Source organism: Mirounga angustirostris, unplaced genomic scaffold (genome assembly GCF_029215605.1).
Source record: "Mirounga angustirostris isolate CCGP_5_RB_7025 unplaced genomic scaffold, mMirAng1.0.hap1 SCAF_3, whole genome shotgun sequence".
Taxonomy (NCBI): Eukaryota; Metazoa; Chordata; class Mammalia; order Carnivora; family Phocidae; genus Mirounga; species Mirounga angustirostris.
In genome coordinates, this window is record NW_026991711.1 from 168,633,938 (window position 1) to 169,210,653 (window position 576,716).

Consider the following 576,716-nt stretch of genomic DNA (forward strand, 5'->3'; position numbering starts at 1 on the left):
TAGTTGGACTATACTAGTAGGAATTAGGCATTTTTTTTTTCCACTGGCCAATATAAGAGAAAAGGCACTTCTGTACTTTCTTAGGGAGTGAATGAGGGGAAAGAAAGAATCCTTAAGATGTAGAGGAGGTAGAGGGTAGAGACACATTACTGGGAACTCTGCTTACAACTTAATGAGGTTTTTTTCCCCCCCCTCAAAAATGGCAAATACACGCATCATTATCTTTCGCTATAAATGAGGATAATTAATTTCACTTAATTTGCTCCCTGACACTTTCTCCAAAGATTTATTACTGTGTATTTTTTAAGTAACACATGACAAATTTAGTTATATAGAACAAGGCAAAGAGCAGTTAAAAGGCAGATGAAGGGGAGAAAGACTAGGAAATGAAATATGAAAAAGAAAGAGGCAAACAACCTGATTAACAAATGGGCCAAAGACCTTAATAGACATCTACCATAAATGATAGGCAAATGGCAATAAGCATATAAAAAGATGCTCCCCATCATATGTCATTATGGAAATGCATATTAGAACAATGAGATACCACTCACTACACGTTTATTAGAGTGGCCCAAGTCTGGAACTCTGAAAATACCAAATGCTGGCAAGGATGTGGAGCAACAAGAAATCTCATTCATTGCTGGGGGGAATATAAAATACTACAGCCACTTCGGAAGACAGTCTGGAAGTTTCTTACAAAGCTAAACATACTCTTTAACATATGATCCAGCAATTGTGCTCCTTAGTATTTACCCAAAGGAGTTGAAACTTATGTCCACACAAAAACTCACACATGGATGTTTACAGCACCTTTAGTTATAACTGCCAAAACTTGGTAGCAACCAAGATGTCCTTCAGTAGGTGAGTGAATAAATAGACTGTGGTACATCCAGAGACTGGAACACTATTATTCAGTGCTAAAATGACATGAGCTATCAAGCCATAAAAAGACATGGAGGAACCTTAAATGTGTATTACTAAGTGAAAGAAGTCAATCTGAAAAGGCTTCATTCTGTATGAGTCCAACTATATGATACTCTGGAAACAGCAAATTTATGGAGACACTTTAAAAAGTCAGGAATTCGGTAGAGCATGCAACTTTTTTTTTTTTAAAGATGTTATTTATTTATTTGACAGAGAGAGACACAGCAAGAGAGGGAACACAAGCAGAGGGAGTGGGGGAGGGAGAAGCAGGCTTCCCACGGAGCAGAGAGCCCGATGCGGGGCTCAATCCCAGGACCCTGGGATCATGACCAGAGCCGAAGGCAGACGCTTAACAACTGAGCCACCCAGGCGCTCCGAGCATGCAACTCTTGATCTCAGGGTTGTAAATTTAAGCCCCACGTTGGATGTAGAGATTACTTAAAAATAAAATCTTAAAAAAAATTCAGGAATTCAGGAGGGTGGAGAGGGATGTATGGATGGAGCATAAAGAATTTTTAGGGCAGTGACACTACCTTGTATGATACTATAATGATGGAAACATGTCATTATACATTTATATAAACCCATAGAATTTACAACACCAAGTTGAACCATAATGTGAACTATGGTCTTTGGGTAATAATAATGTGTCAATGTAGTTTCATAGATTATAACAAATATGCCACTCTGGTGGGGAGTGTTGACAATGGGAGAGGCTATGCATGCTTGGGGGCAGAAAACATATGGAAATCTCTGTACCTTCCCTTCAATTGCCATGAACCTAAAACTGCTCGTGAAAATAAAATCTTAATATAAAAAAAACAACAACAACAAATGAGAATGGGAAAGGATAGATGCAAAAGAATAATGAGCAATTGTAAAATAGAGAAAAAAGTGCAGCAGAGACTTTGGGGACTCACGAAATATCCATTTACCAGAATCCCTTAGGTTTGGGCTAAGTGACTAATTCTGGGCAATGAAATAGGAATGAAAATGGCATGCGTCATCTACAGGCTAGGCAGCTAAGAACAGGTGGCCACATGTTCCTAGATCAGTGCTATGCAATAAATATGATGCAAGCTGCACATGTAGCATTAAATGTTCTAGGAGCCCCATTAAAATAAATACATGAAATTAATTCAACAATACATTTTATTTATCCAACACATCCAAGATATTATCCTTTTAACATGTAAGCAATATACAAATAATTATTGAGATATTTTGCATTTTTTTTCTTACTAAGGCTAAGTCTAGTGCATACATAATACTTACAAAATCTTCTGTTTTCAGCTTAACCTACAGCAAATTTTACTTTTTTGTTGTACAGTACTATGCATTTAAAAAAAATTTATTAGTTTCAGAGGTAGAATTTAGTGATTCATCAGTTGCATACAACACCCAGTGCTCATTACTTCAAATGCCCTCCCTAATGCCTATCACCCAGTTATCCCATCCACCACCAACCCCCCGCCTCCATTAACCCTCAGTTTGTTTCCTAGAGTTAAGAGTCTCTTATGGTTTGCTTACAGAATCTCTTAATTCAGACTAGACACATTTCAAGTGTTCGATAACCTCATGTGGCTAGTGGCTACTCCATCAAACAGCAGAGTTGTAGAAGGCCTTGCTACTTGATGTAGAAGACAATCCCATCTATATCATACTGAGCAATAAATAATCTTTTGTTGCATTAAACAAGCAACTAAGATTTTAGGACTTATATGTTACTATAGCATTGTGTACCATTACCCTGACTATTATAAAAGTTGTTATAAACTCAGAGTCAACCAAGACCACCTCCCACCTCTTTCTCTTAATTTTAGAGAAATTAGATAAAATCCTTGCCCAGGAAATTAGGTAAAGATTTGATGCACTAGAGTCTTTCACTTGTGGGAGCAAACTTACTGAAGAATTGGAAGCTGATGTCTCACTGCCAGAAGAAACATACAGAACAGATGGAGTCGATTGTCCAACCAGTCACTGTTAGAGGTGTGCACAAAATTCACAAATTTAAAAAAAAATAGCAGTCTCCTTTCTTGCTTTATTGTTAAAAATCTAACTTTTGGGAGAGGATATCATTCAAACACACAGTTTATTATTTAATACATCTCTCCCAAGTTTCTTCTTTCTCATTTATTGGCTATTCTCCTTTCTTCGGGTCTGACCATTAATTGCTCAGGAATCACGAATGCCTAACTCCCAGTGGAGGGATGAAGGAGTCTGATCCAGTGAGCTGGCAGAGGTTGGGGTTGTGAGGATTGGGCTGGGTTCTCTCAGCCCTGCCTGCTTCTCAGCCAGGTGTTCAGGATGATCAGTTGTTGCCAGGTGCAAAGACCCAGGGGAGTTTGAAGTTCTCTTTGTGGACCACTTAATCTTTGGATGCCTGATTACAGTCATTTATGTTGCAAACTGTTGAAAAGGTATTCTTACATTTCTGAACAATGTCTTGGAAAACTGGTAATCTGTATCGTGATTCAAATTAATTCCTCTGGCCTGCCCTCAGCCTCTATGAGAAACTTAGAAATGACTGCCATTCCCAAATAAGGCACAGGGGTGGAGGAACTTCTTCCCTCTCTCCCTTAGAAATGTCATTCCAGCCATTTCAGCTATCTTCTTTCTAGGTCTCCAAATTCTTTTGCTCTACAAACTCCAGTTAAAAAGTAGTCACCAGTCCCCTAATTAAAGACTCGCCCCAAAATTTCATGGGCATGTCCCCAAAGGGACATCAAACCTCACAGGAAGATGAGTCAAGTACCACCAACCCACATTATGAAGAGGGACAACACACCTCTCATACACATTTCTCCAAATCCCTTCCTCTGATGCTTCCCTCTCTCTCCACACCCTTTTGCTCCACTCAGCAGTGGAAACAAACCAGTTCTTCTAGTCCTTATAATCTCTTCCCCAAAGGCCTTATTCTGACACCTAGCCAGGTCTCCACTGAAATATCAATCTTCCGTCTTTCCTCCCTTCCTACCCTCCTCCCCTGTATGTGTGCACATATACGCACACACACATGTGCATGTTTTATGATTTTTCTTTGTGGGTTCCTGCGTTGAGAGTGGAAGAATGAGGAAGGAAATAAAACTCATTGTTCCCTTTTTCAGTTTATTGCTGCAGGTAAACACTTCATAGCTCACCCTCTTCCATGTAATCTCTATAGCCTCACTGCAGATAAAGGAACTTCCATAGATACCCAAGACAGGTGCACAACTGAGTTCCTGATGAAAATCTTTCTGCTTGGCTTTGCAAATAGATTTGACAACAGCTTCCAGGAAATTGCATCTGATGTTTCAAGGCTAGACCTGGCTGTCAAGCATGCTGAGTCATATCCATTGAGTCAGAGAGTGTTAGGCTGTAAGGGAATTTTTCTAACATTAGCCAACCTCCCTTCTTTGGGATGAGGAAAGCAGCAGAGTGCTAATGATCCTGAAGAGGTAGGAACGCTTCCCTTTTTAAGGGATTGTACTGTTTGTTTTTTCTTCAAGGTTTTGTCATTATTGTCTCAAGTTTTAAACACAACTCTGAGCTCACTTACCTGGAAACTAAAAGCTTATAACCCTTGTTATTTTTTTTCTAATAAATATAATTGTAAAAGATGTGACATGAATAGTTTAATTAAGCTCCTATGGGCTCAAAATAAATATATAGTTAAATGCCATATAAAATTGGAGACCGCAATATTGCAAAAGTAAAATATCAACAATAGAGCCATATTTTTCTTTGCCTTTAACGCTTAGATATTCACAAATGACCCAGGGTTTATTCATTTGTGGCCTAAGTATGACAAATTAAAACATTATTAGAACCCATAAGCTCCAAATTAATTGGAATCCACAAAAGAAGGTGAGCTGGCTTTCATCTTTGAAAGAGGACATCTATTAAGAATTGAGTACAATACTTCCATGGAGTTTACTGTTCACAATCAAAATAAGAATACATATTAAACAGAAACATTAGTTACCCTTTCTCTTTTTTTTAAGATTTACTTACTTATTTTAGAGAGAGACAGGGTATGGGGGTGGACAGCGGCAGAGGGAGAGAAAAACCCAAGCGGACTCCGCACTTAGTGCAGAGTCCAATGCAGGGCTCAATCTCACGATCCTGAGATCACGACCTGAGCCGAAACCAAAAGCTGTGGCTTAGCCAACTGTGCCATCCAAGCCCCTAGTTACTCTTTCTTAAGTGGCAAATATCCCAGATAAAATCATTAGGCTAATGCTGCTCACATTTCAGAAACTCAGGGACTTCCTCAGTCTGTGATTGCCATAACCTGATCTCAATGGGAAAAGGGCCAAATATATTCTAGGTATGTTTAAAACCATAATGGTCACTACAAATCAAATAACCAAAATACCTAGGCCCACACTCACATTACATTCATACATTTCTCTATATGTGATTCCAAGGTAAGGTTTTAAATCTAGTCATTTTTTTTTTGCTTTTCTATTAATTGTTAAAAAAAAACAAATAAAACTTGCTCTACATCTCAATAATGTGGCATTACTCTAAGGAAACAGTCTACAGACTTGTCATTTTCTTTCCAATAATGTAAAAATTTTTCCTAACCAAACCATGACTGAAAGGGGATGAATGTAGGGTAAAATTATTACCACTATCTTTACCTCCATTTTTTCATCAAAATTCCATAATTAAACTTCTTTTCAATTCTATAAACAGTATGCTATTCATATAAAAGATACTAAAAGGTTTTATGAATGCTATAAAATGATTTTTATATATTTATGCTGGTTTCTAAGGGAAGTGTAAAGAATTTTTTTCCCCAAATAAAATGTATTTGGGGCAGAAACTAAATATAGACTACATTTTTTAAAAATATGCATTATTTATTCCTTTTTCCCCAGTTCCTTTCTACCCATTTGAATAAAAATGGATGTATAGAAGAGTAGAAAATTCTTTACTGTTAAGGAATAAATGAGTGACATTCATAATTAGTGATAAAATAACAGTTGCTCTAAGAGGCAGAGGTAAAGGAATGTTGGCGGTTCAGCTCTACTATCCATAAAGCATGTCCCTGGGTCTTGATGAGGAATTTAAGGATTCAATTCAAGGCAAGGCCATTAGATCCTTCCAAATCTTCCCCATCACCTACCTAAGTCTATTAAAATCCATTATCCCCATCTTGAGATATTTTGATGACTTAAAGTCATCCATCAAAATGCACAAAGCTGAGCAAGAGGACATATTTTGGTAGGAAACAGTTGTGGGGAGGGATAAAAAAGGTACAGGCAGATGCAGGTTGGAGAAGAGGCAGAGTAAAAGAGAAGCAGCTCTTTGATAGGGGAAGGGGCCCATAAAGGGAAGGTAAAGGATCAACAAAGCCATACTTTAAGATCCAGAAGCCATTGGGCGCCTGGGTGGCTCAGTTGGTTAAGCGACTGCCTTCGGCTCAGGTCATGATCCTGGAGTCCCAGGATCGAGTCCCGCATCGGGCTCCCTGCTCAGCAGGGAGTCTGCCTCTCTCTCTGACCCTCCCCCCTCTCATGCTCTCTATCTCATTCTCTCTCTCAAATAAATAAATAAAATCTTTAAAAAAAAAAAAAAAAAGATCCAGAAGCCATCCTATGTATGCCATGCACAGACTGTGATATCTTGAATTATTGGCCCTGATTTTTCACCCCTGCTTATATCCACCATCTTTGCTAAGTGCCTTTGAAGTTCTTTCCAGTAAAGGCAGCATGTTCTTTCCTACCATTGACTTTGGGCTTGGTTATGTTACTATCCCAAAGAATGCTCTCCAACATAACACAGGTGGCAGCTTAAAATGTGCTTGTACATGCTATTGTCTTTCTGCAATAGCTGTGAGTAGAACATAACCGAGCATGGGTCCAGGGAAGATGAGAGAGACATGTGGAGCAGAGGAGGATTCAGTCTTCTTCTTGGAGGCAAGTGTAGATTAGCCAAATCCCTGCAGACCTGCAAATGCACAAGGAAGAATAAATGATGGCTACTTTAAGCCACTAAGCTTTGTGGTGCTTTGTTTTGCAATCTCAATGTGGCAAGAGCAAACAGAGAGATTGATTCTGGTGCTGGGGATCAGGCAGTTAACAAGACACAACCCTTGCTTTCAAGGGATTTACAATTTAGTAGATGATGTAAATCAGTAGCCAGAAGGTAAATCGCTGTCAAGGATACTATGAGACCTCCCACCTAATGTTGAGGATTCAGGTGCCCTAGTTCAAGTGGCATCAAAGCTGAGACCTGAAAGATGAGGAGGAATGAGCAAACTAAAAGAGCTGGAAGGGAGTTGTGATTTGAGAGGGCACTGTCCACTGAGCAAATGTGCAAAGATGGGCAAAGACCTGGGCACATGGGACAGCACGAGATTTTCTTTCTTTTCCTTTTTTAAAGATTTTACTTATTTATTTGACAGAGAGAGAGAGATGGCAAGAGCAGGAACACAAGCAGGGGGAGTGGGAGAGGGAGAAGCAGGCTTCCGGTCAAGCAGGGAGCCCAATGTGGGGCTCGATGTGGGCTCGATGTGGGGCTCGACGTGGGGCTTGATCCCAGGACTCTGGGATCATGACCTGAGCCAAAGGCAGACGTTTAATGACTGAGCCACCCAGGAGCCCCGAGAGAGCATGAGATTTTCAAGGAGTTGTGAGCAACCGGAGCATGGTGTTCAAGATGAGTGATGTTGAGAGAGGAGATGGGGAAGAGTAACAGCCAAATGATTCTAATCAAAGAGTGTACCAGAGGTGTGAGCTTCTGGTCTAGGCCAGGGGAAAGATCATCAGGTTATTGAGTCACCAGTCCAGAGTTTCAGTCTATTCATTTTGTAGTTCTGTTTCCTTGTATATATCACATCTGAGCCTCTATTATTTGGTTGCCAATTTAGAAATAATCAAATCCATCTTAAAGTGTTGTGAACATTCTTCACTGATTATAGAATTCTATGCAAATGCTATTATTATGTTTGATAATAACAATATCTACCTGTAATATTCTTTGCTGAAGAAGATAAAAAACAATGATGGCAGGTGAATTTCTATTTTTTCAACTTTTTATTATTTTAACAATTTTAAGAGCACCTATAAAGATATGCATAGTTTACAATTTCTTTAAAAAGTAATAGAACATCACCAGTACCCGTGTTAGTCTCCCAACCAATATTGTTCTTTCTCTTCTCCAAACATAAACACACTGCTGAATTTTGTGTTAATGATTCTCTTATTCTTCTTTATAACTATCATTTGGATATGCTTCCTTAAATTAGATGTTTAGTTTTGAATAGTTTACTTTCTTACTGCATATATTCTATTATGACTTGCTTCTTCATTCGACATTAGGTTGTGAGAATCATCTATGCTGATGTGTGTAAAGTCTCTAGCGTTTTTTCTATTAAACTCAGGGATGCCAGGAACATTCTTGACCATGTGTTCTCTTGCACATGTGTAAGGATGTCTTGAGACTCTGTTCCAAGGAGTGCAATTTCTGGGTCATAGATTATGTGCATTGTCAAATCCACTGGGAGTATTAAATTGTTTTCCAAAAATGTGACCACCAGCATTGCCTAAGAATTCACACCAGTTCCTTCCTTTCTCACATTTGATATTGTGCATTTCAATTTTGCAAGTCATCCTGGACCCATCTCTCCTGTCTCCCTTCTTTCCCTTTCACTTTTCCTTTCACCCCTTGTGTCTTTCTTCTCTACACTCCATCAGTGACATGGAAACAGAGATATCCACGGCTAAATTTTCTAGGTTAGAGAGTGGGGTTGGGGGGGCAGGGAGAATTAGAAATGCTTTGCAGACTTTTTAATACAGGCATCTCTACTTCGAGCTCTATGGTGAGACTATTGCCAGGTTGGCAATCCTTACTGTATTTTTTTTTTCTAGGCTGCTGTAGCATCATTGATTGCAGAATGACATTTAAAAGGTGACCTCCTGAATCAGAGTCCGTGGTCAATGTCAAATGCTTTACAGGCAAAGCTGCTGTTTTGAGAATCTGCACCAACCATGTTCTGGGAGGTACGCAAATAGATGAAATCTTTTACTAACCGACTGCAACCACTGACTCCACTGTTTCCATGGCAACTCATCCCGGGCAAGGTATTCCAAAGACTCTTTATTTAAGAAATATCAAATAGCCCCAGGGAGTCACTAGTCATGTCAGACCACCATACCCACAATAGCAAAGATTATCCCCTGCCTGTCACAAGAGGATAATCCTTCCCCAGATTTCACGACTTTCTGACACCTCCGGAGAGGAATAAAACTCCATCCTAAAGCTTTTCTCTTCATGTTGCTTTCTTGGAGCTAATAGAGTATTCAGAGTACAAAACAGGAAGAAATGGGGGTTGAAGGATGGATCCATTCTGCCTCCAGTGGTTCTATTTATGTAAGCTGTCTGGAAATATTCAACACAAGGATTCAGAAGGCCCAGGTTTTAATCTCTCCTGCTTACTGCTTGATACTAATACTCAAGTCATGGGTTCTTCCTCTTTAAAATGAAAGGGTTGAATCAGATTACCTCAAAGGATCTTCAGGTTACCAACTGAAAAATATAATGCCATGTGCTATTTATCATTTAAGACCCCCATGCAAACAGATTTCCTTCCTCAGAGAAATGGTCAATAATAAGAGCAAATTTGGAGTCCCAAAAATGTGGTCAGCACTGCACCACTTTTTGTTTGTTTGTTTTGCATTGCATAATATTTTGATTTTGAAACAAGTGAAAGGATGTGTTTTTATCCTGCACAGACCACTCTGTTGGGATTTAGGAGATTCGGCTTTTGGAATTCATCATGTTACAAAATGTAGCTCTTTCCAGTGCTAATCCCTGCATGTTCATAATCTTCTTTGGCAGATGTAAGAAAGTGAGAGTTGTTCTAGTGCATCTTCTAACTTTGCATAGCAGGAACGACCTTGCATCTGAACTTCTCAGCGCATTTGCTCCCCATCACATCACTGACTATTTGAGAAGGCGCCACCCAGTGGATAAGAGGAGAGACCTTTGGGAGTGACTACCGGGTTTCCATTCCCAGATCTGTCCCTTCCAGGCTCTTTGACTTCAGGCAACTTCCATACCTTCTCTGAGCTCAGTTTCTACATATGTAAAATAGGAATGATGGTACTTCCATTATGGAGTTGTGAGAAATAAATAAGCCATTACTTGTAAAGCACTTAACAGTGCCTTGCATATCATAAGCACTCAATAAATATTAGTTGTTATTATGTTATCATTTCAGAAGCAGTCCTTGGGGTACCATTGAGTGCACTGAAGTGCTCATTTACTTGATAATAGTCTGGTTGCCCAAATGTTTATTTGCCTCCAAAGTAAGCAGTTCATTGCTTGCTTAATTGCCTAATGCACTCTGGCATATTTTAATCTGCTTGAATAATAACAAAAGTCGATTATGAAGCATTATTTTTATAATTTTAGGAGTTATTAGAAGACATTAATGCATATAATGAACGTAGGAAGTTTATTAAATTCAATTCTTTGAAAATATTGGCAAACTACTGTTAACATTTATGTTGCTCAATATTTAAAAAGCAGTTAAAAGAATAAAAGACTTTACTGTTTTTCTAAACAAACCTGGTTTTCAGCCTATCCAGAGTCAGTTTCTCTGTTATGTCTCAGTATAATTCAGGCCCAGGATTTTTCCATTTTTCAGTTTGCAAATGAATTTCAGTTTTATAAGACCCTCTGCTCCCCTCATTTTCTCCCTTCTTCCTCTCCCTCAGACCAACTTTCCTTGTGATTCCCCTTTTTTACATTCTCCAATTAGCGAGGTTTAATTAAAAAGGCTCAAAAGTGACTTCAGCAATCTAGACCTTTGGTAACTATGAGTGTTAGGAACTCAAAGGAAAACTGTCTTCCATAAAACCACTGATCACAACAATATTTGTATTTTTACTTAATCATTTAGATTATCTGTTTAATTTTGATACCTGATTATTTTATAAATAGATGAAAGGCAGTATTTTACTCAACAATACATTTTCTATGTCAATTTTTTTTTAAGTTTTGCAAACTGAATCAGCAGCAGCATCATTTTTTTTTTTACATATACAATGGATTTCTTTTAAGTGAGTCCCATCTGTATTTTTCCATCTCCAAGAAGGGCACAATCAGGCCAGCTGCAGCGGGAATGCAGTGAGGTATCTGGAAGGGTTTCACGTTGTTGTGGCCGGCAAACCCTGGGGTGCTTTACTAAGGCAGAAAGCTCTTTCTCTGAAGTTTTTTAGGAACAGGATGAGTAACTTGTCTGGGAACAATGCCATCCTGAAATCTGAAGGACAGGCTGGAGTTTCCAGATCATTTAATATAGCTCCATTTTATCACATGCTTATCAAACTTTCAATGCATTCATTGATGGCCAGCCTCCTACAAAATACTGATATAATCAAAATGTGCCTTCCTTGCCTCTCTCGACAGTGTAGTGTTACTCACGATAGTACGTGAACCCTAACTGGTGTTCTCATCTCCCAAAGCCCGTGAGCCAGTGAGAAAAATGTGTGAATAGAGCATCGCCCTATACAGCATTCTCTACCACATAAATACTTACATGATTACATTTACTTTTCACAGCACAACTCTTTGAGGAAGATATTCTCATTTTTCAATAGGAGACCAGAGAGCTGAGTAACTTGTTCAAGGCAAACCAGTTTTGATCCCAAATCTGATGTTTTTTCCAACAAACTGTGTTTTTCTATATTGCCCAACAAGTCCTATAAATTAACCACAGAGAATGGCTAATTGGAATTCTTCAGGGACTGTGGCAAAGCAGGTAGAGAAATTGTTTCAGAGCTGAGAGATAAGGAGGGACTTTTCCCAGCACTTCTCAAACTGGTAAATGACCAGGTTTATAGAATGACTGTGTCTGAGTCCAAAATTTCAGATTTCCCTGAAATAATGGCATTTGTCCTTTGTTGCATGGCAGTCCGAATCTTGTAGAAAACAGGAGCTGTTCTCACCTGAGTCACTTGCTCCCTAAGGCCCTTAGCTCACCTCCAAAGAGACCATCCCTTCAGTTTTACGTTCACTCCACAAAGATTAAGAAACATCAGGAGAGGAAGGGTGATACTATTCTACTTAGACTTAATAATTACTTTGAAATTTTTGCTTCAACATCTTTGTCAGCACTTGCAAAGAAATGTAGACACTTTAAATTAATGTTAGAAAAATAAATGAGTGGAGTAAATTTTCATCAGCTGTTTAGTCATATTTGTATATTTGCCTGACAAATCAAAAATTTTATTATCCTGGAATGAATGGAAAAACATTTAGACAGGGGCGCCTGGGTGGTTCAATGGGTTAAGCGTTCGACCTTCATTTGGGCTCAGGTCATTCATGATCTCAGGGTCATGAGATCAAGCTCCATGAGCTCTGCCTTGGGCTCCGAGCTGTGCATGGAGCCTGCTTAAAGATTCTCCCTCTCCCTTTGCCCCTCCCCTGCTCTCTCTCTCTCTAAAATAAAACAAACAAACAAAAAATACCCCGCAAACATCTGGACAAATTTAATGATAAAAATTTAGCATATGTTAAAGTAAACATTTTGCTTAGAATTTAAACTTAAATTTTTAAAAAAATTTTTTAAAAATTACATATTTAAAATGGTTCAAATTACCAATCAATGTTTATTAAATGGTGTGTTATTTATTTATTAAATATCATTATTAAATGATGTAATGTACATGAAGTGCTTTGCCCAGGGTCTGACACATAGTAATAATGAAATAAAAGTTATCATTATTTTTGCAAATCTAAAAAGTATGATTCTATGTCCTTTTTTATTTCGTTAACTGTGTATGACTATCACTCTCAGATCTTATGAATATGTATTATAACTCCTTTGTAGAATTTTCATATTAATCTTGATTTTCTTTAGCATTAAAAAAAAGGGATTTGTTCATCTCTTCACAAGAACATAGGGATTAATGGATTGAGTAAAGCCCTTTGCTTGTTTAGTCCCAGGTGCACACGATGAAAATGATATTATAAAATGATTCTAATTGTTTGTGTCTATGTAACTCCATAATTAGATTATGTGCTACCTAAGGACAAAGACCTGAGATTAGTAATTTTACATGTTTTTACTCATTTATTTATTAAGGAATTATTTATTGCAAATTTACTTGCTAACCCCCAACCACACTGGGATGTATGTATTTATCTCCTTTTTTCATCGCTACCATGAGAGCTGTATTCATCAACATCTCTTGGATAGGCCTTCCCAACAGCCTCCTAACTGTTCTTCCTACAACAAGAAAGCTTTGGGTTACTTAACGACTGTCTTTAGCAGGAGATATGTTAATAGGAAGTTGATTCATTAATTTCTCATCTCCCTTACTAGACATCATTTGTTCATTTCCTTGGAACACAGTTGTGGTGATACATATAAATCTATATAGAGAGGTCTATAAAAATATATAGATATAGATATGGAGAGAGAGAGAGAGAGGTGTGAAGTGGCCAAAATGAAGGGAAGGAAAGAACACTAAAGTTATTTGACTGAAAAAAAGTATTTAACAATATTGAAGGAAGAAAGATAATACAGTTCTAGGTTATTTCTATTCAGTTTTGTAAAAAAAAAAAAAAGATCTCAATTAAACAAATACATATAGGAATCTTTAGTAAAAATTTCACCAACTTTTAAAAATTGGTTAGAGTGAACCTATAAAATGTACCTGAAGTATAATTACAGAGAATTTTCAAAAGAAAGAGTGGTCATCGAGTCCAGCTATGGTCAGGAGAAAATAACACTGGATGAGGCATTTTACTTTGTTTGCTTTAAAGTGAAAAGTGTACTTGATGTACATCCAAAGAGGTGTCTAATTGGTTATTATAAAATAGGTGACATAGTCAATAAGAATGATAAATATTTATAGCATTGAACAGAACAGAGTGGAAAACTACATTCATGGCCCTGAGCCCTTCGACCAAATTACAAAGAATATCTATTTTGAAAATAATTTTAAAACACCATGACTATAAAGAAAAATAGGGGAAGTACATTATATTTATATACAAATTTGTTTTAAACAATATCTTTTGTGTATTTTTATGCTTTTATTCTAGCATGTATTATTTTATTATACAATAATTTATAGAATATGTGAGGCATAAAAAGAATTAAAATCAAATAAGTGAAAGGCCCATCATGTTGCTTTTTATTGCATGTAATAAATCTCATAAATAAATATCATGAATATTGTTTTCTCTATTACAAATTCAAGACAGACTACTGGTTAAGTCCTTAGGCTCTGAAGTTAGAAATTTGGGAATTAAATTTTGCTAACTACTTGTGTGCTTCTGCTTACTAAACTTCTCTAAGATTTAATTGCCTTATAAATATAATAGAGATAACAAAATTACCTACCTCATAGCACTGATACACAAGCTAAATGGGATTATACATAAAGTAGTACAGTACCGGGGTGCCTGGGTGGCTCAGATGGTTGAGTGTCTGCCTTCTGCTCAGGTCATGATCTCGGGCTCCCTGCTCAGCAGGAAGTCTGCTTCTCCCTCTCCCTCTACTGCTCCCCCTGCTTGTGCTCTCTCACTCTCTGTCGAATAAATAAATAAAATCTTAAAAAAAAAAAAAGTAGTACAGTACCTAACACACACTAAGTCCTCATTAAATTGTTTTCATCTTTCTAATGTCTGCATAGCATCTCATTATAATGTCATCCTTAAATTTATTTAACCGACCATCATCTAAGGTGACTTAGTTTGCTTCCAAATTTTGTTATTATTACCAAAGCTGCAATGAACATTCCTATCACAAAATCTTTATTGTTTTTCTTTTTTATGTACTCCTAGGTGTAGATGGAATTGCTGGTCAAAAAGGCAGGTTTCTTGGTAGCTTTTAGTCACTTATATTTGTCTCAGTAAAGAAAAAGTAAGATTTTAAAAAAAGGTGCCTCAGTGACAGAAAAATATATACCTGATAAAGGCTTAACTTCACACTGAGGATAGAAGTTAGGTAAAACAGTGAAAGTCATGACATTATGCCCTTACCTGATACACCTTCAATTAAAATGAACAATGTAAATTGCATACAGGTGATTGGAAGAAGACTTGTAAAAGCCAAAATAGGTCAAAGACTAAGCATTTCAGAACATTCCAGCCGTAGGATAGCAGCCGGAAATAATTAACCCTGGGACCAGCTCTTTCAAGAGAACACTGACAGGCATTATCCAATGAAGAAAGAAGAAAGTAAAAATTTGAAAGATGTCAGTATCAAAGGAGATGGGTGTGCTGAAATCCTGTTAAATCTATACATAAAGCACAATGTTACAGATTCACGTGCAACTAGCAGAAAAAATAACACAGATCATGGCATATTCTTTTAGAGGACTGACACTTCAAAAGCAATGGATCAATTAGTTTTTGAAGAAAACTGTGCATAAATCCAACATAAAATTAAATCTAATAGTGTGCAAACTGTATTTGACTCAGCAAGGGAGGAGATAAATTGGAGGCTTAGTTGAAGAAGTGTGGGCAGCCAGCAGCCAGACAAGAGTCAGGGGATTGGGGATATATCCTCTCAATGTACACATACTCCTCCATGTTATGATGTGTTTACCCTATAACTGTAAAGTAATGTTGCCATGGAAAGTTTCAAGACTCAGAGAAGGAAAGAATTACAGCTATAGAAAACTCATTACTGCAGAAAGCATAATAGTGCATGAAATTATCTATGCAAAGCTTACCACATAATGCACAATTCTTTTTCTACATTTGTGTGAAAATTGCAACATTTTCAACACAAGAGGAACTGAAAACAAAGATAAGCTAATGAGAAGCCACTGCAATGAAAGGTGTATTTCTACATCCTTCCCCTCAGATACTGTATATAGTTGTTTTTTTTTTCTCTCTCTCTCTCTTTAGGTAAAAATACTGAAATATTAAGTACTTAGTAAAGTTAGTTTCTAGAGCTACAAAAAAGGGTAATGAAAAACATATACATTTTAGGGTTTATTAAACCAATGAAGGAGGAAAGAATATAGGTCAAAATATTCCCTTGGTTTTCTATAAGGTATTCTAAGATGGAATTAGGAAATCAATTCTAAGTGGATGTGGGCTAAATTTACTCAAAATAGAGGCTTCAAATTAAAAGCTGCTATCAGCTAAACTTCTACTTATTTACTGTGTGTTACATTATTTCAGTTGATCCTTCCAACCACTCAATAAGGAGACTACTATTTGCCTACTTTAGGTAAGAGAGTTTATGTATGTTGTCCAACATCATCCAGCTGGTAAGAGGCAGAACTGGGATTCAAACTTAGGAATTCTGTATGATCTCAAAGCCTGTAATTTTAAACACTTGGACTATCTAACTTTGGTTTAGACACAACAGCTCAATTCTAAAATAGGGCATGCTCATAAAACCTGGGTGCCTACCTAAATTCCAGATTTGTATCTGGGATCAAAATAGATTATATAACCTTGATATAGGGCCATCAGGTATCACCCTTACTTACCAAACTTCTAGTTCAATTGGAAATTGTACAGCCTAATAACACAGCAAGAGGAATTGTAAAAGAGATTTATCTATCTTAAATAGATCTGATCTCTGACCTATAAAAAAAGTTAACTAATACAATTTAAAGACTGGGGTGTAGAATACGTATGAGAATGTAGACAACCAACATGGAGGATACAAAAACAAGGACAAGGACTAGGTGAGGATATTTCAAGGATTAATGATTAGAAAGAAGTGAAATGTGATGAGTGGGAGTAAAAAAGGATACTGAAAAATGGTAAGACCATGTGGTTGCCAAGGAGACACCAAATCACGCTGTGGATGACCTAGCTAGGGGAAATATTCATAACAGAAAAAATGGTTTTGAGAGAAGTATAAGGACAATCACATTCTAAAGCAGTGTGTTGGGAAAGAAAACATACTAGAACATTTGGTTTTTGAATGCCTGGTAACAAAGAAATGTTGGGAAAAAATAGCAATAGATTTAAGAATGCCAAGGTGAAAGAACTGTCTGTATAAAGGAAGAAATACTAAAGGACGATAAATGCATTTGCACTAAAGGGCACCGGAGGATAATTATCTAGCAGAGAATAGAGTGACTTTGCTGGTGTCACTGAGCATCGAGGGCCATAAAAACAACTTTTGTGCTAACTTGTTCATAACAAAATTATTTTTAAGTCCCAAGTAATTTATTTTCTGATTTGCAAGACCAGATTTGCAGAATCAATTTTTTTCTACCTATCACTGAATACATTCCGCTTTGCCAGCCACCAGGTGACTGCTGATGCTGCATTTATAAAGCAAGACCCAACACTAGGATTACTGACTGTCACTATAGTTAAGGGAAGGTACGAGCAAAACACAACAGTTTAAAGAAATGCACTTTTCTTTTTTTTTTTATTTTATTTTCTTATGTTATGTTAGTCACCATACAATACATTATTAGTTTTTGATGTAGCAATCTATGATTCCTTGTTTTCATACAACACACAGTGCTCCATGCAGTATGTGCCCTCCTTAATACCCATCACTGGGCAAACCCATCCCCCCACCCCCCTCCCCTCTAAAAGGCTCAGTTTGTTTCTCAGAGTCCATAGTCTCTCATGGTTCGTCTCTCCCTCCAATTTCCCTCCCTTCATTTTTCCCTTCCTTCTCCTAATGTCCTCCACGCTATTCCTTATGTTCCACAAATAAGTGAAACCATATGATAATTGACTTGCTCTGCTTGACTTATTTCACTTAGCATAATCTCCTCCAGTCCCATCCATGTTGATGCAAAAGTTGGGTATTCATCTTTTCTGATAGCTGAGTAATATTCCATTGTATATATGGACCACATCTTCTTTATCCATTCATCTGTTGAAGGACATCTCGGCTCTTTCCACAATTTGGCTCTTGCGGACATTGCTGCTATGGACATTGGGGTGCATATGGCCCTTCTTTTCACTACATCTGTGTCTTTGGGATAAATACCCAGTAGTGCAATTGCTGGATCATAAGGTAGCTCTATTTTTAATTTTTTGAGGCACCTCCACACTGTTTTCCAAAGTGGCTGTACCAACTTGCATTCCTACCAACAGTGTAAGAGGGTTCCCCTTTCTCCACAACCTCTCCAACATTTGTTGTTTCTTTCCCTGTCCATTTTTGCCATTCTAACTGGTGTAAGGTGGTATCTCAGTGTGGTTTTGATTTGGATTTCTCTGATGGCTAATGATGATGAACATTTTTTCATGTATCTGTTAGCCAGTTGTGTGTCTTCTTGGGAGAAGTGTCTTTTCATGTCTTCTGCCCATTTTTTGACTTGATTATTTGTTTTTTGGGTGTTGAGTTTGAGAAGTTCTTTATAGATCTTGGATACCAGCCCTCTTTCTGTAGTGTCATTTGCAAATATCTTTTCCCATTCTCCAGGTTGCCTCTTTGTTTTGTTGACTGTTTCCTTTGCTGTGCAGAAGCTTTTTATCTTGATGAAGTCCCAAAAGTTCATTTTTGCTTTTGTTTCACTGGCTTTGGAGATGTATCTTGAAAGAAGTTGCTGTGGCCAATGTCAAAGAGGTTACTGCCTATGTTCTCCTCTAGGATTAGGATGGATTCCTGTCTCACATTGAGGTCTTTCATTCGTTTTGAGTTTATCTTTGTGTATGGTGTTAGAGAATGGTTGAGTTTCATTCTTCTGCATGTGGCTGTCCAATTTTCCCAGCACCATTTATTGAAGAGACGGTCTTTTTTCCATTGCATATTTTTTCCTGCTTTGTCAAAGATTATTTGACCATAGAGTTGAGGGTCCTTTTCTATAAAAACCTAACTCTTCATTTGGTTTATCTTTGCATATTACATGGCACCCAGCACAATGCCTTGTATATAATTCTTGCTTTGTGGATTCCATTGAACTAACTACTCATTAATTGTTATGAATGGTAAAGTGGGGACACTTTTAGAGCAAGATTTAAAGAAATAAAAATTGTGAGGAACAATTGAGATTTTTCTTTTTATATATAACTTATGAGTCATTGTTTATATTTTCTCCATTTTTAATTTAATTAGGTGATAAAACTCAATCTTTAGTGGAGCAGATTTTAAAATTTCTCTTTTATTATTCAAATAATAGGAAGCTGTAGACTCAATACAGCTCCATCATTCCTTGAAAAAATGATGAAACTTTACTTGGTATAATTTAACTGAGATATCACCTTCTACAGACAATTAATACCTCACCAACTTGTGTCAGCATACGAAAGAATTGCTTTTTGTTCAATCTGACTATATTACTTGTAACTATTAGGAGAATTCATATATACTTACATATGAGGGAGTGGACGCTCCAATGGAGCATCCTGCGCTTCTCAGAAAGAAAAAAATGAGTGAATGAATAACAAATACATAAATAAATAAATGATAAAAATTTTTAAAAAGAAAGAATCATAAGAAAGGAACCAACTTTTAAGGGGATAAGTGAAAATTCAATTGATCAAAAAAGAGAATTGTATTAACATATCAATATGTTTAAAGAAAGAAATTTATTGAGAATGATATCCAATTCACATTATGACAATTGCAAACTTCACACTTCTTCCCCAAATAACATTATATTCTCACACTGAAAGTAGTATTATAGCTTGTTTATTTCCATCATTAGGAACTGCCGTGTTTTTCTCTGTTAAACTTAGTACTCAAAATGCCTCATGAAAAGTTCAATCCCTTCTGTCTTTAAAATCTTCACAAACAAGGAACATTCCTTGCAAAAATAGCCACATGTAAATCATTATAAAAATAATTATGTTCTGGGGTGCCTGGGTGGCGCAGTCGGTTAAGCGGCTGACTCTTGGCTTTGGCTCAGGTTGTGATCTCAGGGTCATGAGATCCAGCCTTGTGTTGGGCTTGCACTCCGCACAGAGTCTGCTTGATTTTCTCTCTCCCTCTCCCTCTGCCCCTTCCTCCCTCAAATAAATAAATAAATACATCTTTAAAAAGAAAGAATAATGATGTTCCCTTTTTTCCTTCAACCTTTATCCTCAAATAGAAGATACAATGTTCACTTCATTTCTTACTAGGACAAGCTTGGATTAAATTACATGTGAATCAAGATAGACGTTAGTAACTGATTTTCATCAGATCAACCTATTAACAGAAGAAGTTACTGTTGGATGTAATGGTCTTGTTTTGGAGATTAATTTTCAAACTCCTCCTCACTCATGGGCTCAACCAATTTCATCTTTAAAAAAGCATATTTCAGTGAAACTGATCATTAAAAAGCATCATCCACCTATTTCATTAGCTCAATCTAGAGCAGTATCAGGAATATTTTAACTTTCTGTGAATACCTTTCTTTAAGAATAAAGTTTGAAGAACTGTGTAATAAATAATGACATAAGGCATATAATATAAAATTTTAACGCAGGTTGGTCCAGGTTTCATATGTTAGCCTGTGTTTTAGTTTAATCTAAATAATGAAAATACCCCATGGTAAAAAAAAATAGTATATTCAATTATATTTAAAGTAAAAATTGACTCCTTGAGCTTTTAAGCTGGTAGGTTTTCTGAATTCTTCATGTGAAAAGAGCTAAATTAAAACAAATTATATATACATATTTTGATTCACTATTCAAGGGACTAATGTGTTATATCTTACTACTTGGAGAAATAATATATCTTTAAATGTACAATATATTTTAGGACATAACACAGTTATCCAATTGTTTTTTTCTCTTTTCCTCCAGTAATTTCACAATAAAATGGCAATGAGCTTGTGGGGGCAGCATACGTGACTGGGAGGCTTCTGGTATTCTTCACTTTATGTCAAACTACATTTATCTCTGCCTTTCTCAAACTTGTTAGTTAAAACACAAAGACTTATTCAGAGTGCTACAACAATTACTGCAGAATTATTTGGCCTCTAGATATTTGAAGACCTTGTCTTCTGACCTTGTCAAGTATTACGAATTTTGAAAAATGACACTCAAACTGGAAATGCTTTTCTTAATTATATTGGCTACTTTGAGCATGAGGTCATCATTTAAATGTGCCCTGGTGTTTTGAGTGGGGAGTGTATGTGTCTGGGTAGGTGGGCTTGCAAGGCATGAGAGTCTGGAAAGTTAGGAAGAGTGTATAAATGATCTGTAATGTGTTAGAAAAAAACTATTTATAATTTCTTTTACTTTCAAGTATTACTAATATTACTTTTGTAAAAGGAAAATGAATAGGCAGCTGCTGCAGTGCTTGAGTCTTTTTTCTGCAGAACTGGAGGTGGGTTGAAACTTCACAAACATTGTCCAAAGCCTGAGCTCAGTAGCAATCACCATAACTCTGGGCTAGTTAAATGCAGTACAAAAGTACTGTTGTTTGTTGATGGAAAAATACAAAACCTCTGAATTATCCCTATTGGCCTTGGGGCAAAGTGGCTTCTGTGTCAGGAGCAGTACAACCCTGTGGCTTTTCCAGCACAATTGTACACAGGATTCCGACTCCCTTTTCCAATGGTAAGAGCGGCTTCATGGTGCTGCTGATTGGTGTAATTACAGTTGGCTTCTAAGCACCTGGCAAAACATGGAGGGGCAACCCTGTGTCCCTTAGCAGCTAGAGTTTATGGTATCCTGTGCTATAATATCCATCCTACACATTTTCATAGCATTGTCACTCCACAAGAATAACTGCTCTCATTTTATGTTGACTAGCACATTGCCCTCCAAAGTTGAAGATGCAGCCAAAATATCTTTGATCCGTGAGAGAGTAGCATTCAGATAGAAAAAGGGAAAAGTGCTATTTGGCGCAAGGGATGGTTTATTAACTCTATAGCAATGTCTCATTACTAAATGGCTTCTTTTGGAATGCTGAGTTGTACAGAGTGTTGAAAGAACTAAATCATAATGACTCCTATTTGGAGAGCCACTTGCTTACACACTGCAGATTTAATCAATTTGGATATAATAAATTGGCACACAGCATTTATTCCAACCTCATCCTTCCATTGCACATTGCAAAGGCTGGAAACCCAGAACATACACATGATCCATGCTCTTGCAGATAGGGTTCTGGAAATTAAGTTCACTACTTCCTGACATTTAGAAAGAAGTAAGGACAGTGATTGGCTGCTGCTGCTGAATAATGTCGTCGAGGAAACACTGGATTTTTCTGCATTTTTCACCAGCTGCATGACTGTCGAGAGGTCGTTGTGGTGTGAGCAGGACTGATTTCCTGATAATTCAATCTCATTTAGGGCACTGCTCTTAAACTCATTACTTAGGAGAGCAGCTTCAGGATTTGCAGCTCTCTGGTTGTGGGAGAGGTAAGAGCTCTCCTGACTGACCAATCCAAAAGGATTTTCTTATTCTCATTTGAAGGCCAGGCCTCAGCCCCACATTCCATCTGTTCTAAAAATGTGTTAGTGTTTTATTTACTGTATTGAATCCCTTTCTGCCTCAAGTATTTTGAGTGCTTTTTGTTTAGTGCAAGGTAATCCAGAGAGAGGTGCTCTTGTTTCCCATAGGAAAGCTGAAGATTAGATAATGAAAAGAGGATGTTAGGGATTTCAGCTTCGACTAATTGTAGGATAGTTTACTGTAGACTGGTTCTCCCTCCAAAAAGAATGTGACAATCTGGACAAAATATAAACTTATATCTGTGTGAAAGTTGCTCCAAATGAATATTGATGATATAAATCAACAACAATAATAAAGTTTTTGGCATTTAAGATATCCAGAGAAGTAAAATATATGAAAATTGCCCATGAATCAGGAAGGGATATAAGCAGAATTAAAGTGCTCTAAGTTTCTTTCATTTCCAGGAAGTGGTAAAAGGATACATGCAGGTTGTAACCACTAACATAACCACAAAAAAGGTCAGTAAAAGAATGTACAGGCAACAATCTAATGGAGGCAATATGAAATAAAAATAGCTGATTAATCCAGATAACGGGAAGAAAGAAAACAAAAAGGAACATAAAGCAGTGTGCACAAATAAAAAACAAATAGTAAGATGGTAGATTTAAGCCTCAAAGTAAATGAATTACGGTAAATTGAAACAGACCAAAATTGTCAGACCGGAAAAAGAACAAAACTCAACTCAATGTTACATACAAATTATTCATGACTTAACATAAAAAGACTAAAATGAAAGAGAATGGAAAAAGATATGCCATGTGAACAGCAGCCGAAAGAAAGTTGATGGAAATGTACGAATGTGAGACAACGTAGGCTCTAAGACATTACCACAAAAATGAGGAATATTTCGGGGCACCTGGGTGGCTCAGTTGGTTAAGCGACTGCCTTCGGCTCAGGTCATGATCCTGGAGTCCCTGGATCGAGTTCTGCATTGGGCTCCCTGCTCGGCAGGGAGTCTGCTTCTCCCTCTGACCCTCCCCCCTCTCATGTGCTCTCTCTCTCGTTCTGTCTCAAAAAAAAAAAAAGAAAAATCTTTAAAAAAATGAGGAATATTTCATATTATAAACCAACCAATGAACTAAGAATATATGATCATTTTGAATGTGTTTAGCATAGCTTTCAATATGTGAAGCAAAAATTGGTAGAATTAAAAGAAGAATAGATCATCACAGTGGGAGATTTCAACATACAGCCCTCAGAAACTAATAGAAAAAGCCAACAAAAAATCAGTATGAAAGACAAGATTTAAAAACACAAATTAAAAATTGATCTAGTAGATACATAGGTAAAATAGTAATTTGAACAACTGCAGATTACATATTATTTTTAAGTGCTAATGGGTTATTTAGCAAAATTAACCAGGTACTAGGTCATAAAAGAATGTGGTCTCTGACCACAGCAGAGAAATATTTTTTTAAGTTAGAAATAAATGACAAAAAGCTAATGTAACAAATTCTGAAGTGTTTGGAAATGAAACAATATTCTACTAAATAACCATGAGTTAGGAAGGAAATCACAATGGAAAACAGAAAATAAGTTTGACTGAATGATAAATATGACATATCATATTTAGGAGATGCAGCTAAAACCATGTTTAGAGAGAAAATTATTGCCTTAAATGCACATGTTAGGAAAGAATTTCACCTTCTATATGAAAAAGCTAGAAAAAGAACACCATATGAATCTCAAAGAAAGTAGCACAGAATAAAGAAGAAAGATAATAGAAAAAAACTGATCTGATAGAAAACAATTATTTGAACAACTTCTCACAAAGAAAACACCAGGTCTGGGTGGAATTACTGACAAATTGTTCCTGTCATTTATGAAAGAAAGAATACAAAACCTATGCCAATTCATCCAGATATAGAAAAAAAAAGAAAATTTTTAAACAGATCTCATAGGGTCAAATAAACTTGATACTAAAACTTGGTAAGAATATTGCAATAAAGAAAAGTTCTAGATCAATTCTTTTTTAAACACAGATTTAGAACAAAGAACATGAAACATGAAGATAAAGTATTTGCAAATCACATCCAGCATCAAAAGTGTTATACATCATAACACAGTTGAACTTACTTCAGGAATTCAAGACTGGTATCACATTCAAAAATCAAATCTCCTCACCATATTAGCATAGTAAAAAAGAACAATTACACAATTATCTCAATAGATGTTATGGCAGAGAGAAAAACATTTCCTTTCCACAAAGAGGTCCACATCTAGTCTCTAAAACCTGTGAATATGTTACCTTACATGATAAAATCACTTTTCAGATGCGATTAAGGTTGTGGACCTTGAGATGGAGAGATTAACCTGGAATACCCAAGTGGCTCCATTCTAATAACGTGAGTCCTTAAAAGTGAAAAACTTTTCCCAGCTATGGTCAGAGACATGCAATGTGAAAAAGATTGATAAAACCATACTGGCTTTAAAGATTGAGGAAGGAGGCCAAAAAATGCAGTAGCATCTGGAAGCTGCAAATAGACCTCACTTTACAACTAACAAGAAAATGGGGACCTTGGTTCTATAATCACAAGAAACTAAATTCTGTCAACAATTCAGTTGAACAAGAACAATGAACAAGAATACTGGTTCTCCCCTACAACCTTCAGTAATGAGGGCAGGCCTACTGACACTTTGATTTTAACCCTGTCAAACTCATGCCAGACTTTAACCTACAAAATTGTAAGATAATAAATCTGTGGTTTTAAGCTATTAAATTTGTGGCAATTTGTTATGGCAGTCATAGAAAACTAATACAAATATATAAAAAGCTTTTGATAAATTTCAATACCCATCCTATGCCATAATATAAAAAAAATTCACAAAATACTAATATAAGGGGTCATCTTTAATCTGATGAAGGGTGAATACAAATGAAAACTATATAAGCATCATACTTAATGGTAAAATATTGAAAGCATTCTATCTGGGATAAGGAATGAGACAAAGTTATCTAACATCATGACTCATATTCAACAGCATTCTGAAGGTCCTAGCCAGTAAAAAAAGGCAAGCAAAAGAAGTAAAATTTTAAGGATTAGGAAGAAAGAAAAAAATAGATAAAATGATAGTGAATGCAAAATTCTAAAAAAAAATTTATTAGAATTAAAACTTGCAGTTCTGTATATTATCCATTTCACTGGATGCAAGGTCAGTATAAAAATTAATTGTATTTTTACATATCAACAATAAAAAATTAGGAAAACACTTTTTAAATGATACTGTTTATGAGAGGAAAACATCAATACCTACAAAGTATCTCATGCAAAATATACAATACTGCTACATATAAAAATGGTACAAAATTACTGAAATGTATTAAATAACATCTAATTGAAGTTGTTGACTTTTCCTAAAACAACCTTAAGACTCAATGTAATATATAACTTAGTATACTAATTCCAAATTTTAGGTGACTATGTATAGGTTTAAAAGTAGAAAATACAATCTTAAAGATGAAATTAACATAGAAAAATGCCTTCTGACCTTGTGCAGGAGATGGCCAACCTAAAGAGTTTCATTCAGAGTACATTCTCTGGCCACAGTGGAAATAAATTAGAAGTCAATAAAAATAAGATATCTAGGATTTTAAACAACAGAATATTTTGAATTTAAATATTATTACAATCACAGGAGAAATTAGAAATATTTTGAACTTAAAGATAATAAAAATACAACATAAGGGGGTGCCTGTGTGGCTCAGTTGGTTAAGCACCTGACTCTTGATTTGGGCTCAGGTCAAGATCTCCGGGTCCTGGGATCAAGCCCCACATTGGGCTCCTCACTTGGCATGGAGTCTGCTTAGGGTTCTCTCTCTCCCTCTCCCTCAGACCCTCCCCCTTCTCACTCTTTCTCCTTCTCTCTAAAAATAAATAAATAAAATCTTTCTAAAAATACAACATAAAATTGGTGGAATGCAACTAAAGCAATATTTAGAGAGGATTTCAATTTAACTGCTTATATTAGACATAAATGTCCAGTGTCCAGCTGAAAATTACTAGATAGGCTAGAGAGCAAGAAAATAAGAAGTTAGCCAAGAGAATATCACTCAAAAGTAAAAGAAGCAGAAATAACACAGATGGCAGAAATAGGAATGAAAGGATCTTACAAAGGTACAAATGTTAATGTTCAAGTACTTAAAGAAAAACAGGAGCATGGTGAAGGGAAAAACAGAAGAGTCAAAAACAATGGAACTTCTAGATATATCTAGATATAGCTGAGATGCAGTGTAGAGTAAATGACATAGAGACAAAATTAAGGAATCTAAGAAGAGACAAAAATAGATTATTTCTAGACAGAAGCACAAAGAGAGAGAAAATTAACAATCTCAGTGACATATGAAACAAGATTAAGCACTTAAATATCCATGTATTTTAATATTTATGTACCATGTAAACACTAACAAAATACTAAAGAAATACTGGTTGGGAATTTTTGAAATTTAATGAAAATTATAAACCCAAGTATTTACGAAGCTCATAAACCACTAAGAAGGATAAATATCACACAACACACAAACACACAACCCACTTACTAAGGAACTTCATAATTAAACAAATGATAAAGAAAAATTATAAAAGCAGCCATTAAAAAGTTACACATTACATATAGGGGGAAAAATGACTTCAGTCTTCTCATCAAAAAATATGCAAGCCAGAGGACAATGGAAATATATCATTAAAGTGATGAAATAAAGAAAATTATCAATTAAAAATTGCATTACCTGTGAAACTACCATTTAAAAATAAAGCCAAAATAAAACATTTCAAGACAATAAAAATCTGAGAAAATTTGTCACCTACAGACCGAAACTACAAGAATATTAGAACACAACTTTTTTGTCCTCTTTTCTGATTTAAAAGAACTTCAAAAGCAATACCTATAAATCTATGTTAATGAGCACACAATGTATAAAGGTATAATTTGTATGGCACTAGTAGGACAAACAACAGGATGGGAAATGGTGCTATATAGAAACACAGTTTTTATTTATTTATTTGTCAGAGAGAGAGAGCACAAGCAGGGAGAGCAGCAGTCAGAGGGAGAAGCTGGCTCCTCGCTCAGCAAGGAGCCTGATGCCAGACTCAATCCCAGGACCCTGGGATCATGACCTGAGCCAAAGGCAGATGCTTAACCGACTGAGCCATCCCAGAAACACAGTTTTTATACTGTTGAAATTAAATTGGAATTAATCTGAACTATATACCTATGAGGTAAGATGCTGATTATAATCCCAAAAGCAACAAGTAGAAAATAACAAAAAACCAAAGTAAAAGAAATGAGAATGAAAAATGGTATGATATAAAATACCTAATTATCAAAATCAGTGATGGAACAATAGTGGAATAAAAAAGACTTAAGATATATACAAACAGGGGCGCCTGGGTGGCTCAGTTGGTTAAGCGACTGCCTTCGGCTCAGGTCATGATCCTGGAGTCCTGGGATCGAGTCCCGCATCGGGCTCCCTGCTCAGTGGGGAGTCTGCTTCTCCCTCTGACCCTCCTCCCTCTCATTCTCTCTGTCTCAAATAAATAAATAAAATCTTTAAAAAAAAAAAGATATATACAAACAAATGACATCATGGCAGATGTAAATCCTATCTTATCCATAATTATATTAAATGTAAGTGGTTAGAAAAATGCAGATACTGACAAAATGCACTTTAAAAATAGTTTCAAATATGTAATATATACACTATCCATAAGAGAGATTATATTCAAAGACACAAAAAGGCTTTAAATATAAATATATAAAATCCTCAACAAACTAACAATTCAAATCCAATAACATATAAGAAGGGTTATACACCATGATCAAGTGTGATTAATCTCATGAATGCAAGATTAGTTCAACATGTAATCAATATGATAAATTATTTTAATAAAATAAAGGACAAAAACCATATAATCATCCCAATTGATGCAGAAAAAGCATTTGATAAAATTCAACATCCTTTTATGGTAAAAGCATTCAACAAACTAATAGACAGGAATTTCCTCAACCTGATAATATCCATGAAAAACCCATAATAAATATCGTATTTACTAAAGAAAAACTGAAATATTTACTCCTAAAATCAAGAACAAGAAGATGTATGCTCTTACTGCTTCTATTCAGAATTGTCCTGAAGATTCTAGCCAGAGAAACTGGGCCAATATAATTAATAATAATAATAATAATAATAATAGCACCCAGATTAAAAAGGAAGAAATAAATCTATACCTATTTGCAGATGACATTTTTTTGAAATAGAAAATCCTAAGGATTAAAAAAAAGAAGAAAATTATTAGAGCTAATAAATGAGTTCAGCAAGTTTGCAGAAAACAAGATCAATTATATTTCTATAAACTATCAACAAACAACCCAAAAATATAATTAAGAAAAGTGTTCTGGGGCACCTGGGTGGCTCAGTCAGTTAAGCGTGGCTCAGTCAGTTAAGCATCTGCCTTCAGCTCAGGTCATGATCTCAGGGTCCTGGGATTGAGCCCCAAGTCTGGCTCCCTGCTCACTGGGGAGCCTGCTTCTCCCTCTCCCTCTGCCTCTCCCCCTGTTTGTGCACACACTCTCTCTCTCAAATAAATAAATGAATTTTTTAAAAAGAAAACAGTTTTATTTATAATAACATCAGAAAGAATAAAATACTTAGAAATAAATTTAACGAAAGAAGTGCAAGACCTGTACACTAAAAATAACGTTGAAAGAAATTAATAAAAACTTAAATAAATGGAAGCACATCATGTGTTCATGGATTAGAAGACTTAATATTGTTACAGTAGTGATACTCCCAAACTAATCCATAGATTCAATGCAAGTTGTATTGTTGAGGTGCATATTTATCAATTCAAAAATTACTACAAAGCTACAGTAATCAGGACAGTGTAACATTAGCATAAGGATGGATAGACAGATCAATAGGATAGAGATGAGATTCCAGAAATAAACCCTCACATTTTTGGTGAATTAATTTTCAAAGAATATGACAAGACAATTCAATGAGGAAAGAATGGTTTTCAGGAAATGGTTCTGGGACAACTGGTTCTCAACATGCAAAAGAATAAAGTTGGGCCTGTACCTCACACCATATAAAAAATTAACTCAAAATGAATCAACTAAACGTAGACACTAAAAGTATAAAACTCTTAGTAAAAAGATCTAAAAATTTTCATGGCCTTGGATTAGGCAATGTTTTCTTACATATGATGCCAAAAATATAGTAAACCAAAGAAAAAAATGGATATATCAGACTTCATCAAAATTAAATGTTTCAGTGGACAGTGTCAAAAAAGTGAAAGGATAAGCTAAGCCACAGAATTAGATAAAATATTTGCAAATCATACACCTGATTAAGGATAAATATCCAAAAAGTGTAAAGAACACTTTCAGCTCAACAGTAAAAGACATATAACTCAATTTTCAAAATGGATAAAGAATTTGAACAGATAATTTTTCACAGAGGATATATATAAGTAGGCAAGAAGCACATGAAACAATGCTCAATATCATAATTCACTAGGGATGTGCAAATCAAAACCACAATGAGATACTACTTCACACCTACTAGAATAGCTAAAATTAAAAAAAAAATGACAAGCTATACCAAGTTTTGGTAATGATGTGGAAAAACTGAAACCTTCACACACTGCTGGCATGAAGAATGTAAAATGGTGCAGCTTGCTTTGAAAAAAAGTTTAGCAGTTACTCAAATTATTAAAAATATAGTTATATATAACTATAGATATATATTTATAGGATGTATAGGATATATATATATACACAAGTATATATACTTATAGATGTGTGTGTGTGTATATATATATATATATATACCTGTTTCATTCCTAGGCATTTATACAAGAGAATTGGAAACATATATCCATATAAAAACTTGTACACAAATGTGCATAGCAGCACAATTCACAGCATCCAAGAGGTGGAAACAACCCAGATGTGCATCAACTGTGTTTATCAGTGGATGAACAAAATGTGGAATATCCTCCAATGGAATATTAAGTCATAAAAAAGAATGAGAACTAATACATGTTACTACATGGATTAAGGTAAGAGAAAGAAGTCAGGCACAAAAGGCTACACAGTGTATGGTTCCATTCATATTATATGTCCAAAGTCAGCAAACCCACAGGGATAGAAAGTAAGTTAATAGTTCTTAGGGGCTAGGGAAAGTGAGAGTGCGACGTAAGCTGCTATAGGTATGGCAGTTTCTTTTCATGATGATGAAAATGTTCTGAAATTAGATAGTGGTGATGGTTGCACAACTTTGGGAATATGCTAAAACCCACAGAATTGTACTTTTTTTTTTTAAGATTTTATTTATTTATTTGACATAGAGAGACATAGCGAGAGCAGGAACACAAGCAGGGGGTGAGTGGGAGAGGGAGAAGCAGGCTCCCCCGCTGAGCAGGGAGCCCGATGCGGGGCTCGATCCCAGGACCTTGAGACCATGACCCGAGCCGAAGGCAGACGCCCAACGACTGAGCCACCCAGGCGTCCTGTACTTCTTAGAAGGGTGAATTCTCCTTAGTTCTGAATTATATCTCAATTTTAAAATAGAGCTAGGAAAAAATATACTATGTAAATCTTAATCAAAAGAAGTCTGGCATGATTATATTAATGTCAGACAAATTGGCCTTTGCAAAAACCATATTACCAGGAAAGGAGGAACATTAATTATGATACATGGAATAATTCATCAAGAAAACCTAATAACCCTTATACGTGCATATATACTATTTCAGGGCTTCAAAATACCTGATGGAAAATCTAACAGAATGGAAAGGAGAAATAGACAAAAATCTACAATTATAGTTGGATATTTCAATACTCTTGTCTCTACTTAGAGATCAAATAAAAAGAAAATCTGCGGGGACATTGATGTAAACGACAATATTGGGCAAATTGGCATAACTGACGCTTATAAATACTCCACTTAACAACAGCACTATACACATTGTTTTTCCTAACAAATTTATGGAGATATAATTTACATACTATAAAATTTGTTCTTTGTAAGTGTACAGTGTGATGAATTTTAGTAGGTTTACACAGTTGTGCACCTATAACAATCCAGTTTGGGAACGCTAAAAACACCACAAAAAAATTCCCTCATGCTGGTTTGTAGTCAGTTGTTGTCCCCATTCTTCACGTCCGGCAACCAGCCATCTACTTTCTGTTTCTATTGTTCTACCTTTCCTAAAATTTCACACTAATGAAATCATACAGTAAGTAGTCTTTTGTGTCTGGCTTCTTTAATTTAGAAAAACGTCTTTGAGGTTTATCTTGCCTGTTGCACATGTCAGTATTTGGTCCCATTATTGCGTGGTAGTGTTCTAGCGTAGAACTGTATCATCCGCTCACAAGTTCATGGACATAAGGGTGGCTTCTAGGTTTCAGCTATTATGAATTATGCTGCTCTGAACATCTTCATGTGGACATATGTTTCCTTTTTCTTGGGCAGAGAACCGAGAGTGGAACACCTAGGTATATGTAAGTGCACGTTCCATTTTTAAGAAACTGACAAACTGTTCTCCAAAGTGAATGTAGAGCTTTACACTATGACCATCCATGTATGAGAATTCCAGTGCCTTCACATCCACACCGACACTCGGTATGGTCAGTCTTTGTAATTATATTCTTTCTAGGGTATATGTAGCATCTTCCCATGTTCTTAGTAGCCATTACTATATATTCTGTGGTAAAGGTATCTTTTCACATATTTAGTCTTTTGATGGAGGCCTGGGATGGGTTGTTTATCTTCATATTACTGAGTTCTTTATAATTGCTGCATACAAAGCCTCTATAGAATGTAGGATTGTTGGTTCACTTGGGAAGTTGGGGAGCTCCCCGGGGGGAGGTGGGGATCTGAAACTGGCCCCCTGTACACAGAGGGCAAGGAGAGACTGAAGAAAGAAGCAAGCCCCTACAGATGGGTAGGTGGCAGGATTAATAAGCAAGGGAACTTACATTTGAGGCTTGTCGTGGGCGGCCCCAAGATGAATAGATCTCTGGGCTCGCCTTCCAGGAAAAATGTTTGTAAGAGGCCTTACCTGGGTTCAGACGTTCTCAGCAACACATTGTTCTCTCACAGCTGCATCCTTGAAAACCGCTCCCACTTTGGGAATGGTGGATAGAACGTACTTTCAAAGCACAGGGGAGGGGGTGGGATGCCTCTGACTGCCCCAATCCCGCTCGCAGGTCAACCGATGGTCACGTCCTCTCGGTGACCTCTTCTAACCCTTTACCTCTCCAGTGACCAGCTCTTACAATCTTAAATGCCCCCTTGTCTGTAGTATGCCCTGAGTGGTAAGCAAGGGGTTTCACTAGCAAGGAGGTGACTCATTTGGCACAGAATGTGCCCATCTGGCATTGGAAGCAGATGCCACAGCGACAGTATAAGCACATGCAGGAAAACAACAACAACAATAACAGCACACACACAGGTTAAGATAATGACCTTTAAATTAAGTGACAATTTTTTTCTACTGAAAGCCCCATGATCCAAACCACTAATTTATTAAGTCCCCTAGGCTGGGGGGCAGATCACTCAGGGTGTTCACTTGTGTCCTCACGTAGTTTAATAAAGATGATACATTAGTAGACTCATCAGGTATGAATGCACAGCATTGTTTGGGTAATGGCACTGGTGTCTTCTTGCAAAGCAGTAACAATGTCCAAGGCCGTTCTGTTTTGGAGTCATTTAGGTATTCATTAAAGACAAGATTTTCAGGCTGTCATTTAAGGTTGTTGGCTGCATTTAGTAGGGACTTTTTCTCTGTGTGCTGTAACATCCTCCAGGCCAGGGGAGGGGGACAAAAGTGGCCAAATGATCACATGTCAGTAGAAAACAGAATGTGCCCATCTGGCCTTGAGAAGAGGGAAGTTGACCAGTTTTGTTACCTTGGGGCAAACTCTCCCCTATGTCCAGGGAAAACCCAGGGTATAGCAGCCCCAACCACACACGTGGCAGCCACAGACAAGATTTGTGTCTCACAACCATGGGAATTCATGCAGGGCTACCCAATACACACCTGGGTGGTATGACTAGTCTGTGCCAAACTAACTGCTATCCTTAATATGACAGAATGGCCACACAGTTCCAGTAATATCCATCCCATATTCCTGGGATAATTGGGTTGGTTCTGTTTGGCATTTTTCTGTCCCCAACTTGGAATAAGGGTGCCTTTGTGTTCAGATCTACATAACCTGAGTCCAGCCACAGGAACCCATCCCAAATGTGAGCATTGTGACTCATGGCCTTGGTGGTGATATTTTTAGGACCCTTCCAGTCAGCAGTTAGATGGATTGCCTCTGTAGTTTGATAGAAAAGGAATCCCCTTGCCCAGGGTTATTGATAGTATGTGCCACAGGCCAGGTTTCTGGGTCAGCATTGATCAGGTGGATTAAAAATACTAGTCCTAGCTTGTTCTTCCTTAATTTACTGCTTTAGGGCCTTCTGATCCCTTCCCTGGAGTGGTTATGCCCACCATGACAATCATGACAAGCTACAGAGGGGCAGTGCCCACATACCCAATAGTGGGTTGATTTCTCAGCCAGGCATATGAGCTGGCCCATTGTAGAAAGGTATTTCCATCAGGTGCCCATCCCATGACTGGACACCACAGGAATAGCAGAAGTCTAAGGTTGAAAAGATGGATATTTAGTAGGAACTTGTATGGGAGGGTCTTCCCTTTCTACAAGAATTACACTTGTGGCCTGATCCTTAGATGTTAATGTGCTGCAGCTTTAGGAATCTGACCTGGTTGTGTATACCATACTGTTGGCCAGGGAAGCAGCCCTATCCAGCGTGAGGAGGTTTTTTCGGGGATGGCATATGCCGGACCAGGACCCCACCTTCTTTCCTCTTTCAGTGGTGCATTTCCCATTCCAGGTCTGGTGTGTTTCAGCAGGTCCGACTTGCAGCAGGACAATGGGATCCTGGTGGAGACTGAGTAGTTTCCACTCACCCAGTGGTGCAAAGTAACTCCCTATCCAGGTGCGATATCCCATTGCAGATTCCAGTTGATAATGCTTTTCCCAGGTCTGATGGGGCCTTGGTATTCTCAGCAGCATTACCCCAAGGAGAATCAGAATAACGACTGTTTCCCAAAACTTCTGTACCTTTTACAGTATTGGGCATTTTGGCAGGTGTCCCCAGTCTGGCATACAGAGCAACAGGGCCTACTGGTTGATCATTCAAATGTATTAAAGCCTGAGAAAGTACTGCCCAGCCAAGGTGGTTTTACCTGTTAGTAATTGGGTCTGCTGTTTTAACATTCCATTCTTCTTTTTGACCAACCCTGCTGTCTGCCTGTTATAGGGAAGATGGAAACTCCATTCAATGTTTTGTCCTTTTGCCCACTCTTGCACATCATAACCTTTAAAATGTGACCCCTAATCACTCTCTATTCAATGAGGGTATCTATACGTAGTACTTAGCTCCTCTAATCCCCTAATGGTGGCAGCCTGGTTTGCGCAGCAACAGGGGAAAGCTTGGGCTAGGCCAGACCAAGTGTTTCCACACAAACCAAGGCATACTTCGAATCCTCTCTCAGAGGAAGGGGGACAGTATAATTAATTTGCCGATCCCTTACTGGTTGGAAACTCCAGTGGATGGTTCCAGATTCCTTTGGCAGTTGCCTTGGTGTTGTCTAGAACGCACAGAACGTGCTGTTACTGTATTAACCAAGTAAGTGTATTTCAATCCTGCATCCTTGGCAATGCAGCACTCCTCCTGGGTGCTATGGTGGTTGCTCTTTTTAGCACCCAATCTGCTGCATCTACTGAAGAACAAAGGGCATCAGCTTCCTGATGGCCAAGGGACGTCAGTACCTTATGAGCTGGGACATGGAAGACAGTGAGGACTGCCTCAGACTCTTGCATGGGAATCCAAATGTCTTTCCACATATCCTGACCCCAGAAGGGCTTATTCATGATCATCCACCCCTTGGATTCCCATTGGTCAAGCCATAGCGTTAATCCCTTTAGAACAGCCCAACTGTCAGTGCAAAGGGTTAATGGCCAAGGCTCATGAAGGAACACCAGCCAAACCACTCTGAGTTCAGCCCAGTAGCTGCCCTGGTTTGTTCCTGTTTCCACCCAGATGGTGTCAGTATTGGGCTGCAGTCTATGTGGATGGGTTGCCCTGACTAGACCCATCTCTTTACCATGCATCAGGGAGAATTTCCTCCACTCCCTCTCTATAGGCCAAAGAGGCCACCACAGGAGTGGGGCAGAGGCATTTAGAAATTCTGCGTATTCTACAGGGCCCAATAGTACTGTATTCCTAGAGACAGTGGGCTGGTGGATAGGGTGCTCCTCTGCTGCAGATAGGCCTTGGTTAAAGTGGGAGTTTGAGCCACAGCAGAAGTGGGTTGATGGAACACATTACTACTCCACCCCTTGATAAGAAGGGAAGTTCCTACCATGGCATGCTGTTCTTTCATGAGAGGGTCTACCTGGAGGAGTGCTCTGTCCACTGCTGGGAGTTGTTACTCTGTGGACGTATATCAGGTTTCTGCTTCCTTCCACAGCGGGGACCAAAATCCTAGGGGTATTCTCTCCTCCTGTCTCTGCCACAGTGCCCATCTATACCTTCCAGAGTCACAGATACATCTAACTCAGATGGAAGCCCAGAGCTTCAATCTGCTTCACCAGTATTTTTGCTTTCTCAAAGGCAGCTTGCTACACTGATACTCATTCTCATATGTGTCCTTTCTTTGTCAGGTGGTATAAGAGATGGCAGCCCTGTGACAGGCCCTTCAAAATAAGACAAGTCCTTCAAAATCCCCAAATCCTCACAAACTCTTTTACCTCTCTCATGTCCTGAGGGGTTAGATAGGCTTGTACCTTATCAATCACGGTGTCTTGGACAACATGTGTCTTTACCTAACGAAAGGACTCCCCAAAACTTTATGGCAGTGCCTGGTCTTAAAATTCTGTGGGTTCACTGCCAATCCTCTCCATCACAAATGTTCCAGAAATGTCTACAGGGTGTCCTGCAGGAGAGGCAAGTCTTTATATGAAAACATTGTATCATCAATGTAATGGACCCATTTTAGTGATGTAGGGAAGGAGAACAGGGACAGATCTTTGGCTTGCATCTCATGAGATATGGTAGAGCTGTGCAGGAAGCCTTGCGGAAACACTTGAAAGGTCCATTGTTGCCTCTCTCTCTCATAAAGACAAAATTCACCTTCTGACTTAGCAGCAAAGGTTTTACTGAAAAAAATCATTTGCTAAATCCAGTACAGCATGATACACAGTACATGGTACACATCCAGTACAAGCATGACCTTGGCCAAGGTATCTAAGATGATGGCAATACAGGGAACAGCCACATGGCTGCCCCGGAGGCAGGGGGTGGGTGGGAGGGGGGAGGTCACTACCTTATTCAATTCTTGGTAGTCAGTGATCATCCACCATGATCCATGTGGCTTTTTTACTGGTCCTACCAGGCTATTAGGAGCACTATGGGCAGGGCATACAATATCCACTTGGTATAGTTCTTTTTTTTTTTAAGATTTTATTTATTTGACAGAGAGAGAGACAGCGAGAGAGGGAACACAAGCAGGGGGAGTGGGAAAGGGAGAAGCAAGCCCCTCGCTGAGCAGAGAGCCCGACGTGGGGCTCGATTCCTGGACCCTGGGATCATGACTTGAGCCGAAGGCAGACGCTTAACGACTGAGCCACCCAGGTGCCCCCACTTGGTGTAGTTCTTAGATAGTTTCTCCTCTTTCCTTATGCCCCCCCACCCTAGGCAATTTATATTGTTTGACAGTTACCGCTCTTCATTGGGGTGGTAGATTTACTAGTTTCAGTTGGTGTTTTCCCTCAGAAAAAAAACCTCAGAGTTTACAGTTTGATTACTCTAACCAGGAGGCAGAGCTCACTGATAGAGGGAATTGCAAATGAAAGTAGCAATGAGGTAGAACACCTATTAGGAAGTCTAAAATCTAAAATACTGGCAACACCAAATGCTGTCGAGGATGTGGAGCAACAAGAATTTTTATTCATTAATGATGGAAAAGTACAACCACTTTAGAAGATAGTTTGTTAGTCTCTTACAAAGCTAAGCAGTCTACTATACAATTCAGCAATTGTGCTCCCAGGTATTTACTTAAAAGAGTTGAAAACATATCAGCACAAAAATCTGAACTTGAATGTTTATAGCAGCTTTATTCATAATTGTCAAAGAATAGAAGCAATCGAGATGCCTTCAATAGGTGAATAGATAAACTGGTACATTCATAAAATGAAATATTATTCAGTGATAAAAAGAAATGAGCTATTGAGCCATGAAAAGCCATAAAAAAAACCTGAAATGCTCACTGCTAAATGAAAGAAGCCAGTCTGAAAGGGCTATGACATCTGGGTAAGGAGGAGAATGAGGAGGGAGGCATAAGTAGAAGCACAGGGGATTTTTAGGGCAGTGAACTATTCTGTATCATACTGTAAACATGATACATGACAGAATACATTTGGCAAAACCTGCAAAACTACAATGCCAAGAGCAAACCTTAATGTAAACTATGGCCTTTATTAATAATAATGTCTCAACATTGATTCATCGATTATAACAAAGGTACCATATCCATGCAGGATGTTACCAATAGGAGAAAGTCTGGCCAGAGGGAAACAAAGTACATTAGGAACTCTCTATACTTTCTGTTCAATTTTTCTGTAAATGTAAAACCATTCTGAGAAATAAAGACTATCAATAATAATTTAAAAAAAAATCAAGAAAATCTAAACAAATAGAGGCCTATACCATGTTCATGGATTGTAAGACTCAATATCGTTAAGGTGGCAATTCTGCAAAAATTGACCTATAAATTGAACACAATTTCAACTAAAAACAGCATTATTTTTATAGAAATTCACAAATGGGCATGAAAGTTTATATAGAAATGCAAAAAAACTAGACGATTCAAAAGAATTCTGGAGGAGAATAATAACATTGAAGGACTTGTAATTCTTGATTTCAAGACTAGTTGCAAAGCTAGAACAATGTTTTGTTTGCAAACAATGAGGATGGGCAGGATTGTGTTCAAGGCCTGAAGTTGTATCTGTCTACTTTAAGCTCAGAGTTGATGCAGACTCAGGGGAATTCTGCCTGAAGTGAAGGAAGGCAGAAGGAGCACATTCCTTTTGGATTGTGGTTCTTGTATCAAATAGCACAGAATTAATAGGAACTGAGAAACACTCAATAATTGGACTATGTAGGTCTGGAGATATTTTCAGTGAGCATCATGAATGTCAGCTGCTAACACTCTAGCAGGATTCTTAATCTTCTTTCCATCCCTCATGTCATTTCATAAGTCTCCTAAGATCTCCTTCCTCTCAGGCAGGCCCTGTTCTGAGGAAGAGACCTAACTCCTCCAACTTCCCTGCTACTTGGGTGTGCCCTGATACTTCCAACCTCGCTGGAAGCGTCACAGAGACATGGGGTGAAGCTGGGTGGAGGGAAGCAATACATAGAGCATGGGGTGTGACTTCAGAGGCCAGATTTTACTGGCTTTTACAGAGGTTTCAGATTTTACTCTGTTACGGTTTTTAATCTTCACAGCCTCTCATCATTAGGTTTCTTTTTTTCCATCTGGAAATTGAGGGAATTGGACCAAATGACTAGGAAATCAACTCTAATGTTCTAGGGTTCTGTGATTCTATGGATAATTGAAGTGACAAAACCAAATTATAAATGCTATTTCATCAGCACTGCTGAAACTGTACAAGCCACACCTCACTATCTTGGCTGACCTTAAAAACACCTTGTTACAACTTGATAGAGATGCTTGAAGAAATTCCGAGCTGCATCTTACCTCTAACTGACAATAAAGTGCTGTTCTCTGACTCTGAAGATTCCATGGTAAAGAGTCATCTGTTTTCTCTGTGGTCATATCACTTTCAGAAGTATCTAAGGTGATATTTTTAATGGTGGCATTTGAAGGTCAACATTTTCTGTGCTTTCTAATTCATTATTTTTATATCATTCTTTATATTCTTCACAGATCTAATCCTCATATTAAATATGGCAGAGGGGTAGGGCTAATATTTTTAATCCTCACTCATACACTGAAATTTAGATTAAGTGAAGGGACTCTGGGTCATACATCTAGCTATCTAGCATGTAAATAAAGTCCATGAAGGCAGTAATTCTGGTACGGGGAGGGAGGCAAGGGAGTCTGTTTTTTTTTTTTTAAGATTTTATTTATTTATTTGAGAGAGAGAATGAGAGACAGAGAGCATGAGAAGGAGGAAGGCCAGAGAGAGAAGCAGACTCCCCACCGAGCAGGGAGCCCGATGCGGGACTCGATCCAGGGACTCCAGGATCATGACCTGAGCCGAAGGCAGTCGCTTAACCAACTGAGCCACCCAGGCGCCCCAAGGGAGTCTGTTTTATTCACTGAAGTTTTCACGGTGCCTAGAACTGTGCCTGACAGAGTAGATTTTTAATAAACATTTGTTGAATGAATAAATGAATGAATGAATCTGATTAGTGACAGAGCTGGGTCTAGAATTCTCTAAACCCTCAGCCATTGCTCCCTTAGTACTGACAAGAGTTGTTCTCTGTCCTCATGCCCCCCACCCCCCATTTTCCTGTCTTTTCTGAATGCAACTGTTGTCAGGTTTGTGGAAGCAAGGCCAGTGAGCCTTCTCCACGGAGGGGTAACGGGAACCCTCGGCTCACAGAGGACAGAGGAAGGAAAGGAGGGCATTTATGGGGGACACCCCCCAATTCCCCCAGGAGTCAGAGAAGAAGGTCCGCTGGGTGCCTCTGTCCCGAGGGCGCTGGTCTCACTCTGGCGGCGGCGGTGGCAGCGGTGGCGACGGAGGGGGAATTCTCTGGAGCCCCGTGTGGCCGGGGCTTGGCAGGCTCCCGCGGCTGTCACTCTCGCGGCCCCCGCCGGGCGGCGGGCTGGCTGCGGCAGGAGGCGGGGCGGCCGCGCTCCCCGTTCCGGGACACCGCATCGGGGGCACAGCCGAGCGGCCGGCTGGAGGCCGCATGGGGAGGCGGGGCCGGCGCGGGGAGGCGGGGCCGGCGCGGGGAGGCGGGGCCGGCGCGGGGAGGCGGGGCCGGCGCGGGGAGGCGGGGCCGGCGCGGGGAGGAGGCTTGGGGAGCCCGGGCCAGGGCGGCGCTCAGACTGGGCCAGGCGCTCGGGCTGCGCGGGCTCTCAGCGGCCGCGGGGCAGCGGCAGCATCCTCCTCCTCCTCCTCCTCGCTTCCTTTTCTTTCCTTCAGCTTCTTTCTCTTCTCCTCCTCCTTCTCCTCCTTCCCCTGCCCCGTCTCCCCTTCTTCTCCGGAGGGCACAGTCCTCAGGTCCGTGAGCGCAGGCAGCGGCCACCGTGGGTTGCATCCAGTACAGGTAAGAGAGCCGTCCCCACCTCTGGTTCTGTATAGGACGCCGTTCCTTTCTCTGCTCGGCTCTCTGCTTGGAGGGAGTCTCAGCCAGGAAACGGGTGGGAATGGGGAGGGGGCTCTCTCGTCGTCCCTGCTGCCTTGGAAGCCGGCACAGGTTGGCCGGTCATCCCGTCTCCCACCTGGCGGCAGCTTCAGGCCCGACCTCCCCAGGTGTCACCACGGAGCAGGGGAATGGGTGCTGCTGCTACCTGGGCTCTAGATTTGTAGAAGCGTGTGTGACCTTGTTAGGTACCACTTTGAAACCCCGGGAACTTAGGATATCCATACTGAGAGCTAATATTACCTGAGCTGTAGAAAGGCGAGGAGTGGGTTATACAAAGATAAGGGGGGGGGGGGGGGAAGAATTCGAGGTGGAGAATTTGGGTTTTTTGTCCATCTAGCTGCAGGGAACTGCACACGGAAGGAGTTAGGGAAGCCTTGTCAATGGGAAGTCATTTTCCTTGTAATTCTTCCAGAAACAGCTGGAAGGGGAAGATTGATGAATAGAATTTTAGGAAAATGAAAAATCAATGTCTGGTCGTGTTGGAGGGCGGGACACGAAAAAATGTCTGGATGAGCTTGAAGCTTCACACAAGTCTTTCTGTTTCAAGTGATGGAGGGTGGGAAACCTCTACCTACAGTCCATCTATTCTTTTTCTTTTTAAAGGCTTTTGGGGGCCCGCATTGCCGAGTTTCGTCCTTCCCCAACCTAGTCTTTTGTTTAAGGATGGAAATTTCAAGGAGGAGTGTATGAAAGGAGCCAGGAGTGGGGAGGTGTTGTGTTTGGGTGTGTGTAGGGGAGGGGACGGGGTAGTAAAGCAGATGGGGTCAGAAAAAAAGCATCTTTGAAAACTGAAATTGATGTTATATTGCCTGGCGTCAAGGCTTCAGGATTTTTGTTGGAAAATAAAAAGCTTTCATTAGCAACAAGCCCGTTTATAACAATCGCTGTGTGCCATCTGCTGTAAGCCCTTAGCATAATGCTTCCAGGATATAGACATTTAAAACTGACACAATGTGAAGGGGTTTTGTTTATATGCATACACGTACATACTCATGCACATGTGTGCACTTGGGCACATCACACACACACATGTGCGTATATAAGACACTATATACATAATATTGCAAAAGGGAGTAGCTACTTAAAAGACACATCTTTTTAAATTTATCCTTGAGGGTTTGGGGATTATGGTGTGAATGAAATCTATAGTGCAAAACAAAAAATATTGTTGGGTGATATATAATTTTGAATGTGAGGCCGAAGGATTAATGGATGTTGGCAGGGAACTAACTCAAATGTTAAAGGTATAATTTATTTTAAAATGGTTGATCCAGGAGAGGAAATGACTGCAAACTGAAATTGAGGTTTGCAGCCGCAGTGAGGCGATGGAGAACAAAGCCTTTTATGTGAGCTACATTATGCAAAATGTCCCATGCTTGAGCTTCAGGTACCAGCCCAGTATAAAGCGTAGCTCGGTCACCCTGTCATTTCACTCTGGGTGATTATATTTTTTTGGCAGTGAAAATAGATTAAATAAATAAAAGCCCTTTAGAATGCCCAAGAGGAAGATTATAGCCTTTCACCTGAATGTGACACAAAACACCCATTTAACTGGGCAATAGGTGTATTTTGGTAGAAATCTTCGTGAATTTGTAAATCCTGGGTGTTTCAATCAACCTTCTCCCCTTTATGCACAGAAAGCATCCTCCCTCCAAGGAAAGGTAAATGGCATTTTTTCTTTCAATAAAGAATATTATATTTCTGTGTGTATTTTAACATTGATTTTCTGGCAATTGTATTTGATTATCATAGGTTTACATCTGTATTCATGATTTGTGTGTTATCAGAGCTGTTGTGCCTTTAAGATCATTGGTACAGGCTCCTTATCTGCTCATGATTTACTTAATTTTAATTTGTAGTATTTCACAGTTTGCTGTAGTACTATTTAATTTCCAAAAGTTTTAAAAAATTTCACATGTAAGTAGAAAATTGTCTAAAATACATCTGGAGATCTAAACAATTTAAAAATTGAGCTTCCTTTAAACATTTTCTGATTATATTAGTTTTCATTTTCTTTGTGTCTCTCCTCTCTTATCCGCCCCCCCCCCCCTTCTTGTCACATAATTTGTTTCTTTCTGGCTGTCTGTGCTGCTTTAAGCTTCTAGTTGTGTCTAGACTACCAAAAGCAGAGATATTGTCGCAGGAATTTTGAATGTAGGATTTGTTCATTCTCCGCAGCAACTCTCTCTCAGGATGACTTGTTTACAGCACCTTCTCAGGGAGGAGAAAGAGAAAGAATGTGCTGAGAGAGCATGACCCAGTGAAACTGGCACAACCATTACCTCATCATAGTAGCTACTTCAGATTCATTGAGAGAGCAGCAGATCGGTGGAAACCAAACACCGAGAGCACACCCATCTCTAGGCAGAAGTCCTTCTTTTTTTTTTTTTTTTAAAGATTTTATTTATTTATTTGAAAGAGAATGAGAGACAGAGCGCATGAGAGGGAGGAGGGTCAGAGGGAGAAGCAGACTCCCTGCCGAGCAGGGAGCCCGACGCGGGATTCGATCCCGGGACTCCAGGATCATGACCTGAGCTGAAGGCAGTCTCCCAACCAACTGAGCCACCCAGGCGCCCCAGAAGTCCTTCTCTTCCCATAGCAGCCTCTACTAATTTTGCTTTGCTGAGGTTAAAGGGATATTTTCTCTTTTAAGTATTTCTTTTCAGGGATCTTGAACTTGGACAAAAATATGCAGCCAGCAATGAAACTTGGCACAGAATCTAAGCCTGAAGGAACTATTTCATTCCTTTAACACTTTTGGCTTAACTCAATTTGTAAATTTTCTAAACATCAGAAGGGAGAAGGAAGAAAAATATTTGTAACTGTATTTTTGCATGTTTTCTTATGACACACATATTTTGTGTTGAATTTTACTGGCAGCTGGATGATAGGCTGGACTGCTGTGCTTTTGAGAACTACCGTCATGCTGTTGGGCTTGAAAATTAAATAGTTATTATGTTTGTTTAGATGTATACATAATAATGTGTGCATCCCTAAATTATTCATCAATATCCTTGGGAGACAGACCATATGAAACCAGCATGGGGATTTTAGTATTCAAGTTGATTATTCTGATTAATGAAGTCTTTTCAATTCTTAATTTCCTTATGACAGATTAAGATAAAGAATCTGAAATAACAGTTATAGTAGATGACAACACTACACCCAGGTCAATACTATACTCCTTAATGCTAACAGTAGTCATTACGTAAGTCATTACTAGATGCATGAACCTGAAGATAACATTCTGAAACAGTCATAAGCTCTTTTGTCTCTGATACATGAGTTAAAGATGTTATTAAGCTCTTTGAATCCTATCTGATTCTTTTAGATATATCAGCTCTTTGCTACTTTAATTCTCTCTATGCCTTTATTATTGTCATTGTCTTGATCTACTCCTTCTACATCTCTTACATGGGCAGTATTTTGAGCATTTCACCAATTTTCTCCTCCCTTTACACCATTTATCTCACATTTGAATATTAGACTTCTCTATTACTATTAGTAGTATTCCTTAATAGTATTACTCTCAGTACGAATTAGCTTTTAGGAAAACATTGATTCCTACTTATTTATTTTTCACCTATATGTCACCAATTAGAAATATCATACTGGAGGCTATGTAATGAGATACCAAAAAAATAGAAGACATGGTCCCTGAGTTTAAGAAATTTACAAATAAAGTTCGAAGGATTTATTTCTTTCATAAGAGATGACATTCAATTGAGTAGCAGTTGTATTAGAGATATGACACAGAGAGCAAGGGACTGCATTTGGACAGAGGCGATGTCCCAGCATCTTAAAGACAAGCTGTTATACATCAGTTATATAAATACCCCAATGTATACCTAGCTTCTTTATTCCATATATATTTACATATTTTTAATTAGGGAATGATAAAACATAATTCTTTGTGTGTGCGTGTATGTGTATATGCAACATAATGCAAATACTAATAGCCCCTCAAATACTCCCATCAATCAGCTGTAGAAAGTCATGTCTTTAAATGCTGTACAGCACATGAAAATTCAAATTCATAGTTTTCTGAGAAACAACTTTGGATATTCTCAAGGAATTATCAGTCTCAGGAATTGATTCCAGGCCTCAAAAGCGGTTAAAGATCTATGAAGTCAGAAGTGGTAGACAGAGAACCAAAATCAAGGGGCAGGGTCTGTGGGAAAGTTTGCGTGGGTGGATTGCAGTAGAGGAGACGAAGATCAAAAGCGAGTACTCAGTTGTTAATAGTTGTCGATTCAGGATGGAGAAGAGCCTGTGTCAAAGTGGGTGGAGAAATAAGAAATCTGTTTTGTTTTTCTACCGCCTCATAATATTTTGTTCATATCCCTCCCTGTCACTACTTTGAACTAAGGCTGTAGGTGTTTCCCTGTAAAAATTTATAAAGGATGCTTCTTAGAAGCAATTCTGTAGTGAATCAAAAATTTTAGAACAATGTGAACACAATTAATTGACTTTTTATGGAAAACACTTGGAATCTAATCTTTGAACTTAATCTTTCCTGTTCAAGAGAAATAAGCTTTCCTTTGAGTGATAGTATTTTAACTGTGATACTTTATACTTATACATTTTAATGAAATTCTGTGAGAATTTAGACAAAATAAAGAGCTCAGGATTTCCTCTTTCAGTTGGTTAACATATTAACTTATATATTAACTTATATTAACTTATATACTGTGGGCTTTGGGGAGAGTTGTTTTCCATTAAAGCACACAAGAGGTGGCAAATTTCTTTTTCTTTTTTTTTTTTTTTTGCTTTTTGTTATGTTAATAAGTCTTTTAGAGAAAATAATTTTACTTATAAGGTCACACAGCTTGACTTTCCCCTTCTTTCTTTTCCTTTTTCCTTCCTTCTCCCCCCATTCCTTTCTTTTCTTCTTTCCTTTCTTTGCTCCTTCTTTTCAATTTGTGTTAGCGAAAATCATTGATCTTTAGAAAATGCAAATACTGTATATATAGCCTGCTATTTTTATTGAAATTTATTTCCCATTACACCTATATTTCTCATTTGACATGCAGTAGTTTTATGCTGCCTTCTCTCCCTCCTCAGCACTCCATCCCTATCTTGGCTCTTTCTTTGATCTTGCCTTTTATATCCTCTAGCCTTGAATAATCTTTTCCTTGGATATCAGTCTTTGATCATGTTTTCCTTCCTCTAGAAGGCCTTTCTGAATCAGGAAGAAAAGTTACTACCTTGTTTCTTCTCATGATTTGAACCAAGTTTACCCAGGTTCCCTTATCTTAAATACACATGCTCATCCTAACTGTGTCCTCACCAACCTTCTTTAAATTAATTTTTTAAAAATCTGCAGGTAAAAATGGTACATCTTGTTTCCAAAATGAAAAATTTGGTTAACCAACTGCTTTTTTTGTCATTTTTCTCACCTAACACCAAGTAAAATGGTTCAGCTATTTTCATAAATTAAATCGACTAGTAAAGTTACTATGTGTCAATCTGTTGTCTTCATTTTATGCTAGGTAACTAACTGCACAGATATACACCTAATATTTTGAGCACCAACTCAGTCAATGACCAATCAGAAAATATTGAACTAAATTAATTCAGTTTTATATAAAATATGTCTAATTACATTGCTCTGAACATCATTAGCCATCTTGAATCCATTTCAAAGTGATCATAAAACACAGTGCTTGAATATCCATGAGCACATTTCATTATTTTACTGTCTAGGTCTATTACATTTAAAGCAAACTCATAAGTAAATACACAAATTCTATTAATTTGAAGTCAACTAATCATGCTAATATCAACCTTTTACATTACTTTATTTAAGTGTTTATGGCTCTATAGTTGGCTACATTTTATTGTTGTAACAGTTGTAACAGTACTGTGTTGTATTGTTAATGGGTAACAGTGAAATTCTATAATGAATTGATATGAAAAAATGTTCTCAATTTTATTGTCTCAAAAGAACGATGCAGCATCACTTTCACTGACATTAAAGCAATTAAGTAATGCTCAGCTTTGAAGTTTTATTTTATTTAAGCATCATGCCTCTCAAAATTGTAATTGAGTCTTTCCGTAAGTGTATGCATGTTTTTGGCAGAACAGTATTTGAAACAATATGCTGCTTACTTTTTGTTGGTGTTTGTATGAGATGCCATATTCTTTTGGCCCGTTTTAAAAACAAGCAAAAAAGTTGTAGGATTCAGTTATGCGTTCTTTTTATATTAATGTTATTAAGTATAGCTAAGACAAGATCTCATTCATTAATTTACTGCACATACTTATTTATTGTTTGAAAAAAGTTTGCAATCTGGAGCATACAATTTCCTTCTTCAGTGGACAGTAATATGGAGTCATAGTACATGTAGCAACTCATGATCACATAACATTTATTTGCCTTGTGTTTCACAAAGAGTTAGTGTGGGGGTATTTGTGTGTATGTGTATGGTCTTCTAAGACAGCCTTTTATAAGTATACCACTTTTCATAGTTGAAACAAATTATTTTGCAATCAGTTGACTTAAAGAAAATTAAAAACTATACTATGATGTCCCGCATGAGAACATTTGATATTAAATACAATTTTATAAGAAAAACAATGTTATGGGGGCCTCTGGGTGGCTCAGTCAGTTAAGCATCTGCCTTCAGCTCTGGTCATGATCTCAGGGTCCTGGGATGGGGCCCTGCATCCAGGCTCCCTGCTCAGTGTGGCGTCTGCTTCTCCTTCTTCTGCCCACCCCCCCACATGTGCTCTGTCTCTCAAATAAATAAATAAAATATTTTTTTAAAAAAAAGAAAAACAGTGTTATGGGTGTTCATTAATAAAATCAGATTGGATGAATTTCAACCTATTTGTATACTTTTCTGTTTAGAGATAAGTCCAGATTCCATTGTCCATTATTGAAATCAAATGATAAAACTAAATATTGTGCTCAAAATAAAAACACCTCTGTTTTGATCAAAACATCCTAAATTGAAATATTGGGCACTTAAGTTTATCTTTTAAGAGGTGAGGGTGGCATGCAAAATGCAGTTTATCTTCACTGAAACAGCAGAAGCCAGAGTTGATAGAACTTTAGAAATTTTACTGCCAAGAAGGGATTAAGAAAGCACTAAGCATCCTGCTGAAAGCCAAATCTCTTCTAAAACAAAGTGAGTGTGGTCTAGGGTTTATTTAAATGGGCTTTGGCCATTGTTTCTCAAACTAAATCTTGCCTCATTCATAGATTACATGATGGAAATTATTATAGACTACTGAGTGGCCTTTGGTGAAATTGAGGTTTTGTGGTGTGTGTGTGTGTGTGTGTGTTTTAAAAATTCTTATTTATTTCAGGTTCAGACACCAGTTCCATGATTTTCATTCCTTTTGTTTTGAATAGGACCTGAGGGTGGTCACTATCAAAATTAGAATTTATGAAAACTGCACAACCCTGGACAGTCTCACTGCCTTATATCAGCCCCTTCTTAAAGACTACAGCAGGGTATGTGATAAGAATCCAAAGTTTTCCATTAAAAAGTTGGTATTGCAAATGAGTGAACTGATTTTTGAGTTTTAATAAAATCTTTTTCTTGTGCTTCTAATATATTTATAGTCTATATAAACAGAGTAGCTCTTTGTAACCCTATTAATTAGTGGCTCAGAGGATTATGTGCTTACACAGCTGGAAACATGAAATGTCATTAATTGTATTCTTTCCTTGTGTGCCTCTGCCCCCTTGTGGAAGGGCTATTTGGACATTCTTTCTTGAGACTTGCTAATTATATACGAGTTAGATGATGTTTGAAGGGAAAGAGGGACTGTGGAGCATGTGGTGTGAACGTCTGAGGTACATATCAATAAACCAGGCCACGGGGAGGGGGGCTGTTAAGCGGCTTACTCAAGAAGACTCTGGCGTTCCGGCTTCCAGCTCTGTGCTCATGGAGGGTGCCATCAAGTGCTGTTCCACTCTGACTCTCCATTTCCAATTCTGATCATATTACTGTTTTCTGAGCTGAGGGCTTAGGGGACGTGACAGTCATACCTGCCCAACCTTGTGACTCCACGGTGACTTTCCCATGGACCCAAAAGGGGGAGGGACCTGGAATTCTAAGGCCGTTCCCACCAGCTCCATGCCAGCCCCACTTCTGAAAATGGTGAGACTGAACTGATCCAGGAAAACACTGACAGGGTTCCTGCCCAGGGCCACGCCTGCGGTTTGGAGCTCTTAAAACCGAAGTTCACCTTCTCTGGGGATGTGTGCTCAGACTCAAGGTACTTGGAAAGCCAGGGAGCTTTTCTCCGAGCTTGAACTATACATGCTGGTGCCTCCAGATTGCTGGAGACTGTGTTTAAACTTGGCTCCGTGTACAAGGGGAATCCAACAAAAATAGTCAGACTGAAACTTTTTTCTGACCTCTCGCAACATGAAATTTTCTCAAAAATAGCTTTCCTTTTGTGTTTCCCCCAGCCTTAGTATTTTTAGCTGAGAGGAAGTGAGCTAGAAAGGCTGCGGGCCTCTTACTTTCTTACTCTTGTATGTCTTCCTATTTCTCTGTCTCTGGTGCTCCATCCCTCTTATTTTTCACTTCTTCCAAGGAGACAGCAAATTAAATGAGAATTAGGTGTTGCTATGGTTACTGTGTTCCGTAGAGCTTCACCTGTACCCACGCTGCTTAGGCATTGTAAAGTCTTAAGTTGACAAATATTTGAAAGGCATGAAAAGCATCTTGGAGGAAAGAAATTAAGCAGAAACCATGCTTAAATATTTAAAGAGAAACATATTCCTAGTCACTGAAAACTGAAATGATATCACTACCTAGGGAGTGAAGGAATTCTAATGTTACCCTTCTGCTAGAGAATGTTAGATAGTATGTCCTATTTCTCTAGATGAACATGTTCAACCACTCGTCAGAATTGGAGCGACTGTTTTATCACTGAGTAGATGTAAGAGAATTCCTTAAAATATTTTACATGCACATTTGTAAAAGACTGGGTTGTGCATATTGTCTTCCTCTAAAGTATTTTTATTTTGAGCCATAAATACAGAAAAAGTCATCTTAACTGCACACTAGGAATCTACACTTTATGAAGGCAAATTTTTAAAAATAAGATGTTCTATGCTCTTCTTCTTGTGGTTTATTGAATTTAATAATCTGAAAATAAACATGCCCTCTAAGAAATTAAAATAATACCTTTTAGTGAATGATATTCTTCCTTGGGAAGGATTCACTGTCTGTCTTTCTTCCGCTTAAATATCAGGCTGGTGAGCCATAGGTATTTCTAATATTATGGCCCATAAATCATTCATTTATTTATTTAACAGATGGTTATTGGATCTCTAATATGCAGCAGGAATTTTTCTGAATGTGTGGGGTATTGGGACATGCCATACAAATTCCCACCCTCATGGAGTTTATATTCTAATAACAAGAGACAGAAACTAATGAATGAATAAATAAATGAACATTTGAAACATGAAGAACTGCTACAAGGAAGAGGAAACAAAAACATACGATAGAGCTTATTTGGGATGAGATGGGCTGCCTCTGGAGACTCAAGTAATGAGAAGTAGTCAGCCATGGGAGTATGGGGAAAGAGGGGGTGTAGCAAGAATTTTCAAGCCGTGGAAACAGCATAAAAACAGCTTAAAAGCAGGAAGAAGCCTGGCGTATTTGCGAAACAAATACAAGGCCCATGGCACTGGAGTCTAATGAACATGGTAAAGGATTGTAGGAGAGGAGATCAGCAGAAGGCAAGTACCACACCACACAGGTCCTCGTGACCATGATTAGGGGTTTTTGACTTTTACTGGACGTGTGGTGCATTCTAATTTTTAAGGTAGTAGAAGCAGAGTTTTTTGAGAATCTCATAAAAGCTTTCAAAGATTAATTATATTTTTTAAATCCCTGTAGACATATCTGTATCTTATTCACTAATGTGTTAAGTCACAAGAGAGAAATGATTTAGAAAGTCAGAAATCAATGGTGGGGCTAAAATCAGGCTTATGTTAACCTGGTCTAATATAATGGTCTAAACACAGGTACCCCAAATTGTGTCATTATCTTTAGATACTGGGAAATTACATGTGTAAGTAATTTTAACCCCTTGTTGCCTTTTTGTACCCAAAACTAACCTTTAAAAAGCAAACCTGAACAGAAAAGTACAGATACATATTTGAGAAAAGCAGTCACAAAAATCATTCCAGTCTCAATATGGTTGTGTTCTTTGGCTATTTCCCCACAGCAGCTTTAGTTTCTCCACAGCAGCTTTAGTGGTAGACAAGGCCAGGTGCCAAGCAACAACCAACATGGTACTGAAATTTATAAATAAATTAAATAGCAGAGTAACACATATTTTACTTCTTGGAGGCAGTGGTTTAAATCTGAGAATTTAGTAGGTGAGCTGATCCAATTTCATGATGATCTTGGGTCACCTGTGAGATTAATGATCATGCATATATTGCTTATACTAAAATATTTAATGTTCTTGTCGGATATTTGTAGACCTAGTGTAATGATCTATTGAACTTAGCATTAAACACAAGTCTGTCAGACATTTGATTGATTTTACTTCTGGCATACTTCAAGACTGTTTACTTTTTTTCTAGGCATTCCTCAGTAGAAAGCAGAACTATTAAATTTTTTTTTTTATTCCTTCATGTAATGTTATTTACAGGACATTCTCAGTATGTCACACAATGTAGGATAAATTAGTGTTTTTATTTTATAGTGAAGAATTGAATTAATGTTGATTTTTCATTCTTTCCTTGACTCCATTTTGCTTTGTTTTTAGGATTAATTAAATCATGATGTAAATTGCTTTAATCTGGAACCATATGATAGAGTGATATATCTATGTTCCAGATTTGCAGTTACTCAGGTTAAATATTAAAAGTATGAATAACAAACCGAGAAATAATTCTGATATATATTCAACTAAATAGTGTTCTTGGAATTTTATTCAAATGTGGGCTTTTTAATATTGAGATATCACTAACCATCAAATAAAAAGGAAAATGTTATTTTAAAGGATTGATGATCAGGCTTTAAAAAGAAACAGTAATTTTCTTCTAAACGTACAACCATGCTTATGCTACAGAATATAAAATATATAGCATATTGCTCTCCTCTAATTGACATTGACTAGAAATGCAAGACATAAAACTAAGAAAGAATATAACCCACAATAAGATAAATGATAAAGAATAGTATGGCCTATAAATGATATGCAAAGTCAGAGGAGGGAGATATAGCACCATATGTAGAAGCTAAAGATTTCATGTGGGAAGCAGAATGTGGAGTGGGGCTGCCTAAGTGGCTGGGTTTGGAAGAGTGCCCAGATAGGACGGTAGTAAAAGCAAAGGCACTGAGACGACAGTGAGCAAAGTAAACCAGATTGCCTGCAATGGAGGACTCCTTTTGGAGAAGAGTGGGATTGGAAGGTAGTCTTGGATTTGTAGAGGTCCTTAAACACTGGGTTTAGTAGGAGTTTTGGTTTTATCATAAGGCCATTAGAGTGAAGGGTTTGGAAATCAGGATTTTGATTTCTGGGGAGTGGTATGAGGAATGTGCTATCTAAGATCAGCAAAACAAATTTGAGAGGATAGAGTGGCAGGTTTAGAATTTCTACATATGGCATAGCATAGGGACACCGACCTATTTAGAGTGTAAGACCAAGGGATTTGTTTGGGAGCTATGGTTTCAGACATTTTCATGAACCATTGAGAAAATATCAATACCAATAAATGGAAGTAGACGATGATGATAGAGATGGAGTAAGGAATCCCAGCCCTTTGACATCTTCCAGAAGACAGGTTTGAGGAAGCCAAACGAGTTAGAAACCATGTAGAACTGTAGTCAGTAAGTAATATGAGCGTCTATTGGGGTTATGTCACGTGCATAAAAAGTACGTATTTTAAAAGGACAGTGGCTTTGGAAAACAGCAAAGAAATAAGGACAAATTTCAATACAACTCCTCTGATTTCTAGGCTATATTGAAAATGGACTGCATGACTTCAGAAATTAATACAGGAAACTGATATTGAAAATCAATGAAACGTGTGTATATCTAAACAGATTTTTTCTAAATACTACAAAAACATTTTTGCTCTTTTTTCTGATTTTAAATATTTGCATTCTAAAAATGTTTAATATCTCTGTAACTACTATCGTATGGTAGGGTTGGCAAGCTATTCTGTGAAGGGTCAGATAGAAAACCTTAAGACTTTGTAGGTCACATCCACTCTCTCTTGGCGATTACTCAGCTCTGTTGTGGTAGCAAGAAAACAGCCATAAACAATATGTGAACAAATGGGTATTGAAGTGTTCCAATTAAACTTTATTTACGAATAAAGGTGATAGGCCCATTTGACCTATGGACTGTAGCTTACCAACTCCTGGCATATACTGTCCTGTTAGAACATGAATCTAGAAAATGTCTTTGAAATTAGGTAATCACACTTTTAAAAGAGGTCACAAATACATGAAAACTATCTAAGGACAATAGTTGCATATTTCCCTTTATGAAGCCCCATGGGAAGAACTTTTAGATTTCTCTCAAGTCAGAACATAGTAGAACCTGTAGACCCTAAACCACTGGACTAGCTTCATCATATGGCCACATGTTGTGTATACATTTCTTTTTTTCTTGGCCTCTAGTAACCTCAGAATAAAATTGTGTGCCATTTCCAATAACTCTTAGGTACTTATACATTTCACATACTAACTCTTCTATGATTTTTCTTTTTTTTTTTTAAGATTTAATTTATTTACTTGAGAGAGAGAATGAGAGAGAGAGAGAGCATGAGAGGGGGAGGGTCAGAGGGAGAAGCAGACTCCCCACTGAGCAGGGAGCCCGATGTGGGACTCGATCCCGGGACTCCAGGATCATGACCTGAGCCGAAGGCAGTCGCTTAACCAACTGAGCCACCCAGGTGCCCTATGATTTATTTTCTTACTAATGATTTCCTTTTGTCCTTATCTTTTGAGTCCTTTTTTAAAACAAGGCCAGGTATAAATAAGGCTATTTTCTATATTTTCATGAGAGAGCCACTTTTTTTTTTTAATTTTATTATGTTATGTTAGTCACCATACAATACATTATTGGTTTTTTTTCCATGTTATTCCTTATGTTCCACAAATAAGTGAAACCATATGATAATTGACTTTCTCTGCTTGACTTATTTCACTTAGCATAATCTCCAGTCCCATCCATGTTGTTATAAAAGTTGGGTATTCATCTTTTCTGATGGCTGAGTAATATTCCATTGTATATATGGACCACATCTTCTTTATCCATTCATCTGTTGAAAGGCATCTCGGCTCTTTCCACAGTTTGGCTATTGTGGACATTGCTGCTATGAACATTGGGGTGCATCTGGCCCTTCTTTTCACTACATCTGTGTCTTTGGGGTAAATACCCAGTAGTGCAATTGCTGGGTCATAGGGTAGAGAGAGCCACTTTTAATTAAATGTGTGCCTATAGTATTCTTACTTTCCAGAAGTGAAGGTGGTATGGCATTTCAATCATGTTTGCTATTAAATTAGGACAGATGGCATTGCTCTTGTTATTCAGTTTCGATAACTGAAATCATTTTCTCACACATAAACTGTAACTTTTGTGTGTATCTGATATTAGGGGACATTTATTGAATCTATTACCCTCACATTAAAAAAAATGGGATGGTTTGTTGTTTCTGAACCTTTCACTATGTCTGTGTTCACAAATGCCTTTCAAATGATTTTTCAACCTTTAGAACTCAAGTGATCCTGGCAGGAAGCTGCTAAAACCCAAATATTTTCTCTCTTTATGATGAGTGCGTGACCATGGAAATATTCTGGGGATGAGAATTCAGATATTTAAATATTGTTCTCTTTCTCTCCAAAATGGTGCATGAGGTGCAAATTGAAATCTGGGACTCACGGTATAAGAAACTACAAGTTTTAGGGCGCCTGGGTGGCTCAGTTGGTTAAGCGACTGCCTTCAGCTCGGGTCATGATCCTGGAGTCCCGGGATCGAGTCCCACGTCGGGCTCCCTGCTCAGCAGGGAGTCTGCCTCTCTCTCTGACCCTCCCCCCCTCATGCTCTCTATCTCATTCTCTCTCTCAAATAAATAAATAAAATCTTTAAAAAAAAAAAAAAGAAACTACAAGTTTTAATTTTTTGTTTTACATGCTCTTCATGTGAAATGATACCATTGTCTTCTGATTTTAATAATAGGTCTTATTAATACATTGGAATTAAATAGTTGGACAAATTTTGCCTGTCCCATTAAACTAATAGTGAGATGTTTTTGTTCGACTCTTCTAGAAATGGACAAGAGAGCTCTTCATGTGACCATTAGCCTGAAAAAAAAAAAGTGTTATCAGTTAGGTGCAACTTGGTAATGATTCTCTGATCTACCCAAGGAGAGTGCCGTAGGAAATGCCAGTGTGTACCTATGTCCACACACAGGTCGTAGTTAACACTGAAACAGTATTTTGAATTTGGGATAACTATGTTATACAATTAGTTATAATATAATCTAATAGTAGAACAAGAACTGACACCTTGCTGGAAAAATTTATACCAAATTCAATGAGAATTTCACTTTATAGTTAAAATGTAATTTGCTGAGTTTTATTCTATCAATACTTAAATTAATAACATTTAAAAGTTAAACACTTGAATTATACATCGAAATGTACATGTATCATTATGTACATTGACTCATCATAAAAATTTTTCTCCATGTCTGAAGTGATGAGAGAGGATAAAATGGAGAACAGAAAGTAGAATCATATGGCGATCACTCCAGCTTTACTTTGCGTTGTTATTTCTTCAAGCCCACATTGCTACTCTTTCATTTGTCATTGGTAGGACTACACACCTGATTACCTAATTCCACAACTATGTGTGATTGCCACATTTATTAATACCTATACTCCTTTGAGCAAGTTGCTTAATGTGTGTGTGTGTGTGTGTGTAAGATTTATAAAGGGCAACTTGTCTTAGCATAGACTCATAAGGGAAGTGCCCTCCAAAAAAATCTACAACCACCTTGGCCCTTGTCTCATTATCTTTAAAATGAGGATGGCTGCCAAAGATCTTGCAAGTTTTTGTTTTGTTTTGTTTTTACATCTAAGAATCTGGAAGTCAAATTAGAGCTGACTTTAGGACAACGATGTTTTGTTCCTCAGGAAGTAAAACAGGGTGAACAAAATGCTCTACATGCCACAATTACAGTTCCAAAGAAAAAGGCAATGACAAAGTTACCATATATTAGACATGTCTGTCATCCACTGGTTATATCAGCCATTCTTGAACAGCTGAAAATGAAGGAACTGTAGCCTTTTTTGGACATAAGTCTAAGCAGTTTACATTTTAAGTCAATATAAATCATGCCATGAGTTGATACTGGATTATACAACATGAAGAGACATGGGCATTGCACTGAATTTATTTGGAAGAGGCTGCAAATGAAAATAACCTTTTACAGACCCTTACTTATTTTATTGCTTGGTATAGTCGACACCATAACTTTTTCAGAATGAATCAACTTTCTATTGCATTGCACTTAGATTTATCTCTCTAGATCATTGTATGTAGGCTGTAAACATTTTCATAGAGTAGTTCACTTTTTAAGTATCTTCGAGAAATTCAGTAATCTCATTATTAGAATAGAGAATTTGGTATCTTAGTCACTATATAATTTTTATTTGCTTTTTTGTACAATACCTACAAGGTATCCCTACTGCCAAGAAAATTATGTGGATGAAGGGAGTGATCAACAAATATGTTTGAATGAATGAATGGTTTTAGAGAAAGTAGTTGAGAAATCCCCAAGAGCTTAATACAACTTACTTAGCACTATACCAAAAAGGAAATAATGGCTCTTTTTTTGGGTAGTAATATTTTAAGGAATTGACCCCATCCCCTCCCTTCAAAAGAAAAAAATCCATTTGTCTAAAATCTCAGTCTTTACCTTTGAAAGCATTATCACTCTGCACTCCTGTTGAGACCCTGGGAAAGTTACTGAGTCTCTGGGCCTCGGTTTTCTAATCACAAAATGAGGAGATGAATATAATTGTCTCCAAGATCACTTCACATTCTATGGTGAATTGGAAGGACATTGCATTAATTCCCACTTTTGCACAGATAGTTTGTCATGTTAGCTAGCTATTTGCCCAGCAAAGATTTCAGTGATTAAAGTGCTGTACACATAAGGTGTTTTTGTTTGTTTGTTTGTTTGTTTGTTTGTTTTAGGGAAAGCACAATGTCACTAAGGAAGGTTGGCGTTATGAGAACTATCCATTATGGGCACTTACTTTATATTCAGCAAATGCTTATTAAGAACCTGTTATGAGCCCCCTACTGTGATGAGTCATGTTAGCAGTATGAAGAAGAAAACAAGACTGCGTCCTTATTCTCCAGGAACTTACAGAGTAGGGGAAGGCAACCATGTCCCATCCTTTGGATAACTAAACAAGCTATAAATGAACACTTATCACATCCTTAATTTACCTGTTTAAAAGTACTTGGAGGAGGAAATGTGTATGTGTTGGCTTTAATAGGAACCAAGTCATAGTATGGTTATTTGTTAAAATGAGTGGTACAAATAATGTGAGCTGTTGGAAAGATGAGACTGAGACAAGGCTTTAGGAAAAGATAGATATGATTCTACACACCTGGCAGATATTTGCCCTCCTATAGCTGGTGTGCATTTAAAAAAAAAAAAAGAATTGTTTTTGAAAAAGTTATTTTGCAGTAGAAAGACAATAAAAATGTTTATTCACTAATATATATGGTACCTGTTTTATTTCTTTGTGTAGTAAGTCTTAATCCATCAAACTTATTATGAAAGGAATAGTTCTCATAACTCCTTTAAATTTTCTGTTAATTCTAGATGATCTATAAATATCCATTTAAATTCTCTGAGAATGGCTTCTGCGTCAGATGTAAGTCCTCTGGAAGACAAGATGCTTTGGAAAGGATGGAAAGGAGGAGGAGGTGTGCCCAAAGGATTTATTGTACCATTTTTCAAAGCAGAGGCCAGCTGTTGTGGAACTAGAATTAAAATGTAAATTATCAAAGGAGGATAATGAGAGCCATTCCTTTCAGACAATGCCCAGTGCAATCAGAGTAAGAAAAGGGTCTGGGGAAATTTTCTACTAAGCACAAGTCACGGATGATGAACAGAAAGGCTGGGAGGGAAGTGATTTACAAGAAACTGACTGGATACAACCCATGGATTGTCTAGTACTCTGGGCAGTTGAATTCATTGAGGAACAGACCTTCAGTTCTGCTGGGACTGAATCCAAATCACCATATAACTGCACAGAATTGAGGAAGTCACTACATTAGGACCATAGGAGGACTGTAAATTGAACCTCAGTGCTGGCATGAGTTGCATTTCGATTTATGTGGTTTTATGAATCAAAACAGAAATCTTTGCATACAATGCAACAGCCAGTGCCACAAGAGAACAAAATAGAAAGATTAAGCATGAGCTTGGTCAGGATTTTCTTTGTAAACCAGAGGACAAAAACCCATGAAAGTTTTCAAATCCAAGGATTTTCACAAATAAATTAGTTTTCGTTTTATTTTTTGTTCAAATCTAAGTACTTCAGAAAAGGTCTAAAGGGCTACATGTAAGTCATACAGGTATATGTCCATTTGAACTGACCTTCTAATCCTAATAGTTAATGTCACTGTTACTCAGACATCATGATTCTGTAATGAAGAAATCAAATGTCAATGAGGGAAAAAATGGGAAATATATTGACTTATATTTGGGTTTTACACAAACTGTAAGTGAGGGAGTAAAAGAACTTTAAACTGTAAGATTTTGGGGTATGGGGGCCTTATACATATTTTTATGACATAGTGATCAATAATTTTGTCTTTTATATAACCATAAAGTTTATATGGGCTAGTGAACAATTTCTGTAGTGTCCAAACAGCTAAAGGTCAGATCAAAGTTAATGCCTGAAATAATAAGGGGTTTGATTAGCAAATTACCAGCTTAAATTTTAGCACCTACCTCCCACCCCTTCCTGCCAACCCAGTGTTTTGTTTTGATCCATGACTCTTTTTCTATATGTACTCTTGCTGGTTGATCTGTTCCATTTTCAGAGCTTTAACAACCTCCTGTATTCTCACAACTCTCTAATCTGCTTGGGTTTCTTCTCTGGAGAGTCAGATTCATATACTCTACTTGGTAGCTCCACTTGGGTTCTGTGGGCACCGGAAACTCAGTATGTTCATAATGAAACTTATTTCAACATCCATCCGACATTCTTCTTAGAGTCCATGTTATAGGTAATGGGATTCTTCCAAGTCAGAAACCAAAGGTCGTCATCCTGGACTTCTAAAAATATTTCCTAAACGTATATTTCTTTCAATTTTTCCTCCTTTTCATCTTTACTCTCACTGAATTGGTTTTCCACCTTTCATCTATAATAGAGCAATTAATTTCCCTGCCTACAATCTTTTCCTATTAAATTCAGTCTTTATATGAACTAGAGTGATCTTTCTAAACTGTGTATCTAAGTAGATTACTCTTCTCTTTAAAATACTGAATCCATCCAATGAATCATGGAACACTACATCAAAAACTGATGATGTAATGTATGGTGATTAACATAACATAATAAAATAAAAAAATAAAAAAATAATAAAATAAAAATACTGAATCCATTGTCTTTTTAACAGAGACTCTAAAGCCATGCAAATCTCTAGATTCCCTATCTCTTCAATCTTATTGTCAGCCACTCCCTGCCTATGTTTTCGGCCATCCTTAGAACGGCCAAACTACTGTGGTTCTCTACATATTACTTACTATATTCTTCCCATTATAGTTTTTTTTTTTTTCTCCATGACTAACTGCTTTTCATCTTTCAAAACCAAATCAGTTTTTGTATTTCTCTTCCACTGGATATTTATGCTTCTTGAGGCAAGGAACTATTATATTCACCTTTGTAGACCCAGTAACTGGTAGAGTGCCTGCCATATACTACACTTAGTAATTATTTGTTGAACTAAGCAATGCCGGTTTATGATTGTATTTAGCTTTTGCTACTGATTGCTTAGATTAAGTGGGTGCTTGTCTACTACATTGAATTTCCATCCAGGGAGCTAACTTCAGTCAAATACTTTGGTGTACCAAGTAATTTTATCGTGCTTCTTGATCTGTGCTTCTAATCTGTTCAGCATCTACTCCCAAAGAGCACTTGTTTCATTTTTCCACCCAACCCTGGGTAAACTAAAGGCTCTGAGCCTCAGTTTCTCCACCCTAGATAGTTCCTTTTTCAAAGGGTTCTTAGGAGAATTAACTGTGACAGAGAGCCTTTGTGAAAATGGTGGCACAGAGTCAAGCGCAGCCCTGGAGCTCAATATTTAGTGATTTTTCAAAAAAAAAAAGAAGACTCTTAATGCTTTCTAAAATGTTAAACATCGCTATTGGAAAATAAGAATGTTTAACTGCTACTAGGAGAGAGGTGAGCTAAAATTCTCAGCTATTGAAGGACCATGCTATGGGTCCGCCTTTACACATTTGGCATGACTGAATTCTTTATGCTCAACAGACCTCCAAGAAAATTGAGTTTTAAGAATAAACCACTGAGGAAGAATTATTGGAACAATATCCTTTGTATAATAATTAACTATTTTATTTAAGTGACAATGATATTAGCATTTATAAGGTCAGTAAAGATCCTCATATGCTTGAAATTTATGTTGTTTTGCTTAGGTTAACTTAGTTTAATGGCAATAAATGATTTACCAAATAGATTAATCATTAAAACCAGCAAAGTAATCAGAAGTTTAGCATATCTGTCTCAAGTCAGTGCAGGAAATTAGGACCTCCTACTTTAAATCTTTCCTGGGGACTAAAATATTAAATTTATATGTCTATCACATTTAATATTTCTTATCTTTGCTCAAGGATTAATTATGTTGTTCAGTCTCAAGGAATAAAAAAATTAATAATTTATGCCTAAATGATATATAGTGAGTTTTTGCAATACTAATTAGTATCTTGTAATTAAAAGTCTTGGGTTAGGGGCGCCTGGGTGGCTCAGTCGTTAAGCGTCTGCCTTCGGCTCAGGTCATGATCCCAAGGGTCCTGGGATCGAGCCCCGCGTCGGGCTCCCTGTTCTGTGGGAAGCCTGCTTCTCTCTCTCCTGCTTCTCCCTCTCCCACTCCCCCTGCTTGTGTTCCCTCTCTCACTGTGTCTCTCTCTGTCAAATAAATAAATAAAAATCTTTAAAAAAAAAAAAAAAGTCTTGGGTTACATCTATATAGGGCTGTCAGGTCAAATATTAACATACATTCCAATTAAATCCAGCTGGTCAGTATTTTGTGTGAGGTATCAAAGCTATTGGTCTAAAATTAGAACTTGAACTGGGTTGATACTTTGAATCAAGATTTTGAGTAAATTTTTGGTTGCAGCTTCGCAAAATTACTTTACAATTGTTAGGGGAAAGTAGAAATTAAAGTATAATTCAAATCCCATTTAGTAACTTCTGGAGGGGTATGTGAGTTATTTATTTAACTCGGAATTTAATTATAATAACTTTTTCTTTTTTAAAATATTTTATTTATTTATTTGATAGAAAGAGACATAGCAAGAGAGGGAACATAAGCAGGGGGAGTGGGAGAGGGAGAAGGATGCGGGGCTCCATCCCGGGACCCTGGGATCATGACCTGAGCCGAAGGCAGACACTCAACGACTGAGCCTCCCAGGCGCCCCTATAATAACCGTTTTTCAAACTGAGTCATCATTGAGACTTGGCTTACTATTGAAATATTCTTTGAAGAAATGTGAAAAAAAACCCACTTGGTTTCTGTATTAAATTTTTTTTGATTGGGAGCAATTTTTAAAATAGTCTGTATTTAAATTTTAAAACATTTTGTAAAATTCCACACTTTCAAAAAAAATGTGTGGAATGTTACATTTAAAAAAGCGTAAGTCAAGATTATGTGATGATGAATGGATTCAGCTTTACCTTGAAGACATGGTTCATCATTTTAGTTTGAATATAATATTGTTTTTGCCTGATTCTCTAGTCAGTAAATCTCCCAGGAACTATTTAGTTTCAAAGCCTTTGGATTTAGAAAATAATATTCTGGACCCATTCAGATTTGGGTTTGTAATCTAAGGATATTTAGATTGTTATACCTAGTCACATAATATCTAGTTAGCTTACTTAAAAAATGGCTCCCATATTTAAGAAATTTTAAAAATTACTAATAAAAGCACAATCCCATTCTAACACATCTAATGGCAATAGGGATACTAATATCATTATTGTCTTTATGCTCTCAGGAGCGATGTTTATGATCACATTAAAAAAAGTGACTATGAGATGCACAATGTAAGTCTGCTTAGGCAATGATAGTAGAGAATATCACATGAAAATAAAGACTGTGTGTCATAGTCACTGTTCAGAATAGACTGACAGAGTGGTTTCACTGTTTGGGTTTTCTTAAAACCCTAAAGCTATGTGGCACAAGTTTTTCAGCAGAAATTGCGACACATTTAAAACATGTAGCTAAAAATGTGGGTGGGGCCAACACAAAAACTGGTGCTCGGGTTTCTTAAGCAAAAAGCAAAAATCACTCAGAACACAAGATCCTGCTAGGCACATCGTCTGCATTAAGAGAGTAAGATGTCATTTTTTATGTAACATCTTAACTATGATGGCTTATTAAATATGTCGTAGAAAATCATGTTCTACTAGCAGGAGTAAACTTGGGAATAATAATCAGAAGCATTGGCAAACCATTCAACCACCCACATTTTCCAAGAAAATTACTCATATAATTGCAGTTTTTCATTGAGGTATTATTAAGCAGCATGTTTTAATAATATGTGGGTTTAAACTCAACAAGGAAACATAGCAGGTCTTTTTTTTTTTTAATTTGTCTACAGACCATAAAATATACCATAAACTAAATGAACTAAAAGCCTCATGTTTTTGGCAATCAAAACCTAAGTACCCGTGCTTCCTGTCCATTATAGACTTCCATAAAAAATTCAGTGTTCCATAACAACTCATCTGCAAGATGCCAAACAACCAAATACTGGAAAATATTTGGATTTGGGGGGTAACTTTAAAATTGTTCAGGGGTGCCTGGGTGGTCCAATCGGTTGAGCATCTGACTCTTGATTTCGGCTCAGGTCACGATCTCAGGGTCATGAGATGGAGCCTGTGCTCTGCAGAGAGTCCGCTTGCGATTCTTGCCCTCTCCCCTCATCCCTCCCCCACCCCACTTGCACCACATGTGCTCTTTCTCTCAAATACATAAATTTTAAAAATTCAAAAAAAAAATTGTTCAATTTAATATCATAATATGGTTATAAGCTTGATGTGCTTTTAGAAAAAGTAAAATAATTTAAGAAAAGTGTAACTTTTCATATAGCTTCTCACTTTTTATTAACCATAGTTCTTTCCATTGACTAACAAATGTCAAATACGGAAGTAAAGGAAACATTGGTAGATTGGTGAATACGGTCCTGGCATTCGATAGCTGGTTTCTTTAGATTTACGTGGGCCTATAGTCAACAGTTTGACTGTAGTTGTGTCCAGGGGTATGCCTTGGAGTTTTTCTTCCTTTGATTGAGCTTTAATGTTACATTGTATATTTTATATTTTATTTTTGTTGAAAAAGAAAGGCCTCAAGGAAGGATAGCTTAGACATATTTACCCTTCTTGGAAGGACCACCCATCTCGGTTTTTTAAAAAATAGAGATGCTACATTAAATTATTTTGGAAATGTTGGATATTTAATGAATAAAAATGAAACGCATTTTAATTTTACTGTGGTAGAAAGTTCTTGATGTAGAACTACCTAAACATGAACGAACCAAGGGAAAGAATTTTATAGTCACAAAAGCGTCTATAATCATCTATTAAAATGGGCGGTTCCAACTGTTTTATCTCTTCACCCCATTTTGAATAAAGACCTGGTGTTCTCAGATCATGGGAATTGTTTTTTTCTCTGTGGAGCCAATCATGGAGCGAGCCAAACAGTCTGCCACCTCATACCTTTCTGAAACTCTCTTTGTAAACTCTGCAGATTTTGAAGCAAATCTCTTCTATTGAGATTTTAATTAGTCCATGCAAAGTTCAAATACAAAGAGCTGTATTCATTTTCAAAGACTTAAAAGGTTTGACAGTGTCACTTGGATAGCAGGTAATTACCCAGATCCTACCTATAGAGATACTCTAGGTATTTTAAAATTACTTAGGTCCTCTAAGGCCAGCAGTGCTTTTCTATGGCAAAGTTCCAGCTCACCACTGGCAACATCTGGCTTTCCCTTTGTGGAATGAACGTTTAGGTAAATAACTGGAGGAATGCAGTGGGACACCAGAGTAGCTGCCTGGCTTCTACATGGACCTGAGACTCTGACCTATCTCAGTGCCTAGACGAAGACACCCCTTGTATCCAGCTCCAAGTGACATTAAAATGTGGCTTTTGAATAGCTCACAAGCCTTCAAGTTTGATCATAAGGCAGGTGGCCACATCTGTGGAACTACAAAATACTAGCCCACCAATATAATTTGGTAACCATGTCCCTGTAAACTGTCTGTGTCATGTAGGTCTCTTTGAGTTCAACATTCCAACTTTTCAGCTTTACTACGGTTAAAATATAGCACGGTATATAACCTCAAGTTCCAGAAATCTCCTTTGCAAGCATCTTAGTAACTCTCTTATTTGAAGAAATTCTTGTTAAGAATTCGAGTGGTTAACAAAAGAAGCAATACCATTTAGTCTAGAGAGTCTCAAGGGACACTCTCACTTGCTGTTGGAGAGGACAGCCATGTGACTCTTGATACTATGTGACTCTCGATACTATCCTTAGTGATTTTGCTAACTCCCAACCATCACTTAACAACCCTTAAGAGAGTTGTTACTGATCCTCTTAAGTTTGAGAGACTTGTACTGTCAGTGCTTCCAAATAAGAAACAAGAGTACCAGCTATGTCTTGATCACTCAGAATATAGTGGACGATATTCCATACCCTAGCTCAGAGAGTGCAAACCATCCTCTTGCATGCCTTCCAAACAGAATTCTTACTAATGCCTACATTTACTATTTCCCAAGGATTACTAGATCAACATCTCTGGATCACATACTTCAGAATCTTAACTGGTTGTATTAATTTATTGTGGTTGCTGTAACAAATCACTGCAGACTTGGTGCAATAGAAATTTATTTTCTCACCATTCTGAAGCCTAGAATTATTAAATCAAAATCTGTAAGCTCTAGGGGAGATTCTGTTCCATGCCTCTTTTCAGCTTCTATTGGCTGTTGGTGTTCCTTGCCTTGGGCTACATCACTTCAGTCTTTGCCTCCATTTTACAAGGCCTTCTCTTTTGTCTCTCAAATCTCCCGGGTGTGTCTCTTAGAAGGATACTTGTCATTGGATTTAGTGTCCATCTGGATCATACATGATGATCTCTTTATCTCAAGATCTCTAACTTACATCTTCAAAAATCCTTTTTTTAAAATATGGTAACACCCACAGGTTCCAAGGATTAGGGAGTGGATTTATCTTTTGGGACCACCATTCAGTCCATTACACTGGCCTTTCTGAAAAATGTGGTAGCCACTACATACCATTGGTACGTGGTGTTTGAACTACAGAGATGTGGGGACACCAAAGCCCACTTCCATAATGTTGTTATTAGAGTCCCACAACTAACCAGAATAAGTCTTAAACCTATTTCCATTAGGTCTACTCTGATTTAGTATCTGATTTTGTTCTGGGGATTAGATACAGAGTTACCCAAGTTCAGCACCTTGGCTTAAAGAGACAACTGGAGCCCCAATCAATGGACTATAAATTCCATGAGTCTTATTTACTACTGTATCACCTAGTACATTGGCTGGATCATAGTAGGTGCTTAGCGTATAATTTTTTTTTTTTTTTTTTTTTTTTTTTTAATGAAAGAAGGAACAGTAGGGTCAGAAAATTATTTCAGGCCCAACAGGCACAAACATTTAGGAAGGAACAAGTGGTCATGCTCTTTATTCCAGAAGTACAGAAATACTTTTGAGAAGGACTGATGAAGAAAACCAGATATTCAGAAAATGTCCTTCCCTCTTCTCTCTATATAACCAAGTCCTATGTTTTCATTCCAAGTCCCACCTCTTCCATCAAGCCTTCCTATCTTCACAGTCTCTACCAGTGATCTCAAAATCCTTTGATTTTCCTATTGAACATATTGCCTAATACATATTAATTTGTTTACTATATCTTAAAAAGTTCTGTAGATTAGGACTATGTTATATAATTATAAATATAAAAATAGAAAATAAAAAGGGTGAGTTAAGCATGGAATAAAATATCATTTTTCCCTTGCAAATCAAAATGGCTTTATTAACATCTCAAGAAAAATATAATTTAAGTGAGTTTACGTGAGTTTCATCATTAATGATATCGGATATAAGTCTGTATTATAAATAATCCTGATTTCCAATTTATTTGGCTGACTTCTTGTCAGATGTGTGTAGACTTCCATTGTCTTTACCTAAAAAGATATGTTGCTATCCATTGTCATAAGCCAAGAACAATGAACAAGTGGGAACTTCTCTTACTCCTTTCATTAGGGACCATGCCATCATCTGCTGGGTATCTCATTTAGTCGTGGTAACGTGGCATTTGACATCGAGACAAAGTGAAAGCTCCAGGCTCACTTTACATATTAAACATTAGTGACATTTAGTTTCATTTTCCCCCTTAGGAAAAAAATTACAAATGGAATTTCTAATGTTTACTTCCTATGCTACAATAGAGACCACGTATTTTTACTATATCACTTAGTACTTGAATATCTAAAACTTTTCATTATTTGCCTTTGCTCAGAACATCTGTATATTCATACGTTTCTCAGAACATCTGTAATGGAGATGATCATGTCTTACACTGCAGTATCCCACATATCACCCAAAAGCATCTTGTAAATAGTGAATGCCCTATTTAATTAAGGGCTACAGCTAATTAAAAGTCCTATTGCTCTCTGATTTTTTAAATTTATTTAAAATAATTTTAACAGTCAGAATCTAATACAAATCACCTCAGTGTAGCTGAAGTGGACAGTATAGCAGAGCATATAAAAACTTTTTGAATTATATTGCAAACTACAGGCTACTATATAATAGGTATAATTATTAGAATTTCAAAGTTCTTTTGTGAGTTTTCCTTTTTTCAAAACTATTAGCAAGTTTGAGTTTTATCTTTTATTTCTCTTGCTGAGTATGTAATACAGTATCCATTGGACTGGTAACCTGAGGGATATAATCAAATCCACATAATTTGAATCTAAACATTTGAGTTATTTGTTCACAGATACCGCCATAATATACCCCCTTGATACTGAAGCTTCTTTAAAATGAAGTTGGGGGGCGCCTGGGTGGCTCAGTTGGTTAAGCGACTGCCTTCGGCTTGGGTCATGATCCTGGAGTCCCGGGATTGAGTCCCGCATCGGGCTCCCTGCTCGGCAGGGAGTCAGCTTCTCCCTCTGACCCTCCTCCCTCTCATGCTCTCTGTCTCTCATTCTCTCTGTCTCAAATAAATTAAAAAAAAAAAAATCTTTTAAAATGAAGTTGGGCCATCTTAAAGGCAAAACAAAATTTATAAAAGATTCTTCACTTACTCTTCATTCTCACTGTCTGCCCATCTCAGCCTGGTGAGGGGAGTGAGTGTGATTCTCAGGAGCTGCCCCACCCAAGTTCCTGTTATCTCTGGCTTCCTGTCGGATTCAGCCAATGGGAAGCAAAATAGGCAAGCTGCAGGTGGGAGAAGAGAGCTCTCTCCCACTTCCCAGTTGCTGCTATAATTCCCAAGAGACTTGCAGATAGGGCAGGCCCCCTTTGATGGCTCTAGCTTTTGTAGAGTGTGGTTACACTGCTCTGTCTGCTTGCTCCCAAGCGCCAGAGATGGTAGCAGCTTCCTGCTTTTCTAGGTCCTGGTTGCTGCAACATCCCTGGTTGATTTCCTTAACTTTATCCACATTTCTGTAAAGGATCCCCTCATCAGAGCCCCACTTTTCTAATCGGACGGTGACGAATACACATGCTAAGCAAGGATGGAGTGTTTAACACAGATCTTCGGCAAACTTGCTGCTGGGTGTATGTAGGCACAGCTGTAGGAGGCTAAGAATAGCTCTGCCTGCAGCATCTTTTTTTTTTTTTTCTGAGAATCTTTTGCAATTCTAACTCTATTTTTTGGGGCTCGGTAAGGACTTTATCTTTTGGTACCAGCTTTTTTTCTTGCAATCGAATCCTTTCTCTACTCTCGAAAAGAACCTGATACTAGTCAGCAGTTACCCTTGTTACTTGACTACACACTATTTTAGAATAGAATTTTAGAGAAGTGTACCTCACTCAGCCTAGCATCACCTTTTCAATCTTCTCTCTCTTATTTTATACAGAAAAACCATATCGATTTTTTTAAAAGATTTTATTTATTTATTTGACAGAGAGAGACACAGTGAGAGAGGAAACACAAGCAGGGGGAGTGGGAGAGGGAGAAGCAGGCTTCCCGCGAAGCAGAGAGCCCGATGCGGGGCTCGATCCCAGGACCCTGGGACCATGACCCGAGCCGGAGGCAGACCCCCAACGACTGAGCCACCCAGGCGCCCCAACCATATCGATTGTTAATGGAATGCAGCTCTGAGTTCATGTGGAAGTACTTGAGGACCCAAAAGAACATTTTGAAATCAAAATAGGTCTATAGCCTTGAGAGTAAACTTGATGATTTCTTTGAGGTTAGGAATAAGAAAGAGTATGAAGTGGCAGTCTAGCTATCTCTCTCTTCTAGGGGTGGACCTGTGATCTCTAGAAGCAGACAGAGTAGGGGGAGGGTTGACCTATATGCAAATACTAAAGATCTATTTCTAGGAGCTATTTGGTTTCCCCAGGTTCTTCAAGGAGATAAAACCCACTTTCATCTAACCTCATGGCACATCCTTCTTTCAAGAAAGGTGTTCTATCAGGAACTCTCCTCTCCTTTTTTGAGAAAAGATCAGTTTCCTTCCTTTACTCTGAGGACCTTCTTATAGATTTTGAATTTTCTCACATACCTGGAAAAAAATCATAGTATTTTAGTAACCCTTTATGATATCCTGAGGCATATCCTTGGGCACCCATTTTCTTTCTGCCTCTGATAATGACATTTCCGATAAAGTACATCTTTATAATGAAACATCATCAGTTGGATTAGAATAAAACTATATTAAAGAATTGATCTAAATTTTAGTATTCTTTTTTTTTTAAAGATTTTATTTTTCATTTGACAGAGAGACACAGCGACAGAGGGAACACAAACAGGGGGAGTGGGAGAAGGAGAAGCAGGCCTCCCGCCGAGCAGGGAGCCCGATGCGGGGCTCGATCCCAGAACCCTGGGATCATGACCTGAGCCGAAGGCAGACGCTTAACGACTGAGCCACCCAGGCGCCCCTAAATTTTAGTATTCTTGATAGCAATTTGTTTGGTGCCTGCAGTACACAGTCTCATTTGTCATGATGTTCCTCCTTCCCTTCAGTTAGTCTGCAGACACACCTTGGTACCAGCCAAGATTTTCTATGTAAGTTGAAACATGGAGGGAGGCAGGGGGGGTACTTTCAATATCCTACCTAAACTCTTTGCTGCAGGCTTAGCATTCTTTTGTTTTGTAATCAAAGGGGATACACTTGGTTGGTCACCATTCTCTTTACAAATACTATTGATCTTTTTCATGTATACAAATAATAATTTACGTCTATCCATTTTTTTTTCCTCTCCACTATAAAAGATCTTGAGAATATTTAGCCCTAATCTTTAATTTTTCCCTCATATTCTTATTCTCTTATTCCTCATATTTTTGTTGTTTTCTTTGTTCCTTTCAATGTTTTCTCCTGCTCATCTATATTTTGAATGTAGAAGAGCCAAAAAATGAATTCTGTAGCTTATGTAAAAACACGTTTCAGACCGTGGAAGTGTGCCTTATGGTCTTTGTGTTTTATACTCTGTTATTACGTCTAAGAATGGCAATATAATTATAGAGATGTTGTTGTTTCTTTAGTGAATTATCTGAACCCCCGCAAATTTCTCTGCTTTAATGATGCATAATCAGCCATTATCCATCTTGTATTTATGCTTTTGTTTAAGAAATTAATGACAAGCTGGCCATGGTAGTAAAAATTTGGCAGTTTGCTTGGCATATTCAATCCTATATTAGTCAGATTTCATATATTAAAAAACAAACTCTACCCCCCCTAAGAAATAAAATGTCAGACTGTGATCACTTAATATAAAAATATTTTAAGATTAGAATGTACAGTTTTAATAAACAACATGTTATGCAACATAACATTTTAAGATGGGCTAGCAGAGGGTTAGGATTACATATAAAAACCTATGACTGTTACTGATTATATTTGTTTTCCAAAAGAATAACCCAAATCATCCCAAACATTATGTGCCCATCTTACATTGAAAGTGTTCCAGATAAAGATTCCATACATTCTCTTAGTAAACCAAATTTCTTATTTAGATTTCTTTTTTATATCAATAATTTTTTTTTCCCAACCAAAGACTCCCTTGTTCTGTGTTTACTTAGATGGAGTGTCATATCATGGAAAGCAGTGTTGTTCATGAGTAATTATCTTGTGGGCTTTAGTAGCAATACACAGACGTATTGACTACATATAATCACCGTTCTACTGTCATCAAAAAATGGAGGGCAAGTTTAATGCCATTAGCTCAGCCACTAGTAAGTGAAAAAGGTCAATCCTAACATCAGAATAAAGGAATTCTATATTCATTCTCCTTCATGGTTTGAGGCAGGATTGTGTTCATCAAAAAGTAATATGTTAGGAGATCATTAATATGTTCAGTGAGAGCTAGATAGCTTAATAAATTCCATATGTGGCAAAATAAAAGTCTGTTTTAAAATATGCAAGATGTAATATGTATTAGCATATAATATGTAAATATGTGATCATAGGTAATATTTATGTATGTGCCCTGTACTCTTCCTGTGTGTGTGTGTGTGCATGTGTGCAGAAGAACCTCGTTAATAGGTACTATTATTAGGGCGCCCGGGTGGCTCAGTTGGTTGAGCGACTGCCTTCGGCTCAGGTCATGATCCTGGAGTCCCGGGATCGAGTCCCACATCAGGCTCCCTGCTTGGCAGGGAGTCTGCTTCTCCCTCTGACCCTCCCCCCTCTCATGCTCTCTCTATCTCATTCTCTCTCTCAAATAAAAAAAAAAAATAGGTACTATTATTAATCTTATCTTACAAGTGAGGAAACTGAGGTGAAGGAGATACTAAATAATTTGTCAAGGTCACACAGGTAATTAGTAGTAAAGTTACAATTTTATTTCATAATCTTAACAATTAGAATCAGCTTTCTCCTATAAAATTTTGTTTGTTCTCTTTCATGTGGTTTTGAGTTCAGGATATTTATGTGTTCATCCTTCATTTCTTGATATAATTTCCTTAATAGATTTCTATATTTTTGTGATTCAACGGAATGTTTAGATTAGGTTACTGAGGTAATATTTTTACTTTTATGAAATTATTCTACATTATCTCTGGCACTTCGTCCTTATCAACTATAGCATTTTAAGAGTCTCATGCTCTACCGACTGAGCTAGCCGGGCACTCAACTATAGCATTTTAAAGATACATTAAAGTATAATGGGTTAACAAGTTGTCTTTGAAATTGCTCAAGCTCTCTGCTCAGTGATGTCAATGCAGGTCTGTACTTACGGTAACCAAAGGAAGGGCAAATTTGTTTCCTGTTGTTCCATATTCACTATTCCTTATCATAATTTCCAAATGATTGAGATATAGATGCATCTTTAGGAAGATTTCTTGGCGTAGTGCAAAAATTATCAGTGCTATATACTTCTATAAGATATAGAGCAGAATAAAAATTGCTGCTTCATATCCCTAATATACTTAGGGCTGGATGACCCTGACATATAAATAGTTTGAAGAAAACTTCTGGCAACGTTTAGAAGATCCACTTAGAAATCCAGAGCCTGCAGAATGGATGGCTCAGTTGTGATTCGGAATACCTGGATTCTTAGTTTTACTGCTTAATCATTCACCTGGCTCTGAACTTGACTGATCTACATGATCCCTGTGAGTACTTCCACTCCCAACTGTTACTACTATTACACCATTCTTGTGAATAGTTACTTGGGTTTCCTGCGTGCCCCATATATTATTAAGCACTAAACCTATACCATTTCACTTAATTCTCATAATGATCTTATTAGGTTACTTTACCCTCATTTGCTGTCAGCTCCTTAGCATCAAGGTTAAAACCATGCATCTTTAATCTAAGGCAGCAGTAAGAAGTAACCATCACTCAAGCTCACAGATAGCAGGTCAATCTCATACCTCTGAGTACTTTTGAGCTGGCCTCTTCTAAGTGGCAGGGCTCACGCTGAGATGCTCAATGGTAGATTTTCCCACTTTGACCGAAGGAATTGAGAGTGTATAAGACCTTCCAGTGTAGCCTAGGAGTTATAATTTCATGCTCAAAAAATTGAAGAATGGCACGATTGTGAGGGACTTTGTTTTACTAAAGGAAATTAATGTTTGGAATGGAAAAAATGGTCACATTGTAGAAATTTCAGAAGAAAATTGGTAGCACCCCCCCCAACATTCACACACACCCCACATGGATCAAAGAAGAAAGCAGATGGATCATTTTAACAAGAACCCTATCTCTATCGGTGAGTGACCATCTTAATCACAATATTTATTTAGCACTTTGTCATATAAAAGTGTATTTCACACATGCATTACTTCGTTGAATTATTACAACCTGTTTTGAAGTGGTGGTTCTTACTTTATTGGTTTTACAGATTAAGACACTGAGTCTCAAAGAGAATGAATCTTGGAGAGGATGAATGGTTTATAGCAGCTGCCCAGAATGGCTTTCACATGGGTACTGCCACATCTATTTTGCACTTCACTGGGTCTTGTAAGATCTTCTGAAATTACCCCCTAGCTAGTTTCGAGAGGCACCTGTTAACCTGAATATCTCAGCTAGCGAGCTGTGAACCAACAGCTAGGAAATGACTGCATATGTGCACTAGAGAGCCCCTATGTTATCACCCAGTTTTGGAAGCAAGAATGATAATACAACAAAGTAATGAGGCCTACAAAAATTCTTTCAGTTTCGATTTTTTGCATGAGTGGGCTACTAAGGCATACTGAAAAGAGTGCTGAATTCAGGATCAAAATATGAGTGTTTCAACTCCAACTTTCCTACTTACAAATTCTGTGACTCAAGCATTTAACTTATTCTCTCCAAGCATTAAATTCCTCATCCATTAAGAAGGACAAGAATATCCACTCAGTATACATCATAGGATTGTTGAGAAGACCAAACTCAATGTAGCATATGAAAGTTCTTTGAAATGAGAAGATGCCTGAGAAGTGCTCTGAGGATGAAGAATGGATGTAGGGATAGAGGATAGGCCAGGATGTGTCCTACAGAGACCTGAGTTTCATTGCCACGTTTGCCCTTCCTTCTTGAGTTAGGATGGTCCAAAATAAGTTATGAACCATGTTCCACAATATGCCAGTGTCCATCTCAACCATTCAAATGAATAGCAGCTACAAAAGAAGTCATCTTCCTGGCATGCTTTTTCTTGATTTTGTTGGGACTGGCAAATGTGTCTTGTTGTTAAATTTAAAAAGGTCACACCGTGTGACCTCTATTGGTTATCAGTGTGTCCTAAGCATTAGGATAATAATACAAATAAACAGGTACAGTTTTTCTCTCTGACAGAAGTCCCTGCTGTTAAAATGCCAGCAATACCATTTAATAAAGTAGAATCATTATAAAGGGCTTGGCTTGACTCCCAGAACAGGAGGTTCCCCAGTGAGAAACCACCTGTTAGCAAAGTCTTCATCTCTCTCTTGGGAGTCATGGAAGAATATAAATTATCCAGAGAAAGTAACACAAAGTTTCCAGAGGAAAATTACCTCCCCCAAACAATTCAAAGACTGTATAGTTATACCTCTATTACTTGAAAGGAAGCATTCCAACTATACCCTCTGTTGATTGAAACATTTTTTTTTTTTTTTTTTTTTTTTTTAGAGGGGAAAGAGAGAGAGGTAGGGGAAGGGGCAGAAGGATAGGAAGAGAGAGAGACTCTTAAGCAGGCTCCACACCCAGCATGGAGCTTGACACAGGGCTTGATCTCATGACCCTGAGATCATGACCTGAGCTGAAATCAAGAGTCAGTTGCTTAACCGACTGAGCCACCCAGGCGCCTCTTGATTGAAACTTTTTAAAAGAGGTAGAAATAATATTGAAGCAAAGGAAATAGGGAAACAGAGATAGAGAGTAATGTCAACCAAAATAGTCCTTGCAAAATCATTCAGTAACTAGAACTCACTCACAACTCAGGGATCACACTGCCCTTTGAGAGAAATGGTTGAGATTGGCTAAATGGATGGGTGACTGAATTTGAATAATGAAGCAAGTGGGAGTTTGGGAATGCTGAAAGATATTTTGAATCACAAATTTCCTCCAAGGTCTATCTTGTTTACTTCCAATCAGAATAATAATTCATATGGGTAGAGCTCCAAATCTCACATGCTATACCTGCATGTCAAAAGTCCCATAAGGGCGTATGTTGCATTCATTGCTCCCTCCACCTACCTGAAAAGCAGAGGATACTGGCTAACAGTATAGCATCAGAGTAGCTTTGGTTAAGTTATTGAACCTCTCTAAATCTTAGTTTCCTCACATGTCAAGCAGGGATAAAACTTACACCTATCGCATAGGGCCTTTGGGAAGATTACATGATTTAATGTATGTAAAGTTCTTAGAATAGCTAAGGGTAATGTTATCTGACAAATAATTATTGAACAAAGTGGAATGACAAACAAATTTAAATCAAGCTGTTGCTACTTGTGAAATTCATTTTACCTCCACAAAACATTTTTGTTTTCTAGTATTCTACGTAGTGATTCAGAGAACGAGGAAGTCAAACTGCTTGTGGTTAAATCATGGCTTCACTCTATTCGCTGTAATCTTGGGTAAATTACTTATGTCTTATGCCTTTGTCTCCTCATATGTAAAATGGGGATGATAACAATGATAGAGGTACTGGGAGGTAAGTAATGAGTAAGTGAGATAAGACGTGGAAAGCCCTAGATCAGTGTCTGGCACCTGCTAAGTGCTCATCCGATGCTAGCTATTATTATCATTAATTCATCTGCAATTTCTTCTCTCTGTAACTCTCTGGGACCTCCAGATACTCCCCAAGTATCTCTCCCTTCCCAAACGTTTAAGACCAAACCTGGTCTAAATTGGAAGATGGAGGAGCATCTTGAAGTCATCACTCTGTTTCGCAATATTACATCATCCTGTCCTCCAGGCAAAGACTGATCCTATTGTCTGGCTTGCATATCGGGGGCTTTCTAATCTGATCCTTGTGACTTCATTTCTACTCTAGCACTCTGATGACACTCCCTGGACTCTCTTGCCTTCGGGGTCCTTTATTTCTGCCCTGCAGGACAGTCATATAACTGAAATTCATTGCCAAATTTATTTTATGTTCACTGCCTGGGGCTTCTGGACCCTACTCCTAATGTCTACAAGATTGCACTGGATGTTTGGTAGATCTTGGATTATTACATTTAACCATTCAATGGAACCTCTGTTTAGTACCTGAAACCCTCCCATCTCTGTAACGAGTATATCCAGGTCTTAGACCCTCCTTAATCTGCTTTACCCAGTAACCATAGCCTCAATGAGCAAATAAGACCCATTTCTAGATTGATATTCTATTTCAACTACCCTTATAAAAAAAACCAAATACTTGGACATACACATAAGTAGACCAGATTTTCTCAACTCAGCATCTAATTCTCCTTTTTGGAAATTATATCTCAGGGTTTGTAAAGTGGCCTGTTTTTACTTGTGAGTACAAGTGTGATATTTCAGCATGTGTGTTTAGTTTGTGCCTAGTTTCCTCAATGAATTCTGGAATTATAATTTTAATGAAGTTAGAGATACATAAAATAGATGAGAGAAATCGGCCATCATAATGTATGGAAATTACTAATACGTGACTAATGTTGTTCTCAGTGACAGTTTACGTCAGGCTATACCTATCCAGAAGAAGACAACATGGGTGGTTTGAGAAAGAACAAACTGGTTCTTTTGGGTGTGGATACTGGTTTCATAATGGGAGTGTTGGTTTGCCCTAGAAAATCATTGCAGTGCAATAAATTGAGTGACTGAGGTGTCTTAGATTGGAGAAAAAGTTCTCTTAGTAGCTGAGATCTGGGTGAACTGTGAAGGAATAACTTCTTCTTGTCCTGTTTGCTGTTTTTCTTTTTTCACTTTTTAATTATTAACAAATTTCCTTTTACCTGCTTGTGGTAAGTAGAATTGCTTAAATGGGTGATTAAAAAGAAGAAACTGTAGGGGCGCCTGGGTGGCTCAGTCGTTAAGCATCTGCCTTCGGCTCAGGTCATGATCCCAGGGTCCTGGGATCGAGCCCCGCATTGAGCCCCGCATCGAGCCCCCATCGGGCTCTCTGCTCCGTGGGGAGCCTGCTTCTCCCTCTCCCATTCCCCCTGCTTGTGTTCCCCCTCTCGCTGTGTCTCTCTCTGTCAAATAAATAAAATCTTAAAAAAAAAAAAGTAGAAACTTTAAAGATGCTAGTTCTACTAGAAAGGAAAAAATAAATAAAAAAAACCTCATTGTAATACTCCAGAAAACTTGTTTACTAAATGAACTTAATTATTGTTGCTAGAAAACCATTCATAATCATTCAAAGTAAAAATAAAGCATTCATCCAAAAATGTATGCTGTCCAAAATTAACTTCAAGTGGCTATTAAATTTGAATGTAAATACCATGAGTTAAAATTAAATAAAATTTAAAATTTAACTCCTCCGTTGCGTTACTTCAAGTGCTCCAGAGCCACACATGGCCAGTGGTTTACCATATTCGATGGCTCAGAAAGCTCTGTTGGAGAGCACTGCTTCACATACTTTCAAAACTGGATCATGGCAGAAAGTTCAGTTGTACATCACCGCTTTAAATAATTCCCCTGCTTATGATCTTTAGCTTCATAGACTCTTAGCTTAATGTTTTTGTTGTTTTATTCTTTGGTGCCTGATCCTCTGGTCTTCCAACCTCTTCTTTTGCCACTTTGTAGCTGTATTGCACCTCCTTATTGGATCATTGATCTTTTTTATTCTCCTGCATCTCAATCCCCTTACACATTATTCCCCAGGATTGCCCCTTTTCCTCTGGTTGCTTTCCATCTTAGAATTTAGTCCAGATACCACCTGCCAGAAAACCTTGCTTGCTCTTCTCTCGCTAGGTCAGTGGCCCTTAAAGTCTCAAAGTCTCAATAGCACCTTGGGTTTATTTTTATTTTATGAGTCATCACCCTTGTCAAAACTATTGTGTGATTCCTCTCCCATCTTGAGTTACCTTATAGAAAATCCTGGTAACATATGAATTTTACTTTTGTTTAATTTTGGGCAACCATTAGACTTTTGAATCTAATTTTCTTTTTGAGAATAAATTAAAAAAAAAAAGAGGAAACTGGTGTTTGGATATAGAAAAGAGAAGTAAAGTCAATGGCAGATGGTTAGATTTTTCAAGAGGGCTTATTGGACAAGACCAAGAAAAATACAGAAGCAAAAACAGGCTTCAAAATTGCACTCAAGTGGTATCCTTGAAGAAAAGGTATAAAGCACAGGGGCTTTGTAATGAACTCTACATGGGAAGAGATAATGCCATGGAATCCAAATAGTGGGCCAGAGGTTTGGGGGAAAAAAAGTTGTTATTCCAATTAGGTTATATACAGGTAACCAAAAACCTTCGCAAGCGTGCATGCTATTTTGTATCTCTGAGAGCTCAATAGACCCTAGGATCTGGGATCTACTAGACTGAAGAAGTTAATTCCTGGTCAAGAAACCAGAGAAGTGAGGCACCTGGGTGGCTCTGCTGGTGAAGCGCCCAACTCTTGATTTTGGCTCAGGTCATGATCTCAGGGTCCTGAGATAGAGCCCTGCCTTGGGCTCCGTGCTGGTCCTGGAGCCTGCTTAAGATTCTCTCTTTTCCTCTCCCTCTGCCCTCCCTCCCCACCCCACCCCCACCCCGGAAACGGGATCCTTCTCTCTCTCAAAAACAAAAACAAAAAAACAGAGAAGCACTAACCAATTGGAAGACCACACCATGCCTCTTACTTTGGATGTTCTCTTCCACAAATGTTTTGCTAATTATTGCTAATTACAAATTGTTATTAATATGAGATGAAGTCACTGATTTAATATTTTGCAAGTGTTTTGTCCTTAGTTGTGTGGTTTAATAAACATAAATATATTTTAAAAAGATGACTTAAACTTTCTGACACTGTTTCTCTCCACTTCATTTTAAGATCTTCAGCTGTAAATCACCTTTGCATAATGGCTTTTGGGAATCCAACTTCTTTCAACTTGTGTGTAATTATCTGCTTACTTGCCTGCTCCTCTGTCAACCCCCTGTACACTCACGTGTGTGTGCTCAGACACACACACTCACGCATACACACACACACGTATCGTAAGCAACTTGAAAGCCACAATGTGTCTTTTATCTTTATATTCTCAACATCTATGTCATCATGGTTATTTGATATATGATAGAAGGAGAAAAAGCAGGGAGAGATGGGTGAAAGGATGGAGAAAGTGGTTTTTATCCTAAGTCCTTATATAGCTATTCTATAACTATAAACTTACTCTTCACTTAGTAATATGGTATTTTAAAATTTGTTCTGATAAGTTATACTAGGACCATTATGTTTTATTTCATAGAAGATAATGAAAATCAACCTCCTACCATTTCTTAACTTTTATTGTCTCACAAAAGGCATCCTTTTAACAAAGAATCCCTTTAGTGCTTTATGATGCACTTGTAAGTAAGGTCTGACTTCCCCAGTCCCTAGATACCCTAAGAATGTTTTTCTTTTTCTGGTCTCTCTCTGAGGAGAAAACAGCTTTTAACCTATTCTTTCTTTTTGGATTTTTATGATATGCACTTATAATACATTTAAAGTGAAAAATCTTAAAAGTGTATGTGCCAAAATACCAATGCCCGTGGTTCACATATGGGGAAACTGGCATCCAGTTGCACAGGATCAGAGAGTAAAAACAGGATTATTCCAAAAACTCTATAGGTAAAACCAGGATTAGATTTAGAGTCTCCAGTTACCTCACAAGGCATCATTTACTGCAAGACCATTTTTTTAAACCATTATTAAATGAAAGAATTGAAATAATCTGTAATAGTTGTTTAGTCCCTTATCCTGCTTTATCGTTACAGGTACCTTTTTATTGAAGGTTTGAATGTTTGTAAAATATTATTAATAGTCTGAGTCAAATTAGAGACTAGATTCAGTGAAGTAAATAAAATTATTGATGTAGGAGTTGCTTGCTGTTAAACTATTTCTTGCTCCCTAGATTTAGATTTAGATGTTTACAAACATCTCCCTCATTGAGACATCCAATTCTTGACATGATCAATGTTATAAGTGCTCAAATCACAGAGTTCAGGAATGTTTAATGAATGCTGAGGGCAAATGGGCTCCATTATTATTTTTTTTTAATCATCAACAGGTCTGTACACAGTAACAAGTCTGGAATTTGGGGCTGTACTCTGTGCCTTTCAAATTTCATGAATGATTGAAATGATCCATTAAAATAGATTAATTATTGCATTTTAGTACCAAGATAGGACTAGCTTGTCCCTTGGTGACATAGCTTTAATTTTAGTCTTCTTTCTGAGGAGGAGTTGGCATGGCTACTTTGGTTGAAAATAATATAAATTTCTTTACGTATTTATAACCATCTATTCCCTACCCTTGAATTAATGTGGTAAAAATCCCTACATGTGATTAATTAAAGGTTTCAATGAAATAACTTAGATTTATTCAAATAATGCTGCTTGTGGAAGAAAAAGTGATGGCTGACAGACTCTTCTGGTAACATTGTTAGATAGTGGTTGTTGTTTAGGGTAGGGAAAGTTTGAGCAACCTGAGGGAGGAGACATTATTTCAGTTCCTGAAAGAATTATTTCTATTTCAATTTTCCTGGAAAACAGAGGTATGACTTTGCAGATATTAAATTGTACATTATTTGTTCATTCCAGTAGTGATTGATTTATCTTAATCCAGCATTCAATTAGCTGTCCTACATTCAGTTAATTATCCTATATTTATCGCTAATATTTTAATAACATACATGTCCATGTTGAAAAAAATCAGCTTGAATGAAAGGTTACAAAGACATAGATTTTTCAAAATAATTTTGTCTACTAATATCACCATATAAGGTCAATATGGACAATTAGTAGAGTTTTTAAAATAGAAAGACAAATTAAAATTTTATTATTTCCCTAACAACTGGAATAATTTTGTAACATTTTCTTTAAAGATTTTTATTTATTTATTTGACAGAGGGAGAGACAGCGAGAGAGGGAACACAAGCAGGGGGAGTGGGAGAGGGAGAAGCAGACTCCCCGCTGAGCAAGGAGCCCCACATGGGGCTCAACCCCAGGACCCTGGGATCATGACGTGAGCCAAAGGCAGACGCTTAACAACTGAGCCACCCAGGCGCCCTATAACATTTTCTTTAAAAAGTGTTCTTTTTTTATTAGTGTGACTATATGGCTGTGTGTGGATATATACATACACAGAGATCATTATAATTGTGTGCGAATAATTATAGACTATTCTATGCTTTACCCTATTCATGTCATGTCATAAAATTTCTATTCCAGGCTGAATGCGTTTTATCATAAGGATGGACTATGACCATTCTCCTGCTGTTGGGCACTTCAGTTGTTTCCAAAGGTCATGGGTTAATAAAGTCATAGAGCTAGAAGGGGGTTAGAGAAGATTTAATCCAGTTCCTTTCCTTTTATAATTAGATTTCATAGTTAGAACTAAGGTCTAGGGAGGTTAATTGACTTAGGGATTATTTTTATTTTCTTTAGGAAAAATGTGAGTTATGTAATTCCGAAAATATTTTTTTTCTTTAAAACAAAAGTAGTGAAAGAAAAATAAACTAAATCAGTCAAGGCACTTTCAAAATAGAATAAAAAATATGGATGAGTAATCTATCATTGGGGTGACTAATATATCATTTGCTATAAATATTTTCTTCACATTTTAAAAGGCAAAATATATTCATATAGCATAACTTTTGAGGTTGCTATCACTGTCAGAAAGGGACACACAAAATATGGCACTGAGTGAAATCAGAAAATGAGTTTCTGCTCTGCTTTCTCCAAACTGAGCTAATTATGTGACTATAAAGAGAACACATGTTGAAAACTAAACTTGGTTTTTAAAATTCTTTCCATTCTAATAATCTGAGTTATTGCAAGGAACAATAATACTTTTTCCACTCTAGGACATAACTATTTGGCCTTTAACTTATATTTCATTTCCTTATATAGTGTTCTCAACACTATAATTTATGGCTTTCCATGTGAGTCTAAATGGTAGTTTATTTGGTGAATGCCCTTAGGACTTAGATATATGTCAGTTCTTGTGAGTTTTGCCTTTTCCTGTTCTGATGGTGCCTAGAGTTGTGATTTTTTAAGAATAGGTGTATCAATGGGCTATGCTTCATTTTCCAGGAGCAGCATGATGGGGAAGCTAAGCCTCTTCAAAGCTCGAGGCCTAGGTTTTTCTCATGTCTAGATCCGCTTAAGACTACTGGACAAGGGATGAAAAAGAATCAGAAATGTTGACACTTAATTTAGGCCATGAAGAACATTTCCTTGCCAAATTACCTAAAGCTAAGATTGAATGTATGAATTTAAGTATTATCAAACTTTGAACAGGCTGGTTCCTACAAAAGTCTCATAATACTTCTGAAGAAATGCTACTTAGTCCAAGATGCTATTTACTACAGATTTTATCTCAGTTTTTTGTAGAGTAATATTTGAGAATAAAATGAGATTCTATCAGCTATTAGTACTTGCCTTTGCCACCCAATAGAATGGGATCTCCAGTATTAGCTCTTGGTTCAAAGATCACCTGCAAATCACGGTCTATACCCTTCACATTCCTTTTTTTCAAAGTAACTCTAACTCATCTTGACCACTTATTCTAGACTGACTTTTTCTCCTAAAATAACATGTTAGGAAATGTGACCCTGGACTAGTTACTTAACCTCTCTATGACTTAGTTTCCTTATCTGTGAAATGAGACTCCTAATAATATCTTTACTATAGGGTTGTTGTGGAGATTGCCTAAGAGTGCCTGGCCCATAATAAATGTTTTGTATATAGGTACATTTATCAGGAGCCTACTAGGTGCCAGACACTTTATATACACCATCAGAGTTATCTCATGGCATTCATACCCATTTTACAGATGAAGAAATGTGGACTTTGAAATGGTAATTTAATGAAGGGATAATGAAGCAAGAGTTCAAACCAGAATCGCCTAAATAATTCCATTATCTAAGCACTATATAGTTCTTCCTCCATGAAAACGCTTAAAGAAGGGACTTGTATTTGTTTCAGAAATAGCAGGGTTGAAAAGAACTCGTTTCACCCATGATGTGATAATAAGCCAAGGAAGCAGTATATTACATTGCTGCTGTCTTCAAAATAAAAGGCGTCCCTGGTATCTCATGAGGTGAGAGGGACTGAAGGCCTGAATAGTATGTGTGATCTGAGAGAGTGTTGGTCCATGGAGTTAGACCTCCTCTCCTTGCCTCCACCTCCCAAATTCCAGCTACCAGTTGACATTTTTCCCTGAATGTTCCACCGGTACTTCAAGCTCAGTATGTCCCCATGAGAACTCACCACCTCCTCCAAACCCTCTTCCTACTTGTTTTGTTTCTCCCATTTTTATTGAGGACATTAAACATCCACCCTGTCATCCAGACTCTGATGGAGCAGAACCTTTCCATCATCTCTGTATTTATTAGTTCAAGTTGTATCATTTCTGCTTTTGCTATATCTTACTTTCCACTTTATTTCCACCCACTTGTTCTTTAGGCCTTCTGTCCCTCTTATAAAAGTATCACAACTTCTTGGGGTACCTGGGTGGCTCAGTCGGGTGAGTGTCAGACTCTTGGTTTCGGCTCAGGTCATGATCTCATGGGTCACGGGATCCAGCCCTGCCTTGGGCTCCGTGCTTAGCAGGGAATCTGCTTGAGATTCCCTCCCTCTACCCCCCCCCCCCAAATAAATAAGTAAATCTTAAAAAAAAAAAAAAATGTATCACAACTTCTTTACCGGCGTGTCTTTTTCAATTTCTACCACCAGCAATTTGTCTTATATACTGCTGCCAGTAGAGATTTTCTAAATTCCATCCTCAACCTGGTCCCTCTCCTGAAAGTCACTTCCAGTGTCTATCAGTTCTTAAAAAATAAATTCTAACTTCCAACAACATACCAGTGAAGACCACTTATAATTTTGCAAACGTAAAATTATTTTTAGTTTATCTCCCACTCCTTCTTCTCATGGACCCTCGTCTCCAACCAGGCGGCGCTACCACCATTTTCCACCATTTCTTCTCCTTTACATTCTTCTCATCAGACCTTTTCTGTGCTACTCTCTCCCTCTCTCTGTTGTACCATTTTATTCCCCTTCTACCAGCCAAAATCTCATATGGATCTTATTACTAAAGCACTTGATTTATTTCCTGCATTTCCCCTGGGGTTAAGAGTCACTCACTCTCCCTTGTCTGGACAGAAGAGGCAGGATAACAAAGAGGATAAGAACATGGGCTCTGGAGGCCGATAGCCAGGGCTCATTCTCTGCCCTTCCAGTGGCTCGTAAGCCACAAGACCTGTATAATTTTTTAATGCTGCTGTGCCTCAGTTATCATATTTGTAAAATGGGGACAGTAATAGTACCTATCTCCTAGATTGTTTTGAGGATTATATGAAAAGAAAAGCACTTAGAATGGTGTCTGGCTCACAGGAAGCACTATAAAAGTTTGTTAAATGAAAGAACTAAAAGAATTGACTGTAGCAACTGGTTTATATTTCCTTTATGACAGTGATGACATATTATTGGCATGCATGATGCATGTCTTACCTAAGTCTACCCTACCCCCAATTTGGGAATGTGATTTTTGCTTTTTTCACTGTATTTGTACGTAATGGGGTTTGGTACTTGGTCCTTGAAAGAGTGAACTTTTATCTTCATACTCGTTAGAATTGTTCTAAGATTTGGGCCAGCCTTATCTGGTTATTAGTTGTGCCATATCTCTCTGAGCAAGCTAGTTGAGTTTGTAAGAAAACTGAAAAGTTAAAATCCTCCCTGGGGCTTTTCAGTTTAGTATTTTTTTTAAGCACACAAAACCTTAGATTCAGTTGATTGGGAGTTTATCCCTTCAGTCCTCAACCTCACAGGTTTTATGATTCTTGTGTTTTTATAAACTGTACCAACAGATAATGATATGGTACCTTAGCCAAAGGGTTTTACAGATTGTATCTAATTAAGCCATGGAGATGTCTTTGATTTGAGTATGTATTACCCTTACTTAGTAGGTGAGGAAACAGGAAGCAGAGGTACGGGGCAGCCAAGCAATGTGGATGGGACTTAGAGCCATCTGACTCCTCCAGTGCCCGGGGCTGCCAACATGTGGGAACATTTCTCTGCTGCTCTGAACTTCCAGGATATGTTACTTCCGAATGGTCCGGGGTAATATCCAAGATGAGATTCTCAGGACCACACTGTGAGCCACAGAATGCATCAGATCATGAAATTTTCTTAATAAGAATCAGAGAGTTGGAAGAGATCTTGGATATCATCTTGTTCAATTCCTTACACATGAATCCCCTTTAAGCAAATTTATTACCTGAGCTCATTCAGCCCTTATGTGAATACCTCCAATGTTAAGGAACTCATTATCTCTTAAGTCGGCTTATCACATTTTTCTAGGAGTTCTTAGTACCAAGTCATGGCTTGTCTTCTTGCAGTTTGCTCATTTTGCAAGTTTTTTCCCTTCTTCCCTTAACTATTCATGATTTGTCTGATATTCTTCCATAGGAAGGTTGTTCCAGGATGAGACAACAGATACCATGCCCCATCACTGGGTCTTCTTCTCTAAGCTGAATATCCTTAGTTCTTTCATAGGTTTCTAATGTGACCCAATTTTTCATATCTTATCTAAAAACAAAAACCTCCTTTTTTGACCATTCTCAAGTACGTGTATGTACAGTATACTTTTCTTCGTTGGCAATTAATGGGTTCTCTCTTCTTTTCCTCTCCATCTTCTTAGGAAGAGAAAAAGCAGTGATAGGCTCATTCCACTCTTTATCTTTTGCTTTCCTACTGCACCTGCTTCCTCCCTTCACACTCAACCTCTTTGTCTCTTTGTCTCTTTTTGTCTCTATTTCCCTCTCTTATACACACGAACACTCACACACACACACACACACACGCACACACACACTTCAGTGCCATGGTTCCTACCCAGGCTAAGAATTGCCTAAGCAAATTACTTCATGCTTGCAGACTAGTATTGTAGAGATAATTTGCCTTTCAGCTGCACACATTAGGATTTGAATTCCATCATGGCCATTTACTAGCTCTGTTATCATAACTCACTGCATTTCCATTTCTTCACCTGCAAAATGGAAAATTAAATTCTTCTCTCACTGGCAAGTGGTGACTATTAAATGAAATAGTAAATGGGAGAGTGCCTGGCTTATAATAAGTTTTTAAGAACTGTAGAGTTTCCGTTCCAGTGTGGGTCTACATTCTCGAGAGCCCACCTACCAGTTTTATTATGGTTTGCTGCATCAAACACATATGTTTGCTCTCAGACCTTAGTCATCCATATTTTTTTAATATAGCAAATCTTCAGTGTTCAGAATTAGTATGGCATGTTTGAATTTAAACACTTGTAATTGAAAGAAGTGAAAATCCAAACAATGCTTTGGGCGAGGCAAATGATGTGCAGGAGAAGATGATCATTGGAAACAGCTTGTCATGTAGATGAGCAGTGCCCCCTTGGCACTGTTTTAAAGGCAAAAAAAAAAAAAAATTACATATGGCAAAGTGCTCTTGTATATTTATCCAGTCGGGCATATTATTAATGTGTCTTCTTTAGCAGTTTGAGTTTATGCTATGTTGTAATTACAAATACTTTCCCCCCTTTGTAGACTTCTCTTCTGCCCTATTTAGAGAAGATACTCAGTTCAAAACTTTTTTTTCTTCAATAATCCCCTTTCCCCTCCGTGTGTGTGTGTGCACGCAGATAGTGTCCCTGAGCCACAGTGGGTAATAGAGAAACCCAATCAGGACGAGACCCTGTCTTTCTCATCCACAGCTTCTCAACCTCAGCCCCATCAACACCCTTGGTTGTTCTAGCTGCATCATGACTCCTATACATGGTATGCTTTCAACTCCAAGGTTGGCTAGGGGCACCTCCTCCTCAGTCCGGTCCATCATCTTCCAAGATCAGACACCTGGATTCCAAAAGTGAATACAGAAAGGGAACACCTTCCTAAGGGCCAGAACTACCTACACAGAGCACTGGGAGCTCTGGATTTTAAAAGTCCAAAAAGCTTTTCTGGCTTTACCAAGGCCAACAGAAGCTCATGCAAATTAGATATTGCACATTTTCACTGCTATGTTAAAAAGATGAATAACTCAAATGTTACGGTTAGAAGAGGTTTCAAAGTCGACTGTGTTGCTGTCCCCACTCCTCCTTCATCCTAATGATTTTCCATTAGGTTAATATACTAGATATGTTATGAAAAACAGTCAGATACATATTATGTGACCTTCGATTTTTAATTTTCACTTGCAGCCCCTCTGGGATATATTCCTGATGCCCCGCAGAGCATCTGTGTGTGTCTGGGCCATTAGCCAGGGATTTAAATTGGCGACTAGGCATATTAAGGAGAAATGAGTCCCTTAGGATTGTCGCAGGTGTATTAACGCCATGCTGAAAAGTACAGTCAAGGTTCTTGACTTCAGTTAGACCAGAGTGCCAATGGGCAGCACCAGTTCTGAGTTACACTGGACTTTATCAAGTAACCCTCCTGAGGCTTAGGGCTAGGTGAATCTCAGAAAAGCCAAAGCTTGCAGTCCATGCTTTTTGTTTCCAAAAGATTGAAAGTAATAATTTATCAAATTATTAACAAAAGCATCAACATTGAAGTGGCTCTTCCTGATGAAAGAAAGAGAAGTTAAACCCTAATTAGTAATGACCCTTTGCCCCTAAAACATTGAGAGAGGAAGGGGAAAAATAAAGAAGAGAATTATGTAACAGTTATGAATGGCTCAGATTGCTCAATTGAATGATATTGCTGAGTTATTGCTTTGTCATTGTTTTACTTCCAAGAAGAGATGACTGTGAATTTGCATAAAATACTTTTACTACTTAATAGAATCCTTCCATTGAATTAGAATGAAGTTTAGAGATCTTCTAGTCCAGTCTTGTTTTACAGAAACAAAAGCTAGTGGATTGGCCATTGTCAAGCAAATATGTTCCAGGTTATTTTTATGTATGTTATTTTTGTGTTTGTCGGATTCTCCCATCATCCAGTGAAGACCTTTGCGGCTAGTGTTGCACTCTGAGATCCAGGAGCAGGGTGTTGCTCTCTGGCCCAACTCAAGTCAGACCCTTCTCCGAGTGTCACAGGACATCGTCCCTACCTCAGCTTCCCACCTGGGACTGTGGTGTGTTTGGTCTGGTCTGGCTCCACTGCCTAATATCATCACTGGGACTTTGTTTTGTTCATCTGTGAACTCCACATGTTTTATAAGGGATTCATAAGCTGTTGGTGTTCAATAATTAGTTTTTGCTGAGAAAAATAAATGATCATAAACCAATCTACATAGCGACATATAGATTTAGTTACAAGTAGAAATTTTTTTTTCCTTCATTCCTCTGAGTATTTTAATGGTGATTAATTAATGAAAATCCATTTGTTATAGAGTTAGGGACTTGAGGGAAGAGGCCACAGCAGGACTGAGGAGGTAGAAGGAGCTATAGTAACATATACTCAAGGATTCTGCATTAATCAAGCACATTTTCGTCAAGGGGCCTGCATGACTTTACTATGATCCATCACTCCCAAATGTCTGGATCTTAATTTTAAATTTTGTTCTTGGGGCTAGAGATAGACATAGAGATACAATAGAGTAGTTGCTTACTTTTATAAGATAGTTTTGGCCTGTAAGGAAAAAGATACAAGAATTCTTAATAGAGCCCTCTAAAGTGTGTGGGACTAGTTTATAATGTATTTAATAAAGGGCTGAGATATGAAGCAACTATAATAAATTAGAACATATCAGAGAACAAAACTAAAATTATGAATTACTCTCTTAAAACTACCTTGTCAAATGATGATTAAACACATATTTATACCACAGTATTTTACAGCATGTATTTTTTTTAAAGTAGTATTGCATATTTCCTTTTAAGATTGCACTAGGAGAAAATATTAGTATTTCCAGCTTATTGCATTTTTTTCCCATATATCACACAGTGCTCATCATGACAAGTGCCCTTTTTAATCCCCATCACCTGTTTCACCCATCCCCCCATTCCACTCCCTCTGGTAACCAGTTTCATTCTTTTTCATGTTGTTGTCCAGTTTTCCCAACACTATTTGTGAAAGAGACTTTTTCCTCTTGCCTATTTCCTGCTTTGTCAAAGATTAATTGACCACATAATTGTGGGTTTATTTCTGAGTTTTCTATTCTGTTCCATTGATCTATCTGTCTATTTTTATGCCAGTACCATACTATTTTGATTACTACAGCTTGGTAATATAACTTGAAGTCTGGAATTGTGATGCCTCCAGATTTGCTTTGCTTTTTCAAAATTGCTTTGGCTATTTGGGGTCTTTTGTGGTTCCATATAAATTTTAAGATTGTTCTAGCTTTGTGAAAATTGCTGTCGGTATTATGATAGGTATTGCATTAAATGTGTAGATTGCTTTGGGTAGTATAGACATTTTAGCAATATTTGCTCTTCCAATCCATGAGCATGGAATGTCTTTCCGTTTCTATGTGTTGTCTTCGATTTCTTTCATCAATATCTTATAGTTTTCAGAGTACAGGTCTTTCACCTCTTTGGTTAGGTTTATTCCTAGGTATCTTACTGTTTTTGGTGCAGTTGTAAATGGGATTTTCTTAATTTCTCTTTCTGCTGCTTCATTATTAGTGTATAGAAATGCAACAGATTTCTGCACATTGATTTTTTTATCCTGTGACTTTACTGAATTAATTTATCAGTTCTAGTAGCTCTTCCAGCTTACTGAATTTATTCACCCCATGCAATCCTTGCCCTGCTATTTCTCTTCGGCTTCACCAGTTGAGGGTACACCACCCCACACTTTACTCACATTTCACAAACCTGATTCATAGTGTTTTATGACATTGAACCAATCTAGGGAGGCAAATTTAGAAATGGGTACTCATTACGTTAGATGCATTCTATAGTGGTTAACCCAAGGGGAGCTTGAGACATGGGCATTCTACCAGGAGATGAACCAAAGCAATTTTGGTTACAACTGACTTGTGGTTTGATCTTTGCAGATGTACTTAACTTTGATCTAGGTTTTAGGAAGTCACTGCAATTCAGTGGAGCCAAGTGTGGTAAGTGCCTGAAGACAATGACATTATGCATATGTTTTGTCAGCTGGATTTTTTTTTTCTTGGTCAGAAAGGGAAATTATGAGTCCTTCATATAATTCATATGGTACAGGTTGGTAGAAAGGCAATCACACAGCTTTTATAATAGTTATTATTCGATTATTCTAGTAACCTAGGAAAAAAGCAAAATCTGTAGGAAAAGGATTCTCAATATTTGTTTCTGACAAATGGTTTCCCATTATATTCAGTATGTTATATTCAATATTCCTCACTTTGGAGATCAGTATTGTTATGAGAAAGAGAGAGGGGAGCTGTGCATTTTATATATGCTATTACAAAAACATTATACATTATATTACAAATTATGTTATTACAAAAATATTCTTATATATTATTACAAAAATCAGATGTGCATGTAAGTAACAATGGCAAATTCAGTAAGTCACAAAATACTAGGGAAAAGAGCAGTGCTTCTTGGAGGCTGATATAGGTGATTTTCAGACAAAATATTAAGTAATTTTTACTTCACAAGGAGTAAAATGCATGGAAATTATTATTCCAGGCTTACATAGATACATATAGTTTATTTTTAAAAAGATTTTATTTATTTATTTATTTATTTGGTTGGTGTGTGGGCAGCAGAGGGGGAGGGACAAGCAGAGCCTGACATGGGGCTCGATCCCACAACCCTGAGATCATGACCTGAGTGGAAATCAAGAGTCAGACACTCAACTGATTGAGCCACCCAAGCACCCAGATATATATAGTTTAAACCTATAAACAGGCATGAAGAGAACATAGATCATTTTCTCAGTTCAACCAATAGCATTTCTGAATCCAGTTTGGTCATGATTTATCCTCTTCTTTCTAACAGGGATAATTTCAAATAGAGATTTTTTTTTTGCAAGTGATAGCTTTTTACTATATTATCCACTTTGTAGAAAGCACCTTTCTCCCTACCTAATAATTTTCTGTGTATATAAAGAGGAGTGAGTTTAGCTCTGTTCCTTATCTTGGTCCTATAGACTGGAAAGTTGATTTATAGTTATATATATCCTTAAACACCAATGTATTATGGGAAAGCAGTTTGCTTATGTCATGGAATTTGCATAAAGGAGGTAACATCCTACTATGTGCTTATAATATATGCACCATGTCATAGACAAATCACAAGTCAGGGAGTATAAAACCACCTTCTAATCAGTTCTTAAAAATACATATTTGTAAGATTTTGTGTTTTTTTTTAAATGTAAAAAGTATAAATTGTGGAAGGAATTTTATTATCTATTTAATTTAAGCCACTGTATACAACTCAACTGCACGTGTTCCCTCTTATTCCCACTCCAGTGCAGTTGTCTTGAGGGCACAATATTTTATAACATTTGGGAAAAAATAATATTTATTTAGCAATAAGTGCTTATTTATTTTTTTAATATATTTTTTATTTACTTATGAGAGAGAGAGCATGAGCGAGGAGCAGGGAGGAGCAGAGGGAGAGGGAGAAGCAAAATCCCCCACTGAGCAGGGAGCCTGATGCGAGGCTCAATCCCAGGACCCCAAGATCATGACTTGAGTGGAAGGCAGATGCTTAACCAACTGAGGCACCCAGGCGCCCCAGCAGTAAATGTTTAATAGTTTTATTCTTATTTCAATCAAGGGTATATTTGAAAGGAGAAGCCTCACAAAACTTATCACCAGAAATTATGTTGAATAGTGAAGTACAACTTAGGGGTCAAATCGATATTGTTACGTTCTAATAGAAACAACCATCCTTCTGGTTTTATATGAATCCATAAAAACAACAAAAACAACCACCACACTTTTTTGAACTATTGATTTTAGCTTCTATTTATGTATCAATTCTGAGTAAGTATCAACCTTTGTATGTATGCATTCTCCTGTCTTTTAACACATTTTTTACATTAATGCTATGTAATTATCTCAAAGTACATGGACTATAAATATTCTGAGTACCTAAGTACAAGAAACATGGATAGGGTGGGTCACAATGTAGCAGTATTCTAGATCTTTCTATGAGGATTGTCTAGGAAAATTATAAGCAAGAATTAACATAGTCAGTCAATACATTCTGGGCTTTTATTAGACGAAACTTTCTCTTCTTCAAAATAGAAGATGCTTTCAATGGTAAAATGATTTTATCCTTTTAGATTGAATATATTTTATTACAGTTAAAACTTTGCATGTCAAGAAACAGGTTTTCTTATCTTCCAAGATAGAGGAAAAAGCCTGTGGAAGAAACAAACATTTAGAAAATACTCTTATGAATTTTAAGCTGAGGCCTTCTCCAAGAACATAATGGTAGATCCTAATTTTGGAAATAAGAGTCCTGTCCATCTCAAAGTGATAACAGTCAGGACTAAGATCCATTGACCTCTGACTTAGATTGTCTCTCTTACTTTGGAATTAAGCATCTCCGTAAACAGATGCTAAAGAAAGAGGCTCGTTTACAGAAGAAAGTAAAATAGCCAAACTGCAGTAATCCTTCCACAATGTTTTTTTTTTTTTTTTTTTTTTTCATTCTCTTATACTTATAATTCAGGCCATAATTTAGGAACTATGTTGCTGCTTACCACTAGCTATCTTGAAAGTGAAACATAGTATCCTGGTCAGAGCCCCGTTTCCCTAATGGTGATTAAAACTGGGCTGAGAGCCCAAAGTAATAAAAACAGTCTCAGAGCTTTTTCGCTAACCTTAGTCTGGGAAGAGCAACACTGGAGGTTTTATTTCTTGAAAAATACACAATGTCCATATGATTAAATGCTCTTTGGTTTCTTTTTCACCGTAGGCTGCATATTCAGGCCTTAATTGTTCATCTGTTCGTTTAACCCATCACCTGAATATTGCTCTTGAATGGAATCTGTCTTGATACCAAGCCTTTTAAGTTTTCTTTGTTACAATTCATCTTTCTTATACTAAACGAAGTGTCTTCTCTCATTTGAGAAAAGTGATGTTGTTGGAGGAAAAAAAAAGACCAACAAAGATTTTTCATTCTGCATGTATCAGGGCAAATCCTTTTTCCTGTCTTAATTGAATTCAGTTAAGTGTTCAAAAACTTAGCCACAAAGATTGGCTGAGCTATTTTTCTTTTTAAATGAGGCCAAGTCTTGTTGGCATCCATGACGAAGACCATACTGTGCAAGGGCAGATTGCCGGCAGGTTTAACGTTCAAGTCCAGTGTTTCACTGTGTCTGCTCAAAGCTTCCTCAAGAGTCACGCAGGGAAGCCACCTTGCAGGCCAGCGGTGTGCGTTCAGCACAAGTATTCTTTTCCCTGCTTTTCAGATGGTAGAGTTGGAAATAAAGTGATCATTTGCTTTCTCTCATATAAAAAAAAGAAGGATGGAATTTGGGGTCAGCTGGGTGAGAGGTATGCGATAACTTGTGCCACTTTTACAACTTAGGAGGCTTAAACTATTTAAAAATAAAAAATTTTTCTATTCTAAAAGGGGCAGCCGGAACAACTACATATGAAAGAATCAAACTGTAATATAGAAGTATGGCTCTATCTTAAGAAAATCACTTACGTAAGGAGGGAATAAAAAGTAAAACACAGGGTTTTTTTTCTTTCTATGGCTTTAAGTACATGCATGTGAGGCTTACTCTGTGCCTAAAACCCTTTACTAGTGCACTTAATGGAGGGGGTAGTAGAAGGTACTGAGTTATTCAGTTATTCTTTAACCCAAGCAAAGTGGTTATTTAATAATAAATGGATATTTAGGGGCGCCCGAGTGGCTCAGTCATTAAGCGTCTGCCTTAGGCTCAGATCATGATCCCAGGGTCCTGGGATGGAGTCCTGCATCGGGCTCCCTGCTCAGCGGAAAGCCTGCTTCTCCCTCTCCCACTCCCCCTGCTTGTGTTCCTGCTCTTGCTGTGTCTCTCTCTGTCAAATAAATAAATAAAATCTAAAATAATAATAATAATAAATGGATATTTAAGTCTGTCCCTGTCTCTATGTAGGTTTCCTTCACTTCCTCTCACCTCTCTTTCCTCCCTCCCTCTACTCTGACAGTTCTGACATTAAATATATTGCTGGATTACTCTAATTCTTTTTTTTTAAAAAACAAAGTTATGGGTTTTTTTTAAAGATTTTATTTATTTATTTGAGAGAGAGAGAGAATGAAAGAGCGAGAGCATGAGCCAGTGTGTGGGGCGGGGGGGGGGGGGGGGTCAGAGGGAGAAGCAGACTCCCTGCTGAGCAGGGAGCCCAAAGCAAGACTCGATCCTGAGACTCCAGGATCATGACCTGAGCCGAAGGCAGACGCTTAACCAACTGAGCTGCCCAGACACTCTGGATTACTCTAATTCAGTTGCATTAGAGAAGTACTAGTCAGGCTAAAGTTTTATAGAGCCTGGTTTGGATCAGTTAGGGGTGGGGAGAAGAAAATGAAAAAAAAAAAAAAATCATGGTAAACGTGTCCTTATTGCTACAGTTAGCTACTACTTCCCTAGGAAGGGAAGGACGTCAGTTATTGTTAGGTTAGGAGCCCGGTTTCTGAAATCAAGCAGCACAGATTCAAATCCAGATCATGCTCCTTACATGTGACCTTTAGTGCCTAATCTCCTTATCTTTAAAAGGGGGTGGTCATGATATTATCTACATGTTAAGTGTATTACAAGGACTGTGTGAGTTAGTACGTATATGTGTGTGTGTATGTGTGTGTGTGTGTAACATAGAATAACAGTGAGTATTATTTATCTAACTACAGGCTAATGGTTAGTAACTGCCAAGTCTTCAAAAATGTTTCTGGATATTTGAAGTATAATTTACAACACTTCATCTGAGCAGAATATGAAATACGAACAGTAAAAGACTATTGTGTTGTGGACACTTAGCACATCCCAGCTACTTAGACTCTCCTACTGAACAGTCCACTTTCCAAATGTGTGTCAGGCAGGCTCATGTAAATAATTTAGTTTCTGCTGGTGTTTATCATACATTATTAAAATACCAACATGCAGTGGCTGCTACCTTCCCTTCACTATAAGGTTCTGCATTGTTACTTTGTTCATATGTTAACCATTTCTCCTCCAGATATAATATGTAAATGTAAATTTTTAAAATTGATATTCTGCGATATGTCTTAAATTTAAAGGAGTTGCCCATATTTCAACTGGACATCCTCACTGTAACTAAATGGGATGAAATTCAATAGGCTGTGTAGACTCTTCAGGATTTGAGACAACTTTGTAAAGAAGTGTCTAGCATTTACCCAGTCACACAGTTTTATTGACTTGTCTTCACTTAAGCAGTTATATTTGAGAAGCAATTAATAAAACATTCTGTATAATGAATACAATGAATATCAATATCTGATGTCCTAGTATATGCTGATTCATTTTCAAGTTACCAAATTAAGTGACTTCTTTTTTCCTTGAAATAGTTTAGGAAATTTGCCACAGAGTGGAGACGCTCTCAACCAATGAATGTGTCCAGAAAAAGGAGTCCATAAATTGAGCCATAATGTCCTATGACTGAGGCTGGGGTGGGGTTGGATTGTGTGTAGTCAGCACCATCTAAAGCATATAAAATTGGTTTGTCCCCAGAAAGGTGAATTCAGGTCCAGAAGAAGAGGTGTTATACCAACATACATATACATGAAAATCCCTGCTATAGGTCCCTTAACTATGAAGCCAGATTGTCTTTAAGGTTTGAAAATAAAGGAAAGTATAACGGTAGATTCTTATTCAGAACATAGAACTTGGATATGTTTTTGTTCTAAATCTATCCTCTCCTTTGTTATTAAGCATGTATTGGCTCACCATATAATAGAAATTAAAGGACAGCTAGTCTGCATGACTTTCTTATTCATATGGAGTTTATGAGATTACAGTTTTTTTCTGAGTTGTACAAGAATCCAATTCTTTTTCTTTTTCTTTTTTTTCCAAAATAATGTCTTCTTATGTGTATGAATAAGCTCATTTAACTGTGGAACTTTAAAAAATATATAGAGCATCCTACAAGGAAACACATAGAAAAAGCGGGGTTAAAGTAATTTGTCTCCAAGACAACAGTGGAATCAGTCTTGACACCTTGTCTATTCATACTTAAAAACTAATAACTGGGGTGCCTGGGTGGCTCAGTTGGTTAAGCGACTGCCTTCGGCTCAGGTCATGATCCTGGAGTCCCAGGATCGAGTCCCGCATCAGGCTCCCTGCTCAGCAGGGAGTCTGCTTCTCCTTCTGACCCTCCTCCCTCTCATGTGCTCTCTCTCTCTCAAATAAATAAATAAAATCTTTAAAAAACAAACAAACAAACAAACAAAAACTAATAACTGGAGTTCCATTATAAGGATTGGTCATAAGTTAGCTTTCTTATCCAATTGTAACTCTCTCAAAGTGGAGTGCTATACTTACCTTGTATCACTTAGATCACATAGCACCGAACCCTGCACAGTGTAGACACATAGAAATATTTGTGTAAGTGAATCTGTCATAAGTCAATTGTGCTGATTTAAAAAAGCCATAATAGGGTGCCTGGGTGGCTCAATTGGTTGAGCGACTGCCTTCGGCTCAGGTCATGATCCTGGAGTCCCAGGATCGAGTCCCACATCAGGCTCCCTGCTCGGCAGGGAGTCTGCTTCTCCCTCTGACCCTCCCCCCTCTCATGTGCTCTCTCTCTCTCTCTCATTCTCTCTCTCAAATAAATAAATAAAATCTTAAAAAAAAGGAAAATTATTTAAAAAAAGCCATAATAATCACGGGTAGTTAAGGCTTATATTAAATAAAATAATTAACGTCACCATCAGAAATCCAATGTCAGCTTCATTGACTTCAGTGTTAGTTAGTACCTGTTAGCCTATCGGAGTCAGCCTTATTAAAAACTAGGCAAACCCTTTCCCATTTGACGCATGTGGTGAAATGTGTGCAGGTTAATATATTATCGGCAAAGATAAACATCAATCTCAAAATGTAAGCAGTTTGCATACGCATGTTGTAGGATGAAAAAAAATTCATTTGTTGGGTCCCTATTATATGCCAAATTTTCTGATATGCTCTGAACATATATTATCTCATATAATCCTCAAAGAGATCTGAGAAGTAGGCATTCTTATCCCCATTCTAAAGATAAGAAAGCTAAGGCTCATACATTTTTAAACACTAAATGGTAGAAAAAAACAGTAGGACTCAAACACATTGCCTGGGTTCTTTCCGTTGTGCCAGCTACCTTAAATTTTTGTTTCTATAAGATTATAAATTGTTTGTAGTAATGCAATTGGAATACTAATGTAACACATGATAGTGGTATGATTAAAACAATCTACATTTACAGAAGCATAGCCTGTTTTCACGGAAATAATGCCACCTTAAACAGGTGATAACTATCTTGTTATTGCTACAACTGCCTATCAATTAAGTAGGAGTGGATTTTAATATTCTCATTTTAGTAATTTGAAACAGAAGCACAAAGTTAAAATGTTAAGTTGACAAAGCAGAGTATTTAGAAATAAAGTCATGAAGGTGTCCTTTGGGCTTTGTCAAATCTTAATTGCCGATAACACACTAATGAGTGTAAACTTCATGATCTGAAATTCTGTTTTTAGAATATTTTTCTTAATGTGAAATTTTGTACTGTGACCACAGAAAAAAATATGTTCTAAGAATTATTTTTGCCTACATTTTTATTACTGGATATAATGCATGTTCATTAAAGAAAACTTAGTAATACAGAAAAGTGAGATAAATCTAAAAGAAGAGAAAACTCCCAGCATTGAAATATATACCTTGTTTGAATGTTGACTTTATCACTAGTATTTGTACCAAGATTCAATGGCACATTTATCCCTTGTTGAAAAAAGTCATTCTTGAAATTACTTACTATATTTTGTTGATACAGTCTACTTATTATGGTTCCTGTTTATATACAAGAAGAAATGCATTTTGAAGTTTGAGACCAAAATGTCATAATTCACTGGTCGATTTGCCTTTTGGCAATGTCAGAGTTTGTAGTAATCTTTTGAAAAATTTCCGAGTCGCATCAGCATGTTTTGCCGTAGGAGAGCACACATCATTTACGTCTGTCCATCCTTTCATCCTGGAGGAGATTAAATAGAATGTGTGGAGCCTGGAAGGGTGGGTGACAGCTGGGAGAGATTTTTGTAGAGGCCTCAGAGCCTTCCAGAAGATTGATTATGCAGCATTTTCTGCCAGCTTCGCCCAGGTTATCATCCCATCAGGAAATTTGGTGCTGGACCTCATTGTGTTTCTGATAATTCAGATGACTTTAGGACATTCCCTTAATCTCCTGAAGTTTGATTCTATTTTCCAAATATATGGGTAAGGACCCTGATACCCTCTAATCCTCCTAAGGATGATAGAAAGAAAAATTCATTTGCATTTGAAAAAAAGGTAATTTTAACTCTTGTGGGAGCCATTTGCATTGAGTGTTCAAAACAGTCAAATGACTTCCCCTGAATTCAGTTGGAAGCTCAGGCTGCCTTCTTACCGCGGTGAATGTTTCCTGACGGGCAGTTGGGAGTTTATGGTGTAGCACGAGGAACTCGAGGCAGTTTCTTGGAGGCACCATTACACTGAATCTTCTCTTTCTCAACAAATTTGCTTGGGAATGAATTATTGCAAGGCAGGAAATACTTATTTTGTGCTTTCAGTCTGCCTTTTTAGAAACTTGGCCTTCTTGATTTGGGATTGGCTAGAAAATAATGCCTGTTTGATTATTTAAATATCCCTGGTTAGCTATAAGCTATAATAAAAAAAAAAATTCATGTGAAAGAACTTAAAAATTCTAGCTCTGTTCGGAAAAGCACATTGAAACCGGCAGATGGAAACACAATAGCAATTGTGTAGCATGACTGCAACCTTGACGCCCACAACAGAAGTTGGTGATTGGGTTGCTTATTACGGACAGGGAGAGGCCTGTTGACTTTCTCTCCTCCTGAAGAGTATATATCATTGCTGTGCTGTGGCACTGGGTCCATCAGGCACCAAGTGCTCCAAGAAGTGACAGGGTGACCAGCTGTCCAGGCTACTGCTGGCTGTTTTCATATGAGTCACATGGTGCAGCGTGTTAGGGTTGCCTGATCGCTGCCAAAGTTTATTTCCCTCTCTGCTGACTGAAGATGTCTGTACCCATGGGAATTTTGGGTCGTGTATTGTAAGTAATTCTGGGCCTGGCCCAAGCACGAAGAGTTAATTTATTATGAATGGATGATAGAACCCACCTTCTGTAATTTTTTTTATGTCTGAAGTTTGGAAATGAAACACATGTTAATTATTTGGAAATATTTCAGTGCATGAGTGTATCAAAAATTAGGTCATTTGTTTTCCTTTGTCTCTCAATTAGTTTCTTTCTTGCATGACATTTGACATTTTGGCAAGCTAACAATTGAGGATAACCCATTACTAGAGATTGCCTTTCATTGGGAAGCAGGTAAAATGCCTGGTAATGAGTCAGAGCCAACTAAATCTAGGTCAACAGAGGTGTCTTAGTTTACAGGATTAAGCAACACTATATATGTGGAAGAACTGTTAAAATCTACAGTTGTAAGGTGTTAGTTTAAGTGTTGGCACCAACACTACTACCAAAACCCCAGGCTAGTTCACAAACTGCATTTTTGGTGCATTTTGAAAATGCACGTGAATGTGTTACATTTGCACTTTCCAACTTGAGGACAGTTGAAAGCCAGGGATCTGCTGGTTGAAATGTTCCCCTCCAAAGGGCAGCAAGTGAGGGTTTAGCTTTCTTGCTGCAGTAAATGCCATTTCAGCTTCTACTTCTTGCTGCTGAAATTGGGTGGTAGAGAAGGCTCCCAACTACCGTTCATTCACTCACATCTTACCTTGCTTTGTTTCCTTCATAGAAATCACCACTGTCTTAATGTATTTGTGTTCTCACGGTGGAATGCAGGCCCCCAAAGGGCAGGAACCTTGTTGATAACTTATTGGCCACCATGGTATATCACCATGATATACCAGTCCCTAGAAAAGTGACTGCCATGAAGCGGGTATTCAGAAATCATTAGTTAGAAGAGTGAATAACTAAATCCCAGGTGTACTCCATTTGCTTGGGAAAATATTCTTACAGTAATATAACAACGAAGCTATGTCTGGGGTCACTGTCAGGCTTTACACATTCTCTTTAGCTATGGAGCACGATTTCAATTATACTAAGGATTAAATAGACCACGTTAGGAATTTAACCATCCTTTGTAATATTTTCTTTATAGTTTTAAATAAATGGTTCAGGAAACTATAAGTATAGGGGTGCCTACATGTGAAATAGAGGGAAAATATGTATAGCTAATTTAAGTTATTTTCATTCCACTATAATGCTTTTCTGTTCAGTGCTACTTTGGGGGAAAATTAAAGCTTGAGCCCCTCATTAGTTCAGCTGAGGGCTGGCAGAAGTCTGAGAAAGTACTTAATATTTAACACTGGTAACAGCAGATCTGTTTCCTACATTAATGCTTTTAGACTTAAAGGAAACCCTAACTTTTGCTGCAGCCACATCTGTTCCAGCTATAGGATTTCCCATTATTATGTATAAGTTCTAACCTTTTTTGGTCCTTTGTATTTAACATGAAATGCAATAAGAATATTAAAATGGATGAAAATGTTCTTTATAATAATAGTTCTGAAGTCAGTCCTTTTATACCTCTTTTGGGTATTTGCAATTCTTTACTAAATTAATTAAATGATGCTGGAACTGAGTTATAATAACAACATATGTAGGAGTTAAGTGTACCTGGATTCACCCAGGAGAAAGCCAGTGACTCAGAGAAGGAGGTTCAGAAATGTGTGGAATGCTTCAGTTTGGCTTGTTAGTGCCTTACTAGAGTTTTCAGGAAATTAGAGCTTTGGGCAACAGATGTACTTTAGTGTGTAAGGATTGCTTGTAACTACACATTCCTTTGAAATCCAAGTTTCAATGGGATGACAAAATGACCTATTGGTAGGCCTAGGAGAATGTGTGCTTTCTGAATTACAGACAATCAAGGTTGTGACTTTAATCCTAAAAATATCGTCATGTTAGGGGCGCCTGGGTGGCTCAGTTGGTTGAGCATCTGACTCTTGGTTTCTGCTTTGGTCATGATCTAGCAGTTGTGAGATCGAGCCCCGCCTCAGGCTCCACATTCAGCATGGAGTCTGCTTCAGATTCTCTCTCTCCCTCTCTCTCTGCCCCTCCACATACTCACATGTTCTCCCTCTCTCTCTCAAATAAATAAATAAAATCTTTAAAAAATATATCCTGATGTTAGACAGACACAAGCAACATTTCTTCTCGAATAGTGTCTCATGTGTTTCCCGCATTTTTCCAAACCTCAGCTGTAAATCTAGGTATTAATGACAAGATTCTCCACTAAAGATTTTGAACAAATAATTAATAATGCATTCACTTTACTGTAAAACCATTTTAAAGGAGACCTTGTATTTTAAAGACTAATGGTTTGAGTGAACCCATAGATTTTCATCCTGAAAAAGAGTAAGCTTATTGGCTTTTGCAGATTCTGTTGTCACTCAAGTGTACCACCTCACTACAGAAATAAAGACAGCATTATTCAGATACATTTTAACTCTCAAATAACTCATGCTTCTCACTGCTGTTTTTCATCCTAAGCCTTGAATAGGTTAATTTCTTAACCTGTTTCTATGTTTAACATTAATAAAATAAAAATTATAAAGAAAGAAAAAAACCCAAAAGACTCTTGGATGAGAATATGTAAGGCCTTTTTGCTGTAGACCTTTGAGGTGGTGTCAGCAAAAAGTTTCTTAAAAAATAAATAATGCCATCTTCCCAATTTTTGTCCCACTGAAAATACTTCGATGACTACAGGGAACTGGGCTCTTTCTATTTCAAAAGTTTGTCATTTGTTTTTTGATAGTTTTTTTTTTTAAAGCATGCTTACCCTCACTGTTTCTGCCTGAATTTGAATATGCTAGAATTCCTTAAGGAATCACACAGGAAGAACCATTGGTATCCTAATTTAAAACAAGAGATGAAAGAATATGCATATATATAAATATACACAGGCCCTATACCCAAATATATGTATGTATTTCACTGTCTCTGACTTCTATTGTTATTTCTTTGTCTTAATAAATGATGTTTGTGTAATATCAATTAATAGGAATCTTTATCCATAGGTACTGGGTATTTAATCTTTATAAGCTTAGTTTCCTCCTGGGAGTAATAATAGTATCTGCTGTATTTGGTCTTGTGAGGATTAAATGGATAATGCATGTGGCGTATTTTGTACAAAGCCTGAGTTATATAAACACTTAATGATCATTTCCTATTATTGCTGTTGTTTTGTATTGCAAATAGTATAATAGTTTTCAAAAAGCAAATTCCGTGACTGAGGTGTTTGAAAGTTCTTCACTTTATTTATTTATTTATTTATTTATTTATTTATTTATTTATTTATTTTAGATTTTTATTTATTTGAAAGAGAGAGGAACACAAGCAAGGGGGAGTGGGAGAGGGAGAAGCAAGCTCCCCGTGGAGCAGGGAGCCCTATGCGGGGCTCGATCCCAGGATGCTAGGATCATGACCTGAGCCGAAGGCAGACGCTTAATGACTGAGCCACCCAGGCGCCCCATAAAGTTCTTCACTTTAAATGAGTTGTTATTATCCAGTTGCTGTATCATCCAGTCATTTTTTTGTTCTGTGTTGTGACAATAGATGGGTGAATTAGACACATGTAACTGGCCCTTTTTAGTTGTAACCTCTATTTGCAATCATTATTACAGCAGTTACAGCAAACATGTCCGAGTACAGAACATTCCATTAAAAGCCATACAGAGTGCCTAGCTTCCTACGATGTTTTTATATGAATAATACAAAGTCTAGAGGTGAAATTAGTTGGAGTGTCCATGACTCAGCCTCTTTTTCCAGATAGTGACGCATTCCGCAATTATAGATAGATCCCTGACTTTATGCTACATGCCACACTAAGTGCTTGAGATACAAACATGGATTTGCTGGGTCACTGACCCAGAGAGCCCAAGGTCTTGGCAGGATACAGCATTCATTAAGAACAATATGGGTTTACATGTGGCCAGTATCTATTAATGTTATATCTACCTATCAAGGGAATGATTAAATATGCAATAATGTGGGCTGGCTAGACAACCTAACTCTATGATTTGGGACACACACATATACTTCTGATTTTATATTGATACGTGTTAGCCTAATTATATCACCACCATTTTCATTCCTTTTTGTTCTGTTTTAGTGTTAAGTAAGACTTCATTCTTTTTCCATATCACATAGATCATACTCTCCATGAATAGGTTGTCTGATAAATACCTTTCCTTGATAATCCTGCTGGAAACTCAAACTATATATGTCAGAAAAAGCCCCTCTGTTCTTGCTCAACAAACTGATCTTCTTTCAGCCTTACCTGTTTCTAAGAGTGACACCATCTTTCTGGGAGTTGGTCTCAGAATTCTTTTGGCCTCTTTTCTCCGTCCTGTGCCTTTCACTACCAGTCCCCTAGTCCCATAGCTTATAGACACCACTGTGGACTGAATTGTATCCCCTTACAACTCATATATTGAAGCCCTAACCCCAAAGTGATTGTATCTAAGACATAAGGCTTTTAGGAGGTAGATAATGTTAAATAAGGTCATAAAAGTGGAGCCCTCATTTGCCAGTGGTCATATAAGGGCACAGTGAGAAGGTGACTATATATATATACAAGCCAGGAGGAGTGCTCTTACCGGAATCCGACCAAGCCAGCACCCTGGTCTCGGACTTCGAGCCTCCAGAACTTGAGAAAATGCATTTCTATTGTTTAAGTCACCTCATCTATGGCACCTTGTTATACGGCATCCTGAGTTAAGATACTTGCCTGTGCAGTAATGAGAGTATTCTTCCCTCTCTGCACTGACACTGTCTCTACCTGAGTTGACTCTTCATTACCATTCCCTTGGACTTCTGTAGGAGCCACCTAAATGGTTGATTCTTCTTTAATCTCTTCTCATCTCTGATCCAATCTACACAGTGTTGCCAGATTCGGTTACCTAATTATGCCATTCTTGAATTTAAAACCTAAAGTAGTTCACTTTAGCATACAAAATTAAATATATTTAATTATGTAGCCTCCTCAGCTTGTCATTCAAGGTTACTACCCTATACCGACCCAACCTAGCCTTTCACCCAGTTAGTGTTTTTCTTGTGTGTTATATTCCAGTCAGGTAGGATTGCAGGTGGTCTGTACAGACAGCCCTCGGGGTTAGTTTCTTTCATTACTTTGTTTCTGCTGGGTCCATTGTCTGAGTTGGTCTCCTCCCCATTCCATCTCCACTTATCAAAATCTTTTACCTCCTTCAAGGTCCAACTCAAACGCACATCCTCTGTGAATCCTTATCTATATAATAGGATTTCACGTGGGTTTTTTTTTTTTCCTTCTTTGATCTCCTGTAGCTCTTTGCTGGCATTTCTCTGTGACAGCACGCATATTCTGCTTTGTATCATAGTCTTTGTCTTTTGGCTTTTCACAACCACCCCCATCTTACCACATTCTAACTAAGCTCTTTGATGGCAAAGAACTTTGGAGCCCTGAAATATTAAACAAGGCTATCAAAAAAAAAAAAAAAAAAAGAAAACCCCAAAAACTGCTCTATATTTAAAAAAAATAAAGATTATAAACAATTAAAAAGCACTTCAGTTTTTTTTAATAGAATTGATTTTTAATTGGTCTTGCAACTACAATATTCCCTACATTTGTATCTGTAAATTGAAACTCCAACAGTAAATTCTATTCTCAAGCAGCAACAGTTTCTGTAAATTGAGATTCATGGGTAACTTTAAGAAGGGAAAAGCGCAGCAAGTGTGAAAGGTGTTTTTTCAATTGACAATGAGCCTTGATAATCTAATAGCTAAAATATGTCTGCTATTTTCAATTTTTATTTTACATGAGGTGGAAATAAGCCCACTTCAGCTTGATATAGAGTTTATAATTTGATCTCATCATCACAATATGACTTATAATACATAGGCATGAGATCATTTCTTACTGGAAAAGAGGGGGGAAAAAAGCTTTAGCAGTTAACCCTCAAGATTATTTTCTGACATTTCCCCTACCTTTTTGTTGTGGAGCAAGAAGATGGAGAAGTGATGCTTTTATATGCTGATAGTTAAGCTTCCTGGAAGCAGATGCTGAATCCTACTGAAAAGAATTTCATTTGAGTTATGCTTAGGGCATTGTTTAGCAGAATACTACACAAAGAGTCTTGACCTGTGTGTTTGAAATGGCAGATGTTCGCAGAGAAGATTGAGCCTTAGGGCAACATAAATCTTCACTATTCTGTGCCTATTTGCTCAATAACTGGGTTGAATAATAATAATTTAAAAAAAGGTCTAGAGAGTTATTTACAAAGCAGCTGCTCTTGCTGCAAATGGACATGTTCCCCTTAAGATAAGAAAAGCAAGCAAACAAACAAAAACCCTAAGAGCCCAAGCAAGCGTTAAAGGTCAAAAATGAGCACCTCTTCTTCCTCAGAATTTTGTTTCCATGAAATATTTTTGATGCGAGGCAGGTGAGACAAGGATAGGATTTTTTTTTCTTACTTCTGCCAAAAGGGGAATTTTCAGTGATTCCTTCAAATTTGGCAAAGCATCAGAAAAGCACAACACTAAGCACCTTCATTCATTTGACAGATATTTATATTCTTCTGTGTGCTCGACACCTTGCTAAGTCTACGGGTTCGACTACAAGGTTCACATAGCTAAGATAGCACTAATATTTTAAATAAAGTTTGAATTTGTCTCATGCTATATTGAAAAGAAAATAAACTAGAATTTTGGGGAGGCAGGCCTGGGGTGGGGGGGGGACAGTGGTGGCAGCAAGTCAGAATTCCTCCCCACGTATGGAACACAGAAAGCAGCCTAGTTCCTGTATCACAAAGCCTAACTTTTGAAAAGCTCCATAAGTATCATTTTGTTTTTACTATGGAAGCATGTATATATTTGAAAGTGCATGTAGAAAAGATAAAATCCAACCAATTTAAAAGAATATGAAAGGATATGAAAGGATATTGATCTCGTGTGTTAAAGGGGTCTTAGCAAGAAGTAGCTGTGGCCAAATGGTAAATTGTGGCTTAGAGCTGCACACAAACAAATGTGCAGGTTTGGGGAGTTTTTCCTTGGCTCCGGGCAGCTAGGGAGCCATATTCTCTTAGGGAATGGTGACTGGTAATCAACATGGTTAAAATGTACATGTACGCAGTTGCCCTCTACTTGTTCTTTGTCTTTCTTTTTTTTTTTTTTAAGATTTTATTTATTTATTTGAGAGAGAGAATGAGATAGAGAGAGAGAGCATGAGAGGGGGGAGGGTCAGAGAGAGAGGCAGACTCCCCGATGAGCAGGGAGCCCGACGTGGGACTCGATCCCGGGACTCCAGGATCATGACCTGAGCCGAAGGCAGTCGCTTAACCAACTGAGCCACCCAGGCGCCCTGTCTTTCATTTCTAGTGTGCTATTTTAGCGTCTTCTTGCACACACATAGGACACTCACACATGCAACACACATACATATATAGCACACCCGGCCACACATGGAGTCACTCAATGTGGTGAACCACTGTCGTTCACGCTCTGCTTGTATTTTTCTTCTTGTTTTAGGAAAATTTTTCTTCCTCTCCTTTCCCTCCTCTCTCCTTTACTAGTCTTTTTCCTTTGTTTAATCTCTCCTGCTTTCTTTTTTCTTTAAATTTGTGGAGCAAAAATGAAACAGAACGAAACAAGAAAAACTATGCGTAAGAGCGAGTGTCCCAAACTTTCTCAAGTTTATGGCATTCTGAGTATCCTAATAATTTTTTTCATGGTGTCCTGTCGGCCAAAAGATATACTTCACGGCTCCTTTTAATTAGTAAAATAAGTATGTATGTCCTAACAACTTAGTGGCCCTTTAAAAAAAAAATACATGAAAATTGAAAGAAAAATCTCTTTACTTCATACTTAGAAACCCAGTTACTTACTAATGGTATGTGTGTGTTTGCCTGCCGGGTACGTCCCAGTCCTCAAAGCTGGGAGTCAGATTGGATGTTGTCATCCTCATTTCTCACTCCACACTAGTTTTCATGCAGTATTTGCTTTTATATTACAAATATTATAAAAAATCCAACTTTGCAAAGTTACCCTATCATTGAAACGAATGTAGCATAATCTGATATTGAAACTGTGCATTACTTCAGGTGAGTAATTTGTGTTAAGCCTGATGGATGTTGCTGTGTTTTTTCAGGTACTGAAAATATTTTATCGTTCTGTGAATTTACAGTGGTGTCCATGGCACACAGTCTGGGAGCTGGTGGCTTTATAGAAAAAGAATAGTATTTGTATCAAAGTAAAATTAAGTCAGGTGCTTGAAGTGGAAGTACACATATTAAAATCATTAATCTCGCCCTGCATCGGGCTCCCCGCTCTGTGGGAAGCCTGCTTCTCCCTCTCCCACTCCCCCTGCTTGTGTTCCCTCTCTCGCTGTCTCTCTCTCTCTGTCAATTAAATAAATAAATAAAATCTTTAAATAAAATAAAATAAAATAAAATCATTAATCTCAAAAGTCCATCAAAATGTCCCCACATTCTTTTTTTTCATCTTGACAAATGTATCCACCTATCATTTCATTCTTGTATAATAAGGTTCACTCTTTTAAGCACCTACCCTTAAGATTAAAAAGCAGGAACTTCACTTCCAATCCAATTTTTGGATTTACTGGTTTACTAGTATTTCCTTTTTATTTTCTTTTAATAAAAACTCTATATATTTAAGGTGGGTAACATGATGCTCGGATATACAGAGTGAAATGATTACTATAGGCAAGCTAACATAACTCAGTGGAGTGTATGAGTATTATTTTAGACTATTCTTTTCATTAAATAATTACCATTTACAGTCAATTTAGCTTTTGGATTTAACTTAGGAGTCTAATAATGAACCATCTGTAACAATGTCATGTGGAACATATTCTAACTTCTAACCAGTTAACTCACAAACACACTTTTGGAAACTAACTTTTTTTAATTGGCGATTTAACCATAGACACTCCCTGCAGCAAGTCAAGAATTTTACTCTATGTCATTTTAGTTATTTTCTTTACTAACTGTCCAAAAGACAGGCTGACTTTTGGCACAGAAGTTTTGGGTTTGGTGGACCTTCTTTGTACCTCCATTGGACAGTGTGCTTCTCAGCATAATTTACTGGCAAGGCTTAAGTGTAAGAAAGCAGTGGGAAGATGGACAGGTTGCCACTGGAATCGTCTTATTTGACTTTTGTTGCCTTGAAACAGATTGTTGATCCTGAACTAAAAATCTACAGACTGTTAGACCAGATTCAGGATCCAAATGCAGTAGTTGTGTCATTTTCAATTAAACATCTTTCAAGAGAAATGGTAGTACACGGAGTACAGAATTTGTTTTAAAAAAATTTTTTTTGTTGATGTTTTAGAAGACAAGCACAAGCATTGTTCTGCTTTACATAAAAACTGCTGAAGATAAAAATAGGACCTACTTTGGGCATTTAATAGATCTTGTTAGAGGAGAGCTAGAAAATAATTTGAAGTTTTATAACTACATAACCCCCCCCCCCCTTGTTGTAAATGTATGTGGTGTCAGCCAGACATTTTACGGTGCAAGAAACCAACTTCATCTTCTTCTTTAGTAAAATAGAAGATTGAATCATTCGATTGATTTAATTTACAGGATGTTTTTCTGTTTATCTTTCAGACTTTATTGATCTGATCCAAGGTATCTTGAGACTGCTGGCTGGAATTAAGGTTGGTGGTGTGTTTATATTGATTATGAATAAGCTGTGAAATAAAATAGAAGCATCTTGGGGCTTTGGACAGCTGGGTCAAATAACACTTGCAGAGTGTGTTGTAGAAAGCTGAAACTTAGTGAGAAATGGATACATTTCAGACTTGGGGCACTTAACACCCATGTTTCCCTGAGCAGCATTTGCTTTCCTGGTTCCTATAATTTCTTTAATTATCAACTATTGTTTCACTTGTTTTACCTGTCTTACTAGCTGAATTTTGTTCAGATGAAGAGATCCAATTCTGATGTATTCATTTAATAAATACACATATCAAAAGAATGACTTCTTTGTAAGACTGGCTAACATTTTCAAGAATGGTCAGCTTCCTGGGCTCCTGGGTAGTGCAGTCGGTTAGGTGTCCGACTCCTGGTTTCAGCTCAGGTCATGATCTCTGTGGTCTTGAGATCAAGCCCTAAGTCAGGTTCCATGCTCCATGGGGAGTTTACTTGAGATTCTCTCTTTCCCTGTCCCTCTACCCCTCCCAAACCTCTGTAAAATAATAAACAAATAAATCTTAAAAAAAAAAAAAAAAAGGAAGAATGGTCAGCTTCCTGAATTTGAAGGCAAACACTTCAAGCCCACAGTTTGGTAGCCACGTTTCCTAGGGATGGTGGAGCCGAAACATTGCTTCTCAGTTGCCAATTTCAATTAATTGGCAAAAATCCTACGATGTCATTCCTTTTGTTCTATTTTCTTGTTAGTTGGTTTCATGGGAGACTTAAAACCAGCTTAACTGAGTTGAGAGTATTAACAGAGCATTAGAGGGCGCTCACATCAGTGGGCTTGAAATTTCGTTTATTCCTTCTATGTTCTTCTCTAGAATATGTATTCAGGTTTTAAAACAAAAGAAGAAGCTAATCCATGAATGAAACGAGGGCTTTTGTTGCTTATGTAAGAACAAAATGCCAGGTGCTACTAAATCTTTCGTATAGGGCTTTGATTACTAATTAACATAGAGAAAAACTGGCTTTTCATTTATGCTTACATTAAGCAGGAATTTAGCCTTCAAAGCCCATATTTACCCTTCAAATCGCAGTGTCTAGCACACAGCAGGGACACAGTAAATATGTACCTTTTCTGGCTTCAAATTCTGACCTTGTTTTTCCACCCCCAATACAAACACACACACACGCACACACGCACACACACACAGGCATGCATGACGGTTATTTTACTTTTTCATGTTGCCTGGCTTCATTTCATATCCACTACTCAGTACATTCTGTGTAAACTTGCACATATTTAAACATGGAATTTCTTGTAAGACTTTGAACTTTTTGCTGATCCTCTTTCCCTGCTAGCCTCTGTCCTTCTGCCAAGCAGAAATGACAAGTAGAATGAGATTTTTGGCAAAGTACAAATCTTTGAATCAGAAATATTTAATACACAGGGTTAACTTCGAAATGCTTGCATTTTGTCCCTCTTCCTTTATGGATTTTGTTTTACGGTTGGTATGGTCAGCATGGCAACTTGAAATCTCATCTCATTTTGGCCACTTTTCAGAAGGAAGAAAAAAATAAAAAGAAGCATGTAAAAAGAAAATAAATAAAATATTTTGTCTCTGCAAATATTGAATCATGGTATATACCTGAAAGCAATGCAAAGCTGCATGTCAATTATACCTCAATAAAATTTAAAAAAAAAATTTTTTTAAAAAGAAATGTCCTTGCAGTATTTTATCAAATTCTAAGATGTTTTTTCACATTAAACTATGTAAAATAAAAAAAAAAAAATGCCATAGTTAATTTGGCAGATATTTTTTTTCTTTCTTTGTCAAATGAAATATGTCTTATAATGGATTGTATCTTAGGTTCTATGAAATACAGTATTATTGAATTTAGATTAGGAAAAAAAATAAATTCCCTAAAGTTATTACAAAAGGGAATCAAAGTGAAATTCAGAAACCAGAAAGTCAAATTTGATACTGATGTTTAAAAACATCTTGCACCACACTTTTTACCTTTAAAAAAATATGTATTGATTTTTCCAATTTATTTTTTTCTCTTCATTATTACTACCACTACCAGTATTTTGGTATTTTTCCCTCCACTTTTTGTCTTACTTTGTTTTCACAAAATTGAAGTTAAACTTTGTATTCTGTACCTTCTGGTTACTTGAAAATGTGATTTTAATGACTATATGTTGTTTTATCCTACAGATATGCTGTAATTTTTTTCACTGTTCTACCTATTTTTGGACGTTCAGACTATTTCCAGTTTCAACCTGGACCTGGACCTCCCTCCAAATTCTAGTCTATGACCTCTGCCTCAAATTCTGATGTTTTCTATATGTTTCCATACTGCTGAGCTGCTTGCCATTAAGTTCTTTGACTTCAGTATCTTATCTATAAAATGGGAACAAAAATAATCTCTACTTCACTTAAAGATTAAATGAGGTAATGCATAAGTCTTAAATAGAGTCTTAAATAGAGAGGATTCCAAATCACTTTTAAAACCTCTATCAAAAGCCTTTATCCCCCCTGGGTTTTACATGAGTAATAAATTCTGGTGCTTCTCTTAAGACAGGGAATAAAACTAATGAAGATCTTTAAATTATTGTCATAAAACAAAATATATAAATGAAGGACGCCAGAAGTTTTATATATATATAAAGTGTATGTATATATATCTATATATACACACACTGACATTTATATATATTTTAAACTGACCAGAAAGTAATTTCTCTATGCTCTGCTGAGTGATACTATATCTTTTATTCAAGATACTATTAACAAACTAAGCAGCATATTACACAATTGAGTGGACTTTCACTTAAGAAAAATAGTGTAGAAAATGTGAACACTCTAATATAATAGGAGTGGGAGAGAGGATACTCTTATGTCTTCTGAGTAAGCTTTGTACTTTGAGCTTTGCAGAGTCAAGACCAACCAGTCTTGGTTGGCGACATTGTCAACCTTCAGTACCACCTCAGGGAGAAACCATATTTCCCCTCTCCCTTGCTTCACATTGTTTCACATATTCCTTGTAGCATTTGCTCAGGCTTCTTTATGTTATGATTAGTTCTGGACATTTCTTATCTCTCCTGCTAACTCATAGCAACTGGGGTCTTTGCCATTTTATCTCATGCCCTAGTCAGGCCTTGCAGGAGTGGACACCCAGGAAATGCTTACTTTATGAATTATAAAGATTAGAAGCCACAATGAACCATTTTATTACATACCCATAAACTAAATATACAGCTAAATATATATGGATATGTATGTATATATATGTTCTAATAATTATTAATCACTGTATTTTCTTCCCTGGTGATAGAAAAATTTGGGCAAAAAAGCAAGGACTTTGAACAAATCACCAAAAGACATTTGAAACAGTAACAATCATTAGGTTTAATTTGAGGAATTTAAAAAAGTGAAGGTATGAGAAAGGTAATTGTTTTGTCATTCTGCTTTATTCCTCCATTTAGTATAAATGTACTTATGGATGAAGACTTACCCAGAATTCTAATTATTGGATTGACATGTGACAAAGTGACTTTGAGATGCCAGAAAGATTTGTAAAATGCCTAATTATTTGCTTACCACTTTAAGGAGAGATACAAAGCTGCTAGAATCACATTTCAAACTGGAAAGACCAGTTGGTTCTAGGGAGAATTTGCTCTCTCCTATGCAGCTTTCCAAAATCTGAAGCATCATAAATACTTATTTCTTCCTTTTTATAAAAAGTAATCCTTTCCTGTTACAAACATCGAAATCAAAAAACAAGCTTGTGACATGATTTGGAATGAGAGAGGTGGGGGCAGGTTAAAGTGGGGGTGACAGGTGTAGGGGAGGAAAACTTTTACCTTCTTTCCTTCTATATTTTTTGGCTAGCCTAATAATTAAATTGACATAAGACAGACTAACAGGAGAAAAACAAATTCAATTTTGTATGGGAGCTTATAAAAATATGAGACTTGAAGTGACCAAAGCAGGCAGCTTTTATACCTTTTAGACAAAGAAACAATAAATTTGTGAAAAATTGACAAGATAAAGAAGTTTGGGCTTGGGGGTAGTAAATTAGTGAGGAAGTGACAAGGTTTGTTTATACAGCCTCTGGACTCTAAATTCCCTCTCTCCAGTGATAAGGATGGCTCTTTACCTCCTGGTACAGGGAGAGTACCTTTCATAAAGGAGATTTATTTCCTGCTTTCAGGAGGACAAAGGAGGGTTAGAGTGTCTTTCTTGCACTGGTTGTTCCTTAAGTACCTTGTATTTAAAATAATCAATATGCCAAAGTGACATATTTTAGGGTAGCCTGCCCAGAACCTAATCAGAGGCAAACTTGCTATCATTTCTCAATCTCCTTTATGATCTAGTGAAATACCTCAGGAAAATATGTTTCCAGAATTGCTCCTTTATTTTGACAGTCTTGACATACTACTGAGGAAATAGGCTTGTTGATGCCACAGAGGGCAAACAGAAAAACAGAATTTGCTGGAACTATATTAAGTAACTGCTAATGAGTCTGTTTTTTCCATGTTGAAAAAAAAAATTCTAGCTGCGCCTTTTTTTTCTTGACTAAATGTTTATAGTATCAGATGGCTACAAAAGATAGTCCGTTGGCTATGTTTTCATATAAACCCCTTGCTTCTGAAATCAATCCTGTGGATTTAATTCACTGATCAGCTAATTTTTATTCTTTTCCTGAATTCATGGGGAAGAAAGAATGCTGTTCCCAAGAATAGCACAGCTGATGTTTTTGCAGATTATTTATATCATTGAAGAATACCATGACTTTAATTTGGGCCTATATCTTATTAGGGAAGTTTGGAGGATTTAAAAGCATAAGAAGTACATTTGCTTCTTATATAAGGAGTCCATTCATTTAGAAATCCTTTATTTCTTTTATAGCCTATTTACTGCAAAGTAATAACTTTGTATTATTGAAAGGGGACATGCTTGCTTCTTCCTCAGCTTCTAAATCCCTAGTTATTTAGTTTCATTAGTTACTCATCTAAGAATAGACAATCATCGGTTGCATAGGAGAAAAAGGAATGTAACATATAATACATATAAGTTAGGTAACTAACTACGTAGATATGTATACTAGTGTTGGATAGTTTTGCTAATGAACAATACAAGGGCTTTGCTTTTGGGCACACTTGATGGGCCATTCCTGTTAAAGAAGGTTAAATTATCTGCCTTTTCTGAACTAGTTCCCTACAGTTATTTAGCAATATAAAAATGTTAGCTAAAAAACCAAGTAGACTTGGTTTCATTTCATTATTATTCAATGTCTTGTGACCATCAACGTACATTGTTTCAGAGTCTTTGCTTTGTTTACTTTTCTTTCCATGATTTTAATCTAATTAGTAAAGAGCTGAATAAAAACAAAACACTTACTATACACATGCTTCTGTGTCTATATTTCTATATCCACCCATGTCTCTCTCTTTCTCTTCCCCCCCTTCTGTCTTATAGTAAGAGTTGTATGTTTGTCACATAAAGTTTATAGTTCAAAAGTAGAGCAAGCATATTTAGCCAGTTTTTAGAATATAAATAGATATTTAAAACTTTAGATACTATCATCTTCATTTTATGCGTAGAGAAACTTAGTCACAAACTAGACACAATTTTTATAAAAATTATTTCTGTGTAAAATGTAATAGCTCTTAAAAATATAGAGAAATCCTTTTGGGGATAAAAATAAGTACAAAAATATACATTTACCCAAATGTAATTACTTGCTTATAATATGTAAGTATACACCATTTAGTGATGGCTTCATTTATAAGATATTAATCTTCAGAATGATAAGTAAGAGTGAACTTGATATCTGTTGCCTGAAGATGTTTACTTAGAGAGTGTAAGTACCTTTTCAGTCTCATCCTTAAATCTATTGCAATGTAATCAGTGCCTTGCCAGAAGTAGTTCTCTAGGTACAAGACTAAGGTGAAAAATGCACTAGTTCATTTTTTTAAAAAACACCTGTGCTGGCATTTTAAGGGGTCTTAGGCCAGCTATGAGGGATATCAGCCCCATAGAGGAGGACAAATTAAACAACAGGGATTTGTTTTCAAACACAGATTTGTCTGAGACGCCTGGGTGGCTCAGTTGGTTTTGACTCAGCTCATGATCCCATGGGTCCTGAGATGGAGCCCAGGGTCAGGCTCTGGGCTCAGTGGGGAGTCTGTTTGAGGATTTTCTCCCTCTGCCCCTGCCCCCACTCTCTCCCTCTCCCTCTTAAATGGATAAATGGATCTTTAAAAAGCAAAACAAAACAAAAAACAGATTTGTCCATGAAGGAACCAAGGACCTCATTTATGAAACCATTAGGGAAAGTAAAATTAATAAGAATTCCCTCTTCTAATAGTGATTTTTTTTATTTTCAAGTTTTTTTTCATTGTTTAAAGATTTTTGGTAAGTCTGTTAATATGGGAAAAATGGGTCAGTGAGTAGAGTGTTTAATTTAATAGGCAACTTTATAGATGCAAACACTTTTAAATTTCGCTTGACTCCATTATCTTTTAGGGACTCAGAGATCTAATACAGACGATTTGGCAATCATATCACGGGGAGAGGACCTTTGCACTTAGATTCCCTTTGGGATTTTCCACCTGTTTTAACTAATTGGAAATTAGGATATAAATTTTTCACTATTAGTAGTATGAGGCATGTACAAGCAGCTATGTAGGCTAGGTGAAATCAATGACCAAAAAGAAATTACACTTTTATGTTCAGGCTAGGCTATTATATATAGGTATTTAAGTATAGTGTGATCACCTATTCATACAAGTATTATACAATATAAGAAACACATGTTACTTGTTAATAATTACATAAATTACCTTAAAGTATACTTTAATAACTATGCATCAACTATAAACATAAATCCCCCAGAGAAGTTACCTAAAGAGTTTTTATTTATTTTATTTTTATTTTAATTCTGCCTCCTCCACCATACCTGGAATTGCTGGGGTTCGGGGAGGGGGGGGAGTTTGTTTGTTTGTTTTTTGTTTTTTTTTTACATTGCAGAGAATAAATATTTGTGAATTTTATGATTTTCCTGTATCTAGTTTATCTTTGGATTAAACATAGTATCTTCTTCACTTCCATGTCATGGTTTGCTCAGTGATATTTTGACCACTTCATTATTTATCTCACAAAGACCACACAGATTTTATTCTTGATACTTTTTTTTATTTCATCATTTTGATTCTGCCATATACGGTGTCCAACTCAGTTAATCAAACAATGTCCCATTTTCTTGGATGCAGGAGTCATCAACTAAGGTGCCCCAGGTGGAAGTATACCACTTCATAGGGTGGGATGATGATGGGGGATGGGGGAAGCAAGAAATGTGCCCAAGGAAGAGAATAGTTTATGAAAAAAAAAAAAAAAATCCTTGTGACAGATAAATGCCTGATAGCCAAATGGAAATTTTTAAAAAGGAAAGGGTTGGTGGGGAGTAAAATAGCCCTAGACATATTTGTAAATCATGAGTTGTTATTTGTACTCTCATATTAAAATCTTTGCATATATGAAGTAAGGCTACATGAGAAGGTACAGTTCCAGTGGAACAGAATAGTTATTAATAAGTCAAATATTGAGAATACACTTGCAGTTCAGTTGAGTGCTAGGTTCTGTGGATGCTTTAGAAGTATTAAAAATGGTTCCTTTGTTCTCTGATAGCTTGCAGTCAAATTAAGCTAAGGTAAAGCTAAAGTATATAAATCAGTAATTAATACATGATGATACAATCAGATACTAAGTATAGCTATAGCTTTCTAGAGAGATCTAGAGAAGATACAATTCACTGTGATTACAGAGATCTCATTAAAAAAAGGAATTTCAGTTGGGTTTAAAGGTGAATAGATTTTAAATAGGTAAAATAGAGAGTGAGATGTAGAAAAAGAAGGGCATTTCTTCAAAGAGTTCTATGGAAGCCAAGGCACAGAGAAGATACCAAAGATTGAGAAGTTGGGAAACCTGAAACAAAGGTGTAGGACAGGTTTACTCTGGACCTGTATTTTACCTCTTCCCTCTCTTCTTCTGTCCCAGCCTTCCTTTTTTTTTTCTTTCTTCACCAATATTTGTTAAACTATGTCAAATGACAGAAATAATACAATTTAGTAACAAGTTTGATGTCCTCTGTTCAAGGGGAAACAATCCGTGAATTGGGGGAATACACTGCCTCGCAAGCAGTAGAAGTGTTCCTGAGGGACTTTGGTTAACATTGAATTTTATAGAGCATTAGAAGAGGCAATGGAGAAATGGTGTGATAGGCTAGGAGGTTGGGGATTTCTTTATAAGCAGGTTCTATCATCTAGGGTAAGGTAAGCTAACTAAAGCTGGGCTGGAGGATTGTGACTGGTAGATGTTAGGATTCCTTGACAGTTATTTCCCAAAGTGCAGGCTGACTTAAGTTTAGATTTGTGACCTGGGTTGGGCATAGCCTTTATCTACTTTTATGTGTGTCCATTTTTTTAACTCTGAACAGAAATTCAATCCATCATTAGATCTTTCATGCTCTTCTTGTCCACAAAGAATAGTTACGTATGGAAATATTAACGTGAATGTCTGTTCCAAAAGCTTCCATTAAGAAAGTTGCATTTGTGTGTTAGATTTTGTGAAAAAAATAAATAAATACTAATATCTCAACACAAGGGAACTAATGTTCCAACTGATATTCATGCTATCTGGATTTATTTTGACTTTAATGTTACCAAGCTTGTTTATAATTAAAGGTAAAATGAAGTAGTAAAATTAAGTACTGTATCTCTTTGTTAAATTTCACATGGAGAAATTTGGAACTTCACCATTTAAATTATTTGTTAAATTATCTAAAAGGGCTCCACTACAGGGAGAAGGGTTAATCGGAATAGAAATTGTTGGGGAAATATAATTAAAAGTAAACTTCTCCCAACACAGAAATCCTTTCCACAAAGGTAGTGGGGAGAGAAAAAACAAAACTTCTATTATTGAGTAAGCATTAAACTAGAATGTGATGCACATCACAGGCAATCCACTAAGAGATTGCAAAGACCAAAAGAAACTTCACCCTTTTTTATAATCAAGCAGATAAAACCCATTACATACATGCTTTCAAGAGAAACGATAACTAATCCTTCAGTAAGAGCACTAAATTTACCTGGTAATTGGAGTGACCATCTGTGTTAGCTAATTGGCTTTCCCCAGAGGAGAGACAAACTTCTCATAACCTTTATGATAGCAACTAGTTTTACAGTTTGGAGCAAGAAGTCCACTGAAGTTAGACTCTTCATTTCCTACAGGAACTGGAGATAAAGAAGCTACCTCCCTCCATGTTTGCATTTTAAAAAGATGGCTCCCAGGCCCTTGAAGAAACATTCCTGTGTGTGAGAGATGCCTGAGGCTTAATTAGCCATTGTAAAGATTTATATACATTTGAAAAGGGGAGTGAAAGAAATTCTAAAAGATAAAGGAGACGGATGAAGTCTCTACCCTTATTTTGAACAGGCAGAATTAAGCCTCTTATTTTTCATTTGTATTTGCCCTTACAATGAATTAAATCATTATTTCTTTAAAAAAGTAGTGAATGGATGGTTTTGGTCCTCCAAATATACTGCTAGTATATTCTAAAACAAAGGAAAAAAAATAGGCTTTAAAGTGGAAGGGTTTAGGTAAAATCATTCCTTCTTCTGAGTCATTGTAACCTGTTTCCAGGTAAATTAGTGGGGCTGTACTGCTGAGATTTGGCCTTTGTAAGGGAAGGCTCAGGCCTCTGCAGAGGGCAGAAAGGACAATATAAAAATAACTTAAACTACTCCTTTCAGTGTGTTTGAGATTGGACATTCAAAGCTTTCTGGTGCATTTAACTTAAACTTTCTCAACTGGTGGACCTCTGGGGCTCATTCAAATGCTAATGTTTGGCCTTCTGCTTTTTTAAAGCAATGCAAGCTGGAGGTCATGTGACCCTAATTACTGCAATTATGAGCTTTCTGGGAGTAATCACTCTGGTTGCACCCAGAGTGAGCATCTGCTGATGATAAATAGATCCGGAGATAGTATACCAAGACCAGGCTCCCCTATAAGACATCCAGTTATTCACTTCTTAATATACAGAGCTAAAACCCATATGCTCTAATAAGAGCATTCTTTTTCCATACAGGTTGTTTTTTTCCTTAAAATTCTTCTTTAAATTTAGTTGGAACAGGTGAAAATGTGTATTTGTGTGTGTGAATATATTAGCATGCTAAAGAAGGACACGGAGAAAACTCTTAATGACTAATAATGAAGCAGCATCCTTCGCCTACACATATTTTAGTTTTCTGTGCAGAGAAAAGAAGGTCACAAGGGCTTAATATTTCCAGCAAAAGTATTATTTCATATCATTTTATTCTGTTTTGTTTTATTAATTTGGGGATGAAGACCTAACTTCTATTCATAAGGGTATGCATTTAAGGGGAAATTCTCCAGACAGCATAAGGCTTCTGAGAGTCATTCTTCAGCAAGGGAAATTATTTTCCCATGTAAGTAAGGCCATTTCCTTCTCAAGAGGTTATAGTTTCACAGGATGGTTTTTTAGCAGTATTGTTTACCTTGGTCCCTGTTACTTAATGCTTTTCAGACTATAGTGGACTCAGTTTTAAATTTCATCGCGTATTATTGGATTATTTTTACCCTGGCCCGTATCACATGGTAACCTTTGAGCAAAACTCTGTTCATGCTGAATTGCTATCTTATTGAGGTGATGTTATTTATGACAGTGAAATTAAAGATAATGCATGGCATCCTCATTTAAAAATCCCTCATAGGCGTGCCTGGGTGGCTCAGTCGTTAAGCGTCTGCCTTCGGCTCAGGTCATGATCCCAGGGTTCTGGGATCGAGCCCCACGTCGGGCTCTCTGCTCGGCGGGAAGCCTGCTTCTCCCTCTCCCACTCCCCCGGTTGTGTTCCCTCTCTCTGTGTCTGTCTTTGTCAAATAAATAAATAAAATCTTTAAAAAATAAAATAAAAAAAAATTAAAAACCGTATATAGTGCCAACTTGCCTCCAAAGTCAGGTTTAGAGCTTATAATTTCCTATTTTAGTGTTGAGGCTGACAAAGCTTATTTCCAGTCTGTGTAAAATGACACATAGTAAATTACCGACCCATTAAACAAATGGCTTTTGTGAGTACCGTGACGTGCAAGAAGTGTGCTAGGTATAGGGGAGGAAAACTAAATTTCCCTTTACCCCTTTAGGTTCTCAGCTGAGACTCCTGTAATAAAAGAGAGATTAACAGGAGAAAAACAAATTTAATTTAATTTTGTACATGCAGGGGCCCCAAAGATAGGAGATCCAGAGAAGTACTTTTATACCTTTTAGACAAAGACACAATAAATTCATGAAGAGCTGACAAGGCAAAGAAGTTTGGGCTTGGGTAGCAAACTAATGAAGTAGGAAGATTTCTTTATACAGCCTTCTTGGCCCTGAAATCCCCATCCATGGCCATAAGGATGCCTTCTATCCTCCCAAGGGCAGGGAGGGCACCCTTCACAGGGGCAATTTACTTCCTGCTTTCATGGGCACAGAGAAGGATCAACTTGTCCTTCTTACATCAGCTGTTTCTTTTTTTTTTTTTTTAAAGGTTTTATTTATTTATTTGAGACAGAGAGAATGAGAGAGAGAGCACATGAGAGGGGGGAGGGTCAGAGGGAGAAGCAGGCTCCCCGCCGAGCAGGGAGCCCGATGCGGGACTCGATCCAGGGACTCCAGGATCATGACCTGAGCCGAAGGCAGTCGCTCAACCAACTGAGCCACCCAGGCGCCCACATCAGCTGTTTCTTAAGTAATTTTAATTTCAAAATAATCGATATGCCAGAGTGGCACATTTTGGGGTGGCCTACCCTGAAACCCATCAAAGGGAACATGACAGGTACAGTCTTGCTTTCTCATATTCAGGAGTTAACTCAAACAGTCTTTGAAGTACATACATTTACTCTATAGCATATTTATGTGGTATATCCACATGCAATATGGAGTTTGCTAAATGATTTGTCTTCATCTATTAACAAGTTAAAAATGCATCTATTGATGGCTTTTAAAAGCTTTTTGTGTGTGTGTGGCAGCACCTGTCAAGTTTCCCTCCCACCCCTTTTTCTGTCATTACTAGGAAATAACACATTTATTCTTAAGGAAGAAAGGATGTCTGATTGGATCATAACCTTTTCCTCCTACCTTCATCTGTCTGTCTTTGTGCTCCTGCCTTGCTTCTTGTAAACTCTTTAATCTTTTTTTTTTTTTTAATCTACTTCAGCTGTAAGGATTGATATCTTTCTTTTCTAACTTCTCAGAGAAAGAACAATAAAGAGACTTGGCCACATTAGGAACTCTGTCAGCTGGGACTCTGTGCCTTTCAACGATGACATTAGAAGCACATTCATGTTCCATCTGAACCGATACGCCAGGAGATTAGGATCTTGAGATCAAAAGTTTAAGCTTTACATATAAAATTCTTAAGCATATTTTAAAGGAGAAGCTTCACATGCTAAATTGCTAAATTGAATAATTATTGTTTCATAAGTATCAGAGACCCTTTGATATTCTTTTCAATAAAATGATAGATGAAATATTTGATAATATAGTTCAGTTGTTCAGCATTATAAGACTTCCTATAAGTAAAATCATAAATCACACACAAAAATTTTTTGACAGGCCATATATTTAGAGATTTGGTTCAGGTATGTTGTCTTCATAAATATAATTCAGATGAGGAGAGTTTGTCTAATCACTTTTATTTATTTATTTATTTATTTATTTATTTATTTATTTATTTATTAAAGACTTTATTTATTTGAGAGAGAAAGTGAGAGAGAGAGTGTACAAGTGGGGGGGAGGGACAGAGGCAGAGGGAGAAGCAGGCTCCCTGATGAGCAGGGAGCCCCATGCAAGTCTCCATCCCAGGACCCAGGGATCGTGACCTGAGCCAAAGGCTGACACTTAACCAACTGCCTGAGCCACTGAGGCGCCCCAGTCTGCTAACTTTTAGAGAAGTAGCAAAACCTGTGGCGAGATTCTCCTCATACTAGATACAGAACCAAACAGCTCATTTCAGCATCTTTCCTATCAGTGCTCTGGTGCAAATGGTGGTGCTCCTTTCATTTCACCAACTGGATCTCATCTATGGTATAAGAGAAGATATCTAGAAAAGGGAGTAACATAGACATCAAGAGCTAATCAGAGCAGGAAGGCATGGCCATGCACAAGGCAGAAGTCAAGAGTACTGTAAACATGGCCAGAGCAAAAATGATGTCATTTGCCACAAAATAGCATTTTGAATTCTAAAGGCAGAAGAAGAAGGGTGAGCTGGCAGAAATCTCACAGATTTAGAGGAATGATACTAAATCATATCATTGAAGTAGGTTGACAAATCTTAAATCTTAGATTGAGGAAAATACTGTCTTAGAGGATGTTTTAAGAAATGTTTGTGACAAGTACTTTTCGAAGTAACTTGAAAGTACTGTGAGTGTATTTTATGATTTGGAGTCACTGATTGAGGGGTTTATTTTATTTTTTTTTTAAGATTTTTATGTATTTATTTGAGAGAGAGAAGAAAGAGTGAGCGAGAGAGAGAGAGAGAGAGGGGAGGAAGAGCACAAAGGGAGAGTGAGGGGGAGAAGCAGACGCCCTGTGGAGCAGGGAGCCCGATGTGGGGCTCGATCCCAGGACCCTGAGATCATGACCTGTGCCAAAGGCAGATGTTTAACCGACTGAGCCACCCAGGCGCCCCACTGATTGAGGGTTTAGATCATATATAAAATGTTTTGAAATTATCAATATGTACAGGAGGCTTACAGTTGTAGGTCTCTCCCAATGAGGTGGGTGTGACCTGAGCCCCCAGTCCAGGAAATTGTTTTTAGCAGAGTCATTAATTAGGGTCTTTCTAAAAGCTCTTGGAAGTTTGTTTTGGTCTCCTCACCTTTGGTCAAATCTTAAATCTTCCTCCTTCAGGGAAAGTAATAGTTGTTGCTACCGCCTCAGAAATAGAAGTGTTCCAGTCAGACGTATTACAGTTCTTAGGGACAGGAAACCCAAACCAATAAACCAGAGATATCAATTCAGCGCAGCCCACAATTACAGGTGACGTAACAAGAGTAGTCGTGACTCTAATGAATTTATAGTTGTCTTTCCTGTTTATCTGTGGGTGCCTGAATCTGGTTTTTAGATATGACATATTGCATGCTTATGCAAAGGCTGATAAGACACAAATTAAATTCTGATATTTGTATTCCCCTGAAATTGGTTCCAGTAAATAGTTTGCTACCTCCTCTCCCTTTACTCTCCATGTTTCTGTTGAGATTATGTGCTTACATGTCAGTTTCTTAGGGAAGCCTTCCCTCCACTGGGCCAGATGTCTGAGCTATGCATTCGTAGAACGCCCTTTCTTCTATCATGGTACTTCACTTTATCTGCATTGCTTAACTAACCTTCATTTTTCTTCTTCATTAGATTTTAAGTTCTTTGAAGGCAGAGACCATATATGCCTTGTCATTACCCTCTTGCTGTAACCTTGCACCCTGCCCGATAGAGCTTTCCTACCGATTAGGTACACTTCCGCTCACTCTCCCTTGTTGGGTTGCTGGTTGCTATTATTCCCAGTGCCTTGTGTGCCTTTTCTAATCACCCTCTTTGGGCTGCCGTATTCCTGGGCCTTCTGCATGTTGAGGCTGGGTCTACCTGCCAGATGCCCCTTCCTTCTCCTGCCCTTCGGGAGTCCCTCCTTTTTCCCCTCTGGAGACCCCTGTCATACTCAGCAGTCAGTCAAACTGCAACATACTAGCCCTTACGGAGCTTGGTGAATAAAACAAAATCTCTTCAAACTGCCTGACAGGAATCCGCAGACCTGTTGAGCTCCATTTGGCTTTTTATTCATTTATTTATTTTTTTGCCAGGTGGTCTGAATCAAGGATGGAAGTGCCCTACATTTCCAGATCTGTTTCCTACAGATTCAGTGTTAAGCACTTACAGTGCTGTTTATATTTTAAGCGTAACTTTATAAAACTCTATTTTGAAAAGCGATGACTAACTATGGAAATACATAAAAAGAAAGTTAACGGAAATGAAAAGTCCCCTTTAAATCTGTTTGTTAAGGCTTCTCTCATTTAGAAAACACAAAAACTATGTTGCTTGCCTCCCTGATGGTTTGTGCCAGTGTTATTTCTTCCATTTGCTAAAGATGCAAAATTTAGTTGGGCTTATTAAAACAGTTGAATGTATCAAAGGCCTACATAACGTGGTGTGAGTAAATGTTGTTTCACAGCTTATTTTAGTACCTAGAATGGTTGGCATGGCAACCTCGAGAAGGCATTTTAGATGCTCGATACATAAGGATTTTCATTTTGAAAGTCCTGGTTCTCTTATTCATTCCTATTTAGAATCAATTTTAATGCTTATTTCTATCTAATTTTAGAAATATTTTCCATAAACAGAAGTAACTTCTTTAGTGAAAAATTTTTAAAGAAATATATTTTTTATTAGAGAATAATAAGGAGGTAGGTAGGCGGGGCCAGGGGGATAATCTTCAAGAATTAAGGGATTTAATTCATTGGATACATATATAGATGGTGAAATCATATAGAAATGATTCAGATGCAGGTTCTAACACTTACTAGCTATTCAACAATTGCTATATTAATAGCCTCAAAAAATTGAGATTAAAAATTGATATGATAGGAATCAAAGGAAATAAATGAGGTGACATATGTAATGTACATAGGAGAGTGTCTTGCATGAGGTACATGTTCATCAACTTTCAGTCTTATATTTGTGAAATACAAGGAAAGCAGGTAAAAGAAAAATTCCACAAAATACTTTGATTCAGAAACCTTTTCATTAGCCATTCTTTTTTTCCATCCTTTTGCCTGAATATTGTGGAATGTTGGTTATAAAATGTCTCCAGGCCTTTATTAATTAGTATTTGCATAAACTTCTGTGGATTAAAACAAGGTGTGAAAACAGTTCCATATCAATTATTTTTTCAATTCATTACCTATTGTGTTGTTCTGTTACTGACTGGAGTTCTCTTACCCCATGACAGTGACCATCAGTGTCCCTGGGGATCCAGAAAGCTGGGTTTGATGCTTGCCTCTTCTGCTAAGCAGCTGTATGACCTTGAATAACAAACTTTGATTCTCAGGACGTGGGTTTTCTGACATATAAATTAACTGGAGATAAGCCATATGGTTTCTAATGTCTATATATTCCAGCTTTTTAATACTGTGACTGTTACCAACCTGGGTGTCAGGACAAGGTCTGAATTTCTGGACACCATTTTTTTCTTGGCACCACATACTAAACTCACATATGATATTGGACATTATATAATAAAGATTATTTTTCATCCTTCATAGCCCTAAATCTGCCATTCCTGCAATGCCCAAAGGCTGCCAAACTTTTAAAAAAATAACTTTAAGTAAATAGGCAACTAATTTTTTAAACTTCGAATCATATTTGGCAAGTTTGATGATACCGATTTTCCAAAAATCCCTAGCAAATAAATGACAATTATTTCTAAATCTATTTTTAAAAACACAGATACCAATTTTCCATGTCCATATTTAGAATTGGTATTTCTTAGGCATAAAACAGTTAAAAAACAATTGGTATATTTTATACCAAAATAACCAAGTGATATGAGGAAGTTACAGTGAGAGACGGCCCAAAGGAACCACTTTCTCATATTATCAAATTTGTGTGTGCGGACAACTATTAGTTCATGGAAGGCTAATCTGTAGGCAGTGACTGTTGCTGAGGTGAGGAAGGTTCTAGCAGAGCATGTCCATTCCTGAATGGACTGACCCTTGGAGTGACTTGAGTTAGGGACCAAGATACTTATGCCTTTGGAAAGGATATCATGGCACAATTATACAGACCCTACTCCTCAACAGCTTCAACCTTTCTAACTAAAGCTTGACTAGGCTATCAGATCAATCTCGAGAAGATTAACTTTGGAAATTCCACTAAGTAAAAACTCTGCTGTCCTTTCAAAAAACATCCATATGGAATTCAGTGTACTTCAAGACTACATATGTAGCTTTGTCAAAACTTAGTTTATATATTAATTTACAATTTCTTTTTTTTTCCTTCCCAAAGAAAGTCTGGGGGAAAAAAAATCTTCACTATAGTAACTGATTAATTCCGTTTCCTGCAATATTTCTTTTCTTGTAGTTGCTGGCTTCTAGCCAATTCTATTTTTGCATTTATTTTCTCCATTACATTTTTTTCTCAGTAGAAGAATTTTTGTGTTTTTCATTTTGTCAGAATGGAATTCTTCCCATGTCATGTCATGATTTTGATGTTTTCAAAGCTTAAAAAGCAATACAGAGGAGATGTCCACATAATTAAACATTCCATGGACTTTGAAAAACAGTGATAAGTCAGAACGTATTCTCAACCTTAGTGGATGGGGAGTGCCCCATCACTTTTTTCCTGTGTCCAATGCTCTTGAGTGTAGCAGTCAGCTTGATGTAGCTGTGGTCTAAAAGAGGAAACTACAAGTCTAGGAAGTAGCCTCATGAGAATGCAGAAAACTAAGAGATATAATAATAATATACAAAGACAAACAGCTTATTTCACTGAGTGCCCGAGAATTCTCAAAGTGGAGTTCTCAAACTGCAATTCTAAGTGTCCACATCTGAGTGCATGGAGAGAGGCACTGGAGTGAGTGAGACTTTTCCCAGTCTTTTGGTTCCTTGGTTTGTTTCTTTCGGGTTTTTTTTTGGGGGGGGGCGGTGCGGAGTAGGGGGTTGTGTGTGTTTAGAGCACTCTAGAGCTATTTGGGAAAGCTACATGAGCATTTGCAGTTAAGCATGTAAGCATTTATAAATTTAAAAAGCCTGGGACTCTGCCTGGGAGCAAATCCTTCTGTCCTTCTATGTCTACACTATATGTTGAAAAATAACCAAGAAGTTGCAGTAGAATTCACAGAATTTACCTCCTAATTGAACTATCTGTGCTAGATCCTTTCAGAAGCATTGGCTGACCTCAGTCCTGACTATTTTCTGCCATTCTGAAAGTGAAAGAAGGAAGTGTTGCTGTAATAAAAGCGGTAACTAAATCAAACAGTATTCCTGTTTTCTGATCTTGGCCTCTTGGTCATTGCGTGCTGGAAAATTTTCATTTCAGACCTGGAATATAAAATGTGCAAACCTCTTTCCTAAGCCTGATCATCCACAACACATCTGTATCCACAGATATCAGAATCTGTAACGCTGAAAGACCACAGAACCAACAAATACTTTCTCTGCTCTTCCAGACCTACTTAAACTAAATCTGTGAATATATGAATGCAGTAGACCTCTAGGCTGGAAGGCTCCCATGAATTCTACACCCTCACTATCTGGAGTTCTTTATACTAATCCTGGCATCTAGGGGATAAGTCATTGCTAAAGTTACAGGTTGGAATTGTGTCTGAGTTTCTTGCCACAGCTCTTATGTCTGATATCTGGTAGGCATCCTTCCCATATTGCCCTGGGTGAAAAATGAGCACTTAACTCCAACCTACCTAACCCTGTATTTTTCTCTCCATAACACTTATATATTGTAGAAATATCTGGTATTTTTTTAAACGTATTTGTGTAATTATTTATTTCCTCTAACTAGAATGTTTGTGAGAGCAGGAGCATTTTCTCTTTTGACCCCTGATGAATCCCTAACCCCTGGTCCAGTTTTTATTACATAGTAGATGCTCATTAAATATTTGTTGAATAAAGAAATCTAGTTTTTGCCATGAACCCATGGATGTCCACTGGTCTTTGTTCTTGCCCCACATACACATGCACTCTCCCTCTCTGCTCTTTCTCTCCACTTTCCACAATTCCCATCGTCAGTACCAGCTTGCTTCACTACAATGAGGTTACACACACTCGATTTTTTCTTTCTTTTTTTTTTTTAAATTAGAGTATAGGTGACACACAATGTTCCATTAGTTTCAGGTGTACAACTTAGTGATTTGACAAGTTTGTGTAGGATGTTCACTGCAAGTGTAGCTACCATCTGTCCCATTACATCACCATTACAGTATCATTGACTGTACTCCTTATGCTGTGCCTTTTATTCCCATGACTCATTCACTCCATAACTGGAGGTTACACACGTGATTAAGGAACCCCATCTCTTCTAGATTTTTCTCAGATGCTTAGTGTGCCACCATATGTGGCTGTGTTCTCTTAGAAGTGAAGATTGAGCTCCCTCTTTGGCTTCCTTAATATTCTTCCTTTATGTATGGCAGTGATTCTCAAAGTGTAGTCCCTAGACCAGCAGCATCAGCATCACCTGGGAACTTATTGGAAATGCATATTTCTTTTTGGGGGCCCCACCCAGGACCTACTGAGTTAGAAACGCATGGATGCGTTTTATCAAACCCTCCATATGATTCTGATCCTAACATTTGAGAGTCAGTGGTAGGACACAGGTTGCATCCCTGACATCGTTTTTAACTTTCTAAAAACCCTGTAATTTCTCTGGTTTCACTTCTTTAGGGGATCCAACAAGGGATTATACTCACTTCTCTTTATTTATTATACTCACTTCTCATTATACTCACTTCTCTTTCTAGGTTAATACAGGGGCTTAAAACGTATTTATTAGATTGTGGGCATGCTGGACAGAATCTCTTAAATTATGTGTCTTTGTAGAATTTTACTTTGCAGTGTGGAAGCTACTTTTTTTTTCCAGAAAATATTCAAAGTCAAGTTTCTAGAAGACTTGACTATAATTCCCAACCCCTTGTTATATGTCTACTTCCTCCATCCTCCAATCCACCCCTGAAAGGACCTATGTAAATTCAACCCCAGAAGCTGCTAGAGATGAGCCATTGTTCTTTAGGGAACATGTTCAAAATAACTGATTGGGTCTAAGACTAAAAAATAAAATATTTTAGGGGCGCCTGGGTGGCTCAGTCAATTAAGCATCTGCCTTCAGCTCAGGTCATGATCATAGGGTCCTGGGATCAAGCCCCGCATGGGGCTCCCTGCTCAGGAGGGAGTCTGCTTCTCCCTCTCCCTGCCTCCTGCTTGTGCTCTCTCTCTCAAATAAATAAATAAATGAAATCTTAAAATAAATAAATAAATAAAATATTTTAGAACAGGAAATATTACCAGATATTATACATTTTTCCCTTAGAAATCCTATGTATTTGTTTTAGAGAAAGATGGGAATGATTGTCCATTTTTAAGTGTTTATGTGCAAAATCTGCTTAGTTTATAAAATAATATAATATAGCACCTATTTTTTGGCTAAAACTGCTTCTACCATTTATGGGAAGATATTTCAGATGCCACATGTCATTCTTAATTTGATTATAGTTTGATTAATGTACTGAGAGTTCAGTCTTGCAAGCTTTGCTTCCAGCCCCCAGACCTTTTCACTGTGGCTAAAAGAGCACCAGGATTTAGGGCTGTCTCTCAAAAGAAACTGGAAGGGTAGCTGAACTCGTGTTATCTTCTGACCTGCAGAAATATATATCCATATTTCTCCTCAATCATTTTTTTTTTACACATTTAAAAGCAGAATCACATCTCTAGCCTCTCTTTATGAGGAAGACCAATTAATTATGGTTCCTTAATAATCTTTGTGTCTGAACTAAGAATAAGGAGGTGCTATTTGTCCTTCAAAATGGAGTTTTCCTGGTCTAGATGAGAACTAAGGAGGGCTGTACTTAGGAAAGGGGGGATGTGGATGAAGCAGCAGCAGGTATTAGAGCAACCAGGGCATCGCATTTTGAAGGGAAATAAGCAAGTTTTGGAAAACTGGGATTGTGTTGTCATGATTATATCTAATTAGCAGAGCATTCAGTTCAAACCAACTTGTAGTGAACTTCTCAGCAAATGATTGTATGTGTGCTCTGATGAAGAGGTAGTGTTTGAACTTATGGAATGAGGGGCATTGCCTGGTGTGAGGGAAGAAAAGCACACTTGTCTGCAAATCATAGGCATTATCATTAAGTCCATTAAAATAGCTCTTCAAGAAAAAAATATGGCTCAATAACCAGGAATGTTATTTATTCATGTATTCAGTCTTATAATGACAAAGAGTCCCCTAAAATCCCTTTTTTTAATTGCTCTAAAAGTAGAATTCCATTTGAAATAAGTAGGAGGCAATCAGATTCATCAACCCCTAAAGGGTATCAGCAAGATGAAAAATACTCTAGGGAAAAGCAATAAATACTTTGAGCAAATATGTATATGTCACTAAGTACCTAAAAGCTATTTATTTCTCATTTTAACCATAAACTTTAATTGTACTCTTGTCTACCCTAGACCAGTTACTCACTTCTGGACTGCTGAAGTAATTTGTTAGGATTACATATGCCTTAAGTTTTCTTCCATTTTTCTTTTCAATTAGTGACTGTGGAAGGAAAATGAATCCAACAATTCTATGAGTGTTAAGAGCAGAGTTTTTCTTAGGTACTTTTAATTTTGACTAGATCCAGGAGAGAATGAAAAAAAAAAAAAAACCTGAAAAATGTTTGTCAGTATGGTTTAAAATTGTTTTTAAAATTTGCTTTCTTAACTAAAGTCTCAAATTTGAAGTAACAATAACTTAAGCCAGTCTAAGTTTGGCATAGTGCTCCATCCTCATCAAGAACTCAAATGTCCTCTCTGTTTTTGCCATCCTCCATTTTGCAACTTCCATTTTGTGTCCAGGATGGCTGCTTCCTTGCCCACTGTCTGATAGGTAGGGATCTCAGAGAGCAGGAAGGGAAAAGAACAGGAGAAGGGCATGGTCCTACCTTGCATGCATATTTCCTACTAGCCAAACACACCTTTTGTTCTAAATTTCCATTTACCAGAACTTAGCTATTGATTATACCTTGTTATTGAGATAAAATGTTTATTCAGATGAATATGTGCCCAACTAACATTTGAGGATTCCTTTGCTGAAGAGGAAGGAGAGAATGGATAATGGAGGACAGTTTGTAGCCTCTGCCACACTGGAATTAGCTGTATTTATTTTGTTAATCAGAGGAGGAAGTGCAGATTATTAGGGTTGCCGCGAATGTTTACTGATCAGTTACGTGATGATAGGACAACCAAGAGGAAATTAAATATCTTCTGCAAATTGTGTAATTTGAGACCTTAACGTTGCCTGCTTTTATGAAGACTCAGCATTTTTCTCAGCTTGAATTAAACCATAAATCCTAGTATTTGTGTTAAGAGAACAAATATTTATGAAGTTCCAGGTAGCATGTTAGGTTCCTGATTTTTTTTTCTTTATAACCATCCAGTAATTTTTTCTTAAAACCATCTGGTAATTCACTTTCTTTTGTAGTTGAAGGATCTGAGGATTAAGAAGAATTAACTTGCTCAAGGTCACATAGATAATAAAAAAATGGAGCTGGATTTTTACCCATATCCATGTGATCACAAAGTATGTGTCTCCCCCCATTACTTTTCTGTGTCCCAGGGGCTCCCCAGTGTCACTGGCGTGGTATTCAATTTGCTTCATCTATCTTTAGATCCTCCTTATTAAGGGAAATAACCTGTAGCTACTGATTGAATGAATGAAATACTAAATCCACTATTCTTGCTGATGCCATGAAATATTTCTTTCATTTGCAGACTGTCCAAAGCTAGCTAGTGCCTTTGCTGTGTTTAATTTCTGACCAAATCCAAGTAATGACTAAAATTTTATTGAGCAAATTAGGTGGCATGATAAGTGGAAAATTCCAAATACTCCTTTTCTTCATAAGAAAAACAAAGGAGAGAAAGAAACAGAGCAATAGGAAGGAAAAGACAATGTCCTTCTCTTTGTTTCTATGTTCTTATTGCATCTAAGTCTTTTCATGTTGTGTGTTAGTTTTGTACATATTCTGTCTCCCAAAACATCTGCGCTTCCTCTCCTGAGGTTTGGGGTTTTTTTTCATCATTTAATAGCATGACTTTTAAAGCCATTCGATTTAGGAAGGCATGTCTAGTGCCATTTAGTGGTTATTATATTTGAGTGCTGCAGAAAAGAAAATGCAAACAGTCCTTTTATGAGCCTGAAACAGACTTTTGTGAAATAAGTTATAAATTAATTGTGTGTTTGCTAAATTTATGCATATTAGCCTTAATGAATATTGAGACAGAAATTGAATAAAATTTTGCTCCAATACTCTTGAGATGTTTATTGGTTGACTAATGTGACTAATTTGTCAGTATGGTTTCAAGTGGTTTTTAAAATTTAAGTTATCTTGACTAATTTGACTAAAAAGTTTTGAATTTTAAGAAAATTTGAATAAGTTTGAATAATAAAATTTGTAGTATATGGATCATCGGTTTGAACTAATTTTGCAGTCAGTTCCTTTTTCTGCTTTTATGGCTAAATTTATAAGTGAGTTTAATTATCCAGGTACAAACAGTTTTGGTCATTAAATAAATTAGGGTATTCTTAGACAACCAACCTGAGGAACCTAAGGGAAAGATCTTACTGAGAAAAAGTGTCTTTTTTTTTTTTTAAGATTTTATTTATTTATTCATGAGAGACAGACAGAGGCAGAGGGAGAAGCAGGCTCCCCGCAGAGCAGGGAGCCCGATGCGGGACTCGATCCCAGGACCCTGGGATCATGACCTGAGCCGAAGGCAGACGCTTAACCGACTGAGCCACCCAGGCGTCCCTGAGAAAAAGTGTCTTTAAACAATGTCATTCCTTTCTAAAATATCCTTCCTCTGCTCATTGGAAAATAGGATCCTTAGGTATGACTTCAAATCTCATACAATCTAGGGTTTACTTATTTTATACAAGCTCTTCATTAGCATAACCATTTTCTACATCGTCATGTCTAATTTTTACAGAGTATTAAACTCTTGCCATATGTTGTTTCATTGAATCCTTGTAACAGTTCTAAGAACGAGGTATTGTTATTATCCCCATTTTAAAGATGACCTAACTGAGATTTAGGTAAAGGTAAACAATTTACCCATGGTGTTGCACATTATAACTGACTGGGTCTGGATCCAAGTAGAGACAACCCGGAGCCTACCATCTAAACCATGCTCTGAGGCCCCAGAATACCAACTCACAGATTCTTAAATCTGGAACTGGCCATGTTTAGACGGCCTGCCTTCAGGGCTTTCTCACTAAATCTTCTGTGTTCATTTTAGCTGGTGCCCTGGAATTCGGGGTTACAAATGGACGTGGACTAGACCTACAGGCTGTTCGCATTTGCCATTTGACTCAGTGGGTTGGTTGTTTTAGTTGACCAACGAGCTTGAAGACTTTTTCACCGGCAAATTAATTTTACAAACAAGGCTTAACCTGCTCTCTGGTGAACTCATGAAGGAGCTGAGGTATGCCCACCACTCACCTTCTCCGACACACACCACTTGTCCTTCCAGACCCTTTTTTTTTTTTCCTTTCAAGAGTTCCACACTGCCTTCTGTGCTCAATGCCCCGTTTTTACCTCTTCAGAAGCAAATCTTGTAAAATAAGTGTGACTTTGCTTTCACATTATTTTTCCTTACGGCCCTATCTCCCTAGTCAAGATATATTTTTAAATATTTTTTTCTGGTTTTCTAATTGTCCTGTTCTCACTGTGGAAATTTTAAGAAAAGTGCAGAACAGTATAAAGAAGCAGAAAGAGACAGAGAGCCCGTGACTGTACCACCCAGATGCTGCTACAGTATGCATTTTGGCAAATTTCCTTCTAGTCTTCCTTTGTTGTATGAAAAATTTCTAAGGCATGAGGAATTATTTTGTTAATAGGATACAGCCCTGTAAAACAAAGGATTCATTGTCAGGGCTTGCTTCCAGTTCAGATTAGACAAAAGTTTCTGGTCATTCTAGGGGGGAGGGTGGGTCACTAAGGACCTAAATTGGTTTGTGCTGGGAAAATTGATGTAATGCCACCCTCCGGGGGAGGACCAGAGAGTTGCTAACAGATCAAGACTATTCCTTAGAGAACTGGGGTGAGGCAGGGTAAGGATAGCTAGTCCAGGTAGCAAAAGTCTTTCTAGGAATTCTAACACAAGGAGGGTGTAATCAGTGACCTGGTCCAGCTAGAGGGAATGGAAGCTGAGTGCTGGCAGAAGCCAGGGGATCCCAAGAGACCTGGGTTCCAAAGGGCCAGTCAGCAGCCTGGCTGCCCCAAGGGGCTATGCAAAATACCAAGATGACCTGCCAAAATGTGTGGAACCTCCACCTTAAAGCATAGGCTGATTTGATTATTTCTGAGCCCTGCAGGTAACTGATGTGAGACCTTTTGTTAGTTTGTCATTAATAACAGCTAACATTGCTTGAGTATGTGTCCAGCACTGGCTAATCTATCTCCTGTCCTGGTGTTAACTCACCGAGCCCTTACAAGTCAGTCACTGTTAGGATCTCCGTGTTAACTGATAAGGAGTCAGAGGCCTTAAGAAGTTGATGGCTTTGCGTAAGGCCACTTGGATAAATAGAGGAATAGAAATTCCAGCCCAGGGATTGTCTGACTCCAGAGTTCTTACTCTTAGCAACCACATGGTGTAGGATTTAGCCATTTGTCTGGGGTTTATGGTGGGATCCTACTCTATTAGAAGAAATTGTTGCATATGTGTGTAGCGGGAGGCAGTTTTTTCTGGAGGTCCTCAAAGTAATGTACAAAGATAACATTACTTGGCCCTTCCAAATTACTTTATATAACCTGATCTGTAAATATGTCAGATATTCAAATTATCTCCTGACTTGGAAATATCCTGGCCTTTTTATTCTTTCTGGTTTCTTGATTCTATCAGTTTTTTTTTTTAAGCTATACCTCAATTTTATTTAGATAGAAGATAGAATTATATAACAAGAATATCTTTCTCAATTGCCACAAATTCTACAAGACTCACAATTCAATATTTAAGTAGTGTTCTGAAATAACATTGTGTTATAATAGTAGTGTTAAAGCTCTGAAATAACAGTAGTGTTAAAGCTACTCTGTAGTGACATGTAGAAATGTCCATGAGATCAGAAGGTCATGAGCCCTGTCTTGCATTTTATTGACTAGATTACTTACGTATTCTGTTACAGGGAATACTTCCATTTTATTTTTTTAAATAGCTTTTTTGGGGGGGCCATAATTCACATACCATCCATTTCATTTATTTAAAGTATACAATAAAATGGTCTTTAGTTTGTTGGCAGATACGGGCAATCATCACCGCGGTCAACTTTAGAACATTTTCATGACGTCACGAAGAAATCCTGAAACCCTATAGCTATCACCTCCCAACCTGCCCTCCACCCTCATCCCTAAGCAGCCATTAATCTACTTTCTGTCTCTATAGATGTCCCTATTGTGGATTTTCATATGAATGGAGTCGTATAATATGTAGAGTTTTGTAACCCACTTCTTCCATTTAATGTAACATTTTCCAAGTTCATCCAAGTTGTAACATATACCCAATTGTTCCTTGCATTATATTTTTCTCTAAGGATTTTCACTCTTGATGCCAGGATATCCATATAATTTCCAAGGAGCATTTAGTATCCTAAATTTTGCAGTGTCATAGACAGGTCTTGGTTCTTGCAAAGAAAACTTGTGCTCTCTCTGCCTCTGTATCTCTCTTTCAAATGAATGAATAAAATCTTTTAAAAAATAAAATAAAATAATATAGAAGCTAGTATAATTAAGATTTTTACTTCTTCTTTTCCTCATTGTCTTTTCCTCTAAGCTGATCTATTATATACTAGTAGCTGAACTGGGATTATGTTTTTTAAGTCTTTGTTCCAGTCATTGTACATTTGTAAATTTAAAATGAATTTTATCAAAAACCTGCAGAAAATTAGCTTTTTCAAAACTTCCTTAGAATGAGACAGGTTACAGGTAAAAATAAATTCTAATTAATTGGCATTTTAATTATTTGCTTTTTATTTCAGCACTGTCTCAGATTGAGGCAGCCGAATTTTTTAAAATATTTTATTTATTTAATTGAGAGAGAGAGCACAAGCAGGGGGAGCTACAGAGGAGAGTGAGAGGCAGGCTCCCTCCTGAGCAGGAAGCCTGATGTCGGGCTCCATTCCAGGACCCCGGGATCATGACCGGAGTCAAAGGCAGACATTTAACTGACTGAGTCACCCAGGCGCCCCTGAGGCAGCTGAATTTTGAAATTACTCTCCTAAACATTTGTTAGTCACCTGATCTGTGCCATAAACTGGACTAGATATTTTCAGGTATATCTCAATTATTTATGACACCTGCAAATATAAAATACACAGGCAAAATGATGTCACATTTTCATAGTATTGTTGCTCCAGCTATCTATGTATTTCTTGCCAATGCTTTAATGGATTTATCAATATGATGTATTTTGAGTTTGAGCTGACATCAGGAAAGCCAAGTGATTTGATGTGCAGTTAATAGGGCCGATCATGGATTCAGATACACTACAAATCAAATTATGTACCTGTAAAAAAAAATTTAAATACTGATGATATAAGCTTGTATTGGGAAAATATTAGATCTGTCAGTCAAGTCCCAACTCATTAAATGCTTTTGCTCTGGCTATAAATGATCTCTTCAGACTGATTACTTAGAATGGATTCAGAGCTTCTAGAATAAACACCATATAGTTGAAATCTTTGGCTGAGCTACAAGGTGGGGTTTTTTTGGTTTTGTTTTTTTTTTAATTTTTTTTTAAAGATTTTTTTTTTATTTATTTGAGACAGAGAGAATGAGAGACAGAGAGCATGAAGGGGAGGAGGGTCAGAGGGAGAAGCAGACTCCCTGCCGAGCAGGGAGCCCGATGCGGGACTCGATCCAGGGACTCCCGGATCATGACCTGAGCCGAAGGCAGTCGCTTAACCAACTGAGCCACCCAGGCGCCCCTACAAGGTGGTTTTGATTCTAATATACTCGGATTCACAGTAGTAGCTCTGGGAATTATTTCATGCCTTCAAAATTGTTGACCTCCTCTTTTTTAATAGCTCTGGAATCATATTTTGATATCTGTTCAAGGAATATGAAGCAATATTAAGACAGTGAATATTATTGATATATTAGCTTAAAAATGGCCTTCTTCAGACACATTTTTATAAGGACAATGCTTAACTTTTAGAATATGAAGCTATTTCAGAACATAAATTTAGTTTCTTATTAATCTAGAGAAATTTTAAAATATATATTTTTTATAAACCCATGAGAAGTCTGTGTAGTGAACTGGGCAGAAAAAACATGTATTCATGCCTATCCAGGATGGAAGTTTTTGTCTTCACCTTTTGTTTCCATTTCCATTCTATGGGGGTGCACCAAAGCAGGGTTTGCATTGAATATGTTTAGTAATATGTGTGCACATATACTCTGAAGGCAGCTCACAGCAGGGCTTGCATTTTGTACGGTTTTTTTCCTATGTGATCAAACATCGGTGACCCAAGAGTAAATAGTAAATACAGTAGCCTGATGATATCAAGAGCAAATATATTTTGAAAAATTTTTATGTGTCCTAATGAGGATTAAGGATTGCACTTGTGATGAGCACCAGGTAATGTATGGAAGTTTTGAATTACTGTATTGTACACCTGAAACTAATGTTATACCGTATGTTAACTGACTGGGATATAAATAAAAACTTTCTTAAAAAGGGATCCTGGATGGCTCAGTCAGTTAAGCATCTGACTCTTGATTTCAGCTGAGGTAATGATCTCAGGGTCATGATCTCAAGGTTGAGAGATCGAGCCCTGAACTGGGCTATGTGGTCAGCACAGAGTCTGCTTAAGATTCTCTGCCTCTGCCCATCTTCCCACTCACGCTCTCTCTCTCTCTCAAATAAATCTTTTTTAAAAACTAAAAAAAAAAAAGGGTGCCTGGGTGGCTCAGTTGGTTAAGCGACTGCCTTCGGCTCAGGTCCTGATCCTGGAGTCCCTGGATCGAGTCCCGCATCAGGCTCCCTGCTCGGCAGGGAGTCTGCTTCTCCCTCTGACCCTCCCCCTTTTCGTGCTGTCTCTCTCAAATAAATAAATAAAATCTTCAATAAATAAATAAATAAATAAATAAATAAATAAATAAATAAATTTTTAAACATAAAAAAAGAAAATTTTTGCTGTGTCCCTGAAATTTATTAGATGTTTCACTTTATTTAGGACTATTACTTGATAGCCCTAGACATCAGTTTTATCAATGACGTCAACATGAAAATGCACTTCACTGGCATGTCATGAGAATGAAAAGGGCTTAGTTAATGTTGACCTTATAAAGTGCCTTAGCTTCCTATTATTATTTATTTTTTAATGGAGACAGTACCCAGGAATCCTTTACATAAATGTGAATCCTCAAAATTTAGCCTTTTTACTTTCCTTAAAATTTTCTCTAACTTTTCCTCAAGCCAACAGTCACAGAAAGTAGTTACTGCATATTTCTTATACTCTCTGAGCTCACTCTCAATGACAGATTCTGGGCCAAATCCACTATTCTAAATTAATGTGGCTTTTGTGTGTCTTGGGCAAGTAAATATGTCTTCCTTGAGTTTGTCAATAACAAATTTGCACTATTCCCCATTACAGATACAGAAAAGTAGATTGTTAAATTTTTAAATTAAAAATTTTTGACATTATTAAATGTAAGCATAATTATATTATGCTTACATTTAATAATGATTTAAATGATTTAAATGATATTAGTAATAAGTGATTTCTTTTCAGAACAAGTCAACAACAATGATGAGGATCACAAAACCATAGAATAAGACAACCAATGAAGTCTTTAGTCCTAAAATTAAGACCAATTTTTTGGATATTGTTTAGGGAAAAGAGTCCTTTAGGAACAATAAGATCACAAAATTTCTTCTATATTTAATATTCAGATGAGCATCTCAGCATAAAGGCCAATGTATTTTTTTCCTTAGATACTCAGAGCAGAGAAAATTAATTTTTTTTTTTTTGCAGAAGATCCTACCTACTTTATATGGCTAGTCCAGATATTCCAATTCGTGTCTTAAATTAGGTCAATTGAGTGGCTGAATCATGAAGGAATGAATATGAATATAGAATTAATTAGGCCCAACAATTCATTACAAACCAAGTACATTCACATCTATTACAGAAACATTGTTCAGTTAATTCTAAATAAGATATTTACTTTGGTCTTTGTACTCAGCACTCTTTAAGAACAGAAATAATTCATAAATTTTATGGTAACCCCCAAAGTATTAATGATCCTGGACACTTGTAGGATCAGCAGGTCAAATGAACGTGAAGTTGAACTAAAATTTAAGAATATCATCAGTTGCCAAAATGATATCGCTCTCTGCTTTAAACATCAGTCCCACACAAAATGTATCATTTTGACAATTTGTTGAAAAACCAGTTTTACAGGTATAGTCTTGAGTTAAAAATTAATTAAGCTATTAAAATGTACCTGATTCTTAAAGAAGGAAAGGTCTGATTATTTTTCCAAAACTAACTTAATAACAACAATATTTTTTGTTACATATTCTAACACATAACTAAGAGTTGGTTAACTTCTTACTGAACAGGCATTAGGGTATTCAACAATAGATTTGATTAAATCAGTGTGACCTGTTCTGGAAAAGAAATACTTATTTTTCAGCATCTCAGTTTCATAATGTGTTTTTATTAACTACAGAGGCAGAGGGGAATATATGGAAATTTACTATGTATTTTAATACAGAGTATACTAGACATTTGCATTCATCTTTTCCGATGTGTACCATATTTCTCCCAAACCAGTTTATTACCAGTACCGTTTATATCCAAAGCCACATACACAGAAGACAGGTCTGACACACTGATTTGTCTATATTTTTTGGATTGAATTGTGTTTTATTTCAACTGGCTCAAAAAAAAAAAAGTAGCAAACATTAAGGATACTTCATTATTATTATTTTGCCAAAGAGGATTTGAAGAACTTGTTGGCATGTGAGTCAATGATTTAAAATAGCAAAAATGTCAGTCATGGTTGGAGATCTACTAACAGCTCTTTCAACCTAGTATCAGTCACCACAAAGGTCCTGAATCCAAATATCAACCTACTCCACTGTTGTTTTCCTTCTCTCCTCTAAGCATTATCTTCAAAGTGTGGCTCATTTATCTTCTCTTTTCATAAATTGAGTTAACCACTTGTGAAGTATCCAATGGAGACAATATTTGTAGGCACAAATCCAAAATGCCAAAGTGCCCTTAACAAAAATTGGCCAGCAGTTTTGTATGTAAGCCAGAGATGATCTGTGTTTGTGATCAAAATATTCTGTAATGATGCTCAAATGAGGTGAACCAACTTGAATCTGCCTGACGGTGACCTTGGGCAAATTCTTAACCTTGCTGAGCCAGATACTAGTATGGTATCTATTATTGTATTATTACCTGAAGATTAGAGATAAAATCATGTGCAGAGCATTTGGCCCAGATGCCAAACATCAAATATGGTTGACGTTATTATCATTTCAATACTTCTTAATACCTCTGTGAACAGTGGAAGGGAAAGGAAATTAAACTCATATTAGTCAGTAATGCAGTTTCCTCATAAAATGCATTGAAGGCTAAATCTGAGGCAGGTGAGGGAAATAAGTAAAATACTCAAGAATATCAGTGAGAGTCTTCACTGTGAGTCCAGGGTCTATTAGTATCACCCTAAGGTTATTTCAGACCTTTGAAAGACTTGGCTTAATTATAAACTAATCAACAAACACTAATAGAATGACTGCTAGTTTCTCAATATTGTACTCAGAAATGATGGGGGATATATGCAGGTACATAAACAATGCTATTACCTTCAAAGCCGTTGAAGTACAAGGAGACAAAACTAATATACCTACAGAAATAATACACAATATACACACACCTGTAATTAGTTTCTGAAATGCATTATCTAGGAAATCATATGATTTGTTTTTTAGGAAGTTCCATGAGAGTTTTGGTTCATTTAACCATTTTATCCTAATATAGTCTCAGTACAGAAACAACTAGAATTATTTTCTTCATTATGCTTCTAGTTGCCCTGTTAGTTTATACATGAGCTTCCCCAGGTATAAATTAATTCAAATTATATTGAAAAATGTATTGTTTCTTCTAGTGACTCATTATTTAATTGAACTTGGATATGCATTAGTTTTGCATTAGTTTTGCATTAGTTTTCAGCCCTAAAATTTGGCATAGAGGATGCTAATTTATCTTGAAAAAAAAGTAAAGCTTCATTTGATCTTTAACTCAGAATATATGAGGAGATTTTTGAATAAAGATTTTTCTGTAATTTAAGAAACTTAATTAGGGTAGAGAGTATACTAAGCAGAAGTCTATACTTTATGAAAGTTATGAAGTTTTAATTATTCATCATAACTACTGTTTATTGATTGACATCTCTGGGCAGAGACTCTATATTTTTTATACATGCTCTCATTTTTTCTCTACAGTTCTGCAAGGTAGGTTGTATAGTGGAGGGCCAGAGGAATCAAACAACTGGCCTAAGAACATACAATTTATAAGTCATGAAACTCTTCAGGTTTGTGTGATTCCAGTGCCAGACATATTTCACTTTACCCTTCCATAATATATTACACTTTTGTTTTCAAAGATTTTATTTATTTATTTGAGAGAGAGACAAAGAAAGAGCACAGGCAGGGAGGAGGAGCAGAGGGAGAGGGAGAAGCAGGCTCCACGCTGAACAGGGAGGCTGATGACGGACTTGATCCCAGGACCCTGAGATCATGACCTGAGCCGAAGGCAGACATTTAACCTACTGAGCCACCCAGGTGCCGCTATATTGCACTTTTTTAACTCTTTCTTCTTAAAAGCAAACCTGAAACTTGTAACATAGGGCAGATTGGTGTCGATGGATTATTTTGGAAGAGAATAGTTTGATATTCTAGCCATATATTTTGGAATAAAGTCTCAAGATCTATAAATAAAAAATATATCTAATAAAAATATACAATGTAATATATGTATCATTATTTAATAAAATAAAACTTCAAGAGACAAGTCCTATTTGGTGTCAGATATGAATAAACTTTACATATAAATTATGTTATAGAGGATAGTATTTGCAGATATGCTTAGAAAATAAAACTGTTTTTTGTACTTAATCAAGGCTACTGTAGTCTAACATGGTGGGTAAAATAACACTTGGAAAACATTTAAAGCTATTTTGCATCTGTTTCGATATTTTAGGATTATTTCAGGTTTCTTTAGATGCCACACATATTTTAAAGATTTTAAGAGCTGTTTAGAATGGTATGTTTTTTCTCTCAATACATTTCTCTGTAGAGAAAGAGCATTGAAATCTTGGCTTTAAAACTGCATGAAAATATGGTATCAAGTTTTATTTTGTAGTTGTTTAAAAATAATAATTGTGTCATAAATATATGAGGCTTCCCTCCCTAAAAGCTTTCATTCTATTTGTATCCTTTTTTTAATCCTTCTTTTTCCTTTTTCTTTTTTCTTTTTTTTCCTCTGCCCCAGCAATATCAAGATAATATTGAAAATAACAAGAATAACAAAATGAAATTGGAAAGAATCTTTATGGCAGTGGGGAAAGAAGAGTAACAGTTTTTCACCTTGACTGTGGAAGGGAGGATTATATGTGGGTTTTATTTATAGGAGCATAAGGACTTTAAAATAATTAAGGTTTTTAAAAAATTTTTTTTATTAATCACCATACATTACATCATTAGTTTTTGATAGTGTTCAATGATTCATTGTTTGTGCATAACACCCAGTGCTCCATGCAGAACGTGCCCTCTTTAATACCCATCACCAGGCTAACTCATCCTCCCACCTCCTCCCCTCTAGAACCCTCAGTTTGTTTTTCAGAGTCCATCGTCTCTCATGGTTCATCTCCCCCTCCGATTTCCCCCCTTCATTCTTCCCCTCCTGCTTTTATTTTATGTCTATCATTTGGAACTGCTTGGTTCTGGCTTCTATTAATGTGCCATATATTCACAAATCACTGCTCAGGCCAGCACAGCAGGATAGAACCTTGAGCAAGTCACTCACCTCTAAAGCCACAGTTCCTCTTGTATAAAATGGGAATACTTCATTGCAGGCTTTTTTTTTTTTTTTTAGAATTAAAAGAGATAATCCATGTAAGGTACTGGTACTCAGTAAATGCTAATATATATTAGCTATTATTTTCTGAGAAACCCTTGCATTGCTGGGTAGAGACATAAGAGTGAAATCACACTCATGGACTGCTCACTTTGAGATTCCTGATCCATTTAAAAAAATACATACTAACCCAATAAATGTGATTAAATTCTGTATGTAGTCAGCATTGCAAACCATCAGTATTTTTTTGTGTGCATTAAAATATAATTATAGAGGGGCTGCTTGGTGGCTCAGTCAGTTGGGTGGCTCAGTCAGTTGGGCGTCTGCCTTTGACTCAAGTCATGATTTCAGGGTCCTGGGATGGAGCCCCACGTTGGGCTCCCCACTCAGTGAGGAGTCTGCTTCTTCCTCTCCCTCTGCCACTGCCTTCTGCTCGTGCTCTCTTTCTCTCAAGTAAATAAATAAAATCTTTAAAAAAATAAAATAAAATGCAATTGTGCCAATACTTGATTTTTCAGGGCTCCAGTAGGTAGGGTCTAAATTGCATCAGCCTTTGTTAAAGCAGAATATTCTTCTTCTGGCCATTTCACTGCTCATTAAAATATCTATCAGAACATGAGCAGTGGAAATGGTAGCAGATAAAATAGAATCCGAACTATTTTTGCCACTTTTTAAGGAAGAACACTGCTGTTAATTTTTTAAGATTTCAACTATGGGATAATGATAAGAGTTTTCTTTTTTGGGTGGGTGGGGTGATCTGGCAGTGATTGGATTTTTTACACATTTAAATTAGGTTATTTATACTCTACCAATTACTGAAAGTAGTGAGTTTCCTGCAATGTGCTGAACCTTAATTTACACTTTACCATCTGTCTATGTCTTAAGGATTTAATAGATTCTTCCCTATAGTATCCTCTTGTAGATGAAATCCACCTTTGGAAAGGCATCCACTTTTGTAAAGTTACCTAACCTGCACTGTTGGGTATCTAAATCAGAGAAACAAGTCGTAGTAAAATTCAACAGACAGGGAATTAATATTTTTTTAATGGTGATTTTTAAAAAATTTTCACAGTGTAGAGCTTGGAATAAAAATCAATTGACCTGGTAACAATATTATGGAAACAATGCACCTGACAGTACTGTAACAGGATTAGTCAAGTCACATGATTAGTAAATATCCTATTAACCACAGAGTTTGTTTTCTGTTTAAATTGATCATGGCTTTTCTTTTGTAAGAGTAAAGGATGACTTTAAATAATCAATTGAAAACTTACCTTATTGCTTGTTTGTAGCACACAAACTGCTGCACTTGTATTTTGGTTTTGTTATAATTTAAACCCTTAATTAAAAGGAAAAGAAGGTGGGTGTAATTCAGAAGCTTTTTGTGGAAATAAAACTGAATAGTTATGTTTTCAGCTGGTTGTGAGGAAGTGAATAGTACTGAGTTAAAGCTACATGTAACAGTAGATATTTAACAAGCTTAATTTAGGATATGCAATTTTTTTTGTAATTTATAATCCTGTTCATTTCACATGTGTATGGGTGTTTGTATAGTACATATATACCTGTGTGTGTGTGTATGTGTGTGTGTACCTTTGTAAGCATGCATGTAGGTACACACTGTGTATATGGGTATATACACATTGGTATACATATATATTCAATTACACAACTAAATATGTATGTATGTATGTATCTTTACATATACATATGGATATCTATGTATCTATTTGTGTGCGAGAGTATCTTTAATACTATATCTAAAAAGTCAAATGATCATGTGGTTCTTTATTATCAGTGTTGTCATAGAGAAAAAGCTTGGTCTATGGAATCAGATAAAGCCGAATTTCAATTGTGTCTGCCCCTCACTGCTTATATTATTTTTTCATCTTTTTGAGCCCCAGCTGCCTCACCTGTAAATTAATGTATGTCAAAAAGACAAACTGTGAGAAGTAAATAAGGCAGTATGAAATGTGTTAGGCACATAGAAGAGGCAGTTGACCTGCCTCTAGGAGTGAAGAAAGAATTTGTCTGAGTCTCAAAAGGACATACGTTGTTAAAAATGAGATAAAGAATATGATATGCTTGGCTTCCAAAACCATGTAGTTGGCCCAAATTAGAAGGCATTTTTGTAACATTGTTATGTAACAATTCTCCATATAATCCAGATTTTTAGAAGAATTAAGTAACTAAAACTCTTTCCCCTTTATTTTTCACTAGTTTTGTCTTTGAGTACAACGGGAAGATTGACTAAAATATGAAATTATGAATTTACATAGTTCAATTGCTAGAGAAATGCTTCAGAGATGGAGCACACATTATGACTTTCTAGTGAGTCAATAAATACAAGAAATCAAAGGAAAGTCTGATATGCATTTGGAAAGAAAGTATTTAAAATGCTCACTTTATCTGTCCAACTGGGAAAAATCACCCGATTATACATATCCTAAGTTGTGGTTTTGTTTTAGATACTATAAACTGGTATAACTGCATCTCCCATAAATACTCGTGTTGGCTGGTGCTGGGGTTGTGTGAAGAGACACTCTCGGAAGCAGGACCCTTGAGCAAAGTTGGATTTGGAGCAATAGCCTTGGAGGTTCTGGTACTCTACTTCTCCCCACCCAATCTGCATGCAAAGCCACTTCCCGCAAAAAAGAAAACCAGCAAAACATTCATTTGAATGAAACAGTATGCTTGCTCCACCAATGTAAAAGTCCCCAGTCTTCCTCCTACTCAGTTTTTAAATTCTTTACACATTGTAATTTTTTTAGTCATCACCACTTTCAAGGTAAATGAGCTTCAAATAATGACATTTAATTTATAGCAATGCTTAAAATGCCAGCAGATTTTAAAGCTTGAAAGTTCTAAAGAAGAGGAAAAAAGTATTGTTGGTAATAAAAATAGCCATATTTCATATGAATATGAGGGTTCTGGAGTCCCATCACCTGAGTTCAAATTCTTGCTGTTACAACTTATTTGCTGTGTGTCTTTGGCCATATTACTTAATTTCCCTGTGCTTGAGTTCCCTCTGTCAAATGAGGAAAATAAAACCATTGACCTCATAGTGGTTCTAAGAATTTGTAAGGATTAAATGAGAAATCCATGTAAAACACTTAGCACAGTGAAGTTAAAATAAGGATTAGTTGTTGCTATAATTTCCATTATTATTATTAATAAATGTGATTTCATATTGCATGGAAACAAACTTGTAAATGTGCTTGAAGGCTAGAATTCTTTCACATTTTTGATACTAGAATATAGTCAGTCTTTTTACCAAAAATGATATTCATTGTGCGACAGTTTTTAAATGGAAGAAAGGAAAGAAATAAGAACACAAGGCTTCTCCTTTCCCCTTTTTTTTACTCAAACAGTGAAGCTTTATATAGTACTTTTTCTCAATAAAACACCAGAAATAAATTGCTGTTTATTATCTGGACACAAAATGTCCTGATTGCTTCAGTTCATCTACGCATGTAAATCATTGAACATCCCACACTAAATCAGACTTCAGGATCCAGGCATCAGTAGGAAAATATTTCCTGAGTGAGTAGCTTAAATGTACATTATTCTAATAAAAACCTGTAAGGCGCCCTACAAGGAGACAAATCATTCAGCTTTGGTAGGGAAAGTGAAGAATTCCACAAATCTTGTATTTGTATCTAGGTACAATTAATCAGTGCTTAGAGGGACAATTAAGATGACAGTCTGTCTAGGAAGGCTTTGTACTTTTTTATTTGTCCTCTTTCTGCTACTCACCTCTTTCTGCTACTCACCAGACCTTCTATCTCCTTTCCCTTTAGCTATAATATATATATATTAGAGTTAGCAGAGTTTATGCTCTTGGCTGAATCCACACATAATTTTATGTATCATTTTGACACCTCTCTCATTAGTCATTTTGACAGAGAGATGTCATTTTGACAAATATAGGAAGAGAAGCTTTTCAGATGTCATAGAAATGATACAAGTACAGAAATCTATCTGCCAAAAATGCGATCAGTTGTTCATTGATATCATGAGATACCTAGTATCCTTATATCTTTTTACATCTTTCTGCATCTTGATAATGTTGACTTCTTTTCAATCATACTTTTTGCCTCATGCTCACAAAATGGCTGCTGCACCTTCAGGTATTATGTCGGTATTCCAGGCAAGAAAAAAGAATAGTAAAGGCTTTTTCCTCCTGAAGATTTGTATTTTGATTTAGGACAAAAGGCACTCTTCAGGATATTTTCCTTTTTATTTGTTACTTCCCCACTCCAAACCAATCACTGGCTAAGGAAAATTGCTATTGAATAGATAATGCATGGTATCTGCACACCTGTCTTTGACCAATGAGAAAATCAGTCTTTTCTCCAGAGTGGACCAGCAGAAAAGTTAGTTGACTCTGGTGGCTTCACCCTTTCACACCATAACCCTCCCTAAATCAATCGAGTGCTCATTGAAATCCTCTCTAGAACTGTGTTATTATTCCTGAAAGTCAATTTTAATTATCTTTAAGGGATAACTAGAAACACATTGTTTACTGATAAATAAGTCACCGTACTAGATGTCTGGAAAAAAACACTTTTTAGAGAGACATTTCTTAGATCTTTAGAGAAACCGATGTAGATTTAAATTTGTCAGAAAACTTCTTGAAGCATATTGTTTTCTTCTTTGTAGCTACTGTATGTTCTACTGCCTGCTGTTTTCATGGTAACAATCACAAGTTGGATGCTCTTTTTAGCTATAATGGGATGATGCTGAATAGGCCAGCTGATAGCTATTTTACAAGAAATTTTAGCAATTGCTTTGCAGTATGGATATTGGTTTGTGGCACATCCGTTACAGTTTCTGTCTTGTTAAACACTTTAAGAGCAACTCCAGTTTCCTTAGCTTCTCTTTCCGACCCTCTGGGAACCATAGGTTTTCTGCATCTTTACAATTGATGGTGAACAAAGCCAAGCTGATCTTAATTGCATATTTTGCCCATTGACATTATATGGAGAAGGTTACCTGGATACTTTTTTTTTTTTTTTTTTAAGATTTTATTTATTTTTCAACAGAGGGAGAGAGACAGCAAGAGAGGGAACACAAGCAGGGGAGTGGGAGAGGGAGAAGCAGGCTTCCCGCGGAGCAGGGAGCCTGATGTGGGGCTCGATCCTAGGACCCTGGGACCATGACCTGAGCCGAAGGCAGATGCTTAACGACTGAGCCACCCAGGCGCCCCAACCTGGATACTTTTTTTTTTTTTTAAGATTTTATTTATTTTTCAACAGAGGGAGAGAGACAGCGAGAGAGAGAACACGAGCAGAGGGAGTGGGAGAGGGAGAAGCAGGCTCCCCGCCGAGCAGGGAGCCCGATGCGGGACTCGATCCTGGGACTCCAGGATCATGACCTGAGCCGAAGGCAGACGCTTAACCGACTGAGCCACCCAGGCACCCCAACCTGGATACTTTTTAATAACTTTTGATTTTATTGTGCTTCAAATGATGGAAAAGTTGCTGACTCACTATAACACAAAGTTCCAACATAATCTATTTGTAGATCTTCCCAAAAAAAATTTTTTAAGGGATTTTGAGTGGTTTTAGAGAAAGAAAGCAAACATTTGGTTCATTCCGTTATTGTTAATTCTCATGGAAGCTATAGTGGTGCATTAGTCAACTCTGTATTTTACATTAGAAATGTTTAAAGTGTGGTTGCTGTTGGAATAAGATACTTAACAAAGTGCCATGTTTAAAAACAGCATCCCTAATCTCCCTCTCCTCTGAGACTATCAAACCATACTCAAAACAGTAGTGAAGCTGTTCAGAACATCTATTTGATAGAAAAGTGAATGGGCAGGGATTCCATATGCTTGTGATTATAGCAATAAAATAGATCATGCTTTATAAAGTAATGTTTACCCTAAATTTCAACAAGAGACTGTCATGAGTGCTAAGTTAAAAATGTATTATTAGGTCCACTTAGAAAAGTTCACTAAAAGATTCAAAGAAATTGGAAGTTTGTTGCATTTTTTTCACAAAAATATTTGACTTCTCTGATTTTAATTCCTACATTTGATATTTTCTCTGAACCTGAAACAATACTTTTGAAATGTTGATGATGACTATAAAACAGACTCTTGGATAGTATTTCTTAACTTCTAAGCCAGAGTTAACCAGATATAGCTAGAACCTTTAGGAAATGTTGCAAGAGACAATTTTTAGATGATTAATAAGTAATCAAGATTAGTTATTGCAATTAACTAAAGGCTGTAACAGTTGCAATATTCAGAAGACCCAAGAATAGTGCTGGTTTTGTCATGGATAAAATATTTCTGGAAACACTTCCTACTAGTCACAGTTCTCATAAGGTACTCTTGTTTGGTCGAATATAATTAAGTAATAAAACTCCTCAGAGTTTAGTCATCTCAGGTCCCCCCAAATGAGTGCTAAGTTGTGTATACGTTGCATGAGGGATTTTAATGTAGGTAGGGTCTCCTGGTCACATTGAGGAGGTCGCCCTGATCCTTCTCCTGTCCCTTCTGATAGCATATTTTATTTCAGTTTTGTTCGAAGCAAAACACAATCAGAAGAAGATGTATGATGATGATGCTGTTTAATCTCAAACACCATCAAGGACATCCTATAAAGGATTCCAAGTTACCATACCACTAATTGTTGGCCTAGGAAGGAAAGATTTGATTGGGTGCAAACTTAAAGGGCTAGGTGGAAAAAAAATACAATCCATCCTTTTTGTATCAGTGGAAAAATGGAGAGCTGCAACAAAGGAACTTCCCCAGCATTAGATAGAAATAGATTGTCTGTACGTATCTGTTAGAAAGTGTCATCTGGGTAAGAAAAGGTGCTGTCCTCATAGTGTGCTTCTTCCTCAGTGTTGATTTTTGATCAGTTAGTGTTCCCCATTTCATCTGTCAATTTTTATTTTATTCCTTTGAAAAGTGACCTAATAAAATGTTGTCTTTTAGAAGCCTTCTCTTCTATTACATTATTCACTCTGGAAATCCCATTGTGTTCCCTCAGTAAGGTAAACTTCGTAATTATTCAAACGTGTTTTCATTTGGAATGTGCTCATCATGGTCTTGCCTGGAGCCCAAAGAGCTCCAGTGTACCTGTCCTGTCTTAGAACACATTTTGAGAATTTTGCTATGTGCAAAGTTAATGTGAGTGAAATGCCTAATGGTATTTATTTCCAAGATTTTTTTTTTTGCCTGGTTTAGATAAGGATTTCAATTTTAAAGATTGGTAGTCTGGCAGAAAAAGTATCTGTGGCTTGAGCAACTGTACATGCCCTGAGAGGCTCTCTCTGTGGAAGCCGTAAATGATTTCCTTTCTAGTGAAACCAGAGGATGGTGTGGCCTCTTAAGAAAGAAAGGGCACTAACTTTTTTGGGAGGGTAGGAGGTACTATTACTTTGGGCACCTCAAATTATGTATTTCGCATGATGTCTTATGAAGTAGTGATTTATTGAGTCTAGGCTGCTTAATTTCCCCCCCGGCTTTACCGCGAGCAAATGGCAGAACTCAATTTTAAACTCGAGACTCATCCCAAAGCCATGCCCTGCTCAGTGTCCCATGCCGCTGGTAAAATTAAATGGCTCTAAGTGACTAAGTGCACTTTTGGATCTAATGAATTATTTCTGTTATGGAGTCACAGCCCAGGAAGTTTCTGCCGAGGCAAAAAGATGTGTACGTGTTTATTAAGAGCATATATTCTAATTTTATCTCCACTGTGAACGTAACAGATAGGAACTCTTATAAATAAAAATATTTAGGATAAAATAAGATTTAATTATGGACAGACTTAGCTCTTTTTATTGTTTCCGATTTTCTGTAAAGTTGCCAAACCCTAACCTGTTATGAACAAAAATGTCTCCGCTGCCATTTGGAACCTTCGCTTATAACAACTTCCTGCACCCATTCCATCTACTTCTATTTTTAAGGCTAGAGGCAGACTTAGCACAGTGCCAAGAACGTAATGTATTTAAATAATGTTGAATTTATGCTCTTAATAACATCGGAATTTAGAGTGAAGAAAGCAGGCCAGCAGTTCTATCCTTCCTCACGGTGTTATGACATCAGACCTTTTGCTATATGGTCTCCTCTTTTAAAAATCTTACGTGTAGGACCAAAGCTTGCTTTTACAGCACTTTTAAAATGAACTCAAATGAAAATTAATTTAGCTTGGGGGATTTTTGAAAAATCTAACAAACACTATTTGAAAGTGCGGAGTCATCACAAAACAGAGAGTTAAAACATGAGACGGCAAGAACAACACACATTTATTTCTCGGATGTAGTGTGGCATAAGGAGAAGCATCCAGAACTGGAAATCTTGCAACATAGGTGCTGGTGTTGCTTTCTCCAGGAACCAGAAGTTTGAGTTTATGAATGGGTGTGTGGGAGGAGAACAATTCCCAGGCCCCCCACCTTTACAAGATTCTCCTGAAGAATATATGAGATAACATACAGGAAATGGCTTGATAAACGATACGATGATGTCCAGGGGTAAGTGCCCACTCTGATTATCATTGCTGCCATTAATACCACCACCTAATAGTCCTGGTGCCAGTAACTGGAACCACTCCTTTGAAGTTCAGATCATTTCAAGTCATTTTTCCTCTTTTCATGCCTCTATTACTCTTTATTTTTTTAACTGTCTGTACCATTTTAATTAATTTGTCCTCATCCGCAAGTGAGGTATTTGGGGATGTTACCACTGCCTAAAGAAGTGTAAGAATTTGTCCAAAGAAGGAAGAATCTCAAACTTTTGAGAGTCAATAGTGTGCTGGCAAGCTGGCTCGCAAGGGGAAGGCAGGTGCAGCAGGAAAACAAGCCCCAATTTGTAGAATTAGCGGGCTTCTGTGTGTAAAGCCCCCGCCTGTGGCTGATTCCAAGCTGCCATCAGGATGTCACTGACCACAGAGCTGGGAAGAGAAGCCCATCACTGGCTCTTGCAAGCAGGTAGGAGCTGGGTTCAGCACACACACACACACACACACACACACACACACACGGGCCTGGGATCACATGGGTGTGTTCTGGGTGATGGCCTCAAGGCACCTGTTTTTCTGTGGAACATACTGAGAGCAAAGCCATGGACAGAAATGCACAGTTCGACTTCAGTTCGTGCTCTTTTGGCTCGTTGACTCTCACCACAATATCTGTTTCTGGTCTCTAATGAAGCATTTAAAATTCAGTCTCTTGGGTATTTCTATCTAAACTCTCCCCACTAGACCTTGGCTTGCCTCAGCCTTATAGCCCATGGTGGCCAGGTTGTCTCCAGGAGGAGTTCTCTGCTCTTATTCTGTCCTCTCCAAATTAAGCCCACCACTCTGGCTGCAAGTGTCCTACTTTCTAGCAATGTGTACCCTGCCCTCCTCCCCTCTCCCTCCCCTTGAGCGTACATGATTCAGACAAATAGATCTGTGGTACCATCACAAGTTAATGTATATGCTGCCACACTGGGTTACTGGGGAGCAGAGTGAAGAAGAATGAAAGCCTAAAAGCATATTCTGGGGTTAAAATTTTACATTTATTTTAATAACAGTTAAACTGAGACCACAGAATTTCAACAAGCAGTAACTATTTGATTTTATATATACATATATAATCCCAGAAATGCATTTAATATTTGCTTGGTCAATTTTATGTGGGAATATTGGGACTGTTTGCTTTGGGTGCTCCTGGTAAATCTCATGGAGGCACCGAACTGTGCATGTATATCTGTACACACGTATACATACACATGTTTTTTAAAATTTATTTAGTTATTCTCAGCCTTCTTTCAGGAAGGCCTTGAAGTGTTAGAAAGAATTTAAGATTAGCCATTGAAGGGCAAAAACAATTATACAGCCTTGGTTCGCAGGGCTCCTAACTGAAAAAGTAGAAAATAGCCCATGATCTGTATAGGAAGACAGCAAAAGGGTGCTCATCGCCCATTGTAATCATGATTATTCTTAATTTTATGATACTATGTTTGTTCCTTTAAGGTTTTATTTATTTAAGTAATGTCCACACCCAACGTGGGGCTTCAGCTCACGCCCCGAGATCAAGTTACACACTCCTCTGACTGAGCCAGCCAGGTGCCCTATGATGTCTGGGTTTTGTTTGGATCTATGTTATTGCCTTGAATTCAACCATGGCTGTTTATTTGATAGACAGCATCTGATAAAGATTTCCCTTAAAAAATGCATATAGGGGTGCCTGCCTGGCTCAGTTCTAAGCATGTGACTCTTGATCTCAGGATTGTGTTTGGCACCACACTGGGTGTAGAGATTACCAAAAAAATAAACTTTAAAAAAGTGCATGTATTCTGAGAAAGCTAAGATGCCAGTAAACATCCATTCAGTTCAGTTATTGATTTATTTTGAATATTCCAGGTAGAATTTGCTGTGGAGGAGAGTTTTAATGGAGTCTGAGAGCTAGGCAATTTTGTATAATGGAAATTCAGGGAGGTTGGAAAGACCTGAAGGGGATTTTTTTGTTGAGATTTGAACTTATGGTTGGGCTGTAGATAAAGTAAATTAGACATTGAGAGCATAGACAAGCAAAGGAAAAATTCTACCTTTTTTAAATAACAAAGATGCTTATCTATTAGTTTGCAGTACAAAAAGTCGAAATAGAAACCCAGTTTTATTTCTTCATTTACAACTCATATTTCTTTCTTTGAGTCATCCATTCAGCATCTGTGGTGCCATTAGCGTGTTCCAGGCCTTGTGCTCCCCCAAAACACTTTCATCTCAGGTTTGTCCTATGATTCAACCACATTGTGAGTAAAATAGATTTCTGTGGGCTAGCCGGGAAACCCAAGTAATATCTAATATTCTTCATAAGCTGGAGAATGCCAATATTCCACTCTCATCCTTCGCTCAAGAATAAATTTAAGAATTCGCCACATTGTCAACTTCTGCCATTTGTAACACTTGTCAGTTGTAAGCGAACAGAGTTTAGCAGGTATGTTCTAACTATCTTGTTAATGGTGTTAATTCTGGGAAAGCTAGACTTCATAATTAAGAAGAAATTGAAAATATGGAATTGCTCTAAAGCATTCTTTCTTTTATGATTTGTGGTTTTACTGTTCATTGTTTGGTGGGGGGCAAGTTACTTAATTTGCTGTGCTTCCATTTCAATATCTGTGAAATGGAGATAATTATAGCATCTGCCTCCTAAATTTGTAAGCAAGATATCCTCTGCTGTTTGAAAGTTCATGTTACACCACTGCGCTTTTTATGAAAAGACCTACACCAGTGCCTGTTTTTGCTAACCGAAAGAAATCTGAAGAGGAGTTTTGCTTTTACAAAAAAGGTGAAAAGCAAAAATAGCCTCCAGCATTTGTTTTACGGTGAGAATTATAGAGACAGTATGTACTCCAAGCGAGAGCGGACCCTGCTAAGCTCTCCCCCGGGAACTGCCCTGAGCATCTCAGCATCAGGCCTCCGTAGCTTTGAATGTGTCTTCATTCAGTTGTGCATTCATTCGTAAGATGTGTCCTGAGGTATCAGAGAATCCTAAGAGAGGTTATTTTAGTGGTCTAGGAACACTCCAAAGCATTTTCCATATAAATTAATAGTAATGGCTTCTTCACTTTATGACATTTGGGCTAGCAAAAGTTTTCGTAGAAATGCTCTACTTTTAAAGAGTGTGGGAAACTTGTATTTCCTGAGCTTTGTTAAGGGCAGAGCACAGTGTCTGGCACATAGTAAGTACCACAATTGTGCCCTCTACTGCTTAAGAGAGAAACATAGGGACTATAACATGGTGCCAAATCTCAGCCTGATACATCTCTCGACCCCTGCCCCACGTCTCTCTCTCTCTCTCTGTCTCTCTCTGTCTCTCTCTGTCTCTCTCTGTCTCTCTCTGTCTCTCTCACACACACACACACACAGCAACATAATCTGGCTCATTAAAAAAAGAGAACCACACAATGGAAGAAACAATCAAAACGGAAAGGAGTATTTCAGCAAGAGATAACCCAGCATATAAGCATTGCAGCCTGTGTTGGCATATTAAATCCATCATTTCTCTAACCTGCCTTCTAAAAATTCTTAAAAGCAAATGTTATTAGCCACGTGTAAAAGATTATGCCTCCAGTGTTGATTTTTTTTTTTTTAATTATTAAGCAATGCAACAGAAAACAAAATAAGAATATAAGTGTAATGCTGGTTATTTTCGTAAAGGAAATAGTTTTTCTATGTGTAGATTAGAACTATAGATTATTCAGATCAAGAAAGAAGCTGTTGGGCACTGTAGTTGAGGTCCTCTAGGTGAGAAAATGAATGTCATTTGAATCATCTAGTTGAACAGAAGACATTTTTTCTTTTGAACTAGTAAAAATAATTTAACATTTTCAACCTGATAAAGAATATCTACAAAAAGCATGCACTTAACCTTATAGTTAATGGTGATAAACTTGAAGCTTTTCAACTGAGATCAGGTATAAGGCATGAATGCCCCCTCCTGTTACTCCCTTTCAGCATAGTACTGGAAGTACTCGATAATGCAGTAAGATAAAACAAGAAAATAAAGATGTACAGATTGAGAAGGAAGAAATAAAGCTGTCTTTATTCACAGATGATATGATCGTCCATGTAGAAAATCCAAAAGAATTGACAAAAATCTCCTATACTAATAAGTGATTATAGCAAGGTTGCAAGATAATAAGGTTAATATATACAAGTCAGGTGGTTTCCTATATTATATACGAGCAATGGAGAAGTACAATTTGAAATTAAAAACACAATACCGTGTACCAATTTACCAATATGTTACATTAGCACACAAGAAAGGAAATACTTAGATTTAAGTCTAACAAAATAGGTACGAGATCCATATGAGGAAAACTGTAAATTCTGATCAAAGATATCAAAGGAGAACTAGATAAATGGAGAGTTCTTGGATAGGAAGATTTAATATTGTCAAGATGTCAGTTCTTGCCATCCTATAGATTCAGAGTGCAATCCCAATCAAAATGCCCGCAAGTTATTCTGTGGATATTGACAAAATGATTCTGAAGTTTATATGGAGAAGCAGAAGACCCAGAATAGCCAACACAATATTGAAGAAGAACAAAGTTGGAAGATTAAAACTACCCAATTTTAAGACTTACTATAAAGCTACAGTAATCAAGACAGTGTGGTTTTGGCAAAAGAATAGACAAACAGCTCAATGGAACAGAATGGAAAGCCTAGAAATAGACTCATACAAATATAGTCACTGATCTTTGACAAAGAAGCAAAGGCAATACCATGGAGCATTTGTCTTTTCGACAAATGGTGCTGGAACAACTGGGCATGCAAAAAAAAAAAAAAATCTAGACACAGACTAGACACATTTCACAAAAATTAACTCAAAAATTACTACAGACCTAAATGTAAAATGCAAAACCATAGAATTTCTAGAAGATAACAGAGGAGAAATCTTTGATGACCTTGGATGCGGTGATGCCTTTTTAGATACAACTCCAAAGGCATGATACATGAAAGAACTAGTGGATAAGTTGGACGTCATTAAAATTAAAAACTTCTGTTCTGCAAAGGATAATATCAAGAGAATGAGAAAACAAGCCACAGACTTGGAGAAAATATTTACAAAACACACATTTGATAAAAGACTGTTACCCAAAATACAAAAAGAAAAAAAAAATACAAAAAGAACTCTGAAAACTCAATAATAATAATAATAATAATAATAATAATAATAATAATAATAATAATAATAAAGGGTGCCTGGGTGGCTCAGTTGGTTAAGATCTGCCTTCGGCTCCAGTCGTGATCCCAGGGTCCTGGGCTTGAGCCCCACATCCGGCTCCTTGCTCAGCAGGAAGCCTGCTTCTCCCTTTCCCTCTGCCTGCCTCTCTCTCTCTCTTTCTGTCAAATAAATAAAAAAAAAAACTCAAAAAAAAAAATTAAAAAATGGGACAAAGACTTTAACACTTTACAAAAAAAGATCTACAGATGATAAATAAGCATTTGAAAAGACGTTCCATATCATATATTATTGGAGAAATGCAAATTAAAACAATGACATTCCACTACACACTTCTTAGAATGGCTGAAATCTGGAACCCTGACAGCACCAAATACTGGTGAGCATGTGGAGCAACAGGAACCCTCATTCACTGCTTATAGAAATGCAAAGTGGTACAGCCACTTTGGAAGGTTTCTTACAAAATTAAACATACTCTTACTAAACAATACAGCAATCATACTCCTTGGTATTTGCCCGAAGAAGTGGAAAACTTATGTCTACACAAAACCCTGCATGTGGATGTTTATAGAAGCTTTATTTATAATTACCTAAACTTGGAAACAACCAAGATGTCCTTCAGGAGGTGAAAGGATAAATGAACTGTGATACACCCAGTGAACGGATTATTACTCAGTGCTAAAAAGAAATAAGCTGTCAAGCCATGGAAAGACATGGAAGAAACTTCAACTTAAATGCGTATTACTAAGTAAATGGAGCCAACCTAAAAAGGCTGTGTGTGTATGGTATGATTCCAACTATCTGACATTCTGGAGAAGGCAAAACTATAGAGGGAGTAAAAAGATCAGTGGTAGCCAAGAGTTGGGGGGAGGAGGGGATGATTAGGTGGAGCACAGAGGATTTTTAGGGCAGTGAAAATACTCTGTATGATACCATGATGATGGATACATGCCATTATACATTTGTCCAAACCTATAGACTGTACAATATAAAGAGGTGAACCATAATAGAAACTATGGACTTTGGGTCATTGTGATATGTCAATATAGTTGCATCAATTGTAACAAATATACCACTCTAGTAGGGGATATGGATAATGGGGAAGGTTATGCATGTGTGGGGGCAGGGAATATATAGGAAATCTCAATACCTTCCCCTCAATTTTGCTGTAAACCTAAAACTGCTCTAAAAAAATAAAGTAAATAACCCCCAGTAGACTTTGAAAAATCTATGATCTCACATTTACTATCAATTCAAAATACATTCAATAAAATACTGTTGAGGCTCACATGAATCCTTGAATCCTATGATTTCTAATTCCAATTATGGGATCTAACAACAGACTTGCAGAATTTTCTTACTCACATAACATGACTAAGCTGGCCATATTAAGAGTACTAAAACTTCAGTATGTCACTCTGATGGCAAAATAATGTCTGTATTTCCTGTCTCGTAAGAAGAGAAGACTCTTGTCCAATTCTTCACAGATAATATAAAGATAAATAGCAGGAAAATAATTATTTTCTTTCTATTTAACCTGCCATGTTCGAACTCAGTCATGGAGTATAATCATGCCCAAGAGTGAATTTTGTGTGAAAGCTTTTGTCCAGTACAGTTACTATCCAACTCCAGGCTCAAGCATTGCTGGAAGGCTCACCTAGTTTTCTTCTAAGTGGGTTCATAAACACCAGAAGTAGTCTGTAAAATGAGTTCCTTGTTCTGGCATCTTGAGAACACCTGGATCAAGGGGCCTGGGGACAGAGAATAAGCCAGGTGGTTTTCAGCTTAGATTAGGTCTCTTTTATTGGGCAGGTAAAGATAACAAGTTGAAGTAACATAGAGGTGAAGAGTCCAGGAATAGTGTGGGAGAATGGGAGAAGCTTAGAACATGGTCTCAGGAGCCTGCAGTTAGAATCCAGCTCATCCTCTTCTGTGCTCAGAGCTCATGGCTCCGTAGGAGAAACTCTTGAACACTGAACTCTAAATTTTTATATACCCCTTTTCACCGCATTATTGTGAGCTCTTTGGAACATAAGCAGTATCTTTACTCCCCAACCTTTAATTTTGAATAATTTTACAGCTACAAAAAAGTTGAAAGAATAGTACAATAAATGTGTGTGGTATACTTTAGTAGATTACTAATTAACATGGTGCCATGTTATGACCAGACATTTTCATAACCACAGTACCATTATCAAAGCCCAGAAATTTAACATTTATTCAATAACATTATCTACTATACCATCCATATTCAGATTTTCTCAGTTGTCTCCAAATGTCCTTTATTGCTTTTTTTAATTGAAGAGACAATTAAGATTGCCATGTCTCTTTAGTTTCCTTTAATATAGTAGAGAGCCCTTATTTTTTTTTCTTTCATGACATTAATGTTCTGGAAATTCCAGGTCAGGTGACTTGTGGAATATCACAGGATGAATTTTTTGTTTGCTTCCTCATGATTGGGTTTAGAGTATGTATTTCCAGGGGTGGGGGGAGGATTAGGTGATATTGAGAATTCCTAGCAATTAATTATAAAAATACCTTTCTCCTTCTGTAATGAAGAAGGAAACTGTGGGTGATACTTGGAGGCCATGGGAATATCCTGTTTCCTAACAACATTTCACCCAGTAGTTCAGTATGCATTCATGATTCTTGCCTTTGTTCCTTATATATTGGGGATACGATGGTGATTTGAAAAAAAAATCATTCTTTTTGCTCTTTATAACTAGCATTCTTTTCTAAAAAAGACTTTTTTACCACTCCTCTCCTCTAGGGTTCTCTCCCTCTCCGGCCTCTCTCTTTCTCTTTCTCCCTTCCTCCCTTCCTCCATCTGTTCCCCCCTCCCTTGTTAGAGGGTCTCTGCAGACTTGTGGATTTTCTTTGATTCGATGTTTTATAATCTTAGTGCCATCATTATTATATTTGATGCCTAAATTAACTCAAACCTGGCCACTGGGAGCCCCTCTAAGACAGCAGTGGTGTCCTTTTGAGAAGCCCCATTAATCCTTGGTAGTGCTCTGCTTTCTGACACAACAAGATGTCCGGGGGCTCTTTGTACTTTCCCTACAGCAGATCTGGGTTAGCCACTTCATGGCAAGAAATTCTGATGCCCTTTAGTAAAAAATGGTATTTAGAAAACAAGACTAGGATGTCATTGCTTTTAGGACAAAATGAAGTAACTGATGTGAGAGGGCTTAGTAAAATATAAAGCTCTATACTATCATGATTATTCTTAGTGTCATTGACAAGCATTCAGCTTACTGGGAGCAATGCTAAATAGCAGAACCTTGAGTCTCTCTGTGTTTAGAGAATAATTAGGAAATACAGGACACATGCAAAGGGGGAAGAGAAAAATAAGCTAGCTTTGTCAGATACAATGTGAATCCTTGTCTCATGGCTCCAAGTATATAAAACAGAAGAAAAAACTGTGGACTGTAGTCCACCTTTTCCCCAAGTTGCTTTGTTATTTAATATTTCAGGTAGAAAAGCATAAAGCATTTTATTTTGTGGATCAGTTGTCATCTTTTTAAAAAATGAAACAGTCAATTTGAAAAATGATGAAATAGAAATGCGTGATTTCTGCTTTTACCATTCTTACTTTATTTAGTAGGTTCTAAAAGAACAGTGTAATTTAAAGAATTCTGAATTTTTTAAGTTGCAAATATCTAACTTCTTTTATTTTCCCCAGTGGATGGTATCACCCATGTCACATTTAAGGAGTTAGTGTGGTGGCATCTTCGAGTTTCCTTGTGGGCAAATTGTTTGTTGAGGGTTTTGCTTCCTGTGACTTTATAATAAATAAAAAGCCTACCTAATTGTCTATATAATTTCACTGTTAAGATTCACACTAGGAATATCATTTTATTTAATTTCCAGGCTTTCCTGCTTGTAGTGTATCTCTCAAATTAAAACTTTTTTTTATGGCATTCCCCTATGAGATCATAGATTATGATAAATTGGACAGAGGACAGAGACTGGTAAACAGGTGATGCTTAGCATCTCATTAATTCCCTGGAAGGAAAGCAAAATAGCCCAGATGTCCAGGAAACAGCAGTTCTTTTCTTTTTAACTGCCAAGACTATGGTGGCAAAGGGAGGGATGAGGATGGAGTAAGGAAGACACACTACAGAGACCCAATGGTTTTACAAGTACTTTTTTCATAGGAAGCCAGGCTAACAATGGAGAGGAACAGAAGACATGTGATTATATGCTCTACATTGGAATGTCTTTTATTTTTCTATTTGTGGTTTTTGTATAAAACTCAGAGAAGGGATGTTGAATGCCTATGCGTTTGTTTGGGCAGGCTGGGCTAAGCAAGGAAGGTGATTGGGTTTGGTAGTGCTCTGTTTCAGCTGTTTTAAGAATTCCATCATTGTCCAATACTGAACAAAAAGGGCTACTGCTATAAAGAAGTCAAAACATATGCAGAAAGATTTTAGGTTCTTGGAGAATCTCATACCAGATTGTCTAGTTCATGAAAGTTCTTCAGCTTACTAGCAGTTTGTCCTTGGATAAGTTATTTAACCTCTGTCTCAACTTGCTTACCTATAAAATGGAAGTAATAAAATGACCTTCCTTATAAGATCCTATTTTATGTGCAAATTGCTTAATATAATGTAGGGAAATACTCAGCATCCAACAAACATTAGCTCTTATTGTTATTATTTACATATGTTGAAACAGAAATATTCTATTTCAATATTTCTATTGAAATAGAATATTTCTGTTTCAACAGAATATTATATATTTTAACAGATATTAGATTATATTATCTAATCTAATTATATTTTATATATAATATCACTTATCAGTATTTGAAAATTTAAAAATTTAAAATAAAAAATTTAAAATAATAAAATAAAATAAAAATAATTTTTAAAATTTAAAAAAAACTGGATTATTTTAAATGGATCACATACTCAATCTTCAAATCAATTTCCTGACTTTATTTTGTTATAGATTTATTTAACTTCCTTTCTTAGAGGTGTAATATTTTTAGACTTTCAATGCCTCTTATTACCTAGGTCCACCAGCTCCATACAGGACATACTGACCAAGTACCCACTGTGGCCAGCACTCTACTAGATGCCAGGGATACAAAAATATAATGTGATATTTATCCTCAAGTGGCTAACTCTGGTGGGGCCGACCATTGTATAAATTAAGGAATGTTATTTGGTTTGATAACTACTATTACAAGATAAATTGGAGGTATCAAGTCGGGAAAATTAAGGAATTCTTTGTACTTTAAAGTCATGACTGATGAGCAGATGTTCCCCCAAATTAACAAAGCTGCAATGAACTTTCCAAAATGAAAATATGAAATAATTTTGCTTACTGACCAGAAGTGTTTTTAAGAAAGTATGCTTTAACTTTAAAGCAATCAACAAATGTGATTCTGGAGATTATATTTTGGAATTTGTCATAATGTCCAAGGCTCCAAATACTAGTAATTTATTTCCCCTGGGCATCTTATACTTTAAAAGAATAAAATTTGGGCGCCTGGGTGGCTCAGTCGTTAAGCGTCTGCCTTCGGCTCAGGTCATGATCCCAGGGTCCTGGGATCAAGTCCCACATCGGGCTCCCTGCTCGGCAGGAAGCCTGCTTCTCCCTCTCCCACTCCCCCTGCTTGTGTTCCTGCTCTCGCTATCTCTCTCTCTGTCAAATAAATAAATAAAAATCTTAAAAAAAAATAATAAAAGAATAAAATTTTCCACTTTCAACTGGAGTACATGAGTCACAAAGGTACCTAGGCACTGGGTGTTTCCAGCTTAAAAGACAGGTGATGCAAACAGCATCAACATGAAACACCGAAAAACCAAAACTATTGCCTCAGAAGACCAACGGTGATTCCATACTGGCTCCAGTACCAAAATACAGAGCTCTTTACTTCTTGTCTTTTCAACTAACTTAAAATATAAGGCAGCTTTTAAAAATTGTCATTTAAAAAATGGAATCTTTAATGGTTATTCATACATCTTAGAAAATTAAAAGATTAAGAAATAAGTTACCAAGATTGTTTTTTGGATTTCCATTGCTCCCTGGATATCAGATTATCCATATTATGCATATTATTGATGTGGACTCATTGTCAAAATTTCCAGCTGGAGGATGGGGATGCCAAACATTAGCCTTTGCGAGGTCTTTGACCGTCTCCCTGCTAGGAACAGTTTAGATTATATACAGAGTGGATGAGAATACAGAGAAATAGAATGTAGGGCATTTGCTGTGTGTCTTGGGTTTGTTTTGTTTTAGAATGTAGTTTTAAAAGCATACCCGCAGCCAGATATGAATTGAGTGCATATCCAGTAGTTTAATCTACCTGAATTTTGGTTTTCTGGTTTATAACATGGGCATAACAATAACTACCTCAGAGTTGCTATGAAGATTAAATAAGTTGATATAAATAAATGCTCAAAAAAGTGACTAGTTCTTAGTACACCCCTGATAAAAGTTTCTCATTATTATCTATAGACACCCATGGGAACAAGACCTTTCAGAGGCCATCTGAACCCAGTTTGGGACTAAGTACATCTGCTCCCTGTCCTCCCTATCTCATCCTGGAGTAGTTTTCTAGATCATAGTAGAATCCTTTGGGTTTCTCAAGCTAAATTCCAGTGGGCTGGAATTCACAAGTTTTGAAATCAGTCTGAAGCTTTGTAGACCATGTTCACGTTAACATACTTATAGGCCTACTCCCCTGTGGGTGCTGCCTGTGCTGTCCCCAAATTCTTGATAGAGGTTTCCTAATCAAGGTAAAACCCCGTGAAAGCTAAAGTCATGTTGTGCTTTCAACTGACATAAATGTGTCTCACTTTATGGTTGCTTTGCAGTTGAAAGAATAAGCTTTTTTCTGGGGCTCCAAGTTCATAAGCATCAAGTTCAAAACTTGCATTAGTTGATAGAAATATGACAAGAATGGTGAAGGCAATGTTATAATTTTATGAGCAAATATTTGTAGATTTTATTTAAAGTATATGTTGTAAATACAATCTTGGAATCCTCTTTCTGTCTTCATTTGGCCCTTAACAATCAATGTGAAACAAAATAATTAATCTTAAAATGTCCTTGATTAGAGCAATATTTTTTTTTCTGGATATACCTGTTATTACTGATTGTAGCTAATTAAGAAGGAATACTAAGAACCCCTGTTGGTTTCATTGGCACAAGGGACAAATACCTTTGCATTTGGTGAGCAAACAACTTTTCTTTTCTTTTCTTTTCTTTTCTTTTCTCTTTCTTTCTTTCTTTCTTTCTTTCTTTCTTTCTTTCTTTCTTTCTTTCTTTTTCTTTCTTTCCTCTGTGGTAGTGTTTTTTCAAAATGTATTCCATGAACCAATGGCACCAGAATCACCTGGGGTGTTACACAAATACACAGTGGACTCTTGGGCCACCTCTAGACTTGTGAATCGACAATGGTGAAACCCAGCATTTAGCACAGGTCTGTGGAGTCCAGAAAAAATGGTGGGAGCTATAGCCACGTTCTCCACTTTCACAGCCTCTGCCCCATAGATGGTACTGGGAAGAGTGATGGCAGGATTCACTTCATAACCTTGCAGGGTTTCAAGGTTTCACAACCTTTTGTTGGCCGTGGTGATGGTGGTGGTGGTGTTTTGAACCACAGTTACAAAGAATTGAGTTCATGATCTTCATTTTGGGGACACATGATCATTAGAACAGGAAAGTTCCTTTTCTTTATTCACATTATTTAAAATTTTTCTTTTTAGCTCTGATTTCCATTTCCATTTGCCTCTCCCAAATACCCTCATTGCAACATGCCTGATAAATATTTGTCTTGGTAGAGATACTGTTCTGTTTATACCTTTTTCATTCAATATGGTTGTATGTTCACTTATTCCAAAGCTTCTAACAGCTGTGCAGACTCCAGGATTCCTCCTACCTCCTTTGACTGTCCATGCCCCTCCGTTGTCTTCAACTCTTATGGCATCATGAACAATGAGTTCAGCCACCTCACACAGGTTCACCACTTGACCATTTCACTTGTAATCAGGCCTCAAGAATATTCTCACCATTTCCCTTTACCTGTTATTAAATCTGACTTTAAAAATTATTCTTCATTGATGGTGTCCTAACAAGCTGGCTAGATAACATGTATTGGAAGGAATTGCAAATTCAATAGAAATTGTCTTTAAATTGCATTGTAGAATGAGTTATATCTGAATTTCCTTTAATCATCTATTTCCAGCTGTGATTTATAACTTCTTTAAAAAAATCGTATCATAACAACAAAGCTGTTTTCTTTTTCTTACATTCTTGCGATCTTCCTCTCTGGGGACTTTAGCTCTTTGTTTATTAACTCTAAGTTACCTGGAATGCGTAAGAGAAAGTCACAGATCCATTCTCACTAGGACAAAATAGGTGTCCTATGCTAGAGGTCATTATATGCAACGTTACCACAAAGGTCACAATTTAATGTTATTTTCACTCATTATTTGCCTATGTGCGGTATCAGGGGCTCTTGATCAAAATGCTAACCTTGAATCTCTTCGTTGGCTGCACAGATGTTAAAAATAAAAGTTTTCTGAGCAAAGATATTTTACGTAAGTAATCAAGCACTTAACCTAAAGAAGAATGCCATCAGCCAGTCAATCGTGATGAAATACTCTTTGTTTTTCACTCTCCCTCACTCAGAGATGGCTGACTGCTCACCTCTAGACCATAGGCATATTGAGGGTGACATTCTCTCTTTCCAAGATAATCCTCAGGATAGGATACACTTAATTTATGCTATTGATGGGACAGCTTCTGAACTGAGCTGATTTGCATATCATCAATACATGTAAGTCCTGAGTAGAGGGCCAGCCATCCAAATTAAAATATTCCCTGTTAGGGACTTGCTGTGTCCAGCAAATTCTGGAGTAATGCTGATTGCAGGTGGTGGGTGAATATTGATGCTGTTCAAGATTTATAAGGCTGCATTGGAGGGCACATGAAACTTAAGACTTCTTTGGAACAATGTCCCTGTTTAAAACTACCCTTGTTCAGACCCAGCTGGGCATTCAGTGATGCCAGCCACTGAATAAGATCTTTCAAGTGCCTCAGCCCGCCTCACCTGTCAGACAGGCTCACTGATTTATAAATGAAACCCTGTTTGCTTCCAAAGCTCTTGATCTTCTAACTCTTCTCTACCCTTCCTTCCCTATTCTTACTTTTCCTTCTGATTTGTGTCTCAGCCCTCCTAACACGTCACCAGTTTTTATTTACTTTTTTCCTTCAGATGATGCACAAATAGCACTGGGTCAATCTTAGCATTTCTGTGCCATTTTATTACCTTTGCTCCCCTTCACCCCCACCCTTTCCAAAGTTTTCCCCTGTTGTAAAATAAGTTTCTCTTTTGTTGTACTTGGCTTTTAATGGAATGTCCTGACTGCCAATTACTCAAAGGTTTCCCTTTCTGTATTCTTTATGCCACTTAATGCAGGCTCTACTTCCCCTTCTCTCATCAGCCAATCAATCAATCCTGCATCCTACTGAGCACTTCCAAATTAAAATACAAATTCTGAGAGACTTAAAATCAGCCATTGCCATCTAGAAAAAAACCTTTCATTGAAGTACCACCTGCTCTTTTCTAATGGGGTTCACAGGTGTCTCAGCAGAAGGTTTCTGTAAGCTGGGCATTCTCTTCCCTTGTCTTTATTTCCTTAGTTCTACTGAGTTCGAAATAAATTGATACCGTGTTGGAGTATTATGTACAATGGCCACAAAAGCTTCTATGTTTTTCTCCCCATTTCCAATTCCATTTTTTTTCTGAGTCAACACCCAAGAAACAAATTATTTATTCTGCACCAATGTAAAAAGAATCTACCAGATATTGTAGAAAGAAAATGCTGTAAAACACATAAAGTTTGCCCTCAACTAAAATGAAGCCAAAGACTTGGGTAGAGAAAAGTTGTCTAAATGATTCCTTAAATATTTTCCTGTTTCCTTGACCACGCTCCCCATGAGTTTGGGGTTAAAGGAGAAGGAAGTGTTGGAAAGGGGTAGACAAAGCATGGAGAATGGGAGAGGAAGAAAAAGCACACAAGAGTGTGGCAGTTTGAGAAAAAAGTTAGTGTTCTTAGGGATGTGGAAATTTCTCTCCCAGACAGATTCATTGGCTCAGATACTTAGAATGGCTGCTTCTGCAGCCATTTGAAAAATAAGTCACAGTAGATGGATAATATCTAGGAAAAAAATTGAGTTTTTCCCCAACATATTAAGTTTCATTTTAATTTAAACTCTTATTTCTTTAATTATATATTTGCTATTAGAAGCAAAGGAGGGGGAAGCCCCAGAACTATGGAAAATGATAGTATAAATGTAATGTAATTTCAAACATTGCCATATAGAATTCTTTCCACATGAACTCTTTCTAGCCAATTTGATGGTACTGTTGAGAAGGATTGTCATAGACATATCTATGTGTCATAGACACATAGACATGGATCATGTCTAATATTTCTTTTTAATTTAAAAACCAGTATATCTTTTATCTAGAGTCTTTTGTAGCCTAGAAATCTGATGGTGGGATGAAACATAGAAGTATTCCCACTCTCCATTCCAGTTCCCCTTTCTTTTAACAAGGGGTTTGGTATTCATAATCTATATTCTCTAATTCTAATCAATAGGAGGATTTAGGACTTTAGATATAGCATTGGATTTATTCTAAATGTTCAAAGTTTGTTGTCCTGCCAAACTGTTTTATTTAAACTATGTTCAAATAACTACTTGCATCACTAGTTAATTCTCTCCTCTCATCTCTGATGTAGGAACTAAGAAACTGTATGTGTATTGGCTGGTGGTGTGATCGTAGGGTAAATTCTCCCCTAAACAGCAGAGAGAATAAATTTGGATTTCATAAGTTTTTGGAATGTGGATTTGGGCTATTCACAAAATAAATTTTTTTAAAAATATATACATTTTCAGAAATCATTCCACATATGACATTGCATTTATTAAACCATCACAGTAGACGTTTTATGATTTGACCTGGAAATATTTAATGCTGAAAGAAAATGCTATAAGAGCTTGTAGAATTTAAACCTTTTCAGAATAATCTGGTACTAATGTTAAGGTTAAAGACTGCCTAATTCAAAAGGATTGGTCTCTCAAGAATTGCTAGCAACCCAATTCTACGAAGTTGCCAAGTATTAAAGGAATGAAAAAGGTTTAGAATATTGAGATAACAATTTTGAAAGCTTGGAAAGCAATGACCAGCATAGTTCCTTTTAACATTTTTCAAAAAGAAATCAGGATTTTAGAACTAACGTCATGCAATGCAGCATTTGATTTTTTGACATTTGACTGTGCCATTATTTATTCTTCAATTAAATCGTAATAGTCCCATTTTATAGAGACATTCAATAAAATAAAGGTTCATTTCCTGCTTCCAGGAAGATCAGCCAAGAAATTCCTAACTCCTGAAGATGATTATGCTTGACAGTCTGTTAAATGAAAATTTCATTGAGTGAGAATTCCTCAACACTAAATCTCATCATTTTCTTACATGATTTCCCATTTCTCCTATAAATATGGATTTCCTATAAGCTGGTTGTATGTAGTGAAAGAAAGCAATTTGTATCAACTTTTAGATGATTGGAAAGCTAAAGATAAACATGCAAGTTATAACTAAGGATTCACAAGCATGTAAAAAAAATGCTAGAAGAGTTTTTGTCAAAATAAATAATAAACAAACATAACTATTTGTAAATATCTAAAGAGAGAGATGTACCTAACATGGCTATAAATGTGTTATAGATGAAAAGCCTAAGACTTGTATATTTAAATAGTTAACCAAGACGTAAAAATAAATAAAATAATTACACCATGTGTTTTTGTCAAGTTATTTCTGAAACTAGTGATTTCTACAAATTTTGTCAGCTGTTTCAACTCAGACTTCGGATTTTTTAGGAGATAATTCATGCTTTTTATATGAATTTTAGTGTTATAATTGTAGTCATCCATTCATGCATGCATGAGTTCAGTGAGTATTCATTGTGTGCCGATTATGTACCAAGCCCAGTTCTAAGTACCTGGGGATATTAGTGAACAAATGAGGAGGCAAAGAGTTTTGCCTTTCTGGAGCTTAAAAATGAATGAGGAGAGACAGGCAATAAAGAATAAGCACAATAAATAAGTTATATAGTGTATTAGAAAATTATAAGTATTCTGCCAAATAAGATAAAGGAGATCGGGAATGGGAATTGCAGATTGCAAGGGTCAAGTTAAACCTCACTGAGAAGATAATATTTGAGGAAGGACTTGATGGAGGAAATGAGTTATTTGAAAGAAGAGTGTCCCACACCTAGAATTTAACTGCAAATTAATTCAAGTTAATTTAAACAAGACATGCATTTGCATATGATATTGATATGTTTTCTGATGTAACCTTTAAGATTAACCATGGTATCTGATTATTCCTACCTTGATATAATAAAATGAGGGTAGTAATTGACTATGTAAGACAGGTATTTTACTGTTAAATCTATACTTCTAAGACATGTTAATTTCAACAAGAGGTTTAAAAACATACAAAATAAACTCATACTGTCAAACAATGAGGTTCTTCAAAAACACATGAACATATATCCCATGCATGTTGCTCTTCCAAGATTAGACCAAATAGATAATAAAATTATGTCTTCCTTCACTATAGGAAGGCTTGTGTTCACACATATACATTGTTTCTATATGAACTGATAGAAACTGCAGTAATTCTGAAAGTAAAAATGTTTATTTCTAATACTATCTCTTTTATGCACACTTAGACTAATAGAGTCTGTCTTTAAAGTACGTGCCCTGGAAAAATGGAACGTTGTTAATTCTATGTTTAATTTATCTCCTCTCTTCTGATGACACCTTAGAATTGTTAGGCTGAATTACAAACTAATGAACTCGTAAGTCCAGGGATTGAATTTCTGCTTCACCACTTACCAGCTGTGTGCTTGGCATATAACTAAACCTAATTGGGACTATTTTCTCAACTGTAAAATGGAAGTTCATAACTCTCAGAATTGTTGAATAAAACAATGTGTTGAAAGAAATTGGCACATTATAGGTACTTATTAATATTAGAATTGTGTCTTATGCTTTTTTAATTGGTCAATATTAGAATAAATAAATAAATATAATCAATGTAAGACCAGCCCAAGGCCATATATAGTATCAGTCATTATGGTGTCATGGTGATTTTGTTTTCTTTGATATGGTGGTGATTCTGAGAAAGCTAAGTGCTTCGTGGCACTGTGTGGTGGGTCTATTCTGGAAGCCTTCATAAAAGAAGGCAGAACATTAAATGGACCAAAAAGGATGTGTAAGATTTGGACTGGAAGCAAAGAAGTAGATGATTTTGAAGTAAACTGGTGATTATGGTGGGCATCAGGGGGCAGGGGATTTGTGTGAAAGGGACAGTATAAAAAGCACCTTAACTGTCCATGTTTTTGTCATCATAGTGTAGTTCAGTGTGTATTGCTATAGACAAGTACTTTCACATGTTGCTAAATTTCTAAGATATACATTTTACTATATAGTTTTTTACTTCAGTTTCCTATTTATTTATTAAAAGCCTATGTAAAATGTTCTCTCCCGGGGCACCTGGGTGGCTCAGTTGGTTAAACTTCTGACTCATGATTTCAGCTCTGGTCCTGGTCTCAGGGTCATGAGATTGAGCCCTGTGTCAGGCTCTGTGCTCAGCGTGGAGTCTCCTTGAGATTCTTTCTCTCTCTCCCTCTGCCCCTCTTCCAGTTCACGCTTTTTCTCTCTCTTTCTTTCTCTCTCTCTCAAATAAATAAATAAATCTTTTTAAAAAAAAGTTCTCTCCCTTCTAAGGAATATATCCCCCGCACAGCTCATTTATTTAACAAACACATAATCCTCATAGGGCCTTCGCTTATGCAGCCATGGTTCCATACCTGCGTACGTATGTTCAGACCAGAGCCCTTTTGCAGAATGTTCACCCTAGATCCTAAAATGTGCTACTGTAAACAAAGAGTTTCTAAACCAATGGCATCATAGTATTTTTTTTTTTTAAGATTTTATTTATTTATTTGACAGAGAGAGAGACAGCGAGAGCAGGAACACAAGCAGGGGGAGTAGGAGAGGGAGAAGCAGGCTTCCCACCGAGCAGAGAGCCCAATGTAGGGCTGGATCCCAGGACCCTGGGATCATGACCTGAGCCAAAGGCAGACGCTTAACGACTGAGCCACCCAGGCGCCCGGCATCATAGTATTTTATTGTTATTATTATTATTACGGAGGTATACTCTACCTTAATATAGCACATACATCTCAATTGTACACCCCCCAACTGTCACAAGAAGGCCTTGTGCTTCTTCTTAGTCAATTCTACCCTTTGTCTTAGTCCCCATAGACATAAACACTATTCTGACTTCTATTTCTGAACATTAGTTTTGTCTGTTCTTGAATTTCATATGAATGGAATAATATAGTATGTACTCTTTTGTGTCTGTTTCTCTTAGCATGATGCCTATGACATTCATCTGTAGAGTTGCATGCAACAGTAATTCTTTTTCATTCTATTTTTTCAGTGTACTAATCCATTTTGTGAATATACCATAATATCTTCTACTATTGCTGAGCATTTGAGTGGTTTCTGATTTCATGATATTATGAATAAAACTAAGCACAGTTTTTTAAAAATGTGTTTAGGTAAACATATGTATTCAGTTCTCCTGGGTATATATCTTGAAATGAAATTACTGGCTGATAAGGTAGACATACATTTTACTTTACTAGAAATCGCCAAAGAGTTTTCAGAAGTGTTCACACTCATTTGTACTCCCACCAGCCATGTGTGAGAGTTTCAGTTGTTCTGCCATTAAAGCTTTTTTTTTCAACATCTGGAGAGTGTTTTATTCCCAACCTAGTTCTTCAAGCGTAATGAGATTATGACTTGATGAATTGAACCTGTAATTATTTTTCAGAATTGCAGCTCACATCGCACTGTTTTTAAAAAAGAAGTCCAGTTCAGTTTACTTTGGTGAAAGTATGTGAGCAGAATAGAACTTTGGGCACTGTCATTTCCTAAGCCTTCCTGGTAATGGCATACACAACCTAAATATGGCCTTGGAGCTAGCTATTTCACTAAATTGCAGTCAAACTGTATTTTGAGTGCTGACAATGAGAAAAACTTCTCTCTCTCTCTCCTTCTCTATTTACATCATCTTTTTGGCTTTACCTTGATGAGTGAAATAAGGACATTAATGGAATAAAGAAAAACAAAAGTGGGGTGCCTGGATGGCTCGGTTGGTTGGGCAGCTGCCTTCAGCTCAGGTCATGATCTCAGGGTCCTGGGATTGAGCCCCACTTTGGGCTCCCCACTCAGTGGGGAGTCTGCTTCTCCCTCTCCCTCTGCCCCTCCCCCTACTCGTGCTCTCTCTCTCTCTCTCAAATAAATAAAATCTTAAAAAAAAAACAAAAGCAAAAGTACATTATTTTTAAAACTACCTGTGAAAAATTTCCTGTGAAATATGAATACTTCTGAGATTAAAAATGGTGCATAACCCAAAAATAATTTGAAATGTATGTTGTCCTTATATTTGGATAAGAATATAACTGAATTTTAGAAAAAAAAAAAATCACCACACTAAAATTTAAAATGAAATCATGAAGCCAAACTCTGATCATGATGACTCAGAGGATTAAAGCATGATACAAGAGCAATTGGAAAGTAGTCCAGTTATATTGCCTTACTCCTCACTCTCCTTGCTTGGAATATATTCATCCTTCCTGCTGCAGGACAAGTCTAATCAGAATCACAGTGGAGATGGCAAAGATGACCATGGGTGACCCATATGTCAGTAGGCTCTTTCCTTCTTTATAAACATACCTCATTTCTTTTTTTTTTTTTAAAGATTTTATTTATTTATTTGACACAGAGAGAGACAGCGAGAGAGGGAACACAGGCAGGGGGAGTGGGAGAGGGAGAAGGAGGCTTCCCGCAGAGCCGAGAGCCCGATGCGGGGCTCGATCCCAGACCTCGGGACCATGACCTGAGCCAAAGGCAGACGCTTAACGACTGAGCCACCCAGGCACCCCAAACATACCTCATTTCTGATTCATTCTTTATCTAAATTCAGTGGAAATACTGAATATCCTGGTTTAAAATTTTTTTCTACTGATTGTAAGTGTAAGAGATAGTTTAAATATAAAATAAGGCAAATAATTAGAGGACTTGAGGCCTGGATAATAACAGTCTATTTTCAAATTTTAAATAAGTAAAAAATCCAGCTCAGTAGCATAAAATACCTAGTGAAAGTTAATGAAAGGTAAAGTATACAACAAGCTAATGAATATAGTTCATTCTCTTTAATCATAACAAGAAGAATTTGGGGCAGGAGTCAAATGATTTAAAGATCTTATTGGGGGAGAGGGATTTTTGTCCATCTACAATATATTGTTCATTATCTGCTCTCAAAATCCTATATATGAGTTTCTCAAGATATTGGTTATTTATTTTTTATAAAAGATAATTCAGCCTTGTCTATGCTATTAATTTTTGTAGTTTGCCACGAAAAACTTAAGAAAACCATATGAGTAATTTAGATAAGTTTATCTTTTTGGTGCTTAGTGATTGTCTTTTAACTCCCAACAGTTGTTATTCATCCCCCAAATCAGGAATCCCCTAAAGCATATGTCTTTCACTGATGATACTACATTGACTCTATTTGCCCATGCATTTTAGAATATGAGATCTAGAGAGTTACTATTGAATTTGTCAAAGAATTCAAGAAACATTTCTAGAAGATTTTCACATCCTCAATGAATCATAGTACCTCATGGCCTTAAAAGATATCAATAGTCTTGGGGGCTATGCTTCCCATAATTTGTAATATTCTGGAAGGTGCCACAGATTGGATTTGAAACTTGTTGTATTTTAATTAGTGGCCATTGAGCACTTGCCCTTGCTTGGAGACTGGGACATTTTGTACAGTTCACTCTACTCCATTCTGCTTCCTTTTATAACTTTTCCAGGTATTAGGTTGAACCACAAGAAATTGCCATTTTATACGTTAAAAAGTAATGGAATTCCAACATTTCATGTAATTCAGACTGATATGCTAGTTGTGACATTTTTCTTTCTTCTTTTTTTCTGTTTGACCACAGAATACTTCTTTTTTTTTTTTTTTTGCATTAACAAATGTTTATTAAATCTTTATGTTAGGAACTGGGACTCTTACTATCGATATATCCTCTTCCCTTAAGCACATTTACAGTCCTTTTGAAGGGATAAGCAAGTAAAGCATCAATTAACCTTAACTACGGAGGCTTTGTGAGCAGTTTGATTACCTGTGATTAGCAGGAGCTCAATCTGCAGACAAAACACCCAAGTTTTCTAAACTTCCCTTGAAGGAGTATACCCCCTGGAAGCTGGAAGCGGTATTTCCCCAGGTTTTCCAGGTATTCAAGTCACCTTGAGCACACAGGTATCAGGCCCATCCCATGGAAATTCTGACTCAGTAGGTCTTATAGCGGGGAGGGTGCTGGGCCATAGAGTCTGACCACAGTATGCTTTTGAGGGGACAAAATTTGTTGGAAGAAAAGATGCCATCTGTGGTAAATAAGGCAAAACAGTGTGCAGTGAATTTGAATGTCATAATAATTTGTAAAATACCCAGATAACTGCTTATATTTAAAATGACAAGTTTAAGAGTATAATGTAAAACTGTAATTATTATTTCTATTATTAATTTTTTAAGCACAAAGTATAGTAAATATAGTCAGTTTATAAAAAGCCACTTCAGAGGTGCCTTGACTGGCTTAGTCGGTAGAGCATGTGAATCTTGATCTTGGGGTTGTGGGTTCGAGCCCCACGGTAGGTGTAGAGATTACCTAAAAATAAAATCTTAAACTTTTTTTAAATTAAATAAAAAGCTGCTTCTAAGCATTTTGACCGCAAGGTAATATTGATTTATTAACTATTCTCATTTTATTTAAATAATCTAAAGATTAAATGTTAGCATGTTTAACACCAATACAAGCATTGTTTATCAAATAAGCTCTTTCTCAGCATTTAAGAACTGATAGTCCTATGCTAGGTACTTTGCAGAATTCAAAGAAAGCAGGAGACAAGTCCCTATTTTATTTTATTTTATTTTTTTGACAAGTCCCTATTTTAAATAAATGTATATCCTTTAATGGAAATAACAAAAAATATTGATTCCATGGGAAAATGTGATTTATAATACAAATAAAATACAATATTCATAAGGAAGACTGAATATATAGAGCAAGGAAATCAATATGAAACACAAAGACTTGTCTTGTGTTTAAATGCTTCAATTCATCCATTAATGTGATTTTCACATTTAGTCATTTAAAAAAATACTTTGAATGCTATGTTCCCAGCCACTGTTTTGGGTGCTTTGGATACACCAGCATCCCAAACACGTCAAGATGATTTCCCTCACGGACCTAGCAGAGGGAGGCAGGTAATAAATAGTAAACATAATAAATACAAGTCTATGGTGTGATGGAAGGTGGTGAGTGCTGTGGAAAGGGAAAGAAGGAGAAGGGATGAAGGGTGGTGGGAGGGACATCGTTGCAGGTTTCATTATGGTAGTCAGGAAAGCCTGGGCTGGGAAGATGATTCTATGACCAAAGACTTCAAGGAGGTAAGGAAGAAATACCTCCATTATTCATTCCTAAAAAACTTCAAGAGTGACACACAAATACATAGACCAGGATATTTAGAGAGTAAAACTAAGGGTCTTCCAGAAGAGCCACAGGGCTGAGCTAACTGAATTTGGGGATATAGTTAAATCAGATTCTTAAAGATCAGGATCTGAGACGCAGCAGATTGTAACACAGGGCAGAGACATAGTGTGTCATCAAAGTGAGAGAAAGTGTCAGCTTAGATTCTTCTTTATTTTTATGACCCCTCCATTGTAATTGAAGGTCCTATAGAAGGAAATGGTTTTCCCCCATACCTAGAACTTATCAAGTGTTTGAAATATATGTATGTATGTCATCAAAACTGGCTAGATGAACTGATGAATGGTACTAAGCCAAGGTCTAGAATATTGTCAAAGAGAGAAAGGATAAGGAAAGCAGTACAAAGAATATTGTCAAAGAGAGAAAGGATAAGGAAAGTATGCTCATAAGCATAAATATAAAAAAACACAAAAAATCATGAAAGGCTCTCAATTATCTGCCATTTTGTATTCTTAGAATGTAATTAAAGGGAAGAATTATATAGTGCTTACTATACAATGGACATGTTAAAGTAGCAGTTCCTTCCACTAACAAATGAAAAGAAAAAAAGAAAAAGGAAAAAGAATTTACCAACTCCTTCTCAGCGACGAAGCAGGTCTTCTCAAATAATGACTCCTGGAAAAGTATTAAATATTTCTGAAGCTGCACTATTTTTTTAGACTGACCAGGACCTTTATGTGTGCTTTAGGAGATTCTGACAAAATATGATTTATGTTTCAAGAAATGACATCATTTGTGCCTTATTTTTTGTGTTCAGAAATGAACGCCATATTATTAATAATTTATATAACATATTAGAACATTTGTTTTGAAAAATAACTTTAGTGTCCAAATCACTGAAGAAAAATAGGCATTTAACAGAGAGATCATGTTTAAGGAATGCTTTTTGGAAGAGAAGAATCCTAACCAGTATGTAAGATTAACTGAAATCTGAAATCTCTTGTAATTTTACTAGGGTAATCACTTTTTTAAACGTGATTTCTTTATTTGATAGATGACGTACTGGGGGCAGAGAACAGTAGTGGTGGCCGCAACTTTATTTTAGACATCAGAAAACTCAGTCTGATCCTACCTCTGGATGAGTTAACCTAAAAGCAATGAGTCATAACAGCTGAATATTGAAAGAACATTTTACGAAGGAAATAAACACAGCGCATCAAGGTCAAAATCCTAATCACAATTTTTGCTGACTCAGAAAGATTTTAACAAATATTGCGCCTCCCAGTGGTTGTTTTTGAGTGAATGCTCTCTTAATTTTTTTTTTTTTTTTTTTAACCTGGGCTCCCAGTTTTCCAGTTTCATTATTTTGGGTAACCTCATGAAACTTCACACTGTCTATTAACTAGGAGGAACCTTGGGAGGACAGCTCAGTTTGATTGCCTGATTTCATGCTTGCAGAAAGAACGATGCCAGGGATGATAGAGTGCCTAGTATATGATGATTAAGTTCAGGCTCGGCAAGATAGGATCACAAAAGGGCCATCATGCTCAATTCGTCTGATTGCCGGGCTGGAAATGAAAGAAAAGCAGTGACATAATTACCCCAGATTCTTCAGACCTCCGATACAGCACAACACAGATATTAAGCAAGGCTAGTCTCAGAATTATGGAACATATTTTAAAGACGAAGATCACTGCTTTAGCAAATAAAGGAAAGCTCACAAAATCAAAGACAAAGGATGATTTTGGAATCATTTTTTCTTGCACACGGAACGGGAGGGAGCGCAGAAAGAAAATCACTTGGTGAAAGAAGAAAAGCAGGGCACCTAAGTCAGAGAATGGGGATGGTGTGTCTGCTGGATCACCAGCCTGCTTTGTGACCTTGGCCAGATTCCCTGGGCCTCAGCTTTCTCACCTATGAAACAAAGGGTGTGGACTAGGCTGAGTGGTGTTCCTGAATCCGGGATATGGACAGAGGCAAGGAGAAGTAGGAACCATCTCATACAAAAGAACCATAATTTGAATATTTATGAAAGCAGAATTAGCTCATGATCAAAAAGTGGAGAAGAAAGGTGGCTAATGGAGAATGTAAATTCATCTTAATGCGCTCAAAATAGAGTGTAAAACTGATAGACACAGTTCTTTCCAGAAAGCAAAGAATGAAGCATATCACTCTAAATTTCCTCCCCTGGAGTCTCCTTCCCTTTTCTCTATCATTACCTTATTTTTCTCAGTACTTTCTGTTTCCGGTAACCATGGTGATGCTCCCTCCCAGCAACCTTCTTCACAGCCGGCCCTTTTGGTATACATTGAATTTTGCTCCATTCACTGATGCAGGAAGCTAACAATGCTGTAAAAATTAATTTATTTATTAACGTTTTTCCCAGCCCTTCTGTCCGGGCAATAAATGCAGGGAATTATTCCACATTTAACCTCCCTACATAAGGGGCACTGTGAAACAGGGATATTCAGCTGTTAATTTCAGTTGCTAACATAAAGGGGGGTACTGATTATGCCAGAGATTCAATTCTCTGCCTTGGCCCTCAGGGACTGTAAGGTCCCAGTACCCAAGCTCATTGCCACCTCCTTTCGCTTCTGTCTGTAAACGGAATAAAATAGATTGCCCACAGAAATCACACATCAACCCTGGTTTCCTAATCCTCTTTGTTTTTTGCTGCATTCTCCCTTGTAAGGAAAACATTGCCAAATGTGTAATTATCACAGTTACAAGGGGATTGAATTTTCCCTAAGAAAATACAAATAAATATGTGCATTTTTCTATTGGGCACAGATATTTATTGTGGAATATAAATAAACAATAAATAAACAATTTTGGATATTCAGTTTTTAAAATATCGTAATGAGCAGCCAGTGACAGAGCATCAGACAATCTCTGATGTCATTAATGTAGATAATAAATATTCCCATAAACTACCATTTATCATGTCCAGTTTGTGTAGCCAGATTTATTTGTAATCCTATATATTATGCTGGGAAACTCTCTATTTAAGCACAGTGTGTGTGTGTGTGTGTGCGTGTGTGTGTGTGTTCGTGTGTGTCTGGCATTAACACAAAGGAGACCAGATGATGACATTCATAGGCTTATAGACTCGACTCCTGGGGACACACTTGGATGGAGGCAATTAAAATGCCTGTCAGGCATTTGATACCAGAAGCCCCTATGGTAAACCGCTAAATCATAAGCCAGGGCTGCATCTTATTGTCAGTGAATGATGGCGGAGCTGGGTGGCTTGTCATCATTCTCGAAAATTCTGAGGCTAGTGAGCTCTCTCTCCCTCTCCCACTCGCCTTATTTTCCTTTTCGCCACTGCGGGGACTTTTTCTAATTTGCAGCTTCCCTTTCCCCGACACACACAGAGAGGAGCTGGTGGCTTGCAGACTGCGTCTGTCTGGAGCTAGAGAGCTAGAGCCAGCCCGTAGAGATAACGCTCCGGGGGAAGGATTCTGCAGCAATCCTCAAAGGCTAGACTTGGGTGGTATCACTGCATATGCACTGGTAATGCTTCGGGGTTTTTTAAATTTTTATTTCATTTTATTTTCAATCCATTTTTCAAAGGATTTGCTTTATGTGGTCTCAAAGTAAAATGCTTTAAAGTTCATTACCGAGCTTCCCAAAAATTCGAGTATTGCATTATTTGTATTACAGATCTCAAGACATAGATTTATTATCTGGATTATAAAGAATGCATTTGCTTACTGGTGAGTTATGATTTTCAATATATAGTTAACAAATCTGTATATGTATTTTTTTTCTTTTGCTTTGTTTCGGTAGATTCTTCAGCTTGTTGTCTCTAACCGAAGAAACATTGATTGGGAACTGCTCATTCAGAAAATTAAAAGGTACCGCATGTTTTGTGTGGATGTTTAAATGAGGGGAAATCAGGGGGGATTTGGAATGTTTTTATTTAAATTAATCTCTCTATGGTTGGTCTTTTATCTGTAAGCCTACGTTGATCATTGTCTATACATGTATGATTTCCCAAGCAGAGAATGCCATTATCCAAGGCTGTTTTGGTTATAAGATGTCTAAGGAATTATGTCTTTTGCCTGGGTTGCAAGTTGTTAACAAATATCAATATGTCTGGCTTATTTTCGGATTTTTATTATTGTAGCAGCTAAAAAAAATATCAAAAATTCTCTATCTTAATGAAAATTCAGTCATTTAAATTTAACAGGAATATACTAAAGTAATGATTTTATCTGAGGGAATCTTGCTAATAAGTGATGTTTTTAAATGGGTAAATGAAATGGCTTGCCCTTCCCAGGTAGAAGGAGCGCTAGAGATGAGAGCCTAAGAATGACTCAGTATTGTTGGGTTTTGTGAATAAAATATTGTAACTTCTTCACTGATGCTCTAGTCTTTAGCACCATATTTAAAGGCTGAGGTTGTTCGTTATTAAATGAACTGATTTTGTATATGCTTTATCGGCATAAGAAAGTAATCCTTCATCTTGCCATGGAAGCAGTTGAATCCATTGATCCTGGGCCTTCTGCCTTACATGAAAAATATTCATTTTCAAATTCAGCATCAGGATGTATACTGATTAGAGATGGCAGTTATGGGCATTACCTTTTGTTTAATTCTTTAAAGTTATCTTTGACTTCATGTCAACAAAAGCTACATTTGTAATTTGCCTTCAAAAAATGGAAGACATTTTCTGCCCTGCTGAGAAGATCAATAACATCGTTTAAATCTTTCTTTGGCTTCACATAGCATTTCCTCTCAAGCTTATCAGCCCAAAATATGTTATGCAGGGAGGTTAGTTTTTTTTATGTACTTTAAAAATAGTTAAAGTTCGATGACTGATCCTGAAATACAAGAAGTCTGTGAGTGTGCACCTGTGAGTGTGAATATTTGTAGCAGTTGAAGGAGACGAATGCATTGTCCTTGTTTAATTTCCCCTGCAGTGTGTAATTATGAGAACCTTAATTTATTCATTCCACAAGCACTTGCTAAGAGCCTTGCCTTTGTGGGTAGGTTTTGTGGGAGAGAGGGAAGGGGCAGATGTCACCACCCTTCCAGAGTGTAGGCAGTATCGCATCATATTTTTGCACAAGAGAATGAATTCATTAAAATAAATCCGTGTGCTCTAAAAAAAGAAACTGCATTTATTTCAGATATTGAGCAAAATCGAATAGACTAGTCTCAGAGATACATGAAATATACTGCATTTTTTTCCTTAGAAATTACTCAGTGGAATCAGGTATGAAATCCCCAGAGAGGACTTACTTTCCTCCTGGATATTGTAAAAACCCTTGGGACTATCCTCTCCTTTCAGGTTCCACTCAGAGTAGGCGAATATGTTTCATATCTGGTGGAAAAAAAAATCTATTTGGCATTTTCCCATCTAATAAAATCCACACAGTATATATTTTATGTGAGAATCTGTTTTCTAATCCCCAGGCTCGTTTAGCAACTCATTATATTAATTTTGAACGATGGGATATTTATGTGAATTGGAAAAGGATGATGTTATTATCTAACCACTAAAAAAATGTATTCAGTATATTGTTAATAGGAACTAATCAGCTCTGTTGAGGTTTATCTGGGTATTGGAGAAGTGGCATATGACCTCACCAAAAGTCTCTTGGTGGCTAAATTTTCTAGGACCATTTTAAATTTATCTAGGGGTGTGTTGACAGATTTTGTGTAATAAACCAGAGTTTATTGAAATAGACCGTTATGGCATCAATTCAGAATTGAATTTGACTTTTGGACTGTGAGTGAGTCAGGGATCTATATCACGGTTTTGCTAATCAAACTTGTTTTGACAATGGTTAATTATTTCACTCATATCTTCAACACATAAAACAGTGCCTGGACCACAGTAGGAGTCCAACAAATATTTATTTAATTATTTGATGGGTAAATGATTCATCAGCATTTTCCCCCATTACTTTTTTGTTCTTGTTTTTCATGAGATTGCACACTATAAAACAGATATTTGGTACTTTTTTTTTTTCCAGTACCCCAAATATTCACTATATGTCTTTAATAATAATTAATTAGATAATACCAGGTAGAAAATCAGGAAAACCATGTGTGAAAATTTCTCCAGCTATATAGAAAAGGATTTTTCCAGTTTTAGGTTAAGATGGAGAGAATTTTTGAAGTGTCCCTTTTCACTTTTATCAGGAAGGGAAAGAAGCCAAACTGCAGCATGAGTTTTGCTTTGTGGATGCTTCCTAAATACTACTCTCAAGCTGGACATTGTTTATTGCTCTTCATGTCTTCAGCCAAGATTTTGCTGCAGCAGAGGGGAGGAGGCCTCTCTCTCTCTCTCCCCCTCTCTCTCCCTCTGTAATACTAGAAATGATGTCATAGTCTTCTTAAATGCTTTGTTGCTCATTATGGACTAGTATGACATCATTTCATAACGTACAAGGAAACTTCTAGAGTCATAATAGTTTTAGAGAATGCTATTTTTTCTTGTTGCCATTTATTTGTATTAATACAACTATAATTTTTTGTTATTAACTATATGCTGGATGATATCCTAAGCCCTTAACTTATGTTATCTTGTTTTTACTCTCTCTACAATCCTGGGAGATGGGTATGGTCTCCATTTTATAGATGAATGAATGGAGACTCCAGCTGGGCAATCAACACAAGTCTGGCCCAAAGTCCTTCAATATTAACCACAACATACTACATTTTTTTTCTAGTAGATTTTTTTGGCTCATAGCCATTGCTTTAATATTTTATTTATGCACATGATATATACTGAAATAAGGTTAAAACAGTATGCCTGCAGATATTTGTTTTTATATACTTAAGTTAGGAGTAAATATATCTTAGAATATGTAACATAATATTCAAACTCTGCTATATATTATATTTTTAATATGTATTTTATATTTAAACTGAAAAACTTTATTCTTTTTTAAGTTAAGGAGGAATATCAGAGATAAATTAGGAAGTTTTAAAACAAATTAATTCATAAAGCACTCCTGTGTCATCATGATGAAGGCGTATTACTAAATAGCGTAATCTATATAAGCATATTAGCCAGAGAATTTGAGTACTAAATAGCATAACTTGATGCCATATTTTGCAAATTTTTTTTTAAAGATTTTATTTATTTATTTGACACAGAGAGAGAGAGAGAGGAATCACAAGTAGGCAGAGAGGCAGGGAGCGGCAGAGGTAGAAGCAGGCTCCCCGCCGAGCAAGGAGCCCAATGTGGGACTCGATCCCAGGACCCTGGGATCATGACCTGAGCCGAAGGCAGACGCTCAACGACTGAGCCACCCAGGTGCCCCTATTTTGCAATTTTTTTTTAAATTGAAATAATAGGGCGCCTGGGTGACTCAGTCGGTTAAGCGTCTGCCTTCGGCTCAGGTCATGATCCCAGGGTCCTGGGATCGAGTCCCGCATGGGGCTCCCTGCTCTGCGGGGAGCCTGCTTCTCCCTCTCCCACTCCCCCTGCTTGTGTTCCCTCTCTCGCAGTGTCTCTCTCTGTCAAATAAATAAATAAAATCTTTAAAAAAAAAAAAAAGAAATAATAGCAGAAGTTCCAAATGACCGAAAAGCAATAAACGAGCAGGGAACAGTATGCAGTGTGCGTACTGTATAGTAGGCAGATACCACATTCAACCTTAAGTATGGCTAACTAAGCCACAAAAATAACTGAGAGCACTAACAATTACACAGATAGGTATTAAGATGCTCTACTTGCAAAGGCTTATATAGAACAGGACACTTGGAGCTCAGTTGGTTGCAGCAGAACAAAACAAAGAAGTAGCCTCAAGGCTCATTGGTACCATAAGAGACACATGAATAATTTCTTAAGGGACTTCATTGCAGGCCAGGAGTACTAACAATTGAGAAGAGACTCAACAGGAAATATTTCACGGAGGATGGGTCTTTTGAGGTGGAGGTTAGGGATGAAAAGACGGATTCAAGGGAGAGAGAATGCATGCACGAGCTCCAGGAAGAACAAACATTAGCAAAGAGACCAAAGAAAGTGAACATGCGTGGAAAGTGTAGACTGATCTCGTTTATATTCTAGAGTGCAGGGCAGAAGAAGGGGGTTCTTATAAGGTAAGGATGGAAATAGTATTCAGTCATACCATATAAAATGGCTAGTATTCTACCCTTTCTGAACTACAAAGTAAGAATCCATTCAGTTCAACCCAATACATGCGAATGGGGACCTTAAATACCAACTTGAGGAAATTATTCAGTATTTGATGAGAAGCTGTTGGGTGTATTTTGCATAGCAGACCACTCTGACCTAAACTCTGTTTTCAGGTGACTTACTTTATCTCTGTGTGTGAGATGGAGTTGTGGGTGAGAATATATTGAAGAAGACATCACTTTGGAAGCTCTCGTAGGATAAGCCAGGAAATAATAAAGGCTCAGAGAGGGTGTTGACAGTGGGCATAAAAAAAGAGGTCATGAAATTGAAAGATGTTTCTGAGCTCAAAGTCATAAGCAGAATATAGCAACTGCTTGATTGGTAGGAGGAATGAAAAACAGAAGGACTCAGTGCTGGCTCTAACATTTGAATTTGATAACTAGAAAAATGAGGGGAGAAAGGTAGCTAAAAGCTGCTTGAGGAAAAAGGCTCTCTTTCATTTGTCTTGCATCCTAGTCTCTTGCAGACTGCCTAGGGCATAGTGGACAGCCAATAAATGCTGACTGAATGAGGGAGGGAATAAAAAGTCAAGGGGCAGGTTTAGGCCATGATGGGCTGGATCTGTAGGCAGACTGGTCTGGTAGATGGCAGATCACATTGGGCAAATACTGAGAAGAGAAATTAGGAGACAGGATGTGAATGACATTACCAAGAGAGAAGAGAAGAGGACCAGAGAGAACACTCTCAGCAGCACCCACATTTAGATTGTAGAATAAGGAATTGACAAAGTTAAAGGAAGAACTCTTTTTTTTTTAAAGCAAGGAAAAAAAGAGGACAGGTGAAATAATAGAAAACAAGGCTAAAATTCAAATTCTGCAGAAAAGTTGAAGAATGAGAATAAGTAAAAGACTGCTCAATATATTATTTACTTCAGTAGTGTTTTCTGTTATAAAAACATAAATCCACATTTTGTAAAATTTGTCAAATTTGGAAGAGTGTAAAGGAAGGAAATAATAGCTATCCATAATTATACAAGCCAGAGACTATGGTTAACACTCTACCTGTTTAGCTTCCTTCCTTCCATCTATTGCATTTAAATTTTCGTAACCAGGATCAAAACAATACAATTTGAATTCTGCCCTTTTTTTCCACTCAGAGTATCTTAAGCATCTCAAAACATTTTGCCACCTGCGTAATATTCTTTTATGAAGACATTGGGTATGTTTGTTTCCTCTTGTTTCCCAGTTTTTTACTATCATATTCATGCTGTAATGGAATGGAATATTTTACTCTCACACGATATTTCACATTATTTCCAAGGGCTATTTCCGAACAACAGAATCGCTGTATTTTATATTGTCATATTTCTGGTCAAATATAATTTGATGGTTTCGAAATTAGCCTCACCTTTCCTCCAACCAAGGGGATCTAGGATGACGTTAGCACCTGACATGCACCAGCCTCTGTGACAGGCGCCAGCCTCTGTGACAGGCACTTTAATTATCACAGTGACCGCAGTGACTCTATACATTCTGTTCTCTCCACTTAAATGGAGAAACAGAGACTGAGACATTTGTGCAAGTTTCAGGGCTAGTTTTGAATCTGGGTCTGACTCCAAACCAGTCAAATTGTGGGGACAGAAGCAAATTCTTGAGAAGTGAATGAGTAAATAAGGATATGAAAGCAATAGGAAAACCTATATAAGAGGTCTAGGACTCAATGTCGGGCAGTGGGACTTTACTGTTAGTAACCTGGGAAGTCCTAAGCTGAAGGGAGGGCACATATAGAAGAGGGGGTGTTAGGTATATAAGCAGAAGAAGGACAACATAGAAAAGTTCCTGAAAGAAAGGAGACAAGGAACACAGATAAGGATTTAGGCTTGGCAAACAAAATTCGTCTGACCTATAGATAAAAGCAAGAGAAAAGAGAGTGAGACTTTTCTAGTGGTAAAGAAAAGATATGGCGGGCCGGGCGGGGGGGGGGCGGGGTGGCTACCTATCACCTGGACTTCATCACAGACTAGAGGAAAATCCACTTATTCATTCCGTGAATATTTATTGAACACCATTTTCACATCCTTTTCCTGCCCTAATGGAACTTTATTTCCGGGCGGGGGGTGGGGATAATCAGTGGGTGAACAAATAAAATTAAAACATTACTCAGGCAGTTATGCAGAGAATGGATGATAAGATGGTAAGAGTAGACACTGGGAGATCAGCTTCTCAAACTTTAAAGCCAAGATCAATCAACTGGGGATCCCATTAAAATGCAGATTCAGAATCATTCGGTGTGAGGAGGGGCCTGAGAGCCTCCATTTGAACAAGCTCCTAGGTAATGTTGATATGGCTAGACAGTGTGCCATGCCTTGATCAGCAAGAGGTTAGGAGGCAGATGTCCAGGCAAGAAAAATTAGAAAGGATTGGAGCAGTCGTTATGAACAAGTCAAACGGGAACCCTTCTTTCTGGGCAGCAACACCACATACTTTCGCACCTCTTTGATGGTGAGAGAACTATCTCTTTCTTTCTGGCCTTTTTCAATTCCAGCCAGTTGTTTTATGAAGATCCATTGAACAAGCCCTAATGAGCTACTGGCATTTCAATCTCTCTGCCTATGCTCCATGTTTACTATGCCATCTAATGAATTCTCGTGGCTCAGGTTTGGGGGTGTGTTTCCGTATAACACTCTGCCAGTTTCTTAACTGCAGCTCTGTTTCCCTGGTTCGTGATTTCTTTGAACTTCTAACCTCCTCTGTGCCTGGGTGTTCAGCACAGTGCCAGCCTGCTAAATTCTCTGTCCCCACCCCCCAACACTTGACAACCCTCCTGTCCCGCTGTGCTTAGTGGCAAAGCTTCTGGGTGTCCACATCTCATCTTCTTGCCACCCAACTCCTCATACAAGCCTTGGGGGACTCTACTTCAAGCCACAGGGGACTCCTGAGTATTGAGGATAGTCTCTGATTTAAGGAATACATTTTTTCCAACAAAATCATTTCTCTTTGGTGGAATGTTTTGGTTGGTGGCAGCAACCTGCATTCCTCGGAGGAGAGAATGTGTGTGTTTGCAGATGATTAGAGTGTTCAAAGGGGCTAAGAGTTCACAAGTAGCCTTGACAGACTGGAGGGATGTTATCTTTCTGCCTCCACTGGAGGGATGTTATCTTTCTGCCTCCACCATGCGGCTCTTAGTCCTCTTCTATAGATGCAAGAACTTAGGAGCATTTACCTGTTTGAGTCCTCCCACACCACACCTTGCAGCTAAAAAATACCTAAGAAAATAAGCAATCAAATAAATATGGCATACTTATCCATCAAGGAAACACCTTAACTGCATATCAAACATTTCTGATGTTCTCACACTTACTAGCATGTCTCCTTTGTTTAAAGGACTGCTTCTATCTCTAGATAGAAGCCATACCTATGACCAGATCTGTGATCTTTGTCACTGTAATTTTGTCATTTGGTGCTTACTTGAACAGCCAGGTAGATGTGAGCAGTGTCAATAGAAACTCTGAATTTAAAATTCCAGTGAAATACTAGTTTTCATATGAACAGAAGTCAACTTAAATTGATAACCATATTTCTTCAAGGAGAACACTTAGGAAGGCACTTGGGGAAAGAAGTCAAGTCACAGGCATCTTTGCATTCACTATGTTGTCTGCTTAGAAATGCCCTTGTGCATGCACCATGTTGAAGCTAAGAAAATGAGTGTTGCGCGTGCGCATGTGCGCGTGCGTGCATGTGTGTGCGTGTGTGGGTGTGTAACTGTAGTCTTTCTATAGTGGACAACACTGGTCTTTGCATAGTCAAACTGGAATTGGTAAAATACCCGGAATTCGAATACCATGCCTATGCTTTTTTGACATTTAGTCAATAGTTAAGAGTCTCAGAGTAGCACAGGGTAACTTCTGGTCTTCTTGACAAATTCTCCTTTTCTCTCTCAAAAAAAAAAGTTTGAATCAGTCCCTTTTTTTGTAGATTCCATTTGGGTCTGCCTCAGATGGTTCGAATTAACCTTCCTTCAGATTCTCTCCTAGTGTTAATGACTTTGGATTATGACTATTTAAAGCAGCCGGATGTTCATTGGTCCACATCTGGCAATTATTAAAACAAAGCTACTCTATTTAACACTTACAGCAAAAATCTATTTCTTTACAATGAATAGGAACTTAAGAGATGAGGTGTCTTTTCAGGAAGATCTTACGTTTTATTTGTAATGTGAACAATGTTTCTACTTTGTGTTCTTTAAAAGTATCTTCCTGTTCATTGTAGGATTTTCTCATGGTAAGATTTCCTGGTTGTATATACAGAATAAGATACAACATGTAGGCATTAAGGATTCTCTCAGTGCCTAAGAGCAGCTAATTAGCATGATTTTGAGCATAGCTGCAGGTGAATCTGTGATATTGTTCTTAAAAACAACTAGACTGCCTTAAATAGTGGGGACAGAAATCCCTAAAGTGATTGACTTTTAAGATTACATTGGTAGTTGAGGAAATATGACATCTAACAATGGAAAAATTTTAAAATGATACAAGAACCCATAGTCCTGAGTCATATTAACGGGTCAAACTGCTAAACTTCCTCTAAAAGGTGGTGGATAGTTCAATACATCATAGGGAAGTAACAAATATAATATATAGTTTAATGTGTGCATGCATTTTTAGTTGTTTCTTATGTTATGCTCACAAAAAAGGCCCACGATGTCGACTTTGGTTTATAAAATTATTGAAATAATCTAACCAGTGAGCAAGTAGCATTTAGACTTTAAGAAAAAAAAATTTCTGTACCACTTTTTAAGTCATACAAAGCATATGACCTCCCAAAGCTCACAGCAATCTCTGGAATGGGAATGGCAGATCTTGTTGTTATATTTATTACAGATGAGAAAACTGAAGTTTGAAGAATGCAAATGACCTACCCAAGTCCCTCCACTAGGAAACGGTAAACCTTTGGCTCATATCCTTGTTCTGACTCTTAAGGCTTTTACTCTCTACTAATATGCAGCCAAAGCAGATAAATGAGTGTATTGTCCCAAATATGGAATATTTTAATAATGCACTGACTTGATTGCTAAAATAAAGAACACATTCCAAGGTAGGCCTGTGTTACTGCTCTGCTCTCCCAAAAGACTCTTGCCCTTTAGATTCCTGGATTAGTATGGCATGGAGCTCAGTAAATATTAGTAAAAATAGCGGTTATTACTGAAAAGGCTTTATACTTTTCAGTATGAAAAAGAGATCAGATTAAATATACCACAGAAATGTAATCTTAATGATTTAAAAAGCATTTGACAGATAAAGAAGAATCCATTGTTTTAAGTTTCACATCCATTGTTTTAAGTTTCACCTTTTAAGCAAGTGGTAAATAACTCAGCAAGAATCTAGGATCACAAAGAAAATGATTAAAGCTTCAGAAAATCAGATCTATGGAGCATCTTTGATTTGTCTATTTTTAGGATAATTGTAAGAACTTATAAAGAATAAGCTGGAAGCTATGGATCCAAGTTCTGATCTCAGCTATAGAAAGGGAAGGGTAGCATATGTAAAAAAAAAAAATTATAACCTCAGAGACCTCAGAGTTAGGGCTGAGATTAGGTGTCTCCAGGCAGACAGCAATAAGACTGGGTCCACTGAGGACTGAGGACATTGTCATTGAGGTAACCTATCTCTTCCTCAAATTCTCCTTTCCGTCATCTTCATCCAGGTTCTCATTATAGCGGCCAGGGTTGCTGAAATGCTTTTATCTTGTCTTCCTGCCCCAAACGCCATCACCCCATTAATCTCCTAGACAAACTGTTACTACAAACTCTTCTTTGGCCCTTGTTTGCTCTCTTGAGTTGTGCTGGCCAGTAAATATGGTAGCAGCTAGCCACATGCAACTATTTAAATCTAAATTAATTAAAAGGAAAAGAATAAAAATTTTACCTCCTTAGTCATACTAACCACATTTCAAGTGCTCCATAGCCACATTACTTTTATAGAAGCATTACCTACTGCAGCCTATTTCCACCATGACATAACTTTCATTGGAGAGGGCTGATCTGGAGCATAACCACACCCCTCACCCAAGCATCCATTGCCTACAGTGACCTCTCCTTATCCCTCACTACCTTGGCACACACCCTCCACTCCACACATTTTTCTCCTCCTCTTCCTCATCACCATTACTACAATTACAATTAAAATATTAATAACCCTTATTTACCTAGTCCATATTATGTGCTAAGTACATACATTTTTAGAATAAGAGAGGGAGAGGAGTGGAGGAAGAAGAAAAAGAACTCTATAGAGTGGGGTTTTTTTTAATCCCCATTTCACAGAAGAGGTTTAGTGAAGTCAAGTATATTTCCCAAAGATAAAGAGGTTATTATTAGTGGAGCTTAAAGAAAAACCCAGGTCTATCTGGCCCCATAGCCATAGCATTTTACTCTGAGCCAGTGATTCTTAACCAGGGACAATTTGCCCCTTCTGCCAGGGGTCATTTGGATTGAAATTATATCTTTTTAACTCAGAGAAACTTTCCTCTGGCTTTCTTTTTCTTGCTATCCCTGCCTCTGTTCTATATTAAGGAGATCCCTATTGATAAATGTTGGACTTACTGGATTGTTCTGTTTTAGCTCCTTTTTCACATATTTTTAAAATCTCTTTTTCACTTTTTCTACATTCAATGAGTTTTTTCTTATCAGCTGAATTATTATTTGCCTCTAGCCCTGCCAGTTCTATTTTTAATTAATTCACGAACTACCTATTTGGGAAATCATATATTAATTTCCAGGAACATTTTCTTATCCTCTAATCGATACTTTTCTAAAATTCATTTTTGGAAGGAAGTTCATTTTAAAGTATGCAATATTTCTCTCTGAGAAAGATAATTGTAAATTCCCTTGTTCCCTGAATCGTCTCTATTTCCTCAGGAGTCATTTTAAAAATATTTTTCTTGTTCATGCTGCTGGTTTTTCTCAAACGTCTTGATTTGGAGGATTTGGGGGTTTTTGTTTTTATGTATGAAGACCTAAGCTGAGGATGATAGGTAGCTGCTGCCAGTTTCCTCTGCAGTCATGCAGATCTGCACCTCCAATCACCAGGACAGCTGCCTACAGGTTCTGGATAAGTGGGCAGAGTCTCGGGAAGCAGATATCCCAGGAGGAGCATGGAGACGCAACTGGCAAGTGAGCAGGTTAGGATCCCTACAATTGTTTCAGTTCTGCATAGATTTATCTATACTAGATGTGGTTCCCAAACTAATCACTTTCTTTCATTAAAGGCTAGTTCTTATTTTCACCGTTGGGGGCAAAAGCTTCTCCTGTCACTAAAAATGTAGCAAGGAGGAAGAAGAATAGAAAGGGTCCCAATTGTTATGAATATGTTTCCTTTTTAAAAAAAACTTTTAAAATTTATTTATTTAGAGAGAGAGTGTGCGAGCAGGGGGAAGGGACAGAGAGAGAGAGAGAGAGAATCTCAAGTAGACTCTGCGCTGAGCCTGGAGCCAATGCAGGCTGGATCTCAAGAGATCATGACCTGAACCGAAATCAAGAGTAGGACACTTAACTGACTGAGCCACCCAGGCGCTCCCTGAATACATTTCTTAATGAATTGCTATGATAGTCTCAGCCTCCTTGGACCCTGTATTTGAAAACTCTAAGCTTGGGATTTCTCCAGGTTCCCTTGCGATGGACCTACTGTTAACTTAGGGCCTCCTTGCAGCAGTTTTCTTTCTTTCTCCATCTATATTCTGACTTCTAGGATATCTTCAAAATTTTTTGTTAGGGTTACATTCTTTTTCAACATTTTTATTACTTTAATAATAATTAGGAGAAAGGAGACATGTGTGTGATAACTTCTCCATTACCATTCTTTACTATGAATTTTTATAGCATCGATCTAAGTTTGTACTCTTTGTACTTACTATTCCAGTGTTCTATCTTTCCTATTTACTAGTTAGTTGGAAAAATTACTTCCCTTTCCTGGGCCTTTTGTTTTCTGTAAAATAAAGATCACATCTGATTTTCAGAGTTGAGATGGAACATAGGAATGCATGTTGAAAGCTGTACCATAGAATATAAATGTAAGCTATCTTTATATATAAGACGTTGTCATAGGTCCAGAGTAACAAATAATGCAAACGTGGAGAATAGCCATGGTTACAAGAAAACCCTTTGCCTGTGCATTAGGAAATGCAAGTGATGCCAACTTGAGACTAGAATAAAACTCTACCAAAAAAAAAAAAAAAAAAGAATAAAACTCTACCTGCAATGCAAAAGAACCAGAAATTATGTGTTAATAGCAATAATAAAATAAGCAGTTTTTCATGGATATATTTTACACCTAATGGAAAACCAAAGACAAAAGCAGACCAAGAATGTGGTTGATGTACCACACTGCTCAATTAAAACAAATTTGAATTTTAGGTTTGGCAAGAACATATGACTTAATGTCGTCTGATCGATACCTTTTACTTGGAAAAATTAAGAATGTGAATATTTATGATACTAATGAGTGTAATTTAGTGTTACTAATTAGCTGCCCCCAAAATATTACTGCTTTAAGATGGCTTCAGTTACATGAAGGTTTCTGCTCTGTCAGTCAAGACATGAAGCACCAGTAAAAGGAAAATAAAGAAAAGTAGAATGACAGTAAACAGTAAAAGTTGTAGAAATGGTAACAGAAAATTAAATGTAGAAAGAAAGTTAAGAGTCCCAGCAGCCTTTGAATTCAACCTACTGGGAACAATTTGTAGAAAATTGATGAAAGGAGTATTTTCCCTAAATTATTATTAAACCCAACATCTTATCTTATTGATAGCCTTTATTCTTAGAAACAAACAGAACACATCAAACAGACCAACAAAATAAATCAATGTGAGCGTACGCTGAGTGATGCAGATATGATTCACTCTCTGACTGCTATTAATTCTCATTTTCTGCATGTGGTTATTATTACATTCTGAAGTTGAATGTCTGTAGAGGATAAGGCACCAGCCATAGTTAAATGTTAATGGATCCAGTGACATAATTTAAATTCAAGGCCTCATCCAAAGGAATGTGAATAAAATGCATTTGTTTGGCTTTTTATGGCCACTATTAAAAGTAAAGGAAATGAAACCATAAACAACTAGGCTCAGATATTGGCCTCGCTGAGGCTGCTTTGTAGCAGTAGAAAGCCATATTTATTGACGGGGGAGCTCTGTTTAACTTACCCAGTCTATCTCCATTACCACCGAGGTTAAAAAAATGTACTTGGCGGCTTAGACAAAATGTGGAATGCTAATACAAAGTGAGTTCATTCCAATGTATTTTAATTTTCTGTTGTTGTACAGGGCCGGTACAATTTGTGTTATTTTTTCCTGCTTCATTTCTAAGGCCTTAGCCCATAGTTAATGTGGTCCCGATTACTTTTGCTGCCAATATTGATTGTCTCTTTCTTTCTCAGTAATAAAAGGACCCCTGCTATTTGGAGGTTTCGTGGGCAAATGGACACTCACAATAAGATCCAGAATTCCAGCCTCCCTGGCAACTAGGGGGAAACTATTTGACTAATTTTCAGACAATAAGATATGAACTAAAGTTGTGTGTGAAACTGACATTAACTGCTTAAAAGGAAGGAGTGCACTCTTCATCACTCTTTTCTTCCTTTCTGCTGGTAGGAAGGAATTCAGACTTGATGGCTAGAATCTCTGCAGTCATGCTGAATATGATACAACCTTGTAACGAATTTCCATTTTGTTGAAGCTACTGTTATTTGGAGTTCTTCCGTGACTTACAGCCTACCCTAGTCATCATTTGTATAACAACTTTGCAAACTTTAGAGTTACTTTCAAAGGCTCTGAAATGTCCTCTTATCAAGTATCATTATTCTTTATAAAATAACACTTATATTAAAATTGTTACTTAAAGGGGTGCCTAGCTGGCTCAGTGGGTAGAGCCTGCCACTCTTGATCTTGGGTTTGTGAGTTCAAGCCCCACTTTGGGTGTAGAGCTTACTTTATTATTTTTTTTTAAAGATTTTATTTATTTATTTGAGAGAGAGAGTGAGAGAAAGAAAGAGCACAAGAGGGGGGAGCGGGAGAGGGAGAAGCAGACTCCCTGCCGAGCAGGGAGCCCGATGCGGGACTCGATCCCGGGACTCCAGGATCATGACCTGAGCCGAAGGCAGTCGCTTAACCAACTGAGCCACCCAGGCCCCCTGTAGAGCTTACTTTAAAAAAAAAAAAAATTATTACCTAAAATATACTAGTCCAATCAGTTACCAAGTCCTATCAATACTACTTCCTAGACATATTTCAAAACCATCCAGTTTATCCATATCCCCAAGGACTGTGTTAGTTTCCCATCACCGTTGATCTTGACCACGGAGATAGCTGCCTGCATCAACGCTTGCTCTACATAAGCCGTTACACACATAGTCACTGGACACATCTTTTAAAAATACAATCTAGGGCGCCTGGGTGGCTTAGTCGTTAAGCGTCTGCCTTCGGCTCAGGTCATGATCCCAGGGTCCTGGGATCGAGTCCCACATCAGGCTCCCTGCTCGGCAGGAAGCCTGCTTCTCCCTCTCCCACTCCTCCTGCTTGTGTTCCCTCTCTTGCTGTGTCTCTCTCTGTCAAATAAATAAATAAAATCTTTAAAAAATAAAAAAATAAATAAAAAATAAAAATACAATCTAATCATGATATTCCTGTGTTTAAAACCGTAGAATTCATAATAAAGTCAGGAATCAGCCTCTTTGTCTGACTCTCCAGGCCCATCCTGGCTTTATTCCCTGGGGGCTATTACATAATATTTTTATTCTCTTTGCCTGGAACACTCTTTCTATGCCTCTCCCCTCCCCTCCCACTTCCTTTGCCCCTCTACTTATTTAAGTCCTGTTCATTGGTTAGATCTGAGATTTCCCAGGTAAGTCTTCTCTCAGCCTCTGGCCTCACAGGTCTGCTCCTTACATACTCCCATAGCGCTCTGCATTTCTTTCACTTGTATTTATGTTTCCTCCACAAGACCAGAACCTCCATGACTGTGTGCCTCATTCCTAACCAGAATCCCAGAACCTACTGAGGGGACTGGTACAGAGGAGGTGCTCAAACAACGATGTTGACTAACAGACTGATCCTTTATTCTCTTCTCCTTCCCTAAAAAGCATCTGATATCTCATCCAAAGTTCCACTTAGCAAAATCCCATCCATCCTCTGGATCATCAAAACCATGTATATGCTCTCTCCTTTTAATTAGATATTTACTTTATTCCCACCCCTTTTTATGACTTTATTTTTTTTTAGAACAATTTTAAGTTTACAACAAAATTGAAAGTACGGAGATTTCCCATATACCCGCTTCCCCCACACATGCATAGCCTCCCCTGGGATCAGCATCAGTCACCAGAATGGTACATTTTCCACCAAAGATGAACACTGACACCTCAATAATTCACCCAGAGTCCATAGCTTACCTTAGGATGCACTCTTGGTGTTGTCCATTCAGTGGGTTTGACAAATGTATAATGACATGTATCTAAGATTGTAGTATCATATTGTTACTGCCTTAAAAATCCTCTCTGCTCCACCTCTTCATCCTCCCCCTTTCTATCAATATTTGCTTTTCTTGTAATCATATGCTAGACTTTAATTACAGTCATTTGTTTACAGAATTCTAAATTTTGGAGGGAACACATTCTAGAAAATATGAAGTCTTTTAGAAAAGTTTTTTTTTTTTTTAATAATAACAGCCTCAATTTAAAAAGCTATTTATTATAATGCCTTCATCCCATCAGAGCAGGCATTTCTGGAGGCTATGGCTATTATTGCCTATTGCCAGTGGAATGGCATACTAGAGGCATTAAACAAACGGTATTATAATGTAGTGAAATAAGTACAGACTTTGAAGTTAGATACCCATGGGTTCGAAGCCAGGCCGTGCCCTTCATCAGCTGTGAGAAACTGGGAATTTATCAAGCCTCAGTTGTATAAAACAGGAATGACAATAACAACCTGATTAGGCCTTGCAGGAGTTAAGGAAGGTAATTTACATAGCGGAAGCCCTGTAATTGGTAGCGATTATTATGACTTTCTAAGTTTTCATTTCTCCACCCTCTTCGCAAGAGACAAGGAGGATGCTTGGCTCTTTATGTTGTTTGGAAGCTGAGGAATATCAGTTTGATAAAGGCAAGGCCTAACATTAAATAAAAGATAAGACCTGTAGAAGTGTTGAAGGTACTGTACAGTTTAGTTTATCATGCCCCTTTTCTCCTTTCTGCCCACTCTACTACCATAGATAAGTAAATAAACAAACAGGTGAAAAGCAGCAAGGCGAAAGATGAAAGTATGTTAAATCATCCAAGGTCTGCAGAAAGGCCTGGAAATTATATACATTCTAAATTACACCACCTGAGACCACTCTGCTCTCAGGAGAGAAGCTGGCTTGGGGAGATGTTAAGAGTTCAGCGGTCTCCCCTGAGGTTTATCTGCAATGCAGATTTTTCTGAGGCTTTCCTAGCTATTTCAGCCTCCAGACCGATGAGCTGCTCTCAGCCTGCCCGGCTAGCTTAATAGGATTTGTCTTCTCTACAGCCTGCTTCCGGGGTTGTCCGCCACCAGAACATGTTCTGGATAAACCTTTTCCCTCCCAACTTTACATCAAAATCCCTACCAATCCCCAAAGTTACAAGGGTCCACTATTGCCTGACTCCAAGAAAGGTAAATTATTGAGGAATTATTTTCCGCACTCTGCCTCTTGCTTCACACTTGTTATGTTTTGCAGAAGCTGTCAGTCCCTGTTGTGGAATAAAGAGTAGCATACTCCTTGTGGGGCTGGTGGAGCCAGGACACTGGGGGTGAGCTTGGAGGCAGCCGCCCGGAATTTGCAGGCTCGCCCCCACCCCACCCGCCCAGGTGTTAGTGCTGCTCAGCTGTCTGATTTCATAGGCTCTGCTCTTCCTTCTCAGCAGGACTCAACGTATGAGTTGAGCCAGGATTGTGACTATACCACCTTTCCCGCAGGTTAAGGCGATGCTTTCCTTATGTGCACAGTTCTGCGCTCAGGTTTTTATGACTGAGCAAGCATATTGTTGAGAGGCTGATAGCTGAGATCAGTTCAGGTTGAGGTTTCTCTCACTGATAGCTGTGTGCTCTGGCCAGTAACTCCGTAGGGAGAGGTTTCTCACCAGTAAATGTCAATAATCCTCACTTCAAAATTGTGAGAAACAAATGTCACATGGGTTATGAAGTGTTTAGCAAGATTGTCAAGTACTTAATACATCTTCATTTTTAAAGCCTTACGTTTTGTATCTACAAATAAAAATTAGATTGTAAAACAGACTGTACTTAATGACATTTCTACTACAGTTGGGTACCTGGAGGTGGTGAATAATAGTGGCTGGTATTCCAATTATTTTTATTTATATTTAGTGATAAACACTAGTTTATCACTTTTCCAGTTTTTCCTTGTTTTTCTCTTTAGTCATGATAATGGAGGGATTTATTTTCAGAACATTTCATGAAGAATGTCTCATTCATGTCTACATCTCACATGAAAAAAATAATTTTCCTTTTAGGTTTAACTTTAACTATGTTTCATATTTCTGGAAAATGAACTTTTTGTATCCAGAGGGAAAAATTACTTATCTTCATAAGATACTTAATAATCTTTGCTATTTAAAACATTCTTTAAAAAAAAAAAAGGTAAATAGCTGCTCCTTATTTAGAAAGAGAATGAAGTCTTATGAATTACATCCGAAATACAGTAGGCTTGGAAGTCAATATGCTATAAAGGTATGCTCCTGGGAGTTTTTATTTCTTTAATGTTTGTTGCCCATGTGTCGCTAATGACCTACCAAGTGTGTAAATGAGAAGACTGCTGATTGATTCTGGTTTCATCAGGAATGATTCTTGAGTCTACTACAAAACAGTTCTAGGAAGATCAAATTACATTTGGCTGGCAATGTATTTTTCTCCTAAAGAAGATCTGCAGATAAGAAAGGATAAAGGGTATTCAGCATCTTAGTCTCCTTCGAAGGAGTACTAATATTCTTTAAAATAAATCTTAAAGATTTACACTTTGTATCTACAAACTAAAATTAAATTGTAAAACAGACTACTTGACAACATTTGAGGAAGGAGGTGGTTTACTTGTGTGACATGCATTAACTCTCCTAAACTTTAAGGTTCATCTTCATAAATTCCTTTTGTCACAGACATGTGGTGTGAAAAATCTCTCCAACTAATTTATACAACATCTGACATATAATGTGTTGTTGTTTTTCTAAACTAATTGTTTGGCTTTTGAATTTTATCTACTTTAAAAGGGAAATTGACTAATATGCTTTACCTTCAGTTCAGCTCAAGCGAGGTTCAACTATTTATTTGCTTTTTATATTCCCTCAACATGAAACAAATCCACTCTCGGTTAAAAAGAAAAAAAGTGGACAGATTTCACTTACCGTCGGGGTTAAAAATATAATTGACTTTTAAAGCAACTATAAAAGCTATTAGGGTTTTTTTTTCTTCAAATACATTTAGATAGAATTAGCAAAGGATGCCACGGGCAGTGAGCTACCTGTTCAGTGATGAACTAAGGGTGGCTGACCATTCTGTCCACGTTCTGCTTCAGCCAGACCCAGAGTCACCATGGCATCCCTTTGCTGTCGGAAGGCTTGAGCTTTCTGTCAGCTCACTGGATCAGAATCCCAGCACTTTGAAAAGCTAGTGTAAATAGGAGGATCAATACAGAAATAGACCCTAAACTTCTATTACTAGTACTGACAATTAATACCTACTGCCAATAAAAATACACATTTGCACTGGGAATCTCTTGTCATCAGCTCATTGCACAGGAAGCAGCGCCCCTGACAACTGAAAGAGACCAAGAAGACTCAGGTTCTTATAAAAACCTTAGTGGATTTTGAGAACACCAAAACTAGACCAATTCTCCAATAGGACTTTTGTAAATATGAAGTACTTCCTATGGGGCTTGGTGTCACTTCTCTAAAATCAATATTGCACATTGGAAATTCTCTACCAAATTTTGAAATGGCTTCATAACTTGCCCTGTTTTCTGGAAATAGGAAGGAGCCTGGCAAGAGACTCTGGTGACCATACTTCTCTGGCAGCCGTAAGAGGGAGGCTAATGACTCAGGCAGACATCTCATGTTCAAAAATCAATGGCTTGAACGGAGTCCATGTACAACAGAAACTGTTTAATCTTAAATATCCTTAAGATTTTTAAGATAAGATGAAATATCCTTAAGTAAGTAGATCATGGGCTGTGCACAGCCATTTTTCATCTAACTCGAGCCAGGAGTCAAACTGGCTTCCAGCATGGACACAATGTTAGTTGAACAGGATCGCTTTTCCAAACAGGACCTGAGGTCAGGAAGTGTCTGGGAAAAATAAACCCTTTAATTTATTTAAGGTGAAAGTACAATGTCGAAACTACAATATGGCATGGCTATTCTTTTTTCTTCTACGTAGTATGCTCCCCATGACTGATGCCTAAGAAGACCATGACCCTAATCAATAATCAGTAGAGAGAACTTTATCACCTCCAGTGTACCTTCATAGTTATTGTCTCATTTGATGTACAAACTTGAAAGTGGAGCTTAGCACAGTCAATGGCATGTACATGAACAGTATCCTCCCTAATGATGTTCCATTGACCTTTGGTATCTAGAAGAGAAAAACAGGCACAGAGCAAACATTTAAGGGTATGCTTTCAAAGCTTCTCTGCTTGATGGTGGGCAGTTCCTTTTGCTCAGTGTTAATAGCTAAGTGGGGAGAGGGGTCACTCTCCCTCTTTCATCCCTGTTTAGCCTTTGCTCATCTCTTTGTATTCCCTATTTGTGGCCAAATACCCCAATGGCCACAGTTTTGCACATTTTTGGCAGAATCTCAATTTTTGGAATAAATGTAATGCTATATAAGAGGACCCTTCTTTTTAGTAATTGTTCTGATCTTTTCAGAACAACCCACAGAATCAGCTGTTACTGATTCTGAAGTTCATCTAACAATCTAAAGGATGTGTGTGCTCAGGTGGCAAAAAGACAGATTTGGGAAAGTTTATATAATGCCAAGGTAAATCCACAGATGTCCTGCTTTTGCTGGACAGAGGAATGAGCAATTGCCTGGGGGGACATGTTACACATTCCAGTGAGCTAAGGGTTCTGCCTTGCTGAGCTGTGGCGGGTCCCATGGTCTGCTAGAGGATTTTGTTTTGCATACTGTGTGCATTCACTAGTTTGCATTAATTTACCTCTGAGAGTCCCCGGATCTCTCCAGCATTAAGGAGAGGTACTAAAAAGAAGGCTGTAGATTAGGGTGGGGACCAAGAAAGATGAACAGATTTTAGAATGATTGCATTTGTTTAATCATAGCTTCAAGTTAGTATTCCCAGTAGATACCAAGGTATTCATTAAATCTGTGACCAGTGCCCTTGAAACAAGAATGCTGTACAAATCCCTGTCTTAATCCACCCTAATCCAGATGAGCTAATTTGGTAGTTTGGCCCTTGCATTAACTACAATGACTGTCACACAGGGAGTTCAGTGCCCTCTCCACGTAATCATAAATTGTAGCAAAAAGGATTTTGCTCCGGGTCTCAAGAATCTTACCAATATTCATTTTAGTGATTCATTTGTTCTCCGGTATGAGCATCAGCAGTTAAAATAGAATTATAACTAAAAAAAGGGAGATCTTCTTAATGTGACTATCTCGCTTTCTCTTGGAAGCTCTTTGTAAAGGATTTCCATAAAATTGTCATGGTATTTTGCTGGAGTAACTTACAATGGCAGTGTGTTTTATGGAGAGCAGTTGGGATTTTTCCATATTATGCAGACAGGCAGGCCAATAACCCTGTGCATATGAGCCTTGTTTGTGGGGAGAACACTGTTAGGTTCTTTTATTGCTTAAGTAAAAATAACAAATAATTATCCTTCTGTAAAAGAAAATACTGATAATTATAATTTGCCAGGCATGTTGTATATGGGGACAGGAAAGACAAAGTGTTAGTGTCGGCAAATCCCAAAACAATACTCTGCAGACTGAAATAAACTCCCACATCTAACAGCCTCCCCACAGAAATCCTAAAAACTTCAGGGTCTGAACAAGACCATATAGTTATGATATATTAAGCATAATCAGAGAGATGGAGATTTTAAACACAGTCCAGAATTTCCCACTTTATTTTAGTTAGTGTAGTGGAAATATACTGACAGAGAGAGAAAGAGATTGAGAGAGAGAATGCACAAATGAATAAATAAGCTCTGAAAGGAAGATATTTAGATATAAGTCACTAAGTCTTGTAAGAAACAATTTAAAAAATTCAAGATGCTTCTAGCTCTGTTTATTAGTAGTCTCCACTAAACTATTTTGGTGAAACTCAAGTCAGTATCCTAGGAAGTTCTGTGTGACTTTTAGATAGCAGCTATGGAAATAGATTTATTCAAAATGAGCTCTTTTGCATTTGACATATACAAGATAGCTTCATTCTCTGGCAATAATTGGTATAGGAAAAGGACATTTGACATGAATCTTTTGCAAACACAGATCAAATTTCATTAAAAACATAGTGGGGAAAAAAGTGTGATGGAATCATTAGTTTGGAAAAAATACAATTAGACATTATGAAATAAGTTTATTATAACTCTGCATAGAAATTTTTACATTATAATTCCACCTATAGGCTGACTCTAAGAAAAGCTAGTGTTACCCAAGGAATAGATGGATGTTTAAGTGGATGATCATTTTATAAGCAGTCAGCTCATTACTGAACTATATTCACATTATGATGAGAGGAGACCCAGTAGAAAATAAATTTTCCAAATTTGTAAAATGGTTTCCCTTGCTTAGAATCATATATCAAGGCTTTTCTTCAAGAAATCACCCATTTACTTGACATCACCACAGAGGACTATTAGCAATAAGTTTTTCAGTCTTTTTGATTTCTGGCTCTTTCAGAAGATCACTTGAAGACTGTTTCTAAATATATGTCCATGGGTAAAAATACCCACCCAGAGTGGCTGGGTCTGACTCCACATGTTTTGTTTTCAGGCTCAGTAAAGGGACAGGTTGTTCCTCTTGATATTAACATGTGAAAAAAGAAATAAGGAAATTGGTGTTAAAGTTCTAGCAGATTCACTTTGTGGACCCAGTTTAATCCGAAGCCAGTTAATTAGCATTTATCTCTGTTAAATTGGGCATATAGAGAAGCTTTGGAAAAATCTGTACAAATTCCTTCCTTTGTTTTGATGATATCATTTTGAATGCAATAAATAATTATGACATTTGATAGTTGAGATCATGTCTATGAGTCATTTGCTTTTGCATCTATCAGTGAGGCTGTCTTTCCTTTTTGGTGCTGAGTAACTGCATAATTAAATTGTCATTTAAAGAAAAAAAAACAGCAGAATGTCAAATGCTTACTCTAGTGACACATGATAAAGAAGATCTCATATTTGTATTTTAAGAGGACTCCACAGTAAACTTATAGTATTAATGATACTAAATAAATCATTTGCTATTGTGTTCCTGTTAAACTCCAGCAGAAACATTTATTAACTTAAATGTATTTTTTAAGTTGTTTTATTTTTAATGATCAGAAAAACTAATAGCATCTGCCTGTTAATGTAATAAAATAATGGCAAACTCATTCAGTCACCAATACTTCTTATATTACACTGGATACATTCAAGGTGCATTTCCAAGGTAGGAGGTATTTTACTTTCAAAAAGAGCTGGGAACTATATAAACATGGGATACAAATTATCATTTAAAACATTTTCAAAAGTTGAGGGATGTTCTGAGTATTTAATTTTTTCTCTTAAAAGAAATATATATTTAAATACAGGGAGAAACAACTCTTCCATTGATGAAGATGAATTAATGAAGAGAGTATATAAAATTTGATCCCAGGGTCAGTCCATACCAAACACATTTTGAAATATAATACATTATTCCGCCATCCCTTTTAGTGGTCTTCACTGTAATGATCCTGTGTGGCTGCCTAACCCCTGTGAGTGTGCTCCATCACTAGGTCCTGACCAGCCTGGTTCCTTTGACCCCAGAATCCTCACTGTGAAATTCCCAAGCTAAAAGCTTATTGCTTAAACCTGCTTGTATTTCTAGGTCCCATCTCCTTATTCCCCTTGCTATCCAAACTCCTCGAACATGTTCACCTCACTTATTGCCTCATTTATCTGTCCTGTTGTCTTCATAGCATTTTGCTAGATTTTTTTCTTTCACCCTTCTACTCATAAAACATTTTTGAGAGATCTCCTGTGCTTATCTTATTTAAAAAATCAAATGGTTGCCTCCCAGCTTTTAGGCTGAATGACCTCTCTTTGCCCCAGCAACGGTGCAGTGGAAAGAAAACTGAAAACCTGATTTCGGTCTTGACTGCCTCCCACCTATGACTGCGAGATCTCAGACCAGTTATAAACCATGAAAAGACTATCAAAGATTAAATACTGTGTGCATGCATAAAAGATATTACTAGCGGCCACCCGTTTCTCCTTGAAATTGCTTTTTCATCAGAGTCTGCAATACTGACTTGTCTTGTTTCTTCATTATTGTCTTTGCTAGCTTTTCCTCATGCTGCCACCCTACCATTGGTCTATCTCAAGACTATTGGTCTCTCTCAAGACACTTATTCCACATACATTTGATCAGCTTATCCATTTCAATTCAAGATTAATCTTCCTAAAACTCCACTGATTTATAAAATCTAAACTACCTAAAACCTCCAAGAAATCCCTGTTACTGCAGAATAAATATACGTTCTCCCAACTAAGATTCCAAGCTCTCTGTCATATGGCCCCAACCTACATTTCCAATTCCCCCAAATTCCCCGTGTACCAACCACTTGTGGTTCTCATTGCCCCCATCTTCTCCTGCTTCTATTCTTTTGCTTCTACTCTTGTCTCAATTTCTTCTTCGTACCTCATCCTTGCTTGCCTAAATCATATGTAACTATAACGTTCACCTGAAATACCATGCTGTCCTGAATAATTGAAATTCAACATAATCTCTCCTTTGATTCAGGACAGTCCCTGATTTGTACTTTTCATCTGTACTCTTACCCTATGCTTTGTGTTACAGTTAATTACCATCCCAGATAGGATGATGTAAGCTCCTTGAAATCAGGGAGGGTGTTTCACACATTTTTTTTTAACAGGTCTAAGTAGACAAGGTATAATTTAGTGTTTAATGTATAATAACCAGTGAAGAAATATTCAGAATGAGGATGCCTGGGTGGCTCAGTCGGTTAAGCATCTGCCTTTGGCTCAGGTCATGATCCCAGGGTCCTGGGATGGAGCCCCACATCGGGCTTCCTGCTCAGCCAGGAGTCGGCTTCTCCCTCTCCCTCTGCCCCTCCCCTCCTTGTGTGCATGCACTCTCTCTCTCTCTCTCTCAAATAAATAATCTTTAAAAAGGAGAAATACTCAGAAATACTTGAACCTCTTGGAAAACTTAAACTTCTGAAAAAAGTTTTTATGTTTACTAAATTATTTCAGTTTTAGTATTAAAACCATGAATTAATGTAGCCACTGGGTCATTGATATTTTTTAGTAACAGCTATACTGAGATATACTTCACATACAAAAATGCAGCCTTTCAAATTACACAATTCAGTGATTTTTTTAGTATATTTAGAGATATGCAATCATCTCCCCTACCTAACTTTAGTACATTTTCATCATCTGCCCCAAAACACACTCCATACCTATTGGCAGCCACTCCCAATTTCCACCTCCTTTAGACTCTAGGCAACTGCTAATCTAGTTTCTATCTCTGATTTGCCTTTTCTTCTGGACATTTCATATAAATGAAGTAATACAACATGTGGTCTTTGGAGAGAGGCTTCTTTTACTCAGCATAATATTTCAAGGGTTCATTCATGTTGTAGCAAGAATCAGCACTTCGTTGTTTTTTATGACCAAAGAATATTCCACCAATGAATACGCTACATTTTTTAATCCATTCATCAGTTGATGGACATTTGGGTTGTTGAGTCACTGATTTTTAAAACTGAAAACAAACCCAGTGATTATTTACTCAAATGCGCTCCTTTTGTACATGTGAAACTGAAGCTGAAAGAGGTATTATTGGACTTTTAACTAGACAGCTATTGGGTTTCTGATTATTTTAGATGCTAGATCAATAACAATATGATGTAAACATTTTTTTAATTCATTCTTCCATATGGTTAATAAATAGCTATAGAGCACCAAGTCCTTATCGTCTGGGTAGCAAAAACAGTTATGGTCTTTGTCCTTATGAAGCTTAGAGTCTAGTGGGGGAATAACCTTAAAACAAATAATTATATAAATAAGTGCAAAATTAGAAGTATAATAGCTGCTATGAAGGAGAGATTCATGAGCTGATCTTGTCAGGGGGGATAATTTAGCTATGATCTATGAATAAGTAATACTTAACTAGGCAAAGAGGATGGAAAAGAGCATTTCAGGTAGAGCAAAAGCACATGCAAAGGCCCTGTGGCTACAGGAGCATGGTGTATAAGGGGGAACACCAGAAGGCTAGTAAAACAGAAGACAAGGGTAAGGGGGCCATAGTATAGAATGAGACTGGAGAGAGAAATAAGTCCTGGTGAGGCAGAGTATTCCAGGACAAAGTAATGATTTTAGTCTTTTTCCTAAGAGCATTGGACCACTGAAGTATTTTCATCCCAGAACAATGTAAGCAAAAAGGAAGTGCGCGTTGCCTTATATTCCTCTCCCAGAGCTGAGACGCATTTAAAAAGGTAAAACTTGCTGGGTAATACATATCTGTTTTACCAAAACTTGTGGTAGAATCTGTGGCATTTAAAGTTTGTTTTTACTGAATTCCTTGTTATCCAAAGTAGAAACTCGTGTTATTTTAACAGAATAAACAGCCTCCTTATTAGAATTCTCCAATTCATTTTTGTAAAGAGCTATTCTTTCCAAACCTCCTACAGAATAAGCAATCAAAGCTACTTGAGAATAAATAGATATATAAAGGTCACATTTTTTTTTTCCATTGCACAATAACCATGTTTTAGACCTGTAAGATCTCAAGAGTACAGAAATAGTTCTCTAAACTGCAAATGGTTAATATCTTAATTCTTTAGCTCAACTGCTTTAACTTGAGGTTTCTTGGCTCCCAGGCAGTATATGAATGGGACACAGGAAGCTTTTGTATAAGTAAAGGTCATGCCTACATGGGCGTAGATCCAAAGCTTTCATTAAATTTTATAAAGAGTCTGTCACACACAAAAAGCTAAAAACCAGATTTTTTGAGAAGAGAAACAACCCATAAATTACCAGGAAAAATATTTGGGATTACTCTATATCACTAATAGAAGACTAAGCCCATACAATTAAAAACAACAAAAACTAGCAACACTTAAACGAACAGCTGTTACTAAGCTAATATCACCAGAACCACATCCTCCTTTTATTTTTTTAATTGATATCTAGTCACAGTCAAAAAAATCATAATTATGCTAATAAGATTCATTCTATATCATATAGCAGTTATTTCTCAAATTGGGATCCCCAGATCACCCTCTTAGAGATCATACTGAATACTTGTGAGGGATGTCGATTTCTGCACCCACTCTGGACCTCTGGGAACAGAAACCCAAGACTCCGAATCTTTAGGGTCCCTGGTGATTGTGATGTCCGACCATGTTGAAAGTGCTATAAAACATGATGAATAGCAACACTCTCTGTTCAGTGTTTTTTGTTTGTTTGTTTGTTTTGTTTTTTTTTTAAAGATTTTATTTATTTATTTGACAGAGAGAGACACAGCGAGAGAGGGAACACAAGCAGGGGGAGTGGGAGAGAGAGAAGCAGGTTTCCCGCTAAGCAGGGAGCCCGATGCGGGGCTCGATCCCAGGACCCTGAGATCATGACCTGAGCCGAAGGCAGGCGCTTAACGACTGAGCAACCCAGGCGCCCCCAGATTAAGAAATTTAATGTGACTTTTACCGTAACAATGGTTTCTTCTTAAAGATCTTCACAGGTTATTTCTTTTTCAGGAAAAGGATTTTAATTGTTGAATTATTTAAGAGAAATGGCTGTTGGTTTGTAGAATACTTAAAACCAAGTGTCTGGAAAACTGGAAGCCAGAAATTGCCCCTGGATCTGCTCTGACAGAGTTATGTTACCTGTCATATAATGGCATAAAGGCTATTCCTTTTGGTCCCTGCTGGAAACTGACTCTGCTATTTAGTCGGCAGCTTTAGCAAGTAATTTGTTAGATAATTGAGAGAACTATTAAATAGACCTTTCTATTTACACTGAAATTTCAGAGGCTGTTGTAGGTAATGCAACATAATAATATGATATGCAAGAACATGGTGAGAAATGAATGGTGGATGTCTTTTGTGATTGATAGTGCATGTAATGTAGGAAAAATGTTAGGGTTTGAAGCCAACGGCCAAGAAAGAATTCTTGAGATGTCTTTGGTACAAAAAGGTGGTTTTTTATTAAAGCCAGGGGACAGGACCGGTGCGGGTGTGGAGGGGGTGGTGCAGAAAGAGCTGCACCAGGGTCTTGAGGAGTGGCCCATTATATACTTCCAAGTTGGGAGGGGGTTAAGGATAGCTTTAAGTCTCTACAGATTTTTGGAAGCAAGGTTTCCATGACCTTGAGGGGGCTGGCTATTGTTAGGAAAAGGTCATTTATTATTGTCTAATAAACCTGAGTCATGAGACCCTTCAGATGTATATCGGTGGGTCATATGCTTGGGGGATGACTGCCAACATGTATCTTGGGGGTTAGAGATAAAGGAAGTTTCCAAAGGAATTTTTATATGTTAAAGGAGACCTACAGGATCCTGGGGGTCAGGCTAAGATTGCCTTTCGCCCTTAGCAAAGTAACATCGAGGCAGCTAAGCTTCTAGAGGAATGTCATTCTGCCTGTTTCAAGGACTTGTCAATGGGCTATAGATAGTAAGGAAATTTAATAAATTTTTCTTCTGCCTTTGTTTCCCACATTTACATGGATCCCTTTAAGGCACAAAAACTTCATCTCAGAACAAATTTCAAAGGGAATCTTATTTAATGACAGAGAAGCTTATAATGTTCTTCTGACACATAAAGGTCCTTATCTTTTGGTCAAGCTATGGTATTACACGTGATTCTTCCAAACAATTTAATGGAAATCTGAGTTCCAGATTTTAGTGTTATTTTAAAGTTATATCAGGATCTAATGTGTCCTTACCCTTTCATATCTATGCTCTACTGTAATGGCTTACAGTGAATTTCTGGAAGCAATTGATAAGATTACTTTCTATTATATCAGGGTCTGATTCTCCCTGTGGTCACCAGATCTCCAAAGAACCAGGGATAGCTGCTCAGGAGGTTGAAGCTGACTTTCTGTGCATGGAGAAAACATTCAGTCCACACTAACTAGATAGAGCCATCCAAAACATGGGGCAGAGAGGAAGTCACAAATGGCTTCCAGCCTCCTTTTTAACTGCCCCCCCCCCCTTTCTTTAGCTGCATGAGTTTTCTTTTACCTAAATGACTTTCAGTTTGGCATGACGTTAAAAAATAGGATGGCTATGAGATGGAAAAAATGAAATTATAAATAAACAAAACAAAACCACTCTGCCGTGGGACCTGTATTCCTTCACAGAGAAGCTACTTCTGAAATCATTAAAGTTGAAGCCTTTGTGTAAGGTGAGGTAAGGCAGGCGGCCAGGTGCAGGGGGCTCTCACAGGGTGGGGAGGCTGGCCTTCCCAGTCCAGGGAAGATCCTGCAGAGAGGGGGGCTGTCAGTGGGAGTCGGGCAGAGTCCTGCCCATGGAATTAGACGACTCTAAGACTTTTCTGTTGTAATTGGTGGGAACCACAATTTTAAAAGATAACACATTTTTAAACTTTCAATAACTTTGCTTAAAGACTGTTGACTCCTCTTTGGCTCTACAGGAGCTCTAAGAACCATCCTCAGAGTGAGAAGGTGAAACCCTATCCCTGAAGCAAACCTTTGTGCCTGCCAATGCCCAAAGTGGCTGATGTAGACCCAGGAGAGCCCAGGAGAAGGTGGTAACGGCCCTCACATTTCCTTTGGAAAAACAGTAATTAGAGCAGCCGGAATATTTGCAACCTCATTGGTTCACTTGCTGGGTTTTTTTTAAGCTTAGACTTTAATCTTATTTTCATATGTTTTTATATAAATCAGTCCCATGTGGCTTGATTGTAGACGTTAAGCGGCCACTAGGAGCTTTCAATAAAAGCCTTTCTGGAGCAGGCTGTGCTTGGGGTTCTCTGGAGTCCAGCTCTACAGCCCGCAGTCCCTGTCTCTCTGTGCCCCTCCTCCTGTGTTGATTTCTGTATGCCTCCTTCCTCTATTCCAACTGCCCTTCATCTCAGTGCGTCTGTTTACTTAAATCTAAGCCAATTAAATAAAGCATAATAATAGAACACCCTTCTGAAAAGAGCACAAAGGAGAGGAATTGCTTGGCCTCTGACAGAATAATAGAGGAGGGGAATAGAGGAGGGGAAAAACATTTTAAAGAGCTCCCCAGCAGATGATCTGCCTCCTCCTTTGGCTCCTATTTATAGTGAGGCAAACTCTTTTGTTACCAGCATCTCTATGCAAAGCCCTCCCCTTTTGTTTGGTGAAATCGTAATGATATATCCCTATGTGTTTTAATATTTCTACGATTGCTGATGGGAGAATTATTGTATCATGCATGCATGAATATTGTTATAGAATTTCCGGAGCACCTGGGAGTGCTAACATAGTGGATTCAGGTATATGTTAAGGGGAGCTTTTATTTTGATGTATTTTTTCACCCAGTAAGTAATCTCACTCAATTAAGAAATCCTCACTTTTTAAAATGGGTCATTACTGGAAATTTCCTTAGTAATAAAATGTTGGCCGCCACTGTTAAGAAAACAACTTAGGGAGGAAAGGAGTGATTTCAAATTAGCATTATAGAACAGGGAGGGATGGGTGCCAACTTAGTACCCACTATGCTAATTAAGTTATCACACATTGCCTCTTGAACAATATGCAGCAAAAGATGAAGGACCTGAATCAGCTGGAGATCACCCTTAATTGTAAATGCTTCCCCAAGACTTCAGTGAGTTGGTGAAATCCCTCTGCTTCTGGAGCTCTTAGGACTTTGGGCTAAAAGTAGATTTGCCAGAATTTCATCTTTCCTGTCAGATAATATTCAGCAGTATGGATTTTCCTCTCTGGTGGAGGCCCCTTTGCTACATGCATGCCTTTTCAAATTCTCCAGCAGTCCGGATGTTGCCCTCAGAGAGTGCAGAAGCTCAGGCAAAGAACATCATCACTCAGCTGAATTCTGACTTTTTTAGACCACAGCTGGAATTTGTTCACAATGGCCTCAGAAATAGCCCGGTGCTCTGGCACCCGGGTTCAACCAAATGCCCCTCTTCTTGCCCAGGAAATCTCTCTGTGCTCCTGCAGGTTGACAGATGGCTCCCAGCAGGTGACCTTGGGGCTATTAGTAAATGAGATGCTTTCTTTCTCTGGAACAGTCCTTCTCAAAGACACTCTCTGTCCTAAGAACTTACAAAAGGCATTTGGCTGCTAAGCAAAACTAAAGAGAAAAGTTGAAGCTAAGAAACCACGGATTGGCAAGTGAATATATGGTCTCTTCACAAGAAATACCATTCGAAGACTGATATTGAGACCTCACAATTTTCCACCATTGTCAAAACACTTTCTACAAATGATTTTATTTAATTCTTGCAGCAACTCTGTAAGGGAAATCTCATTAATAATTTCCATTTTATTGATGATGAAACTAAGGATCCAAAAACTTAGAAGTTCTGCCCAGTGTTCCACAGCCGGTAGGAGATAGGCCAGTGTTCTGACCCAGCATCCATATCCAAAGTTTGTGTTATTTTTTTTCGAGTCAGAATGGTTAGGAAAATAAACTGTTATCATCCTTGTTTTTATTCACTCATTCACCCTTTACTAACCACCCACTTTCAAATCAGGGAAACAGGAAGCCAAGTAGAGAAGGAAATTTCATTGCTTGGAACAAAGGAGTTCATATATACAAAATTAAAGGATCAACATACTTTTCTATTTTTTTGCAACACGTACCTCAATTTTTCATCCATTTGATAGTAGTTATTGAGCAAGTATTTGCCACTAGATGGGGAATGTGGTAGTAAATATAAAAGAAAATGGCCCCTGCCCTTCTAGAGCTTACAGATTTGTTGGAGTGGGGTGGAGTGGAGCAGACATTAAACAGATAAAAAACACACAGTGTTGCTGATGGCGTAGGGAAATAGACAGGAGTGTAAACTGCTAATACCTCTTGAGACAATTTGATAATATGGTTGCCTTATTTGAAGTGCATTGTATACTCTCTCTGATATGGCTTAATATTTTTTGTTCTTCATTTGAACTCATTTTGAATTCAGAATACTATGAATAAAGGAATTCATACATTTGAGAGAAATTAATGGCTTCTAGGATTGAAATAAAGCCGAAAAAGGATGGCGGTAGGAATTTGTTTCAATTCCAGTAAGGTTTGTTAACAACACAAGGTAATTCATATGAATGCCAAATAGGTGATAAAAAGAAGAACCATACACCTGGAAGTGGCTGGGGAGACTTCTAGAGAACAGCGCTCCAGTTCAAGGAAGAGTTGACAAACCTAGAGGAGGGAGAGGAGGGAGGGGGGATGCGGGAGAGAGCAAGAGAAGAAAAGGAGAAAGAAGAGGACTTTGTAGAAGGAGAGAAGAAAAATATGAAACTGGAATGAAAAGGGAAATTCACAGGTCTATAAAGGAACTGGAGGCTCTGCGAGGGTAGGAAGTTGGAGATAAAGTTGAACCAGTTGAGCGTAGTCATGGTGTAGAAGCCCTAGAGGCCAGGCCTAGGAAATTTGGTTTTTATCATGTTGGCAGAAGAGGTTTGAACATGAAAGTGACATCACTAGGAAGCCACCTAGCCAGGTCACTTTTGTGGCCACCTGTTGTGTCCTTGGTACCCCTCCCCCGTTCTTTTTCCTCATGCCACGTGAACCTGCAGATCTGCACTGGCTTATTCTACCATTTTAAAAATGGGTAGTGTTTGTATGAAAATTAGAAACAAATGAACAGATGGCTTTCTGTCAAGCAAAGAAGTGTTAGTTCTTCAGATATATTCTGATCCTGAGCAGAAAGCAGCAGCAGAAGATAGAAATAAGTGGAAACACTGGCACATGTGCCCTGTTGCTGCCCAAGGTTCTCTACATTGCAGTGCCTCTTATATTTTATTTATAAAATAAAATATTTATTTATATTCCATCAGAGTCAGCATATGTCAACAATTTAGCAGAATACGTTTTTGACTAATATCACTGAGCGTTTCTTTTCAACCTTTGCAACCAAGAAGGAATCTAAACTCAACCCTAACAGAGCTACTGTTTCATCATGCATCTTTCACTCTCGTGATGGAGATATTTACCACTCACCAGATCTCCACATATTTATTTATTTATTAAAGTAATGTCTACGCCCAACATGGGGCTCAAACTCAACAACCCCAAATTGAAGAGTTGCATGCTTTACGGACTGAGCCAGCCAGGTGCCCCACCAGAGCTCTGTTTATCCTCCGTGTTTCTCAACCCCTTATTGAGGCAGAGCCATCATGATTAGTTCAGTCCAGTGAGTGGTAAGAGGAGGTAAATGTGTGTCACTTCTGTGTTAGAGCATTTAAGAGCTGGTGTGCAGCCCTCTCATGTCTTCCTCCCTGCTCCTGTAATCTTGGAGGCCATGAGTTGAGCCACAGAAGAATATTCAGATCGTGGGAGAGAGTTGGCCTGGAGCATTATCCTACTCACATCAGGATTTGTATGAGCAGGATAGAAACCTTTATTGTGCAAAGTCTCTGAGACTTAAGTTTGACTCTTCTGACTAATCCAGTCCTTTATCCTTTCACCCATTTGTATCCTATTTTTATGGCTTTGAATCAGGTTGAGGTGCTTTGGACAAGACTAGCTAATTTCTGCTAAGCCGGCTCAACCCGGTCTGCTAATCCTCAGCAATAGCCTGGAGTATCAGGTTTGGGAATCAAAGGGGAAAATTCTTACTGTCTCCCTTACCTAGATTCTCTTGTCAACTGGACACCATATGTTTTGACTAGGCCTTTGTTAATTGTCCTTAATTCATATATTTTGAAGTGTGTTTCCTTAGCAAGAAGCATAGTGTTCTCCAAAAGGGAATTTGGCAAAAGCCCCAAGAAAGGAAGATCTTTCTCTCATCTGTCCAAGCATCAGTGACTTTGGTTCGCTGTAACTTTTGGCTACTTACAAATAAGTAGTGATAATGAGCTGCTTCTAAATGTGTTAGGGAATAGAAATCGTTTAGTAGCCTGTTAGATTAAATGATTTCATGTTGGCAACTGCTCTCCTGTTTAAAGACTGCTTGGCTAGTGGATCTTTTCCCAACAGTACTGGCAATTCTGAATGTCCTAAATAGTTGAAATCTTGTTATCATGCACAAGTGCACTGAATTACATAAACTGTTCAAAACCACATAGAGCAGATTGGCAGAGGAGGTGGAGAACAATGTTACTATTGTTCATTTGAGAGCTGAGTAGGCTAATGATAGCCAGTGAGGTCAAGGTTAGCCTTCAGATATGCTATTCAGGATTCCAGCAACTTCAAGCATCTCGATGTTTCACTTATCTGACAAAGTCTATCAAAAGATGAAAAATAACCAAGTGATACTTACACTAGAATATGTTTCAAAGGTTAATGAGTAGTATATCCTGGTCTAACAACCCAGGGAAGATTTTATCTTGACTTTATTGCTTAATGAAACATGGGTTCTTACATCACTCGAGAAAAGCACACCTTGGCAATATTTTCTTCCTGAAATTTTAAGTCTGCATGAACTTACCAATCTAACTTCAGAGCTAGGGGTGTCATATAACTTGCACATAAATATGCCAACAGCCGGACACGTATTATATGCAGACTAAGTGCATTGTATGCACATCTATTTATCTGGGTTATCAACCGATAAAAGCTAATTTTTTCGATAGCCGAACAAGTGTCTATCTTGAGTTCCTCATTAAATGATTTACTCAACTTATTTTGTGATGCCAACGTACACCCTATTCTCTATTAGGCTAGCCCTTAAATATAGTTCTTAACCAAATTAAGGTTGTCAGGTGTTGCCAGCCATGATCTCAACATTTCACACCTAACTGAGAGGTTCTGGAAAGTGGCGTAAGCAAGCCTGATAGGAATAATGGAGTAGAGAACAGAGACAGAACAGTAGTTGAGTACATTTCAATTTGGTCAAAAAGCTGAATACACTGAATAAAATATGTGCTTAGTAGGTATTTCTAGTAAACTGAAAGTTGCCATTGGTGAAATACCACCTCTCAAGGAGTCCCAAAGCCTTTATGTTTAAAACTGTCTTTGGCCAGAGTTGAGACCTAACACCAGTTCTCAGGGTCTATAAAGAGTTAGCATAGGGGTGTCTGAGTGGCTCAGTTGGTTAAGTGTCCTACTCTTGATTTCGGCTCAGGGCATGACCTCAGAGTCATGGGATTGAGCACCATGTTGGGCTGTAGGCTCCGGGTGGAGTCTGCTTGTGCTTCTCCTACCCCCATTATCTGTCCTACCCGCCCCACCCCGCCAGCTCTAGCGTACCTGTGTTCGAGCTTGCGCTCTCTCGCTCTCAAATAAATAAATAAATAAAATCTTAAAAAAAAAAGAGTTGGTATATGGTTGAGAGGCTTGTCCACTTTCTGGCTATGTGATGCTAGGCACTTAAAATCTGTTGGCCTCAGCTTTCTCATGTTTTAGTGGTGATAATAATAGTTACCTGTCTTAGAGGGTGATAGTGAGGAATCAGTGAATGAATATATATGAAGTACTTGGAACACTGTCTGGTGCGTAATAAAAGCTGCATCAGTGTTTGCTGATATTATCTTAGGGATGTCACAGCCACTCTATATAAGTTATCAAATACTAAGACTGTGTCAAATAATATTCTTAACAAAAGCTGTGTTAAAGTAATTTAATCTTTTTGATCTGGAATAAAAATGATCACTTCTACCTGCTGTGTGTTCATTTAAAATGACTATCCAATTTTATGTGCCTCATGGACTAGGCCCTAAGTTGCTTTTAAAAAAATAAATCCCAGATGGCATTTATCTCTCATAAAATAAAGTCTAGGAAAAAAGCATAGCCGTTTTAATTTTATAACAAACAAAAAAACACAAAAGTCACGATGATGGGTAAATGGGGCATTATTTTTATAACTGAGTACCGCCATTTTCTCCTAATCATCTCATTCTTTGGCCAATAATTTCCCAATTCTGTTGGAACGAAATTAGCTTTTAAGTGTTCAGGGCTGGAACTTCACTTTCATTGACATTTAACTATTGAGTTAATATGTGGAAAGACTATAAAAGACAGGAGATTAGTTTTTTTAATATTGCTTTTAGTATTACTGGAATGATGAACATGTTCTTTGATAACAGGTGTGAGCAAATGTTTTTTTGTAAAGGGCCAAATAGTAAACATTTGGGTCGTATAGAAATACATGAAAGGCCGTGCAGCATCTGTCACAGCTCCTTGACACTGAAACACACAGAAGCAGACATGGACAACAAAGAACTGAATGAACGTGGCTGTTAGCCAGCAACACCGAACTGAGGAAAACAGACAGCAGGCCCGATCTGGTCCATGGACCACAGTTTGCTGACACTTGTTCTATGCAGTTCTTTCTTGTTTTGTTTTTGTTTTTGTTTTTTTTTAATTTTTACCAGGGTAAAAGATGCATGCATGCATGTGTACGTGCATACTTAGACACATACACGGACATGTACTTCAAAATCATGAAGATGAAGTGCAAAACATGCGTATTACGTAATTTAAGGAAAATAAATTCAGATCGACTCTTTTGATCTGAACAAGGTGCAGAGCTGCTCTACCATTCTATTTTTGCTCTAAAATCAACCTTTTAATCAAAGCTACCCTTAAAAATTCTTTCAGTAGTCTGAAGTTATTGTGTATAGAACTCTGTATAATAATGTTATATATAGTCTAAATTTGAGAACCACTGAGCCTAACTAAAGCTGGGGGGTGGGGGGTGGGAAGAGCTGTGTTCAGACATGTGGGCAGTGCAAACTTTTTTTCTTAAAATAACTCAAATTATGTGAGGGATTGGAGAATTCTATTGTGTTCCTTCCCGCCTGCAGCATTTTCTTTTTTCTTTTTTTTTTTTAATGTTAAGCCTTTCTAACTTTAATATGCATTAACAGACTTGTTTGCTGCTACATATTCTATGTGAATGCTCACAGATTAAGTGAACTATTACATGTAAAAGCACTTAATACAGAACCTGGCCCAGTCAATGTTTGTTATGTTGGAATCAAACCCTGTCTATTCATATCCCTATACATATTGTTCTTTGAAGGGTGATAGAGAAGAAATGAGCCAACTGCTTCTTGTCTTTCCATGTTTACATTTTCCTATTGGATCTTGAAGAAGAATTAATAGCTATCAAAATTTCAGTCTTAAGGCCCTTTACTTGGAGAGCGATATCTTCCTTGAGGATATATAATGGATGAATGTACTCTCTTGTGAGAGAATACAGTTGCCTGCTATTTATTAGCTGAAAACAATTTAAACAATTTAAAATTGTATTTTTCCTTGGATATAATACTTATGAAGCTTCACTAGAGTAAAGCTAAAAAGTGAGAAAAAGTATGCAACTGTTAACATTTTCATTTCTCTATTCCAAACACCTGAAAGAGCACTTTGCTGGTTGTAAATGCTCAGTGTATGACTATAGAGAACCATTATGAAATTCATCTCATGGCCTCATAGTTACCCAATAGAAAAAGAGAAAGCCACGAGTTGTATTTGGTATTGATCTACATGATGTAATAGATTTATATGGATCACAGATTAAATGATTGATTTCCTAAATTCTTTTTTTTTTTACAGAAAGAAGCCACAACATATTATTAACCCTTTGAGAATACAACATAACGAATTTTGCCATTTTACTACTTCCTTGAATAGGTAAGACCCTGTCCTCTCTACCCTAAGAGAGTTATCCACAGTTGTGAAAAATAACTCTCTGTCGACCACATTTTTAAAAAATCTTTATGAAATAAATATCAATTTGTTTTGATAACGGACAAATATATATGAATTCTATAGCTAATAGATTTAGGATTATAAAATAGCACTTCATAATGTTTTGAATGATTTAATAGTAAAAGAGTGAAAAGATCTTTTTCACTCTTTTAATGAGAACTGAAAACTATGAAATGAGAACTGAACTAAACCTGTTTCTCCTGCTGTGGGTAAAAACACCAGCAGTATTTTCTCAACACTTACTATGTGCCAGATATGACTTGCATGACTTACTTTACGTAACTAACCCCTGTATCCTTATAAGAACTCTGGGAGGAAATACTCGGATCATCCCCATTATACAGATTAGGGGTTTGAGGCAGAGAGAGGAAGCCAGTGGATGTAAGGAGTTCAGCCAAGGTTTTATACATAGGTCTGAGAGTAGAAGGCACTGGGAGAACACCAGCCCCAGCTATTATTATGAGAGTAACTTCATGTTGTTGTAGAAATGCCTAGCTTTCAGATTCTCCTATGTTTTGAATTGGTTCTGTCCAAATTTCTGGAAGAAAAAAACCAAACAAACAAACATAATGGATGTACCAAAAGAGTCATGGCAGGCAACATTTATTTTATGTTTGTACTTATTACTGTACAACTGTTGCATGAGTAAATAAAGGAATGTATATACTTTAGCACAGTTTACAAACAGAAAGAACTTTTTCTTTTATTTTATATCCTCCTTTAAACTCAAAATTCCTATGTTAAAGCAGAATAATAGGACAGAAAGAATACAAATGAATGACTTTTTATTCTACGAAATGAAGAATGTATTTTAATTTAATTCTTTTTATTAGAAGAACTGAATATCCAATCTTAACTTGGCCACAGCAATATATGCTTTACTGTTTTTATTATTTATCACCTTATTTTTAAGCCAGAAAGTTAACAAAATTTTCAAAGAGAAATATAGAAAATATTATAATAAATACTGAAGATCAGTCACATGGATTAAACAAGTGCTGATATTAAACTTTGTTCAGATCTTTTCTGACAAAATAAATCATCATAGAGAGAAGAAAAGTTCATCTTGCTCCTTTTCCTTTCTTTCTGAAAGGTGTCACAATCCTGAAGGTGATATAACCTTCCTATGTGTGTTCTAATATTTTAATGGTGTGTGTGAAACAACATGCCATATATTTATTCACATTTTAAAAGTTTATATAAATGGTACCATACTATAGACATTCTTTTGCCTTCACCCAACATTATATTTAGAGATGCAGCCATATTGATACATGAAGATCTGGTTGACTCACTTTGTCATAAAGTTGACTCATTGTAATGTTTCAGTCATCTGGTGCTTAGTATTATTAATTACTGCTTCCAAATAACTTTTAACATTTTGAAGATTTAATGCTAAAATGGTTTAACTATGGCTTTCAAGACATCTTTGTCATTTGTGTATAAAAATCCGAAGTTCTTAATATGTGATACTCTACCAATTCTGTTTATGTTTTAGTTTTTTTTCCTATTAGAAAAGTATTTCTTTTACTAGCTATAAGGATCTTGCTAACTAATGGGACTTGTGGGTTTTTTAAACTGCTTTTGCTGTAATACAATAAGTGAAATCTGTTTTATTTACCCATGGATGAAATGCTGACTATTCCCAAATGCAATGTAAATACTGCCTTCGAAATTACAAGATATAAAAACACTCTCATTTGGCCCATGTCGATTGCTTAGATTTCCTTCAAAAATCATGAGGGAAACTTAAAGAAAAAGGATTTTCTCTAATTTTCTCCAAAATTCTAGTTAATTCTAGCATTTCTTTAAGGTAAAAGAAATATCAATATGCATTAGTAAGATTTATAGACATAGAATCTTTTATAACTTATTTTCTTAAGGGAGTAGATGACTCCTCCAGCTCAGTTGGGGAAGAAAGTAGAGATAAACTAGCCTTTGGTGGGCATATCTGAGTAAATGCAAGACTGTGTAAGCCTCCCAGGTCAAAAGTGCAGTGCATATTTGCAGATGGGGAAATTGAGGTCCACTTATGTCAGGCAACTTAATCAAGATCACATAGTGATTGCAGAGCTAGATTCAAACTCTTTTCTCTTGAATTCCAAAACTATACTGTCTACAAGAAAAAGAATCGAGAAAACCTACCTAACCTGTTTGACACAGAAATAGCAGTTTCATTTATTCCACTAATATTTACTGGGATCCTTTTATGTGACTTAAAGGGACTGATCTTAGAAAAGCAAGGAAGAGGGGTGCTTGGGTGGCTCAATCAGTTAAGCATCTGACTCTTGATTTCAGCTCAGGTCATGATCTCAGGGTTGTGAGATCAAGCTCTGCTTTGGGCTCTGCGTTCAGCGGGGAGTCTGCTTGAGATTCCCTCTCTCTCTACTTCTTCCCTCTCCCCATTCACTCTCTTCTCTCAAATAAAAAATAAAGATAAATAAAGAAAAAGAAGGAGCACCTGTGTGGCTCTGTCAGTTAAGTGTTTGCCTTCGGCTCAGGTCATGATCCTCAGGTCCTGGGATTGAGCCCCGCATCTGGGCTCCCTGCTCCGAGGGAAGCCTGCTTCTCCCTCTCCCTCTGCCTGCCGCTCCCCCTGCTCAAGCTTACTCTCTCTCAGTCACTCTCTCTCGCTTGCTCTTTCTCTCTTTCAAAGTAAATTTTAAAAAAAGAATGAAAAAGAAAGAAAAGAAAAAAGAAAAACAAGGAAGACACAATATCAATCCAGAGAGAGAAAACAGGTTGTTTGGAAATGGCAAAGATTCCTTGAGTAATACCATGAAAGTGACTATTTAATTAGATATCTCTATCTTGCTATGCTATCTTAACATTGTTTACCAAGTAATTACCTTTCTGGTCACCTAACCATGCCAATTAGATTAAACTGAATGGGATAATAGGAGTAAAGATGCTTTGTAAATGACATAATCTTTGTAGTCATTTGCTGTTATTACTAATTATTCTATAAATTTAGAAGTGAATATTTCAAACCTAATACATGTAATTCTAAATGTAGAGCTTGGTGTATGTATCTGAAGTTCAAGAGTCTTACTACTTCATGTAATAACATCTCTTTGACACAAAAGCCCCGTGTAAACACTACAATGAGATGAACAACCCTGACAATTGGTTGATTTTCAGCCTCTACTACCCATTAGAGGTATATTTTTTTACCCCCTTAAGCCTCATAGCAGATAATAACAGGACCAAGCTGGTTCCTGTCCAGAATGTGATCACTTCTCATTATCTCTACTTGTGTCATTCAAGTCCACTCTCATCTTGACCAGTGCGGTAGCCTCCTGCGCCCAGTCTTGCTCTCCTATAGTCTGTTGTTCACAGAATGTGACCTTTTTATAAATCTTAATCAACTGATATGACTCCTCTTTTCAAAATCCACCAATGGCTGCCCATAATATTCAGAATAAGTCCTAGGCTCCTACTGTTGCCAGCAAGGTGCTCTACAAGCTGACATCTTTTACCTCCCTGACATCATCTCAACATCCTTTCCCCCCACTGAGGACAGAGACTGGTGACATTCTGAGCTGTGTCTAGAACAGTGTCTCCATCTTGGTGGACCCTCACTTGCTAAAGGACTGAATAGGTATGCAGGGTTACTGCACACGATGTCTTTAATGAACGTCAGTGATGGTTGTATGCCCTTTTAAGGGTCCTTTCAGTTTGTCTTAATAGAGTCAATTGCTTCTGGAATGCTGAGGAGCTTTCATGCATGATCTTGACACATGATTTTATAGCATTATGATAAAACTTTATTCTACTGGGGCGCCTGGGTGGCTCAGATGGTTAAACGTCTGCCTTCGGCTCAGGTCATGATCCCAGGGTCCTGAGATCGAGCCCTGCATCGGGCTCCTGGCTCAGCAGGGAGCCTGTTTCTGCCTCTCCCCCTGCTCATACTCTCTCTTTCTGTATCTCTCTGTCTCAAATGAATAAATAAAATCTTAAAAAAAACCTTAATTCTATTGATATATAATCTTGAATCTTAATTTATAGTACCAAAACTACAAAGACAAATTAAGCACAAATCAGCTGGGTAGAAATAAAAAATCCATTTTAAGAGCAGAAAGTACTTATTTTATAATTACATGCCATCCTTTATCTAAAGAACAATATCAAGACTTGCTACAGCCTGGGGCGCCTGGGTGGCTCTGTCGGTTACGGTTACGGTTACGGTTACGGTTACGGTTACGGTTACGGTTACGTGTCCAACTCTTGATTTCAGCTGAGGTCATGACCTAGGGGTCCTGAAATCTAGCCCCACCTCAGGCTCTGTGCTCATCGGGGGGGTGTGCTTGAAGATTCTCTTTCTCTCCCTCTGCCCCTCCCTCCACTCACGATAAATAAACAAATAAATAAATAAATAAATCCTTAAAAAACAAAAAGACTTGCTACAACCCCATATTGCTTAGATTTTGCTTTATCCTCAGAACAGATGTATATCTTTTCATCACTCACTGATGGGTGAATTTTAGCCCTTAAGACAATTTTCTGTAAAATAGGCTGACTTTTTTTCTTTTATTTTTACAATATTCCTTAGAGCAGCACTTGATGAATGTTTATACTGTTGAGAACACTTGGCAAGAGAAAGACAGTCAGACCACAATACCCTCAACAGTTAGGGAAAAGAGAAAGAAAACCTGGTATTTTCACCATCCTCTCTGAAAATAAGTACCTTGACTTATGCTGATTACTATCTGATCAGCACTCAGGTCTGGCCCATGGCCCTCTCTCTGTGTGAGTAATTTTAAAGGCAGATTAAACATTCTAAAAATAAACTATTGGTAAATGAGGCTATCTGATGTTTCCTTTATGAAAGCCTCTTCTCATCTGTCTATCAGCTGGCCGTTATACTCCGACCCCAAATTGTTCTGCCTCTTACTGAGCAAAAACCTATTCCAGGGGTGAGGTTTTAAAGAAAGACGTTTCATGGTTAACTAGAGACAGAAAAAAGGAGAATTGCCCACATACTGTGGCAGGAGTTAAAATAACAATAACAGTCCTCCTACTTAACAGGCTGACTCATAAGCACATTCTACTGATTCCTCGGCAATTCCAAGCAGATTGTTTGGGCTACAATTCTGTAGGCAGAGGTGGGCACCACCTGCTGCAAAAGGCTCTAGTTCTTGTCAGGGGGGTGCTATTAGTAAGTCTTGCCTTTTAACAGTTTGGCCAAATGGAGATGGGAAAAGACAGCAATTTGGTGCTGATGAGCACTTTTTCTAATGCTTAGACTCTAAAAGAATGATTATTATGCATTTAGTTCTTTTGCTGGCCATGAGTGTAAGTCATTTAAAGGAAACTTCCTGTGGAAGGTCTTAAGAGTCAAATCTTGTTGGATATTTGCCTTCAGAAAAGTCTTGACAATCAGTTGCAGTAGCCTTATCTCCGTCAATTTGGGAAAGGAGTTGAAGCCAATGGAAATCTAACTTTTTGCTTAAACAGAGGAAGGAAAATGATGTGGTTACCAAGGTACCTCATAATCCAAGGGCTGGACACCCTTATTCCCTCTGCCTGGCCTCCAGTACCTTTCCCTGAGCCTTTCGGTGCCCTTTGATGAGTTGCCCTTTTCCTGACACTTTCACAACCGGCCTCTCCTGCATGCTGGCACCACGTGACTTGTTTTTCATATACATCAGATCATTTCTTTTTCCTACTTAAAAATTTCCTATAATATAAAGTATCCAACTCAGTAAAGACCCTTCAAAACTGGGCTCAAAGCAACCATTTCTAGACAATCTAATTCCTCTGTCCTACTTAGTTGCCCTTCCTTCATTCTAACCACGGCAGAAACTTGTTTCTTCTTTAACTTACTTATTTCTCTTGGTAAGCCATGTTTTTCTCACGTTGCTCTTGTCTTTGTTATTTCTGCAAGTCTTGCCTAAATATCCATTGTCCCCTTGTCTGACGTAGAAAAGCTATGTGTTTTCAATCCATATGTCATTCCTTCTCCAGCCCCCCCCCCAAAATGATATTAAGTGTGCTTTGGGGGGAGAAGGGGCTTTCATAGCACTTTAAGTGTATCTAAACTACAGAAAAGGGAAACACCTAGGTGGCTCAGTCTGCCTTCAGCTCAGGACATTATTTCAGGATCCCGGGCTCAGCAGGGAGTCTGCTTCTCCCTCTTCCTCTCCCTCTGTACATGCTGTCCCTCACACTGTCTCTCAAATAAATAAAATCTTAAAAAAAAAAAAAACTACAGAAAAAATCATCTTGGTGTGTAATTATTTCCATCTCTGGCTTTCTCCCCAGCTCTGAGAAGTCCTCAAAAGCAAAAGTTTTGTCTTTGCCATATTTGTGCTTCCAGGACCGTGTCATCAGATTTGAAACAAAATAATATTTTAATCAATTGCTATTAATAGATAATAACAATAATGAATAATGAGTAAATAATGATTGGAAGAGGATGTGGCCAATAAATGAGAGATCAAGGAGGGGGAAAAGATTCGGGTTGTAGCCCTAGGTAGCAGATTTACAAAATGGGTTTTAAGGTGGCAGTGGTTGCTTTGTTGTCATTTCTTTTGTGTGTATGATTGCTGCTAACAACAGTAGGTTTATAGTCACAACAGTAGGTTTATAGTCAGAAAGTAAAGAGAGGAGAAAGCGAACACCGTGAGTCCCCAAGGAGACAAGTTAGGAAACAAAGCTTTGGAGGAGGCAGGAAAAGCTATGTTAAAAGACAAACAGATTAATATTAACAAAAACGGGGGCCACCTATCCCTCTAAGGAAATGTGAAGCCAGTGAGGGAGGATGAAAAGCCTGGGGAGACCAAAGTAGAGGATGTGTCAACGCTTCTATCTTCTACCATCTTCAGGAAAGACAGACCTTCCACTTTGTCCTTGGCAAACATGAGACTGTCCTAAGATTCTCTGAAAGTGACTGCAAATTCTATCTCCACCTTGGCCGCAAGACAGATGTTACAAGAGCACCGAGGGAAAGGCTTGTCCCTCTCTGCTCCAGCCACACCAGAAAGTGGAGGGGCATCAAGTGGGTGATTGTGGAAGAGCAGGAAATGCTCCTTGCTCAGTTTTGTCTACCAGCTTCCGCCATTCCAACACCCACAAGTTGTCCTCGTTGCTGCCAGGATTTGCAGTGTAGGTCATAAACGGAGTTTCATTTAACTATATTACTTCTATTGGTATCATCCTTTTTTTTTTTTTCCTAATCTCATCATACATTTCTTCAAACCAAGTATATTAGTTAGGATGGATCTAATTGCTAAAACAAATAGATGCAGAAATGTATCATCACTTTATTTCTTGCTCACTTAACAGTCCTGCCTGGGTGTTTAGGTTGGGAGCCTGTCTGTCCTTCCCATAGTCAATCAGGGCTAGAGATTTGTGGGATTCCTTTCAGACAATGGGATCTTTCCATTCATGGTTTTACTTTGTCATTGTCTCCATCCAACTGGTAGGGGGGCAAAGACCAAGGAGGAGCACATGGGAGTTGTAGAAGAACCAAACTTCCATTGGTTAGAGCTAAATCATATGACCACACCTAACTGTAAGGATAGATAAGAAATATACTCCTGCTCTGTGCCCAGGAAAAAGAAGAGATTCTGATGAACTGCTAGCAGTCTCTGTGATACCAAAGGAAAATCTGTCTCCAGTATAAATATGTTTGAACATTTGGATCAAATAATTCAAACCCTGGTGAGAATAGATGCCAATCATACCACAGAAACAAAACTGTGAATCATAATCTCAGTACCATGTTAAAATAGTAAATGTATTTGATATATCAGTTTATCAAAGTTAATTTTTACAGTACTACACAAATAAGATATTTTCTAAAACCTTCCTTATAGAAATAAGCATTGTATCCAAGAGGATAATGGCAAAAAAAGCATAGTGCCCAAAACTGCTTAGTTTTTTTCAATAACTTTTTTTTTAAGATTTTGTTTATTTATTTGAGAGAGAGAGAGCACAAGAGGAGGGAGGGTCAGAGGGAGGAGTAGACTTCCCACTGAGCTAAGAGCCCCATGTGGGACTCGATCCTGGGACCCTGGGATTATGACCCGAGCCGGAGGCAGACCTTTAACCGACTGAGCCACCCAGGCGTCCTTTTCAATAACTTCTTGCTAAGTGAATCAGTTGATTAATTAATAGATGGAGAAAGCTTCATTGGGGAACAAAATAAATGCTTGTACTTTAATGAATTTCTAAAATTCATTATAAAAAGACATGATTGGGATAGTCAAAACTCATTTTGAACAAAGAAGGATGTTCCCTTTTAAAGAAAAATAATGAGTAAAGGTAAAATATTGAGGGGGAAAAACCCACAGTTTGTACTTTTGCAAAAATTTTTAAAGAATTTTTATGTTTTGATGAACTCACAAATAATCATGTGTAAGCCTCATAGTATATTTTGTATTTGTTCCATGTATTTATTTGGAGTAAATATTGCTATTTATATGTAGGGCAGCAGTGCATCTATTTTTTTATGAGTGGAGTATTGTGCCACAGTGTTGCATAAAAGCCATTCTATCAGCTAAATATTCTATAAAATCAACTTATCTGCTAAATAATTTTGTCATGGACTTTCAGTTTCCTCTGACTATGGGATGGTTGGGTGTGTGAAAATACTGCATCACAGTAAAGGTATGATCACTGGTTTTTCCTGGGAGGTTAAAACTCCTTTTCCCCTTTGAGAATAGGTAGCAATTTGATCAAGTTCTCATGGCACCAGAGAGCAGTTAAAATGAAGAAACCCTAATAAAACCGGCCTTTTCTACAAGCATAGAAAGAAAGGTAGTCTGAGGTTTCAGCCTGTGTGGGAAGAATGGGAAATGATGAACAAAAATCCAACACGGCTGAACCCGGAGGCCGATTCCTTCCGTGTCTCTGTCACATCGTTTTTCCTGAGAGGTAGAATGATTTACTTAAACCTGCTAATTTCTTGCGATAAAATTTTTTTTTACTCTTTTTCCCTTCTCACCCACCCCCTGCACTTCCTTTTAATGAACGTCAAGGACTCCAGTTGTACCATGTGCTTAGTAATTACTACCGAAGGCAGTTTGAGCGTGAGACAGTTGCAGACTCTGTAAGAGAAATTTAGAATTCACTAAAGCAAATACTTTAGTGAGGGGGTGCCAAAGCTTGAGTCATTTAAAACCATTGTGAACAGAGCTCTAGGAAAAATCCGGTCGTAATCAATCCCGAATAAAAAGCAAAGGACCAAAACAATCAAAAAGACCTTTTTCCAGAACAGACTGCTGTGATACTAGAAAGTTCTTGCCACTGGGAAGCAATGTGTACATCTTCTTGTTTTTACTTCTTGTGTTCCTTTTCAGCATGTGTTTACAATCAAAGTTGGTCTTGTTTTGGGAACCTAAGAATTCTAAAGGAAACTTTGTTTTATAAAGCACCCTGAACAGCATTTGCATTTTCTCGGAGTTCACCTCCTTGGAGATGCCCCTCTGACCATCCTGTCAAAAATAATGCCTTCCTCTTGCCTTACTGTCTTCTTCTCATGTTCAATTTTAGATTGAATATATTAAATGTAGTAATTAAAATGAAAATAAAGTTAATATGCTTATATGAAATATGACATTTTATATTTTAATTAGGGTTTGGGTTACTATATGATCACTTCATTAAAATGTGACTCTCAAGAGGATAGGAATTTTGTACGACCTGTGGCATTTTGAGAGATGCCCCCCCCCGCCGTGTGTCAATATAAATATCTTGTATCTTCCCCCATCTCCAATCCCATTGCTACCTTTATTCAAACTCTTAGTTGCTCACTCACTAATTATTGCATTATTGACCGTCTACCTACTTTTCCTGTTTCTGATCGTAACTTTCTGCCACCCTTTCTCCGACTCATCTTATCAGCATATGTTCAAAGTTTCTCAGTGGAATGCCATTAATAACAATACAAGTTATGCTGCGCAGCCTGACAAGCAGGGTATCTCATCATCTAGATGCTTGCCTCTCTTGGCAGCATCTTCTACTACCCTTGTTTCTGGCATCCCAAAGCATCCTTGTTTTCCAGCACATTTCCAGCTGTCTCACCACATCTCTGCACATCTCTGCATTGTTGTTTTTGTGTGTAGAATTGTGCCCTTGCCACCATGAATATAACATTGAAAGCAAGTTTGTCATTCTGAAGCCTCCCATGAATTTCCGATTCCTGATTTCTTGGTAACTTCCATTAATTCCTGTTATACCTCTATTAAAGCATTTATCGAATTGTCACCTAAATATATGTGGACATGTTCGTTTCTATCAGTGGCTCCTGAAGGACAAAAGTGAGTCTTTTTTTTTTTTTTAAAGATTTTATTTATTCATTTGAGACACAGAGATACAGAGAGAGAGAGCATGAGCAGTGGGAGAGGCAGAGGGAGAGGGAGAAGCAGACTCCCGGCTGAGCCAGGAGCCCGATGTGGGGCTCGATCCCAGGACCCCGGGATCATGACCTGAGCCGAAGGCAGACGCTTAACCATCTGAGCCACCCAGGCGCCCCGTGAGTCTTGATAGTATCTGCATATCCTCAGCGTCTAAGAACCATGCCTGTGACATAATAGGTGTTCAATACATATTGTTAAATTTCACCATCAGAGGAGAAAATTTTCTGATCTCATATTTCTCTCTTTTATGGCCCATGCTTAAGGTACTTGCCCTCACTTTTTATTTTCTTGTAGATAAGGATGAGGGAGGTAGTCTCTGTCTTATTTGTAAAGTATTCCTGAAAGACTTTTATTCTTTCCTAAGAAATGTTGGTGTCCTTTACATTTCAGGTCTGTGGTTTCTCAAAGGAGATGTGACTTTGTCTCATAATTTGTATTATCCTGAGTTTACCAAGAAAATATTTATGTTTAACTGAAATGTTTGTTTCCTTTTGTCTCAGATTAAAAAGCCAGACATGGGATATAGTTTTAGTTGTAATATTTAATTCTAATTTATTTTTTAAGTTAAAACAAAGAGAGAAAAATGTTAAAAAAAAAGATGAAATTAAATCTTGCTACTTAGAAATTCTCAGCCAAATGTCCACTGGAAATACGGATCTCATGTCACAGTAAAGAATAATTGTTTATAGCCATTTTCTTGGAGAAAAGCAGTTATCTAGAACATTTTTGTATCACTGAATTTCTTGATTCCATCTTGAGTTCACATTTTTTACATAGCTCAACTCTGAAATTCCTAACTTAAATTTGGAGAATTTCCTCTCTTTGATTTACCTCCTATTTTAGCTAAAATAAAAAATTGAAAAAGTCAAAGAAGCAAATCTTTTGGTCCCATACTTTGTTGGGTAAAGATATTGCTTTTTCCATCTATTTCTGTCACACATTTTTCAAAGGTCTCACCTAGGATCAAGAGAACTGGCCCTCAGGGTACTTGGATGGCTCAATCAGCTAAGCATGCAGCTCTTGCTTTTGGCTCAGGTCATAATCTCAGGGTCATGAGATCGAGCCCCATGTCAAGTCCCATGTCAGGCTCTGTGCTCAGTGGGAAGTCTGCTTGAGATTCTCTTTCTTTCTCTCTCAAATAAATATTTTAGATGGTAGATGATAGATAGATAGATAGATAGATAGATAGATAGATAGATAGATAGATAGACGATAGAACTGGCCCTAAGTGTAGATGAGTGGTCTACTAGTACTTGGTTTGGCCAAATGGAGATCTATGAGCCATGCTCTAAAAGTCTTATGCCCACGCTCTCTATTCCGACGCTATATCCTAACATTTCTCTTTGATAACAGTACATCACATTCGTTATAGGCTTTCAGAAATTATAAGAAAAACATTTTTCATTTTACTTATCAATGTTTAAACATTTTGAGAAACCTTAAGTAGATTTTGTGGTTTTTTTCTTTGTTTTGAACCAAAGGCTCAATATACAGCCTTTAAAAAGACCATGTAGAAATAGTCCATATGCTTTCCCATTGTTGAGAAGCCATTTCTTAGTCTATATATTTACTTCTGGTACCCAAGTTCTTCAGCATGGAATTAAAAAGAATTTCAAAAAATAGTTTAGAGATTAACACTGGCAGAGACAGGAAGATTCTCCAGATTTTCCTATTCATTGCTTCTATAAAAATATTTTCAGATGACTTCTTGGACTTACATATCAAAACTCTAAAAATTACAGAGTGCCAAAGGAAAGCTCAGACAGAACCTACCTAAATGAAGCAGATTTACTGCTGTCATGCTCTTCTTGCCTCAGTTCATCTGGAAACCCAGGAAGGTGAGGAGCAGTCCATAGTGACCTTTTCTTTTTCAGAGATGTTATCACCAGTAACACCTCTAGCCTGTCCAGAGATTTCTCTGCAACCCCTATCTGTCCCCATCTCTCTCCTCCTACTGCCATTAAAAAAGCATAAAGTTCCTATCCTTTATCACGTTAAAAATGTATTGGATTTAAATTAAAAGTAAGCACAATGAATATATTTAAAAAATTAATATACTTCAAAAATTTTGTGATTTTCCTAGAAATGTGTTCCATTTTAAAATGAATTTAACATTTTTTACATTTCAAATCATGTTTTTATTTGCTCTTGGCCAATGTTAAGTCTGCTGTTTGCCTGACTTGCCCATGATAAGTCAATTTTTATATCAAAATGTTTTACCTACGGGCCCACCATATAATATTGCCCCATGTGTGCCTACATTAAGTCCTTCACATATAAGACTGGAATATATTGTCTTTTTAGAAAAATTTATCATTGTGGATATTTGTTGACTTGAGTATTTTTTCCAGCTCCATCTTTTACCTTCTCATAAACATAGACAAATCATACATTTCAGTCCTGGAGGATTTGGCGAATTTATGTCACTTCATATCACTCCAGAAGTTTGGCAGAATACAAATAACAAGCCATAAAAATTGACCTGATTTCTAGAGTTCACTCCAGGGCACACAAAGGTATGTCTGGTCAGGGAGAGAAGTCAAACGGTATGTGAAGACAGTTGGATCAGACCTGAGTTAGGAGGGAATTCCAAATGATGAGACCCAACTCAACTGATGGAGTGAACAAGGCTGTTTTCAACGTGGAGTCCCCCCGAGTCACCATCACAGCTAGAGCGGTGGCATAGCACAACATAGCTCACGGGCTGCCTGAAATCCAAGAGAAAGGAAAAAAAAAAAGAAAGGAGAAATTGATCTTCTGTATATGACTCACACTTTATTCTTATATGACTCGTTTACTTTTCTCTAGAAGAAAATTAATATTAACTAGATGTGGGGCTCTCCATGAATATAGACAGTTAATATACTTTAGAATGCATGTAATGCAAATATTTTGTATTCTTCCATTTTTTTCTTTCTAAATACATATGACTCATAGCACCTGCTACGTCCTCTCTCATTGCCTTTACTGTGTTATCTTGTAACCTATATTTTTCACCCATATCTGCCTTCCTCAGTATAGTGTGAACTGCTTGTGGTCAGAATCCATAACTTAATCATCGTTGTATTCCAAATGCCTAACAGGATTTCTGGTATAAAGCTGGTATTCAATAAATGTTGATTGAATAAGATACCAGAAAGCATAGTAAAACAATTGATGATTGATAATGATCTGAAAATTAGATGAAGCCTCAATACATACACACTAAAGTAGTTTATTATAAACAGTGCCTCTCAAGGAAAAATCTAGATCTTCAGTCGTGTGGGCTCTGACTTTTTCTCAACATTCTTCATTTTTTTGTTTGAATATCTGATCAGATGAATGCAGACCTGACCAGACTCATGTCTCTGTAACCTGCGGTAACATCTCAAAAAAAAAAAAAAAAAAAAAGAGCAATAATAATAGTAATTCCATCTTACATTGCACATCAAAAATCAAGTGAAATATTTTCTAACACTGTATAGTTCAATGAAAAAGAGCTCTTCAGAGGTATTAGCTGAATGCTAAGGGAGCCTACTTCTCCCTCTCCCTCTGCCATCCTCCCTGCTTGTGCTCTCTCATTTTCTCTCGCTGTCAAATAAATAAATAAAATCTTTTTGAAAGAAAGAAAATAAGGTAAATTTCTTTCAAAATGGCATAAAACATAATATTTTTATCGTTTCCCTTCTTACAACAAACAGATGGATGTAAGTAGGTAGATGATACATAAAATAGAGAAACTTCATAAGGCATTTTGTTAAAAGAAGAAGGTATGGTTTCTTTTAATTAATTAAGTTTTTGAACATAGAATCCAGGCTCTCATTTGAATCCCAGTCATAGTAGCACAGTCCAGGCCTACAGGTTCCTTTCCTAAAGGGACTGTCTCTAAGAGATGTTTTATCTATACTCATGCATCCTTCCAGTTCACTTCTAGTACCACTGCAGGATCAATCATTCTACAAAATATGCTTGGTTATGTCACTCCTTTCTCTCACAGCTTTCATGGGTGTTCTGTGGCCTTTCCGACAGAAGCTAGGCATGGCTTCCCACCTCCTTTGACAATTCTGCCATTGTCTTCTTGTTGGGCTCATTTCCCCATATCCCACTTCACTTCTGGACCATAGTGAACAATCATGGGCTTTATACATGTTCCTCGTTCATTTGTTTAGTAAACATTTGTTGTTGAGCCTACTTTGTGCCCCACACTGTACCAGGTGCTGGAGGTGCAGAGGTGAATTAAACACAGTCCTCTCTCCAGGAGCCCATAGCCTCCTGCAGAAGACAAAATAGGGAGGAGCATTCAACACAAAGTGGAAACTGGAGTTTCAGGATGCCAAGGTGATGCCTAGGCTGAGTCTTAAAAAATGAGATGTGATCCTCCGTGCTCATTCTTCCTATACAGATTCCCCTCTTTTCTTTGGCCAGCACCTACCTGTCCTTCAAATTCAGCTCACGAGTTACTTCCTCCTGGAAGGGGCTGTTCATGTCCCTCTACAACTTCCTATCTATTTTTTTTTTCGTCTTTGTGAAACATTTTACTGGGGGAGGTTCACACATTCTGACCCTGTCTTAGGCCAGAGAGTGATGAGAGGATGGTAGGAGCTCTGGGACCCTGAGGTGTCTCAGATGGAAGCTGCAAGAACCATGTCCAAAGGCCTGCTCCTTGGTGACTCAGTTTTCCCTTTTATGAAATGGGACAGTTATGTTCCCTTCCAGGTTAGAAACACTGTTTGATAAAAGTGGGGCAAAAGCCACAAGAAAGAGGTTCTCCACCCCCCAGAACCTGCCCCAAAGTCCCTACCACATACCGTGGAGCCAGAAAAAGGGAATTTGTCCAAGAAACCCTGTCACCCAGTGGTCCCTGCTGGGGGGATGGGAAGAGTGCAGCTCTCTCTGAATACCTGGAAGCTGGGGCAGGGACAAAGGGAGATGCTTGTCTGGACAACATCTTGACTTTCCAGGATACAGCTTCCTGTCTTATTGGCATGTACCATGCTGTATTTTTGTTGTTGGTTTGTCTGTGAGATCCTTTAGCAAAAGGGCTGTATATTTTTCTTGTACCTTCAATGCATCCATTCCTTATTGCCTGTTACATAGAGCCTTTCCGTTAATGTTTTAGAGACAGCTTTCAGTTACTTGTTTAATGAATTAAGATTTGTAATCTTAGAATTGAAAAGCATTTTAGCAGTCATAAAAGCTACTGTTCCATCAGTCAAAACAACAATTGATTCTATAATAGTCATAATAGGGTGGACTTTTGGCTTTTGCTTAAAGACATCACTGTCAAGGAGTGCATTAGGTTCAAAGAAATACAGATAAATTCTGTGACATTATATGGCAAGTCCGTATACTTACAGTATCTGGAATAAGATTTTAATCTAAACAGGTTAGAGGCAGCATCACATGGCTTGCATTGTGGAAGGAGAATTGTTCATCAAAGATAAAGGAACTGAGTAGATCAGATAAAGTATTAGGAAGCAGGATAAATGATATCTTGTTTATAATTCGCCAGGTTTTCATCCTTCCTTCTGTCTTAAATAGCTAAAAGCAGATTCCTTTTATGGAAAACCATAAAGTCATTATTTTTTGCTTATATCTTTCTATACCTCCTTCACTTCCAATTCTCCATCCTCCATTTATTTTCTTTTCATGATGACCATTTTCTTCTCCAGCATTGTTTGGTTGGTTTTTGTTTTCAATTCTAATAATTTATTTTGTGATATATAACACAGCCTTCAAGTTTTCCTAAGTCATGGCTCTGTTCCCACTCCTATAAAGAAATCTCTCAAGCATCTTTTCCTCAAGTACTGGTCATTGTTTTTAGATCATAGCCACTTGAACACCCGGCCAGTGCCTTCCTAATATGTGGATCTTAGGTGTCCGGAACCAAAGGATCTTTACTACATACATGGTAGTGCAAGTAAATACTTAGATCTAATTTTTCCTTGGGAATGTCTATAATTCCATAGACACATGGAATTGGTACCCAAAAGAGATTTCTCTGACATGTCTAAAATCAGATTTCAAACTGGAAAAAACTTAAGACAAAATCATTGTCTAAAATCCAAATTACAATTTCCCTGATGCTTTAATTCATGCTTATTTAAAGAAGTCTTCAGTGCAATTATTATGACTGAATTTCTCCTTGTATAGAAAAGAAAAATATTGATATAAGGATCAAAATGTATTTGTTCAATGCTTTGTAGTTTATTTCATGCTTGTGAAACTAACACTTGGGTTTAGTGCCATGCCTATGTTGACAAACCTAGTAAGTGGGGGAGCCAGGATTCCAGCCCTAATTTTCTGGTTGGAAATCTATTATTTATTTTACCATATCTCAGTACCTAAGTGCTGATCCTTAGCTAAATATCATCAGTAAAGGCTAAAGCTTTAGAGCATTTTAAGTAGTATTTATTTCTGATGTGTTTTAGCCTTCTTATATACTGTGAATGAGGGATCAGAAATAATGTAGAGTATGAAATAGAGGTTGTACACCATGGTCACATAAAGTGTCTTACCCAGTTCAGTATGGTAGATTATTATCAATGGAACAGGCTTATGAAATTAGTATTTTCTGGTTTGGTCTTTCTAGATTTTTTTTTTTTTTTTTTTTTGAGAGAGAGAGCACATGAGAGGGGGGAGGCTCAGAGGGAGAAGCAGACTCCCCGCCGAGCAGGGAGCCCGATGCGGGACTCGATCCAGGGACTCCGGGATCATGACCTGAGCCGAAGGCAGTCGCTCAACCAACTGTGCCACCCAGGCGCCCTCTGGTTTGGTCTTTCTAGTTGCAACCCATCCCACTAGTCTAACTACTTGGTTCTTCCTTGAGAACTTTGCTAGTTCAGAGCAAACGATGAGATGGATATTAGTGGATTTGGCTTCTCATTCCAGATTTTCCTAACAGTGTCTAACTTGGTCAAATAATTTACTCTCTATGGCCTCAGTTTTTCAATACGGAACAAACCACGTGCTGGATCCTACTGCTAAAAATGTTCAAATAAAAGGCATAAATAACAAATAATAGGTAGAGTTTATTGAGCACTTCCGACTTGCCTGGGATTGTGCTTTATTTCTATCTTTTATACAATTCCACAAATAACTTAACACTGGGTTTTGTACTCTGTGTTCAATGTCATGAGAAATAATTATGCAGCCATCACCTCTCTTCATACAAATTATTTATTAGTCATGGTGTGTAATGAAGAATGAATCATCCTTAGAGGTATTTTATAGTCAGCCTGAAAAGAACAGAGAAGACACGAAACAAATACCTGGATTCTCAACTTATAACTTCCTCATGTCAGCAAGAACTTTTTCCTCAGTTTTGCATGGAAGACAAAGAGAAGGGATAGAAGGTTAAAGTCAGTTCATCAACAACTATTTAAGCTTTGAACTCAGCATTTGTAAGCAAAGATGTGGATTCTACATAAATTTCTAATACTGTTAGGGGCCAAAACAAAAGTTTCTGTTTTGCTGTACTGGTAGTAATAATATAAAGCATAATTGAGCCTATGCGGAAAAGGGAAACAGTATTCATTAATTGTATTATATAACTGGTTGTTTTACTCTTTTGTTCATTCTTGGATATGTAGCAGTACAAAATTACAATGCCAGTGTTTTTATTGAATTGGTACATTACATGATGACAGGGCAGAACATATCATAGAAAACATTCTAGAACCGTCTGTGCCAAGAGCATTATAAAAATGGAGACATGCCTATCTGGCACAGAGTGTATTTTTCCTTTAGATTTTCCAAGTTTTCATTGTTTCCCCTTTTGCCAATTTTTGAGAGTATTTAGTGTTGCCTAGTAATAACTATAATCAGTGACTATTTCTGAGCTCTGTGATCTTTTTAATATCGTAATCCAAAGAAAAACAGTGAGGTTTGTGGTTATATGGGAATCCTGAGAGAAAAAGTTCTACTCTACTAAATGCCATTTTCAGCATGTATCTAAATTATCTAGATATTAAAACATTCAATTACTTCCTTGAGAACTTTGCTAGTTCAGAATATCACATATTCACAACATGTTTATTACCCTACATCCATTTCTAAAATGGTCCGGTGGACAAAGAAAATTATAACTGGATTCAAAATATTTTAAGCAAATGTGCTTTTGTCCTAAACCATTATTGAATGCCAAGGAGTATCTAAAATAAATATTCTGAAGACAATTTGAAGATGTGGATAGACTGAGGACAAGTTACTGCTTTCAAAATACAAAGTAGATTTTACCACAAACAATGGGTAGTTTTAACTATTCTTCTGAGATATTTTTGCCTCCCTCAAGTTAGGAAGATTAGACACAACAGAAAACTGGTGTATTCCCAGGAAGCTGACTAAAAGCAGTCAGTCCTGTGATTGGACCCGATTGCCTCCTCATAAATGTACTAGACTGAGGAAGTGAAAACTTCAGCCTCTGTTTGTGAGAATGACCATGTGACCTATCAAGATTATTGTCTTAACCTTTTACTCCAGTCATTCTATAGGTTGTTTTGTGTGTGTATTTCTATCACTCCCTGTTCTTTTCTGAAATCCTATGCAGCAGGCTTTCCTGAAAGCATGAGTCTCCAAACTTTAGCATATCAGAATCACCTGTTGAACTTGTAAAATCAATTTCTAACCCCCATTTCCAGAAATTCTGATTTATTAGATCAATTACAGAGGTAATTGGCTGAAAACACTTCAAGGTACATTGGAACGGATGATCGCCAAAGACTGCGTCAGTTTCGTGATTTAAGTACCTTTTCTGAAATGGAATAAAATAGTTTATCTTAAAGATATTTCTAAACCTACATGTCTCATGGTCTCTGTTATGTATACTAGGTCTTACTCAGGTCTAGTTATCCGTTGCACTTGATATTATTTTTTATACATCCTTCAATGGAGTTAGAACTTGAGTGGTCAAATCCTAACCATTAGACCACCAGGAACACCTGGAGTTAGAATTTGAGTCCAAAGGTACCATGCCTGAAAATTAGATTCAAAACCATTCTCTTCTCACCCAGTGAGCTAGTGTTGGCCAAACATCCATAGCTGTCAGGACGTTTTTCCATGTGTTTATCTTGAGGTAGGGGATTGATGATTAATTCATTCAACATTCAGCAAATACTTGAAACCCATCTGAAGACTAAGTGACATTTTGGCCAGTTTATATATTACTATCATGTGTTAGTTGTGTGCATCTTACTTATGCATGACCCTTTTCAGACTTTGAAAGAGAAATATGAAAACCTCCAACTAAGTAGGTAGAAAATCAGAAAATGGTTTTTTTTTAGTACAATGTGTCTCTGCTTTGCGTCTTTAGCCCTGAGAAAAGAAATTCATCCGTAGCTCAGGAAGACAATAGAACTGTCAGGGACATTTCCTTCTAGGTATTTCTGCCTACTTTTTAAAATTGTGGAGAAATGGGGTGCCTGGGTGGCTCAGTCGTTAAGCATCTGCCTTCGGCTCAGGTCATGATCCCAGGGTCCTGGGATCGAGTCCCACATCGGGCTCCCTGCTCTGCGGGAAGCCTGCTTCTCCCTCTCCCACTCCCCCTGCTTGTGTTTCTGCTCTCGCTATGTCTCTCTCTGTCAAAAAAATAAATAAAATCTTAAAAAAAATAAAAAATAAAATTGTGGAGCAATGTACAGTTGTACCTTATTTTCTTCTGTCTGCAAGCCCTCAGGGCATATGCACTCAGGAACTTTTGTTTGATATGCTTAAATAAATATATCTATGTGCTTCTTGCTCTAAAGAACAGAAAGTATAGGAACTATCAGAGTTTAATCAGACTATTTTTTTGCTTGTTCAGTATTCCGGTAGTACAATATTCCAGTATTCCAACGATAGAGGTCCTAATGAAAATACTTCTCTTTTTAAACCAGCCTTTAAGTGCATTAAGTTTTAATGTGCATTTATAATAAATATATCTATGTGCTTCTTGCTCTAAAGAACAGAAAGTATAGGAACTATCAGAGTTTGATCAAACTATTTTTTTGCATGTACAATATTTCAGTAGTCCAATATTCCGGTAGTCCAATGATAGATGGAAGTCCAGATGAAAATGCTTCTTTTTAAACCAGTACTTAATGTGCACATATTAAACCATTAGGGAGAACCAACAAAAGTGTGGTTTTTGGCCACCTCAATAATAAGTCACTTGTCATTTTAAAGTTACAATTCACTTATTAGGAACATTTGCTTGAATGGTAATTAAAAGAGTATTGTAGGGAAGATAGATAAAAGAGAAATACTATTTTTATGGGTTCCCTGGGTGGCTCAGTTGGTTAAGCATCTGCCTTTGACTCAGGTCATGATGCCAGGGTCCTGGGATCAGGCCCTGCATCAGGCTCCCTGATCGGTGGGGAGTCTGTTTCTCCCTCTCCCTCTGCCCCTCCACCCCTCCGTCCACTTGTGCACGCTCTCTCTCAAATAAATAAAATCTTTTAAAAAAAGAGAGAGAGAAATACTATTTAAAAAAAAACTAAGTAATGTTAGATTTCCCAAGAAATCATATTTGCCATGAGAGTTTGTTAACCTATTAGCTATCGGAAAGATCTAGAATATTAAGTAAGGTCTTATAAATGTTTTGTGTGGAGAAAATTTAAGTCTGTTTTGTATTTTATTCACTTTACATACATGAGGGATAACATGAGAGCTACTGTGTGCTAAATAATAATATATAATTTTCTTAAAAGAGTGATACCTTAAAGTAAATTGTTAGAAGGCAATAGGGACAGTTATTATTTATTATATATTCTGCCTGACTTCAGAAAAGATTTGATAAATTTTACAATTAAATTATATATAAAATAAGAAACAGAACATAGTACCAAAGTCTTAGAATGAGGTAAAAATGCTGCAGCTATGCATTAAAGTTCCTAGTAATTAAAGGAAGATGTGGGAAGTGATACATTACTTGATTTTCTAAGAAATATCAAAAATTGGCAAAATACATATCCTGTTTCTAAATTCCAATATAAATTAATTTATTGTATATATCCTTGTGCAAGGGACAGTCATATCACAAAAGGTAGTGTTTTCAAGAGTGGTTTTACAGAATTAGAGGCATACTTTTGGTTTGCCTGTGAGAAAGTCCAAATTTTTTCTCACAGAAAAAAAATAGCTATATAGATATATATGGATTCATGTAAGTATCTGGATAGATACTCAAGTAAGTTCCCAGGGTTTTGAAACATAGCATTACAGTCTTAGGCCTGGACAGTTTGAAAAGCAGATACACTTAAATACAATAGAATCTCAATATAGGAGAAATCTAATTATTGATATTGCAATCAGTATTCTAGAATTCTGATAAATAATAGTGGTGCTGACTGATACACCCATCCGTAAGCTACAAAATGTATCTCCAAGAGCCTATGTTAATTATCATATTAGATATAAATTTCTATTTAAGTAATTAAAAATTGGAATATATCTATCCCAAACCATGAACTGTCTTGCCATATAGACATGTTTTATGTGAAGTTAGTTACTTAATTTTTTTCTGTTCCTTGTTGTTGTTGTTGTTGTTCCTTCCACTCTTTTACTTGTATCTCTTCTCTTTCTTGGGATTTCGTAACTATAATTATCCAAGAGATTTCACTACTTATAAGGCTCCTGATTCATGGTACTAAAACCTTCTACTCAATATGAGGAAAAGTAGTTATTTTACTCAGCAGCGTTAAACATCTATGCATCCCATCTACCTCAGAACAAAATTGAATAATTTTACATAAATAAATAGACAAGGAATTAATCTATATACCATTTCAACTGGGAATTTAATCTGTAGAAAGACTGTTTTCATTCTGGTTTTAATATAAGGTGATATACTTTGAATCTTCAAAAGGTTAGAAATCTAATCAATGCCAAGTCATATCATTTGGCTCATATCCTTAGAATCGAAAGTTAATGACAGCTTGCCAAATACTAATGAATCTTACATTTTTTTTTATAACTAGTCATCAAAGAAATGGAGTGTAGCCATGATCAGTGGTTCAACAGCTGGGATGAAAGCATGCGTGCTTTTGCCAAGGGGCATTAGCTTGAGAGAACAGACCTAAGGTTTATTGAGGGGAAAAAGCTAGGATTTTAAGAACTGGAATTTTAAAAACTGGAATTTTGATGAAAGAAGAAATAAGTCTGTTCTTAGAGAACTTTCAAATATCAAGAGGAAATGGTTAAATAAAAAAGGGTAGAGGATGTCTTGGTGGCTCAGTCAGTTAAACTCTTGGTTTCAGCTAGGGTGGTGATCTCTGGGTCCTGGGATCAAGTCCCGAGTGCATTCCTCACTCGGGGCAGAGTCTGCTTGAGATTATCTCTCCCTCCCCCTCTGCTCCTCCCCCTGTCCACACTCTCTCTCTCTCTAAAATAAAATGAATAAATAAAATCTTAAAAAATAAAAGGGTAGCAAAGATTGAAGCTTACCACTCAAGTCCATGACTGACATTTCTGGTGGCACAAGATATTCTCTCAGCTTTCTTTCCAACTGTGTATCTTAATTGAGACAAATACTGGGGCCCTGCGATATGCAATATAATAGCGATGACATGATCAAGTCAAGTGAGAGAGCTCATTCTGATATAACGTGAAATTTGAACCTCTCGGATCTCTTTTTTAAAAATCCATATTACAGGTAGCTGTATCCCCATTAATACTGGCATTTGTGGTTAGCACTTCTAGGTAAGATTCCCATTGCAAATTTTTATAAATTGGAAATCAGTGTCTTGGACTTAGTACATTTCTTTTCAACTTAATAATTTCCTTGCCCACATTATCAAACTAAACTTTTGGAAGGGAGGTAGAAGGAAGAATTCTGGTAGCTTTTCAGTTTAATAATCAAACCAGATGATTGCGTGGTAGATCCCCCCTCCACCCCACCCAGCTGTTCAGCTGTTAGAAGCAGTTAGGATCTGTGATCTTTTATGATATGAGATGATCTTTTATGATATGGAAAGTTTCCCAACATTACACAGTAGGAATGGAATGTTCCAATTCCTTGTACCTCACAAGTTTCCTTTTATAGATTTGAAGGGGATTGGAGTTTAGCTCAGCTTTCTTATCTTCTTTAATATTACATTCACAGTTTTCAGGGAGATTCAGATAAAGGTAATATTGTACATCAGGAAGAAGAAATTAAAGGACGCTGTGATCACTTGTAACTATATTGTAATAACATTGTGAAGAATGGAGATAACCTATGACCCCGAAACATTGATTAGGAATTTAAGTGAAATTTACCATGAGTGGGTGGTGTTTTAATGGTACCATGTTGTGATTATAAATGAGTGTGGCCAGAGTGTCTCCTTTGATTCCAACAGCTATTCAGTAGAGCAGATGAAATCTTTCCAAATCGTATTTTCTGTCAAAGTAGTTTTGAGCAGTGCTGATTATAGCTTAAGATCTCCTCAAATGTTTTTCACTTCATACATGGTCAGCCTATGTACATTTCTAATACCCAACAAACTAGAAAGTGATATCTGATTAATCTGCAAGTATTTTAAAGTGTATTATTTGAATAGTCTTATCAGGAAGTCAGGTGATGCATTTTATTTAATTAATGCATTGTATTGGTGCCTCTGATATTAATTAAAGCAGCGTGGCCAGCCAGCTCTTCATTTTTCCAAAATGAGCTTTTATTGATTAATTGAGAAGAAAGAATCCAAAACTGTAAAGCATTGACCATTAAGGAGTTTATGTTTTAAATGCCTGGTATCTTGAAAACAAAGCATCTTAACATTGTAAGTGGATGATTACCAAGTGATACTCTTCCCCAGTCAGGCATTGCTTTTTTTTAGGTCCAAGGTGAGCATTTTTTGTCACTGACAAATCTTTTCCAGAGAGCCCTGGTGGGGGGGGGGTGGGGGGAGGGGACTGGGAGTTTGGGTGTTTATATTGTTTTATTTACTGTGAAGATCTGAGAATCTCAGCTTTTTTTTTTATTTTGTTATGTTAATCACCATACATTACATCATTAGTTTTTGATGTAGTGTTCCATGATTCATTGTTTGCATATAACACCCAGTGCTCCATGCAGTACGTGCCCTCTTTAATACCCATCATCAGGCTAACCCATCCCCCCACCCCCCTCCCCTCTAGAACCCTCAGTCTGTTTCTGAGTCCAGTCTCTCATGGTTCATCTCCCCCTCCAATTCCCCCCTTCATTTTTCCCTTCTTACTATCTTCTTTTTTTTTTTAACATATAAGGTATTACTTGTTTCAGAAGTACAGGTCTGTGATTCAACAGTCTTACACAATTCACAGCACTCAACTTTAAACAAAGGCTAAAATGTAAGCCTAAGCATTTCCCAAATCCTTTTGGACATGTTAATAAACACAGCATCAGAAAAAGTTTTCTATGGCCCATTGGTTGGAATGCTTTGGACGTCACTGCCCCTCCCTGAGATTCCAAAATTCCAGTAGCATATCAAAAGCTCTCAGAAAGCTCAAGTTATATATGCCCCTATACCTCAGCATTTCTCAAGCTTATTTGAGCATTTTAGCACTGACAGTCTTCCTCCCCAAAACACATAACCCAAAACTAATCATGAAAAAAATCAGACACATTTCAATAGAGGAATTATTCTATCTATACCTGACCAGTATTTTACAAGGTCATCAAAAACAAGGAAAGTCTGAGAAATTCTCACAGCCAAGGGAAACCTAAAGAGACATGAAAAGAAATGTTAATGTTTGCAGGATGGAATTCTGGAACAACCAAAAAAAGGAAATTGCTAAAATTAAGGTAATCTAAGTAAACTATGGACTTGAGTTAATAATAATGTATTAATATTTTATAATTAATTATAACTAATGTACCATACTGAGGTAAGATTTTAGTAACAGGAAATTGTGTACAGGGGTGCATGGGAACTCTGTACTACTATCTGCTTAATATTTCGGTAAATCTAAAAGTGTTCTAGGGGCACCTGAGTGGCTCAGTTGGTTAAGCGACTGCCTTCTGCTCAGGTCATGATCCTGGAGTCCCTGGATCGAGTCCCGCATCGGGTTCCCTACTCGGCAGGGAATCTGCTTCTCCCTCTGACCCTCCCAACCCTCCCCCCTCTCATGTGCTCTCTCTCTCAGTCTCTCTCTCTCAAATAAATAAATAAAATCTTTAAAAATAAAAAATAAAAAATAAATAAAAGTGTTCTAAAATTAAAACCCAGTAATTTTTTTTTCTAAAGTGGCATTAACAAGGAATATACTTCTTTTGGGGAAACTTCCTATTTACAAGTATTCACTCTGCATGCAAAATAGATTGGACAACGTAAAAATATGGAAATTTTAATTAAGCTATTTTCAGAAAAGAAATACAAAGAAACCAAGGCATGTAAGGAGAAGGATGCTGAGCCAGAGTCTCAAATACGAAGGTCACAATTGGAATCTAGGTATTTCTTCAGTCCATTAGACATTTGCCATGTCTGCCTTGGAACATTCTTTCAGTCCTACATAATATCTGGAGACAGATTTGCAAGTAACTCTTGTTATTGTAATCACTGCATTTTCAGGCTCTTGTTCCTATAGCAATAATTCCAGAAAACTACTTAAAATATTTTATATATAATGATTTGTGATATAGTGATTAGTAGTATCATTCTAATAACAATAACAGAGATAGTAACTACTATTTATTGAGCATGACTGGGACTGCGCTGAATGAACCCTTTATATTTTTCTGCTCACACTTTATAACAAACAGTAAACTAGGCATTGTTGTCCTAACTTTACGGAGGAGGAAACCCTTCTGTGGATCCAGTTCTTTACACATTGTCAGTGATATAAGGAGGCTCCTTGGTTTATTCACAAGTCCTTCAATGTTTTAAAAGCTAAACCTCTTATATCCTTTTTAAATATGTTCTTAGGGACAGTAAATAGAACCCTAATAGAAAGCAATTTGGGGGGAGGTTTGGTATTGTAGTCAAATTAGTTTAAATGAGTTAACTCATCTAGCTCTTCCTGGTATGAATAGAAAACTAGAATGAGAACCTGAGGAAAGCACTGAAATTCAGTAATTAAAAAAAAAAAAAGACAAATACTTGTTAGGAATCTGGTAGGAAAACTTAACTTTCTTTATGGCTTAATTTATTTGTGATGTCTCTAAACAGAGCTTAGTAACAGGAAGTGGATTTATTTTAATGCAATTCTGTTTGCTTCTTTGGAGTTTTTTTACTTGAGTTACTGGTTTTGAAAACAGCAAAGTGTTCTTCGTTTCCGTCAGAGACAATCATTGCCTGTGTCCTCATCCTCAGTGTGGGGACAATAGGGCATCCATGAGACTACCTTGCTGGCAACAAATAACTGAGTGATGAATCACCTTTTCTTGACTACATCTCCAAACCTAGTGGCGTGGAAGTGAAGGCCATGTGATATCCATCACTCACTTAACGTGTGCAGAACACCCGCTCCATGACTTATCCAAACTTCACTATAATTTACAGCTACCTGATGTATGTCAGTGATTTAACTTCTCCATATCTGATTTGACTTAGCTGTGAAATAACATTATAAGGTAGGATGTGGGCCTAATACTGTATTTTTTATTCTTCATGTAAGATTTATACTAAGAGAAAATCTTAGTATATCTGTATATACTCTTAATCTGTAGATAGGGTTTAGGGAAGTTTGCTGAAAAATTAAGTCAAAACTATCTTTTAATATACAGTATCCAAGAAAACATATCCACCTCTGGTTTGAATTGAACACCTTTGAAATAGAAAGGACTACTACGTAAGACATTGTCTATTCTAGGGTTCGGGGAGAGTAGTGTTTTTAAAAGAGTACTTGGAGTAACCTTCCCTAATTCATCATTTCCCCTTAGCCATTTCTTTTCTTACCTTTTTCTACCCAATTTCCTCATACTGTGGTTTCCCCTGTCCTGAAGGATTCTTTGACTCTACTGTACAGTCAATATCATATATCAATGAAAGTTAGATATCTCCTTAAATGTCAAACACTAGTTTAAAAAATATATATATACACACATATACATAAATATGTATATGTATATATATATATAAATCGATGATGGTCATATATTAAAGGGATAGGCCAGAAAAGATCTGTTAAAAACCAAAGTATTAACAACAATTATTTGCTTGATATTTACAGTGGATTATTATGCATTTTTTTTGGCCATAGCTAACCATTTGCTATAAGTTTTCCCTGTCTTATATCAGATTTTCCCAAATTGATGGCTACCATTTTTCTGATTCCAATCCCAGAAGAGGTCACAGGGCGTGGAAGAATGGCAGATGATCGGAAAGATGAAGGAAAGGCGCCTCACTGGACCTCAGCTCAACTAACAGAGGCATCTGCACACCCACATCCACCTGAGATTAAGGATCAAGGCGGGGCAGGGGAAGGACTTGTCAGAAGCGCCAATGGATTCCCATACAGGGAGGATGAAGAGGGCGCCTTTGGAGAACATGGGTCACAGAGCACCTATTCAGATACCAAAGAGAATGGAATCAACGGAGAGCTGACCTCAGCTGACAGAGAAACAGCAGGTAACTAAGGGCTCCTCTGTCCCAGGGCTGGCTTTGTGCTTTGAAGTCTGTTTCATCTGAAAGTGAATTAATTTACTGCGATGATCCTCTTTCACTAGTGCTGGGACAGAAATTCCAGTCTGTCAGGGGAAATAGACACCAAAAGGAGAGAAAAATCTTGGGAACTAGCCCAATGTTCCCCCAAATTAGCTGTATTCTTCATCTCATCTCCCTATTTAGTTTATACCACTTTAATTTTAATAGACAAATGGCTCAGTGTGTGTGTGTGTGTGTGTTGCTAATAACTGTCAGCATTTTAACTCAGTGAAAGAAGATTTCACAAATAGTTACTTCCTGATTGTCTTGAATGATATTGGACCCAAATCTGATTGACTGAATAGTAGCATATTTACTTTTGGGGGCAGAAAGCAGTTTGGAGTCTGTCTCCAAGCCTTAAAAAAAAAAAAAAAAAGGAAAGATTGGGGCCCCTGGCTGGCTGAGTTGGCAGAGCATATGGACTCTTGATCTCGGAGTTGTGAGTTCAAGCCCCGTGTTGGGTGTAGAGATTACTTAAAAAAAATAAAATTTTAAGGGGGGTGGGAGGATGGGTTAGCCTGGTGATGGGTATTGAGGAGGGCACATTCTGCATGGAGCACTGGGTGTTGTGCACAAACAATGAATCATGAAACACTACATCTAAAACTAATGATGTAATGTATGGGGATTAACATAAGAATAAAAAATTAAAAAAATAAAATAAATAAAATAAAATAAAATCTTAAAAAAAGAGAAGGAAAGGAAACACACACACATATATGGGAACCATTCCATACTTCCTCAGAGAGCTTTGTAAGAACTAATATTACAGACGCTTAAAGGAGAACATAATTTGATTTACTCTTAAATACTTACTTTCAAAGTATAATTTCTACCAGCAGTCCTCTTTCTTCTGTCATTGATAATATCGCCATTGATGGCATAGTCATCATGTAGCATTAACAGCATCGAGAAACACTCGCCTGCACTGTATTCTTCACCATTATTTTCCTTTTTCTGTACTCGGAATGTAATGTGTTTGAACACAGTAACTCGCAAACATGCTGCTCCAGAAAGGGCAGGTAAACTACAAGTATTCAGAAAGGTTACGCCCCGTCAGAGCCATCCCTTGCCTACTCAAACACTGGTTTTTCTGCACTCCATCAGTCAGCCAGCAACACTTCTCAACTGTACACTTTGTTCAAAAAATATATTTAAATTCAGTGGGGTAAGATTAAAAGCATCTCAAATAACTGGGGAGAAATTACATAAGGACATAGGGTAATTTTTTTAATCCCCTCATTCGAAAGACTACTGTTGAACGTTTTCTTTTCTTTTCTTTTTAGATTTTATTTATCTATTTGACAGAGAGAGAGAGACAGTGAGAGAGGGAACACAAGCAGGGGGAGTGGGAGAGGGAGAAGCAGGCTTCCCGCAGAGCAGGGAGCCCGATGCGGGGCTCGATCCCAGGACCCTGGGATCATGACCTGAGCTGAAGGCAGACGCTCAACGACTGAGCCACCCAGGCGCCCCTGTTGAACGTTTTCTATATGCAAGGTGTGTCAACTTCTGTGCCAGGGCTGGTCTGAGCTTCACAGAGCAGATGATCCAGGAGCAGACACGAGAGCTGTGCACACAATTCAAATGGGCCCATACACCCCATTAGTAAGAAACTGTGGGTACGATTGAAATAAAAATGTTGTTTTTGCCTTTCATGGTCACAATGAGGATTAAATGAGATGGTAAAGTGTACAAAGTCAACAGATCAAAGAATAGCATCTATTAATTACCATTATTGTTATTGGTGGTGGTGGTAGTCATGTCAATATGGACAACAGGGCACTCTTGATCAAGGCATCTTTTTCTACATCTGAGTGTAGAATACAGCTTGAACAGGGTGGGACTTGGGTGTCAGGAGAACCAACTAGAAGGCTTTGAAGAAATTGAGCCATGAGAAGATGAGGACATGCTGAAGCAAGATGGCTGTGCGGAAGGCAAGAGATAATGCGATAGGCCAGGGTTTTTCTCATCATCCTATCCTGCAACACCTGACATTACACTTCAAGTGCTCAATTAATGTATGTTGATGAATGAATGAATGAATGAGTGCACGAATGAGTGCAAAAGGAAAAAGAAAGTCCTTTTCAAATTAATGGTGAAATCTATCGAAAAGTCTTATCAGTTGAATCTTACAGAATATGATAGAGGCTTATAATACACAAAAGAAAAAAGTCACTGTGTGTGCTCGGTCAAGCAGTAAAGCCAACATCACTCACTATTTCTTTTCAGTTGTCTTAAGTATTTAAGAGCATCAGAAAAATCTCTTTGCCAGGTCAGTGTGTCTTCACCTGCTTCTTTGAGAAAATAATTTAGATTAAAAAGGGATTAGCAGACATTTCTTTTAATTTATGGGTTCAGGACCATCCAGAGTTAATTCTGAATTCAATTCATCGTATTTCACATGAATCTTATGTTACCTTTGAGAATCTGACTCTGGAAGTTCTATATGTATGTTCATAGTGACAAAAGTTGTAAACAGTCAGCTGTGGATTAGCAGAGTAAGGTGTGCAATCCAAACTAGGGTGTGATTTTAAATCACACCAGAAATAACAGGCCATGTATTAAGTCCATACAATGTGGAAAGCTGTGGGAAAGGAAAAATGTACAATATTGTCTCCTCATACCTACAGAGGATGTTCCAGTGATAAGCTAATGTGCAATTAGATTTCTCTCCAAACTTTGGCTTAATAAAATAATACATTTTATTATTGATGGTTTATACATAACTGTTTCACAAGCAAAAATCATTCCCAATAAAAAGAAGTGTTCTTAGATCTCAAATATGGTCTTTAAAAATTCTGTCCTTTGATGGTCGGGTTCACTAACATGAGCTGGCATTATATTTCAAGGGGATTATCTTAAAGAGGACCAGAGGAGCAGTACACGGGCCTCCTCTTTTACCATTCACGTGTGATCTATCAGTACATTGTATTTTTCCTTAGAAAAGATACTTCTTGGGGCACTGTTAACATGGCATATTTTCCAGTAACATCAGGTCTTCAACTATACACTGTGGTGTCCAGGCCACTACTAGTTGAATCCAAGGATCTTTCTTCTCCTCTCATACTTTACTATAGTCCTCTCTTCATTGTTAGAAACGAATTTATCCCCAAGGTTGTTTATTTTTATTCATCTCTAAAAGCAAGATCACATGATAAATGCATCTCAATTACTGCATCTTTCTCCCCACCCCCTTTCCTTCATTAGGTGGGCTTACTTCAACTGAAGATCTGACCTCGTCCTCTCTCACCTACCCTTTTCGATGTTCACCTTCATTTTGGGGCCATAATAATTTTTTATTTTTCCATATGCAAGCCCAAAGGCAGCTTTTCTTTGATCCTGTGTGCTGAGACTGGGGGCAGGGAGAGAAGAGAATTGAGAAGGCAATAATATTTTAAATTCTTTTTCTTTATGGATTCCTCTTCTAGATTTCGTCTCTTTCCTTACAATTTATTTATTTTTAAAAGATTTTATTTATTTATTTGACAGAGACAGCGAGAGAGGGAACATAAGCAGGGGGGAGTGGGAGAGGGAGAGACAGACTCCCCACTGAGCAGGGAGCCCGATGCCAGGCCCAATCCCAGGACCCTGAGATCATGACCTGAGCCAAAGGCAGACGCTTAACGACTGAGCCACCCAGTCACCCCTCCTTCCTCACAGTTTAAAGCTAATCCATAGAAAAGTAGATAGAATTATTTGCTCACCTGTTGTAGCATAACTTTTGCTACTTTACGAATTTTTCTTATATTAATTCACTAAAGTAAACTTTTTAGAAGCCATGCCACAAAAGCCCCCCAAAAAAGAAATAGAAACCATTGAGAATCTAGTCACTTAGAAAAGGTATTATTATAATGATTCTAAAAACATCAATTTTTTAGTTTATTTTTTTATTGAAGTATAGTTGATACACAGTGTTACTTTAGTTTCAGGGGTACAGCATAGTGTTTAGACAAGTCTATAGATTATGCTCCACTCCCCACAAGTGTAGCTCCCATCTGTCACCATGCAATGCTATTATAGGGCCACTGACGATGTTCCCTAGGCTCTACCTTTTATTCCCGTGACTTCTTCATTCCATAACTGGAAGCCTAAACCTCCCTCTCCCCTTCACCCATTTTGCCCCTTCCCCTGCCCCATTCCCTCTGGCTACTATTAGTTCTCGGTATTTATAAGTCTCTTTCTGTTTTTTGTTTGTTTTAAAACAGTTGTTTTTATTTTTTAAATTTTATTTTATTATGTTATGTTAATCACCGTATATTACATCATTAGTTTTTGATGTAGTGTTCCATGATTCATGTTTGCATATAACACCCAGTGCTCCATTTAATACATGCCCTCCTTAATACCCATCACCAGGCTAACCCATCCCTCCACCCTCCTCCCCTCTAGAACCCTCAGTTTGTTTCTCAGAGTCCATAGTCTCTCATTGTTCGTCTCCCCCTCCGATTTCCCCCTCCATCATTTTTCCCTTCCTACTATCTTCTTCTTTTTTTTTTTTTAACGTAAATGTATTATTTGTTTCAGAAGTACAGGTCTGTGATTCAACAGTCTTACACAATTCACAGCGCTCACCATAGCACATACCCTCCCCAGTGTCCGTCACCCAGTCACCCCATCCCTCCCACCCCCCACCGTTTTTAAATTGTCTTCCAAAGTGTGAATCATAAAAGGCTTATAATAAACCTTTCCTCTCTTTTCCACCTTGTTACGGAAGAAAGCAAGAGGACCACATTTGGTACCCCCAGAGTTCCAACTCTGAGTGAAAATTAGGAGCCCCATCTTTAAGTTTCTTATCTGAGGGTGGGGCCCAAGCTCATATTAGTATTCCTATCAAGATAACTGGAAGAGGGCGCCTGGGTGGCTCAGTCGATTAGGTGTCTGCCTTCAGCTTGGGTCATGATCCCAGGGTCCTGGGGTAGAGCTCCACGTGGGGCTCCCTGCTCAGCAGGGAGCCTGCTTCTCTCTCTCTCCCTCTGCTGCTCCCCCTGCTTGTGTGCACACTCTCTCTGTCAAATAAATAAATAAAATCTTAAAAAAAAAAAAAAAGACAACTGGAAGAAACCAGTAAGTGAGACCACCTTTCACAGGTGTAGTCACCCATCCAAGATCATATGACTACAACCGGACTGCAGGTCCCCCGCTGCATAGACTAGTGCACGTCCACTACCGCACGCTGCCAGATTCATAATAGCACAGCCAGCTGTCACAGTTCTCAGTTATAGCCCCTTCTATCGCAGAACAGCCACATCCATGGACCTTTAAGCACAACAGAAAACCAAACTTTAGTCTTGGTTTTCAGTATGAGTGGAGCAGGAAAGGAGGTGGTTCTCAGAAGTGTACAGATGCCACAACATCCAAGTATTGAAAATCATGCTTCCGTGATTTTGACTATCCCAAGGTACAATGCTTTCAACACGAGTAGGAAACACCAGTCAGAGTATAAGTGGCTTTTGTGATCATCAAACGCCAATATCAGCTATCTCTTGGAGTAAATTTAAAGATTAAAGAACACTTCCTCAGTTACACACCCCCTCCCCTCTGCCCCAGGTCCCCAAGGCTGCTTTGTTTTCCCAGCATTCCAGGGATCCTATTCAGGTCTACTCCCTCCTGAAGCAGTGAGATCTGGAAACGCTCTTCCAGGTGCTACACTATCGCTTTTCCAGAGCTTACCAATGGAGCTGTGCCTTTGGAAGCCTTGACCTGCCCTTTAACATCCCCATAACTCAGGCAATGAACATGCTCAGATACGTAAGTGTATTGTTGCTGGAATTGTAACTTTTGGCTTAAAAATATGGGACGGAGGAAAAGTTTGTCATCACTTGTGTGCGAAGAGCTGAATATACCTTTAAGCTTCTCTCTGTTTCCCTTTCCAATCTTGGAAAATTCCAACCTGCCTTTTCTTACCCCTCTCGTCCATCCCGCCTCCATTCCCAGATTTGAGATTTACTAGTAGGACTCATCATCCCATTTCAAATATGGCATATTGTATATGATATTATATTAATGTACGCAGAGCCAAAAAAGTACAGAACCGTTTCTCCTGTGAAACGACTAAAGCCATCTGCACCACCCCGCAAGGCAAATAAACACGCCGGCCTAACAATACAAGAGGTTGCAGATTTTCCTTGTTGCCATGGCAACCACTCATTTCCCTGAGCTCCACAGAGAGAGGAGTGTACAGAGCAGAGTTATTTAGCATTCAAGGGTGGATCTGCAGAAAAGCACACAGCCTCACTGCGAAGCGTCTGAGCCTGGCGGTGCCGATGGATGAGTACGGAAAATGGGGATCTTGTCAGTGTTTTCCTTTGAACAGTTAGGCATCTGGGGCTAGAAAGAGTAAGAAAGACAAAAGGATTGATAAAAAGGGCAATTCCACCAGGTTTGTATTTGTCATGTTTGCTTTGTCCTGTGTGGTCTCTATACCATCTGAAGCAGATTTGGGGTATTAGCTTCAATCATCGTATGTGGCTTGTCTTGTTGGGAAAGAGAAGGGTCTGTACCTAATCGAGCGTTCACTTACATGGACATTATAGTAAAGAACTGCATCTCTTACTCTTGGTAAGATATGAGCTTATATATAGTAGGTATTGCTAGCTAGAGCTTAAAGTGTTTTTACGAAGTGGAGGAAAAGACAGGCACTGGATAATGTTGTTTACTTAAATGTGCAGTTATATATAAGGTAGTTCTTCCTATAAAAATCCACTTCACATCTATCTTTGCTCTTCAGCACAAGTCTTAAAGTAGGATGAGATTTGTCTTAAGCCAATAATTCTGAATCAAAATATAAGGAAAACGGTGTCTCTAGACTTCTTTTAATTAAACACAATGACTCAACAAATTAAAACATGTTTTTGTTCCTTGGAATTTTAATTGCCTACAAACACTTCCAGTTGTGAAGAACAAGGCTCTATCTAACACAGTGTAATATGATATTTAAAAACTAAGATTAATTTGCATACACATTTACTCCCATGTATATTCTTCCAGAAAATTCGTCCCATGCACTTGCTGGAAATCAGTCTCATTTCTTTACCATCTTGTTTTACACTAAATGTCAGAACCACAGTCATAAGCACTAGAAAAAAAAAAAAGGTGTTTTATCATTCTCTTTGGGCCACTGACACTTTGAAAAATTATTTTATTGAGTTTGCATCTTAATCAGTGCAAGAGATTTGAGCTAAGAACAATTCAGACCTACTTGTAAAATTCTGTCTGGCTTGTTTTTAAATGTAAATATAATTTAATTATCATTGTATTTTATCACTGTATTTTCTTACTTGACCCTCCCTCCTGATCCCGTATTTCCCAAGACTTTATCAGATATCCTTCTCTCTAATTTGTTGTCATGTATGGTCATCATATTTTTTTCTTTTAAGGTATTCCCATTTTTTGAAGTTTTTAAAACCTCCACTTAGGGAAGAATTCTAAATGTTTCATAAATTCTTTTTTATTTGCAGTGAGCAGATTTCAAAAATAATCAGTCATGAAAGCAAGTCTTCCTGGATTCATTTTTGGACAACCTAAGCCTTTATTTTGATGAGCATTGTGCATGCCCTTTATCTGTCTCTTGTCATATTTCTAAGAATTCTCTCCTCACAAAAGAGAGGGGGAAAAAAAGATAAGAGAACAACTTTAATAGTAATTTGCAACAAATAAATTGCTCTAATATCTTGAGAATATATTAATCACTGATCAATAATGTATTTTTTGAAAAGAATAACGTACATATACATTGATCCTATTGCTTGTATGTAGCTGAGAAAAATATCTGCCACTGCCTACCAAATACCACCTCAAGGGCTGGCTCTGGTTTTGCTGTTACTGCTGCTAAGAGGTTAGTAGACTGGGGAATACCTCACGGTCATCACTCCTCTCTCTTTCCTCCCCAAGCTACTGTGATGAATCAACTCTTTCTGCTTCAGTGTACCAAGCCTTTTTCTCTTCCTCTCATTCCCTCACCCTTCACTGCTCCTTAGCACATTACATAAAGCACGTGCTTTGCCTGTCAGGAGCAGATGAACAGAACAACTGGTGTAGACTTGCGGGTCTGGTCGTGAGAGCATGATCTGACTTGGCATCATGAGTCCTGAGGGGAAAAGGACACAGTGCTGCTTGCTGCCCACTCACGGAGTGGCTCATCTCCCAGCATGAGCCACCATTCAGCAACACGCATAGAAAATACAATTTGAAACCCAGCCAAATTGATGAGCAAAGAAAGAACACGTGTCCCAGGCTCTCCTTGCAACTTTTAACAAATATGCAAATGCTAGGTGGTTCTTAGAACATGAGATGAGACTAAAATGTCTGTTTTTACAACTTATTTCAGTAATCCTCAAAACTTAAGACAACAGTAGGCAAAATGAATAATAATGGACAAATCAAGATTCGGAGGAAAATCATCTTTAATAGTGATGACTCAGCTTCAGCAACCTGTAAATTAGACTCAAGGTTTTCAGTCCAAATTTTCTATTTGGAAAGACAGATTGAGACAGTGCTGGGTTATGAGCACCTCTGGTTCATTTGTAAATGACTCCAGCATGAAGGGTCAACTCCTCTGAGTGAACTAACAATCTTCCCTTTTGCAAAACTAGTTACATTTGCCCAACTAATTTGTGGTTTCATTCATGTGCTGCACTGAAACAGTGATGGGAAAGCATTTTGATAGGGTGCACACCCCACAGGAAAGGTTCTCAGAGTCCACAGTCAAAGATCCAGAGCTAATTTTATTCTCTCCAGGGAATCTCTTCCTCTTCTGAACGCCTCCATGTAACATGTTCATATCTTGTTAATAGCACTAATCATATGGATCATTCTACTGAGTTTATGTGTTACTTGTTTTAATCTGCAACACTAGGTTATAAGTGTTTTGAGGTAGTAGCTATGCATCATTCATCTTCATGTTCCTTATGGTATGTAATGCTGTGATTATTTTCTCTAGTAAGTGCTAATACATTTTTTGGAATTGATATAAAGAAGAGAAAGAGTTCATATCCATCTTAGGTTTTGAGATTGGAAATCTCAGGAGCAAAATGGGGCTACAAAAATTATACCACAGTATGAGCAATGCACTTGTGGGAATGATGGTGTTGGGAGGAATACTGGATGTAAAGAAGCAAATAAAGAACCTAAGAGAGGAGGCTAGAATCAAAGTGAGGATTATAGAACTGTTGGCTTGAACTGAAAGGAATTAAGTAGGAACTCTGAAATACTGTAGTGAAAAGAGGATCAAGAAAGGATATAGCGGAAGATGACATGGTCTGAAAATGGGGGTGAAGAAAATGTGCCTTTGGCTTAAGATAGCAGTATGACATCTGATTAGAGATATTTTCTTGATGATGAAAATTAACGAACTGGAAAGAATATGGAAACTCAGAGTAAATGACCTAAGAGATATCTATAATTTAACAGCTAAGAAACACTTGGATAGTGAATAACTTCTCATGCTCATTCCTGCAAAATTGAGCCCAATGTCACAGTTGGTTGCAGTTGAAATGGCACTGGAATATCCTGCAAACAGAACTTTAAAACACGTGTCCCTGTTGATCCTCTGGGTGTAAGGTAAGGATTGCTTCACTGTTCTAGGTCAGGAGCTCACATAAATTTCAATTCTGACAAATGGACAATCTAAATCTTAAAGCAAATGGATGTTCTAAGTCATAGATTTAATTATCCTTCTTCTTTAAAGGAATATACCAGTATTGTCTTGGAGAGATATATCCTATTTTTGAAGGTCAACCTGAGTAAAATATCACCAATGCCCTTTTTTTTCTCTACTTTATCTTTGAGTCTATAAAATGATTTGCAAATGATAAGTTCTTAGATAATAAACAGCATTTCTCTACTGAATAATAGGGATATTTATTTCTTAACTTTAGGAAAAATGCTTCGATTTCTTTTTTTTTAAGATTTTATTTATTTATTTGACAGAGAGAGAGAGACAGTGAGAGAGGGAACACAAGCAGGGGGGAGTGGGAGAGGGAGAAGCAGGCTTCCCGCTGAGCAGGAGCCCGATGCAGAGCTCCATCGCAGGACCCCGGGATCATGACCTGAGCTGAAGGCAGACACTTAACGAATGAGCCACCCAGACACCCCAAAAATGCTTTATTTTCAATGAGATATACTTCTCTAGTTTCATTATTTTAAAAATTTTAAAAGCTTTTTATAATCCATTTTTTTTCTTTTTGATGGATTAAAATGAAAGATGCTCCCATATACATGTTCTGATTCTAATCATGAACTATATCAGTATTTAAAGGATGTTTTTCTTCTCCATAAGGGAAAAATCGTCATCATTTACTATTACTTTTATAAGCAATTTTAAAAATGAAATTTTTAGATACTTTTTCTCCTTGCTACATTTTGCACATTGCCATCCTTTATCTTAAAGCCCATGTACATTTTCTCTTTCTTGAGAAATTGTCTACTGGTTGTTGGTTTTTTTTTTTCTCATCAGCTTAAAAAAATAGAGATTTATGACTAAAGCATTGAAAAGATTGGAATAAACCTGCTCTTCTCAGAGCTTTACCAGAACAAAAATGCTAACATAGGGGAAATTGCTTTTTCTCCAAAAAAATGCACTAACTTGACCTAGGTGCCAAAGCATGTAAGATATTCCTCCAGGTCAGTTCCCACCCAATTCTTACAAGTCTCGATTTCAGTCAGAAAGGAAACAAAGAACTGAGTTTGAAACAAGTGCAGATGCTACTTTCAAAAGTCACATTTTAGGAGGGGAAAGTTCGTTTGTTCGGGATAACAATGATCCCTGTCCTCATGAAATATCTGCCTATGAAAATTATAGTTCCTGAAATGCCCTGTGGACCACATTGAACTTACACATATGATCTGAATGCAACATTGAAAATACTGCTCAAGAACTTGGACATTTTGGTGACACAAATTTCCTTTCTAGTTGGATTCCATTGTTTAAGGAAGGGCAAATTAAAGCTACCCTCACTGATAATTTAATATCTTAGGACTGGAATTACCAGATAAGGTTGAATTTTTTTTTTAATGTGAAGGAGTATAAACTTCCCAAATTATGTTAACTTTTTAAAGTAAATTTTTTAGATGTTGAGCATTTCTTCAATTCTGATTGGAAATGCTTGAGTCTCCTGTGTCCCCAAATAATAGTGAGTTTCAACTCTCTCTTATGTTATCTGATGCAATTGGATGTGAAAGAAACTATAAATACAAAGTGCTTTTCTTTACCAGGTCTGTAGAGAAATGAAAATTACCAAATATGCTTTCAGAAAATATTTTGGAAAATCTAGTTGATTGAAATGTTGAGGTGGTTCTTTTATTTTGTTCTATAAAGTTTTAAGTATGAGGCTTTAATTAATGTGATTGCATTAAAACCATACTTCTCTTCCTATAGCTTTTGATCAGACCAAGTTTTTCATGCCTGTGTGTTTCATGTGAATTATCCAAGAAAAAAGAGCAGAAATCACAAAGTTCCCTGATCTCACGAGAGTTTTTCCTTTTACAGCAAACTTTTCTTCAACAAAACAAACCCCAATACAAGCTCAAATAAAAAAACATTTTTGAGGGGTAGAGGATCTCTCTGAAAGTTGGGAAGAAAGGATTGATAAACTTTCAAGGGAAATAAAAATGAATTAGAAATATTTTCAGGCATATTCTTAAAACGAGGAATTGGGCAACCTCTTCGTGATCAGAGTTACCATATATGAAACAACGAAATTGTAATTTCATTTTGAAAAATAAAAAGCTACAAGTCCTGATTTAGAAATTTTTCTTATATGTCAGTAAGAAAATAATATACCTTTTCATATGTTTTTGTAGTAAATTGGATTTTTATTGCCATCTTTTATAAAATGAAATGAAGATTTATGAAATCTGATTTACCATATCATGAAGAAGTCCCACATATCCCTTACATATGATTGTGTTTTTCATGCCAAATGCCCTGTGTTTTTAAACATAGTATAGCTTGTACTTACAGTGGCACCTGCCTACCTGGGACCTGCCACGACAAAATTATGAAGTAAATAAACCTTGCCTTGAGTACCTTTTCATTTGCTTCCTGAATCCTATTCATTTTCTTCAGGTTGTTGGCAGTCACCTGAAGCTACCTCTTATGGTCAGAATCCCACCCTCAACCCCACTGCAAAACCCAGTCGCCTTGCCTGGTGTCACCCTATCTATCTAGATAGCATCCTGTTCTTACATTTTTCTCAGCTTTGCCATTCCATCAAAATTGATCTTCCTTTCTCTTTTTGCTGGGCTCCCACAATAGAACAACCAGAGCTATTACCATAATCAATTAGAATTTTATGCTTTCTGGATGTTGTTTACATTCTGATATAAAGCTTCAGTGTCTTCAAACAGAGTGAATACTTTGGCTGTTTTAAGCATGCTATAGATGGCACTGAGGGTTTGCAAATATTTCTAGAATATTGGTAACGATGAGAAGAGATATCAATTGACATAGTAAACAACATTGAAGCAAAATCATCAATGTCAAATTTTATTTCAACAGATCTCTAAGGGGTATTTTCTAAAGTAGAATTTGTATGTTATTTGCAAATTTCTGAAGATAACTTTGAAGTTACTATGACTTGTTCTTGTTTATTTTACATAATGAAACTTTTGTATCTGTAGATGGAGAGAAATTCACTTAATAGTAATTTCCATGGGATGCAGTAATCAATCCAGAATACAAAACAAGTTGTCTTTATTCTAGAATAATTTTTGTCATGAGGAAATTAAAAATTCTATTAAAGTCTTTGCTTTTTCCTATCATAATATGACCAATTACAAATGCACATTGGACGTGAGACTTACTGTCTTAAAAAAAAGTGATTTTGCAAAGTCTCTTGATTTTGCTACTCAGAGGTCCTAAAAAAAAGTCTTTATTATCAATTTTACTTGTTTGGAATTTTCCAGAGAATGTGCCTCCCCCCTTATCTTGTGTTGTGGCTGAGCTTTTATTTAACAAAAATTACTAATGAATAATAGAGGGATAGCTCAAAACTATATCTTTCCTCTTATTTTTTGTTTTTTTTTTTTACTATGGCATTTTAGTTTTCAGAATTTCATAATGTAATTAATTCTGTTATACCTTTTCCTACAGGATTATTGGAATATGGTTCTCTGGTTTTACATGTATATATATACATACACACACACACACACACATACATATATATATATAATTTAGGTACAATTTGAAAGTTATAAAGAATTACCATATACACTTATTAGTGACTTCGAGTCTGCCAAGTGGTTTTAGGGCTGGTGTAAAGAGAATATTTGTGGATGATATTTTATATAGCTACAACGGCAAAAATAAAATAGGCAGTTATAGAAGATGGAGAATCGCTTACTTAAACCATTTATAGTTCATGAGAGACTTGTTAAGAAGAAAGCACATAAGGTTGATGTTGTATGCTGCTATTTGCACATTCATTCTTGGAAACATGGTAGGACTGGAGATTGAAGCAAACTATAATTACATAAAAGTCATGTTGGTCTCTCTATGTGCTGCTAGAATGTACCCTACGATATGTTGGGAGCAAAGTGATTTTCCCATCGCATAGTTCCTAAATTCCATATGCTTCTAAGTCACAAGGCCTGCAAAGATTTATGTAAGTTATACTATGATGAGGAGGAGAAGGATGGAGTGAACAAAAGCTGATTTTTACCACTTCATTGTAACAGTTTCTCCTAGAAGAAATAACTAGCTTTATAGAGATAACTAGTAAAAACTATTCCTGGTATATAGAGAACTTGTATTTTGAAAGTTTAGTCCAATGACATTTTTTGGACCCTTGGAATATTTTTCGATTTTTCCATCATATTCTCTGCTTCAGGCATTCCCAGGTTTTAAAACTCTAGAAACATTAATTTGCCCAAATCCTAGCCTTGCTTCAGGTGATCAAAGTCTTTGAGGTACTCAAATACAGTTGAAACTTCAAAAACATGGAGACTTTTCTGTGCATGAGAACTGGCACACGCTTAAAAACACATACTCTGTACTACGTTTCTACACACACCTTTAAATTTTGTTTATCCCACAGTTACTCTGTGCATTTATTTAAGGTCTCTTAGTTTCACTGATATTTCATCTTTCCATTAATGTTATTAATAATGCCTCATGCCACATCTTTTGACAATATGTTGTGTTCAAGACTTAATGCAGAAGATGATTCAATTTCTCACAAGTTTACAAGGAGCAGTACAATAGCAATGACTTTGATAAGACACACAACCAAGCTTTGAAATGCTCTAAAAACATTATCAATTCCCCCAGTGCCTTAATGATTATATTCAGTGTATTGATATTAAAGCAATTTGAAAATTTGAAAGGGGAATATTCCCCAAGAAATTTCTCTTTCTCAAATTAATTTAAAATCAGTGAAATATTATAATCTAGCTTAATTGATAAAAATGTTTAATACATAGGCTAAAAACAGCAATTTAAATATGTGGACATTACCACATTGGAAATCCCCAATACCACCAGCAGCAAAAACTTTTAACTAGAATAGTTAAGTATAAAGCTAAACTATATTTGCTTACTATATTTCCTCTGCTTAAATGTGTTTTTTCCTATTTCCAAGTGAACCCTTAAAATTAGAAGCAAAATTTTCCAGTAGGTACTATTTCTGATCTGTGCTTTGCTTTTCTAATTGCTTTGACTCCATAAAACAATATGCTTAACTTGTGGTATCCTTCCACTGTCAACCATCTTAATTTACTACACCTCCCCACCCGCCTTGACTGAATTTAAATGCAAGGCAGATTCTGTTCCGGTTCTAAAAACTTTATTTGAGTAGGTTAAATTGTCAATCTAAACAAATTATGGATTAGAGCCCTTCGGTTGAGATTGGGGAAAAAAAGGAGAGAGGAAAAATTGTCCTATAATCATAACTGTACTCACAACCCTAGCCTAGCCAGGTTGCAAACGCATTTCAGAACAGGGCCTTATGAGTGACTGTGGATGGATGAGCCAAAATCTGTGGCCATTTTTCATAGAAAAATCTTTGAAAACAAAACAAAATGTGTTCTTCAATGAGATAGCCCCACTTCAAGCACAATTTACACGTAGGAATACCATGTCTTATCTTTATATTCCCCACAATGACTAAGAATAGTTCCATTTCTCTAGGGTGCACAAAAAATTTTCTTTAAGTACCCATCAGAACTGAACTTTTGCAGTCATGAGTCCTTATCTTAAATGTGCTTATCCCCATAAACCAATTTTACCTCAAATGCATTTATTCCCATAAGCTAAATCTACCCTTGTTTTAATCAGTAAATCTTGAGAAGAAATCTCTGGAAGAGAAAACTGGTAAGCAAAGATCTACAGCTGCAACACTGGCAAGGATGACCTTTGAGATCAAATCAGAGTCTGACTAGGGAAGGAGATGCCAATGCGGGCCTCTTTAATTAATGCTAAGGTGCCAAGGAAACAAACAAAAAACCAACAATCTGCTCTTTTAATTTCCTACTTCACCCGTTGATTACAGGAAATCGTTTCGGAGGAACCGTTTGCTCTCCAAATTAAGCAAGAAACTTTTCGTCTTTCCCTGTTTTTATGAATTTATCAAGGGTATTTGTTTAGCCGAGTGCTTGCAGCTACACAGTGCTTTCCTTGTTGACTAGCTTCCATCAGCAGTAGCAATTAGCAGCGGTTTCCTAGGCAACCATTCTGTACCCTACTGAGAAAAACCTTTTCTTGACAGGAGCATTCTGTCTAAAATTGTTTTGTTTTCCTTCTTTCACAAGTGTACGGTAGGCTTACTTGTCATTTCTTTTAACACAACATTATTATGTCCATTATTCTTAAAAGCAGAAACATTTACTGGCTTTTAAATTCCGTGTGGTTGAATTTATTGTCAGTGTCTCTTACTTCTCTCTTAACAACCTGAAGGAAATCAACAAAAATATGTTCTCAAGCATATGCCAACTTGTTTTGGATTTTTTTTGTTGTTGTTCACAGCCTAATTGGTGAGCCTTTGCATGTTCAAGTAATCACAGCTGGTCCTGACGAAAACTCAAAAGGGTATACACATTCAAAATCAAACTTGTGTGTCTACCAACAATGTCATGTGTTGCTCAGAAGCGAGTTGAAATTTCCAGGGCCACTGAGAAAGTCTTAACTCCATTGCCTTTGTTATAAATCAACCAGGCAATATTGATAGATTAATATAACAAAATAACTAAACTAGAAATATGTGCTAAAAACAGCACCTGAGACTATGTTAAGGAATTTGATGTGGTAAAATAACAGAAGAGCATAGCAATGATATAGGATGAATCAGCACATGGAATAAACCAGAAGGCTACAACAGCTGTAAATGCTGAACAGTATGGCACAATGGTAGAGTAAAATTTAGTTCATCATTTTGGCTTAAATAGGAAATGGCAGGAGTCTAATGTATTGTCTGTGAGGCAGTGGTTCAGCATTCAGGCAGCGAGGTACTCATTGGGGAAAATGACAGAATTATCTCAGTGAATGACAGACCCTTTCAGGTCTTCATATTTTGTCGATCAAATGATGGTTATAGACTTAGATGACTATAAGACAGAAAGAGTGATTAATTAAAACAGTGATAATGAATGAATGAATGAATTTTAGAGAAGGGGGGAGAGAGAGAGACGGAGGGAGAGAGAGAACCCCAAGCAGGCTCCACACCCAGCACAGACCCCAACGTGGGGCTCGATCCCATGACCCTGAGATCATGACCTGAGCTCAAATCAAGAGTTGGGTGCTTAATCAACTGAGCTCACCCATGCACCCCAGTGATACAGAATTTAAATAAGCAACTGATACATATTATTTCATTTAATTGCCGCAGCATACGAGAGGATGAACACCAGTTTTATTCCCACTTTACAGATGGGGAATCGGAAGGTTAGAGAGATTGTCATTTATTTGAAGCTAGCAAGAAGTAAAGGCAGAATTTGATTTCAGGTTTTCTGACACAGGGATCTACTATTATAAAATATTTGTACTACACAGATGTAAGCCAAAGTGATGTCTAAATGGGACAGTAAGTGACCTTTATCCATCATTTTGCCAGTTCTCACATCTAGAACATGTGTTATTGTATGGATTCAATATATTGATGGGAAATAAAAGTGCCTGGGGTAGCAACTTGTCTAATAAATTTGTATCACAGTATGATGTTTATTCATTATTTAGGTGAAATGTAAGTAGCTTAGCATGATATCTTTTGGGTATTATCAGGAAGGTTTCTGGTAGATGAAAGCATGTCCCAATTTGTCTCTTATACCTGTTTACCTCCTACATATATTTGTACCAATTTATTTCTCCAATACCAAGAAAAAAATATTTCTTTCCAGAATTCACTTTATCTATCAAGGACTGCTTTGATACTGTTTTCAGAATACTGACCCCATCTCCATTGACCAGAATAAGTTTTCAAGACAGACTTCACTTATACTTTTAGGTGTTTATCTATATAGCGATGATCTGTTACCACCTCTGCTCTGTTACCTGGGTTGTATCTGAATCCCTTATTTTATATCAGCCTATAGTCAACAATACTTTTTATTAGATGAATTTGTTTTAAATGAGTTGCTTTTAATGTTTTCCTGCAAACTGATTTATAGGCAGACTACTTACCATATTAGTTCCTGGTAGACATGATATGTCTTAGACGTGATATGAGTTTAGAACTTTACTTAGACATGATATGAGTTTAGAACCATGTCATGCGATATCTTTGTATTACTTAACAGAAACTGTCTCATTACTGTAATGACACTACTGAAAAATAATAATATTCAAATACTGGCTCTCACTGCAATGCAAAAACTACTGTTAGTTAATTACATTGAGAACCTAACATTACCAAGAGAGAGAGTAAAATACATACTACAAACACTCCTTAACTAGGACAATTTTTAACATAAACTAAAAATGCCCACTACCAGAAAACTATAGATGTTCAAAAGAAAGACAGCTGAACCTTCCATAATTTCAGTTTACACTAAGAAGTGTAATGTTTCCAGCTGTGAAGATCAGTGTTACCTTTCAGTTATGTATAATGAATAATTTCCCAGTAATAATCCCAGTGTAATCTAGATTCATCTTTAATCTTCTGAAGAACTAAGTCCTACACATAATTTTATACATATAATGTCTCAAAGAAAAAATAACAAAAAATTAGAGTAGAAAAGGGAATAAAGAAGTAGAAAAAACAAACAATGAAAAATTAAAATGTACATTAATCTCTTACCTCAAAAGATTTTTTCATGTTGCTAATTGTCCTCAGGAGTAGATAGGGATTATCATGCCTTTGGGAGTGCTGTCCAGAAGATGGTCCTGAATTGGAACTTGCCAGCAGAAATCTAGAGCAGATCATAGCCTGGGACCTACACAGCCAGGAAAATGAGTATGAAGCCAGAAAACAAATAACAAGGAAAGTTTTTACTTCCCTCTAGTTTTGTCTAGGAAAAAAACAAAAAACAAAACACTGTCCCTGGCATCAACATAGATGATTGCAGATTATATTATCTGATGTTCATAAGAGTAATAGCCTAGTTGGGTTGGACCTTTACTTGCTCTTTCTTTATTTTTTTTAAGATTTTATTTATTTATTTGAGAGAGAAAGAGATAGAGAGAGTGGGGGGAGGAGCAGAGGGAGAGGAACAAGCAGACTCTGTGCTGAGCATGGAACCCAACATGGGGCTTGATGCGGGGCTGGACATGGGTGTGACATGGGGCTCCACTCGGGGCTTGACATGGGCCCCACATGGGGCTGGACACAAGACTCGATCTCAGGACCCTGAGATCATGACCTGAGCCGAAGCCAAGAGCTGGAAGTTTAACCGACTGAGCCACCCAGGCGCCCCTAGTTGCTCTTTCTTTAAAGCAGAAATACTAAGGTAGAAGACCTGAAAGAATGTAGGACTGGGGAAAGACCTTGGTGAAGAATTATTTACAAGTCTTGAGTTCCTTGATGTGCCAGGCCTGTTATATAATTACTCAATTGAGTCTGAACAGCAACCTGTGAGATGGGCTATTATTATTTCCATTTCATGGATGAGGCATTGAAACCCAATGAGTTTGAGTATGAAATAAGTAGAATGTAGCAATGCTAGAGTTTGTACCCACATTTCTCTGAATTAAAGTCCATGTGACTTCCTTTAACTTAAAATATAAAAAACAGTGATCTCCTGTATAGAAAGATATGATGGATAGATGGATGGTTGAATGGACGGCAGGTAGGATGGTTAAATGGTTAGGATGGGGGCACCTGGGTGGCTCAGTTGGTTGAGCGACTGCCTTCGGCTCAGGTCATGATCCTGGAGTCCCTGGATCGAGTTCCGCATCGGGCTCCCTGCTTGGCGAGGAGCCTGCTTCTCCCTCTAACCCTCCCCTCTCTCATGTACTCTCTCTCTCTCTCATTCTCGCTCTCTCAAATAAATAAATAAATCTTAAAAAAAAATGGTTAGGATGAGTGATTTTATATATAGAGAGAGAGAGAGAGAGAGAGATCTCATACACACATATCATAACTCTTATGTTATCATTTTCGTAGGTCTGATTTTGTTACTCTCTTTGTCTTCTTTGTTTGGCATGTTTACCATTAATCTTCTCTGAACTCTACCCAAACCCTGTGTGAATTTTCTCCTCTCCCAGGAGCCAGGCTGTAAGGGTAAAGCTTACCCCAGGAGATCTGCTGATTAGGTTTCCATTGGGAAAAGGCCATCTCTCCTTGGGGGAAGCTGCCACCTCTGCATTGATGGCAGGATTTGCTTAGAGGAAGATTTTAAAGAGGCTGGACCAATTGAAACCCTCAGAACAATCCTATGTTAATTTTTTTCACACTGCAAAATTAATATTAAACAATCAACATTGCCTGTTTGAAGTTTTAGCAATATTATTCTCTCCAAAAAAATTGAAGATAATATGTCATTAACAGGGCTCCCACACACCCTGTTTGATCATTCTAAAATAGCATTTCTTAAAGTCTGTTAAATCCTTTTAAGGAAAAATAGTTAATTTTCCCAAGATTGAGGTAAATTATTATCTTATGTTTTGCTTAATGTAAAATAAAATTGCCTTCTTCATAAGTTCTTATTCAACTATGAAACTCAAACACACCTATAAATGAACTTTATTTGAAACAACAAAACCAATTAAATTCAAATGTCCTACTACTTAGCATGTAAAATAAATAGTATTGCTTTATTGAAACTAAATTATCACTCACAAAAAATGTGGTTCTGGCTGATACAGTACATTTTATTTAGGTTGGACATGCCCATTCCATTCTGACTGGAGAGAAGTAATGATTCAATTTTTCCTTCCCTTGCCTGTAGAATATTCTGAAAGTCTGTTGTATAGTGTACCATGATGGTTTTTGGCCTACATCTTGTGTGAATGCATTTTTTATTGTATAATTTTCACTCTGTTCTCTTCTTATTAGCCCACAACAGATAAACTAATTGTCTGAGGTGTCAAAATTATTCTAAATGCAATTCCAAACAAAATGACAAATAATGTAGCATTGCTCAGTTATAATTTGTTCACATAAACCAATAGATGCTTTTTATTATTTTTATTGGATTTTTTTCCCAATTTAAGAAATTTAATTCATGTTAAGCATTCTCGGACTCTGAAAAATTGATCAGTAGGTACACAAGAATCTGGGACCCTCATTTAAGAGATGGTTAAACATCAAAACTTAAATAAGAATTCAGTAAATGATTAATTGGGGGGTTAAGTTAGTAAATATAATACTGAGCATGGATTATTTCTAAATTTGTGTAAATACCATGAACAAGACCTTTCATGTTAATTTTTCATACTTTCAAAAAGTTGTGTTAAGCAACCAATCTGAGTAAAGGTCAAGGAGAGGAGCATTACATTCAGAGATTGCAACAATGATAGAGAGAGAGTCCTTGACTTGGGAAACTTTACATAGCCAGGGAGATAAGGCATGTGTACCAGCACAATTCCATGCCAGATGTACCAAATGCCATAGGAGAGATTATATTTTGTGTCAATGCCAGCAGGGAAATGCAGGAATGATCCATAAAATACATGGGTTTTATGTATGTCCCATTTTCTGCAGTGTTTGCTGTACCTCTCCATTACACTGAATTTCCTATGAAACACTGAGGTTCTAGAAGTGCTAAAAATCATTTTATTGGTTTTTTAAATGTCTGAATTTCATTGCAAATTAATATATGCAAGTGAGGTAAGTTATCTATTACACTAGCTAACTTTATAAGATGTATAGGTAGGTAGGTAGATGATAGAGATGATAGATGATAGATGGATGGATAGATGATAGATAGATAGATGATAGATAGATAGATAATAGATAGGTACATACATACATGCATGGATATATATATAGTATTGCTCAGTTGTGGTCAGTTGCTTGTTTCATAGTCTCAAAACATATTCAAGACTAGCAGTTTTGTACTTTAGGTAGACAGCAGATCTGAGAGTGAATATGTTGCCTTAGTTCATACCTTTAGAAAAGTTCATATTTTTCCATTGATCATTCTCACATGACTGTTAGAGAAGTTTATGGTTGTTTTCTCATTATTCCTTCTGCTGTTTTCCTGCTTGGGAGAAAGAACAGCATAATAGTTAGGAAACTGGGGTTCTAATCTCAGTTTGCCTCCATCAGCTGCGTGCACTTGAGCAAATCTCATAACCTAGCCTTTACATCCTCGTCTACAAAATGAGAGGATTTAGATATATAGTCAAGTAGCTATTTAAAAAGTCAGTTATCTGGCATCTCACAGACTGGTCATTTTAATGATGAACCTCCCCCCACTTTTTAATGAAATGATTACACTGACTAGGTAAGTGTATATCATATGGCCTTAAAGATCCTTAAAACATCTGCTATCTAGAAAAGCAGTAGCTCTTTAGAAAGAGGCCATCTGATATATCATTTCCGTGTATTTCATTCAAATTTTCTCTTCCCAGGTCTTTCTTAATTGGTCTTGTTCACATTGATCCTGGATAATGCTGTTTGATCACAGATTCACATTTTGAGGCATCTTCTTTAGGTTTTAAATTATGGTATTTCTGCAAATCAGCACAGAAACATATTGTAAGGAAACTTTTCTAGAAAACTACAAAACATTTTATATTAAATCCAAAATGAATCTTTTCTTTTCTGAATTTGTTTTACTTGGTACAAAATTTTTAATTGTTTCTGTTTGTATAAACAGCTTTTTAAAAATAAACTGCCATACAAATTATTTTTCTTTCATTCCGTGTTCATTTTGCCTAGCTCCCAGAATGCCAGTCCCTTTTATTTCCTCTTTTTTTTTTCTTTTTTTCTTCTTTTCTGTTTTTGGTTACAATATATGTATTTGTGTTTTAGCTGCAATTTAGTAAATTCTATTGTACTTTTTTGGGGGAAGACAGAAAAGAAAATTCTAGTCAACTATATTGTTTCATTACTTTTCCTCTTTGCTACCTGTTTTGGACATCTCACTCTTTTATTTTCTTTTGTTACTATTTATTACAGAGGAAGTGTCTGCAAGGATAGTTCAAGTAGTCACGGCTGAGGCTGTAGCGGTCCTGAAAGGTGAACAAGAGAAAGAAGCTCAACAGAAAGATCAGCCTGCAGCTCTGCCTTTAGGTAAATGTTCAAGAGCTGTATCTGCTTGCACCCTGATTGCAGGACCAAGTCTTCATGGTCAAAGAGAGGCCCTATCTCATACTTCATCCTTACATGGAACATTCATCAGACACCTCTGTTGGGAGACCCTGGCACCTATTTTCACCTTTTTTGACAGGCTCATTTGTAGTATTTGGACAGTCTTCACAGTGATAAGCTTATAGTTAGACTTTACCCCTAAATTTCTCTTAAATTTTCATTTCCAGACCTCTAGAGATATTTATTACAAAAATAAAGCCAATGCATATTGATGTCATGGCACCCACTTGTAAAGAAAAAGTGTTAATACTTCAATTAGAAATAAGTATTTCCCTTTGTGGGTTTTGGGGAATGCTTGTCTCGTTTGTTTGGGTCCCTCTGAACCAACTACAGAAAACCTATAGTCGGGGCTTTGTTAGAATCATGAGGGACTTTGTAGCCCATATAATGTACTAGCCTTCACTTGGTCTGTTTAAGGGCACTGAGATAGCATTTCTCTCTCTCTCGGTCACAAGTCAGATACCCTCCAGGGCCAAACAGGTAATATAATTGTGCTTGCTGAAGAAAACACTCCTAACCAAAGGCTTGCTGCCCTTCCTTTAGATAGATGATAGATGATTGATAGATAGATGATAGATTAGATAGGTAGGTAGGTAGATAGATAGATAGATAGATAGATAGATAGATAGATAGATAGATAGATAGATAGAAGATAGATAGATGTGGTGTATATACAGGCAGAGACAAGAAAGGAAACTCTCTTAGGTTCAACATATGTCTATTTTATAGGTATATTTAACTAATCCATAGAAAAGTATGGTTTTTAAAGTCTAAAAAAAGAGTACATATCCAATTTTGTCTCAAACAGTCTAGTACCCTTAATATTTGATTTTCTGGTCAGTACTCCTTTAAGCAATTTAAACACCTAAAAAAATTAAGCAATAAAAATTCTGTTCTCCCAGGATAATAAATACTCATTATTTGCAGTAAAATGTTCTTTGATTATAAAGGTTTATTTTTCTCTTTAAACAGGGGGAAAATTATCTTATTCAAAACATTAACCTTCAGTTTGTGGTTCACTTCTATACCTTAAATAAAAAACACCCCCTTTCTTAAATAGAAACCCACAGGGTCAAGGAACTAAGAAGTCACCTGTCATCCCAAAGCTGCTTTTTGAGAGTGAAAAACACATGCTCTGTAAAATAGATTTTCCTGCTGGCCTTGATGATAAATACTTCCTTTTTGCAGTTCCTTACCTTCATATGAGTGGTCAAGAAAAAAGAGTTAACTGTGGATGAATGACATCGTTTAGAACTTTTGTCTTTGGTTCTCATGTATAATGCCAAGGCCAGAATATTACTCGGCTCCCACAAGTACATATTGTCTGTTTGAAGGTTGCCTTAGGCTGTGACAGCTTCATTTTTCTTTTCTGAGAATACATACAGAAGATGCATTTTGACATTAGACTCAGTGGACAAAACGTTGTTTAAAAAATACATCACCTATAATACTGTGACTGATGAAGGTTACGTTTGTTTCCAGACCAAGAAGTTGAACAATATAGAGTTCTGATATTTTTTTCAGTCAGTCAAGCTAAATCCAAACTACAATGCTTGACTGTGTGTTTGAATATAGTAGATTAGGGCCAGAATAAAATAGTTTATTAATTGAACAAGCAGACACAATTAATGGGATTAATGATACCTTAGCAGGCATCTTTAATCCATTTTTATAGGGAAGACAAAATGACTTTTTTTTTAATATTAAATGCTTTTCTTTCCTTTTAGGTTTTTTAAACTATGTGAATCAGGTAATGGAACAGAAAATAAGTCAAGTGCAGCTTACTAGTGAATCTTTTCCTGAATTTCATAGAGAGACCTTTTTACAGATGGCAGAGCTGTTACACATCTAATGGCCTAACAGGATTAACTGTATCTCATTTTTCCACTATTTGATCTTTAGCAGCTGAAGAAACAGCTAATCTGCCTCCTTCTCCACCTCCATCACCAGCCTCAGAACAGACCATCACAGTGGAAGAAGGTAAGACCTAGTGGACTTTTTGAGGTTTGTCTTCTGATAAAGGGTAAATTAGCATCAGTCCATAGCAGTGGACTTCAGTGTGGGTTAGTATGTGACCCAGCTTGAGAGCTGTCTGTTTCAAACAGTCCAGAAGACACAGACTTCACATAAATGTATAGTCATTTATCTATACAAAATCAGAAGTAGGAGGAATATGATAAATAAAAAAGGAAAAATCTGCTTGATCCAGGAGAAGATAACTTTGTGTTTAAATTGCTAGAATAGCTACAGAGAAGCAGTTCACTTAATTAATATAAAATGTTTTGACACAGAAGATACAATCCTATCTTATAAGTGACTGAACAAAAGTAAATTTATTGATGAAATCATAAGGAAATGTTGTCAGGAATTGTCTCTGTTTTGCTCATTATTGTGTTGCCAGGGGCTTCCCTAGGGCCTGACCCATAGCAAACTGTCAATAAATATTAATGAATAAGTGAAGAAGTCAGTGTATGACTCTGATATTGAGAGCAGTGAACTAGAAGCTGAGATCATGGCTTCTTCCCTGCTGAGACCTGTTATTGTCATGAGTATATTTATGCATTTAGTCAACACAGAATGCTATGTCAGCTTTTCAGTTCTCGTTTAATAAAACAGAGGGATGCCTTTGAAGAATATTCATTCAGAATCTGAGCTGAAAGGCACTGTTTAAAAGCAAACTATTACTGGTTTTCTGACTTAAGTCAGTTAACTTTTATGTATTGTTTGAGGTACAGAAGGCAGAGAAGAGCTATAGCTAAAGTGTTGTTTCAATATAACTTAGTTTTCATATACTAAAATCAGAATTTTAATACTATTCCATATTATTCATTTATTTTTTCATTTTTCCATTTGTTGTCCCTTTTAGCAATTATTTTACTGTTAAAAATTGAAAAGCATCACAAAAGACTCACTGTCTTTTTATAATTTGTGATTAGTTTCATTTAAAATATTCTTTGACTTCCTAAATACAGATTTTCCTAAATTACAGAACTATGAACTCTCAGTAAACATAATTTACTTTTGTCACAGATTTATAAACCTAAACTTCTTTTAGTGAGCTTTTTCTTTCTTAAGTTGAAGCTTTTTTTCTAATTTACTGCCTGAAATAATGTTAGCTGAACTAAATTATTCTGAAAAATAAAAGAAAATTTGGGGACTATAATCAGTGGCAATTATGATTATTAGTTAATTTCCTGAAAATGTGATTTGATCTTTTAGTTTACAGATTTGAAAGATTTTTTGCCTTCATCCATTCATTGGCACATATTTATGGAGCACCTACAGTGCGCTCTTTAAATTCTAGCTATACACTCGTGAACAAAACAGACATGATCCCTGCTTGTAAGGAACACACAGTCTGGTGGAGAACAGAAAGCCAGTAAAGAAGCTTACCAATAATTTCAACTTGCATTAGCCCTAGGAAGGAAAAGAACAGAGAACTTGAAGATAGACCAAGGGAAATCTTAATTTTGGGGGTGGTGAGGAGACAGGTAAGGAGCTGAGCTCAGAAGCATGAGGAAGAGTTGGTCAAGCAAAGATGGAGGGAAAGGGCTTTGGGACAGAAAGACCAGGACGTGCAAGGGACTCACGTGAGCAAGAATATGAAGTTTTCTAGGAACTGAAGACATCCCATGGCTCCTGGGAAGTGAGAAAGGGGTAGAGTAGTGAAGGGGTTTAAGAGTCAGCAGTATGCGCCTTGGTTCAGGAGTCTCGATTTCACCTGGAAAGCAGTGGAAAGCCTTCCATGACAGCTGTACATCCCTCCGGTCATTGAAAATGTCTCTAAACCCCCACTTCAAGCCTTTCAGAGAATCTTCTTAACCCAAGATGTTCACTGGGTACGGCGTTCACTCCAGAGTCAGCTGGAGGTCAAGTAACTTACCCTTCTCGCTCTTATATGGGAGTTGGAGCAGAAGGAGCAGTAGGGTCTGCCCATCCACCTGGGAATTCACCCAGTCTGCTTTCCTGGCAGGTGATATCATGGATATAATGAAAATACAAATAAACCATAGAATCATTTTCACATTTTGGTACACTTTCCAGAATAACTGTTTCCTTATGTCAGGGGATTGCTTTCCCCATGTTGTTTGAGTATGGGGAAAATTTCAACTTACTTCCTATTGAAGATGATTGAAGATATTTTATTCTTAACATTTTTCAAACCAAACTTGTATTTTTATTGAATTACTATTTTTCATGTTTTCAGAAGAAAGCATTAAACTATACGAAGGCCTAATGATTTGCTTTTAAAAGGATAACCATTTTTTTACTTATATGAAAAAAGTATGTATTTTATAAACTCTACCTCATTAATTTAAAAGACCAAGTAATATTATTACCTTACATATGTGAAAGACATGAGTCTAGATAATCATACTAGCCCCTGTCTTATTTTAGCCCACTCTTAAAGCATGTACAAAAATTTTTTTTAAGTTTTATTTATCATAAAATAAATTAGTGAAAAGTCACAAGACAGGATTCAACTCTTCAGTTTTTCAAACCAATTGGTTTACAAAGACCTAGGAAAAATTCTATTAATGTATAGCTCATACAGGTTGAGTGGGAAAGGAACATGTAGGTTTTTCATCTAGGAGATTTTTTTTTACCCACTTCAACACATCCTCAAAGAAACTTTAAAGGCACATGACTGCCAATCCATTTATACAAATGTAAGACAGCTCTTGGATTAAATTGAGTAATTCAATGATTTTGAGGATATGATTACTTTTTATTAATTATCAAATATTTTTAAAAGCTGTTCTTTCCCAAAGGGGAAGCATGAATGCTTCCACCAAAGATAATTTGAGATGTTAATTACTGTAAGTTCTGAATATTCATTTGTTATAATTGATATAATATTAATAATTCCCAAGTTGTATGCTTATTCTGGGAAACAAAGAGATTTTGATGGAAAAAATAAACAAGTAGCACACTTAAAAGGAAACTCAGGTACAACGCATCAATCCCGCACTAGGTGTGATGTTTGCAAATTAATCTCCTGTTTCTTTTTGGCCTAACCATAATAGTTGTCATTTGGACTGAACTGTTAGGATTTGGAAGCCGTGCAAGAGCAATGGAATCATCTGAAAATAGAACGAGGAAACTTTCTGCCCTCTTAGGTTTGCTCCAGAATCCTAGGGTGATTTTTCCTGGGTCAGCGATGTCACTAATCTGAAAGCATTTTCCCCTCCATATCCTTCTGGGCAGCAAACACAGTTGGCAAACTAAGTCCTCAGTCAAAAGCCTGCAGCATGGAAAGGGCTTAGAGAGAGTGGAGAACAATGTAAGCAGAGCCAGTTGCCCCAGACAGTGGGGCAGAAGCTGTGATGCCAAGGCAGGCAAAAATCACTGAGTCCCCCAGAGACTCCGTCTTTCATAAAAGTGACTGCTCATTTGTACCAAAGGGGGTTGACAGACCAAGGCTGGGTTTTATGTGGCAGATCTTACTTTAACTCAAAATTAATTTTCAAATGCTTTTTTTAAAAAAATCATGTAAAATAAGTTAGGGAAAATGTATTCCTCCACCAAAATCAGGTAAGCTTCATTTTTAAAGATTATCATTATGCAGTAGAACTATGTAAAAGTCTAAGGTTCATAAGGCAGCCCTATCCTTTAAAATATCACATTATTAAATAGAATATTTCGTGGTGAAAGCAGAGTCCACCAAAGCATGTGTACTTACAGTAAAAGGACGACATTCAATCCTGACCTTAAAACAACAAAACTAACTTATGAAATGAATTCACTTTTTGCAAATCTCTCAAGTCTAAATTTGATGTCTCCAATGAAGGGAAAGCAGAGGTACATGACAATTTGCCTGAGTATATTGAAGACAAAGATGATAACACGCGTGGAGTCCAGCATTGTGCTCAGCACTTTCTCAGATCTCTCCTCATTTAATCCTCCCGGCAGCCCATAGAGGTAGATAATACTCACTTCCACTTCTTGCCCCTGGATGTCGTGGCCAGTAATCCAGAATTCCAGTCCAAATTTCAGTCCTTGCAATCACAGCCCCACTGTGTCTCTAAAGCCATCTCTTATCTAGGTTCTTAATGTGGGGCCAAGAAAGGGAAATGATCTTCCAATGAGAGTTTTTTTGTTGTTCAAGGTACTAGACCAATTTCCTTTTTTTTGAAAGCATACCCAAATAAAGAACTCATTACTTATAACTGGTATGTATCCCACCTCCACTGGGATGCCATACATGATTCCATAGCAAATAGGATCTATTTCTTCTGTCATTATTTTGGAACCAAGCACACTGTTTGGTCTTAGCGAGCTACGGTCCTCTTAGTAGAACTTCCTTAGCACATCGCTGGAACTTGCAGATGGACTTCAGGCTCATAGGTCCCAAACAGAGACATGGAGCACACACAGCTCATAGTACCAAGACTGGGTTTTGCCGTACATTCTTTTTGAAGTTGCTTGGCTCAGTGCCATACAAATACTACAAAGAAGCTCCTTTCCACCGTAGCCCTTAAAGTTTTTTGCTCTTTTTGTTGTCCTCTGTTTAGAGTAAACATTTTCAGAATAGAAAATACTGTTTCTTTGAAATGTTACACATCTGAAGCAAGACTCTGCTGTTTTCACATGTTGGCACTTTCAAAAATGAGCAATGGCAACAAGAAAGAGAAAGTCAAAATCTTCAAAAGGTCCAAACATCCAAGGAGTATTGCCTTTAAACTCCCAGCTTTCAGCTTCAGATTCTTTAGTTTTATACTGCAGTCAGCTCTACTCCCCAGAAGATGTTAACTATGCCATTTTCACGGACTGATTGTCCATGCAATCTGTTGAGCCTACTGGAAGTTTTAGGAGTAACTTGCATACGTGCATATGCGTTTAGGGCCTTAAGGAGTCCTGGGGGAAATATGAATGGCTAGGACACGTGACAAACCCAGGGCTTATGATTCAGCCAGTGTTGTAGACCAGATCTCAGCCAATTATCTGCTCAGCTGAGAAATCGTGCCGAGTTGGAACTAAGAATATCGAATGTAATTTTAGGCTTCTGCTATCCCATGATATAATGAGCAGCATGGCTGAAAAAGTTCTGAGCACCCATCCAGAAAAAAATAACACTGAACAATCAGTAAACAATGTGCTCAAAAGATTAAAAGTATTCCCTCTACAGAATATTATTTTAGTATCTTTATGATTTCAAATTTATTTCTGGTTGTCAGCACTTGGTTGCTGAAAATAAGATACTGCCCTAACCATACAGTGCATTTTCAAATAAATGCTTTAATCTGGCTGCTTATATGTTGATCGAAATAAAATTTAGATACACAGACTTTCAAAAAATTTTAATAACCCTTATTATTGAAAGATGAAATTTAAAAATTATTTCTCTATATAAGTAAATTAATAGTGATTAGCAAATTCAGTAACCTGTCATGTAGGCCTGAGATGGATTGTCTGTACCACATCAGAAGCCAAATAGTGTTTGTTTCCATCATCCTTAAAGCTCATTGAAATATACCAGAATCCAAGTGCTAAGCAGACTGACCTACACTTGCGTACCTAAGGAAATATATTTAAATAAGGCAGATTTCTAAGCCAAGACACTGGAAAGGACAGAAGTGAGAGCAGTTACTTTCGCATTTCAGTGAGGAATATGCAATGAGGGTTTGAAATAGAAGAACAGCCAAGAGCCAGAAGTGTAAACGAAACCACATAGAATAAAGTCTTGGTGAATCTGAAGCCAGCTCTGTAGAAATCATTGTCAGCTAATGGTATCTCTTTTAAGCTTTCAGAAGAAAAAGAAAAGAAAATCAGTTTATATTTTTAGGGACTTTCTTAAAGCCATGAGAACCCATGTTCGAAAGGATCCCCGTAGGAGTTAGCACCCAAAAAGAAGGAGCTAGGCTACTGTGCTCTCCTTAGCAGGGCAGGGAAGAGGAATAACACATTGTAGATTTTTCTTGACAGGCCTGGAATTAAAAATGGCTTTCTGGTAAAAGTCATTACAAAAAATTAAATTAACCAAAATGCTAACTATTGAGCATCCTAGGTAATTAAGGTTGTTCTTCAAACAGGGCTCTTTTCCCCTATAATTGTATAGCATCAGGTCCTAACACCTTTCTTCTTCTTCTTTTTTTTAAAGATTTTATTTATTTGACACAGACAGACATAGCAAGAGAGGGAACACAAGCAGGGGGAGTGGGAGAGGGAGAAGCAGGCTTCCCGCCGAGCAGGGAGCCCGATGCGGGGCTCGATCCCAGGACCCTGGGATCATGACCCGAGCCGAAGGCAGACGCTTAACGACTGAGCCACCCAGGCGCCCCACACCTTTCTTCTTCTTTAACTTATAAATACATTGACAGAAGCATGAAAAGAATCTACTTGAAAGGATTTCTTCCAAATAACACATCTGTATTGCAATGCTTTGTTTCTATTGCAGTGTTTCTATTGCAAACATCTCTTGTTTGAGGGGAATGTATAGATAATTTCTATTATTCAGTAAGGGGTGTGAGTGCCTTTGATTTATTCAAATCAATGCCAAGGTTACCTAAGGGCTAGTGTAAAGTCAGTGGCTACTGAACCATGAAGCATTCACTGCCTCCATCCTCCATCACCTTGATCTTGCTAACTCCCCTCCATCCCGCTGTGCTATTTCTGTGGCTCATGTGTCCTTGAGCAGGTGTTTGTCTCATCCAGGTGATCTTGTGTCTGTCTTGTCCAGTTCTCCCTGCAGGTTCTTCCTGTGTGTCTGTTTGTAGATGAAGGGGCTGAGGATCAAGTGGGTCCTCTACACAGCTTCCCCAGCCACAAACATGCCACCAGCGGGGAGAGGCGTAGACTCCTAGCCCCCTCCATCTCGGTGTCTGTGCCTAATGATGACCCTTCCAATTCCGATGAGGAGTACTATGAGCATCCTTTGTTCCGCTCACAATGGCCTACCTCTAGTTTGCTCCCCAGTGTCCCAGTGCAGAGTGCAGAGGCCCACTTAGGCCAGGAGAAAGATGAACCAAGCATGGTCCCCTTTTGCTCCTCCCCCCAGCCTGCAGCTTTGACCACATGCATCATTCTAAGTGTACCTTCAGCTGTGGGGTGGGAGGGAAAGGAGCCTGTTTTTTCCATATGAAAGTGAAGTCCCTATGTAGTTTATATGTCTAGCCAACTACCTTGTCCACAAGAAGCCTTATTTCGGGCATAGGAGTATTTTCTTTTTCTGTATCATTGCTTCTGAAAAGAAAGCCAAAAAAGGGGTGGGAGTGGGGGGAGGGAGCAAAAAAGTTCAGTTAAAGTACGACTCCTTTCTGCTCCCTGTAAATAAATCAGAGGGGGAAGAATACATCCTCTACTCAAACTGAATAAGAGGACCCTGTATATAATTTTTTTTCCTCCTTGGATATAGACTATTACTAGGACCAGACTTAAATAGAATTAGCCTTCTTTTTAGTGCCATGTCAATACGGTGGGCTCCTTAAAAGAGAAAGATCATGAATCTGTATAGGGCAGAACACATGTTACAGAATGAATGTATTTCTCCAAATAATTTAATCATCTACAAAAACTACAGAGGGTCCCCCCAAGTGACTAAATATTGGCTCACATGAGCAGACCTGGGCTAAAGTGAAGGAAATGATCCAAAGCCTTTGTCATTCCACCTTCATAAAGCTAGCAGACCCTAGTGTATAACTGGCCATGATGAGGGCGGTGGGCTGAAATTTGTCTCGTTCTAACTAGGTAGTTTTGTAAAGGAAAGCAAAATTAGAGCTAAAACATGTTTTGCATAGGTGAAGAACTTACTCTCAAATAGGGAAAAATGTGCATGAAGAGTTTATTTCCATACGGGACAGTATTTAATGAAAGGGCAGATAGTTCCAAGGCAATGGGGAAGAAACTCATAGTTTACCAACTACATTCATGATAATAAATTTCTTCTAGTGTCCATTGGAAAACAAAGAGCACCAATGGTTCAGACACTCTAATAGAGAAATATAACCCATATGGAGTAAAAGTAAGTTCTAAGAGTGTGAACTTACAACAGTTAAGAAAAATCTGTGAAATTTTGAGCGAGAAACAGGTATAGTGGAAATAGACCTGATTTATACAAAATGAGGAAATGGAAAGCCAAAAGGTTGCATGGATTTGGAGAACATGTTGATTAAATTGATTAGACTTTACCCAAGAAGGTGACATTAGCAAAGCAGCTATAGTAAAAGTCTCTTATCTGTAATCAAAATCTCTAATTCTGTGACGTTATAAAAATGCCTTGATAATAATTTGGAATCTGAATTTTTTAAATGTTGCTTACATAATTAAATAACAAAAATGAAAGTCCCTGAGTGCTAAATGGGAGGAAATAGATGAAGTAGTTCTCCCCTCCCCCACCCCCTGCCCAGGGGTTTTAATATTTCTCAAAAAAGAAAATTGCTTTCCTTTCCATCTGTAGTCTTTCTCACCGGGCCATTTAAACAATGTTGCCTAAGAATTTCACCCGAATCTTTCATTTGTGGAACTATAAAACAGCTTACACTTCCCCTGTAATTTCTCAAGCAATAAAATGGGACTCATTGTACTGGCATTTGAAAGTGCAAATGAGAAGCAAATGAACACAATAAATCATGGCCTTCATAGGTGTGCTTTTTTACATTTTAATTGTAAACATTTTTCCATGTGATATACATCTTTTGGGAAGATATTTTGGCAGTTTGATTGTCGTTCAGTTACCTTGGTGGTTTGGTTTTGAATTGCAGAAACAAGACTTTACAGGTAATGTGCACATTGTCTTATTCAGGATCAAGGGCAACTATACATGAACTACATTATTGGTATTACAAGGGTGTAAGCAATATGGTAACAGTTGTATCCCCAAGGTGGACTTTTCTAAATGCTAAGATTCCATTTTACCTGGGCCTTGCTTTTCAAAATAGTTTGCTTACTCCTTGAAATTTTTTACATTCTCCCATATCATATAATGCAAGGAAGGTAAAATAAATTGAGTTAGGAAGTCTTTTGCCTTAAAAATATTGCATAAATTGTATTAAAATGTAATTTAATACTTTAAATACTTGAGACTTTGGCCTTTACATACTAAATAAGATAGTGTTGATGGATTCCGTGATAAAGCTGTTAGGGGAGTTGATGGTTATTATGTTGAGGCCGGGTGTTTTTTATTCCCCAAGATTCTTTACTGAAGTTTGCATGTTTTTAATAAAGTAATCAGAAATTCGTATGTAGGGGCTTACTGCATTGGAGAAAGCAGCCCCTGTCTAGCAAACGTAAAGATTTTTTTAGTCCATCAATGCATCTGTCTTTTCATAACCATCTGTTATCCAAAAGCACCATCTCTTCTTTCCAGCAAGCTCCCTACATGTGTGCAACTTACTGCCATTTCCACTAAGGGGAATAGAGCAATAAGACCCTTTCAGCTCTCAAGTTTTCAAATAAATAGCCTTTTAACGAGACTTTAAAAGGCATCATTATTAGCAGATTATATATATATAGTCATTGCCCAAGCAATATATAATGCACGTTGCATTCGAATATTAATCTGCTCATCCAAATGGTAAAATAAGGTTCTGGCGAGGTTGATGTAATGGAGCTGAAAGTGTTCCATGAGTAATATTTCTGCCATTGTGTGTATTCTGTGGTCATGATGTCAACATCTTTTTCATCCCTAAGAAGAAGAAACGCTAGAGGGAACAGTGGCTGAGGAAGAGACACCTGCCACTCTTCCTGGGAAAGAGTGCAGGGCTGCCAAGGCCTCAGACCAACCCCAGGGCCTCAGTGAGGGCCACACGGAGTCTAGTGCGGAGGCCCACATAGCTCCTGAAGAGAGTGCCCCAGCAGGGGCCCTGCAGGAGAAAAGTGTAAAAGAGGTCACCGAGGTGTCTCCAGAAGTAACAGTCCCTTCCTCTGCCAGGGAAGGTGTGTCTTTCCTAGGATTTGCATGTGTTTTGTTGCAAATGATCTCTCCAGCAGCTTACGGACCTGATGCCTTTCCAATGCTATTCCATGGCTTGGTCTTCTCATGATCCCGAGACTGATGTTGTAGGTTTAATGAGCAGAGTGTGGCTTGCACAGTTGCTGTGTGGCAGCTAGGTTTTCCACTGCTGCAGCTGATTCTTGGTCTTACTTTGCCATGATACAATATGCTTTGCAGCCAGGCTGACGATGCTGTGTGAGCTTTTTGTCCGCCCGCCCCGCCCCCCATCTCCAAGTGTTTGCCAGCCACATTGCTAATACATGTATATTTTTATTTTTATTTTTGGGACGGCGATTCATATGCTTTTCTTTCAAACCGTAGAGTTGGATTTTGGCACATAGAGGCTTAAATGGTAGAATTGTTTTTGTTTGCAACTGCAGTGTGCTATATTTTTTATGCTTCGATGAATACTGGTTTGGTTTCCTTAAAAGCTCCTGCCGATGCTTCTCATACCATTTCCTCTCCATGGCAGCCAACGTCTTTGACCATCACCATATCTCTTGAGTTTTCATTCATCTAACCTCTATTAGAAGTTCATAAAGTATTTCTTTTCTATTGTTACAACAGGACACACAAGTACATAAGGTATTGATGATCCATACGCTTGCTCTTCGAGCGATGACTGAGTTTTATTATTTTTCCCCAAATCTTTTCCAGATAGTTACATTTAGCCCTAATGACCACAATGAAATACCTGTGACCTTAGAACACAAGTGAGACTCTGAAACCTTTCCGGTTGGTGAACAAACGAAAATAAAGAAAGAGCCATTTAATGTCTGTGAAGCATCTCTAAAGCCACTACTTAGTGCCTCACTGTCTGTCATATTCCAGGGAATGAGGTCATTACCAGGGAGAGAAAGATATGATAATAATTGGCTCTTTTTAAAATTTTTATTCACATGACATCCCAGTATTTTTTGTTAAGATTTTATTTATTTATTTGACATCCCAGGATTAATAATATAATTCAGATTTTCTTAACATCTGTCCTAAGGTTAACTAACGATTAGGAATTAAAAATTTTGAATTTGTGATAGAAACCACCTTGTCATATCATTTAAAGTTAATAGCAAATATTTATTTATATTCCTGAAATTTAATCTCAGAAGACGCCTTAAAAATTATGTCAGTAACTTCTTAATGTTCAAAAACTTGGTCCTGGCATTTATAAATCAATTAACTTGATTTTAACATAATACTTATTATGAATGAATTGCCCTTCCACCCATGGCCTGCCAGTTCATTTTTAAATGAGAACACAAGTGAAAAAGTTCAGTAGACATTCATCCGTTTTTCATATTTAGCCCTTAATGTATTTTTGTACCCTAATATTACTGACTTATTCAATATTCTTTAATTTATCATTTTTGTCTGCAAAAGGCACATGAAATTTTCTACTACAATACACATTACATGGTATTTAGGAGAGCCCAAACAAAGGAGAAAAGAGTATTCAAAATACACAATTCCTGTATGCATTAATTCGCAACGGGAATCCCTTTCCGCAGTAGTACAAATATATCTCAGTCCTGACATTTTCATATTGATTTTTAAATGGGTAGCATGCTTGCATGTTCCATAGTTTTGTTTTGTTTTCTTACCCTACCATTCATTTGTCATTTCAAAATATAATTTTAAGCTTACTGCCTGAAAGCACTTGCCTATTATTTGTTTAAAAATCAACCCAATTACTTCAGGTTTACTTCCAGCCTTGAAGATGGAGTTCCATGATCAACAGGACTTGACTCCCTCTCCAGCTGAGCCATTAGACAAGAAGGACAAGGAGTCAGAGAAACAAAGCAAGCCTGGTGAAGACCTTAAACATGCTGCCTTAGTTTCTCAGCCTGAGACAACTAAAATTTCCCCTGACAAAAAGGACATGCAAGGCCCAGAGGAAGAAAAAGCACCTCCCACTCTGTTTGGGCATACTCTTGGTGCCGGGCTAGAAGACACGAAACAGAAGATAGAACCAAGCCCCGTGGTGCCTGGTATTGGCCTCTCTGCAGAGCCCCCAGCTCCAAAAGAGCAAAAGGACTGGTTCATCGAAATGCCAACGGAAGCCAAAAAGGATGAGTGGGGTTTAGCTGCTCCCATCTCGCCTGGCCCTCTAACCCCCATGAAGGGAAAAGATGTCCTTGAGGATATCCCCAAATGGGAGGGGAAACAGTTTGATTCTCCCATGCCCAGTCCCTTTCAGGCTGGCAGCTTCACTCTTCCTTTAGATGTCATGAAGAATGAAATAGTTGCAGAAGCATCGCCCTTTGCCCCTGCCCTATTACAACCAGATGACAAAAAATCTCTGGAAGAAACCAGTGGCCCAGCAACTGCCAAAGATAGTTTTAAAGCTGAAGAGCCCCATGAGGATAAACCTGACAAAATGGCAGAAGCGCCAGCCCCAGAGGCATTCACCTTACCCAAAGATGCCCACATTCCGACCGTGGAAGAATGTGTCCCAGAGAAAGTTTTGGGAGAGGAGAAAGGGGCAATAAAGCAAGAGAGTGCACAGAAAAAAGAGCAGGAGGTGACACTTACTGAAAAGGAATCTCCACTAAAGCTTGAAGAAAAGACAACCATTTCTGACAAAGAAGCCGTGCCAAAAGAGAGTGAGCCCCCGAAACTGACAGATGGAGAAACAGGCATAATTCAGCCCTGCATGGAGCACACCCTCTCAAAAGAAGAGCAGAAAGTCCAAGAGCCTACCACAGAGCCATTAAAACAGGACTCATTCCCTGTCAGTGTGGAACAAGCAGTGACAGACTCAGCTGTGATCTCTAAGACACTGGGGAAAGTCATGACCGAACCAATGGCAGTAAGTGAAAAGAGTGCAGTCCAGGACCTCTTTGAAGAAAAAGTTGCAGACAAAGATATTAAGATGGAAGGGGTTGGGCCTGCAACATCAGCGGAGCTTGACATGCCGTTTTACGAAGATAAGTCAGGAATGTCCAAGTATTTTGAAACATCCGCCTTGAAAGAAGAAGTGACAAAAAGCATCCAGCCAGGCAGTGATTACTATGAACTCAGTGACACCAGAGAAAGTGTCCAAGAGTCTTTTGACACCCTATCTCCTGTGTGTAAAAATGGAGACAAGGGACTTGAGGCGGGTAAAGAACCCCAGCCCAGTGCTCCAGCACAAGAAACAGGGTACAGCACTCTTGCACAGAGTTATCCGTCTGATTTACCTGAAGAACCTAGTTCTCCTCAAGAAAGAATGTTTACTATTGACCCAAAAGTGTATGGGGAGAAGCGGGATCTCCACAGTAAGAATAAGGATGACTTGACGCTAAGCAGGAGTTTAGGACTTGGTGGGAGGTCTGCAATAGAACAGCGAAGCATGTCAATCAATTTGCCCATGTCTTGCCTGGATTCCATAGCCCTTGGATTTAACTTTGGTCGGGGACATGATCTCTCTCCTCTGGCTTCTGATATTCTAACCAACACTAGTGGAAGTATGGATGAAGGGGATGATTACCTTCCAGCCACAACACCTGCACTGGAGAAAGCCCCCTCTTTCCCAGTAGAAAGCAAAGAGGAAGACCAGACAGAGGGAGGAAAAGCTGCCGGAGAGGAAAGTACTCAAGTCGAGACCTCGTGTGAGTCACCTTTCTTAGCCAAAGATTACTACAAAAATGGTACTGTCATGGCCCCTGACCTGCCGGAAATGCTAGATCTGGCAGGCACAAGGTCAAGATTAGCTTCCGTGAGTGCAGATGCTGAGGTTGCCAGGAGGAAGTCAGTCCCATCAGAGACTGTGGTCGAGGAGAGTAGTACCGGCTTGCCCCCTGTCACCGATGAAAACCACGTCATTGTTAAAACAGACAGTCAGCTTGAGGACCTGGGTTACTGTGTGTTCAATAAATACACAGTCCCACTCCCATCACCCGTTCAAGACAGTGAGAATTTGTCAGGGGAGAGTGGTTCCTTTTATGAAGGCACAGAAGATAAAATGCGAAGAGATCTAGCCACAGACCTGTCCTTGATTGAAGTAAAATTGGCAGCTGCCGGAAGAGTCAAAGATGAGTTCGGTGCTGAGAAAGAAGTACCCCCGCATATCTCTGGTGACAAATCGGGACTGGGTAGGGAGTTTGATCAGGAGAGGAAAGCTAATGATAAGCTGGATACTGTTCTGGAAAAGAGTGAAGAACATGTTGATGCAAAAGAACACGCCAAGGCAACAGAAGAGGCCAGTGATGAAGTTGAAACATTTGGCTTAGGAGTAACCTACGAGCACATTCCCACCAAAGAACTGACCGTTTCAAAAGACACATCACCTCCCATGGCCGAGAAAGCTGAGAAAGGTCTTAGTTCAGTGCCAGAAGTAGCTGAGGTCGAACCATCCAAAAAAGCTGAACCAGAACTGGATTTTGTTGCAATGAAAGATGACCAGGGTCAGCTAGATGTGAAAATCAGTGACTTTGGACAGATGGCCGCAGGGCTGGCGGTAGACGCTGGAAAGGCAACAGAGCTTAAGCTCGAGGCTACTCAAGATCTCCCCCCCTCATCTGGAGCACCTCAGGAGGAAGACGCGTTTATGAGCGTTGAGGCTAGCCACATGAAAGAAGGCACTAAAGTCAGTGAGACGGAAATCAAGGAGAAGGTGGCCAAGCCTGACTTGGTGCACCAGGAGGCTGTAGACAAGGAAGAGTCCTACGAGTCAAGTGGTGAGCATGAGAGCCTCACCATGGAGTCCTTGAAAGCCGATGAGGGCAAGAAGGAAACATCCCCAGAATCCTCTCTAATTCAAGATGAGATTGCCATCAAATTGTCAGTGGAAATACCTTGTGCACCTGCTGTCTTGGAGGCTGATTTAGTCCCAGATGAGAGAGCTGATGTCCAGATGGAATTTATTCAGCAGCCGAAAGAAGAAAGCAAAGAAACCCCAGATATCTCTGTCACGCCCTCCGACGTCGCAGAGCCATTGCCCGAAGCCACCAGGGCTGAACCGGCAGAGGCTCAGAGTGAGGAAGAAGAGATAGAAGCCCGGGGAGAATATGATAAACTGCTCTTCCGCTCCGACACCCTTCAGATTACCGACCTGGGCGTCCCAGGTGTCAGGGAGGAATTTGTGGAGACCTGCCCTGGTGAGCACAAAGGAGTGATCGAGTCTGTTGTGACCATCGAGGATGACTTTATCACTGTGGTGCAAACCACAATGGATGAGGGGGAGTCAGGTTCCCACAGCGTGCGTTTTGCAGCCCTGGAGCAGCCTGAGGTGGAGAGGAGATCGTCCCCCCACGCTGAAGAAGAGCTCGAAGTAGAAGAGGCAGCCGAAGCCCAGGCGGAACCCAAGGATGGCTCCCCGGAGGCTCCCGCTTCCCCTGAGAGAGAAGAGGTTGCACTCTCAGAATATAAGACGGAAACCTATGACGATTACAAAGACGAGACCACCATTGATGACTCCATCATGGATGCTGACAGCCTCTGGGTGGACACTCAAGGTGTGCATTATTTTTTTTTAAATTTTCTACTTCCAAATAAAATCCAATAACCTAATGGATTTCTTTTTCGTTTTAAACTTGGTTAAATTTCCCTTTATCTCTATTTTGCATTTTGTTAAATATATGAAGGATTTTGTACATTTGTTACTAATGTTTTCATTGTTGTTGTTGTTGTCATGGTTTGCTTTGATCCGCAGATGATGATAGGAGCATCATGACAGAACAGTTAGAAACTATTCCTAAAGAGGAGAAAGCTGAAAAGGAAGCTCGGAGACCATCTCTTGAGAAACATAGAAAAGAAAAGCCTTTTAAAACCGGGAGAGGCAGAATTTCCACTCCTGAAAGAAAAATAGCTAAAAAGGAACCTAGCACAGTCTCCAGAGATGAAGTGAGAAGGAAAAAAGGTTCATTTCACAATAACTTCTTTAAAAATGTTTTTGAATTCATTATTACTCTTTCGTAGAAGAAACTTCCTAACAGTGGTAACTAATTATTTATGAAATTTCGTTCTGTTTTGCTCCAACTGTTTATTTTCTCCTGATGGTATGCTTTTTTGTGTTTTCTTTATTCGTAGCAGTTTATAAGAAGGCTGAACTTGCTAAAAAAACAGAAGTTCAGGCCCACTCTCCCTCCAGGAAATTCATTTTAAAACCTGCTATCAAATATACTAGACCAACTCATCTCTCCTGTGTTAAGCGGAAAACCACAGGTGACTCTTCAGTTCTGCAATGTGGCTGGCAAACATAGACATGTCTTTTTTTTTTTTTTTATCTCATTCCTGTAGCGGCTTCTTCATTTTGTTTTTCTTCCGAGAATCTTAGCAGTCATGAACAATTTCGCTATTAAGTGTCTTGTATCATTATTCTTTTTTTGTTTCCCCTCCCTGCAGAAGAGGTCATGACCATCTGTTTCTTTGTCATGCTCAGACTTAGCAGTGATTTTATCTTGGCATTGTGTAGTGTCACGTTCTGGGGATTCCTCTTTTCATTCTGTGTGTTTGGTTAGACAATGACGATGAATATAACCGTGGTATGCATTCTCATGATTTTGCTTATCTCTCTCATGCTTAAACCCATACTATATTTGTCCTATTTTCTACGTGGTTACTGCCACATCTGTTACTGATGTTAATGAATTTGCCAAGAATGGGTAGTGATTTCAAGATTGAAAATGAAAAGCAGATCTGGGGTAAAATTGTGATTGCAAAATTACTTTGCTTCAGATGAAAGAAAAAAAAAAGGAAAGGAAATTGCCTGTTCATCCCATCAGATTTTATTCCTCGTGTCCAAAATTAGCAAGGCTTTCAATTCACTCTACTACATCTCTTCACTGACACTTTGTCACTGGGATTTTCTTAAATGTGTTGGATTCAAACTGCTAATTTTTCTATGTAATTTAGAATTCAGAATTCCCGGATAAAACGCCTTCATTTCTTATAACTTAGGTGTATTCCTATGTTGCTACCTTCTTATTTTTCGGTCTTCTTCAAATATACTTGTTTTTAACTCCTTAAAAAAGCAGTGAAATGAAGGAGCAAAACTTATTACAAATCACAATAAAAGCTCATACAAATATCTATAATGCAAACTCTATTCATGTTAAATGTATAATTATCCTAGGATAATCTTAATTTGCAATACATTTTATTTTAGCATTTATTAGTTAGCACACTTGTAGGCTACAAAATTAGGTATCAGATTGCTAAGTCAGAAAGGAATATTTACCTTTACATTGTATACTAGAAGTGCCTTTAGATAGGGGTAAAAAAAAAAGGTGCCTTTATATAAACCTTCTGATGGCTTTAATGATTAAGAGCAGCATTAACCTTTGTAAGAAAAAGAAAATCAAGGTTATTGATGGTTTTATGATAGTCAATAAAATTCTAAGTATTTTGTATCTGTGTTCTTCATATGGGAATCATCTCATGAGCTTTCTTCCAAGAACTAATCTTTAAGGCAGTATTTGAAACTGGAAGGCTCATAAATTATATAGAAACCTTGATGATAAAAGTTCAGGCTGAAGAATGTTTCTCAGTTAGAAATTAATATGACATCTCCAACTCTTATATCACATCTTAATTCATTTGCATTTAACTCGGAATTTTACTTCTAGTTAGAAAAATGTGTGGACAGGCAGACTCTCTTGGTTTGGGCATAAAAATCCTATATCATGTATAAGAGGATGAAAAATATATCAGGATTATGGAATTTTGGAGGAAACATCAAATGGTTTGGTGAAGTGCCTGACATGTCATTGGTATTCAATTTGCCACACTGATAATGAATTGCCTTTTCAACTCATTCATTAAAGAAAATTTAAGATCTTTGGACTAATTAAGATCTTCCCTTAATCTGTTCAAATATTAAGATACTCAAGCAGAAAGCATATATCAAACATGGATGTCATTGGCTTGAAGCAAACTCTATGTCACAGAAATTTAAGAAATATTACAGAAATATTAGGAAAGCATCATTTGCACTGCTGCTTTTTAAAAAAATCATTCCAGAATCTGTGAATAATCTTACTAGCCAGTCCTAAGTAGCATATAGCATTCTGTAGACAGTTATACTTGTGTTAGAGCTGCATGCGACATAAGAAACCTTTTTGAAACTGATTCAGAGTGCCTATAAGCAGAAGCTTTCTCCCCCCGCCCCTGGCGTTTTCTCTCTTCTGAAAGAAAATTAAGAAGGAGGTAACTCCGCAAGCTTGTGCCTTTCATTTTCTAAGCACAATTTTTAAATAGGGATGGTTTTCCCAAAACACAAAGGATTGTTTTCAATCATAAGAGATATTCAAGTCAAGTCAGGTAAGTCATCAACAGAAAATGTGCTGGAGATAGTGGAGTTGAAAACTGAAGCCAGAGGTACAAAACAGCAACAAGAAAAACAACAGTAACAGATGCGGTAATAATTTCATACAGGAAGTGCATGTGTAGAACATGTTCTGTATTACTGAACTTAAAATTCCTCTCGTGTTTTCTTTCTTTGACAAGCTATTTTTCTTCTCATGTGGTGCATTTCACGTCAAACAAGTGTGTCATTCCTATTGTGAAATGAAGGGGTGCAGAGGGAAAGGGGTTGGCTGATTATGATAGTTTGGAATATGAAATTTAGAAATATCTGTATGTATGCCATTGGCTACAAAAAGAGGGCTTAGGAATCTCCCTGAACACTCTTTAATGTTGTGCCAACCCTAGAAACCAATCACTTCCCCCTTTTCTTAAATTCTACAGCATTGGATGGTTGTTCTGTGACTTTCATGCTAAAGGATCTATGCTCGTGGAGTAACAGTATTTAAAGGTTCCTTGGTAACCAATAGGAAATTATTTGGTGTGCTTACCTATGCTTTGGTAAACACTGGTTATGTTAATTAGCACACACTATAGTGGGAGCCACATGCTAGAATGTTCTTACTCAGGTTTCTTCAGTTACTGAATTCGCATCTCAAAATAAGCCAAGTTTTGCTTTGCATTCGTCTGTTGACACAATTTAGTGTCGAAAAGATATTGAAAAATGCATTTGTGTGGTTGTTAAGCCACTAAGTTTGGGGTTGTTTGTATCTTCTTTTTTTGACAGCAACAGGTGGTGAATCAACTCAGGCTTCCAGTGTATTTAAACAGGCAAAGGACAAAGTCTCTGTGAGTAAAATAATTTTTTCCTTGCTCTTCACTTGAAGTTCCTTTTGGTATTGGTGGCAACGTCTCAATAACTTTAGATATAAGTTAGACTTCCGATGTTTACTCTTAAATGTCATTTTAAATTATTCACTCACCCAGAATGATTCTTGGTAGCATTCGGGCATGTCTCAATGTCTTCTGGAATGACTTGTGATAGCAGTTGGTGAGGGCAGAGCTGGGATGAAGGCTGCCTCTTTTCTTTTTAGTAAAATGGAAACAAACAGCACGATAATCTGACAAAAATAGGGGAGCTCAATTTATTTACTTTTCATAGAATCGAGATAAATCATTATAATCAACATTAAACTGTGTTTGATAATACATTTCATTATTGTTACTACAAAATAAGAATATGAGAAAATTAAACAATGTGGGTGAGCAAATACAAGTAAAAATGTATCATAATCCCTTTACCTAAAGAAAACTACAGTTACCATTCTGATGTAAAATCTTTATTTTTTTCTACTCAATTATAGCTGTAATAACTTAAATGGAAACACTGCATCAGTTTTTTAATTAAACAGTAAACAGATTTCCTGTCATTAAACATTCTTGTACATCACTTTAATGACTACACTGCATTCTGTTTTATTTATTTATAGTGATATACTTGATCAATTCCCTATTATTTGACTTTTAAACTATTTTTATTGCCATATTAACAATATTACTGTAGAAATCTTTTTGGCTTAATCTCTGGATGCATCCATATGCTTTTCCTTAGGATAATTTCCTAGTAGTGAAACTACTGTTTTAAGAAGAAAGTCCACATTTAAAGTTTTTGCTACACATTGTCAAGTTGTCCTCCAGAAAGGTTCTACTGACTTACGTGTCCCCCCAGCTGTATATAAGAGTACCCATGTTCATTCTTAGTACTAGATATTCCTATGCTTTTTCTATATTTGCCAAGTTATGGAGATAAAATGTTTTAATTTGGTTGCATTAATGATACTTAACTTCTTCATGTATATAAATCATTCATATTTCTTTTTTTAATTTTACTTTTTATTTGATTAACCATTATTTTTTAAGCTTCCAAAAGACCAGAGCCAACGTGAAGTATTTTACTCCTTTCTGATTGAAAGAAAAAAAAATTAAGACTACTAAGAGTGGTGCCTGGCTGGCTCAGTTGGATCAATTCTTGAACTCGGGGTCGTGAGTTTGAGCCCCACATTGGGAATAGAGATTACTTCAAAATAAAATCTGTTAAAAAAAAAGGACTACTAAAAAATTCCTAAAATTACAACAAATAGCTTGAATGATGTTAACTAGGAGTGCATCACAACGTTCTGGGGTTTAGACATCATATAATATGTAAATCACAACTCTTTGTTTAGCCTTCTAAAAACTAGTAAGATTTTAATGCAAGCTGGTGCAGCCACTCTGGGAAACAGTATGGAGTTTCCTCGAGAAGTCGAAAATAGAGCTACCCTACGACCCGACAATTGCACTACTGGGTATTTACCCCAAAGATACAAATGTAGGGATCCGAAGGGGCACCTGCACCCCAATGTTTACAGCAGCAATGTCCACAATAGCCAAACTATGGAAAGAGCCCAGATGTCCATCGACAGATGAATGGAGAAAGAAGATGTGGTATATATATACAATGGAATATTATGCAGCCATCAAATAATGAAATCTTGCCATTTGCAACGACGTGGATGGAACTAAAGGGTATTAGACTAAGTGAAATAAGTCAATCAGAGAAAAACAAATATATGATTTCACTCATATGTGGAATTTAAGAAACAAAACAGAGGAGCATAGGGGAAAGGAAGGAAAAATAAAACAAGACAAAATCAGAGAGGGAGACAAACCATAAGAGACTCTTAAAAATAGGAAATAAACTGAGGGTTGCTGGAGGGGAAAGAGGTGGGGGAATGGGGTAACTAGGTGATAGACATCAAGGAGGGCATGTGATGTAATGAGCACTAGGTGTTATATAAGACCAATGAATCACCGAACTCTACCTCTGAAACTAATAATATACTATATGTTAATTGAATTTAAATTTAAAAAAATAAAAGGATTGAGAAAAATAAATAAAAACTTGTATGATTTTAGACTTCCATTTTTTGTGAAAAATAGAAATTCATTTCCAATGACAGCCAAACTTTTTATATCATTTTGAACCTAAGGGACTTCATGTGAATTTTAAAAATTGATTTTTATATAATGTGTTCAGACATATTCCTGAATTATATGGAAGCAATAGAATCCATGTATTCCTTTGGTAAATACCAGGCTTGAGAATACTGTAACTTCAAGATTTCTATCTCTTTACCTTTTATTTCTGATGGGGAACCAGTGAGTTGTGGTGGTTAAGGGCAGGGCTATGAAGCAGACCAGGTCCAGGTCTTGAACATTTATTAGCTATATGATCTTTTTCTCCCTATGTCTTAATTTTCCAAAAATAAAGGGAGGGATAAAAATTCCTGTATCCTAAGTTAGTTGTGAAAATTAAATATGGTTAATTATAAAACCATCTAGTGCCTAGAGCATAGTATTTATTCAATAAACGGTGATAGTTGTTGTTGTTATTATTTGAAAGGTAGAAGTCTTTAGGAGCAGATATAGAAAGTAAGTCAGCTTCCCCCCATTAAAAAAAGCATTTTTAAATGGACATTGTTCAGAAAATCTTTTTTTTTGAACTTTTAATTTTCTGGCTTTTAATTCCAGTTAGTTAACATACCGTGTAATATTAGGTTCAGGTGTACAATATAGTGATCCTACACTTCTATCCAACACCCAGTGCTCATCATGACAAGGGTACTTCTTAATCCCCATCACCTATTTAACCCATCCCCCCTCCACCTCCCCTCTGGTAAACATCAGTTTGTTCTCTATAGTTAAGAGTCGGCTTCTTGTTTCTCTCTTTCTCTCTCTCTCTTTCTCTCTCTCTCCCTCTCCTTTTCTCTCCCTTTTGTTCATTTGTTTTGCTTGTTTGTTTGAAAAGTATTTAGGAAATTTTCAAGTCCCTTGGTCTTCAAGTAACTCAGTGTGAATTGGTGTACAACACCAACACTGAGGAAAGAAACCATATACATCTTCTGACACAAAGCTAATGTTTTTTTCCTTATAAATGCCCATCTCACCTTTCTGAAGAAGAGAGATTAGGCCACCAGTCATTCTAACTTCTTCTCATTTAACAATTTTTTCTCCCCTCATAACCTCATCTTCTCCCTAAAAATTTCCTAAAACCCCAAGACCAACTCTTACTTACCTGTGACTTTCAGTACATCCATCAGAACAATTCTTTCTGATTTTTCAATTGATCTTTGTTGTGAACCTGACCTATAATCATTCATTTCATTTGTTGTGTATTTGTTTTGTTTTGTTTTCGTTTTGAGCCAGTTGTCTCTCTTAATTTGAGGTAATCCAATTATTCCATTTTTCTCTTTCCTGTATCACTTTTGAAATTTGCTATTCTGTGGGTAGCATCAATCAGAAAAGAAGGACTTGGGTCGACCCAGGAACACTGCCCACTCAAGATGCTGGCTCTATAAAACAAGAAGTGATACGTGCAGTCTGTTATTGTGTCTGCCCCGGTTAAAGTGCCTATGGAGCTTAAAACTTGAGATAAAGCTGTCAGTTTCAACTTCCATTTTTGTAACAGCTAAATCATATTAATTATTGAAGACAAAATCTCCTTGGCTTCATCATACCTTTCCTATTTTTAACGAAGTCCCCCCTGAGACGTGTGGCATGCCAGCATAAGCTTCCTCCAAAAGCCGTACATCCAACCCACTGATTTTCACTTGCCAAATATCTCTCCGGGGACTATCGACACCAGGAAATTAAGCCCTGTGGTTTAAAGAGATTGTGGGCCATCTCTTTAATGCTAACTTTCATTTTTAGAATTTATAACACATTGGGGCGCCTGGGTGGCTCAGTTGGTTAAGCGACTGCCTTCGGCTCAGGTCGTGATCCTGGAGTCCCAGGATCAAGTCCCGCATCGGGCTCCCTGCTCGGCAGGGAGTCTGCTTCTCCCTCTGACCCTCCTCCCTCTCGTGCTCTCTGTCTCTCATTCTCTCTCTCACAAATAAATAAATAAAATCTTAAAAAAAAAAAAAGAATTTATAACACATTATACAAATTGTGGTCTACGCATAACAATGGTATTAATTCTATGGTATAACTTGGCCCCCAGTAGGCATTTTACTCATAAAATGAACTAATTTTATATAAAATTGATGAAGTCAATGTAGATATATGAAAATACATTTTCTCAACTTTAAGAAAGTATTTTCCATTATGAGGACTTAAATATGCCTTGTTCTAAAGTTCTTGAAATGTGATCAAGATATTGATTATAAATACACCTTCAAGGTTCTATTTATTAAAGGAACAATTCCAACCGACTCTCAAGACATTTTCCAAATACGGTATCATTGGGAGACTTATGGATTAACCAGACCTTATATGTAGAACTCATGAAGAATATTTTTATCTATATTGTCATATATGAGTGCTCTTAAGTGAGTTCCAGTTAAAAATGAGTTGCTCAATGAAAATCTCTTGTTCTCACATTAAATATACATTTCTATCATTGATTATAACCATTTATCATGCGGTCTTATTAAAAGTAGGCGTTTAATTTCTTATATGTTTATACATTTTTTTTTATTTTCCTTTGACTTCATAGTTTGGTTTATTTTGTGATTTTGTTTGTTTTCTTTCATGGCTAGAATTCTACCTTGTCAAAGATTCCTGCCTTACAGGGTAGCTCAAAGTCCCCAAGATGCAGCTCTGCTTGCCCTAGTACGTCTCAAAGGGCTTCATTTTCTGACAGGTTTTCAATACAGCCCACCTCAGCAGGCTCCACAGACCGTTTGCCATACTCAGAATCAGGGAACAAGGTAAGGCAGCAGGTCAACTGGAGGTTCAGAAAAGAATATAATTTCAGAGGTTATAAGACACGATTCAGTAAATATATAAAAAACAAAGACTAAACTCTAAAATATTTGATATGTAAACAATAGACCCTCTTAAACACAAATAAAAGTCTCAATAGTTATTAATAGTTAACCAGTAAAAAAAAGTCTCTAGGTAGACTGTTCCTTATTAATTTATTACTTATTTATTTGGTATCTTGTAAAATTTCAAATACAAACCAATAAAGTAAAATGTACTATATAAAATATTACACATAATATATATAATAAATATATGTTACTCGTAGTATATAATAATATATTGTATCATCTAAGAATGGCAAATTATATGTAATATAATACACCATTTGGACTCAATCAGACACATCAGGATTTAATACTGCCTCTGCTACCTATCAACTCGGTGATCTTGAAAAAATCACATAAACTGATTCAACCTGTTTCTTTGGCTATAAAATGCAGATAGTATTTTGTGGCAAGAATTAAATCATAAATGGATGTAAAGTACTTAGAATTCTAGTCGCATAAATGCACGATATATGGTAGTGGTCATTGTTAACTGGTGTGCATGCAATGCCCCTTGGCAACCCTTTCTGATTAATAAGTTATCATGCTCATGAAAATTTTTTTAGTAAAATTATTAATTCACTGGAGATTACTTGAGTAAATTCATTTTACCCATGTTATTATTTAGAACTTGAATTTCATGATCAATTATTAGCACTAACTCCAGAATTATACATTTTTATAAAACTTCTAGGCAAATATGAACTCTTTCTAAGTTTCAAAGTAGAAATGCTTATAAATATATGAAATTCAGTAGTGTGTATTAAAAGAAATTCACCTATCAGCACAGGAGGAAAAATAGAGCAATGTAAATCACTTTGTATAATTGAAGATGCATAAGAACCCAATGTGTTTTTTCCCCAATCAGGATGGAGTAACCAAGAGCCCAGAAAAGCGCTCTTCTCTGCCCAGACCCTCCTCCATTCTCCCTCCTCGTCGAGGTGTATCAGGAGACAGAGATGAGAATTCCTTCTCTCTCAACAGTTCCATCTCCTCTTCAGCACGGCGGACTACCAGTAGGTTTATTTTCATTTGGCTTCCTTTTTAATCCTTTAAGTGGCAAAGAGCTTATTATGTGTCTATATTTTACATCTTCCAAGGAAAACATACACTGAAAACAAATTATATTTCCTCTAAGAATCAGAAAATCCAGACTGTTCATGGATTCAAAATAGCTGTGTGAGTTAAAATGATTGTTGTGGAAAATGAGTACCTATAAAGAAGTAATTAAGAGAGAAAAGCAATAGCCAGGAATTTTAAAAAATATATATCTGTATAAGCTTAACCCTTCTTAGGAATCCAAGTCCTAAAATCTAACTGGAAAGCCAATTATCAAAACCTAGGATTCTGCTCAATTTGTTAAGAATTTGAATTCCAATGAGGGTGTAAACATAACATGTTTAGTGCAATAGTTTCAGTTTCTTTTGATTGATGGCCCATAATGAACTGGTTGGCAGTTATCACAGTTTAAATAAAAAATATAAAAAAGTTCCAATCATTACCCACTCAGGTGTTGTGTTACTACCAAGATTATCTAGTTAAAGCATGGATTCAAATTATTTTCATAAATATGTTTCTATTACAACAAAAATAGCTACTACCATTTATTGAGCACATATAGATGGTAAAATCCTAAGACACATTTTTCACTCAATTTAATTAACAATGCTGCTGGTTAGGTATTAATAACCTCATTGAATCTACTGATGAGAAAAAAGAGGGTAACTTGTCCAATGCTATTAAGATAGAGAGTGGTTGAATTTGGTTTTCAGCCCACTGATAACTTCATGACCTTAATGTCTTCTTTATATTTATTTGGAAGAAATAGTACTAGAAAACTGCTACGTAGAATCACTTGGAGAGTATCATCTCTGTCATTTAAAATCCATTAAAAATGGTGGAAATTGCTACTCTATCACATTATAGTTGATTTTACTCCTTATTTTAAAAATATTTAACAATAATTGACCCACTTCAAATGTCACTATTTTGTATGACACTTAAAGCATATTTTTGCCTGGAATGAAAGTGTTTATTATAGTTAGAGCAGTTGTGACCTACACACCACTTAGTTTTGTGAAATATTAACATTCTTTGAAATATGTGCCAGGAATACTTTAAAAATCACTAAACTCTTTCTTAACAAAAATAAAGTATTCAAATGAACTAGCAAAGAAGGCATTTAAGATACAGTAATCTCTTGAGAAAAGACTTTAACTTTGGAATTGGGCATCATCAATATAGAAGCTGTTCAGATAAATCAAAGGCACCAAGTGCTTCCCAAAAGTATACTTTGAATTATGCTTCTATCTGTGGTTATGGAAGCAAAATGGCACTTCATCCATAAATCCACATCCTCAAACCACTGTGCTCTGCCTTTTAAAGGGCACCTGTATATATATTGTTCTTATTTCTAAACCAATTCTAAAATTGTTTTTATTTCTAAACCAATTCTATTTTGACTTTCTAACTTACATTCATAAGCATAATGCATTTTATTATTTGGTAATGAACATAATTCCTACTCTGATAATCTCAGGACATAGGGTTTATTTTCTCTCTATAAAGCAATAGCTAAAAAACATAAGGACAACTAGAAGAGCAAGCAATATGCCTCCTCCATTCACCCATCATCTCTGTAACTGCACATAGCCATGTCCTGGCACTTTGTACAGCTACTGAGAAAAGCTGAAAGAAACAAAGCTATGCAGTTAGCCCAAGTAGAGAGAAAGGCATTGTCATTGACGAGTTGACAAGATTAATAAGAACCTACAGCTTAATAAAGTCATTCTTAAATATATATTTTTCATAAATATTTTTTAAATTGTTTTAGTAATTCAGATTTAACTCAATTTCAGAACAAATAGGAAATGCTCAAATTTGTCATTTTGATGACAAGAATATAATTTATTACACTAAAAATTGGTTGTATCTATTGAACAGTGGTGTTAGGGCTTAATACTTTTGGTTTTTCTTCATTCTCCAGATATAACACAAAACCTTCATTCCTTAGTTTTCTGAAGTTTAAAGCCATTTTCTACGAGTATAGAAATGACTCTTACTTTAAAAAAAAATGTTATTTCTTTTAGTGAAACTTGTTATGCACATGCAGAATATTGCTTCAGCTTAGTCTCCGTGAAGTAAAAAACACCTCGACACACTGATAAATTCTAAATCCAATTTGTACTGTTAAAAAAGAATGTTGAACTCCTACTGTATTCAGGTCCCATAAGAGGCATCAGTGCTAGGTACAGTGGCAAATAACAGAGAGAAGATCCTGCTCCCAAAAAGACCTGAGCTATTCAAAGGTGATGAAGTCATAGAGAAAACATTTGAGGAAGAAATGAAGTTTCTGGGAAGAGATTTTTCTGAAGGACACAGTGACTGACTCGAACATCAAAAACTCTGTCCAAAAACAAATTTTGTACCAAGGAAGCCACAAAGAGCCACGTTGGATGTGGCTGTATCATCCTGATCTTGAAATGTCCTTTTTGTGGAAAGCAATAAAAATCAAAGAATGAACACTAATTTATCACATAGTCTTCTTATATCCAATTTCATATTGTCAGTTGAGGAGTCTACCTATCGTTTGCCCTTATGTTAAAAAAAACCAAAAGGACACAGGACAACTTTCACTTGATACGTAAAAACTGTTCACTGAAAGAAGTAAAATGATCCTGTTTCTTCAGGAGACTGAACCCAGACCAGTGGGTAAATAGATATTATAATTATCTATGAAGCTCTTTTGAGCTCACCCCTTGGAATTATTTCAGCAAAGATTAATTATCCCCTTTCTCAGAAAGAACTTCCCACACTGATGACCAGTTGTATTAGATGACTCAATGACAGTTCATTGATTTAAAAGTTAATGAGTTATACCTTTATCCTCTACAAAATTTCTAGAAGATTTATTGGTTTTACAAAATATACATACTTAGTAATAAAAAATAAAATTCATGCCCTTCCTATAAAACACCAAAAAAAGTGAAGAAATTTGAATAATAAATGTAAACCATGTAAATAAGTATTCTATTATTAAAATCAATGTGTTATTTTAAGCAAAAAGATTTTTAGAGCTAAGAAACTAAATATCATATCTGGCTTAAAATTTAGTATCATCTGGGTAAATGAGCCTCAATGTCCTCATTCTTAAATTAGGAATAATAAGAGCTGTCTCTAACTACTGTGTTTGGTCATCAGATGTTTGCTATTCACAAAAGTGCTTTGTAATCTGTAAGGTGGTACAGTCTCATCTATAGCATTATGCTTTCAAAAAAGCATTTGAAATGGCATTCAAACACACAGTTACAAAGTTAATACAAAAAAAACATGGCATAGGAAAATGGGAGGAAAAAGTTAAATAAATAAAATGACCCTAAAGTCAAGTTGAGGCAAAGAAATGCATCCCAAATAGCCTGTATAATTGACAGTGGGGGGCCGGGGCAGTTGGGGGTGGGGGAGTATTGATTTGATTCCAAACCGCAAACTAGTAATGAAAGTGTAAGAGAAAACAATCAGGTATAAGATTCACTGCGACTATGTTGTTAAAACATCCTATTTTTCTAAGAAGAGAAATAGATATTTTTGGTATTAAGAGCTGAGACAAATTTCCATATAAAGGAAATACACGATACTGTAGAACAGTGTGTGACATAATTGCATAGCTTTTAGTAAACACATTTGCAACTCACAGCGTTCCTCAATATAAGCTGAAGGAGTAACGTTGAAGCACAATGCAATAAACGACTTTGTACACAGGCCAAAATTATTGCTATCAGTACACAGTTTTATGTTGTGTGTCTACCTGAATCTTGGAATGAACTTACTGCACAAAAGAGCAAGTGATCCACACATCATTCAAGGAAATCTTTAGTAAATACTAACCCACATAGAACATGAAGCGCAGGCTCTTCTACCAACTTACGGCAGATCTGCATGCCTTAATGACCCCACAATTATAAAAAACTTCTGACGCCTTCATAATGAGAAGTAAGAAGAATAAATCAAGAAAACCCAAGTTCTTTCTTTGCACTGATAGCAATGCATGTTCAAAAAAATGTCACCAGCTTGTAAGCCTAAAAAAAGGAACTTTCGCCTTTTTGAGCATTGTTGTAATCCACAAATATTCCAGACTCTTTAGAAAGTTCATGTATTATGAGTTCTAACAACCTGAGGGAAGAGGATGTCTCGAGAATTTTCTGATGCTGTGATTTTGGTTTGGTTTGGTTTTGTTCGTTTATATAGGGTCAGAGCCAATTCGCAGAGCAGGGAAGAGTGGCACTTCCACACCCACTACCCCTGGATCAACTGCCATCACTCCTGGCACCCCACCAAGCTATTCCTCACGCACCCCAGGCACTCCTGGAACCCCGAGCTACCCCAGGACCCCTCACACGCCAGGAACCCCCAAATCGGCCATCTTGGTGCCCAGCGAGAAGAAAGTTGCCATCATACGTACGCCTCCAAAATCTCCTGCTACTCCCAAGCAACTTCGGCTTATTAACCAACCACTGCCAGACCTGAAGAATGTCAAATCCAAAATCGGATCGACAGACAACATCAAATACCAGCCTAAAGGGGGGCAGGTAAGAATCACATGAACAACATGCTTGCTGCCAGAAGTAAAATCCCACTAATGATTAGAATGCCCTCCTCATACTATAAACGAACAGTTCTTACAGTGAAGGGGGATGGAGGTGTTAAAAAGTTACTGGTTATGATTCATTGTCAAGAGTTTGGACCTCATCCGAGATAGCTGGCTTATAAAATATAATGAAAATCGCATGACATGTCCTTTCCTTCTGGTTATTATCGGGTAAAAATTGATTTCACCATACAGGAGAATCTTTCCATTGATTGCCTACCCAATCTTTTCTTTTCAATCTATTGCCCTGTGGATTTTAGCATAAGAGATTAAAATTACATTTCTGATATGAATTTGAGTGTTCTAGTTTAGATCCTGACTGTGACCTCATTTGATGATCTTTTAGTGATTTTGCTTTTATCTCCTTCCTTCTTCAATGATTTCCTATGTCATCTTCTACCATTTCCCCATGTTCACTCCCAAATCAGCATGGTTCACCACAGTTCTTCTCTGGCTGCTCATGCTTAAAAACTGCAAAGGGTAGACATTCATGTTGATAGTAGATAGTTCTGTATAGTTCCAATGAATGAGCTTATTGGATTAGAACTTCTCTTTAAGATTAATTGTATTGAAGAGGGTTATTAGTAAAGCTCTACCTATTAACTCTTAACTTCAGCTCCAGTACATTCACATTTTTTTGCCAACCAGGGGCCTTTGAGTTTTGCCTTGACCTCAACCTTGCTTTTACACTGTGTTTAGATGAAGCAATTAGCCTGGAAGGAGATAATACAAATATCATTTAGTATTTCCTTTGTGATTTTGATCTGCCTATGGAATAGTTTGGCTTTTCTTGTCACTAAAGAGATAAAACACCCATCCTTGAGAGAAAGAAGAAAGAAGGTAATAATTTCCTTTGTATATTAACAAACTTGTGATGCCCTCTCGACATTCCCAAAAGACTTTCTTTCAACATCAGTGTTCTTTTCTGCCACTCTTTCTTGTCTGTCTTGTATTTTCTGCCACTGATTTTTGGTGTCCCTCTTTCATGCCAAAGAAATTGTATTTTCAGGCAGGGTTAGAAGAAAAATCTTGCCAAAATGTGAAGCTATCAAGGACTCCTACTCACTGCTGAAACAAAAATTCAGCGTTGCTTCTTCCCTTAGCAGCAAACTTACTTGCTGTCTCATTGTGATTCTGTTCAAGAAAGCCCAAGGAGTTACAAAAATTCCACCAAAGGAATTGGGGGAAGCAGAAGGCGGGGTGGTGCTCCATATGCCCTTTGTGGAATGACTATAACATTCGATAATAATAAAGTCATAGACAAATGCTTTTTCATAAAAGGTGTTATTAAAATATGAGCTAAAAATCTTTTTAAGCAAAACAAAACGTAACATGAATTCTGCCAAATTTGATCCTGTAATTTCATAAATCTCATACTATTCTTGCATTCCTCAGAGTTTTGCACATCCAAGAGAATGAAATATTTGGGGCCTTTTGGAAATATCCAAATGCTCTATTGTTTTATATTTATACATAAATAATAGACTAAGTTAAATAAAATCAATTTAGTGCCAATTTGAAAGTTTATCATTTTAGCTTTTGGTGAGATACCTCTTAAAATGGTGCAACTATTATGTATATTTAAAATCAGTCCTCTTTCTATAAATGTCCTTGTATGCAGTATTTCCATATTTAAATGTGGGGTTTACTGGCTTATATTCCAGAAAATATTGATACTGAAAAGAATATGTTTCTTCTTAGAATCACAAGGGAATATAATTTATCTCTTAAGATATTTTCTTGAAACTAAAAAGAAAATTGCACTAAGATGGAATAATTATGGATATAATTTGACATGAAAATTCTACAATATATGATCTTATTCCAGTGACTCCTCAAGTTAGAGAGGCATGAAGAATGGTTTTAGCCTCAGCTTTGCCAGAATCACTAAGGTTAAACCAAGCCAAAAAATAGGAATACTTCTTTTTCTTTCTGCTTCTTGTACTGTATCTGTGAATATTTTATGTCTAATTTCAGTTGACTTCTGCTATACTTGGTAATTCATAAAACTGACATAAAGATATCTTATTATTTTGAACTCAACTAAAACTTCCTTAGAGATTGTGGTAATTAATGACTAGTAAAGACATATGACACAAAAATTACTGAACAGAAACAGCCTTAAATTCAGTGTCATTTGAAGAACATCTCTGCTTTCATAAGGCGAGTGTTAAACCTGCTGCAAAATTATCCTAGCTCAGCTGGAGATGACTTGGAAAAAATCCACAACAGTGGAGTTATGAAGTGACTTTTGTTGGAGAACCAGGAGGTATTTCCTCACCAACATAAGAAACAGATGGAAGGAAGATATTTGCCTTCTATTTTGTGACAGATGGGATAATCCATTTAAATTGGAGGGGGAAATGAATTGGGAAATTGAGGTGCACTGCAGTTGAACTGTCTTTGTAGGAAAAATATATCACTTAACACTTTAACATTATCCCCTTAAAAGCCTCAAACACAAGGAATGAGGAGAGATTCTTTTTCTGTACATGTTAAACTGCAGGTTTTGACAAAATTTTTATATTAAAGCTTCTTAGAAATTATCAAGATGATATGCTAAAGACCCTTGTTCTCTGATTGAGGATCCATAACTCACTCTGTTGGGAAAATTGAAGCTACTGGCATGTCATTCCTAATTATAAATTGGATAATCCTAGGATGTTGGAATGGACAGTGGTCAACTCAGAATCAATGAAGAGGACAGGACAATAGTAGTACTTTTTGTAGGAGGCAAGTTTTGTAATAGAGATATGCAGTCTGTAGATACTGAGAAAAATAGTCACACAATTCTTATTAATAAATAAGGGAGCAACTTTATAAATGTAACCTTAATTCTTCTACACAGGCTCTATTGTTATAAAATCTGGAGTGGTTAGATTGTATGTAAATCATTTAATTTTAAAAGCTATGTTATTGCTGTTTGTGCAATCATTAAGAATTGGGAGGGGAAATATGTAATAAAAAATATATCTGTCTTGGAAGTTCAACAACTTTCCAAGTTGGGAAGCCTTATTATTTCCCTCAGTTTGAGCATTTATTGCTCTTCTGTATGTATAGGTTGTATGCTCACAGTGATCATCAGTTCTATTGAAGGTCCGATTTTGTATTGGAAGAGAGCCTTAACTTTGTGTCTCAGTTCAGTGAGGCAAATCAATGCATAATGGAATAGATAAAAGAGCTGAAAACATGAGGAGCTTTACAGAAAGCAATAAAGTTAATCTTTTCAGCTGAAACACAAATTCATTCTACTGGAAAGAACATAACACAATCTTAGATTCACTGTAGATAGTGACCTTGGTTAATTTAACTCAAGGCTCGGGTAAGACTGTCTTAGTAAGTGTATTAATTTAAAACTATTTCAATACAGTTAGGTCCCTATTCTACATTAAATCTCAATCTAAATTTTAGAATAAGTAATGTTAGCTTTTTAAGAACACAGCTGCTTGATTTAAACAAAAATAGGAAAATAAACAATTTCTCTAAATGCGTGACATAAAAAAATTAGGCAGGAACTCAGTGAATGATACTTCTTACCTTTTCTATCAATGCATCAGCTTTTTTATAGGTGCTTTGATTTATGTGTAATACTTTTACATGCTTTAACAAGTTTCTTTTTTTTTCTCCATCAGCCTTATGAAGATCAGTATACAAATCACAATTTTTGTACCCTTGTCATAGTTGAAAGTTACTGGTGAGGTAGTTTCACAAAGGCTCTTTCCATTTATAGTTGTTGGATAGGATGATTATTAGGTAGATCATGATCTCTGCAAGGCCATGTCTGTGGATTTGATTGATCGCCTTGTAAATTATATGCTTCTCCTTCATTAATGGAGCAGTCATTTGAGGTCAGGTGGACTAAAAAGGATGGTGGCATCTTCAAGCAAATCACTCCTGTTCAAGAAGAGAACGGTACTTCTCTTTTATATAAAGAATCTTACAGAATTTGTCAATCTATTACCTTCCCAGTCAGTGTTGCCCCAGCATCTTTTTAAAAAAATTGATTTGGATGAATCCATTAAACTAGGACCTATGAAGTATATACTCACATTCTAGAAATAAAGTAATCTGTCTTCTATCCCTCACTTCTGTATCGATCCACTGATTTAAGGAACATTGGATGTCAGAGATCCTCAGCTCCTTATAGTCCAACTTCCACGTTTACACAGAGTAAGAAACAGAAGTCATTATAGTACCCACATCATGCATATGGGCTTCTAATAACATCCTTTAAAGGCTGAGCTATAAATTCAAGTTCTAGAATTTTGTATTTAATGAAGAATCACTTGTCTACAAAGTATGCAGTTTAATGCACCTTAGTTATTGTTTTATTTGCTCCAACTTTGGTTGCACAACATGAGAATGGCAACACTACTTAACACTCCCTCCCACACCAAGGTTCTATCACATCAGGATTGAAATTAAGGGTTTTGATCTTTTATAATATTTATGTGAAATAATTTAATACAAATAATGTGTTAGAGTAATACACTATTGCAAAGTTAAGACCATTAAATTTGGAAAGTTACGTTGTATTTCTTATCATATTTTTTATTCTCCTACAACTGACAGATTATTTTTTAAAATAATTCTAAAAATCAATGTTTAGAAATAGAGTATAGACATTTTCAAATTCCTATAGATAATATTAAGGACAAATAATGAAATATTAATTTTAAAATCTACCTTGGCATCTTTAAAATAAATGGTGAGCTGTCTTGTAATTCCTCAGTAATTCCAGAAAGTCAAAGTTGTACGTTCATTTTACTCATCATTTATTCAACAAGTATTTATTGAATACCCATTATGTTCCATGCTGTGTTCTAGGTACTGAGAATGTAACTATGAACAAAACAGACAAAAATTTCTGAAATTCCTACCTTCCTAGAATTTACATTCTAGGAAGAAAAACAAGTGAGAAAATATTATATAAGAAAAAATATGTAACAAAATGAGAAGGAGAACAACAAATCAAGGAAGAGATTTAAAATATGTGGAGAGGAGATGACATTTCTTGATAGAATGACTAGGAAAGCCCCAAGAAGGTGATAATTTGAATATTTTAAGGAACTGAAGGACTGAGCCATGTAGATAACTGGGGGAGAGTATTTCAGGCAGAGAAAACTGCACATGCAGAAGCCCTGGGGTGGAAGCAGGCCTGGCATGTTTTAGGAACATCAGTGTGGATGATGCCACATAGATATTTGAGAGTGGAAAGTTCAAGTTAAATGATTCTTTTAAAATATCATTACACCTAGTCAAATAATAGGACTTTGCCAAGTCACAAACCTAAGAGTCATCTTTTCAACTCCCTCTCCTCAGCCCATATCCTGGCCATCATGAAGTGCTAGTGGTTTTGTGTCCAGAATAGCTCTTAAAGCCACCCATTTCTCTTAGTCTGCTCTGCACCACCCTAGCACAGGATCCATTATCTCTTGTCCATGTCACTGCAATAGTCATTAAGTTCTTTAACTGGTCTCCCTGCATCTGTTCTTTTCTCGATCTGAAATGCTCTCCATGATGTAGACAGTGCTTTTCACCACACTTGTAATTAAGTATCCCATTGTATAACTAATTATTTAATGTCTATCTTGTCTCATCTACTAGACTATAAGCTTCATGAAATCAAGGATGAGGTTGATCCTGTCCTCAGGGTCCAATATATAGTAGGTGCTCAATAAATATTTGTTGAGTGAAAGTTGAATGAATGTGGTGGTACACCATATGCATGGAGAGATTCATTCTTTCTAGTGATTTGTTGAATGAGTGGGAATGCTTAGTGCCATTACAGTTATGACCCAAAGAAACTTCCCAGGTTTGGACCACAGTGAAATTTGGCTAAAAGAATATTAGACCAGGATATAAGAGCTGAGTTCCTAGCCCAGCTTTTCTATTATGTGACCTTAGATACTGACGTCTCTGGTCCTTACGTTTCATACTTGTATAAGAATAGAAACAACAAAATACACTTCTTTTTGTAGCACCAAGTAATTTAAGGTATTAGCAGCATCATAATGTAGCAACATCTCATTTAAGCAGAGCTTGAGGCCACTTTAAGCTCTCAAATTCATGGTTCTACTTAGAGTATGGTAGTATTTTTGCATTAGAGCTCATTAAAAATATTTGTTTAGTTATTCTAATAGATTCCTTAATTATTTTTACCACAAAGGGCAAGCTGAACTTGAGTAAAAACTCAGTGCTTCCAAAGTAAGAGGAATGTAATTAGGGAAGAGGGAGCACTAAGAGAGAGGGAGGAGGGAATGAAAAGAGTGAAACATAGAGAAGAATCTTTTTTATATTTTCTTATAAAGTTTTAGGCATTATCTTGAGACTTTTTTAGGCCTTTCACATCTAATTTGGATAAGTTGCTTTGAGTTTTATATTCAAGGACAAAATGGAATTAATGCTGGAGGCAAGTAATAAATTATACTGAAACAGGGTTTTTTTTCCTCATTATATAAAATTATGGTGACCACCACTATGAAGGGTCTTGAGTACTAGTAACATAAAGTAAATTTATAAAATTATAAATTTTATAAACTAAAAAAGAATTGAAATGTATTTAGATTTATTTCTCATTCACATGGGCATCATATTGTGAAACATTTACTAAGCCCCTGCTGGGTACTATATGACAAAAGGGGAATGAGACAATAAGACATGGTCTCTACCATCTACGCAGAAAAGAAATGGCTTTTTTTTTTTTTTCATTTCTCATCTTCCCTTAGTGCCTTGCCCTTGTGTAATTTTTAAGTTCTTTCCAAGCCATTTCTTTCCATCTCATTGAGCTACAAATAAGTGCTAAATAAGAAAAGTAATAAAATATCCCATGAGCTTTAAAATACTGTCAACCCAGCATGAAGGAAACTGTTCACTGAAATGCATTATGGTATATTGACAAGATTGTGTGTGTGTGTGAGAGAGAGAGGGAGGGAGAAGGTCAACATTATCTCAAAATGAAAGCTCCTTGATATCACGGACCCTGCCTTTATGCAACAGAATGTTTAGAATTCTAATTCAAGTATCTTTTGCAGGGTAATGAAAAGTTTTGGAGCTAGGCTTTATAAACATTAATTATTAAAAAGCTATGAAAAAGAATTACCTCTTTGGGTTTACAAAGTTGAGACCTATAGAGTCCTTTTTTTGTTTGCTGTTCATTTACAAGCCAAGCAAGAACATAGGAACAGTCTTGAATCTCAGGTTGTTTTCAAACAACTGAATAAACTCTTTAAAAGTTACTGCCTTTATGCTTGGCCCTCTATTCTTTAAAATTTCTTAGAAATTTAAGCTGAAGAAAAAAAATGTAATGCCAATTTTTAACAATGAGGCCAATGTCTAAACTCATGTCTGTTCCACCAAGCAGTTCTTTACAAAATTTTCAGCATGATTTAGGTTTTTAATGTTGTTCTCTTTTCTGTGTGGTATAGCCTGCATAAAAATTTGTCTGACCCCTTCATGGACCCTCCAACTCATCCCTTTCCTTCACAGCTCTGTGGAATTGTATGTTTTGACATGAACTGTTATTTCTATTTAAATGTGTACCCCAATATATTTATTGCTTGTATTTGATCCATTGATTTTTGAAGAAGTTATTGGTCAGTATAGGCAGGGTTATTTAAAATTTGGAATAGACTATAAAGTTCGTATGCATTTTAATCTGAGCACAGGGCTGCTAACAGATGAATCTTTGAAAAACATCATCTATTCCAAAGAACTTTCATTCTTCAGAAATATCTGATGCGGTCATATATTTTTTTTTAATATATGATATCTCAGGACTCTATATAGGATAGATAAATAGTTTTCATTAAAACTGAATGCTATGGAATGGGAAATACTTTTCAGAGAGAGAGAGAAGTGTTTTTATAATGCAAGGACAAAGAAAGGCTTCATTTTGAATCATGGAAGACTACATCAAAAACTAATGATGTACTGTACGGTGACTAACATAATAAAAAAAAAAAACCTTAAAAAAAAAAAAGCCTGCATTTTAAGCACTCCTGAAAAATGATGTAAAGCCAAAGGAAAAACTTAATCTCTGATAAAGTTGAAGGGTTACTGGCTACTACTTCCCTTTCAAAAGAAAACAAAAGCATTCTTTCTAAAACATCGGATGAAGAAGAAAGAAATGATAGAGCAATTGAGGTTCAGACCTAGAGGATGCCTGTAGAGCCTAGCACTGTCTTGTAGGAGAGCCAAGAACAGAATCCAAACTTCTGGACCCCCAGTTACTCTCCATATCTTGCTCTCTTGAGCTGACCTGTGGGTCTTTTGATAAAGAAAGCAGCATCAGAGAGTGTCAAATCAAAAAAAAAAAATCAAAATCCCATTGCTTAAGAAATGCAAGCGGACACTGTGAATAATGCCTCTGGTTTATAAATTGTTTTACTAAAAGTTATAAATTAGGATTGCATTTTCTTTCATTTTACATTTTTCATATTTCCAACTAATCTCTAGAAAGAGAGATTTGTTCTTGCCTGTAGACATATCCTACATTTGTCTTCCTGTCCTTTCTTAGAGTAACCTTGCTTCGGGAAAGTAGAAGTGTATTTTTCTAAAGGTGCATTTAAACTTACATGCAGAGAGTGTAGTGGCCTATCATTTCAACTGAACCATCATTGTAAAACCAACTAGAGTCACACCAGAAATACCCAGAAAGTCACTACACTGTACTTCCCTCACATGGTGGAGGAAGATAGAATTAGTAAAAAGTAAAACAAAATAATTCTGATTAATTATTCAATTACATTAACCTATTCTTTTTAACTCTTTAAGCTTATATGACTCTTATGTGAACGAAAAGCCAACTATGAATGCAAGCAAGTCACCAACCTTTGTCCGTGAAACTGAAATCCTTTTTTGCCAGCCTCCCACGGGAGGAACTGATTGGGTTGATCCTTGAAGAATGATGAGTTCCAGACTCAACTTGGAATGAGGGCATTCTAGCAAGAGATAATAACATAAAGAAAGCATGGGAACAAACTTGAAAATGTAAACAAGGGCCTTAAAGTATGGAATGTAAAGTCTGGCCAAAATGTAAAGTTTTGAGAAGAGGGCTCAAAAATCAGAATTTCTGAGAACCCCGGTTGCCTACCCAAGAAGTTTTGATGTGTTTAATAGGAAATAGAGACTTTGGGAGAATTTTGAACAAGGCAGAGCTTTAGAAAGATGATTCACTTGATTGAAATAATATATTTTTTCCTTCCACTGTGAAGTATACAGAAGGAAAGATTGTCACACACTTTCAAATCACCCCATTTTACATTAATAGTGCAACTAAAAATTTTGATTGAAAGACATTGACAAGGGTAGAATGTAGTTTAGAGTTAACCTTGGATAATGATTATTCAAATATTTTTTCCTCCATATCGTGAATATAGAAAATTAGTTCATCAAATAAAGGTTTGTTATATTTTTTTTCTAGACCATCTCTGAGATGTTAAAATAATTTTCCCTTGACATACAGGAAAACAAAAGCTCAATGGAAATTCCTTCCCCCAAAAAGTCAAGTTAAAACTTGACTCTCTGACTTAAAAAAATAATAATAATAATCTGGAATAAAGTTTTATCCTTCACAGCAGCCATCTAATTTTCTATCTTATGCAGTGGTTTCTGAGGACTGCTGGTATTTGTAGAATTAACTCTCTAAAGTGTTAACTATTGGTAAATGATCCCAGAGATCTTTGGCATGAAGTATTTTGTAATTTTGTTAAAGCATAAATGTGCATCACACGGACTAGGTGGGTGCTTAGGTGCAAGTTGTCAGGCTAGAGCATAAATCTTACTGAGCATCAAGCATCCAGTGCCCAGAGTGATTTCTATTTCTGTCTATTTGGCCATCAAGCAAAATGGTGAATGTCATCCTCTACCTTATTTGAAACAAAAGCAATATACTCTGAAGCTATTGCAAATATGGAAATATGTAAAGAACATGCCATTAATCCATGTCAAAGGTCTGCTTCACGTTATGAATTGAACAGACATTGAAAGTCTCCCATCGAAAAAGGCCAGCTAATTGTTTCACTAGAAAATCTATGATTCTTTAGAAAATCTGGGGGAAATCAACAGAAGGCAGCCTTTAAGTTTTAGGATTTTAAAATTTAAATTGTCTCTAAGTAATGCTGGCAATGTGCCCCCTTGGGGTTTGAATCATTTGTTTTAAAAATCATAAAAATTGCCAGTTGATTAAATGTTAGAGTCAAACAGATTCATGCAACTGAATTTGGAATTTCCATTTTTGCAACAAGTGAATCAGATTTAACATTTAGCTTTTGATCACTGGGTAATGAGTCACTTGATTTGTACTCTAATGATCTCTAAATTAAAATTTGCAAATGAAATATGAGACCCTATATGTCCCCAAGGATTAGGAAAAATGGCTTAGATGAATTCTATTTCATTGCCAAAATAGAGACTCATGGAGGATAATTAAAAGTATTATTATTTGAAATAATAAAATTATTTGCTTTCTAAAAATAATTTATCTATGAGGCTTGAAATGTAATGGCCCTTGTTGACTTAAAGTTATTGGCATCTACATTTTATGTGAAATTCTTAGCCTGCCACTACATTTATTGTTAGATACAGACTCTGTGATATTCCCCCCTTCTTTTTAAATTGGGATTTTTATCATGCCCTAAAGAGTGACCCAATCATCATGTTTTCTGACTTCAGATTTTGACAAGAAGCCCTTCCCTTGGGCTGCCGATGAGAGCTGTCAATGACATTTCCCTGTAAGGGACAAGCTCTCTTGTCAGTGTCAGACAGGCATTGCGATTTAAGCTTTGTCTGGTTAAAAATAGTCTGGAGTCAATGTCATCTTGAAGTTTTTACTCTTTTTTGCAAACACCAAAAGACGTGATACCACTCTTGGAGATGGCTGTATATCTAGGATGTATTTATTTAGCATTTTTTATAAGAGGACAAACTTGGGGCACCTGCGTGGCTCAGTCGTTAAGCGTCTGCTTTCAACTCAGGTCATGATCCAGGGTCCTAGGATCGAGCCCCGCATTGGGCTCCCTGCTCAGCGTGAGGCCTGCTTCTTCCTCTCCCACTCTCCCTGCTTCTGTTCTCTCTCTTGCTGTGTCTCTCTCTGTCAAATAAATAAATAAAATCTTAAAAAAAAAATAAGAGGACAAACTTTCCCCTAAAGCATTGAAAACATAATTTCTCTTTAGCTATTAAGGGGACATGGGGAGAGGAGTAGAAGTAGCCAAAGTAAAATCAAACAAACAAACAACAAAAATAAACCTTTCTTTCCATGCTTACATTGTTCATGTGCTCTCCAAAACATGCAAAATTTAAGACACATAGAAATCGTCACAAGAGCTATTACTTTGCACATTACATTACACCAGAATAATATCTGTCCAGATTTAGATTTGCTATTGTCTTCAAGATGAATACTGAACTTTCTGAAAATAGAAATAAAACACCTAACCTCAAATCTTTTGGACCTAGCTGAGACCTGGACTACTTCTACATGACCTACTATAAGTCAGTTAACTAGTGGCCCTTGACTTGCTCCCCTCTAAAATAATGGAAAGGATGCTTCTGCACCAACCATCCAAGGGTTATGGCTATTTATGAGCGGCTGTCAGCGAGAAGACTTTCAGAAGACCACTGAGCCAAATCTGCAAGGCAATAGTGAAGCCCTTTCAGCAGAGGAGGCCCTGAGCCCCCTTGTTGACCCTCTTGGGAAAGCAGGGGTTCTGCTGGATGAATGAGAACCCTCATCTGTGGCATTCAGCCCATCCAATCATGAACCTCACCTGTGCCAGGTGGACCAATAATACAATCAAGTGTACCAGGTGATTTAGAATTGTGATGGCTGACACTGTAGGATTGAACGGGAGTAGGGCAAGAACTATACTGAGCTACACTATTGGACCTTTTATAGAGTGGAAACTGAGTCCCAGTGTTGCCCACAATATTGGAAGCCTCCCAGTCACAGATAATCCAACTTTTATTTTTCTTTTCTTCTAATTGTTTCCAGGTTACACCTGCCTAAAACTTAGATATCTAAAGCTCTTGAGCATTTGGCCCTTGGGGATTCAGGGGACTAGGGCTCATATTAAATGATAGATCTGTTCTTCAATTCCAGTGTTAGTTTTTTTCTCTTAAATGATTATGTAGGTGGAAGGAATTTTGGACCCTCCTTGGCACCAACCCATTCTGGCTCCCTATGCCCAGCATACTGAAAGAAAAATGCACAGTGAAGTTACCTCCAATTCCTTTTAGGTTAGGATTTTAAACAAGAAGATCGATTTTAGCAAGGTTCAGTCCCGATGTGGTTCCAAGGATAACATCAAACATTCTGCTGGGGGCGGAAATGTAAGTAGAAGCTTCTATTAGAAAGCTGTCCTTGATTGTGTGGAGCCATCTGCACAGCCAGCCCCCTGTCTCTTTAACTGCCTCTCTCCCAATACACCCCCCCTACTTGTTGCTGCTCCACATGTCCCCTGGTCTGGGAGCTTGTCACCCTTGCATTTTTGCTGGTGGGCTTCCCATCCTTCCCTGAAAGACTTATCAGCAAGTTTCTTGCTTTCAGTTGAGGAATAAAACCTTACTGGGCTGCATCATGTCTTTCAGGGGGATGGCAAACCCACCTCACTTGCCAATTTTGTTTGCTGGCCTTTGGCTTCAAGGTATCTCCTCATGCTGTCTCTACTCCCCTACAAACGTCAGCTGGGCACACACTCTTATAGCTCCATTTCAATTACTCTTGAGGAAAAGACTGATACACTTGAAAGTACCCAAAGTGTGTAATGTCAGTCTTTTGTGCATCACTATTCATGAGAGTTAGGATTTCATTTGGAATAATGCAAAACTAGTGAAGCACAGTTCATCTGTCATTCAAAGTGAAAGGATTCAAGTCCCCGTATAAACTTTGTCTTGATGGGATTTTTTTTGTGTGTGTCTTGAATTGAGTGGAAATGGTATCTTTTGAGAGGAAGGAAAAGATGAATCCATGTTTCTCAGAGTTGAGGCAGAGCTGAAACAGGCAAACTCAAGGTAAAGGAAGCATGGTTCTTCACAAAATAAGAATAATAAAGGTGACCCATGCTGATTCTCTATTCTATGGATCCTTGTCACCTAAACTTCAGGTTCTGGCCATCTGTGACTCAGTTTACAGAGTGTCAAGTCCGGAATTCTCGCCTGTTTAATAACTCTTGGCTCCTTGCTCCTCAGCTGGGCAGAGATGGAGTCAAGCAGTGAAAGGGGAGACAAGCCAGTGCCTTCTACCAGGAACTGTCACCTGTTGCTCGAAGTAGTTCCACTGAGCATGAAAATGTCACTATCGTAGGAAGTCCATAGCAAGGTTTGCTAGGCTCCTTAAGAGTGCTGAGCTAAGCCTCAGGATCAGTATTTACATTGACATGGTGGAGCTCCTCCCTGTGTCCTGACTGTAAGTGCAAACCGTGTGGTACTCTCACAAAAGCAGTCTCAGTCCTGGGAAATACCTGGAGGTGTCAAAGGGTGACCCCTATCCTCTCCGGCAGACCCTGCTGGCCTAAAAGGCTAGGTGGCAAAGGATAAATTGAGATAACTAACAATCTTAAAGTAAGTAGGGGAGCTTCCAACCTCCAAAACAATACTCTTAAACTTTCCTCTAGAGAAGAATCACTTGTTCAAATATGCAGATTCTGTGGCCCCATTTCCAATTCGGTAATACCCTTGTACTTCTGATGCCAATGGACAGTGCACCACAATTGGAAAAACACTGTTTCTAACATGGGGAGAGGAGATAACTTCAATAAAACGCAAGAAAAAAATGTTACTACCATTTTATAATTTGGTGGAAAAGAAAAATTCCATTTAGCCAAGACATGACAATAATATTTTAGAAAAGCTTTGATCCTTCTTCTTCTTATATCTTAAAGCAATGTTGGTCCTCTTGTAACTATGAGCAATGTTGGTCACTTTTATGTAAAAATCATTTTTAAAAAAATAATTCATCTCAACTTGGTTCTTTGCTAATGGAAAGGTTTAACATGGTGTGGCTTTGTTCTCTGAGTGGAAGCTTGCCTTATTAATCCGGGTGTTTCTATCCTCTTGTGGCATGATCTGTTTTCTACTAATAAAATCTTCTATTCTAGGATTTTCTTTCATTTTGGTCCTTCTTTCCAACCAAATGTGGTAGTACACTGGGAGGTTATGTTTTCCTATGTGTGTGTATGTACTTCAGTTTGGGTTTCTGTGTTGTTGTATGTTGTTAGCTTGGGTATGTTTCTGGATTTTATGTACGAGCTTGGGGGCTTGCCCATGTCTCGACCATTTTAAGTGTATTTTATATGGTTCATACAGGTACAGATTGTTACCAAGAAGATAGACCTAAGCCATGTGACATCCAAATGTGGCTCTCTGAAGAACATCCGCCACAGGCCAGGTAAATAAATACTTCTTGGTAGTTTGGGAAATATTAAATTGCTCAAATCAACAAGCAAAATTTTTGTTGTGAAATACCTAATTGGAAAAACGTCTCAAAATCCTGAAAACTCATGCTTTTATTAATAGAAACTTAAGTTAGAAACTTTAAGGCATCTTCATTTGGGCAAGTAAACTCAATTATCACAAGGAGGCCACATATCATAGGACATGTTCAAAATTAAAAGGTATATAAGATGCACTTATCTCTATATACTCAACATGCTTGTTGGAGCTCTTTTGAAATATATGGTCTATAAAATACCTTGGGCCATGTATTCATACATAATTACATGGATTGAAAGCAGCATTTCCAAAGATTTTTCATGGAAGTATTTTGTCTTCATATGTGAAGAAAGGATTGTGTTTAAGCAAAGCTGATGAAAGTATTTATCTGCTAAATTTCTCAGATCCTATAGTAGGTCAATAAGCATTATGAATCCTTAGCAGAATGCAGTGCTTAATTGACCCATCTCTTGACGCAGTGCTTGTCCCAACTTATTTAACCATTAGCCTCTTGTTTTTCTATAGGACTAGTGATCTAAAGTACAATTTACATTCATACCCGTTGGGGATTTTTTCCTCTTTAAAGTGTAGATCTAACATAAGTCATTTTTTCTGAGTATCATTATTATATATTTTTGCTAACTTGTACCTCCATGCATATGTAAATAATGGGCAACTGTCAAATTTGTCATTTTCTTGAGAATATTTTGACACAATATATACCATTGAATTATGGATGGACAAGAGGAAGCCTTTGGTGTGCTTGATATCTTAATTAAACCATGTAATAGGTTATTCCCATTATTCCCATTATATCCCCATTATTAATGGGAATAACCTATTACACTGTCTCAAATGTTATCAGAAACAAAGTATAAGAACAATCAAGCCCAAAAAGATTTCTGACCAAGAAAAGATTATTAAGAAGAATTTATTAGTTGAAAAATAAAGGTAGGTAGGATAAGTTTCAAAATGGATAAATGCACTGGAAACATGTCTAGAAGTCAGGCTTCACTTTGACAAAGAGTGTTCATAAAGCAAGTCAAGGAGTTAGATAATACATATACAGAATCTCTACTGGTTCACAACCCTCTTGGGAGCTTCCCTGGTGTAATCTGACACTGGCCCCTGTACTCAGAAGACAGGGAGAAACCGAAGAAAGAGGTAGGCCACTCCAGATTAGTAGGTGGCGGTTTTAATAAGTAAAGGGAACTTACATATGAGGCTTCTCTTGGGTAGCAGCAAGATGGATCCTCACACCCGCCCACCAAATCTTGAAAGTTTATAAAGAAGCCTTAACTGGGTTTAGTCATGCATACTGTGTTGGTGTTCTCAACACCACATCATTATCTCAAGGCTCTGTCCTCGGAGCAGCCTCTGGGAGCAGGAAAGGCAAGCAGGGGAGGAAATGAGAAGCCTCCGAGTGCCCAGGTCCAGCTTTCAGGTCAATCAGTGTCACATCTTTTTGTAGATGTTCCCCAACAATCTCCAGTACGAATTTCAGAACCGCTTCCTTGGAATTAGCTTCTCTGTCATTCCTGAGGCGGCAGGGACACAGTCTCACACTGCATATCTTCACAATTCTACTGTCTATAACTCAAGCTTACAAACACTTAGTTGACTCTGTACTGCTGTGTCAACCGTAGGACTGAAGTATTTGGCCATACTGCCTATTTTCTTCTAAAATGCAAAAGAAAATATTAGATTCTTTAATTTAGACAGTAAGTATTCCATTAGCCAAATTCAACTGGACTCTTGATGTACAGGAAAATGTGACATAGCTAAAGAAGTAGTCTATGTAAGATTTATTGGTCATAAAAGACTATTGTCATGGACTCCCACCTATTTCTAAATCTAGATCTTTCTTTTATAAGAACTGAATCAGATAACTAAATTCATAAAAAAGTGTTAACACAATGATCTTTGACAATGGCAAGCTTTTCACAAAGTTACTTTGGAATGTGGAATATCTAAGGAGAAAATAAAGGAAACAGTTCAACACATGGAAGCCCAACTTTAGGACATATGGAGCTTGATGAAGATTATAGTCCTTCACAATTACTCCTGGTAGATGCCAGAATTCTTCAGAGCCAAAGGCATAGATCTGTGAATTCAAATGGGCTTCTCTAACAGTTACATAAAAATTTCTAGTAGGATTTCAACAAAAACAGACTTCTCAAGCTTCCTTTTCTGAATATATTTTGGGTCAACATTACATTTTTTTTTCTCTCCCTCAAAATAGAGTTCAGTAAAAATTTTAACAGGTTTATAACTCTGTCCAACATATAATCATAAAAGAAAGCTTGCAAAGGTCATTTCTATTAGAGGCTACCAAAAAAATGGAAAAGACCCCAAGAAAGTCGATCTCATCAGGTTGAAACTCAACATCCTCCAGCCTCTAACCAAGATAAGTATGTTTTATGAATCACCTTAATCCCATCACAACTAAGACGAGAGACCCATATGGCTAGGTGAAATGTTGGAAGAATAACTCTTCCTGCAATAATTTTTTGAGGGAGGGACAAGTACATGTCTCCTATAAACACAAGTTAAATAACAGTGTGCACATCCTAAAGCTTCAGGAGAAGAATGAATGCATATATCTTCAAAATGTAATCTAATAACACCATATAATTTCAAGGGGCCCCTAGCCAGGTAGTTGGGTGTCGATATAAATGTCTAGGTATCATATGAGAAAAATACCATAAGGTCTAAGTCTGTGAAGACTTAACAGACCTTTCTTTTGGGCTATAGAGATAAATAAGCATCGAGAGTCCAAAATTAAAAAATCTTCCCCATGTTTCTCCCAAGTCAAAATCCCACAAGAGAAGCAGTAATAATCATAGGTGGTCAAGTCATTTACCACTGGCCTTCCAAAGAAATGCACACAGCCAAAACCAAATTGCTAATCAAAGTGAAAGCTAATCTCAGGTGGAGAGGTAAAGGGGTCTAATTCAGCTTCTTTTCAAGTCAAAGACATCAGCAGACCCTCAAAAGGTGCTCAGGGACAGGCTAATGGACAATGGGTACCTACCGGAATTGAACTCCCTGCATTTACAAGCTGGGAAAGGCATACAGATTTAGGGGCACCACTCTGCACTCTCATCTATCAGCAGATCCTCATATTTCAGACTAATTAGCATTTAGGAAGATGCCATGGTCAAAACTGTCACCACATTATCAGATCAAAGTCAGTGTCAGATTGGTCCTATGCCAACTGTACAAGAGTGGGATTTCCTAAGGTTCTCTTCCTGTTGCTCCATTTGCTAGTGATAATGGTAAATTCTCAAAGCTCACTGGTTATAAACAACTTAGCTTCCAACTCCAATTTCATCAGTCAAGCCATCAATGTTGAAAATTTACAAATGAATATATTACCCATATGTGTACCATTTCTAACCTAATAGTTTTTTTGGGGGGGGGGTTGTTTTTTGTTTTTTTGGAAGAGTGACCTATTACCATGAAGAAGAATAAAGATCTTCATTTCAAGTTAATTTGCTCCCTTAAGAGTAAGAGATTAGGGGCGCCTGGGTGGCTCAGTCGTTAAGCATCTGCCTTCGGCTCAGGTCATGATCCCAGGGTCCTGGGATCGAGCCCCGCATCGGGCTCCCTGCTCCGCGGGAAGCCTGCTTCTCCCTCTCCCACTCCCCCTGCTTGTGTTCCCTCTCTCGCTGTGTCTCTCTCTGTCAAATAAATAAAATCTTTAAAAAAAAAAAAGAGTAAGAGATTAAATGTTCCAAGTTTTAGAAAGGAGGAAATAGGATATTTTCACTGTGTTCTTTTTAGAATTTTTATTATACAGATAAGAAAAGCCCCTCTGATATTTTCTCTTAGACATGGGTAGATTATGAAGAAGAATTTATTAGTCAAAAAGCAAAGGTGGATACGATCAGTTTCAAAATAGATAAGTGCATTGGAAACTTATCTGGCAATCAGGCTTCAGTTTGGCTTAGAAGAAAAAGATATTAATACGTAGGTCAAGCCATACAATGGTACAAAAAGGATATCATTACCTTGGGTGATATGGGAAAAATGATACAGACTAAAAAATTCCTTTCACATCCATGGTTGAAAGGATAGTAAATTAAGTCTGTGCTTTATGATGATCTATTTACTATAATCATTTCTGGGAAATAGTCACCCCAAGTAGAATATGTCACTGTAGCAAGGCATTTAAAAGCCTTTCTTCTCTCACAGGCGGTGGCCGTGTGAAAATTGAGAGTGTAAAACTGGATTTCAAAGAAAAGGCCCAAGCTAAAGTCGGCTCACTTGACAATGCTCACCACGTACCTGGAGGTGGTAACGTCAAGGTAAGAACCAAGGTTGTAAGCCGACCCTGTCGTCTGCTTTCTAATCCTTCTGAAATACTTCTCATCAAAATGGGTTACGATCAAAGGCCTGGACATGTAGGGAGTAGGAATCGCAGAGCTGAACAAAAGTGACATTAACATCAGCTCTGAGACATAGTGAAAAGTCTAGGGGCCAGTTAAGATGCTTGAGTTAACAAGGACTGATGCTTGTCTTGAACAGATCGACAGCCAGAAGTTGAACTTCAGAGAGCATGCAAAGGCCCGTGTGGACCACGGAGCTGAGATCATTACGCAATCCCCAGGCAGATCCAGCGTGGCGTCCCCCCGACGACTCAGCAATGTCTCCTCTTCTGGAAGCATCAACCTGCTCGAATCCCCTCAGCTTGCCACTTTGGCCGAGGATGTCACTGCTGCACTCGCTAAGCAGGGCTTGTGAATATTTCTCATTTAGCATTGAAGTAATAATATTTAGGCATGAGCTCTTGGCAGGAGTGGGCTCTGAGCAGGTGTTATAGTCATTCTTTACAAACCGTAAAATAAATAATCTCATTCCCAAACTGTAGTAATTGTTACAATTTTATAAAAAACAATGAATAGTATATGCAGAAATTGACTTGGTTTCCATTTTCAGCAGGAAGACACTGGCTTTACATGAGTACAATTGGACAATTATTTTTGCTCTGCTGTTTTGCATGGAGTATTATTATTTCAAATATTGCATTTTTACCTTTCATGTGCCTGAAGGCTATCCATACATTCTGAAAGGCCTTGTTGAAATCCAAGCTGCTCATTCCACTCTTCTGTTGCTGGGTGAAAAGATAAAAGCTGCCCATTTTAACTTATTACAGGTTAAATTAAATCAAGGAGTCTGATTGCAGGAAGGAAAGAGCATGTAAGAAATACGGTTTTTTTTTTAAGTGTTATTTTGTATAAATGGGAAGAAAGATTCAGTTAAGTTATTAACATTTGGGACCTGGATAATTATATCAGAGTATAAGTCAATCCAATAAATTATTTAACTAATTAAAAATAGTTACGAAGCATTTGAGCTGTGGTTGAGGAAGCGATATAAAAGTGCATCTCTTAGGAATGAAGCACTTTCATTAGGATGGACTCGTGTCTGATTAGAATGTCAGTTGATCAGCTAGATTTGTGTCCACACTACCAGCTTCACACTCCCTTTCCATCTGTTTGATACAGTGTTATAGATATAAATATATATATATTTCTCTGTGGCCATTTGTGATACTTCCTCATATACTTGAATATTATACTTCCTTATTCACAGTATCTGTGTCTCCTGCACCCTTTGGTGTTGCAATTTTAGGTATGTGAAAGTAGATGTTAGCAGGGTTCTTTCCCTATTTAAAAAAAATACATTAAAAAAGAACAAAAAGTTTTAGCATGAAGTTGCTTCCTGTAACAACTCAGAGCTGTAACCCTGTTTTAGTGCCAGAAACAAGTCTCTCCCGTGATGGTAGGAAAATTTATTTTTCTTTGCTTTCACCAACATGGAGTTTGTGGGGGTGGGTCCAGTTATACATTAAAAGGGTTTACAGATTGTTGGTTTAAGTAAGATTTTGGATTTATCTCATTTTGAATTATGGAATAGTTTGGGTTTTATTCCTGTAATCATTCAAGAAACAGACTTCTGAAGATTTCTTTTTTTTTTTTTTCCCTTTGCTAAAGTTGAAACTAACAGAGGGAGTTTGGGACATGTTGTCCCACTCTTCCAGACATTGCCTGCTAATTAAATTATCTGAGAGAAAATATTTGGCTTCCTTACCCAAAGTAAAGAGCCTTGATCAAAAAGGACAAGTACAGTTATTCGAGAACCTATAGCTACACAACACTTGAGATACAGATATCTAAATCAGTTTTTTCAGGATTCTAACATTGCCCTCTGTGAAGGAACACTTTATGACTTAGTATTACTTATCAACAGATAATACTGGTGTGACTTAATCTACAGCCTGGGAAATCACCAATTAATTCCTCTCACAAATCATTCATCTTAGACTGGTGAAAAGCAATTAAATAGTCAATGGCCTGAATAAGCAGTCAGTTACCAGTCTGGGTGGATATTTTTAGTATTTTATCTGTTCTTTTTCTTGCTCAGGGCTGGTAGGTTGGTTCTGAACCATTAAAAGCAAATAGTCTGATAGGTGTCTGATCCCCGTGAGCCGAATCAATTCCTGACTATATAGGAGGAAGTGATGAGCATGGATGAGGCAACGAGGAAGTACAGTAGCATCTAGGAAAGCAGCCAAGGGATGCAAAGACAGAGAGACACAGGTGCCATTTGTGACCCCCTGAATACTGCAACCAATGTGACTTCCACCAAAAAAAAAAAAAAACTGTAGGAGCAAAAACATAGCACTCATTCTCAACTAATAGGTTTTGCATAAGCAAACGTGTCTGAAAATGTTAATAAATCAATTCTTTTATACAACAGTCAAAAAATTAGAAACTATGGAGTATGACTATGGATGGGTCTATTTTCTGCCTAATAATGATGTGGATTTGACCTATCTGAGCATTTTATTCCTCAGCTTCCCTTGAAATGCACTAGAAAATTGGAGAAGAGTAGTTGTGTGGAGACCTATGGTATTTTCCTACATGTTTAATAGTGTTAGGTAGTGATTAAAGTTCTTTAGAAAGAAGGAGTTAACAGCAGGTTAGAACAGTTTTAACCTACAAAATAAGTATTTTCTACCAACTTGGTTTACATTTTTTATAAAAGGTAAGAATAAGTAATTATGCTTTACATATTAAAATTCTGTTTCTTACAAATGCATGCCCAAGATAAAGATTATATAAAGCCCTAAGATACTAGATTTGGCATTAAAACAAATGTTTATTTCAAATCTCAGCAAAATTATAATGAATAAATGCCCTTCCTTTGTATGGAAATATGATTCTTTATAATGTTAACAAAAAGAAACTGATAATTTGTACCAATAGAAGAGAGAAACACACAGGCTAAATGTCTTCTTATGGGGACAGGGGTTGGAACCTATCTTGCCTTCACTCTCAAGATTAACGACGCAAATTAAGCTTTTTGAACACCACTCTTGTGGGGGTACCCATACGCTGATCTAGAAATTAAAGCTTCATAGTTCCAATTCTAGATCTATTACTGCCAGTTTCTCTCCGGCTTTAGCCTTTGAGAACCTGTTTAAGGATACATAAGTAATCCAGAGCTGTGAAGAGTTAAAAGGCCAGCTTCTTCAATGAACTCGCTCTCTCCGGGTCACCTGCAGCCGATAATTGGGTACTTTATAATGATGCAGGAAAGATCCGAGTTGATGATGAGTTTCAAAGGCCCTGTTCATTTAGGAACCAACTCTCTCTGGATTCTCCTGCTGAGTTCCAGCAGGGTGATAGGCTGAAATCCCAGCCCCAAGCAGGACACCTGTGTAACACCAACTCGGTATGGCTGAAGAAGGCTGAAGAGAGAACTTCATTAAATGGAAGAATCTGCTGATGATAGCCGACCTCCACACATTCATACAGTAATACAGCAGGAAAGAGGATCATCAGCCAAAATATAACATCCATGTCAATATTGTTAAAGAAATCATCTCAAAGCGGTTGATTCTGACCTTGCTACAATTACACTTTTTGTCCGATTTTTCATGCCACAAAAATGAGGAAAATAAACTATTCATGGTCTAAGTAGCCAAGAAAAAAAAAATAGAATCGTGGCTTGGAAAGGCAAAGTCTAGGCATTCCTTCCAAAACTGATGTGTTAAAATCAGCACTGATGTTTGTTTTTTTACACCTAGGATTTTTAGCCTGGGTGTGTAGGTTGAGGCCAAGTCCCTCTGCAGGAAAGAGCTTATTTTTAAACTCACAAAATGTCAATCATGAAAATCTACTTCAACTTTAGCAAAAAGAAAAAAAAATCAACAAAAAGTATACTCTGTATGCTGGGATTCCAAGGTTCCAACATGCCGCTACAAATCTCTGGGGGGTTTCTTTCTTCTGATAATTCTAGAGCCTGTTACCATAGAAAGGCATTTCTTCAATGGCTGGTTGTAGTTAGTTCATGTTTTTCAATCAAAATTTGCAAATGTATTTGTTGCTGTATAGTGATTGTTTTGCAAAATAAAATTGCTTGTCACCTAACTTATAGTTTCAGATTGTTTCTTCTCTGGGAAAAAAAAAATACTACACATATACACACACACACATTGCTCAGTCCAACCAAGGAAAAATTATGATGAGAACGCTACAGTTATCTCCCCACCGTGTGTCAGCCTTTATCTACTACTGTATTTAGCAGGATGCTATCTGTTGCAAGTGACAGAAACTGAAATCAAATTGGCTTAATCATAAAGGCAAACTTATTGGCTCAAGTAACCAACAAGGCAGACCTCAGGCATGGATGGATCCAGGCATTCAAAAGATGTTAAGAATCTTTTTCCAAATCTTAGCCCTGGTTCTTCTGTGTTAGTTTTATTCTAAAGGCAAGCACCCCTTTCATGATAGTCACTGGGAGCTCCAGGTTTCACAACCCACCAAAGAAAGCCTCTTTCCCACTAGCACTAGCCAAGATCTCGGGTCTGAAAATCACTGAACCTTGGGTCACCTGCTCACTTCTGCTGTTTACCCATGGTCGGATCACAGTCTTTTCTCTATCACAGGTGGTTGGGGTAGGAGGAAAGTAAAGGGAGAAGGGGCCTCTTCTGAACTACATAAACTAATCATGAAGAGGAAATGTTCCCTTCTAAGTAAATGTTCCCTCCTAAGTAAAGTCAGGCTGCTACTGCCAGAAGAGAGGGGAACTGATTCCGTGCAGGTCATAAAGCAGACATCCTATAGGTCCACACACCCTATTCTCTATCTTTATTCAGTCCTTTAGCTCCTTGCTACTCAAGTTGTGTTCAGGCTTTACCTGGGACCTTGTCAGACATAAAAATTCCCATGCTCCACCCCTGGCCAACTTACAGCACTCCCCTAGAAGAATCATCTGCTCATTAAAGTCTTAGAAGCATTCAGCTCATCTAATCCAAGGAGAAAGAGATCCACAGCAGCCTGCTAATAGGTAAGAATCATTTCTAAGACTACAGGAGGTAATATCACGAAGTCTGATGTCAAAGAGTCTAGGTATCAAGTGGTAGAAACTTGTGACTGTTGGAAGAAATGTCTTTGTGTTGGAGGTTTGCCAGACCTACCATTCTAACTTGGCTGAAACCTACTTCTACCAATGGAGTCATCATCTTGCATTCCGTTTTCCTTTGCTAATAATGTGGATTTGGTACCAGATAGCAACATAATTAGACTTTCCCTTTAATAGTTTTTTTTTAATTCGTATCCATGTTACCCTTCAAGGAAGTCTCAAAACTACATGGGATTTAGACATTTATTTGGTGGCATGAATCACAAGAAAGTCTTCATTTTCTTTTTTTATTAATTAACAAGGCAAAGAAGATTTTACTTGCCTTGAGAAGAGACAAGTAACTCAGATATAATGTAGGATTATAAAAATAACCCTCTATGTAGCTTATGTAGAGGAAAAAATATACTCCTCTTTTACAGTAAGGCCCTTGTAGAACTTTGTCAAAAGTACACAGTCCAGCAACCCAAAATTGTTTCAAAACATTGTCCTTTACTAGGTTTTCTTGAGTATGTTGAAGAAGCGTCACACACTCCAAAAAGCCCTATTTTTTTTTTCATGGCTTTTATCACAAATATACCACAGCTGTTCCCATTTCTAATCCTTCAAATACCATTAAAAATCTCCTGCCTCAGGCCTGGTTGAGGTAATAGACCTATGGCCTCCAGATGTGCTTTGTTTGGCCAGCACAGTGTTTTCAAACTCAAGAAAGTTCACACACACACACTCTCTCAGATTTGGATCTTTCAAAAGTTAAACGATTTGGCAACCCGGAGCCTGCATTCATGATAGCAATTGGCCAGGGCTGGTCTGTGAATGATGACATGACTTTGGTCCCTGCACTTGGACACAGTCCCCACCTAAGCTAGTTAATACTCTCAGACCACTTACTCACTTTCATTCATGACTGCAGGTGCTAGACCCTACATTTGGTTTGTAACCTCAGGTTTAGACCCACTCATCTTTCCCTCCCTCCCAAGTTTTCCTCATCCTGTGAAACAAAAACCCAAAAGAATAAACCCCTAATCCTAAAGTGGGGGAGGGAAGGGTCTGGTTGGATAGGTCAAATCAGGATCCTCAGAGAGACTGGGAGCCTGAGGAACCAATGTTTAATAGACTTTTGCCCTCTCTTAAGAAAGAAGAAAAGAAATCTTTAATATATTTATTTGACAGTAACCACTGGTAATTTTCATGTCCATGAAATACACTTAAGATTCTTTTCCCACCTATATTTTTCATTAAAGCAAAGGAAAAAAGAAAAATATAGTGGAGTTTGTTTGCTTGTTTCCCCACGTATGACTTAAAAAAAAAAGCTCATTGTCAAGTGAGAAAGGACAAAAAGCTATCCTCTTAGTAGGCCTGAACTTATAACATACTTACTTATAACTTTTCGAAGTAGAAAAAAGACATAGTGGAAAGATGTTGTAACCTAGTCAAGCAAATTATGGGTTCTTTTTTTTTTTTAAAGACTTTATTTATTTATTTGACAGAGAGACAGCGAGAGAGGGAACACAAGAGGCGGCGGGGGGGGAGTGGGAGAGGGAGAAGCAGGCTTCCCGCTGAGCAGGGAGCCCGATGCGGGGCTCGATCCCTGGACTCTGGGATCACGACCAGAGCCAAAGGAAGACGCTTAACGACAGAGCCACCCAGGTGCCCCCAAATGATGTGTTCTTAAGCCCAGGGCTGATCTTCAGCCAACACACCCCTTATTTAGTTGAATAAGTTGTGAGAATATTGAAAGACTCACTGCCCAAGCCTCCTCCTTCCCAATGCCCATCTTTGGCCTCCATAGACTTCATCCAGTTCTGGCCCCTGTAGGGCCAGTGCCTTGTACGGCAGAGAGCCTCCAAGATCTGTCCCAGTCCCCTCAAATCCTGCCTTTTAAGTATCACCAGTGGCTGGGATCGCCTCAGGGAATCTGGAGGACTGGCCTGTGCATGACCAGCTGTTCCAGGAAGCCCAGATGACCTATGCTGGCCTCTAGCAGCCTGCCAGCTGGCCACAGCTGTTATTTGCCTTCCCCTGTCCCTGCATTGCCCCCTCCTCCAAGTCAGAAGATGGAAAGCCCACAGAGGAGACAGTGTCTTTTCTGACATACTGGGAGGCAAATAGCTGGTGCTCAGTAACCATACCTTGGCTATGGTCACCTGTTACCTGTCTTCATTCCACCCAGAACTTCCCTGGTATGGTTGTTTATGGGAACTGCCGTCGCCATAGGACTTGAATTCTTAACAGAGTATAGAGATGAGCACAAGGCACTGAGGAGGTGATGGGGTTCCCGAGGCCAACAACAGAAGAAGATTATGAGCAACAGTTAGGCCCCATGGGGCAACGTGCAGGTGACAATGCCTAAGGAAAAGGCTTTTTAATGGTCTCTATTGAAATTCAGCTTCACCTAAAACCCACCAGAAGCCCAATTGAAGTGGGCATAAACACTAATTTTATAATTATTTAGTGATTGTCTCTTCCAGGCATCCTTACAAACATACGTGAACTCCTATGAGTACTGTTATAAGCATCCCCATTTTACAGATGAGAAAACTGAGCATGGAAAGGTTGTTTCAAACTTAATGGGCAAAAGGAAGAAGATAGTAGGAAGGGGAAAATGAAGGGGGGGAAATTGGAGGGGGAGACGAACCATGAGAGACTATGGACTCTGAGAAACAAACTGAGGGTTTTAGAGGGGAAGAGGGTGGGGGATGGGTTAGCCCTGTGATGGGTATTAAGGAGGGCACATATTTCATGGAGCACTGGGTGTTATATGCAAACAATGAATCATGGAACACTACATCAAAAACTAATGATGTAATGTACGGTGATTAACATAACATAATAAAAAAAAATTAATGGGCAGAGGGTTGCTCAGGGGCCAATAAACTGCCTTGACTCCTCCCCACCCCCAAAAAACCTTCATGAGCAGAGCCTGAATTCCAACCAAGCAGCCCAGATGTCTCATCTCGTCTAATGGATTAGGTTTGATCTCTTTAAATATTCCAGTAAGCAGTTTTCCTGACAATCAATAATGAAGATACCAAATATATGTCATATAAAAATCTGAGCATTAAATGGGCTAGAAAAATGTTCATGTATTTGCTGTTAATTCAGCAAATAATGAAAGAGGATCCTGTCTCATAAACAATATCATTTCTGTAAAGAGCAATTCTTTTTTAAAAAATTGAAGTATAGTTGATATACAATGTTACACTAGTTTGAGGTGTACAACATACTGATTTGACAATTCTATACATTGTGCTCTACTCACCCCAAGTGTAGCTACCATTTGTCACCATACAACACTATTACACTCCCATTGATTATATTCTCTATGCTGTACCTTTTTCTCCCTGTGACTTATTCCATAGCTGGAAGCCTGTGTCTCTCACTCCCCTTCACCTATTTTCCCCATCCACCCACATTTCTGGAAATCATCAGTTTGTTCTCTGGGGTCTATTTCTGCTTTTTGTTTATTCATTTGTTTTGTCTTATAGATTCCAGATATAAATGAAATCATATGGGATTTGTCTCTATCTGACTTCTTTCAATTAGCATAATACCATCCTGGTCCATCCATATTGTTGCAAATAAAAAATCTCATACTTTTTTTTTATTATGTTCAATTAGCCACTGTATAGTACATCATTAGTTTTTGATGTAGTGTTCAACAATTCATCAGTTACACATAACACCCAGTGCTCATCTCATACTTTTTTTTAAGGCTGAGTAATATTCCATTGTGTGTGTGTATATACCACATCTTCTTTATCCATTCATCTATCAATGGTCAGTGGACAATTGGACTGCTTCCATATCTTAGCTATTGTAAATAATGCTGCAACAAGCAGAGAGGTGCATGTATCTTTTTTTTTATTATTATTCTTATGTTAATCCCCATACATTACATCATTAGTTTTAGATGAAGTGTTCCATGATTCATTGTTTGTGCATAACACCCAGTGCTCCATGCAGAATGTGCCCTCCTCAATACCCACCACCAGGCTAACCCATCCTCCCACCCCCCTCCCCTCTAGAACCTTGTTTGTTTTTCAGAGTCCATTGTCTCTCATGGTTCGTCTACCCCTCCGATTTCCCCCACTTCATTCTTCCCCTCCCGCTACCTTCTTCTTCTTCTTTTTTTTTCTTAACATATATTGCATTGTTTGTTTCAGAGGTACAGATCTGAGATTCAACAGTCTTGCACAATTCACAGTGCTTACCAGAGCACATACCCTCCCCAGTGTCTATCACCCAGTCACCCCATCCCTCCCACCCCACCGCCCACTCCAACAACACTCAGTTTGTTTCCTGCGATTAAGAATTCCTCATATCAGTGAGATCATACGATACATGTCTTTCTCTGTTTGACTTATTTCACTCAACATAATACCCTCCAGTTCCATCCATGTCGTTGCAAATGGCAAGATCTCATTCCTTTTGATGGCTGCATAATATTCCATTGTATATATATACCACCTCTTCTTTATCCATTCATCTGTCGATGGACATCTTGGCTCTTTCCACAGTTTGGCTATTGTGGACATTGCTGCTATAAACATCGGGGTGCACATAGCCCTTCGGATCCCTACTTTTGTATCTTTGGGGTAAATACCCAGTAGTGCAATTGCTGGATCATATGGTAGCTCTATTTTCAACTTTTTGAGGAACCTCCATACAGTTTTCCAGAGTGGCTGCACCAGCTTGCATTCCCACCAACAGTGTAGGAGGGTTCCCCTTTCTCCGCATCCCCGCCAACATCTGTCGTTTCCTGACTTGTTAATTTTAGCCATTCTGACTGGTGTGAGGTGGTATCTCATTGAGGTTTTAATTTGGATTTCCCTGATGCCGAGCGATATTGAGCACTTTTTCATGTGTCTGTTGGCCATTTGGATGTCTTCTTTGGAAAAATGTCTGTTCATGTCTTCTGCCCATTTCTTGATTGGATTCTTTGTTCTTTGGGTGTTGAGTTTGATGAGTTCTTTATAGATTTTGGATACTAGCCCTTTATCTGATATGTCATTTGCAAATCTCTTCTCCCATTCTGTCAGTTGTCTTTTGGTTTTGTTGACTGTTTCCTTTGCTTTGCAAAAGCTTTTTATCTTGATGAGGTCCCAATAGTTCATTTTTGCCCTTGCTTCCCTTGCCTTTGGCGATGTTTCTAGGAAGAAGTTGCTTCGGCTGAGGTCAAAGAGGTTGCTGCCTGTGTTCTCCTTTAGGATTTGGATGGACTCCTGTCTCACATTGAGGTCTTTCAACCATTTGGAGTCTATTTTTGTGTGTGGTGTAAGGAAATGGTCCAGTTTCATTCTTCTGCATGTGGCTATCCAATTTTCCCAGCACCATTTGTTGAAGAGACTGTCTTTGTTCCATTGGACATTCTTTCCTGCTTTGTCGAAGATTAGTTGGCCATAGAGTTGAGGGTCCATTTCTGGGCTCTCTAGTCTGTTCCATTGATCTATGTGTCTGTTTTTGTGCCAGTACCATGCTGTCTTGATGATGACAGCTTTGTAATAGAGCTTCAAGTCCGGAATTGTGATGCCGCCAGCTTTGCTTTTCTTTTTCAACATTCCTCTGGCTATGCGCGGTCTTTTCTGGTTCCATACAAATTTTAGGATTATTTGTTCCATTTCTTTGAAAAAAGTGGATGGTATTTTGATGGGGATTGCATTGAATGTGTAGATTGCTCTAGGTAGCATTGACATCTTCACAATATTTGTTCTTCCAATCCATGAGCATGGAACGTTTTTCCATTTCTTTGTGTCTTCCTCAATTTCTTTCATGAGTATTTTATAGTTTTCTGAGTACAGATCCTTTGTCTCTTTGGTTAGATTTATTCCTAAGTATCTTACGGTTTTGGGTGCAATTGTAAATGGGATCGACTCCTTAATTTCTCTTTCTTCTGTCTTGTTGTTGGTGTATAGGAATGCCACTGACTTCTGTGCATTGATTTTATATCCTGCCACTTTACTGAATTCCTGTATGAGTTCTAGCAGTTTTGGGGTGGAGTCTTTGGGGTTTTCCACATAAAGTATCATATCATCTGCAAAGAGTGAGAGTTTGACTTCTTCTTTGCCGATTTGGATGACTTTGATTTCTTTTTGTTGTCTGATTGCTGTGGCTAGGACTTCCAATACTATGTTGAATAGCAGTGGTGATAGTGGACATCCCTGCCGCGTTCCTGACCTTAGGGGGAAAGCTCTCAGTTTTTCCCCATTGAGAATAATATTCACTGTGGGTTTTTCATAGATGGCTTTTATGATATTGAGGTATGTACCCTCGATCCCTATACTCTGAAGAGTTTTGATCAAGAAAGGATGCTGTACTTTGTCAAAAGCTTTTTCTGCATCTATTGAGAGGATCATATGATTCTTGTTCTTTCTTTTGTTAATGTATTGTATCACATTGATTTGCGGATGTTGAACCAACCTTGCAGCCCAGGAATAAATTCCACTTGGTCGTGGTGAATAATCCTTTTAATGTACTGTTGGATCCTATTGGCTAGTATTTTGGTGAGAATTTTTGCATCCATGTTCATCAGGGATATTGGTCTGTAATTCTCCTTTTTGATGGGGTCTTTGTCTGGTTTGGGGATCAAGGTAATGCTGGCCTCATAAAATGAGCTTGGAAGTTTTCCTTCCGTTTCTATTTTTTGGAACAGTTTCAGAAGAATAGGTATTAATTCTTCTTGAAATGTTTGGTAGAATTCCCCTGGGAAGCCATCTGGCCCTGGGCTTTTGTTTTTTGGGAGATTTTTGATGACTGCTACAATTTCCTTAGTGGTTATAGGTCTGTTCAGGTTTTCTATTTCATCCTGGTTCAGTTTTGGTAGTTGATACATCTCTAGGAATGCATCCATCTCTTCCAGGTTATCTAATTTGCTGGCATAGAGTTGCTCATAATATGTTCTTATAATTGTTTGTATTTCTTTGGTGTTGGTTGTGATCTCTCCTCTTTCATTCATGATTTTGTTGATTTGGGTCATTTCTCTTCTCTTTTTGATAAGTCTGGCCAGGGGTTTATCAATCTTGTTAATTCTTTCAAAGAACCAGCTCCTAGTTTCGTTGATCTGTTCTACTGTTCTTTTAGTTTCTATTTCATTGATTTCTGCTCTGATCTTTATTATTTCTCTTCTCCTGCTGGGTTTAGGCTTTATTTGCTGTTCTTTCTCCAGCTCCTTTAGGTGTAGGGTTAGGTTGTGTACTTGAGACCTTTCTTGTTTCTTGAGAAAGGCTTGTATTGCTATATAGTTTCCTCTTAGGACTGCCTTTGCTGCATCCCAAAGATTTGAACAGTTGTGTTTTCATTTTCATTGGTTTCCATGTATTTTTTTAATTCTTCTTTAATTTCCTGGTTGACCCATTCATTCTTCAGTAGGATGCTCTTTAGCCTCCATGTATTTGAGTTCTTTCTGACTTTCCTCTTGTGATTGAGTTCTAGTTTCAAAGCATTGTGGTCTGAAAATAGGCAGGGAATGATCCCAATCTTTTGGTACCGGTTGAGACCTGATTTATGACCTAGGATGTGATCGATTCTGGAGAATGTTCCATGGGCACTAGAGAAGAATGTGTATTCCGTTGCTTTGGGGTGGAATGTTCTGAGTATGTCTGTGAAGTCCATTTGGTCCAGTGTGTCATTTAAAGTCTTTATTTCCTTGTTGATCTTTTGCTTAGACGATCTGTCCATTTCAGTGAGGGGGATGTTAAAGTCCCCCACTATTATTGTATTGTTGTCGATGTGTTTCTTTGCTTTTGTTATTAATTGCCTTATATAATTGGCTGCTCCCATGTTAGGGGCATAGATATTTACAATTGTTAGATCTTCTTGTTGGATAGATCCTTTAAGTATGATATAGTGTCCTTCCTCATCTCTTATTACAGTCTTTGGTTTAAAATCTAATTTGTCTGATATAAGGATTGCCACCCCAGCTTTCTTTTGGTGTCCATTAGCATGGTAAATGGTTTTCCACCCCCTCACTTTCAATCTGGGGGTGTCTTTGGTTCTAAAATGAGTCTCTTGCAGACAGCATATCGATGGGTCTTGTTTTTTAATCCAGTCTGTTAGCCTGTGTCTTTTGATTGGGGCATTTAGCCCATTTACATTCAGGGTAACTATTGAAAGATAGGAATTTAGTGCCATTGTATTGCCTGTAAGGTGACTGTTACCGTATATTGTCTGTGTTCCTTTCTGGTCTATGTTGCTTTTAGGCTCTCTCTTTGCTTAGAGGACCCCTTTCAAGATTTCCTGTAGGGCTGGTTTTGTGTTTGCAAATTCCTTTCGTTTTTGTTTGTCTTGGAAGCTTTTTATCTCTCCTTCAATTTTCAATGACAGCCTAGCTGGATATAGTATTCTTGGCTGCATATTTTTCTCATTTAGTGCTCTGAATATATCCTGCCAGTCCTTTCTGGCCTGCCAGGTCTCTGTGAATAGGTCTGTTGCCAATCTAATGTTTCTACCATTGTAGGTTACATATCTCTTCTCCCGAACTGCTTTCAGGATTTTCTCTTTGTCTATGAGACTCATAAGTTTTACTATTAGATGTCGGGGTGTTGACCTATTTTTATTGATTTTGAGAGGGGTTCTCTGTGCTTCCTGGATTTTCATGCCTGTTTCTTTCCCCAAATTAGGGAAGTTCTCTGCTATAATTTGCTCCATTATACCTTCTGCCCCTCTCTCTCTTTCTTCTTCTTCTGGGATCCCAATTATTCTAATGTTGTTTCGTCTTATGGTATCGCTTATCTCTCGAATTCTGCCCTCGTGATCCAGTAGTTGTTTATCTCTCTTTTTTTCAGCTTCTTTATTTTCCATCATTTCATCTTCTATATTACTGATTCTCTCTTCTGCCTCATTTATTCTAGCACTTAGTGCCCCCATTTTTTATTGCACCTCATTAATAGCCTTTTTGATTTCTACTTGGTTGGATTTTAGCTCTTTTACTTCTCCAGAAAGGGTTTCTCTAATAACTTCCATATTTTTTTCAAGCCCAGCTAGTATCTTTAAAGTGATGATTCTGAACTCTAGATCTGATATCGTACTAATGTCCGTATTGAGTAGATCCCTGGCAGTCGGTACTACCTCTTGTTCTTTTTGTTGAGGTGATTTTTTCCATCTTGTCATTTTGTGCAGAGGAGAACAGACTAATGAGAGAACAAAATGCTAGCAGAGTAACCACGTCCCCAGAAAATATACTCTAAACAAATCAGAAAAGACCTGAAGCAGTGGGATAAGAAAGGGAAAGAGAAAAAAGAAAAAGAAAAAAAAGAAAAAGATAAAGATAAAAACAAACAAAACAAAACAACAACAACAACAAAAACAAAAACAAACAAACCAGAATGTGATCAAATATGATCAGGCTGGTATATAGATCAATGCCACACACTAGATTTGGGGTGTATTTTGGTCTTTTAGAAGAAAGTGCCTCCCAAATTTTTAAAGAAAGAAAAACTTATATATGTACAAAAATAAGGGTTGATATGATGAAGGGATGGAATATGACCGTAAAAATGGAAATTATAAAAAATTTTATAAAAGGAATTGATAAGAAGTTGTTTGAAAAAAGAAAGAAGAGGATTTAAAAAAAGAAAAAAGAAAAAGAAAAAAAAAGGGAGAGGATGTGATCAGGCAGGGGAATAGAAAACACCATATACTAGAGATTTAGGGTATATCTTAATCTGTTAGAAGAAACTATCTCAAAATTTTAAAGAGAGAACAACTTATATATATAAGCCAAAAATACGGGTAACTACTATTAAGGGATAGAATATGACTCTAAAAATGAAAAATAAAAATGTTTTTTTTTTTAAAAGGGATTGATAAGATGTTGGTTGAAAAAGGGAAAAAGAAAAATTCAAAAAGAAATAAAAAGACAAAAAGACAGTTAAAAAAATTAACTTTAAAAGAGTAAAGAATCATGGTAAAAAAGCCGTGAATTCTGTGTGCAGTAGTCCCCTAGCGCTGGAGTTCTGCCGTTCTCATTGATCGGTAAACTTGGTCTTGGCCGGCTGTTCTCGCTGATCTTCTGGGGAGGGGCCTGTTGCTGTGGTTTCCAAATGTCTCGGCCGGAGGCGGAATTGCCCCGCCCTTGCCCCCTCCCGGCTAAGTAATCTGCTCGGGTTTGCTCTCCGGGGCTTTTGTTCCCTGCGAGCTTTCCGTACAGCTTTGGGGGCGGAGAGTGAAAATGGCGGCCTCCCAATCTCCACCCCGGAGGAGCCGAGAACTCGGGCCCGCTCCTCAGTGAGCCCCCAGAGAAAAGCCGTCAGTCACTCCCTTCTCCCTGGTCTCCGGCCGCACTCCGTGCTCACCCGGTCTGCGACCGTGCATTTCTCTCTGGCACCCGACCCCGGGTGGAGTCTCCAAACCCAGCAGATCCCTGCGGTGCACTCCCGCGCGGCTCCTCCCCGGGGAGGAAGGTGAGTCTCCCCGGATCTGCTGCTTGTTGGGTCCCTGCTGGAGGAGCAGGGGCCCGACTGTGCCGCGGATCACGGTCAATGGCAACCCCGAGCTGAGAGCCCGCGCCTGGGCTCCGCCTCTGCAGCCGGCTTCCCTGCTCCGATACCTGGGAGCTCTGCCGCACTCAGGCACCCCCGGTCTTTCTGTGACCCCGAGGGTCCTGAGACCACACTGTCCCGGAGGGTTCCACCCCCTGCTTAGCCACCAGAGTGACGTCCCTCAGCGGGGCAGACTTTTAAAAGTTCCGACTTTGTGCTCCGCGGCTCTATCACTTGCCAGAAGCGGCCGAAGGAGGCCCCTCCCCCGCCGTCTATCCTCCCGAATATCGCCGCGGATTCACTTCTCTGCACGTCCTACCTTCCAGAAAGTGGTCGCTTTTCTGTTCAGAGAGTTGTTGCTATTCTTTTCTTCAATCTCCTGTTGAGTTTGTAGGTGTTCAGAATGGTTTGATCCCTATCCAGCTGAATTCCTGAGAGGAGACGAAATCCAGGTCTCCTACTCCTCCACCATCTTGCTCTGCCCTCCCATGTACCTTTTTGAATTAGAATTTTTGGTGTTGGGGGGTAAATACCCAGTAATGGAATTACTGGATCATATGGTATTCCTATTTTTAATTTTCTGAAAATTTTCCATATTGTTTTTCACAGTGGCTGCACCAAAATACATTCCCACCAACAGTGTGTAAAGGTTCCTTTTTCTCCACATCCTCATCAACACTTGTTAATTCTTGTCTTTTTTATTCTAGTGATTCTAACGGGTGTAAAGCAATATCTCGTTGTGGTTTTATTTTTTTAAGATTTTATTTATTTATTTAAGAGAGAGTGAGTCAGGAGCATGTGGGGGCAGGTAGAGGGAGAAAGGAGAAGCAGACCCCCCAGTGAGCAGGGAGCCTGACTCTGGGCTCCTTCCCAGGACCCTGGGTTCATGACCTGAGTTGAAGGCAGATACTTAACCAAGTGAGCAACCTAGGCATCCCTCCTTGTGGTTTTAATTTGCATTTCCCTGATGATGACTAATGGTGAGCATCTTTTCATGTGTCTGTTGGCCATTTGTATGTCTTCTTTGGAAAAATGTCTATTCAGGTCCTCTGCCCATTTTTAATTGGATTATTTGGTTTTTGGTATTGAGTTGTATAAGTTCTTTTTATATTTTGGAATTATAACACTTTATTGGATATATCATTTGCAAATATCTTCGTCCATTTAGTAGGTTGCCTTTTTGTTTTGTTGATGGTTTCCTTCTCTGTGCAAAAGCCTTTTATTTTGGGTAGTCCCAATAGTTTAATTTTGCTTTTGCTTCTCTTACCTTAGGAGACATATCCAGAAAAATATTGTGATGGCCAATGTCAGAGAAATTACTGCGTGTGTTTTGTTCTAGGAATTTTATGATCTCAGGTCTCACATTTAGGTTCTTAATCCATTTTGAGTTTATGTTTGTGTAGGTGTGAAAAAGTGGTTCAGTTTCATTCTTTTGCATGTAGCTGTCCAGTTTTCCCAGCACCATTTGTTAAAGAGACTGTCTTTTCCCATTGTATATTCTTGCCTCTTTTTTCATAGTTTAATTGACCATGTAAGCATGGGTTTATTTTTGAGCTCTCTTTTCTGTTCCATTGATCTATGTCTCTCCTTTGGTGCCAGTACCAGACTGTTTTGGTTACTACAATTCTATAATGTATCTTGAAATTTTGGATTGTGATACTTCCAGTTTTTATCTTTTGTCTCAAGATTGCTTTAGCTAGGGACAGCTGGGTGACTCAGTTAAGCATCCAATTCTTAATTTTGGTTCAAGTCATGATGGAGGGATCATGGTTGTGGGATTGAGTCCCATATTGGGCTCTGTGCTCGGCAGGGAGTCTGCTTGAGATTCTCTCTCTCCCTCTCCTCTACCCCTCCCCCCACTCACTCTGACTCACTCATGTGAGCTCTCAAAATCTTTCAAGAAAAAAAAAATGATGCTTTGGCTATTTAGGGGTTTTTGTTGTTCCATACAAATTTTAGGATTATTCTAGTTCTGTGAAAAATGCTGTTGGTATTTTAATAGGGATTTCACTGAATCTGTAGATTGCTTCAGGTAGTTTGGGCATTTTAACACTATTAATTCTTCTTATCCATGAGCATGGAATATCTTTCCATTTGTTTGTGTCATCTTCAATTTCTTTTTTCAGCATTTTATAGCTATCAGAGTACAGGTCTTTCACCTCCATGGTTAGGATATTCATAGGTGTTTTATTCTTTTTGGCACAATTATAAATGGAATTGTTTTCTTAATTTCTCTTTCTGCTACTTCATTATTAGTGTATAAAAATGCAACTGATTTCTGTGTATCAATTTTGTATCCTGCAACTGTACTGAATTCACTTATTATTCGAATAGCTTTTTGATGGAATCATTAAGGTTTTCTGTGTATAGTATCATGTCATCTGCAAATAGCAACAGTTTAACTTCCTCCTTACCAATTTAGATGCCTTTTTTTGTCTGCTGAGGCTAGGACTTTCAGTACTATGTTGAATAAAAGTGGTGAGAGTGGGCATCCTTGTCTTCTTCCTGACCTTAGAAGGAAAGCTCTGTTTTTCACCATGGAGTATGTATGATGTTAGCTGTGGGGTCTGTGTATATGGCTTTTATGATTTTGAGCTATAGCTATGTTCCATCTAAACCCACTTTGTTGAGAGTTTTTATCATGAATGGATTTTGAATGCTGTTAAAAGCTTTTTCTTCATCTATTGAGATGATCATATGATTTTTATTCATTTTGTTGATATGGTGCATCACATTAATTGATTTGCAAATATTGAACCATCCTTGTACCAGAATAAACTCCACTTGATCGTGGTGTATGATCCTTTTAGTGTATTGTTGAATGCAATTTGCTAATATTTTGTTGAGGATTTTTGCATCTGTATTCATCAGGGATATTGGCTTATAGTGTTCCTTTTTTGTAGTGTTTTTTATCTGGTTTTGGTATCAAGGTAATGCTGGCCTCTTAGGTTGTATTTAGGAGCGTTCATTTCTCTTCTATTTTGGAATAGTTTTTAGAAAACAGGTATTAACTATTTTTTAAATGTTTGGTAACATTCATTTGTGAATCCATGGTCCTGGACTTTTGTTTGTTGGGAGTTTTTGATTACCAATTCGATTTTGTTACTATTGATTGCTCTGTTCTGATTTTCTATTTCTTCTTGGTTCTTTCTTGGAAGATTATATGTTTCTAGGAAATTATCCATTTCTTCTAGGGTGTCCAATTTGCTGGCATATATTTCTTTGTGGTATTCTGTTATAGTCATTTGTATTTCTGTAGTGTCAGTTGTTACTTCTGATTTTGTGTCTTTGTTGTTTTGTTTTTTCTTGATGAGTCTTGCTAAAGGTTTATCAATTTTGTTTTCAAAGATTCTGCTCTTGGCTTTATTGATCTTTTCTATTGTTCTTTTAATTCCTATTTTATTTATTTCTGCTTTGATATTTCCTTCCTTCTACTAACTTTGGGCTTTGTTCTTCTTGCCCTAGTTTCTTTTAGGTATAAAGTTAGATTTTTTTATTTGAGGTTGTTCTTGTTTCTTGAGGTAAGCTTGTATCACTATAAATTTCCATCTTAGAACTGCTTTTACTACATCCCAAAGCTTTGGGACCCTTGTGTTTTCATTTTAATTTGTCTCCTACAATGGGGGCATCTGCGTGGCTCAGTCAGTTAAGTGTCTGCCTTCTGCTTGGGTCATGATCCTGGGATCAGGCCCTGCATCAGGCTCCCTGCTCAGTGGGGAGTCTGCTTCTCCTTCTCCCTCTGCCTCTCCCCCCACTGGTGCTCTCTCTCTCATAAATAAATAAAATTTTTTTTAAATAAATAAATAAAAGTCCCCCACTATTATTGTATTACTATAAATTCCTCCTTTTATGACTGTTAATATTTGCATTAAAGTACTCCATTGTTGGGTGCATAGATATTTACAACTGTTACATTCTCTTTTTGGATTGATCCTTTTATCATTATGTAATGCCCTTTTTGTCTCTTGTTACAGTTTTTGTATTTTGTATTGCCACCTTGGCTTTTTCTTTTCTTTCTTTTTTGCTTCTATTTGCATGGTGTATCTTTTTCCATCCTTACACTTTCAGTCTATATGTGTCTTTAGGTCTGAAGTTAGTCTTTTATAGGCAGCAGATAGATGGGTCTTGCTTTTATCCATTCTACCACCCAATGTCTTTTGATTGGAGCATTTAAAACATATACATTTAAAGTAATTAGGTATGTACTTATTGCCATTTTGTTGTTTTCTGATTTTTGCTCTCTTTCCTTATCTTGTTTTTTTATAAATACAAGTTACCCAGTAACAATCAACTAAATGGGAAATCATCAGAACAGTTTTATGCCATTCTCTATATCAAGTCATGGCTCATTTAAAAGCGTCATTTAGCAAATGACATCTACATCAAGCAAAGATCAACCAATAGTTTTTAAAAATCAGCAATGTATTTGGACATTATTAGGTAAATTGGATGAACTAGTTGTACTACAACACACATCACTTGACAAACCATTTTGTAATTTATATTTTTTTGAGAATAAAAGCAGTTTTTCTAATGTATTAACTTACCAGATGGTAAATATTTTAACATCACCCTTGCTTCGAGAACTGTGTAGCTTTCTTAAAGGCTGTTTTTCTTTCTCTTTTATGACCCTAATAATTGAATTAAATCTTGCTTTTATTACAAGCATGGCATGTTACTTAAATTTTCCTTATTATGAAATAAGAATCTACAATTCATAGCATAAACTATGAGAAAGCTGATCAAGCCTTAGAAGTAGAATGCACACTTCAGATAGTCTTACTTGACTTTTAATATTAGTAAATAAAAATCTGATTTTTTCATTAGCATCAGAAAACTAAGACCTAAATAGATACCAAGAGGACTTCTCAGCCCTTTTTCTGCCTCAACTGTAGAAAAATCAGAAAGCACTCATTATATGGGCACCAAAGTACCAATATTTTGTCTTTTCCTGTGTAACCATTGTGTTGAACAAGCATGACTCATATGAATTGTGATCAAAACATGAGTTTATTTTTGTCTCCCACAAATTCAACATTCTGCAGTGGGAGAAATCTTCCCTGCCTCAAGCTGAAGACTTGGGCAGACTCATGACTTGTTAGTCACTCTCAGATAATAAAATTCTTCTGGCTATAAAGAGAATCTCAATTATAAAAAAGAGTCTCAATTCAGAAATTAAAATGTCCATCCCATGGAACATTCAGAAATCTGAAGTTGATGGTGTAAGATCTATACACTTTCCCAGTATGGATTTACCTCAGGCTACAATAGCCTGCTTTGGGAGTAGAGTATAATCCTTTTACACAGATGCTGTTTCTGCTCCTTCTTGGTATAAAACAGAGTAAGAGAAGTAAGGGAAGGTGCTTTAAGCAGTTTTTCTGCCTTTCAGAGGGCATCCTGTGGTATACTTCCAGCTTCTTTCTGCTGAGGCTGGTCTCCCCTCCAGGCAACCTTACTGGATGGGGCATAAGATGATTTTCTCCAGCTCCCTCCCTTGCATGACCCTCCTCTGGCCTTTTTATATTACCTCCCTTGCTAACTCTAGGAGTGCAGCAGCTTCCAATTCAGTAGCACTTCTTGGGCCGCACAACCAGAGCCATTAGCTCTCCACTAGCCACTAGATTTCTCCAGCCTATAGAGATCTAGTGTCTCCCAACATCAGAGAACAAATTTCAATCTCTCCAAGTATTTGAATATTCTTTTTATTAAAGCCTCAGCTCAGAACGTCTCACCTCCCCATAGCTCCCCCAAAAGGAAAGTTATGATTCACAGATAGCACGACATCACTGTCCAAAGACCTGCCCTCATCAATCTCCTCTCACCAAATCCCTCCCCTTTTTGTGTTCTTAATCTGACAGGAACAAAGTACTGGAGATCATTTCCTTTATAAATCTGTACATGGGAAGGGGTAATTTTTCACTCACTTTTGGGTCCTGATGTCCTTCAGGCTAGACCTTCAGTAGAGTCTCAGGCCAAAAGAATCTAATTCTGACATTCTGTCTTTTCTATACTTTTTGCTAGCATAATTGTATAATGTATGTACACTGTAAAATGAAAAATAAATGGCACAAACAGTGTGAGTCGTCATTTGGTCCAGTGCCCTCAAGATATCAGAGAGTCAAGTGAGGGGGACAGATCACAATAAACCACAGCCCAGGATAAACAGTGATAAGTGGTAGAAACTCAAGTTCACACAAAATCTAAGGGAGAAAAGAGAGTCTAGGAAGGATAGGGAATGGAAACAGATTTCTAAAGCAAACAAATAAAGGTATGAGTGAAGGATACATTCTGAGACTATGAAATCACTTGATGTATCTGGAGCATAAGTGGGTCAGAGGGGAAAAAAAAAAAACCTTGGAGACATACTTGGGATCTTCTATTCAGAAGTTTGGAATCAATTGTGTAAGCTAGAGAAATCATTACAGGCTTTCCAAAGGATGAGAAGTGACATGACCAGATCTGAATTTTAGAAGAGCAATTTTGATGCCAATGTGGAGATTGGACTGGAGAGAAGAGACTAGAACTGGGGGAAATGAGAGAGAGGTGACAGTCTGAGCCAGGAGAGTGGTAGTGAAGACCAGAAGGAGGAAGATGCTTAAGGCACTTTTGAAATAAAAGGTACAGGGGAGAATCCAACATGGCAGAGGAGTAGGAGAACTTCCTGTTGTCTGGTCCTAGGAATTCAGCTAGATAGCTATCCAATCCTTCTGAACACCAGCGAATTCAACTGGAGATCTAAGAAAAGAATTGCTGCAATTCTACAAATAGAAAAGCGATCACTTTCTGCAAGAATGACAAGATGGAAAAACTCACCTCAAAAAATAGAACAAGAGGCAGTACTGACTGCCAGGGACCTAATCAGTATGGATATAAGTAAGATGTCGAAACAAGAGTTCAGAATAATGATTATAAAGATACTAGATGGACTTGAAAAAATCACAGAAGACACTAGAGAATCCCTTTCTGGAGAAATAAAAGAACTGAAATCTAATCAAGTTGAAATAAAAAAGGCTACTAATGAGATGCAATAAAAAAATGGAGGCTCTAACTAAAGATAAATGAGGCAGAAGAGAGAATTAGTGATGCAGAAGACAAAATGATGGAAAATATAGAAGCTGAGAAAAAGAAAGATAAAGAAACTATTGGGTCATCAGGGGAGAATTCGAGAGATAAGTGATACCATAAAGCAAAACAGTATTAAAATAATTGGGATCCCAGAAGAGGAAGGGGGTGGGTAGAAGGTGTATTGGAGCAAATTATAGTCGAGAACTTCCCTAGTCTGGGGAAGGAAACAGGCATTCAAGTCCAGGAGGATTTTGAGAGAACCCTCCTCAAAATCAATACAAATAGTTCAACAACTCAACATATAACAGCGAAAATTGCAAATCTCATGAATGAAAGAAGAGAGATCACAACCAAAGAAATACAAACAATTATAAGAACATGTTATGAGCAACTATATGCCAAATTAGGCAATCTGGAAGAAATGGATGCATCCCTAGAGACGTATAAACTACCAAAACTGAAATAAGAAGAAATAGAAAACCTGAACAGACCCATAACCAGCAAGGAAATTGGAGCAGTAATCAAAAATCTACCAAAAAACAAGAGCTCAGAGCCAGATGGCTTCCCAGGGGAATTCTACCAAACTTTTAAAGAAGAATTAATACCTATTTTCTGAAGCTGTTTTTAAAAATAAGAATGGAAAGATAACTTCTAAACTCTTTCTACGGGGCCAGCATTATCTTGATCCCAAAACGAGACAAAGACCCCACAAAAAAGGAGAATTACAGACCAATAGCCATGATGAACATGGGTACAAAAATTCTCACCAAGATACTAGCCAGTAGGATCCAACCAGTGCATTGAAAGAATTATTCACCAAGACCAAGTGGGATTTATTCCTGGGCTGCAAGCGTGGTTCAACATCCACAAATCAATCAAATGATATACTATATTAATAAAAGAAAGGACAAGAATCTTGTGATTTTCTCAACAGATGCAGAAAAAGCATTTGACAAAGTACAGCATTCTTTCTTGACCAAAATTCTTCACAGTGTAGGGATAGAGGGAACATACCTCAATATCATAAAAGCCACATATGAAAAGCCCACAATGAATATCATTCTCAATGTTGAAAAACTGAGAGCTTTTCTGCCAAGAATACACAGGGATGTTCACTATCACCACTGTTGTTCAACATAGTACTAGAAGTCCTAGCCTCAGCAATCAGAAAATGAAAAGAAATAAAAGGCATCCAAATCGGCAAAGAAGTCAAGCTCTCACTCTTCACAGATGACATGATACTCTATGTGGAAAACCCAAAAGACTGCACCACAAAATTGCTAGAACTCATACAGGAATTCAGCAAAGTGTCAGGATGTAAAATCAATGCACAGAAATCAGTTGCATTTCTATACACTAACAATGAGACAGAAGAAAGAGAAATAAAGGAGTCGATCCCATTTACAATTGCACCAAAGATACCTAGGAATAAACCTAACTGAAGAGGCAAAGGATCTGTACTCAGAAAACTATAGAACACTCATGAAAGAAATTGAGGAAGACACAAAAAAATGGGAAAATGTTCCACACTTATGGATTGAAAGAACAAATACTGTTAAAATGTCTATGCTACCTAGAGCAATCTATACATTCAATACAATCCCTATCAACTTTTTTTCACAGAGCTAGAACAAATAATCCTAAAATTTGTATGGAAAGAGTAGAGAGCCCAAATAGCCAAAGGAATGTAGAAAAAGAAAACTAAAGTTGGTGACATCACAATGCCGGACTTCAAGCTCTATTACAAAGCTGCCATCATCAAGACAGTATGGTACTGACACAAAAACAGATTCATAGATCAATGGAACAGAATAGAGAACCCAGGTATTGACCCTCAACTCTATGGTCACCTGATCTTCTACAAAGCAGGAAAGAATGTCCAATGGAAAAAAGACAGTCTCTTCAACAAATGGTGTTCGAAAATTGGACAGTCACATGCAGAAGAATGAAACTGGACCATATTCCTACACCATACACAAAAATAGACTCAAAATAAATGAAGGACCTAAATGTGAGATAGGAATCTATCAAAATTCTAGAGGAGAACCCAGGCAGCAACTTCTGTGACCTCGGCCACAGCAATTTCTTGCTAGCCATGTCTCCAAAGGCAAGGGAAACAAAAGCAAAAATGAACTCTTGGGACTTCATCAAGATAAAAAGCTTTTGCACAGCAAAGAAAACAGTCTGACAAAACCAAAGACAACTGACAGAATGGGTGCAGATAATTGCAAATGTCTTATCAGATAAAGGGCTAGTATACAAAATCTATAAAGAACTTATCAAACTCAACACCCAAAGAACAACTAATGCAATCAAGAAATGGGCAGAAGACATGAACAGGCATTTCTCCAAAGAAGACATACAAGTGGCCAACAGACGCAAGGCTAGGACTTCTAGTACTGTGTTGAACAACAGTGGTGATAGTGGGCATCCCTGTGTATGCTCCATATCACTTGGTATCAGGGAAATACAAATCAAAACCACAATGAGATAACACCCCACACCTGTCAGAATGGCTAAAATCAGCAATTCAGGAAACAACAGATGTTGACAAGGATGCAGAGAAAGGGGAACCCTCTTACACTATTGGTGGGAATGCAAGCTGGTGCAACCACTCTGGAAAACAGTATGGAGGTTCCTCAAAAAGTTAAAAATAGATTACCCTCTGACCCAGCAATTGCACTACTGGGTATTTACTGCAAAGATACAAATGTAGTGATCTGAAGGGGTGCCTACACTGCAATGTTCATAGCAGCAATGTCCACAATAGCCAAACTATGGAAAGAGCCTAGATGTCCATCGACAGATGAATGGATAAAGAAGATGTGGTGTGTGTACATATATACAATGGAATACTACTCAGCCACAAAAAAAAAAAAAAGAACTTTTGCCATTTGCAATGACATGGATGGAACTAGAGAGTATTATACTAAGTGAAATAAGTCAATCAGAGAAAGACAATTATCATAAGATCTCACTCATATGTGGAATTTAAGAAACAAAACAGAGGAGCATAGGGGAAGGGAGGGAAAAATAAAACAAGACAAAATCAGAGATGGAGAGAAACCATAAGAGACTCTTAATCATAGAAAACAAACTGAGGGTTGCTGGAGGGGAGGGAGTAGGCAATGGGGTAACTGGGTGATGGACATTGAGGAGGGCACGTGATATAATGAGCACTGGATGTTATATAAGACTGATGAATCACAGACCTCTACCTCTGAAACTGATAATATACTATATGTTAATTAAATGAATTTAAATTTTAAAAGAGAGAGAGAGAGGCAAACCAAGAAACATACTCTCAGCTATATAGAGAACAGACTGATGGTTATCAGAGGGGAGCAGGAGGGAGGATGGATGACATAGATGATGGGAACCAGGTGTTGTATGAAAGTGCTGAATCACTCTATTATACACTTGAAACAAATATTACACAGTATGGTAACTAGCTGGAATTTAAATAAGCACTTAAAAAATAGAAATAAAAGGCACAGAACTTGGAGACCATGAGATATGTGTTAGTTAATAGAGAAGGAGAAATACATTTGAAGTTTATAACTTAGGTAACCAAGTAGATGATAATACCATTAAAGAAGTGAAGTATGCTGGTGGAGAAAATGAGATGTCAGTAGAATATCCATGAGGCAGTCTCAGAAAATTGTTAATTCATTTCTGGATCTTAGAACTAGAATCATGACAAAGGATGGATATGCGTATCACCTCAGATTCTAGATGATTCCAAGCCTGGGAGGGTGGTGTGGAGGTAAATAAAAAGAAGAGGAGTGGCTTGCTCCAATCATCTTTAACCAATCATATAAATCGATAATGACCAATGCTTCTGCCATTCATCCCAGAGTGTGGGTCTCTCTGATTTCAGGCCTTGCTCCTCAGAGTTGATCCAGTCAGCACTGCATGCGAAGTTAGTGACCACTCGGGCCCATGACTGGCCTATTCCAGATCCCTGCAGATGTTGTGTATTTTAGGGAAAGTTAGAATAGCTGAGTTTCAAAACTTCATCTGAGTCTAGTAGAATGCAGACCACAGCAGTCCTTTCTTACACTGATGCAGCTGTCTTATAATCAACTCTTCCTATCAGTGCTGATTCTTAAATGCTTTATTGCCCCATGACATTTCATCTTAAGTGGGGAAAGGGTCCTTTTTTTTCCTAACTTTTATGTTCTTGACATGTACCCATTAGACATCTTGGCTCCATTTATCTTGTTTAGAGACAAAACATCAAGTCATCTAGGAATAACATTCTTAAAATCAAGTCAGCAAGGGCCAGAACAAAGTTATTACTTTTACCATGTTATAATAATACTTGACACTTTTTTCTCTTTTCCTCATTTGCCAAGGCTCGTGATCTGAAAGAGAGCTTTGAAAAATTCCTAATATGTAAATGAAGACACTTGTCCTAGAGAATGGATGAGCTCCTGCAGACTGGGCTCACAAAAGGGAGAGAAGAGTTTAAAAAGTCCAAAATTACACTTGTGTAATTCCTATATCTAAGTAGCAAGCAGAGAAAACAAGTGATCATAAAAACTGCAGACCAGCCATTTGAGGGATGGTACTAAGAGAAAATGTCACAGAAGCCACAGGAGTGGATGTTGCATGGTGTTAAAATTCGCAAACAGTCTGCCAAGTGTGAGAAATGAGAAGCCGTTGAATTTTAAAATAGATTATTTGGTGACTTTGCAGAACAATGGTGGATGCTGAAGATAGAACAGGCTTCTTGGGCTGTACTTCATTTCATTTATATATATGACCTGGGGCAAATTACATAACTGAGCCATTGGCAAAAACAAACCAAACCAAAACAAAACAACAACAACAACAACAAAAACAAACCAAACCAAAACAAAACCTTCTCCAGCTCCAAAAGGGCAATCTGAAATGAATTTCCCCCTCAGAGCTTACAAAAATTCAAATATAAATGTTTTCCTCTTGAAATGCCTTTCATCCAGGGCACGCAGGATTTGTCAACATTGTCAGTGGGGAAAAGGCATTTCTCTGCACTGAATCAATGGCTGTTTTTGAAACCCACTTTCTATTTCCATTATTTCACAAGCACCTGCATTTGCTATTTTGCTGGCACATTAGCTGCTAAATCTGACACTGACTTCTAACTGAAGAGAGAGAGATTTATTTGCTCGTATAATAAAAAGCATGAATAAAATTTTCAAAAGAGTAAGCAGGCTTTGGTTAAGTGTATGAAGAAACTCAGAGAATATCAGGGGTTAAAAGAAAGTGATTAATATCTGTTTCATTCCTGATTCATTTATTGGTCTTGGATTAAATCTTTTAACCAACCCTTCCAGCCACGAGAATGAAGATAATAGTTTTTACTTATGTCCTTGTGTTTTAGCCAATTAGATTTGCAGAGTAATTTGTGATTCTTAGGTGAAAATTATTGAGTTTTCTCATTTACACATTATGAGAGTAGTAGATGATGAGTGAGGAGTTTAAAACCTTCTGCCTTCAGGGCCAGTCTGGAAAACCACAGTAGATTAATTTTGGTTCCCTAATTCATTGTGATTTCTTCTCTAGAGAGACTTGAATGCATTACACAATCATGCAATCACTCATACATATTTGCCTTTGAATTCTATTTTGATCTGATTCCAGTTTTTACACGCACATGCGTGTGAGCACACTTAATAGCACACATTTTGTGATGTGCCTGTGCTAAAATTAAGTTAGTTTTCAATTTTCAACTTCTTGGTAAATGAGACGTGTTTCTGATGATTTCAGAATGAAAGGGGAACTAAGTCTTCAGGCTCACTTTGACAGCAGTCTTGTAGCTCTTCCCAGCTAGATTGCCTGTGCTTTCATTCCTGACGCCAGAGGTACAATGGTGCTTGATTAGAGAAGCATATTCACAGCAGTGCAACTTACTGAAAAGCAAGGAAAATCCCCAAGAGGAAATGGGGCATTTACCTATGCTTTACAAGATCATTTTTTACCAATAAAAAAATGAAATCATATTAAATATTAAAGCATAAGTAGGGGACTTCATGAGTTCTTTTTAGAACATGGATTAAATATAGGAGAGTAAGTAGAATACTTCTTTCTGAACCTCAAATCCACATCTAATGTCATTCCCTTTTTATAACGAATTTCTCACCAATCTTCTCTAGAGACATTCAAGTTTCATAGAATCAATTTCATACATTTGAGAGAAAGATCTTAGCTGTGACATCCGTGAAAAATGTAAACACTGAAAGAAGTCTGTTTGGCTTGTTTCAGAAAAAAAAAAAAAAAAACATGCTAGGAAAATAGAGATTACAATTAGCACAACTCACGAAACAATAGGAAACGCCTTTGTTATTTCAAAAGTGTTTCAGTCTGTACAAGACACTTGACCACCTCTGTTTTCTTGTGTTTGAACCAATGGCTGGCTCAGCTATTCCTGGTACCCCAGCCATGACATTTACAGAGGAACCCATAGCAACCACTCCTTTATTGGTGGATTTTTTTTTTAACTTGCTAGGCTGTAGCGCTGACATGATTGGAAAGGAAATTTCCCGCATCATTCTTTTTGAAGAATTGATCTTTTTCTTGCTAACTAATATATTTTCTTCAGCAGACAAATATCACTAGGCAGGTTGGGTCAAATCTCTAGATGTGAAGGGTGCTTGTTTGTAAATGGAGGGACCATACACATTTTAGAGCAAGGGCTTGGAACATGATTGCTATGTGTGTGAGAAGTCAGCCTTTTTCTTTAGTGGTGTTTCCTTGAGAAAGACAAACTAGTGGGGTGCCTGGGTGGCTCAGTTGGGTAAGCGTCTGCCTTTGGCTCAGTCATGATCCCGGAGTCCTGGGATGGAGCCCCATAGCGGGCTCTCTGCTCAGCAGGGAGTCCACTTCTCCCTCTCCCTCTCCTCCTCCCCTCTGCTCATGTGCACTCACTCTCTCTCTCAAATAAATAAATGAAATCTTAAAAAAAAAAAGAAAGAAAAAGACAAACTAGTGATCTCTGTTATAAATTAGTAGTTACCAACTATTGACAACCAGTCTTAAGAAGCAGAACTAAATTACATAGTCACTGCTCAGGATTTTCAGCCATCCATATGCAGAACCAATTGTGGTTCTCATTTCTTATTACATATTTAAGGGAATCAAAGTAGATTGCTTTTCCAGTATGTCTTACGTGCTTTGATACATTCCTTCTTTTAATCTTCATAATAACTTTTAGATAAATACCATTATGTCCATCTTATATTAAGGAAATAGGGACGCTTAGGGCTAAATAACTTGACTCACACAGTAAGTAAATGGTTGAGCTGTGGATTACCTGGACCTTCCTGATGGAAAACCCATAGTTTTCCCACTACACGATGCTATATCCCAGGAAGGGCATCAGTTATTTATATTAAAAGAACATACTAAAGTTTACAGTTTGATTTTTATTAAAAAAAACCTTCAACCCAATGCTGAAAGGATTATATTTATATTTATATATTTATATAATGTATATGATATATTTTTTATATATTTTATATATATTTTTATATATTTATAGAATATAAAGAACATGAGCTTTCTAATCCTGGCCTAGTGCTTCCCAAAGCACTATGTAACTTAGGGAAATTTACTTAATTTTTCTGTGCCTCAGTTTCCATACTTGTAAAATAGAGACATTTGTAGGTACATTAAAAATGTGATTAAATTAAAAATTAGTGAATAGCTGTAGGGTTGTCTGATAGAGTACTTGATACTCAGTCAATGCTAAATTTTCTGTTCCATTTTTCATATCTTTAAAAAGTATGGTTAATGAAATATCTCAGCATAATTTTACCAAAAGAACATTCTATATATGTTCTTATGTACCATGCTATTCTCCCCTAAACATGTATTATGAACATCTTTCAATTCAATATAGGTGTGCATTATCTTTTTAAATGACTTTATTGTATTCCATTTGGTGGATATACTATACCTTACCAAAGTAATCAGACACTTGGTCTGTTTGCAGATTTTCTTTTTCTTTTTTTTTTTCTTTTAAAGATTTTATTTATTCATTTGACAGAGAGATATAGTGAGAGAGGGAACACAAGCAGGGGGGGTGGGAGAGGGAGAAGCAGGCTCTTGAGCAGAGAGAGCAGAGAGCAGGGAGCAGGGAGCCCGATGCGGGGCTCAATCTCAGGACCCTGGGATTATGACCTGAGCCAAAGGCAGACGCTTAACGACTGAGCCTCCCAGGTGCCCCAGTTTGCAGATTTTCACTATATGATTCTGCTTGTCCACATCTTTGCACAGATTTCTATTTATTTCCTTAGCAAAATTTCTATCAGTGGAATTGAGTCAAAGGGTGTATCCAGTTTCAGAGGGGCTTTTTATACATGTGGCCACATTGCCTCCCGAAACTGTGCACTACTTTTTATTCCCACAACAGAGGAATATTCTACCACTTCAATTTTTTTATCTTTGCCAATAAGTTATACATACATTTAGTTTAATTTAAATGCTTTGATAATAAGAAAATAGTGTCTGATCAATTAATTTCAAGAAAACACATTAAAAGCAATCAATAATTTGATCAGGGGTTTGTAAACGTGTTCTGTAACAATTTCAAAATAGGTTTAGTGGAACTATTTTAGGTTTTACAAGCCATACCTTCCCTGTCTACTCAACTCCACTTAGAATGTGAAAGCAATCACCGACAAGTCAACAAATGAGTGTGGCTGTGTTCCAATAAAACTTTATTCGTGGACATTGAAATTTGAATTTCCTATAGTTTTCACATGTCTCATATTTTTATTCTTTTTATTTTCATATTTAAAGATATAAAAACTATTATTAGCCTACGCAGCCAAAGGAGCCGATTTGGCCTGGGCCGTAGTTTGCTCACTCCAATTGGATAGATGTAATGCGTTTTCAGGTATTTCATGCTTCCTAATTTTCGTCTAACAAAGCACAGGAGGAGACAGCAGAGCTTGTGGGATCAATCATTGAAGAGACTGGTGCCCTTTATTCTGGAGTAAAGAGTTGTATCCTTTCACAATACAAGATAACTTCAAATCCTGCTCTAGAATTTACTTCTAGTATGGACTTAACCAATTTATCCTCCCTGAATCTCAGCTTTCCCTTACTTATAATAAAGTTGGAATTATCCATATGGTGCCCTTCCTTCATGTGAAAGCAGTTAAGTAATGGCCAACATTCTTCAGTTGTTCTGGAAAGTTCACACATGATGTGTTGTATTAATATATTGGAGACATGAGTTAAAATGGACAGCCAAGCTAATATTTATTAATAAGCAGTTACCTTGCATTGCCTTCCTTACAGTAATTAACCTGACATTCTGGTACACTGAAATATTCCTTTGCATTTGTCTGGTGCTTTTAGATTTACTGAGCATTTTTAACCTTTTATTTAATCCTTAAAGTAATCTTGTGGGGTATACATTCTTGCTACATTTTATAGGGAGAAAACTGATATGAAGTAATTTTCAAAGATTATCCAGAACACAGCAAGTTAACGAAAGATTTATAAGTTGAACACAGGCAAGACTTCTAACTGAGAGGCTGGGCTTCCCCTCCCTCCCAACCCAGAGGATCCTCTTTTATTTGAAGAGACTAGGCAGTTGCCTTTTCTGCAGCCCCCTTATCCTGGAGCTGTCACTCACTACCTCACTCTCAGATTCGAAGTGAGTCTGTGCCCCACTCCCTAGGACTGAGTCCCTGCTGTCGTAGCCATGGTTAGGACGTGTCTTTTCTCCTCCTGACTCTATCGCTGTTTATTGAACCACTAAGAATGCTACGAGTCAAAGGTAGCTAGGCCAGATGATGGAGAGCTGCAGGCCCATAGAGCTTAGCCAGGCCACTAACTCTGGAAGTCTAGCCTGATCTGCTGCTGTGGATCCTCTTCACACCCTTGCCCACCCTACTTCCATTTCAGCGAGACTTAAGCACAACTTGTGTGTTTGTGAGATTTCCTTCCTCATAATATCCTCCTTTGTTTAAGCTAGTCTGAATAGGTCTGTTTCTTTCAACCAAACAAGCCCAAAAAAAGGCATACTGATTAATCCATGAAGCAATTTTTATTTCCTTCTTATAGTAGGTAACCTATGTAGATCTATGGGATTTGGGGGAGGACTATAAAAATAATCATACATATGATTGTGAAAATAATAAAGGGAACTAGCATGATAGTCAAAACAACATTAGAAGCTACATATTGATATAATATTAGGCATATTTTCAAAATATGATTAAAGTAGGCAAACTGTGTTTTGAGTTCTTTCTCATGGGAGGTAAAGAACATTAATTACTCCTAACCATGAAATTTATTTTGGATGAGGACTATTCCATGATCAAACGTTGATCAAAGGCTTGAAGATAGCAAGTAGTAGATTGTGTTTCCTTTTATGGCATTTGTTTCTACTTTTCCTGGTGATAAAAGTGTACTTTCTTGATTAATCCTACTTATATGGCAGTAGGAGTTGTTTACTTCTGTTTTTTGATCTTTTGTGTAGTAGTCTTTTCGATACTCAAATAACAAGTTAGCTTGTTGTCATCTTGTTCCTATAATGTATTCAGCTGTCCCCACTGGCCTGAGCTACTTACCTGCCTTTTCTACTGTACACATATTTTGACTTTAGTTGGATTAGAGCATGGGGGTTCTTAATCCAGTTAGTACACTAGAGTCATCTGCAAAGCTTTACAAAAATATTCAGCAGCTTCTTTTTCCCCCAAAGATTCTGATTTAATTGATCAGAGATGGAAACTAGATAATAATATTTTTTGGGCCAGGTGCCTGGGTGGCTCAGTCGTTAAGCGTCTGCCTTCGGCTCAGGTCATGATCCCAGGGTCCTGGGATCGAGCCCCACATCGGGCTCCCTGCTCCGCGGGAAGCCTGCTTCTCCCTCTCCCCCTCCCCCTGCTTGTGTTCCCTCTCTCACTGTGTCTCTCTCTGTCAAATAAATAAATAAAATCTTTAAAAAAAAAAAAAGATTTTTTGGGTTTCTCTTGGTAAGATTCTAATCACTAGGATTGAGAACGATCAGTTTCAGGAAACCTACCAACCTCTTTTAGAATCCAATTAGTCAGCCCTAGGGTTGATAAACGTGTGGTTTATTTCTTAGTCAGATAAAGGGCTATGGATCCCAATGCACAGCACTTTGGATCAGGAAACAGGAGAAGAGATGCTTCTTGTTATGTCTGTGACTCAGAGGAACAGCTTAAAATGGACTTGGGAAGCCTTGCATGAGCTTGGTTTCCTTGATAGGAATGACTGTTCTATTAATCCTTAGTGCTTGCCTTTTTCAAAGAGAAAACTGTGAGCTGTCAGAATTTGCTGGTTTGTGGTGGTGGTGGTGGTGGTGGTGGTTTTTAAGAGTTTGCTGGTATTTTAAATCAAGTTGCAAATGTTTCTGCAGATCAAATCCCCTCCTCCTCTGGAGAGGAAGTGCAACCCGCGGTCACACCATTGGGTTCTCTGGAAGCAGACCCTCAGTTTGGAGGGCGAGCAATAGTTGTTATATTCACTATGGAACAGAGAAAGCTCTCTCAGCTGAAGGCAGGTCAGGGTCTGGGGTTTGTGCTTCTGTCACACACACAGCTAGAAGCTGCCACCCTGGGAGAGGACACACCCACGAAGGAACAGAGGAATGGGGGCTAGGAGCAGCACGGCAGCAGGATGGAATGCTGCAGCCAGACTTTCTCCCTGGCTCTTTCCTAAGGAGCCGGCAAGCCGTGTCTCTTCTCACAACAGTGCTCATTGCCACCTACTGCAGGGCACGCTAATTAAGATATTTCTGAAATTTCAGCCAGGCACACACAAACAAACCTTTCATGAGTAAGAAAATGTCAACAGAATATTAAGTACAGATATTGCATTTCCACGTTTTAAGAAGATATACTTTCTAAATCAATCCTTTTATATTTTCAAAATTGACCCTGTGCAGACATGGTTTAGACTCCCGGAAAACATGGATCTCCTCATTCCTTTAGCATGTGATAACAGTATAAAAGAAGTTTTTTAAAAATAAATATTTTTTTATACATCAGGGAGAAAATAAAATTGAAGGATAGTTTTCAAAGGGGCTGTTCAGCATTTCCACCTTAATAAAATAAAGCTTCCTTCCTTAGTGGAAACTTACACATCTTTGTCATCATCATCATCATGACAAACAGTGTGCCTAATAATAAAGCCTGAGAATTAAAAAGATTTCAAGCCGTACCAATGTTAAATGAAAATGAATACTCAGTGACTCAGCAAACATGGCTTACGGCACCGTGAAGCTTTCATACTCTTTAAACAGAAAACATGATTGTTTATAAAACTAGACACAAACAAAAATAGGCTTTAAGATATTGACATCTACCGGACGACGATAGGCATCTTCTTTGCATCTTAAACCTATAGCAGAAAGAGGGTTTTGTACTCCTAGCAGAGTTGTCAGACCATTGACAGGAATCAGAGGGCTGGGCTGGCATGCCTTTCTTCGGTGAAGCCACTGATACTGAAGTCAAAACGGAGACCTGATTGATTTAGGGAGTGACCCTTCACGTCTTAGGATTTCAACTAAGCGAACCCTAAAGCGATGTCCAGAGCTAGCATCCACCCCCACTGTCCGCAGGCATCCGTGAGCCGCACCGCGTCCCTCTACCCTGTGCTCAGGGATGGATGTGTTGACAAACCCTAACAAGATGCCAAGTGGGAAAGAAAAATGTAAACGTAGATGCTACAGCGATCTTCTCCACATAACTGCAAGGTTTAAAGGACATCGACTGAGAATTCCCAGGACTGTGATTTGTCCATCTCCCTCAGTGTCACTCTGTGAAGGAGCACCATGGATTTGCACCAGGACAGAATGAAAAAAAAAACTAAGCTACACAAGAGTTCATTCGAAAGGCAAAGAGGCTACATTGTTGTGTCAAAAGAATAAGACTTGTGATAGAGTAGAACAGGCACTGAGCCAAGAGCCTTACCTATATTGTGGTTATTCTAAAATATGTCCACAAGTTCTTTGACATGCGCTCCTCCCCTTAAGAGGTGGGATCTATGTTACTTCCTTTCAGTGCTCAAGGAAACTTTGTGACTTTTTAAATCAATAAACCACAGCAGCAGTGTTGCTACATGAGGCTAGATCAGAAAAGGCTGTGCAGTTTCCACCTGGTCCCCTTGGGATACGTCCCCTGCGTGAACTGTCAAAAGTCCAACCATCCTGAGACTGTCACTCAGGAGAGGCCAGTGGATGACCTGGGCTGAGCACCCATATGTCAGCCAGCTTCAGCTGTCAACCATGTGGGTGAGTCATCTTGGCCATACTGACCCTTCAAGTCTCCATGTAACTACAGTCCCAACCCACAACTAACCGTAACTGCATGAGAGACTCTAAATGAGAACAGCCCTGCTGAGACCTCCCACGTTCCTGACTCACAAATCATGAGCACAATAAATGGTTGTTTTATGCCGTTAAGATTTGGACTAATCATTTGTTATGTAACAGTTGTAACCAGAAAATATATTGACTCATTTAATTTTCACAACAACCTTGCAAAATAGCTCCTCTTATTATTCTCATTTTTTTTTTCAAATGGAGATACTGACTCCCAGAGATGTTAAGTGGCATTTTCTTTCTTTTCTTTAAAAGAGATTTATTAATTTATTAGAGAAGGGGGGGCAGGGGGAGAGGCAGAGGAAGAGGGAGAGAGAGAATCTCAAGCAGACTCCTTGCTGAACACAGAGCCCGAGGTGGGGCTCCATCTCAGGACCCTGAAATCATGACCTGAGCCACAATCAAGACTCCGAGGCTTAACTGACTGAGCCACTCAGGTGCCCCTGAGACATTAAGTAGCATTTTCAAGGTCACATGGCTTGTGAGCAGCAATGCTGGTATTTGAACCCAGGTAGTCGGGTTCCAGAGCCCTTGCTCTTAAGGATCTTGAAATGGGGTATTATCATATCTGAACTTCTTATGTGCCATATCAAATCCTCCTAGCTTCACCTGTGAACACTGTCTCCAGCTTCAGCCACTTCTGCAGAGACCAGTACTGTGTGGACTCTTGCCAAGTTCACCTTGCCTAATACTCCTGCTACTAGTGTCCCAGGAATCCCTGTTGGTACGAGGCACACGATGCTGTAGGATCCTCTCCGAGCCCATTTGTGTATGTCCAGGAAGCGTGGAGGGACTAACACCCCACAGAGCAAACCCAACCTCCAGATAAACTCTTCTCCCTTCCTTCTACAGACACATTTCTGAGAAGCAGTTATTCTGAGAAGCAGGGTCTCAGAGGACCACTTGCAGATCAAGCAATCTATTGCATTTGTTACAAAGTAGTTGTCAGCTTAGCAATATACCATCCTATTAGCTTTGTCTCCTCCACCTTATCTATTTTTAATTCACTTCTACCTCCTTGGATTGCACTCCCTGAGAAGAAGAAACACACAAGCCATGGTTTCAAGGCCTGCTTCCTGTGGAGCTCAGGTCAAGATAACTAAAAATATTTTCACTAAATGATTATGCCTATATATGCATAAATTATATAGCACTGTTTTGCATATTTTAAACTTTTAAAATAAATGGTATTATGTCATGAGATCATTCTGCAAGTTATTTTGTTCACTCAACACTACATTTTGGGAATTTTCCCATGCTGATACATGAAACTATAAGTCATATTAAATGCTGTATATTATTTCATTGTATGAATGTATCTTAGATCATTTATCCATTCTCCTGTATACGGACATGCATAGGATGCTTAGAATTCACCACTAAAATGTTAGTGTGATGCATAATATTTTTATCCTTTTATGTGCATATGTGGTAAGTCCTCCAGGGTCTACTTAGGGAATTATTGAATTCAAGTGTGCACGTATTTCAATTTTACTAGATATTGCCAAAGTTGTCTTCAAAATCATGGAAGTCTTACATATTCTTGAAAACACCTGATATTATCAGACTTTTTTTAAACACTATTTTTTAGAATAGTTTTAGGTTTACATAAAAATTGAGAGGAAGTTACAGAGATTTCTCCTCTCTCTCCCATCCCCACACACAGGTTCTCAGACTGCCCCATAATTAACATCTCCATCAGAGTGCTACATTTGTTACAATTGATGAACTTACACTGACCTATCATAATCACCTAAAATCTATAGTTTACCTATGGTTCACTCTTGTTGTACATTATATAGGTTGGACAAATGTATAATAACATGTATTCATCATTTATAGTATAATACAAAGTATTTTCACTGCCCTAAAAATACTCTGTTCTCACATATTCATCTGTCATTCCTCCTCAATACCAGGCAGCCACTGAATTTTTTGTTTTTGCCATAGTTTTGCTTTTCCCAGAACGTCAAATAGTTGGAATCATATAGAATATAGCCTTTTCAGACTGGCTTCTTCCACTCTGTAATATGCATGTAAGTTTCCTCCATGTCTTTTCATGGTTTGACAGCTTGCTTCTTTTTATTGCTGAATAATATTCCTTTGTCCTTTGTAGCACAGCTTAATTATCCACTCAGTTATTGAAAAATGTTTTGGTTGCTTCCAGGCTTAGGAAATTATGAACAAAGCAGCTATTAATAGGCAGGTGCAGACTTTTGTGTGGACATAAATTTGGAAATTTGGGTATGTGTTCACTTGGGTATGTGTCAAAACATACAATTGCTGAATCATATGGTAATGTTAGTTTTGTAAGAAACTGCCGTATCTTCCAAAGCAGTTGTACCATTTTGCATTCCCACTGGCAGAGAATGAGAGTTCCTCTAGCTCCACACTCTCAACAGCATTTGGTGTTGACAATGTTCAAATTTTGGCCGTTCTAATATGTGTGTAGTGATATTTCACTATTGTTTTGAGCTTCCACGATAACATATAAAGCAGAGCATCTTTTCTTTATTAAGTTTTTTTTTTAATTTTAATTCCAGTACAGTTAACATACAGTGTTATATCAGGTTCAACTGTACAATATAGTGATTCAGCAATTCTACACATTATTCAGGGCTCATCTTTAATCCCCATCACCTATTTCACCCATCCTCCCTCCCCCACTCACCTTCCCTCTGATAGCCATCTGTTTGTTCTCTATAGCTAAAAGTCTGTTCTTGGTTTGTTTGTCTCTCTCTCTCTCTCTCGTTTTGTTCATTTGTTTCTTAAATTCTACAAATGAGTGAAATCATATGGTATTTGTCCTTCTGACTTATTTCACTTAACATTATACTCTGTAGCTCCATCCATGTTGTTGCAAATGGCAAGATTTCATTCTTTTCTGTGGCTGAATATATTCCATTGTACATTTATACCACGTCTTTACACGTCTGGACACTTGGGCTGCTTCCATAATTTGGCTATTGTAAATAATGCTGCAATAAATGTAGGGGTGCATGTATCACTTTGAATCAGTATTTTTGTATTTTGGGGGTAAATACCCAGTAGTGTAATTACTGGATCATAGGGTAGTTCTATTTTTAACTTTTTGAGGAAACTCCATACTGTTTTTAAAGTGGAGCATCTTTTAATATGCTTATTTGCCATCTGTCTATCTTCTTTGGTGAGGTGCCGGTTAAGGTCCTTGGCCCATTTTTTTAATTAATTGGGTTGTTTGTTTCCTTATTTTTGAGTTTCAAGAGTTCTTTGTATGTTTTGGACAGTCCTCTATCAGGTATGACTTTTGCAAATATATTTTCCCGTCTGTGGCTCATCTTCTCATTCTCCTGACATTGTCATTCACAAAGCAGTTTTTAATTTTAATGAAGTCCAGCTTATCCATTTTTTCTTTAATGGATTGTGCCTCTGGTGTTGTACCTAAAAAGTTATTGCCATACCTAAGGTCATCTAGGTTTTCCCTATTATCTTCTAGGAGTTTTATACTTTTGCATTTTATGTTCAGGTCTATGATCCACTTCGAGTTAATTTTTATGAAGCATATAAGGTCACTGTCTAGATTCTTTTTTTTTTTTTTTGCATGTGCTTGTCTAGTTGCCCTAGCACTATTTGCTGAAAAGACTATCTTTGATCCATTTTATTGCCTTTGCTCTTTTGTCAAAGAACAGTGACTATATTTATGTGGGTCTATTTCTAGGCTCTCTATTCTTTTCCATTAAACTATTTGTCTATTTTTTCACCAATACCACATTGTCCTGGTTACTCTCCTAGTAAGTCTTAAAATTGGGTAGTGTCAATCCTCTAACTTTGTTCTTCTCCAATATTTTATTGGCTATTCTGGGACTTTTGCCTCTCTGTATAAACTTTAGAATCGGTTTGGTAATATCCATAAAATAACTTGCTGAGATTTTGATTGGGATGGCAATGACTCCATAGTTCAAGTTGGGAAGAGCTGTCATCTTGATAATATTGAGTCTTCTACTCATGAGCATATAGTATCTCCCTATTTATTTAGTTCTTCTTTGATTTCATCCATCAGAGTTCTATAGTTTTCCTCATACAGATGTTGTACATATATATTTTTTAGATTCATACCGAAACATTTCATTTTAGGGGGTGCTAATATAATTTGTGTTGTGTTTTTAATTTCTAGTTCCGCTTGTTGATTGCTGATATATAGGAAAGCAATTGACTTTTGTTATATTAACCTTGAATCCTGAAACTTGCTATAATCACATATTAGCTTCAGGAGGACTTTTTTGTCGATGCTTTTGGATTTTCTCCATAGATGATCATGTCATCTGTGAGCCAAGCTTTATTTCCTCTCAGTCTGTATAGCTTTTATTTCCTTTTATTGTCTTATTGCATTAGGTAAATTTATTAGACTTTTAAAGCTTTTTTTCTTTAACTTTATAGATGTGGAGAGGAATTAAATTTGTTATTTGCATTTTCCCGGATTATTGATGAGGTGGAACATATTGATTATTGTGATTATTGGTGAGATTTAAGCATGTTCTCATTTTTCAAATTTTTGTCTTGACATTGATTTTTTTTTTTAGTAAAATTAGTATATTCTGGATTCTAACCTTTTGTTTACTGAATGCATTGCAAGTATCTTTTCCCATCCCAGGATGTATATTTTTATTTTTATGCATCTGTCACTGCAGAAAATATTTAATATATTTGAGTTTTCTGTTTCCTTATATATCTTTAACTTTTTGCATCTTTCTCAAGCAAGACTCAACATGTTTATAAAAAAACAGGAAATCAGAACTATTTGTTTTTAAAAATTTTTTTAATTTTGCTTTTTGCATTTAAGTCTTTAACTCATCTTGAACAATTTATTTTTTGGTAGGGTTCAGGTACTTTTTTCTGAAGAGAAACAACACATTCTACTGTATCTCATATGATTTCTTCCTATTTCATCTTTTGAACTTTTTATTCTATTTTACTAGTTAATTTTTCTATCCCCATGTTATTATCAATCACATTGCCTTAATTACTATATAGTTTTATAATTCCTCAACCATTTCCTTCTTTTTCAAATCTGTCTTGGCTATTCTTGACTCATTTTTCTTCTATCTGGATTTTAGGAACAGCTTTTTTAAAGTTTTTTTGAAAAAATCCTGAAAAAACATTGGATTTAAAGAATAGCAATATATCTTTATGAAAATGAGTCTTCCTACCTAGGAACATGGTATTTTTGTAAGTCTTTATGCCTTTAAACAATTTATTGTATTTTTTCTACAAAGGTATTAAATATTTTTGTTATATTTATCCCTGGATATCTTATAGATTCTTTTGCTATTCTCTAGGCTGAGCAGACAAATGTTAAAATAAGTAAATATGACATTCAGAAAATGATGGGTTTTATGAAGTAAAAAACAGTGGATTATAGTAGAACCTTTCTGAAAGAGGATAGGGAGGATTATTTTAGGCAGGCTAATAAACAGTCTTGTAAGAGGAGGTTATATTTGAGCTGAGACCTGAATAGTGAAAAGGTGCCAGCCTTGTATAGATATGGAAGAAAAACCAAAAAATCAAGGTCCTTGAAGGGCCAGTTTATCTAGAGCAAAGTGAAGCAGGAAGAGCTGTATGAAATGCAGTCAGATCATGAAGACCCTTGCAAACCAGAGTAAGGAGCTTAAATGAGCATGGACTCTGGGATTTGGAGCTTTGTTCTACCCACTGAGAGACCACTAGGACTTGCGGTCCAGAGAGATCAGCTATTTGGGCTAAGGATGCCCAAGACACACTGGGTATATCCATTCTTGCATAATAGGAGTAACCTTAAAGTAAGTGTGGCCTTTCTCCTAAAACTCCAAAATTACAGCATCAATGTATTCATCATACACTTCTTACTGACAGACAGAAGATAACAGAAATCATGCTTCACATTTAAATTCTAAAGGGTTGCCAGAGATTAATAGTGCGCTCCTGTCAAAAACTGTTTTTATTAATTACTATGAGTGTTTTTATTACTACTAGTTCTCATGTACTTACCCAGCATTCTGGATTCTGCTTACTGAAGCAATCTTTTCCAAGACCCAGTCAGCGTTCTCTGTTGAACCTATCTGCCAGGAATGTTTATCCATATATTCACCTGACAACTCAACATCTGGCTACTATCAAAATTCACTCTTCCATTTAAAAGAAGATAACCTTCAAAACTGACATGCATTTAGCTACATCTGTCTGGATCTTTTTGCAATTTCCTTTCCCATGCTTTCTAAAGCCCAACAGCCACTTTCTCTCCTGCCCAAGGCCACTCCATCACTAAGCACCATCTTTGGGAAAGCTCCACATCCAATTCAGTCTTGCACAGTGAGATAATATCATGCAGTGATTACAATGGAGTTGGTTTATTAACTGGGATGGTGTCATTGACCAGATTAACCCAGTTCTTAGCTTTCTTCCAACAATGTTTATCTGAGTCAAAAAAGAAATACATGACAGAAGGCAGTGTAGATGGAAGTATTTAAGGAGGGCAGGTTTCTTCCCAAGAGCCAAAAAAATCTTTGGAGGCTTTCAATGGGTATCGAAGAAGTAAACCATCGTGGTAATCTTGATTCTCCACTAAAATGTGATTCTGAATACTGATCTTGGCAGTGCTTATTATAGATTTCTCCACTTCTAGATGACTCAATGCCTTAAGGGCATTTGGGATTGGAAAGGACCATTAGCTCTTCTTCATCTTCTATCATCAACAGGGTAATTCTTTCATATGTCCTTGAGCAGTTCTCACTTACATGACTCATATCACTTTTTCCAAACCCTCATAACTGCACAACACTCAGTATTACACCAAAAACTTGGGGCAGAACTTTGAAGCTGACTTCACCATTTCTTTCATGACTTACTGTATAACTTCAGGCAAGTTATATAAACTTCATGTGTCTCAGTTTTCTCTTCTTAAATGTTGATAGCAGAGTTTTTTGGATCAATTTATTGATACATTTAAAACAGACCTTGACGTATAGCAAGTATTCAATTATGTTATCTATTAATTTTTTTCTGACAAATGCCCTATTCCTCCTCCATCAAACATCACTTTTAAAAAAAAAAAATGGCCTTATTAATTACTTCACGGTTAACATAGGTTAACATACCTGAACTCTCTCATATGGTTATCCTTCTTTTTCTGCTGATTTAACCTCTACCGTTCTTCCTTTTTGTCTCCCATCTTAGGATTATTCCTCCACCAAAGAATGATTAATCCTTTTGTGTGCCAGATAGTATCCTCCAGAACCTTGTTAATTTATTATGCCCTCTTACAAATATCCTCAACATTTTCTTCTTCCATGACTCTTTAATTCTGGCCCAAAATATGTTCACATTTCTTTTTTTTTTTTTTAATTCTGTAGTACAACCATTTTGGAAGACAACTTGGCAGTTCTTACAAAGCTAATCATGGTCTTAAAATACAATCGAGCAATTGTACTCCTAGGTTTTTAACCAAAAGAGTTAAAAACTTACATCCACACCAAAACCTGTATATGAATGTTTGTAACATCTTTATTCATAATTACCAAAAATTGAAAGCAACTGAGATATCCTTCATTAGATGAACAGATAAACTATGGTACATCTATACAATGAAATATTGATCAGCAATAAGAAGAAGTGAGCTATCAAGGCACAAAAAGACATAGGGGAAACTTAAATACATTTTACTAAGTGAAAGAAGCCAATCTGGAAAGGCTATATACTATATGATTTCAACTATATGACATTCTGGAAAAGGTAAAACTATAGAGACAGTAAAAAGGTTAGTGTTTGCCAAGGATTAGGGAGGAAGGATAGGTAGAACACAGGATTTTTTAGGGCATGAAACTATTCTATATAATTTATAATGATGGATGTGTGACATTATTTGGCAAAATCTGTACAACGGTACAACAGATAAAATGAACTTTAAACTATGGATTTAGTTAATAATATATCAATATTGGCTCACCAATAATAACAAATGTACCACACAAATGTAAGTTTGTTAATAATAGAAGAAACTAGGGGCACCTGGGTGGCTCGGTTGGTTAAGCGTCTGACTCTTGATTTCGGCTCAGGTCATGATTTCAGGGTTGTGGGATCAAGCCCTGCATTGGGCTCCACACTCAGCAGGGAGTCTGAGATTCTCTTTCTCTGTAGCCCCCCTTTTTCTCTCTCTAAGATAAATAAATAAATCTTTAAAAAATAATAATAATAGAAGAAACTGGACTGGAAGAGAGAGAATATATGAGAACTAGCTGTATTTTTGGTTTAATTTTTCTGTAAACCTAAAACTGCTTTAAGAAATAAAGTTTATTAATAATTTTTAAAACCTTAAGCTTTATCTATATCCTTTCACAATAGCACCTAGATTAGTATTTGATTAACTGCTAGAAGGTATATATATATACCAGGGGTAGGAATCTTGGGGGCCATCTTAGAACTCTGCCTATCCTACTATCCTATCCTATGCTGTCCACTCTCAACAACATCCTTTGTGGCAATAGACTAAAGTTGGTGACCCCTAGATTTGTAAATTGGGCTTTTTTTTTTCCTCTTTCCATATAGTTGCCTGGATTACTTTAACTACTTCCATGGTTTCAACTACTTTTTTTTTCTTATAGTGTTAACCACTGTAAAATTGATCTATCCTACCTATTTAACTTTTCTGAACCTCATATCCATATTTCTAGCTGCCTCTTCATGATATCCATTGACATTTCCAATAGAGACTTAAGGAAAATTCATTAATGCTCCTATAGACACACCTAAAATAAGAACATAAGTCTCCCTGTCAACCCTTTCTGTCTTCAAATGAGATCATCATTTACTCAGTTGCTCAAAACAGAAAACTTAGAGCTTTGCTTGGTATTTATTGAAGGCTTAGTATAGATTAGAGACTCTCTTAAATTTTGTACAAGTATTAACATTTAATCCTCACACAACATCTCTATGGGAAAAATACAATTATTTGGAAACCTTGGTCAAGAACCTTTCCCAGGATCTTATATCTAGGACAAGGTGGTGCTAGAGACAAAACTGTCAGATTCAAGATCTAAGCTCTTAACCACTGTACTATTTTTCTTTCCCCATGCCCACCTGGTTATCAAATCTCACTAATTATACCTCGGCAATATCATTCAAATTTATCTCCTTATTTCTAGCTCTGCTTTCATGGCCTTGGTTCTGCATCTCATGAAATATTTCCCTAATCTCCGGACTGGGATTCCCAACTACAACGCTTGTTTATTTAAAAGGATGTCTACATCCCAGTCATATCAATTACACTTAAATGGAAACAAAGGTTTTTACTGCCCTACTTAAAGTTTTCTTACCCAAACTTTGTAGCTTGCCATACAAAACCTTTCTCCATTCAATCCTGCCCATATTTTCCATCTTGTCCCTTTGTATATAAGTGAATCTGTGTCATGTCTCCCATGGTACCCTTTTCTGTACATGTTTATATTTTCAATGCTGTGAGTTCCCTAAGCACAGCAATCTATATAGCATAGTACTGGGCATATAAAATGGACTCAATAAATATGCACTGAGTAAACTGTATTTAGAATCTATTTTTCCTTGTTTCAAAAATTCCCATTAAAAGATTACTTCAAGAAACTAAATGGATAATTTTGTGACTAAAAATACCAATATATACCATATAATTCTCTCTATATGGAGTAGATGCACATGTAGTTAATTACACAGGAAATATTTCTATCTGGTGAGATCAGGCCCTGGGGTCTCATTCCCTATTTCATGTATTACATCAGTATCTTTGTTCAAACAGTTATGTGACTACATTTGTTTGTTTGCAGGTAGTTGGGTCCACAGCAATGGTTTTCTACTCCAACTGCTTCATCTCCACCCCTATTTGTATTGCTGCTAGATGAAACACCTAACAGTAACCCATCTATAAACTATATAGACATTTGACTATGACAACTGAAGGAAAATGGCAGCTATCAATGAAATGAACAGGATCACCCAAGTACATTCATGGGCTATAATAAACAGCATTTCCTAAAAGCATGATTCAGATGTCCTTTCTCAAGTTATAATTAACTGATACCCACAACTGGTTAGTTTGTGGATATTCCTGCTTTAGCAAAATAAGGTTAATTTCTTGTGGTTACCATTTTAAAATAAATTCTCACATCAGAAAACTTTCAAGCTTTCTCTGCCTTGCCAAGCTTGCTCTCTTCCTTGTTTACACTTCTAATAATTTTCATGTGCTCCTTCTGCTAAAACCCAAGGGTGGACTCCTGACCTCCTTGCTAGAGGTGCGAATGATGCCAGGGTTAGTGAGTGTTCTGCGGTTTCCCAAAGCTCCTCCTCCCTAGACCGTGACAATTCTTCGGATGCTGAGGTTGGGAAGCAGGACAGGGGACAGTCCTGGGGTGCAGCTCGAATCCTTGGGGGTTGAAGAGGTGCGAGGGGATCAGCGTGCAATGCGGAGTGTGGACCTCTTGGGCCATCCTGCTGCTGTCCCCAGCTCTGCTCTTCCGCCCGACCGGCCCGCGCGGGCCGCTGTCCACAGTGGGAGGTACTGAAAGCAAGGAGCGGGCGCGGGGGCGGCGAGGCGGACAGCTCCTCCGAGCGCCCCCCTCCTCGCTCCGCGGCTCCTCCAGCCCTCCCCTCCTCCCGCAGCCATGTTCCACGCGCGGGGAGGGGCGGGGGAAGGGGAGAGGGACGGGGGATCAGGGCGGAGAGAGCCGGCTCTGCCTCAGGGAAGGAGGGGATGAGAGTTGGGGAGAGCAGCAGGAGGAGGAGGAGGCGGCGGCGGCGGCTAGCGAGGAGCCAGCGCTGGGTCCTGCAGTAGGACTCCCAGGAGCCACCATCATGGTGAAGAGGAAGAGCTCCGAGGGCCAGGAGCAGGACAGCGGCCGCGGCATCCCCCTGCCCATCCAGACCTTCCTGTGGCGGCAAACCAGGTGAGGGGCGCAGAGGGCGCGCCGCGGGCCACCCTGGGCTGGGGACGCTCCTGGGGCCGCCTGGGTCACCGCCGCCGCCGCTGCCGCCACTGCTGCTGAGGCCGCGCCACAGCCTGCAGCTCCCTCTCTGGGGCTGGAAAGCAAGCCCTCTGCACCTGCTTAAAAACACGCATTTAAAAAATATTTCCGTGAAGTTTGGCGACAAGCAGATTGGCAGTTGAATAAATATATACATTATTTAGGGGGTGGGAGGGCAGAAAGCCTAGGAAGAGGGGGCGGGGAACTAGGGAAGATCATTATGACTGGTTGTGCTCTTGCGTCCAATTTCCCCTCCATCTCCTGCTTTAATTCCAGGCCGGTGACCTGTTGTTTTTCCAGCTCCTGTTTGGCGAATATCAGCTATGCCCACTTGTTAACCATTTTTGCTCGGATTCAGCCACTGTAGTCTTCCTGGTTCAAGACCCTGAGGAGGATGATTTTTTATAAGCATTTTTTTTTTTCCTGGAAAGACCTCTGAAACCTATTCTAATAAACAAGAAACAAGGTTTCCATTATTATTATTATTATTATTATTATTTATTATTATTATTATTTTAGAAATTTATCAGATAAAAAATTAGGTTCTGGAAATCACACCCCACAAACTGTTCATTTTTAGTTTTTAATATAATTATACACATGAGCAAGACACCACTCCTGACCATTGGCAATTTGGAATCTGATTAGGGAAAAGTCCTCAGAATAAGAGTGGATACAGAAAATGTGGAGAGCCACATCTCTTTCATACATGTAACTACACATGTAAAAGCAAATGTCATCAGCTGTTCAACACCTGCTCATTAACAAGCTATAGGGAGGCATGAAATTTGAGTTATATAGCGCTGTGTCTTATCCGTTGAAAAATATGTCATAAAGATGCTAATAATTTTATTATAACCACTATCTCTATTAATTTTTCAGTGCATTTTTGAGGCCTAAACTGGGAAAGCAGTATGAAGCCTCATGTGTGGTATGTGATATTCACTATTTAATGATTATTTCCATGTTCTGTGTGGTCATTTCAACCCAAAGAAAGGCATGAAATTGTACTGACTGTATAGATTAATTCGCTCAGCAAATATTATTGAACACCTACTAGTGCTAGGCATAGTTCTAAATGATGGGATAGAGCAATAATCAAAATACAGAGTTTGCATTCTAGTGGGAGGAAGCCAAGCCACTCACAAATAAGTAAAATACATAATAAGGCAGATAGTGATAAGCACTATGGAGAAAAACGAAGCAAAAAAGACTGGGGACACTGGCAACTGGGGGGGCGGGCGTAGGAGTGGATTCCATGTTAAGAGCAGTGGATAGGTAAGGTTTACCTGCTAATGTGACTGTTAGAGAAAACTGTGACAAGTGGGAGGGAGGAATAGGTAAGGAAACAGCAAAGGGGAGCAGCAAGTCTAAAGCATCTTATCTCCAAGTGAATAGAAGTAGAGCAGTAGAAGAAAGGGTGGAGAGATTACAGAGAACCAGGTGGTGAAGAGCCTTGCAGGACAAGTATAAGAAGTCCATTCCTTCATCAACAAAATTGAGACTGTTATGGTGGAAGGTAAAGAGATGAGGGCCCATGAACTACTCAAAGTCATATACAGTTTTGAACTTATATGTCTTGCATGTTTTGTGCAAGTCTGAAAATAGATGATATAAAATAATTATGAAAATAAGCTATTAATATGTATACTCTATAGAGTGCACTTGTCCTGAGATTCTAAGGGAATCCCATATCCTTAAAAATGTCCAAATCACAAATTGAAAGCAAAAGACATGAAATCATGAAGCAAAAATGAAATGAAATTTTCATAGATTTCATTAAAACAGGAGCTCAAATAAAGACCTTCACATTTCACATATCATAACCTAAAAGGGGAAACCTACCCATTTAGGCATTGCCATGAAAATTTGCAAATGACTACATAGTAAGGAGTTCTGAAATGTGTTAGGGCCCTTAAAAACGATGAAAGCCAATTAGAGAGTTTTAAACAAGCACACAGGTACACACACTCAAATAGGAATTTGTTTTGTTGTATCTCTTGCCCTTCAAAGTTGCCGCAGAGATATTTTTAAAATATAATCTTTTAATAAGGACCTTTAAATGGAATTTGTTGTTGTATTTAGCTCGTTAGAGTAATTTGACAGTTAAGAAATCACTGAGCCTTCCATAAATCATGCTTACAATTATACTAGCTTAAAATAATCCTGACTTTTCCCTGTTCTTGGCAAAGATCTGGCATTTTTAATATAGTCATACAGTATCAAACAACTAAGTCACAGATAGATAGAGAAATAAAAATGCAGAAAGCAGTTTTCAGGGTTTAAAAAATAAGAGTTATATTGGCAACATTTAAGAAGAAAATGACATTAAGTACCCAGAGTGCCCTAATATTATAATATATACATCTCATCCTCTAAAATGTATTCAATAAGACTGTGTAAATTCTTTATCATCTTTTAATGCCCCACATACTCACGCTTTACTTAATGAATATTTAGATACCTGAGGACTGAAGAACTTAAAAGCATTTGGATCTTACCTTATTCAGTTAAAAAAACAACAACAACAAAAAACCCATATCTCTGTTTATACTCCTTACCAAAACCTCATCATGCTTTTCCTTATGAAGGTGAATTTCTTATTTTCCTTTTTTGAGTCAAAAAGTAATTCATTTTCTTCAGAGAATCTCTGTATTAATCCATGTCTTTTTCTCTGGTATCCTAATAATATCAATAATACAGCTTGAATATTTGGAACCTGTATTATGATCACTCTATAGCATACTGCCACAGTTTTCCTGATTACATAGGGCATCAAGTAGCAATCGGGTTCAATTCATACAAGTCAAATATTTATTAAATTTATTTTAATACTTGGAATCTATACTTTCCTTAACCCCTTATAGTGATATCCCCCTCCCCATTCAAATAACAACAACAACAACAACAACAACTGGGAGTAGGTCACATTTGTCCTGGGATGTTTCACTCTCTGAAAGTATCCCTGGCCAAGAGAGAAGATTTAATAAACCAGCAAAGCTATGGCTTATTTCCCTTCATTCTCCTCTCCCTTCCTTCCTTTCTTTCTTCAACAGGTATAAGAAGTATCTTTATGGTTACAGGCCTTAGGCAAGAAATGCCTTGTGTCATGTTATTGCTAAGGACATGAAATAATTCAGAGACCCTCCCCAAATCAGATTTCTTGAAAGAGTTGTATCTTATTTACACTTGTTGAACATTGACACAAATTCCGTCCTCAAGATGCTTTCACAAAAGACAATTCACTTCGTTCTGCAATTGTAACAGCCCCTTTGGATGCCTCAGCAGCATTTTATAAAATATTATATGAGTTAAATATGGTGGTGTGCCTTTTTTTTAGAGGAAGCTAATTTTGGTGAAAATAAAAATCACTTAGTAATTCAAGTCCTATATTTTAAATCAAAAACCTAAAAATGGTTAAAAAGTAATGATCACTGACTCATTGTACGTTGACATGAAATGCAGTTTGAGTGCACTCTAAAAAATTTGATCCAGTGATTTGCATCTTGGTGTAGTACCTTGATCTCCAGTTTCTTGTCAGCCAGAATCTCCAATTCCTTATTTCACATGATTTTTTCTTCTTCTTTTTTGGTATCTACAGTCCTTTGAACGCGTGTTGGTGGAGAACAAGCTGCATGGCCTTTCTCCAGCGCTCTCTGAAGCCATCCAGAGCATTTCCAGATGGGAGCTGGTGCAAGCTGCTTTGCCTCACGTCCTCCACTGCACTGCAACACTGCTTTCAAACAGGAACAAGTTAGGTTGGTTCTTCCGCATTCCTTCTTCATGGCATACAATCATCAGCACTCGTGCTGACATTTACTGGCTACTTGCTCTTTTCCCAGGCACCGAACATATATGATGTCATTTAGTTCTCATAAAAGCCCCCTCACGTGGGTACCACTATGATCTCCATTTTACCAATGAAGGGACTGGCTCTCTTATTTTTAAATTTTAAATTTTACAAGTAATACATGAATATATTTTCCTTTTAAACATTAAAACATTACAGGGAAGCTGAAGACTATCACCCATCCAAGATGAGTTCCGATCCAATTTCTCTTTGGCCCTCTCAACTCCTAAAGCGACCCCTTGCACTTTATAGTCCATGTGTACGTGCATGCGTTGTGCATAGAGACTCTTCTTTTTTAGATTATCTTGTGGATTGCTTTTCTCACGTGGTAACATGTCCTAACATCCACCCCATGTTCGCACACAAGCTGTTTTCCCTCCAGTTCTTTCCCCTTATTTGGGTCTCTGCACAAATGTTACCTTTACCGAGGGGTTTCTTGGTCACCCTGTCTAACGTAAAGTAGTTGCTATCTTCAGAGCCTGGGTTCTTAACCACTACACTGCCTATTTGGAGATAGATATGGATATCAGACTGAAGAGATAGGATGCATGCAGTTTCTCCTCCTATGACACTATGTTATTCTGCAAAGATTATAACCAGTTAGAAAGCCCCAAAACAAAAATGAGCCCTTCCAGGGATGCCTGGGTGGCTCAGTCAGTGAAGCATCTGCCTTCGGCTCAGGTCATGATCCCAAGGTCCTGGGATCAAGCCCTGAGTCAGGCTCCATGCTCAGCGGCGAGTCTGCTTCTCCCTCTCCCTCTGTGATCTCTCACTCTCTCTCAAATAAATAAATAAATAAATCTTAAGGGGGGGGGAAAGAATGAGCCCTTCCAGCTGTGGTTGTAAGAAATATAGAGAAATGCTAGTGTATTCCAGGAAATCAAGCCACAGAGCAATGCAAGGATGTTCTTCCCACACCCAGAGTTGATATCCACTGTTCTGGTAGCAGAGTTTGTCTTAACTTGGCTGTGTGATTGTCCCCATGCAGGCCACCAGGATAAACTGGGTGTTGCTGAGACAAAGCTCCTTCACACCCTGCATTGGATGCTTCTAGAGGCTCCCCAGGACTGCAACAGCGAGCGGTTTGGGGGCACAGACCGTGGCTCCAGCTGGGGTGGCAGCAGCAGTGCTTTCATCCACCAGGTAGAAAACCAGGGTTCCCCAGTGCAGCCTTGCCAGAGCAGCTCCAACGATGAAGACGAGAACAACCGAAGGAAGATCTTCCAGAACTCCATGGCCACCGTGGAGCTCTTTGTGTTTCTGTTTGCTCCTCTGGTACACAGGATCAAGGTAAGGAGAGGGCTAGTATTCAGCTGAGGGGGGATGGAGGTGATGTGAGCTTCAAATGGTATTTCCATATTTCCATATTTGGTTGTCCATGTCTTTATATGATCATGTGGCAAGCCAAGACATGGAGAGCTTAATTTCTATATCAAACCACTGAACATGATTTCAAAAATACAGTTCTCTGTGTATCATGTATCTACTTAAAAATCTTCAAAGGTTCTCCTGCCCGAAGATAATGCCCCACATATTAAACATGCATATAAGGTCAAGGAACTTTTAATTTATCATTTGCCATTCCCTCCTGACATCTTCATGATCCAGGTGTGGGAGCCATTCCCTGAATATATGCTTGCTGTTCACTCTGCCCACTTTCTTTTCTCTGTTCATCTGATGATTCTTCAAACCTCAACTTCAATGTCATTATTTCCATGAAGCTGTTCCTCTGAAACTCCCCATGTAGACTGAGTCACTATCTCCTTTGTATTTCTACAGCGCCTTGTAAGCTGTCTCTATTATGATGCAGGTCTGGAGCAGAGGTTCTAAATGTCTTCTATGCCGTGGACTTTTTGACAGTGTGGCACAAGCTGAGAATTTTTTTCAAAATATTTCTCAAAGCATAAAATACAAAACATAGGATTACATGGAAACCAGTTGTACCAAAATGTAATTATATACAAATACCCCTTGGGTCTGAAAGAGAATATCATTTGAAACTACTGTGCCACTACTCTCTAGCTGTGTGATCTTGGTGATATTACTTAACCTCTCCGATCCTCCACTGCATACAATTGTGGATACCTCTAACACAGGGTGAATATATGTGAAGACACAGTATAGTTCCAACACATGGAGAGAAATCAAGCCCTATTTGTTATTTCTGTGAATGAATAAATTACAGTATACCATCTGAATGCTAAGTTAAGAGATAAGAAGAAATTGGTATACTCAAGTGTTCTTTAATAGAATATTAGGATCCTAATGAATATTTCAAGTTATATATATGTATGTATGTATGTATGTATGTATGTATGTGAGTATGTGTACATACACATATGTAGGTGGTTGTGAGACCGTTAACAATCACTATAAGGAAAATGAACCAGTGAGTCTTTTCACTCGTTCTAGTTTTAGTTAAAATTCACTTTTGCTTGACACTGTCCCATTGCTGCCAGGAATAGAATTAAAATTACCTGTAAATTCCCAAATGCTTTGCATGCACTGGCCACATTGCCCATGAAACATACTAAAAATTTTAAATGTGAAATCAAATTAAATAGCTACTTTAAAATCTTTGATTTTCCATTTTAAAAAGTCTTTTATGATGGTTACACTTATTAAAAGCATTACTTTAATTGAGATCATCCCCTGGCTTATGGGACCAGTAGTCCAGGCTCCTACCCACCTTCTCGGCCCCATTTCCTGCCATAGCAATAGCCTTTCTGTCCTTCACTAACCTCCAAGTTCAGTGAGGCTCACCCTCAAACTCATTCTTACTTTCAAGTCCAGCACTGGTTTTCCTTCTGTTTGAAACATCAACCTCTACCTCCTCCCCTAAATTTTCTTTTTTTTTTTTTTAAAGATTTTATTTATTTATTTGAGAGAGAGAATGAGATAGAGAGAGCATGAGAGGGGGGAGGGTCCGAGGGAGAAGCAGGCTCCCCGCTGAGCAGGGAGCCCAATGCGGGACTCGATCCAGGGACTCCAGGATCATGACCTGAGCCGAAAGCAGTCGCTTAACCAACTGAGCCACCCAGGCGCCCTCCCCTAAATTTTCATATGGCCATATCATCCTCATGAGTTTGCTCACAACTCACAATTCTCAGAAAGAATTTTCTTGGCAACTTCAGTGTCACTAACACAGGACCCCCCCCCCTTTGCACTTCTCAGTACCTGCAATTATTTTCTGTGGTTGTTTGCATGCTTGTTGCCCTTGACCCCCATAGAACAGAGTTCTTGAGCAAAGGGACATTGCCTGTCTAGGTCACACTGTATTTTCAGTGTCTAGAATAGTGTCTGGCAAAAATGGGATACTCGATTAATATTTAATAAGTGACTCATTGAGTAAACCCAAGTTATTATCAGAAGCTGATCTAGGTGCTAAGAGTAGTGATTATATGTAGGTACATAGTCCTTAAAATGGAGAGGACAGGAAAGAAGCCTTCTTTAATAATGATCCCATAAAGATGTCTATCTGTGGACAAATACCCTCTTGATTAAAAAATGTGGAAGTGCAGAAGTGACTGGAATGGCTGTAATTTTATTTGAAGACATGGCTGAGAGTTCAAATTTTGGAAATAGGCCTGCATTTGAATCACACGCTTGTTGCTTCTTACTAAATGACTTAGAGCAAGCCTCAGTTTCCCTCAAGTATAAATTGGACATAAGAATAGTTTTATGGGACATTGTGATGAAACATATGATAGTACTCAACATTACACATAAAAGGGCCTTAATAAATATGTGTTGCTTTTAGTGTTGGCATTTTTTCGCTATTGGTATTTTGTATTATTAATGAAAAGGAAGCCAGATTCTCTTTCAGGGGAGACTATACAGACAGTTTCTGGCTCAAGACCCTCCAGTTTTACTTATGGCCTGGAGCATTTATGAGGGAGTAAAACAATGCATATAAAACACGGTACAGTAATTAAATCATAATAAACTATTATTATTAGCTGTTATTACTAGCATATTATTATTTCATCAATTTATTATCTCTATGAAGGAAATATTGTTCCCAATGCTATAGGGAATAAAAAATATTAATGAGTCAATAAATTTCTCCAAAAGGCTTTTTCCTTCTGAGCGAGGTGTTTGCTTTTTTAAGGAATATACAATCCCTAGACCAGGGTTTCTCAGCCTTGGCACCGTTGGCATTTGGGGCCAGATTATTCTTTCTTGTGGGACATTGCCGTGTGCCATGTAGGATATCAGTAGCATTTCTGGCCCCTACTCACCAAATGCCAGGAACACCTCCTCCCTCTAAGTTGTGATGGCCACAAATGACTCCAGACATTGCCCGGTGTCCCCAGTGGGTGGGCAGGGGGTGAGAATTGCCCCTGATTGAGAATCACTGCCTTTGGTCTTTCATTGGCCTGCTGGTTATCAGACCCTCTTGATCTCCACCTTTCTATCCATACCATACCCATGTGAACTGCTCCTCGCCAGCACCATCAATGTCCTTTTTCCCTATCCTTCCTTTGCATTTGCCCTTCAAAATTCCAACCCCAGGTCATGACCAAAATCCATTTTTTCTACCCCTGACCCAGACACCTGCATGCTCCTGGGGGAAAACCACACAATCATCCAGACTGGTGTTTCTACAAAGTTGTCATCTCCAGCCCCTGTTTGCTGCCCCACTTGGCATTCCTTTTCTTGACGTTACTCCCTCAATTTGCCAATCAGCACTTACACAGACAGTGTTATAGTTTCTTATAGGACATGGTGCTGCAGGAGACGTGGGAGGCTGAAATCCAGGTGAGGCCACTTTTGAACTGGATTCACAGTCTCCTGGCTTGTCTCATAAAATCCAACTTCAACACTAAAGGGATCTATGTAGATCTGACCATATCACCAACATGCTTAAAGTAATTTGTTGATTTCTCATTATACAGCAAGTAAAACTCCAACTCATTAGTGTAGTAACTGGGCCTTCTGGTTACTTCTCCTGCCTCTGAGCTCCAAGTGCTTGGAGTCTCCCCAGGAATGTAACGTGCTTTTTTCCAGGCCTATTCTCATACTGGTCCTGCCACCTAGAATGCTCTCATGCCCTCCCCTCCTGCCTGGGAAACTCCTCCTCATCTTTCACAACTACATTCAAGATCCATCCCTCTCTTCCTCTAGCTTTATAATATTCTAGACAGATTTTTATTGTTATTTCTAGTTTATTATCATTATTTCTTTATGTGTCAATCTCTCCTATTAGATTCTGAATGGTTTGAGGGTGGGAAGTTATCATTGTATTCTGGATACCTAACATAGTATCTCAAATTCATAGGTATTTAATCAATATTTGTTGAATGAATTCACTCATTAATTAGCAAATTAATATAAATGACTCATCTTTTTGTAAGACAGTGTATAATTCAATGCACATTTTTCTATTTTAATTAAGTTCTTATTTTAATTCCAGTATGGTTAACATACAGTGTTATATTGATTTCAGACATGCAATAGAAGGATTCAACAATTCCATACATCACCCAGTACTCATCACGGCAAGTGCACCCCTTCATCCCTATCACCTATTTCACCATCCCCTAAGCACCCCTCCCCCCCACCTCCCCTCTGCCATCAGTTTGTTCTCTATAGTTAAGAGTCTGTTTCTTGGTTTGTCTCATCCTCTCTCTTTTTCTTTGCTCATTTATTTTGTTTCTTAAATTTCACATGAGTGAAATCATATATTTGTCTCTGACTTATTTCACTTGGCATTGTATTCTCTAGCTCCATCCATGTCATTGCAAATGGCAAGATTCCACTCTTTTTTATGGCCGAGTAATGTTCCATTGTGTATCTATATACGACATCTTCTTTATCCCCTCAACTATTGATGGACACTTGGGCTGCTTCCATAATCTGGCTATTGTAAATAATACTGCAAAAAATATAGAGGCACATGTATCCCTTTGATTGATTGATTGATTGATTGGGTAAATACCCAGTAGTGTGATTACTGGATCATAGGGTAGTTCTAGTTTTAACGTTTTGAGGAACCTCCATACTGTTTTCCACAGTGGCTACAAGTTTACATTCCCACCAGCAGTGTGAGAGGGTTCCTGTTTCTTCACATCCTTACCAACACTTGTTGTTTCTTGTGTTTTTGATTTTAGCCATTCTGACAGATGTGAGGTGATATCTCATTGTGGTTTTGATTTGCATTTCCCTGGTGGTGAGTGAGCTTGAGCATCTTTTCATGTATTTGTTGGCCTTCTGTATGTCTTCTTTGGAGAAATGTCTATTCATGTCTTCTGCTGTTTTTTAATTGGATTACTTTTTCTTGGGGTGTTGAGTTTTATAAGTTCTTTATATGTTTTGGATACTAACCCTTTATCCGATATGTCATTTGCAAATATCTTCTCCCATTCAGTAGGTTGCCTTTTAATTTTGTTGATTGTTTCCTTCACTGTGTAGAAGCTTTTTATTTTGATGTAGTTCCAATAGTTTACTTTTGCTTTTACTTCCTTTGCCTCAGGAGGCATATCTAGAAAAATGTTGCTATGGCTAATAACAGAGACATTACTGCCTATGCTCTCTTCTAGGATTTTTATGGTTTCAGGTCCTTAATCCGTTTTGGTCCTTAGCCCATTTGAGTTTATTTTTGTGTATGATGTAAGAAAGTGGTCCAGTTTCATTCTTCAGCATGTTGCTGTCCAGTTTTCCCAACACCATTTGTTGAAGAGACCGTCTTTTTCCCATCGCATGTTCTTTCTTCCTTTGTTGAAGATTAATTGACCTTATAATTGTGGGTTTAATTCTGGGTTTTCTGTACTGTTCCATTAATCTATGTGTCTGTTTTTGTGCCAGTACCATACTGTTTTGATTACAATAGCTTTGTATTATAACTTGAAATCTGGGATTGTGTTACCTCCAGCTTTGTTTTTCTTCTTCACAATTGCTTTGGTGCCTCAGGGTCTTCTGTGGTCCATACAAACTTTAAGATTGTTTGTTCCAGGTCTGTGAAAAATGCTGTTGGTATTATCATAGGGATTGTATTACATCTGTAGATTGCTTTGGACACTATAGACATTTTAACAATATTTGTTCTACTAATCCATGAGCATGGAATGTCTTTCCATTTCTTTGTATCGTCTTCAGTTTCTTTCATCAGTGTTTTATAGTTTTCAGAGTACTGGTTTTTTACTTCTTTGGTTAAGTTTATTCCTAGGTACTTTATTAGTTTGGGTGCAATTATAAATGGGATTGTTTTCTTAATTTTTCTTTCTGCTCCTTCATTATCTGTATATAGAAATACAACAGATTTCTGTACATTGATTCTGTGATTTTAATTTATAGCTGCCTTAAGCCTGTCACATGAAATAAATCTAAAAAATTCTGTCAAATATATTATTTTCAACTAAATTTAATTTAGTGAAAAATGCTGAGTATTTATTATAACTAAGGAATTTAAGTGTAATGTCATGATTTGATCATATTCACTTATTCCTTCAATAAATATTTATTGAGGGCCTAGTCTCTGAGAGGCACTACTCAGAGTGCTAGAGAAATAGCAAGGAATAAAAATCCAAGCCCTCAAGGAGGTTTTTATAAAATCCATATGTGTGAAGTAAACAACTCTAAAATTCAAAATAACAATAATTTTTAAACTCAATTTCTCTAAATTACTAGTAAACATATTTAGAATTATTTCATGCCATCATGGAAACAGGCATTCAGTGAAAACAAGAAAGGCATCTGAAATGTGGAGATATTGATTCTACTAGTGTCTGTGTCTTCTGGTTTTTCTAAGGACCTCACTAGACCACCTGCCCCACAGCTGTTTCAATGATAGTGTCTCTTCTAGTTATCAACATTCTGGCCATGTGGGCATACATGGCATTAGATGACCCACTAAAGGGGACTCCAGAAGAGGAATTAGGGTCCCAGAGCTTATGCATTCATCCAACTTAAAAAAGAACTTACAAAGGAACATAGCAACGTAAGAGGAGGCCATACCTTCTGCAAGTGTTCAAGTCTAAAGAATGATTTGATTTAGTTGGTGTTACTTGTGAAATGTAAACTATCTTTAATTAATCAGCAAGTCTGTATTGATGCTCAAGGGGAAATGCATAGAAGGAGATCTCAATTTGTCTCCAATAAATATAGAATCTAGTTGGAAATATATCAAAGAAAACAAAATAATAAGTCTCAGTGAGTGCTAACATCGATAAGGCCAGTGTTAAAGGCCCAGGTTTCAGTATAAGAGAGCTTACCTTTGGAAGCAGTGTCCACTAGAGTTTTATTTGTGCCAAGATTACTTATGAGGAACATGGAAAAGGACACTGAGCTCAGAAGCTATGAAATCATCAAAACCAGGTCAATTGAGATTTGGCTTCCTGCATTTCTGGAGACAAATCTGATAAACTTTGCTTGCTGTTAATCCCCTGCTTGCTGGATCTAACACCACACATAATACTATGTTCCATTAACTTTAAACCTTCCTGTCAAACTGTTTACTCAGTATCTTTAGTTGAATGTCTAACAGGCATCTCAAACTTAACATGTCTGTAACTAAGCTCCTGATATCCCCACACCTGCTCCTCTTCATCTTGCCTATCTTTATCAAAGCCAAAAATCTTTGACACCTCTTTCTCACACCTTCCACTTCCAGTCTGTAGACTGTGTGTTCAAAATGTATCCAGAATCTACCACTGCTCATTTCGCCCTCTACGAACTCTCTCCTGTAATCATCTTCCACCTAGATGATATTAGCTCCCCAAACCGTCTCTCCACTTTTGCCCTTTCTTGAACTATTATTAATAGCTTCAGTAATCCTATCAAACATACATCCAGTAATGTCACGCCACTACTCAGAACCCTCTGGTGGCTCCCCGTCTTACTCAGTAATTGCGGAAGCCCTTACTATGACCTATCAGGCCCTATATTATTTGGAACTCAATAACTTCTCTGACCTTATTTTTTTCTTCTACTCTTCTGCCATTTACTTGACTCCAGACACACAGTCTCCTGACTGTTTCTTGATAGACCAGGCATATTTAGGACCTTTGCACTTGCTGATCCCTTCTCATGGAAGGTTTTTTTCTGAAAATATCTACATGGCAGCTCCTTAATTTCATTCAGATTTTTTTTACTCAAAAGACACTTCACAACAAAGACTTCCTTGGCCATTCTGTCTAAAATACCAACACCTTGCAGGCACATCCCTTTGCCTGCTTTACTTCTCTTTTTGCACCTAGGAGAGCAGGGATTTTTGTAAGCTCTGTTCACTATTCTAGCCCAGAATCTAGAGTAGTACCAGGTATACACTAGGTGGTCTATAAATATTTGTAGAATGAATATTGACAGAATTTGACCAAGTGCTTTATGTACTTTCTTAATACCTCCACAGGGAGTCCTAGATGCTTTCCCATCATGGGCACTGTTGTAGCTCCGGGATCCCAGTCCATACCTTACAGAAGAAACCTCTCTGTATCAATGTGTGGATTTCACCAGCCTTTCCAGCTGACACTGAACCACAATGATTCACCATTTGCAGGATCACTTTTCTTTTTTTCCAATTTCTTCCTACTTCTTATTCTTCTAGATTAGTGGTTTTCAACCATGACTACACATGAAAGTCAGCAGAGAACTTCAGAGTGATTCTAATGTAATCGGTCTGGGCAAGGGAGGAAGTTGAGACCTGGGCCTCCTATGTTTTAAAAGCTCTCTAGGTGATTATAATATGCAAGCTAGGTTTGCAAATCCCTGCCCTGAGTGAATTCCTGGGTCTCAGTTGTGTTCATTAATCTGCGATAACATTCTCTGCTTCCATCTTTTATTTTTTTTTTTTTTGAGAGTCTGAGTTGTTTAATTTATTTCTTTTCTTTTTTTAATTCCAGTTTGTGGCTGAGTTGTTTAAAATGTAATCTCAGAATGTCATATATTTGTACTTACACAATATGAGATTGAATTTTAAACATCTCAGCCTCTCAAAATGATGTAATAAGGAAGCGGAAAATGTGCTCCTTGGAAGAGACTTTAAATTATAGATAAACTGAGTGAGTATGGGTTGTAAGGTTAGTGCAATTCAGCAAGTGCTTGTTGAGCTCCTATTGTACACCCAATTTCTAATGCTGTGTTAAGCATTGTGATGATGTCAGGTGTTGTGGAAGGGGTGCCTTCCTGATGCCTGATGCCTGATAGACCATCAAGGAATTAAAGATTATTAAGAAGGTAACATTACAAAACAATATACTAGAAGGGTCTATATATATGTTCCTGATTCCATGAAATGCAAAAAAAAGAGATATGTTAAAAAAAAAAAAGAAGAAGATAGCAGGAAGGGAAAAATGAAGGGGAGGAAATCGGAGGGGGAGATGAACCATGAGAGACTATGGACTCTGAGAAACAAACTGAGGGTTCTAGAGGGGAGGGGGTGGGGGGATGGGTTAGCCTGGTGATGGGTATTAAAAAGGGCATGTTCTGCATGGAGCACTGGGTGTTATGCACAAACAATGAACCATGGAATAAAAACTAATGATGTAATGTATGATGACTAACATAACATAATAAAAAAAAAACAAGAGATGGCCTAGAGAATACAAAGTCAAAATAGCCAGCATCTGAGGATATTGATTTAAGAGGGAGAAAGAAGGACAATTAAATAATTAAGAGGAATAATAATGACAACCACAAGAGATCTGCCAAGACTCTTGAAATAAACAGGCCTTGATCACTGCTAACACAAAACAACAATTTGTGTTTCATGCTTTGTCCAAAGCTCCATTTTAATTATTCATTTTGCCAAAAGCAGACCACCATGGTTTCCATGGTAATTGTAATGATAACTTAGGGCTACTGGTTTGCCCTAGAAACACTCATCTGAGTGATGAGAGAAGGTCTAGAAGATCAACCTACTTTGACAATAATCTTGTGAATGATACTAATCATTGCGATGACTGGCCCCTTCAACCAGTTATAAGCCAGTTATTGGACATAAATCTTCTCTTCCCCCAGGAATCTGACCTTACGTTCCGACTGGCCAGCGGGCTTGTTATATGGCAGCCCATGTGGGAGCACAGACAGCCCGAGGTCTCTGGCTTCACAGCACTGGTGAAGCCCATCAGGAACATCATTACAGGTTCGTAATTTGGACACCTGCTGGGACAGTGTTAGCAGACTCTCTCATATGCAGAAGTAAGGGTGATGGAATGATTTGCCCTTAAGAAACCAAGAGGAAGAAAATTTCTCCGGGGAGCTATGTTAGTGCCCCAGGCACAGGGCTCATTCACATGATGAGAAACTAAGCCAGGGTTGGGCGCCTGGGTGGCTCAGTTGGTTGAGCGACTGCCTTCGGCTCAGGTCAAGATCCTGGAGTCCCAGGATCGAGTCCCGCATTGGGCTCCCTGCTCGGCAGGGAGTCTGCTTCTCCCTCTGACCCTCCTCCCTCTCACGCTCTCTGTCTCTCATTGTCTCTCTCTCAAATAAATAAATAAAATCTTTAAAAAAAAAGAAACTAAGCCAGGGTCACATGCCATTGAGTTGTGTGACTTTGGAGAAGTCATTTCAATTACCTGTGCCTCAGTTTCCTCATGTGTAAAACAGGAGTTAAACTTATGGGTTGTTATGAAGAATAAATGAATTAATTATATATAAAATTGTTTAGAAGAATGCCAGGTACATAGTAAGTGAATAAGCTATTATTATAATTATATCATCATAATCATCATTACAGGAAACAAAGTAACAGCTCCTTAACAACCTTGTCTTGGTGTTTATTTGCTATCAAAGCATTTCACTATAGGAATTGTCTAATGAAATAATCTTATTGGTGAACTGTAGAAAGACTAACACATGACAGCTTGAAAAGTACCTGAAAGGCTCATGCTTCACTCCAGATCTATCTCTTACTACGTATGTACCCAACCTGAGTGTTCCTATTTCTTTAAAAGGGAGAAAATAATACCACCTTATATGGCCTCATAGTGTGGAATAAGTAAGAATCCACATAAGGTACCTATTTTATAGCTTAATAAATTCCATCTTTCTATTTCCAACCAAACTTTTAGCATTGATAATAACATTTAGAAAGAAATAAATTATGTGGTACATCTATAGATGCATGAGATATATATGTATAACTATCATTTGCTTACTTCCTAAGATTTTTCTGCAGACAGTGGAAGATTATGCATGTAAAAGAGTTTTGTTAGGGGAAGGAAATCATCAAGAAGTTCTTATCTATTTTCCCCCTATAATTTAACATACCTTTGCAAGGTACTTAATATGTTAAAGGATTTTCTAAACAAAAGAGTGCCATATTATTCATATGTGTGATAAGATGCTTACAGTGACAATCATGCTTATTATTGTAATTCAAACAAAAGATGCAATTTTTCATATGTAAAAGTAGACCAATTAGAGAATTAATGTGTACAATACATTAACTAGTGAAATAAGTTATATATTCAAGAGTAACTTTGTCTGTCATAAGGTTCAAATAGCAAGGGACTAAATAAATAAAAATGTCATAGCCAGAGGTGATCTACTTCAGATTCTGTGGATGGAATGAGGTTAATTTCAATGAATTAAAACCATCTGAGAGTGAAGATGGATGTACAAGGTTAAAAGATTGAAAACAATAGAAATAAGAAAATAAAATATGTTACAGTAAAACAAAACTATTACTGAAAAAGACATCTTTATATTGATTAAGGAATTTTTTCATATTTTAAAGTCATCACTTTTGAATAAAGAGGTCACTTCACATTTAGGTCTCTCTCTCTGTCTCTCTCCCATTAATACGTAAACTATCATTTAACAGATGTATTAAAACTATTAAGAAATCGTGTCCCTCATGAATCACTGGGGCTGTTCACATCACCATCCCTTGTTTCTGGATGATACAGTGGATTCTTTTCCCCTCTACCTGATGCCTGTGGATATGAAATGATGCCCAAGATCTGAAGTGAAATTAAACTCAGCTCAGACACATGGCCAGAAGAAAAAGCAGTGGCACGTGGGTGACACTCCCTGGGTCTCTTGTTTTGTGACCTCGGTCAATCCCTTTCTCAGCATCAGTTTGCTCACAGTTCCCATGTGGCATGGCCAGCTTCACTTCCCACTATTTCCCAATCCTCAGTAAAAGATGTAACTGATTTGATTCTTGCCATAGGAGAAGCTTAATGTGGTCATAAAAGCACAGACCCTGGAGCCAGAAAGCCTGGGCTTGAACCTTCATGTGAGGGTCAAATGATCTTGGGCAAGTTAAACTCCCTGTGCCTTAGTGTCTTTATCTGTAAAATGGGTCTAATAGTATTCCATATGTTATAATAGGGTTATTGTAAGGGTTAAATGAGTTGAGACAGTAGTTCCCCTCCCCCTTATCTGTGGTTTCACTTTCTGCAGTTTCAATTCCCTGTGGTCCAAAAGCAGATGATTTAATCCTCCTTCTGACAAATTGTCAGAAGGTCAGTAATTAATACTGTGTCACAACACCTACGTCCTTGACCTCACTTCATCTCTTCACATAGGCATTTTATCATCTCACATCATTACAAGAAGGGTGAATACAGTACAATAAAGTATTTTGAAAGAAAGAGAAAGAAACCACATTCACATAACTTCTATTACAGTATATTATTGTAATCATTTGATTTTATTGGTGATTATTGTTAATCTCTTACTATGTGCAATTTATAAATTGAACTCTATCATAGGTGCGTATGTGTAGGAAGAAACAGTATATTTAGGGTTCAGTAGTATCCACAGTTTGAGGCATCCACTTGCAAGAGATCTCCAGCAGATAAGAGAGGAGTACTGTATACGTAAAATGCTTTAAAAAGGATGTGGCAGATACTTGGTACTATACAGTATTTTTATTTTTTTTTATTTTTAGTATTTTTATTTTTAGTATTGCCAACTTTTTAGCACCATAGCCTGTTGAGTCAGACTGAATAGATGAAGAAATCTTCATTGTTATGATAACCTAGAAATGCAAAGGTTTTTTAATTGGTTACTTGATTCCTCTTACAACATATGCTATTAAATGTCTTCTTTCCAGGTGATAATATATTAAAATTTTTTTTTAAAGAAGTGAACTGATAAAATAAAATGAGCTTATTTATCATAATCTTATAACATTTGTGATAGTATTTCTCCTGTCTTGGCAGCTAAGAGAAGCTCTCCTATCAACAGCCAAAGTCAAACCTGTGAATCACCAAATCAAGATGCAAGACATCGAGAGGTGAGTTTATTGTGATTGTGGGAAGAAAGGAGGTAGTCATTTCCTGGATGTAGTAGTGTGAAGGATAAGATGAGTTCTAGAATGATACTACTTGGTTTCAAAGCAAGTTCCTACTCCTGAATATAAATCTTTAAGTAGTCTCTGGTTTTCTATCTGTCAAGTATGGAAAATAATTTTATACACTTTCCCAGTGTGGGAGTGCTGAAACAGAAGCGTGTATGACTGTGCTTTATCTTTGTGGCAAGTGAGTAATCAGTGGTGCTTTATCTCAGTGGCAAGGGTGTAATCAGTGGTGCTTTATCTCAGTGGCCAGTGTGTGATCAGTAGTGCTCTATCTAATGTCTAGTGTGTAATCTGTAGTGCTTTACTTCAATGGCTAGTGTGTAACATTCGATAAGTGTTAGTTATCATTATTCCTCCCCCATTAGTTAAAGTGTCCTCTTGTTCTTAATTATTAAATCTCCTTAATATTCTTTAGGCAAGCCTAATCTAGCTAAGATAATGTTGCAGCAGGTGGGGAGGAAGGAGTAGAAAGGAGGCATTAGGTATAGTCCTATCCCTTAAGAAATCTAAAGTTTAATGATACATCAAGACAAATCCACATAAAACAGAATATGCATAATAAAAAAGAATATAATTCAGTGAAAAATGTTCATGCATTCTTTGGTTTGGAAAAGAAAGAAATGAAGGCCAGGGTAGTTCAAAGCCACATGGTTAGAGGATTGGGAAAAGATGGCAGAGGAGTAAGGGACCCTATTCCAACTGGTCCCCGGAATTGAGCTCGATATCTACCAGAGCACTCTGAGCACCCAAAGAACCAGCCTGAGATGTAAGAAGATCTGGATTTCTACAAACAGAATATTGTGGGCAGTTGGTTTCGAGGTACAAAGTGGGGAGCCATGATTCCATGGGCAGATATCAGAGGATAACGGCAGTGGGAAGGAGCCTGGCCATGGGGATCCTGCACCACTGGTGAGCGATAGCCTCCTGCGCTGGGGACGGACACAGACTCGAAGACTGGTAGCAGTGGGAAAGGACTTTAGCGCAGCCCCCCTGATAGAAACTGGAGCAGTAGGGGCCCCACATGTGAACTGGGGGTGGCTGGCGGTTTTAGAAGCACAAAGGGCAGAGACATGCCCCGACCTGGAGGCGAGGACTGGGAGCGCTGCGGAGGGGCGCACAACCCAGGATGCTACAGTTTATAACAGCATGGACAGAAACAGAAACAGTGTGGCCTGGAGAGCTCACTGAAAAACAGACTGTGGTCTCTCTGCTCTGAGGCAGAGGGTTGGAAACGGTCTCTTCTGCTCTGACTCTTGGAAGAGACATGGAAAGCCGCCAGGGAAAGCTGCCAGAGAACAAAAGCCCTAAAAAACCGGTTCCCACTAAGCCCATCCCCCACCACAGGGGGGCAGGGCAACTCTGCCCAAACAGGGTTGCCTGAGTAACATCACGGCAGGCCCCCCCCCAGAAGACAGGCTGGGAAAACAAGAGGCCAGCAACCCTAAGGTCCCTAGAAAACAGGTGCATCTTGCTTGGGTTGTGGTCAATAATTTGGATTCTATACATTCCCTCAACCACCCTTCAACAGAATGACTAGGAGGAGGAACACCCAAAATAGGAAAGACTCAGAGATTATGATTTATGCTGCAGATTTACAAATGGATGCAGATATAACCAAGATGTTGGAGATGGAATTCTGGCTAGCAATTGTGAAGACAATAGCTAGAATGGAGAAATCAATTAATGGCAACATAGAGTCTCTAAGGGCAGAAATGAAAGGTGAATTGGCAGAACTTAAAAATGCTATCAATGAGATCCAATCTAATCTAGATAATCTAACAGCTAGAGTAAGTGAGGCAGAAGAATGAATTAGTGACCTGGAATACAATTTAATAGATAAAAAGGGAAAAGAGGAGGCCAGGGAAAAACAACTCAGAATCCATGAAAATAGAATCAGAGAAATAAGTGACACCATGAAGCAGTCCAATGTCAGAATTATTGGAATCCTGGAGGGGGTGGAGAGAGAGAAAGGACTAGAAGATATATTTGAGCAAATCGTAGCTGAGAACTTCCCTAATCTGGGGAATGAAACAAACATTCACATCCTAGAGGCAGAGAGGACCCCTCCTAAGATCAAGGAAAACAGGCCAACACCCTTGCATGTAATAGTAAAACTTGCAAATCTTAGAACCAAGGAAACCATCTTAAGGGCAGTTAGGGGGAAGAGATTCCTTACGTACAGAGGGAGAAACATCAGAATAACGTCAGACCTATCCACAGAGACCTGGCAAGCCAGAAAGGCCTGGCAAGACATATTCAGGGTACTAAACGAGAAGAACATGCAGCCAAGAATACTTTACCTGGCAAGGCTGTCATTTAGAGTGGATGGAGAGATGCAGATCTTCCAAGACTGGCAGAAACTGAAAGAATATGTGACCACTAAGCCAGCCCTGCAAGAAATATTAAGGGGGGTTCTATAAAAGGAGAAAGACCCCAAGAGTGATATACAACAGAAATTTACAGGACAATCTATAAAAACAAGGTCTTCACAGGCAACATGATGACAATTAATTCATATCTTTCAATAATCACTCTCAACGTGAACGGCCTAAACACTCCCATAAAACAGCATAGGGTTGCAGATTGGATAAAAAGACAGGACCCATCCATATGCTGTCTACAAGAGACTCATTTTGAACCTAAAGATACATCCAGACTGAAAGTGAAGGGATGGAGATCCATCTTCCATGCCAGTGGACCTCAAAAGAAAGCTGGGGTAGCAATTCTTATATCAGACAAATTAGATTTTAAACTAAAGACTGTAGTTAGAGACACAGAAGGATACCATATCATTCTTAAAGGGTCTATCCAACAAGATCTAACAATTGTAAATATCTACACCCCCAACATGGGAGCAGCCATCTACATAAGCCAACAGTTAACCAAAATAAAGAGTCATATTGATAACAATACATTAATTGTAGGAGACCTTAATACTTCACTCTCAGCAATAGACAGATCATCTAAGCAGAAAATCAACAAAGAAACAAGACTTTTGAATGACACACTGGACCAGATGGACCTCATAGATATATACAGAACATTCCACCCTAAGACAACAGAATACTCATTCTTCTTGAGCGCACATGGAACTTTCTCCAGAATAGACCACATACTGGGTCACAAATGAGGACTCAACCAACACCAAAAAATTGAGATTATTCCCTGCATATTCTCAGACCATAGTGCTTTAAAACTGGAACTCAATCACAAGAAAAAATTTTGAAGAAATTCAAACACTTGGAAGTTAAAGACCACTCTGCTCAAGAATGTTTGGGTCAACCAAGAAATCAAAGAACTTAAACAATTCATGGAAACCAATGAGAACGAAAACACATTGGTCCAAATCCTATGGGATACTGCAAAGGCGGTCCTAAGGGGGAAACACATAGCCATCCAAGCCTCACTCAAAAAAACAGAAAAATCCCGAATTCACCAGCTAACTCTACACCTTAAAGAACTAGAGAAAGAGTAACAAATGATGCCTAAGCCATGCATTAGAAGAGAAATAATTAAGATTAAAGCAGAGATCAATGAATTAGAAACCAGAAACACAGTAGATCAGATCAATGAAACTAGAAGCTGGTTCTTTGAAAGAATTAATAAGATCAATAAACCAGACTTTGCCAAAAGAAAAGAGAGAGGACCCAAATTAATAAAATTATGAATGAAAGGGGAGAGATCACGACTAACACCAAGGAAATAGAAACAATTATTAGAAATTATTATCAACAACTATATGCCAATAAACTGAGCAATCTGGATGAAATGGATGCCTTCCTGGAAACCTATAAGCTGCCAAGACTGAAACAAGAAGAAATTGACAACCTGAATAGGCCAATAACTAGTAATGAGATTGAAGCAGTGAACAAAAAACCTCCCAAAAAACAAGAGTCCAGGGCCTGATGGATTCCCTGGGGAATTCTACCAAACATTCAAAGAAGAAATAATACCTATTCTGCTGAAGCTGTTTCAAAAAATAGAAACAGAAGGAAAGCTTCCAGACTCATTCTATGAGGCCAGCATTACCTTAATTCCCAAACCAGGCAAAGACCCCATCAAAAAGGAGAATTTCAGACCAATATCCCTGATGAATATGGATTCCAAAATCCTCAACAAAATCCTAGCTAATAGGATCCAACAATACATTAAAAGGATCATCCACCACGACCAGTGGGATTTATCCTGGGATGTAAGGGTGGTTCAACATTTGCAAATCAATCAATGTGATAGAACACATTAATAAGAGGAGAGAGAAGAACCATATGGTCCTCTCAATTGATGCAGAAAAAACATTTGACAAAATACAGCATCCTTTCCTGATTAAAACTCTTCAGAGTTTAGAGATAGAGGGAATATTCCTCAAATTCATAAAATCCATCTATGAAAAACCCACAGCAAATATCATCCTCAATGGGGAAAAGCTGAGAGCCTTTGCCTTAAGATCAGGAACACATCAAGGATGCCCACTCTTGCCACTATTGTTCAACATAGTACTAGAAGTCCTAGCAACAGCAATCAGACAACAAAAAGAAATAAAAGATATTCAAATTGGCAAAGAAGAAGTCAAACTCTCTCTTTTCACAGATGAAATGGTACTTTATTTGGAAAACCCAAAAGACTCCACCCCCAAATTACTAGAACTCGTACAGCAATTCAGTAATGTGGCAGGATACAAAATCAATGCACAGAAATCAGTTGCTTTCTTATACACTAACAATGCAACTGTAGAAAGAGAAATTAGAGAAACGATTCCATTTACAATAGCACCAAAAACCATAAGATACCTCAAAATAAACCTAACCAAAGAGGTAAAGAATCTATACTCTAGGAACTACAGAATGCTCATGAAAGAAATTGAAGAAGACACAAAAAGATGGAAAAACATTCCATGCTCATGGATTGGAAGAATAAACATTGTTAAAATGTCTATGCTACCCAGAGCAATCTATACCTTCAAATGCCATCCCGATCAAAATTCCAATGACATTTTTCAAAGTACTGGAACAAACAATCCTAAAATTTGTATGGAACCAGAAAAGACCCTGAATCACAAAGGAAATGTTGAAAAAGAAAAACAAAGCTGGGGGCATCACATTGCCTGATTTCAAGCTATATTACAAAGCTGTAATCACCAAGACAGCATGGTACTGGCACAAAAACAGACATATAGACCAATGGAACAGAATAGAGAGCCCAGATATGGACCCTCAACTCTATGGTCAAATAATCTTCGACAAAGCAGGAAAAAATATGCAATAGAAAAAGACCATCTCTTCAATAAATGGTGCTGGGAAAATTGGACAGCCACATGCAGAAGAATGAAACTCGACCATTCTCTAACACCATACACAAAGATAAACCCAAATTGGATGAAAGACCTCAATGTGAGACAGGAATCCATCCAAATCCTAGAGGAGAACATAGGCAGTAACCTCTTTGACATCACCCCCAGCAACTTCTTTCAAGATACATCTCCAAAAGCTAGTAAAACAAAAGCAAAAATGAACTTTTGGGACTTCATCAAGATAAAAAGCTTCTGCACAGCAAAGGAAACAGTCAACAAAACAAAGAAGCAACCCACAGAATGGGAGAAGATATTTGCAAATGACACTACAGATAAAGGGCTGGTATCCAAGATCTATAAAGAACTTCTCAAACTCAACACCCAAAAAACAAATAATAAAGTCAAAAAATGGGCAGAAGATATGAAAAAACACTTCTCTGAGGAAGACATACAGATGGCTAACAGACACATGAAAAAATATTCATCATCATTAGCCATCAGGGAAATTCAAATAAAAACCACATTGAGATACCACCTTACACCAGTTAGAATGGCAAAAATGGACAGGGAAAGAAACAACAAATGTTGGAGAGGTTGTGGAGAAAGGGGAACCCTCTTACACCATTGGTGGGATTGCAAGTTGGTACAGCCACTTTGGAAAACAGTGTGGAGGTTCCTCAAAAAATTAAAAATAGAGCTACCCTATGACCCAGCAATTGCACTCCTGGGTATTTACCCCAAAGACACAGATGTAGTGAAAAGAAGGGCCGTATGTACCCCAATGTTCACAGCAGCAATGGCTGCAATAGCCAAACTGCGGAAATAGCCAAGATGCCCTTCAACAGATGAATGGATAAAGAAGATGTGGTTCATATATACAATGGAATATTACTCAGCCATCAGAAAGGATGAATACCCAACTTTTACATCAACATGGATGGGACTGGAGGAGATTATGCTAAGTGAAATAAGCAGAGCAAGTCAATTATCATATGGTTTCACTTATTTGTGGAACATAAGGAATAGCATGGAGGACACTAGGAAAAGGAAGGGAAACATGAAGAGGGGGAAATAGGAGGGAGAGATGAACCATAAGAGACTATGGACTCTGAGAAACAAACAGGGTTCTAGAGGGCCGGGGGGTGCGGGGATTGGTTAGCCTGGTGATGGGTATTAAGGAGGGCACGTACTGCATGGAGCGATGGGTGTTATACGCAAACAATGGATTGTGGATCACCACATCAAAAACTAACGATGTATTGTATGGTGACTAACATAACATAATAAAATAAAATAAAATTTTAAAAAATATATGTATTTCTAGGTTTTCCAGATATACAATAAAAAAAAGCCACATGGTTATGTATACTGGCATTAATTTAGTATGTTTTTAGATGACCTACCTTCACTTCCAATTCCACACGTGCAAAATGCAATTTTCTGCTTTCCAGCAATATTGGATCCTCTTTCTAACCGATGCATTACTGTCAGCGGTGCCATCATCCTTTCTCCCCTAAAAACTGCAAATGTTGGAGTCCTATTATATCTACTGTTTCCTGAACATTTGCTGAGTACAGACACTGTGGTTTGTCTGCTATATTTTACCTATTCTAAGATATATATTTTTTTCACTTTTAACATATTTGAAGTCAGGCGTTTGATGATCTTTGGCCTCTTAAAACCTCCCTGCCTGGTAGCAGTATTGATAAGGTTGTCATTTTCATAAGGTTGCACAGCATGAATTTGTCATTTCCAGCATCTAACTTTGCAGAATCAGGATCAGTGACTTAGAAGAATATGTCAGAGGTAATAGTGGAGTACTCTTAAGAAATAACACTTTGAAGAAATAACATTTTTGACACAGAAAAAGTTACTCTATGGAAAAACATGTATCAAAAACTCTGATTTAAAATTTAGAAATTTCAAGAATACCTATACCAATTTATTTCACTTATATCATCCTTTTTACATATACACAGGATGAATATATAATCAAAAGCTATGCCTAAATAAGTCTAAGTAAGATAGTGCTTTTAATAAATATATTAGAAAAAGTCCTCCCTGGTAAGTTTTTTAGTTTAATTAACAGTTTTTTCTTAATTGAACATAAAATAATCGTGTCTTATAACTGATGACATATTAGAGACAACAAAATACGTATCCTATTTCATTCTTCTTCCTCATCTCAATTTGAGTTCTTGCTGAGTCATATTGTTTTATCTTGTTACGTTGCTCATATGTGTTCTTTATTCTCTGTGCCCGCTACTACCCTCTAAATCCAGGTCCTCATTACTAGATTGCAGCTAGAACCACCTAATTGGATTTTTCTACCTCTTGCCTCTCCTGCTTCACATAAATACCACTTAATAATGCCTGACTAATCTTCCTAATGCATCATTTATTTATTAACTCATCATTCCACAGAGGCTTATTATATGCAAGGTTGCCGTTCTTTCTTTATATCCCTTGCTCCCTACGAACCTATAGTGGATTTCTTTTACCATCACCTCCAGACCAAACTCTTCTCCCTGGTTCTCTGTGCCTTCTACCACCTAGCATCATTTTTCTTAAGTGACCTTGTTTACCCCTTCAATTAGTTAAGCACTGCTTCTCATATATAGAGCATGCTGCTTTAGCTTCTGGGTCTTTGCTCAATCTGTCTCCTTTATGTGGATTACTATCTTTCCTCTTCATTTCCTGTCTAAATTTTATCTTTCTTTTAAGGACCAATTAAGATCTCAACTCCCCCATGAACTCCTGTCCAGTCACTCTAAATCTGCACTGCCTCATATGGTAACCACGAGGCTCATGTGGCTCTTGAACACTTGAAATAAGGCTAGTTTGAATTGAGATGTGTTCTAAGTATCAAATGTACATCAAATTTTGACTACTTAGTATGAAAAAAACGTATCTTAATGATGATTTTTATATTGATTACATGTTGAAATAGTAATTTGGGGTTAAACAGAATATAATAGTAAAATTTCACCAATGTTTATTATTTTTAAAATTAGATATGTGTCTCATGTTTGTGGCTTGTATTATATTTCTATTGGGCGTGCTACTCTAACCTATATTCGTCTTAAACTTAACTGTAAGTTCTTGATTTCAAGGTTCAGATTCATCTAATACTTTTTTATCTCCCCAATTACCCAACATGAAGCACACATAGCATGCTCATGCTAAAGGATTCCCTGATCTAGTTCAGAGGACTTATTTTATGAAATTTCTAGCAGTGTATTTGTCTCTCTATGCATCATGGTTGGACAGTGCTTTCTTATTTTACATATGAAAATAGAAATTATGAGAACTATATGTTAAGGAAAAAAAAGAAGAAGAAGATAGCAGGAGGGGAAGAATGAAGGGGGGGAAATCAGAGGGGGAGACGAACCATGAGAGACGATGGACTCTGAAAAACAAATTGAGGGTTCTAGAGGGGAGGAGGGTGGGGGGATGGGTTAGCCTGGTGATGGGTATTAAAGAGGGCACGTTCTGCATGGAGCACTGGGTGTTATGCACAAACAATGAATCATGGAACACTACATCAAAAACTAATGATGTATGGTGATTAACATTACAATAAAAATTTTTTAAAAAAATTATGAGAACTAAAATACTATGATAAATGTTTGAGGGTCTTCATACATAAGTGAAGAATTTCATCTGTAATACCTATGGAAAGACAATGTCCTATTACCTGAGCAGAGTTGTACTTATTAGCTAAATGTCGTTAAAATAAGCTACTCTGTAAGAGAATGGCTGCATTTGTGCTTAACAAATCGAAATAAAGGTCATCGTCTCCAACTGGAAAAATGTATCCCATCCTCCTTTAATGAGTGACAGAAAGACCTGAAACTTGTGCTTCGATTCTCATTTTCTGGCTTCAGTTTGATCAGCTCTTACTAACCTGGTTTCCAGCTCAGGCCCTACTCAGCTCACCTCAGTATTGGCACATCTTTGATGAGTTGGTGGTTTGTAACTCTTCTACAGATCCTGGGTATGTGAGGTGAAAAAGAAAAGAATCAAGGGAAAAATGAAATAAAGTTTATGAAAGTATTTAGCTGAATGCTTATAATAATATACATGGTTCTCTAGAAGTCTTTTTCCATTCGCTCTTAGATGAAAGCAAAATCCCTTGGTCTATGACCTTGTAGTTAGCTGTGCTATAAAGAAAAATGTTCAATTAAAAAAAAAAAAGTATGTACTATGATGGCTAATTCTAGAGGATGTACCTGAAGGAAAAAGAAAGGAAGGAAGGAAGGAGGGGAGGAAGGAAGCAAGGAAGAAAGGAAGGAAGAAAGGAAGGAAGGAAGGAAGGAAGGAAGACTAATCTGTTATCTCTACCTCCAAAAGGGACTCCAGGTGGTCTGTGAAACTTTCCAGTCAGATCCCATGTCACCCAAGGCCACGATTTCAGGCTGCCACCGAGGAAACTCCTTCGATGGAAGTCTGTCCTCCCAGACTTCCCAGGAAAGAGGCCGATCGCATTCCAGGTACATAATTGCAATGTTAGGGAAAAAACATTTTTCCTTGGTCACTCAAAAGTTAAATATGCATTTTTAGCTACTTGTATAGCCTCTGTTCCTTAGAATGTGTCAGTGCATGATATGTGTATACATATTCTTGGTCATGGTATAGTTAGGTTAATAATTCCATGGGCGCCTGGGTGGCTCAGTTGGTTAAGCGACTGCCTTCGGCTCAGGTCATGATCCTGGAGTCCCGGGATCGAGTCCCGCATCGGGCTCCCTGCTCAGCAGGGAGTCTGCTTCTCCCTCTGACCCTCCCCCCTCTCATGTGCTCTCTCTCTCAAATAAATAAATAAAATCTTTAAAAAATAATAATAATTCCAGAAATGTGCTATGAATGGCTCTCATTTAAACAAACTTGGGTGGAAGTGGAAAGACCTATCTGATAATAAGATGTCTGCATTAGATGATATTTTAAATATTTAAATACAGAAATTCAAATTATGCTATCAAATATACTGCAGGGATGTGAAAAGATCTGCTAATCTATTGTGTAAGAATACTTTATATCAGCAGATCCTCATGTTAAAATGGGTGCTTTTAAAATACCCACAGGGAATTGAAAAGGTTGTTCTTTGTAAACATTACAACACTGCCCTTGTTAGCTTGTGTATGTGGTAAATTTGCTTCCAAATGCCTTCCCTTGGGACAGACATCAATCAGTCGTCTTCTTCCTGTCCCCCACTGAAATGATGGAAGCCTGAATTCATGAGGTTTGCTTTTGAACCCAACTAGATCCTACACTTAGCGGGCAGGAGTGCCTGAGACAATTTGTGTATCCCTATTTTCAGATGAGGTTACTATCTCTAATGCATAGTATTTTAAAAGGAGGCATTTCTTAAAAATGGATTTATTGAGGTATAATTTACATACCATAAAATTCACCTATTTGAAGTGGACAATTTAATGACTTTTAGCAAATTTATAGAATCATGCAACCATCATCACAGTCCAGTTTCAGAACATTTTGGTCATGCCAAAATGTCCCTTGTGCCCATTTCAGTCTCCCATTCCTACACCCTGCTCCAGATGATCACTTAATATATTTTCTGCCTATATAGTTGAATTTATGGAATTTTCAAAGAAGTGGACGCATGCCATATGTGGTCTTTTCCATCTGGCTTCTCTCACTTAGCATAATGCTGTGGAGGTCCATCCACATTACAGCATGTACAAGTAGTTCCTTCCTTTTTATTGCTAAAGAGTATTCTGTTGTGTGGGTATATCACACTGGAGTTCTCCATTTATCACTGGATGAATATTTGGGTTGTTTTGACTTTTCGTCTATCATGAATAATGCTGCTATGAGCATTCACATACAGGTTTTTGGGCAGGCATATGTTTTCAGTTCTGGTATCCTAAGTAGATACGTAGGAGTAAAATTGCTGGGTTGTATGGTAAATTTATGTTTAATTTTTTAAGAAACTGCCAAACTATTTTCCATAATGGCTCACCATTTCACATTCCCATCAGAAATGCAAAAGAGCTCATTGTTTCTCTCTCTACTTGGCAGCAATTGTTCCTGTCATTTTTACTATAGCCATCTTCATGGGTGTAAAGTAAGAGCTGATTGTAGTTTTAGTTCATATTTTCCCTATTGACTAATGATGTTAAGTACATTTTCAGGTGCTTATTAGCTATTTGAATATCTTCTGTGGTGAAATCTCTATTCAAACCTTTTGCCCAAGTGTTAACTGGATTGTTTGTGTCCTTATGATTGAGTTGTAGGAATTTTATATATATATATATTCTGGATACAAGTCCTTTATCCACAGATATATCCACAGATATTTCCTCTCAGTATTATCTTACCTTTTCATTTGGTAATTTTTAAATCATCGACTTCCTCCTGGCACCAGAACCAGGCTACATGGGTATAGCATTTTTTAACGAATTCTTAGAATTGTTGAAAGCATGAAGTTTTATGAATATAATTGCTTTTTAACCCAAATACTACTATGTTGTGCTTTAAAAAAAATAATATGCAAAGAGTTCATCTCTGTATCTTTATTTGGGACTTTAAAAGGAAGTGGCCCGGGCGCCTGGGTGGCTCAGTTGGTTAAGCAACTGCCTTCGGCTCAGGTCATGATCCTGGAGTCCTGGGATCGAGTCCCGCATCGGGCTTCCTGCTCGGCAGGGAGTCTGCTTCTCCCTCTGGCCCTCCCCCCCTCATGCTCTCTCTATCTCATTCTCTCTCTCAAATAAATAAATAAAATCTTTAAAAGGAAGTGGCCCAGTTACATGATCTTTTGCTGGTTGAGAATATGAATATTGACAGCAACGTTAGTTGTGTAAGCAGAGTTTGTTTGTATTTATCCATAGGATTTACCATTCTAGGTCATTGGTGGTAATGAGTACTTCAAATCTTGTCATTTTTAATGTGGAAGGAGCCCTGTGAAGATCACCAACTCAATCTGATGCACTAACAACATTTTCACCACTTAAACCCTTTCAGCAATGAGGAATTTAGTATTCTTGGATGAAGTTCATTTCATTTTTAGACAGCTCTTTTTAGTGTCATGTCCTTCTTATATTTTTTTTTTTTTAAGATTTTATTTATTTATTTGACAGAGAGAGAGAGCTAGAGAGGGAACACAAGCAGGGGGAGTGGGAGAGGGAGAAGCAGGCTTCCCGCCAAGCAGGGAGCCCGATGCGGGGCTCGATCCCAGGACCCTGGAATCATGACCTGAGCTGAAGGCAGGCGCTTAACAACTGAGCCACCCAGGCGCCCCTATATTTGTTTTTTTAATTTAAACTCAATTAGCCAACACATAGTACATCATTAGTTTCAGATGTAGTGTTCAACAATTTATCAGTTGTGTGTCCTTATATTTGACCAAATTTTGCTCTTCTGTATTTTCTGTCTATGATTTTTATATTAGTTTTCTACTGCTGTGTAACAAATTACAACAATTTACTGGCTTAAAACAACACACATTTATTATCTCACTCTTTCTGTATGTCAGAAATATAAACACAATTTAGCTGGCTTCTTTGCTTTAGGGTCAGACCAGGCTAAAATCCAGATGTCAGGATGGGCTGCAGTCTCATCAGGGGTTTGACTGAGGAAAGCTCCACATACAGGTGCCCTGAGGTTGTTGGCAGAAGACTGAGGTTCATGTTTTCCTGTTGGCTCTCGTCTGGGAGCTGCTCACAATTTCTAGGTGCTGCCCACAGTTCACTGCCATGCGGCCCTCTCCATAGTTACCTTACAACACAGCAGAGAAATTCTAATTCCAGTCTACTAATACAGAGACTTTATAATACAACATGATCACAGGAATTATATCTAATCACCTTTATGATATTTGTTGGTTGTAAGAAAGGCACAGGTCCTGCCTGCACTCAGGAGAGGATTATAGGGTATGTGATTACCATCAGATGGGAATGAGGGAAGGCTCCCTTAAGTCTGTTTACCACTGTCCTTTTGAAGTTGTACAGACTCTTCCCAGATTAACTTTCCATTTATTCAAAAGTAGCTATTGTGAAGGACGCCCCCCTCCACACACACTCCAAGACTTCCATTTTACTTGATGTCAATAGTAACTCACTAACAAAGTTATCAAGGGCATAATTAAATCAGATTTGGGGAAAAGGTATTTACTTTGGATACAGACTAAACAATAAGAACTACCTTTCATTGGATATCTTTTATATGCCAAAACAAAACTAGTGTCCTTACATTTATAATGTTATCTAAATGTTTATGCATTTATTTTTGTCTTTAAAAATTTTTTTATTGGGGCACCTGGGTGGCTCAGTTGGTTAAGAGTCTGCCTTCAGCTTAGGTCATGATCTTGGGGTCCTGGGATCAAGCCCCATGTTGGGCTCCCTGCTCAGCAGGAAGTCTGCTTCTTCCTCTCCCTCTTCCTCTGACCCTCCCCCTGCTCATGCTGTCTCTCTCTCTTGCTCACTCTCTCTCAAGTAAATAAAAATCTTTTAAAAAAATTTTATTGAAGTATAATTAACATACAGTGTTCTATTAGTTTTAGGCGTATAATGATTCAACAATTCTATACATTTCTCAGTGTTCAAGTTAAATGTATTCTTTTTTTTTTTTTAAGATTTTATTAATTTGCTAGAGAGAGAATGAGAGACAGAGAGCATGAGAGGGAGGAGGGTCAGAGGGAGAAGGAGACTCCCTGCTGAGCAGGGAACCTGATGTGGGACTCAATCCCGGGACTCCAGGATCATGACCTGAGCCGAAGGCTGTCGCTTAACCAACTGAGCCACCCAGGCGCCCTCAAGTTAAATGTATTCTTAATCTCCTTCACCTGTTTCATCCATCCCCCCACCTCCCTCCCCTCTGGCAACTACCAGTTATCTCTATTTAAGAGTCTGGCTTTTTGTCTTTTTTCTTTGTTCATTTGTTTTGTTTCTTAAACTCCAAATATGAGTGGAATACTCTATGGTATTTGTCTTTCTCTGATGGACTTACTTCATTATTCATATGCCAAGATTTCATTATTCTTCCTGGCTGAGTAATATTCCTGTGTGTGTGTGTGTGTGTGTGTGTATGCCATGTCTTCTTTATCCATTCATCCATCTATGGATGGATGCTTGGGTCACTTCTATATCTTTGTCATTGTAAATAATTCTGCAATAAACATAAGGGTGCATATATCTTTTCTAATTAGTGTTTTCATTTTCTTTGGGTAAATACCCAACATGGAATTATGGATTATGGATTATGGCAATTCTAGTTTTAATTTTTTGAGGAGCCTTCATACTGTTTTCCACAGTGGCTGTACCAATTGGCATTCCCACCAACAGACCGTGAGGGTTCTTTTCTCCCCCATATCCTTGCCAACACTTGTTATTTCTTATCTTTTTCATTTTAGCCATTCAGACAACTATAAAGTGATATCTCATTGTGGTTTTAATTTGCACTCCCCTGATGGTGAGTGACGTTGAGTATCTTTTCATGTGTTTGTTGGCCATCTGTATGTCACCTTTGGAAAAATATGTATGCAGATCCTCTGCCCATTTTTAATTGGATTAGGGATTTTTTGGTGTTGAGTGCTATAAGTTCTTTATATGTTTTAGATATTAACCCCTTATTGAATATATCATTTGCAAATACCTTCTCCCATTCAGCAGGTTGACTTTTAGTTGTTGGTGGTTTCCTTCTCTGTACAAAAGCCTTTTATTTTAGTGTAGTCCCAAACATTTAATTTTACTTTTGTTTCCCTTGCTTTAGGAGACATATCCAGAAAAATGTTGTGATCACCAGTGTTAAAGAAATTACTGCCTGTGTTTTGTCCTAGGAGTTTCATTGTTTAAGGTCTCACATTTAGGTTCTTAAGCCATTTTGAGTTTATTTTTTTTTTTTGGTATAGTGTAAGAAAATGGTCCGGTTCCATTCTTTTGCATGTAACTGTCCTGTTTGCCCAGCATCATTTGTTAAAGAGACTGTCTTTTCCCCATTGTATATTTTTGCCTCTTTTGTCATAGGTTAACTGACCATGTAAGCATGGGTTTCTTTCTGAGATATTTTGTTCCATTGATCTATTTGTCTGTTTTTGTGCAAGTACCATACTACTTTGATTACTGTAGCTTTGAAGAGTATCTTGAAATATGGGATTTTGATACCTCCAGCTTTGTTCTTTTTAGGGTCTTTTGTGGTTCCATACAAATTTTAGGATAATTCTAGTTCTGTGAAAAATGGTGTTGTTTTTTGATAGAGATTGCATTAAATTTGTAGATTGGTTTGGGTAGCATGGATAGTTTAACAATATTTGTTCTTCTGATTCATGTCTCTTAAGTGAATGTTAGACAAAGGTTGTAGCAGTGTCAAAGTTTTTGTCCTTAAAGAGCTCATTTTCTAAAAAGGTACTTAAAAGTAATTAAGTAAAATTATTTGTAGACTACTCTAAGACTATGAAGCTAATGCAAAGGAAAAGGATGGGAGGGAGGTTCTTTCTCCTTGAGACCTGAATGATATGCAGGAGACAGCCTCAGGAAGATCTGGGGAGAACAATGTAGGCAGAGGGAACAAGTCTAAAGGCTCTGAAATGGGAATAAACTCAGCATGTTTCAGGAACAGCAAGAAGGTTAGTGTGACTAGGGAGTGGTGCTGAACAAGGGGGTACGATATGGGGAAACAGGTCAGAGAGGTTGTGAGGGGTCCAAACACACAGGAGCCAGGAGGCCATGTTAAGAAGTTTGGATTCTCTCCCAGGTGTGATGAAAAAACCACTGGAGTTGTTGGAACAATAGAGTGCATTAACCAAATTGCATGTTTTAAAGGTCATTCCAGATAGGTTATGGAAAATAGACTGGGAAGGCAAAAGTGGACACAGAGACTAATTAAGAGACTGTCACAATGGCCCAGGTGAGAGAGCATATGGCTTGGTCAGAGTGGAAGTAGTACAGGTGGAAAGGCTAAGATGAGGCTGGAATTGGGGTTCTTTTACAGGATAGAGCTGATATGACTGGATTTGGGGAGTGAGAAAAAGAAAGGAATCAAGCATAACTCTGAGATTTTTGGCTTGAGCAACTGCATGAATGGTGATTAAATTTAGGAGATAAGGAAGGCTGGTAAAAAGCATATATAAAAATACTTGACTTACTTTCATGTATCTCTTTACCATCATTCAAGCCACTCATCTCCCTGTGCCTGGAGTACTGCAGTAGTCTACTTATTAATCTCTTCTTATGAAATCTTGCCACCATCCAATACAGAACATACAGAGTAAAAATAAAAGGCAAACCACAAAACTCCTACTCTTGAACTCTTTTGTTCCAGTGCTATCAAGATAAAATTCAAAATCCTTGATGAACCCCTTAAGGCTCCACATCATTTGGCTGCTGTCCAGTTCTCTAGTCTAACATTATGCTGCTACCCACACCTCAGTGACTAAACTTCAACCCTTTTTTAGACTTTCAGACTTCCCCTTAGCTCTGAGATTTGGAGTATGTTATTCCATCTGTCTGCATCATTCTTCCATCTATCTCCTTTTAACCAATTCCTGTTCCTTTATGACTCAATTTAAATATCATTCCTTTTTTCCCTGGGTAGGCTCTGGCAGATGTTTAACACTTTCACAGAACTCTATGTTTTCTCTTATAGCATGAGTAGCAAACATTATATAAATAGTTGTATGACTACTTGTCCAATAGTTATCTCCTCCATTAGACTATAAAATCCACACACAAGAGAAGGGACCAAGTCTCTGTTACTTCCTGCTCTCTCTAGTTTCTGGCACATGACCTTCACTGAAGGGTACTGAATAAGTGAATGAGTTTAATTTTTACAACAGCCATGCAAAGACCTTATTACTCTTTTAAAGATAAGGAACTGAAGCAAAAAGAAATTAAATGGTTCCCCCAGGGACACACACAAGAAGTGGAAGAGCTATATTTGAGCCCAGTCTAGCCAATCACATGGTCCACAGTCTTCTCTACTCCCTCATGAAGAGGTAGGTCTAAACCTTTCCAGACGTTTTCTTTGGCTTCTCTTCCATGGCCCTCCTCTAATTTGTCCTTTTTTCTACTTAAATGAGAAATTACTCAATATAAGATCAGAGATGTGATTTTTATATGCTTATGCATCTTTAATGGACTTACCAAGAAATTTAGTTGGAGTTATACCCGTTTATCAGTTATCCATTTCTTCTCCAAATTACTCTGAAATTGAGTGACTTAAAACAACAAAGGTGTTATCTCACAGTTTCTGCAGGTTATATATCCAGAACCAGCTCGGCTGCAGTTGTTCTTGGCTCAGGGTCTCCTTGAGGTTACAGTTAAGATGTTTGCTGGGACTGCAGTCATCTGAAGACATGATTGAACTGGAGGATCTGCTTCCAAGATCACTCAGGTGGCTTGTGCCTGGATGCCTCAGATTCTGAGACCTCTCCATAGGGCTACTCACAGTATGGCAGATGACTTGACATGAAATGAATGTGGTGTGTGTGTTGCGGGGGGGTTCTTTTTTAATAATTTCAGAAGTAATGTACCACTACTTCTTCCATATTCTGTTGGTCACACAGACCAACATAATATGTTTTAGGAAGAAACTATACAAAGGCATAACAAGGTGAGGATCATTGGAGAGATCTTAGACTCTGGCTACCATTGTTTGCTCTCTGGCTCCCAAGGATTCCCTTCTCTTTCACATGCAAAATACACTTACTCTCACCAAGGTTGCCCGAAATCACATCCAATTACAGGATCAAATCAAAGTCTAGATCTCATTATTAAAATCAAATCTAGGTACAAATGAGGTACTCCATGTGTATGATTTAAGTACAATTCCTTTATTATAGTTCCTCTCAATCTGTGCACCTATAAACTAAAGAGACAAGTTATCTGCACCCAAAATACCCACATACAATGGTGGGATAGGCACATGATAACTGCTGTGGACATGTCTATTTAAAAGGAGAATGTAGGAGGCACTGATCCATAGCAGTTCTGAAATCAAGCTGGATGAAGGTTGGAAACTTCTTGATTAGATCTCAGTCCTATTCTTGCCTATGGCTCTTAGTTCCACCCTCTGGGCTAATGATCCCATGCTCTAAATCAACTTTCCTTTTTTAAGAAAGATAGATGTGTTTATAGCTGAGTAGTTTTCTCAGCTTGCTTACTGCCAGTAAAATTTGGGAAATACAACAGCCTCTTTTAACTTTATACTGCTTTGGCAGGGTTTTTGTTACATTTCTTTGAAAACTTTGGGAGTCCACTGTGAATCTTACTGGGGCCAACTAGAATAGACAAGTCTCTTTGAAATAATCCTTTCTGTAACTTGGAGAAAGGTTGAAGAACAACATCCTTAAGTTTCTTAAAAGTCTCCACCCAACCACCCCCCTTTTTATATGTGAATCACACTTTCAAAACCTTTAGAGGACCTTTTGTCTGATGGAATAATATTCTGAAGCAAGACCTTAGATCATTCTGATGTCCTAAAAAGATTTTACAATTTCACCCTTGACTTTATCTTTAGACCATGTTTTTCCAGAAATGCCCTAGATTTGATGTTTGCTCAGAAACCATTTAATTTTAGCATTATTTCCCATCTGGAGAGGCTGAGAGCTTTCAAAATCATCAAACCCGAGCTCATTAATCTTTAATAGTTCTTCAGTTAGGGCAAATATTTTATCTTTCAATCTCCTGTAAGCAGCAGGAAAAAATCAGAAGACACCTTCAACACTTTATTTGGAAATCTTAGATCACTGACTTTGTTAGGCATGTTTCTTTAACTCTCCATATCACAGCAGGCAGGTTTTGCCACTACCTAACAAGGATCTTCCTTACTCCTCTTTTCAATGTCATCTTCCTTACTTCCCTTTAAGCCCTTACCAGCAGCCTCCTTAAAGTTCAGGATTTCTGTTAGTAATTTGTGCAAGGCAATTTATGCTTTCATTTTTTTAAGGATTATTTTTATTTTAGAGAGATGGCATGCATGGGGGGGGATGGGAAGAGGGGCAGAGGTAGATGGAGAGAGAAACTGAAGCATACTCCACGCAGGGCACAGAGCCCAACGCAGGGCTTGATCTCAGGACCCTGAGTTGGAAACCAAGAGTTGGACATTGAAGTGACTGCACCACCCAGGTTCCCCTATGCTTTCATTTTTTTAACACTCTTCAAAGTCTTTATAGCCTCTGCCTACTGCCTGGTTCCAAAACCATTCCCAAAATTTAGGATGTTATCTTGGTATGAAAATCTGCATTAGCTATCAATTGCGATATAACAAATTACCCAAATTTCTTAATAGCTTAAAGCAAAAGACATTTATCATCTGACATAGTTCCTGAGGGTCATGAATCCAGAAAGAGTTTAGCTAAGTGGTTGCAGCTCTGGGGTCTGTCAAGATGTTGGCCAGGGCTGCCATCATCTGGAAGTTTGACTGGGTGTGAGACTGCTTTCAAGATCACTTGGATGACTGTTGACTAGAAGCTACAGGCTTCACCATCTGAGCCTCTCCAAAGGGCTGCTCATGACATGACAGCTGGCTTCCCCCAAAACAAAGTATCCCATAAAGAGAGGGAGCAACCAAGATCAATGCTTCGGTGTCCTTAAACCTAATTTCTAAAGTTGACATGCCATCACTTCTGATATATGCTATGAATCATACCAATGCTGGTATAGAGAAGGAACCACATAAGGGTGTGAATACCAAGAAACAGGGATCATTGGAGCCTATTTTGGAGGCTGGCCACAACAAACAGTAATGATGATGATGTCACCATCATTTTAGATATAATTATGAATGTATCTGTACATTTTCTTCAATCAATTATTGAATATTCTCGTATTCCTCCTTCACTAATTCTGTTCTACACTATCCAAAAAGTTTAAATGTAAGTAATTTCTACCTCAAATACTATATTTGGTCTGACTTTTAAAAATTATTAAAAGCAATATCAGGGTGAAATGTTGAGGTCATAAAATACCCAGAAGCTTACATTTCTTACATAATTTTTCTCGGCCAGAATATGCATTGGAAATTTGCAAATATAAATTGCATATGATATTTCTTTGACAAACTGCAAGGTTCAAGGTTTCCTGTTTGTGGATGGAAGTTGTTTTTTCCATTCTCTGAGATTACCACATTTAAACATCTATATACATATGCATTTCTTGACGCATACATACACACAGTCACCCTCAGCACACCCACGCCTACATATGTGAATTCGACATGAATCAGTGGCACTTTAGAAGAATGAATTAGGTCTTCTCTCTGCCTAGCTGCAGTGGCTGGTTACCATGGAAATGATGCACAAGGTAGACCTTTCAGAAAATGCTAATGTTAATGTGTCTTTGTTGGAAGAGTTCATGTATTAATCAGAAATGAAGAGAACTTTAATAACAAAGCAATGCAAATATCTTAGAAACAAAAGCTGTCTGCTTGTATCAAACAAATACAATTCATCATCTCTTTTGCCCTGACCTTGACTGAACAGAACATCACTCTTCCCTGAACTCTGCAATCAGTGAGCAGGTAGCTAGTTTTTAAAATTAATGTGAGATTTCATCTTCAATTACCATATGCACAGACTTAATTTCTGCTTTGTTAAATACTGTGTAGGGTCAAAACTGATTTCCACAGTTCTCTGCCTCCACAGATTATTATTTCCAGAGTGTTTTTCTGCCTTAGACGCTCTCTACTAGCATCCCTCAGCCCTAATTATTAATAACTTGGTTTCCTGAAGCCATAGTTGCATGGAAAATATGTTAATGAAATTTTTAGCTTTTTTGACAGTCAAAAAATTTGTCATAATGCGTTATTTATTTTATGAATATAAAAGAAGCATATGCTAATTATAGAAAAATATTTAAAGGTATAAAATATTTTTTTAAAGTAAAAATCATCAATGAGCTCATTAGGAAGATTTAAATATCATTCATTTTTTGTATGTATACTTCCTTTCATTATTTTTACGTATACCATTTAGAACAAAAGTTGTATTCATACTTTAATAAAATTTTCATTTTTTTCTACAAAATGACTTACAGAATAATAGAATATTAGAGTTAGTAAGAGCATTTTTATCAGATCACACAATGATAGCCCCCATACCATCTTTTTCCAGTTATGTAAATTTTTCACTCACATGTTAATTAGATTGTTAATTAAAATGAGTTTTACTGGATTAGTGACAAGTTGATTATGGATCAACTTGTCTCTCTTAAATGAAATTAAACATTTATTGATGATTCTTCCTTTTTATTGACTACTCACCCCAATATAGCTCACACTTTAAGACAAACTCGTCCTTGAATAACACCTAAAATGAAGGTACTCTGGGTTATAAATATTTGCTACAGAATGCTCTTCAACTTCATTCTTGTTTCAAATGGGGTCTCTTTAAATATTAAGCAATTTAATGTGAATTTACCTAACAAATTTTTATTAACATAAAGACCCCTTTTTAGTCTCTGATCGCAGCCTTATGTTGGTGGAGTCTTGCTGTTGTGCAGTCCATCTTCAGCTGAACTGACATGATTTGTCAGGAAGTAGTTAATGACCACAGGACTCAAACTGTGCAGTTAATAATTGCTTTCATCAAATACATTTTGTATGTAGAGAAAGACATAAATTTAGTCCTCTGGCAGCCTTAGGGACAAAACTGGCAATATATCATTCAGTTAGTGTTTCCATATAGGAATTGTTTTGGATATTGGCCTAAAAGTGCAAAAGTCATACATTACATGTTTCTCTAGGGCAGTTGCTCTCCAATCTTATTAAGAGTATTTAAGAATTACCTGGAGATATTGTATAAAATAAAGATTCCTGGGCTGTATCCCCAGCAATTCGGGTTTAGTGAGTCTGGGGTAAGACCTGGGAATGTGCATTTTTAATAAATTCTCTTCTCCCTATCCACTTGGGATTCTCAAAGAACTTGTCCACTGGCATCTCATTATATGGAACACTGCTCTTGGATTTGAAATAATTTATGGAACTCCCTAATCTAATTTACAAACTGGAAACATTTGGGGACACTGAGGTATGGGGCAGGAAGTAAAGGGTAAAGATAGCTAGTCCAAAGGGGGAAAAATAATTCTGTTGAACTCCTAATATCTCCCTTAATCACAGCAGCCTAGTCAAGAAAACAATAGCTTTCACAGGCTCTTATAAGTCCAATGACTGTCACAAATACTTGAGGACCTAAAATTACCCAGCTGGTTGCCACACCAACCTCATACTTTGTCTTTTCTTTAGGAATCCAAGACTATAGCATTGGGGTGGGGTGGAATCCTGTTATTCTAGGTATAAAGACAGGCTGAGAGAAGTGGGGTAGGGTAGTCCATGCTTTTTTAAGAAAGAGAAATGGAGGTGAGAGGTGGCAGGAAGAGAAGTGAGAGCCTCTTAAGGTTATGAGAATTGGGGTTATTTCTTTCCCTCAAACTGAGCTGGAGGATGTAATCAGCCAGTTTCCTCCTGGAAACTCATCTCAGGATGAAACAAGTCGTATACTGGTCAGGCTGAGACACGATCAAAACAGGGGTTAGTAACAAGGTTTGGACCGAGAGAGAGTGCCGAATGCTAACCACTAGACCACCAGGGAAGCTAGGTTTGGACTGGATATATAGGGAAGCCACAGGTACTCCGGTGCCTGGACTCCAGGAGGACTAGCAGCTCTGGGTCCTGAGGGAAGGGAGGGAGCAGTTGTGGAGAACTCTGCGGAGAGAGTGACTAACAGCTGTGACCACAGATGGCCTAGGTCAGTCCGAGGTCACAGGGCCAGTCCTAGGCAAACCTCTGAAAGCAAGGAGTCTTGAGGAAGACACCATTGTCCTTCTGCTGTCAGTCTCCTGTGAGAGCTTCCTTTTGCCAAATCCAGTCAGGAGCCAGAGGCAGGGGAAGCCCTTGGTAGAGTCTTCCAGGGCAGATGAGACTTCCAGGGCAGGGAGGTAGAGAAGGATGGAGAGGAAATGGGGTCTGGAAGTGGGGGCTGAAGGCAAATCAAAGTAAAAGATTTCCTCCTGGGATGGGAACCTGAATTTTGAATCTAGCCCACATGCTCCTTATGAAAACTTGGCAACTCATAAAATTCTGAGACTCGGGCTTTTTATTAAAATGGTTACATAATAAAAAGTTGGAGGACAAAATCCTTTGAAAGAACAAACATTACACATCGCCTTGGGGATAATGAGACTAATTTGGGCAAAAAAACATATATACCTATATATACATATAGACGTATATACATATTTAACATATATAAGTATTAAAATCATATATTATGTATTTGTTACATATAAATGTATGAGGTTATATATAAGTATATGTGTATATGATATATAGAACATAGAATATATTATATACAGTATATACATATAGATGTACTTTATACAGATCTACTTTATGTATATATGAATAGCGGATTTTTAGTCCATATTGATAAAATCCAAGGTCTTAGCTAATGTTCTTTAAAGAAACACAGAAAAGTATACAACACCTAAGTGTTCAGTTTTATGTCTTTTCACAAGTGAATACAATAATCATGCTGATAAAATAGAACATGATAAGCACCCTAGCCTGTCACATCATATAACACATAAATAATATTTGGCAAATACTTGCCAACATTTATTTGCCCCTTTTCCTTTGGCTAATTTTCAGGATGTTCTTTAGTTCTTTAACAAAACTGATGCCATAAACACCTTTGTACATGTCCCCTGTGTACATGGGCAGGAGTTTCTCTAAGATAGAGTTTCCCTCAGGAATGGGATTTCTGGATCATAGGATAAGGACAATTGAAAATTTACTAGACATCGCCCAATCATACTCTGAGTTTACCAGCAGTGTTTCTGGTTAGTCACACCCTCAGCAATACTTCCCATCTTCAGGCTTCTATAGTCCCACAACTCTGATGGATTGTGACTTAAGTCCACATTTCCCCGGCTATTACTGGAGTAGAGTACCTCTCTCTATTTTGTCTCTCTTTAGGTTTCTTTTTGGCAAAATGTCTTTCCACACCCTTTGCACATTTGAGCTGTTTGTCTTTTCCTTCCTGATTTATGAGCATTCTTTATTAGCAAAAATAATAATTCTTGGTACCCTAAGACTTACAGGTATTTTTTATACTTTATAAATCTCCACTTTGTTTTTTTTTTTTTAATATTTTATTTATTCATTTGAGAGAGAGAGAGAGAGAATGAACATGAGCAAGAGGAGGGGGAGAAGGAGAGGAAGAAGCAGGCTCCCCCCTGAGCAAGGAGGCCAATACAGTACTCGATCCCAGGACCCTGAGATCATGACCTGAGCTGAAGGCAGACGCTTAACCGACTGAGCCACCTGGGCACCCACTTTATTTTTTTTTTAATAGAAATTTTAAATGTGAATAGAGTCAAACTTATCAATACTTTTTTTTTTAAGATTTTATTTATTTATTTGAGAGAGAGAATGAGATAGAGAGAGCATGAGAGGGGGGAGGGTCAGAGGGAGAAGCAGACTCCCTGCTGAGCAGGGAGCCCGATGCGGGACTCGATCCAGGGACTCCAGGATCATGACCTGAGCCGAAGGCAGTCGTTTAACCAACTGAGCCACCCAGGCGCCCCAAACTTATCAATACTTTTAAAAAATAGTTTGGAATGTTATCTTCTTCAGAAATCCTTTCATACCCTTGGTCATAAATATTTCTGTTTCTTCTGTTTTGCTTTTAAGTGTCTTCAGTTCATCTCAGGTTGGCTTTTTTTTTTTAATATGGCTGTATGAGAGATGGGTATGTTTTTTCCCACATAAATAGCTGATTTTTTCCTTCACCATTTTTTTTAAAAGATTTTATTTATTTATTTGAGAGAGAGAATGAGAGACAGAGAGCACGAGAGGGAAGAGGGTCAGAGGGAGAAGCAGACCCCCTGCTGAGCAGGGAGACCGATGCGGGACTCAATCCCGGGACTCCAGGATCATGACCTGAGCTGAAGGCAGTCGCTTAACCAACTGAGCCACCCAGGCGCCCGCCTTCACCATTTCTTAAATATTTATTTTCCTGCAGATTTGTAACTTAGTCTCTGTTGAATATCAGATTTGCACAACTGTGAGGGTATGATTTGGGGCTCTTGCATTCTGTCGCATCACTCTGCCTGACTCTGTGCCCAAATATTATTATCACTCTTTTCTATTATTATAGCACTTTTCTAATTTTTATTATTGACTTTAATAAACTAATAATAAATTTTATAAAAGGTTTTTCTGCACCTAGTGAGAAAATCACATGGGTAGGTTCTCTTGTAATCTTTTTAGGTGGTGAATTACTTTACTACATCATCCTTAAATTCCTAGGAAAAAATCCAGTTTGTACATTGCTGAATATAGTTTGTTTATATTTTATGTATCTTTTTACATCAACACTCATAAATGAGACTGGCTTCTGATTTTCATTTCCTATGCTGTACTTGTCTTGTTTTAGCAGCAGGGTTATCCTGGCCTCATGAAAAGAATGTTTCCTTTCTTTTTCCTGTCTATGGAACACTTTGTATGAAATGGGAGATACCTATTTCCCTAATGATTAATGGAATTTAGCTGTAAATCTTCTGGGCTTAGTGAATTTCTAAAATACATTTTATTTCCCACAGTTCAGTTTTTAAAGGTTGTGGGTCTAAAGTTTGGTTGGATAAATGTGTTCATCTAGGTATTCACATTTTTAATCACAGTGTTCATAATGTTTCCCCCTTTTCTAAAATCGTTACTATATCTAGGTATGTCTGCATTTTCAGTGATAGTATTGTGATCCCACCTTTTACTGTATTTCTTCATTACTTTTTATTAGTTTTGTCAAAGAAATAATATTTGGTTTTGTTAATCGTATCTAGCTTTGTCTTATATTTTGTTAAACATGCTCCTATCTGATGTTCCTTTTTTTCCTACTATTCAGGGTCTTACTTCCTTTTTTTAACCTGTTTAAACTTTTTTTTTAAGCCTTTTTTTAAATGTAGATGCTTCTCTCATTATTTTTTATATCCTTTATCTTGATAGAAGCATTTAAAGCTCTAAATATCCCTCTAATTCCAAATGAGCTATATCTCACAAGTTTTTTTACGTGGACTCATTGTCATTCCATGTAATATATTAAAAATTCTCATTACAACTTTTTATTTGACTCATGAGTTATTTCAAAGTATGTTTCTAAATTGCTAACCCATTAGAGCTTTTTCCTTCCTTCCTTCCTTCCTTCCTTCCTTCCTTCCTTCCTTCCTTTCTTCCTTCCTTTCTTCCTTCCTTCTTCCTTCCTTCTTCCTTCCTTCCTTCCTTCCTTCCTTCCTTCCTTCCTTCCTTCCTTCCTTCCTTCCACTATTGATTTCTATTGGGATTCCACTGTGGTTAGAGGACGAGGTTTACGTGAAATAGTGAAACCTCAGTTTCTTTTGAGACTTGATTTGTAAACATTTCCAAGGTGCAAGAAAATAATGTTAAGTGTATATTCAGATCTCTTACATTCTTACTAATCTCCATATGTTTGATCTATTATTTGTTGAAAAATGTGTGTTAAAAATACTACTGATATTATTTATTTGTCTATTTCCCCTTACAAGTCTCTCAGGCTTTACTTTAAGCATTTGGAAATTTTGTTATCAGGTATATACATGTTGGGAGTTAATGTAGCTTCCCAGCTAATTTTTTTTGCTTAGCCTTGTGACCATCTTTATATCTAATAATATTTCTATGTCAAAGTCTACTTTCATCATTGCTGCACCAATTTTGTTTTAGTTAGATTTGCATTCTGTACCCATTCTCTCCTTCCCAATTTTATAATTTTCTTTTGTAACTAACATGTCGCTAAACTTTGTTCTTTGAATCTAATGTCACAATTTTTGTCTTTTATCTCATGAGCGTGTTCAGTATTTATTTTTGTAACTGCCATTTTGGATTTCTATCTTCCATTTTATTTTGTGCTTTTTATTTACTCTGCTTTTTACATGTTTCCTTTCTCTCTTCTCTTCTTGTTCATTGACTGAGTTTTCTCTAAATCCCGTTTTCCTTCTATTGGAAAGATATGGTTATCTTTGAAAATTTAGCATGGATATTTGACTATTAAGAGTCATAATTCAATAAAATCTCAACCCTCCTTTTGAACAGCAAAAGATCTTTCAAATGCTACTCTCTCTTATTATACATTGTTATCACCACAATCAAGATAATGAACATATCTCCTTAAAAGTTTTCTGTGATCCTTGGTAATTTTTCCCCTTCCCACCCACTCTTTCTCCATCTGCAGGCAACCACTGATCTGCTTTCTGTCACTATAGATTTGTTTGCAGGCTTCTAGAATTTCATATAAATGAAAACAGTCTTTTTTTTTTTTTTTTGGTCTGGCTTCTTTTATTCAGCATAATTATTGAATATATCAATAGTTCTGACCTTGTTATTGCTGAGTAGTGGTCCACTGCATGGATGTACACAGCTTGTTTATACATTCACCTGTTGATGGGCATTTGTATTGTTTTAAATTTGGGGCCATTACGTTCTTATTAAGTCCTTCTCTACTCCAAGATTATAAAAAAATAGCCAAAATGTTTTTCTAGTACTATTATGTTTTTATATTTTTATATTTAAATCTTAATCTGTCTTGATTTTATTTGGTGAATAAAATATGATAATTTAAGATAGGCTAAATTATATTTTTCTGAGTACGTGAATTATGCCAATATTATTTATTGACTAATATATCCTTTGTACTAATTTAATGCATGACTTCTTTGATATATTAGGTTCTTACAAATATTTGAATCTTTTGTAGCTCCATATTGTATACCACTGAATTCTTGTCTATTCCTAAATCAGCACTAGTTGACCAAATATTATTGTTGTAAAACATACATTAGCATTGGACAATTTACACCGTTTTACACTTCCTTTTAAATCTCTCTTGATTACACTCAAAGTTTTATTCATTCATCCAGTTAAATTTCAGAACAGTCTCATTGATTTATAAAAGATAAATCCCTTTGGAATTTTGTTCAGAATTTGTGATGCTATGATTTATAATAAGAAATATATATTGGGCCTTACTCCGTTTCTGTCAGTAAGCTCCTATTTCCTGAATGATGAAAGCAACAAAGGTGACTTTTGTTGTTAATGAGGTGACATGTGGACTGCACTTAAGACTAGAAGCTGATTGCCAGGAGAACCAACCATGTGACTAGAGGGTTAAAACTTTAAGTCCTGCACCGGATCTCCAGGAAGGGCTGGAGTTTGAATCAATTGCCAATGGCTAATGATTTAGTCAATTATGCCTATGTAATAAAGCCTTCAAAAGATGCCAGAAAGGGTAGAGTTCAGAGAGCTTCTGGGTTGGTAAACATGGGGAGGTGCTGGGAGAGGACAAGGAAGTCCATGCCCCTTCCCCATACCTTGCCCTAAGCATTTCCTCTGTCTGGTTGTGCCTGAGTTGTATCCTTTTATAATAAATCAATAATCTAGTGAATAAACAGGTTTCCTGAGTTCTGTGAGCCACTCTAGAAAATTAATTGAATTCAAGGAGGGGATCATGGGAACTTCTGATTTAGGACCTGTCATTACAAAGTACAGATAACAACCTGGACTTGCAACTAGAATCTGAAGTTCAAGGGTGGGGTGGGGTGGGAAGCAGTCATGGGAACCTCTCTAGTCTATGGCCAGTTGATTAGAAGCACAGGTGACAACCTGGTGTCTAAAGTAGGAGGGAGAGTAGTCTTGCAGGACCGAACCCTTAATGTGATGCTATCTCTGGGTAGATAGGTATCAGAATTCAGTTGACAGAGAACGGACCCAGTTGGTGTCTAGGAAAATTTTTTATGGTGTGGAAGCCCCCCGCCCAACACATACATGTTGAAATTGGGTTCAGAACACAAAAGAGAATTACATTAAACTTACAGATTACTGGGAGAGGGAGTGATGGAAATCTTTAAAATATCAAGAATTCACTCTAATAACAGTTTGGGGCACCCGGGTGGCTCAGTCAGTTAAGCATCCAACTCCTGAATTTGGCTCAGGTCATGATGTCAGGGTTGTGGGATTGAGCCCTACATTGGACTCCATGCTCAGTGGGGAGTCTACCTCTCCCTCTCCCTGTCCCCCAACTCCCTCTCCAAAAAAAACCAAAAGTTAGTTTGTCTGTTTATTAAGATTTTTTAAAAATGTTTTATAGTATTGTTTGTGGTGGTCCCCAAGTATCCCCAATTTCCTGTATTATCATTCTGTTGTAATAGGAGGGTGATGTTTAAGGCTAACCTGTGCCTGCGTGGTCTTTCCTAGTTTACCCTGATAGTGGTCATTCTTTCAAGTCATATAGAACAGTGATCCAATCTATGTTGAAAGTTAGATATTTCCTACCTATCGCTGATACCAGTTGAGGTTAAATTGACATTTCTTTCCCCTAATTTTTGGAATAGATGTTTATCTTCACCTTGTTGGGTCAAGTGTTATTTACATTTGAACATACTAAGTTATATTGTCGATTTTATTCCTCATCATTTTGCTCCCCAACCCACGGCATTTACCTATTTGCTGTTACTTCTAATGAGCTCTTTTTTCTTTCCATTGTCAAAATGCATATTGCTTGTACGTACAAAAGACTTTGATTTCTCCATCTTTGTCTTGAATCCACTTCTGAAATTTTTTAATTCATTCAAATAAATGGAGATAGGCACTAATCAAGTAAATGATATAATCTCAAGTTATGCTACATGCTGTGGAGAAAATTAGAACAGGGTGAAGAGATGGGTAGTGGTGGAGGGAGGCCACTCTACACAGTGTTTGAGGAAGACCTCTCTGAGGGGATGACATTGGAACAGAGCCTAGATAAAGCCTAGGCCTCAAGGGTAGACATTTCCACATAGAAAAAAAGCTCTGAAGCTAGCATAAGCTTGATGTAGTCAAGAGTAGTAAGAAAGCCAATGTGGCTGAAGCACAACAACCAGATGTGTCAGGACTGGTCCAATCAGGAGAGAGAAACCAAATAGTAATTTGAACAGGGCAAGTTTAATATAGGGAATTAAGTATAACAGGATTAGAGTATTGGAGTAGTAAGGGACTGGCTAATAAGAAGTAAAGAGAACTCTAAAGAATATAAGAATAGCAGATATAATGGAGCAATCTCCAACTTTAGGGGTCGGACAAAACACCCAGGGGAGACCCCTTTCTCCCCAGGATTGAGATTATGACCCTGTTGGAGAGGGTGAAGTTATGCCTCAATGGATGGCAGAGAGATCACCGTGGTGCTGCACCAGGAGAACTTGCTGGAAATCTGCCCTTTGGAACTTGTCAGAAATCCAACCCTCTCGGGTACTAGGGAAAGCTATTCATGGGGAGGTGTCTTGGTAGGGGCCCTCTGCTACAAAACTTCCAAAGGGAAGTGCCGGGGGGCTGTTGGCTGCCGGGTGCTGCCGGGTACTAGGCACTATGGGAGCTGAGCAAAGGGAAAGCTGTGAGTGCTGCGAAAGCCTGGTTCTAGAAAAAATGCCCATTCGGCAGAAGCCACGTGCACTGCAGGAGCTAAGCCCTAGACAACCCACAAACACTACAGGAGCCTGGTACTGGAGAAGCTGTACATGCATTGTAGGAATGTGCTGAGCAAGTACACCAGGGCAAGAAAGCAAAATTCTTTCTTCCTGCAATACCTTTTCCATTTCATCTACTGACCAAGCTAAACATCATGCCAGAAATCAATGGAAAAATATTTAAAGGTCCCTGGTCCATTTTCACAGAGCAAGAAGAAAGATGCATTTGGAGCTAAGAGGCAGCAAATAAATACTTGTTTTATATATATAAATACATGATTGCCAGGGCAATCATGGTAATGAGGTTGGATTGGTATGCACAGCCAGATAATGCAGGTCATGTTGACTACTATGAGAAGCTCGCATTTTATTTTAAGGATGATTTAACAATCCATTGGAAGGGTTTGAGGAGAGGAGAGGAGGAACCAGAGAAGAAGCAATGAGACTAGTCGGAAGTAATTACAATAAGCCTAACGCAAGATGTTGGAGTCTATGGACCGGATGAGAAGTGGTTGGGAGGAGACTCTATGGGACTTTCTGAAGGATTGAAAGTTGACATGCAGTTGATATTCAAAGAGTATCCTAGGTCCCTGGAAAAAGGGTAAGTTCTAGCATAACATACATATATGGGAACTTCGCTGATTGTAGAAAACTTCTTGTATGACTGCCAACTCAGTTAAATAATTAGTATTGCAGCACCTTATGTGGTTGTGTTTTAACTTCTATGTAGTTTCCTACTTGTCAATCAAAATACTCAAGATTAGACCCAGACATGGTCTGGATTTGCATATTTAAACTTTTTACTGCGACTCATGGTAAGAAATCTATTTTATGTCATGACTAATGACAATGCATGAGGTGAAATAAGTTTCATCAAGCATACAAATCCTTATTCTATTTGTTGCATTCTGATAGTTTTTATTCTAGTTAACATTTCAATAGTAGTCATATACTTTTGAATTAATTTCTTGAAACAATAATGATCCATAACCTTCAGTTAAAAAAAATATGGGTCTGGGAAGTTCAGGAAAACTTCACTTCTTAGTAACTGCATTTTTTTTTTTTTTTTTTTTTTTTTTTTTGCTGAAGTTCTCCATGTGTGGGTTGTGCCATTTGCTAGTTCATAGCAGGGTACAAAAATTTCCCTTTTGCATCACCTAACTCAGGAAGAAACTGTGTTTGGGAGTTAAGTTTAGATTTTAGATGTAAGGTTTCATTTTGGATCCTAGGAGCTCTCAGTTTATAATTTGTTGTTTATTGGCTGTCATTCATTGGACCATATGTTACTCAATATGAAGAAGTTAAACTTATATATCTTCACATTCCCTAAGATACCTAGGATGATATATTATATTTAGTAATTGCATAAACCTATGTTGTAGTGTAATTAAGTTGAACACTAAATAATGACTATATCATGTGTTTAAATTGAATAATACATTTCAGAACCTTGAGATTTTTTTAAATTAGTTATGCTATTTTATATGAATATACAGCTATAGAGTTTTCAAAATGATTTCAAAATTTTGAAAATTTTCTTCATAACCTAACTTTTGCTTGTTTAGTACTTTGCGGTTTCTTTGGTTCTTTTATATATTAGAATCACCAATAATAGGGGCGCCTGGGTGGCTCAGTCATTAAGCATCTGCCTTCGGCTCAGGTCATGATCCCAGGGTCCTGGGATCGAGCCCTGCATCGGGCTCCCTGCTCCGCGGGAAGCCTGCTTCTCCCTCTCCCACTCCCGCTGCTTGTGTTCCCTCTCTCGCTGTATCTCTCTCTGTCAAATAAATAAAATCTTTAAAAAAAAAAAAAAAAGAATCACCAATAATAGATTAAAATAGCCAATAATATATACAAATACTCCCATTTCTATCAAGGTAAAAAAAAAACTGATAGCATTGTATAAAAGGAACATCACAATCTGAAGCTCATCTATTTCTATAGACTCTCCTCATCGCCCACCACCCAAATTACTCACCAGCTAACAGCAATTGCTTACTCTCCCCCACCTTCCCAAAACTCATGATTTTGTTTTCTAACTCCACCTTTGTAGACATGGTTTCCTCTGACTGAAATGCTGATGTACCCTCCTGCCCCATCCTCAACTTTGCCTAGCTGATTCCTACCTATCCTTTAAAACTCTTTCTAACCTCTCTACTTCCAGGAAGTATCTAGCAAAAGTGAAATGAGTGAGACCAGTTGGGAGAATAGTAGAGTAAACTACACAAAAGATAAGTGGATGAATAAGTAAGCAAAGGAGAAAAGCAGAGCTACAAGCCATATTGTGTCACCCCTTGGAATGTTTGCCAATAAAATCATCTTCTTTCTGTCACTGGAAACAGAGCCTCTCTTGTGATACCTCCATGCCAAAGGTCCCGCTATGCCACCTACTTTGACGTTGCTGTTCTTCGCTGCCTACTCCAACCCCATTGGTCTGAAGAAGGCACTCAGTGGTCTCTGATGTACTATCTACAAAGGCTGCGGCACATGTTGGAAGAGAAGCCTGAAAAGCCTCCAGAGCCAGATATTCCTCTCCTGCCCAGACCCAGGAGCAGCTCGATGGTGGCAGCAGCTCCCTCACTAGTGAACACCCACAAGACCCAAGTAAGAGAAACTCAGTCCATTGTCTTTTGAATCACCAACTTTGGCCATAACAGATTCTCTCTTTCTCCTATGCATCCATCTCTTTATTCCAGACTGGTGGATTACTCTGATACTATTATCCTTTCTTTTCTATCTTTTATTGCTAGACCCTTTTGCTTCTTTCTTAGGATCTAATTTACCCTTCAAAGAAGGGTATCTAAATACCTCTTACTCACACTAATCTAGAGTTAAGACTCTGTTGATCCAAAATAATGGAAAATTTCCCAGTTGAAGTGCTAGTTAATAGATAGTTCTCACATACAACTGTTAATTACTGATATCATGAAATGTGTGACACTAGAATTTTACTGAATATGGTTTACCTTCTTTTGCATAGCTCAAAATTTTTTAGCACCTCAGGATCGTAATTAGAAATATTGCCTTTGGATATATAGTCTTGCTATTTATTACAGATGTTTGGAAAAATAAACTGACTGTATACCAATTTGATGACATCCCCCTGAAGATCACTTTTTGATAAATGAATGTGCTAATATCAGCTTGAACACTTTTTCTTTCCCTCTTTCTCATTGATACCATGTGTGCTGGATATGTAGAGAAAAAACTGTGCTTTGCAGTATGTTCCAGTTGTTTGGTTTACTTAAATATGAATTGGCTATGTCTGAAAAAGTCTACATATTCTGAAAATAAACATGAGCAATATTAGAGCGAAAAGGAGAGATACTCTGTTTTAGTAGTAGATGATTCTGCCCAAAATAAAAATCTCCTTTGGTGAACCATTAAACAGAAAAACTTTTTTTAATGAAAAGAGAAGATGAGATACCTGTCTCCTCCCTCATTTCTTAGCTTTCCCAAATATGGAGCTTCACGTTCTCATTGTTAAAAACCCCAGACAGGGGTTACAGTTAATATATAATGTATCTCTTCCATAGCAGGATATGGATTTTAAAAGTCGAGACCCACAAGTTAAATACTTCATAGATATCAAAACATTACACATCTCTATTAAAAATGTGACATCTCAATAAGCAAAGTCTTTGGATATAAAGCCTTAAGTCCTTGATTGTGAAGTCTACTTTTATTGTCTATTAAGGATCTCACCATGAAGTGTAATGAAGAGGAAAAATCTCTTAGCCCTGAGGCCTTTTCTAAGGTTTCGTTGACCAATTTACGTAGGTCTGCAGTCCCAGATCTTTCTTCAGACCTTGGCATGAACATTTTTAAGAAGGTGAGTAGAACCACCTGTGCTCTTTAATATTTTGGTAATTGAAAAAAATCAGTAGGACATGAGGTCATGCTGCAGAAAGGGGTAGGACATGAGGTCATGCTGCAGAAAGGGGTAGGACATGAGGTCATGCTGCAGAAAGGGGTGGGTTGGGAAAGGAACCTTGAGGAGAGAGGTCAGCCCCCACTGATAGCACCGGCTTGCAGCATGACCTTGTGCGAGTCCCTCTGTGCACCTGAATGTTTCCCATTCTCAATGTTACCAAGCTCCATCCTGATGGTGTGGGTAGAGTGTTTTCAGTAGTGTGGTAGTGGAGGTGGTTGTGGTAGCTGTGATAGCGACTTATATTCGTATGGTTCATTTCATCTTATCAAGCATTTTATATAAAGGGTTCTCATTTAATTCAATGAGATCCTAAATTTCCACATTTTGCACCTAAGAAACTGAGTCTTACTAAAGTCTTACTCAGAATGATGGGATCATCATGGAATATTTATTCTTGAAGTCATCTCCAATTTAAATACAACAAAACAAACAAAACTCTGTAAATAAAGTAGTAAATCCTTATAACAAATCACTAGATGTCCTACCCTCACAACTTGTTATAGGTCTTAGCATAGGTTTCCATTCAATAAACATTTATTATGCATCCACTAGAACTCTAAAGATGAGAAATTAAAGGTGGAGTCGAGTGTGCACTTAGGAGTCACCTAATCAGGGTTCAAATTCTTGCCCTGCCACTTGTAACCTCTGCGATCCTGGTCAAATGATACTAGGTATCAGTTTCTTCATTTGTAAATTGGGTACATAATATACTTACTTCAAAAGGTTATGAGGATTAAGTGAGATAATGCCTGTAAAGTCCTTACTGTGCCTGGCACTTAGTAAGTATTCAATAAATGTTAATTATTCTCAAAAAAGAAAGGAGCTGAGCCTTAGAAATTTTGGTAGTTTGTGAAAGGTTGAGTCCAAACTCAAAACTAGGTCTTGTTCAAGCTAGTTCATGCTTTTATGAATCCACCATTCCACCTCTCTTTTTGTAAATACATGGAGCAAACCAGCTAGGAAATAATATGTGTAGAATAATGTATGTGTAGTAGCTTCATTTTCTGTTTTTCAAAATGATGAGTTCAATTGTGTTCATGAAGGACACAGAACATATTGTTAACTTATCTATGAGCTCAGAGTGTTGCTATGCAAGCAGTCATGTCTACCTTCATTGCTAATGTAATGATAGGCAAGGGCTGTAGTTTTTTTAAAAATGTCAATCATCTGGGGGGGAATACGTTTTCAGTACAGACTACACGTGAGAATCTCTGGGGAGCCATAAAAAAATTCATGTGCCCAGGCCTGAACCCAAACCAATTAGGTCAGAATTGCTGCAGGTTAGGCCCAGACATTGGTATATTTTAAAAGCTTCCCAAAAAATTCTAAACTCTTATTATTACTGGATTTTGAGCTTGTTTGGTAGGAGTAATGGGTTTGTACCAATTCATGCTTTGTATCTTTTTTGACTCTCCTTATGGACAGTGGCACACACTTGAAGTCATCTGGCTGGAAAAATTGATCTCAATCCTGGAAAAATGGAACAGAAAATACTGGCTGGTCCAAGGGGTGACCTAGAGTCTCTAGGATCCTATACTCTAGCCCATGATTCTCAAATTTTAGCATTTATCAGAATCACCTACAGGGCTTATTAAAACACATACTGCTGGGCCTTACCTTCTAGGTTTCTGATCTAGTATGTCTGGGGTTGAACCTGAGAATTTGTATTTCTAATAGTTTCCCAGTTGATACCGATGCCGCTGGTCCAGGGACAACCCAACCCAGCAGAAGGACCCAGGGAATATGTTACCTTTTGCTTTGTTTCTTACACTCTTTTAAAGCATTATGGAAACTTCAGCCATCTCTATTGAGTGATACTCATTGACTTTCTGGGTCTCTGCTTCCTGGAACATTTCTGTATTTTACTGCAGATTATGGAGCCCTTTGGGAAGTAGAATGTCACCTCTCCTTTGGCCTGTGCCTAATCCTTTACCTCTCATCCTCATAGTTCAAGAGCCGCAAAGAAGACCGAGAGAGGAAAGGCTCCATCCCATTCCACCACACAGGGAAGAGGAGGCCTCGAAGAATGGGAGTGCCATTCCTACTTCACGAGGACCACCTGGATGTGTCCCCCACCAGAAGCACATTCTCCTTCGGAAGTTTCTCTGGGCTTGGAGAAGACAGGCGAGGCATTGAAAAAGGAGGCTGGCAAACCACCATTTTAGGTGACAACAAGGACTTTTCAAAGTAGGGCAGAACTTGAGTGACCTGTTTAGAAATCTGGATCTAGGGCTCCGGGGCAAATCTGCATCTTTCTTGAACAGTTTAGTCAAGAAATGTGGGCCCAGATGCTAGCTTCTAGTACCAAAGGAATGCAGATAATTTAATTAAAAATGAAAGAACCCTGTAATTAGGCAGGTAATGGCCCTATTTCTTAAGGACTCTAGATGTGGAAATGTGGCCTTAAATGATCTTGTGCATTAGCTTTCATTGTGAATCCAAAGGCAGACTTTAATTTGAATATTAGAAAAGGAAGATGTAAAGAAAAGAAAAAGAAGCTTTTTTTTTCCTTTCTGGATGGCATATTAAGAAAGCCAGCTTAAAATCAAGAAACTGGCAGCTAACTGGGATTCCATATATGGTTTTTGACATTTGGCTTAGATTGGGGCTGATCTTTTTTTTTTTTTTAAGATTTTATTTATTCATTTGAGACACAGAGATACAGAGAGAGAGATCATGAGCAGGGAGAGAGGCAGAGGGAGAGGGAGAAGCAAGCTCCCCGCTGAGCCAGGAGCCTGACATGAGGCTCAATCCCAGGACCCTGGGATCATGACCTGAGCCGAAGGCAGACACTTAAACATCTGAGCCACCCAGGCACCCCAGATTGGGGCTGATCTTATAACAGGCAGCTTCATCCATCATCTTGACCCTGACTATTCCGAGAATAAATCCAATGCCTGCTACTTGGCTGTGCCTCATGCACTTCCTAATGACCCTTTACTCTCCCTGCCATCCTTTGGAAAGACAACATCTCAGCAGAGATTCTTTCATTTTTAAACCTTGTGGTGTTCTTGTCCATCTCAGGGAAATTTACCCGGCGGGGCAGTTCAGATGCAGCCACAGAGATGGAGAGCTTGAGTGCCAGGCACTCACACTCCCACCACACCCTGGTGAGTGACCTGCCAGATCACTCCAACAGCCACGGAGAAAACACTGTCAAGGAAGGTGGGTCGGAGGCTGCACCTGCAGGCGGGAGTTCAGGTTCCTTTTCCTGTTTCTACTCCATGTTCCATCTTCATTGCAATCTGGCTCCTTGTACTTTTTGAAAACTTGCATTCATGTATTACATTGCTGGGTAATTTACTTGTGAGCCATTCTTGGGATTTTCTTAGTAGCAAAAGCTATCTGATGGCACACTGCAAACACCGTCCCTCTCAGAGGTGAAGCAAGCCATTCATCTTTGTTTTCAAAAGGTCATAGACCCACGGGGCTAGAAGAGACTTGGAAGACAGTTACATTCAGTACTTTGGTCCCCTGTATGATGTCCCTTGAAAGGGCTTCTCCACCTTCAATGGGAGGAAAGTCACTGCCTTCCAGGGCTCTGGATTCTTTTTTCAGACAGCTGCTATTTCAAATAAGTGCCTTATATGCTTTATGTGGAGAAAACATGTGTGTCTGGGTGGAATCTGAAATGGGCTCTTATTCTGTACTCTTAACCTATGGGTAGAAATCTAAGCTCTCTTTTCTCTGGAGTATGTTTCAAGTATTTGATGATATCAGTTAGTTACCAACACAAATTTATGTTCCATTACTCTTGAACAAAGGAGAAAAAAAGTCCTCCTTATTTGCTGTTGCTTAAATATGCTAGATAAAACCAAATATTTTACCAGCCACAAACTAGTGGGGAAATACTTCAACTAAACCAGTTGCTAAAATAATTAGCAAATCCTGAATATGCATAGATCCTACTGTATCAGTAGGATCTGCCATTTAAGACTGGGTAAAATCCACCTGTTAAAGTTAAACTCTAGCCTGGGTCTTAAGGAAGCCAGTTGGAATTCACAACTTCTATAATCTTCATTATTTACCAGATGTTACCTGGCCTTGAAGCTTGAGGCAATTCCGTGTGAATTGAGAATAACTTTGAGACTACAGGTCAAACATCACCTCAGCTGTGATTGTGGTCAGGAGAGTGTAACTGTCTGACACGAAGTCGCTAGCTAATATGGGGAAAATTAAGACATTGCTTTCTTTTTATTAGTGCGATCCCAGATCTCCACAATCACGGTTGCAACCTTCAACACTACCCTGGCATCGTTCAACGTAGGCTACGCAGACTTTTTCAGTGAGCATATGAGGAAGCTCTGCAACCAGGTGCCTATCCCGGAGATGCCACATGAACCCCTGGCATGTGCGAACCTGCCCCGAAGCCTCACAGACTCCTGCATAAACTACAGCTACTTAGAGGACACGGAACATATTGATGGGACCAATAACTTTGTCCACAAGAATGGCATGCTAGATCTTTCGGTAAGAAGCAAGAATTTCTCTTACCAAAGCTTGGAAGATAATGACTGTTTGATCTAGTGTTTATACTGCTATAAAATGGGCATATAGATTCTTAGCAATGTTGAACCTTAAAATGAAAAGGCTACCCATATAAAAAATTTCACGAATGTGTCAACCATCACAGAGGCACCTTTCCCTTTTTATTTTTTTTTCAAGCATTACATTAGATGTGATCTGATCTCAGAATATTTTTATAATCCAAAAACATTAGCAAATCCTGGATATGCATATATAAAATATACATAAATGTGTATGTGCTAAGTCCCTTTTTTCTAGAATAAGGGTAAAAAGTTCTCAGTTTATTTTCTTTCATTATATAAGCAACATGACTGCAAACCTCCTTGGGTAGCAAGGGAAAATGAATAGAAGCCCATTAAAAGATTTAAACTTGCCTTCTCAAGAACGCCTGTCTTGACTATAGTTATTAGCAAATGAAAGGGTTGTTATAGTTTACAATTATAGTTCACAAAATTTTTTATTTCACAGTAGAAAACGGGTTCAGCAAATAATTTAAAATATTAAAATCAATGAAAGGACATAATTTAAACATGCAAATATTTTGTATTTAAAATTGAAGTGTAAATAATGATACAATTGTGAATGCCTAAATGTTCCTCTATTATGTGGATATGGAAATCATTGTTCTTTATCCATTATTGACAGACAGTGAAAGGCAGAGGAGTCAAGCACTATGATTTAAAAAATCAGTTGAACAGGTTTCCGTTTGAATGAAAAATTATGGTCCCATTAATTCACTGTTCTTCAGTATCCCTATTAACTGTCTGTATTATGGCACGTTTTAGAATACTTAAGCGAGATAATACACAGATACATTTCTTTCACACATACATTTTAAGTCTTTGGGTGACTTATACTCTATGTCAAGCACATACACAAGGTCCCAGTGCAATTTAAATAGGCACACTTGAAAATTACCTGAATTATTTATGCTTAAGTACACAGAACAGCCTAAAGGAAATGGATTAAAGAGAATAACCAAATCTGTGTAGGAAGAGGTAGTTCAGGCAAATTAATCACCCTCTGTTCGTCTTTGTCTTCTCCCCACCCCCAGGTGGTTCTGAAGGCTGTTTATCTTGTCCTGAATCATGACATCAGTTCTCGCATCTGTGATGTGGCACTAAACATTGTTGAATGCTTGCTTCAACTTGGTGTGGTGCCTTGTGTAGAAAAGAACAGAAAGAAGAGTGAAAACAAGGAAAATGAGACTATGGAAAAAAGAGCCAGTGAGGGGACCTTCCAGTTCAAAGGAAGTTCACCCTGTGGATTCGGGGGCCCTTCGGTTAGTGGAGCTGGAGATGGTGGAGGAGAAGAAGGAGGAGGTGGAGATGGAGGAGGTGGAGGAGGTGATGGAGGAGGAGGTGGAGGAGGTGGAGGTGGACCTTATGAGAAGAATGATAAGAACCAAGAGAAGGTATGACTGAGCCACCTTCTGTGTTCTCATGAAATGTTGCCCCTAATTTCTTTCCGGTGCCTGCTTGCTAGGAATTTGTTGACTCAGAATCACAACTAGTCACTAAAGAAAGTCATGAGCCTAGAAATCTCTTCAGTGGGTTCTCCCCAGGCATTAGTAGAAACGGTTAGATGAAACGGTATTCTCAATTCAAAAACAATTGACATTCAAGCAGTGTTAGAGTTAATTTCCTGGTCATGTTATTTCTTCAGGGTAGTATCTCAGTTACACTACATTACCATCACTCTCAGTCTGCCAAGAATAGCCTCTTTCTCAGGATTTTCAGGGTCTGACCAAATTGAGCAATGTTTTCTTCTCAGAGTGTCATAACAAAATACCATAGATTGGGTGGATTAAACAACAGAAATTCGCTTCTCACATTTCTGGAGGCTGGGAAGTCCAAGATGAAGGTGCCAGTGAGGCTTCTGAAGCTTCTTCTTTTGGGTTGTAGGTGGCTGCCATCTTGCTATGTGCTCACATGGCCTCTTTTTTCTGTATACACACACACACACACACACACACGGAAGGAGAGAGAGAGTTCTCTAGGTGTGTCTTTTTATAAGGATACTGATCTTATCAGACTAGGGCCCCACTCTGATGACCTCATCTAATCCTAATTTCCTCCCAAAGGCCATACCTTCAAACACCATCACATTGGAGGTTAAGGCTTCAACATATGAATTTGGGGGAAACATATTCAGTCCATAACAAGCAGTGTAATTTTTCCTCAAGATAATGTTTTTTCTCTTGATCTAAGGAACACATTTTTGGGCAGCCAATTTCAATCACTACTGAGGAAAGGGAAGAATTTTGTTCAGTTAATTGGTTGGTTTATTGGTGTTGCTTTCAAAGACTAGGCTTGGTGCCCTCATGTTTCAGTGTTTCACATCTTATTTTTAGCTTTCTTATTATTGATTATTCCTGAATTTAATTCCCTTTGCCTTGGCAACACCTCATTTATGATCTCTGCACTTAATGCCAAAAATTAGTTTTTTCCTTTAATTTGGGTTTTAAATAAGAATTACCATAGCTTGGGGCTCCTGGGTGGCTCAGTCAGCTAAGCATCCTATTCTTAATTTCATCAGGTCTTGATCTCCAGGTTGTGAATTCAAGCCCTGCATTGGGCCCCACGGTGCCACAGTAGGCATGGATCCTACTTTAAAAAAAAAAGAAAAGAAAAAAGAACTATCATAGCTTAAATTCACATAACTTACACTGATTTCAGTTCAGGGCTTTTGTTGGAAAATGCTGTTAACAAGTTGAAATTAACAGAAGATTTGAATCTCTAACAGGTCATGATGTACACATCAGGTCAAGTGTTTACAGGTGTAAGATGACACTGTACAGAGTTCTACGATCTACATATTTATCTAAACTATGAATTGTCCATCTTAATAAGTGTTGTGGTGCTCCTTCCTCTTATAATTTCCTCTCCATCTCTTTCTAGTCCTACTTGATCCATTTTTAATGTGCATTTATCATCTGTGTTTCTTCATCTCATTGTCTACTATCTTCCTAATATTTTGGGTCTCTGATCCAAATATTCTTTCCCAATATTCGTGGGTTCCTGAATCCTTTCTTGAAGAATTTTCTTCCTCTGCCTTAATCATAAATGTATATATTCCAATTCTTTTTTTTTAAGATTTTATTTATTTATTTGTCAGAGAGAGAGAGAGAGAGAGAGCACAAGCAGGGGGAACAGTGGGCAAAGGGAGAAGCAGGCTCCCCGTTGAGCAGGGAGCCCAGATGAGGGACTTGATCCCAGGACTCTGGGATCATGACCTGAGCCAAAGGCAGACGCTTAACCAGCTGAGCCACCTAGCCATCCTGAGTGTATTTTCCAATTCTGACAGTATCTTCCAGTACTTAAGGTTCCTAACTTCTTACCTCCTCATACATCGCTGAGGATAATCCAAAAATCCTCAGAATTTACTCTTACTAAATTTCCATGTTTTATCTACCAACCTAAGCTGGCTACTCAAAGAAATAATAGATGGTATTATATCCATTATAATATTCAAGGGAAAACAGAAAGAAAAAAATAAAAGTTGTGAAATTTTGATAGGTTTTTATTAGTAAAGCTTAGATATTCCAACTAAATTAAAGAGGGCTCTGTCATGTATTCTAAGAATTTCGGAGGTTCATTATTAGTATTATATTTTTATTTTTAGTTCTAAAATTTTATCCAATTGGTATTTGCATATGATTTCTTATTGTTGGCCTACAAGTCTCTTGCCTATTTAAATTATAATTATTATACTAGAAAATATAACCATTATTTTGACTGAAGTTATCACTCTTAATTAGATGGAATTTCTTGAAGTCAGATTATGTGGTCTCCAAAACAGCAACCATAGCTTGGGGCTCCTGGGTGGCTCAGTCAGCTAAGCATCCTATTCTTAATTTCATCAGGTCTTGATCTCCAGGTTGTGAATTCAAGCCCTGCATTGGGCCCCATGGTGCCACAGTAGGCATGGATCCTACTTTAAAAAAAAAAGAAAAGAAAAAAGATTGCAAATGTTTTGTAGTTAGTTCTGAAAAATAATATTCGTTGTAAGACAAAGAATTAAATAAAACCTAACCATAGGTTAAGTGCATGTATTTGTGATTCATACAGGTCTGTTCTGCCCAAAATCTCTGTTATTTTCAGTGAAATCAAGAGAGTTTATCTAATTTTACAACCTAGTAATACCAGAAGCATGGGGAATTTATTCAGAAAGGAAGATCTAATTTCTATTTCTATAGATGCCACTAATTAATACTGAGAGCTTGAAATGTTATTTAATATCTGTCCTGATTTCTGCCTGTAGCTTGGTACATTTTTCTGAATGTCTCCTATTAGAGGAAACTAAATCCTAAGGACATCTGAAGGTGTAAAGAAAATCAAACCTGAATGGATATTTACCAAAAGCTTTTGGAGCTAGGGATTTTTTTTTTTTTTTTAAAGGAACATATAGTAATCTAAAAATGGACGTAAGCCAATCCTCCAAATCAGGTCCTACCCAGGGTGAACTTTTCTGAGGCGCTACTTACTGCCTTTGGCTGTGCAGTCGGTGCACCATACAAGGGCTCATGGTTAAGGCAGGGCCAAGAAGGACTGAAACCCAGTCCAAGCTCCGCTCACTTCGCTGTTCAACCAAGTGCTGCATCTACTAAAAGGACTCACCTTTTTCTAACTCATCCACCCACAGGAGTGCATTTTCCAATTTGCACAAAGTTGCCTCAAAGGAGAGCAGTGTCCCACACCTCGAAATAATAATTAACATTTGTTTTGCTATTATTGTATGTCTTACGTGTTTTGACTCATGTTAGCCTCACTGCTGTATGATATAGGTATTATTATGATTCCCATTTCGTAGGACATGGAGTGGTTAAGTGGCTGGCCCAAGGTTATGGAGCTAAGACTTGAATCCAAACTAAAACATTTCTGAATTGGTGTATATATAATAAATAAGTAAATAAATGTTTATTGGTAAGTCTGAGTCTTTCATTTGCAACCATTCAATCTATAGAGTTCCCAGGAAACAGACTCAGATGTGGAGACGTGTGTGCAGGAAGTTTCCTGGGGTGTCCTCTCAGGATCAACATCTATGAGGTGTAAAAGAAGCAGGATGAGATAGAGGGAGCAGTTGAACTGCAACTTATTATAACAGAGACCTCAGCCCATCACACAGGGAGCTCTAAAGCGAGGATTACTCTTCAAAGTAATCTCCAAGTGGAGGAAGGGAGCCCACCTTTATACCCCCCACCCTCATTATGCCTTTGACTGGTCATTGGAGGCAGACTGCTCCCAAGAAGAGCATTAACCGTAGGTGAGGCAGCTCTCCTTTAGCTAAGAACAATGGCAGGATAGGATCTCCCTAGAGAGCTGTCAGCCAGCAACACTTCCAGGCTCAGAGAATGTTCAGTTCTGCATGGAGCATCTCAGCACTGCATCCACTGCATGAGCCTGTAGATTAGAAAAGGAGGACCAACTGCATAACTTTAGGGGAGTGGAGTCTTCCCCACCATATTATGGATGATGTCTAGATAACTCCATCTCTTTCATAACCTACCCACATTGGAGTACTTTCAGTGTGTGACCTCATCATTTGCATAGCCACCTGATCCACATGACAATGGAAAACCATTCACCATTTACAGAACAATGCTTATCCATTATTTCCTTTGTTCTGCACAGTAAACTGATGTAGAAAGAGAAATTATTAGGATCCTTCTGCCTTTTTGGAGATAATTCACAGAAGTTTTCTGGAAGCTGCGTCCTCCACTAACAACAAGGATTAAATGGGGCAAAAGAGATATGATAACCATTCTCATTATTCATCTCAGGAGGGCTTCCTATTTACCCTCAAAGGAAGAAACAAGCTGAATGTTGACAAATTTCTTTATATTCTCACTTTGCTGGTGCGTGAGTATTACAATACAGTGAAAATATAAAATCAGAAAGTCCCTTAAAAATGTCAGAAGTTGCCATGTGATTTCAAAGTTCCAGACTTTGATCAGTTCCAGAAATTTAGCAATAATCATTGCCTGGTGGTACTATCAGAAGCCTGATAATGAGGGTAGCTTCTGGGAAAATCTATTTGCCTTCATCACTGATAGTCCCCATTGTCTCTCTAGGTGGTTCTGATAGTCTGCCAAGGATACAGAAACATGTTTTCTAATCAAGAGGTCTACAGTCATATCCTTTAGCACTAGAGGGTAATCAAAATGCACATTTTTCTTTCTTTTAAAAGGCATTCTGGATTTTAGAAAGGTTAACTTGCTTGTTGAGGCCTTGACAATTCTGTTTTTCAAGTTGTACGTGCTCACCATAAAACATATAAAACTTGGTTTAATCACAGAATGGAATGTCAGTACCAAAAGGGCTTTGTAACTTTTCTAGGATGAAAGTACACCTGTAAGCAACCATAGGCTTGCTCTTACCATGCTCATCAAAATAGTGAAGTCTTTGGGATGTGCCTATGGTTGTGGAGAAGGACATCGAGGGCTCTCTGGAGATCGTCTGAGACACCAGGTATTCCGAGAGAATGTAAGAGAATTACAGTAGATTCCATTTCCTCTCCCTCTTCCCTGCCTCCAATTTAGGAATGAGTCCTTTGACAATGAGGGTCAGTGTTCCCTGAAAAATATTGTATTTCACAGGGATGATTAATGCTGATTCGGAGTGGGAAGATTCCCACAACATATCTCAAGACCTCAAAAACCCAGGCCTAGGAAAGCTTAATTGGGAAAACACTTCTGCCTTCTGCCTAGGGCAGGCCAACTCCCAGTTGGTGAAAGGGTGTATAATTGGAATGTGTGAATTAGAGTTTGAAAGACCTTTGCAAAGATGAATATATTTAACAAGCCTCTGATGGGCTGTGACAAATGACTTTTTAATCATCTGCCTGGGTACTATAGAAACATATTTTGTATTAAAGAATGGGGTCAAAGTTTAGGACTTAGTTTGTCATTCTTACATAGACATGGAAAATGGCCCTTATTGGGACAAAACAGGACTATAAAAGTAGCCCGTTACTTTCTGGCTGCTTTGTTTGAGAATGAACCTTGACTCCTATGTATTTGAGATCACGTCCCTTTGAACTGTGTGAAACTTGAAACTCTGCACTTGGGCTTGCAAAACATAATTCTGTCATGGAACATGGTTTTATTCCAGCTCATTTTCATTTGCCTCAGCTGATTGCTACTTTTCCCTTCACTCTTGAGCAATAACCCACCTCCATAGCAAGTCCAAGCTGGGACAGTTGCCTCATATATACATTTGAATTGAAATCCTGAAAATAAGGGCTTTATGCAAATTTGAGTCCAGGAAACCCTTTGGCATATGATGGCAGAGTTTTAGGATCATGTCAACATCTAATGCCAACCCATTTTTTCTTGGTATTAGTTTTTGTCATGAAATGTTCACACAGTACTAGCATGCTGGATTTCTTTATTAATTTCTCATCTATCCATCTATCCATCCTTGTCTCGTTCTTTTATACTCTTTATATTGTATTATATTCATAGATTGTTTGTATGGGGGGTTATATTCACAGTAATTAACTTCTAAATTATGAAGCGTGACCACTTTGACCAAGATCTAGATTTTGAGGCCCAAAATTTAAAAATCAAAATAATAAGGCAATAGAAAGCTGACATTGGCCCTATCTTTGAGCATGTGTATGTGATCTTTATTGTTTGATTTTTAATTCTATCACAGTATGAATAAATGCCTTCATGGCAAAAACATTATCACTCCTCATACAGAAGACCAATTCCATGAAATGACACATTAAATATAATAAGTGTCATGCTTTAGTTGGAGGTATAAACTGACTCTGACACCAGATCCTGTCTTTCTAGACTTGGAGAATATAGGACTGGTTGGATCAGAAGCCACTTGAGAGACCATTTGCTGCTTAGTAGTCCACCATGCTTTCCTCATGAGACTACTGAACATTTCCTATCAGGCTGTCCAGACAGTTTTTTACCTGCCTTCTCAGCTTTCCTGACTTACAGGGCAGCTCTTCCATTCTCTTGTAGCCCAGTTTAATACTTATTATAGGGATTATATTTGCCTCCCCTTGCTCAGCAAACACATTGTCCAAGAGATACAAAGTTGAGACATTATCCCTGGGAAAGTCTAATTCAAGAAGCTGGGTCTTCACAAATTTCCAAAACATTGAATTTTCAGAAGTTACTTAACTTTTAAGATGTTAAGAATATTTCTTACTTCTACCAGATCAGGGCCTCTATACTTGGAAGGAAGAAAGGAAGGAAGGAAGGAAGGAGGGAGGGAAGGAAGGAAGGAAGGAAGGAAGGAAGGAAGGAAGGAAGGAAGGAAGGAAAAGAAAGAGAAAGAAAGAGGGAGGGACGGAGGAAGGAAGGAAGAAATAGAAGATTACTTTAATGTATACATCAAAATGCCTAATAATTCCAACATGTGTTTTTTAGGTTAATCATTTGCTGGTGGTCCCAAACTATTGAAAGGGAATTCACTCTGACAGTTTTAGATCTCTTGGAGAAGTTTAGAATATTCATTCAGAATCCAAATACTTAAGCGTCCCTCTAAAGAGTAGATTTGAAGCAATGCTGTCTTCCATGTATTTTGTAGAGAAGATAGGATAATTTGTGCTTCAGGGCTTTCCAACCCAGAATTTTAAAGTGCTTCATAAGTATACCAATAAGATCTTTGCAAATTCTTTATGGATAATGATTAAATACTTCTTCATGCAGGAAATATTGTATGTAAGTGCTTTGAAAACGTAATTTTATAGCAAGCAGCATTTATTTTGTAAGGGAAAAAAATGAGCTTGCCTAAGACCTAGCAATGAGTAACCTCTCTGGAATAAAAATACCCAATTTCTCTATATTCGAGGACCTAGTAAAGGGAAAATGAAAACAATTATCAATTCACCTGACTTTGGGATACAGATGGGGGGATTATAGCAAGGTCAAACCAAGAAGTTTATTGCTCATTCCAAGTTTCAGCCTTTGAAAAATCTTTCTATTTCCTCTCAAATTTTTCCAGAATCTTTCTCTGGCCCTTGATTTGTTGAAGTAGTGATATAACTTAACTTTTCTTCTGGGAAACCATTAAGGGCCTACCTTGTAAGTTCGAATTCTTAGGGATTGCTTTTTCCAATCTTACTTCTATGATTTTGCCTGGTTGTCCAAAGTTTTCCATCCTCAATTTAAGGTGTTCCTCACCCAGTCATCCCCCTTTCCTTGATCCTTAGCCTTTTCCCTCAACCTAGAGTGTTCTCCTGTTATTTCCCCATTTCATTCCTTTGTCACGGACTTCCTTATATCTCTTACACAGAATGTGTCTTCAAGATACCAACTAATCTCTATTCATCCATTATCATAAATTCTTTTTGAAGGTGGGTGGTATCTAAATATGTTTGCCCCAGTCATTGTCTGGATTCTTCATAGGACTACTGGATCATAAGAGAAATAACCACAATAAAGGGCAAGACTCTGACTCCTAATTTTGGCTCTGCTGTGAACCGTGTCAACTCAGACAAAGTCCTTGACTTCTGTGAGCCTCAGCTTCCTCCATTGTAGTATTGGGAGGCTCATCAAATCACAGAGGTGTGAAAGTTACATGTTGTTATGCACTTACAAGCAAGAAACTCATTTTAAATAGCAAAGCACTGCACACATGTGATTTTTCTCTTCATGGTAGGAGAGGGCTGGGAGGCTTTGAATGACACCAGATAGTATCTGCACATTCTGTCTGTGACCTTCTGCAGCCAATGACTGCCTTTATTTGTTCTGATGGTGGAATTATTCCCTTTCCCTTTGCCAGATGGCAGAATTATTTGCTGTATCATATGAAATATAATTGTGAGTATCAAGGTCTAGCCAATGGTTTCTTGGTTTTCATATCTATAAGGCCAATTTCTATTAAATATCAAACTTTCACATTCAAATGCAGACACATAAATAAACAAACTAGACCTGCCTTTATTTTATGCTCCCTCCCTGCTTCAAGGATCTTCCCTTCCTGGCCAGATAAGAGGACACTAGATACCCACTTCCTACATCACTCTCACACACACCCCCACCCCCGGCCCAATTAAATCTACTTAAGTTCAAAGTAGCTGAACGTGGGAGTGGCAAACTCCTTCTCATTACACAAAGCCTTTGAGGTTTTCTAAACCTGGATGACCAATTCCGAAACCTGCCTAATTTTTGACACTTTGAGCTTTTTTTCATTAAGATCTTAAAATCCTGATCTTGGTGAAAAGACTGGGTCCCGTTGGCACCAGCATTAGACATTAGCCTTGGGTTTTACTTGGAGCAGCCCTTCTCAAATAAAGTCCTTCATACTGCTCAGCTTATCTCTGCCCCTGTCTTGCTCAGACAAGAGGGACTGGCAGGGTTGGCCCACACCAGTCAGCAGGGATGGATGGAAGCCTTTGCCTTCTGCAGGCTTCTGTCTCAGACTAATGGTATCCCTAGCTTAAGCTGGTACCTGTGACTTTTCACTTTTCTTCCTTCATTGCAGGCCCAGAACTGCCTCACTAAGCTATACAAGCTAGATAAGATGCAGTTCCGACAAACCATGAGGGACTATGTGAACAAGGACTCTCTCAATAATGTAGTGGACTTCTTGCATGCTTTGCTAGGATTTTGTATGGAGCCGGTCACTGACAGTAAGTAGAGCTGTGCCACGTTCCAGGAGAGATCGCTATGAGGTGAAGCAGGTAGAGTTTCAGAAGTACCCTGAATATGTGGGGATAGAATTTAGAGGGAAAGATGTGTGTGTGTGCGTGTGTGTGTGTGTAACAAAGTATAAATAAGAGAAGCCTGCACATCGTCTTTGATGACACATTTTGGAGGCTTTGTGATGACAACTTCCCTCAACAAAGGGGATTTGGTAAAGCTGTGGCATCCTCACTGTTAGCCCGTCAAACCATCAGTCTTGGCACTCCTCTCCCTCTCACACGACTTTCTGTTGTATGACAATTGAGGCAGAAATCAAGGAACAAGGGAGTATATTCATTAGTTCAACAAATATGAAATGAGTACCTATTATGTGCCAGGCACAGTACTTGGAGATTTTTTCACAAAGTAAAACAGGAAAAAAAAGATATATATAGACATAGTAGTAGCGCAATTTTGATATACTCATATACACCTACATATTTATACTGAATTTTTTTTAAAACAGGCAAATGGATATATAGATAGCCCCACAAACCATTTTATAGCTTCATGGCTTTAAGAAACTCCCACCATAGAGACCTGTGGTATAGGGGGCCATGAACACTGATTGCATTCATAATAAACCAAACACCTTCAATTCCACTCGAATGCAAATGCAGTAATGAAATGAAAATGCTGTATGAAGCCTGAGTTGAATAACATATACCTTTTAATTAGAGCCTGGGAAGAAATAACTTCTTAGTATAGCCTTTTATGGTTTGTATGATACATGTATGATAGTTGATTAATTTATAATGAAGATCTATTTGATGAATTTGGAAGCAGTTTCCCTATTTGTATCCCAGGCTTTATTGTTTGGTGATCCCATTAAAAAAATAATTGTTCCTTTATAGAGCCCCTAAAATAATGTATATCATCAAAGATGTTTTAAGCTGAGCATATTACAAATTTTAAAAAATAATAAAGTGAGAATTGTAGTTGAGATACTGCAAGAGAAATTCCTGATTACAAACTATTTTCTCTTTTTTAAGCTATTCGAGATAGAAACTGCAAGCATAGATCAAAAGATTTCTTTCTATGATACAAAATCTAAGGATAATCCCCTGCCAGCTGACACAGACAGTGAGAGGTTGGTGATAAAGTGTATTACTTCAAGGTGACGAATCCGCCAAGGACTCTTGAGAAGGGGCTCACAGTGAATCAGCCAGCCAAACACACAGGTCCCTATCTGATTAGTTTTGGAGCTATACACACCCTGACCCTGCGATCCATAGGTGGCTCACAGTCATTAGGAATCTTCTGCCACGGCTCCGGAATATCTAATATGTCCCCTACGAAATGCCTGTGGATATGTGAAAAACTGGCATAAAATGCCACCAGAGAGTGACGGCCTCAGTTCACTGGCATTTCACATTTCAGTGAGTCATAAGGAAGTGGCTCTAAGAGAGGTTATAGGTTTTCATTCTCTGAATGACTACAGAGTCTCTGGGAGCGAGAAGCTGCTGGAAGTTCTATGCAGATCGTGGCAGGACTTGGTCTCCTTTTTTTTTTTGCCAGTGCAAGTGTAATTCCCCCCAACAAGGCCTTTCCCCACCTCTGCCTCCTCCTGCCCCATTCACCTGGTTGGCCCCACCCCTACTTCTGAATGACTGAAGGATTTCCACTGAGAAGCCAGCATTCCTCACCACCAGAAAGGCTGAATCAAATAAATTCTCTCGCCAATGAGGGATTATTTTTGCTAAGATGTATCAGTAGAAACATTCCACAACATGATGAAATATATCCTAGTAAAGACTCTGAGGGAGACTATGAGTTGTTTATCTCCAAGTCTGTGTAAAGATGATTAAACCTAGGGGTATCTTTAATCGTTTGTTTCTGCATTTTGTGTAGCCCTTCACTAATTCCTGGGTGCCATGTACTTCATTACTTCTTTAGCCTGTGTAGCTTAATGGAAACAGTGCCTTTAATTGGTGCCTTTGCATTCCAGACAAGGCTGGGTTTGGAAATAACTTCACCACGGTGGACAACAAATCCACAGCCCAAAACGTGGAAGGCATCATCGTCAGCGCCATGTTTAAATCCCTTATCACACGCTGCGCTTCAACCACGCATGAATTGCACAGCCCTGAGAATCTGGTGAGAAGTTCACCTCTTCTTCCCACAGGAGTTCCTGGTCTCCACTCTAAGACAAGTTCTTGGCCGTGGCCCTGGGAAAGACAAATTGAAGTCTAATATGCTGCACCTTGAAGTTAAAAATCTCTATTTTCCCAAAGTGACCAGTAACTCATGGCGGAGCCTCAGTAGCACATTTCTCCTTGTTACTCATTAAACTACTTGAAAACTGACATATCTTCCTCTTCCACCTCATGGGTTCTGTGGTGGTTGCTGAGATAGTTGCAAGGTACTTCCAGTCCTTAAAGAGAAAGAGGTGCTCGAGCATAGCCTATTAGCTCATGAAATATTAAAGAATATTGTACCAACAGTTTTTGAAATCACACTTACTTTAAAAATTAATGTAAATATGCTGCTGAAATTGGTCTTGTTTTCTTTTATAGAACACTGCAATTTTTTAATTACTCCCTCATAAATGACTGTGTTAATTAAACCACTAAACCCACAAGTAGTGTGGGAGAAGAACCAGGCTATAACAAGGTAGTGTTTAATTGCTGCCAAGGAGATTGTGGTTTGGGATACAAAAAGTAGACTAAGGCTGATGAACCCATATGAAAGATGAATTCAGTTCTCTCTGGGGAGTAAAAGTACCTTTCGCTCTCTTACCAATTTGTTACATGTTGGGACTTCTATGTAGGAATCAGCCTATTTATACATATTGACAATATCTGCTAATCTACCTAAATCAAGAAAATCATTTTAAGCTATTCTAAACCACTGAGACTATTCACATACCTTGAGATAAACTAAAACCCTAAAGCAAAGGGAATTGAATTTTGCTGACTGCCAAAGCCACCTCAGCAAAGTTCTTGGAGTCTGAGAAAAACATGGGCACCGTCCATGTGTTTAATTTGGTGACAGCAAGAAGTACTTTGACAAGTTGATTATAATATGTGTGAGCACTTATACATTTCAGTCTGCAAAATCAGGTGTAGAAGAAATAACTGTATTTCTTAATTTTATTTAAATCATCTTGGTTTTGACTTGGAACCCCCATTCCACATTCCACCAGAACAGCTGAAAGTTGAACCCCAATATTCCTGGGTTTCTTTACTTCACAGAGTGGTGCAAAGATCCCAAGTCTTTGGTAGGACCTAGGACCCGAGAAGCTCCATGGGTCTCAACCATCTGTCCATACATATTATTTCATGTACTGCTCTCTGCTGGGTGCTTAGGGCTGGGCACTCTGGTGAATTGGAACCCTTGTTTTGGGGGGTCTTGTCCCATCTGTGGGGGAGCTACCAAAGAGTACAATGAGGGCACAAGATCTTTCTGCCCAGAGGACCGAAAAAAACATTCTTTCCATGTTTTCCTCAGTTACTGTTCCTTCTGATTTTTTAAGGGTCGTGGGCATGATTGTTCCAGTGGTCTTAGGTTTTGAAATCCAAAGATACCAAGGTAAGTATTTCTTAGGCTTCTGTGCCTTGCTTTGCCATGAACCTTTCCTAAGGCAAAGAATGCAGAAACTACCTTCTTGAAGAGAAAGGAGGAAATGCTGAGTGAAAAGGTTAATATCTTAAGGGAAAAAGGTCCTATATATATTTTTAAATGTGGATTCATCAATATATTGGTTTTAATAGCCCTGTATCATCTTTAGTTCATAGTCAAGTTCATGTTCAAATGGGCTTCAACATACACATTTGTTAAATATGTCCAGCAAAATGCACTCTCCTTGAATATCAGGCTCTGTTAGAAGTGTCTAGAGGACTTAGCATATTTTATCACAGTGATGCAGAAAATTTGGAGAAGCCAAAGAGGGACTGAAATCTCTAGTCTAAACAAACTTCTGATTGCCTTTTTTCTGCAGGCATCTCTTCAGAAGTCATAATAGAGAAAATTAAAGCTTGGGAATCCAGTGGTTTAAAGTGTAAATTGATTTCTTTCTAATGATACAGCCAACTTTCTGAATATGAAGCATGGTAACCATCCTTTTTCATACTAAGGATGACAGGCAAGGTTCTTGGTAATGTTGCCATAGGAACAATGGACAGACCGGGTACCATCCATTTCGTTGTAGTAAAATGTCTTCCTTTTATGATTCTAATGCTGATCTAAGCCTAAGGAATTAATTTCTCCCTCTCTTCCTGTGAAAACTGTTTAATCACACAACTTTCCCCAAACTTTCCTTCTTGCATCCAAACAGGGGCTGTATTGTGACATCCGTCAGCTGGTCCAATTTATCAAAGAGGCTCATGGGAATGTCTTCAGGAGAGTGGCCCTCAGTGCTTTGCTGGACAGTGCTGAGAAGTTGGCACCAGGGAAAAAGGTGGAGGAGAATGAATCAGAATCTAAGACTGCAGGCAGTAAAAGGTTAGAAACTTGAGCTATAAATATTAGTGTGGCCTTATGTCAGTAGAGTGTAATTTGTTGTAATGTCCATGTGGTTCACAGGATGGTGTGTAACTCTAGTGCAGGGCTGGAGGAACTGTCTTGTATAAATGGTATCACTGGTAATGTAGCAAAACATGTGTTTACTATGAAACAAATCCTGCCTCTCTATAAATCAAAGCGCAGTTCATCTCAGGCTTACATGCACTTGACCTTTATTTCATAGCTCTCAACAGTATGGTGAAATGCTGTGTTAGTCTTTTCCATAAATAATTTACATTTTTGTCCAGAGAGGAAAAGCAATTATGGATACCATGTCCTCCTGTTCAGTAAGTAATATTTTAAACATGGCAAAATACAAATTGCTGAGATGTGCCCTATTGTTTTTCCTTCTAGTAAATATAAATTTATTGTATGCCTATTCTATAAAATATGCCACTTAACAAGATTAAAAGAAACTCCTAAACTTAAAATTCTGCTTGTAGTTAATGACTCTGCATTGATGGTGGTATTCTTAGACAATAAGGCAGCTAGGTCATGAATCAAATGGTAGGAAATAAATTTCATACAGTATAGACTCATGACGACATAGGGTTTGCAAGCAATATATATTGACTGTAACGGAGTGTTTTGCTTTATGAAGTATATGAAGTATTGAGGAGTGGTGTCATGCTCTGTTTGATTGGTGGACTGCACCATTTGCATAGGTCAGAGGTGGGAAGCATTGTGGATAAAGGCCAGGTGTCCTCTGCACCTGAGGAATGTCGCAGCTTCATGTCTGGTCGCCCCTCACAGACTCCAGAGCAGTAAGTAACATTGATTTTCTCTCCAGTGCAGTGGGGCTGAGCACTTCCCACTGTAAGAAATTCAATTTTCCCAACTGCTGTTTGTTTGCTTGTCATTATCTTTGAACTTTGCCTTGCTTCTGCCCTTTACTTTTTCTTCCCAAAGCCACTAATCTCTACAGACCCAAATCATAAATAACCAACCTCATGCCTATGGGAAGCTTCCTTAACAACATTTCCCATTTCCAATTTCTACCCCACTTCTGCTTTTCGTGCACACTCCTGCAGATAAATCATGAAAACTAGCATGTGTATCAGGTGGGGTGGAGGTGTCATCTACTTTATTGCTTAAAATCACTTATAACTTTTTTTATTTAAATGTATTAATGGCTGTCAATGTGCTCGATGAAGCTTTTCCAAAAATAAGTAAGATAAACTTCTCTTGTGCTCTGATTTAGCTAAAACATAGACTCTACTCCATTTCACCTTGGTCTTCTCCTGAGATCCATTCCAGTGTTCCCTGAAATCAATCAGTTTATCTCCACTTTTTATAATGGCAAAGTCAAAAGCGTCTTAAAATTAGTACCTCCAGAAAATGAGAGAATTACTATAGACACTAAACATACAGTCTAGTTCTAGGCAAGGCTCATTTGTCTTCATTCTTCTTTTGAGAACTACTTACTCACAAGTGGTGTGATCAGTATCTAAAATAGGAACATCATTCAAGATACACCATTTTACTTCCCCAAACCCTGGTTTACTATGAAACAATTACTTTTCCAGAAATTCTGCAGGTTTTATGGTATACCATAATGTATAGTATATAGTCAAGGAAATCACCGTCATCAAATAGGACCATGGTAATTCACAACAAGCAAGGAAAACCTTCAAAGAACAAAAGCCTGCATAGTTTTTATAGCCCTTCAAAATCTTAGAGACTGTCTCTAAGTGCCTGGAGAAAAGTAAAGAGAAGATAAATCAACTCTATGAGTCTAGGGACTATGTGAGTTTTTGCTTACCATTATAGCCCCAATGCTTAGGACTTGACCCCCATAGTAAACACTTAATATCTATTTCAGAAATGAATGAATGAATAACAAGCAATCAATGAAAGGATAGAATTGTGAAATTACCATTAAGTTTTTGTTTCCTTTAACTTCCTTTCTTAAATGTGAGGTTTAAGGAAGTCTTTAAGGACATAGTAAAAAGTCAAACATAAGCTCTAAGGGAAAAAAATTAATGTAAAGGGCAAAGTTCTGTAGCTGAATAGCCACAAGACTAGTTAAAGTCTATACATACAGAGCATGAGCAGAAAAAGGAGAGAGGGCTTTTTTTTCCCCCACAGTAGCACTAGCAACTATTAAGCAAATATGATCAATGAGAATGATCTAATAAGTAAACCGTATTTTAAAAATAAAACCATCTATCTTCATAGGTGATTTCATTTTCTAGATGGCAAAATATTTTCTTTCTCCAGTGTTCTGTAAACACTGTCTGATATCCCAGCATTTAGCATGGGTCTGTTCTTTCTCCTTGAATAAAGATACATGTTTTAATATGCTTCTGCATAAAAATTTCCATTTGGAGGGATGTCATGGAATGTTAAATATAGAGCTTTTCCCTGATCTGGGTGGGCGCAGGAGTTGAGCATGCCAAATACCCTGTTTAGCACTGGAGAAAGGTAGGTGGACAATCCTGGTTCCTCCTTTATCCTCTCTTTCTCCTGCCCTTCCCTCCCCTTCTGGCCCTTCTCTTCTTCTTCCTCCTTAAATAAAAATAAACTAATTAAATTTAGAAGCAGTTTCATATGCTCATTTCTCTGAAACTCATTATCAATACACACCATTGGACAAAGCTGATGTAGCATTTTATTGAGATGTTTTATTTTTATTAGATTTGTTTAGATTTAGATTATTACATTTTATTAGATTGCTTCCAGTTTTTCAGTGTTGACCTATAATACCTCAGCGAGTATTTGATCATCTTTTTATCATGTTAGTCATCATATACATGTTAGTATATTTTCCAGTCATTTCCTTGTGATAACTGTCTGGAAATTGGATTTCTCTGTCATGGCTATAGATACTGGTTTTGGATAACACATTACTAAATTACCTTCCAGAAAAGTTGAGTCTTTTATCTCATCACTGGCAGGATGATGGTAACAAATTGCTTTCTTTTTTCCCCTCTTAATCTTTACCAATTTAATGAGTGAAAATAGGGATCTCATTTCAACTGACCTTCCCCCTCCCCCCCAATTCCTAGTGAGATTAACCTCTGCATATTATGGCCACTTGTCTTTTTCCTCTTGTGGAATGTCCTGGTCAGAAACCCCTTTGCATGTGTTCCCATTTGGCTTATTGAGCTGGACTAATTTTTTTTACTTTTAAACCTTACTTAAGCTTTTTTGCCCTGAGAAAGCTAAATAATCAGGCATGATGAAAATAATTTAGTAAACAGTTGCGGGATGATGCACCCCCTGAGTATGGTTGCATTTCACTTATTCATTTATTCAAATATCATTTGTGAGTTTATTTAGTGCCTAGAATTATGCTATGCTGGGGTGGGGGTGGAGAGTGAGATACAGTACTGCACAAGCCTCTGGGAACCTTCAAAAAAAAGTGAAATATTTAGACATCATAAGTGCTTCTGCTATTATGACTCACACCTGCAGATGAATACCTGCAATAATATTTGGTCTTTTTATTAAAGTTGGAAAAAAATTGATTACCTCTACTTGACAGCTGAGACATGACTGTTTTCAGGAAGACTTCAGAGTCAACCTTGGTCTCACTCCTTCCGCTCCCCCTCTGACTCATCCTAAATCCAAGCCCATCCAAGATCATCCTGCATGAATTGCGTAAATGTCATTGGCAGGAAGTTGAAAGAAATTTAAGGAATTTCCCATGTGAGTCAGACATTTAACTCTACCCTCTGCTTGCTTTCAGTGATGAACAAATGCAAGGGGGCAACCTGGGGCGGAAGGATTTCTGGCGCAAGATGTTCAAATCCCAGAGTGCAGCAAGTGACACCAGCAGCCAGTCTGAGCAGGATACTTCAGAATGCACCACTGCCCATTCAGGAACCACCTCTGACCGTCGCACCCGCTCACGGTCCCGCAGAATTTCCCTCCGGAAGAAACTTAAACTCCCCATAGGTAAAAGTATGTCTGTGTTTATTTATGGATTCTCTTATTCCCTGCCATGTCCTCAAATCAACTCATAATCAAAACAAAGTGATGCATGGTAGGGTAGAGAAGGGGAAAGCCTTCAAGTCACAAGGCTTAATCTTGCTCATTCATTCATTCATTCATTCATTCATTCATCTTTTTTCAGCAGGTATTTCTCAAACTCCTGCTATGTGCATTTATTGTGTGCAAACACAATGATGCTAGGCATCAGGGATTAAATGATGATCAAAATTACACAGTGCCCAACTTTACTGAACTTAAAATTTATTAGGGGTAACAGTCACTAAAGCAGATAATCCTACAACTAAGTGTGGTTGCAAACTGTTAATTTTATGAAGGAAATATATGTTGTGCCATGAAAGCATGCAATGAGGTCTGACCTAAATAGGGAGGAGGAGGCAGAGATCAGAGAAGGCTTCCTGGAGGAAGTGAGATTAAGATCTTCAGGGTACTTAGGGGAAGGAAGAAGGAGAGCTCTCTAAATGGTAGGAATATAATTTGTAAAAGTATTAGGAGGGAAGGAAGTGGAAGAACTGAGATGAAGAGAAGAGTGTGTGCATGACTATGACAGAGCAATGGGGACTTGAGCTTGTGAACCTTGCAGGTAAGGTTGGCTCTTCATCCTACAGCCCTACAGAGCCCAAGTGGGATGTTGAGCAAGCAGGTTACCTTTTTCTAAAAGATCACTGCATGGACAACATACTGGAGGGAGCACAACTGGTTAAGTGAGACCAGATAGAAAGCTGTCTAGTAGTCCAGGCATAAGTAATGGAAACTTGGACTGGGTGGTGACCATGTACAGGGAAGTAGACAGATTTGAGAAATACTTAGGAGGTAAAATCAACAGGACTTATTGGAAGATGTGTGAAGTGTCAAGGAGAACAGGATGGATTGTGGTTTTATTCACCAAAGAGGCCCAAATTCTTTTTGTAGTGGTCTTATTCAGTCTTGTCATTTTATAATCCAACACTGAATATTCAAATCATGTACATTTTGAAAACCACTTGTTTTCACTTCAATTTACATCAAGCCAAATAACTTTCATTGCTTGTTGAGCACATGCTGACATTTCTGTTTAATTCATTTGGGAGAAAATGCTATACTGGTCTAACTTTTTAAAAATTATTAAATAGGAAACTGGCTGAAGCGGTCCTCCCTCTCGGGCTTAGCAGATGGCGTGGAGGACCTTCTGGACATCAGCTCTGTGGACCGCCTGTCTTTCATCAGGCAAAGCTCCAAGGTAAACAGGACATCGCTTATGTAAGAGAACGTTGGAGTCGCTGATAGAAAAATTTCAGGACCAAGAAATGCTAAACACCTGGAGGAGCCAAATAAGAAAGAGTTGAAGAAACTGTCTTCAAATTGAACAAAGTTTAGAAACTTAAATGACCAATGAGAACTAAGATATCCAAGTAGTAGGCTATTATGGAAAAGAAAAAAAGAGTAACAAAAAATTTACATAAAATTATAATGCAGATCTAGAGATGTATATAGGTATTATTTCCCAGCTATTTTAATATTTTAACTTTATTTTTATTATTATTTTTAATTCCAGTATAATTAACGGACAGTGTCATATTGGTTTCAGGTATACAATATAGTCATTCAACAATTCAGTACAGTACCCTGTGCTCATCATGATAAGTGTACTATTAATCCCCATTACTTTTCTCACCCATCCCACCTCCCATTGCCCCTCTAGTAACCACCAGTTAGTTCTCTATAGTTAAGAGTCTATTATTTTGTTTCTTTTTGTTGTTGTTTTGTTTTTTAAATTCCACGAGTGAAATCATTTGATATTTGTCTTTCCCTGACTGACTTATTTCATGTAGCATTATACCCTCTAGATCCATCCATGTTGTTACAAATGGGTTTCCACTCTCACTACTTTTATTTAACGTAGTACTGGAAATCCTAGCCACAGCAATCAGACAAGAAAAAGAAATGAAAGGCATCCAAATTGGTATTTCCCAACTATTTTTAGCTTTTAACATACATGTGAAATTCCTGACATCTCAAGCTCCTACCCAAGGATGCAGTAATTTTCTAATGATCCTCTTTATATATTAAAACACACACGCACACACACACACACACACTTCATCCTCTTTCTATTACTTTTGTGACTATCTGAACTATTCTCCCTATTGAAAAGGATAAAGAAATTCAGGAGGATTTTTCCCACTAAGTGCTTCTTCATAATACTGTTAAGCATTGTAGCAGCATACTATTTGGAAAAGGTAATGATTCTCAGTGAAATCCATTTCCTACAAGAGCCTTTCCTATGCATGATCCATGTCCTGGTCACTATAATTTCCAGCATGTGGTAAGAGTTATATTTCTTTATATCCAAATCATTTGCTTATATTCTTTCTGCTTTGAATCTCACTAAAACCAGTTTTCTTCTATCTGTTTTAATAGTAATATTTTGAAATTATAAAAAGACTCTATCAACCTTATGACATTTAGAAAATATAATTCCTCCTTCATATCCTTTTTACTAAAAAATTGGCCAAATATTGAGAGTATGTGAGGCCCATAGCTTCCTTACTTGCTGAAAATTTTAAGTACTCTTGGCCTAAGAGCAAGATCAAGAGCACATTTAAATTCTTAGGAAAAAAACCAAAGATGTTATTTCACTTTAATTATAGGGTACTTTATGAATTAATTTATACTGGTTTTTCTTTTTTTTTCATAAAGATTTGAAATCTTCTATTTGGCTGTCTTTCAGTTTGGTCTCATTCTCAACTGCGGTGTTTTTTGTGAAGAATGAATATGGCTTGCTGTTCATGAATTTGAGTTTGGATTTTTTCAGAATTAAACTCTAAGAACGTCTCATTTAGTCACTGAATTATTTTAATGGTGCCTGATTATTTACTTTCAACCTATGACTGGATTCTCTTTCAAATTAGTTATAAGTCATGTCTTTTTTGGTATATAGGAATGAACCATAGTGACTGACTAACCAGATGTGGAAGTCAGAAGAACTAAAGTAATCTTCATATTCTAAATAACATTTTTCAAGGCAAGTGTTTGTATAAACACAAAGAATTGTCTTTTTTTCTCAGGTCAAATTTACCAGTGCAGTGAAGCTTTCTGAAGGTGGGCCAGGGAGTGGAATGGAAAATGGAAGAGATGAAGAGGAGAATTTCTTCAAGCGTCTTGGTAAATGTCATGCAGCTTAAGAATTACATCCAATTTTCATCACATAGAACAAAAATTTGATTGGATAAAATGATCCATTTTCTATTTTCATTGATTTCCTATTCATTTCTTTCTCATGTGTGTGTTGTATTACTCTATATAGCTTCTCAATTTTTATCAATTTGGTTCACATCCCTACTGTGTTCCTCATTCCATAGTGGACATTAGGTTTACAAAGAAGAGTAAGAGACAGCCTCTTCTTCAGCTCTCTGTCCTTTGTTAAAATCTAAGAGCTTTAAAGAACCTTCAGATTTCCATCTACCTATCTACTTAGGAATTCTGCACATTATATCTCTGAGAGGTGGCCAGCCACCCTCTGAACACTTCCACCAAAGGGGAGTCTATTACTTCACAAAGCAACCTGTTCCAGAACTAGACAGTTTTAATTGTTAGAAGGTCTTTTCTTATATCCTGAAAATATATTCATCCATAAATTTGATTCAGTGGGCCCAGTTATGATATCTGTGGCTACACACACACACACATAATGCTAGTTTTGCCTTTTATCTATTTCATATTCTCTCTTTTGATCTCACTTCTGCTGGTTAAACATTATTGATTCCTATTTTTTCCCCTTACATGGAAGAGTCTCTAGACCCATCACCATCCGGATTCCATTTTACTGTATATTCTAACTAGATGATATACTTTACAAAATGTGGAGCTTCAGATGGAATGCAATACATCATATTTGACTTTAATCAGTGTGATAAATAGTGTAACTATTAAGCTCCAGGGATATAGCAAGTGTATGAACATAATTTAAGGTTGCATTATCAAGTTTTACATCCCATAGTTGGCTTGTACTGAATTTGGATTAACTTTTGCTAACTCACCTCCACATGAATGAATATCATGCTATATTTTGGTATAGCCATTATTAATTCTTCATCTCAAAATAAATAAAATTTATTGTTTCATTAACTTGGGAGGTGGTTAAGTCACATGCCCAGGAAAGAAATTAAGAGACAAAACACAAACCAAGTTGAATTTGGAATCTTTTCTTCTTTGCAATTGTGCTATAAGGATTCATCTGCAGAGACATACACATTCCCTGTTTTCATCCAAACTGTTGCTATTATTACTGACCAGGACAAATACAAAGATATAACTCTTATGACACTTCTAGTTGACTTTTATTAATTAGCAATTTGTGGGTATGATTTTTCAGCCAACAATATACTTAATTTAATAGGAATTAACAAACATTTCTCATTTCATTATAAAAACATCAGATTTTACCAAAAAATATCTCATTTCACTATAACTCTAAAGGAAATATGCAGCTTAGTTCAATACAGTGTATTCTTCATGAAACCACAGTGATTCCTATGATTACTTCTGGTTTTTAAAAAAGTTCCTATTTATCTAATTTCTTACAGAATTTGGCTAGGGCCTACATCAAACTTCTTAGTCTGTGGCTTTAAGAATCTTCCTAACAACCAGGACCTTTGTCATTTTCAGTCCTTTTGGAGTCTTTTCACTCCTCATGATATTTCAGAGAAGATACACCTAGCATTCAGAACCATCAGTATTATAAGTAGATTTTTGTGGTCTTTTTTGTTTGTTTGTTGTTTTTTGTTTTGAGAATGAAGTATGAAGATAAAGAGTGTTCTCCAGGTATGTGCCGTGTTAGTTGAATGTCATTTGACTAGTACTGTGATTACCTCTGTAAGTTCTTTCTGTACACAGGAGTGTAATTTCATGGAACTGAGAATTAACTTAGGGTAGGGGCTCTCACATTTGATGCCTCCTTAACGAAGCTTTTCTGTACTTACACATTTGTGAATTTTTCTCATTGGTGGAAAGGATGAAAGCATAATTCAGTTGTTTACCTTCCTTCTGATTCCCTTACATCCCCTTCTTCAAGTAGGCCAATATCTTTAGTCTAGTTCCAAACATGTTATCATTAGCATTCTCATAAACCTTTTTTATTCTAGATTTTTTTACCACCATTCCTGCATATTTCAGCCATTGTTTTACATATTCTTTATATTTCATTCACAAATAGGAGAGACTTGACATAGAACCTTGATAGAGTCTGATTCTGGGATCAGTTTGTGTCAGCAAACCTGAAATAATACAGTCTCTTTCTGTGTATCCAGAAGACAAAACTATAAAATCTAAGACTGATACCTAGAATTTCATGTGCTTTTGACTGGCAAGAGAAGATAGCTTGCATATCACCATCATTCTTTGCCCATGTTCTCTGGTTTATTAAAAATTTTGAAAGGTATTTTATGAGATAGTTCCTTTGAAATCTCTTGCAGTAGCTAGGTATCCTCAGCTATTCTAAAAAACTGAAAAAACCATTATCTTAGTACATTGTAATTTACAACTACTGCCTTTGGCCATGTGAACATCTCTATCTCTGGGACTGCTTTGCCTTTTCTCCCTCTTTCTCTCTCTCCCTCTCCCTCTCCCTTCCTCTCTCACTCTCTCTCTCCATCTCTCTCCCTCTCTCTCCTCCTTTCTCTGTCTCTCTCTCTCTAATCCATATGTATAAATGATTCCTGTGTATCCCTTATAGTTGTATTGTCCTTTTCTTTCTCAATTATTTTAATTTAATTATATATTTCTCTGTCTCTTTAAAGTTGTTAAGGAAAACAAACATCAAGCATTCTTACCTTCAATCTAAATGTAGTACTCAAACTTCACTGAGTTAAGATCAAATGCAATAACCAATAGAATTTCTTTAAAATCTAAAAAATTATTCAACAAATGAAAAATATATCTGCTGAACATTTAACAGAGCTGTAATTGCATTTGTAATCAGCTGTCTTTTTCTTTTATGTTTTTATATTCACTAAGAATATTTCATTTTAGAAATAATATTATCTTTGAGGGAAGATATTTTATTAAATCAGTGGGTTTTTTTTAATCAATAAAATTTACTGAATATTTTCTATGTGCTCAATTCGGCCGTAAATTCCATGGGAAATGCTGCTTAAGAAATACTATATTTTGAAATATCCCTTTGTAAATTTAACAGATTATAAAAACTGTATTCTATATAAATTTATAAATGATACCTCAATAAATTTAATTTAAAAATAGCAAATAGAATGTATTGAGACTAAAAAATTAATCCTTATGTCCAAGGAAACCAAGAGGCATCCTTATATCCTAGTAAGTTTATATAAAAGATGAATAGGAGGTGCATTTTACAACCAAATTACTTTTCAACATTTCTTTTAGTAGTTCAATATGGAATGCCAACTGGGAACAATTTTACAATCAGTTTATAACATATACAATGTTGATTTATTTCTTATGGTAAGTTTTTCTGACCTAATCTCTACTTTCAGCATGTACAAAACTCTAACCTCCTTCACCATAAACAATTGGGTATTCTGGGGATGCAGTGTGGCATAGTGGTAAGAAGGCAGGCTGTGGTCACCAGGTCTGGATTTGAATCCTGACTTCATAACTTTCTATTGCATGAACTTAAACTAGGCTAGTTAATCTGTTTCCTCTTTCTGTATCTCTCTATGTTCTTACTGCTCTGTTCCCTCTCATTCACTTTTTTAAAAAATTATTTATTTATTTGACAGAGAGAGATAGCGAGAGCAGGAACACAAGCAGGGGGAGTGGGAGAGAGAGAAGCAGGCTTCCTGCTGAGCAGAGAGCCCGATGTGGGGCTTGATCCCAGGACCCTGGGATCATGAACTGAGCCAAAGGCAGATGCTTAATGACTGAGCCACCCAGGCACCCCATTATTCACTTTTTTAAATCATCTTTAAAGATTTATCTTATAAGGCTGTTACAAAAAACTAATTATAAAATATTTCATACAATATTTAATACATACTAAGTGCTCAAAAATGGGAGCAAATACATGGTTATCCATTAATGTTATATAGATACAATGGAAATTTTCCATTATCAATAGCTTTTACTTACAAGCATGAATCTTATGTCTGAGATCATAGGATTCTACTGATCTTCATACCTATAATAAATATCCATCATTCTGTGAAGCAAAGAATATAGGTTCTTCTTGACAAAGATTGTTTTGATCACTTCTCTTTTCATTATTTTACTTAGACTCCTTAGCCATACTGTTTCTGAAGTTCTTTTGATCAAAATGGAACTTCTGGGAATATTAAATAGGCTTCCTTTAGAATTCATTATCTTGTCAAATAAATATTAAGAAAAATGATGAAAAGCTTATTCTTAATGCATCTTTCAATAAGATGATGGCAACTGTCCTTAATAAATTGGTTAAGTAAGAATAAGTTTATTGGGGCACCTGGGTGGCTCAGTCAGTTAAGCCTCTGCCTTTGGTTCAGGTCATGATCTCAGGGTCGTGGGATCAAGCCCCCCATCAGGCTCCCTGCTCAGTGGGGATTCTGCTTCTCCTTCTACCTCCTCCCCCTCACTCATGCTCACTCACTCTCTCTCTTGCAAATAAATAAAAATTTTTTAAAAAAGAATGTATTGTAAATCTTAATTATTGTATTATTGTAACAAATAATAAAACATCTGGATTCACTAAAAAGAAAAATATCTGGGGTCTATCTTAAATTCAAAGTTTAAGGGACTGCTACGGTTATAATGTCTTTTAACCAATGAGATTTTCTCTGATATGTGTAACTTAAAGGGCTATATATAATTGATTAATAAAGTGACATATAGGTAGAAGAAATCACAGGAAGTTACTGGTTCTGATAGTTTTGATAATGCCCAGGAAATAAACAGAGTAACATTTTGAAAGGCAGCTATCTAGAAACAAGGCTGTCTAGGAAGTGTTTTTTCCTAATCTGTAGCTTTTAGCTATACACCATTTGTGTCATTTGAGATTCTGTCTTCTAAATTTTTTCCACCATCAGATTCTTTGTATGCTACTTCCTTTTGCAGTTGATATAAAATATGCCACACTAATTGGAAAAAAAAATACTGAAGGTGTTGAATATGGAATTTTTAATGTGGAACATTTGCATCTGAAAAGGAAATATACCCATAAGGAATGAAATATGGAAAATTTTAATAATATTTTTTAAGATTTTATTTATTTATTTGAAAGACAGTGAGCAAGAGAGAGAGAGAAGGTGCAGGGGGGAGGGCAGAGGGAGAAGGAGAAGCAGACTCCCCACTGAGTGGGGAGCCCAACCTGGGGTTTGATCACAGGACCCCAGGATCATGACCTGAGCCAAAGGCAGACACTTAACTGACTGACCCACCCAGGCGCCCCAATTATATTTTAACTATATTATGAGGCATTTTTTGTACTTACGAAAATTTTCAAACAGACAAAAAGTAAAAAGAATGGTCTAACGAATCCCGAATATCCATCACCCATTTGCAATAATGATCAAAATTTCCATAATTGTTTCATCTATCATTTATGCTTTTTAAATGTTTTTAAAACAAATCCCAGACATATATACATGTGCCTTTGTGCTGAGACAGCAGGTAGGAAAGTAGGGTAATGGGTGGAAGCGATCAGGGTATTCATAACAGAAGATATGGGAAAGTCATCTGTGACTTCTCAGTGAGAACCAGGAGTTGGTAACCACAAATGAATGGTGTGAGCAGAAATCAAAGCAAGCTCTAAGTCAGTGATTCTCATCCTAGGGGTATATTCTTAGGTGTCAGAGGTACATTTCAGAATCATGAGAAGGGGTTTGAGTAGGGTTTTAAAAACAACATTCAACATAATACCCTCAAATAAGAAACAAATTTTAAATATATATTAGAAGCTATAGAAAAGTCAGGAGATATTTAGGCTTTTGAAAATGTACCTAGGATATAAAAATGATGAAAAACAATGCTTTGTATCATTTTTTTCTTAATGTATGATCCTTAGACTTTCTGCATCAATAAATCACAGGGAATGTTTGTTAAAACATCCATAGTCCCCAGACATGGAATCAAAATCTCTAGTGATGAGACTTGACATTCTGTGTTTAATAAGCTCCAGGCTGATTCTTATTCATAGGCAGCATAACTATGGAAAAATAAGGATATGGAGGGATCAGTGGTTCCCAAGTCTCTAACCACAGTGCTGGGTAAGGCTGGCTGCATCATTACTTTCTGGGAGGTTTGCAAAGCACAAATTCTTATACTCCACTTTTTAAAATTCTGATTCTGAAAGTCTGGATGAAATTCAGGAACTTCCTAGGTAATTCTAATATATAACCAAGTTTGGAAATCCTGGAATTAAATGACCAAATTCTAAGCTTCTTTACAACTCCAATAGTCAATGATTCTTTGTATTGTAACTGAGATATCAAGTTACTGGCCTTGATATTAATTTATGTAACAGATACAAAATTGTAAAATGATTCCATCTTTAATAAAAATAGAAATTAGTTGTTGATTACAGGAAGAATCATTTTAAATATACTAAGAGCTCTTGCCAGTATTAAAGAGGAGACCTGGTAGCAAAATGATCAGATCCTCTATTTAAGTATTTATGTAAAATTCTGTATTTGCATATGCCATGTGTCACCAGATTCCCAAAAGTCATGGTGTGTCTAAATCAGGCATTAGGATGGAAAGGAAGGAGGTGGAGTCAGGGAGAAAGTTTTCAGGCCAACCCTACAGAAAACATGTTGTTATAACTTTGAAGCTCTTTTTTAATCTGTGACCTATTATACTGTTTCTTTTATTCCTCCACCATGGGAAAAAACCTACAGGTTGCCACAGTTTTGATGACCATCTCTCATCCAACCAAGATGGTGGAAAAAGCAAAAATGTGGTGAATCTTGGAGCAATCCGACAAGGCATGAAGCGCTTTCAGTTTCTGTTAAACTGCTGTGAGCCAGGGACAATTCCTGATGCATCCATCCTGGCAGCTGCATTGGATCTTGTAAGTTGCTGGAAAAATTTGTCCACTCTGTATCCCATTACAATTAATACTGCTAATGGGGGAAAGCATGAATCCCTAATCCTAACCCTATCTGTGGAGTTATGGGGTTTTTTTAATTCATGCTTTATAGTTTTCAGAGTACGGGTCTTTCACCTCCTTGGTTAAATTTATTAATAGGTATTTTATTATTTTTGGTGCAATTATAAATGGGATTTTTTCTTAGTTTCTCTTTCTACTTCATTATTAGTGCATTTTCAATCTGCAATGCAACAGATTTCTGTATATTAATTCTGTATCCTCTGACTTTACTGAATTCATTTATCAGATCTAGTAGGTTTTTGGTGGAGTCTTCAGGGTTTTCTACATATAGTATCATGTCATGTGGAAATAGTTTAGGCTTTACTTCTTTCTTACAAATTTGGATGCCTTCTATTTCTTTTTCTTGTCTGATTGCTATGGCTAGGACTTCCAATACTGTGTTGAATAAAAGTGATGACAGTGGACATCTTTGTCTTCTTCCTAATCTTAGAGGAAAAACTCTCAGTTTTTCACCATTGAGTGTGATGTTAGATGTGGGTTTTTCATATATGGCCTTTATTGTGTTGAGAAATATTTCCACTAAATCTACTTTGTTTAGAGTTTTATTTTTTTTTATCATGAATGGATGTTGTACTTTGCCAAATGCCTTTTCTGCATTTATTGAGATGATTATAGGGTTTTGTGGGGTTATGTTTTTATGTTTGTTTTTCTCAGCATTAATGGTAAAAGGAGGAAGAAAGGTGGTGAGGTGGGAGAAGAAAAGGGAAAAAAATAATAAATATGCACTGGGAAGTAGACTGTATAGCATCATGATTAAAAAGATGGGAGGGCTCTGGAATCAGACTACCTGGGTTAAAATGACTCTGACATTTACTAGCTGAACCCTTCTATAAAATGAAAGTAGGAGTAGTAATAATAATCCTCTGGCTAAGTGTGAGAATTAAATGACAAATTAAATGGAAAACCCTCATCAGAGGGCCTGAAATAAGGTAACTGCTCAATAAACTAGGCCATTATTATTATTTTGTTATTATTAGTTTTATGTCTGTCATGTATTAGTTACTTAAACATCTCTGAGTCTTGGTTTAATTATCAATTGGAGGAAAGATATAAAGGAAGGATCACTTGAAGTTAATTGTGCAAAAGCACTATATGATATTATACACATGTAAAGGATTAAAAGATATAAAGTAGATCTAGTTTAAAAAGTGTTTCTGTCAGGTAAACTGCTTTGAACTTATGTCTTAGTTTCCTTTATTTACCTCTGATTTAATAAACTCTTCCTACACTGTATAAATACTGGGTACAAAATACCAGGTAAACATAAAGAATAAAAGTCTTTTATTTTCTCTTTTAAAAAATAAAAACTAAAATAGACTCTTTTTTTTTACAACAAAAAACTTTAAGCCTGCCTATAAATGATCCCTTTTCCAGATTGTATAGCACATAAATAAGTGACCATTAACCACCCGTATTTTACCTTGGAAAATCAACCAAATCTGATAATGTAATTCACATTTTTCTGTGACACTTGCAGCTTTTGCTCTCAGGACAGTGACCAGCAAGTTATGTGGTTTCTCTTAAGCCTGAAATAGAAATACCACTGTAATAACCCAAAATAATGACTCGTTGTGTAAGATTTTTCAGTCAGTTTCCCATTCCTGGATATTGGCCCTTGTGAATGTTTGTAAATTCCAAAATGTTCAGTGTGTGTTGATTTATGCTGTGGTGACTATAAAATGTGGGGAATCATGAGCCTCCAGGAGAGCTGAGGCTGGTGGCAATTAAGCAAAGAACAAATGCCTGTCTAAAGCAAGAGAGTTTGACAAGGCAAGGAGCCAATCCTTTGTTTTTTAAGTGGGAGAACGGTAACTAGCCTGTCCCTCCTTTGAGTTATGCAATGATTCTTTTTAATCACTATTGACCTATTCCAAAAGGAGCAGATTAAAATAAATAAATAAATGTAACAAATTCATAAGAAAAGAACAATTGAATATTTAAATAATGGGTAAGTACATGAACAACCAGTTCATCAAAAATACTTATACGCAATAAAGTATGCCCCATCCTATCTGCACTTGAGAAATGCTCATTAACATGTCCATAAATTCCTATATTATAACTATCAAATCTGTAATGATTAGAAAGTGTTGACAGGTATAAAATACCAGACACCACTACATGGTGTTGGTTAGTGGTGGAAGCAGCAGGATTTTATTAGAGGATAGGATGTCAGAATAACGGGGTAATAGTGGGAGGGCAGTAATGGTGAATAGAGCGATCCTTGGCACCGCCCTGCATAGTAAGTAATTTTAGAATGGATGTAGTCACAGAGGAGGGGCAATATCTATGTATTAATTATACCAAATGGCTAGATGATGGAATTTGGAGTCAGTGTAGCTTAAAAGATACTCATCATATAATTAATTAATTAATTAACCCAACCAATATCTATTGAGAGTTTCCCATGTGCCAGCTATTAATAGGTGCAACAAAACTCAAATTGTTTTGAACCTTTCCTTATAAAGATTAGAGTTGCACAGTGATCTATTTTACAGAGTTCTTGGTGCACAGCATTCTAAATGAATGGATAAATGAATGATTAACATTTATTGTGTACCTATTGTTTCCAAAGGAAAAACAACTGAAGCTCAGAAAGACCAACTAACAGGCCAGGCTACACTGCCAGCAAAGGATAGAGCCAGATTAGATCTCCATCTGGCTTCAAAGACCCTATATTGAGTACTCCACCATATTGACTGCCTCATTAAAAAATTATATGAAATCACTAAAACATGCAAAAATATAAATTCTGTATTTTATGTATGATAATTTAAATATAAGTAAGAAAGTGAAAATGACAGAAGTTAGTTGAACAGTTATTAAATTCACAGTAAAATTGTGCATTAACACTTTATAGGTGGTTTAAACTGTAATGTTCCAGAGGTACTGTCGTGTCCACTTTTGTCTCAAATCCTCATAGCTATTTTGGAAGATTTTAAGACAAAGCAGCATTATCAAATTTCTCAAGCAACTGCCTAACAAGATTAAGGAAAATGTTAATAACAAGTCATATTACCTCAACCTGTTGAAAAATTGATAGAAAGTTATAGGCACAGCTGGCCATACACATTGGAGAATAATGGCATGATGACATTTGGACAACTATTAGTCAAATAAGCACCTGATGACAGAGACAACAGATTGTCCTTTACATACTGGAAAAGTCTAGGTGGGCCCCATACTCTTTCAGAGGTACTGAGCTGAAATCTGCACATAAATATATATCATACAGTGAACATTATTAAGCAGCATTTAAACATTTCCATATAACATAACAAAACTCCCAAGAGCCGAGATGATTTTGCTCAAGGTCATATATGCCAGTCAGTGCTAAAACTGGGTTCTGAGCAGAATCTTCAGATTCCATTCAGGATTCTTGTAGCAGTAGCATATGCTTTCTCTGTAAGAAAAAAAATACATACATATAGATGAAATATATATATTTATTTATATTTTATATTTTTTATTTAAATGAGAATGAGTATCCCTTATACATTGAAAATACACTATGATGAATATGGCCTGCAGAATAAAGAAGATTATAAATGATTTTTAATGTCCAAAAGCATTTGGATCTATTAAAAAGATTCCTTAACACAAGAATACATGATTAATTCATAACCGGAAAATATAGATTTTCGACTTTAAAGATTCACACCACATATTCACTCTCTAAACCAGTGATTCTTAACATTTTAGGGACATAGACTCTTTTAGAATTGGATGAAAGCTCTGGAAATCTTTCCAAGAGAAGTGCACTTATAGAAAAAATTTAACATATATCAGAAGGTTCACGGACTCCCCCAAAACCCATCCATGAAACCAAAGATGTTAAGAACTCAATCTCAGTTAATGGCAAAATGATTATCTGAGAAAATGAGACTCCTTAGTCAAGTAGTTAGGGAATGATTACTTTTATTAACATTTATTGATGATATAAAAACAGATAAAAATATGGGCGCCTGGGTGGCTCAGTCATTAAGCGTCTGCCTTCAGCTCAGGTCATGGTCCCAGGGTCCTGGGATTGAGCCCCGCATCGGGCTCCCTGCTCCACAGGAAGCCTGCTTCTCCCTCTCCCACTCCCCCTGCTTGTGTTCCCTCTCTCACTGTGTCTCTGTCAAATAAATAAATAAAATCTTAAAAAAAAAAAACAGATAAAAATAATTGCTCCCTACATGGAATACTTAGGATTTATGTAAGATGTGTGTACATGGGAGAAATGAGAGGCTTGTCACAGAGAAAGCAAATGAGGATTTGAAAAATAATCCCAACAGAACAAATTAATACTCGTTTCTGAATGGAGATTGTTTTAAGAGGAATATTGATGGATACTTTGATAATCAAGTCTCTTGGGTGTTGAGATTTCATTCCCCCTCACCAAATGGTTTGATTTCCAACAGCTTATGATGCTATAACAGCTTATAACAGTTTTCAAGGAGATGAGATTACAGAGGTTTCCAGATGTAAGTACACTCTGTTCCTAACTATAGCTTGACTCTGACCACTAAGTTGGATTAAATCCCATTGAAAATTTAAAATATATTTTACTTCCCCAAAATAAGGCTATGACCTAATAGTTACCAAATCACTAGATTCTCCTTTCTTCTTTTCCTTTGGAACATACTATGGCCCTGCTTGACCTTCTCAATCTTATAAATCTCATGGTAAGAAATAAAATAAAGGGGCTTGATGCTAATAAGCAGTGTCTTTTGAGTGTCTAAATAAAGAAGCATTTTCTGATCATTGTAGATGTCCAGTGATGAGGTAGCTCCATTGAGAAGTAATGAGCTCTTTGTCACTAGACTGGATTCAATGGGGGCCATTGTACAGGGGCCTCAAAAAGTGGATGGTTTGTATGATTTCCTTTCATACCTGAGTCTTTGATTCTAGGTCAAGGCCAAGGAGTGTGCAGAGGTCAGAAGCCAGAATTCCAGAAGTCAGAATTAGTAAAGGTTTAAAGGAGTGCAGTAGGGGAGATTGGGTGGCTCAGTTGGTTAAGAGTCCAACTCTTGGTTTCGGCTCAGGTCATGATCTCATGGGTCGTGGGATCGAGCCCTGCACTGGGCTTCGTGCTCAGTGGGGAGTCTGCTTGAGGATTCTCTCCCTCTGCCCCTACCCCTACTCGCCCTCACTCACTCTGTCTCTAAAATGAATAAATAAAATTTAAAAAATAAAATAAAGGAGTGCAGTAGTCTCCATTATCAGACAGAGAACCCAGGTAGAACTTGTTGGTAGAAAAAAAGGGATGGGTAAAGACGGTGGTAGTTGTGGTGGTGCCCGTGGTGGTGGTAGAGGATGACAGTAGTAACATTTTCATTATATGTGATGGTTTATAAAGCACCTTCACATTTATTACCTTGTTTATATGAGGGGAAATGAACCAGCCCAGGAATAGCCCCCAGCAAAGGGCACGCTTAAATCCATTTTCTCAAGTATGGAAAAGTGAAGGAACTGAAGTCACTGATGAATTCTGACAAGCATACCAAGAGGAGTTGCATGTCCTATGTGCTTGAATCAGAGTTGCGTTCTGTGTTTACTGTCCTTTACACAGGTATGACAATTGCAGTTCTTCATACTTGTTCATCTGGGTTGAGAGTTTCTCCAGATTACTCTAACTTTCACAAATGTCTTCTATTAAATGTATTTTTAGGTTTTGTTTCCTCTGTATTTGGCTTCACTTAATATCTGATTTCATCTGCTTCCTGTCATTCTGTTAAAAATGTTTTACAATGCATTTGTGGGTTTTGTCATATATGTATTGTGTATATAAATATATATAGACGTATTTATATTTCTATCAAAAATGTGAATATAGGAATATAGAAAGAGGTAGGTATAAATATAAATGACATGGATGGATAGATACACAGATGTGATCCAGATGCAGATATAGAAACAGATATAGGCATACTTATAGATTCTGCCATTTCATCAGATGGGATTTGGGAGAGGAGGGAAAAATGTGTTCAGTTCATCATCACATTCCATTACACCACTTTCTCCCTTCTCTCCTTTGATGTTTTCTTTTGTTGGGTGTTGCATTTATTTTTAAATGCAGCTTAAATACAATTTTCGCATTATGACATAATTTTATTTCACAACAGCTTTCATTGTTTTATTGCCTTAATCATAGAATGTAATTGTGACTTTTTCAAGTTTGCAATTTTCTTCAGAATTAAAAAGTATTGTTAAATGAAGGAAGTATTAGAAATGTCAATGTTCAAAGGCTTGCAGATCTGCAGGTTTTGTTTTAAACAATTCTCTTGTCACTGTTGCTGTGACTACTAAACTTAGGGATAATTGGTTTAATTTTAAGTCCAGCACAGCTCTTCCTCACACTCTTTCTCTTTAGTACAAATTTAATAGACACAACTGCAAGGCGTTATAGAAAAGACATGTTTTAGAAAAAACTCATTTTGTCTCTAGGTTATGTAACCTACAAGCACAAAAATAGAAAAATTAAACAGTTCAAGCAAAAGGCACTTCTGTCTGTTTTCTATGTATCTCAGGTGAAATATTCTATCCTTTTTATTCAATTTAATATGTAACATGTACAGATATAATGATTTCTAATTTATTAGCATGAATAACACTAATAATGTCAGTTTGCATTAGGAACAATTCCATGAAAACAAGAAACAAAGTCAATGATACTGTAGAATTCTCTCTAGTCTGTGGGTGGAGAAAACCTAATTCATGGTAAATTATATTGATAATTGATAGCTTTAGGAATGATTATATAATTTTTCTCCAAACTGGGGCACTTTGGAGAGAAAAAAAGAGACACTATCATAATTATACCAGTTGAACAGACATAAACTGAAAATCTCCTGGTAAAAATGAAACATTGGTTACCATTGGTAGGGTCATACTTTCAGGTTCACTGCATCAAATTTAATCCACATAGGGACTTACCATCACAGATCACTTGGTGATCAATGCAGATTAGCTCTTTCAAGAAGATAGGAATATATGCATAAGAGGATCTATCAAAGGAAAGTCATATTGTGTTCTCTTTTGAATCATGAGAAAGGTTGAAATAATTCAATAATAACCAAAACCAAATCATCAAATTATTCACGTGATGCTAGCGGTATACCTATATAATTGAACTTTTTAAAAGAGTCTTACTATGGGGATGCCTGAGGGTCTCAGTCGGTTGGGCATCTGCCTTCAGCTCAGTTCATGACCCCAGGGTCCTGGGATCGAGTCCCGCATTGGACTCCTTGCTCAGCAAGGAGCCTGTTTCTCCCTCTGCCTGCAGCTCCCCCTGCTTGTGTGCTCTCTCTCTTTCACTGACAAATAAATAAATAAAATCTTTAAAAAAAAAAAAGATCCTAACTATGAAATGTAGCATAAAAGTAATGTATTTCATAAATATGTAGAGTTTAAGGGAAAAAAATTGTCACATATCCAACACTACCATAAAGAATAGGACATTTCCACTTTCTGTAAAGTCTCCTGGATTCCCTTCCCTAACCATACACTCCCTACCTCACACAAGACACTGCTGTCTTGAACTTTGTTTTAATCTTTCCTGGGCTTTATTTTACCACGAGCTTTTTTTTTTTTTTTTTGGTCACTTTACCACCACACTGCAGTGTTCTAGATTTGCGGCCAATGTAGATCAGTCTCGTGGATGCTGCTAACTTCCCTCCGTTCAACTTTTTTTTTTGCTTTTTTTTTTTATTAACATATAATGTATTATTTGCTTCAGGGGTATAGGTCTGTGATTCATCAGTCTTACACAATTCACAGCACTCACCATAGCACATACCCTCCCCAATGTCTATCACCCGGCCACCCCATCTCTTCCACCCCCACCACTCCAGCAACCCTCAGTTTGTTTCCTGAGATTAAGAGTTTCTTATACTTTGTCTCCCTCTCTGGTTTCATCCTGTTTCATTTTTCCCTCCCTTCCCCTATGATCCTCTGTCTTATTTCTCAAATTCCTCATATCAGTGAGATCATATGATACTTGTCTTTCTCTGATTGACTTATTTCACTTAGCATAATTATACCCTCTAGTTCCATCTCTGTCATTGTGAATGGCAAGATTTCATTTTTGATGGCTGCATAATATTCCATTGTATATATATACCACATCTTCTTTTTTTTTTTTTTAAGATTTTATTTATTTATTTGACAGAGAGAGACACAGAGAGGGAACACAAGCAGGGGGAGTGGGAGAGGGAGAAGCAGGCTTCCTGCCGAGCAGGGAACCCGATGCAGGGCTCGATCCCAGGACCCTAGGATCATGACCTGAGCTGAAGGCAGGCGCTTAACAACTGAGCCACCCAGGCGCCCCTATACCACATCTTCTTTATCCATTCATCTGTTGATGGACATCTAGGCTCTTTCTATAGTTTGGCTATTGTGGATATTGCTGCTATAAACATTGGGGTGCACATGCCCTTCAGAACACTACATTTGTATCTTTGGGGTAAATACCCGGTAGTGCAATTGCTGGGTCATAGTGTAGCTCTATTTTCAACTTTTTGAGGAACCTCCATACTGTTTTCCAGAGTGGCTGCACCAGCTTGCATTCCCACCAACAGTGTAGGAGGGTTCCCCTTTCTCTGCATCCTTGCCAACATCTGTTGTTTCCTGACTTGTTAATTTTAGCCATTCTGACTGGTGTGAGGTGGTATCTCATTGAGGTTTTGATTTGGATTTCCCTGACACTGAGTGATGTTGAGCACACAGATGTTGAGTGATGTGTCTGTTGTCCATTTGGATGTCTTCTTTGCAGAAATGTCTGTTCATGTCTTCTGCCCATTTCTTGATTGGATTATTTGTTCTTTGGGTATTGAGTTTGAAAAGTCTTTTATAGATTTTGGATACTAGCCCTTTATCTGATATGTCATTTACAAATATCTTCTCCCATTCTGTCAGTTGTCTTTTGGTTTTGTTGACTGTTTCCTTTGCTGTGCAAAAGCTTTTTATCCTGATGAAGTCCCAATAGTTCATTTTTGCCCTTGCTTCCCCTGCCTTTGGCGATGTTTCTAGGAAGAAGTTGCTGCAGCTGAGGTCGAAGAGGTTGCTGACTGTGTTCTCCTCTAGGATTTTGATGGATTCCTGTCTCACATTTAGGTCTTTCATCCATTTTGAGTCTATTTTTGTGTGTGGTGTAAGGAAATGGTCCAGTTTCATTCTTCTGCATATGGCTGTCCAATTTTCCCAACACCATTTGTTGAAGAGACTGTCTTTTTTCCTTTGGATATTCTTTCCTGCTTTGTCGAAGATGAGTTGGCCATAGAGTTGAGGGTCCATTTCTGGGCTCTCTATTCTGTTCCATTGATCTATGTGTCTGTTTTTGTGCCAGTACCATACTGTCTTGATGATTACAGCTTTGTAAAAGAGCTTGGAGTCCGGAATTGTGATGACACCAGCTTTGCTTTTCTTTTTCAACATTCCTCTGATGTCTTTTTTGGTTCCATAAAAATTTTAGGATTATTTGTCCCATTTCTGTGGAAAAAAGTTGATGGTATTTTTATAGGGATTGAATTAAATGTGTAGATTGCTCTAAGTAGCATAGACATTTTCACAATATTTGTTCTTCCAATCCATGAGCATGGAACGTTTTTCCATAATTTGTGTCTTCCTCAATTTCTTTCATGAGTATTCTATAGTTTTCTGAGTACAGATTCTTTGCCTCTTTGGTTAGATTTATTCCTAGGTATCTTATGGTTTGGGGTACAGTTGTAAATGGGATCACCTCCTTAATTTCTCTTTCTTCTGTCTTGTTGTTGGTGGATATAAATGCAACTGATTTCTGTGCATTGATTTTACATCCTGACACTTTACTGAATTCCTATATGAGTTCTAGCAGTTTTGGGTGGAGTCTTTTGGGTTTTCCACATAAAGTATCATATCATCTGCAAAGAGTGAGAGTTTGACTTCTTCTTTGCTGAGTCAGATACCTTTTATTTCTTTTTGTTGTCTGATTGCTGAGGCTAGGATTTCTAGTACTATGTTGAATAGCAGTGGTGATAGTGAACATCCCTGCTGTGTTCCTGACCTTAGGGGAAAAGCTCTCAGTTTTTCCCCATTGAGAATGATATTCGCTGTGGGTTTTTCATAGATGGCTTTTATGATATTGAGGAATGTACCCTCTATCCTTACACTGTGAAGAGTTTATTTTTTCTTTTTTTTTTTTATTATGTTATGTTAGTCACCATACATTACATCATTAGTTTTTGATGTAGTGTTCCATGATTCATTGTTTGCGTATAACACCCAGTGCTCCATTCAATACGTGCCCTCTTTAATATCTATCACCAGGCTAACCCAACCCTCACCCCCCTTCCCTCTAGAACCCTCAGTTTGTTGAAGTGTTTTAATCAAGAAAGGGTACTATCCTTTGTCAAATGCTTTTTCTGCATCTATTGAGAGGATCATTTGGTTCTTGTTCTTTCTTTTATTAATGTATTGTATCACATTGATTGATTTGCAGATGTTGAACCAACCTTGCAGCCCAGGAATAAATCCCACTTGGTCGTGGTGAATAATTCTTTTAATGATGTGTCGGATCCTATTGGCTAGTATTTTGGTGAGAATTTTTGCATCCATGTTCATCAGGGATATTGGTCTGTAATTCTCCTTTTTGATGGCGTCTTTGTCTGGTTTGGGGATCAAGGTAATGCTGGCCTCATAAAATGAGTTTGGAAGTTTTCCTTCCATTTCTGTTTTCTGGAACAGTTTCAGAAGAATAGGTATTTATTCTTCTTTAAATGTTGGGAAGAATTCCCGGGGGAAGCCATCTGGCCCTGGGCTCTTGTGTGTGGGGAGATTTTTGATGACTGCTTCAATTTCCTTACTGGTTATGGGTCTGTTCAGGTTTTCTATTTCTTCCTGGTTCAGTTTTGGTAGTTTACATGTCTCTAGGAATGCATCCATTTCTTCCAGATTATCTAATTTGCTGGCATAGAGTTGCTCATAATATGTTCTTATAATTGTTAGTATTTCTTTGCTGTTGGTTGTGATCTCTCCTCTTTCATTCATGATTTTATTTGGGTCCTTTCTCTTTTCTTCTTGATAAGTCTGGCCAGGAGTTTATCAATCTTGTTAATGCTTTCAAAGAACCAGGTCCTAGTTTCGTTGATCTGTCCTACTGTTCTTTTGGTTTCTATTTCATTGATTTCTGCTCTGATCTTTATTGTTTCTCTTCTGCTGCTGGGTTTAGGCTTTATTTGCTGTTCTTTCTCCAGCTCCTTTAGGTGTAGGGTTAGGTTGTGTACTTGAGACCTTTCTTGTTTCTTGAGAAAGGCTTGTATTGCTATATAGTTTCCTCTTAGGACTGCCTTTGCTGCATCCCAAAGCTTTTGAACAGTTGTGTTTGCATTTTCATTGGTTTCCATTAATTTTTAAATTCTTCTTTAATTTCCTGGTTGACCCATTCATTCTTTAGTAGGATGCTCTTTAGCCTCCATGTATTTGAGTTCTTTCTGACTTTCCTCTTGTGATTGAGTTCTAGTTTCAAAGCATTATGGTCTGAAAATATGCAGGGAATGATCCCAATATTTTGGTACTGGTTGAGACCTCGTTTGTGACCCAGGATGTGATCTATTCTGGAGAATGTTCCACGGGCACTAGAGAAGAATGTGTATTCTGTTGCTTTGGGGTGGAATGTTCTGAATATATCTGTAAAGTCCATCTGGTCCAGTGTGTCATTTAAAGCCTTTATTTCCTTGTTGATCTTTTGCTTAGATGATCTGTCCATTTCAGTGAGGGAGGTGTTAAAGTCCCCTACTATTATTGTATTATTGTCAATGTGTTTCTTTGATTTTGTTATTAGTTGGCTTATATAGTTAACTCCTCCCATGTTAGGGGCATAGATATTTAAAATTGTTATATCTTCTTCTTGGATAGACCCTTTAAGTATGATATAGTGTCCTTCCTCATGTCTTATTATAGTCTTTGGTTTAAAATCTAGTTTGTCTGATATAAGGATTGCCACCCAGCTTTCTTTTGATGTCCATTGGCATGGTAAAAGTTTTTCCACCCCCTCACTTTAAATCTGGAGGTGTCTTTGGGCCTAAGATGGGTCTCTTGCAGACAGCATATCGATGGGTCTTGTTTTTTTTTTTATCCAATCTGATACCCTGTGTCTTTTGGTTGGGGCATTTAGCCCATTTACATTCAGGGTAACTATTGAAAGATATGAATTTAGTGCCATTGTATTACCTGTAAGGTGACTGTTACTGTATATTGTCTCTGTTCCTTTCTGGTCTATGTTACTTTTAGGCTCTCTCTTTGCTTAGAGGACCCCTTTCAATATTTCTTGTAGGGCTGGTTTGGTGTTCACAAATTCTTTTAGTTCTTGTTTGTCCTGGAAGTTTTTTAAATCTCTCCTATTTTCAATGACAGCCTAGCTGGATATAGTATTCTTGGCTGCAGATTTTTCTCATTTAGTGCCCTGAATATATCATGCCAGTCCTTTCTGGCCTGCCAGGTCTCTGTGGATAGGTCTGTTGCCAATCTAATGTTTCTACCTTTGTACGTTACAGACCTCTTGTCCCAAGCTGCTTTCAGGATTTTCTCTTTGTCTCTGAGACTTGTAAGTTTTACTATTAGATGTCGGGGTGTTGACCTATCCTTATTGATTTTGAGGGGGCTTCTCTCTGCCTCCTGGTTTTTGATGCCTGTTTCCTTCCTCAAATTAGGGAAGTTCTCCACTATAATTTGCTCCAATATACCTTCTGCCCCTCTCTCTTTCTTCTTCATCTGGGATCCCAATTATTCTACTATTGTTTCATCTTATGGTATTACTTATCTCTCAGATTCTCCCCTTGTGATCCAGTAGCTGTTTATCTCTCTTTTTCTCAGCTCCTTTATTCTCCATCATTTGGTCTTCTATATCACTAATTCTCTCTTCTGCCTCATTTATCCTAGCAGTTAGAGCCTCCATTTTTTATTGCACCTCATTAATAACCTTTTTTATTTCAACTTGGTTAGATTTTAGTTCTTTTATTTCTCCAGAAAGGGATTCTCTAGTATCTCCTATGCTTTTTCAAGCCCAGCTAGTATCTTTGTAATCATCATTCTGAACTCTGGTTCTGACATCTTACTAATGTCGGTATTGATTAGGTCCCTGGCAGTCAGTACTGCCTCTTGTTCTTTTTTTTGAGGTGAGTTTTTCTGTTTCATCATTTTGTCCAGAGAAGAATAGATGAATGAGAGAATAAAATGCTAAAAGGATACCAATGACCCCAGAAAAATATACACAGAACAAATCAGCAGAGACCGAAACCAGGGGCATAAGAAAGGGAAAAAAGAAAAAGAATATGATCAGGATGGTGAATAGAACAGAGCCACACACTTGATTTTGGGTATATTTTGGTTTGTTAGAAGAAACTGCCTCCCGAAATTTTAAAGAAAAAACATATATCTATACAAAAATAAGGGTAAATACGATGAAGGTATAGAATATGACTGTAAAGATGAAAATTTTAAAAGATTTTTAGAAAGGAATTGATAAGATGCTGGTTGAAAAAGGGAAGAAAAAAATTTTTTTTAAATGAGAGAATGTCATCAGGTGGGAGACTAAAACAAAGCCATACACTAGATTTAGGTTATATTTTAGTCTGTTAGAAGAAACTGTATCCCAAAATTTTAAAGAAAGAAAAACTTATATATATACAAAAAATAAGCTTAAATACAATGAAGGGATAGAATAGACTGTAAAAATGAAAATTAAAAAACATTTTAAAAAAGGAATTGGTAAGATGTTGGTTGAAAAAGGAAAGAAGGAAAGTTAAAAAAATAGGAAAAGAAAAAATAAAGAAAATTTTTAAAAATTAACTTTGAAAGACTAAAGAATCATGGTAAAAAAGCCATGAATTCTATGTGTAGTATTCCCCTAGCGCTGGAGTTCTGCCGTTCTCATTGATTAGGTAAACTTGGTCTTGGCTGGATGTTCTTGCTCATCTTCTGGGGGAGGGGCCTGTCACAGTGGTTCTCAGATATCTTTGCCGGAGGCAGAATTGTCCCGCCCTTGCTGGGTCCAGGCTAAGTAATCTGCTCGGGTTTGCTCTCGGGAGCTTTTGTTCCCTGCAAGCTTTCCATACAGCTTTGGAGGACAAGAGTGAAAATGGCAGCCTCCCAATCTCCACCCCAGAGGAGCCGAGAACTCAGGGCCCCACTCCTCAGTGCACCCCCAGAGAGAAGCAGTGAATCACTCCTGTCTCCCCAGTCTCTGGCTGCACTCCGTGCTCACCCTGCCTGTGACCGAGTGTTTCTATCTCCGGCACACAACCCCCTTTGGAGTCTCCAAACCCAGCAGATCCCTGCAGTGTGCTCCCGAGCTGCTCCTCCTGGGGGAGGAAGGGGAGTCTCCCTGGATCTGCCACTTGTTGGGTCCCTGCTGGAGGAACAGTGGCCCGACTGTGCCGTGGATCACAGTTTATGGCAACCCCAAGCTCAGAGCCCATGCCTCGGCTCCATCTCTGCAGCCGGCTTCCCCGCTCCAATACCTGGGAGCTCAGCTGCACTCAGGCACCCCCGGTCTTTCTGTGACCCCGAGGTCCTGCGACCACATTGTCCCATGAGGGTTCCACCCCCCGCTTGGCCACTGGAGCAATGTTCCTCAGAGGAGCAGACTTCTAAAAGTTCTCATTTTGTGCTCTGCTGTTCTATCACTTGCTGGTAGCTCACTCCCTCGCCCTGCAGTCTATCTTCCTGAATATTGCCTCAGATTCATTTCTCCACACCTCCTACCTTCCAGAAAGTGGTCACTTTTCTGTTCATAGAATTGCTGCTATTCTTTTCTTTGATCTCCTGTTGAGTTTGTAGGTGTTCAGAATGGTTTGATACGTATCTAGCTGAATTCTTGGGACTCTGCATCTTGCTCCTCCCACCTACCACATGAGCTTTTATCCCTAGGAAATATATTGATTTTTTTTTTTTTTTGCTTTGTTTGCCTAGTTTTAAATTCATTTAAGTTAAATCATGCTATCCTCTTTTTGCTCCACATTAAGTTTGAGTTCATCTTTGCTGATGCTTTTAGCATTAATACATTGATTTTCACTAATGAATGATCTCTGTTTGAATATGCCACAGTTTATATATCCATTCTGTTAAATGGGCGTTTTTATTTTCTCCAAATTTTGCCTATTTTGAGCAATGCCTTCATGAGTATTACCGCATATGGGCCTTGATTCACAGTTTTCTAAATACACCTAGGGGTGGAATTAGTGAGTCATAATTTTACTATATGATGCCAAAGCTGTTTCACAGTAATTGCAACAATTACTGGCACCAACACTGTAATAAAAGCTCCTGTTGCTCTTTGTTCTTGTCAGCGCTTGTATTATCCAACATTTTTATTTTTACCAACCCAGTGAATTAAAGTAACAACACTTTATATTTCAACCTAAAGTCTGAAATGTCTTTTCGTGGATCTATTTACCTTTCATTTTCACCTTGGTAAAAGATCCCGTGATGTCTTTTGTTTATTTTTTAATGGAGGATTATTAACTTTTTGATAATTTTAAAAGAGAGTATTGATATTGTCAGTAAGAATCCATTTTCTGTTCTCTGTGTTGCATCATTCCCCACTTGGCTTATTTTTATTTTATTCCTTATACTACATTTTAATGAAGAGAAAATTTTAGTTTGATTCATTAAGATTTTCTTTATGGCTAGCATTTTTTTTTACAACTTTTTAAAGAAATCCATAGGTAATAAATATATTCTTATCTTTTCTTCTAAAAGTGTTAAAGTGTACATTTCATACTGAAGTCTTTAACTAGAACTTATTGTGTGATTGCTATAAGATAGGAAATTATTTTCTTTTGTTTCTTTTCCCACATAGAAAATAATGATCTTAGCATAATATATTACTAGTCCATACTTTATTCTCTCATGTGCAGATAATTCATTTCATTCATTGTTTTGAATTCATTGTATTATCTTAATCATGTGTCAGTTTTCCATACATGCATGAGTGTAATTCTGAGGGGTTGTTTTTTTGTTTGTTTTTTTGTTCCATTCCCCTTCTACCCAGGGTTAAACTACTCTGTTTTAATAGCTAGAACTTTTAATATCACGTAAGCTACTCATGGCTCTGCTCTTCTGTGTGAATTTTATAATTAGATTGTCAGGTTTCTGAAAATCTTTTAATTTATTCTTAAAATTATATTGAGTCCATTGATAAATTTAGACATAATTGAAATTCAGTTCTGAATTGATTAGTCAAAAGTTCTAGTTTTTGAGTCAGTTTAAGTAATTTTAATTTTTTTAGTAATTTGTTAACTTCACTGACATTTTCATGTTTGTTGACATAAAATTTATCATAACATTTTCTTATTAGTTCTCAATTTTGGCAGCATCTGTAGTTATTTTACCTGTTTTTATTCCTAAAATGTGAGAGTTTTTTTCTTTTTAGACTTGCCAGATATTTGTCAATTTTATTAGTCTTTTTTCATGACCCTGTTGAGTCTATTTTATCTTCATTCTCAAATTCACTAATTTCTCTTCTTATTTTTATTTTCTTCTCTTTGAATTTGTTGTATTATTCTTTAGCTTATTGGTTCATTGCTTAGCTTGTAATTTTATGTTTTCTGTTTAAAATTGAGCATTTAGCTATTAATTTCACTCTAAATACTGCCTTAACTACAAACCATAAATTCTGATAAGCTGTATTTTTATTTATTTTGTTAATTTATTTTAAAATAATTTTTAATTTCTTTAATGATTTCCTTTTTGTCCATGGGTTATTTAGTTGTGTGTGTTTCAATTTATAAATTCTAAGTTTTGTTAGGCATCTATTTGTTATTCATTTGTAACTTTATTTTTATTGATTCTTTGGAATTAATTTAGACTTATTTTATGGACTAGAACATTATCAGTTGTCATAAATGTCCCATTTGTGGTTGAAAAGAATGTATAGTCTCCAGATGTTGGGTACAGCATTTTGTATTCAAATATCCATTTTTATTTACTTCTTACTGCTTGATCTGTTGATTACTAAGTTGTGTTTAAATCTCTGATGGCAAATTTGATGGCATTTATACTTGAAGTTCTGACCATTTTTATTTATTTAGCAGTTTAGAAGTGCAACAGGTCTCTGGTGCTATGAACCTTTTATCACTAGCTAGTGACCCAGTTTATTTCTAGTAATACTTTTTACCTTAAGATGGATTTTTCTCTGATACTAATATAGCTGAAACCATTTTATTAGGTTTAGCATTTGCTTGGTATGTCTTTTTTGCCAATCCTTTACTTTCAATTTTTCTACATCTTTGTGTTTTAGGTATGACTTTCATAAAAAACAGGTATTTGAATTTTTTATACCACTTTAACAACCTTTTCCTCTGGAGAATTTAGTACATTTGCACAGATTATGATTGCTGATATAGATTCACTTCCCTTTTTTTTTTTTTTTTTTTGCTTATTTATCACATTTTTTTTCATTATTTCATTGTGTATATGTTCTTGTTTCTATCCATGTCCTCTTTTAGATTGTGTTGGATTTAGTTTTATTTCTATTGATTTGGTTTGGTTTGGTTTAGTTTAGTTTTATTTATTTTCCTTCACTAGCTTGGAAATCATTCTCTTTTTATTTTTTTAAGTTACATATTTAAATGAAGTCTAAAATTAATATCTTTACTTTTCTCTCAAACAGTAAAATATTGTAGATTTTACCCCCAGCTATTGTTTGAGATTTAGTTCTATGTTGTTGTTGTTGTTTTTTAACATTGACAAAAAAAAACATTATTTTTGTTGATTTTCAGGAAAGTTATTTTTAAATTTACCCAAAAGCTTAGCATATTCTCTGCTCACCATTCCTCCTTGCATCTCATACATTCCTCTAAGATCCATCCTTTTGAAGGAGACCTTTCAGAGGTTTCTTTAGTGATGATCAATTAGAAGTAGCTCTCTCAGCTACAATTCACTTAAAAATGTCTTTATTTTGGTCTCATTCTTGAAAGGTACTTTTGTTGGAATTATAGGCTAAGATTTTCTTTCTGTACTTCAAAGTATTATCCCATTCTCTTCTGGCTTAATTGACATTGTTTTATGTATAGGAATATATATAATATAATCTGCCCACCCTCCCCAGTTGCTTTTAATATCTTCTCTTTACTTTTGATATTTTGCAGTTTCATGTAATTGGCATATTACATCTGTTCTGAAAATGTTTCTATTTTCTCTTCCAAGATTATGTCTTTCACATTTTATCCAACCTTTATTTTTATAAATTGAAAAGGTTTATGATAGGTCTTATCAGTTTATCCTCTGGTTTTGACAACTTCTTTCATATTTTTTATTTCTTTGTTTCTTTCAGTCTATATCCTGAATAAGTTTCTGAGATATCTCTTCCATTTCACTTTGTCTCTTCAACTTTGTCTAATCCCACAGTTCTTAACCACGAGTAATTTTGTCCACCGAGGGACATTTGACAATGTCTGGAGGAATTTTTCATTATCACAACCTGATGATTGCTACTAGAATCTCCTGAGTAGACACCAGAAATGCTGATAAGCATCTCATAATGCATAGTGTACCCTTCATAAAATAAGGAATTATCTGGCCCAAATGGTCAATAGTGCTGAAGTTGGAAAAAACGTGATCTAATCTGTGTTTTAATCTATACATTGAGTTTGAAATTTCAAGTGCTACTTTTTATTTGTAGAAGTTTTATTTGATTCTTGTTTTAAAAGTGCCTGGTCAACTTTGATAACCTAATTCTTCATCATACTTATATCATTCATACAATACCCACATTAATCTTTAAATGTATTCAATATACTATAATTCCAATAATTGCTGTCTTTGTGGGTTTGATTCTATACTTTGTTTCTTCTCTTACTCATGGTGGATTTTTTAAATGTATTTTTTATGTGAACTTAACTTCTTGGAACTTTATCAGTAGGAATTCCTTAAGACCTGTGTTAAAAGCAGTGTTATTTAGTGGACCACAATATCATCATCATCTGTGAGCATGTTTGAAATGCACATTTTCAGACCCTCAACAGATCTACTGAATCAGAATCTCTGGAATGAGAACAAAAAACAATCCATTTTTTTCTATATTCCCAAGTGACTCTAATGCACACTCAAGTTTGAAGATTTGAGAAGTACTGATTTAAAGTATTCCTCCAGAAAGGATTTCCTTTCTCAGGCATCTGGAAACACCACCAACCTAAGACCATTTTTAAACTCTTTTTGGTGGTCAAGGAGCACAGAAATAGTGCCCATTCTAGTCCAAAATTATACAAGATTGTGGGATTTTGACTAAGAGTTCTCATAAAAGAATCTTTTTTTTTTTTTTTTTTTTCTGTTTTACCCAGAGCCAAACCTAGTCAGGCAAGCCTACTTCTGTGGGGTAGATCTTTTTCCTATTCATCCACTGAAGGTGACTCCCACCTGGGATCTGGACTTTACATAGAGGTAAATGAACTGACCTCCTGCTCTGCTTGGGCCCAAACATTTAACTCATGGCCCATTGAAAACCCAACACCTCTCCATAGGCGATAGAAACCCTCAGGGTAATTATTCCTATGCTAGCTCGCACCTGTCTCTCTTCTCCACCCAGAATTACACTTTCTTGTAGTTTCTACTATCCAATAGTCTATTATCTCATGTTAGAAACAAAAGCAAAAACAAGATGAAGAAATTAGGGGATATTTTATCCAGTATATTTAGATGTCTAAACCAAAGTAAGTTTGTTTTTACACCTAATCCATCATATTGTCAGAAGCAGAGGACTTCATTTGGTTTTTATAATACTTACCCAAAATATTAGTGTGATCTGAGTAACTGTTAAAATGGCAAGCCATCTAGACCATGTACTAAAAAATAATGCCTACCTCTAGCCTGACAACTGAATGATTTCAGTTGCCCGCAGCTACTGTGGAAATGAGCAAGGGCAGAGGCAGCTGGTCCATTACTTAATGATCTCAGCCAGGCAGAGAATTCAATACAGACTAAGTAATAAATACTGACTCACAAGCACATGCCTTCTAGCAAACGAGCTTCCAATGCACACTAAGACCCACAATAACTACCTAGTCCCACTGGTTTTAAATAAGTAGGTATCTTGCACTAGCAAGAGCTTTATATTTTATTGCAAGGCAATAAAAATATTATGTAATTCCCCAGGGGCCAACATAAAATATTCAGTCTTTTAAAACAGTTAATTCCTGTACAGTGTTTTTATATGAGTTTTCAGAATCGGGACTTCTTCTCACATAATAAGTTTAGATATAGTCCTTCAGGGATAGGTATGTATTGCAACTATAACCTTCAATTAACCATCGTATCTAGGTAACAATATTTTCTAAGTCCCCAGGCAAGATAAAGCACAGCTGTTTGAATTAGTGTTCCAATTCTCTCCTTCACTTTCATAAAGGAAGCATTCAATATACATAATGATCTGATAAAATGCAGGGAAAAGTGACAAAGGAAGTCAAGGAAAGGTAGCCAACACTTGAAGTTTTCTCATTGCAGAATGTTAGAGAAAACCATGCTGCGTAATGACATTCTTAGAACATTTTGTAACTTTAACTGGACAGCTCTGTAGTCATTGCAGAGAATATCTTATATAAGAGCAAACCACCTGAAACTGTTAGTATTCAACTATTTTTGACCTTCAGGCTTACAAATTCCATATGATTTAATCTAATATTTCAGGTCAATCTAATCTTCCCAGTTAAAATTGATTCTTGCTTGTCTGAAACTGCGAAGTTATACCATAATTGAATTGAAGCCACTCGTGGCATTATGGAACATAGAAAGGTGATATAACAGACATGCAAATAAGAAAGAAATTTACATATGCCTACTTTTCTTTCAGGACCACCAGTAAAAATTCTCTGTGGTATACCAGTGGTATCAAATTTTGTTTAGATGTTCACTTTTGACTATGCTCTGATACTCTGTGGTCCTTTTCATCCATGCAGTGTTCTTCTGATTCATTTTTCTCCATTTGTGCTGTTTTTCTCTGTGATGTGAATCCATCCTTATCCGTTCTGTCATGTCTCCATTTTTTGCTGCTGCTTCAGATTGTGCTGAGCTATAAGAGGTAAGCTCCATCAAAAGAGGAAAAATTGACTCTTCTTTATGTCCAGGAGGAATCTGTTGTCCAAGGTATTCAATAACCCTGCCCCTAAAAATCAATACTTTCTAAACTACACTTTGAAAGGAATTTATAAGGGAAAAAATTCCCCATAGCCACATCTACACTAGAATGCCTCAAATGCTCTTTCATACACAGTGTGATGTCAGTACTTACTGCTAAGTATCTTCTACCAATATGCACAGTAGAGTCCTTAGCTTTGTAGAGTCCTCAACAACTCCCTCAATTGTCTGTACAGTAATATATACTATAAAACCCCCAGAAAGTGCTAGTATTCAGTGCCATCTTGACTATAGGGTTTCAAGCCTGTTTTCATCTACTAGGTTCATGAGGATTATAATGAAAAGGCAATATTTGAGTTACTCTATGTCCTCATCCCTTAATGCAGAGAGCGACATTTCCAAAAGTTACCTGGTTTTACAATTTACAATTTTACAATGGATCAAATTCATCAGATAATAATCACCTCTCCCTTTAAGATTGTGCTGCCTAGTTAATGGGAATTATTTTCATATTGATCTCAATTCCATTTTCAAACTTTAGGATTTCCTAGGGCTGATAACTGGTGTAATATCAGAGTTTTATTATAACTCGTTTTTGAGAGCAGAAAATCATAATTGCTTCATTCAAAATGCCCTGAGCTTCTTAAGCAAATAAAACCATTTTTTTCTGAAGAAGGCAAGCCAATCTACATGGGAAAACTCACAAAGCACAATTTGGATTTCTCATTCATCTATTGTTAACCTGATTCTCAGTGTCATCTAAAGTTAATGGCAATAAAAAGATCCTCTGCCCCATACATTTGAGTGGGTTAAATTTTGCCCTTGGTAATCCGGTAGGAGCCAGGGTCTATGACATAACGCTACCTCAGCAGTAATCCTGCCATTAAGCAATTAATCCCATTGCTTTATATTGGGAATGTGTCAAAATGTGATGGGCTAAGAATAAATTCACGTTTCTCACCTTGCCCTCCAGACTGCCATATGTTTTCAGAGACAGATGTTCAAGCCTTTTCCAGACACAGATTAGCATATCTGAGATGTTTAATTAAATAAATATTTAATACAAGAAGAGTGTAGATATTTAATCTGTATGTTATGGTACCACAATATTGATAGGTTTGATGCAGAAAGTCATTTGACCCTCTGCAATCTCAAGTCTTTCTATTCCCGTGACCTGCTACCAAATCTTAGCACCAATGCAGTGGATGATAGATTCTCATCATTAGTGTCCATTTTTTATTAATGATAGGTTCTCACCATTAGTGTTCATCTTGTATTCTGCCTTTTCACATAGGTTAACTTTGTACGTAGTAGCAATACATCATATGCTTTGTGAAATTAAGTTCCTACATAAATATATTTCTTTTTGGAATTCTTGATGGCTTCTTCTAAGTTGTGGACAATGAGAAAATGCTTAAAGGGCTAACTCACTTGAATCATTAAATGTGCTTGAGATACTGTGGTACTCAAAGTATGAAGTAATCAACTCTGCCTAAGAGGAAAGAAATTAAGGAAGGCTTCTTGGAGGAGGTATTTTATTCTTAAAAGTGGGAATTTGCCAGATGGAAAAGGGGCTTAACAGCTCCGCAAATGATGGAAACAACATACGAAAATGTGTAAGATGTCATATTTGGGTGACTGTAACCAGTTTGATGTAGTTAGATCATAAAGTACTTGATAGAGGAATAGAAAGGGAGATGAACCAGATAACAAAGGTTGAGTTTCTTTATTCATGTTATTGTTGAGGTGGATGGAGCCTATAATAAATTTTAAATAGGAAAATGATGGGATCATATATCTGTTTTAGAGAATAACATTACATGACATTAATGTCCCATTTTTAAACAATGACTTTCTACATGCCTTCTATTGATCATCTTTTGCCAAGATTTAGATGTACATAAATTAAGACAGTGCAGATACTGAAAAGGAACTGACATAGATTTGGGCATTAGAGAGACCTGGTATTGAATCCTGTGGTCACCTCTTCCCAGCTGTATGATGGTAGAAAAATTATACCTCATTTTAAAAACATTGAAATGAAGATATTCTTTCTAGACCAGAGGTTTGTTATTATAATTAAGAATTACAACTCATAAAAACTAATTGGCATGTAATTGATATTCTTCATATATTAGCCCCTATTTTAACATCGTGGATCAAGGCATTCTTAAGAACATTATGGTTTGAAATGATGGAAAGTGTTTCAATTTGAAAACCTGTGGTTACTAATCAACTTATGGTTATTAGGTAACTCTGAGGTGATGCCTAATATTGTGATGTATTTTTTTTAAACTGGCACAAGTTAAAATACACATTAATTGTTGATGTGTGTATTTCTTTGTGACCTGTTGACCTTCTAGGGAAACTTCATGCTCCTTCCCTTATTTATTTATTTATTTAGCTTGTAAAGATTTCAGTAGGTAGCATATACTTACTAGTTTCTGGGTATCAACTTAAAGTTGTTTCTTCTTTTATTTTTTTTCAAATACATCTTGACATGACAGGATGGAACCAAATTTTTATTTTTCTGAAGAAATGCTCTGTTTTTCATTTATCAATTAAATCATTTCCTCTTTGTCGAACATTTTCAATTGAGACCATGCCTATTTAAGCAGAATTTGATCTGTTATTCATGACAAAGTCAGGAGAAAAAAGACTAACTCAACAAAACCTAATAAGCACTTCCTTTTCTTACTAGCCAAAATGTGCAGAAACAATCGAAACAGAAACAGTACTTCTTTGGAGCATGTGGATGGTCATAAATAACAGATTATTGTTGGAACAAAATCACTCTTGACTCCCTTGATTAACATAAGACTGGTTCTAGAAATTGAATATTTGTTTGCTTCAGGTTAAAATTTTAGGTTTAACAAAAGGTTCATGTTGAAAAATTCCTTTGAAAATTATCTCTCTCTCACATTCAAATCCCAGGTGCCTCTTAACTATGCAAAAATAGAGTCATGAAATTACTTGAGATTCTTCAAAAGAGGAAAACTAAACACAGAAATCTACTTAAAATGTCTAATTCTTCAGTATCCCAATTTGTCTTCAAGGATTCATTTTCCAGAATTCCCACTACCATCAACCATGATAATACTACCTTGGGAAATATGGCTAACCTAAATCAAGATATGGAGAGTAAAAGAACTAAGAGTACATAGTAATTCCCGTGAAGGTCAGCCTATTGTTCATTAATCCCACATCATTCTTTCCTTGACAACCATCCTCAGGAAGCTCCTGTGGTAGCCAGAGCAGCTCTGTTCCTGGAATGTGCCCGGTTTGTTCACCGCTGTAACCGTGGCAACTGGCCAGAGTGGATGAAAGGGCATCACGTGAATATCACCAAGAAAGGCCTTTCAAGGGGCCGCTCCCCCATCGTGGGCAACAAACGGAACCAGAAGCTGCAGTGGAATGCTGCCAAGCTCTTCTACCAATGGGGAGACGTGAGCTTTTGATTTTCTTACATAAAACTTGGGGTGCTTGAGTGAAGTGAAGAAGGTCATGTTTGTGTTTGTTTGGGAGACAATTTATTAAGTGTCTGTTATGTACCAGGCACTGAACAAAACATCTTAGGGGAAAATAAACTTTAATTCATTTAATCTTCCCAATAAATTTATGAAGTTAGACATTATCTCCTCTGTCTCCTTCCTTGGTCCTCTGTCTCCTCCCCCTTTATAAATGTACACATTCCCAGAATTTGTTATAATTTTTTTTCTGCATAACCTCCCCCAGGACTACATTTATTCCTATGTTTTCAACTGTAACCTGTATGCGAGTGGCACAGACTTCTCTATCCATAGCACCATTCAGATTCGAGGCCAACATTGCCAAATGCACTCCAGAGGCATTCACTTAATACCCTGAAACACAATCTGACCAAAGTAAAACTCTTCTTCCCATATAAATACACCTCCATCTGCAAACCTTCCTGAACTCTCTATTTTTATGAATGGTACCACCATTATCTAAGATGGCAGCCTTTGAACATATTCCAACTTCCTTTCCCTTACTGATGCCACCTCTTCCATGCCACCAAGGTCCTGTTAGGTCACATCTTCATTCCTTCTCATCTGGATGACTAAGATAGTTTCCTATTTGGTCTTCTTCCCACAGTCTCCCCTCATCTGACCCATCCTACACACTGTCAATAAAATGATCTCCATATGGCAGAGCCCATTTAAAAGCAGAACATTCATCCTTATCTCCTGGCTTCCAGACTTGCCCCCTCTAATTCATTCTCCAAGCTGCTCTCACAGTGATTAGGCTAAAATGCAAATCAGATGGTGTTTCTTACCCACTTAGAATGCTTCAGTGGCCCTCCTTTTCCCTTGGGATAAAACCCAAATTGCTTATTAGTCTGGCATCACTGCTCTCTCTTAGTATTCAAACCATACCAAGATTATGGATGATGAAATCAAATGAGCTAATATAGCTAAAAGACCATTTATCTCAATCCTTTCTGTCTAAGAGGTATTCAATGATAATAAGTTATTACATTCATTTTTGAAAGGATACATGGTTCGTGCATTTCTACGCAGTTACCACAGAGTCTCTCGAATGAGTAAGGGTTTTCCCCCACTCACACATTACCCTTCATCCTTCTTTAGAATACAAAATGAAGTTCGGCTTCAAGAACTATGGGATCTAGTCCCAGTCTACCTTGCCAGCCTTCCTGCACATGATTTCCTCTCACAAAAGCGTGCTTCAACCATGTGGTTTACTTGTCAGTCTCTGAACACATCAGTGCACTTCCTTGATGGATCTTTTGGAACTCTCCATCTGGAGTATCCGCTCCTCCCCTTCCCCATTAGCCAAAACACCAGTCCTTCAAAATCTACAGCAAAGAGACACTCTATGACTCTCTGACTGAATCGAATCTGTCCATCTTCTGAACTATTTAAAGTGCTTTTTGTCTCTTTTGACATTTAATGTGTTATTCTGATGTGTTGTTGCCTCCCCAGGAGCCTGTAAGCTCCTTGAGGGGAAGAGCAAAAAAAACAGACACCCTGTATTTGAACCCCAGACCACAGCTTGCTTAGCCACCTTGAGCAAGACTGTCAACCTCTCTAATCTTCCCAGTTGCCAAACAGTGATCCTTCTAAATGAAGGTTTAAAATCTACTATGGCACATGAAGCAAAGATACTGACATACTGTAACAATTTATTCAACTCTGTTTTATTTAATACCTAACAAATAACCTCACTTAATAAATATTTGATGAAGAAGAAAAGAACTAACCTATCCTCGAGGCATTTGTTAAGCCTTAGAAGAGACATAGAGCTCTAAATTATTATTTAGACATTTAGTATAACCCCAGACAAGTTCATTTTCTGAGCAAACCCTTTAAGCTTTATGAACTGTGGATTTAACGTAAATTGCTTAGTGTCAACATCCTGGAATGATCAATGCAGATTTTTTTTTCCCCTTTGAATCTCACTATTAAGTTTGTTGGCTCCACTCCAGACTCATAATTGCATGTCTTCTTCTTTAGAGAAGATCTCCAAAATAGTAGCATCAGGACAAGGCTTTTTATTGAGGTAGTAGTTTTTGTTTTTATGTTTTGTTTCATTTGCTTAAAACTTCTCAGGGTAGTGACTGAACTTTTAGGAAGTTGTGATACCTTTTTTACATTTTTTTCTCATTGATAGAGTTTTTGTTACTTGTCTCTTAATTCCAGATTTTAAGGAGACCTTTTTGCTTCCAGATAGCCAAGACATTCAAACAACTTGTGTTTTTATTTGAAGATATATCCTTGTCAGTTTCTAGTAGAAAGTCTAATTTCATGCATGCCCAGAATCCAGCAACTTCTCTAAATATTTGAAAGAAGTAATACAGGAAGGAAGAATAAAATTAGCTGGAATGCACAGAGAAACCAAGCTGTCAAACCCCAAGTTCAGTGCTCATTTTAGCTTTTGACTCTCCTTCCTAAGCACGTGTCTCTTCTTGTCTTGCACACAGTATATAATTGGAAAATAAAAAGAATTAGAAAGAGGTGGCATATTTTGTATCTTTATGGAAAATTCCTTTTGGTAAATCAGACAATAGTGCATGATGATTCAGAACAGACAGCAGGTATTAGTTCTATGTTGATGTTGGATACTCTATCAAAAGAATAGTTAGTATTTCTTACTAGTTCATAGGGTATCATGGAGTGAGGGACAAAGTCTATAAAAAAAGCCATTAATTTTGTACATAATGGCAGATATAAATAAAACTGCTGTACTAGAATTCATGCCAACCTCCAACTCATTAGCATGGCAGTGACATTCTCATAAAATAGCATAATCAGAAGCACTTGCAGGAACTGTGAATTCTTGTTTTTTTTTACTACAACAAAATCCTCCATTAAAAACAATTGCATACTCCCTTATAGGAGACCTATAAAATAAATGACCTTCAAGTAAGTGGAAATATTTTCAGAAAAAAAATTTGTATGAGAACACATAGGTATTGTTTTGTTCCTACAAGTCTTCAAATGACCTTGGAGATAGTGTCAATGCCATCCACCTCTGGGTTTCCACATAGGGAAACGTGGTGGCAACACCACCATGCGCATAGAGGAGGCTTCTGCTGTACGTTTCGGTATCAGTCTCTTGGTTTCATGTGCCCTAGTAGTTTATACATACCTTCCCATTAACAGTTGCTTATGACCTCTATAATGTGAGAGCCTATTTTACAGTCTGACATACTTTGTGCTGTTTCGCTCTTTTTCTCCCCATGGTAGGCGATTGGAGTCCGATTGAATGAGCTGTGCCACGGGGAAAGTGAGAGCCCCGCCAACCTGCTGGGTCTCATTTATGATGAGGAGACCAAGAGAAGACTGAGAAAGGAGGATGAGGAAGAAGACTTTTTAGATGACAGTAAGGAGACTCCCTTTACTACAAGAACCCCTGCTTGTAAGAATCTCTGCTTTAGGAGCACTTAATATTTCTCTTTCCTCTTTCACATTCTTACCACCTTCTCATGTCTCCCCACTGCACCTTTTCCCCTATTCCCTGTGCATGGATGTAACGCATGTGCATAAAGCCACACAAAGAGAGGGCGAGAACCAGAAAGAGAAGACTGTAGACAGAGACAAGGAGTTGCAGGCAATATGGAGCATCCGTTGCCTTGTAGTCTATGACTCTTACTATTATACAAAAATTAGTTTTAGGCTTTTCTGAGAAAATATAGCAGTAAATTACTGACCCAGTAGAGGTTTAACCAGGTTTTACATTTTGTTGTTGCTCTTGGAGATTAAAAAAAAATAGACCAAATAGAATTGAACATGAAATGCTTCCCAGATCATTAAAGTAGTGGATTCCTTAGAATAATTACTAACATGTATTTAACATGAATTTGAAATATTAATTGAGATGGTTAGACTGTGAATGTCTGCTATACTGTACTTATTTGTTAAAATTAGAAGCGAGTTCCACCATAGAAGAGTAGAGACAAAGAGATTCCTGTACATTCCTCTTAAACACCTTTTTGTGCACACATGTGTTCTACACCATACAAGCTTGTTGTGTATGTCTATCACTGCCTTTTATGGGCCATACAATTCCTAAATGGTAATGGAATTAGTAACATTATCTGATGAAGACAGTGAGGCCTCGTCCTCTTGACTTTCCCTAGTGATTTGAAATTCAAATTCCCTGATTATGTTAAAGACTGTTCTTAGTTAAGTGATGCCAAGCCTACTTCATCTTTCTAGCCATGAAATGTAAAAGGATGACTAGGGTGTAACAGTGTACATAATTAAATAACAATCAAAGAAAACTTATTGCCTTTTTTTTCCACTTTTATACCAAGGATTTTTTTTTTGCAATCTTTTTTCATCTTTTTACCCTTTCTCAGCTTTTATCACATCGGAGCCAATTTTCCTGACTTAGCTGTTGACAAAACACCAAATTCTGACATCAGTCTTTCAGCCTACCAGTGAACATTGGCCTCCAAAGATTCCCTCAAGTTCACAAGAGTCTAGACTATCCTAGAATGCTTCTGAATTGTAGAATGGGGAACGGAATTGGGTCTAACCCTTAGGACCACTTGAGGACTATCCAGCAAACACAGAACCTAGTGAAGGCCTATCAGAAGCCATCCCCAACTGCCCTGGATCTCCTAGGGGTCCTTCAGAACAGAGAGGAGCTAAAGCAACATTAGATGGATGCATCCTCACAGGCCAAAATGAACTTTAATCTCCATGAGACCACATAAGTATCTTTTACCGTATGTTATGCCTGGTACTTAGGCTTTTTGATGAGAGCATGTAGGACTCAATTCTTGTTCATTTTGACAGACTATTTCAGATGATAGTTACAGAGTGCCTGGACTAAGACCAAGTTCAGTGTTTACAGGATTAACAAGAAGAATCTGGATGATAACCTCAGGACAGATCCACAAGTTTATACTGAATATTTAGTGTTAGATTATTATTTAAAAACTATTGTACATCCAGACAATTTCTAGAGTTATGTAGTCTCCATTGAATATAAGATTGGAATGTCTGGTTTATTTCCACTTTCTTGTCAGTACATAACTCATCTTGCATTTAAAATATAATTATGCCTCAAGAAAGTATCAGTCTAGAAATTCTAGAGGAGTTTGTCTCTTCAGTTCTTAATAAGAGGCAATGTCCCTATCCACATATTATCTCTGGAGAAAAAATAATGGTTTTCATGAGGAAGTGATAATCAGGTATCTTCAGAAAGAACATAATTTCCACCCACTCTCAGTATAAGCCCTGAGATATATATATATATATCCTATTCAATTAAGAAAGCCTAATACACAGGAAATATTTTAGAAATATGTTTAGGAATGTTGATATGTAATGATATTGTGATTGCTTGATGCCTTGATTCGAAATAGATAAGTATTTTCTTTCTCTTATGAGAGGCAGAACTCAACATTGCTTTGGCCTTCTTTTCTGAACACTGATAAATTTTCGGCAGGATTAGTGATGACATATATCTGAGAACAAACCCTCAGAATTTTAAAAGTCTCTGGTGTCACCTTGGCCATTATCTGTTATTATCTGACTTTAGAGCAAAATCTGGGTCTATGATGGAGGCAGCATTTTACTCATTCAAAGGCTGGTATTCTTCAGAGCAAAGGAGAGCATTTGCCTACTTCTAGCGTAACTATGCTTTAATATGATAGGCTAACTTGTATAAAGTGTATGAAAGAAGTGATCAAGTATGCCTTGTTTATGTTGCAGAAACACTTCTGGGCTAGTGGAAGCAACATCACTGCCCTCAAGATAGATGTCTCTCATAAAACGAGCTGGCAAGAGTTTTGCAGTGCCAAAACTAGTTCACCGCCCTGTACATAGTCTACATCTGATTAAATTAGCAGTGTGAAATCTTGCAAGACTGCTTTCCATTTCTGTCTTTGTTAAAAGGCTTTCTAGCTTAGTGGGCTGTGTTTTTTTACTCTATGAGCCTTAAGGAAAATAATTTAGTCCTTCCTGACTGATATTTTAATACTAAGGAACTCACTATTGAGTTACAAAATGGAGGAAGAGAGGGGTACAAGTAATGCACAGATTATGCTCAAGGGACTAGGTCAATTGAACGTGAATAGGTAACATTCTCATATACAATTTCATTTTGGACATGTGTAGCTTTGTCCATCAAACCGTGCCTCTCTGTATTTTTTATTGGTTTGTTTCTTTATGAAGGAACTCTTTCATTCTGTAGGTACTGTGAACCCCTCTAAATGTGGCTGCCCCTTTGCCTTGAAGATGGCAGCATGCCAACTTCTCCTGGAGATCACTACCTTCCTGCGAGAAACCTTCTCTTGCCTGCCCAGACCACGCACTGAGCCTCTGGTGGTAAGTAAAGCATGGGTGGTAATAATCTGGCTACTCAGAAAGGCCAGACATGTGGCTAGGTTTTGAGTATCCGCAGTTTCCTCAAATGCCCAATGGCCAAATGTATCATATAACTTAGAAAATTCAACCAAGGGATCTTCATATATAAAATCTCTTTTTTCTATTACAAACAATACTAACTCTGAAGTTGACCTGGAAATTACTGAAGATAGCACCATGGGTAAAACATTGGATTGATCACTGTCAGTCATGCTAGGAATGTCTAAGAGCCTTTTGACCAAGAAGAGAGCTTCGGGGTTGCCATCTGGGAGCCACAGAGTCCATGGAAATGGAAATTGTGCTACAAATTGGAGTTGTGAGCAGGCTTGTAAAGGTGAAAACCATCAGATTATATAACTTGTTTGAAAAGAATTATGATCGGTGCTGGCAGAGTTTAAACTATCTAATACAGGCTTGGCTATTTAGCTAACAGGTGTTACATGATCTCTATTTTAATCCAAAGTAGAAGGATGTGTTCCAGAAGGCGGTGGAATTGCAGTCGACAAGTGGCAATTGACAAAAGTAAAAACTTCATGGTGTTCTGAGAAGTGAAACAGGAGACATACATAGGCCCTACTTCCTCAGTATCCTTTGGTCTCTATTTTGAGTGACTCTCTTAGCAATGCTTACTTCCTTGTGAATCTTCTCTCATAAGCCCTTAGGTTCCTTTACTCTGCAAACTATGAGGAGTTTTACCAGCAGCATATTTTAGAAATTACTGACAGAATTTTTTTGTCATAAAAATTTAACAGCTCATAAATCCATATAGAAATGTGCTTCCAATGAATTCTCTCATTTAAGTTATGGGCAAAAAGACTTGCTTAAGAATTTAGCATGTAAACATCTCGAAACATATATTTTTATTCCTGCCGTACTTCGTATGGATGCAAATAGGCAGAAGAAGACCACGCACGCATGCACACGACCACGCACGCATACTCCTGCACCATCAAGGCCTGATTTGTTTAGCAGAGTATACCAACGCTCTGCAAGGACCAGGCGTCTTCACAGAGTGTGTGGGATGGGCACACTTCAGAGCTGATTTTCCTTGGCCCATAGTCCTCTAATAGGCACCAAGTTTCCAGTGGTTCTTTCATTACAGGCACCATCCAGCCAGAGCTGAGAAACCAAATTCTTTTTATTTTCCATTTACACAGGACTTAGACTACTCTACCAGAAAAATTGTTATGCAATCTATGCGCCTCTATTTTCGCCAGTTTTACAGTCCACCAGCTCTCCTGCTTTTTTAACCAGACTGGGCATGAACAAGGTCATACCCCAATCCCTGCGGGGAAACACAAGAATCAGTGCATTATCCCTGAGCACTGCCTCTACCTCTGGTTTTCCAACGTCTGGAAGACCTGTTCTCTCACTCTCTAAAACGTAAAATGGATATTTTCAAGTTGGAAACATTTGTGGGTAAAATGTATGTTTTCAAGAGAAACATACTGGTATTTGGACTGTGAAACTACATTATTTGCTGTCAGAAAGGGAGGTTCCTCCTACTGCTCTTATTCCATTTTCCTATTAATCTGGGCCTTTAATTTTCTGAATGTCACCTTTACTTTTTTATTGAGACTACTCTATAAAATCAAATCAAGGCCAACATATTTGTTTAAAATCAAGTGGGATGAAATATCTGATCTGTAAGACCTCTATCAGTGCTATTTTGTCAACATTCTAATTATACTGAAGCCTTCATAAAAGCATGGTGGCACATCTACTTTTCATTTTTTCAGATTTTTATTTGATCACCGTTCTGATACATTGTGACTTAAAAAAATAAAAGTCTTAAAGTTTTGTTCTCCTTTTCAATTCCATAAAGCTAGAGTTTAATTATCCTTTATTATTACAGTAAATTTCATTTTAAAAAAACAATCAAAACTTTTAAAAATTGCTATAGAACCAACTCGCAGTCTAGTGGAAAACAGCAAGAAATTAAGCTAAAACAGAGCTTTCAGTCATTCAGTCAAGGAGAGGAAAGTGTTCACAACGGCATCACCTTTAACAAGGCCTTAGAGATCCTTCATTCATTACACTGGGATTTTTATTGTCCAGTGTAGGTATGCATTATGTTGGGATATGACCTTTATAAAATAAATGGGAAGCTTTTTCTCATTTTTAATCTAACTTTGCTTAATGGGGAAAAAAAAAACATATACCTTAAGTTATATTCCAACCTCCTATAAACAAACAGTGAGTTTAATAAAACTGTTTTACCAACACAGAAACTGTAAATGCTGCAATTGTTCTTTAAGAAATTGTACTAAACAGTGAGTCTAACAGTTTAAGCATAAATACCATCAATATGAACTATTATGGTTTTAACAAAACACTTCCTGCAAGATTATCTATAGATCTTGAAAACAAATTTTTTTTTAGTTCAGTAACATTTTTAATAAGTAAAAATAATAACTACCTAACGTACAAAATAATAAAAGTATAAGGTAGTAAATCAATCATATTAGAAGCTACAGACATTCTAGAATCTGTGGCTTGAGGATGGAAGAAAATCAGGAACATAAACTTTCTATGAGAGAAAAAGTCTTTTCGACAGAAATTGCCATAAGGCCCTTTCCAAAATGGATGAGATTTTCAGGTGAAATTTCTGTTTGAAAAAGTCCTAGTTATATCCAAAACGTGGAAGAGAAAGCAAAAGAATCGAAAGTACAATAATTTAAAAGTTAATTAGTTTCGGGTACCTGGGTGGCTCAGTCGGTTAAGCATCTGCCTTTGGCTCAGGTCATGATCCCAGAGTCCTGGGATCGAGCCCAGCATTGGGCTCCCTGCTCAGCGGGAAGCCTGCTTCTCCCTCTCCCACTCCCCCTGCTTGTGTTCCCTTTCTCGCTGTGTATCTCTCTGTCAAATAAATAAATACAATCTTTAAAAAAAAAAGTTAATTAGTTTAACCACGGTTGTTTCTTGGATAGAGTTAGGAAATCCCAGGAGGCCACTCACTGGGTTGGTTGGGGGATGGAGGTAAAAGAAAAGGCAAAATGATATCAAAAGGTTTTAAAAGTTGATAAAAAAAATATTTTTATCAACTTAACAATTTTTTTCCCAGATCCCTAGATGCAACTTAAATAATGTGCTTTTTTTTAAAAAAAGAGCTTCTGGTAACATATTTATTCAATGTTTTCATAAACCATACTAATAAATAATGTCTTAAAAAAAGAAAAAGCATTTTTACAAGATTTATAATCTAAAATAACATAATAATCAAATCTTTTTCTAAATATTAACTTCCAAACTTGAAAACAATAAAGAAATAAGAGAGATAATTTTGTTTGTAAAACTGCTGGTCTATTCACATGTTTACCAACTGAATTAGTGAAACCAATAACCAATGGCCAAACAACATAAATTAAAACAAGAAATTCCTATCCAATGGATAGATGAGTCCACAATAATAAAGAAAAAAAAAACTGTAAGGAAGTCTGTTGTCTACATTCATTCATTAGAGAGAGCAACATATTGGATGCTTTGGTGCAAGATTGTGCTAGGGGCTGTACCAAATATGCTGATGGAATTTAACAAATCAGGTTATAAAAAAATATACTGCTGGATTCCAAATGTTCCTAAAGTTAAAAAATCAGAAGCAAAACAAAATTTACATATACCAAGACTAACTGATGAATATTTATTGGAAGTAAGACTATGAACAAAAGGTGGTGTGATAGTTAGAGGAGTGTGGGTGATACATAGATAAATATACTGAAACAGGAGAACCAACACATAAAAAATTATTTCCTGGTGTGAGATATAAGAGCGACCCTGAGAAGGAGGCAGAAGGGCCATGTTTGGCCAAAGAAGGGGCTGGAAAAACCTGAAGAACCTTTCTGGAAGAGGTCACATTTGAATATAGCTTTGAAAGCTGGGATTTTGACAAATGTCTAAAAGAAGACATTGGAAGAGATAACGACTTTTGAGAATCAGAGTTGTTATGTTACTTTTTATCCCAAGTAAGAAATTTATGTGATTAAGTTTGGCTAACAAAATACAAAGTATATTAGGTTTTCTATTATTTTCTAAAAGGGATTAATTTCAGGGAAACAATTGTATTCCTAGAATATTTTTTGAAGTGCTAAATACATTCCATGTAGTTCCTTTATTTTTTGAGATGTGATCTAATTTTCTAGGTACCAAAGTATGACTTCTGTTCTTAATTAAAAGGAAAAGAAGAAACATCATGTAGAGTCTAAAGTTTCATTTATTAGGGGCGCCCAGGTGGCACCGTTGGTTAAGTGTTGGACTCCTGGTTTGGGCTTAGGTCATGGTCTTAGGGTTGTAAGATGGAGCCCCTCATCACTGCACTAAGTGCAGAACCTGCTTGGGATTCTCTCTCCCTCTCCCTCTGCCCCTCCTGCTCGTGTTCTCTCTCTCTATATCCAATAAATAAATCTTTCTTTTAAAAAAGTTTCATTTATTAATAACAATTAAAAGCATAAAATTTCAATCTTGGTACAAAATGGGCTTTTAAAAATATTTTTGTTTTCCATATCTATATGAATCTGAGGACTTACGTCATATTTAGAAAAAAAATGCTCTATAGAAATAAAATTAGCATTTTATATATTTTTCCTTTATCAGGTCCTCCAAAAGTGTTTTACAGATTAACAGTTAAATATGATCTTCTGATTGGACAAATCTGCATTCACAGAATAGGTCAGTTTTCAATTTCATCGACCAAATTCCAACTTTCCCTCCCAAGGCTTACATTAGGGTATGGGCTCACGCTGTTCATAAGCAGACAATCCATGGAACCCCTCTTGTATTTCTGGAAGGGAGTGAGAAATTCTTCCAATGCCTGATCGTATTTTGAGCCTCTGCACCTCACATATGGAACTTCTTAAGTCTGAACTGCCTTTCTCCACTTGTTTGCTAAGCTACCTTTAAATCCTCACTACAAAATTCCAACATCACCTCTTTATTCATTTTCTATTTCTGCAGAAATTTAGCTGTTTAAAACAGCAAAAACATAGTATCTTACAATTCTAGAAATCAGGAGTCTGACAAGAGTTTCACTGGGCTAGAGTCAAGGTGTCAAGAAAGCTGTACTCCTTTCTGGGACACTAGAGAAGACTCTGTTGCCTTGCCTTTTTTCCATCTTCTTGGGTAACCCACATTCCTTGGCTCATGGTCCTTTTTTCCATCTTCAACGCGGAAAAGCTTTCTGCTTTTAAGGATTTGTGTGATTAGGCTGAGCCCACTTAGCTAATCCAGCATAATTTCCCATCTCTGGGTCTTTAAACTAAATCCACATGCACACAATCCCTATTGCAATGTAAGGTAACATATTTACCTATTCCTAGGGTGAGAGCATGGACCTCTTTGGGAAGGCGGCATTATTCTGCCTCCAAGTCTGATTTCTAAGTTCCTATTCTGTCTCTCAGTCATATTCAATGCATGATCATTTAATAAACAGATAAATGCCAAAGATGCAGTTTAAATTGTTAACAAAGAGTTAAAAGGTGAGGAAGATAATTCTAGATTTGAAACAAGGTGTGCTCTTTTCAAAGATAAAACGTAAGAAAAAGGGAAAAACTATGAGTTAGGGAAGATTTTGTTTCATTCAAGAAACATCTTTAATGGACACAATCTGAAATTGGCATTAGAGAAAGAGGAATTTGGCTCTGTGCAAATTCAGTTGGGTGCAATTCAAAATGGAGGGAGGTTTGCCACAAGACCAATGCAGTGCTGAGGAAATGCCAGCATTCACGTACTCCTTCTCGCTGACATTGCAGGACCTGGAGAGCTGCAGACTTCGTTTGGATCCTGAGTTGGACCGGCACAGATATGAGAGGAAGATCAGCTTTGCTGGGGTCCTGGATGAAAATGAAGACTCCAAAGATTCCCTCCACAGTAGTAGCCACACCCTCAAATCAGATGCAGGGGCCGAGGAGAAGAAAGGTATTGAAAAGCAAGAATTCTTTTCATGTTTCAGTGTTTCTCATAGGATATTTGGCCTGGGGTCCACACCACAGAATTGTACACCCAAAGAAGTCCAAAACTGTTGTCTATGTACAGTACTGTGTCCACTTAACGAGGTAGGAAGCCATGCTAGTTAGGAGCTGGATGCGACAGTCTGAGAAGTTTCAGGATGTAATTCCAGCTCAGCAATTCTCCACATCCCACTGATGCCATTGATTACGTGTCAGATGAACCAGTATTTCGTGTGCCAGTAAGAAAGAAAAAATACTCCCCATTCAGCCCATATGCAATACTTTCTTATCATCTAGTCTGTGTTTCATTCTTACTGAAAGAGGACTTTCAGACTTAATTAGATGCAGATTTTTATTATCGATACATATCATTCTTGTACAGCCAAAAAAAAAGGGGGGGGGGAACGTATAAATAGAAGAAACTGGTTAAAGTTTTTCTAAACGATCTTCAATTCTGGGTTCAAATTTCTTAATCACTTTTCAACTCAGCATTGTCAGTGTCCATGTTTTTTTCTCTAGGATAATGTCCTCTGTGTCGTTAGACTGTTAGTACTACGTCATGTCTTAAATGAATCTGTAAAAGAAGGAAAGCTGTTGGTGCTAGGTACGTAAGCCAGCATGCACCTATATGAAGCTAGCCTATCCTCGTACTCACCGCCTGCTTCGAGAACGTTGCCAAACGCATCTGACTTAGCACCTCGCACACTCCCTCACCCAACTACCGTTTGGCTCCTCGGAGCTAAAAGATACTGGCACCATCCTGTACATTTTGTTGCTGGTGCTTTAGATGCTCACATGGACAGAAGCAATAACAAATGTGTCACAACTGCTCCCTGGCACTAGTTATCCTAAGATGGCATCAATTGTAAGACAAATCTCAATTTCAGATGTGTTAAAATGTGAAAAAAACTACATCTTAAAATGGTAAGATACAACAACCAGTTGTATGACCTTGTCCAAGTTGCTTACCTTCTAAGCCACAGTTTTCTCCTCTTTCAAATTAGGTTAATGACAACTACGGCATTGTGATATTGAAAGCTTTCAATGAGACAATGCAAGCCAAGCATAAACACAGTACCTGGTACATAATTCGTATAGAATAAATAATTATTTGTTTATATCATGAGCCTATAGACTAGAACCCATGTGGAAAATTCTAAAGATAAGCTAAAGATTACCAAGTTTTAAGTTGCTTTCGAGGGCTCCTTAAACTGTTAACATCTCTATCTGATTTTGCTAGTTCTTAAATTCCACTGCCCTTCAATATTTTTCTAATGAATTTTGATTAAAAGAACATCAGTACCTTTGTTAAAAGAGTCAAAGATGACTTTATGCATTTATGTATTTTCTGGTATCCTATAGAAAATGACTCAGTTAATGTTGGATAACTGAAGGAATGAATGATTCCAGGAAGGAATAGCCCTAGATAGAGAAAAGATAAAATCTTTAAAATCTTCTAAGGAATGGAGGTACACTGGAAAAGTTTTTTAATATTTTAATGTCAGATTGTTGTCATGACATTTTAAAATGCAAATAATCATTCTATTGTATTGAATTCATGGCGAAACAAGAATTTATTAGCCAAGTCTTAGCAATTTCTGAGCATGAAGAAGTGTCAAGTCAATATTTTTACAACTATTACTTTTTCAGATAATGTTAACTGCACATGATGAAAAACTTGCATTTTTAAATATATCCCAAGGGGATTTATTTATTTATTTTTTTGCCTATTCAAAGTTGTTATGCTAATTATTGCTTAAAGTAGCTGAAGTAAAAATTCCTAATACAGACATGGTTAAACTTGACACAGAGTAAATCCTACACCATTTAAAACAATAAAACATCAGATCAAGTGTTTAGAACACTTTAATTTCATGATTATCATTTATGTAAATTTCCTTTGATGTTCAAAAACACAAATGCTTAGTATTTTTTCACCTTGTAGAACACCTATGCTAATATATGAAAGTTGGTTAATAAATGAACAGAAAGCTGAAAATATAAATAAAGTGAGAACATATTCATAAAATGTCCTTTACTGGTAGCCAAAATCTGGAAGATTCCTCAATATTCCTTAATCCTTTGATAAGTTGATACCAGCTGCTAAAGCCAGGGGGACTCTGCTAAATTAGATTATTAAAATTTTATTTAAAATTTTATACCATCTGTTTGTATAAAAGCTAAAATTGTTGTTCTTGGAATAAACAACCTGAGGACAATTCAGATTCTACCAAGGAAAACAAATGTGAAATAATTCTTAAACTAAAAATATCTGCCTAAAATCCCCAAGCAAGGTCTGCCACATCATTTTACCCACATTCCAAAAACAAACTAAGACTGGTCTTCCAAAATACAGACACCAAGATGTGTCTGATTATTCAACAATCATCTATTGAGCACCTGCTATATGCCAGGCCAGGTTCCCAGAATACAGCAATGAACAGGAAGAAATATTTCCCACATATATTTTAGTTTTTATTAGCTAATAGTTCATGATAGTGAATAACATCAAAGACTAGACTTTCAAGTAAAAACAAATGATATGAAGCAAAACAAATGAAGGTCAGAGAATTGGTAGTGACCTGGATGGGGAGAGAAGGACCCCATAAGTGGCAGTGAGCAGAGACCTAGATGATGTGAGGGAGCCAGGCATGCAGAATGCTGAGGGAGGAGTCTTCCAAGCAGACAAAACAGTGAGAAGTCGGCTCTGATGCAGGAATGAATGTGGAACATTCAAAAAGGGCAAAGAGACCAACGTGGTGGTTACAGAATGACTTGGAAGATCAGCAGGAAATGGGGTCAGATAGGTAGGCAAAGGGCAAATAAATAGGATCTGTAGATATGGTTAGAAATTTAATTCTGTGTAAGTGTGTCTGAGTGTCGTTGGCAGGTTTTGACCAGAAAAGTGATATGTGTATTTATGCTTTATGTATTGAAAAGATGAGTCAAGCTGTGGGAGTGGGAGTAAGCAAGTGCATTGAGGCAGTTACATTAGTCCAGGGAATAAATAATGGGGCTTTCAAAATCCTAGGAAATTTCGAAGCGTGGAGCTAGCAGGACCTGCTAATGGAGACAATGGGTGAGGTGAGAGAAAAGGGAAAAAGATGTTTTATCCAATTTAGATGTATTTGTTTCACTTTCGTATTCATGTTGTCATTGGAGGTAAAGGCTGACACTCAACGCTGTATGAGCTCAACTAATGGTTTTCAGGTACAAAATCAAATCTGAATTCTAACTGCTATGTCCTTTGTAAATAATCAATGCCATAATTCTTAAACACTGATTTTTAGCACTACAGGATATTTCCAATTATCTTTGGCAGTAGAATAGGTTCTCAAAATTGAATTTCTTTCAGGTCACATTACTTTGGGGTTACTTTCCCAAATTTGTATGGTAAAAGGTATCATGAAATCAGGCAAAGAATGCGAGAGAGTGCCTCTGTGTAAAAAAAAAAAAAAAGAAAAAAAAAAGAAAAAAAAACCTCTCTAAACTTTTTTTCTACTTCCCAATCTATCTTGACATGAAATTGTATTAGTAGTCATTAAAAAATGATAATATTCTATTTCAGATGTATTTCAGGTGGGTCATTAAAGCCTCAATTAAACCTAAAAATAATACTGAAAAATGCAGCAGATGAATTTTGTGCTATAATTAAAATGGAGCATGATAGTCAATAGTCTTTGTGGAATTTGGCTGGCTGGGTTGCAAGAATTTCTATCCAGATGTAAAATTCTGTCCAGATGTGTTCGGGGAGGCCTTTGCCAGCTCAGTGGTGATGATTTTAATCTTTTTCAATCACAAGATTAAATCGGAGATTAAGCATTGCACATTACTCAACAGGAATTCTTCTGGGCTCCTTTATATGGCATTGAAAGTATACGTTTAATTACCATCTTGTAGTGCTATACCATTTCTCATGGTCACATACTCACTTTCCTGTGAGTGAGCAACGCAAGACTAAAATGCAATCTTCCTGATTGGAACTTTTAAAAATATTAATATCCATGCCTTAAGTAATTCATAAGAAATCTTGTTCCTGTAAGAAGAAAATCTTACAAAAATAATGGCCCCTTCTTGATAATGACTATGGGAAATAAAGATGCTTTTGGTAAAAAAAAAAAAAGAAAAGAAAAGAAAAGAAAAAAAAGTAGGTTTCAAGTTTAAACGTGTTTCTTTTACCCTTTTATTTTCCTCACTGATGACTGTTTTTTCCAGAACACTAAAGATGAATAATGCATGTTCTTCATGGTACATATAGACTGTAAGGTTGGCTCAGGGTGTTGCACCATTTGGACTCACATCCCACCCAGCCTTTTGCCTGAAAGAAGGATGCTATGACATCACTAGGTGCATTGAAAATGGAACTATTTCACACTCATGTTCACCCAAAGCACACCAGTGAAAACAGATCCTTTAGTGCCATTGCTGAGGAGCTGAGCGGAACCCGCTGCTGACTGTTGGAGAGAGAAGCGCCTCTTGTTTTTATTTCTTAATGAGGTATTCCAAAAGGAAGGGGTTACGTGAAGGGGTTTGCATAACTCACATAACTCTGCAAGTCCCATTTCAAAAGAAAGACAAAAACAAATGGTTTGTGGTTCTGTTGAATCAAGCAATGATGTTATGTGAATGTACTAAGAGTCCGAGATCACGGTGCTATGAGGGCACACTCATGCTTGTGAACCCTGGGCCAGAGAGAGAGCAGGTTGTTCCCAGCACTGATGAGCTATGTGTGCAAGAAAGAAGCTGCACCAGCCCTTCCTGGTGGACCCAGCCTCCTGCCTGCTTAACAAAGCTGCCCCACTGGGGGGCTGGGGAGAAGCTCCTTGTCCAGACATGCTGCTCATCCCGGCCAACAGAGAGGAGGCTGTTCAGGGACAAGTTGGGGAGAGCTTGGATCTAACACTGGCTGGGGAAAACTAAGGGGGAAAAAGCCCTATTTTATTCTTTCAATACAGTTCCCAGCAGGAAGATCAGGATAGGAGGTTCCCGCCTGCTCCAGATTAAAGGAACCCGCAGTTTCCAGGTGAAGAAGGGGGGTTCCTTGTCCAGCATTCGCCAGGTCGGCAGCTTAAAGAGCAGCAAGTTACCACGGCAGGACTCAGAGTCCGAGGCTGAAGAGCTGCAGCTGTCCCAGAGCAGGGACACTGTCACTGACCTAGGTAACATAGAGGAGTGGGGTGCGCAGGGACGTGGGGGGCAGGAAGACAGGGCCTGAATCCTGAAACAACTGAAGCCCATTTTTCTTACACATCAGGAGATGGAGAACAGAGCCACAGGCTAGACCTCACATTCAGTCTGAAAACCACACCGCCCTTTAGAGCAGGGCAAAATGTAGAAATTCCCATGGGGGCAGCTACCTAAACGTCCTCTGTGTTTTAAAGTCTCTATTTCACAGTCAGAAGAAGAAAACTCTCAGAGTGGAGAGATTTTGAGACCTGGCCGTGACCTTCAGGGACGTCAGTTAATGTCTCAGGGGTTTGTTTTCTCCAACTATTTAGTGGGAATAATTCTATTTCCTCCTCGCCTACTCTGAAGGGATGCTCTAAAGATGGATTAAGGGATGATTATAAAGTATGTTAAGTATCTGAGCATGAGCTCTGTATACAATCAAAGCATTAGAGGTGAAGGTTGTCCCTGTAGGATCCAAAGAGACTCTTGAATCCCAAAATGTGTTAGTCCAATGAGCCTGATGGTCATCTTAGTAGCAAGAAAAAGAGTAAGCAAGTATGCAGATAGGACTCACCAGCTGCTTAGAATTTAGCTATCAGGTAAAAGTTAAAGTATATTTTCTTTGCCACTCAGGCCCTGTATGAGGAGCAAAATAGAAAGATCTCCTTTCTAGGCAAGTTGTTTCAGAAGTCAGTCAGTAAATGTGGATAAATTATCAATCAAGTCTACTGAAATAGAAGCTGAGTATATCTAATCAAAGAGAGGTTAAAATAGGAAGTATTTCTACACCGACCCTCCCTCACTTTTGAAAATAACTAATTTATGCATTAGTTAAGATTCAGCTTATTTTTTAAGGAGACAATAGGGAAAAAAACCCCTGTGACTTCCTTTGTTACAGGCTTGAAGTTGTAAGAATGTCATCAATTAGTTTGGGGAGAAAATATTTCAATTAATTATTTGAATTGGTTAGTTCAGCCTGAACAGTTGAATCAAAATAGGCAGCCCAGGGGCATGGTTTTGTCACAGACATGACCCAGGAAAGCTTTTAGATTTGAGGGCAAAGCTTTCTTGTGTGGTAGATAATGTAGTGAATTCCTGAGAGAGATGTCTGCAGGCTTTTCTGCAGAGAAGAGTTTAGACAAAGAGATTGTCAAGGATTGTCCATGATTGACTACAATTGCTTATAAATTCCCTTAGGTTTTTTGGTTGGATTTTTCTTGTTTGTTTGTTTTGTTTTGTTTTGTTTTGTTGTTTGTTGTTTTTTGTTTTTTGTTTTTTTGAGGCACCATCATTTTTGAGATCAGTCTGACAGCAAAGTGAGGGGGTGCGGAGAGCGTGACACTAGCCGTAGTCACATCAGCAGAGGAGGCAGCAGCATGCTTATGGCCACTGCAGGTTGCTTGGTGTCCCTACTTAACTACACCTGCAAGGTCTGGGCAGTCTGGAGTGGATTTGAGCACACTCAATCAATAACTTGCTCATCTCAGCAATTCAAGGACTTGACTCTGTTTCTTCTCTGCTCCCATGTCTCAAAATAACAGAGATCGTAAATGTCTTTGCAATTGCCTGTTCAGCTGGTGGTGAAGGGAACAGCTCTTGTTAACATTCCTCCACTAAAGTCAGTGCTATGCCCTGTTAACCCACTGGGCCGTGGTAGTCTGCCCTAGGATTCAAAAGCATGGACAACTCTACCATACTAACATGCTCTCCAGGGAGACCGAACAATATAACCTTTCTTGGCATTTTTCTTTTGAAGAAGGGAGTCCTTGGAGTGCAAGTGAGCCCAGCATCGAGCCAGAGGGAATGAGTACTGCTGGCACAGAGGAAAATTACCACAGGAGCATGTCATGGCTGCATGTAAGTAGGAATCTCAGAAAGAGACCTGAGATCAATTTCTTTTGGCATTGAGAAAGATCAATGGAGTAAGGACAAAAGAGTATATGAAAACCATCAATCTAATTTAGCCTCTAAGAAAAACCATAGGCTTCTATTTCAGCTGAACCTCTGAATTCTCACTAAGATTGGTATTCTGTGGGATCGTATTCAGTTTAAGCTTAACGAAAACCAGAGTTTCTTTGTTATGGCTGGCTTGTGGGTCAACATAAGTCAGGGCAGACCCTGAGGGACCAGATCAGTTTGGTGACCAAGACAGCCTAGGTACCACAGACGAAGCACTACCGTCAGCTTTCTACAGGTTACCACAAATGCCAAGAGCAAGATCATGGTGTCAGTCTTGTGTCTGTACACATCTAATTGTAAACCAGAACATGGAGATCCTAAGATGACAAAGGTTACACTTCAAAGGGCTCTTCAGAAATCATGGGCAGGAGGGGATTTCAGGGAAACTTTGGGCATGGATTAGAGTTCAAGGTTCGGGCCGGGCATGAGGAAAGAATGAGAAAGTTAAGGAAGCACAACGTCAGATCCGCAACTAGCAGGGTACTGCCTGCGCTGTTATTGATCTTAGGTATGTTCGGTACCATCTCTTCTGATTGTCATCTGGCTTCCTGGTAGGGTCAGATAAGGGTTGGCTGGTACATAACGCTCCTCAGAGTTTACAGTTCTGTGTCTTCACAACTGGCTAATCCCCAGAACCTAATTTTGAGATTCTCTGAGGCAGCTATTTTTAAAATGAACTCTTTAGTGAAGTCCAACCTACATCTTGAAAAGCATAGAAAACCTACGTGTACAGCTCAATAAATTTGCACAAAGTGACAATCTGTGTAACCACCAGCAGGTCAAGAACATTATCATACCTTAGAAGCCCTATACACGCTGTCTACCAGTCACTACTCTCCCCTAACAGTAACCACCATATCCCTGGTGGGAGATGTTGATAATGAAGGTCACTGTGCATGTGTGGAGGCAGGAGGTGTTTGGGAGCTCTCTGTACACTCTGCTCAATTTTGCTGTAAACCTAAAACTGCTCTAAAACAAAGTCTATTAATTTAAAAAAAAAACAACTATAGAATTATAGAGGCTCCCAATGATGCTATCTCCCTCCAGAGAAGACTCACCTTATACTTTGGCAGACAGTAAAGATCTCCTCAGTCCTATGAAAGACAAAGCTGACTTGATCTGTAGTATTGCTATCCACCTCCCACCCCCACACCCCACCCCCCTCCCAACACAGCCCTCCTGGTATGAAGCATTCCAAGGTTCCCAGTGAAAGTCTGGGGTATGCCCTCAGTCTTGATGGGTCAGAAACTCCAATTTTGCTTCCCCATCACAGTGAAACTGCCAAAATCTCCATTCTGCTTGTCAGCTGGTTTCTGCTTGGCTTCTTGGCTACTCAGTCAACAAACGCCTAGAAGGCAAGTGCCAAGTCTCATTTCTCCAAACCTCCCTTTTCTACTGTCCATTCAATTCTTCCCATTGGCAATTCTGAACTCCAATTTTTATCTTCCAGTTCTCATGAAATTGCCTAAAGCTTTGCCTGCCTCCTTGGCCACTTATGCCTGAAGAAGAAATGTGGCATTTGCTCACACTGTGCTTACTGCAGTCAACGCCCTTTCTCTCCACATCTTGTCTTTCAGGTCCTGACTGCCTTTGTTGAATGCAATCTTATGCATCCAAATATATATATTCAAATATATATATATTAATATAGATGTGTGTATGTTAAACAACACACATTTATTAGCTTACAGTTTCTAGGGGTCAGGAATCCTGGCACAGTTTAGCTAGGTCCTCTGCTTTAGGCTCTCTCACAAGATGGCAATCAAAGTATTGGACAGGACTCGGGTCTTATCTGAAAGCTTGATTGGGAAAGAATTTGCTTCCAAGCTCATGTGATTATTGGTAGAATTTCAGTTACTCAAGAACTGTTAGACTGAGGGCCTCAATTCCTAGCTGGCTATTGGCCAGAGGCCACCCTCATTTCCTTGCTCTGTGAACCTTTCCAACATGGCAATTTTCTTTGTCAAAGCCGATAAAGGAGAGTCTGGTAACAAGAGAAAAGTCAGTGTCTTATGCAGTCTAATCACAGAAGTGATAACTCCTCACCTTTGCTGCATTCTCTTGGTTAGAAGCAAGTCACTAGGCCAGCCCATACTCAACAGGAGGTGGTTTCACAAAGGCATTAATACCAGAAAGTGGGATCACTGGGGATCATCTTCAAAATATATCTACCAAAAAGACATCCCTGAACATAATTTTAAAATTACAGATTTCTAGGTCATCTCCACCCCAGATATTCTACTAAATCAGAATCTTCTAAACTAAAGTCCAGTCATATGGTCATTTGTGTGTTTATTTGGTTTTGGTTGTTGTTGTTAAGCTTTCTTGGTGTTTCTCTTTAGTATCCAGATTTGAGAATAACAAGGGAAACCTTACAGTTCTTATATGTGCCCTGTTTCATACCAGTATGTACAGGAATAGCAGGGATGTTCAGTGAAGCTCAAGAAAGATCTGGATTTCTGCTCAGACAACACCAATTTTTTTTTTAAACTTTGAAGAGTGTGAGATATTGCTATCTGAGTTTGACAGGGGTGTGGAGTTGATTGTTATTGTTGTTTTTCTTCGCCTTAGAGTAAGCAGACCCTCTCATTCCCGAGGAAATGTGTGGCAGCCCTACCTAGTATGTTTGATTGGCTTTGTCCATGTAGACTCACTTTATGTTCTCCATCCAATATCGTACACAGTCTCTTACAGATTAGGTGTTGGGGTGGGAAATGGTTTTATGAAGGACAGACGCATTCAGAAGATTATTCTATGCATATTTGACTAGCCTTGTGGATGTTGGAGAGTTCTTGCCTTTTTAGGAAGGCAACTTCAGAAGTTACAAACTCAAAGGCTTTCATTCCTTATCTTAAAAGAACCATATCCTTTAAAACAACTGAGTTCGGGCGCCTGGGTGGCTCAGATGGTTAAGCATCTGCCTTCGGCTCAGGTCATGATCCCAGGGTCCTGGGATCGAGTCCCACATCGGGCTCCCAGCTCAGCGGGGAGCCTGCTTCTCCCTCTGACCCTCTCCCCTCTCATGCTGTTTCTCTCTCGCTTGCTCTCTACAAAATAAATAAAATCTTTAAAAATAATAATAATAAAATTTAAAAAAAAATAAAACAACTGAGTTCTTGAATCCCACTTGGGAAGTCTAGGTGATGGGAGGATTTGAGCCAGATCAAACCCCAAGAGCTAGAATGGCTCAAAAGCTGGAGAAAAATTAATTTGTAGAGAGAAGAAATGAAGCATTATAGTTGGATTCAGGGTCAGTTGAAGGTTATAGGCCAAGGTAGAAGATGCAGAAGTGTTTTCAATTCCACATGGGTAGGCTGGAGTTAACGACATCCCATGGCAGTCAAAGGCCAGCCAAATCCTTTGGCACAGAATTTCTCACCAGTTGATGCTCTTCTACCTGGCTCTTTCTACAACATAAGAGCTACAAAAGTAATGTGGTTTAAGTTTAGAATCTTTATTTGAAATTATTTGGAAATCATGCACTCCATAGTAATTGGTTTGAGTTTTTCGAGGCCACTTAACCTCTTCTTGTCTCAAAAAGCTCTTTCTATCAAGTGTGAATGGAGAGAGCCAAGAAGCCAAGTACATAAAGCCTTGTAACCCTTTGCTTTCTTGCGGGACTTAATGACCCACTGTGGTTTCAACCCTGATTGCCTGGTTGAGTCTCGGGGATATGTGTGTTCCAGGTCATGATCTTGCTGTGCAATCAGCAGAGCTTCATCTGCACCCACGTCGACTACTGCCACCCTCACTGTTACCTGCACCACAGCCGCTCCTGCGCCCGGCTGGTCAGAGCCATCAAGCTGCTCTACGGAGACACCGTGGACTCCCTCCGGGAGAGCAACAGCAGTAGCTGTGCGGCTCTCCGGGGCAAGAAACAGAAGGAGGTGAGTGCAGGGGCACAGGGTAATATGCCTCTGCTAGGGAAGATGATGTCGCAGCAATCTTTTCTCTGGAAATGCCAATTTCAGGTCATGGCAGGTGTATAAACCAGGTTACAGATCCGTGTGATTTCGAACAAAGATAGAAGGTGAGCAAAGAAAGACAGGTGCTTTGTCTTCATGTCCACGAGCACACATGGAATCTCTTCCCAGATTTCATTTTATTTCTGGGAATGAATATGAATTTGTAGGGGTGGTGGTGATGAGTAGGGTATGGTGGTAGACAGAATAATGTCTCCCCAAGAGGTCGGTATTCTAATTTCTAGAACCTGTGAATAGGTTACCTTAACGTGGCAAGAGGGGGTTTGCCTATGGGAATAAGGGGAAATTATCCTGAATTATCCAGGTGGGTTCATTGTCCTCATACGGGTCCTTATAAGTGAAAAAGGAGGTAAGAGAGTCAGAGTCAGAGAAGGAGATGGGACACAGAAGCAGAGGGTGATGCAGGGCCGTGAGCCGCGGGATGGGGCAGCGCCTAGAAGCTAGAAAAGACGAAGAAATGGATGATTCCCTCGAGCCTCCAGAAGCAACCCAGCCCTGCCAATCCATTTTCGATCTGATCTGGAAAGCCGTAAGATAATACATTTGTGGTGTTTTGCACCACGAAGTTTCCTATTACATTGGTAATAGGAAACTGACATAGTTTATCAGTTCCCTATTAAGGAATGAGTAATAAATGGCCCAACTGTTCACAGATAAATAATAGAGTAATCTAGGTCAAATCAGACAAAAGGAAACTCCTTTAAGAAACTCTTCCACTTTCTAAGCGTTCAGCCGCTCTTTCCTGACAAGTTCACCGAGCAGCTGAGCTGGCAGGAGCTGAAGACAGGAACCAGGGCTGCCGTGCTCCTGCCAGGGGAGCCCCGGGTCACCCACCTGCCCCACAACAGGCGCAATGGCCAAGACGCCTGACCGAGTGCTTCTGGCTGGCCCTGCAGCTGCTCCTCACAAGTGGTTTTACAAAGAGATTTTGATATAATACCTATTCATTTCAGTGAGCATTCATTGTGCACCTGCTGTTGGCACAATATGAGACCAGATATTCTGGGAGAAATAAAAAATAAATAAGTAGTATTAGAGGATCCTTCCCCTAAGGAGTTTGCAAGCCAGGTTTGGTGGGGTGGGGGGGAAGGTGATAAAATTCAAACCAAACAACTGGAGAATATGAGCAGTAATAAAAAATTTACAGTTGAGTCAGGCAGCAATTTGTAATGCTTTAGCACTCACAAAGGAATATTTTTTTTTAATTATAATACAGTTCATTGAAGAAATTTGGGGTAATACAAGAGATCTGAAAGAAAAAAAAAACTGTATTTCATGCATTTCATAAGTGTGCCGTTTGCCTTCCGGGATAGGATCTTTTAGTATTTTTTTCAAAGCATATATGTGAGGCTATAATGCAGGTATATATCACTGACAAAGGGCTTTTTGATTCTTATAAACCTTGTGCAAGAGATACTGTACTACCCACTTTACAAATGAAAAAGTGGAGGCTCAGAAGGGTGGGATTGTCACAGTTCACATCTGTAACATACATAGCTAGACTTTAATTTAGAAAGACGGAATATCAAATCCAGAGCTTTTTAACTAGACTCTATTGTATCTCATGGTTTTCAAACTACACATATTCTGAGGGAAAATCATCGGGGAATAGATCAATGTGGGTAACTTCATGAACTGTCAATGATGTCATAAAAAATATATGTATATATATTCGTGTGTATATATGTATATAGATATGTATATATATTTTTATTTAGGTATGTTCTCCTTCATATAGAAATTCCCTTAGTTTTAGGAGAAAACCATGTATGTTGGAAGTTGCAAAAATATACCAATCTAAATTAATGTTCATTGTTCACCACACATGCTCTGAGATTTCTTACTGCTCCAACTATACCTTCACCTATAATCTGTATATGGCCAAACCCAAACATCCTTCAAGATCCAACTCAAATGCCACCTCTTCCTTGAAACCATTTATGATCTTCCCAGTGTTGTTTTTTTTTTTTTAATTTTCATCTGGTTAGCTTTATTTTTTATTTTATTTTATTATGTTATTCTCAAACAATGATCTTCCCACTGTTAACCACAGGGCATACTATGGTGGATGATTAATGTTATTTTCATTCCCTCCATCCTCTAAATTACAATGGCCTTTTTCTCGTGCTTTTCTCATTCTTCATTCATTAATTCATCCATCCACCCATCCATCCATTTGTATATATTCAACAAATTTTTAAAGAACCTATGGACATGCTGGGTCCATACCATGTGCTGAGTGTAATAATGGGCAAAAGAGATATGGCTCCTGTCTTCATATGATACATGCAACCTAGTTGGAGAGACAGACATTAATGCCTCAGATTGCTGTGAAATTGGGAAAAAGAAACACACTGTGCTGAGACAGCTTATGAACAAGACTTTGAACTTGTCGGGGGAAATCAGACCGCCTCTCCAATAGAGTGACAAATGAGTTTTGACTGAAGGATGCGTGGGTGTTAACTGAATACAGAATGAGTATGAAGGACGTGGCTGGAGGAGCAGGGACTGTGGAGCACGCTGCGAGGGCAGATAGAGACCAGACCACGTAGGGCCACCCAGGCGGCGGCAAGGATTTTAGTCTTTATCCTTGGAGTAGCGGCAAGCGCTGAGAGTTTTATGATCACTCTGCCTGCAAGATGGGGCCCCTTATATCCTTATTTCTCTTCTGCCACCTAATTATAAACTGGAACCTGGCAGTCTTGCACACTGTTTCTTATGTGATACCTACCAGAGTTCCTTTCTTAGAGCAGAGGGACAGTAAATATTGAACGGCCGAGTGGGCTGTCTAGTTCATGAGTGCCCTCTACCCCTAGCCCACCAAGGACATTGGCCGGAAGCAGCAGAAGAGGCTGGCCAACCTTAGGCATGCTTACATTTTAGAAAGACAAAGAGAAAGTAAAGCAGGAGTTAAATGTCCTCTAATCTTAACATATTTAAATTAGTCATGCAGGTGAAGAGCTGAAAAAATGTACTGAGTCTGCTGCAATAAACATTTTATTTTCAAAATGCCAGCCTCCTGTGCAAGCTCTTTTTTGTTCTCTCATGATGTTTCCGTTTCCTGGGCTGAATCTGTCACATAAATAAACAATTCCCACATTTCTAGGGCCAAAATGAAAATAGAGTAGGCAATAAATCAAGAATAAAAGCAGAATGATTCTGATTAAAATGGAGCCTTATGAGCAATTGATATTTCATTCCTGTTTCCTTTTGAATTGGTTTTTATGGCAGAATATATTTGTGGCAACTAGTACATTTTGTAACCCATGTAACTCTGATCAATCTGCCAATGTACATTTCAGTGCTCAAAGACACACTGTACATCCTGTTAGTCTATTTTAGTGCACTTCCAAGCTTGAGGGTTTTGGTGTTTTTTTTTAAAGATTTTATTTATTTATTTGACAGAGAGAGACAGCCAGAGAGAGAACACAGCAGGGTAAGTGGGAGAGAGAGAAGCAGGCTTCCCGCGGAGCAGGGAGCCCAATGCGGGGCTCGATCCCGGGACCCTGGGATCATGACCTGAGCCGAAGGCAGACGCTTAACGACTGAGCCACCCAGGCGCCCCCAAGCTTGAGGGGTTTTTATAAACTATGTATTACCTTCACCAAAGAATTCTTTGATTTTTTCCTCGTATATACGTGTCTTGTCCAATGTTATGTTCTAAACAGAGTAAATGTTCAGTTAGTGTTTGCTGATGAAAAAAAGGAGTCGATGAAACATTTTTTTTCCTTTCAGCCAAAAACGATAGGAGGGTAAAAGGCGATACATGCCTGAAAAAGAAAGGGCACAGTGTCTGTAAATTCTGTGAAGCCAACGCAAGTGGCAAGAGGCCAGCTGATTTCCTGCAGGACTAATATTTTTCCAAAGCTATGGAAAACACTGTTGTGAGACCAAGACCAGGCCTTAGGTCTTGATTTCATCTGCTAGAATGTCTCCCCTTTCAAATTCACATGTCAAAGATGTGTGAGGCCCAAAGGTCTAGGTTACCTTTGCGGAAATAATTAGACTTCTCTTGGCATGAAATACGTTTCCGGGAAGATCTCTTTCCCAGAGAGCTCAGTAGACTGACTCCAGTTTTCTTAAATTTTATTCCTTTTTTTAATTTTTTTTAAGATTTTATTTATTTATTTGAGAGAGAGAGAGAGAGAGCACACAAGAGAATAAGCCAGGGGGAGGGGCAGAGAGAGAAGCAGACTCCCCACTGAGCAGGGAGCCCTATATGAGGCTCAATCCCAGGACCCAGAGATCATGACCTGAGCCAAAGACAGACGCTCAACCAACAGAGCCACCCAGGCGCCCTCAGTTTTCTTAAATTTTAAGTACCACATTATTTCCCAGTACATCCTCATTCATGGCATTTGTCTCCTTTTCTGCTTACCATGATTTTTCATTTGTTTGCTTGTTCATTATCTGTCTCTCCTAGTAAGATACACTCTCCATGAGGGCAAGCATCAAGGGAGTTTTGCTCCACAGCACATCCCCAAAGGTTAGCCCAGTTCCTGGCATTTGGTTAAGTCCTAAGAAACACTCTTGAATTATTAAATGAATAAATAAATTTTTTATTTAAAATAATTAAGTATTATGCCTCTCTGGTCAGTAATCTTTTGTTGCAAGAAACCCACTGAAACTTGTTCAAATAGTTAGAGTTTCTTCAAAGGACATAACAGAACCTCATGAAACCAGGGACCCACCAGGAAAGAGCCAAGCCCTAAAGAAATGAGAAGCAAAGCTGCTGTCCATATCAGAATGGGCATAGTTTCTCCTCTCTGCTTCTTTCTGCATCTCCATCTGCTCCCTCATCTCTGCCCCCTGACCAGCTCGGCCTGATTTGTTCATCTTGTATGTGACCTAAAAATCTCCAGTTTGCATCATCATTGCTCAGTCCCAGCAACCATCACCATATGAATCAGACTCTGTGTCCCTTAACTCCGTAGGACAGGAATTTGGTGGGCTCCACTCTTCCTCTTTGTGATCCAAACATCATGGGATAAAGCCCTGGCCAGTCAGAAGATTGGTTGTTTTGCATTGCACATTTAATCAATAGTGGTCAGAATGAGGAGGGAAGTCACAGAGCCAGATATGGTGAATATATGTCCAAGACATACACAGAGAAGAAAATGTCAGTGGTCCAAGATCTACACCATGCCACAGCGAGCATGCCCCAGGATCCCTGCCACCTCTTGGAGCTGTGTAGCTGCCTGCCATGGACCATAGCTCCCTCTGGGAGATTGACTCAACAATGAATGCCATCTTCTACTGGTGATACATTCTGTCCTTTGGTCTTGGATTACTAGTCTTGGGTTTCTTTACAGGTCCCAGCTTGATGTGTAATTCCAAACAGCGTATGCAACTTACAGTCCAGTGAAATTTCTTACTCTTCCATGAAACACTAATAACAAAAGATGCCTTCAGAACTAGCCTCCTCTATCCAGCAACTAGCTCTCTTCTAGCCAAGTTTTACATCGAGTTATAAAAGCCAAAAAGCAAATGATGATAGGCTTGTCAGTCTGACTTAGGAGTCACACCAGTAGAGGGACTTGAGGACTTTCACAGTGTTACCCGAGTGCCCATCACCCAAGTACGCATCTTTGATACGTACCTTTCAAGCCTTGACAAGTCACTCAGAAGAAGTGACTAGCCCATCACCCTAGAGTGAAAGACCTGCCAGTTCCCTTCCCTTTCCTCTAACACAAGCATCCTAACGATGATGAGGCACCAGAACACACGATGCTTCCCAGGGAAGCGTGCAAGACTATTAAATATTTGATAGCTGAGAAGCTTGACATGTAGCTTCTGTCGCTAGTAAATAGGATTAAACAATCCTGCATTTCCCAGAGTGTGAGAGGCAAACATGAATGTTCACCCTTTTTCTTCTAAGCTAGTATCTGCCTGACTAAAAAAACCTATAATTTAACCAAGAGGTATTGTTCAAAAGTAACCCTGAAAAAGACAAAATGTCCAGCCAGAGGAGAAAGGGTGAAATATTAACAAAATTTGAAAATCATATTTTAAATCCTATTTTGAAAATCATATTTAATAACCTGGGGAAATATCATAAGATCCTAACGAAATGAGTTGTTTAAAATTGTGAGCCACATAAACGACATCCTCATCATTGTGCTAAGATGCACAGAATGAAAAAAAGGCTGAAAGGAACAAAATAATGGCTGTCACTGAGTTAAAGATTATAGGGATTTTTGTTTTCTTCTTCCAAGTTTTTCTGTGTTTTCCAGACATTCTGCACTTTGCACATATAGTTTTATAAGTAGAATAAGAGAGTTGCCCCTTTTAAAATAACTTGACTTTTTAAAAAGGAAGTCAAACACACCCCTACATTTATGTGGAAAATGATTGCCATATGATTTTAGAACAGTTTCCCAATTATAAAACAGGCATGGATCTTGCTGTATATTGTTTTTACATCCACAGGAAAAAAAAATGTAATGCAGGATTTATCTCCTCAAATGATATGTGTTCCCAAGTATGTGCCTCCACGTTTTTATCTTTAGAAAACACAGCAAGAGCTCTGATTCATTTGTTTCGAAGTAAATTCATTCTAAAAGTTCATTCCATACCAGTCACACACCAGATGCATTGTCTTCTGTCTTTTTGTCAGAGTTTTGAAAGACTTTCTTGGAACATTCATGTACTTTTAGATTTGTCTTTTCTTCCCAATTATCCATCTATAACACTGTGAAGCTCTGTTCAAAAATTCTTAAGGATTTCCGTTTTTTCCTCAGCTTTGAGGGAGAAAGTGTTTCATTGACATGGAACTGGAAAAACAAATGAGCATTTATTCTGTGTAGAAGGATGGATTCCTTCTTTGCACAGCCCGGAGTGCACAAGGAGGAGCAATCAAGACTCGGTATAAATAAACGAGAGCCTGTCACCATTAGGACCGATCATTCTCCCACCTGCTCTGTCCCCACCATCCCCTGGCATTTAGGGGGTTGGAGGAAGGAAACCCTGTCTCCTCTGTGTTTATGCAGAAGTCAGTTTTCTTCTGGACCCTGGTTCAGGAGACAATTTGAAAAAAGAGCTGCTGCCTCCTATAGACGAGTATGGTTTTGTTTTTTGTTTTTTAAATGAGTTTTGATGTTTTTTTTTTTTTAAAGAAACCATTTTACCTTATAACTCAGGCCTAGATAATAAATGCTCTGAACTTGTACTTCCTTGATGAGTCTTTTACCTTTACTTCCTAACAGTCCTTTAGGAAATACATTCTTTCTTCTATGACCAAATGGCCAGGGTGTAACATCCAAACCTGTAAAGGGGGCTATTAGATAGAGTGGGTTTTAACTGACTTAATTTTTTAAAAGATGTGTGTTTTTAACAGCTTCATGGAATATAACTGGCTCTGAAACAGAAGTCAGGAGAGCCCTGTCCTTTTTTAATTCTGCTCACAGCCAGCTTTGTGACTTGGTCAAGTTATTCCGCTTCTTTGGACCCCAGTTTCCATCGTAGCTAAATATCTCTGAGCTCCCTTTCATTCCAAAATTAACTGTTTTTATCACTTTCAGGTGTGGGCCTATAAAGAGATTTACATCGTCCCTCCCATTAGATGAAAATGGTTGTTTGGAGAATTTGGGGGGAAACAGCCCAGCTGGCTTTTGAGAGAACGCAACACTCTTCAACACTTATCTTATGTTCTTTGCAGTGCTCAGAGAAGTCATGCCTACGGACGCCTTCTCTGAAGAAGAGAGTTTCAGAGGCCAACCTGGAAGGGAAAAAGGACTCAGGAATGCTGAAATACATCAGACTGCAGGTGTTGACCGCTGGATCAGAAACGTTCATGGAGCAGTAATCGGGAGGGGGCGCCAGATATCCCGTTTACAACGCTTGAGATGTCCAGAGCCACTCAGCACGGTGTTAGCCTGAAGACCCCTTTAATTGGTGGGGAAGAGTGCCACCAAGTGTGCAAGCAAAAAAAAATCCCTTCTTGTTAGCCAGCCAGCTTCCACAGAGACAGGGCTTGGGGAGCTCGGCTGGAACCGTGCCTCCTCCCACTCACCCCACTCCATGAAGCCAATCCCCCACCGGCATGTGGTGGCGATGCTCACCACTCTTAGAATGTGATTTTCTGGGTTCAAATCCCACAGCTGCTGCTCTGGCTCTGGGACCTTGAGCAAGTTGCTTAATTTCTCTTGCTATTAGCTGCCTCATACATAAATAAAATGGGGATTATAACACTAGGCCCATTTCAAAGGATTATTGCATGGATTAAAAGAGACAGTATATTTATCTACTTATGCAGTATGTGACACATTGTTATATTGTTATTACAACCTAACGTTTAAACCATTACATTGTATTCCCAGGGCAGGGTTTGGGGCGGGGTGGGGGGTGAAAAACAGCTTGTTTTTCTGGAAAGATTTTTTTCTTTAATGATTTATTTCTTTATTTGAGAGAGAGCACGAGCAGGAGGGGCAGAGGGAGAGAATCTCTAGTAGACTCCACACTGAGCATGGAGCCCCATGTGGGGCTTGATCTCAGGACCATGAGATCAGGACCTGAAGGGAAACCAAGAGTCTGTCACTTAACCAACTGCACCACCCAGGTGCCTCTTCTGAAAAATTTTTAAAATGGTTAAAGACCTAGACTGTCCACAACCTACATTTATCACGTGAATAATCTGAAATAATGGGGACACCTAGGTGGCTCAGTGGTTGAACATCAGACTCTTGGTTTTGGCTCAGGTCACGATCTCGGGGCCCTGGGCTTAAGCCTTGCCTCAGTCTCTGCGCTCGGTGGCGAGTCTGCTTGTGATTCTCTCTCTCTCCCTCTTCCTCTGCCCCTCCCCCTGCTGGCGTTTGTGCTTGCTCTCTCTCTCTAAAATAAACAAAATCTTTAAAAAATAAATTATCTGAAATAATGGATTAAATAGGATGTTTGTGGCCTAATCTAGGGCAAGAACCACAATATGCAATATTTCAAAGGGAAAATGTCATCCAAGTTCACTGGCTTAGAAAACTAACTTTCTGAATGGAACTCCTTTACAAATCTGAGGCTGCCCATTGTCTTCAGTGGACATCAGCTCCTAACGGAAAGGAAAACGGGATGCTTTGAAAGTCCACCAGCACTTTTAACACAAAGATATACTGGCTGGAGTCTTTCTTTTCTCATAGAGCTTATTCTATAGTTTATTCCTTAGGCGACTGCAAAATCGTTTTTGTGGTGAAAGCATTAAAAATTAGTATATCTTTTGTAGTTATACATCGACTAATAAGGTATAAAGTTTATTATACACCATGCCAATAAATATGCTATCATTGTAGAAAGTATTTTAAGGTCATTTAAGGAAAGCAGGGAATGGAAGTGGTACTTGGGTTTCAAGAGGAGTCCAGCAGTCAATGCCTTCAGTGATTTTAAGACGTGCCTTCCACCTTTTCCCAGGTGATGAGCCTGTCGCCTGCTCCTTTATCACTGTTAATCAAGGCAGCACCAATTCTGACGGAAGAGATGTACGGAGACATCCAGCCGGCTGCCTGGGAGCTTCTGCTCAGCATGGATGAGCACATGGCAGGGGCGGCAGGTAAAGAAAGATCACCCATGACCCTGGTCGCCACTCATGCCAGCATTTAAGAAAGAAATGCATCCATTCCCTTTCACACCGAGGTCAGATGGACAACAATTGCTAGAACCTTAGACAGAGCTGGACACTATAGGGAGGGAGGCTGAAGTGCTAAGCACACCCTTTACTTTTTACCCCATAGTCTGCACAAGAGAGCATGTCTCTCTGAAGGCATTGCCAAATTATAAAAAAATGATTTTCCCCGGAACCGATATTGTCACTATGTTTCACAAAAGAGAAATTCTTTTTGTGTGTTGTGATTTCCCAGATTTACCGTGAACCGCCATCATGAACTTTATTAAATCATTCACAAGTGATGTTTTATATCCAAATTACAGTATTAAAACAAATTTGTTGAAATTTAGATGACCTATCCAAAGCCACATAGCTAGTAAAAGGTACGTGCAAAATGTGCGTTCTTCACCTTTTTCCACTTCTTTACATACTCTTTTAGTCATATAGAGTTGTTTTAATTGCAAAATGTATGTGGTAAAAATTCAAATAATACAGAAGTGTATGAAGCTAAAAGTACTTTCTCTCAGTCACTCTTGGTGACAATTTTTAAGTTTTTCAGGAATCCTTCTAGGGTACACTATGCACATATATATATATACCAAAGTACCAGCGTATATGTTGTTTCTTTTTTCACACAAATAAGACATCCATAAAGTCTTTTGAACTTTGCAGTTTTCCTTTATATCTAGAAGATTTTTTTAAGAGTTTTTGTGAAGAAAAATCTATCCAAATCAGGCAGCACCAAACTAGGAGTGTTTTAGAAGCACTCCACCAACAGGAGCCCAGGGAGAGGCTTTTACAGAAAAAGGACAGAAGCAAAGTTAGGTAGCTACTGATTGGCTGTAGCTAAAAGCCTAGTTTGGCTGTTTGTGACTGGTTGTCCTCAGCATTATGATTTGTAACCTTGAGGCGTTTAGAAGCTTAGATTTCATTTCCTTACATAGGTCACCACAGGATTAGAGCCACATCATGTTAATGGTCTCCTTATTTAATTAATTTAACAATTACCCCCTCTCGGTCATCCTCTCATACATGAGAGATCAACCAAAAATTTGGTATTAGTGCCACTCAGTCAGATAGGGGTTACGTTGCTCTTGTCTCATTATGAAACTCATAGGTTATGATGTCAGATCCTTAAAACAATTGTTTTTGCTGTTCATCTCATTGTCCATCTTCTTTCTGCTTCTCCAAGCACAGTGAGACCATGTAATATATGGTTGATGGTTGTAAACATGCATTTAAGATCATTGAGAGAATGTTAACACACCAGGGAGACTACAATGAGAACTATTAGGAATTTAATGCCAAGAGACTGAAGGATGCTTCTCAGCCAGGGTCCCCATGAACCAAGCCACTTGGTATAAATAGGTCAGGAATATACCTGTTCTAGCCAAGTGGCTTATTTGTTAATTTCTTGTATTCGCTACAATACCAGAGGTTTTGATCCAGGTGCAGCAAGGAGTATTTTATTATGGCACAGCAGATTCTGTGTTCAGCCGAGAAGTAAAGCAATTCTATTCTCTAAAACCAAGTTAGCAAGAAAATATAGAGATTTTGTTGTACAGCTACAGCTTTAGCAGGAGATCCAGCCATAGCGGCCAGAGTTCAGGAGCACTGTCTCTCCTGTTCATTAACAGAGAAAAAGCAAGCAGCAAAAGGCAACAGGAATGAAGGTTTAATATCGGAGATGACGATCTTGCTCTGGGATCTTGGGAGAGCTGTCCCCAAGATGCCATCTGCATCTGAGGAGGAACCTCCCTAGTCCATTTTAATTTTAGATCTCCAGCTGGTGTGCAGTTTCAGGAGTTTAGAGGATCTCTTTAATGAGGGATTTCATTCAAGTCCCTGAAGTTTGGCTGCCATCTGGGTAGTAAGGAGGAGCTGGTATGAAACGTCCTTCCAAGGACGTTTCAAGGGCAGTCTTTGTTCTTAGTGATTCCAAATCAGAAGGTGGGAAACATTAGTTTGGGGAGTTGTAGCCAGATATTTGAGGAAACTAGAAGAATTCAAGATCCAGTTTGGTATACAGATAAATAACGAAACGTCAAAAACGATGAACCGGACTAGAATCTGATATCCACAAGTGTTACCATTTTTTATTGAAACACAATTTTTTCTCTACACTCACCCTCATTTCTATCAAAGATAATCACAGGAAGGCTGATTTATTTGCAAAAATAAGTCTAGTCTCATTAAACCTGGCCTGATTATTTATCTAAGTACAGTAGGAAGAGTGATTGATCCTATAGGCTTTTTTCAAATCTGTTTTGCTGGAACTTTTTATAAGGAATCTTAGATTGGCCTTTTAAAAACCTCTCCAGGTGAAGAAGCCAAGTGAAGAATTCACCATTGGGCTTCACCTGGAATACCTATAGATTTGGCTAAATTCCTCTCTTCTTGAGGTCCTCAGGATATCTTGAGTTTCCTGGGCCTGCCAGGAGATGGCCTTCCTTACCCACCTGGTAAGGCTGCAGGGAATCCTGTAAGCAATATACCAGGCCAATTTTTCCAATGAGTTTTTATTGGCACCATAAAGTCAACCTTAGTCCCTTAAAACTGTCTGGTCATATCTGATTTTATGCATCTTCTCAAATACAACATTCCAGTCAAACCTTGGTAATAAAACCAATGTTTCCAGTTGCGCCCTGTTATTTAAAAACAGGTTCTTATTGAACTTATGCAAATAATTATGTTGTCATGAAAATAAGAATACTGAATGGGGCGCCTGGGTGGCTCAGTTGGTTAAGCGACTGCCTTCGGCTCAGGTCATGATCCTGGAGTCCCTGGATCAAGTCCTGCATCGGGCTCCCTGCTCGGCAGGGAGTCTGCTTCTCCCTCTGGCCCTCCCCCCTCTCATGTGCTCTCTCTAATTCTCTCTCTCAAATAAATAAATAAAATCTTTAAAAAAAAAAGAATTTAAAAAAAAAGAATACTGAATGAATTTCTGAATTCTGGAGGAATCAGTAAGGAGAAAAAATAAATGTTTCCATTTTACTTATAGCAATATACTTTATAAAATTACTGTAAGTCATAGATAGCTTAAGAGAAAAGAGAAAAAACATTCCTTTAAATCTGGAAAAAGAAAACATTAAGGAACCAGCAATGTTTCAAAGAAAAAGGGTTAAAAAATTATAATCACCCTCATTAGTCCACTCAGTCTCATATCATTAATTCTTGTTCTACTTGAATTGTTTTTTCCATTAGTGCTGGAAATTCTTTTTTTTTTTTTTAAGATTTTATTTATTTATTTATTTGAGAGAGAGAGAGAGCACATGAGAAGGGAGAGGGTCAGAGGGAGAGGCAGACTCCCCGCTGAGCAGGGAGCCCGATGCGGGACTCGATCCTGGGACTCCAGGATTGTGACCTGAGCCGAAGGCAATCGCTTAACCAACTGAGCCACCCAGGCGCCCTAGTGCTGGAAATTCTTAACCAGTTCAATTTTATGATATTACCATGAATCTTTCTGAAGATGAAGCACTTTCATAAAAGCATCAGAGTAAAACAGTAACTGTCTGTAAATAACAAAAAGACCTTTAAAAAAGTAGCCATGATTAAAGATCTGATGAGAGTTCATTTGATAAAGAAATATAGTTATATCTTTGGTACACAATAATTTAGGATAATAATTAGATGAGAGTATTGACAACTTCCTAGAAAATAGGAATGATTTCTGAAATACCTATATTAGTAATATATTTCCATACACCTATAACTTCAGAAGTTTATTGTCAATTCTTATTGACAGTGCTTCCACATAATTTAACATACCAAATAAACCTAGTTTAACATCTCTCTTACAAGGTGAGAGACAAATTCTTTGAGGTTTTCTAGGGACCCTCTGGGAAAACTCAAAGTTACTTTGAAATCAAAGAGACTTCATTTAGAATTTGATTTTGGGAAGCTGCCAAAATGTCAAAAGGCTTGAACATTTGAGTAAATAGGATCTCAGATCACTATGAAATAATACTTAATTATCTACTTAACTAAAGCCAAAATAGATTTTAAAGGCAAATATAGGGGAACCTGGGTGGCTCAGTGGGTTAAGTATCTGACTTGATTTCAGCTCAGGTCATGATCTCAGGGTCATGTGGGGCTCTGCACTGGGTGGAGAGCTTATTTAAGATTCTCTCTATCCCTCTCCTCACCCCCCTTCCTCTCTCTCTTTCTCTCTCTTAAAAAAAAAAAATGGGTTTTCTTAAGTGATCAAAGACCTGATAAAGACAACATGAAGCACAGTAAATTATTTTGGTATGACACAAAACCTTTGCTTTCCAGGTAGATTACTCAAAAGGTAAAAAAAAAAAACAAAAAACACTTTTCACAATCTTTTATGAAAAGCAGACCGATAGTCCAAGAAAAGTTTGGTATTTCAGCCGAGACAAAACCAAATTCTAACTTTTTTATCAGTGTGTTTTTAATATTAAAACTCATTATTTAAAAACTTAAATACATCCATTCCAACTTCAGTCAGCTTAACCACATGTCATATTTACTTTCCAAGATTCCTTTTCTACAAATTTTCCACAATTTTTTTCATACCCATTCAGATTTTGTTCTACGTTTTTTAATCTTCCTCATTCTGGAAAAAGGGGTCATTTTACTTTGCTTACCTATTTTTCATCCTTATTATTTCTAAGTTTTAGTTACATATATTGATTAGGGTTCTTAACCCTTAGAATCCTTTATTCCTAGTGATAACTAAGAAGTAAGCAGTTGTGGACTATGATAGTAGCATTCTGTGGATTGGCAAATTTATTAATACATTTCACAATTTCTAGAAGTATATTCTTCCTCATAGTAAATCTTACATCTACTAATTCTTAACAATAATGTTGACCCATGAAAATTTCTTAAGACAGAACAGTTCATCATTTTAAGTTCTCTTTCTTGCTGATAAATTCTACAACAGAGATAACGTGAGTTCATCTGGCTTTTAGTAAACCTATTAGAATAAGAGTATTATATAATGCTGATAACTTTGATAGTATTGTTTTAATTAAATCAACAAACTTAAACTAGTTTTTATTTATCAAAGATTATTCTAGATCACATTGATGTAGGAAAGACGTTAGGGTTTGAAGCCAACAGCCAAGGAAGAATTCTTGAGACATCTTTGGTGCAAAGAGGTGGTTTTATTAAAGCACAGGGACAGGACCCAGGGGCAGAATGATCTGCACTGGGGTCAGGAGGAGTGGCCCATTATATACTTTCCTGATAAGAATTACCTCCCTGAGGGGCACCTGGGTGGCTCAGTTGGTTAAGCGACTGCCTTCAGCTCAGGTCATGATCCTGGAGTCCCAGGATCGAGTCCCGCATCGGGCTCCCTGCTCAGCAGGGAGTCTGCTTCTCCCTCTGACCCTCCCCCATCTCATGTGCTCTCTCTCATTCTCTCTCTCTCAAATAAATAAATAAAATCTTAAAAAAAAAAAAAAAAGAATTACCTCCCTGAATTTGCATTTCAAGGGAAAAACCAGATACAACACTTACATCTCAAAGGCATAGAGAAAGGATGTAAGTTTCTTCAAGAAGGGCTTTTGTTTCCTAAATCCATATTTTTCACAATATCTGAAAGCCTTTTCAGATGAATAGGGGTTTGGAGATTGGTAAAAAAAGGATAGTTGGGCTTTGAATTTTTTCTAGGGCTGCATTTCTGTTTTTGTAAAGACTCGATTTGTTAGACAGGTACAGTTGGTAATTCCTCAAAGGACTGGGATATAATTTAAATGTCAAGATGCTTACCCAGCCATCCAACTACATTATCCTCAAATCACTTCTTTATATCCCAGAGAAGATCTTCAACTAAGATGGAAATCAAAAGATTCCCAGGTTCTAGATTTACAGCTATTTCCTTGGAATGTTTTAGTAAATCCTTCCTCAATGGCTTCAGAATGTTTTACTTTCCCTCAGAGCACATAGCTTCATTTTGCCTTAGGAGAGGAGGCATTAAAAACAAAAGTTCCTATCAGGCTCTGAATATCAGTTTCCAATTTGGCCAACTTCTGACCATAGAGCTACTTAAAAATAAATCCTTTTGAATAACTTGTCAGGTTTCATCCGGGACAAACCGTAAATATTTCTGGCAGTATTGCACAATGCCGTGGACACATGAGGAGGCAGAGATGATGCAGAAGATATTTCCCTCCCAAAACCCAGAGCTACCCCCACGTATAGTGAGTGCCTGGCTGAGACCGCTTTCTCTCTAGGGCACTTCATAAATGGATAAGCTTCTCTAAAATAGTTAAAAGTTATCCACTGGGGCTACTGTCATTACCTTTGATAAGGTGAACCTACTTGTTCAGCCTTAAAATAAAATTTTATTTACCTGAGGCCTCATATTGGACCAGTCTGACCCCAGACCCAGCCCAATTTCTAAATCTGAATCAGTCCTCAGAAGCCAGTTTGACCCAGGCTAATTCTGGCCAGTTTTCAGACCCAGTATGGAAATAGAAACGCTGGCACGCCTGGGTCGCTTCGTCAGTTAAGTGTCTGGTTCTTGGTGTCAGCTCAGATCATGATCTCAGGGTCGTGAGATCCATCTCCAAGGTTGGGCTCCACACCCAGCTTAAGACTCTCTCTCCCTCTCCCTCTGCTTCAACCCGGCTCCTCCTCTGTCTCTCTCTCTCAGAAAAAAAAAGAAGAAGTTAAAATAAAGTCTGCAATGTCAGGGGCTCCATAGGTACCTATACCTGGTTGTTCCTTGCTCCTGGGGGCCATCGGGGTCTCCTTCAGTTCCCTCTCATGACACCAGAACTGTTAAAAGATACACTGAGGTATACTAAAAATTTGAAGAGTTTATTTGAGCAAAAACCAATTCAAATGAGGCAGCCCCAAACGAGAAGTGGTTAGAAGCATTCCCTAGGAGACCATTTTTTTGCATTAGCTGGAAGATTCACCTCATTCTTTTTAATGCCTACCAAATATTTCGTTGAATGGTCATAACAATTTATTTAACCTGGACTACTAATGGAAATTTTGGTTTATTAACGGCTTTTTATACTACATTGCAACAAATGTCTTTGTAAAATATTTCTGTTTGCATTAAAGCTTGGATTTTTCTTCTCTACCACATGTTTCTGAGAGAGAGAGTACAGAGAAAGGCACGCTCCTCAAATATGAGACATATGGAAACTTCCATGGAAGATATGAACAGGTAGACTGGGCTTTAAGGAAAGCTAGAAGGAAGAGGATGGTGTATGCAAAGCCACGTGGGGTGTGGAAATGCACAGGGCTTATTTGGAAAGCCTGAGGAAGAATTGAGACTGGGGTGGCTTTTGTAGAGGGGTCCCCAGTCCATGGTATTAGACAAGTGAGTGGGACTCAGATTGTAACAGCCCTTGAATGACACTCATAGGAGTATGGACTTTCCACTGAACTGTGGAAAACCACTCATGGGTTCTAGAAAAAAGAGTAGTGTTGTATATACAGTATGCATTGAATATGGCAGCAATGAGTAAAGCAGTTCGGTTTTACATGGTTAGGAGATGTAAAGTTGGTGACATGACATTAAAGCTAATGAAAAAAGGGCAAAGGTAGAGATAAGCTTGGGAAAAAAATCTGATCTTTGTGGCAGCTGAAGCAGTGAGCACGGATGGGATTTCTGGGGGAAGAATCTATGGAATAAAGAGCAGAAAGATGGGTACTAAGCCATTGGTCTTCCATACCTTCAGAGGACAGGCAGCCAGCAGCATACCCTGGGAAATGACCAGAAAAGTAGAAGAGCTCGGGGCGCCTGGGTGGCTCAGTTGGTTAAGCGACTGCCTTCGGCTCAGGTCATGATCCTGGAGTCCCGGGATCGAGTCCCGCATCGGGCTCCCTGCTCGGCAGGGAGTCTGCTTCTCCCTCTGACCCTCCTCCCTCTCATGCTCTCTGTCTCTCATTCTCTCTCTCTCAAATAAATAAAATAAAATCTTAAAAAAAAAAAGTAGAAGAGCTCAACCTCAAACCATGCAAGCAAAGGATAGCTCTTCAAGGAGATGGTCATGAAAGTGTTAAAAATGAAAAGGAAACAAATGCTATAAAAAGTACCACTGGATCTACTGATCAGTGAGCATTATAAGAAAACTGCGTCGGTGCTAGGAATGAGGTGGATAAAACTCCAACTTGCAATGATGTAAAGAGAGACCGTGGTATTTAAAAATTGAGACAGAACAGAGCACGCTTTAAAGAAAAGAAAAGAAGGGAGAAAGAGTAGAAATTTAAGGAACTAGTCGGATAAAGAAAAGGCTTATCAAACACTAATGGTCACAAGAGCTAACATTTCTTATAGAACCATAGCACACAGGTGCTCTTACTTGATCCCCATAACAACCATTTTATATGTGAGCAAACTGCAACTCAGAGGGTTGAAGGGACTTATGCGAGTGCACACAGATCAGAAGCAGCGGGGCTGGGACACCAAATCCAGGTCTTCTGACTGCACACATAGATGTCCCTCCCATACGCCACATTGCCTCTAGAAAATAAGACATGCTTTAGAAGCGTGTAATACTCTTCACGTCACAGAGCTCTTTCTCATACATTATTTTATCTTATTCTAACAACAAATTTGGAGACAGGTATCATCATCATCATCATTGACATTCTGCCCCTAAAGAAACAGAGGCTGAGAGAGGTGGAGACGCTCTCCCGGGAGCACAGAGCAGAGAGGTTTCAGAGCTGACACTCAACCCCAGCTGTCCTAACACAATTGTCTGAGTATGTTTTGATGATCCAGGAAAAAGTACAAGAGAATTTTAAATTATGTTTTTATGACTGACACTAGCTCATCCATCTATGCTACAGAGTGTATTTTTCTGCCCCATTATTCATTAACTTTGTAACTTATTGTGGCACTTGACCTTTCTCTTACTGATATTTGACTTTTCCCAAAATTAAAAAACAGCAATGGTGTTATGATTCATGAAATCTCTTTTGGCTTCTCGATCTCTTCTATCTCTCAGAAGGGTGGAGGTTTCTAATACAGTCTACAATGTGGATTTTATTTTTAATATAATATAACTGGGACAGTTTTTAATGGACATTTTTGTGCACTATCCCAGGATGACTATGACATGATTCTTATCATTTCCTAAAAAGGATATTTCAGTATATCATTTCCTTTTTTCATTTGCTTCCTCTCACATTCACTTTTCACTCTGAGCCAAAGGAAGTTTTGCTTGGAATGAGGTATTCTACGGAAATATCATGTTGCCGTTGCCTTCACCAGATACTGGAAGATTGTGGATGGCACAAAGGATCATGTTTGGTTTTCAGTGACTGAAAGAAGATTTGCTTTCACCAGTGCTGGTGGCCTGGCTCCCTTAGCTCAGGAGTCATTTTCAGGAGACAGAAACAACTCCCTGCTTCTCCCCATCCCCCAGGACCAAGCAAAATTAAAAGATGTGTAGCTGATGATTTGTTGGCTGTCTCTAGCTGCCATGTTCCTGCTGTGTGCGGTGAAAGTCCCTGAGGCTGTGTCCGACATGTTGATGTCCGAGTTCCACCACCCAGAGACAGTACAGAGGCTGAACGCCGTTCTCAAGTTCCACACACTCTGGAGGTTTCGCTACCAGGTCTGGCCCCGGATGGAGGAAGGAGCACAGCAGATTTTTAAGGTGAGGGATATTTCTGCCATAGGAATTAGATTTGCAAACCCACCCAAGGCTTCTTTAAATCCTTGAGCCTCAAATCTACAGTGTATAGCCTAAGAGATGCTTCTTTTTCTTTCCCCTCTGTGATTATATAAGTAAAACTAACTCATATACGAATGAATTCTTGTTTTAAAAAATATTGAAGTAAAAAAGAGTGGTAGAGCAAGAAAATCAAATTTCTATAAGCCATCCCAGAGGTATGCCCACAAAAGGTTGGGGTATAATCTTTCAGGTACTTTGTTATATTTATACAGATATTTTTTGGAAAATGGGATAATTAACACAAATAGAGATCATATAGTTGAAACCCTTCATTTTTTTAATGAGTAAACTGAGACCCAGAGACGTTCATCCTGTGCTTTGTAACATCATGTACTCTATAAGATGATTTCATAATTATACTTCAGACTCATTCTAGCTTATTTTCCATCTTACCTCATTCTTCTGATATCAACTAACAGATCCCGCCTCCCAGTATAAACTTCACCCTGCCCTCACCAGTGCTTGGAATGCCATCTGTCCCAATGTTTGACCCCCCTTGGGTCCCTCAGTGCAGCGGGAGTGTCCAGGACCCCATTAATGAAGACCAGTCTGTGAGTAACAGGCACTTTCTTTCTCATCTCTTCAGGCTCTGTGGTATCCATGTAAGAGAGAAGGACAATGAGTGCATGAGACAATTTGTTCATTCTTGTCAGAAGAATGTCATAACACAGAAAATAAGCCATGAGAGGTCTTTGTTCTTGTGAATAGATTAGAAGGAACTAATATCCAGTAGCATTTGCAGACCTCCAAGCCAACACAGTTTTGTTCTATGGTCACAGTAGCAGCCACCTTTTACAACTATTAAAAGCATTAGCCATTGATTTCTTGGCCAAGGGTAGCACTTTTGTGTCTAGTTATTATAAAACAAAGATATTCTTCTAACCTGTAATACCTAAGCTACCCAAAAGGTAATGAGGTTGACCCTGGGTGAATAAGAAAAAGAACTGAGTTGGCAGCACTTATTTCCTTGTTGGGACTTTGGTCTATTCTTCATTTTGTTGATCATTAGTATCATCACAGATATCACTCCGAGACCTCAGATCTTGTGTACTCTAATATATCAGTGCTGCATGTAATATAATTCATAAGCAGTTAAATTTAGAAACACTGTCCATTCATAAAGAAGAACCAAGAATGTGTGCCTTTTGCAAAAAATGAGTGCAAAATAGGACTTTTTCACTTGTTGAATTTTCTGAATTACAAGAATAATGTAGAAAATATGGAAAATCAATAAAAGGAAAAGAACATAGATGTGTTCTTTGGCCCAAATCCATGACTATCTTCTTGCACAAATTCCCATTGAATTTAGGGCAATTGGTATATAAATATTAAAGATTTTTTGATACACCACCCAAAATAGCCCCAGGAAGATTTTACCATTTTACCCATATACAATAGAACAGGAAAGTGTGCCATGTTTATTCAAATTAGCTAGTATTATTGTTTTTAATGCCACTTTGAGTGGCGAAAAACAAAGCCATTGTGATTCTTTAAAAAGTCACTTGGATATATGAAGTTAGGTTGAACATTTTTACACATCACACTTTTGCTAGGCATTTCTTTGGAGAACTGTTTGAGCTCTTGACTTGTGAAAATGTTTATACCATAAATTCAGCTTCTGAATCACTGGCATAAGGATCTTTGATTTGTCTCCTGTACAGACAATGGTTTCATTTGAGCCAAGTACATTCTCTATCCCAAGTTCGCAAGGAATTTGAAATCAAGACCCCTGATGCTATATCCAGTTTTCTTTCTCTCATTCCACAATTCTTACCTTACCTTAATATAATAAATCAGCTTAACCCCTGGCATGCAAATAAATTGCCATGTGGCTCATCTAATGCCCTTAATTGCTACTGTGCCATTCAGCATAGGAAACCTTTAGTCTTATGTAAAGATCCTGTATTCAACCTCAGTAACCCTATCAACTCTCATAATTTCTATTCACTTTGTTTCTACAAATATTGTTATGTATTTGCAGTGTGCCACTCTATTTATCTACAATAATTAAGTATTTATGGTGTGGTAGACATTTGAGATACAAAAATGAAATAAATCATATAACTAATTGGTTTATGTGAGAGATCCCATTCCTCCTCCTCTCTGTGGTTCTCTCTTTTATTAACCTATGAAATAAATGTCCTTTATTTAAAACCATTTCAAAAAGTTGTGGAAAGGAATAGAGTATTAAAATTCTTTATCTGATTTGAATGTTTAAAGACTGGATCATTGATATCACCCCAAATTCTAAAGTTGAAATCCCAAAACTTACAGATATTCTTGAAGAATTATTCTGATTGAATGAAAATGAATAGCTTAGTTACACACAACCTGGAAACCTGGCAGAAAAATGAACAAATGGCCATGAAACTAAATCATGGGTGCCCTTCCATTTTCTGAGGACAAAGTGCCACATTTGTGTAATTCTATGGCAATACTGTTTATGGCTGCGACCTTGTAGAGCAGTTTCTACAAAATAAATTGGTCTTCGTGTCTCCATAGAAATCCTTTTCAGCCCGAGCTGTGTCCCGCTCCCATCAGAGAGCAGAGCACATCCTAAAGAACTTGCAACAGGAGGAAGAGAAGAAACGTCTTGGTAGAGAAGCCAGCCTCATCACCGCCATCCCCATCACCCAGGAGGCTTGCTACGAGCCCACCTGCACGCCCAGCTCAGAGCCAGAAGAAGAAGGTGCCCCCTACACATGGGACTTCCTGGGGGGCTAAGTTATAGGAAATGGAAAGGACTAGCTTTGGAATAAACAGTACGGTTTTATGTGACATGAGGTTATATGTACCCTCTGTCTCTCTCTCACCTCCTGACACTAGCAAAAGAAAGAGGAAAGTTGTTGTGTTCTTCATTTTCGGAGTTGGCCTGTTTCTAGAGGAGGGAGTTATTCACATTGAATGAACCAGTATGATAATGGACCAAGCAGTGATTATGATTCAGAGAACAGCTAAATCCAGAGTGTGTATTAAAGTAAATGCAGTCAATCTTTCATCATTAAAAATGGGGTTAGTCCATTAACGATCAACCTTCACAAATGCATCCAATTTGTTGGTTGGCATCAGGAATAATTTACGAACCATTCTAATTCGGGGATTCTCTGCCCTGCTTTTGTGGAATCTGTGAGAATTTTCTGGCTGTGTTTCTAAAAGATTTTCTCCATTCATTAAGTACACTCTAAATTACTTAAGCCTTACGCTTTGAGCACAGTATATACTGGTGATGTAAGTACAGCTATAGTTGTGATGATGACAACTTTGTTACAAAACCAAAGGTCACATTCCCCATTTTCTTTGCCAGTAGAAGAAGTCACCAATCTGGCATCCCGTCGACTGTCTGTGAGTCCGTCCTGTACCTCCAGCACTTCCCACAGGAATTACTCCTTCCGCCGAGGGTCAGTCTGGTCTGTGCGTTCAGCTGTTAGTGCTGAAGGTGTGTCCTCTTAGAAATGTGTTATTTATTCCTCATGACTCATGTGTGTTTTGAAACATTTGCCAGTTAGTATTCTTATTACACTTCACTGTCTTCATTAAGTAACTTGTTTCAGGACTTGAAGTTCAAAAAATAAATATTAGATTGAGTAGTACCCTAAAAAAAGTTTTGTTTTTTTTACCCAGCAATTGTCCTTTATAAATCGGCTCCATTTTAATTACATTGCAAATAATCATATTGCTGTAGGTTTTCAACCCTGGCTACACATTACAATCAAGTGAGGAGTTTAAAAAAATACCCAGGTCACACCCAAGACCAAATCAAGATTCCTAAGAATGGGACCCACACATCAGTTTTTAAAATCTACTTGGGATGGAGATTCCAATGAGTGGCCAGGACCCAGTAGGATGCTTGAGGATGCTGTTCTGGAATAATTTAACGATCAAAAGAAGACCAGAGTTCATGCTACTCCTATAATGAAATCTGATTCTGGAGTGCGGGGGGCAGGGGACATGATACCCTTCAGTTCCAAGAATTTAAAAAATATGTTTTCTCTAATCATGAATAACTGTCTGGGACTCACTGCTCATGATTATACAAATTTCATCACCTGATTTATAAAGTCATTAAAAAGTTGTACAGAAACCAGTGGTCCTCAACCCTTGGCTGTATAACCCTTGGAAACTTCAAAAATGACCAATGCTAATTAATCACAACTTACAGGGATTGGGCCAAAGTCTCATTTATATTTTTTATAACAGATATAATTTTATTGAGGTATGATTCATGTACCATAAAACTCACCCTTTTGAAGTATACAATGCATTGGTTATTATGCAATATTATGCAACCATTATGCAATGGTTAGCACCTCTAATCATAAATATTTTAGAATATTTTCATCGTCCCAAAGAGAGACCTTATACCATTACCAAGTTGTTCCTCACCCACACTTTCTCCAACCCGGGGCAAGAAATAATCTATCTTCTATTTCTATGGATTTGCTTACTCTGTACATTTCACATAAATGGAGTCATACAGTATGTGGCCTTTTGTGACTGGATGCTTCCACTCAGCATATTTTCAAGGTTCATCCATGTGGTTTCATGTATCAGTTCTTCATTACCAGATAGTGTTCCCTTATATGGATATACTGCATTGTTTATTAATTCACCAGTTAGTGAACATTTGGGTTGTTTCCACTTTTGGCTATTCTAAATTATACTACTATGAACAGTTACGTACAAGTTTGGTGGGGTAAACTGCCAAGCTATTTTCAAAAGTAACTGTGTCATTCATTTTACATTCCTACCAAAAAGTATGATGGCTCGACATACTTGAATAGTCAAAATAATCTTGAAAATGAAGAACAAAGCTGGAAGACTCACATTTCCCAGTTTCAAAACTTACTGCAAAGCAACAGTAATCAATATTGTGTGGTACTGACAGGAAATCAATGGAATAGAATTGAAGAACCAGAAGTAAACCATTATATTCATGTTGGTTTCATGTTTGAAAAGGGTACCATGAAAATCCAATAAGGGAAGAATAGTCTTTTCAACAAATGGTGCTGAGACACCTAGATATCTATAACCAAAAGAACGTTAAATAGGAAAGCTTTGAACTGAGAAATGGTGTTGCATTAGAATGACAATACTGAGAAAAACACCCCGATTATGTATTTCTCTTCAGATGAGGAACACACCACCGAACACACACCGAACCACCATGTGCCTCAGCCTCCACAAGCAGTGTTCCCAGCATGCATCTGTGCAGCAGTGCTCCCCATCGTTCATCTAATGGAAGATGGTGAGGTGCGGGAAGATGGAGTAGCAGGTATCAGTTTGACTAGTAAAACCATCAATTACTCTAATAAAATACTGAAGCTGTTATCTGATGGAGGATAATGGGGTGCTCTTGAAGACATTAACTATTGGTCACATGTTGAGTTGTTTTATGTACATATTACAATTATAGATTTACAGTACACTCTAGTAACATTATTACTGTCTTCATCCCCTTGTCCCACTACCTTTATGACCAAGAAATTGCATTTAAAATAAATACTTGGATCCAGGAGTATTGTTGATGACCAGAGAACCAAAAAACATTTATTTGGCCACATGAAAATCAAATAGGAATTCTGGCCACCTTAGAAATCTTAGCTATTACCTTGACACCACCAATGCCATCTGTCCCACTTGATTATCTTTCCAGACGTACTACCTAAAGAGAGTATCATATGGTTTCACTTATTTGTGGAACATAAGGAATAACAAGGAGGACATTAGGAGAAGGAAGGAAAAAATGAAGGGGGTGGAATCGGAGGGGGAGATGAACCATGAGAGACTGTGGACTCTGAGAAACAAACTGAGGGTTCTAGAGGGGAGGGGGGTGGGGGGATGGGTTAGCCCTGTGATGGGTATTGAGGAGGGCACGTACTGCATGCAGCACTGGATGTTATACACAAACAATGAATCATGGAACACTACATCAAAAACTAATGACGTATTGTATGGTGACTAACATAACATAATAAAATTAAATTAAAAAATTAATTTCAAATTCTAAAAAAATAAAAAGAGTAGTTGCAAAATGAAATGATAAACTAGGGGTAAAGACGAGTGATGTTTGTGATAGACAACAGGTTAGTATTTTTAATGTTGTTATTTTATAAAGCCTTAGAGCTCAATAATGATGTTTTTAAACCCCAATAGAAAAATGGGCAAAGAATATAAATACACAGACCAATAGTCAATAAGACCTGTAAACAACATTGTTGTTTAAGAAAACAATGAAATTTTACGTTTCATCTAAAAACGTGCAAAGATGTTTTCATTTTATTATTTTATTTTTTTATTTGAGATAGTTGACATACAGTGTTACCTTAGTTTCGGGTGTACAACACAGTGATTCAACTTCTCCGTATGTTATGCTCTGCTCACTACAAGTGCAGCTACCATGCAAAGATTATTCTAAATGAAAATATCCGTAGTTGATAAAGATTCAGGGAAAAAAGCATTCTCACACTTTGCTGATGGAAGTATGGAATTCAATACAAGTACTCTGGAACAAAGTTTCACAGTTTGTGTCAAATACCTTAAAAAGTGTGAAAGCCCTCTGATACAGATTTTGACTTCTAGCCATTTCCTAGGGCAATAATGAGAACTATATAAGGTTCTATATAGGATGCTGCACATTATACGTTATTTAAAATAACAAATATTAGGGGGTGCCTAGGTGGCTCAGTTGTTAAGCGTCCGCCTTCGGCTCAGGTCATGATCCCAGGGTCCTGGGATCGAGCCCCACATCGGGCTCCCAGCTCTGCGGGAAGCCTGCTTCTCCCTCTCCCACTCCTCCTGCTTGTGTTCCCTCTCTCTCTGTGTCTCTCTCTGTCAAATAAATAAATGGAATCTTAAAAATAAATAAATAAATATTAGAGAAGAGTTTAAATGTCCAACAAGCAATTAGTTAATCATGGCACCTCCATATGACAGCATTCTGTGTATGTTAGAAATAACATTCTAGAAGATATTAACGTTAAAAGTTTTTAATATATTGCTAAGTAAAAAACGGAGTACCAAAGAATATTTTCTGCATATTATTTAAAAATACATGTAAATATATATTTTACATATATGAAAGGGACATACTGCAAAATGTTTCGAGTTGTTTCTGTGATTGGTGGACTAACTAGTCTTACTTTTCTGTATTTTTCATGCTTTAAGTGTTAAATTGCCCTACTTCAGCAATTAGAATAAAAATAATATACAAAGATAGTTTTGCAATCAATTTCAACCTAAGAAAAACCCACACCTGTTTTAATTATTTATAAAGACACATGAAAGCTAAAGCTTATATTTATATACCTCTTGTTAATATTATTTATTTATATAGTTCATATTTTTAATTGGATGGTTGGTTTTCGGAAGCAAAATATTGGTATCCTTTGTTTAAAATATAGGCTGAATGAAAAATTCATGCTAAATCCTATATTTCTAGTTTAGAAAACTAAACTAATTAAACCCTTTAGACTGAAAATCTTCCAATGCTTATCCACCGCTCTCTTCTACCCACCTGCTTTCCTAGCTTGAGCACTTCTAGGCAGTCTTGGCCCAATCATTCTCCCCAAAGAAGAAGCACTTTCTTCACATTAGGAATAATTATTTATTCCTAAGACATTCTCATTAGAAGTGGGAGCCTAATTGGGACTGGCTTAACTACTTTATCTCACTGAGGGAGATACTATTTAAAGCATTCTCGTGAACAATAAAAGATCATCTCTAATTCATATGCATTCTAAACCAAAACATATTTCCTAAAACCAAATGATTACTTTAGAAATTTCTCCATACAACCAACATTGGAATATGATTTTAATTTGATAAATACTCATCACTCCTAATATTAGGGTAATTTCCAAAACAAAGATTCACAAATGTATTCTTTCTTTTTAAATTGAGATACAGTTGATATATAACATTGTATTAATTTTAGGCATACAATATAATAATTTGATATATGTTTATATTATGAAATGTTACCACAACAAGTTTAGTTAACACCCATATCACCTGTAGTAACAATTGTTTTCTTATAATAAGAACTTTTGAAATCTCCTCTCTTAGCGACCTTCAAATATGCAAGGCAGTATTGTTAAGGGTAGTCACCAGGCTGTACGTTATAGCCCCAGGATATATTTATTTATCTTATAATTGGAAGTTTTTACCTTTGGACCACCTTCACTCATTTACCCCACCCCCACCTCTGGCAACCACCAGTCTGGCCTCTGTGTCTATGAGTTTGGTTTATTTTAGATTCCACGTGTGAGATCATACAATATTTGTCTTTTTCTGTCTGATTTATTTCCTTTAACATAATGCCCTCAAAAGCCATCTTCATTATCACAAATGGCAGGACTTCCTTCTTTTAAGGCTGAATGATATACTTGTAAATCACAAATGTGTTCTTTACAAAAGCAATTCTAAAATCTCAAGACTATCCTATACTTTTTAGTTACTTTTTTTTATAGGTGAAAATGTTCAGAAATAAGAGGCAAAGAGAACAAACATCTACCTTTCAACAGAAAGAGTTCATAGAACCTTGTTAAGGCAAAAAAGAGAGACTAATTAAAGCTTAGTAAATTGTTTGAATAGTGTATCTAACACTTTATCTCTATTTAAAACAAATGATCAATGTCCTCTCTCTTCTAAAGTGAGTGCTGTGGCCCAGCAAGTCTTATGGAATTGTCTGATTGAAGATCCATCAACAGTTCTTCGACATTTTCTGGAAAAACTGACCATCAGCAATAGACAAGTAAATTCCTCTTTCTTTAGAGTATAGCCGTGTAGCTATGTGTGTGAACACTGTCAAAAGCAAACAGTGGGCTTCACAGAACTATGCATTGAACATCAATGTCTGACACAGAGCAAATAAGTGCTTTAGGTAATGTTAATGATGAGCAGTACTAAACTTTGCTGTTTTCTTTCAAATTGGTCCATTGACTGATGTCTCCATATGTGTTTGGTACAAGGATAGTGATGACCCTAAGATACTGAAAGATTTTCAGTCTTTTAGACAAAGATTAAATTCAGTATAGTGTTCTTAGTAATGGGTACATTTCCTGAATTCTGATTGCTTAGTAGTCTGTGATGCAGGTAAGATTATTAGAATATGTTGAAACTGTCCATTACTCAAATCTAATGTAGCAGGCCACCTGTAAGAAGAGTATGTGAAATAAAAGTAGTTTTCTGAGCAATGGCAAAATACACTGATGATTAAAAAGTATTTGTTCATTTCTGTGTTATGGTCCTATTTGTTGGAAGAATTAAGTTTCGTTTCTGAAAGCTAAGGTTAATTACAGACATCTCTATTTATCCTCTCTCGACCTAGCTTTATCTCTTTGACTCAAAACCTAGGAAGCAGACCTGTGAAGTTCATTAAACTATATTTGTTAACTGGCTTCTCAAGATAGGTCTGCCTTACATTTTCATCACACGTGGAAGTCATAGCAAATAGAGTTGACTAAATGTACCACTTTCCTATGACTTGCCTATGACCAATAGACACAGTCTAAATTCTTATTAAAAAAAAAAAACTTGTCTAACTACTGCTCAGTGATTCCATAGTTTAGCTCCTAAGAGAAGGTATAATAGTTGGTTTAAATACTCTTTAATAAGTATCACATATACTATATTAAAATGCCAAACATAATGGAAATTAACAAGAGGGAAAAGTAAGAGCCTCCCCCACTTTTTAAGAAGTTAATTTTATTTCCTACAGCGTGGCCACTGAATGAGATGTAGAAATTCTCTTCTTCTTTCAGGATGAGTTAATGTACATGCTGCGCAAACTTCTCTTAAATATTGGAGACTTTCCTGCTCAGACGTCTCACATCCTGTTCAACTACTTGGTGAGTTTTCGCCTCCAGTAAGTTATAAATGTTCATTTCCAATCAGGAAGTAGCAACATGAGGAAAAGGTCCTAGGGAATTTTTTTCAATAAATTCCCATTAATGATCTGACTGAAGGTAGATCATGGTCAGCTATATTCACCATTGTTTGTATGGGGAAGCCCCTCTTGACACACTACTTGGCATGTGGTGGGCACTCAATGTCAGTGTCATCTCTGTCTTCCTATGGCATTATACAACTTGCTTATGTTAGTTCTTAATTTTGGTTTTCTGTTGAGAAAACTTATATGTCATTTTAGTCATTTTTCCCTTTTCCTATCTCTCTTTTAAAATACACACACACACACATACACACACATACACACACACAGGCAAATATTGCCCTAGATGGAAAGTATTTGTGAGTGTATTTTTCCATAGCAACTATCTTTGCTTTAAACCGTCCAGACAGCTCCTTCCTGAACCCTCCAGAATTGACCAGTTTCTTTAGGATCTCCGCCTTACACCCTAAATGGATACGCAGTTTGGGGGCTCTCAGCTCAATGCCTCTTCTTTGAAACTGCACCTTAATCCAGATAGATGGTTGCATGAATGTCTGTGTTGGGAGAACTTCTTCTTTCTCCCTTACTGTTGTCAGTCTCCTAGCAGGTAGAGAAAGAGAAGAGGTATCCACATGCCTCTGTAGCAGAATGAAAAATTTAACACTACAGCTCCTATGTGCAGAGAAATTGTGTAATCCCTTTCTCTTGTCTATGACTGATTTGGTTTTTCTCCTGAGTGCCCACCAGCTGGTTGACAAGGAAAAGAATATAAATAAGTGTCCAATCCAGTTTTAAGTTCAGACTGATAAAAAAATATAAATAGTAGCTTTGGATAGTGTTCAGTCTCTCTTGGCTAAAAATATTTAGTCTCTAGGAATTCTCCTCCCTTCCAACTTCTTTCATCTCCAAACACTATGTGGGGTTGGAGAGAAAAAAGATCTTTGTTGTTGGAAGGTGGAGGAAGGACAGCAAAATATCCTCCAGATGGAGAAGTCACTTTGCAAAGGAACAATGAAGCAAGCCACTCCATACCATTCATACGGAACTGTATTCAGAGTAACTTACTGACAGGGAAGATGGGGCAGACACCGATCCAAGGGCTAGGCAGCTATTTTCTAAGTCCAGACCTTAATCCACAGCTTTTATAGAGCAAGCATGGTGGTGAGGTGTAAGGGTAGTTATCTAAAGTGGCAGCATCTGTGTGCCAGAAGGAAGCTCAGAACAAGCCTTCCAGCATTCTGGTCAGGACCTACATTCCCCTCCAAGGGGCCTGGGACACGCAGCACCAAGGGAAGTCACTGACTGGACATGAACAAGATGGACGGCCAAGATTGGAGTCAGTATTGTCAGCACCCCGACATTTATTCAGCATTGTCTCTTGTCCAACGTTTGCTCCGGCTCCTCCCTTTGTGAGACAATGTTCTTTATCTGGCCGGTTGCTAGATGCCTGGCTGGTGGAAACCAAAGCCCATGGCTGCTATGACTTGGGGTCTTCGGGCTCCCAGTGGTGCTTGCTGGGAGACAACCTCACCTCATCTCCTGCTGGTGCTAAACACCCCTCTAGGTTCTGGTTGCATGTCCCATATGGCTCCAGCTTAGGAAGACCTCTGGCTAGAGCATTATACTCAGTGACACCAGTCTATGGCAATTCTATCCAGAAAGCTCTCCAGCCAAGCTTTCTGCTACTTCTTGGTCCTGCATACACCACACAAAAGCCAAAGGTAGGTTCTCAAAGCCAAATGTAGGGCCTTCCTCAGGTTAAGTATGTGCCCTACCATGTTTGTGTGGCATTCCGGTTGGTATCGAAAGGCCCCAAGATGAACTTCTGTCAGAGACTGGAGGCAAATGCCCCTTCAGTGTGTCTGCCCATTCCCTCAGGTCCCTGGGTAGGAGAGATACTTATCTGGACAGTTGCTCTCCATTGTCCTTCAGCCCTGGGATAAGACGATGGACATTTCATTTCCTGTCTGCCGTACTCTTCCCTGTCAACTCCAAATAAGCCTTAACGGCAGACATAGGTCTTCCCAGCTAGGTAATTGACAAGCTAATAGAGAAAAGAGCTGGCAACACTTTGGCTTTGCTGTATAACCCTGTTTTGCATGAATATAAATTCCTATTTTTGCATTTCTCTCTAAATCCTTATCTTTCCCCCAAATCCCAAGTACATGGATGCCATTCTGACTAGAAAGGGGGTCTTCTAGTCAGAATGGCAAAACAGTGAAGGGTAGAGTCCTTTCTAAACCATTACCCATATTATATATCTCTTTTTTCTAATGACTGTTAAGGATATGTATAGTGGGCATGTTGGGACCACTGACCCATCTCTTCTAATTTTGTTAGGGACTGTTTAACTTTGACCCAGTGGTCTTCACCCTGGGGTTTGAGCCCATCTTGGGGTATGTGAAAACTTTTAAAGGGATTTGGTGCTCAGATAGTTTTAAGGAATAAATCTCCAAATCCTCAACTTGCAAATATGCACTAACACTTCGTGAGCATGCCTGCCATCTCAAACATCATCCTCTACTGTCCACAAGAAAGGCCCACCCTGACCAGCCCAGATATCACCAGATGAATTGACAGATGTATAAGACAGAGAAAGAATCTGATATACTGCATGAGTTTTAAGGAAGCCTCATTTCTGATGGATCAAGGCACTTTAAACCCATAGGACTTTCTGAACATGGGTTCTGTCCCTGTGCTTTAGTAAAATCACCTTCTTGCACCACCACCCCCGGCTAACACACACACACACACACACACACACACAAACCCATAGGACTTACCACCTTTTCCTGTCTTTGATAGATTTCTCCTAGAGGTAAGGTTTAACACTCATTAGGGTGGTTAGCCTTCAGAACCACCAAAGCAGATTAAGTTAGTGACCCTGTAGGCTGATTCAACACAACTAGAAAGTTTGCTAAGATTAAGAAATTTTTCAAGAAACAATCAATAAAGCCATGGGCGGGGAAAACTTTGATGTTACTTCTTTATGATTTTGCTGTGCACTGTTGAATAAGGTAGTTAAAACCTCTTTCATCAAAATTTGTTGAAATACACATTCCAATTACAGTCAATCTGCCTTTTATTTCAGTGTAGAGAATGTTTAATATATTCTCCTATTAACAAAAAAAAATTGCCTTATGATGAGACCTTTTATTTTATTTTTTTTAAAGACTTTATTTATTTATTTGACAGAGAGCAAGGGGAGTAGGAGAGGGAGAAGCAGGCTCCCCACTGAGCAGGGAGCCTGATGTGGGGCTCCATCCCAGGACCCTGGGATCATGACCTGAGCTGAAGGCAGATGCTTAACTGACTAAGCCACCCAGGCACCCTGATGAGACATTTTATGTCAACCTAAATATGTGCAAAAGGACCCAGAGCTTTTCAAGATTTTAGGGGACACAAAGAAAAATCTGTTAAGGTCACCAATTTAGCCAAGCACAGTGTTCATTGGTTCAGACCACTAGACATAATCCAATCTGCAAATACCGTTTCAGCAAACATCTTGTAGAGATTAATTTGGGGTGGCCTCAGCACCTGAACTACCAAGCGACTTGAAGCCTGGAAAAACAGTGTTCTGCTTTTGTCTTAAATCACCATTTCCGTGAAACGCAAAAATGTATGGCAGCCTGTTCTGGTTGGTTTTCCGGTTCCACCCTCTTGCTCACGGCCATTGAAAAGTATTAGAGGAAACGTTAAACGGAGAATATGAAGGCACAAAAGAATATTTGATTAAGGAAAAAAAGCCAAGGAAATGAGAATGTTTGCCCAGGATTATCGTGGTTTTGTGACCTCTCCCTGTTCTTTTAGGTGGGATTAATCATGTACTTCGTGCGGACCCCCTGTGAGTGGGGGATGGACGCCATTTCAGCCACCCTGACTTTCCTGTGGGAGGTGGTGGGTTATGTAGAGGGACTGTTCTTCAAGGATCTCAAGCAGACCATGAAGAAGGAGCAGTGTGAGGTAAAGCTGTTGGTGACCGCTTCCATGCCAGGTAACCCACTACCGCTGTTGGATGACATAACTTTTCTCTTTGTTTAAGAGTATAAATAACCCTTTTAAAGTCCAACCGCCTCTTTCATTCATGAGAAAAATTTCAGAGTCCTGACCCTGGTGTTGGGGACTTCAAAGAATTTTTGTTTAATACAATCTGAAGAAATACAATAGACCCTTTAAAAGTCAGAGATTGCCAGATGAAAGGGGAGACATCAGAACCAATCCACATGAATCAGTCCTTGAAGAGCGGCCAAGGTTGAAGATGTATTTAAGTCTATCACACAGGGCCGGCTGAATGGGGAGCCGTTCTGAATGAATGTTTGGCACTGCAAGGGGAATGATACTGTTTGCATGGCATGGACCCCAGATCTTTGTAAACTCTATGAGAGATGGCTTTATGAAAAATTGGAAAAGGGACAAGCAGGAGGAAAGGAGAACAACAAAAGAACATGAAGTGTGATGTAAACTTGAGCTACGGTTCCTTTTCACTCCTGATAGCTTGCTTTTCTTTAAGATAGAAATTCTTCCGAGTCTTTATCCTGGTGCAGTGACTAAGAAAATACCAGATGATCCATGTATTAAAATAAAGAGAAAGGCACAATTATATAAAGATGAGAACACAGGGTATGCAATGTAGAGGCCTGCATTAAAGTCATGTTACTCCCATTTATTAATACAGTTAGTATTAGCTAAAAAAAAAAGTACATCATTTTTCAAGCTTTCTTTACTCATGGGTAAAACAAGGATGTGATTCATACTGCACAATCATGAGTAATCAATGCATTTACGTAGATAAAATACTTGCTGTCATACCTGACTCATAGCAAGCGTTCCATAAATGGAAGTTGTGTATTTATATGTTCGACAGGTTATCCGACAAGGTGATCAGTTTTTATTATAGCAAAGAAACTCATGTTGTCATTCATAGGCTTAAAAACAGCTCATTAAAAGCCAAGGTATATCATGATGTTCACAAACACTTATAATGAATGAATGAAGTAGAATAAGTACTAACTCCCTAGCCAAGTAGAATACAGAAAATGTAAATTTAAACTGCATTCCAGGTACTTGTCATGGTTTTGCTAATATCTCTTTTTGTATTTTCTCAACCATTACTGCATGATCATCTCATTTAAAATACAGGGATATATTACTTGTTGCAACACATAAGGTTTGAATTCTGACTTTTCTGTTAAATAAATGTGTCTTTGACTAAGTTACTTATAAGTTCTTACTTGTAAGAGTCCATTTCCATTGTTTTCTCATTGGTAGAATGAAAATAATAATGCCCATACCATAGGGTTGTTGTGAGATTTAAATATTATGCACATGAAATACATGTCAAAGTATTGGGAACTCCATAAATGGTAGCTTTTGTTATTTAGTCAGTAAATAAGTTTAAAACATCTATTTTAACTATAAAAGAGGGATATTAGGGCAACACACAGTTTACCATAATCACTCACTACAAGTAACAATCATAACAAGAAAAATATCAGCCCATTGATAATATTTTAATATTTTGTGCCTTAAAGATAAACTTTCCTAGAGTGAACTTCAGCTTATGATTGTATTTGCCTTCTGTAGGTACCAAAACCTTGGTGGTTCATGGGCAGAATGAGTGTGATATCCCAACCCAGTTACCAGTCCATGAAGACACTCAGTTCGAAGCCCTGCTCAAGGTATGAATGGCTTTCAACAGAAATGATTTTTAAAGCACAATGTCTGTGGCCACTTCACTGATCATCCCATTTAGAATTAAATGGCATTTTCCTATCTTCAAACAAATACATGCATTGACTTACCTCTTGTAGAATCTGCTCCGCTATCGTGTACCTCCCCCATTTCCTCACATGATTTTCCCCACACCTACCGACATCATAGCTCTGCTTTGAGGTAGGTAAATGCATGCCACTTCTTCTTCAGCTGAAGTAGCATCTTGACACTCTCAAGCGTACTAGCTCCCCCGGGAGTGCTGTCGATTCCTGCTTCAGCGCTCCCTGACATCACGTGGGGGTAGTTCTGGAGGTGCCCTGGGGTTGCACACGGAGGGAGCTAAGGCAGGCTCCATCAGCTGCTGATCCTGCCAGAGACCCTTTCTCTGGCACTTGGTTGCACGGTATACAGTCTGACTTCCACGGACGGAAATGGGTGGAGAAGCAGAACATATATATCTTAGAATAAATCGGGTGAGTCAAGAAAGTCCTTTAATGGTTATGGCAGTTGTGACCCTTGGCAGAAAGCCAATCCATAGTTACACATGCCTGTATGGCTTTTAAGGTAAAGTACTACAGCTATTCCCCATCTATCTGGATTCCAAACTTTTGGTAAACTGATTTCCTGGAACACAGCTCCAGGCCAAGACGGAAGCAGGAAAGACCTCTGAAAAATTCAGTTGTACCAAACGTGTATATCTTATTTCGGTACAAAATGCCTCCTTCGGGCCTTACCCAGACGTCTCCAGAGAATTACTAAGGCCCAGTGAAGCAAACTTCAACAACCACTCCATTTTCCTACTCAGGCTGAATGGCAGGAAGGTAAACAGAGGAAGTCCCAACCCCGGTTCCACCATAACCAGCGTGACCTAAATTGAACAGGACCTCTCCAGGCTCAGATTCTTTTTCACCAGTACTGGGGTACTAGAGCAGGATATACAAGTTACCTACATGGAAGGCACTGAACTCAGAATACAGTATACAATAATGGCTCAATGTGTTGTAGCTTGTATTATTTTTAATGGCGTTACCGAACATGCTTTCTTCCTGACGTTGAGACCGGTAGATGCCACTGTACCTCCACAGTTCACTCTGCAGTCTGAATTTATAATTGCACATCTTTTAGCACTTTGAGAGCAGTTGGTTTATATTACATTACAAGTCTGGATTATATCATTCTTTGGGCAACTGTGTATTCAAATCCAATATGTATCCATATATATATACATATAAAAAGTATATAAGATCTATAATCCTTATAAGTTACCTTGTTTTGGTATTTGTATCTTTCAGCTTACTACCTGGCACATAATATGTTCTCCATAAACATTTATTTATACTTATTGTTCTAGGAGTGTCTGGAGTTTTTTAATATCCCAGAATCTCAGTCAACCCATTATTTTCTCATGGACAAACGATGGAATCTTATCCACTACAATAAGGTGAGACTGCACAGTGACGCACTCCTGTTGAGTTGTGTCGGAAACTTGTCATGCCTTTCCTGAATGTTGCTCTCACTCAGGGAGGCATCGTTGTTCAGTGGTTAGGAGTATGGCCACTTAGGTTACACCACCTTACTGTCAGTGTAGCTTTGGACTAGCCACTGTACCTTTGTGCCCTTCATTTTCCTTGTCTGTAAAATGAAGAGGATGATAATAGTATCTATCATAGGTTGCAATAATTAAAGGAGATAAGGCAAATAAAGCATTCATTATTATTACCTCCTGATGAAAAATTAAGTTGCCCATATAATAAATATGTGTGTCTACTTGGAATTTTAATGTCCTTGTTATTCCTCTTTTTATTATGTTGAGCATGACCATGGTGACCTGACCTAATGACCAAAGGGCACCTCAAGACGTCACTTTACAGTGACCTTCTTCCTCCAGAATGTCCTTTATTAAATTGCCTTTGGCTCCTTTGCTCCTGATGTTGCACCCTAGTGTTTGGAAAGGGTGCTAAGCCTACGTGGTTTGATGCTTTCCTGAGGTGGGCGTTTACTTTCCATAGGATTTTATAGAATTCGAGAGCATAAAATGAGAAAACCCTTAGAAAATACATAACTTTCATTTGACCTTTGGGTAAAGAGGAAATTAGAGTAAAATTTAATCATTTGATAATCATCTGAACTCTTTTTTTTTTTCTCTCTCTCTTTGTGTAATCCTGCCACAGACGTATGTTCGGGATATTTATCCTTTCCGGAGATCAGTATCTCCACAGCTGAACCTGGTACATATGCATCCAGAGAAAGGACAGGAGCTCATTCAGAAACAGGTGCCTGACCACCTCTATTTTATTATATGGTTTTGCCAAGTCATTGGGATAGATGATCAGTGAATGTGTTGCCAACCCCGAGATTCTGATTCTGATACAATCCTCTCTCGAGAAAGTGGATGGGTAGGCCCTTGGTCAATAGTTCCCCAAAATAGTGTGTTAGTTTTCATAAATTGGATCATAATGTAAAGGTATCAAAGAACACTCATTTGGATTAATGCTATGACAAGTCGTTGTGCCTAAACACTAGAAATCGGGTGCCTGGGTGGCTCAGTCATTAAGCGTCTGCCTTCGGCTCAGGTCATGATCCCAGGGTCCTGGGATCGAGTCCCGCATCGGGCTCCCTGCTCCGCGGGAAGTCTGCTTCTCCCTCTCCCACTCCCCCTGCTCGTGTTCCCTCTCTCGCTGTGTCTCTCTCTGTCAAATAAATAAATAAAATCTATAAAAAAATAAAAAACACTAGAAATCTTCGAATTTATTTACCTACTAGTTTCCAAGTTTTCTTCTCACATTTTTATAAAACAGGATTGGAAGTACACAAATGCAGCTCTTGGAAGGTTGCCACAGAGGTTTACACTGGTTGGGAAAAATAAAATAAAAGGGATCAATGTATTATGCCTGGGAAAAGCACTGAGCTAAGGTACAGAGACTTGGACCCAGTCCCAGCTCTGCCACTGATCAGTCACCTGACCTTAGGCATGTTACTAACTTCCCTTAAAACAGGAGACAGAATCAAGCAGTTGTACTTAAATTTATGATTGAAGAAAAGAATAAGGAAATTCACTATTTTGTATGCAAAATATAGCTATAGTCCACAATTCTTTTTTTTTTTTTAAGATTTTATTTATTTATTTGAAAGAGAAAGAATGAGACAGAGAGAGCATGAGAGGAGGGAGGGTCAGAGGGAGAAGCAGACTCCCTGCCGAGCAGGGAGCCCGATGCGGGACTCGATCCCAGGACTCCAGGACCATGACCTGAGCCGAAGGCAGTTGCCTAACCAACTGAGCCACCCAGGAGTCCTATAGTCCACAATTCTTTTTTTTTTTTTTTTTTTAGATTTTATTTATTTATTTGCGAGAGAGACAATGAGAGACAGAGAGCATGAGAGGGAAGAGGGTTAGAGGGAGAAGCAGACTCCCCGCCGAGCAGGGAGCCTGATGCGGGACTTGATCCCGGGATTCCAGGATCATGACCTGAGCCGAAGGCAGTCGCTCAACCAACTGAGCCACCCAGGTGCCCCACAATTCTAATAATGATACAATTTTAATATGGTCTATGTGTTACATTCATTTATTTATTTTTATTTTGTATTTTTTAAGATTTTATTTATTAGAGAGAGAGAGAGTGCACTTACATGCGCCCAAAGGGGAAGGATGGTGGCGGAGGGAGAGGGACAGAATCTCAAGCACACCCCACGCCAAGTGCACCCGACAGGGGACTTGATCCCACAACCCTGAGATCATAACGTGAGCCAAAACCAAGAATTGGACCTCAACCCACTGAACCACCCAGGCACCCCCATATTCATTAATTTTTAATAAAATGTCTAAAGAATTTCAGGATAATTTATCATTTCAGTTTTTCTGCACAGTTTTCTGCAAGAAGGTTAATTTGGCATCAAACTATTCAAAAACAACTTCATGGAATGAATGAGAATGGTATAGAATTAGACCACTTAAGTAATTAAAAGTATAGTTAGCATAAACTACCTGAATTGCAGTTGAAAGAGGAAAATAGTGCAAGTATTACAGAGTGTGTGGTCTTGGGTCTAAAGTATACATAACTGTAAGGTCTTAAGTGTATATAATTTCTGAAATAATTACCCCCAATTATCCCAGCCCCTGATTTTGGCAGCAAAAGAATTAAAGCCATTATCAACAATAGCACTTCACTAGTGTGTTCTTTTTATGTCTAAGAACATGTTTTTAAAAATTGCATAAAATGGGGGCACCTGGGTGGCTTAGTCGTTAAGCGTCTGCCTTCGGCTCAGGTCATGGTCCCAGGGTTCTGGGATTGAGCCCCTCATTGGGCTCCCTGCTCAGCCGGAAGCCTGCTTCTCCCTCTCCCACTCTCCCTGCTTGTGTTCCCTCTCTCGCTGTGTCTCTCTCTGTCAAATAAATAAATAAAATATTTTTTAAAAATTGCATAAAATGGAGCCCTCGTTCTGTGTACACTCCAAGTTGGAATTTTAAGATTTCTCTCTGAGTTCTGCAGGGAGATAGTAGTATGAAAGCCTGTGGTTCTGGCCCTGGAGTTTCCTCAGCAGCTTCGGACTGCTTATGGACCTCCTCATCACACTCCCTGCCCACCCATCATCAACAGGAAAGGAACAAAGAGAAGGGACCAAGAGAATCCTGTCTGCGCCATTTAGGCCCATCAGCTTTTGTCCCAAGATAGGTTCTTCCTGGATCCCATTTCAGTCCTTTTTTAAGAGAAAAGCCCAGAACAGCTTAAGGTATCTGTGGAAATGGTAGAGACACTTGGAACTGACTGACTGGCTCCTGTTGGAAAAGGTCTTCCATATTATGATATCCAAACAAATGGGCTCTATTTCATATGGAACGATTCCTGACAATGCTTTCATTATGCTCCTCCAGCCTGCAAACCCCTAAGAAACACTTCCTTCTGGGGAGCAGGCGGATACAGGAAGTGAGAGTCAATCAAGCATTGTTTGCTCCATCTATGTGGTAAAGAAAAAAAACCATTTCTCCCTCAATTCAACACCCACCCCCCCCCTTGATTTTTTATCAGCCCTGTTTGCCATGAAAGATTTTACTTCAACGTCTTCACTCCTTTTAATCTCAGAGTTGCTAATTCTACGTTTCCTCTGCTCCTGCTTTTGTTTGTGGCTAGGTGTTCACTCGGAAGCTGGAGGAAGTCGGGCGGGTTTTGTTTCTCATCTCCCTGACGCAGAAGATCCCCACAGCCCACAAACAGTCCCATGTCTCCATGCTCCAGGAAGACCTCCTCCGACTACCCTCATTCCCCCGAAGTGCTATTGACGCTGAATTTTCACTCTTCAGTGATCCACAAGGTATCAAGAAAAAAAAAAAGCATTTCTTTTCTTGGGCTTCCTATGCCCTTGTTTGGTCCTTGGCTGGAGAGCATCTGAACCAGCAGACAGTTCTCTAAGGCAGTGCTTCTCAGCCCTCAGTGCATCAGAATCACCTGGAGGACTTGATAAAACACAGATTGCTGGGCTCCACCCTCCCCAGGTTCTGACTCAGTGGCTCTGGCATAGAGCCCGGGAACTTGAATTTTAGCAAGTTCCCAAGGGATGTTGATGCTGCAATTCCAGGGAGCAAACTGAGACCACTGTTCTTAACTAATCATAAGCAGGATTTTTTGGGGTTTTTTTTTTTAATTTAAATTCAATTAATTAACATATAATGTATTATTGGTTTCAGAGGTAGAGGTCAGTGATTCATCAGTCTTATATAATACTATGCTCATTACATCATGTGCCTGCCTTAATGTCCATCTCCCAGTTGTCCCATCCTCCCACCCCCCACCCCCACAGCAAGCCTCAGGTTGTTTCCTATGATTAAGAGTCTCTTATGGTTTGTCTCCCTCTCTGGTTTCATCTTGTTCTATTTTTTCCTCTCTTCTCCTACGATCCTCGGTTTTGCTTCTTAAATTCCACATATCAGTGAGATAATATAATTGTCTTTCTCTGATTGACTTATTTCGCTTAGCATAATACCCTCTAGTTCCATCCACCACGTCGTTGCAAATGGAAAGATTTCATTTTTTGATGGCTGAGTAGTATTCCACACACACACACACACACACACACACACACACACACACACCGCACATATTCTTTTCCATAAGCAGTTGAAGGGTATAGTATGGTATTGTTAGGGTAGGTAGTAGTAGGTATTGTTACTTGACTAAGTGAAGAACAGGTGTTCATATGAACTTCAGGAAACAAAACTCATCTACAGAAATCAGGACAGTGGTTGCCTCTGAGTTGCGGGGGATGGATCTCCTGGAAACTTTCTGAGGTAATGAAAATGGTCTATGTATTGATTGGTGCGTTGGTTACATGAGCGTGTATTTTTGTCAAAACTCACCGAACTCTCCATTTGAGATCCGTGTATGTTTGTTTTACTCTATCTGAATTAACACCTGAATGGAGAGGGAGATAGAGACAGAGAGACCAGAAAGAGGCTCGCTTCAAAGCCTTGCTGTGTGACTCAATTATTAATTTGAGATATTTACAATTAGCCTCCCAATGTTCAATGTCTTCCTCACCCAGAAGTTCCAGAGCAAATAGTGGAAAGAGCTCTCGTCTGTCTGTCCAGGAATTCAAAGATCTAGAACCAGTCCCAGCCCTGCCCCATTTCCTTTCTGAAACAACTGATTTTTTCCCTCAATGCCGCAGCTTACTCAGTGCAACATGCTGCAAATACCAGCCCTGTCTGGCCTCCAGAGTCGGATCAAGGAGGTGATGATGGAAGTCCTTTGAGAACCAGGGAGTGTGATACCAGCAGCAGCAATGTGTGCTGGAAGCATTTCCGCAGTACATCTTCCCGTCCCAGAGCTGGAACAAATGGGAAACAGCAGTGCCCCCCCGCCCCCGGTTTGATGGCCCCCCCACGCAGACAGGATTGGCGTGGGGCTAATTCTGTCTCGGCTGTTTTGTGTTCTCACAGCCGGCAAGGAGCTGTTTGGCCTCGACACTCTTCACAAAAGCTTGTGGATCCAGCTCCTGGAGGAGATGTTCCTGGGCATGCCGAGCGAGTTTCCCTGGGGAGATGAAATCATGCTCTTCCTCAACGTCTTTAACGGGGCTCTGATCCTCCACCCGGAAGACAGCGCCCTCCTCAGGCAGTACGCCGCCACCGTCATCAACAGCGCTGTGCACTTCAACCACCTTTTCTCTCTCAGCGGCTACCAGTGGATTCTGCCCACCATGCTGCAGGTGCTGTGGCTCGGGCCTCCTCACCAGAAAACCAACTGCCCGTGCGGCAGGTCAACAAGACCTGTACTACCACTTTTTAAGATGGAAGCTATCTGCTTTTGTGGCAGCAGAAGGCACCAAATGAAATCTCCCCGGAATTTTCTGGAAGGTCACACCAACCCGTTCTGTCTCTCCTGAGATCTCCCAGACCTGGGATAGGCTTTCCCCTTTTCTCTAACCACTCTTTGAGTGGGTCTCAAAGTGGGGTCGCTGGACAAGCAGCATCAGCATCCCCTGGGAATTTGTTAGAAATACACATTCTTGGGCCCCACCCCAGACCTACTTAACCAGAAACTGTGGAGTCAGGGCCCGTTCATCTGGATTCTTACAAGACCCCCGGGTGGTTCTGATGCCCTAGAAGTTTGGGAATCACTGCTCTCTTTACTCAAACGTATGGCAGGTGTTCCGCTGATGTTTCTCCTGAGAGATTTTCTGATCTCTGTCTGAATCGAGATTTCTGTTGCTATTAAATTTGCTATGCTGAGATCGGAGGAGGTGAAGTCAGCAGGAACAATTTCCATGTACCCATGTCTAATGTGTATCTGGCTACGTTTAGGAGTAATGGGTGAAGTTCAGACAGAGCCTAGGGGCTCATCCCAGTCCTCTACTTTTATGGAAGTTTTAATAAAAATTATAAAAGTAATACATGCTTGTGCAAAGTGGAGTTTGTTCAACCTACCGGGGCAAGAAATGTTCTTTAATATCAGGCCTCTCTTATTTTTAGATAGTTGGAACTTTCTCTATTTTTATAAACTTTTTTACTGATTTCCAAAAACAATAAATGCTCGTTATAAAATTCAGAAGATAAAGTTTAAAGAAGAAAACAAAGATCACCTATAATCCTCCTTCCTAGATAACCATTATTTATACTTCTTGAAAATCCTTGCACTCTAATCCTACTTTTTTTTTTAAACAAAAGTTGGATCATACCACATGTTCAGGTTTGTTACCTACCTTTCTCACATCACACTAAGAATATCACGGGCTTTTTCTCATGTAGCTACGTTGAGTGCTAGAGCATCTTTCTAATAACTGCATAATATTCTGCTGTATGCATATACCATGATCTACTTAACCTACCCCAATTTATGGATAATTTCACTTGTTCAAAATTTTCCACTATTATAAGCAAAATTGCAGTAGGAATTCCTCTATATCCGTCTTTGTACCTTTGTCCAATTTGTTTCTTGAGGTAAATTCCTAGTGACACACTCCCTGGGAAAAAGTATATTCATGTTTATTACCAAATTTCTCACAAGAGAGATCATACTGTTTTATACTCCCATCTACCAGTTTATTAAATTAGCCACCTCTCTCCATGCTTCCCAGGGCTATGAGGTGTTTTTGTTTTGTTTTTGTAGAGAGAGAGACTGTGAGGGGCAGGAGGGGGGAGGGCGGGGCGGGGGTGGGGGAGAGGGAGAGAATCTTAAGCAGTCTCCACGCTCAGCACAGAGTCTGACATGGGGCTCAATATTAGGACCCTGCAAGTATGACCTGAGCCCAAGTCAAGAGTCAGATACTTAACCGACTAAGCCACCCAGGCGCCCCTCCATTGCTATGAGTTTTAAAAGCAAACACAAGTTTGACAGGCTGCTAAGGCATGTTCTGAATATGTGGCATTTTTCCGCAGGTGTACTCCGATTATGAAAGCAATCCCCAGTTGCGTCAAGCCATCGAATTTGCCTGCCAACAGTTCTACATTCTACACCGGAAGCCATTTGTGCTCCAGCTGTTTGCTAGTGTGGCCCCTCTCCTGGAGTTTCCTGTAAGTAGACCAACCCGATGAGGAAAGCAAAGGCTCTTTTAGAGTCGGCAGTGGCAAGGGAGTTCGCCACCGTCCGTCACCTGTGTCTCGGCAGAGACTCAAAGGCAGACAGAGGAGTAAGGAACTTTTATGGTGGAGAAAAGGGAAGGCTTCAGGTGTGCCCTGATCGGAGGCCGTTGGTACGAGGGAGCTGTAAGCCGGCTAACTAGAAGTGGGGCATCCGGTGTAATTGCTTAGGGGTACATATTTGGCTTTCTCTGATTGGTCTAGTTGGAAGCAGGGACAAGTATCAGGGAAGCTGTCGGTTTTAATCAAGGCCTGGCCATTAGGGAACAAATGGTTAAAGGGGTTATTGTTTGGTCTCCCCTAGAGCTAGTAGTCGGACTTCCTACTAACCTGACTTACAGCAGGCTGGTTCCTGGGCTAGTGACTGTGGACAATGGATTGGTTTCCTGGGCGGGTTACCACAGGTTTTGGATCAGAGTTCTGTTTTTATATATGACCTGCTCATTTATATTGTCCATTTGTATAGTCAGCATCTCAGCTCTCTTTCTTCAACCAGTGGGATACAAATGTCATAATTACTTCTCTTCATTTTTCTTCAACCCTCATCTCTGCCTGTAGGATACTAATAGACCCACTCCCCAGGTTTTTATACTCAATTAATAAAAAGGAAGAGTCCTGATTATCATTCCTTTCTATCACTGTCTAGCACTTACCCTGCTTTCTTTTTCTTTTTCTTCAGAACCCTTATACCATACTATATCACATGTTATACATTTGATTCACTAATATGTATCTCTACCATACCCCAAAATAGAATTTAAGCTCCATTAAAGCAAGACCTTGATCTGTTTCTCTGTTTGCATTTGGTTTGTTTTTGTTTGTATGTCTATTTTGTTTTGTTTTTGTTTTGTCATAACGTCAGTGTACAGAATTCTATTTGGCACATAGTAGGAATTTAAGAGGGATTTATTGTTTTAATGAATCAAGGCCATTTTAAATAGATTTGAGATGGCAAGCATCTCCATTTTGGAGTTATATTATCAAACAAGACCTGAAAAATGCCAAAAGTTGTTAAAATAAGCATCTGTTTCCCCAGACGTATTTGAAGTATTCTACTCCTACATTATGGAAAGTTCTTTCAGGAATGCTGAGTCCTTCCATCGCGGACCAGAGGAGACATTTACATGAATTGTTCTGGCAGTCTACATATTGCTGTATTTTTAGGAGTTTGCACAAATACCTCTCTGTACCAGATTAGCATTTAATAGATCCCTTGAAAGTCAGGTGTTCCATTCCAAAATCATATAGCAGCACTGCTGGATGCAGGATTGTGGGAGCTGAATGCCAGATCGATGTAATTGTTATCAGTGGTGGTGTTTGTGAGATTTGAATTCCTGATCAAACCACATTACTGCTGAGGTGGGAATAAATAAACTAAAATAGCCTTTCTTCATACAGGAAGCTGCCAATAACGGGCCCAGCAAAGGTGTGTCAGCTCAGTGCTTGTTTGACCTGCTGCAGTCCCTGGAGGGGGAGACCACTGACATATTAGACATCTTAGAGCTGGTCAAAGCTGAGAAGCCTCTTAAGTCATTAGGTAAAAACAAAAGTTGCCCTGACCTTCTTTTTCCCTTTGTAATTTTTTTTAAAAAATAATTCTATATTAAATATTTTAACCTAAATCAAAACAGAAAAAAAAAAAAAAAAAACGAAAAAGTGGTATACATTGAATGAGGACATTTCCTATCTCCTGTTTTTCTTAAATTTCTTAAAAATCCTAGGATTGCCTGGTTGGCTTAGTTGGTTAAGTGTCCAACTCTTGGTTTCAGCTCAAGTCATGATCTCAGGGTCCTGGGATCAAGCCCTGCAGCAGGCTCTGTGCTCAGTGCAGTCTGCTTGTCCCTCTCCCTCCCCCTCTGCTACACCCCCTACTCCTGCATGTGTGCATGCTCTCTCTCTCACTCTCTCTCTCTCCCCCTCCCTCCCTCTCTCTCTCAAATAAATAAGATGTTTTAAAAAAAAGTTTTAATTTATTGAAAATCCTAGGGGCGCCTGGGTGGCTCAGTCATTAAGCATCTGCCTTTGGCTCAGGTCATGATCTCAGTGTCCTGGGATCGAACCCCACATCAGGCTCCCTGCTCCGTGGGAAGCCTGCTTCTCCCTCTCCCACTCCCCCTGTTTATATTCCCTCTCTCACTGTGTCTCTCTCTGTCAAATAAACAAAATCTTTTAAAAAATTAAATAAAATAATTTTTTTTAAAAAAAGAAAACCCTAAAGAGTAAGGAATTCCCTCCCATGAAAATTGTATTAATCATTCTACACTACTCTAGTACCACAGTGTTCAGAAAATTAGGTTTTCCTGGGCAATTCTAGGTGAGTAACTCTCTAAAATGGTCTTTTATGATCATGAAATGTGTAGAACTAGAGGGAATTCAAAGATAAAGTCTCATGTCTTAGACACCTGCGTGCCCTTGGGTATCTTCTATTAGGTCAGATTTTTTTCCCAAACTACCCCCCGAAAAGCACTTTTATTTTTCATCTGATTATTCAAAAGGAGGAAACAGAATTTTCAGTCCCTTTAGATGAAGAAATTAATCATGTTCACAGTTTAGAAATAAAGTCTGATGAAGAAATGGCTATCAAGTATAACTGGAGTGTTAAGAGTGATAATGTCGGGCGCCTGGGTGGCTCAGTTGGTTAGGCAACTGCCTTTGGCTCAGGTCATGATCCTGGAGTCCCTGGATCGAGTCCCGCATCAGGCTCCCTGCTCAGCAGGGAGTCTGCTTCTCCTTCTGACCCTCCTCCCTCTCATGTGCTCTCTCTCTCTCTCTCTCTCTCAAATAAATAAATAAAATCTTTAAAAAAAAAAAAAAGAGTGATAATGTCTCCTTGATCCCTGGCAGACTCCACTCTGATTTTGTGCCTTGACCTTCTGTCCCTTCAGATTTCTGCTATGGAAACGAAGACCTGACATTCTCTATAAGTGAGGCCATTAAGCTCTGCGTCACTGTAGTAGCCTATGCTCCCGAATCATTCAGAAGGTAATGCAGCCCTTTATTCTAGGCCTTGTGATAAGTAAATGCGGCTAAGGAAATAAAAGTGAATGAGTACAAAGGTTATGTGGGCTCATATCATCCTGTAATATTCTGGCAAGGATGTTCTCAATAACTACATTTAGGAAACGTATCATAGCACAAGTTCTGGAAAATACAGTAAATCTTCATTAATGTAAAACACCCTAAAATTTGGAATTTGTGTGGCAGCTAAGATGTTTCGTCTTGTTTAGAAAATACTGTCCTGACATGTAACACAAATGAATAGTAAACAAAATTGCAGAGCAGACATTTAAACTATCGAAGAGAATGCTTTTCAAGGAGCACTAAGAACTCCTGTCACACATAGAGCAAGAACAGAAATCTTGCCTGTCATTTTGCCAAGTGTAAGGAATGAGAAGGATTCACATGGAAAGTGTCCTCCCAATTCCAGGACGTTGGTGCTAGTCTGATTTATGTACTGATATGCGAAATGAAAATCAATCTCATCTTGCTATTAAAAGAAAACTTTTAAAGACAGAGACAGTAATTCAGATGAATCAGGGATAGCCCCCTGTTATGCAGTTATAGATCCTTAAAAATAATAGAGTTACATTCCTTTAAATGCTCCCTGAGGCTGGCTTAATCAACCCTCTGGCCCTCCTCCCCAGTTATATCAATATTAGGCAATCTCTCCCCTCTCGACTTCTCAATCTACTTTGATCTTTTCTTGTAATGTCTAGTTCATTAACAAAATCCCAATTTATGTGCTATCGTATTTTTGGTATAAGAATCAAGCTTGAAACAGGACTGCCCTGAAAACCCACAGTGTGGAGGAAAGAAATCCTGTTCTGTTGGCAAGCTCTTGCAGGAAGAAGTAAAGAGCGGAGTTGATTTTGTCAGTGTATCTTTATCAGTTTGCCTCTCAGATTAGTCTTTCCCTCTCCCCTACAACAGAATGAGTAAAGGGACAAAGAGGGACCAGGATTCATATTAATTGAACTCTCTCTACATGAAGAATGAGTAAGAAATATCCACCCCCCCCCACCAAGATTCCCAGCTTTTTTTGTGTTAATCAGCTGGGATTAAATATCATGCCAGTGGTCAACCAGAAATGTGGCTATGTCCCTCGAGAGAGCTAATCTACAGTCTATAACAATGGTCCTTCTCCCACTTTCCTTGGGCTCGTCCTATAATATCAAGGCTCCATAAAAGGCTCAACAATGGATTGAAACCCTGCGTTAACTCCAAGCCCATTCTATTTCTGGGTATAAAAATACTCCCTATCCTATTTTCTTTTTTTTTTTTTAATCTTTTTTTAAAAATTTATTGTTATGTTAATCCCCATACATTACATCATTAGTTTTTGATGTAGTGTTCCATGATTCATTGTTTGCCTATAACACCCAGGTCTCCATTCAATACGTGCCTTCTTTTTGTGTGTGTGTGTGTTTTCATCTATTCGTTTTTTATTATTATGTTATGTTAATCACCATACATTACATTGTTAGTTTTTGATGTAGTGTTCCATGATTCATTGTTTGTGCATAACACCCAGTGTTCCATGCAGAATGTGCCCTCCCCAATAGCCATCACATAGAATTTTACCCTTGAGAATGTAATTTCAAATAAAGAAAATCTTGTTAGAAATGAAAAAAATGAAATCACTTTTTTTGTTATGATGCCTTGTCTCCTGAGGAACTTAAGACTAGAGTTCTTTATATAGTTCTTGCTCTTATTTAAAGGAAATTAGGATCTGGAGAACCCCACAGATGCTCAGATTTTCAAATACATGGGCCAGTGAAATACAAAGGTTTGTGGCCCATAATATTGCAGTTGTTAAAATTGATCAGTGTTGGGCACTGAAATCTTTCCAAGTCCATATCCTATTTTCTATTCCAGGTGTGTCTGGGTACATTGTTAGTAGGGTGTCTCCGAGGATCTGCAGTGAGATGAAGTGGTAACATCAAGACACTGCAATAACAAAATGCATAAAGGTCCTCTAATGTTAAAATGTCAGTGACATAGAAAACCCCTAGATTTAACTAAAAATTTTTCCCATTATCAGATTTCTGGTAAGACGTGGAATCCTCTCTCAAGTTAAAATCCATGAGACGCCTGGGTGGCTCAGTAGGTTAAGCATCTGCCTTTGCCTCAGGTCATGATCCCAGGGCCCTGGGATGGAGCCCCGCAACAGGTTCCTTACTCAGCGGGGAGCCTGCTTCTCCCTCAGCCTGTTGCCCCCCCTGCTTGTGCGCTCTCTCTCTCTCTCTCTCAAATAAATAAATAAATAAAATCTTTAAAAAACAAACAAAAATCCAAACACACTGAAATCAAAAGGAATTAGAGTTCACAATCAAATTCTCTAGTCACTGTGAGTTAAAGGCCAAAGTCCAATATTGTTAAATTAAGTTAAATTAAAATTAAAGAAAGAATTATCCTCCCTAGTCCCTATTCTGTTCTGTTTAAGCCAGAGGGGTTCTTAAATTTCTGGGTAGGATCAGGGTCTCTTAAGCAGCTGTTCCCCAGGATCTCTCCCAAGGAACAAGTACAATTCTTATAACTCTTCAACACTGGTAACACCAAGTCCCTATTGTACTTAAATTTTTTAAGTAAATGTATTTTATTTAAATGTAACATTTACACAAAAAGGTTTTTAAAAATCGTAATTTTATAGTTGTACCAACGTTCATAAATTTAGCTCATCTACACAAGTACTACTCAAATAGAAAAATCAGATGAGCCACTATCCTAAATCATCTTTGCCTGTTTCTGAACTCTATTCAGGTGAAATAATATAGTAAGTACTTTTTAATGTCCTACTTTTGTTATTCAATGTTATTTCATGAACTTCATCTACATCATTGTAAGTCACCACAGTTTGTTCTTCATTCATCTGTAATATTTAATGTATTTGCCACAATCAATTTCTCGTAGACAGACTTTTGTGTTATATCTAATTTTTTTTTTTTTTTTTATAAATTTAAACATTTTTTTATAAGATTTTTATTTATTTATTCATGAGAGACAGAGAGAGAGAGGCAGAGGGAGAAGCGGGCTCCCAAGGAGCAGGGAGCCCGATGTGGGACTCGATCCCAGGACCCTGGGATCATGACCTGAGCCGAAGGCAGACGCTTAACCATCTGAGCCACCCAGGCGCCCTGTGTTATATCTAATTTGAAGCTATTACAAATAATGCTGCAGTGAAGGTTTTTGTACACATCTTTGTGAGCTCATATGTCTGTATTTTGGTAGGTAGAAATGCTGTGCTAGGTCATGGAATAGGTGTGTGTTTTCCTTTAGTAGATACTACTGGTTTTCCAAAGTGCAAAGTGCCTATTGAAGTCTTCTACCCATTTTTAAATAAGATTATCAGTATTTATTTTATTTGATATGTAGAATTTGTTTAAAGTGTCTGATGTAAGGACTTTTAGCTTATATGGACTGGGGTGCTGGTAAACGTTTAATAACCAGCTCTCTGGCGGAGAAGAGTCCCTGTTGCAAAGCATTGCTGATTTGCCAATATCTAGCTATGGCTGAGTACAAGATACCAGCATGACGTCATTGAACATGGGGTTGGAAACAGATGCATACCTAGACTGTCTTGACCTGTTAAATGTCCACTCCAGCACACCACTGGTTATACGCATTTCAAATAACATCTCTTACTCTGTGACTTATAATTTTACTCACCTAATATTATCTTTTAATGAAACAGAATTCTTCATTTTAATGTAGTCCAATGTATCACTATTTAGTGCTTTCTGTGTTCCTTTAAGAAATCTTAGCTAACCTGGGGCGCCTGGGTGGCTCAGTTGTTAAGTGTCTGCCTTTCGCTCAGGTCATGGTCCCAGGGTCCTGGGATCGAGCCCTGCATTGGGCTCCGTGCCCAGCGGGAAGCCTGCTTCTCCCTCTCCCACTCCCCCTGCTTGTGTTTCTGCTCTCGCTATCTCTCTCTCTGTGTCAAATAAATAAAATCTTAAAAAAAAAAAAAAAAAAAGAAATCTTGGCTAACCCAAGCATATGAATATATCCCCTTATGTTATCTGCCAAATGCTTTATTGTTTTTACCCTCATATTCAGATAGATAATCCATCTGAAATTAAATTTTGGTATGGTGTAAAGTAAGGGTCAAGATTTCTTTTTCCCATACAGATGCTAATAGACAATAGACCAAGTACCATTTAAGGAAAAGACTAGCATTTCCCATTGCATTGCAATGTCATCCTTGTTATAAATCAAGTACCTGTGGATTTGCTTCAGACTCCTTATTTTGTTCCACATGTCTGTCTGTCTCTCCTTGTGTTGTGGGGTTGTGGAGTGTAACAGCCAGGAAAGAATTTTTTTTTTTTTTCCCCGAGAACGAATGCTTGAGAGGTTGTATGGTGCAACTTAGTAAGTTTATTTAAGTAGCACGGGGACAGGACCTATGGGCAGAAAGAGCTGTACTTTTTGCTATACGAAGCTGGTGGTTATACTCTTCATGCGTGGGAAGGGAGTGTTAGATCATAAATGTCTTCTTTGAACGTCTCATAAAACTACTTTTGCAAGATTTCTCTGGTACTTCTCATTCAGTTCGATGTTAACTATTGCTGAGATACGTAGGCAGTCATGAGACCCTTTAAGAATGTAGCAACCAGCATGTATTTGATCCCTATCGGACCTAGGCAGGCTATAGGTCAGCCTTCTGGGCTAAAGGTGAACATCTTTCTGCTTCTATCCCTCATCACTTGCACCAATATTATGCTGTCTTAATTACTGTAGCTTTATAAGTCTGACTGGTATTTGTTCTGACTTTTACCTTCAAAGTTTCTATGTAGTTACATTTGACATGTGGCTCTTGTTAAAATGTCGTTGAGATTTTTTTATTATTCACTCCAGTAAGCAGCCATTTTCAGACCTGCATCATGGAAGCTGTTTCCACAGACTCTTTTCTCGAAAATTGCCTAACCTTTAAGAAGCCGGCCTCGCAGGGAAGGGTTTTATCTTGTCTAAAATTTGTGTCAGCTGCAAAATCACTCTTAGCACATCCCTGGGTGGCAGCTTTATTGATCATTGTGATGCCTGTTTCTCTAGATGGAGCGCACAGCCCCACCAGTCCTCATTCCACAGTTCTCCCCACCAGCTGTAGATATGCTCCTTTTCCCCTCCCCACTAGGCCGTATATCCCCGAAAGGCAAGCGGAATTTCCTCACCTCTTCCTGGGTGCTCAATTAATTAGTGAATTAGTTAATTAACTGGTGTCGCTCAATCTTTCCAGCAGCTTTACTTACTCTTGACTTGGGTTGGGTGGGAAGGGGGCCCGGAAAATCGGTCCTCATTCTCGAGGCTGTTCATTCCTCCGTGCTCCCAAATATGACACTGCCAACCAAAGCAGGATGTAAAATGTGACTTGGTTTCCTTTCTGTTGATTAAAGTCTTCAGATGCTGATGGTCTTGGAAGCTCTAGTCCCCTGTTACCTACAAAAGCTAAAGAGGCAGACGTCCCAAGTGGAGACCGTGCCTGCGGCCCGGGAGGAGATCGCTGCCACAGCTGCTCTTGCAACATCCCTGCAGGCCCTTCTGTACAGCGTAGAGGTCCTCACCAGGTAATCCCACCCCAGGCATAGTCACGCCTCACGGGCTATGTGTCTACCAAAAAGAGGAAGAAAAAACATGGTGCCCCAAAATCCCTAAAACCCCGTCTTCATCGACACACCCCTGCCCAAACTCAGCCCTTTGTGGCTTAAAATTGCAAACATCCCCTAGGTTGTTTGGATAAATAGTGCTAAGCACCCTGAAGAATTAACAGTAATAACAGTGATAATAATACCATGAACACATCTGCATGTAGCTTGCTGAGCGTCTGGGGCAGTTTTAACCCAGTGGTGAACGAATCTTTTGTAAAAGGGCCAACGTAGTGAATATGAAAACGTGCTCCATATTTTTATTAGCTTTTATGTTATTTTATGAGATGTGAAATGTCTGTAATTCCAACTAAGCTGTCTTTCATTATTTTACTGTTTGTAAAGAGTTGTGGTTTTTTTGCTGTAATTTCAGAAACTACATAACAAACGTAAATGACAGAATTTTACTCTAACGCTAGAATTCACAGATTCTCTGTGGGGCGAGGCTCCATGGTGCTGGGACAGGGGCTTGGGGATTTGGGAATGGAAAGGTACACTGACACCAAAGGTCAGCCCTAAACAAATACCAAGAAGTTAGCCCTGTCGCAAAGGTCTTGGGTGCAGAAGCAGAAGGCATTGAGAGGCCGGATGGGGATGGAGGGGACGGCGGGCAGACAGAGTGAGAGGAGCGGGAAGAAGTGGAGGCAGGAAGCTATGCAGATGATTGGCTTTCTTTCTCTGTTCCTATCTAAAATTAGCTAGAAGGAGTTATTGTTCCCCGGAGCAGAGGTGGGGAAGCCTTCTTCCTGGGTTGTATCTCTGCTCCTCCATCCCATTTGGCCACATCCTTAGCCGAAATTCTGCCTGTGAGCTACTCCCACCAAAAGGCACCAAATTCTCCAGCCCCATCTTGCCCTGTCGATGAGAACTAGCTGAAATCCCTTCATCCGGGAAGGACTTCTCTAGCATGTACCAGCAAGTGAGAGAGGGAGGGAGACTGTGATTCATTAAGTCAATGTATGTTTAGTTTCTAATCATGGGCTACATTGCCAACCTAGGCAAGCAGAGTGTAGCCCAAAAGCCTTTGGTAGACTGCAGGTGTTGAAGGGCCCATATGCACCTGGCTGAGGACATGGGAAGTAGTGGACCAGGGAGCCATGGCAAATTGCCTCTTCCAACAGGACCCAGTCCCAAAGCTTTGATGTTGGTTTCATGAAAGTCCTAGGAGGAAGAACATCCTAAGGAGAAATATCATTTACACTCTTCCTTCTGTGCCTCTCTGGTTATACCACTAGTCCCTTCCTGCGGTTAGAGGAGAGAAGAGCAATCAATTTTTCCCAAGGGCTGCTTTTGTTATTTCTCCTCATATTATGCAATCTCAGTGCTTTCCTCCTTTCTATTCTCTTTTATCAGGATGGGTCAGTTAACTTATCCAAACCTGACTTACCCAAAATTCCACCAAGAGTGGAATGGATGGAGCACTGACATTTAAAATTCTGTGGCTCTAAATATTCCAGTGCATTTAATATTCTCTTGGCAGGGGTAGAAATAGCCTCATTGGTCAGCTGGTGATTATTCACAATAAAGTTGGCTTTGCTGTTTTTACAAGAAGATAAGAAGAACCCCATTTCACTTCCACACTCCTACTAATTTCTTTACTCAGAGTCACTTCAGAGTTACACACAAACTCAGTTACACACAAATAAGTATATTACAACTGTGTTAATGTTAGTTTTCTATTGTTATGTAATGTATTAGCACAAAATCAGAGGCATAAAACCAAACATTTGTTATCTCATATTTCCATAGGCCAGAAGTCTGGGCAGGCTCAACTGGTTTCTCTGCTCAGGGTCTCACAGGGTCAAAATTCAGATGGCAGTCAAGCTGGGCTCTTATCTGAAGGCTCTAGGGAAAAAAATTCACTTCCAAGGTCATTCAGGTCTTTGGCAAAATCCAGCACCATGCAGCTTTAGGTCTGAGGTTCCCTTTCCTTTCTGTCAGCCAGGGGCCACTCTCCACTTTAGAGGGTATCTGCCTTTCTTCTCACGTGTCTCCTTCTGTCTTTCAGCCAACAATGGCACCCTGAGTCCTTCTCATGCTTCAAATCTCTCTGTTCCTAGCAAGGGAAAACTGTGCTTTTTTAAAGGGCTGTACCCAGATAATTTCCCTCTGGCAGTTTAACAGTTCATAATCACTGGGGTAATATCAGGGGCAGTGCAGTGTCCTGGGGCCATCTTTAAATTCTGCCTTCCCCAACAATGGCACAGGAAGAGAAGGTCTAGTGTGAAGCTACTTTCCAGCCACACCCAGAGTACAGAAAATGAGCGTCGTAAAAACAAGCCCGAAAGAGTTCATACAAGCACTTGCCCTGGAAAGCTGCATCAGCCTTTCCGTTGCTTTCAGAGGCTGACAGAGAGGCAAAGATTTCCTTGGGATTTAAAGTAAACCCTGCACGTATAAAATGAGATGATTCAAATAGATTTCTGAGTACCTACATTACTGACTTATAATAGATACTAATTTACTCACTTCTCTGGGTAGTCTTAGGTATAATTTTGCCTAGAAGGATTCTTTTCATTCTTTGATAGTTTTTCAGAAAAATAAGGTGGTTGATTACAACGATTTGATTGTTGTTGTTGATTACAACGTAGGTGGCCACCACAGTATGTATACCTTTTACTTATTGTCTAGAACGGTTAACTTCCTAGTAACCTATCAAATTGAAAAATGCGCTCTTAACTCTCACTGAATCATACAGACTTAGAAGTCTGAGTTCATAAATGTCTGGTTTGAAGTGTCACTGTTTATCACTCAGAACTAAGAAGTAGAAGAACTTAAATCATGGTATGCTGATAGACCCCCCGGGAATCAACGTTCCCTTTAAAGTGCCTCTCAGAATTCTTAATCGCAGGAAACAAACTGAGGGTTGCTGGAGTGGGGGGTGGGGTGGGAGGGATGGGGTGACTGGGTGATAGACACTGGGGAGGGTATGTGCTCTGGTAAGCGCTGTGAATTGTGCAAGACTGTTGAATCTCAGATCTGTACCTCTGAAACAAATAATGCAATATATGTTAAGAAAAAAAAAAGAAGAAGAAGAAGGTAGCAGGAGGGGAAGAATGAAGGGGGGGATGTCAGAGGGGTAGACGAACCATGAGAGACGATGGACTCTGAAAAACAAACTGAGGGTTCTAGAGGGGAGGGGGTGGGAGGGTGGGTTAGCCTGGTGGTGGGTATTGAGGAGGGCACGTTCTGCATGGAGCACTGGGTGTTATACGCAAACAATGAATCATGGAATACTGCATCTAAAATTAATGATGTATGGGGATTAACATAAGAATAAAAAATAAATAAAAAAATAAAGTGCCTCTCAGAACAGAGACGGCAAGAGTGTGACAGAAAAGCCCAACTCAACAGTCTCTTTTTAAGACTCTGTGAGTAATTTAAAACTTATGCGAGCTTCCGTAACTTGAGGACTTGGTAAATGTTTCCACTTCTGTTGCTGTTGTTCTGTTGTGGCGGTTCCTGTCCCTGTTGCAGGCCCATGACAGCCCCGCAGATGAGCAGGTGTGACCAAGGTCACAAGGGAACCACCACAGCCAATCACACCATGTCGTCCGGGGTGAACACCAGGTAATTCACGGGCATTATTCTTCTGTGGTCTCTCAGTGTCATACAACCTGAATCTCAGCTGTTGGGAATGAAAGGAATCTTGAAAACAGTCAATATTGAGTGTGAAACACTCCGAGGAAGAGAAAGGAAGGTGAGAGTTTAGGGTTACAGGGCTTCTTTTGACACCGTCAGAGAGAAATCCAACCCACCTTCATAAGTTGGCGTTTGTGTCGGTTTGTTTGCATGAACACGCAAGATGTTCTCTGCCGCCTGGGTGGTCTTTGAACTATTCCAGTGCTGTTTCATTCGCCTCCAAGAAAAAAGCAAAGGAAACAATAATAATCAGGGGGTGGTTTCTCATTCCCGGGGCAGTTATACGGGGTCAACTTTCTTTCATCTGGGCAGATTTTCCACAGGCATTTCATCCAAATTTTGACTTAGGTCCTTAAATGATGCTCTCATGGTCCTTGACTTACTCTCCCCTCCCCCCTCCTGTTTTGGGGTAACTCAGACACTGGATATACTAGTAATACTTACATTGCTTCCTTCTGTGTTAACCTCTAAATACCCGAACACACACACATACAAAAGTTTAATTAGCGTCTTCCTCCAAGGAAGGTTTAAGAGAGGACAAACCCCAAATCAGTTAGAGAAAAAGTTCTTTTCCCAGGATGGAGTAGTTAGTTAGTAGGGAGATCTTAAGGAGAAACGTCATAATTTTCCATTCTCTCTGAAGCACAGTTTTAAGAATGTATCATTCTTCATATAAAGTTAATTCCCTGCTCCTCATTTATATTACAAGTAAAACAAATACCAAACCCAACTGTAAGTTAACTGATGTGGATGGTTAGCTCATGCCTCAATTTCTCATATTAAGAAAAAATAAATATATTGTAAATGATATCCAGGGGCTAGATTCAACTACCAGGTGAAAGGTACACAGAAAAAGAGAGTTGCTAAAGTCCTATTATTGATCAGTCATAAAGCAATAAGTCTCCAGAACTGAAAGGAAGTCTGCCATATTTCTTCCTCTGATCCCCAGAAACAGAGCACATGGTATTAAAACGGTAACTTAGATTCACTTTACTTTCAAAGTTGTTCAGAAGTCCCCTCATTTGGCTACATTCCATGACTTTGTAAGTGTTTTATAATATGTATTTCAACAAATTGTATACCAATGGGACAGCTTTCATAGCAGCTATGATTGCAACATGTGTGTGCGGTAGCCAAGGGAAAGATAAAGATTTTATATTTCAGGATTAGTCTATGTGCATTTGTGAGCCTATCAAAATGTATAGCTTCAAGGGCTTTTCATAAGAAACAGTCCTTAAGAAGCCCTGCCATCGGGACCCTGTACTTGCTCTCGTCGTTATGCAGACTGTTCTTCTGATTCCCAGGTACCAGGAACAAGGCGCCAAACTACACTTTATCAGGTACAGAGAGACAAGCCCTGGTTTCGTACTAATTCTGACGTCTTGTAATGATTGCCTTTTGAGCCGGGTTATGGTTCCATTAGATTTCATTTAATTAATGCATGACATACTGTTTCTGGGTAAATCCTCAGGAAGTGGCTCATATAAAGCCATTTGCAATTTGGGATAGCAATCTCTTCTAGGGTGGTACACTTTCTTTACCCTTCAGATGAGGTTCTCCTCATGAACGTATATGATACATAATATAAGGAATCGTACATTTTTCATCAGTGTGATGCTCTCCTCTCTCACATACACACACACACACACACACACACCTTTTCAGACCCCCAGTTAACCTTTTATAATTCCCCAGGGAAAATCTTCACTTACTGGAGGAAGGGCAAGGCCTTCCCAGAGAGGAACTGGATGAACGAATTGCTCGGGAGGAGTTCAGAAGACCTCGGGAGTCCCTGCTGAATATTTGTACCGAATTTTACAAGCACTGTGGGCCAAGGCTGAAGATCTTGCAAAACCTGGCTGGGGAGCCGCGGGTTACCGCCCTGGAGTTGCTGGATGTGAAGTCACACATGAGGTATCGTCCCTGCTTTTCCTGCTTCTGAGTGTGAATGCAGCTTGGGACGTGTGTTTGGGGGTGTGGGTGCCAGGGAAGGGCGTCTCTCAGGATAAGAACTTGGGTACTCAGAATGATTTGTTTCTTGTGGCTTTGGATGGATTTCATATAGGACCATCCAGGAAAATATATATTAAGTCTATCAAAAAGGATCTCAGGGTAGACGGGGGAGTGTACTCTCAAAGACAGAAAGGCATAGTTCATATATTTGCTCCTCAATAAAAGAGTAAAAGGGAAATTTCATCACCTAAATTCTTAGAAAGGTAGCCTTCATCCAAGCACTGTTTACTGCCCAGAATCTAACTTTTCACAAGAACCCAGTGTTTCCTCTCTATCAGTTTACAAGAAAAAAAATTCACTACTGTTTTCTGCCCAAAGACTTGCTCTGTTCCTATACCACCTGGGGACTCAGTAATGAGCCCTGCAGGGAAGTGAGCTAGTTTTAACTCTGAGCCATGCTTTGCTTGGGTCCTTTTTATACACATTGTGCATGATAGCCTTCCAGTGTTTCAAACAAAAAGTGTCCTGCTGGAAATTCTGATCTGGATGAGGCCAGTCATCGTTTAAAAATTCTTACTGTTGTTGTGCCAGGGAGAGGCTCTAGAATTGCAGGTCTGTGCCCTCATATTTCCCTCTTCCTATGGTGGTGTCATATGTCACTGTTGTCACAAATCATGAAGTCTGTGTCCGTATTCTCAGATTCTTAAAAGAAACATGATTCCAGATCTTCTGTTCAGATTTGTAACAATTTGTAAAAGGTCCTAAAATTTCCTTGAAAGGAAAATTCCATGGGTAACAAAATATTCACTCTATAAGTTTAGTATACTTATAAAGCTAAAGGGAGAGTTAGGTTCTAGCCATTCAGGAATAACACTGCTATTTGGCAAAACATGCTGGTTCCCTGATTGCTGTCAACTTTTTTCTTAAAATTATCCCTTGAAAATTTTAGAAATTACTAAGTGAGCAAAAATGAGAGTCCATAAATGTAGAGAGAAGATGGACTCTTTTTCCTCCAGGCTAATTTCACATTCTCTGAGTTGTTGGCACAACCCATGCTCCCACTGTACAGAAATGGGGAAAAGCTTATTTCACATGGAGAATTTCAGCACCTACACTGGGAAAGGGGAGGAAAGTTTGGAATATTAAGAGCCTGTTGCCATAGCAACCAAGTGCTCCATTCAGTCAGTCCATCTCTCCTCCTTTCCCACTGATGATGGCTAATAGAACCAAGTAATCCTGTGAACAGAGCAACATCACCTTCCTAGAATCAGAGTATCACTACTACCAACCGCCATTTTGTGGGACTGAAGGGACAAGATTCCTAAAAGACGGATGAGAGAGAGAGAGAGAAGATCAGGATCATGGGTTAGAAACTGTCCTATAATTTGATCGTTTATAACTACACTTCTTAAGGCATCTGGAGGAAGGGGAGAGTGTTCGTTAGAGAGGTCTGGAGCTCTCTCTAGAGGCCAAACCCTGTTAAAAGTTAAATGAGCTGGAGTTCAAATGACTTACATCAGTGCCCTGGCACTGAGTTAATAGAGTTCAACAGATACTAATGCTAATGAGTATGATCCAAACACTATGCTGGACACTGGGAATGTAAAATAGAGTCCTGGTCCTCCCCATGACCACAGTCTAGCACAAGCAGCACACATAAAAAAGTAACTACAATGCATTATTGCAAGTACTATATATCATATGTATATATCTATGTATTTATCATTTTACAAAATACTTGGGGCAACTTAGAAAACTAAACAAAGGGAGGCATCTGGGTGGCTCAGTTGGTTAAGCGACCGACGCTTGGTTTTGGCTCTGGTCATGATCTCAGGGTTGTGAGATGGAGCCCTACATCAGGCTCCGTGCTCAGCAGGGAGTCTGCTTCTCTCCCTCTCCTTCTGCCCCTCCCCACACACTCTCTCTCTCAAATAAATAAAATCTTTAAAAAAAAGAAAATTAAACAAAAGGGTAGAATATACAAATCAGAGAGTCAGAACAAAGTGGAGAATTAGCAAGGAAATAATTATGTTTATGATACTATTAACACAGGAAATCTATATGATTTGATCAGATTAGATGCTATTCATGACCGTAAATTTGATTTTGAGCTTCCAAGTTGTCAAAGCAATGAGGAGGAAATGACCAATTACAAAATCATAGTGTCGATAAGAGAAAAACAACTAGTTGTTCGATAAAAAAGGGCTTTTTTAAAATACAGAGAATAAGAAATGTCTCCTGGTTGGCGTTTGATAAAAGGAAAGAGTGGTGTGATGAACAACGCCCCCGTGTAGATAAAGTGTTAGTTTCACATGGCTGGAAGCCTGTCAGTACTGAAAGTTGGCATAACATCATAATGCAATTCATCAAAAGCAACCTATCTGAAGCCAAGATAATGTCATTCAAAAGCACAATTATTTCATTGCCTGTTGGAGGATAGGCAGAATTTTTACTGCCAGGAAATAGACTAAATGACCTCTATTAATGCAATTTCTCACAACAAGCTTTTGATTAAAAAAAAAAAAAAGGACCTGTCATGATCTCTGGCCAGAGATATTCTATGTTGCTAAGTAAGGATAGACCCATATACTTTGACCTTGCACCAATCAAAAGGTATAATATAGATTTTTTTCTTATAAGTTAAATATACATTCGGATATATGTAAAAGCCAGAACTGTGGGCACATAGGTCATGTTTAAAGTCATAAGAATGGATAGTATCATTCAAGGAGAGAAGGTTGATAAAAACAGGAATGGCATGGTAGAAGAGCTAGAGGAGATATTTACATGAAGTCTTTGATTCAAGCCAGAGAACCAACAGGCAGTGCAAGAGGCAATCTGTACTCCTGCATTAGCAAAATATATGTTTTGGGTTTTTTTGGTTTTTTATTTTTTGGGGTTTTTTTGACTGCAAGGATCTCTGATTAGATAGTCTCTGCCCTAAGGGAATTTAATGCTTCATTTGCCCAAACCAAAGCTGCCAGAGCAGCAGTATGTATATATATATATATATATATATATATATATATATATATATATATATATATATATATATATATAGCAGGATAATGAGATCTGCAAGTCCAACTCTCTCTCTCTCTTCTCCCTCCCACTGTCCCTTTGTCCCTCTCTCTCCATCTCTCCCCCTCTCTCCCCTCCCGTCCCTGCCTCCCTCTCGTCAAGTCTCCCTCTCAATGGGAAAATCTCTTGTGTTCTCACTGGGAAACAACCATAGGAATATGTTTTTACCAAGAGATTATCCACGTGCTAGTACAACAAAGACTATATTAAAGGAAATGTTTGTGTTACACTCAATGCAAATTCATTTTTAGCACCAGCAGGGATAAGAGAAATTCAGGCAGTAATGCATAAAATGACTCAAATTCAGTTCTAAATATTGTTTCTTATGCTTAAAATAGACAGATTGATCCTTTCTCAAGCATTTCTCAATGTTGTCTGTAAAATAATAAGGGAAAAGAAATATGTGCATATAGATATGCTCCTATCTGTCATACAAACAACCTAAAAAGTAAAGAATTTTCTGCATGGCACTTTTGCAAGAAAGAGATAAACAGAAGAATGCACAGGCTGTTTAAAATGATTTAAGACATGCACATTCGCACACAGTTTCCAGAAGGACACTGTAAATGCTCACTCTGGAGAGAAGACAATAACTATTTCTTGGTAATGCAGGGTTGCTATGGAGAAGATGACTTGAATTCATGCTTCCAGACTAAGCCGAGGTGGACGAAACTGAGGGAGTTGGGGAACCGACTATGAGGAGAGCTTCTTAGAGTGTAGACCTCCAAGGATGGTGAGGGTGGTGAGAGCAGCCTTACACAGTGGTGAATTCTCCATCCAGAGCGCCAGTAACATGAAGTTATTGGAGAGCAATCCACGTGTTAGAGAGACAGTGGCTTGGCTGTCCAGAGTGCCCGTCAGAATCACCTAGGAGCTCTTACACTATAAGTCCTTTCAAGCATCTGTCCTGTCTCTTCTGGAGTAATCAAAGAGAAATTTTTCCTTATTAAAACGCTATAGATAATACATGAGAAAAGGAATGACACAATATTGCTAGTGTGCTACTTCTAATGAATTAATGGATCTGTGCAGTGATCACTAGTGACCGCTAACATCATCAAGAGTGACAAGCAGGAATCATGTGTCACCTGTGAAATACGCTTGCCAGAAAAATCAAAACCTAACCTAATCTAACCCCTGGTCTAACTACCAATTGAATTAAATATGGAAACAATGGGATAGATGAAATGATAGCAAGGAGATTCAATCAGCAAAATCTAGAGTGTGGAAAATGCTACTTGACAAACAGTCAGTTTCCTCAAGAAATAAGTTATAAGAACATTTAAAAAAAAAAAGCAGCAGAGGGAAAGCCTACAAATTAGAAGAGACTTAAGAGAAATATCAGCCAACTGAAATTTATGAGGCTTATATTATTCTGCTTTGTTTAAAGAAAAGTTTATTTAAGAATTAGGAAATAAGGTGGGAATTTTGAAAACTGACCGGTTGTCTTTCTTTTTATAGGAATTATTTTTAACTTGTCAGCTGTCATAATTGTATTGTGGTTAATTTTTTTAAGTCCTTAATCTTAGAGACACATACTGAAGTAGATGTACTGATAAAATGATTTGATGCTTGGGATTTACTTCAAAGGAGTTCAGGGTAGTGGAGGGGGGAGTGATTGCAAGTATAAATGAAACCGGAGTGGCTATGAGTTGAAAGTTCAAATTTTTCAAAATTAAGGTAAAAAATATGCAGATTTCTGGGCCCAATCCTTAGAAATTCGTATTCATTAAATCTTGGGTGGGGCCTGAGAAATGATATCTTTTATTTCTACCCTAAGCTGATTTTTTTTAAGTAAGAGGATCCAGTCAGAGGTTCAACATATGGAACCCCACTGCCTCAGGGCTATTAAGATCTCTTTCAACCTTAAGATTGAGGATTATACCTTCTGGGCTTTTCCAAGGCAAATTTGCTTCAAAAAAAAGTAGAAAATCTTGGGGCACCTGGCTGGCTCAGTCAGTGGCACGTACAACTCTTGATCTCAGGGTTGTAAGTTCAAGCCCCATGTTGGGTATAGAGATTACTTTAAAATAAAGTCTTCAAAAAAAAAGAAAAAATAGAAAAGGCTATTTCTTAATTTTTTTTAAAGATTTTATTTATTTGAGAGAGAGAATGAGATAGAGAGAGCATGAGAGGGGGGGAGGGTCAGAGGGAGAAACAGACCCCCTGCTGAGCAGGGAGCCTGCTGCGGGACTGGATCCAGGGACTCCAGGACCATGACCTGAGCCAAAGGCAGTCGCCCAACCAACTGAGCCACCCAGGCGCCCCTAGAAAAGCCTATTTCTGATGTCCCTTTATCGGAGATATCCTCTTCTCCTTAAGTAACCGTTCTGAAAACCCTCAATGTATGGATGCCTCCTGAGAGCACCATGCACAAGTGTACTGCTAGGAAACATCAGGCCTCTCTATTCCCCTTTCTTATCAGAATCTCCCTGTCCTGCATTCTACTTCCGTAGGATACTTTGGATGCCTGACTAGACATATGCTGATTCGAGCCAAAGATTCAAATAATTAGTGAGAGTGGCTTAATTACCCTTCTTAAATTTGTTTTCAAGGGAATTTCCAGTACCTTAAAGAATATCGACATTTCAGCCACTGTGATAAGAATCTTGGGTATATTTTTTAGAATATGGGATTTTTATGAGAGAATATGGACTCTGAGAGACAAATGGGGTTTTAGAGGGGAGGGGAGAGGGGGGATTGGTTAGCCCTGTGATGGGTATTAAGGAGGTCACGTACTGCATGGAGCACTGGGTGTTACACGAAAACAATGAATCATGGAACACTACATCAAAAACTAATGATGTATTGTATGGTGACTAACATAATAAAATTTAAATATATATATATAAAAGAATAGAATATGGGATTTTTTTCTGGAAAAAAGATCAAGCTCAAATCATAGAGTGTAGATGCAAGATATTACCATGAATGGGTGGGTGTGCATGGCCTCTTACTATCATCTTCTACACATTCTGCAACTACTCAATGTATTTGGTAGGGAAGAATCGTAAAATTTTTAAATGCTTTCTTTTTTTTTTTTAAGATTTTAAGTAATTTCTACACCCACTTTGGGGCTCAAACCCCCAACCCTGAGATCAAGAGCCACATACTCCTCCAACCAAGCCAGCCAGGTACCCCTAAAATGCTTTCTTCTTAAAGGATCCCCCTATGCACTATTTGTGAGAATGAAAACTAGTGCAGTCACTGTGGAAAACAGTTTGGGGCGCCTGGGTGGCTCAGTCGTTAAGCGTCTGCCTTTGGCTCAGGTCATGATCACAGGGTCCTGGGATCGAGCCCCACATCGGGCTCCCTGCTCTGCGGGAACCCTGCTTCTCCCTCTCCCACTCCCCCTGCTTGTGTTCCCTCTCTCGCTGTATATCTCTCTGTCAAATAAATAAAATCTTTAAAAAAAAAAAAAGAAAACAATTTGAAGTTTCCTCAAAAAATTAAAAATAGTATTACCCTGTGAGCCAGTAATTTCACTACTGGGTATTTACCCAAAGAAAATTAAAACACTAGTTTGAAAACATAAATGCACCCCTATGTTTATTGCAGCATTATTTACAATAGCCACGATATGAAAGCAACCTAAGTATCCATCCATAGATGAATGGATAAAGATGATGTGGTATATATATAATGAAATATTACTCAGCCATAAAAAAGAATGAAATCTTGCCATTTGCGACAACATGGATGGATCTGAAGGGTATAAGGCTAAGTGAAATAAGTCAGAGAAAGGAAAATTCCATAAGCTTTCACTCATATGTGTAATTTAAGAAACAAAGTGGGGCGCCTAGATGGCTCAGTCAGTTAAGCATCCACTCTTGATTTCAGCTCAGATCATGATTTCAGGGTTTTGAGATCAAGTCCCGAGTTGGCTCAGTGCTGAGTGTGAAGCCTGCTTAAGATTCTCTCTCTCCCTCTCCCTCTGCCCCTCCATCCCCTGCCCCTGCTCACTTGCTCTTTTTCTCTCTCTCTCTCTCTAAAAAAAAAGAAAGAAAGAAAGAAAGAAAGAAAGAAAGAAAGAAAGAAAGAAAGAAAGAAAGAAAGAAAGAAAAAAAGAAACAAAGGAACAAAGAAAAAAGAGACAAACCAAATAACAGACTCTTAACTATAGAGAACAAACAGATGGTTACCAGAGGGGAGGTGGGTGGGGGGATGGGTGAAACAGGTAATGGGGATCAAGAGGAAACTTATCATAATGAGCACTGAGTAATCTATAGAATTGCTGAATCGCTATATTGTACACCTGAAACAGTATAACACTGTATGTTGACTATACTGGAATAAAAATTAAAGTTAAGTAAAATAAAAAATTTGGTTAAAAGATAAATAAAATGCTTTTTCCTTCACATAAAATTAAATTCAGTTGGCTTTTTAAGATCATGTATGCCATTATATTTGTATTATTTGGAAGTTGATAATCCATGTCTAGTTTTGAAGTTTTTTTAGTTAACCAACTATTGCATTTACCTGAAACCAGTCCTGTTGGTCAGTTCACCCTCAGGGAATCCTGTACTTAGAACACAGAGCATGGACCTGTGTCTGGTGACAGACCCTGGGCCACACTTGGCGGAAGTGCTTTCCCTTTTGCAGTCCCTGTGTGGAACTGAGTTGGAAAATTTGAGAGGAGGAGACAACCCAAACCAAAACCATCCAGACAATCCTATTAGGTCAATTATATAAAAACGAACAAACAACAAAAACAGCAGAGCAGGAGGATCCATGTATAAGACAAAAAGAGAAGAGACTTTGAAGGAAAGAAAGGGAAATGAGTTTGAAGAACTCCTTAGGCTCCAATAAAAACCAATACTACATTTTATGAAATGCCTTTGACTTTGACTATGGGCAGTGAGGGAGCTAGGAAGACATGAAGCTTACTTGGACACTTGATATTAGTGATTTTGTTATACATTATAGTTTAGATTCTCTTTTATATGCATATATGTGTATATATGTACCTTTTATATATATGTACGTGGATATGTACTTGTATGTGTGTGTATATATATATCCTCATATACATATGCATGTATACATATTCTCTAGATATGTTTGGTCTGACCTTAATCTCTCTGGGTTTTAGTTTCCTCTTCAGATACTATTCACATGTACCCTCCGGAATAGTCAGTGATTCTCTGTTAATATGTATGTGCAGGTATCCAAGGTATTGGCACACGCAAGAAGAGCTGAGGGGTAGAAGGTAGAGGGAAGAATGTTTTTAGTTCAGGGAGCTGAGGTGCTGAAAGGAGGGTGATTAGCATGATGCTGTGTGAGGAAAAATTCCCATTGTGGCATTCTAAGCCTATTCTTCTAAAAAAAAAAAAAATTAGGTTGGCAGAAATTGCACACTCCCTTCTGAAGTTGGCACCATACGACACCCAGACGATGGAGAGCCGTGGGCTTCGGCGCTACATCATGGAGATGTTACCCATTACCGACTGGACAGCCGAGGCAGTGAGGCCAGCCCTTATCCTCATTTTAAAGAGACTGGATAGAATGTTCAACAAAATTCATAAGATGCCTACTTTGAGGTGAGGAGGCCTCCTGGTCAGCTGTAAATATTACAAGCTTCAAAGTTAGGGTTTATCATCCTTTAAGATGGTGGCGCAATCTGGAGTAGAACGGATGACTTGAAAGTTTTCTGTTGGTATATGTGCATAGCTAACCAGGTATATGAATGCATAAGTAGCAGGGTCTACATTTTGAAGAAATAATCTATTCTTTCAAATTATATGTGTTCATCTTGAAAAATCTGTTCATATCTTAGCTATCATGTTCCTCATCTGACACACATAAGAAATTCAGTGAGTATCCTTCAATTTCTTTTGAAATAAGGCAGGGTGTGCCTTATAAATAAAACAACTGAGGAGAAAAGAAAAATTAATTCCATGTTCAAAAAATACTGGCTTTGACATAGTTTAGAGAAATGACGAGTCTTAACAGAAAGCAGCCATGTAGCAGGTGAAAAAAATCCCACGATTAATAACAAAGACCTAAGTTTCACCATTTCATCTAATTGAGGGTGGTATGAAATTAACATGATTACCCCTTGATCTCTGTTCAGTAACCTGAAATATCCACTGATAGCCTCCCTATCTGTGCAAGGGTGCCTCGGAACCAGACCACCTGGAGATCTGAGTCCAGTTTGGAGACCTATGAGCAGACAGTTCAACTGGCTAAATGTTGATAAGCCTACAAACTCAGGAGTTTCAAGTTTGAGTTCATGAGAGCATTTTCTGTCCCTTTGAACTTAACCCAAAACCAATGCAACTCTTGCCCAAGAATTTGTAGCGCTTAGCATTCCATTTGTCAGAACTTTCCCAGGTGTTAGCCTGTATTTTTCTTCATTTATGCAGCGGTCAGGAGTTGTTGGAATTATAAAAAAGAAATTGAAAGATTTCATTCAGTAATTGATATTTTGTTCCTGTATTCTTTTATAACGTGATGACGAATGCCTACGCATTGGTTATTTATTTCAGTGGCATGGAAATGTCTGTCTTTACAGCACACCTACCTCTTTTAATGGTCTCAATGGAACATTTGTGCCTATTGGCAAATGGCCAGTCTTAAAATTCTTACAAGGGTGTGTCAAAATAAATTCTTTTTCTTAAATAACCTTGTACATAAAGATGTCAAACATCTCCATAGGTTGACTCATTTGTCATATAATCAAGCCCAGTTGTAAAGAACATCATGCTTCCTAAAAGTACATGGGTTAATTGTGGGTAATCTCTTTGGGGTGCATCCTGAGAATTTGAGGTTGCCTTGGATTTAATTTCTTCCAGTGATCTCAGTTCAACAAGGGAAAAGTTGACTGAAACTGACCTAGTGGGTTACTTGAGAATCAGGATATCAGTATATCCTCATTTATGAACATTTCCATTTTGTCATTGTAGAAATTCCATTTTGGTAGGAAATATAAGCTTAGGAATTATTTCTGCGATAATATAAGAAATAGTGTTGATATCATTAAAACCCAACCTGTTTATTTGGGGGCCACGGAGATGGCTCTTTCTGGTACTGAGACAGAGACTGGACTGACTTTTATTACAGAAAATCCCATGGTCATCTAATTGGGTTTAGATTTATACCACTTATATGACCCTAGAAAGTAGCCCCCAAAATATCATTTCTTAGAGGCCAAGAAAGAACACTTGTTAAATGAACTATTTTCTTCTAATGTCATGTTTTTGGCAGCAGTTAAACCATATAAATCTAATAAGTTGTATCCCGGTATAAAAGCTTGTAGAGATCAGTTGTAGTCTGATCAATAGATTTCAGAAATGCAGCCTGAGGTCAGATTAGTTCTGTTGGGAGTCATGGCCCCCAGGATGGGTTTCCTAAAATTGCAGTCTTCTACACCTCTCTCAAAGCTAAAACCAGGAAACTTAAAATGCAACCCATTCATCATCTCTGTTTTTTCTTCAATAGATTTTGTGTCATTAGTCGAGTGGGGCAGGAGTGCCTCTGCTGCGTTTTCAGTATCTTCTTCCCTTCCCAGTGTGCTCTGTGCTTTTGGAACAACATGGGTAAACTTCATCCCGTGTGAAGCACTTTGTTGTCTCAGACACCCGTCCTGTCTTAGATGGCGTCAGAATCACTGTCTCGTTCACTTGTTTCAGACTGACTCCAGAAGGGAGCCACGCTGCTAACAGCTCCTATATTGTATTCCAGGCGACAGGTTGAGTGGGAGCCTGCCAGCAATTTGATTGAAGGGGTTTGTTTGACACTTCAGAGGCAGCCAATCATATCCTTCCTGCCTCACCTTAGGTCACTGATCAATGTCTGTGTCAATCTGGTGAGTAGCCAAGTGGCAATCTTATGAAACTTTGCAAAAATGTCACTCTGCTATTGATTTCTCTGACTTGAAGATTTACAGGTCAACCACTTTGTGCCCCTACCTACCCACAAAACCAGACGGCTCAGGTGACACTGAAAATAGTGAGGTACATTTCAAGGTGGTGCGTGGGGAGATGAGGGGCCCATCCCTACACAGATGGGATTTTGGTGTGCTCCTTCCCACGCGCTACTTTGACAACGGGCCTCTTCAAGTTGCGCTGAGAGTTGAGGGCTGCCAGTTGGAGAGTGGGGTGGCGGAGACCACACAATTGGCTAGAGGCTGAGGTCATCCGGGGTGGGGGAGTTTAAAATGCAAAGAGAACATTGTTTTCCTTTTTTAGTGCAAAATGACACTATGAGTTGGCCAGTCTAGGATTTACGGGAAGAAAAAAAAATTTTTTTATCACTGATGTAATATCTAGAGTCTGGTCCTCACAAGGTTTTGTACGATGTAGAAATCATGTGAGAGCATCTCATTGAGTAGGATCTGCTGCTTAGCTAGCTGAGCAATAACTCTATAGCTGGAATGCCTAGTACACATAGCGCTATGCCATCACCGCCGTTGTCAGTGCCAGCTCCATCAAAGAACTGTGGACTACATTCCTTTGAATCCACCAGTGAGTATGTCCAATCTCCTGATTAGAATAGTCTTTGGTTCATCTCCCATTATTTGCATAGTTAGCTATAAACAACATTCTACAAAACCTTGGCTGAATCCAGTGTCACATTCGATCGGACTCCAGACATTACATGCCTTCCACAGAAGGTGACAAGAACAGACTGAAAGTAACATGTCCAACCTTCAAATTATTATTATTATTATTATCATTATTACTTTATTATCATCATTATGATTATTGAATGAGACTCCCTTACTTACGGTCGCATGAAATTGCAATAGTCAAGGCTGGTCATGTGCTCTGTTTGTATTTCAGGTGATGGGAGTGGTAGGACCTTCCAGTGTTGCTGATGGATTACCCCTTCTTCATCTCAGCCCTTATCTCTCACCACCTCTGCCCTTCAGCACAGCTGTTGTCCGGCTTGTAGCATTGCAGATACAGGTGTGACTGCCTTACCTGTTTGTCACGCTCATTAAGTTGCTGGTTGAGGCACCAGATCATGGTGTTCTCTTTTCTTTTTCTGCAAAGGCTGGGCAAAATCTGTGAAACAAAAGTGTAAAGAGCTCCAAACTTTTATGGGTTTAGAGCTTCAGTCCTGAGCTTGGCCCTGAGTTGTGCTTCTGTAATTCTTCTCGAGATCTCAAAAATAGCAGAGTCGTGTAGTCCTGCCACAACATCAGGAACCATGGAAGTCATTTCAAATGTGTGCAAAACCTTAGGAAAATAATGGCTCACAGATAATCAGCTCACAATTGTTAATTAAAGACACAGTAATATTCAAAGTCTGGTTTTAAATTATTTGCAGAAAGAACTGCAATATAAAATTCTTTCAAATGTTACTACTAGGCTTTGAGTATCTTAATTTACTTTAATGATTGTGGGTTGAATATTGTGGTTGCTTTTTTTTTTTTTTTTTTTGCTTTCCCAGTGATTTTATTTCTTAAAATTAAAATAATTATTCCCAATGCAAAAAGTGCAAAATGCCAATTCCCCTGCCTCTTTCTGTGTGTCACCTAATTTTAGAGAGTGGTAAATCATCAGAAAGCTCTGTGACTGATGGGAAATATACAACTGATGTAAATAGATAACGATGCATCCATGATCTGACAACTTGATGGTCCATCATCCAGAGAATGGGTGATGGTAGAAAAGACATTAAGCAAGAGCTTTGGCTACCGTGCAGAAAGGAAACAATGATCACTAAAGTGATCCATGTTTATAACCTGTGAACAGAGATCATTTCTTTCTTTCTATATTACCTATTCCTTTCTGGTTTGGAGAAGGCCTTATGCAGAGGTCAGAGGACTTTTAAATAACTCCCAAATGGAATAGGTGGCAAGTTCTCATTTTCTTCTTTCTCTTTTACCTCTAAAATATTTATTGGTGGACACATGGAGCAAATGAATGGGGATATTCGGTTGTTTTTGTACCAGACCAAAAGTATTACAATTTTGCATTTAATATTCAAGATGTTACTGTTTTTTTAGGTATATAACTCTCAGTTATGGCAAGCAAATGGTAAAGTATCAGTTTTGAGTGAATCTCGTATGCTGCGCAACTGAACTCATAGTTTCCAGGAGCAGCCAACAGGGAGTCACCGCTTCCATCGTGCTGTGTAAAAACAAACATATCGAATGGGTGTGGGGGTCAATTAATCTTTTTTTTCTATTATTGCTGCACAGGCTTTAAAAGAAGATTTTCCCTTAAGCCATGTGATCTCCCCATTCACCAATCAAGAGCGAAGGGAGGGGATGCTTTTAAATCTACTCATCCCATTTGTGCTCACAGTAGGATCTGGAAGCAAAGGTCTGATTAATTTAACTAAAGGGAATTTATCATTGTTGTGTTTTCTTAAGTGTCAGGCTGTTATTTCTTATTCTTTTTTCCATGAGGGCCATCACTGCAGTCGATCCGAATGATTTAAACAGGGTTATCTTAGGAAATAGAGGCTTTCTTTCATTTCAGTTTAGCTACCCTGGGTCAAGAGTTTCTCTGCTCCACTTCTTAGGAGATATGTCCAGTACGGCAAAAATTGGGAGACCATTGTTTCCATTAAGAAAATGGTATTAACTGAAATACAGTGTGGTGTGAATTGACAAGTGAATGGACTTTATAATTTGCTGCAGTTAGGGTTAGCCTAAACCTTACCACTGCCGTTACATTTCAATCTGTTTTCATTACTCTTCCTTCTTGGGGGATTTTTCTTTTAGGAAAAGCTTATCTCAAATGTAAAGACAATACGTTATGAGTATTTGGGCAGAAAAGAGAAAGGAGATTGAAATGGTAAGCAGAGATTTGGCTAAGAACACAAGCCCTTGGGTGCTGACTATGGAGAGAACACCCAGGATCAGGAATGCGGTTTCTGTCCAGAGGAGAAGCTGTACTTGGTGGGGAAACACCCAAATTTCTAGGGTGTTCTAGTTTGGAACTGGAAAGACAGCTGAATTTTTCTGGGTCTAACAGAAAGTCTAGCTCGTGACTTGCTTCTCTTTCCGCTTCCCTCTTCCGAACTCGGCCCCGTAGACAGCCCATGGCTCGAACAGCCCGAGGTGCAGTTGCTCCTGCAGACAGTCATGAACGTGCTCCTGCCACCGCGGATCATCAGCACGTCCAGGAGCAAGAACTTCATGTTGGAGAGCTCCCCCGCCCACTGCTCCACCCCGGGGGATGCGGGCAAAGACTTGCGCAGGGAGGGCCTGGCCGAGTCCACCAGCCAAGCCGCATACTTGGGTGGGTACTCTCCCCACACACCCCCCTCTGTATATGTGTGTTTGTGTGTGTATATGATGACATAAGGACTTATTGAGTTATGTTACACCTTGACTCAAAAACGATTTTAAAAGACCTCAATCCAGAAAGTATTTGAAGAAGCCACTTGAGCAAGTAAGAAGCATCATCCTTGCAAAAGAGTCTGTACACAAATATATGCCAAAAAACGAAGTACTTTCCTCTCTGTGGTGCCTAAATTCCTCGGTTGTTTTTCTCACAGCATCTGGACATGTAAGGAAGGCATCGGCAGTAAGAATTCCTCCTTGCTGGTTAAGTATGAGATCACTACTGAGATTATCATTACATTAGTTATCAAACATAGACTCTGACTGGTATACAGGGACACAACTCATGGGACTCACTGGTCTGTCATCTATGTGAATGGAGCCCCTAGAGTGGGGCAGTCCACATCCTGGGCAGCAAGACATGGCAGCCTTGTACTACAGCCCCCTCCTAGCTATTTTTCTTCCCTTATGATATCATCTCTAAATCTCCATGGTGATTTTCACTCTGGTGAGGCCAGTCGACTTGTTCTCCCCCAGAGGCTTGCCAGTTTCCTTCTCGCTTCACTCCTACGTTTCCATCACCCCATCCTTGCCTTTAACTTGGTCCTCAGTGAACTAAGCCAGTGGAAAACACCACTCCTGCTATAGCACAGAGAATTAAGGAGCACTGACAGCAGAAAATCTCAAAAACACCAAGCTGAGAAGACTGCGCCTGACATTTTTCAATTTATCAAAGCAGATCTTGGTGTGGGGAGTAGAAGATGAACCACACACACTGGTAAAAACAGGTCCTTGGAGTTTGGAGTGTGTGAGGTGTTTGGACTGTATCATAAGGGGAAATATTTGGGGCACCTGGCTGGCTCAGTCAGTAGAGCATATGACTCTTGATCTCGGGGTTGTGAGTTCGAGCCCCACATTGGGCCTAGAGATTATTTAAAAAAAAAAGAAATAAATAAGCATATTAGAAAATTATGTGATTGACAATGAAAAGGAAAAAAGGAAATAAGAATGCATTTGCACAGGACCTGACCCGTGTGGGGCTTAGTTGCCAAAGCCATGAGAATGTGGGGTTCCAATAAAATCTAGATTCTAGGGCCGAGGCTTGCATAAGGCTTGGCACTGCACAGAGGATGATGGAAACAGAGGGCTTGACACATGAGGCAGGGTTAGGAGAAAACACTTGACGAGTGATTATGTTCAGGTCATTCCCCTTTCTGCCTTTTTAATGAAGGGGAATCCTTTGGTTCCTTGGCCAGGCTCCTGGACCTCTGTTTCAAATTGATTTTTGCATTTATTTTGAACACTTCCTGTGCACCAAGCACTGTTTTCTATACTTTGAATCCTCACAACAACTCTAAGAAGTAAATGTTCTTCTCCTTTTAGGACTGAAGAGGCAAAGGCCCAGAAAGGTTGAGTAACTTACCTAAAGTCACACAGTTAATAAACAGCAGAGCCAAAGTCCAAATCCAAGCCATCTGGCACCTGAGTCCCTGCTCTTGAGCCCTTTGCTATCCTGCTTATGTGTTGGGCTGATGGAGGTGAAGGTGAAAGCAGAATGGCAGAGACCCACAAAAGGCTAACAGGCACCTAGCAGTAGAAATGTCACCAAGCTCAGGGTAGGGAAAGAGGAGTGTTGGGTTTTGTCCCTTCGTTTGTTTGTTTAGTCGAGGGAAAGGAATTCGGATGAATGATGGCTGTGAAAAGTGGGATTTTGAGGAGGAGGAGGGGTAAAGAAGACTCTTACCACATCTCTCTCCATGTTATATGGCATGGTTGTCCCCTGGAAATGTCCTAAATAGGCGATAAAGGTGTGTGTGACTTTGAGGGCTGCATGGAGTTGGGTTTCTGTGTGTCTTTTAGTTGCTGAGATGGGCCTTAAGACACGATCAAGAAGGCCCAGTTTCCCCTTGACTGCCCAGTAGCAGATACCAGGCCGAGAGCTGAGGGGGTCAGAGGACGCTCCCGCCAGAATGTTTGACATCCTTACAGTATTCTGGTTTGTCCTGACACACTGGGAAATCTTCTTCCCCCCCCCCCAAAATAAATAAATAAATAAATAAATAAATGTAGATTGTGACAGGGCTGCCAGAATCTAGGAAGCAAGAGATCTTGCAAAAGAAATCCAACAGGGTTTAGTAATCAACAAGATGTGCAATGTTGGGGTGGGGGGGTGGCGGGGAGAAGAAGGAAGGAGGGAGGAGGGCGGAGTTTTTTTCATCTGGAAGGATCTACTCAAACACATTTCCTGGTTACCTCTGGGGAGTGGTGGGGTCAGGAAGGGAGCTGGCAAGGGGGAAGGACTTTTCTTTTTTTAATTTTGTGCATGTCTGCATGGCTTGATTTTACTTTAAACAGCAAGAATATATTCTTTCTATGCTTAAAAGAAAAAAAAATCTTTTAAAACACCCATGTTTTAGTTTAGGATATGAGTAGTATGCTGGTATTACCATAAAGCCACTAAGACGGCACTTTCAGAAAGCAAAATATTAGCCCCACATTATGTTTAGGACGCATTTCCCTCTCCGTTCTATGAACCACTTGGCTCTGTGTTTTCCAAATCGTAGTTAAATGTACTTAAGAAAGGTAGCTGTGTTCTAATCAGGATGCAAACAGATCAAAACATCCAGATTTTTGTCTCGATGTCAGAACACTCGCTCAGGAGAGCATGCAGGCTCTTGGGAACATGGAGACAGTTCGGAAATTCAGACAATGTTCCGACGCCTAAGGGCTGTGGATGCGCGCCGGGTTCCTCCGAGGCCCAAGCGCGCACACAGGCTTGCTTTTCTCTTTTCCCGGTGTGAAGCGCTGAAGGTGATCCTCGTCTGCTTTGAGAGGCAGCTGGGAGGCCAGTGGTACTGGCTGAGCCTCCAGGTGAAGGAGATGGCGCTGCGCAAGGTGGGAGGCCTGGCCCTGTGGGACTTCCTCGACTTCATCGTGCGGACCCGAATCCCCATCTTCGTGCTCTTGCGCCCGTTCCTCCAGTGCAAGGTGTGGCGTGTGCTTCTCCCAGAAGGGCCGAGCCCCAGGGACCTTTTAATACCGTGTCTCAAAAATGGATCCCGGAGGATCAAATGTCACGTTAGGAGTACCTTCGCAGGGAGAGCGTTATTAAACTCTGTAAAACTCTGCCCTCTCTTGACTCACCACTGCCCCCTAGGGAAAAAGAAAAAAAAGAGATCGGCCCAAGGGTAGGATCTGGGGAAGGTTCTCCTTTCTTCCGTGACGTGACAGTGATCTGATTTTAAATAAACATGGAAAAGATAGAACAGTTAAAGCATGTCCCCCTCCCCCGCCCCGAAATCCTCCCTCAGTATTCATCTACTGTGTTAATCTTCTCATGCCCGAATTTCCTGGGGCAGTGATTCAAAATAATGTATTAAGAGCTTCCTGTATAAAGCACTGTCCTAAAAACTTCATTTGCATTACCTTATTTCAGCCTCACAACCAACTATGAAATAGGTGCAATAATTAGCCCATTTTACAGATGGGAAAATTGAGGACCTGAGAATCCATACCTTCCTTTCAGCTTCTGGCCCAGCCAGCAGAAAATCATGAAGAGCTCTCTGCCCGGCAACACATCGCCGACCAGCTGGAGCGGCGCTTTATCCCACGCCCTCTGTGCAAGAGTTCCCTCATGGCCGAGTTCAACAGTGAACTAAAAATTCTAAAAGAGGCAGTTCATAGTGGCTCAGGTGAGTAACCGTCGGGTATTTTGCATTTGCTTGCCTCGTGGAACTCACACCCTACAAGGAATGCCTCTGTCCAGGTCACCACTCTTTTTGGAACCATGTATGAGGTAGTCATGTCAGTTCCCTGGTAGATTGGACCATGTGATCAATGCCAGCAGCAAACCAAGGGGTATCATGGGATTTTAATTTTGCTCTTTTCTAAACTTTTTTTTTCAATCTTCATTTCAGTAGTGAAGCTCTTTCTTGACTATTTAACAAGGGGGGAAAGTATTGAAATGCTTGCCTTCACCTCCTTTTTGGAAAGGAGAAGGGGGATTCACATTCTTTGAACATCTGTTATATGGTAGATGGTTTCATAGATGTTATTTCACTTAATCCACGCAAATGCCCTTAAGGTCGATAAGGGAGAGTCCACTTAAGGAATGAGGAAACCGAGACTCTGTAGAGAATAAAGAATCTACACACCGAACTAGAATGATTGCTTACAAAGCCTTGAACTTTTACAGATTGGGGGAGGTAGGGCTGAGTTAGAGTTGGCAGGCTTGGAGGTCCTTTCTTTACATTATTTAAAAGATTTTCTTTTGGGGGTGCATTGTTTACTTTTTACAATTATTAACAGGAAATTACTAGGAGGGAAAACAAATCATAATCTGCCATTAGAGGGCAGTCATCACCCATAAGTAGACTCTCATGTGTGGCTTTTTTTCTTTCTAAAATGTATTATTGCTTGCGATGTATTAAAGACAAAGATTTTGACAAGTACAATCTTAGTGAAATCTGCAGTGTGCCATTCAAATATTCTGCTTTATAATAAAATAACCTGACGCATGAAAGGGGATATTTTATAAGTTCTCATTTCCAGAAAAGGAGAATGCGAACACAGTTTTGATTACGTATTCTGACTTTGATTGAGAAGTTCCTATCAGACAATGTATTTATTACTCCTACATGCTTGTGTCAGGAGAGATGTATTTCTCAGTAAAATCTGCCAAGTTGGAAGCTTCAATTCATGTCAAAATTATTTTGCATTCTTCCAACCTTCACATTTGAAATCAAAAGCAATGTCAAAGCATTTTACATTATTAGGGATACTATATTCCCCTGAGGAAACTGTTCAATTATGAGTAAATCAATAGCCAATTCTTTTTCTTTTTCTTTTTAAATCTCACTTCCACTTGCTACTTTATCCTAAAGACCGCTTATCTGAGACACACTATTTAACTGACCTTTCCTAAAAAATACAGGGAGGAGTTTGAAGCAAGCATTTGTTTTCTTTCGAGACGCTCACCATGCATCTCCTTTGGTCTCTCAACCCCCAGCCTACCAAGGGAAGACATCTATCAGCACTGTGGGCACCTCTACCTCCGCTTACCGCCTGAGCCTGGCCACCATGTCCCGCTCCAACACGGGCACTGGCACTGTCTGGGAGCAGGACAGTGAGCCCTCCCAGCAGGCTTCGCAGGACACCCTGAGTAGGACTGATGAGGAAGATGAGGAAAGTAGGTTACCCCACAGAACGGGGTAGATGTGGGGGTGGCATGTGGGACGCAGCGTGGCCATGCAAATGAGGGCTTGGGAAGGATTTCTGCCGCTCTGACTTTTTTCAATGCTGATTCCCCGGTCATTTTTACAAAAAGGATTTAAAGTGGAATTGTGGGGCGCCTGGGGGGGGCGCGTCAGTGAAGTGTCTGACTCAGTTTCGGCTCAGGTCATGATCTCAGAGTCGGGGCATCGAACCCCATATCAGGCTCCATGCTCAGTGGGGAGTCTGCTGGAGACTCTCTCTCCCCCTCTCTCTGCCCTTCCCATTCATGCTCTCTCGTTCTCTAAAACAAATCTATAAAATAAATAATAAAATAAAATGGAATTGTGATTGATTGCATGATTCCTACTGTCTACTCTTTTATAAATTCCTCAACAGCCTTGGTCATTTGGAAGGAATTCAGACAAAAGTAAATCTTTAGTGACCCCTACACCTTGAGCTTATAAATTCAACCTTTTCCAGCACTCCCCATTGAGCAAAGAAAACTAAATGCATATACTCAGGACTCAGAAAAGATCAGTTGGCTATACTATCTAGAACATAAACCAATAGGCTTTCTTGAGGGACTACAACCCAAAAGGAAATACAACCCAAATCTGAGTCAAGAGTGTTCCTAATGACTGAGGTGGTCCAGGAGCTTCTAATACATGTGCATAAGATTTAGTGTCATGAAATGAGACCAGTCAAGAACGTGTTTCATATGTATGCTTAATAGGAGTAGGTTTTAAAAGTAAAAAGTGAAAGGTCCAATTAAATACCACAGTCATTTAATTCTTTTTATTGCCTTGATTATTTTCTAGTTGTGTTTTAAAGACACTCTGAGGGGCACCTGGGTGGCTCAGTCAGATAAGCATCTGCCTTTGGCTCAGGTCATGATCCCAGGGTCCAGGATCAAGCCCCACATTGGGCTCCTTGCTCAGTGGGGAGCTTGTTTCTCCCTCTCCCTCTGCTGTTCCCCCTGCTTGTGCTCTCTCTTTCTCTCTCT

General features: G+C 37.9%; 2 protein-coding genes across 9 annotated transcripts in view; both read left to right on the forward strand.

Moving 5' to 3' along the window:
- The first annotated feature begins 40,428 nt into the window (after nt 1-40,428).
- MAP2 (microtubule associated protein 2) lies at nt 40,429-320,622 on the forward strand. Of its 6 annotated transcripts, XM_064586995.1 has the most exons (18): nt 47,671-48,197; nt 107,996-108,045; nt 178,132-178,199; nt 215,347-215,424; nt 243,059-243,343; nt 265,912-266,025; nt 268,006-268,083; nt 279,733-283,470; nt 283,668-283,874; nt 284,045-284,179; nt 287,046-287,107; nt 291,838-292,008; nt 292,979-293,126; nt 297,355-297,695; nt 309,995-310,087; nt 312,062-312,143; nt 316,385-316,497; nt 316,718-320,622. In XM_064586995.1, the coding sequence occupies exons 5-18, from the start codon at nt 243,082-243,084 to the stop codon at nt 316,931-316,933; spliced, it is 5,760 nt and encodes a 1,919-aa protein (XP_064443065.1). In that variant the 5' UTR covers nt 47,671-48,197; nt 107,996-108,045; nt 178,132-178,199; nt 215,347-215,424; nt 243,059-243,081; the 3' UTR covers nt 316,934-320,622. The 6 variants fall into 6 exon arrangements, with proteins under 6 accessions (XP_064443066.1, XP_064443067.1, XP_064443068.1 ...); XM_064586996.1 differs by lacking the exons at nt 47,671-48,197; nt 279,733-283,470; nt 283,668-283,874; nt 284,045-284,179 and adding an exon at nt 40,429-40,636; XM_064586997.1 differs by lacking the exons at nt 47,671-48,197; nt 279,733-283,470; nt 283,668-283,874; nt 284,045-284,179; nt 309,995-310,087 and adding an exon at nt 40,429-40,636.
- Nucleotides 320,623-363,271: 42,649 nt separating this feature from the next.
- Nucleotides 363,272-576,716, forward strand: part of UNC80 (unc-80 homolog, NALCN channel complex subunit) — a 229,921-nt gene continuing 16,476 nt past the window's right edge. The window contains exons 1-59 of one of the 3 annotated variants that reach the window (XM_064587001.1): nt 363,272-363,432; nt 364,393-364,441; nt 367,112-367,268; nt 368,349-368,650; nt 378,317-378,440; nt 381,472-381,545; nt 391,249-391,388; nt 414,692-414,953; nt 416,047-416,181; nt 418,232-418,448; nt 419,308-419,448; nt 420,485-420,753; nt 421,865-422,224; nt 427,149-427,295; nt 431,262-431,409; nt 433,410-433,558; nt 435,738-435,904; nt 436,630-436,728; nt 439,656-439,864; nt 441,031-441,137; nt 442,966-443,062; nt 449,743-449,915; nt 474,335-474,547; nt 477,830-477,965; nt 480,789-480,922; nt 486,706-486,871; nt 491,859-492,062; nt 493,829-493,929; nt 497,718-497,918; nt 505,672-505,779; nt 507,408-507,546; nt 517,012-517,193; nt 517,691-517,822; nt 519,774-519,960; nt 520,576-520,707; nt 522,400-522,543; nt 525,923-526,023; nt 527,033-527,119; nt 530,971-531,154; nt 532,744-532,838; nt 534,224-534,313; nt 535,044-535,145; nt 537,999-538,179; nt 539,804-540,072; nt 541,742-541,876; nt 543,341-543,479; nt 544,828-544,924; nt 550,333-550,503; nt 554,059-554,151; nt 555,528-555,563; nt 555,919-556,137; nt 564,597-564,797; nt 566,941-567,064; nt 568,041-568,166; nt 569,408-569,531; nt 570,249-570,455; nt 573,303-573,487; nt 574,026-574,191; nt 575,508-575,687. In XM_064587001.1, coding sequence (XP_064443071.1) covers nt 363,341-363,432; nt 364,393-364,441; nt 367,112-367,268; nt 368,349-368,650; nt 378,317-378,440; nt 381,472-381,545; nt 391,249-391,388; nt 414,692-414,953; nt 416,047-416,181; nt 418,232-418,448; nt 419,308-419,448; nt 420,485-420,753; nt 421,865-422,224; nt 427,149-427,295; nt 431,262-431,409; nt 433,410-433,558; nt 435,738-435,904; nt 436,630-436,728; nt 439,656-439,864; nt 441,031-441,137; nt 442,966-443,062; nt 449,743-449,915; nt 474,335-474,547; nt 477,830-477,965; nt 480,789-480,922; nt 486,706-486,871; nt 491,859-492,062; nt 493,829-493,929; nt 497,718-497,918; nt 505,672-505,779; nt 507,408-507,546; nt 517,012-517,193; nt 517,691-517,822; nt 519,774-519,960; nt 520,576-520,707; nt 522,400-522,543; nt 525,923-526,023; nt 527,033-527,119; nt 530,971-531,154; nt 532,744-532,838; nt 534,224-534,313; nt 535,044-535,145; nt 537,999-538,179; nt 539,804-540,072; nt 541,742-541,876; nt 543,341-543,479; nt 544,828-544,924; nt 550,333-550,503; nt 554,059-554,151; nt 555,528-555,563; nt 555,919-556,137; nt 564,597-564,797; nt 566,941-567,064; nt 568,041-568,166; nt 569,408-569,531; nt 570,249-570,455; nt 573,303-573,487; nt 574,026-574,191; nt 575,508-575,687 — 9,109 coding nt within the window. In that variant the 5' untranslated portion in view covers nt 363,272-363,340. Of the gene's footprint in view, nt 363,433-364,392; nt 364,442-367,111; nt 367,269-368,348; nt 368,651-378,316; nt 378,441-381,471; nt 381,546-391,248; nt 391,389-414,691; nt 414,954-416,046; nt 416,182-418,231; nt 418,449-419,307; nt 419,449-420,484; nt 420,754-421,864; nt 422,225-427,148; nt 427,296-431,261; nt 431,410-433,409; nt 433,559-435,737; nt 435,905-436,629; nt 436,729-439,655; nt 439,871-441,030; nt 441,138-442,965; nt 443,063-449,742; nt 449,916-474,334; nt 474,548-477,829; nt 477,966-480,788; nt 480,923-486,705; nt 486,872-491,858; nt 492,063-493,828; nt 493,930-497,717; nt 497,919-505,671; nt 505,780-507,407; nt 507,547-517,011; nt 517,194-517,690; nt 517,823-519,773; nt 519,961-520,575; nt 520,708-522,399; nt 522,544-525,922; nt 526,024-527,032; nt 527,120-530,970; nt 531,155-532,743; nt 532,839-534,223; nt 534,314-535,043; nt 535,146-537,998; nt 538,180-539,803; nt 540,073-541,741; nt 541,877-543,340; nt 543,480-544,827; nt 544,925-550,332; nt 550,504-554,058; nt 554,152-555,527; nt 555,564-555,918; nt 556,138-564,596; nt 564,798-566,940; nt 567,065-568,040; nt 568,167-569,407; nt 569,532-570,248; nt 570,456-573,302; nt 573,488-574,025; nt 574,192-575,507; nt 575,688-576,716 lie in introns of all 3 variants that reach the window. The other 2 variants (XM_064587002.1, XM_064587003.1) reach the window with 2 other exon arrangements.

Excerpts from the sequence above, each read along its gene's own strand:
- MAP2 (XM_064586995.1), top strand. The coding sequence starts at position 243,082 with ATGGCAGATGATCGGAAAGATGAAGGAAAGGCGCCTCACTGGACCTCA. Across the intron at positions 283,471-283,667 it reads CCTCTGGGTGGACACTCAAG|ATGATGATAGGAGCATCATG; the intron begins GTGTGCATTATT and ends TTTGATCCGCAG. Across the intron at positions 293,127-297,354 it reads TTCAGCACGGCGGACTACCA|GGTCAGAGCCAATTCGCAGA; the intron begins GTAGGTTTATTT and ends TCGTTTATATAG.